Raw genomic sequence first — 563,745 nt, forward strand, 5'->3', positions numbered from 1 at the left:
CAAGCAGCTTTCTGGCAGGGAGAGGGGAGAGTGCAGAGCAAGCCCCGCAGAGCTGGGCAGGGTTGGCTCAGAAGCACAAACTGGGCCCTCAGTCCACTGTCTCCAGGGGACAAACGGTGGGAAATACCCCCAGGGCTGGGGTATGTTCTTGGCTTGCGTTCCAACACCGCCCTGCCCCCATGACAGGCCATGTCTGCACGGTCATGCTGGATGAGCTTGCTCGGTTTAGTACGACACTGCGTAAAACCAGTGCCCTGTGGGGGCGTAGATGGGCTCTTTGCTGGGAACAGCAGGTGCTTTTCCACCCAGGACACCTTCCGCCAGAACTCCTGGTTTGCCCTCTGCTTTCCAGAGGCGGAGGAGAAAGACTAGCAGATGGATCAAGGGATTCCCTGTTCCCTGGTGGCTGCCCTGGTCCCCAAGATGAGCGATTTGCTTAGGAGCAGGTTTCATTCACTTCCCTTCTCAGTCTAGTCTTTCCAAAGCACACAGTGTCCGCGTACATCCCAGAGCCAAGCACAGGCCAGTCACGTTCCAAGTCAGAAAATCCTGATTGCTTTTGGCAATACCAGACTGAAGCATGGCCCTCAGCAGGCACGCCAGCTCTGCCCTTTCCACACCCCCCTTCAGCCTCCAGCCTGCTGCCTTCATCCTCAGCACAATACGAGCCAGTCGGATTCGCCGAGGGAGCCAGTCAACACCATACACGCCGCTCACCTGCGGCTGCCGGGCTGCAAACCCTAAAGAAAGCCCCTCCCAGCACTCCTGTAAGGGCAGAAAGAGGCACAGACAGGCAGGCTTCCAATTGTTTCCCTACAGCCCTCAGGAGAGCTCACCGCCTGGAGCTTTCCACAGCGGCTGCAAATGAGCGTTCTAGTGAGAGTCCTTCCAACACACGGGGGAGGAAACCGAGATTCCAACCCCAACGGCCGGGTGAAGCAGCCTGATTCCAAACACCTGCTGCTGCACAGCACCAGCCGACGGGCAGCAGAGCCCTGGGCCCCAGCAAGTCAGGAATGGCAGATTGTGCCCCATCGTTTCCAAATGCACCTCAGTGCCCTGTGGCTGACTGCATTCAAACCCCAATGCGAGACACAGGAACAGGCTGGCAGCCACCAGAGAACGGTGCTGTCCTTCCAAGCCCCGGCCCTCTGATTTCGTTGTCTGCTTGCTCCTTGCTGTGCATGAAGAGGCGATGGCCCTGGCTTTCCTCCCTCGAGCTGGAATGTCTCATGAAGGGTCACAAGGGATTCCCTGTTCCCTGGTGGCTACCAGCCCACTCATGGGGTCAGTGTGCAGGCGGCAGCAAAGCCCTTTTGCCAGGGGACAGCCACAACCCTTCTGGGCTAGGAGTAACTCACTAAGGCTACACCCCTGTCAGCAGAGGGATGTAAATTAGATGTATCGAAAGTGCGAATGAAGCCAGGATTTAAACATCCCGCACTTGATTTGCATAATGGCAGCCGTCACTTTTTTCCTAAACAGGCCCTTTCAAAAAAAACCCAGCAGTTTAGACGGGGCGTTTTCGACAGAAATGCCCCGTTTTGAAAGATCCTGTACTCCTCATTTTGGAGTATAGTTTAGACATAGCCTAAGAACCTGAATCAGGGGTGGAAAATAATTTTTAAAAGAGGGCCACCCTGGAAGGGACAGGGCCTCAGGCTCAAGGGGCGGGGCCAGACATTTTTTTGTGCCCCCCCCCCCCCCCCCGCATTGGTCTGGGATGAGAGAGAGTGAGAAGTCTTCTTCCTCCTCCCCCCCCACAGCTGGTGGGTCCCTCCAGGCACCTAGTGGGAGGAGACCTCATGCACTCGCCTGGTCCCCAGGCCAATCAGAGCCTGGTGGTGGGGAGCGCGTGAAGTCTTCTCGCCCCTGCAAGAGCGTGCAGCAGCTAGACACAGGCCAGCTGTTTTGTCTCTCTAGCCCAGGGGTGGGCAAAGGGCCCTCTGTGGGCTGGATTTGGCCTGTCAAGCAGGTGGATCCAGCCCGCGGCTGCCCTGCCACTCCCCTGCTTCTAGGCCAATCTGGGCCTAGAGGCAGCGGAGCGCGCGGTGGCTAGAGAGACGCGGCTGTTTTAAAACAGCTGGCGTGTCTCTCTAGCTGCTGCGCGCCCCTGGCAGGGCGGGGACAGGATGCGAGAGACTTTGCACACTCTCTGCCCCCAGGCCCTGAGTGGTGTGCGCAAAGCTCCCCCCCCCCCCCCAAAGCATGCAGCAGCTAGAGATAAAAGTGGCTGTTTTGAAACAGCTGGCGTGTCTCTCTAGCTGCACTGTGCTTTTGCAGGGCCGAGGAGACTTCATGAGCTCCCCGCGCCTGATTGGCCTGGGGGTAGGGGAGCGGCAGGCCAGATCCACAGCTTTGGCAGGCCAGATCTGGCTCGTGGAGGGCCCTTTGCCCACCCCTGACCTGAAGGCTGCCATGCCCCTTGCACCTCACCCACTGCCAACACGGGGGCAAAGCAGCAGACCAAACACTCATCTGGGAAAGCCACAAAGGAGCTACCTGCCCAGGCAGGCACAAGTAAAGTGAATATTCCAGGAGTCACCTCGAGGTCAGCTGAGCCAAGCAGTCCCTAACTCCCATGCCAAAGAGAGCGAGGCTCATTCTGTCCAGCTCATCAGAACTGAAAGGCAAATCACTTCCTTCAGAATCTCTGGCACGTTCTTACCCGCGGCTTGGCAGAGGCCAGTGCCTCGCCTGGCAACCCCCAGAAGAGCCCCATACGGGGTGACACAACACAGCAAAGGCACCTGGAGTTTGCACACTGCCGTGGACCGGCACAGACTCAGTGATACGGGGCACAAGGGTCAAGAACAGGTGGTTTTTTTTCAGTTGGATGGAGAAGAAACAACAGTTCACAACTGAACATGCAGACTTCAAACAATAGAGCAAAATGCCCCAGGGCCCCAAGTCCCGGGAATTCACAGAATTCCTCCTGCCCCAGTGTGACATGAGAGAGCATTTACAGCGACCACCAAAAGCTGGCCCAATCAGTGTGGGACAGTAGCTGCCTCCCTCATGCCGGTGAGGCCAGTGTTGTTAAATGCAGCCCAACAGCGATTCATGGAGAGGCCCAACAGCACTTCACTTGTCTCTTTTCAAGTCCCACAGATAGCCAGCACACGCACCAGATCCCTACCAGTCAGGGTCAGCAGCTAGGAATGCAAACAGCAGGGGGAGAGGGTGCGGCTCTCAAACTTCCCTCTTGTTTTACTGTCAATCAGGAGACGGTTCCCTCATCTCTGAGGACCACCAATGTGCAGTCAGGCCTGGCAGCTCATGCTACCTGCTGCTCACCTCCCAGGAGCCAGGATCTGTTCCAACACCCGCGGCTGGAAGGCGCAGCAAACACAATGCTCTCCTAGGGTCTGCATTTGCGCCCCAGGGGGCAGGCAGGGCACAGAGAGTCCTTGGGGGTCATCCGCCAGCACTGGCCAGGAATTACACAACAAACTAGCAATTTTAGAATGGCCCACAAACAAATAAAAGGAGACTCTAGGAGCTGCTGCGAACTCTGCCCTCTCCTCTCAGGCAATGGAAGGGAAGCCTCTCGCTGGGCCATCTCCTGTCGGCTGGCTCAGGGCAGGCCTGGCAGATGGCACACACCGACACAACACTGGGGAGAGCATTGCTGCTAGCACTGCCGGCTGTTAGGGCCCCTGCCCTCGCCTGAAATAGTTCTCAATCTGCTGGTCAAAGCTCTCTGCAGAGCACTGCTTTAGGGTGTTTAATGGAGCAAGCAAATACTCTTCCGCAAGCCCACGGGCAACAGGACTGCTGGCATCAGGGGGCCAGCTGGTCAGGCTGCCACAATCACCAGCTGCTCCTGGGGGAAGAAATTCCTCAGGCTGCAGGAAGGTTAAACTCTGTCTGTGCGAGGGGAGAGCTGCCTTCCTCTGTGCGGAGGCCAGCAGTAAGGGTGTCCAGTCCCCCGGGGGAGGCTGGCATGGGGTGGGGTGGGCCGCTTGTTTCTTCCTTGCATGCCAAGATAAAGGATTTGTGTGGGGCCATGCTCGGCCCTCTGCGCTGCTTTGGGACCTGCAGGCATCAGTGTCCTTTGGTGGCGGCAGCTGCGTTCTGGCAGGTGTCCGTGTATTGGGCTGTACTGACAACAGCTGCCTATGGGAATCATGCACCTGGCATAACTCCACTTTCGTTCCCGTCCTCTCCCCTCGGCAACATCCAGGGCTGCCTTCTGAATGGGTGGCAGGCAGTCTAGGCTGCTCCGAGGAGCAATGCTGGCTGGTCTTCACCCCCCCGAAACACTCCAGCCATTCAGTCCAGTTCTCTGGGTGCGCAAAGGAGTTCTTAGGCACAGGCTGCAGGGTAGCTGTTCCCAGAGGCTCTGCAGCTCCTTGCTGCTCCCTGCTCTCTCTGAGCTGTGTGAACTTTTGCCCAGACTCTGGAATCTGGGGCTCAGGAGACGGCTTGTGGTTGGAGCTCAGGTATTTCTCAAGGTACGGGAGGCACACGTTTCTCTTGACAATTGGGACTATGGAGCAGGGATTCAGCCACTCTACAAACTCCAGGAGCTCCAGGAAGGAGGAGTGGTCTGAGTAGCGCACGAGGTGAACCCTGGGGTGGGCGATCTTCACTGGGCGGCTGGTGGGGAGAATGGCAATGGTGGGGCATTGCTGGTTCCATTTGACCATGGATTTCCAGGAGATTTCCGAGAGGTCCACGCCGTGGATCCAGCCAGCCCCTTCCTCGGTGGTGAACACGTCCACCAGGCCCAGCACTTTCATCTCCTCCAGCCTCTTGGGACTCACCACAATCCAGGTGTGAAATTCTAAGGCCAAGTCCACCAAGAGCGACTCTTTGCCCAGGCTGTAGGTCCCTGGGAAAGAGCAAACAAGGGGCTCAGGAATTCAGACCTAAACAGCATTTTGCAAAGGCAGCAAGAAGAGTGCCTGGGGCCGTTACCAAACTAGGGATGAGGGGCATGGGGACTACAGGAGGGCCGTGCCCTGACAATCCCCGCTGGAGGGGAAGGACAACCACCGCCTGCCTGCATAGCACACCTCAAAGTCATGAAAATGTTCCTGCATAGTCACCAAGTGGGACGTAAGTTTATTCAGAGGAGTATAAAGCTGCCGTCTGATTGGCAAACATGCTCATTATATCTCCTCTATGCCAGTCAGCCCAGGCTCAGCGAGCTGCCTCTCCCACCTCGTGTCCCCTCCGGCGTGATTCCCTCCCATCAGGCACGGAGTGCCCCAGAAGTGCAGTCAGTTACCGGGCTCTGGGAACCAGCCCCGCGCAAGCACCTACTCACCAATCTTGACCTGGTGCTTTGGGTGGGCCCTGATCAGCTCTTTGATCTGTTCAGTGGCCTGCCGTCGAGAAGGCAGTTTGACCAGAGGGTCGCAGTTTGTGTTGTCCAAGTAGAGAACGTCAATTTGTTTCTGGTTCCTTAAGGCTGGTTCCTGCCGCATGGTGGGAGTGTAACGAAAATCACCTGCACGAGACAAAATCCAGACTACACAGAAATGTGGGGAGCCCAGCCTGGTGGTTCACTTGCTATATGGCCATGGCAGAGACCTGGCTTAGATCCTCTGCCTGCCAGACTGGGAACAGAGCAGGGCCCCACTGCCTGCTGGGTTTAGCCCAGGGGCCATCTGAATGATGCAGATTTGATCCCTGGTCTATTTCTCCCAAGGGGTGGTGCTTGCAGGACTTCCCTTCCGAGCCAATAAATCCCAGCACAAGACAGGGCCTGGGGTGTGCAGGAATGGGCAGAGGGCGACCTGCAGTGGAAGCGCAGGGCTCTAGTAGGAACCAAGAACAAAGCATGCTCAGAGCAAGGCTGGAAGGCAAAGGAGGGGAGGGGGAGTCTCTGAGTCCTGGGCTGGGGGCTCGTACCTGTGTGGAGGATGACACCAAAGGGGCCCTCAAAGAGGAACATGACTGAGCCTGGGCAATGGTTGGCATCTATCAGGGTCACCGTCATGGTCTTTTTACCAACCTCGTCAAGGGCCACCATGTGGCTCTGCCCCACTTCCATGGGCCGGATCCAGCACTCCGCTACCTGGAAGGAAGCATAGGGCTGGTCAGGTGGAGACAGCCTCAGACCCGCTCCCTCCCAACATGGAGATGAAGCTTCCCTTCTCATTCATTTAGCAGATCTGCTGCCCTGAGGTCTAGAACCTTAGCCATTCCCTGTACTTCGTGCTTCACCCACACTTTCCTGCCCTGCCCTATCTTCCTCCAGGAAGGAGGCCCCTGTGGCTGGTCCCATGGGAGAAAATGTCCTCCTCCAGGAGTCAGGTACAGCAATCTGAATAGAGTGTCTCCCCAGGGACAGGCTCCACTCTCATCTCCTCAGCAAGCCTTACAACGGACTTCTTAGGCTGGAGAAGCAAGTCCAATGTCCCCTCTTAATCTGACTCACTCTTCATTCGTTGTGAAAAATAGTAATTCCTAACCCCCTTCAATACCTTGGTCTCCAGAGGTCCCTTCCTCATGCTAGACTTCTGAGCAGTGACTACAGGAACTATGTTCGTGCCCTTCCAACGCTCAGCTTTATTCAGCCAGGACCCTGTGTTTGGCCCCTCTGAATTTCTGTCTGACCCTGTGGGCTGGCCCCTACCTTGAGCCTGTGGTGCAGGATGCGACCCGTCACGGGGGAGCAGTAGATGGGCCGGTTCCAGGTGCTGGATAACCCCACTGTGTGGTCAGAGTGCATGTGAGAGAGAAAGAACAAGCGAGCATGGCTGGCTTTCCTGATGCTCCAAAAATCCACCGCGATGGGCGTGCCTGGGATGAGTGTGCCATTCATGGCCTGGGCGCCCGGTTGGCAGAGAGCACTGCACTGCAAAACAGAGTCACATTCCCACCATGAAAGCCCCTCAGGCTGGCGTTCTAATTCTGCTGATGTCTATCAGGGGGTGGGGAAGGAGCAAAGGGCTGAAACAGGAAGAGCTGCAGGTCAAGCATTACAGTGCCTCAGCCCACCTATCCATGGGGATTGAACGAGAGCAGTGGGGCCGTGACTCAGGACTAGGGCAGAGCTGTGCACCACGGGCGTGTTAGGATTAATCCACTTCCTTGGCCTGTGACAGAGAACGGAACGAACCAGTCAGCTCACAAGATGCTGCAAGGTTGGGACAGCAACAGGATTGCTGGGATCAGCCTCACACACCAGTGCCAGGAACGTAGGCGAACAGCAGTGCATAGAGTGAGCTAGCCACGGCTGTTCCTGCTGTGGCCAATGACAACACTCAGCTCCATGGCGTCAGCAGCTCTGGGTCTGCTCACATGAGGACATTTTAGTGTTTCACTTCCTTCTGGTTCAGTTCAAGCCCCTGGGGTTTCATAGGCAGGTAAGACTGTCAGTTGCTGGGGAAAGCCCCCCACCAGCACAGCCACAGGGCTCCAACGGCACGAACATGCCCAGGGACCGGCAGGGGCTTGTGGTGTCAGCTCCTTGGCTGCCCCAATTGTGAATGATTTCTTCAAACGTGCACAAAGTCAGCGCACGGTGTCCTTTGGGCAAGTGGCCCCCAGACACCCCCACCCCTGCACACATCACCCCTACACACATCACCCCCACCCCATCACACCCCTGCACACATCACCCCTACACACATCACCCCCACCCCATCACACCCCTGCACACATCACCCCACCCCATCACACCCCTGCACACATCACCCCCACCCCATCACACCCCTGCACACATCACCCCACCCCATCACACCCCTGCACACATCACCCCCACCCCATCACACATCACCCCACCCCATCACACCCCTACACACATCACCCCACCCCATCACACCCCTACACACATCACCCCACCCCATCACACCCCTGCACACATCACCCCCACCCCATCACACCCCTGCACACATCACCCCATCACACCCCTGCACACATCACCCCACCCCATCACACCCCTGCACACATCACCCCATCACACCCCTGCACACATCACCCCACCCCATCACACCCCTGCACACATCACCCCATCACACCCCTGCACACATCACCCCCACCCCATCACACCCCTGCACACATCACCCCATCACACCCCTGCACACATCACCCCACCCCATCACACCCCTGCACACATCACCCCACCCCATCACACCCCTGCACACACTTGCAGCGCCTCCCCCGTGGCCCGGCGGCGCCTCCAGGCCGCGGGCGGGAAGGAGCCGGGGGGGGGGGGCCTCACCGATCAACCGGCTTCTGCTCGAGCCTCCGCTTCCCGCCAGTGACTTGAGTGGCAGCGCCAGTGCCCGCGCGCCGCAGTGCGCAGGCGCGCAGGGGGCCTCCCGGCAGCAAGGCCGATGAGGCGCATGCGTCCTGTCGCTCCGGTGGGCGGGGCCGCACGCATGCGTGGCGCCAGGGCTGGGGCGGGACTTCCGGCGGGGGTCCGCGCCGGGGCCGGTCTGTCAGCGGCGGGGCGATGCCGTACTGGGGCGCGGACGAGGCGGTGGCGGAGCTGCGCCGGGCCCTCGCCAACCGCCACGCGCAGGCCGACCGGCTGCGCTATCGCGGCGTCTTGCTGCGCGTCATCCGGTAGGGCCCGGGCCGCCCGCGGGGGGGGGGCAGCGCGGCCGGGCCCCTGGAGCTCACGCGCCGCGCTCTGCCCGCAGGTGCATGGCGCGCGGCGTGGACGTGTCGGGGCTGCTGCCCGAGATGGCGAAGGCCAGCGCCACGGCGGACCCGGTGCAGAAGAAGCTGGTGAGCCTGTACATGTGCAGCTACGCGCCGCGCCAGCCCGGCCTCGCGCTGCTGGCCATCAACACCCTGCGCAAGGACTGCTCCGACCCCAGCCCCGTGCTGCGGGGCCTCGCCCTGCGCAGCCTCTGCAACCTCAGGTAGGGCCGGGCCGGGCGCGCCGCGCCGCTCCGCCTGCTGCCGGAAGGCTGTGCCGCCCTTGGCATTGGTCATTCCGGAGGGGTGCTGATTCATGGACAAGTCCCAAAAGGGACTAAAGGTTTGGAAAACCTGTCTGAGAGCAGCAGTTCTCAAGCGTGCAGCCCTGGGCCTGCTTCTGGCTCAGTCAGCACAAGGGTGTGACCCATGGGATAGGCTGACAGCAATGGTAAATAGGTTGGAAATCACTCTCCTCTTACACTGAGCGCCTTGAATTAATTTAAAGAAATGGGGTGACTTGATCACAAACTTTAAATGTCTACCCTGGAAACCAAGATTTGGTGATAGGATCTTCAGTTTAGTGCCCAGAGATATCAGAAGCTAAAGAAAGCTTGACCAGTTCAGACTAGAAAGAAGGGGCACGTTCCTAACATTGAGGGCAATTCACAATTGAGACAGTTTGCCATAGGTTGTGATGGATTCTGCACTAGCAAATTTTAAATCAAAAGTGCATGTGTTCCTAGATATTCTGTGGACCACATAGAAATTAAGATAGGGTCCTTCTATGACGGGTGGGGAACCTTAGGCCCTGGGGTTGGATGTTGCCCTCAGTTTGCCTGGATCTGGCCCCTGAGGCTCAGGGCCCTCCTCCCCCAGCATTTGGAAGCCCATGCTGGTGCTCTAGCCCTGCTTCTGCTCCCCTGGGGGCTGGAACACACAAAATCTACTAGGCTGGGCCCTCCTAGGCTCTGGTATGCAAGGGGAATGTGGAGAATGTCTTTCTCCTTCTCAGTCAGGGGCCAAAGTGAGGTTTTTTTTTCTGCTTTTCATTTGAGTGTGACCCCACCCCAGGTCTATGGCCTGTGGTATGCGGTGTCAGACCAGACGATCACAGTGATGATCCCAAGAGCCCTGCAGATCCATGGATATCAGCTTTATAGGTGCTTGTATCCACATCTATGGATATGGATACAGATACTCATTACTCATTTTTGCACCTGCAGATGATGATTTTGTGTCTAGAACCATGCAAATTTGGGGTTATCCACTTTTTATCTGTGGGTATCCACATCTGTGGATATGGATATTTGTAGCTCATTTTTGCAGATATAGATGAGGCTGTGGATACAAAATTTTGTGTCCATGCAGGGCTCTAATGATCCCTTCTGGCTTTATAATGCATTTATCTGAATAACCAGGGCTCAACAAACCGCGGCAAAATCCACTCGCCAGCCCCGCACCGTGCATGCGTGCACTGCTGGTGAACGGGGTGACCGGCTGAAATCTACTTGCCGCAGGCGAGTAGATAAACGGATTTGTCGAGCCCTGTGAATAACAATGCCTGGTATTTCTAAATAGAGAGAGGATAGGGGACTCAGGACTTCAAAAATGATAGAAATGTCTTAGGATCATAGAGTACTAGAACTGGAAGGGACCTCAAGAGATCAGCAAGTCCAGTCCCTTGCCCTCGTGGCAAGACCAAACACAGTCTATATCATCCCTGACAGGTGTCTGTCTCACCTGCTTTTAAATATCTCCAGAGATGGAGATTCCACAACCTCCCTAGGCAACTTATTCCAGTGTTTGACTACCCTGACGGTTAGAAAGTTTTTCCTAATGTCCAACCTAAACCTCCCTTGCTGCAGTTTAAGTCTATTGCTTCTTGTTCTCTCCTCAGAGGCCAAGGAGAACAATTCTCACCGCCCCCCCATCCTCCCTGTGACACGCTTTTAGATACCTGAAGTCTTAAATGTTTTCTTTATGCACATGATACGATGTGCACAGAATGGGTAATGGCTACCTTTTGTAGGGAAATTCTCAAAAGAGAATAGTAAGGAAAGCCTTTGGTTTGTAGTAGTGGCTGCTCTAGATGGGGGAAGCTCCTACTGTATCTTGATGGATTTTGGATGAATCCTTATTCATAGGATGCCTGGCATACAAGAGTACATCCAGCAGCCTATTCTCAATGGCCTGCGAGACAAAGCCTCCTATGTGAGGAGAGTAGCTGTGCTTGGCGCTGCGAAGATGCAGAAACTCCAAGGTGACGCTGAAGTGGGTAAGTACTTCATGGTCACCCTTTATTCTACCGCTTGCGCTGGGGGAGAGGAGGGTTATGCTTCTGAACTAGATGAGGTACATACAGCTCACTTAGATCTAGCTAGTGATAGAAATGTAGCCATGTTAGTCTGGTATAGCTGAAACAAAATACAGGATTTGATCTGAGGAAGTGGGTCTGGCCCACGAAAGCTCATCATCTAATAAACCATCTTGTTAGTCTTTAAAGTGCTACACAGTCCTGTATTTTGTTTTAGATATAGCTAGTTAGAGACAAGGCACCTGTCTGGCCTGGATTCATTGAGCTGCGTGTTGGCTTTTGGCTCTCCCGGGGTGGGAGGCAGCCAGCTTGTGAACATGAGGCAGAATCCCAATGGGGTCTGCTTTAGGCCTTTGAGTTGTAGCAGGGTGAGATTTATTCCTTTCATATCTGCTTCCCTGCTGGGTTGGAGCTTCCTTTCCTGCTTCTTTTTTCTGTGCCATTTGGGAGCCTTTTCCTCCAGCACCTGACTGCAAGACCTGTCTAGACTATGTCACACTCTCTTACTGGAAAGTTGAGGATGTTTGTCGTTTGCTTGTAACAATTCTTCCCTCCCGTGCCATGTGTCAAGGTTCCCATATGTCTGAGGCAGTTCAAGGACAGTGGCTATCTTGCCTGAATGGATGCAGTGCCTTTGCGGTTTCTAATGATCTAAGTGCCTTTGTGTTTCTGCAGATGGCGTGCTGGTGAACGAGCTATACAGTTTGCTTCGGGACCAGGATCCCATTGTAGTGGTAAATTGTCTGAGGGCTCTAGAAGAGATTCTGAGGCGAGAAGGAGGAGTTGTCATCAACAAGCCCATCGCCCACCACCTTCTCAAAAGGTCTGTTCTGTGTGTGTGGAGCTGAAAGCTTCATTCTAGTGAGCTCCCCATGTATTCTGTGTGTCAGCAGAGCAGATGTCTCAGCTACTGGCAGAGCTGAGAGGAGGCTTTGGAAACAAACTCCAGTAGTGTAAGGTGTGTCCCCCAGCCCAATTACAGGAGAGTGCCAGATAAATCTCGCTGTTGCATGTGAAATCTGAGGCCTTCCCAGTGACACACTGAACCAGTCAGAGTTTCCAAGAGTCCTGGAGAAGTATGGAACCACCTGTTGGTTCATTTAGAATTACAAGTTGTATCATAGCTTATGTAAGGCTTCTTTCTTCTCTGACAAAGCTTGGGCACATCAGTGTAGGACCAGCTGTTCTAGCCTGTCTGTCCCACTACATCCCAATATATGTAATGTGGCAGGGATGGTGTCTGAAGGAATCAGCTTCTCTTCAGACAGATATGGGTTGGTTTGCTCAAGGGAGTGGTAGGGATGTAAGAGACTAGTCGACTATCTGATAAGCAAGTGCACTTGCTTATCGGACAGTTGACTAGTGACTTGACTATTTGCTTCCCCCACCTCCCACTACCTCTATCAGAGAGAGGCAGCAAGGAGGGGCAAGAACTGGTGCTGGAGGAAGTTAGCTTAAAAGCTAGTTCCCCCAGCACAGTCTCTGTGGGGAGAAGGGACAGGAGCGCAGCAGGGAACTGGCAGCGGGAAACCTGGGGTGAGCTGTGGACTCAAGCAGTCTCCTGCTAACCCCTGCACTCCCAGCTTTTGAAATTTACGAGAGCTGGTGGGGGCTTTTGTACATTTCAAAAGCAAAGCATGGCGCCAGCAAGGAGTCTCCTGTTGCCCCTGCAAGCCCAGTGCTTTACTTTTGAAATGTACAAGAGCCTTCTTGGCTCTTGTACATTTCAAAAGCAGGGAGCCCTGGGCTAGCGGCGGACTGCTTGAATCCCTTGCTGGTTGTGCTCCTCCCAGCACTTTGTAATGTAGCAAGAGCTGGCATCGATTAGTTGATTAAACTAACTTTAACATCCTTAGGGAGTGGCACCTTTTTCCTTTTGCTTCTAGCCATCCACCACCTTAGTGTTTCTCTGCTTTAGAGCTTGAGGGTAGGTCTGAGTGCCCGAGAAGAGTTCAGTATCAGTGTGCATGTGAACTGATTGGTTCCCTCGAGAGACACTGTTGAGTGGGTGTACTGGAACCATACAACCTGCAACAGCTGCAGGCTCTGTCCTGAAGTGATCCCTGTGTAATTCTACATCTCTTGTAAACTGCTGACTGTAGATGCTACTTTTTTGGCAGAATGTCTGACTTAGACCAGTGGGGACAGAGTGAGGTGCTGGCCTTCCTGCTGCGCTACAAACCCCGCAGTGAGGAAGAACTTTTTGACATCCTCAGCTTACTAGATGAATACCTCAAGAGCAGCAGTCCCAGTGTTGTGATGGCAGCTACCAAACTCTTCCTGGTGCTGGCCAAGGACTTCCCACAGGTACAGATAGATGTGCTGATTAGAGTGAAGGGGCCGCTGCTGGCTGCCTGCACCTCTGAGAGCCGGGAGCTCTGCTTCACTGCCCTGTGTCATGTGCGCCAGATCCTGGGCAGCCTGCCTGGCCACTTCAGCAGCCATTACAAGAAGTTTTTCTGTTCCTACTCTGAGCCCCACTACATCAAATGCCAGAAGATGCAAGTGCTTTGTGAGCTGGTGAACGATGAGAATGTGCAGCAGGTGCTGGAGGAGCTGAAGAGTTACTGCACTGACGTGTCGGCTGAGCTTGCCCAGGCAGCCATCTTCTCCATAGGTAAAAGCTCTGCTTTTGCTTCAGAAACAGCCAGGGCAGGGGCACAACTTGGAAATCTCTCCAACAGGCTTTTTCCACTGAAACAAGCCCTGGCCAGTGATGAGAGCCGTGCTGGTGTGCCACCCCCCCCCGCTGCGCCAGATCCCCAGAGAGATCTACATGAGCATTTCAGAATTGCTCTGCCGGGGCTGGTGCCTCAGGCGCGCTAAGTTGCTTGCAAGCCGTAGGCTTCCAGCAGGCTTGGCTGGGCTCGCAATAAAAGCTGATATGCACAAGAGGTGCTTTTAGCCGCCCACCCAATAGGCTCATCTTGTGAGCATGAGAACATGGGATCATAATGAACCTGTGGAATGGGTGGGTGGGCTCTACATTTCTCAGTAGTGCTATGGGGGCAGTTAAGATGCTTAAGGGTCCCTAAAATTGTATTGAAAATCTGTTTTTATTTGTAAAGTGGATTGTTCCCTTGGGTGTACAAGTCTTCCTCACGTTTGTGTTTGTGCTGAGGGAACTAGAGGATTCTCTTGAGGATTTTGGTGGCTGTAGTGAGTGGTAGATTGTTCTTCTGCCATACTAGCAGGCTAACAAGTGTTTCCAGACAAGTGAGAATATTACTAATGAGACTTTGTGGTAGATCGTGTAGGTGCACTGTCTGTGTCTAACGAGAGCTTAACTTGTGTCCCTTGGTGCCTCCTCAGGCAGCATTGCCAGGACGTACACAGAGCAGTGTGTGAGGATTCTAACAGAGCTCCTAGGGCTTAAGCAAGAACATATCATTTCAGGTAAGGATTTGTTGCTGGCTGGGTTTGCTTGCTTCACACTTTGAGGAACTAGCCAGAACGTCCAGCTCTGGAACAGGCAGGTGGCTGTGGGTTGGGATTTGGGAAAGCCCTGTCCAGGTGACTACAAGATGATCATTCAGTGTGGCTAGTAACCTGGTTAGTATCTTCAGCTAAAGGCTTCCTTCTATGGACTTTGTAACTTCTCCCATCCTTGTGCTTAAGTGGGGACTGGCCATGGCTCCTTCCACAGTGAAATACGGATTGATTGCGCTAGCTCAGGGCAGGGCAGGGCTGGCCTTACCATGAGGTGCACTGAGGCGACTGCCTCAGGTGCCAGACTGGGGTGGGGGAGATGCCACTAGTTCACGCTTTTTGAACAAGGCATTTTAACTTGTTAGTTCTCCTTTATTGGGGTGGGTAGCGGAGCAGTCCCATGAGAGGAGTAGAACAGGAAGAAAGCAAAATTGAGACCTTTCAAAGTTTTGGACCAAGCAAGGGGGTGTCATTTCAGCTCCCTGCCTCAGGTACCAAAATGTTGTGGGCCAGCCCTGGCTCAGGGAGTGAGTGTACCAATACCTTCTCAGTGGCTCTTTTATGAAAGTCAAGTTGATTGAAAGCTCTGACCTGGTAATTGTTCTCCACTGGCCACTTGGGTCTCTGCCCCTTTATAATCTCAGCCATTGATGTAACTGACTCAGCTTCCAGTAGACTCTGCTCTCTGGTTTTCCTCTCAGAACTAACAGCATTCACTGTTTCTCTCTTTTTTCCTTTGAATAATTTTGCTCCACTTTCTATGGGCTTTCAAAATCTTAGTTTTTCCCCATCACAAAATGAATTAACTTTCAGACAATATTTGCATGTTTAGTTGGCAGCAGTTGTTGTAGGGTGCTGGTGAGTAGGGAGGTGAAAGATTTAATCAGCTAACCAGTAAGCGTCACTCTGAACGGGTAATGCTTATCAGTTCCAGTTACTATAGAGGCCAAAGCAGCTCCCTGCCTGCCCTGGGCAGGGGGCTGCTCCAGTCCCAAGGGGCCCACCGCAGGCCAGGGCTGCTCAGGCTGGCCAGAGTAACCCCTATCCTCCCCCTACCCTGGGAGCAGGGCTGGTAGTGAAACCTCCTCCACAGGAGTGGGGCCGGCAGCTCTTGCTGGCTCTGTTCCTGGGGTAGGGACTTGGCTGTGGCGGGAGCACAGAGGGCAGCCCAAGGAGGCTTCGCTGTGGGCTCTGCAGTATAAAGCTGAATGAAGCTGTGGCAGAGCCTGCAGAGTGTGTAACTGTGAAACCACTCGATTGGTCGGTGGTCACATGGTTACCTTTTTAACAGACTTTTTACATCCCTAGAGATGGGACCTGCCGTGACTTGCTGCGAGACACGCTGTGCCATCTCAAGAACAGGGAACCACTGGGGGAGATGGCTTCGCTGCAGCCAAAGATGCAATTTTGGCCTTTAAATCCTTTGGGATGGGGGGGTTCACTTTTACTCTGACAAGGCCCCCCCCCCCCCCCCCCGGGCCAGGAGGCATTGAAGAAAAGTGCTCCAGGTAGCATGAATAAGGGCTGCACTGACTGGCTCACTCTGAACTGGTCAAACCTGTGAGGTGGCAAATTATTCTCTTGGGGTGGTGATTTTAGAAGCTGTTGAGATGCTGAAAACACTGTTCCACTGCAGCTGTGGTGCAGGCTTTCCGAGACCTGGTGTGGCTGTGTCCTCAGTGCACTGAAGCTGTGTGCCAGGCTCTGCCCGGCTGTGAGGAGACCATGCAGGACAGTGAGGTAGGGAGGCTGCATGCAGTTCACTGACTGGCATGGGATAGGGGTGGGATACGCTAGCTGGGCCGAGCTCTCATTACACTCCTGGCTCTATTGTTGAATGGGAGGAAGTTCACAAGAACTCTGATATTGGAGCACCAAGGAGGGGAGAGGAATCATTTGGGGTGGGATGAGGGAGTATGCCTTTGTTCGGTTAAGTCCCATCCCTCGCAGTCAAATTCAGCTGAATGTCAAGAGCATCTGCACGGTGAGAGCTCCTAGGCTGTAAAAGAGCCTCTCCATGGGGGTGCTGGGAAATTCTGGCCTTAGAATCTGTGAGCACATGCTGCTTGGCGGTTTAGAGCAGCGCTGCATAGCTGCTTTGTTAGTGTCTGCTGCACCAGCCTCCCGCAGTAGTGTCTGCCATCCAGATGTCCACGGGCATTGAACTCTGTGTATAGGTTAGCAAAAGGCATGTACCAACTGCCAAGTCCTCCAAGTATCCTTCTGGACTGCCCAGCTCTTGTTCCACTGAGCGGTCACAGAACTCAGCTTCGCTACTCCCACAGGAACAGTACACATCAGCGTCAAAGATTCAACCCAGATATTCCAGACAAGACCTTTGATTTTAACCTGAAAACAGGTTTCTCTCCTTCCTTCAGCTGTTAATTTCCTTTTGAAGTCTCCAAATCCTCCTCTTTAGCATTTGATTCAATACCTTAAATTTCTGTTGTAAGGCCCACAGTACACAATGGTCTGCCAGGAAAATAAATGTCTCCTGTCTGGAGAAGTTTGGCTCAAGACATAGTACCTTTGATTGACCTGCCAAGGGTTCCCTGTACTCCTAGGTACCTCTGTAATCTCTGTTGGCATCGAGAGGTCTTTGGGTCACAGAGAAGCGTAGCATGGAGTGGTTTGACTCTGAGCATACAGTAATGGTGTTTGTCTTCCCAGGGCAAGCAAGCGCTGATCTGGCTCCTGGGAGTGCATGGGGAGAGAGTTGCCAATGCACCCTATGTTTTGGAGGACTTTGTCGAGAATGTGAAATCAGAGATGTTCCCAGCGGTAAAGATGGAGTTGCTGACAGCTCTGGTCCGACTCTTCCTGTTTCGTCCTGCAGAATGTCAGGACATTCTTGGGCGACTGCTCTACTACTGCATAGGTGGGTACCTCTTGCTGAGACTCAAACCTCAGCCCTGAGTTGAATTTGTCTGGGCACCTGCTTAGGGATGTTACATTGCGTTTAATCAACTAGTTGATGGAATTTCCATTGACTAGTCAATAAGCAGGGGAAACTTGCTCCTATTTATTGTGGTCAGAAGTCACTGGGTGTAGTGTCCTGACAATAGGCATCTTGCTCTGTCTAAAGATAACCGTTCAGCTGCACGCTTGTGCTCCCCCGTATGTCGCACTGGATCTGCAGGGAGCCAGCACAGCACCCAAGACCACAAAATCAGCTAATGGCCGAAAGCATCAGGGCCATGTTCATTGTCAAGGAAGCATGATCCTAGAATCGAGCAGACTCTACCAGACCACTAACGCATGTATGCTTGTTACAGTGGATCAGCTCAGTCAGACAAGGACAACTTCCCTAGGATGCATTTTCATACACAGATAGAAACAAGTTGTTACACACCATTCCTGACGTATCAGGGTGCCACCCTCTTACCTGCCTAGGTATACCCACTGCCTTGTACGTGGCGATTCATTCAAAACATTGTTATCCATCAGATTGTCATTTTAGACCCTGTCCTGAAAGTCCCATTATTTGTGTATTGGTACCAAGATGTTTCCTAATGCGGGGTTCTGTTGCCATCCCTATGGAGGGGTTTATGGCATGTGCCTGGTACCTCTTAGGTTTGAGTGTTTCTTAAATATCAGCCCTGGTCTTGCTAAGTTCTGAGAGCAGGGCCTGCCTCTTGCTTACTGCTTAACTTCACTTTATATTAGCAAAGCCTCGACCATTGTTGTCTAGGCCTCAGGCCTCACACCAGGTCTGTGATAGGCGGACCCTCATCTTACTACATTTACCACCTTGCTGCTGCTGCTGTTTGGCCCCAGCTCGGCTAAGTGGTAGAGGAAATGGACAACTCCCAGAATACAGGTGTGATGGCACGTCGGGGAGCCCCCGACCCTGCATCCCCCGTCCGCAGCCAGATGTGACTATCAGGCCGTAGAATAGAAGGTTTATTGCTTCTCAGAGCAACAGCGCAGCACAGCTCAAAGTTGGCGTAGGAGTCAGGGCAAACAGCCTAGTCCTCTTGGGGGGGGGGAAAGGGGTTCACAGGCCCCTGAACCCCCCTGTCCTCGACTTAGTCTGCTTCCCTCCGCCAAGACTGCCCCAACCCCCAGCAACTGGTCCCTCAGCCCCCAGGCAGCCCCGCCCCTGGCTTTGTTTCAGGTTCCACCCCCAGCCCAGGTATCAGGTGGCTGGCCCATGTCTATGTGCCTTTCCTGAGCGACTATCCCCCGCTGGGTCCCTCACTCTCCACACAGACACGGTCTCTGTAGACCAGCACAGGTCAGTGGAGGTCTCACCCAGCACAACACAGCAGCTAGTGTATGCCCAACCAGATTGGATCCAGGGCCACAATAGTGTCCAGCCCCCCACCACGTCACAGCAGGCATGAGCCTGTTCGTATGCACTGCGTAAAGGTTACCCATTGAGGTCCCATCTGAGTGCCAGCATGCTCCGAGTGAATGTGTGTGTTTGTATTTCCAGAGGAAGAGACTGAAATGGTGGTACGAGATCGGGGGCTATTCTACTATCGTCTCTTACAAGCTGGTGTAGAAGAAGCAAAGCGGGTTCTGTGCAGCCCCAAGTCTGAGCCCTCCCTGGGGCTCCTGGCAGATCAGACTGAGCAACCTGTGAACAACTGGGCTTCTGAGTTTAACACATTGGTGCCTGTATATGGGAAAGCATGTTGGACTGTTGTCACTGCTAACTGGGCAACAGAACCTCACTTCAGAGGCTTTCCCTGTGCTCCTCCCGTGACTGCAGGAACAGGTAGTAACATACTTAACTAGAAAACTACTTTCCCCATTGATAAATCTTCCTTGGTTTGACTCTCTGGGAGGATCCCAGGTTTCTGCACTGAAGTCTTGCATACAAAAGGCTGTTGCTGGGTCTGAGCCTTTCACTTAACCGTGGCTGTCCACAGTCTGCTCCCCTGGTGGAATATTGGAGGCATTGCACTTCCCCAGTTTGTGTTGCTGAGAGGGCCCTCAGACCCTCTTGGGGCTCCTATGGGCAGCATTGCCCAGTGCCGTTTCTCACGCTGTTCCCATATTTGATTTCAGAGTCACTGATTTTGGCCGGGAATAAGGAAGTTCTTCAGGTTCATTCGGACGTGGGTGGCTTGACTTTAATCCCCAGGGCGAACTTGACAGCAGAGGAATTTGAGAAGACCTGGCTGAGTCTAGATGTGAGCTGCCAGCAGGTTCTGCCCTGGCATGGAGCTGCTCAGCCAGATACCATACAGGCTGCACTTCAGGTCGTCCACATTCAGACTATTGCTCTGAGCAAAGCTGGTGCCCAGCCATGGAAAGCCTATCTCAGTGCCCAGGACGAGTCTGGCTGTCTCTTCCTCGCAGAACTGCTGCTCGAGGCCGAGAGCTCAGAGATGCAGGTTTCAGTGAAGCAGAGTGAGGAGAGGACTGAAGCACTGCAACTCTTTATCTCAGTGTTAAGAACTGTAATGGGGACCATCCTAGGGCTGAAATCCTGATTACTCTAAGGCCTTGTTTCTTAAACTGTGTTGCGTGGAGAACTCAGGTGTGCCGCGACCGTCTGAGGAAAAATAACGGCCGCTAGACCCTCTGAGACGCGGCGAGTGGAGTGCAGGGTGGAAGAGGTGAGCGAGCGGTGACGCGGCTGGAAATGAGGCGGGGCTACCTGCGCTCCTCCTCACGTACTTCTGCACCTGGCTTGCAATTGCCTGGGAAAGCTCCGCACCTCGGTTGCTTGCGCCCCTTGCCAGAGAGGAGTAGCATTGCAGGGCCAGCTGTGATTGGCTGTCTCCGCTGCTGGTCTGGGAATCCTGCCTGCCAGCTGAGAGATCTGCCCTACAGCCGCCACCCCAACCGGGTCTTTGAACCACTGCCTTTAGCCCTCACTTGTTACCCAGGACAGCTGAGGGGGGGCCAGATACAATGTTCCTTCTTTGTTGGACTTTTTCTTTATTTAATGGATAGCGATTGACAGGTTACGTTTGGGATACTTAGATTAAAAAAGATGTTCCACGTTTCAAAAAATGCTTAAATTATCATTGGGCAGTTAGCGAATATTGTCATCAATAAAAGTGTCGTCTGGTGTTCAAGGGGCAAGGTGGTATGGGTTATTTATTTATTTATTTTCCTCTCCTCGACCAAAAACTTTTGGTGTTCTTCATTTAAAAAAAAAATGGTTTGGTGTTCCTCGGTCTTAAAACGTTTTAAGAAACACTGTTGTAAGCCCTATTCAGAACAGGCTCACTTGGATGCAGGGACGATCTTGTCGAAGACTCATAGTGGTGGTGCTGCAGTTAAATTGCCCCTCCACATTGTTTGTAAGAGCCTTGAACAGTGTCTCATCTGCCTTCAAGCTGCTATTAGTTCCAGTGGGAAAAGTGTGGTCCAAGGGCAGCGTATAGTGGGAATGTAACTGTTATACAGGCATGGGAAGGACGAAAAATCCATCAAGGACTTGCAACCACAGAGGTTGGGGAGTGGATCATCCGTCTGGTGCTTCTGATGTGGTTACTGAAACAGGAGCAACTGCAGTCCTTAGCTACCCAAGAATGACAGAGCTTAAATATTGGAGTCAGATCTCTCTAGAGAGGAGTAGGAAGGGAATGAGTGGTTAGGTTCACAATTCCTATTTGGCTGAGCAATATTTCCTTGGGACCAGAAACAAACAAGCTAGTTGAGGAGAGCACAGCCCAGGCTCAGCTAGAACCAGTTAAAAGCATGACTGACAAGTGGCTCCTCTTGTGGTAAGAGATGCGGAGGGCAGAATAACTCCTCAGTCTATTTCTGAGAGAATCTGCAAGTGCTTGCTTTAGTTCCCTTCTCACGGGATGTAATCGTTCCATCAGTGGACATGGCTAACATACCTTTTACAAGAGGAAGATTTGCTTTGTTTTAACCAACTTTACCCAAACGTGTTGCTTTTTAAGTAGGTCGGTTATGTAAAGCTTCCTATGCTGAGCAACACTCAGCCCCTTGCTCATAAAATTCTGCCAGTGCTCTGTCCAATGGTGTGATGTACCATGCTCCTGGTATTATTGCTGATGCTTTCAGTCACATTATTCTTTACACCCACCCTGCTTTTGCTGTTGTTAATTTCCTCACTAGATCCATGTGGGGGAAGCTCGCCACTTCTGGATATTTCTGTCCTACATAGCTTTGTGTTTTCCCCTTTGTCTGGCTTCCCCTTTTCACTCTTAATTTTTCTACCCAGGGTGGGCATGTTTGACACACAATATTTTAGATATTTATCTGGGTGCATTTGTTATAATGGTCCTTGGCTACCTAATAGTCAGGCTTTGTTTCACTTCATCCTTCACTTGTTTTTGTGTGTTGGTTTTTTTTTTTTTTTTTTGTCTGATGTATTTGAGTAAAGCACAGAGTTTCAATCATGCCTTCCTTGTCCAGTGACTGTTGTTGCTCACTTGTTCAGTTTATTTAGAACATGCATGTTTTAAGTGTAAAAGTAACGACTCCTTGTTAGGCAGTTTGTGCTGGTGTCCGAAAGACTCTCAAAACAGTTTCCAGAGACTCTGCATGACGTAAGGAGTCTTGGCTCCATGGCTCCTTAAAGTCATTTGTCTCCCAAGCAACCCTTGTGGCCTTCAGTGGCTCTGCAGTTCCTCACCTTAGACCTAGTTTACACTACCCTGAGCCATCAATCTAAGGTCGCAACTTCAGCCATGTGAATAACGTAGGTGAAGTCGACATACTTAGATCTATTTACTGTGGTATCTTCACTGTGGTAGGTCAACAGCTGACACCGTCCCCTCGACTCCATCTGGTGGAATAATGGAATTGATGGGAGACTCAGCAGTTGATTTATTGCATCTCTACTAGATGTGATAAATTGATTTTTCCCCCCTCTCTGCTGGATCAGTCGCTGCCTGTTGATCCGTCAGGTAGGAAAGACACGCCTTTAGGCGGTCTACACTGCATACTGCTGTGGCACAAGTAGTGTACATGTAGCTATGTGCCAGAGTGAAAAACAGGCTATCTGTGCTGTGGTGCTCAGCTATCGATTCAATGAAAAGCTCTGGCAGCTAGCCTTTCCCCACTTCCAGAGCCTGTCAGTGGGGTGTGGAAAGGCTTTGGCAACAGGACACTATATTGGTAAAAACGGGAGTATAGTAGGGAGAGGTCCCAAAATATAGTCTACAAGTTGAAATCAACTGGCTGCTTTTAACAGACCACTCCTAACCCTTCCTCTTTCTGTGTTTTCTTTTCCCCTTTATTTTATTTGCACCAAGAGACTATTAAAGGCATGTCAGCGTAGCAAGGCTAAAGCCGAAATTAGCTATGCAACTTGAACTACATCCGTTGCGTGGCTTAAGCTGAAATAGCTTTCTTTGGCTTTTGGCGCTGCCTGCCCCACAGGAAGTTCGAGAAACAGCACTCTTCCTCCAACTTCCCTTTACTCCTTGTAAAATGAGGGTTACAGGAGTCAGAGTAAGACGACATTATTTTGACATTGTATCAAAATAATGGCTGCTTGTGTAGACGTGGACCATGTTATTTTGGAATAATGTTAGTTATTCAGAAATAACACTGCTGTGCAGACTTACCCTTATTTACTGCTGCACTTACGCTGTTTGCCAGTTTCCTCTTTCTTATGCTACAGGGCTAGAGTAGTGGGCCTGCAGGCTAGAGTCCTCCCTTTGGATTTCAGAGCTCAGGCGTTGGGCAGAACTGGGAATGTTTACACAGCTATTTTTTAGCTCTGAGTCTGTCAGCTGGCCTGGGCTCAGACTCACTGCCATGGCCTTTTGTTTTTGTGTGCAGTGTAAATGTACCCTCAGTGTCCATCCAATAGCTCTCGTACTTAGGGAATAGCTTCTTCCCCCATAGTCGTAAGCCCTGTCTTGTGCTGGTGAGTGGCTGCTCTTGCTACACTAGGACCTTGGAAGAAGCAGCGCACAATTTGCTATGGAACACCACTGACAATCGGATCTGTTCTCTGTAGTAAGCAAGCAGCCAGCAGGGAGTCACTAGTAAAACCTCAGGTAAAGCTGCCTGCTTTACAGTTGGGATTAAGCATAGACTGATAAGAGCATGTCTCTTATTACCAACTTTGTGGGGCATTTTATGTGTGCTTCGAGCTCACTTAGCCACAACTGGGCTGTTCTGGGTGATAGGAGTGTATTTGCATTATGTAGCAAAAACACCTTTGTACCCTGTCATTAACCCCTCATGTGTACACAGTTGTCAGTAACCCAATCCCTGTGTTGATATGATCTTGGAGAGACTCTTAGGCAGGGTTTCCTTTGGTGAATAATGGACTTTGGAGATAATTCATGTTAGAAAACTGTTTTACAGTAACTGGAAAAACTTAAAACCCAACAAATGGTGTAGCACCTTACAGACTAACGCCCCACGCAGCTCATGATCCTGTCTATATGTTTTGTTAGTCTTTAAAGTGCTACCAGACCATTCTTTAAGTTTTTCCAGTTTCGATTAACTTGGCTCTGAAGTTACAGTAAATGGTTATTGTAGAACTTTGCCACACCCATGTGCAGAGGAGCAAGACTGAGGGATGAAATATCCTGTCAGCACTTTACCCTGCCCTAGGGAGGAGGAGTCTGTAAGGAACTTGCCCTGGGGAGGGAATGACTCATACTGAGCTGACCAGGAAGGAGGAAAACTTCTAGATACAAACCTTACCCGGAAGAATAGCTGCAGGAGACAGCTTGGCTTCTGTCTGAACTTCAGACAATTCAAGGAAGAGACATATTAAAATGAAGAGCCCTAGGACTTTTGAGGAGCAAACTGAGTACATTGTGGAGGCACTGCTCTCTGGTCTCTTAGGGGAAGATGAAAAGGTTGCTTTCCGCTGTCTGGAGACCGACTCTGTTACTGAGTCAAGTACAGGTAAGGTTGCCTGGGACCAAATCTCTGGAGGGAGGCAGGAGGCTTTCTTGGCTGAAAATTCTAGGCAAATGTCCTGTCACGATATTCTGGAATGGATAGAGATGAGGGCTACAATATGGGTTGACATGGGGTCAGTATTTCCTTGAGTCTCCAGGGAAATGCAAGGAGCACTGTTGCCTTTCCCCCTGTCCTTGATGAACCATTTCCCCGATGTGGGGTATGGAGAATTAGGCTACTGGAAAGGACTGTCTTTTTAGTGAAATGCAAAATGGGGATCATGAGAGCTTGTCATTGAAAACCCCAGGCTATATCACAAGTGTGTGGATTAAATATATAACAGTGTGTACAGCACTTGGGATTTTTGGATTAAAGTTTCCAAATCTCCATAACATGTCAGGTATCTGTGAGTATGAAAAGTAACTTGTCTTAACAGTGATGGGGAAAGTTTAACTTGTCCTGATTTAATTATCATTCATTTACCAAATGCCAACACTGTCCTTGGTGCTTAACAAATGAGAGAATGGGCTCTGTCTTGGGGTGAGTACAGTCTAGTTCAGACGAGCCAAAAGACAGATCCTACCTAGTTCTGGGGAGTGGGTGAAAGTGGGAGGAGGTGTAAGCCCAGGCTCGGAGGAGGGAACTGAAGGAGGAAAGTTTGGCCTGGAGTGTCCCCCATCTGCCTGTTCCCTGTGCTGTGTTCCCATTGGGCTAATGGGTCACGTGCAAATCTCTCTTCACTGACTAGTATTGTGAAAACAGCCAGGTGAATGGCTGTAACTCGGATGAAGTTTTCCTGAACCCATGGAATCTAGTGTGTATATGTTTGGTGTGTGTGTGCGGGGGGGGGAATCAGAATTCCACAGGGAGTAAGGGCTGCTAAGCACTGAAATACCCATATATTTGCACCAATAAGAGAGCAGTTTAGCAAAGTAATAAGAAAGGGCAACTAGGACTTACCCAGAAATGGGTGGAGCAACTAACAACTGGGAGATAGGTGTCCCAATGCTTCTTGTCTTCCATGGCTTACAGTTGGGGCAAACTAACAATTTGGATTGAAATTTTCAGTGCTGGGTATTTGCCTCAAGGTGAACTCTGTTTTGGAAAATTTCAAGGAGCAATAGTTGTTGTTTCTTAGAACGTGTTTAAGAAAACGTGTGTGTTGCCCAGCTTAAATTTTAAAACCGGTTCTGCTGAGAAGCTTTAGCACTTCCCCACAATGGAGCGGGAACTTGAAACTTGGGCAGAGTGATATTTGTGTCAGGATTATACAATCTCTGGAGAGAGCTCAAACTGGCCAAATCACTACATCTTTCAAACATTCTCATTTGCACACATTAGAAACTCAGTAGTTTGACAGGTGAATTGGCTGAAGATTTTGCCCATCCTGAGCATATTCTAACCTGGAAATGCAGGGGATGAGCAGTACCATCTTGGCAAATCCTTCTCCCACCTGACAGAGTCATCTGGGGTACTGGGCACTAAAACAGAGAATCTCTCCTTTATCCTCCTTGCTCCCCCAGCTGGCTGCCAGACAGCACGAAGGAGGAAGAAGTAACGAGCTGGGCATTGGGGAAGTTGGCAGAAGGGTCTGCAAAAGGTAGTGAACTGGAACATGAAGCTAACATGGGCCATGTCAGATGGAAGGAAGGAGACTGGAGGCAACAGAAAATGTCAGGCATGTGGGAGGTTGGGGGCAAGGACAAACAGGGTCTCCCTATTAGACTCACTTCCCTCTAAATGAATCCAGTTGTCTATGTTGCTCTATCAGCAAATGCGTAACTTCCTTGGCTAACTCTGTGTCTCATCTATTGTCTGATCTTCATACTCAGCCCAGTTCTGTTACTAGTTACTCTGTTAATTCAAGTAGTGCAGGTCTGTGCTGTGGATCTGAATTCTAAGTCCAGTGTCAGTATGGTTCCACACGATAGAAGTTGTTTTTCAGTCTTTTGGGGTTTTTTAATTAGGAACTCTTAGGAAATATTATCTTTCCATTATCACATAATGCATACGCACAAGGGTTCCAAATTAAGGTTGCATGGGGAATCTTAACTCTGGCATTACCTAACTTCTGAGTGCGTGACTTCACATTCTTTTAACACAATTTGTTATGTAGTATTTTCTTTATAAAGAAGCAGTTTAGACATGAACCAGGCATTCTCCTCAGCCCCTTGCCCTGTAGCCTGTACCCTTTTCCCTGCCCTCTGTCATCTTAGAATATCAACTCTGTGCAGAATCAGAAGCTTCAAGTGCCTTTGATCCGACTATTATTGCCAGTCGTCTGCGGAATCTGGGAGACCAATATAACGAGGACCTGGAGCAGCCTGCCCAGCGTGTCATTGCTGGGGTGACTAAGGGAAAGGTAATGCACAAGCGCTCTTTGTTTAGGCCAGCGTTTATCTCTCTCCTGCAATATACTGTAGAGCTCCAGCACCACTTTGCTTAACTGAGGTGCTATTATGTGAGGATCCTTCCTCTTGATGGAGAAGGGCTGCTCTTGAATGTCAGGGGAGAGGGACTAAGGAAGGGGAGCTGTCTGAACAGCCCCAGCCTGTTAGCTGACCCAACATGAGCCTGGTCTGAAGTTGGAACTCATCCCAGCCCAGTTGCAGTATGAATACCTCTACGCATCTCTAGTTCTAAGCTCTTTGCAGCTCTAGTTAAATTGGAAACTGTGCCGCCTCCTCCCCCAGCACTGTTGTGCGAACTATAGTAGCACTGAACAAATTCAGCCTGTAAGGTCTTCAGGCAGGGACTGTATGTACTGCGCAGTACATACCTGCCCGAAGACCTTACAGTCTGACTTGAGCAGTATGTTGCTTGGTATCTTAGGGGTCACTGTCCTTAATCAATCATAGGCAGAGCAAGCAAGGCCTGGTAATCCTGTGGGAGTTTGAATCATGACTTACTTTAATGGTGGCATTTTATAAAGTCTCTTCTTGGTGTTTCCAGGTGGAGGAATTTGGAGCCATGGTGGATTCTCTCAGCAAGGCCTGGAGCAGCCAGAATCCGGAGCTGAGCTATGAGAGAGCATTTCTGGCAGTATCTGTGAAATTGTTAGCATACCTTGTCCGGAAAGTTCCAACTGTGGCCACTCAACTCCATCTTGAGGAGTTGATTAATGGGAACCGTGAAGTGAGAGGATACATCCAAGCTCATGGGGGCTGGGTGAGTGCTCATGGGTCACTGACGTTCCCTGTTGGCACATGTGGCTCTGTCCCTTTGCTAGTCTGTAGACTGATCCAGTGTTCTAGGGGCACCATTCAGAGGCACTCCCAAAGAGGCATCCTAACTGCCTAGCTGTGCAACGTGCCATTCAGCAGCATGCCCTGGCATTGTTGGCCACTGACCCTAAATATGCCAGCTTGCTCCCTCTTGTAGTCCTATGTTTCAGGTGTTCTCTGTATGTGAAGCACTGCTTTGTTAAATGTCTTGGTGAAATCCTGGCATCAACAGTATGCTTCCCATTGATTCCAATGGGATTTCACCCCGCAGTCTAACATTTCTGTCCTAAGTATAGTTCCTAAGGAATAAAAGTGAATCATATTTAGCACTTTCTGGCTCCTTTGGGCTTTACAGACACTTTCATTCCCCTTGTGGGATGGGGCTCCCCATGTTACAGATGGAGAAACTGATGCACGGAAAGATAAAGCAACTTGGCCTGGGCCAGAGGGAAATTTGGCACACAAGCAGGAAGAACTGGTTCCCCATCCTGCACTTGGGCCACTTGTCTTACTGCCATTTCCTTTAACTGTAGTTTTTAATTTTCTTTTACATTTTTAGGAGAACTTTGAAAATTGATGCAAAAGGCTCCCCTACCTTCCTGGGAGTGAAATGGCAGCTTTCAGCGACTTCATTTAAACAAGACTGTTTTCTGAACATTGTTTTCCCAGATTTTTTTTGTTCGTCTCCCTTCCTTGAAGATTGATCAAGTCAGTAATGGGACATCTCAACATGTAGCTATTTCCCCTCACCAGATGCAGCTCTCTTGTTCCTGAACTTATTAGCTTATTTACAAATCATTTGTGGGAGTGACTTTTTTTTGTTTTCCAGTATAGGCTGTAAATGCAACTTCTAAGTGTGAGAACTGATAGCAACACTTGTTCCACCAAGTGACACAGCACGAGGAAAGGGATGCAGATCCATAGAGTTTGTAAAGATACAGATCCATGTGCTTATTTTTATTAAAAGTAGATTAAGTTGGACCATAAACTCTTCAGGTCATTGACCACTTTTTCTGTTTGTTGTGTTTGTACAGTGTCCAATACAAGGAGGTTCCAATCCTCTTGTGTAGTCTCTGGGCAATAGAGTAATTGTTAAATACTCAATTTCAAATTGGATCTGCGTCTTGTAGGCACCTCTGTGGAAATCCAGCCAGATGGATGGGCAGGGTGCAAGGTGGCTTAAGGGACAGTAGCTGTACTGCTAGTTGATTTAATTAGGGCAGTTGCCCTTATAGCCTCCCAAAGGGAAGACGTCAATTTAAAAATCATCTGGTAAACAAGCTTCTCCCTCTGTCACTGACACATCCTAAATCACTGGAAAGAATATAAAAATCCACAGTGTCACTCTTATACACTTCATTAGTTACCTGTATTTCTCTCAACTTGAACAATGGTGTCGATGTCACTGGTGTACAGTTAGTTTCCACGTCAGGGGTATGTGGCCATATTTAAGTTTTAAAATGGCTGTTTTCCTTACGATTTTACACGTTTTTGTTGCTTTACCATGCAGAATTTCATTTACAAAATTTAAATTTGACAGCAATGCCTCTTTTAAGGTGTAGAAAGGTCTGTTGCCACTCAGAAAACCAGGCAAGAGTTCTACAGAGGTACACTGAACTGGATTTTCACAAAAATCCAATAATTCTGCTTTATTTTCTTTGCTAATCTGTATTTAACCCTGACATCCTTATAAGGCTCGTCTGGCTGTTTGTCCAGGGACACTCAATCTGGGATTTTCACTGTTGGTGCAGAATCTTTTTTTAGTTTCTAGAAAGTTGACGTTTTGCTCCTCTCATATCTGATTCTGTTTGAAAATCTTCTCTTTTCTGCCGCTGCAGAGTCACTGTGGGTGTTTGGCTCTTGTCAGCTAGAGAAGTTTCACTAGGAAGTTAATAGAATGGGGAGTAGTCTGGCATAGCAGATTTTTTTTAAAGGCTAATGGACCTGGAGCTTTTTCCCCGTCTCCTGGCAGTGATGTCTGGTGGAGCAGGTCTAGGTACTCTGACCTGGGGAAGAGTGGCTGGGAAGGGTTTACCCAATATACACACAGGCATTATCTCTGTGTCTAAGAACTTTAGGTATGTTTCAGATTAATGTGATGAATGCATAAGCTAACTGCACCTGTTTTGGGTGCACAGCATCTGTCGAAAGCACTTTCAGAACATAGAGTGCAGTTCACACACACAAGACACAGTTATAAATGTGACTGTAAATTGTGAATTTTGCATATTGTCTTAGACTGTTCCAGCAACAGTATATTCAGGGTTCATAAAACATTGCTTCCTGTATGCTGAATGGTATACCGAGAAGTGTTGTCTTTTGGGTGACCAGTGTGTGGGAGTTTGTCCAGATGCTTTCGTGATAACAGCTTCAGCTGAATGCATCATTCTATGCTAAGAGGTAGGCAATATCACACTGTTGGTGATGGCCAGGAAATTGTACTTAACCAAACAGCACACAAGACTCTGACTGTGTCTTCATGTGATGGGGGCACTCTGAGGATTCTGAAAATGAAACCTTAAAAACATAGTTTTTCAGTTTATTCTCTAAAACCAAAGAATATTTGTATTGCAAAGTGCTTTCTGGCCATGTGTGGACCCTGCACTCACAACCACTCAGAGCAGCCCTATATGGAATCCAGCAGGTGGTCATGTAGTTGAGATGTTACATGGCCACCTGCCCTTAACTATAGAACATCAGCAGGGTAATTATAGAGACGTCAACCTGGCACATTAGGAGTTGAATCTTGTATTATGGAATAATTTTTTAGATTCCCATGTAGGCTCCAGATTTGATTTATGCTCATCATCCATGGATAATTTGGGCCTCTTAAAATTCCTTTATTGGTGAATAAGAGCGTGAGTCAAGCTACGTGCAGGCAGGTCCCACTTGAAGCATGACATTCTCATTTATCACGGATTTGGGTCACCTCTATAATCCTGGGGTACCTTCAATTTTGTTAATACAGTTTTACTAGTAGCTTTTTTATAATTCAAAGTATCCATATTTAATAAAATATCTCTAGGCTTATGGTCTATAAAGAAAGAAAATAATTGCTAAGGTGTTGTGACCACAATGTATCACAAGAGCATGCATATTATGTTTTTACTTGGTAAGAGCTGCACCTCACTATAGTAACCTTAGGACTCAACTTCTGTTGGTAAATGTTGGTATTTGGGTTTTTTAAACCTCACACCAAAACCACATGAGAATACATTTCCATTGATATGAACAGAAATGTAAAGCAATTAAAATCTTAGACTTAAAAAATCTTCACTGAATAAGTATACTATATGTTAAGACCCGGTGGGTCAAAGATTTACAGCCTGGGAGGAAGTATATCAGAGTGCACACTACTGGCTATATATAGAAGCAGTGCTCTATTGAGAGCTGTGATCTTCCAGGAGGGCAGAAGCAGCAAACTGCTTTTGGTTGTAAATAAACTTTTGTCCTTGATTACAGGTTTAAAAATCTTCAGTCAGAATGGAAATTCTCTTTATAAATATTGATATTTACAGCAAATAAAATAAAAAACTGCCCAGTTTCTCAAATCGCATTTGAGCATATATTAGTAAAATGTACATTAAGAATACTTTAATAGCTAGCTAGCTTCAATATAGACCTATACACAGAAGCCTCCTTTTCTTGTCAGTTTTGTAGAGAATCGTTTAGCTCCATAATACAGATAAGAGTATTATGAAAATTGTCTTTACAGTTAAAAGAAACTCACCACTTTTCTATGGCCTGTTGCTCTGAATGATGAGTAAAGCTGTCACTAGAATAATCAGGAATAGCCAGCGCAGAATAGCCCATGGAACTGGGATCCAACTTCTAAAAGCAAAAAGGAAATTAGATTTGACTGGCCACTGTGGAAATACTGGATCAGCAGTTAAAAGATGTGCTTGTTTTAAATGTTTCTTAAAAGCATGAAACAAAAAACAGGACTATGTAGCACTTTAAAGACTAACAAGATGGTTTATTAGGTGATGAGCTTTCCTCAGATCAAATAGTGGAACAAAATTGGCACGACCATATATACCAAAGGATACAATCAAAAAAATGCACACACATGAAAAGCACAAATCAAATTTCAGAACAGAAGGGGGCTGAGGTAAATATCTGTGAGCTAATGATATTAGAGGTGATAACTGGGGAAGCTATCTTTGTAATGGATAAGATCATTAGCATCCTTGTTAAGACCTAGGTGTAAAGTGTCAAATTTAAGCATGAATGACAGTTCAGAGGATTCTCTTTCATCAAGTCTAGTGTTAAAATGTCTTTGAAGCAGGATGCAGATAGTTAAGTCCTGGACACAATGCCCTTTCTGGCTGAAATGGCAAGAAACTGTTCTGAAATTTGATTTGTCCTTTTCATATGTGTTCATTTTTTTGATTGTATCCTTTGGTCATGCCAATTTTCTTCCACTATTTGATCTGAGGAAGTGGGTCTGGCCCACGAAAGCTCATCACCTAATAAACCATCTTGTTAGTCTTTAAAGTGCTACATAGTCCTGTTTTTTGTTTCAGCTACACCAGACTAACAAGGCTACATTTCTATTACTATTCTTAAAAGCATGTTCCACAGAGGGAGATTTTTTTCAAAAGTGCCCACAGGATCTAGGAGCACAAGTCCTATTGTTATTATTTGTTTTTCAAACAGCGGTGCTGGATTCTGTTGTCCTATTAGTTGCCCTTATTTTTAAATAGAAACATTGGAATTTCTATGATGGATCAGAACAATGGTCCATCTAATTCAGTATCCTGACCTAATACCTTAAAGGAAAATTCAGGAAATGAAATGAGACAATTATGGAACACCATCCCCACCCGGAGGCCTTTCCTTAACCCTGAGTAGTTTAGTAATCAGCCTATGCCCTGAAGCATGATTCTCTTTATAATTTATTACAGTCCTTCCTTCCATAACTGAAAGTTCTCAATGTCCATATAAGCACTGGATCCTCTTTAAAGTCTTCCAAACTCTTGTCCTCTGTGACACTTTGGTGCAGTGCTCTGTCATTTGGATAGAGTTGGCAATTTCATTCCCCATAAAATCTCTTCTATACTGATTTTTCTCTTTAGCATGTCTCTTTCCAATATTCCCGGTATGCCAATTGCCATGGTACCTAGGCACAACTATTTCCACTGTTAGTTTCACCTGATTTTTTTTTCTACTAATGTGAAGAGTATCAGGACATTTTATAGGCTGTCCCTGAATCTGATCTCCTAGCACCTAGCCTTAAAAGTCTTTAGACAGAATTTCTACTAGCACATAGCTGTGACGGCTGGTACCTACTCTTCTGTGCCAGGATGGCTAGATGAGTTGGAGCAAGGTGCTGAAGAGCCTGAGAAGGGTGTTGTAGCCATCTCAACTGTGAACTCTGGGGTAGTTTTTATACAGTTGTATGATTTCCCATCTGTAATAAAAATATACAATCCCTTTTACAGAAACCAATGTATATCTCCTTGGCATTAGGCATTTTGTACTCCCCTTAAACAACAAGAGGAGTAAAGAAAATGCTGTATTTACATTAAACAGTTCTCTATTTACACAGGACAATTAAATCTTCCTAACCCTTTTAGCTAAGGAGCGTTCTCCTTTAACTCAAGGGATAAAGATGTGGTATTTTTGGTAACAACATGTCTGCCATTTTGTTCCCCATGCTGCAGGTGTGCTGGTATTTGCACATATACTAGGCATCTAAGGACAAATTCAACAGGCAATACAAGATACTGCTGTATTTGTAGCTGGATTCCTTTCTGCGTTAGGAGGTCCATATTGGGCTAGCATAACATAGTGTGAAAGGAGTTAACTTGTGCATTAGAATATTTTTCCAGTGAATTATTAATCAGTCCGTCAAGCAAACAGTGAATTGAAAACATTACCTGCTAATTGTAAGCGGTATGTGCAGTTCTCCTTGGCTGGGTTCAGCACCTCTGCTCTCACCGGGTGGGTGGATTTGTTTGTTTTGCGAGTCATAGCTTGGCAGTAATAGCTCTGACTCTCCAGGAGGTCTCCACAGCGAAGCACCAGATCACTGCTGTGCACAATGGCAGTGGTGGTTGAAAAGCTCTTTCTGTACCATGTGTAGTGAACATTAGAGCCTGTGGCTGAGTGACATCTGACAGTCACTGATCTCCCTAGGCAGGAGTCACTGGGATGGTTGGTGAAAGTAATAAGTGGTATGGAGAGAGGTTCTGAAATGGAACCAAATAGTTCTGGTGAGATGCAGCACACAAAAGGGTCAGAAGCATTGTTTGGATTAGCCAATCAGAGTTGGCTGTAGATAATCCATATCAAGTTCTATACGCTTTCAAAGGATTAGACTCAAGAAACTGCCTGGCTTTGCTGCTGAGTTTAGAAAGAGTGGGGAAGACAGAGGCATTTACATACCATTGATCCTTGATCAGTGAGTTCACACAGTACATAAGCTGATGCCTTATCTATAGGCTTAAGAGTGCCTTCCTCACCACACCAAAGGCTGAGCTGAATCTCTCTGGGCAAGTGTGTGCCAGCTTTGACATGTGTATTTATCTAAAACTGAATACAATGAGGATTAGTGAGGCAAGGTGGCTGAGATCATATCTCTTATTGAACCAACTTCTGTTTGAGAGAGAAACAAACTTTTGAATCCCGTGGAGCTCCTCTTTAGGTGGCTGTGCTTTGAAAGCTTGTGTCTCGTCAGCAGAAGTTGGTCCAGTAAAAGATACTACTTCACCCACCTTGCCTAACTATTATCCTGGGACCAACATGGCTACAACAACACTGCATAAAATGAGGATTGTGACATGGGTAATGTTGAAATTATCAATATGGCAAGGAATTTATTCTCAAGAATGAGAATATTGCATGATATCTTTCTGAATCAGGAAGCACCTGTTAGGATAAGGTGAGGCTGCTACTACATCATGAATTCTGTGGTTGACAGGGATATCATGTATTCTTAAATCTCAGCTTTTTCTCTCATCACTTAAGAGGATGGTTAGCTTAGTGGGTAAGGCCTGGACATGGACTCAGGAGGACATCTGGTAGTTCTTGGCTTCATCCTAGACTCCATGGGACCTGGAGCAAGTCATATAGGTCTTGTCTATACAGTGTGGCAAAACATACTACAGAGGTTTGAATTCTAAAGGGCACTAACGGGCCTGAGTAAATTTCCCTAGTGCATGTTCATGTAGTACCAGTACGAACTACATGAATGCACATTAAGGAGCATTATAATTCACACCTCTCTAGTGCATATAGCTGTACAAGCTGCTACTCTGTGTTTGGGTTCTCAAGCTGTACAGCAGTGGGGAGGAATAACAGGATCCCCTTTTGCTCTGTGTTGTCTATTTAGATTGTAAGCTCTTTGGGGCAGGGATTGTCTCATCCTGTGTTTTTTAGAATGCCTACCACAACGGTGCGCTGATCTCAGTTGGATACCCTAGATACAACTGAAATGCAAACCATCTATATATATACTTTAGAAATGAAATGTCTCTCTGTGCTAGAACTCCTCTGAACCAGTAACAGCAAGGGCCACCAAATTTGGTAGGCGGCCTCCCCTTACCCTAACTTAAAGCAAGGTCAGGGTTTGGTTGTGCCAAAAACACAGGAAGTGGCAGGAATGGGGCTGTTTCTCACAACATGGAAAGGGAGGGGGCAAAGAAAGGAGGAACATGGTGCTTCTCCCACTCATCATTAGGGGCAGCGAGCAGGGACATGATACTGCAGAGTGAGCTTTGGGGACAGCCACAGCATGAGACTGACCGGCGGGAAGAGGCTCTACATGTTGCCAGCCAGGCCACCTTCCAAAGGTAAGGTTTCCCTTCTCCTCCCCACCTGCAGCTACAGGACCTGGTGATTTCCCACCTCCTGACAGTGGCCCGCACACTCTTCCTTTCCTGCCACTCCTCATGGGCATGTGGAGATTTCCCACCTCCCACAGTGAGGCTTCTACAGGGCACAGTGATTTCCCCCTCCCCTCCTTCACCCAGAGCCTGGGGATTCGCTTCACCCCTCCTCATGGGGTCTGAGGACTCTTCCCTCTCTCTTCCCAAGCAATGCCATGTACATCTGCTAGTGCAGTGGTCTTCAACCTTTTTATGCCCAAGATCACTTTTTAAATGTCAGAACAAGCCAAGATCTACCCCATCCTTTCCCCAAGACCACACCCCTTCCTTGAAGCCCCGCCCTCTCTATTCTCCTCCTCTCCATCATTGGCTATCCCCAGCCCTTATACACTCTCAGGGTATGGCTACACTGCCGCTTTTTTTTATTATTATTCTTCTGTAGGAAGAGGTTTTTCCAACATTTGGCCCATCTAGACTGGGTCAAATGTCAGAAAAACCCCTTCTTTCGGAAGCCCCCTTTTTCCTCGTGGAACAGGGAATACAGGGGGTTGCCAAAAAAAGTGGAAGAACAAATGTGTCTCTGGAGGTGGAAGATACCTCTGGTATCATGGAAAAACTCTTGTAGTCTAGTGGTACCCTCACTGGGTTGAGATGGGAGGTGCAGGCTCTGGGGTGGAAATGAGGGATTTGGGGGTGGGAAGGGGTGAGAGGTGCAAGCTCTGGGAGGGAATTTGGATGAAGGAGGATGTGGAGAAGGGGACACTGGCTCGGGGAGGGGGCTCCAAGCTGGGAAGTGTTGGGGTCAGGTGGAGAGTTGGAGTGCTGAACAAACCACAGGCTTGTGGATATGAGGGTGCAGGAGTTTGTGCTGGGTGTGTGAGGGGCTCAGGGCAGGGAGGCTGGGAGTATGATGGGCTCAGGATACAGATTTGCGGTGTGTGGATGGTGCAGGAGTGTTCTGGTAGAAGACTGAGGATGTGGGGATGCAGGAGCTTGGGGATGTGAGGCTCAGGTCAGAGGGCTCCAGTGTATGAGAGGCTCAGATTTGGGGTCGGGGGGCAGTACAGGAGTGTTATGATGCTGCAGCCAGATGGTGGCTTGGCCTCAATTGGGGGCTTGCTGGCCAGGCTTCATTTTTAAATAAAATATTATGTCAAACACAAAAAGTTTCTGCATTGTCTTTATTTATGAGAGGGCAGGGAACCTGTTTTGAGTCAGGAGTCACTGACCCGCAGAAAAGTCAGTTGGGGCCACACAAGTGAGATGCAAAAAAAAAAACTCCTCCAAAAACCCCCAAACCTCATTAATGTGACCCCAACTGTGCTGGTGGGAGCAGGGGACATGCTACTGGGGAAAGGTGCTGGTGAGGACAGGGTGTTTGTGGGGGCAGGGTGCCAGGTGCTGGTGGGCACAGGGTGCCAGTGGGTGCTGAGGCAGGGGACAGGGTGATGGGGCAGATGGCAGGCTGATAGGGCAGGTAGTAGGCTGCCAGTGGGTGCTGGGGCAGGGAACAAAGTCCCTGGCACGTGCCTTCTCCCAGGACGCCTACCTCCTCTTCCCCCCTCCCCACCACAGGGGAAGGACATCCCAGTGCACACCTCCTCTGGGGACTCCAACCCCCGCCCCTTCCTGCAGAGGGAAGTCTGCGTGTGCCTCCTCCAGGGACTCCTACCCCCCTCTCCTCCATCCCCGCAGGAAGTCCCCAGCACGCCACATACCTGGCCTTTCAGGTACTGTGCCAGCTGTTTGGGGGAGGGGGAGTAGCCAGTGTATTTCCTGAAACACTGGAAGTGGCGCGCAGCTGTGGGACTTCCATGCACCCCGCGGGAAGCTGGCGCTACCTCCATTGTCACTGAAGGTAGGTAGTGGGGCTTCTTGGGAGTGGGGGCAAATGGAGTGGGCCCCGAAGGCCTCACGATCGAGTGGTCAGGCCCTCCCAATCGACCGTGATCAATGGGTTGGTCGATTGGGTGCTAGTGTTTCTATATAACTGCAGGGCACCTCTTGCTATTGAGGTGTTCAGCCACATAGAGCAGCTCTGTTCTTGGTTCAGTGACATTCTGGCTCTAGTTTTCACTTTTCTGGTTTTGCAATTGCAGTATTGTTCATTCCCATTTTACATCAAATAAGAGTAACTAAATCACTGCAGACAACATACTTTCTTCACTCTAGTGATGAAACTAATGAACATCTCAGAGACATTACAATGTTTAAAGCATCTTTACCTTCAGTCACAGTGAGTTTCACAGCAGTCATTATATCTGCATACGGTCTTTGTATTCCACACCAATACATTCCTGAATCTTCTTCCACGAGTTGGTTCATTGTGACAAAAAAGTCTCCTCTTTTGTTATCCAAGAGTAATAATCTTCCTTTATATCCACTCTTAACAAAATTCTCTGTGTCTCCTAAAATATCACAAGATGATCTGGATGCTCCATGGCACCAGTATTTTTTGTAATACACATACCTCCCTCTGTCATAGGAGCAGGTTACTGTAGTGCTGGTTCCCTCCATAGCGGTCTTGTCCCCATCTGACCAGAGGGATAGTACACACCAATCTGTAAGAGAAGCTGTTTGTTTTCCTCACAATGTTTCCACAGTTTCAGAAAGTGAGCTCATTCCATTTCAAGCAGACATGTGCTCCCTCTCTCTCTCATTCAATCTTGCTTCCGGTTGTGTTTTACAAAACTTTGGGTCAGACATGGCCCTCATTCATACTTGTGCCCCTCATTTTGATATCATTGAGTCTAAATTCTACCATCAGCTGCAGTGGCCCATTACAGAAAAGACCAAAGGCATGAGATCAATTTTCACAGCTTTATATAGCAGGGATACAATTTTGTTGATCCTATAGGATTTAACAGGATTAAATCTGTGTATTGCTATACAAATCTATAAAGTGTTTTTGCTTAAAACAAGAACATAGCAAAAGGATCTCATTCTGTAGGGATCTTCTATAAAAGCTATGTGTGGGTGGCAGTGAAGGTAGGGCTGGACGAGCCCCACCCCTTCTGCTGGGGCCCTGCCCCTACAAGGTGCCATGCTGCGCATGTGCCCCCTCCCTACCAGGAGCGGCGGGGAGGAGAGGGCGGGAAGAAGTGGGCACACGGTCCCAGCTTCCCCAGCCCTGGAGCACGGGGCGGGAGAAGGGCACATGGCTCCAGCCTCCCTCGGCAGTACAGCCCCAGCTTCCCCAACTGCAGTTGTTTTAGGAAGCCTAATCCGAACTAGCTACTCCATGCTGCGTGTAGCCGCGCGGCACGGAGTCCGAACTAGCCGGCATTTAAAAATGGCGCCGGCTTCATTTGCAACTGCGGATGACTACATTATCCCCGCTAGTTCGAACTAGCGGGGTAGTGTAGACATACCCTAAAATAATAAAAATAGCCATAATGGGGCAGACCAAAGGTGCATCTAGCCGGGTATCCTGTGTTCCAACAGTGGCCAATGCCAGGTTCTTCAGAGGGAATGAACAGAACAGGGAACCAACAATTGCTCCATTCCCTGCAGTCCATTCCCAGCTTCTGGCAAACAAAGGCTAGAGACACCATTCCTGCCATCCTGCCTAATAGCCATTGATGGGCCTATCCTCCATGACGTGTAGACACGGACTAAATTATTTAGAAATAACGCTAGTGAAATAATGTTGCTGTGTAGATGTATCCCAGAGTGCTACTGGATTATTAGGGTTTTTTTAAATTACAGACTAACACTCCTACCCCTCTGAGACTTACATTAGGTATTAGTTAAGGTAGCCACACATATAACATCCCTAACTCATGCAGCTCAAAAACAAAAATTAAAACCTGTCACGTAACATCATATACTCTCTGCTTGTCTAGCCAGAGATCTGTACATCACCTCTAACACAACCAGCATGCACTACAACACCTGGAATCTTAGCTCTGCCAACTGTGCTGGAATCCTATGCAACAATTTCTCATCACTGCAAACAGAAATTGTGTGTCAGCTCTCCCCTGCTTTATGAAAACTGGCTTATGAATATGAACATGCATAACTGAAGATGCTTTATGCAAAATGCATAATGTAACATATCAATTTTATAGGTACAATCTGCTGAATCTGTAAATCCTATTTTTGTGCATGTATCATTTTTGTATATGAAGTGTGGATCTGTTTATAATTCTAATGAGGGCCACTCAGGTATTTAATGACTCAGTACAAGAGTATTCATGAAAGTATTCAGACAGCGTCAACTTTGAATTTCTTTTAATTGCTGATCTTTGGTAAACACTGCCCAAGAAGCTTTGTTTCTCACCAAATTTCTTCATCGGATGTTTTGGGGGGCCAGTGACTGGGAGAAGGGCAAAGAGTGTCACTAGAGAGCTATGTCTGCACACTCTGAGTTAACATTTATTGCACATTTTAGCTACGGAAGCACATTCATGAAGATTCTGTTCTTCAAGCAGCAGTTGCTTTGTTGAGAATCCTCGACAAAATGCAACATGTTATCTATCAGCTGCTACATAAAATTTGAAGTTCCTCTTTCAAATTCATCTCATCGATTAATAGCTCCCATAACCTCCACACGCGACCCTCCGCCCATCTCAAGAATAAATCCATGGTTCCACCCGCATGGCTCTACAAGTACCTCAGTGTTTCCTCACAGAGCTTTTGCATGTCAGTTTGCATACATTTTAAGCTGATGAATAAAGGAAAATAATTACTCCTAATCCTAACATTTCTTTGAATAAAACTACCCCATGTACTCCAAGATTCACTTTTTTGCAAAGTTTCTGGTAATTGTCATAGACAAATTTCAGGAACGCGCTATTAAAAATATATGAAAAACAAAACAAAAATGAACTATCTAGAAAATTCAAAGGACCTAAAACATAACCTATGTGAAATTTCAAATTATATGGCAAACATGAGCAAAACATGAATTGGGCCCCATTTCAAGCTCATTTACCTGGACTTGTGTAAAAAGTGACTGGCACCAGGGAGATTTACCCCAGTTTGAAAGTCTTTTTGCTATGAAGCTACTTCAGTGAAAACACACACACAAAAAACAGAGAAGAAAATTTTTGTCTGACCAACACACACCTGTGACTCAAAACATTTTAGATAACAACCGTGCTGTAATATTTGTATTACCTGTACATAAAGAAATCCAAAGTACAAAGCAGGTTCTCATCTTGAGTTGAGGCCAGTTTCAAAGTATTCTGTGCAGGAAACGCCAAGCTCCTGTTCTTGTTACCGCCCATCTACAAGAGGCCACTGCATTATTAGATCATGTTTGTAATGTGGCTTTAAGAAATACTACCAGTTGAAAACTGTATGACTCCTTCAGGAACAATGCCACCATAAATTAGACCAGTGGTTCCCAATCTTTTTTATACCATGGACCAGCAAACTCATTCAAAAACTTTTGGCGGGCTGGTACCGAAATACTTGCATATTCATTATGCTAATTAATTTTAAGTGGTCACGTTATTTTACACTGCATCTGTACACACACAACAAGGGAACTGGAAGAAGATGGAGAAGGGAAGGGAAAGGGAAGAGGGAGGTGAGGGGCGCAAGTGAAAGAGAGGGTACAACCAAGCCGGGGAGAGGCTGGGATGAAAGCGGCAGGGCACTGACTCCAACTTGGAGGGCTTCTCACACCTTGTCCCCTCACTCTACCCCAGCCGCTTGGGTAGTGGCAGCCCCTGCTCAGCCCAGCAGCCCCTCGAGGGGATCCACAAGCAGAGCTCCGCGTGGCCAGGCAGCAGCAGGTCTCTGTGTATGTGCACTGGCTGGGCTGAGAGCAGCTGGAGGCCAAGGGAGGCTCCCGCTGAGAGGGGAGGGAGGGAGAAAGGAGCTGCCCAGCAGCACTAGCGTGAGTGTGAGGAGAGCAGGCCTGTGGGCACCTGGTTCCTTGGTCTCACCACCTGCATGAGAAGTGGGGCAAGAGACTGGTGTGGGGGCACCCAGGAGCTTCTTCTCTAGCTGCAGCTGCCCTCCATGTGGCACCAGCCCTGGCCACTGGAACAGCCACCCTCCACGTGGCCCTGGTTACCAGAGCAGCAGCCCTCCAGTGGCTCCGAGGCCCCAGTAGGGACAGTGTCCTCTACTCCAGCCACAGCACATCAGCTCAGTTAGCAGCTGTGTGGCCATGCTGCCATGCAGCTTACAGGGAATCCCGCCGAGCCAACAATCAAGCCATGGGGGTGTGGCGTGGCCCAGCAGCCAGTTGTTCACATCCAGCAGTGGTCTGCAGACCAGTGGTTGGGAACTACTGAGTTAAACCTCTGTTTGCCTTGCTAAATCAGATCCAATCCATCCTCAAAGGCCAATGCAGGGTTGTTCCTACAGTATCTTCCCTTGGGGGAATCCTCCACAGTCTGATAGACCTCGTTGTTAGGAAGCTTTTTTCTGGTCTGCTTAGTATGTTTTCTGTTACAGGATAACATCAAATGTCTTTCAAAGATACCGCTTCTCAAACTGGTATCACAATGTATTGAAATAGCCGAAACAGGGTGCAGAATCCCGCACCGTCTCTTGTTCTCTAGACCACTCGTTTGTTAAAAGGCCACCTTGCTGCTATTACAGTGATTATTTTTGCTGTGTCTTTGTTTCCATTGGAGTATCTAATCTGATTCTTGTCAGTGTGGCCTTTCATTGGAGACAGCAGAATCGAAGGGCTGATTTTGGCAGGTATTTTTTCATCCAAAAGGCTGGATTCTCGGATTGGTAAAATATCCTGGGTCTGAAGTAATGTTTTTGATATTTTTAATCCAACTCTGGGTTGACCTCTGCTCTTCACTCCATGTGACCCCTCTGCCAATTGAGCGTATCTGCAGAGTCTCAATCCAGGCTTACAGAAGGGATATCTTCATGGGCCAATAAAACAGACTTCCTTCTTTTGATTGTTTTAAAAAAACGAAGTTATGGACAAAAAGTGTAGCCAAGATATGCCAATGACCAATCACTACTAGATTTTGCTCATGTATCTGGGGCGTCATTCACTTGACCTACAGACTTCTTTCATCTTGTTTAGACATTTTTTCAAAGGGTTGGAGATTTGCTCATTCTACTTTATCTGAGGTAATATTAAAACACATTTTAAAGATATAAACTATGTGTCAAAAATTGAATCCAATGACTTAACAGTGGTTTCATCCACAAAAACCTCACTAAACCAACTTCTGTAAAGCTCTTCAGTTGCCAACAGAATTAGGCAAAGATAACACATACCAAATCATTTCTGTGAGCCCCTCAGAAATTCAGGATCCTTCACAGTAAATCTACAGTGGGGAAGAGTTGAGAGGTGATAGTCATATTTGTAAAGTGCTTTGAGTTCCTCAGCTGAAAACTGCTGGGCTATGGCTACACTGTGAGTTTTCTCAGCAAAAAATATGCTGATGAGGGACTCATTTGCATGAGTCACAATCTCATTTGCATATTTTCTGCCTATCTGTTTTTACACAAAAACAAGCAATGTAGACATTTTATTTTTGCGCAAACACCCCTTTTCCCGCAAGATCCTTATGCCCCCAAAAGAAGGTATACCGCTCATGTGGGAAAAGGGGTTTTTGTGCAAAAATAAAACGTCCACATTGCTTGTTTTTGCGCAAAAACCCCAGGGCAAAAATGGATTGGCAGAAAATATGCAAATGAGATTGTGACTCATGCAAAGAGTCCCTCATTAGCATATTTTTGCTGAGAAAACTTGTAGTGTAGACGTACCCCTAGCAAAGAGTAAAACTTTACCTTATTAAACAGCTTCAGATTTGCTCTTTGAGAACATGAGTAACTCTGTAAAGGGCAGCAAAGTTCTGATACTACAGTGATGAGAGCCTCATAAATACTTAGATGGGTGGTTTGTTTGTGTGGGCGTTTGAACTGCTGGGGCCTGAGAAGCCCTTGAACACTGCTGAATAATGGATGTTGGATATCCAGATTGTGTGTGGTTTGGGCATCTCTCTAATCAAAGGTGTCATGCTGCCAAATGTTTTCTTGTGCCAAGGAGCCCCAATCAGCCCAAGAAGCCAGCTTTGAAGAAACTGGCTTTGCTTGTCCATGGTCTAATCAGAACAGTTGCACAATGTGCGTGATACAGCATTTATTGGGCCTGACATTTACATGTCCCAGCCAAGAAACAGCTGGGGGCAGCATTCTCCTACTGCAAAGAAGAACGGAAGTACTAACTTTCCAACCCTGTTAATAAGTAGTTTGCTCCAAATACAGGAAATACTTTACACTTCTGTTTTCAGCCAAACTGTCCGTATTGAAATGGTGGATTAAACATCCATTTTCTGGGATGGAAGCTCTGAGAACTGTCACATAAATAACCTGTATTCCAGGACCTGCACAATCTCATAGTGAGTGGCCTCCGTGGACAGTTACTTTCCAAAGTTCATTCCAGGCCATATGAAAACTCAGGGACTTCTGAGGATTTCAGGGTTTCCTGGAGGACTCTGGGCCTGAGGCACGACTAATGTCTTTCAGAAGCTATCTTCCTGGAAAGAGGCTTGTCAAAGTCTTCCACTCAGATGGCTGTCTGTCAGCATAGGAACATTTCTGGTGAGACTCAGAACTATATATAATGCTGGTGAATGTGGCCAGTCTTGCCCTGGTTTGTACTGCTGATGGAATGCCTTTTTTCCCTATCTGTGGGGATATGGTGAAGTGTGATTGCATAGATAAGCTTAGTGAGACCACCCAGCCTCCCTTATCTATAAAGAAATGAGCAGTTGTTCACACTCTAAAAAGGAGGCACTAGGGCCCTGAGTCTCTCTCCCTCTTTCTCTATTTTTTTTTGTTTTGTTTTTGGCCACACGGGTTGTTACGCACTAATTTCCTTTAAGACCTGCAATGAAGTCAGTAAACCACAGCCTTCGGCAGGCGCTCTCCATGCTGGTGCTTTCCGCTATGACATGCACTTGACATGTCCATCCTCCGCTTGGCCGTACCAGTTTTTCCCTATCTCACAACATGGACCAAAAAGAGATTCTGCTGCAGAACCTGCACAGGGCCCAAAGCAGGAAACTTAACAGAGAGGAGTTTGCAAATGAGTTTTTGGTAAGTCACCTACCAGTACATTTCTGAGTCTGATTTTATGGGAAGACAGAATTGCTGAAGATAATTCTGAACTGGAATGTAATTATTATTTGTAATGCTTTGTTTTTTTTACTAATTCTAGAATAAAAATTAATTTAAGAACAGCGTTAAAGAGAAAAAAACAGTTTAATAGTTTCCTTCCTAAATGAGGCTGTGTTTAACAATTACCCAGTTGATGCTTCCTGTTTCCTAATTTGCAAATGTATTTGTAGGAATATAGTTTACTTTTTGTGCAAGGCAAAGGGATTATCTGCTTCAATGCTACCACTGTCATGTCTCTAAATTTTGTAAGCCTTTTCCCCTCAACCATCTATCTCAGAGGAAAGTATGAACTGAAGTGGGTCAACACTAAATTACCCACCCAATTGGGTATGTCAGGTGATCACTTGGCTATGTTTCAAACCAGTAGCCCACTTGCCACAAAGAAAATCCAACCTAGGGAGCTGATTGCAGAGAAAATCCCTGATAAATTCCTGCAGTCAATATTTCAAATTGACATTTGGCACCATGATTAGAGCAGGAAAGAGGAAAAAATCAGAAACTAGGTGTTAAAGAATGCTATCCCCTGTCTGCATCACTAAAGTCCATATTGAAAACTTCTAAGGTGTGATGGGCTGCACCAGTTTGCACGGAAATGTGCATTTTATCTAACATGAATGCATAGGCTGTAATGTTTGTTAATCTTTTAATGGACCAACTTCCGTTGGTGACCAAAACAAGCTTTGAGCTTCACAGAATTCTCCAGTTTCATAGGGCACAAAAGTTTGTTTCATTCACCAACAGAAGTTAGTTCAATAAAGGTATTACCTCTCTCACTTTATCTCTCGTGTCCCGGAACCAATAGCTAGAATAACACTGCAAGCAATATTGTTGGCATTTTGCTCTCCCCACCTTGAACAAAAGTTTTCTGTTGCTTCAGGTCACCAGGAGCAAAAGCTGCAACAGACCATCTTTGTCCTAATCTACATTTCAGGACCCCATTTTAAGATACATTTGGCCAGCGGGCTGAGCTGTATGCTTCCCTGCAGTTACATAAGAACAGCCCTATTGGGTCAGGTCAGTGACCCCTCTAGCCCAGTATCCTGTCTTCTGACAGTGACCGATGACAGGTTCTTCAGATGGAATAAACAGAACATGCCATCATAAAGTGATCCATTCCCTATTGTCCACTCCCAGCTTCTGGCAAACAGGCTAGGGACACTTCAGAGCATAGTTTTGCATCCATGCCCATTCTGGCTTATAGCAATAGTTGGACCTATCCTTATTTAGTTCTTTTTGGAATCTTATTATAGTCTTGAGCTTCACAACATCCTCTGGCAAAGAGTTCCATCGGTTGATTGTGCATTGTATGAAGAAATACTTCTTTTGTTTTAAACAGGCTGACTATTTAGTTTCGTTTAGTTACACCTTGTTTTTGTGTTTATCAGAAAAAACAAATAACACTTCCTTATTTACTTTCTCAACACCAGTCATAATTTCATAGTTCTGTTTAATGTTTTCAAGGCCCCAATCTTTACCAGTTGGGCATGGGCTCTTCAGTGTGATCTTAGGAGTGAGGAGGGATTGTCATGTAAATCCAGAATCACTTGTTTAATGCTGACACAATCCTGGGAATTTTGCTGGAATTGTATTTGAGGATTTACCAAGTTAATTGGTTTTGGATTGCTGGAGATTTGCCTTCATAGTAGGCTCTACACTAGCCCCATAATTTGGGTTAGTCCCTGATGCTCTAGGATAAACAGTACCCATTCTTATTGCTCAGCAAGACTTAGAAACTTCAGAAGGGTGGTAAAGCCATTGCTACCACCAGCTTTCAGTACCCCTGAGGCATTTGTAGAACTAGTAATCTGATTCCCCTTCCTAGGAGGAGAGAAGGGGATTGTGAATGGCCAAAGCCGCTGGAAAGAATCTGGAGTCTGCTCAGATGGCTCCCATGTGAGCCGGCCTCCACTATGTCCTGTTGGAGCTGAGTCACTTTAAAAACTTAGGGTTCACCTAGACAGCAGGGCTAAAGTTGAATTAAACTATGCAATTTCAGCCACGTCAATTGCGTAGCTTAAGTCAAAATAACTTATTTCGGCATTTTGCGCTGTCTGCACAGCGGGAAGTCGAAGGAAGAGTACTCTTCCTTCGACTTCCCTTACTCCTCATGAAATGAGGGTTACCATAAGTTGGAATAAGAAGTCCTCCAGCACAACATTATTTTGAAATAAAGGCTTGTAGTGTAGATGTGCACTATGTTATTTTGGAACGTCAGTTATTCCAAAATAACGCTGCTGTGTAGGTGTACCCTTAGAGAGCAGATGACACTTTCCTATCACCAGCTCTCAGGTGCCTCTGTTGGAGAGCAGTGATTAATCTGAGTGCTGTGTACCTTGTAGTAACAGTCCAATTGTTCCATGGAAAAAAGCAATGTCACCGGTGGATGATTTTCTCCACACAGTCTCTAAAGCACATGCAGTATTGTGTGAGGGAGGCTGAGGTAGCGGGGGTGTCAGACCAGGATGAATGTGCTGGTCTCTGGGGAAAGTGAGTGTGTAGCTTGTGCACTGCCTGCAATCTGCCAAAAATAGTAGGTAGAAAGTGTTTTCATTGGTGCTGGGAGAGGACGTTCCAAAGCCAAATATGGTCCAGACATCTTTTCTCTGTATTAAAAAGCTGCTTGTCATGAATAAGCCACAAAAATAAGCTTGTATCCTTTATCCCTATAAACACCCACTGTGTATAAACACATGTTTGTGCATTCACATTGTGTAATTGCTGATGCCAATGGCAGAACTTGATTGTATCCAGATTTTCCATTTGGGTAGACTCACGTTGCTATTTGCAATGTCACGGGTATCAGACTGCCAAATTGCTTCATGTCAAAATCCGTGGTGACAGAAGATGAAGACTAGAAAATAACCTTTGCTTGTAGTCATGCTTAAAAGTGTTGGCCCCTGAATGCCAAGTGGTTCCTGGTCCCCTTCATTAAAATATTACTTGGAAGGGGGGCCAGCACTAACGGGGGTAACTCAGAAGATTCTACCTTTGGTGCAATCTACCACACATCTTGACATTACAGATCTGAAATCCAGAGAGGCTATCCTGCTGTTCCACTACCTTAGGGCTATCCCCTATGTTCTTGTTAATGTGGGACCGAGGCTAGGTCTAGACTACAAGGTTTTGTTGGAAAAAGCAACGCAAAATGCACTCCACATTTTGTGTCGCTTTTCCCGATTCTTTTGTCGGAAGAGGCTTTTCCAACATTTGGCCCATCTAGACTGGGCTAAATGCCAGAAAAAAGCCCTCTTTCGGAAGCCCCCTTCCTTTCTTCCCTGGACACGATGGGTTTTTTTCAGGATACCTCTGGTATCCCGAAAAATTCCCATAGTCTAGACGTAGCCTGATGCACATTCTCCTGTGACTTCTGCAGCCCTGTTACTGACTCATTCTACCCAAATACGACACTGCTCCTGTCTCCCTCTGACTGTAGAACAAACATGACAAGTGACAGCTATTTCCTTAACTCAAAAGATGTTTTAAAATTAATGTTGATTCTAAAGTTAATGGAAAAACATAAAAACCAACAAATAGTCTAGAAGTACCTTAAAGACTAACAAAACATATAGATGGTATCAACCCACTTTGTACCCACAAAAGCTCATGATACCATCTATATGTTTTGTTAGTCTTTAAGGTGCTGCTAAGACTGTTCATTGTTTTTTCAGTTTTTCCAGTTACACGCTAACTTGGCTACCCCTCTGAAGCTTCTAAAGTTAATGCAGGGCTTACAGAAGAGCTGTCCTACTGGCTTAGACCATGTTATATTTTCCCAGTGTCCTATCTCCAGCTGTTGCCCTTATTAGAGTTGTAGGGAGAGTGTACAGAATAGGGCTAGTACAGAGTGCTCCTCCCATCTTCCTTTCCCTTCTTCTGGCAGTCAGAGGTGCAGGGCCTTCGCAAGCATTGGGTTGTGTCCACCCATCTTGGCCAATACCCACTGATAGCTCTAGCTCCATGAATGTATCTAGTTCTTTTTAAAATCCAGTTCTGGTCACCACAACTTCCCATGGCAGTGAGTTTCACACAGTAGTTGTGCATTGTGTGAAAAAGTACTTCCTGTTTGTATTAGTTTCATTGTATGATCCCTGGCCTTGTGTTTACATGCAGGATGGATAAAAATTAATGATTTAAAAAAAATTGATTTTTTTATTTTAAAAAACCATCAATAAAATACATTTCTCATTAAAAATAACAGTTACAATTAAATCTCATCACAAACATGATACTCCTACACACTCAGAAACATGATTAATGGCCCTAGACTGTCCAGCCTAACTACCAGCTCTTGCTTCTTGAAAGCTCTGGGCTTCCAATTTGTGTTTCTCAGCAGATGAAAAAAGTAACGTGCAAAGAAAAACACAGGCTGGAGAGGACTCTTTTTGTTCATGCTTATATGGTGGTGGACCTTGGCCAAGCACAGCAGAGAAGTTAAGACACGGTCTAAACACAGAGACAATATGTAGGAAAGGACAGACGCACACAGCTTCCTATCTTCCCCCACATTTTTGCCACAGAAACACTATCCTGGCTTCAGGGCATGAGAGGCCCTATCTGGGAATAATTTGAAGGATTTCGTTCTTTGAGTAAAAAAGCAAAACTTGTTAAGTATAAGTAGGGCAAAAAGAAAATGCAGGGCCTAGATGCAAGAATGAAACCTCACAAGGAAAATTGCTTATTGGGAGAAAATTATGTAGATGAAGATGTGGATATGGCTGAGTGGATCAACTGGCTAGTAGCTTAAGTAATTCACTTTGCACTGCATCATTCTTCAAAACTCCTGCTATGCCTTTTAGTATAAATGTGATTTGACAAGAAAATCTGCAAGCTGTTTGCTGTGTTGGATGTTGCTAGAAAAAAAGTTTAGCTTAGCTAATTTCTGTGGCTTCTTTAATTAGTTAATTAGGTTTAGAATCTTTCACCCAAGTATACAATACAGAAAACTGCAGTAAGAGAAATCTAGAGTTGCCAATTGCCACTGTCATTTTCTTATTTCAGCATAACTCAGCTTTTCCAAGGGAACCCCATTGTATGCTTGTTTTCTCAAAAAAACCACACAAAAAAACAGAAGTGCTAGTGAGTTCAATGGGGCTGACTGCAAAATTAAGTGCACTATAAGCATAGTCAGTCTCAGCTTTTTTTGGTAACTTGATTTAAACCAATGATTTTTGTGGTGATTTTAAATAAATAATTTAAATCAACGATTTAAATCAATCCACTCTGATTATATGAAAGGGTAGATAACACTTTATCTAGTCTCTTTTTTGGCAGATTTCCCAGTGTTTCAAACTTAGTTTCATTTTATTAATGCATTCCCTAAACATGTGCTAAATTGGGGGAGGGGGACTAACTTCCTCCAAGTTCACAGTGGCCTATGTGCAATGATGATGGAAATTCAGTGTAAATGTAAACAGAATTGTGAGCTGACACTGGTTCTGACCTTGACTATCTCCCTTGCACAACACACGGGAGAGAAAGAGGGATCGTGGAAGCACTGCTTTCTGGGACTGTAGCCCTCATAGGCTGCACCTCCTTTGTTAAACAGGAAGTGTGCTGCTATCCATTTGTTTGATGCAAACTGGTTGCCTCTTCTGAGTTTCTGGAAAACTGCTGAGTGATCCCTCAACTGGAGGGAAAATGTGGAGTTCCGTTCCTATAAACTGATGAATCAAATATATTAGTTTTTATGGAGAAAACTACCTTCCAAGTGTATCTTTCCCCTGGGGATGCCAGTTTTTCAATGCTCACCCATCAGACCACAGATCTATTTTTGTCCAAGTGTCATGAGACCAATGTGTTTTGTTTTTCCTCTAATGCCTGATTGGTTTAGCCACCCTTTCCACATCCTGTTGGAGAGCAGCCTCAGCTGGTAAGTCAATGCATATTAGATTAAAAGAACAGCAGCCTTCCCTCCCCCAGCCTGTGTACCCCACTAAGTGGAGCAGGACTTTTCTGAAACCTTCCTTCTAATGGGGAACATTTGCCCAAGTGATCTCATACTTTTGGCCCAAAACTTCTTGTTTTCTGCATCTCCAAATTCAGAGATAAACACAGAGCTGTCATGAAATGGGGCTATAAGGGCATGAGAAAGCATCAGCTCTGTCAGAATGAATGGAGGCTCCTCAATCAAATCCTCTAGCAGACTCCCATGCACTAGGCTTCCCAGAGATACACCCTAGGGTCTGCCAGAGGCAGGAATGCCAGAGCTAAGGTCATCAGGGAACCAACCTTCATTTCCTAGAATCATTCCACAGCAACAGAGAAGCAATAGACAAATAAGTACTAGACTTCAGGATTACAAAGCAAAAATGTGTTGGGACCATCCCCAATTATTAGGTTTGAGATTCAGCAGCATTAATTCCTTGCTTGTCATCCCACCATGCACAGTGGCCCAGACTTATAACTAAGCAATGTGGGCAGAAATAATAAAATGTTCAGTACTCAAAGGTCAGTGTGTAGTGAAGCAAAGAATATGTTTCTAATGGCTCAGTGGAATCACAAATCATTTTAGTCTGCAGCAGTGTTCCACAGAACCTCTCTGGCAGCAGGGAAACCAATCCACAACCGATGCAGCAGCCTTATCCTATTGGAGAGAACTGATTAGAAGTCTCTTGGAACCATGTGTTGACTTTCTGGAATCCCATTCAGCAGTACATGCAATTGGCTTTTCTTCAGTTCCTCTTGTTGCACAGCATACTCTAATATCGGCGGTACCGCAAAGCAGAGAGTATTTGACAAAGATGCTGCAGTGTAGAGAAAAGTAAATTGCTTGTCATCTATTGGAGATCACTTAATGTCACTATTGCCTGTTGTCTATTTGGCATCTATGCTGAAAATGGTTTGTGTGTTTTACACCTGTTTAAAGGGCAGACAAGTTGTGTTTCATATAAATGTATAATTTTATAGTGAGACACTTCAAAAGCCTGTGTCAGAGCCTCTAACATCCTTAGCTCAGCACTCAGATTTTCTGGTCTTCTGAAGTCCTGGCTGCAAAATGGTTCTTGGGTGGCTACTGTTGCTTTGCTTGTGCTGAATGCCTCAAGAGAGAGGCTAATGAGGAAAGAAAGAACGATAGACACCTTGGTTTGTGGTGGTGAGCCTGGGCCCCTAGGGACCATCAGACATGCTCTCTAGCACTGAGCTGTCTAAAACACATTCACTTTAATTTGTTCCATTGTTTTACCACAGAAGCTGAAAATGCAGTCGACAAAATACAGATCAGACAGAATATACCCAACTGCAGAGTCTGAGCGTCCAGAAAACATCAAGAAAAATCGCTACAAGGACATTTTACCATGTAAGTGGAAACAGCAAATTTGTCATTTAGCCTTTCTTACTGGTTACTGTCATACTAGCTTCTCCCTTCTCCCCTACCCAGTACATGCATATATACAGACATCAGTATGGAAGCCTAGCAGAAATGGGCTTGCATACACCAATGTAAATTATGCAGCACGCATCAAGATATGCATACGTAGAGGCATATGCTCTTCTATGCTTGTCAGATAGACATACCTGTGCATATATTCATGTGACCCTTCACAGACTAATTCCTAATATGCTTTGAATGCCATGACTAATATTTCAGATGTCACTTTTTAATATTTTAATGTATACACAGTTGTGGGAATGTATAGGCTATTCAGTGGGGGGAAATATTTTTTTCTTATTTATTAGTTAATTGTTACACAGCAGACTTTCATGTAAGGTGAATGCTGCCCAACTTCAGAGAAACTATATAAAGCAAGGCTTGGACAAAGATCTCTTTGGGGCATGTAAATTCCATGCAAGTTCTTCGGGGCAGAGACTGTCATACTGTGTACTTGACAGCCCTGAGGACTCGATGAAGGAATCACAATAAGAAATTATATTATCTAAACTGGGCAGAAGGTCAGATTAGATGATCATAATGGTCCCTTCTGGCCTTAAATCTACAAATTGTGAAGCCTCTAAGCACTAACAAGATACAATAATAATAATAATAATTAATAATAATAATAATAATTACTCCTTTCTCTCTCCCTCACAGTTGATCACAGCAGAGTGGAGCTCTCTCTCATCACATCAGATAAAGATTCTCATTACATAAATGCCAACTTCATCAAGGTATTGCCTGGTTTGTGGAACATATTTTCAAGTGCATCACATTGGGCTGTGAAAAGGCAGCTCACATGGCAGTGCTGCATGGAATGAGCGGAGAGTGACAGGCTGATAAAAAATAAGTACCAGTCCGGGGAGAGCTCTGTCCCCTCTACATTGGCTACGGAGTGGCTTACAATGGTGGAGGTGATAATAAAATTGGGGAAAATTAAGAAGGCTTTTGAGAATGCTCCACAGCAATAGCCCCTAAAATGGTCAGAAAGACAGGCTTTGGTATATGAGAAGTGCATGATCTCGGGGAAGGGAGCAATTTCAGATTACAGCACCAAGCTCAGAGCCCTGTGTCCCCATTACATTTATATGTATATATTCAATGGAAAGAGACTCTACACTGCCTGCTACGAGCTAACACCACTGTTCAGGCAGGAAGCTCTGCAACCACATCAGTGCTGAGACCCAGTTACATCAGTAGAACTCAAGGTATCTGTGGCCAGCAAGAGATGGGGGCAAGTCAGTACCTCATTCCTCCATCCCTACAGCTTTGTTCAATTTGTAAACTCCTTTCCCCTTGCTGTGGTTGAAACAAAGATGTTTCTTTCCATCTGTGCCAAGCAATGTTGCCTAACTGTTCTGTACAGAGCACAGACCATGTCAAATGATGCCTGGTCAGGATATTAACAAGTAGAGATATGCTCAACTGTAAAACATGGACCCAGATTAGTATTTTGAACATTTATCACCAAGTTCCTCCCTAAAATAGATGCTCTTTGGAAGTGAGGAGGGGTGTTTGTTCCAAACCCATCTCTCAATATCAGAGGAGAACAGTAGATTCTACTTGTTAGCTATTGACTGGACTATAGTCAGTCCAACTGGTGGTACCATAGGGGCTAAAATACATAGCTTTTCAGAGAACCAGACAAAAAGCTGAAGGAACTACACTTGTCCTCGTCATTAAAGTACAATAGTACTTCCATATAAATGCAGTACAGCTGTACATTGATTCTTTTTCTGCTTAGTGCCCATACAATTGACATATTCATATGCAATTTGAATTTCATTTTAGGGGGTATATGGGCCAAGGGCTTATATAGCAACCCAGGGTCCTCTCTCCACCACTGTTCTTGACTTCTGGAGGATGATTTGGGAATATGAAGTCCTGGTAAGGTGCAGATCCGTGCTTTCTGTTATATATTTTTTTACAGCTTTGCAATACACTCCATATGTGTTTGTGTTACTGGCTGGACAATGGGCATGTGTTCTTGTTGTTCCAGGCTCATGACTTGTGCTCTGTGGTCACTGTATCTTTCATGAGGGTCTTTATCCTAAACAGTATGATGGACAAGTATTGTCTCATGACAGTCTTTCATGGGAGAGCTTTGGAACTGAAAGGTCTCTGGCACCCATGCTGTAAACACTGTCCAAATTTTGGCTAGTCAAGAAACATGAGAGAGAAAAGGCCTTATGTGGCCCAATTTTTTTTCTCACAACTGATAAATGTCCCCAAATGCTACTTAACTATCACATCTAAAATCTTGATAGAAATGTAGCCGTGTTAGTCTGGGGTAGTTGAAGCAAAATGCAGGACAATGTAGCACTTTAAAGACTAACAAGATGGTTTATTAGATGATGAGCTTTCGTGGGCCAGACCCACTTCCTCAGATCAAATAGTGGAAGAAAGTAGTCACAACCATATATACCAAAGGATACAATTAAAAAAAAAATGAACAAATATGAAAAGGACAAATCACATTGCAGAACAGAAGGGGGATGCGGGGGGGTGGGAAGGGGGAGGAAGGAAGGTAAGTGTCTGTGAATTGCTGATATTAAAGGTAGGGAGAGTGGGATGTTTGTGAGTTAATGGTATTACAGGTGATAATTGGGGAAACTGTCTTGATAATGGTAATTGAACTTTCTCACCCATTACCAAGACAGTTTCCCCAATTATCACCTGTAATACCATTAGCTCACAAACATCCCACTCTCCCTACCTTTAATATCAGCAATTCACAGACACTTACCTTCCTTTCTCCCCCTTCCCCCCCCCCCCCCGCATCCCCCTTCTGTTCTGCAATGTGATTTGTCCTTTTCATATTTGTTCATTTTTTTTTAATTGTATCCTTTGGTATATATGGTTGTGACTACTTTCTTCCACTATTTGATCTGAGGAAGTGGGTCTGGCCCATGAAAGCTCATCATCTAATAAACCATCTTGTTAGTCTTTAAAGTGCTACATTGTCCTGCATTTTGCTACATCTAAAATCTGACTCTCTCCCCTGGTTAAGAGACATTAAGGCTTTTCTATACTTTATTTTTACAGATTGTGGTTATGGCCTGTATGGAGTTTGAAATGGGGAAGGTGAGTAATGTGTCAGAGCCTGTGACTTGGTATCACCAGTGGGAGGAAGAATGTGCGTTTCCACTGGATTTCACTAAGAATTTGTGCGGATTTAGAAATCAGTGAATAGTTAGTATCTGGAGACTGCACATGGTTTTGTTCAATCATCTCCAAACTGGTGAGATTGGAGTGAAATTAGTCTCTGCAACAGAGAGGTCTCTGTAGTCCATACACTGATGATCTTGGCTCACTCCAGCAGCCAAGCAGGTGCTTGGATTTCAGAAAATGGTGCAGTCTCTCTGGAGAAATTATGTATTGGGAGTAAGGAAGACGGAGACCAGAGTCAGCTCAGCAGCAAAAACCATGATTTTGGAAACAAATAACTGTCCATTGGGGAAGACAAGGCAGGCGGCATGGTTCGCAGGTGTACAGACAAATAACCATTGACTCTTCCTGCTTTTTACAATAGAAAAAGTGTGAGCGGTACTGGGTTGAGGTGGGTGACTCCCCACTACAATGCGGTCCTTTCACCATCGCTTGTGTAAGTACATCAGCCTTTTCCATCTTGCTTAAAAATATTCCACAATCTCTCATACTCTTTATGGAAACCACCGTCATATATCTGCAGAAAGTGACTAATGTATTGCTTCTGCAGGAATTGGAGGAAAAGAAAAATGAGTATGTGATTCGGACTCTAAAGGTGACACTGAACAACGTAAGTAGGGAAATGGCCTTGCAGAAAGAGCTTTATTCTAATCAAATGGTATCACTGTTGATTGCAGGAGATACGGGGTTTCTATGGTAAGCTTTGAAAGAGCTGCCAATATTCCACAGGTGTTATTTTTTTATTCCATAGTGATTACAAGACAGTAAAAATAGCCAAGTGAGCAAATACTAATTTCTTCAGCTGTTTTAGCTGAGAGACAAGTGGATTATTCTCTGGATAAAGAAAAAACATAGGACTTGCCTATACTTTAAAAAGCTGCACAGAGCAGCTATGCTACTTCAGTGATGACACTACAGTAGAAGCTCAGAGTTAGGGATACCAGAGTTACAAAATGACCAGTCAACCTCATGTCTCATTTGGAACCAGAAGTATGCAGTCAGGCAGCAGTCAAAACAAAGAAAAAATAGCAAATACAGTACAATAGTGTGTTTTTTTGAAAGGAAAGCAGCCCTTTTCTTCTGCTCAGTAAAGTTTCAAAGCTACATTAGATTATTGTTCACTTGTAAATTTTTTAAAGAATAATGTTTTGATCAGAGTTGCAAACATCCTCCATTCCCAATGTGTTTGTAGCTTTGAGGTTCTACTGTACTTACACAGAGGGGCTCTCCCATCAGCGTAGGAAGTCCCCTGAGAACCAGCAGTGGAATCAAAGAGAGAATTCTACTATTAACCTAATGCGATCTATGCTAGATCACAAAGGGGTGTGGGCTTTTCATACCAGTTGCTATACCAGTCTCATTTCCTAACACAGACCAGGGCTTTGCCTCATTGTTCACTCTGTAGCAGGCAATATAGAGTGCCATATAAAATGGAAGGCCTAAGAGAATAGTTAGAGTGACACACAGGCTTATGTGCCAGAACTATAGTGTAAATTGGTACTTGTGAGGGTGTAGAACATATTGACTTTCATGCCTTTTTGATCTTGGAATGGTCACCAATTTGTAGACTCTGTTCCCACATGCAATCTGAGATAAGGGGCTTTCTCCTCATGTAAAACAAAACGGCTTGCCTTAGCTCCTCCTCTTTCTTGTCCTTTACAGATAATTCGCACTATTTATCATTTCCATTATAAAAACTGGCCAGATCATGATGTACCTTCCTCCATCAGTCCTATCCTTGAGCTTATCTGGGATATGCGCTGCTATCAGGCAGATGACGACATCCCCATATGTATTCACTGCAGGTAAGTGGGTTTTACTAGCAAGGTAAATGCTGTTATTTGGCCCCAAGTGAATGGAACAGCTTCTTTCTCGCTGCTTTTTGAGATTCTGTTTAGGCAGGTATTAAAGGGCCTCTGGCACTTTTTAAAGTCTCTGGTCAAATCCCCTCTCTGAGGAGAGCAAATTCTAAAACCAGAGGCTGTATCTGAGCAGACTGGATGTCTAGATGTAGAAAACACCTGGCTAATTTGCCTGTACTTTTGAATATATATTTGCATTTACAACCCAAGAAAAATATTATCAGTCCCCGTGCATCAGCTGATCACACAGGGGTTATGGAAGGAATTTGTTCAAGTGCAATATGGGATTTTTCACCCTTCTGCAGCTAATCACTCAACATTGTGTGGTGGACTCAGGGAGGGTACTGGTTTTAATGTACAAATGGTCTCCCATGATCTGGCAAATCTACATGCCTATTGCCAAGGGCAGATGAGCTACCACGTTTGTTTGCAGAGAAGCAATCCTGTGTGGAAGTGATGCTCTGCATAGTGCTCTGAGAGTGAGTAAGGTGATAGAGTTCTGCATTTAGTACATGGCTGAAATGAACAAGGCCGTGTACTGGTGTCAGCATCTAGCATTATTAAGGTATCATTTCAGGGTGGCTCAAGGATAGGAACTGTTATGATATGACATGATTATGGTTGGAAAATACAAGTGCTAGGCTTAGGTAATGTGGTCTTGCATCAGATGCAGAACAATAATATTGATCTATGAATAAAACCACAGAAGTGGGAGCAGAATGTCCGAGAATAAGTGAAAGCAACGCCCCTCCTCAAATCTCAGTAATCCCTCAGGGCTCTAGTTTTCATTTCAGTGCTGGCTGTGGGAGAACAGGCGTTATTTGTGCCATTGACTATACCTGGAAGCTACTGAAGGATGGGGTAAGTGTCTCAGAAGTGCCTGGGATCTGTCTTCTTCTGCATGCCCTCTAGTGCTTGCTTTTTACCCTAGGCTCTTTTACTCCTCAAAGTGCCTGTGTCTGGGTCATGCTCAGTCTTTTTTGAACCATATTCCCAATGACAGCAGATTCTCTTGCTGCCTTTGGGTGTATTTCACATGCTGATTCTCTCATAAACTCCCTCTGTTTCACAGTGGTGCTGGAGCAATTTTTCCAGTGGAGGGTACTAAAGGCAGAAAGCATGTCTTTGGGTTGTTCTTACTATTTCAAGCCAGGGCATGCAGCAGCACCCCGAGTTCCAGCCTATGCTGGTCCAACTCTTCAAGGCAGTTTATTAAACTCCATGCCCGGTTATATGTTGTCCTAATTTCACTTTGCTTCTTCCTCCTCCATGCTGTTGACTGTTCCTCCCAGACTTGTGTTCTTGTCACATGCTGATATGAACAGCTCCTGAGGCCTTAGAGCAGGGGTCTCAAACTCCGTTTACCTTAGGGCCAGTGCCAGTTCTCAATTCCTACTAGTAGGCACCCATCTCTAGCAGGGCTCAGAAAGAGGTGGGGGTCTCTCCGAGCCCTGCCTGCTGGCCTGCATGCTCCCCCACCCCACATGCTCTCCAGGTAGTCTGAAATCCCCCTGGCACCATGGAGCATAGCAGGGCTAGAGTAGCTTCTGGCTGCCCCTGTGGCCCAGTGGAGTTGTGTACAGAATCGTGAAGCAAAGCCACCAGGCTGGCCCGAGAGACGGCAGCAGAGCAGAGCAGAGGCATTGTTCTGCTTCCCTGTGGCTCCTCCCACCACCACCATGAGTGCAGGGACGCTGATCCCTGCTGCCTTGTGCAAGACCTCCCAATAACTGCTGAGGTCACGTCTCTCGGGGAAGGAGGCTTGAGAAAAGTGATGCCATGGGGGTGAGAGGGCAAAGCAGGGGCCGAAAGAAGCAGGATGGGGGCAGAGGAGGGGCTTGGCTTGGGGAAAGGGTATAGACACTCCTGGGGGCCACAGGGACTCTCATGCCAGCAGTAGCAGGCGGGCTGGATTGTGGAACTGCTCAGGACCAATGGCCTATGAGCCATGAGTTTGAGACTCCTGCTTTAAAACAACCTAAGACACAGAGCCAATGAAGGGCCTTTTCCCTTTCCTGCCCTTTTACCTGGACTGCAGGACACAGAGTTTTGCCACTGCTCTGACTTCAGTTGTTAAACTGGCTTTTTGCCTACAATACTGTGCCTGGCTGCAATCCTGATCCTTTGTCCTTTTAGTATAAGAAATTTAGGCTTCTAAAATGTCATTGCTTTCAAAGTGAAGTAATTTCTGGATGATTATCTCGATGCAGAATCCTCAATGTGACTATTTTCTTCATCACTGTTACACTAAATCAATCCATGTAGATCACAATTCAAAGCAGATTGCCACAAATGCAGCTTCTCTTTGCACCCATGGAACTTGCATTTGTGTCTCATGCTGTTGTCAGAGAAGGGAATGCCTCCTAATGAGTGGAAGCTGGGAGGGAATATGTGAGAAGGGAAATGATTTTTCACAAGGAAATAATCACAAGCTGTAAAGGTTCCTTGTAGTGATGGGCCTGAAGTTTGTATCCAGGTCTGAACTGCACCACCATTTGGGGGTAGTTTAAGTTCAGATCCATCTCTAATTCTCATGATCTCTCTTTCATAAGATTGTTCCAGAGAACTTCAGTATTTTTAGTCTGATCCAGGAAATGCGCACACAAAGGCCATCAACAGTGCAAACCAAGGTATGTTCAGAAAGCTACAAGATACTTCCAGTCCACTGCTACTAAATGCTTGCTATAAAACCAGACCCATAACCTCTCTTTGGGGTTTGCAAGAATTAAACTTGTATTATTACCCTGTGGGGTAAGTCCCTCTATGGAGAAGGCATGTGGCTTAGTATTTTAAAAGACCCCTTTCTCAAGGGAAGCTTATTAGGAAAAATCAAATGAGTACATGATGATGTAGCTTAGTACTTGTGGCTGAAACAAGTTACTGTCCAGAAAGTGAAACAGATTTCAACTGGGATATACTGAAGAGGATGCTCAGCACACAACACAGTCATACTTGTTCAGTTGATATTAACACACACTCATACTTTGACCATTTGAAAACAGCAGCTACAACCCCTTCTGAGAATTCACCTAACATAAAGACTGGAATTTCCAGCAGTGTAAGAGCTAATATGTTGAGTGGTTCAGATGAACTGAATGCGTTCTGAAGTGGAGAAGTGGATGCGTGTAACGGGGGATGCTGTAACTGGGGATGAAACAAAAAACAGGACTATGTAGCACTTTAAAGACTAACAAGATAGTTTATTAGGTGATGAGCTTTCGTGGGCCAGACCCACTTCCTTTGTTCTGTTTCCTATTAGGAACAGTACGAGTTGGTCTATGATGCTGTGATTGAACTCTTTAAAAGACAGATTGAAGTGCTCACTGACCAGGTAGACTCTACTACCACAGAGGTAAGATTGGCCATCAATACATACTTCCTTTAGCTGTCCTTTTATGTCTGAGATACATTAGCTCAGATTCAAACTCCTCCAAGCCCTGCTGAACTGGAAAATGATTTTCAATAAAGGAACACTGTTGCTGCTCTTGTATATTTAATTGTTATATTATGGTTGCATGAACAGGCTCCAGTCTGTGTAGTTGCTTGCATGGCCCCCAGAACTGTAGTATGAGAACATCACACACACATTATTGTATTCATACTCATTAACCATCTACAGATTACAGATTACAGCCAAACAGGAGTCTATGGCAAAGACTGAATCCAAATCTCTAGAATTCCAATGAAGTGCTTTGAGCACAAGCTCGCCTTTCCTTTGATTATGAAATTCCTATTACTATAGCAATATGCAGAGGAGGGCTCTATTTGCTTTTTGTGTAATTGTTTGTTATAATGAATGAATAAAGAATTAGCTTCCCCAAACAGTCAATCTCGATGGGTTGATTTCTTGTAGGCATTCCAGTAGTATTGGGTCTTGAGGAGGGATCAGATAGAGCAGAGTGTAGTTTCCTTATGAATTAGTTCAGGAAGGCTGTCCATGTGCACTGAGCATCATGGATGAAAGTTTCAGAATATTAACTGGAGAGATTGGCAGTCAAGTTGGCATCATTGGCCAAATGTGATAGAGGCAAAAGCTAGTATTAACATTCTCTTGAGAGATTCCATACAGGCAGAAGCAGCTGTCAGACCAGGATTGGCCTTGTGTCTCTCCTCTCCATTAGCTTTGATTAGAATCCAATTATATAAAAGAAGCCCCAAATTTCCCTGAGAAGAATCTACTGTAAGAGAACAAAACACAAGGTTCTGCTTCCAACAAAGTAGAGAGTAGTTGCACTAGGTAATGCCCGTTAAAACTAACTTCTGGAAGAAGAGAGGCTAAAATGTCCAGTGAAAATGTTCATGTAAATTCCTCATCCAAATCTTTTCAAGCCCTACGCACTAGTTATAGAGGATGAAGAGCCTGAGTCTGAATTTGTGTGGTCACATCTCATTTGAGTTAAACACTTTTTAATTTTGATCTTTCTTTTGTTATAACTCAAATATGGCATATTTGGCTGTCTGTAAACATCCTGAAATAAATTCATTTCTAAATACAGACTGAGAAACTTCAGCAACAAGAGGGTGGCAATAGGGTTTACAAAGGAAAACATCTGGCAGATTCAGCAAAGGACCTAAAACTGTCTCCACAATAAAGCCCAACTTCCAAATTGAGCCCTTTAAAATATGTACGAGTTTGCTGTAATAAGTTGGTATTTGCAGAGGCTTCTCAGCCAGGCTTCTTTGAACAAATTGTGAGAGTCAGTTTCCTTTACTTGAGCTGTGGACAGTCACATGGTTAGGTGCAGATATGAGGCCAGGTTGAGATAGAAAGCAGAGAAACCCTTAAGTCCGGATGTGGTTTTTATAGCTCTTGGCCAAACCTCCTAGGCTGCAAAGACCTTGCTGCCCTTTGAAAATAATTAACTAAAAAAGAAGGGTATGGGCGCACAACAGTGTCAAAAGCAAAACCAACTTCCACTAATCAGATAGCATGTGGATCCTAGAAGCAAAGCCAGCTGCACAGACTCTGCAAACTTTCTGGGGAAAAGTTTGATTCTTTCAAAAACATATAACGCATCTTCAAATAAAACAGTGTCTGTCTCTGCTGATCCTGAATTTTCATTTCCAAACAATCAGTGGTAGCTAGAGGTTGACAGAGCCAATCTCCAGGAATAACAAAGTGAAATGAAACCTCATGTATAGTTTGCATGCTTCCCCAACAGTCTTGTTGCAATATGAGTGCTAATCTTCTCTTTCAACAGATTCGAACAAACCATCCAAAGCTCCAGCCACTTCTGACCTCACTAGAAGAAACTTACTCTTTGAGTCTACCAAGCTGGTAAGAGGAGGTCTAATCTAGACACAGATAATGCAAGTGCTATGAAATAACATTATGTAATCAGCGAGAGATGTGGTTGTTCTAGCACTTGGATTCTGTGTCTGTAATGAGTGCATACAAAACACTGAAACAAAAACAGACCGTTTTTTAGGGAGAAACAGATATGCTAATTGCCTACAAAGATTCAGGTACAAATGACCATTTCCTATGGGTCTCTTTTTTGATATTTTTAGAAGGAAGACTGATTTTGATTTGTGTCTTCTGTATTGATTAGGAAAACATTTATTTTTCTATCTGGTAAAATTCACCCATGCAGATGAGTCAGCATAGGCTTATTCATCGTTTAAGCTCTCAAAGTAGGCTGCAATCAAGACTTCACTGGTTGATATGTAGACTGTAGGCTCACTGCACAGGGTCATCTTCCCTCTAAATACATGGCAGGAACTTTTGGACACTTGCTCTTGTATGCACTTGGAGACTGGAATGCTGTGGGGCTCTGTTTATATAGTGATTTCTGAGCAGTACATCGTTCTACTCTCATATAATTGTACTTTATTGCAGCTCAGCACAAGAGGAACAGGAACTTCACCCACATTCTGATTGCACGGTACAAGGGGAAATGTCACCACTGGCTGATGCATCAGACTATAGGACCTCAACAATGCATGGCAACTATTGGCACAGTGTTCCTCATGTTAGACAAGCCCTGTCTTCTGGGGCCCTGAACTTCAGTAGCAGCAAAAATGTAGCTGCTGCTGTGAAATGGGACACACTGCTGGCAGGGGAACCGCTCCAAAAACATCACAGCTTAGACTTGAACAGAATTTTTTCCGACGAGTTTCCTGTGAGCTTGAAATCTACAGCTGCATCTAGTGTCAAGGCCCCATTAATACAAACCAAATCAAGTCCCTTGGAGTTAATGCAGCAGAGAGATGCCCCGGAACTGGATGGAGAGGATGCAGTAACCTCTTTGGGACCCCAACTACCAAGCTCCTGCTATTCTGTGGGCTCTGAGGTTAAGAAACAGACAGGCTTTTCTTCTGTTGAACTGAACCATTCAAGCAGACTAATAGATGTTCCCCTGCGGCACCTGAGCAGTAGCCCACATCCTTCCTCATATTGTTTCTCGGCAGAAGACCCTTACTTTTCTTCACTCTCTTCAGATGATCCAGGGTCCCCGATGTTTACTGACTGCTTTTCGCAATTGCATGAAACAGTTTCCCCTCCAGTGTCAACTCCTCTGTCCCAGCATATTCACTCACAGGACGGCAAGCAGACATCCCCACAGAGTAAGCTGTGTGGCAAGTGTTGCCAGCTGAGTTCACTTATTCTGAGGTTTTACCATTTGGTGTGTGATGCCTTTTTGAAATTCACACAGATTTCCAATAGCCTGTTCTGTTTTAGAATCCAGCTTTCCCACTCACCTATATAAGGGATTCAGATGTTCCTTCTAACATTTGTGGAGAGTAGAACTTGGCATCAAACTATTCATTATGCCTCAGTTTTCTATAGAAATTACCATCATTCTCTGAGGTCGCATGACCATCAAAATCCGTCTAGTATTCTGCACTATGCGGACAAATTAGAGAAGGTCTTCAGAAGAGCAACCAAAAGGATTAAAGATCTAGAAAACACGACCTATGAGGGAAGACTGAAAGAACTGGGTATATTTAGTCTAGAAAAGAAAAGACTAAGAGGGAGTATAACAGCTTTCAATACCTGAAAGGATATTACAAGGAGAAGGGAGAAAAATTATTCTCCTTAACCTCTGATGATAAGACAAGAAACAACGGGCTAAATTGCAGCATGGGAGGTTTAGGTTGGACATCAGGAAAAACTTGCTGTTAGGGTGATCAAACACTGGAATAAATTGCCTCGGGGGGTTGTGGAATCTCCATCGCTGGAGATATTGAAGAGCAAGTTAGAGAAACATCTGTCAGGAATGATCTAGATGATGCTTAGTCCTGCCATAAGGGCAGAGGATTGGACTTGATGACTTCTCAAGGTTCTTTCCAATTCTATGATTCTATAATACCATGTCACCTCAGGTTGCTGTGACCTTGGTAGATGTAATACGATAACTAAGGCTGGGTTTGGTTAGTACTTGGATCGGCTCTGCTTACTTCATGGAAAACTTCAAGGGAGCTGTAGGAAGTGGTTTTAGTGACTCTACTAAAGATCCCTGTCCTCAGTCATTTAATGATTCAGTAATTCTTTCTGAAAAAGTCCTAAATGGAAACCTTGGGGGAAATACTGTCTTTATTGTAGTTAGTGACAAAATTCCCACTGAGGTCAAGTTTATATTGGTGGAGAAAATTAATGGAAGATATGTGACTCCAGCTATGTGAATTGTGTAGCTGGAGACGATGTACTTTGTATTGATTTTCTGGAACTGCAAGGAATTCCAAAGTCAACAGGGGCACTCTCAGTGTTCTAGTTAGTGGGTTATTGCCAGACCTGTTAAATTGAATGCCGGAAGATCAACCTCCAGAGTTTCGATCCTCTGTTTAGTACAGACATGGTCTGAGCTAAATAAGACCAGGATTTCACCTTTGGTGTCCTGGCTGCTGAACTTAAGTGTGAAAAGTTACATTCTATCCACATAAAATGTACTCCATAATTTTCATTGTGTACAAGATTGTTCTCTTCATGTCCAGTGCAATATTTATCAGTTACTTTGGATTTGCTAGAGAGAGAGCAAAAAATAAATAAAACTAAAACCATCTTTGCCCTGTTCATACTCTTTATGACCCAGATGTCAAAAGTGCTCTGAAATCCCTCCATTACTAGAAATTCTCCAGCTTTCTGTGGCATTTTAGATCCTTAATGCCTGATGAGAGGTGTTACACTAGAGTTGCAGAAGCTACTCACACAACTTCCAACTAATAGTAACAATGTTACTTTTAAGTTTATGCATGTTAAATATGCATATGAACTGATCCTGCAACATAATGGGAGTTCTGCTGCTCACACTGGTCGCAGCAGGCACACAATTTTATATTTACCTAGAGCAAGTGACAAACTTATTAGAATATACTCAGATTTTTTAAATCAGAGTTTTAGAAGATTTTGACCACAATCTGTGGTGCCTTGTTGGATATCAGAAGTCAGGGCTCAACGTGGATTGGTTTTCAAACTCTGTGGATTGTTATAGGGGTATCCCTTACAGCCTGGGGAAAAGGAGATGATTTTTCCTTGGCAGTAGATGGACTGTCAACAATAAGTGTATGGCTGTGTCTAGACTGCATCCCTTTTCCGTAAAAGGGATGCAAATTAGACATATCACAATTGCAAATGAAGCGGGGATTTAAATCCCCCCCGCTTCATTAGCATAAAAATGGCTGCCGCTTTTTTCTGGTTCAGAGCTTTGCCGGAAAAAAGCACCAGTCTAGATGCGGATCTTTCGGAAAAGGCTTTATTTTCCGAAAGATCTGCGTCTAGACTGGCGCTTTTTTCCGGCAAAGCTCCGAGCTGAAAAAAGGAGCAGCCATTTTTATGTTAATGAAGCGGGGGGGGGGATTTAAATCCCCGCTTCATTTGCAAATTGCGATATGTCTAATTTGCATCCCTTTTACGGAAAAGGGATGCAGTCTAGACACAGCCTATATGTACTGTTAAGTGTGGACAAAATGATGTGTTTGAGTCATTTCTCAAGGCAGCAAGGTTCTGTAGGTACTCTTTTTAGCTGTGTATTGTTGTAAGGCTAGGGCTGCCCAGAGAAATCCAAATAACTGTCCATGTCTTTGATTCGCAGTTTCTCCAGGCCCAGATGATGATGTTCCTCCTCCTCTGCCTGAGCGAACCCCAGAATCCTTTATTGTGGCCAATGAAACTGGTAAGTGCAAATATTCCGGTGCTAATTTAGGAAGTGGTGAGGTGACAGTTGTGATGACTTGATCAATATGTGAGTCACAGCATTCAATAATGAATTACTTTGGCTATGCAGGACGTGGAAAAAAATCCTCTTGTGTTCAATCTTTCCAGGTCGATGTTCACTGGCAACTTTAAACCACCAACCTGAACCAAGAAATGTAAACATTGGAACCTCTTTAGAATGGAGTGGGGTGTCTCAGCCAAAGATATTCGATGACTCAGTTAGACTGAGGACAAGTAAGGTAATTAAAGTGATGTTTTTAACTCTTCTCCAGCAATACTGCTATACAGACCCCCATGTAATGCTCCCTGCTTCTTCAACACACCAGTCTGGATGGCATGCACTTTTCCTAAACTACTGAAGATATCAGATTTGGAATTCAGTCTTCAGTAGTGGTCTAAATTGAGGCTGTCATACTAGACTGTTAGGGTACAAGTGCCAAAGCAGTTTAAGAGAAAGCAGAAGTGCCACCAACCTCCACACTAATGTCTGCAATTGTAAGCGACAAATTACATTCCAGAGTTTCACTGGGGACGGAAGAGAAGAAAGTCCAAAGGGAAATATGCTCAGTTCCATGAGCTTGCATGCTGACGGGATGAAAACAATGAACAGGGATCCTATAGTAATGTAGCAAAGATAAATAGATTTTTTTAAAAATATCCAGCAATCTGTAATGCAGCAGATGTAAAGTGGCAAATAAGGGAATATCTGGAAATGAGGAAACTTAATTATGAACAAATATTTGGAGATTGCCCTTTTGCATTACAAGCATAAATAATGATGAACTTACCCACGCTATTAATAAAAACAATGTCCATTTATACTGCAACATTCTTTCCAAAGTTCACTGCAAGAGTGCATCTTCACTAGGAAAAAAGCTGTATGCATAACTTGAGATAGATAACACAAGCTATCATTGTTTTCACAAGTTCACAAGTCAAGGTAAAGACAACCAGGGAGCCTATGATTTACTTTCACCTGTTAACTGTGTAAAAACAACCAATTTTCATAATCTTCACTAAGACTTAATCTTCAGTTAGGTAACTTGAGTTAACACATATCTTTGAAGTGCCTACATGGGTGTCGCTAACTCATTGCTGAAATGCCAAGTCAAGAATAACATCTCTGAAGCTGCAGGGGGAATTAGGAATGTGGAATGTGATGAAATTTGACTAGTGCTCTACTAATTAACCCTCTTATACAAAGTGCTTTAGGCTATTTAATGACCACATTTAACCCAAGCTTCAAGTTTTACACTTGTCTTTGTATTTATGGGGTCCCCTTCCAGTAGCATCTGAGGCATGGTTGCTACTGTGGTAAAAGACGTTTTTCCATCACTTTAAGAATTCCAGCTCTCCATGCAATGGAAGCTACATCAATGGAAGCATTCTTCCATCAACCTAGTTGAAGCTACATCAGGGGTTAGGTCTGCACAGCTATGACGCTTGGGCATGTGGATTTTTTACACCCAAGTGTCAACCTAAGTTTGAAGTGTAGACCACGCTTGAGTGTCTCCTGAACATGAATGAATTTACCCTCAGCTCTTTTACAATATGGGAAAATACTGCTGTCCCCATTTTAGAGATGAGTAACAGAGAGCTACAGAGTTAGTAACTTGCCTAAGGTCAAATGGAGACTGCAAAAGAAACATGAACTGAACTCCTTAATCACAAGACCATCCTTCCTTTGAAACACAGATTCAATTTAGGGATGTGAAGGACGAGTCGACTATCCTATAAGCAAATACTTATAGGATAGTCGACAGGATAGTCGACTAGTCACTTCCACCCCCTCGGTCTCCCACCCGCTGCCTCTATCAGATAGAGGCAGCAAGGGTGGGGGGAGAAGAGGGGAATACTTCAAGGTCAGCAGCTCTGTGCAGTGTTGCTGCTTTGAATGCCATGGGGAGCCCGGCATTAGGCTATCCACAGCATTTCAAAGTGGCAGTGCTGCTTGGAGCCCAGGATCAGCTGAGGAGTCCCCAGGGCACCATGCCGCGCTGCCGCTTTGAAATGCTGTGGGGAGCGAACATTTCAAAGTGGCAGTGCTGCACAGAGCCTGGGGTCAGTGGGGGAGTCCCCAGCTGACCCCGAGCTTCAGTGCTTTTGCCTGTGAGATGCCCTATTGACTAACTGAATAATCAATGCAAAAATGCATTGACTATTCGATTAGTCAATTACCCGCTGCTTACCATCCTTAAGTCAATTAATAATAAGAATGTAATAAATATAGTACTCATCTTCTATCACATGAGAGGTGTGTGTATGTGTGTGTTTGACTGCTTGCAACATAATTTCCTGTTCAAAATACAAAGATTCTTAGTTGGGTTTTGGAATTTCAAGTGTTTTCCCTTTGTTTCCAGAGTGTGAAGGTCCGGAGCACCAAATCAGGTAAAATTTATCTTATCTTACTGTCACCGAGTCCACTGAAATACTTACTGTCTGTTTGATACTCAACTCAGTAGTGTACTGTAATTGTACCAAATTGCACTTTGTAAAAGCCACTAGGCTCCAGGCCCAGAGGAACAGCTTTGTGGTACATATAACTGGGTAGTGGCTCAACCAAGCCAGTGGCAGTTTTTCAGTCTCCTAATCAATGCCTTTAATGCTGCTGTTACTTTCAGTCTCATCATGCAAATGAGTTATTTTCTTCTCAGTCTTTTTTTGCCTTGGGAACATTCTCTGCCATTCTTTTCTGAACGGGCATTTGTAGCACCTTAGGGATGTGAAGCATCACCCTTAAAGCCCTGCAGAGCCTATTGCAGGCAGGGGGCTACTTGGGCTGTCTGGAGCAGCCCTTGTCCGTGGCAGGAGGGCCGCTGCAGCCCAACCAACTTAGAATGGCTCCCCAATCAGCTCCCCCTTTAATTAGCTAACCAGTTAAACATTACATTTAACCAGTTAACCAATTAAATGGGATTTTACATCCCTAACAACTCTTGCATGTTCTCTTGAGAAGGATTGTAGATTTATAATGATTGCATTAGTGATGTCACCGTAGGGGATGTCAGCCCAATACAATATAAGCTGATATGAGAAATGGATTAGATGGGCCACATTGAGAATGATACCCTCAAGACAGACTGCAAGTAATAGGGCACACAATCACCAAAACAGGTGGCTTATTCTATAATTAGATTAACCAAGCCAGTAACAGTTTCTATAAGACCATACTGGTCACCAAGAAGCCAAATACAGAACCTTTAAGCATTCTGACCCTTGACTTCCAGCCAGCCAGATAAGTCTAATACAGTGAGTGGTTACTGAAAACCTGTTTCACCATGTGAGGTTTGTGAGTTCCAAAGAACCAGCCATTCATTCTCTTTTGTAAATAAAAGTGAAGGTTTTATAATAAAAAGAGATGAAAAAGATTTAAAGATCAGTATACATACCAATATGTACAAAGTTCTCAGTTAGAGTATGTCTAAACTGCAACACTATTTTGAAATAACTAGCACTATAATGAAATTACTTAGTCCGCATCTACACAGCAGGCAGTTATCTCGAAATAGTGTCAAAATACTGTCAAGCTGGAGGACTTCTTACTCCGACTCCTGTAACCCTCATTGTATGACGAATAAGTGAAGTCGGAGGAAGAGTGCTCTGTTTCAAAGTAAGTGCTGTGTAGACATTCCCTATTTCATAGAATCATAGAATACTAGGTCTGGAAGGGACCTCGAGAGGTCATCGAGTCCAGTCCCCTGCCCTCATGGCAGGACCAACTACTGACTAAACCATCCCATAGACATTTATCTAACCTACTCTTAAATATCTCCAAAGATGGGGATTCCACAACCTCCCTGGGCAATTTATTCCAATGTTTAACCACTCTGACAGTTAGGAACTTTTTCCTAATGTCCAACCTAAACCTCTCTTGCTGCAATTTAAGCCCTTTCCTTCTTGTTCTATCCTCAGAGGCTAGGAAGAACAAGTTTTCTCCCTCCTCCTCATGACATCCTTTTAGATACCTGAAAACTGCTATCATGTCCCCCCTCAGTCTTCTCTTTTCTAAACTAAACAAACCCAGTTCTTTCAGTCTTCCTTCATAAGCCATATTTTCTAGACCTTTAATCATTCTTGTTGCTCTTCTCTGGACCCTCTCCAGTTTCTCCAGATCTTTCCTGAAATGCAGTGCCCAGAACTGGACACAATACTCCAACTGAGGCCTACCCAGCACAGAGTAGAGCGGAAGAATGACTTCTCGTGTCTTTCTCACAACACACCTGTTAATGCATCCCAGTATCATGTTTGCTTTTTTTGCAACAGCATCACACTGTTGACTCATATTTAGCTTGTGGTCCACTATAACCCCTAGATCCCTTTCTGCAGTACTCCTTCCTAGACAGTCACTTCCCATTCTGTATGTGTGAAACTGATTGCTCCTTCCTAAGTAGAGCACTTTGCATTTGTCTTTATTAAACTTCATCCTGTTTATCTTAGACCATTTCTCCAATTTTGAATTATGACCCTATCCTCCAAAGCAGTCGCAACCCCTCCCAGCTTGGTATCATCTGCAAACTTAATAAGCGTACTCTCTATGCCAATATCTAAATTGTTAATGAAGATATTGAAGAGAGCCAGTCCCAAAACAGACCCCTGCAGAACCCCACTTGTTATATCTTTCCAGCAGGATTGAGAACCATTAATAACTACTCTCTGAGTACAGTTATCCAGCCAGTTATACACCCACCTTATAGTAGCCCTATCTAAGTTGTATTTGCCTAGTTTATTGATAAGAATATCATGCAAGACCGTATCAAATGCCTTACTAAAGTCTAGGTATACAGCCTCTCTCTGATTTACGAACCAGTTACGGACTGAGCAGTTGGTCATAACTCGGTTCATTCGTAAGTTGGACCCCATTGAGTTACATGTGACCGTGCTGTTTGTAAGCACAGATGGCGTTTGTAACTCGGGGTCCGCCATTTACGACAGCTTTGGTCGTAACTGCGAATGGTTGTAAGTCAACCATTTGCAACTCGGGGACCAGCTATACCACATCCACCGCTTCTCCTTTATCCACAAGACTCGTTATCAAAGAAAGCTATCAGATTGGTTTGACATGATTTGTTCTTTACAATCCATGATGGCATTTACAACCCTACACTGGTAAATGGCAGTAGCCTGCTGCCTGACCAGTGTGCTAAGGCAGACCTCTTGCCATCAGACCAGATCCTACAAGATCTGCTATTCGCTCTCCAGTGCTCTGTCACTAATAGCAGTTATTGTGCTGCGTACCATGCCCCAAAGGAGAGACACACAGGAAAGGGATGGTACAAGGGGCCATATTCCCCTATCCTTAACAAAGAGCCTGGACTATTTTTCATTTGTGGGACTAAGGCCTACAAATACCTGCCAGTAGGCTGGATAGGACGGTGCTCTCTGGGACATGCTGTGCCTGGAGGATTAACGGTACACCCACACATTACAGCTCCAGGTATCACAAACCTTGGAAGCTTCTTACACCGATACAAGAGGAAATTTACTATTAACCCTCTTGTGAGACGTCCCACAGGTTTCCATCAATTTACCCATGCATTCTTGCCCTGGCTTGGAGTAGCTGAACTTGAACAAGCCATAGTAAATGTGTCAGGGCAACTAGAAATAGCTTTCAACCACACTGCAGATGCTCTGGGCCTACTCAATGAGCAGATCCAATCAGTGGCCCGCTTTGCCCTACAAAATAGAATAGCTTTAGATGCAATTTTAGCCCAACAAGGAGGAGTATGTGCTGTGATTAATCAATCTTGTTGTTTCTATGTGACCCACTCAGGGCAGATTGAACAAGATGTATCTGCTATAAAAGATACAGTTAAAATACTACATGCTGTAACTAAAGATGGGGAAATCTCATGGCTAAATTGGTTAGCCCAACATTTAGGACTTTCCCTAACTCCTTTCCTGCATTCCATTATAATCACTGTTTTAATTATTGTAATTGTTGTAATCATTTTCTGCATAACCTTGTGTATTGTGAAACGCCTAGTTAATGTAGCTATCACTTCTGTGCACATTCGATATGCAGCACTAGAAAAAGATCCCAGCCAAGTCCTCGATTCTGAACCCCTTAATCAGACCATCGGGCATTTTTAGATTCCCCCAAGGTGGGCAAAAGGTGCTGGTATCACCGCCACCTTGTATCCTGGGACGTGGTGTGTCGTATCAGGGGGTGGAATGTAGCCAGACGTGAACCCCCATTTTAACATCCATCTTTGTCTGCTTGAAACCATGCAGGGCACATCAGAGCAGGAAAACAGCATATTCTTTGAAAACCTTGGAGCAGGAGGTTTAGATATGCTGGCTCAGTGACCGTGACCAAATGTAAGAAGAGATAGGAGGGTGGTCAAACTAATTGTTGACCAAGAGGCTGTACAGCGTGCCCTTGACTTAACCCATATTGATACGAACACACAACCATCTGCGGGGGGAGGAATCTCCCGCCCAACAAGAACATCTGGCAGTCCTAATTTAGCTATCTTCCTCTCTTACAAGTGTAAATTAACTTGAAACTTGCTTGTAAGAACTGGCGCCACAAAACGGACCAGTAAAATTTGGCCTCTTAAGATAAGAAAGAGAATACGGGCCCCCAGGGGTATAAAGATGAGTCCAGCAGCACACTGACTTTGTGTGTCAATCTACCACCTATCTGCTGGTCGGGTTTGGTGTTTGACCTCCCGAGGTTCCAGAGGGGACGCCCACCTCGTATTCGTCTTTCCAAGGAATTGAGAGACCGGCCCTAGCCTGACACGCTGGAGTCGAGAGGCACAGAAGGGGTAAAAATTGTACCTGGATGTGGTCCTTTGTTTAAGTATATATACATAGTGTTAGAGCTCTTTTAAAGATTAAGCTGTCATTTGGTACCATTATTTCTATTTTCTATCTTTACCTTTTTCCTGTAACCACTTTTTAAGATCTATATATATATTTGCTAGCATTAAGAAATAGAGCAATAGCCATTGTAACCATATGATTTATAAGTTCCTTTAATAAACCTGTAACTGTTTAAGTTTTAACCTGACTCCTTCAGTTGCTGTAATAGAACCAAGCACAATTTAAAAGAACTTCAGCCGGTCATAAAGGGACAGACATAGGGAGAGCTTGGGCGTTTGGATCTGTGTCACTCCCAGGTGACAAGATCCGTTGGGGCACCTTTCCAGCCTTTCCCAGGCTGCCCGCTGCTGTTCTAGCAGCTAAAATCTAAGGTGTAATAAGCTCTTCCTACACACTGGGGCGTCTGTTAGCCTGTTTGGCTACCCTCTGCGACGGGACCTCGGTCCTAGCAGTAAAGTCACAGACGTTAAACTCTCGGGGCTCCTTTCAGCCTTCTGGGCTGCCTGCTGCGACGAGACTTCGTGTCTTAGCAGTCAAAGACTTAGGAGACACACACACATACACTGCCCTGACCGTTGGCTGACAGTTCCCTATCACCTTACTACCTTCCAAGTGTTTGCAGATGATTTCCTTAATTACTTGCTCCATTATCTTCCCTGGCACAGAAGTTAAACTGACTGGTCTGTAGTTTCCTGGGTTGTTCTTGTTTCCCTTTTTATAGATGGGCACTAGATTTGCCCTTTCCCAGTCTTCTGGAATCTCTCCTGTCTCCCATGATTTTCCAAAGATGATAACTAGAGGCTCAGATACCTCCTCTATCAGCTCCTTGAGTATTCTAGGATGCATTTCATCAGGCCCTGGTGACTTGCAGGCATATAACTTTTCTAGGTGATTTTTAACTTGTTCTTTTTTTATTTTATCTTCTAAACCTACTCCTTTCCCACTAGCATTCACTATGTAAGGCATTCCTTCAAACTTCTCGGTGAAGATCGAAACAAAGAAGTCATTAAGCATCTCTGCCATTTCCAAGTTTCCTGTTTCTCCCTCCTCACTAAGCAGTGGGCTTACCCTGTCCTCTTGCTTCTAATGTATTTATGAAAAGTCTTCTTGTTTCCCTTTATTCCTGTAGCTAGTTTGAGCTCATTTTGTGCCATTTCCTTTCTAATCTTGCCCCTGCCTTCCTGTGTTGTTTGCCTGTATTCATCCTTTGTAATTTGTCCTACTTTCCATTTTTTATAGGACTCCTTTTTATTTTTAGATCATGCAAGATCTTGTGGTTAAGCCAAGGTGGTCTTTTGCCATATTTTCTATCTTTCCTATGCAATGGAATATCTTGCTTTTGGGCCCTTAATAATGTCCCTTTGAAAAACTGCCAACTCTCCTCACTTGTTTTTCCCCTCAGTCTCGATTCCCATGGGACCTTACCTACCAGCTCTCTGAGCTTACCAAAATCCGCCTTCCTGAAATCCATTATTTCTATTTTGTTGTTCTCCCTTCTACCCTTCCTTAGAATTGTGAACTCTATGATTTCATGATCACTTTCACCCATGCTGCCTTCCACTTTCAAATTCTCAACCAGTTCCTCCCTATTTGTTAAAATCAAATCTAGAACAGCTTCCCCCCGGTAGCTTTTTCAACCTTCTGAAATAAAAAGTTGTCTCCAATGCAGTCCAAGAACTTATTGGATAGTCTGTGCCCCACTGTGTTATTTTCCCAGCATATATCTGGATAGTTGAAGTCCCCCATCACCACCAAATCTTGGGCTTTGGATGATTTTGTTAGTTGTTTAAAAAAAGCCTCATCTACCTCTTCCACCTGGGTAGGTGGCCTGTACTAGACTCCTAGCATGACATCACCCTAGGTTAGCCAATCTGTGGCCAAATAGGATCTTCCCCCTGCTTCAAAGGTGAACACCATCTCTGCCTAGCAGTCGTTCCTGGAATAGCATCCCATGGTTGAGGAAGCTTATTTCAAAATAAGCTATTTAGAAATAAGATACGCAATTGACGTAGCTCAATTTGCGTAGCTTATTTAGAGTTAAGCCTGGCAGTGTAGATACTCTCTTAGTTACATATAAACAGCCTCACCTTTTCTGCTATGATAATCTTTCTGGAATCACTTAAAAGGTTATATAATCAAAAAGGCAGGCAGTCAAGAATTCTAAGGTAAACCTGGAAATCAACCCCTTTCTGCTCCAGGTCCCACCTCCCCTGGCCCTTGCTCTGTCTCCGCTCCACCCTACCCTTACTCCATCCCTTTGCACTGCATCCCCCCGCACATATTGGTGGCAGCAGGGAAAGTGTAGGCTGGGTGGCTCCAGCTCGCATGGCACGGCTCCCCAGCCATGCCATTCCGGGGAAGGGAAGGACTACCCTGGCATTCTCCAGAACAGGCTCCACTTCCACTTCCAGGGAGTGCTGGGGCTGTTCCACCCCACCCCTGAAGCGATGTGCCCAGGGAGTGGCACTGCATGGGCTGGAGCTGCCTGGTTTGCACTTTCCCCACTGATGCTGCTGGTGAGTGTGGGAGGAGTAGGCACAGCCTACCTCAGGCCTTGGGGTGTGTGTTAAGGATTTTAAATAACGATTCACTTACTAATCAAGCAGTCGGTGGAATTTCCATTGACTACTCGACTAGTCAATAGGCACATCTGCATTTCTCCTTTAAAATGTGGAAGAGCCCCCACTGGGGCTTGTGTGCATTTCAAAATTGGAATTCCGCATGCAGCCCAGGGCCAGCGGGAAGTCCCGCTGACTCTGAGCTACACGAGGGCACTTCCACTTTGAAATGCACAAATGCCTGGGGACTCTTGTGCATTTCAAAGTGGAAGCACCTACGTGGAGCCCGGAGTCAGCAGGACTTCCCGTTGGCCCTGGGCTGCACGGGCGTGCCAGCTTTGAAATGTACAAGAGTCCCGAGAGGGGGCTCTTGTGCATGTCAAAGCAGAAGCGCCCACATGTCAACTAGTCATTAACATCCTCAGTGTGTGTACACCTTGGGGGGGTGCATGTGGCCCCTCGTGCAACCTCACCCAACACCTATGCTGGAATCCTCAGTTTTATGGCTTAAACTAGTCCCCACCGGTTAACCAGAACCAGTAAGCCTCACCCATTAAGGGTGATAAATACTGGTTAACATTTCACATCCCTAGTTTCCTGTATTATCTTACATCTTTGCTATTAAGATTAACCGAACCATCTGCATGCAGAATATAATGCAATTAAGACATGAAAGGGGATTAGCATATACAAACTAATTTGGAGATACACTGTTAAACTTCTAATCAGATACAGATAAGCTCAGCCAAATACACTTAGCATCTACTCTTGATTTCCATTACTACAAATAAATGGGTTTATGACTGATGGTATAGTTATAGTATATCTCTTTGAAATTCATATACGAGTTGATTGTCTTGATTACATTTCAATCCCTCTTATGTTGCTATAGGTCATAGGGATGTGAACAAGTAGTCAACTAGTCGATTAATAAAACTAGGCTTATTCACATTCCTTCCCCCCCCCCCGCTATCTCTGTATCAGAAACAGGAAGGGGAGAGGGGAAGCAGGAGCCGGTGCTGGGGGGAGCCAGCTGAAAAGTTAGCGGTGTGGGGGACAGAGGAAGGTACTTCACAGCAGAGGCTGCTCCTCTGGCTGTGGACAGAAGCTGCTTCAGCAGTAGCCACTGTCCATGGAGGGATCCGAGCTCCCTGAAGACAGGGGCTGCTGCTGGAGCAGCCTCTATTCACAAAGAGCCAGGGCCCACTGTAGCCAGAGGCTGGTTCTCAGGAACAGCCCCTGTCTGTGGTTGTCCAACCTATCCACAGACAGAAGCTGGAGCAGTCTCAGACCCCTCTTACCCACTTGCGGACAGGAGCTGCTGCCAGAGCAGCCTCTGTCTGCGGTGAGCCTGGGCCCGCTGCAGACAGAGGCTACTTCTTGGCAGCCTCCATCACTCCCTGCCTCCACAGCAGCTTCTGTCCATGGGGAGCTCGGACCCTCCTGTGGACAGGGGCTGCTGCCACCCAGCACTTCTGCTTCTGTATCGGCAGGCAGGAAGGCAGTCTGTAAGGAGAGCTGGCTTCTGCCTGGCACCCTGCGTGGGATCACCAGGAGTGGGGTTGGATTGCACTGGCTGCTGGCCCTACCCTGGGGACTATAGAATAGTCGACTAACCACTAAGAAATCATGCAGTTACTTTACTATTCTATTACCCGACAGCTAACATCCCTAATGGGTCACACCCAAGTTGATGTAACTGTCAGTATCACAAAGGACTTTAAAAAGCTAATTAAAAATATTGTTTTGTTTTCCTTACTTGTGTCACTCTTGCTATCTTAGAGAAACACCGGGATCGCTCTTCAACCCCTCCTCCACTTCCTGAAAGAACCCCTGAGTCATTCTTTCTTGCTGATGAGGAAAGTAAGTGGTAAATGTTTTCTTCACCTGTAATAGAGATTTAGCACAATAAAAATTTAGCACAATTAAAAGGAAACAAGATCAGGTATCCAAACAAATGAAATATCCTATCTGAAAAACCTGTAGCTCACTGAATAAAGCAAATTCCAGAAAGCAGAGATGGTAGAGACGTTGAGTTCCTCTCTAATCATACTCTGTCCCCTGCTCCTTGCTAATTGTACTTCACAGTGTATTCTTATAGAATCACAGAAATGGAAAGAACCATGAGAGGTCATCAAATCCAGTCCCCTGCATCCACGGCAGGACCAAGCACCCCCAGAACCATTCCTGACAGGTGTCTGTCTAATCTGCTCTTAAAAATCTCCAACAACCAATATTCCAACAACCAATATTCCTTAGGCAATTTATACCAGTTCTCAAATACCCTGACAATCTTTCCTAATGTTCAACCTAAACCTCCCTTGCTGAAGTCTGAGCCCAGTGCTTCTTGTTCTATCATTAGAAGTTAAGGAGAATAATTTTTCTCCCTCCTCCTTGTAACAACCCTGTAGGTACTTGAAAGCTGTTATCATGTTCCCTCAGTCTTCTTTTTTACAGACTAAACAAACCCAATTCTTTCAATCTTCCCTCATAGGTCATATTTTCTAGACTTTTAATCATTCTTGTTGCTCTTCTCTGGACCTTCTCCAATTTGTCCACATCTTCCCTGAAATGTGGTGCCCAGAATTGGACACAGTACTCCAGCTGAGGCCTAATCAGGGCAGAGTAGTACCTTTAAATGTCCCAAGTGATGGTTCTTTCACTATTTCCCTTAGGATAATATGTATGTAAAAAACCAAAATTGCAACTGGGAAATTTGCTGGGCAGATTAGCAACAAAACGGCAAATATAAATACCTACACCAATTTCAAAAATTACTTTATAAAGAAAGTACAAAGACAACACACACAATGTTTAGAAATGAAGCATGAGGATGTGCATGTAATCCTCTGGAAATATTTTGCTGTATGTTGTTTTCCTAGGTCTGCAGCTTATTGAGAGGAATTCCCCTAGGAACTCTGGGAACTCAGGAAATAAAGCTTCTGAAGAGTCATCAAAAGAGCCTGTGAAATGCTTCAGGAGGAGTAAAGTAAAATATCAGAGGGAAAAGGGAGGAAAGAGAGCTCCAGCTTTTCTAACTGCAGCAGCTTTTATTTTCTTATTACTTACCTCATATAGATGCTAAGAGAACAAAGGCATGCGTTTAGGACTTCTCGTATTGATGGCAAGAGTACACATTTAGGCAGCGTGATTTGTGGTGACACTGCAAACGGAGCTGCAGGAAAGAAGAAAAGATTCACAGTTGCACAACAGGGACAAAAGTAATCTCTGTCAAATTATGTGACTGGCTGCCTAACTATCATCAGTTTTCCATGAATTGTGCCAACTCTTCTCAGAAAAGCTGGTCATATATAGGGGCCTCAAATTCCAACTGAGGGGCAGACTTCACTATTCCACAATCCTGAGCTCAGGTGCTAGTCTAGGGAATGTCCTCATTTAGTTTGTGAATGTGTCTGCTAAAGGAAAGAGTTATTGAGAAAAAAATAATTTGAACAATATAAGGGGACTTCTACACAGCACCCTACATTCGAAATAAGATACGCAATTTGTGCTACACAAATTGCATATCTTATTTCAATTGTATTTCAAAATAGCTTATTTTGAAATTTGGCAAGTCTACACAGTGCCAAATTTCAAACTAACATGCTATTTTGAGACATCTATGAACCGTCATGGAATGAGGGTTACAGGGATTCCAGAATAGCGTGCCTGCTATTTTGGAAAATATTTTGAAATGAAGGGTGCTTTTAAAAGACACGGGGTAACTATTTCAGGATACCTGTGGTACCCTGCTGTGTACACTCTGGGAAGTTTTCATTTTGGCTGAAAAAAGCCAGTGACCAAGGAAACTATAGGACTCTGCACATGTGACGTGATAAATGCATGCTGTTTTGCATGGTTGTGCAGCAGTGAATTTTTTTTTTTTTTGCCTGTAGGCACTGATCTCCAGCTTGATGCAAATAGTTGCCTCAACAGCAAAATCTTTAATTTAAAAACTTTTTTTTACAGAGCTTGAAAATTTTACGAAACGTGAAAAAAAGTAAGTCTTTTGATCATTAACAAGTCTCTCTCTGTCTGGTGGGATATATGTATGTAGCATCTGTTTTTCTTTTAGGATCTGAACCAGCAAGATGCTAAGAGTCCTTCATTTCTACCACTCCTGTTTGGAGCCCAGGGTACTCACCACCTGATTGGATGAATAATCTGTTGCTCTTCTCTAATATCTTTCTTTTAGACATCTCAAAGCACTTAGCATTGCAGACAGAATTCATTAAAGACCTATATGTCTCAGTGTCGCTATTATTGCTAATGGGTTCACTCAAGGTTGCTAGTGTATATGGAATCCGCCTTGGCCTTTCATCCCAGTTCTAATCAAACTAATCAATCTTTCAGCTTGTTTTGCCCAGCCTTTCCCATACATTCTGAGGTGCTGTAATATAAAAAGTGTTACCTAAAACTGCAGGTATCCTAACATCTGATCTATTTTTAAATTAGTCACAGTCAAAAACACTGTGAAACATATATGTTGATTTGGTGCATTAGCAAAACATTTATTTGTAGCAGAATTAAGAGTATTATTAATATTTATATTGTCACCAGCTTTATTTATTAAAAGCTTGGGGTCTGATCCTACACTAGAACTCAAAAAGTAATCCTATCAAAACTGGTATGGTAAGGGTCTGTGAGATCAGGTTCCATATCCACAAGGACATTATCTTATTTGGCACCGGTTATGATGGACAGCTCTGAAACAGCAGCTGCCAAGACTGTCTGTCATTCACAATCTGTGATGGACACTCCTAGGCCAGATCCTGGTCCATGTTCCATTTGTTTTCTACCGCTCTCGTAGCTCAAAGGAGGTGGAAAACTGCCTTTACAAACTGGTTGTGCATTTCCCCAGCACAGGGATATTCCCAAGTGGCATACAACCAGACTATCCAGGGTTATATGCCATCCCCCCTTTCTAGCTCCAGACTAAGAACATAACATAAGAACATAAGAACGGCCGTACTGGGTCAGACCAAAGGTCCATCTAGCCCAGTATCCTGTCTGCCGACAGTGGCCAGCACCAGGTGCCCCAGAGATGGTGGACCGAAGACAATGATCTAGCGATTTGTCTCCTTCCATCCCTCTCCAGCCTCTGACAAACAGAGGCCAACACCATTTTATCCCCTGGCTAATAGCCTTTTATGGACCTAACCTCCATGCAGGAGGTATATTGGGGTGGTGGTCTGAATGCTGAGGTAATCTGGCAATTATGAGATGGCATACCAGCCTGGAAGGCTATTCCAGTGGATGCAAGTTAGTGCAAACTCAAGTCTGTTGTAGCTTGTATCACAAGCTAATCTGGCCCCATGATTGGGTGGCAATAAGGAAAAGCAAAAATGGCATACAGTTCCATTTGCCTTGCCTCTGTCTTGGATCTTGCATGGAATGCAACTTCCTCCTGTGTTTCTTGCATTAATAATAAATTTTTCACTAAGACTGTATGGTCACTTTAACTTCGTGGTGAGTGTCTGAAACTAAAATGACTTGTTTTAAAACTTGGATTGCTGAGAATTCCAAACTCTGAGCACACAAGATGCCCAGTGCATTTTATGATGACATCTTCATTATGAATGCATATAGAACATTATTAATGTCTATAGAGCTTGTATGTTAAGAGAGATTACCTCTCATATTGAAGTAAAAATTTGCTCATAGCCTCTCCTCCCAGGACATGAGGAGGTGTTTATTTGTCACTAAAGCTTTCTTGTGTTTTTCTAGGTATCTGTAGCCCATCTTCACTGGCAAAACCACCAGAATCTGTCCAGTCAAACTCCTCCAACTCTTTCCTGAGCTTCGGTAAGTTCTTCACATCTTTCCTTTCTATTTGGACTTTTTGATAACTATAAAGACTTTAAAAAACCTAAATAAATATATGGAGCCCAACTACTAGCTAGGGCAAGAAAAGTGACATAAATCACCAAATGGGTGTGTTAAGTAAATGATGCCAAAGTAATCTTAATATGTGCCTTAATTATAACTGCAAACACTTTTTGTCAGGTGCTACAGCAATTGCCTGGTGGTCTGTGTAATTTTATGGCACATACATAAAAATGAAGACCATTGATTTGTTTAAAGCTGAGTGACCTTATAACTTAATAATTTTAAAAGTTTATGTATAATTTTACACATGAACTACATATGCCTTATATCAGGGGGTTCCCAAACTTTTTGACATGGAGAACAGTAAATCCATTCACGAGATTTTTGGAGGACTGGTAATAGTCATCTGCATATTTGCATATTCATTAAACAAATGATGAATATTCAAATAAGTTGTTTCTGGTCCTCCCAAAGCCCCCAGTGCCAGCTTTAGCAAAGCTTTTGATACGGTCACCCACAATATTCTTGCCAGCAAGTTAAGGGAGTATGGTTTGGATAAATGGACTGTAAGACGGACAGAAAACTGGCTAGACCAGGGTTTCCCAAACTTTTTACTTTAGTTGGAACCCATTTTTTTTCCAGTACTGTTTTTTGCAGCCCAAAAATATAAACGCATATAAAAAAAAAAGAATGAAAAATGAATTAAATTTTCACTGTTTCACCCGGCTGCATCCTCCACCCAGCCTGGGCCAGGGCTTGGGGGACCTGGCGCCGCACAGGCACTCGGGGAGGCAGGAGCAGGAGCAGACAGGGGTTAGGGTATCTGGCTAGGAGGGACGGTGCATGGAGGGGTAGGATTGCCAGGTGTCCGGTTTTGTACTGGACAGTCTGGTATTTGAGGTTTCTGTCCGGGAAACAAATTGAGAAAATACTGGACATATAAAATGTCTGGTATTTTCTCATTAGGTAAGTTTTATTATTATTAGATGTATCAGTTTGTAGTTGCGAACTGCCTGGCTGGCAGATGTGCTCAGGCTGGTGAGTGTGTCTACCAGCCAGACAGTTCGCAACTACTCGAGGAAGTGTGTGTGTGTGTGTGTGTGGGGGGGGGGGGGGGGGGGGGGGGGGGGGGGGGGGGGGGGGGGAGCAGCAAAATGGAATCCCTGGAGCTGGACTCATTTGTGCTTCGCTCCCCTTCAGCCAGCCCCATTTCTCCCAACCCCCTCCTGGCTGGCCATTTTCCCCCACTTCTCCTCCCGATCTCATCTGGCCAGCCCCACTGCCCCTGTCCAGCCCTGCTTCTGGTGGCCAGTTCTCCCCATCCAGCCCTGCTTCCTAGTCCAGCCCTGCTACCCCCGACCTCGCACCCCCCGATCTTCCCCGGCCAGTCCCGCTGCCCCAGTCCAGCCCTGCTTCCAGCACCCAGTTCTCCCCTCCTCCTCTTGATCTCCCCCAGCCAGGCTCCTACCCCAACCCTGGCCCCCCCCGGCCAGCCCTGCTTCCACCAGCCGGTTCCCCCCCATTTCCCCAGTCAGCCCCGCTGTCCCCGTCCAGCTGATCCTGGGCTTCTAGCGGCATGCAGTGTAGAATGGAGCCCAGGGTCAGCGGGGGACTGTGACTCCCCCGCTGACCCCAGGCTGCATGGCTTTGAAATGCACAAGAGCCCCCATTGGGGACTCTTGTGCATTTCAAAGTAGGCACCAGCATGCAGCCCGGAGTCAGCAGGACTTCCTGCTGGCCCTGGGCTATACACCGAGTTCTGCATTCCTCCTTTGAAATGTACAAGAGCCCAGCAGGAGCTCTTGTACATTTCAAAGGAGGAATGAGGAAGTGTCTATCAATTAGTCAATGGAAATTCCGTTGACTAGTCAATTAACCGCATTTTAACAACCTTAATTAAACTTCATCCTATTTACCTCAGACTATTTTTCTAGTTTGTGCATATCATTTTGAACTTTGACCTTATCCTCCAAAGCACTTGCAACTCCTTCCAGCTTGGTATCATCTGCAAACTTAATAATCATACTCTTTATGCCATCATCTAAATTGTTGATAAAAATATTGAACAGAACCGGTCCCAAAATAGACCCCTGCAGAACCCTACTTGTTATGCCCTTCCAGCAGGAAGTCAAAGCACGACCTAATTTATTGCTTTTGAGGTACCTTAATATAACAGCATGTGAACAGATGGAGTCTTCTTACATAATCACTTTAATTTTGTTTGATACCATTACATTCACTTAACATGACTAGAGCAATGTACCACATATTGGATGTGTCTAGACTACATGGCTCCGTCAACGGAGCCATGTAGATGAGGCAGGACGACAAAGAGAAATGAAGTGGCAATTTAAATAATCCCCACTTCATTTAAATCAGCGCGCTATGGCGATCAGCTGTTTGTTAGCACAGTGCGGCGGCCGTTTTGATTTAAATGAAGCGGTGATTATTTAAATTGCCGCTTCATTTCCCTTTTTCGAGTAAACTAATCTACATAGCTCCGTCGACAGAGCCATGTAGTTTAGACGTACCCATTGTGTATAGAGCTCCAATCTCTTCAGAAACAAATCTCATGGAATTGTATGAGCAACGTATAAAATATATAGTGTATTTACTGTATTCTTGTAATATTTTGCTTTTGCTCCCAGGCTTTACGAATCGATTTTTGAAGCCTAAAGGACCAAGAAATCCTCCACCAACTTGGAATATTTAATTCAGTTTCACAGATGCATATGGTTCCAAATACTGCAGATTTGCCATATCCCTCTGACATGCCGCACATGTTCTTCACAACATAATTACTGTCAGAACATTAGCAATAAAATTTTATCTTTGTTATATAAAGTCATAGAGCATAGCATACAAACTCCTCCATGTGGTTTTAGTATAACAAGGGGTGTACAACTGCACATCAGCTGCTTGACCCTTCCAGTTAATGTAACTAAAAACATATTGGGGCAATTTTGTTTACTGTTTCTGAAAATAGAATAATTTTTTGGAGAATTACAATTTACTATATGACAACAGACCTGATTCTCCTATTATGGTAGTAAGTCCCAATTAAGTTAATCAAGTGGCACCACTACAAAATGATGGTCTGGATTCTCCCATCACTTAAGCACATGCATAACTTTACTCATAGTCTTATACAGCTAGTCATAATTAAAATAGTTATCTCCAAAGTGTGAATGCCTCAGAAGCAAATTGTATCCCTTTGTTCTGTACCTTTGCATTTGTCATAGGGTTGAGCTTGCCTTTTATCAGCTCAAAAGGTATGCTACATCCATAGGCAGTTTAGATGTAAATGGTTTCATACAAGGGAACTCCCAAGTACTGTGAATTGATTGCCATTTAAGATTATCTTATGTTTTGGGCAAACATGGAGGAGAGGGGAGCAAAAAAGACTGCAAGATCTTTTCGTGCTCTTCTTCTTTTGGGACAGCTGGGGCCTGCTCAACTCCCATGTAAAGTAGAGCAGCCTTGTAAGACAAAATTAAAAAGTATCTGGTATCAAATCAGGCAAATTACATTGAAAGCTAGCCTTTTAATTTTTAAAATATTGACAAGGTAATAACTAGAAGTCAGACATGAAATCTCAGTGAATGGAATAATGAATGTGAAATATTTTATGTGTATGAAAGATGCTATACAAAATAAAGTTTATTTATCTAGCATGCCAGTTTTTCTAGACTTTTTTATAAGTTCAAAGAGCACTTGAATATAATATATGCTTATCTTTAGAGTATCTTGACCCATTTTTCACAAATATCAAGTAAAAATAAAGTATAATTTCATGTTCACTGAAGTGTCAATAGCTAGATTCCCATTACTAGTAGTAAAGTCAAACAGATAGGGAGTACCATCCACATAAAAGCAAAAATGTGAGTAACCAAATACATTAAGGGCTTATGGGAAAAGCGACGAGGAGTCCTGTGGCACCTTACAGACTAACAGATTTATTGGAGCATAAGCTTTCGTGGGCAAAGACCCACTTCGTCAGATGCATGTGGTGGAAATTCCAGGGTGCATGGATGCATGTGGTGGAAATTACCAAATAAGAATAAGAGTTCCTCAGGAAAAGGGCTTTTTTCCGGAGGATCGGGGCCAGTGTAGACGCTCTTTTCCGGCTTTTCTAAAAGCTGGAAAAAAGCGGCGGACATTTTTATTTAAATGCCGCGGGGGATATTTAAATCCCCCGCGGATTTCCCTATTACAACCTGTGAAATTAGCATGCCCCTTTCGGAAAAGGGGCCAGTGTAGACGTAGCCCATGAGCCTGACGCCTGTGGCATTTCAAAGCGGCAGTGCCGCATGGAGCCCCCAGCTGACCCTGGACTCCATGTGGCCCTGCCACTTTGAAACACAAGGAGGAGCCTGACACCAGGCTCTCCGCGACGTTTTGAAGCGGTCACTGCCGTATGCAGCCCGGGGTCAGCTGGGGAGTCCTCAGCTGATCCCGGGTTCCACACAATGCTGCCGCTTTGAAATGCTGCGTGCAGCCTGGGGACACCTCAGCTGGCTCTGGGCTGCATGCAGTGTTTCAAAGTGGTAGTGCCGCGTGGAGCCTGGGGTCTAGCCTCAGGCTTCAAGCCACACTGCCACTTTGACCGACCTCCTTCTCTCCCCCCTCCTTTGCTGGCTCTTTCTGATAGAGACAGCAAGGATGGGGGATGTAAGGATGGACATGGTAGTCGACTAGTCACTTAGGGTATGTCTACACTACCACCCTAGTTCGAACTAGGGCGGTAATGTAGGCAACCGGAGTTGCAAATGAAGCCCGGGATTTGAATTTCCTGGGCTTCATTTGCATAAAGCCGGGTGCCGCCATTTTTAAATGTCCGCTAGTGCGGACTCCGTGCCGCGCGGCTACACGTGGCACAGACTAGGTAGTTCGGACTAGGCTTCCTAGTCCAAACTACCGTTACTCCTCGTGAAACAATGGCGTCGTGAAAAATGACGGCGCCCGGCTTTATGCAAATGAAGCCCAGGAAATTCAAATCCCGGGCTTCATTTGCAACTCCAGTTGCCTACATTACCACCCTAGTTCGAACTAGGGTGGTAGTGTAGACATACCCTAAGTGACTAGTCAACTACCATGTCAAGTAGTCCTTCACATCCCTAGTGGGTGGGGATAGACTATGAAGCATCTTGAAAGTGCATATAAGTAGCTTTTCTGTGATAAGGGTGGGAACTAGTGGAGGGCTGTAGAGTAGGGTGATGTGGCCAAAACATTTATTTTTCTCGTTTCAACTTGACTGACAGGGCAGGAGACAGACAGGGCAGGAGACTGATGTCTGTTCTCTTCTGACTTTGTTCTCAATCTCCATGCTCTTCATGGCTCTGCTCCAGGAAAGTTTGGTGCTGGGTCTCTCCCTTGGTCATACCTGCTGTTGCCATGTGCTCCCCCGAGCATGCTCCCCGGAAATTTAAAAGGGTGTGCAGGCCCCCCGCTGCTACCACTGGAAGCACAGTAGGGCTGCAGCAGCCTCCTGCCCACTTGCTCTGCGTGGCTGTTGGCATGTCCCTACAGCCTTGGGCAGGGGTGGTATCTCTGTGAGCTGCCCTTACCCCAAGTACCCTGCGGTCAATGGCAGCTATGGCATGGTGGCTACAGGCAGCAGCCCGTTGAGACCCCCTTGTCCCCACCACACCCCCTGCTTAATAGCTGCTGCCACAGGGGAGTGCCCCAGGTAAGTGCTGCACCCTCCACCCCTCCCAAACTCCCTTCTAGAGCCTGCATCCCTGTACCCCTTCCCACACCCAATCTCTCTCCCAGACTCTGCACCCCAATTCCCCGCCTCAGCGCAGAGCCTGTGCACAGCACCCAAACTTTGTCCCACAGCCCACACCCCAGATCCTCTCAGTCACGTGGGGGAAGTGTGGGGGCTCTGGGCACCACCAAACTTTCTCCAACCTACTGTCTCTGCGCAGCATGCAGAGCCCCTAGCCCGCCACCCGTGTGACACAGCAGGGAAGCCACATTAGACCCGCCAAACCCAGCCGGCTCGGGCCAGACACCGTTCAGCACGCGCGGGCTAGTCTGCATCGCGCTGCGCGGCGGGCCGCCCCTGGCCTGGGCGCAAGGACAATGCTGGTTCAGGGTAGCAGGGGAAAGGGCCCGCTGTCGCTGAGGCGGCGGGCTGCTCGCAGAACCGCCAGGGGCTTCCACCGTCCGCACTTCCAGCCTGTCCCCGAGCGAGGAGACTCTCGAGCCCCCTCTGGCGAGCACCTGACGGCGGCCGAGTCTGTCAGCCGAAAACGAAAGCGCTGCCGCGGCCTTTACAGCGGGGAGGGGCATGCCCGGGGAAGGAAGCGCTCCGTGAGGCGAGCGGTAGAGCCGCCCCGGGACAGCCAGGCTGGCTGTGATGCGGGGGGGCGGGCAGGCTCGGCCTGAGGAGGAGGTGGCCTAGGCCAGGCGGGGAGGGACTATGCGAGGAGGCCGCTGCTGACGGGGAGCGAATCCCATGGGGCCCGGACTGCGCCACAGCCGTGTGGGCGGGATACGCGCCTCACCTCTGTCTGGTGTGTGGGCCGTTATGACCGTTGGGGACCACGTGACTGTGCCGGCCTGCGTGATTCCCGGCACGCTTTTCTCCCCAGGACCTAGCGGGTAACCCTCACTAGAAACTCTTTTTCCCAGCAGGCTGTGCGCTGACGCATGCGCTTGGAGATTAGGGCGAGGGGCCCCGCTGTACCAGATGGAACTACATTTCCCATGAGGCTTCCCGCGGCGCCTGCGTGTTAGTGCCTGGCGCTCGGGCCATTTAAATGTGTGTGAGGGAGACTGTGAAATGGCTGCGCAGGTCGCTGCGGTTCGCGCCGTATCCCGGGGCCCAGAGGAGTCGCCCCCGCTGTCCTCGGGGGAGCGGCCTGGCCGGCCCCGGGGGAGCGGCAGGAGGCGGCGGGCACCCGCTGGAGAGCCTGTCGGCGGCAAGCGGGTCAAGCTGAGCCAGCCCCTCCTGGTGGGGCCCAGCCCGGCGGAGCCAATGCCTCCGGCCGCCCTGCCCGGCCTGCCCCCGGCCGCAGCCGCGGGGCTCTTCACCTTCTCGCCCCTCAGCCTGCCGCAGGGGCCTCCGCACCAGGAGCGGCACCATCACCACCGCCACCGCCCGGCTGCGGACTCGGAGCCCGGCCACCCCGCCGGCGCCAAGCCGCACAAGGGGAAGCGGGGGAGTCCCGGGGACGGGGCAGCGGGGCGGCCCAGCAAGCGAGGTGAGGTGGCGGGCGAGGGCCCGGCGGGGGGGGGGGGGAGGCTTGAGGCGCCCCTGGGGCTGTCACCCCGAGCAACGCCTTCGCGTGGCTGCGTGCGCGTGCGGGACACGCCGCTTCCTGCCCCAGGCAGGGCTCTGCGGGCCGCAGGCTCAGCCGCTCCTGGGGGTGGGAGCAGCGTTTGGCCCTTGCCTCGCCCCCAGTCCTTCACAGACCGGAGGTGCCGGGTCTGAAGCCTCTCTCCGCCGGCAGCTCTGCAAGCCCCGTCCTCGGGGACGGACAGGCGGCTGTGGAGCAAGCCCATGTTGTACCCCGGCTGCGTAGTGCCTAGCTAGCCTATTGCCTGGCGTGGGGGAAGTGGACTAGACGAGCGTGTACGCCTAAAGGGGCTGGTCTCTCCCAATATTGCAGTCCCTCTAACTGGTGTATAAGCGAGGGAAAAGTCATAGTTTCAAACAAGAAGCGGGATCTTATTTAAAGAAACTTAAAAGATTGTACTGGCATAATTACTAGTCGCAGCCTCACGTCAACGTTGTGAAACTGAAACCCCAGTTAACACAGCAAGAGTGGATTTTTCTGCTATCCATCTGTAAAGTTTTAGTACTGGCATGTTTGGGAACCCGGGGGCATGGTGGTGTTATGCCTCTTCTAGAGTTAGGCTCTATTGCTTCTGGCTTCCTTTAAAAAAAAAAATCACAATATTTAGGCAGTAGGGAAGGCTTAACAGTTGAGAGAAAATGGGGCTCTAATTACAACTTTACCACTCCATGTCTTATTTTCATACTACTTGATATAAAAACTAAAGCCAGACTTGACTAAAATAATGGTATATTTATTCAGTTATGAAAGAGAGATGTTCTTGATGAGAAGAAAATCATCACTCCAGTTAAATGTCTAAATGTTTAACCAGCTCTTAAATATCTCCAGAGAGGAAGATTCCACAACCTCCCCAGACAACTTATTCTAGTCTCTAACCACCCTGACAGGAACTTTTCCTAATGTCCAACCTAAACCTCCCTTGCTGCAGTTGAAGACCATTGCTTCTTCTCTTTGACCTTTGAGGATAGGACAACCACTTTTCTCCTTCCCCTTTTTAGATACCCGAAAACCGATATCATGTCCCCCTGTCTTCTCCTTTCCAAACTAAACAAGCCCAATTCTTTCAGTCTTCCTTCATCAGTCATGTTCTCTACCCCTTTAATCATTCTTTTTGCTCTTCTCTGGGTCTCTTCCACATCTTCCTTGAAATGTGATGCTCAGAACTGGGCACAATACTCTGAGACCTAATCAGCGTAGAGTGGAAGAATGACTTTTCATGTCTTGCTCACAACACTCCTGTTAATGCAGGTTGAGCTAATATGCTAAAAAGAGTGGATGTTGGGTGGCCAGTGACTGGTAAGCGTGGATTTTGGAGGTTAATCCAATGTGTCACCAGTACTGCAACGTCAACATCGACACGCTGCTTTTTTTTCTTCATGGCTGTGAAACTGGTAGGGCCCTAATCATAAACCTGATGTGTTTAGTTCAACATAGGTTTCCTCCTTTCAGCTGTTCTGAAAATTCCCTTTACTTTAGGCTGAGCTGATGACTGACTATGGCTATCAGTAACACATCTCCTTGAAGACACTTACCTTGAACTGATGTTAGGCTACATTAGTGTACCAAACTTCAAGTTGCCACATTAACAAGTTCAAAATAATGCAATATTTCTAATCACCTAGTGGTGCTATATTTCCTCTTGACATTAGGAGCATAGCACCAAAACCATAATCTAATTTTTAAATGCTCCTAAATTCACTGAGGTGTGTGGAGAATTTTTTGCGCTATATGTAAATGGGCAGTCTTCACTAAACTCCCCACTTCAGACTAAACGTTCTACATGACTCGATTAAGTATCACCACAAAGCCGCAAGGCTGTTTTTGTCTACTACCAAATGCACTGTTAACTAGGGATTTAAAAGGCTAACTGGTAACGTTAGGCCTACCTAGTAACTGGTTTAACTGGCCCGGGGTAGTCCAGGCCACCATAGCTGGGCTGGTAGTACAATGGGTCTGAGGCTCTGACATTGAGGGACAGGGGACATGATGGCTGGGGTATAATGATAAATGGTATAATTTTAATTAACCAGTTAACTCTTCCAACAGATATATCTCTACTTCCACTATAATAGTGAGATTCTATACCATACTGAGCAAAGGTAAAGTGCAGCAGTTAATAAGATTAACTTGATGTGTCTGCTGTTGATAAAGACTGAAAATTAGTTGATGTGGTAGTCAATGGAAATTTTTAAATGTAAAATACAGCCCTTTGCTTAGGTATTCTTAGGAGAGCATCCTAATGCTATAATAAAACACCTACATATTCAATAAAGTGTGTGTTAAAGTTTAACAATTAAAATGCAACTTCAGGAGTATTTCAGTGTTTACTTTTAAGTGACTAATAAGTAGACTTTATTTTCCTCATTCCTCAGTTTTTGTTGGCTTAATCTCTTACAACCTTCAGTTGGCTCACCTTAAACTGGCAAGTATCTGAACCTTTTTAGGGGAAAGATTCTTACTTTTTGGTCTTGAAAGACAAGAGAGGCCTGGGAAAGCTCCCCTGCTGGATTTATTCCAGACTTTGCATATGACATGATGGATCCATTTGCTTTTAAGCTTTCCTTTAACTGGGTAAGCTTCAGGACCCACTCTCTACCTCTTCATAGAAGCAGAGCCTTGTGGTCAGTTGCCCTGGGCACCCAGGGCCAGTGCTGACTCCCAAGGAGTCCCAGTTTCAATGAGCTCCTGTCTTGTGAACACTCCGGTTTACTGTTTCTCTCCAAGGATGTGTGTGTTGAAGCACATAACACACAGGCTTTGTAAAAGTACTCTGAATTGTGGAGCATTCTTTGAGCTTATGTCTGTCTTTTTAAAGGAGTCCAAGGTCTTTCACTATTGCCAGCTTTCTGCTTCTGCTTTCTTCTCCCTGTTTCTAAAATGGCCAGGCAGAGACCAATTTTTTTGTAGTCTCCTGTCACTGTTTTCAGGTGGCATTGTAACAAAGCAACAGATCACCTGGGCAGACTGATCCTTAAGAAAGGTAGCCAGCTTTTTGTACAAGGGATTTAATGATACTCCATTGTCAGTCCTGTGCCCCTACCCCTTGGAATCTCAATCCAACATGGATCAAAAAAATACATGAGTCTTGTCTGCCTTCTCTGAATTTGAAATTATGAACTCCATGTTTATAGTCTAACCAATCTACAAACTGGAATTCATACATTGTACATAAATGAGTTCCCCATTTCATCACAAAGGGGTTTTATTTCTCTGAAATTAGAGAAATGCAAATTATATTACTCAACACCTTCTATCCAGATCTAATCTTCATGACTTTTCACAGGTAGCATTGCCAGTTCATTAATGGACACACACAGAACATTCACAAAAGTATGTGTAGTAGATACAGAAAGAGAACTCTATCTTCTGACTGAGGTCCTGTGCTTTGGATACGAGAGATGCTCTAAATCCTGAATAGTGAATTGCATTATATGACTTATATCATAGCTCAGTAAGGCTGTGTCTACACAGCAGCGTTATTTCAGAATAATTGATGGCATTCTGAAATAACATAGTCTGCATCTAAACCCAAGCAGTTATTTTCACATAATGTCAAAAGAATGTTGAGCTGGAGGACTGCTTACTCGACTCCTGTAACACTCGTATGAGGAGTAAGGGAAGTCAGAAGAAGAGTGCTCTCTCTTGAAATAACTTGTGTTGATAGCCTATTTCAACTTTTGGTGCTGTTTTGACTTAAGCTACGCAATTAGTGTAGCTTGAGTTTAGTCCTGCTGTGTAGTTGTGCCCTAATTGAGTAAACACATTCATTGTAAAACACACATTTACAAAGACCTCACTGTCCGTGGTAGCTGTTACTACAATAAAGCTGAATGATCAGAACAAATCTTTATTGAATTATATTCTGGAAGGCCTATAGAATGGATGACCACTTGTCTGGTGGCTGTATTATGGCTCCTTGTTTGTTACGGAAGTCATGGATTCTTTAACTTTGCGTGATTTCTGTGGCTGGCCCCAGGGCTGCTCAAGCAGCTGGTTCTGGGGACAGCCTGACTGGCTTGTGCTAAGGATGTAAAAAGAGTAGTCACCTCAGGCAGCAAGGGGGGGATAGGGAGCAGGAGCTGGCTTAAAAGCCAGTTGTCTCCTCTTCTCTCTTCCCCCCCCCCCCCCCCCCCACACCATCCCTGCAGTGAGGGGCACCAGGAGAGGCAGAGGCGCAGCGGGGAACCTGGCACAAGCGGGGACTGCTGCTGCACCTTTGCCTCTTAAATGTAGCTCGACTTCAATAGTCGATATGCCCCCTAACCCTCCCTCCCCCATTGACTAATCGGTTAGTCAGTAGAAATGATGTCACTACTGGATTAGCTGATTAATTGAAATGTAATATCCCTAGTTCATGCTTGAGTGATTGCACAGCCAGCTTGATTAGGCCCTGGGGGAAGCCATATTAGATTGCCCTGCACCCCCCCTCCCCCCACAGCAGCATACCCTCTGGGGTGCTTCTCCCCACAGATTTGCTCAAGGGTATTTATCATATAAGTCATGGAGAGATCATGGGCCATAAATTTGCATTTACTGTCCATGGCCTTTCCGTGACTTTTACTAAAATACCTGTGACTAAATCATAGCTTTATTTATAGTAGTGGCTTGAGAGGTTAAAAAAACCAACAACTTGGTTCTGACAGGTTTGACTGATGTAAGGAACACTGCAAATGACAATCTGTTCTCCATCTATAATGTTGGAACAACTTCACTTGTTAGTAAGGAACTATGTTAAAGTTAAGCATAACTAGCAATGTCACAAGATTGATATTTCAGGGATTCAAAGATAGTTATATAAACTTAATATTAAACCTAGATTATTTTTTTGCTTTTACTGGTTTTACTCATTTAAACCAAGGGAATTCAGTACTAGTTTAAGGACTGTAATGCAAATTTCAAACATCAGTTTTAGTCTACCTAAGAATAGCACTAAAATGCTAGAGTGTAGGCTTCAGAAGGTTCTACAGAAACTTAACTATTTTGTGTTAAGAACTTGTTTTCTAAACTTGCCAAGGCAGGACTGCTTTAAAAGTAGTGTGTGTGAATTTATAACTGTTTTTCCTGCTTGCCAATCATATTTATAGAAGTTTTCTTTTTATTTGGGGCACTAATTGTATTTAACTTTCAGTACTGCAAGCAAATCGACTGGGAATACAAATGAGTTTGTGAAGTCAATGAAAGTCTTGCTGTGAAAGCCCTGTGCTGTTACCATAGCTAACATATTTTCCATGTTATCTTCCTGTCAGAACACTTTCAGCAGCAGACTGAGCTTACCATACCACTTAAGCAGGACATTTGCTTAAGTATAATTGCTGTGTTATTTGCATTGTTGATGTAGAATGACAAGTCACTCTGACTTCAGGCAGTATAAAATATGATCTGTTTTGGGGAATTCCTTGACTCTCTTTTTTTTTTTTTTATAAGTCAGATAACTACGTGTTCTGATCATTCCCCTCCATTACACAAATTATATACACATCACCATTGCTATTTACTCCATCTTGATGTTTGAGCTACTTTGGTACAATAATAAAGGACTTGGCTGATTTGCTTGCTAACTTGTGCACCCTGCCTCCCCACCTCTTCTCCCCCCCCCCCATGCAGATAATAAAGTGGGCAGGCAAAAGCAGCTCTTTACAAGCAGTCCCATTAATAGATCATAAGTTAGGCTAATATTTTTTAGTCACAGATAAAGATGTTCAGAGGCCAGTGACTTGTCCCTGACTTTTAGTAAATAGCTATACTAAAATGGGAAAGAGATGGAGTGACTGGGAGCACTGGGTGTCCTAACACCCGAGGGAGCTTAGAACTGCCAGGGTCTTCCTGTCCCTTCCTTGGTGGGCTACTTTCCACTATCCATGGTGGCTGGGAGCTTTGGGGGCTTGCTGCCTCAGGTGGTGGGGTACCTTTAACTCACTGCTCCTTCAGGAAGCTGTGGGACCCTGTGTCTTCCAGCTGCTGTGGCAGAAGTGGTGAGCAGTCAAATTCCACTGATAAAATGGTAGCCTTATTCATAAGTGTCCCCTGTAAGCTGTGTGGTTGGGCAGCCGCTCAGGAGAGATTCAGTGATGCACAGCTTATTAGCAGAGCATCACAGCTAGATTTTTCTACTATTAATGCACATTCTCTCACCCTGGTGCACGTAAAAATTAATCCTGCACATGGAAAAAATCTGCACGTGGATGGAAAGATTAGCCCTGAACTAGCTGTATTAACTGTAATCAATGGAAAAATTTACCTGGGAACTTCTGATTCAACCCTCAGAATTGAATCTGGCAAACATAAGAATTCAAAAATCTTGCCAAATATCATGCTCCTTGTGACACCCATGCATTTTCACAGTCTTATCACACAACTGTAGCTCTGCAGGATTCTCAGGCATCCAGTGTAACTGGACAACAGCTACAGTTCCTCTTGCTAGTCACAAGAGGCAGCTATGCCACATCTGGAGGAGAAAATGGTGGTAAGTGGGTGGGGCCAGGGATGGGATTGAGACTAAATAGAGAAAGTGATAGGTTCTGAAGAGGGATAAGTAGTATAGGACTGAGAAGGGATGGGGGCAGGGAGAGGGTGGCTGCTTCTGCACTTTCCCACATTCTGAGTTCCACGTTACTATGGTCTACCTATCATAGCAGCCTTGGGTGGTACCAGGCATGCATGCTCCACTACAAGTTGCTTTTAGCTCAAGTGTGGGGCATATGTGAAGATCATATGGTGTTAGATACTAATAGCCCATGTGGGAAACAATATGTGGTCATGTAACAAGACTATATTATATATGCACAATTGAGGGGTGAATTGAAGCTGTACAAAAATAGCACTAATTCTTGCATTCCCTACTTAGTTGGTGTTAACATCACAACCAACATCTTAATGTACGGCAGGGAGCTGGCAGTACTCACATTATCTGAGACAGAATCTTGGGGGACCCACTATCTTAATATTGGTTGTGATAAAATAAATGTAGGCCTCTATAGGAACCATTTCCAGGTTAGCACTTAATTTCAATAGGCTCTGGCTCATAATGGATCAGATATTTACGGGTATCTTGGATGCCAGGCCATTGCTGGTGAGCGGCATAGCTTTCCACCAGTTGGAGTCCAGCAAGCTTAGTAAGAATTAAAAAATATTCCTATCTAATGGGCTTTGACATCTGTATGAAATGAGTTTGGATCTGAATTTCAGGCCTACATCCCTTACCACACAGCTTTGAAGTAACTGGCATTCAGCAGTGAGATCAAGACCTGAAGTGACTGCAATAAGTCATTCAGTTCCCCTCTAGCCCCTACATACAATGTGGAATTTTTGTACAATGGGAATATTAACATCAGAACATAGTAACTTGCTGGCAAAATATTACATTTAGAGAATGGTCTGTATTTTGGACTCCAGCTATTGCATTTCAGATGAGCATTTTCTTATATTGAAAGTAGATTACTGAAGTGTGTGAAGCTTCTTTAAAAAGAAAAGATTTTCCTTGTGTAATTTGGGCTCATTTGCAGTTTCTCCACATTGCTGCCAGGTGTTCCCACAAGCTTTTTTGGCTTTGAAGACTTTGATTTAAAAGAGAAAATTATGGAACTGACTAGACTTGGTCAGAACTTTCTTGCTTTAAGCGTTTGTGTTTCTAAATACTATTGTGAACTACTATATTTATTTTTAACCATGTTAGAGTGGTAATAGGCATTTTCTTCACCCTTCTGTCCTGCCCCCAAAGTGGCAAGGTGCACAAGCAGGCCTACTATGCAAAACAAAACTTACAAGATTAGGATCTAAAGGTTTAACTCCTACCCAACAGTTGCTGCTTCCATTTTGTGTGTGTGTGTGTGTGTGTGTACGTACACATGTTGTGGAGCCACTAGTCTTTGAGGTTTATTTGTTGTGTTAAGCACTTAAGATGGCTCCTATTCTTAAATGCACTTAAAATGTAAAGTATTTAAATTAAAGATGAATTACAGGTATCTTTTATAACAAGTGTTCCAGTTTCTGATTCTGCCAAAATTCCTTAATGCAAAATTATTTTGTTTAGAAACTCAATGTTACTACTTAGTGTTTGTTAGATACATGCCAATCCAAAAGCAGACCTGCTAATTTAACCCAACCAATGTGAAACCTGCTAATTATCAGAAAAAGGTGGCTTTAGGAAATGTGGCGTTTTTCTTAATTGTCTTTTGGATAAATCTGCTCTAACTTTAAATTCTAATCTTTTTGTTACCAGAAACTCCAGATGAAAATGGCAAAACCCAGCGAATTGACAGTCTTATTATGAAGAAGATAAAGAAAAAAAAGAAAAAGAAACACCGGGAAGATATGAGGGGGAAACGCCTTAAAATGTACAACAAAGAAGTACAAACAGTTTGTGCTGGACTTACTCGTATCAACAAAGAGTTTCTGACTCAAGGACAGAGTGATAACACACAAGTGAACAAGGAATCCTTTAGGTATCTGAAGGATGAGCAGCTGTGCCGATTAAATTTGGGAATGCAGGAATATCGGGTGCCCCAGGGAGTACAGACACCATTTATGACTCACCAAGAGCACTCTGTTCGTAGCAGCTTCTTGAAAACTGGCACTAAATTTAGTAACTTTATTCATGAAGAACATCAGTCTAATGGTGGTGCTTTGGTCCTTCATGCTTACATGGATGAACTCTCATTTTTGACTCCAGTGGAGATGGAGAGATTTGCAGAAGAATTTCTTGCACTCTCATTTAGTGAAAATGAGAAAAATGCAGCCTACTATGCTTTAGCCATAGTACATGGGGCAGCTGCATATTTGCCAGACTTCCTGGATTATTTTGCTTTTAATTTCCCAAACACTCCAGTGAAAATGGAAATTCTGGGAAAAAAGGACATAGAAACAACAACTATTTCAAATTTTCACACTCAGGTAATGTAGACATTCTTAAATGTATGAAGATTCTAAGATTTAGTTTCTGGATTGACACTGATGGGCAAGAGATGAGGAATGATAAAATTCATGACCTTTGTGTCTTGAAGCCTCTTCTCCCCACCTACTGAGACAGATTATAGTATTTGTCCAGTATTTGTACCAGATTATCATCCCTATCCCATATTTGGGAGAGCTCCATCTTTTGAATTCGTGACAGGAAGTTTTAAAATTTGAATCCCCATTCTAGAGCCAACTCACTAAAACAGAGACCTCTGTACTAAGCTATTCTGTCCCTAGCTGGCTGGTTGCTAGATCTCTCTCCTTTTGAATAGATCCAGTGCCTGCCTCCTCTATTGCTCCTAGTTTCCACAAGCAACAACAACAAAAAATTAGACTTCAGAAGATCTTCTGCCAAACATAGTAGCAGTAAAATCAGCTAGTCTTGTCAGCTTTGAGCTGCTGCTTGTGATGCAGAGTTTCTCTAGAAATATTCTGCTGGCAAGAAAAAGCCTTCAACTCTCTAATCACCTGTATGTGTAAACACTCAAGCTAAGATAAATATACTATGTTTTAGTTTGTCCGTTCAATAATTCAAATGGTAAGAGTGAGGACCACCATATTTCGGTATACAGCTTCCTCTTAGCATAACTTAAAAGCAACATAAGGGTTCATTTGTGCCAGCAAACCAGGCTGTGCCTGGAATGGGACTGCTTCTCATAAAACCAAACAGACAATCACCAAATCAAGTACTGTCCTCAAAATTGACATGACTGAGCAAATGTTGAAGGACCAAGCCAAAAAAACCTGGAATGGGATTGCTTGTCAAGTCTTACGTAAGAGGCAAAACAGAGCCCTACTCTACATTTCTCTGTTTTGGCACAACTAAATCAATGCTTCAGGTTCTAGAAGAAAAGCTTAATGCAAACTATATTGACATTAGCTTTTTTTGTTAAAACATAGCAAATAAGAGTTGATAGGGATGAAGAAAGACACTTGATGGAATTAGTGCATTTTTTTTAACAGGAAAACAACTAAATGGAGACATTAACAGTTTATTTAAGAACTCTAAAAACACTTTATAAACACTTTCTGAAAAATAGTCCTTTAAATAAAGCACATGCCCTTATTTTATAAAATAAAAAGGGCACTTAATTACGTGAATAATTCTGGGTAAATCTGCTAGTTTATATATAATGTAGTGATTGTTTATACAGTGACTTTTAACTTGGGTTGTCCCAAGAGAATCTGCTTCAGTCCTGAAGTCAGATATTGGATTGCGATAGTGTCATGGGAGTTTGCTATTGCAAGCACTTATTTACTGATAGACTAACATCAATATTCTACTTGTGATACTTACTTCTACAAATTTTACTTTCCAGTAATAGATGCCTGCAAACAACTGTTAGTTGTAGGATAAAGTTGACACTTAAAACCAACTGGAAACCACTTAAAATATACATTTTAAAGGAAGTATAGGGAAGCTTTTTTGGGTCAAGGCCACTGGCCCACAGAAAAATCAGTTGGGGGGGGGGGGGGGGCGGCGCTGCACACATGAGAAACAAAAACAAACACCACCCTTCACCAGTTTGGGCTCCCCAATGCTGGGGGAGCCCTGAGCCTCCAGCTTGATCCAGGCAAGATTGGGGCTGCATCTGTTCCCTGTGTCTTGAGGTCCTCACCACTGTTGTAGAACCAACAGCTGCTTTACTAGAGGATGCTGCTCATATGAGTGTCTTTTTTTTTTTTTTTTTTTTTTTTTTTTAAAACAGGCTGGCCAGTAGCCTAGTTAAGTCCCAGCTTGTGCCAGGTCCTGGAACTATCTGGGCTGCAGGGCTGCATTTAAAGTGTATTAGGAGCCAGGTGGTCAGGCAGCCTGGCTCAGTTCCAGCTCATGCTGGGTCTGGGAGCTCAAATGCCCGTGCTGGACTAACTCCCTCTGCTGCCACCCTGTGCTGGTGCCTCTGTATTGGAGGCAGCAGCATGGGGTGGCAGACTGCCAGTCTGAGCAGGGAACTGCCTCTCTTGTGGCCTGGCTCCCACTTGACATGCCATACTGCTGCCTCTGATACAGAGGCAGTGGTGCAGAGTAGCAGGGAGCTCCTCTGGTGGGGCCAGAGTGCACTGGCTGCTAGCCCCACCCCCAGGGACTCTAGAATAATTGAATAACCAATAAGAATTCACCAAGTTAATCAGCTATTCTATTAACAATATATCTCTATTCCCAAATAGGGATGTAGGAGTGTAGTTGATTAACCAATAAGTAAAAGCTTATAGGTTAATGCTATAGACCGCATGCATTTCCTCCCCCTTGCCAGTAAACTTTTTTAGCAGCCTTGCTCGTGCTGGGTCTGGGACCTACTCGTGCTGCAGCTCTGCATTTAAAGTGTATTAGAAGCAAGCCAGGCAGGCAGCCTGGCTCAGTTCCAGCTTGTGACAGGTCCCATAAGGGGAGCTGGCTTTTAAACTGGCTCCCTTTGCGGACCAGCTCCCGCCTGGCACCCCACGCTGCTGCTTCTGATACTAAGGCAGTAGTGCAGAGTGGCAGGGGATGCTGGCTGATGGCCCTGCCCCAGGGGACTATAGAATAGTTGAGGTTACTCAACTAATCAATTAACTGATATGTAACATCCCTATTTCCAGATAAAGTTTCTTTCCTTGTTCTGTGGTGGTACTATGCTGTCTGTAGAGGCTGGCTTCTCTCACATTTATGGTGGTATTATAATGCAACTAATCACGCCTGGCTTAGGATATTGGCCTCTTCCTTTGTCTGGAAACTACTTATTGACTATTACATGCTTGGTTTAAAACACTTTATTTACACATTTCCAGCATATATAAAAATATAATCTTCATAGATTAACAGTACATATCATGCAGACTATTAAAGATTAGTAAGTTATTGTTCCAATTATAATTACATGATACTCTCAAAATGTGTGTGAAGTGTTTAAGTTGGTCATGCCATCTGAGTCTTTTCTTTTACATACCAAGGAGCCCTTTGCAAATTACTCCTAGAGTTTCTAGAGTCATGAGAACTGTTGGGCTGACTCAAAACAATTTGGCATTATGGCAATCATGAAAGTATGCTAGCAAACCTGTATACATGGAGAATAGTAATAGAGATGCAGCCGTGTTAGTCTGGTGTAGCTGAAACAAAAGACAGAACTATATAGCCCTTTAAAGACTAACACGATGACTTATTGGGTGACGAGCTTTCATAGGCCAGACCCACTTCAGCTCATCACCTAATAAAATATCTTGTTAGTCTTTAAAGTGCTACATTGTTCTGTTTTTTGTTTCATGTATACATGGAGGTTGTTGCAATGAGTAAACATATGAATACTTCACTGGGCTAGATGCTATTTTTTCCTGGGATTTTAACATCACTGTTTGGATAGCACTTTACTTGTTTTGTAGCTGACTCTTGTTCTACTGTACTTGTCTACTCTACAGGTCTGTATCAGTAAAACGATAACCTCCCCATGTAGATGGTTCTGTTTCAGTAGGAAAACTTCTCCCATTGACATTGTTACTGCTTCTTGGGGAAAGGGGATTGACTATGCCCCAAGAGTGTTCTCCTGTTAGCATAGGGGTATCCTCATTTAAGCACTACAGTGGCATAGCTGCACTGATGTAATGTTTAACATGTAGATCTGCCCTACGTCTCTTGATTGGGCCAGAACTCCTTGCCAAAGTAGGGTCTAATGCTGTGTGGTGTCCAACCAGTTGTGAAGTGGTAGCTACTGTAGTTGCTATTGTTGTAGCAATCTAGCTACACTCAACTGGCCAAATAACTACATGTGGCTAGTGTGTTGGACATCACAGCTCTAATGTGATGTGGGGCTGCCATCTCTGACAAAAGAACATTAATCTAATTCAGTTCAACTTACTGAAAGCCATGGATAAATACAGATTCAGTTCTGAACATCTAGTACTCATTGCCTGAAGCATAATGTACAGTCTGTAAATTCCTAAAATATGCACTTGCCTTTGTCACAGATCAAGCTGTCATGAGAATTTAGAGATGCACACGTTTGACTAAAAGGCTGTGTTGGCATAGCCCAGTGGTTAGAGCTACAGGGTAGTAAGTTGAAGTATACACTAGTGTGCTACACTGTAACTTCCCTGTGTTGATGCTGCTGGTGTGAACTAAAAGTCCTCTTTAAACAGGGATCCATGTGGGAAGACTAGGAGCCCCTTTTAGTTTGTGTCTTTTGGGCAGGTCCACAAGGATGAATTACAGCACAGTATGCTAATACTGCAGTTTACACTAGCTTGTGTGCTGTGGCCACTGTTCTAGTAGGATGAGGTGCTGGACAGAATTTACTTGCTTTACAGGATCTTTGTAAAATCCATGTCTCTGCGGAACTTAAGCTTATGATAATATGGTTCTATGAAACCAGCTTAGTTGAATATCTTGGCAGTGCAGTTTTTGGAGTTTCAACTGCAAAAATCCACTTTATCTAAACTAGGGATGTTAATATTGGTTAATTGAATAGATGATGAACCTCATAAATTCTTATCTTACTCGACTATTCTATAGTCCCGAGGGGTGGTGCTGGCAGCCAGTACGCTCAGGCCCCACTCCTGGGGAATCCCCTGCCATCCTACATTGCTTCATCTCTCTGAGGCACTAGTACAGGGCGCCAGGCAGGAGTTGGCTCACGAGGCAAGTCTGTTTAAAAACCAGCTCCCCCTGCGGTCAGGCTGTCTGCAACCCCATGCTGCAGCCTACAGAGGCAGCAGCACAGGGTGGTAGCAGCCTATCCAGGGGTGGGAGGTCTGAGCTCCTGGACCGGCTGCTGCCTCTGTAGGCTGCAGCATGGGGTGGCAGACAGACTGGCTGCAGGACTGAGCTGGGCTGCTGGCCAACCTGTTAAAAAAACTCCCTGGCAAGAGGGGTGAGGATCAGAGGCATGTAGTCTATAGCATTAACCTATAAGCTTTTGTTTATAGGCTAACTTATTAATCAACTATACTATTACATCCAGTTCTGGGCATCACATTTCAAGAAAGATGTGGAGAAATTGGAGAGGGTCCAGAGAAGAGCAACAAGAATGATTAAAGAACTAGCAAACATGACCTATGAAAGAAGACTGAAAGAATTGGGTTTGTTTAGTTTGGAAAAGAGAAGATTGAGAGGGGATATGATAGTGGTTTTCAGGTATCTAAAAGGATGTCACAAGGAGAAGGGAGCAAAAATGTTCTTGGCCTCTGAGGATAGAACAAGAAGCAATGGGCTTAAACTGCAGCAAGGGAGGTTGAGGTTGGACATTAGGAAAAAGTTCCTAACTGTCAGGGTGGTTAAACACGGGAATAAATTGCCTGGGGAGGTTGTGGTATCTCCATCTCTGGAGATATTTAAGAGACATTGATCTAAGCTACTATCAGGGATGGTCTAGACAGTCCTGGGTCCTGCCATGAGGGCAGGGGACTGGACTTGATGACCTTTCGAGGTCCCTTTCAGTCCTAGTATTCTATGATTCTGTCCCTAACCTAAACTCCATATAGTGGGCCTTTATAAAGAGGCATGTACTCCTCTAAAAAAGGTCAGCCTGAATCAGGTCTTCATGCAAGCATCATTTTGTGGAGTAGAGGAAATGAAAGGAATTGGAATTAACACACTTTTAGTACTGAAGTTTTGACCTTGAATTTGAGGATCTTACTGTTACTTCTGGCATGCTGATCAACTGAGGTTTTGTAACCTGAATTTAGTAAGCAATTCTGTTTGTTCTGGCTCTCCCATCAACTGTAGCGTGTTCTTCCAGAGTTGTATTTGATTCTGGCTGAGATTAAAAGAAAGTTCTTCACACAGTGTGTAGTCAACCTGTGGAACTCCTTGCCAGTGGAGGCTGTGAAAGCTAGGACTATAACAGAATTTAAAGAGAAGCTAGATAATTTCATGGTGGTTAGGTCCCTAAAAGGCTATTAGCCAGAGGATTGAAATGGTGTCCCTGGCCTCTGTTTGTCAGAGGCTGGAGAAGTATGGCAGGAGACAAATCGCTTGATCATTGTCTTCTGTCCACCCTCTCTGGAGCACTTGGTGCTGGCCACTTATCGGCAGACAGGCTACTGGGCTAGATGGACCTTTGGTCTGACCCAGTACGGCCATTCTTATGTTGTTAACATTAGTAAGTGAGCATCAGTCTCTCAAAGCCAGCTTGACCTATGGAATGGGAACTAGGCTTAAATTGGGGACTGAAAACAAGCAGCGCCCACACAGCAAATGCTTCTTGCCTGCCTCACTTCAAGGAAATGGAACAAGGTATCTTAACTGGGGTTAAATCACATTGGTTTTTAACTTGTCTGTCTCTAATGTCTATTTTACCAAATGTTCTCCAATCCAAATTTGAAACCAGATTTATTTTGACTTGAGAGAACTTGTGCTAGCAATAGTTAAATGTGCCTGCTTTGGAAGCTTATATCTCTTCCTCTCTGAAAGGATAGGGAGGTAAGTTGTTTAGCTTCTCCTTTTGGTAAAGGTGTTGGTTATTTTGCTTGTGGTATAAGACACATATCTAAAAACAAAATAGTTTTTGTTTGTGTGAAAATATGAATGTTCCTCTTTTTACTTCCTTTCACCACTTTCTCTTGTCAGTGGATACGGATTAGATATAATACCATGAATTCCTGAAGCTGCTGGGTATCCTCACCTCTGCGTGAAGTGTTAATAGCTTTCAGTGGGGTTGGTTTGGTGTTTTTGGTCCTAAGTTCAATCAGTTACCGCTATGGAGTATAGAGGAATAAGACAGTCCTACCCATTCTTGCAACACAAACCATATAGGGAGACTGCAATTTTAATCTTACCTGCCTCTTCTCTTTAAACCTCTGATGTGCTCATATTTTTACAAGTGGTGTAAAAGAATTTTTATACCAGATTTAACTGCCTCCTGAAATGTTCAAGGCTATCTGTGCTCTTACTTTCCTGGACAAAGGCTTATTCTGTATTCGTGATGTACTGATTATGTCTACTGAGCAATTGAAACCTCTTACCGAAAATATATGGTGTTAAGCCTACTTAAGTTTCATACAGAAGCTTATCACTTTTAAAAGCTAGCAATACTTGAGTGAAACAAAACATCTCCTGGAGTCTCTTAACCATCTTTCTTTTTGTACTAGTTTTCAGCTTTGCTTTTGAGTAGTAAGCTTGCTTGTGTTCTTGCTTCCAGATTTCTGCCCAAGTATTTGAATGGCTGGCTTACAAAATGTCAGATCTGCTGAATTGTGTATCCTAACTGAGTATGTTTAAGTACTTTGATCAGTGAACTGTTAAATTCAAGATGTGTAATTTCTGGCTCTAGATGTTAGTGTATACACAATTCCTTAATATTGCTGATCAGATCTCTCTACCACATTGGCGGGGGAGAAACTTTTACCCCACTAAAATGATTATTCCTAAAACATGCATATTTTGGCACTTCTATTGTGGCTTCCTTTCAAATGGTTTAAGGTTTTACAAACCCTAATACCTTGAGCGTCCCCTATTTTACAGGTTGGCTTACTTGCCAGTTTTCCAGCTAATGGAAACTTAGATGTATCATTCCTGAGTAACTCTGAAATGTATTACAGAAACAAGTGAAGACCTAATTTCTATTAACCAGAGAATACCTAAATGTATTTAGCATGGGAAAAGCATGAGTTATAGGAGTGAGTAAGCATAAGTAAGATACTCTTTTTATCTCTTTAAGACAAATATGCAGAACTATCAGTGTTTAACAAGTTCTGTGTGGTATGAACGTCATCGTCATACTGTCACTCTCCCTTCAAAGTTGGTAAAGAATAAACCAAATTAGTCGATTGGAGGTAAAAACTGTTTACTCAACATGTTACTGTTATGGCGTGAATAAATTTGTGTTTAAACATTTGTTACTTTTAAGTGCAGCAGTAAGTGTGAGATTATTGGTACCTTCTATCCTATTTAAAAAGATGCCTAAAACTCTAGCCCAAGCACTTGGTGGAATGAAGAAACTGCCATCTTGGTGACTTAACCCACAACAGTGAGATCTAGTTGTCGAGTGAGGTGGCCACAAATATTTGTTGAGAAGCAATTGCTTAAGTTTAAATGAGAAGCTCCTTCTGGACAGGATGCTCTCATGGTTGAGCTTCTCCTTGTTAGTATGCACAGGCAAATGACCATGCCACAACCTTGCCCTCTGCCAGGCAGATGCCCTATTCCCGAGGCCACTCAAGAATCCAGTGCACTTCCCTACCTTGAGAGGATTATTTATCCTGCTTTCCTAATGCAGGAGATATGTGCATCTCTGAGGCAAGTAGTGTTTGCTGCCCAGCTGCTTCCTGGGTGGGTAGAGGATAGTCTCACCTACTTGCCTCTGAAAGACATGGGGTGAGACTGTGTAAAGTGAAAGTGACTTTTTTGGGGGGGTGGGAAGAAAAAGCACATAGCTAAGGATTCATAAGAAGGCGCATGCAAAGTAACCAACAAACAAAGACTCTCTGAGAAACTAGTGGTCAAAAGCCAAGATGGATATTATTGCTGGAGTTTGGCCAAGTGCCCATGTAAACTAACAACATTTCCTTGAACAGATGCTGTCAGCATCACTAAACATAAACAGGAGGTCTGGGTGGCCAACACTGTTAAGTGCATAAATAAAACTTCCCACAATTAAGTGACATGCCACTTTCCTGGAGGATATTAGCCAGATTCTGCTACTTTGTGGCACATGTGCCACAAAAGGATCAGAGAATGTAAGTTTACCTGCTTAGGGATTCTTTCATTGTGAGAAGATTCTTCTTTTGACATGTACATTTTGACAGGTTTGAAATTTAATAGAGACAAGTAATGGACTGTTCCACCACCTGCCCTGTAGTACTGGTTGTTGGTTCAGAGCCCTGATATCAGCAATGTGCTCACAGCACAATAGCCTCACCCTTGGTTCCACCAGCCTTGGTTAGGCTTTGCTTGGTGATCCCAACAGCCTCCCAGTCACGAATTCCTCTTCTCTTCCCCCCACCCTCCTTCTTCCCAACAATGTACCCTGTATTCTTCAGCTCGCTTGCTGAACACTTAGACAGATCCCTGCAAATCCATGGATATCCACTTTTCTTCTGAGGGTATCCACATTTGCAGATGTCCATACAGATACCTGTGGCTCACTTTTTGCAGATATAAAATTTGTATCCTCTGCAGTGTTCCCTTTGAGCGGCTGCACAAGTGTACAGCTTATGAGAAATTCCTATGCTGCCCAACTGATCAGTAGAGCACCCATAGCTATATTTTGTTTCTACTGGTCATGCATGCCTTGATACATAGAAAAAAATTTATTCTGCACATGGATGGAAAAAAATCCACACATGGATCGAAAAGATTAGCGGGAACGAAGACTGGTCTCTGCAGGGCTTTACTCTAGCAGCCTTTACTCGAGCAGCCTTAATGGTTAACTGGTAAGCCTCACTCATTAAGGATGAGGCTTATTAGTGAGTTAACTGGTGAGGACTACTCCAGCATTGTGGGGTTGCTGCAAGCAGGGGCTCTCCTCCTGGTTAACTAATTAAATGGAAGTTTACATCTCTACTCAAATTATAAAAGTTAAATGTGCTGGTCTTGTAAAGAGACAACATCTAGCAGTTTTCTTTAACCCAAATTAACAGTGTATTTTCTTAATCAAAACACTGAATTGGGTTATAGTAAAACAAGTTTATTGAGAGTAAAAGATGCAGGACACACTTGATCTCAGATTGCGGGGGAGGGAAGAGGGTAGGTTGGGGGGCAGCTAGGAAGGTTGGGAGGAGGAGGGAGGGAAACGGGCCAATGGAAGCAGGGCTGGATGGGAGAGATTGGGAGGGGGAGACCCAACGGCGGAAAGCAGGGCTGGACTGGGGCAGTGGTGCTGGCCGGGGGAAATCGGGGGACCTGCGGAAGCAGAGCTGCCGGCGGGCAGGAGATTGGGGGTAGTGGGGCTGGCCGGGGAAGATTGGGGGTGGGGGGGGGGGGAAGAACCGGCCGTGGGGAGGGGTGTGGGGGAAGTGGGGCTGGCCAGAGGGGCAGCGGGGCAGAGTGGGACTGACCCGGGTGCATGCAGATCTCGGGGTGCTGCCTGTTCTACGCATGGTCCTGGCAAAGCACGAGTGAATCCAGCCCTGGGGACTCCATATTGTGTGTGCCCCCTGCACCCCCACTCGAGTGGTTGCGAACTGTCTGGCTGGCAGACACACTCATGTAGCCTGAGCACATCTGCCAGCCAGGCAGTTTGCAACTACAAACTGATACACCTAATAATAAAACTTACCTACTGAGAAAATACCAGACATTTTATATGTCCGGTATTTTCTCAATTTGTTTCCCAGACAGAAGCCTCAAATACCAGACTGTCTAGTACAAAACCGGACATCTAGCAACCCTACTCCTCCTTGCACCCTACCTCCTAGCCAGATACCCTAACCCCCGTCTGCTCCTGCCTCCCCGAGTGCTTATGTGGCACTGGGTCCCCCAAGACCTGGCCCAGGCTGGATGGAGGATGCAGCTGAGTGGAAAAAGTGAAATTTATTCATTTTTCATTCTTTTTTTTTTGTGTTTATATTTTTGGGCTGTAAAAACAGTACTGGGGAAAAAAAGGGTTCTAACCAAAGTAAAAAGTTTGGGAAACCCTGGTCTAGTCGGTTTTCTGTCTCTTACAGTCCATTTATCCAATCTATACTCCCTTAACCTGCTGGCAAGAATATTGACTGTATCAAAAGCTTTGCTAAAGCTGGCACTGGGGGGCTTTGGGAGGACTAGAAACAACTTATTTGAATAATCATTTGCTTAATGAATATGCAAATGATGTTGCCAGTCCTCCAAAAGCTCGTGAATGGATTTACTGGTTCCCGTATCAAAGTTTGGGAACCCCTGCTGTGGAGGTTCAATTTAACACTAGTAGAACTATGTTATCTTATATGTGTAGCCTGGCCTATTGACCAAAAAAAAAGGAATTACTATTTCTTCTCTAGGAAAAAAGTAAACACTAATATCGACTCTCTTGGAATAAACATGGGTAACAATGTAATTGTTGCATTATGAGGAAGATGGTCACCCAAGCACTAACCTGGACCAACACCCCCACCTTTCTGTGCTGCTGGGAACTTCCCTGGCTTTGTTTCCTCTAGCTAAGGGTTGCGTGGGCTGTGCTGCAGACACATGTAATAGGATCTGTATTCTGTGGGGCTGCATGGCTTTATTTCCCCCCCTGCAATTGCTCATTGTACAAGACTTGAGGGTTGTGAACACTCAGGGATAATGCCTGCTGCTGGAACTGGTTTCACATCTGTGAAGGGAGGTAGGCTAGGGCAGTGGTTTCCAACCTTTTAAAGCAGGGGTGTCCAAACTTTTTTCAAAGAGGGCCAGATTTGAAGAAGTGAACATGCGTGAGGGCCGACCATTTTGCCTGACATTCTTTGAACCATTAAAATTAAATGCAAATTAACTATTTTATGCAAAGTTTATTGCAAACGGCATACTTTTCATTTCGTCACATGGATGACAGATCTAAACAGGTGTTAAATCACTCTGCCTTTCATATCTGAAGGCCAGATGAAAAAAAAATCCAGGAAGCTGAAATATATGTCAGGAACATTGTAAAGTACATTACATATTATCAACTCTTAAGTTCAAAAAATATGAACAGGAACGTAACACCACCTATACATGTTGTGTCCAAATATATTTATAACTGATTTAGACCAACTGACATTAACTGAGATTTTACAATGTATTCATCTCAATTGGAAAAAAAAACTTGCCTACACTAATGTGAAGGGTGAAACTGAGATCTGGACTGCAGCACAGGAGAGCGCAGGGCACGCTGGCCTCACGGCGGCACGGGGGCAGGGCGAACCCGCAGCCAAGCGGGGGAGCGGGGCTGCAGATGTGCCCTACATGGCAGGCTTTAGGACCACAGCGGCCGCCATGGACGGCGGCAGCGTGGCCCGAAGTGGCGCGCTGCGCTGCGCGCACCAGTTAAAAGGAGCACCGGGGAGCCGGGAGAAGCGGGGGCCGTATTAAATCCGACCGCGGGCCGGACTTTGGACATGCCTGTTTTAAAGCATAAGATCACTTCTTCAATTTAAGTGCAATCCAGGGTCTAGCTCAAACCCAAACACCCTTGTCCTGCTTCCTTCCTGCTCCTTCTCTGAGGCCTAGCTCTGCCCTGCGTACTCTATCCTCCCTCGCTGTCCTCACTTTTCTCAGATTTGGGGCAGAGGGTTGTGGTGTGGGAGAGGGGGATTCAGACACTGATCTTGGCCTAAAGGATTTGGAGTGTAGCTGGGGTTCTGAGCTGAGCCTGAGGCAGGGATCTGGGGTGTGTGTGCAGGGGGACTCAGGGCTAGGGCAGGGGTTTGGGATGTAAGAGGGGTTCAGGACAGGGGTTGGGGTTTAGAATGTGGGCTCCAGCTGGGGACTGCCTACCACAGGTGGCTTTGGGTGGTGCTGCAGAGGGCTAAGGCAGGCTCGTCCCGTCCCGGCCCCCTATCACTCCCAAAAGCAGATACCAAACTCTTTCAATCTCTGCTTCCCCCCTCCTGATCTGTGGAGATGGGGTACAGAGTGGGGGGGCACTCTGGCATCAGCACCCCCCTTCTTACTGTGCCTTGCACAGCAACAGTCCTAAGGCTGGGGGGCACCTCAAAGGCAGAGGACAGGAGCAGCACTGGCAGTGCTGAAAGAGGCAGATTAAGTGCCAGCACTTGATAGCCTCCTGGCCAAACCTGCCAGGATCACCTGTCAAAGGTTACAAGATCTACTGGTTGGTGACCCCTGGGCTAGGGTAAATGGAGTGGCTGTTAATGAGGGATAGGGGTGGGTGATGGTAAGCAACCTCTTGCTCTGGAGGAGAATTCCCCTCCTGCTTTCCTCTAGTAGCATTGCTAGCAGTACTATAAACATCTGAAATGTTCCAACTAAGGCAAACTTTATCCAGCACCTAATCTGTCATTGAGGGGCCTTGAGGTTTGCCCTAATTACAATCTATTGGGGGCCAGTAACTACTGCAGCTGCTCAAGAGCAATCCCCTACAGCCAAAGCCACTCTAAGCCTTGATTTGCTCAGACTAGAGTAAGGTAACAGTGGAGGGGAAATACTGATGTATGTCTATATTCCAGCTCCCACCATTGTGTCCTTCTGTGGATAATTAAGGTTGTAATTTTTAGTGCAAACTGGACTTGAAATATGGGATAATTGACCGACTGAATTGTCACACCCTCCCCCAGCCTCCCCCATTTCAGCATAGGAAATACAGCATGGAACTTCAGTTTTCCCATCTGTATATAGGCCATCATAGTGACTTTACAACTATTACATAAGAATGGCCATACTAGGTCAGACAAAAAGTCCCATCTTGCCCAGTAGGCTGCTGGTGGCCAATGCAAGGTGCCCCAGAGGCAATCAACAGGTAATCGAGTGTCCCACTTGTCACACATTCCCAGTCTACTACCTAAACATTCTAAGCCCCTGTGTGAACCTTTTAGGATCTGCTGACAAAGGCAGCTATCAAAGGGCAAAGGGTTACTTTTATCACACAGGTACTGATGCTAAACTAACTAATACAAGTAACTTCAGGTTAGATGTGACTCTATGAAATCTGATTTTACTAAACAAAACCAGTGGCTGTTTTTAAACATCCAATCACCTCATGTCAGATATGCATTCACAGAAGTAAATATGATTTTGCATCAATATTTTCCTTTTCAATTGCTTTTATATTACAGGATGATTAAATATATATTTTTTTTGTCAGAGGCTTGCCAGATGGCTTAGTGCTTAGTCTATGAAATGCAGTAATGAAACAAACACATTTGCAATTGTGGTGGATATAGAGGCAAGACTAATATTTTGCTTTCAGAGGGATATTAAAATTAGAAAAGAAAATGTGAACTGAAAATTCTTAACTCAAAGTGACACTTTTTACACGTGCCCATCTGTACTTGGATTGTCAATTGGGAGGGTGGACAGTAAGAGGGGGACCATGGCAGGAAAGGGGAAATATAGATGAAGTTCTGCCTTAAAGTAATCATGTATCTTGAGAAACCATATTTGGAAACCCAACCTTCTAACTCTGGCATATGGATTGGGCTCAACAGGAGAAAATGCCTGAAATCAAAAGGCATGGAGACTGAGTTGGGTGCGGGATCTCTACATGAGCATGGGCTGTCAGGGCATGCTTAATAACATTAGCTCCTTGAGACTGGCAGGGCTGGATCCTGCTGACCTTCCCCAATTCAGGAAGTGCTTAAACATTTGTAGGGAACAAGTGCTTAAACAAGTGCTTTTCAGAAGTGGAGTATCTCTGCTGATTGGCTGCCCTGGGATCAGGCACCATGGCAGAAAACCCCAACTAAGACAAAGAGATAATAATGGCAGGAGAATGATAGAGCTACAGCATATTTCCAACCGTGGGCAAGGGGCACTTCTACACCGTTTCAGGTGCTGGCTGAAGGAGGCGCATGTTGGTGTAAATAGTGGCAGGTGGGGCTATTATAATTGTCAAGCAGCCCCTGTTCTACTCAGTCACAGAAAGGTCCAACTCACAGAAATGTGGTTTACTTGGGACCAAAATTGGTAGAGGGCTTCTACATACAAATGATAATGCAACTGTTTACTCAAAATAGTACTGCTTTGGCAGCTTGGGGAAGATTTAGCCCCAAGTCATCTATTTTTAAGGATGTAAAAAAGCGGGTAACTAATTGAGTAGTTAATACAATTTGTATGGACTACACAATTAGTCGATAAGGGGCTCCTCTGTAACTCCACATTTTAAATGTAGTAGGAGCTGAGTGTGTAGGCAGCCCGACTCCTACTACATCTAAACTGCAGGGCACCAGCGGAGATAGATTTTGGACTGGCATGAGCCAGGACAGAGCAGTCCCAACTCCTGCCCAGTTCCAGAGTGGTGTGCCTCTGCCCTCTCTTCCCCCTCTCCTCTGTACCACAGTGCTGCGGGGGAGGGGCTTTTAAACTGGCAGACCCCCCAGTACTGGCTCCTGCTCCCCCCTCCCTTGCTGCCTCTATCAGAGGCAGCAAGGAAAGGGGGAAGCAAGTACAGGCAGTCCCCAGGTTACGTACAAGATAGGGACTGTAGGTTTGTTCTTAAGTTGAATCTGTATGTAAGTCGGAACTGGCGTCCAGATTCAGCCGCTGCTGAAACTGATCAGTTTCAACAGCGGCTGAATCTGGACGCCAGTTCCGACTTACATACAGATTCAACTTAAGAACCCCAGGCATCCCCAAGTCAGCTGCTGCTGAAACTGATCAGCGGCTGATTCCAGGAAGCCCGGGGCAGGGGCTTCCTGTAGTCAGCCACTGGTCAGTTTCAGCAGCGGCTGACTTGGGGACGCCTGGGGCAGAGCAGCTGGGGTGCTGCTGAGTTGGTCCAGTAGCGCCGCCGCTCCTCGGCGCTACTGGACCAACCGAGCAGCACCCAAGCTGCTCTGCCCCAGGCGTCCTGATTCAGCCGCTGCTGAATCTGACCAGCAGTGGCTGAATCAGGAAGCCTGGGGCAGAACAGCTGGGGTGCTGCCCGGTTGGTCCAGTAGCGCCCAGAGCGGCGCTACGGGACCAACTGGCAGCGCCCCAGCTGCTGTACCACAGGTGTCTGGAGCAAAGCCACGGAGCACGGGAGCAGCGGGACAGCCCAGACGCGCCGTGGCTGTCCGCTGCCCACGTGCTCCGCGGCTTTGCTCTGCTTTGCCCCCCCCCCCAGACCAGGAGGATGGGGGGGGGGGAGCAAAGCAGAACCAAGCCGCGGAGCACGTGGGCAGCGGACAGCCACGGCGAGTCTGGGCTGTCAGCTGATCGCGCGCTACGCGGCTTGGCTCTGCTTTGCCCCCCCCCCCCCCCCGGGCTGCAGACCAGGGGGACGGGGGGGGGGGCAAAGCAGAGCCAAGTCCCGGAGCGCCCGGCCAGCTGACAGCCCAGACGCGTCTGGGCTGTCAGCTGATCGCGCGCTCCGCGGCTTGGCTCTGCTTGGCTCTGCTTTGCCCCGTCCCCCGTCCCCCTGGTCTGCAGACCAGGGGGACGGTGGGGGGGGCAAAGCAGAGCCAAGCAGAGCCAAGCCGCGGAGCGCGCGATCAGCTGACAGGCCAGACGCTCTGGGCTGTCAGCTGGCCAGGCGCTCCGGGGCTTGGCTCTGCTTTGCCCCCCCCCTCCACCTGGTCTGCAGACCGGGGGGGGCAAAGCAGAGCCAAGCCTCAGAGCGCGTGGGCAGCGGACAACCCTGTCCGCTGCCCACATGTTCCGCCGCTTTGCTTCCTCTCCCTGGTCTGCTGGAGACCAGGGAGAGGAACCCCATTCGTAACTGTGGATCCGACATAAGTCGGATCCGCGTAACTCGGGGACTGCCTGTAGTTGAGAAATGACTCGACTAGTCACTTACATCCCTATTTATTTTATGCATGTTTTTTCTGTGTTTTATTTGGCTTTGGTTAAACTTAAAGCAAGTCCATACTCACATGAGGTATGAGCTTGTTTGCACCGTATAATACAGGCCTGGGCAAAATATGGGCCAGGGGCCAGATCTGGCCCACCAAGCTATTGGATCCAGTCTGCTGATGCAGCGGAAAGCCTGAGGCATACTACTTGTTTGCCCTGTGCCCTCCCCCTCTACCACTCCGAAAAGGCTGCTGCAGCCATTTTTCTTTCTCAGCTGTGAGCTTGGGGTGGAGAGACTTCAAGTGCTGCTCTGCCCCCAGCACAATCCCATGGTGATCTCTGGCAAATGGGAACTGCTTGTTTGAAAAACAGTCAGTGCATGAAGCACCATTGCTCCCTCCCCTCAGGATCTTATTCACTAATGCACATGGCCCCTGCAGCCTATGTGGGGACTGGGTGGGCTGGCTGGCTGGCTGGCTAGCTTCCTGCCTGCCTGAGAAACCTGCTGGGCTGCTGGCTCTGAGTCACTCAGAGAAGTCTCCTGGCCAGAGTCTGCCTCTGGCAACCCCAGCCCCTCCCTACCATCACACATAAGAGAAACCTTCTGTCCCCTCATGAACCCAAACCCCCTTCCAGACCCTGCATTCCCTAGGTCCCAACCCAAACCCCTGCACCCTGATCCCCTGCCCTAGGTCACAATTACCTCCTTCACTTAAACTCTCTTCCAGACCCTATATCCCTTCCTGCACCCCAGCCCCTTACCCCAAGCACCCTTCTGTGCCCAACCTTCATCCCAGACTTGGCACCTCCTCCATTAATACCATAGAAGCATGTGCCCTTCACCACTTTCCAAAAACTTGGAGTGCCCCCCTGTCAAAAATTATTGCCCACCCTGATACAATACAACAAAATAATAATTATTAGAAAGGGTGGAGTTAAGTTTCTCTCTGTGTTTTTGAAGTTATGCAGATAAAGCCTCTAGCCCTGAATAATAAATATATATTTGATGTTCTCTGCTCAGCCAAAGACATAAATCTAAACCACACATGACTCAACTGTAATTATCATCTTACTATAGCTGAGTATAAGGGCGACACGTAAACTACACATGTAACAGTAGTAATAAGGCTGTGTCGGCTATGAATAGATCATATGAATAAATAATTATAAGCAAGGACTCTTCTGGGTTCCCTTGCCCATAACTATGAGCTACTGAAGATCTTAGGCAACTCCTCTGAGATTTGTTCACTCAAAAAAATAGTCACTGTAATTTGCAGATAGTTGAGACATTTCTGCTCCCCCTCACAGTCTATCTGATCTGTTCACTACTCTTACTATGCTCTTCATCACCACAGCTGCGTGCCCTGGAGCACCCAAAGTCTTCCCTGCAGTATTTGCCTCTTTGTGTTGCACACACACCCTGGCTGTGTCTAGACTGGCCAGTTTTTCTGGAAAATCAGCCGCTTTTCCGGAAAAACATGCCAGCTGTCTACACTGGCCGCTTGAATTTCCGCAAAAGCACTGACTTCCTACTGTAAGAAATCAGTGCTTCTTGTGGAAATACTATTCTGCTCCCATTCAGGCAACAGTCCCTTTTGCGCAAAGCTTTTGCACAAAAGGGCCAGTGTAGACAGCTCAGATTTGTTTTGCGCAAAAAAGCCCCGATTGCGAAAATGGCGATTGGGGCTTTTTTGTGCAAAAGCGCGTTTAGATTGGCACGGACGATTTTCCGCAAAAAGTGCTTTTGCCGAAAAGCGTCCGTGCCAATCTAGACGCTCTTTTACGCAAATGCTTTTAACGGAAAACTCGCTTGTTTAGTGGACCATAGTAAAAACTCTCAGTGCACATTAGCCAGAGCTGCTTGCTTCTTATCACAGTACAGTAAAGATACCACTGAGCCCCAGGCTGCTGACTCTGAAAAAGCTGCAGTTCAAATGTTGCTAGCCTTAGAGAGTAAGGACTACTCAATTTAGCCACGGCCTATGAATTCAAAGTACTGGTACTAATTTATAAAGCTGTTGACTACAGATGTAAAATCCTGTTTAAACAGTTAGCTAGTTAAATGTCAGAATAGCATCTGAGGTATAATTTTGGGACTATGTAGTGAATCAAGTCTTCCTTTTGTTCATCTCCTATTAAAGCTCTTTGACTTAAAATAAACAATTATGATTTGGGCTTCCCAGTCCATCGCTCTCCAGTGCAGTGGTCAGGGTACTCAGGTAGTTGTGGGCCAGGCTGGTTCAATCCCCCTTTCTGTTTGATGAGAAAGGATATCCACTTGAGAGGTAGGCAGTCACTGCTCAAATCCTAACTACTGGGCTATGCGCTAGTTTGGGCAGCTGCCTTGGTTTTGCCTCTTGAAGCTGTTGTACTTTAACTATTCGCACCCAAAGCAGAAGTCAGGCAGAAGACTTCAAGGATATTTACATGGGATTTTGGAAGCTGCGGTTCAATTTCTCCTGCACTAGGATGAGAATTAATAGATTTTTCTCTTGAAACTGTTAACTATCAACTGTGACAAGGGCCTCCTGCAAAAGGGACCTAAACAGGAGCCTCCTACTTTCCCTTGGGGGAGTAGAACAGCTCTCTCCAAATCCTTTTTCAAACAGCTAGAGGAGGATTTGAACCCAAATCAGCCACACTAAGGCAAGCAGCCTAACCACTGGACTACAGAGTGAACCTAGACCCAGTAGTGGTGTGGCTTGTAGTTAATTTAAGTGGAAGAGCTTCAAGAGGCAAGCACTGAAGTTCCTTCTGTTCAGGGGACAGGACTGTGACTTGAACCAAGTTCTCCAACACCTCAGCTATGGGCCAGTCCACCAGGCTATTCAGCACTTTCTATCAGTGAGCTTTAATTTGACCATTTAATAATTAATGTAAGTGAACAAACTTCAAGAGTTGAGGCGCTTGTTGCCCATCTCAAGCCCAGGGGAGCATTGAACCCTAGTCACCAGGCTGTGCAGGCAGAGCTGTGAACAAGAGTTGTTTTGGTCCAAATAATAGTTAAAGTGGACCCATTTCAAGAGAAAAGCCAGCTGCTGCTCTAATTCTTGCTTCTCATCAAACACAGAGCAGGAATTGAACTATCACAATCAGTGACTGGGGGTCAATAGCCTGACCAACAGGTTACCCAAGGCTTCTTACAGATCACTTTTGACATGGCCCTTTTAATGGTTCATCAAAAAGCTTCAAGAGGAAAGGCAAAGCAACAACTGCACCACTTCCTTTTCAAGCTGAAGCAGGAGTTGAACTGACTTTGCAGGCACCCAGATGAAGGCTCTGTCCACAAGTCTAGGCAGGGAACCCTGTGAAACAGGCTTGTTTTGTCTCAGTTACCAGTCATTTAAAATGGAACAGCTTGACAAAGAAAGGGGCTCAGATCTCCGATCCTTCCCAACAAGCAAGAGGGGAAGTAAACCAGCATCTGCAGCACCCCATGTCAATGCACTAATCTGGGGGCTCTCAGGGTGTGTCTAGACTACTGAGTTTTGTCGACAAAAGTGGACTTTTGTCGACAAAACTATACCTGCGTCTACACTACCGCTGAGTTCTGTCGACATAACGTCGACAGAACTCAGCAGTTTTGTCGACGCTGGTAAACCTCATTTTACGAGGCATAACACCTTCTGTCGACAGAGTTCTGTCGACAGGTGTTATTGCCTGTAGGGTTGCGTCTAGACTACAGGGTTTTGTCGACAAAGCAGCTTGCTTTGTCCACAGAACTGAATGTGTCTAGACGCTCTATGTCGACAAAACTTCCATCGACAAAACCCTGTAGTCTAGACGTACCCTCAGAGTTCTTACAGAGCAACACTGCTTTGGCCTAAATAAAGTGGAGCCTCTTCAAGAGGAAAGAGGCACCTTCTTCAAACCTCTTCTTAACAGGCTAAGGGACAACTTGAAGCAGGCTCTTGCACTTTTGAGGTCAGCAGCCTATAGAGCAATTCTGAGCTTTTTAGTGGGCTGGTGCTCCCTGTCTAAAGCCCATCTCTTCAGTAGGCAGGCGGGCAATTAAACCAGTGTAGTCAACTCCACCCTCAGCAGCATCTGACCCACCGTACTACAGAGAGTTTCTTGTATTTTTCTCTTGTTTTACACAATTCATATAGTTAAAATAGAACAGCTTCAATAAGAGCAGCCCACATCTGACTATTCTTTAGCTCTGCAATTAAGGCACTCTCTTGAGAGAGAGCAGACTCCTTTACAAATGCTTTCAGCTCATTAAGCAGAAGTGCAACATGAAACAGGGTCTCCCAGATTCTTCACTCTCTCCTCTCTGGTGTTGGGCAGGAACTTTATGATCTCATAAGACAGGTGTTAAGCACCAGACTCCAAGAAACTGGTGCTAGTTCTTGGTTGTGCATCTCAAGCAGAGAGAGGGACCAAACTCTGTGAAAGGCTGAGTATAACATCCCTCTTTACCTTTCGGCAGCAGCTCCCAGTGGCTGTCTTAGGGCACATCTACACAGCAGGGCAAAACTCGAATTAACCTACGCAGGGTCATCTACATCAAATGCGTAGCTGAAGTTGAAATAGCTTAACTCGGCTTTTGGCACTGTCTACACAGCAGGAAATTGAAAGAACACTCTTCCTTCGACTTCCCTTACTCTTCATGAAATGAGGACTACAAGAGTCGGAGTAAGAAGTCCTCCATCTTGACATTATTTTGAAATAATGACTTGCTGTGTAGATGCACTTTTTGTTATTTTGAAAAAACGTAAGTTATTCTGAAATAATGCTGCTGTGTAGATGTATCTTTAGGGAGCTCATGCCTAGCATGCTGGCTTTTGTGGATTCCATTCTTAAGTGCCTGTCTCTCCCCAGTGGTGCATGTGTGTGAAAAGAAAAGCTCTAAATAGCTTCTCTACCCACTTCTCTGGGTTCTCAGCTGCTGTGTTCAGGCAGTTTTTTCCCATGCCACTGGAAGCTGGAATGACAGCTATGGACAGCATGAATGTCTGGCAGCGTAAAACACGTGTCCATTCCCAGCTCTATAGCCACTCTATGACTGGGTACACATCTCTTCTTTTGGCCCACACGGTTTGATTTTTAATTCATCTATCTCAAGAACAGAGCAATATATTGGGCACATCAGTGCAACCTCTCAGTACATGCTCCCCTTTAGTCAGTCTCCTGTTTACTGTTTGTTTTTCATGAGCAACATGCAAACATAAGTGAATCTACTTTCTCGTTATCTGCTTTGAATTCTGGTACTGCAGAATGGGGCTTTTTAATGACATAGTCATGGAGAAAGAAACCAAATTGTTACTAGCAGTGTCCACTATACGGCTCTTAAACCCTCTAAACTTTATTTAAAAACTTCAAAGATGTATTCTGGTGTACGCACACACAGTTTGAAGGCTGTAAATAACCTAGTCTCAAAGCAATTATTTATGTCTGTTATTAACTTTCACTGATAGAAAAGATAAGAAGGCATTTTTATACACTGTAGCCAGCACAGCATTATTGTGCTGGCTACAGTGACTTTTTGAATCTGTCTTAAATTAGTCAAAAGCTTCAGGGGGTAGCCGAGTTAGTCTGTAGCAAGAAAAACTAAAAAACAATGAATAATCTGGTAGCACTTTAAACACTAACAAAACATGTAGATGGGTATCATGAGCTTTTGTGGGCACAACCCACTTCTTCAGATGACGGGACTCAATAACTTGCTGCTGATTTGCTAAGAAAACAACATACTGTTTATTAGTATGCTACATAACACTCTTCCTTTTGGAGTCACATTCTTTTTTCCCCTGACCTCTTGTGGTGCCCATGCCGGGTGTGTGTTGGTATTGAACAGCTTCTTTATATATTCTAAATATACTGGCTGTTCTCCAGCACATAGAAGAGACCTGGATTTGAATGTAAACTACATTGCAGTCTGAAATACTGATTTAATAAACTTTAATTTCCTGGCATTCAACAAATGTATCTCATTTTGTCTTCTATTTCTAACCATTTTCAGGTCAATAGAACATACTGTTGCGGAACCTACAGAGCAGGTCCGATGCGGCAGATAAGTCTTGTTGGAGCAGTAGATGAAGAAGTTGGTGACTACTTCCCAGAATTTCTTGATATGTTGGAGGAATCCCCATTTCTGAGAGTGAGCATTGTACCATTGCAGTAATTTTGTTTAAATTGTTTATTATCAAGCATGACTATCTTAACATGTCTTAATTAACAACTTCATGTGCCTAAATTCTCTAATTATTTAGCAACAGCTTCTCCATTCAGGTGAACTTTCAAACTTCCTTACTGAGGATGGTGATAAAAATGTATCCTCTATTCAAAGAACTAGATACTGAAAGGGGAAGAATTTAAAAGTCACAGCAATCAGTTATTTAACTGGAGAAATTATTGGGCATGTCAGTTTTACAATTGCATGTCAGTTTTACAATGACATGCTTTTTAAAAGCTGAGTAAGTTAACTATATTACTGCCGGAATATGTTTCATCTCTAAGAATAATATTTAGTTTCTGTATAGTTCCTTTAGTAATAAACTTGAGCCAGTGCTTATCAAATTTTTACATAAGAACGGCCATACTGAGTCAGACCAGAGGTTAGTATAGCACAGTATCCCATCTTCCGACAGTGGCCAATGCTAGGTAGCCCCAGAGGGAATGAACAGAACAAGTGATCAAGTAATGCCACCCCTGTTGCCCATTCCTAGCTTCTGACAAACAGAGGCTAGGGTTACCATTCCCGCCCATCCTGGCTAATAGTCATTAATGGACCTATCTTTCATGAATTTATCTAGCTTTTTATTGAACCTTGTTAAAGTCCTAGCCTTCACAACATCCTCTAGCAAGGAGTTCCATAGGTTGACTCTGTGTTGTGTGAAGTAGTACTTCCTTTTGTTTGTTTTAAACTTTCTATTAAACAGTTTTAACTGTTGTTCATTTGACATAGCATTTTGTATTCCCAAATTTAGATGACTTTGCCCTGGGGCACGCTTTCTAGCCTCCAGCTTCAGTGCAGGTCACAGAGTGATGATGGCCCCATAATGTGGGTGAGACCAGGAGAACAGATGATCCCGACAGCAGATATGCCAAAATCACCATTCAAACGACGCCGGTAACATTATTTTCCTTAATAGAAAATAAAATCACAGTTAGACAGAGCATTATCCTCAGGTTTTAATGTTGGTCATTACTGTGTATGAAATTAATCTCTCAAAGGTAAACCAGGGCTTTCTTAAATTTCCCATATGTTTTCCGTTCCTTTTGCTTTAAAACCAAGCAGTCTAGTTATTTAAGACAAACTAACAGGTCTTCAAGTGCTGTCCCTATGGGTGCTCCACTGTAGATGTCAGCGCGTTCTCACGCCAGCGATCGAGATTTTTCTTAGCGGTGTCTGGTCATGCCGTGCCTGCACGGTAGCTGCCTCGTGGTGCCCTTTGTTGTCTATTGACTGCGCGTGCAGCACTGCCCCCCTCAGTTCCTTCTCTACCGTTCTCAGCAGCAAATGGAGCTCTTAGCAGTCTCCACTCTTTTTCCTTTGTTCCTTTCCCAGTTCTTCTTTTTCCTTTTTTTTTCTTCAAAACAAACACAATCTTTTTTCTTTTGGAGAGAAGAGGCATTAAGCTTTTTGTCCCCTTCCCCATCCTCCATTCAGCTCCTTCCTTCAACCTCTTTTTTGTTCTATGGAGTCAACCCAAACTCCTCAAACAAAAAAAACAACCCCAACTCCTTTGTGTCCACAAGAAACAAGATGATGAAAACCCCAACTGTTGACATGCCCACTTCCTCCGGCTTCAAGAAATGCAACACCCGCAGAGATGCCATGCAGGCTCTGATGGGCACTCTTCCTGTGTTCACTGTCTCAGAGAGAGCCACATGATCACGCCCCTATTGGCACTATAGACCAGCCATCTCTTTCTCCTACCGCCTCCATACCATATAATGAAGGCGACGCAGATGGTCAGTATAATTGCTTCTCATCTCAACACTTCTCACCCACCCAGAGAAGGCCTCTTTGGGAACATAGATCATCCAAACCCTAATATGAACCACCACCTCCTCATTGGTACAGACTGCTATGGCCATATCTACCACCTTCATACCCCATGCATTGGTCACTCTGGGATGCCTGGTCCCCATACAGACATCACCATACAATGCCATCTATTCCTGCCAGGACAGCAATCAGCTCTCTTCCACCTCACACCCATAATACTATCTCCAAAGTGCCAGATGAGATACCTTCTGAGGAAGAGGATGTAGCCCTTTGGCTTCTACAAAGTTAGCTCTCGCAGTGGCTCAGGCCATCTGGAAACCCTGGATACGATATGGCAAACACCGTCATGAGCTCCTCCCACTAATATATGAGTCAATAGAAAATATTTTGTTCCTGCCAAAGACGTAGACTTTCTATTTTCTCACCCTCTTCTGATTTTTTTGGTAGTGGATGCTGTACATCACAGGGCAGTTACCCCTAGTTCATTCCACCCCTCTGCTTTGGAGTCTGTACCCTTAATTCCATGGTAGAGAAAGAATGGAGGAAGGGCTGCGCCACACGTGCAGTCAGTGAACGCAGACCACAGTATGAAGTGGCTTCTGCGCAGGTGCAGCGTGACCAGGCACTGCTAAAAAAAATCTCCAATTGGCGGCACAAGGCCACACTGACACCTAGACTATGTCTACATGGCGAGTTTTTGAGGCAGAAAATATGCTGATGAGGGACTCATTAGTATAAGTCGTGATCTCATTAGCATATTTTCTGCTGTTTCTTTTTGCGCAAGAGGTTTTTGCACAAAAAGAAGCAGTGTGGACTCTTTTTTTGTGTGCAAAAACTTCATTTTGCGCAACCCACCCCCCCATCCACACTGCTTCTTTTTGTACAAAAACCCTTTGTGCAAAAAGAAACAGCAGAAAATATGCTAATGAGATTGCAACTTATACTAATGAGCCCCTCATTAACATATTTTCTGCCGGAAGTACTCACAGTGAAGATGATGCTATAGTGGAGCACCTGCAGGGATACATGTCACATATGTCAAAGAACCACTGTTACTTCACAAGGTGAATCGCTTTTTCTTGCCCGTGTTCCAGATAAATGCATTTGAGTTCAAAGTTTTCTCAAAATAGACAGCTCTTTGTAGTGCCTCTTAGATACATCTCTTGCGTTACTCCACATAAGAATGGCCATATTGGGTCAGACCAATGGTCCATGTAGCCCAGTATTCTGTCTGATCCACTTCCTACTTCAGTCTGTGAAAAAGCTAATATTTTGCGCAATTCTCCATCACAGTGCAGAGGTCTCTAGATTATATTAAAAGCTAATATATTAGCTAATGCTAATTATTTAAGCAGTCTTGGTACTGGTTGTCTTTTCAAGAAATACTGTGTTTCAGAGGAATGTTCTCTTAACTACTTAAGTCTCCTCAGCTGCCTTTTCATTGAAATGTTGCATTGGTAAGGTCTGTCTTCTGGATTTGTATTCCACTATATCGAAAACACAACACTTAAATCCATTATTCCAAATTTTTAAAAGAGTTACTATTTCACGGTACCTTATCAGGATAAATCATGACTTCGGCCAGTAAGCACAAAATTATGCCATTATTTTATAACTGGGTGGGAAAACAAAAAGGTATAATTTTCTATCAAAGAAGCTTTGTTAGAGAAAAGTTCTTGTCCTCTGAAAAATATAAAAGTAAAAAAACTTTGATTGTGAATTTTTAAAAGTGCTCTTGCCTATAATCACAGAATACTAGGACTGGAAGGGACCTCAAGCGGTCATCGAGTCCAGTCTCCTGCCCTCCTGGCAGGACCAAATACTGTCTAGACCATCCCTGCTAGACATTTATCTAACCTACTCTTAAATATCTCCAGAAATGGAGATTCTACAACCTCCCTGGGCAATTTATTCCAGTGTTTGAGTACCTTGACAGGAACTTTTTCCTAATGTCCAACCTAAACCTCCCTTGCTGCAGTTTAAGCCCATTGCTTCTTGTTCTGTCCTCTGAGGCCAAGATGAACAAGTTTTCTCCCTCCTCCTTATGACACCCTTTTAGATACCTGAAAACAGCTATCATGTCCCACCTCAATCTTCTCTTTTCCAAACTAAACAAACCCAATTATTTCAGCCTTCCTTCATCTAAGGTCATGTTCTCTAGACCTTTAATCATTCTTGTTGCTCTTTTCTGGACCTTTTCCAATTTCTCCACATCTTTCTTGAAATGCGGTGCCCAGAACTGGACACAATACTCCAATTGAGGCCTAACCAGCACAGAGTAGAGCAGAAGAATGACTTCTCGTATCTTGCTCACAACATACCTGTTAATGCATCCCAGAATCATGTTTGCTTTTTTTGCAACAGCATCACACTGCTGACTCATATTCAGCTTGTGGTCCACTATAACCCCTAGGTCCCTTTCTGCAGTTCTCCTTCCTAGACAGTTGCTTCCCATTCTGTATGGGTATGTCTAGACTACATGGCTCTGTTTCCAGAGCCATGTAGATTAGTTTACTAGACATACCCAAATGAAGTGGCGATTTAAATAATCTCCACTTCATTTAAATTAAAATGGCTGCCGTCCTGTGCCAATCAGCTGTTTGCTGGCACAGCACGGTAGTCTGGATGCTCCACGGTCGACATCAAAGGCATTTGTCGACCTTCCCAGTATGCCTCGTGGGATGAGGTTTACCGGGGAGGTCGACAAATGCCTGTGATGTCCACCGCGGAGCATCCAGACTACAGCACTCTGCCGCCAAACAGCTGCTTCATTTGGGTGTGTCTAGTAAACTAATCTACATGGCTCTGGCGACAGAGCCATGTAGTCTAGACATACCCTTTGTGTGAAACTGATTGTTCCTTCTTAAGTGGAGCACTTTGCATTTATCCTTAGTAAACTTCATCCTTTTTACCTCAGACCATTTCTCCAATTTGTCCAGACCATTTTGAATTATGACCCTATCCTCCAGAGCAGTCGCAACCCCTCCCAGCTTGGTTTCATCTGCAAACTTAATAAGCGTACTTTCTGTGCCAATATCTAAATCTTGATGAAGGTATTAATCAGAGCCAGTCCCAAAACAGACCCCTGCGGAATCCCACTTGTTATATCTTTCCAGCAGGATTGTGAACCATTAATAACTACTCTCTGAGTATGGTTATCCAGCCAGTTATGCACCCACCTTATAGTAGCCCCAAAATAATAATAATAGTTATTTTGTTTAACACTGTGGTAAAATGCACAGCTGTATATAAATTGTTCTGACACAGCCTTCCATCAACTAGTGGCCAAGAAACTCCAAATGGAGAATCTAACTCTGTGGTTATAAAGCAATTGTTAGTAGTGGTAATTTTGTTTAAAATGCTTTTTATTTCATTCTCCAAATTTATAATCTTTGAAGTTTTGAGTGAAATAATTAAAATCTACTCCCCACCATCTGCTTGAAATCCAAGAGGCAAATTTCTCTTCGATTTTCCTGGAGAGTATATCATTCACTGGTCTTGGAGAGAGAAATAATTGAATTAATGTTTTCATTATAGCTTTAGGCAGAAAATCAAATATGTTCTCTCTACACAACAACGCAATTTTTAATAGTCTGTATTTTAAATTGAATATTTAAGAATGATGCAACTTGCGTAGTTCAAAGGATAATAACACATCCCATTAATGTATATCCTTTTTCTTCCTCTCTTCACCTCATTTCATAGATCAATGAACGAAATAAAAAATCTTCAGTACCTACCTCGAACCAGTGAGCCCCGTGAAGTTCTCTTTGAAGACCGAACAAGAGCCCATGCTGATCATGTAGGTCAGGGGTTTGACTGGCAGAGTACAGCCGCTGTAGGAGTGCTGAAAGCTGTACAGTTTGGTGAATGGTGAGTGTGACTGAATTTTGTAACTACTTCATTTGGATTTGAGACTGACTTCCCTTTATAAAAAGGAGAAAATGCAAAGTGTCTGTTGAATAGCAGCCTAGTTATATAAATTAAGACCAAATTATTTGTGCCTATTCAAATGCTATGCAGAGTTTGTAAAACATAATCTAGTAAATACATATCTCTGGGAACTTTTACCCTGACTTTCTTCTCTCTTCTGAGGCCCACGCAAAAACTGTATTACCATGAACTAGTTTGCAGAGAGCATGAACTAATTTGCTGAGAGATTGTGTGATATATTGTAAATCGTTGTATCTGGAGCATACTGCATGTGTTTTCCATAGTCTCATAAATGATTATAAATTCAGTTCCATAAACAGAATATTATCAGATTAATTGTTCATTTGTGATGGTGCCTACAATATTTTTCCACCTCTCAGATCCAGGGCCTTGCTGGTAACTAAGTCCTGGGAAAAAATCATAACTTTTGAATTGACAGTGTTGTCTATAGCAATTACAGTAGAAATTGGACAGCAGGAACAGTGTCATCAAGCTCAAGAAACTGTCATCAACAGATTATTCAAGAGTAAGATAAATGAGCAGTGCCAGTACTTTCCTTGCCCTATGTTTCAGATCCATTGACCAAGCAGTATCTACTTATATTGTCCCCATCACCATAGTACCTGAGGGTACGTCTACATAGCAACGTTATTTTGGAATAACATCAGTGCGCATCTACACTACGAACCTATATTTTGAAATAATGTGGAGCTGGAGGACTTCTTACTCTGACTCATGGCAACCCGCATTTCACAATGGGTAAGGGAAGTCAAAAGAAGAGTGTTTTTCCTTTGACTTCCTGCTGTGTAGACAGCGCCAAAAGCCAAATTAAGCTATTTCAACTTCAGCTACGCAGTTGATGTAGCTCAAGTTGCATAGCTTAATTCGACTTTAGCCCTGCTGTGTAGACATACCCTAAGTGACCTACACATTTTTCTTTCCAATATTCCTTTAAAAATATAAATATTAGCCCAGTTATAAAATAGGAGAATTGTACTAGTTGTGATGCTGAGATCCCTATTATGGAATAGATATTTTCTTTACAGTAACTTGCTTTCCAGAGCTGTACACAAATTCTTTAAAACTCAGTCTTGACAATCTTCATCTCTAGGAGTGTCCAACCTCGAATAACCAAAGATGTGATTTGTTTCCATGCTGAAGACTTCACTGATGTGGTACAAAGACTTCAGTTAGACTTGCATGAACCTCCAGTGTCACAGGTACTGAGTATTCCCTAGTTACAAATTATTTCCAGTATTTTGGAAATAGCTTTAAAAGCAGCGTATTTATTTTTAAAAAACTAGTGTTAGTCAAATGTTTAAAATAAAAGTAGAAACAGTGGGTGTCTCATATGTGGTTCTAGGCTTGCTGCTAGAGCTGTTTATCTGTATCTCTTGTTGTAGTGGTGGTAGACTGACATCATGAAGATCATGTATTTTGATATTAGCATGACCAAGCATCACAAAGCTCCTTTTTTCATAAGATAAGGAACTAGAAGTCTTGAGTACGGGATTATTGGAATTTCACATAATTTGGGTTTCCATTTCCCCTACTTGCTTCACGCGCCTTCTGGCATCAGTCATGTCCATCTGGCACCCCAAAACATTGGAGCCTCTTGAGTATCTGGTCTCCTGCAAGACAATAATACTGTGAAACATTTAGGATATGCTGTGCGCTACAGAAGTCATTCTAAACTGGGTAGGGATTTACTGTGCAAACACGCCTCTACTTTTTCCCCTCTCCCAATATGATGCTAGTGAGTTGGAGTTTTAGTCTCATAGGATGCATCTACACTGCAGGGCTTAACTCGTAATAAGCTGTGCAAATTGCGTCTCTTATATCGAAATAGCTTATTTCGAAATAGGGAGCATCTACACAGCACTTATTTCGAAATAGAGCACTCTTCCTCTGATTTCCCTTATTCCTTGTACAATGAGGGTTACAGGAGTTGGAGTTAGAAGTCCTCCAGTTTGACAGTATTTTGACACTATTTCAAAATAACTTCCTGCTGTGTAGATGCAGACTAAGTTATTTCAAAAGAGCCATAGTTATTTCGAAACAGTGTTGCAGTATAGACGTACCCGTAGTGTCAGACCAACCACACCCAGCTTTGTCTGGTAATGCCAGGTCAAAAGCTTCTTTCTGAAGCTCTAGTTCTTATTTTCAAATCTGCCTGTGATCCCATAATGCTGTAGCAACGGGGTCATTATTTGTCACTACAGCACTTCATAATGAGACATTAAAGATTTGTTCTTGCCCTAGATAACTTCATAGCTAAAGTTATAGTCTATAAAGTGTAATTGCAATTAAATGGGTTGCTGGACTGAAAGTGTACTCTTCAATCTAACTGGATACCCAGTTTTGGACCCTGCATACAGATTAGCAGTAACTTTCCCCTTTCTTCCTCTCAGTGTGTTCAATGGGTGGATGAAGCCAAGCTAAACCAAATGAGACGGGAAGGCATTCGCTATGCTAGAATCCAGCTGTGTGACAATGACATCTACTTCATCCCTAGAAATGTCATTCATCAGTTCAAAACAGTGTCAGCGGTCTGCAGCTTAGCCTGGCATATAAGGCTCAAACAGTACCATCCTGTGGGGGAGTCTTCTCAAAATTCAGAAAGCAATTCAAACATGAACAGTAGTATTCCTGAAAAGACAGAGTCAGAAGGTGAACCCCAATGTGTGAGTGTTAAAACAGAGTCTGAGGATGTAGAAATGCAGCATAAAACAGGGGCACCATCCTCCTCATCCTCCTTAATTTCATCAATATCGGGACTTGTTCTGAAATCAGATCAGGTGGCCCAGCCTCTTCCAGTTTTTAAACTAGAATCCGCTCAGCAACATAACCCGCAGGATCACACAGACTCTGCTGTGTGATATGTACATAGTCAAACACATTTTTTAAACAACTTTTTAAAATTTTGATGTGAAGTTATAGTTTTATAACTTGCTTATGTTTTATTGGAGAAATCTTGCCTATAATTCTATAAAGAAAGGTGACATTCCAAAATGTCAAGCATATCTTTTTTACACAGATTATGCAAAGTTCAAGTTGTAATTTACTCCCATAGTACAGCATGTAATAGTGGTCTACCACTTCTTTCTGTTTAGTGAGGTAATAATTCAGTATCTCCTCATCAAAATCAGAACAGAATTCCTCTACAAGCTCAAAATCATTGAACTATCTAATCCCCTTACTTAATTTTCTTCTTTAACCTTCACCTTGAAAGGATGGCTTCTGTATAAGACTCTCCCATCTGATTTTAACTGCTAAAATCAAAGAGAAAGCACAGCACTTTTGATGACCAGTGATGTTATGGTCTGTCTGTTCTTAAATTCCTGGTGGATACTCAAATTACTAGATGTATAGATTTTTAAAATGTTAAACAGTTCATAAAAAGGTGAAGTATAACATCTTATCCTGTTGAAATGTAATCACTTACAACACTTTCCACAGTACTGCTTATAATGTTTGGTGTGAGGATTTTACTTCCTAAATACATCTTTCCCGAATATATGACGAATGCTAGAGTTAATTTTAAAAAAACAAACAAACGCAGTCTCATGGAGGTAACTGCATTCTTGTCAGCACTTTAAAGCATTAAATTACTAACAATCTTGGCAGCTTGTTTTGAAAAATTCACAATAAGCATCTGATGGAAAATATCATCTCCTTGGTACTGATGCACTTAATCTAATAGAGTTGGGTTGGTGATAACCCAATTCTATTGGTTGTCCTTATTCTCTGAAGTTCTGTATTACTATTTCAGAATAAAATATTATGGCATTGGTTGGCTGTTTCCACTTGTAGCTCTTGGGTGCCCTGGTGCTGTGTTTGAAAAATCAGTGACACAAGCTAATATGTTAAGTGTCATCTACCGACATAGTTATTTTTATAGTCTTATGATATTTCTGAATGTTTGTGTGATCTGTATTTGACTTTCACTCACCAATTATATAACAACTGTCTTTTCTAGTCATCAGAAAGAAGAGTCCCCCACACACACCCAGGATACAAACTTGATTTTGGTGCCACTGAAGTTGTCCCAGGACAACTTCATTGTTCTAATCCTCACTGGGGTAGGAAAGAGATTTCTAACACTATATTAGGATAAGGAAAAGAAAAGATGCTGTGGTATTAGTTCTGGGTGCATCTTTTAAATATCAATTATAAATCTTCTCTTTAAAAGGTTCTGAAATATGTTAATCTGTTATTATAAATATTACTTTGTGCAATATTGTTTTGTGTAGACTTATATGCATCTTAGCACCTCAGTATAGAGGTCACAATTGATAGCAAAATAATCATCAGAAAATACTGCAATGATTAGTTAGAATTTGTATTACTCCTTATATATGTATATGTACGTATTGTCTTCAGTACAAAAATGAAGGCACGTTAGAAAATATTTCAGACTAATTTACAGATTGAAGTGGTGGTGACTTGTTTAGTAATCTGTGTAAATAAGGTGTTAGAATGGAAAGCTTTTATGAAAAGTAATATGATTCATGCAGGGGTATAATTTAATTTTAGCAAAAATTATAGATTATCAAAAGTGGTTCAGAAACAGGCTCTCTGTTCTCTGGCATTTTTCCCACTTTTTTGTTGAGAAGAATTTTATAGAGCTTTAATGGGGTTGTGCAAAGTAAAATTCTTCACAGGCGATATTGATTTCAGTGCCTCTTTAATTTTAACATTGAATAATATTATATTAGTGTTGTTTTCCCTTTCTTTTTTAACTCGCTCTGCTTGTCTTCCAAGTGCTTGTTTCTCTTCTCTCATGTGCTATTCATTGGCCATGTCAAAGATGGTATCACGATCTCTTAATCATTGCTAACTAATAAGGTGATTGTCCTTGGATGGTCAGCACTGTGTATAAATCACTCAGGAACTGATATATCTTCAAAGAACTTACATTTGAAGGAAAAGCTATTCATTTATTTATAAAACCAGTTCTCCCCTTATATCTTAAAAAGCAAAAATTAAACATACTTAGGCTAAAAAGGGTCACAATTTAAGATGAAACCATGTACCATTAATTTTTATTTGTATTCCTCTAGAGCTTGAAATAGAATGAAGAGACATGTAATTTTTTAAATGCGCATTGGAAGTGTCTGTAAACTATATTAAATAGCATGCTTTTAAACTAACATGAACAGTAGACCAGCTGAATGTTTCACACTGCTCTCAAAAGCATTTCCTGCTTGTGTGAAATAATCTATTCTTTCTAAAATATCAAGAAATTGTTTCTCTTTTACTTCTGTGGATTGAATGACTTTATCCATTGTACCATACTTTTCTTTTACTCACTAGTTCAAAACCTAAAGTAATGCCCCCCCTCTTCATTACAAATTAGTCATAGAATGATTTAGATAAAGTTGTTGTTGTTGTTATTTGTAGGACTGAGATAAAGATGAGCAGATTTTTGTTTCGGGTAAAATGTTATGAAGCTTTCAATTTTATTATGGATTTTGTCTTAATTTTGCTTATACGAAATTTATTGTTTAATGAAATACTAATGCAACTTTTGAGACATTTGTAAAATCCAAAATTACCACTCTTCTTCCAAACCCAGATAATCTCTAAATATAGGGTATAGAAAGTATTGCTCCTGAAATCGATAACTAAATCTGTTGCCCAGTAGACTGAAATCAATGTATTACAGTTGGAATACCTTCAGATACACAGTACTCTAAAATGGTTGGCAATGAAAAGTGGCTTACTTAATAATGAATATGAAGAATACAAATGCCGTACAGTGTAGGAATGTTAGAGTGTACCTGACTAACCATTTAGCTGATAAGCTGATACTTATTGGCTAGTGGTGTCTGTTCCATTCAGCTGGCTCCCAGGAACATGGCTTCGCTGTGGCAAAGCAGGAAAGCCTCCTCCCGAGAGTCAGGTGGGCAAGGGCTGCTCACTTCACTCAGAGAGGAGGCTTCACTGCACAGCCTCCTCCCTGGGAGCTGGGCAGGGAAAGGAATCCGCCTCCTTGGGAGCAGAACTGGCAGGGGCTTGGTGGCCCCTGTCCCAGGGAGACTTTGCTGCGGGCTCCGCAGTTATAAAGCTTAAACAAGTTTTTATACACAAGCTTTATCCTGCAGAGCCTGCAACGTGTAACTGGGTAACCGCTGAGAGCTTCATTGGTTACATGGTTACTGATGTAACTGACTTTTAACATCCCTAATACATTGTGCTTTGTGAGAAACTGAGTGACAGATGGTGAAGTTAATCCTTCCAGTATAGTATTGGCCACCTCAAATCTTTGTCTAGTCTTAAGAGTAAAATATTTGCAAATAATTGGTGGAGAAAGGCAACTTCTGATTGACTGTTATCACTCAAAGATTTCAGAAGCTAGCTCATTAAATTCAGTGATAATGTCTATGCCAGGGGTGGGGAACCTAAGGCTTGGGGGACCCTAGCTTTCCTGGATCTGGCCCCTGATGCTTGGGTCTCCCCTCCCAGCCCACTCCTGCGCGCTTCCTTTCACCCAGACCCCACACCCCAAACTTGCTTCCCAGCAACCCCCTCCCACACACTGAGCCCCTCATTTTGGCCTCACCCCAGAGCTTAGGAGAGTCCACAGATTCTACTAGCCTGGGTCCCCTAGACTCTGGTGTGTGATGGGAATATGAGGAGTGTCTTTCTCCTCAGTTGGGGGGGTGTGTGTGAGTGACATCAGTGAGGTTGTGGGGTTTTTCTTGTTTGTTGTTTTTTTGCTTTTCGCTTTTTTGAGGCTCCTGATTTTTCTGTGGATCAGTGGCCCCTGACCCAAAAAAGTTTCCCCACCTTTGGCCTATGCACTTTATGCAAGCATATCTCAAATTCAATTGGCAAGATTATCTCGTTGTATCAACAGCTGTTAGTAGACTGAGTACTTACGGATATGATGAAATAAAGCTATACATAAAGATGGAATACTGAGTACTTACGGATATGATGAAATAAAGCTATACATAAAGATGGAATACATCTCAGAATAGTCCTTGTCACATTTTGATCATACTCCTTTAGAATTCATTGTTACATCATGTCAGCTAGTGTAATTTACAGTAATTCCATTGAGTTCCCTGGAGGTAAATCATTATAGCGCCATTGAAGGTTTGTCCTGTTGTTTAGAAACTTATGGGCTTGGTTGAAGTCTGGAACTGAGATATGGAATACTCTCTTGCCTTGAAACCAACTTAGATTTTTAACAGCAGTAGTCCAGGGACATGGTACTAAAGGGTATAACTAGTTGTAAGATGGAATACTGGGCATGGCTTCTCATTTAAACACAGTTTACAATTCTTTTTTTAGGTTCCAAGGAAAATGGTAAACTGGGATAAAGGTGAAAGGCCACATTGTGTCAGAGTAAAGGGGCCCCTGGCCAAAGAAAGACTCTAAATATGAAACTTGTCAGAAATAATAGTATCATTTTCCTCTCCCTTGAATGTCCTCATACTGTCTGTGCAGAAACTTAACTTGTTTTAAAAGTACCTTGTGAAGCCAATGGCTCACTTCTCTGTTAACATGTTTTGTTAACAGAGAAGATGGAATACACACTGAATTGTTCTCCAGGGATATGTAATAGTTATTCATGTGTACCTTTTTAATATAGAGAAACTGTTAATCTGTCAACTGTTTTCCTACATGAGTACTTAGTTCCAGTCTCTTGACATAATTTTATTTTATCACAGCTACAGGAGGGATGTGAGTTCAAGTCCTTCATTTTGCTTATTCTGCCATTCACATGCTTGAATTTTAATGGGTGATAAGCACTTTACATATATTGTTTAAAATGCTAAGTGTGTGTGTAGCCATATTGGTTGTTTTATAGGACATAATAAGTGGGGGAGGGACATAATCTTCAACCCCTGAAAAGGAACCTTTTTCACCCGATGGCTGGTTCTGTAAATTAACTTATGTTGATCTAAAAGAACATTTCTGAACTTTATGGCCTTCCATTAATTTACATAATTGTTATGATCAAATAGCACATGTAGCTGAAGGGCTAATATTGTTATAGCACTCATCAACTGTTTAAAGAAATACTTATACTTCTAATTCCTTTGTACAACATGTAAAGAGATTTCTTATTTGATTTTGTGATTTTAATTTAATTGGCAGCTAATATATTTTCAGTAGGTTTTTAATTTATCTAAGTTCTTTTTATATAGGGGACACGATCAATTGCCTGGAAGATTGTTTGCTTTGTGCGACCCTACTATATTTATTGACATTTAACAGAAAAGTTTTAAAGAGGTTTTTATAAAGCATAGTGTAAACAGAACCTCTATGTGAATAATCCTCTAACCAGTGTATTTCTTTCAGTAGCTGATTGTACAAGCGTGTCAAATTGTTAAGCTATTTCTTTGTAAAATAGTACAATGGAATGCATAGATTTTTCCTGTAAAGTATTTTTTTAATAAACCTGATTTTGTCCTTTACTTCAGTTGCTCTCATTACTTAAACTTATTTAAATTTAATAGCAGTAACTCATGTCTGCTGAGCAATTGCAAATGTTTAGAATATAAACTTCTCCTCTCTTCTCAATGTTCTCCTGAAAGATCAGTAAGACAGGCAGTATCAGCATGCCTCTTCTCACCTTTTTTCATTTCGGGAACAGCAACATTATTTCGAAATGACTTGGTCCTCGTCTACACAGCAGGCAGTTATTCAAAATAATGTCAAAATACTGTCAAGCTGGAGGACTTTTTACTGACTTCTGTAACCCTCATCGTACGAGGAGAAAGGGAAGTTGGAGGAAGAGTGCTCTATTTTGAAGTAAGTGCTGTGTAGACGCTCCCAATTTCAAAATAAGCTATTTCAAAATAAGCTACACAATTAACATGGTTCAATTTGCATAGCTTATTTCGAGTTAAGCCCTGCTGTGTAGACGCACCCTTCCTGAGCTTAAGTAATGTTGCACTAGGATCACATTGGTTACTGCATAACTGGCTGGATAACCATTCCCAGAGAGTAGTTATTAACGGCTCACAATCCTCCCAGAAAGGTATCACAACTGGGGTTCTGCAGGAGTGTGTTTTGGGACTGGTTCTGTTTAATATCTTCACCAACGATTTAGGTACTGGCATAGAGAGTACGCATATTAAGTCTGCAGATGATACCAAGCTAGGTAGGGTTGCAACTGCTCTGGAGGATAGGGTCATAATTCAAAATGATCTGGACAAATTGGAGAAATGGTCTGAGGTAAACAGGATGAAGTTTACTAAGGACAAATGCAAAGTGCTCCACTTAGGAACAATCAGTTTCACACATACAGAATGGGAAGTGACTGTCTGGTAAGGAGTACGGCAGAAAGGGATCTAGGGGTTATAGTGGACCACAAGCTAAATATGAGTCAGCAGTGTGATGCTGTTGCAAAAAAAGCAAACATGATTCTAGGTTGTATCAACAGGTGTGTTGTGAGCAAGACACAAGAAGTCATTCTTCCACTCTACTCAGCGCTGATTAGGCATCAATTGGAGTATTGTATCCAGTTCTGGGCACCGCATTTCAAGAAAGATGTGGAGAAATTGGAAAGGGTCCAGAAAAGAGCAACAAGAATGATTAAAGGTCTAGAGAACATGACCTATAAAGGAAGACTGAAAGAACTGGGCTTGTTTAGTTTGGAAAAGAAAAGATTGAGAGGGGACATGATAGTGGTTTTCAGGTAACTAAAAGGGTGTCACAAGGAGGAGGGAGAAAACTTGTTCTTTCTGGCCTCAGAGGATAGAACAAGAAGCAATGGGCTTAAACTGCAGCAAGGGAGGTTTAGGTTGGACATTAGGAAAAAGTTCCTACCTGTCAGGATGGTTAAACACTGGAATAAATTGCCCAGGGAGGTTGTGGAATCCCCATCTCTGGAGATATTTAAGAGTAGGTTAGATAAATGTCTATCAGGGATGGTCTTAGACAGTCCTGGGTCCTGCCATGGGGGCAGGGGACTGGAACTGATGACCTCCCGAGGTCCCTTCCAGTCCTAGTATTCTATGGTTCTATAAGTAAAGGAAGAACACTGAGAATTGATCGAGAATGTGGTAGAGAAATGGCCTCATCAGTAGTCCAGAAAAACAAAATCTAAGCCAATTCAAAGCTTACAAAATTAGTGACTATTATAAAATGCTTAATTCCATATCCGAATGAAAAGATTAGAAAACTAAAGCCTGCAGTCATTGGATGTTTTAGCTAGGGGAGGAGAAAGAGAAACTACTGTTGCTGTGTGTTGCATATAATGACAATGTGGGAAAGGTGGCCAACAACTCTAATGGAACTAAAACCTCTGCCAGGTTTGATTTTTAAGTTACAGGGCTTCTGCTACAATTCCCTTTTCTCTACCCAATACTGCAGACCATCCCTGCGAGGCATGAAGACGGTGTTGATGATTTCCTGCTTTTTCAAAGTATTTTGGAGACAAGGTCTAGATTTAGAATGCACCAAACTGCACGAAATAGCATTTTAAAAAATTTATTAAACCTTAAGGGCACGTCTGCTCTACAAGATAAGGTCCAATCTAATACGGTTGATTTCCTACCACCTGATTTTGCAAAGTCAAAGGTCCATGTCCTCACTGCAGGAAAGAATCGAATGTACCCCAAAGTAGCATGACCCCAGTAGGAAACCTACTGTTGATTCAGACGGTGAGGCTCCTGCAACATGACCAGCTCTTGGATCTTGAGGACCTCTTTGCCACCACCGTATCCTCCAGGCTGACACTAGGCATGTTTTGGACGGACTTGACAACCACACAGGGGATGCTGGCTAGGCCATCCCCCAAAATGGTATCCAGATGGTCATAGAAGTGGCACGTGTGAGGTGCCATAAGGAAAAGTTATTTACTTATTCCCACAATATAAAAACTAGGGGTCACCAAATGTAATTAATAGGCAGCAGGTTTAAAACAAACAAAAGGAAGTTTTTCTTCACTCAGCGCACAGTCAACCTGTGGAACTCCTTGCCAGAGGATGTGGTGAAGGCTAGAACTTTAACAGGGTTAAAAAAGAGCTAGATAGATTCATGGAGGTTAGGTCCATCAATGGCTATTAGCCAGGATGGATAGGAATGGTATCCCTAGCCTCTGTTTCTCTGGAGGTGGATGACGGGAGGGATCACATAAGGATTACCTGTTGTGTTCCCTCCCTGTGAGGCACTTGGAATTGGCCACTGTCAGCAGATAGGATACTGGGCTAGATGGACCTTTGGTCTGACGCAGTATGGTCATTCTTACGAACATAGTTCTTATATTGTAGGAATAAGTAAATAACTTTTCCTTATTCACTTTTCCATACCAGTCATGATTTTATAAACCTCTATCATATCCCTCCTTAGTCTCCTCTTTTCTAAACTGAAAAGTCCAAGTCTTTTTAATCTCTCTTCATATGGGACCCGTTCCAAACCCTTCATAATTTTTGCTGCCCTTTTTTGAACCTTTTCCAATGCCAATGTCTCTTTTTTGAGATGAGGCGACCACATCTGTATGCAGTATTCAAGATGTGGGCATACCGTGGTTTTATATAGAGGCAATAAAATATTTTCTGTCTTATTCGCTATCCATTTTTAAATGACTCCTAAAATTCTATTTGCTTTTTTGACTGCTGCTGCACACTGAGTGGATGTTTTCAGATAAGTATCCACAATGACGCCAAGATCTCTCTCTTGAGTAGTTGTGGCCAAAGTAGTTCCCATCATATTGTATGTCTAGTTGGGATTATTTTTTCCAATGTGCATTACTTTGCTCTTATCAACATTAAATTTCATTTGCCATTTTGTTGCCCAATCACTTAGTTTGGTGAGATCTTTTTGAAGCGCTTCACAGTCTGCTTGGTCTTAACTATCTTGAGCAGTTTAGTATCATCTGCACATTTTGCCACCTCACTTTTTACCCCTTTCTCTAGATCATTTATAAATAATTTGAATAGGATAGGTCTCAGGGCAGACCCTTGGGGGACCCCACTAGTATCCTCTCTCCACTCAGAAAACTAACCATTTATATCTGCCCTTTGTTTCCTGTCTTTTAACCAGTTATCAATCGATGAGAGGACCTTCCCTCTTATCCCATGACCACTTATTTTATTTAAGAGCTTTTGGTGAGGGACCTTGTCAAAGGCTTTCTGGAGATCTAAGTATACTACATCCAGTATTGTCCACTTGTCCACATATTTGTTGACCCCCTCAAAGAACTGTAGCAGATTAGTAAGGCAGGATTTCCCTTTACAGAAACCATGTTGACTTCCCCCCAACAAATTATTTTCATCCTTGTCTGACAATTTTATTCTTTACTATAGTTACAACTAATTTGCCCAGTACTGATGTTAGATTTACTGCTCTGTAATTGCCAGGATCACCTCTAGAGCCCTTTTTAAATATTGGGGTCACGTTAGCTACCTTCCAATCATTAGGTACGGAAGCTGATTTAAAGGATAGGTTACAAACCACAGTTAATAGTTCCGCAATTTCCCATTTGAGTTCTTTCAGAAGTCTTGGGTGAATGCCATCTGGTCCCAGTGACCTGTTACTGTTAAGTTTATCAATTTGTTCCAAAACCTCTTCTAATAACACCTCACTCTAAGACAATTCCTCAGATTTGTCACCTAAAAAGAAGGGCTCAGGTTTGGGAATCTCCCTAATATCCTTGTGAAAAGCAGTACAGAAACAGACTTCCATGGCCCTTGAGGTTGATGCGACAGGGTTGGTAGTGCGGACACATCACTTAGAAAAATTGACTGTACGCAGCTAAAGTCAATCTAAACTCCTAAGCTACATCTACTCTGCCGGTTATACTGGCAGCGAGTATGCAAATGAGATGCAGATTAGCATATCACTGCACCCCATTTGCATAATTTATGAACACCATTTTTGTGGAAAAAGTAGTGTGGATAGGGTTTTTTTGCAAAACCCCCTGTCTACACTACTTTTTTTCTGCAAAAACAGTGTGAATAAATTATGCAAATGAGGCAAGGCAATATACTAACCTGGGCCTCATTTGCATAATTGCTGCGGGCAAAACTGGCAGTGTAGACAAAGCCTAGTGTAGACCAGGCGTAAGAGCCCTACTATGGATTTAATTCAATTCCTCTGCAGTCTACTACAGTTTGAACACTGTATGACAATACTTTTCTCACCAGAGGAGGGCCTGTTCATCTTTGGTCATGTTACTTAAAGTTAGTAAAACTGTACTGCAAAAATGTGAAGTGATGGTGCGTTACTATTGGGTGTCTCAATTGGGGGGCACATCAGTGAAGGTTGGGGGTTTTTGGAGGATTTTTTTTTTTTGCTTCTCACTTACATGGTCCCCAACTGATTGTTCTGTGGGTCACTGCCCCCCCCTCGCCCCAAGAAAGATTCCCTGCCCCTGCCATAAATGAAGACAACATTGAAACCTTTTGTGTTGGACATAAATTAATATTTTACCTTATTTAAAATGAAGTTTGATAAACTAACATGAGAGTGTTAAAGCACTTAATCTGTTTACTAATTTCATTTACTAGCTTATCAATGACAGCATAGAGTGGGGTGCCCCGAGTCTTTCCCCTTGAAGCTGTTCTACTGTCATTGGACAACATGCTGCCTGTTGAGTGCTGCATTGTGCAGTGGTTTAGAAAGTCTCCTGGGCTGTTGCAGACTTAGGTTCACTTGCTCCCTTTGTGGGCTGAGGGGCCAGGAGTGGAGCAGGGAGCAACCTCAGCCTTCCTTATGCCACTGTCCCACGTTCATTAGCTATTAATGGCCAAAACAAAGCAGCCCTCTGCAAGCCTGTGATTAGGGCCCCCACTTGGAACTGTGGAGGTCATGGGACAATCAGGGCTTTGACCAGTCCTGCTGTCTAGGTGAAGTGATTTTGCTTTGGTTTACTATTAATGGGCTCAAAGACAAGCCCAGCAATAGAAAGGCTTCTGTGGGGTAGTGGTTAATGTAGTAACTGGTATTTCCTGCTGTAGTGGTTCAGTTCCCCTGTCTGCCAGGTGCTGCAAATGGATTTGAAAGTTGAAATGGCCTGGCTTTTCTCTTGAAGTTCCTTCCACTTTGATTAACTATTAATTGGGTCAGAGCAAACATCTACGGTTGTATTCTGAGGTGTGAGGGTACACATATACCATGTGTGATCCTGCTTTGAATCTCCTGTTTAAAAACGAACTTTTCTTGAAGTTCCTTCCACTTTGATTAACTATTAATTGGGTCAAAGCAAAAGCTGATCATAATAAGTCTTCTGTAGAGTAGTGGTTAATGTGTTGACTAGTATGGTAGCTGCTACTGGATCAATTCCCCTCCTAGGCAAATGGTTTTGAGCACTGAAATGTCCTGGCTTTTCTGTTGATACTTGTTCCACTTCAATAAACTATTAAGTTAGCCAAAAAGAAGCTCTGTATAGGGTAAGGGTTAGTGTGTTGGTTTGTGGTATGAGCACTCCTGGTTCAATTCCCTGTGAATTGGAGGGGAGTGCTAAAATGCTTGACTCCTCTCTTGACACTTGTTCCACTTTACTAAACTATTAATTGGGCCAAAGAGAAGCAGGTTGGTATGAAAGCTCACCATAGGGCAGTGGTTAGTGTGTTGACTTGTGGTGTGAGTGCCCCTGGTTCAAGTCCCTGGTGGTGTGAATGAAACATTGAAATACTCTGGTTTTTCTGTTGACACTTGTTCCACTTTAATAAACTATTAACTGGGCCAAAGAGAGAGCTAACTCTGTAAAGCTCACCATAGGGCAGTGGTTAGTGTGTTGACTTGTGGTGTGAGTGTCCCTAGTTCAAGTCCCTGGTGGTGTGAATGAAACATTGAAATACTCTGGTTTTTCTGTTGACACTTGTTCCACTTTAATAAACTATTAACTGGGCCAAAGAGAGAGCTAACTCTGTAAAACTCACCATAGGGCAGTGGTCACAGCACTTGCCTAGGCTGCTCACAGAAGGGGTTCAAGTCCCTGCTGGGGGTGAAAGTGTTTCATTTGAAGAGCAAGTGCCATTACTCTTACCTGTTGGCGCTGTTCCCCTTTACTTAAGTGTGGCCTGGGGCAGCTCTAGCGTTTGGATCACTCTGTAGCCCGGTGGTTGCGTGCTTGCCTAGAAGGTGGGAGATCCTTGGATTTCCTAGTTCGAATCCTACCTCTGCCCCTTTAGAAGGGGTTTGACTGGGGAAATCCTCTCTCCCAGGTGACCGGGGAGGTGGCAGATTCCTATTTAGGTCCCTGCTCCGGGTGGAGCCATTGTCTTAAGAATAAAAGACGGGACTTAGACTGAAAGCTCTCACCTCTCTGGGGGGTGGGGTTAGGTGGGGGTGGGGGGTGGGGTGGGTGGGCTAGGGAGGGGGGTGGGTGGGTGGGGTTAGGGGGCGGGTGGTGGGGGGGCGGTCCCTGGGAGGCAGGAGATACCCGCTCCAGTCCCTTCGCAGAGGCGGGACTGGAACTGGGATCTCCCACCTCCTGGGCAGGCCAGGACCACAGGGGGCAAAAGAGAGATCCGAGTTTTATTAAAAAGCCGAAGAGGCAGCAAATAATTTTTCAAAACCCTTTGTCTTACCAGGCACAGGGGGAATAGAACTCACAGACTCAACCTTCCAAGCCAGCACCTACACCCCTGTGCTATGGAGGGCTTCACACAGTGAGTGTTTGCTTGGGCCCTATCAGTAGTTAACGAAAGGGGCCCTACTTCAACAGGAAAGCCCAACGGCCTCTGCTGACCCAGCAAAGCCTCCACCCCAGCGCTCCAGGGAGTGACTTGAGCGCTAGGCCGCACAGGGTGGCTCTCGCGTGGCCAGAGCTAGGGCACCCACTTGAGACACAGGAAATCGCAGAAGGGGGCTTGGCCCAGCCTGGCCCACACCCTACCTGAATAGCCCGTCCACTGTCAGCTCTCACCATCTCGCAGGGCTGACCGGGGGTCTCTGCTTCAGCGTCACAGAGCTCGGCAGAGGCCGCACAGCAGGCAAGATGACAGGTTTGCTCCTCGGCGCCTTTGCTCCCAGGGTCCGAGCTGCTGGAGGAGCCCTTGTGCGCGGTGTCTCTGCATCGTCCTGCACGGCCGGGCAGTGTCGACGAGCAGGTGGTGGTCGGGTCTGGCAGGGTCCCTGTGTCAAAGAGCAGACCCACTGGATGGTTACATGGCAGAACTGACGTAGCCCTCTGCAGCAGGCGGCATCGGAGCCAGCTCCCCGCGGGGCACCGCTGACAGGCAGCGCACAGCCCCCAGCAGCCCTTCCTCCCGTGAGCTTTCCTTTGGCCCAGTGCCCAGCGAATGGCAGCGGAGCCGCGTGCACCAGCGAGCAGGGAGCCCCCCAGCCCCGCCGGGAAATGCGGCTGCTGAGCCCGCAGAAGGGGGCCGAGCCCCACCCGCCCCCCGGGCCCACGCAGAGCCGCGCCCGCCCGGCGCCCTGCAAACCTCTGCTCCTGCGGCCCGCGAGCCGGCTCGTGCGCACGCGACACTCAGCGCGACGGGCGCACCCGGCACGTGGCCTGGGAGCAGGCGCGCAGGCGCGGCGCAGGGTGCGGCATAACCAGCGCTGCTGCGGGGCAATCGAGTCCCGCCCCCAGCCGAGGAGCGCGCGCAGCCCCGCGCTCTGCGGGCCCCGAGACCCCGTCATGGGGGCGTGGCCCGCGCCCGGGGCGGGGCCGAGCCACTGCGGCGCCGCGGCCCGGGGCGATGGTGCTGGGCGCTGTGGCCGCCCCGCCCGGGGCTCCCGCCCGCCCCTCAGGTGAGTGGGGCAGGCGCCTCGGCCCGCCGGGAGGGGGGCAACGTTCTAGGGAGGCGAGCTGCGCGCGGCGGTCGGCTGCTGGGCTCTGCGCGCGCCCCCTTCGGCGCGGGGACTGAGCGCGCCCTCAGCGGAGGGGACCGAGCGGAGCGAGGCAGAGGCAGTCGAGCGCCATTTCCGCGATTCGGCTCGTGCGCGCCTGGCTCCGCCGGCTGCTGTTGCCATGGTAACAGTAGGGCCGGCGGGGACAGCGGGAGCGCGGCCGGCAGCGCGTGGGGGGGAGGCCGGAGCGGCCCGCGGGGTAAGGCCGGGCCGAGTTGGGCCTGGCGGGGGCGGTTACTGGGGGACGCGGCTGTGGGGGCTGTTTGGAGGATGCGGGGGTGGGCGGCGCTGGTTGGGATTAGGAGTTTGGGGGCTGGGCTCGGGGGAAGGGGGCGGGGTTAGTTGGGGAGGGGCGGGGCAGGTAATGGGGGGCTGGTTGGAGGAATTCGTTGGGATTGGGGCATGGCATAGGTGGGTTAGGAGTGGGGCTGGGCTGGAAGGAGGGGTTGGGGGGGGCTCGCTGGGTTTCTTGGGGGTGGGCGAGGCTGTTGGCCCCAGTGGACCCAGCTCTTGGCCGTGGGAGGCCCCTTTGGGAGCTAGCGGTGGTCTGAGCCTCATTCCCTTCCTTGTAGGTCGCTGGCCGGGTGGGGGCTGAGGAGCCCAATGGCTGTGCGGGGCAGGGATGCCATCGCCTGGTACCAGAAGAAGGTCAGTGCCGGGGCCACCCTGCAGCTTGCAAACCACTGCTTCGCCCTGTACTACCTGAGGCTGGCCCCAGTCACTGACACCCACTCCCCTACGCCAGGCTTCACTGGGGCACGGTACCTGGCCCCTGTGGCCGCTGAGACCATGCTCTGTGCTTAACACAGAGCGTTGCTGTCAAGCTATTTTTGTTTATATTTTAAATATTTCAGCTCCCCTCCCCTGCTCTTAAAAGGTTCAGTCCACGGATTTTAAAAATATTTATTTTGTTGCTTTCTGGGAATAGTTGTCTACGGTCTTGGTTTATTTTGGCCTGCGTTATTGATATTGCTTTAATGTAAGCCAGCAAATTAGTTTAATCACCATTTCCTTCAAGCAGGAAACCCTGATTTGGGCAACAATTGAAAAACAATTAATTTTAGTTAATTTAGAATTGACCTTTCTTTACTAAATTTTAAATAATATATACTATATTTGGTGCTTCTCTCTGCAAACCAGGAGGATTGGCTACATTTATACATGTTTATTTAGGCTCTTATAAACATAGGTAAATGTAAGCTATATCAGATTTGTTTTAATGGTGTTTACTGTCAAGCTCTGTTTGAGCAGAGATTAATTCATTTAAAATATACAAACATTTAAATTGTTTAACTAAAACTACCTTAAACTTGCTGTAGGTATCTGATATATTTTTTAAAAAGTTAAAACATTTTGAATTTGTAACTTGAGTTAGTGTTTGTTTCTAGTCACCCTGTAGTTCAGGATTTCATAACTGGTATATCATCTTCCCATACCAGCATTCATTAATAGATTGGAAGAGGAATATAAGCCTTACTGGTTTTCAACTCCCAGGTGTTTTTTGTTTTGTTTTGTTTTTTACTTTGAATGAATTAATCAAGTCATTAAACTGAAATAAAGAAATAATTTCCTTGATTTCTGGCTGCAGAAGAGTCTTCTGCTGTCAAAAGCTGGTTTAGCACTTTCACTAGTTAGCCAGTGACTTTCAGCAGTTCAGTGTTTTGACTTTTAAATAAAATGGTAGGAAATATGCACTGAGTAACATTTTTAAAATTCAGTTGATTTTAGTAATAGTATGGTAACTTTAGGTCTTAACATGGGCTGTCCTAAATAAATCACTTTTGTTGAATCATATTTTATCCACCCTGTTTTGATTTGTAGTAAATTAAAGAATTTTGTCACAAAGAAAATTTGTTTTCTCAGATTGGAGCCTATGACCAACAGATATGGGAAAAGTCTATAGAACAGACTGAGATGAAGGTAATATTTTTATTTATATTTTCTTTTAATTTGCTGTTTGTCCCATGCCATTTATTGATTCCCTGTGATGTGGTACACCAATTCTGCTTAATGCAGAACCTGGGAGCCTACACAGTGAAAAGCATTACATACCATAGATATTCACTGGACAGTACAATTTGTCTGATTTTTTTCTCTCAATCTGAACTTTTACTATTTGGTAGATATTGTACAGATCAAGTGCAAAGAGTTAGTCCGTGCCCTGGAGAACTGGTCATTTATTTTCAGATATTCCTAAACAACTAGTGGTGACTGGTGGTGGTGTTTACACGTGGTACTACAATTTGAATTTAACCATAAGTTTAAGTCCAAAAGCTAACTAGTATTTATTCTTGCATCGTGACTAATATCTTTGCCCACGAAAGCTTATGCTCCAATAAATCTGTTAGTCTATAAGGTGCCACAGGACTTCTTTGTTTATCTAGTATTTATCCTGTCTCAGAAGGGTAGCTGTGTTAGTCTGTAACTTTAAAAAAAAAATAGTCCTGTAGTACCTTAGGGTATGTTTACACTACAGCGCTAATTCGAACTAACTTAGTTCGAATTAGTCAATTCGAACTAAGCTAATTCGAACTAACGCATCCAGACTAAAAAACTAGTTCAAATTAGCGTTTTGCTAATTCGAACTAGCATGTCCACACAGAGTGGACCCTGAACCGGGGTTAAGGATGGCCGGAAGCAGTGCCGGCAGGGCATCAGATGAGGACTTAGAGCGTGGAGCTGCTGTCTCAGGCTAGCTGAGGGCTGTGCTTAAAGGGACCCGACCCCCCATCCCGGACAGACAGTTCTCAGGGGTGCCCCGCTTGCAAAGCAGTCCTGGCTTGGATTGCCCAGAGTACCCACACTGGGCACATCACAGCACTCGGCCATCATAGAATCATAGGACTAGAAGGGACCTCGAGAGGTCATCGAGTCCAGCCCCCCGCCCTCAAGGCAGGACCAAGCTCTGTCTATACCATCCCTGACAGATGTCTATCTAACCTGTTCTTAACTATCTCCAGAGAGGGAGATTCCACAACCTCCCTTGGCAATTTATTCCAATATTCGACCACCCTGACAGTTAGGAATTTTTTCCTCATGTCCAATCTAAACCTCCCTTGCTGCACTTTAAGCCCCATTACTCCTTATCCTGTCCTCAGAAACCAAGAGGAACACATTTTCTCCTTCCTCCTTGTGACACCCTTTTAGATATTTGAAAACCGCTATCATGTCCCCCCTTACTCTTCTTTTTTCCAAACTAAACAAGCCCAGTTCATGAAGCCTGGCTTCATAGGTCATGTTCTCTAGACCGTTAATCATTCTTGTCGCTCTTCTCTGTACCCTTTCCAATATTTCCACATCTTTTTTGAAATGTGGCGCCCAGAACTGGACACAGTACTCCAGCTGAGGCCTAACTAGTGCAGAGTAGAGCGGCAGAATGACTTCACGAGTTTTGCTTACAACACACCTGTTGATACAACCTAGAATCATATTTGCTTTTTTTGCAGCAGCATCACACTGTTGACTCATATTCAACTTGTGGTCCACTATGACCCTTAGATCCCTTTCCGCCATGCTCCTTCCTAGACAGTCGCTTTCCATCTTGTCTGTATGGAACTGATTGTTCATTCCTAAGTGGACCGGCTGCACTTGCCGCAGGCTGCCATCTGGGGAGAGGGAGCAATTAGGGGGGGCTGCAGGAGAGGTTCCACCCCCAGAAGCCTGCAGAGCCAGCCCAGGACTCCCCATCGGGGGCTCGTACCCCATTCCTCCCTCACCTCCTTCCACTTACCCCTCCCTAGCCCCGCTTCCTGATGTACAAAATAAAGGACAATGGTGTTCAAAAATAGAATCTGTCTTTATTGAACAAAACTGGGGGAGACTGGGAAAAGGAGGCAGGAGAGGGGAAGAGAGAGGGCGGGAGAAGGGAGGGCAACTACAATGATGGGTTTGGAACAGGTCCCATATGAAGAGAGGCTAAAGAGACTGGGACTTTTCAGCTTAGAAAAGAGGAGATGGAGGGGGGATATGATAGATGTCTATAAAAGCACGAGTGGGGTGGAGAGGGTGCATACAGAAAAGTTCTCCATTAGTTCCCCTAATAGAAGGACTAGAGGACACCAAAGGAAAGGAATGGGTAGCAGGCTTCAAACTAGTAACAGAAAGTTCTTCTTCACAAAGCAAATAGTCAACCTGTGGAACTCCTTGCTGCAGGAGGCTGTGAAGGCTAGAACTAGAACAGAGTTTAAAGAGAAGTTAGATCAATTCATGGAGGTTGGTTCCATGGAGTGGTATTAGCCAGGGGGTAGCAGTGGTGTCCCTGCCCGAAGTTTGTGGAAGGCTGGAGAGGGATGGCACAAGACAAATGGCTTGGTCACTGTCTTCGGTCCATCCCCTCCAGGGTCCCTAGGGTTGGCTGCTGTCGGCAGACAGGCTACTGGGCTAGATGGACCTTTGGTCTGACCCAGTACAGCCATTCTAAGCTCAGGGTCGGTGGTCTCAGTGGACCACCTTGATTTTTATGCAAACCTGCTCCTGGGTGGCCAGCTTGGCAGCTCTCCTGCCCTAGACGACCGCTTTCCTGTGCCTAGTGCGGAGGTCGTGGACGCGGTCCACGATGTCCTCACTGGACCAGGTGGGTGCCCGCCTCTTGTGGTCCTGGGTAAGCTCCCGGGAGCTGCCAGCCTGATCCTGGGAAGAGGGGGAGGGCTGGGGGGCATCGGGTGCCTGGCTTGAGCTGTGCAAGGTACAGGGTCTGCTGGCTGGGTGCTGGCAGGCTTGCACCTGGCACAGGCACCGTAGCCAGCCCGTGCCCCTTTAAGGGGTCTGGGGCCGGGAGGGGGGCAATAGAGTTTCCCTGGTGTTGGCCAGAGTGGCCACCAGGGAAAGCTGGGGAGGGCTAGACTCCCACTAGTTCGAATTAAGGGGCTACATAGCCCTTAATTCGAACTAGTAAGTTCGAACTAGGCTTAGTCCTCATACAATGAGGTTTACCTAGTTCAATCTAAGCGCTCAGCTAGTTCCAATTAAGTTCGAACTAGCGGAGCGCTAGTGTAGCGCCTATCATACCCTCAGAGACTAACAAATATATAGATAGTATCATGAACTTTTGTAGGCAAAACCCACTTCCACAGATGAGACATTTTGTTACTTTTAATGCTGTTTCTCTAAATATGCCTTAAATAAGCAATGTACTACTTATGAACAGTAATAAAACTTTTATAGGTATTTGATCAAGATACAACTGGCTAAACCCAGGGCTGTTTAGATCCATATTGGTCAACTCCAACTTGGTCAGATAGGTATTAGCAGTAGTTTAGAGTTTATTTTTATACCCTTTAACAAAAAATGAGGTCACTGTAAATTACTACCAATTGATCCTTCTACTACAACCCTGAGTTTGTATCTTCCCCTTTGCCCAAGACTTCCACTTGTTAGGGGTTCCCCACTTTGGTTATTCCTTACCAGTAGTCCTGTTGCAGATACCATCTGAGCTCAAGTCTTTCCACTTGGTCTCATGAAGCTCCCTGAGTCTCAGGCAGCTCTTAGCCTTGCTTCCTGTACTGATTTGTCATCTCTCCCCTTTCTAGGGCCCAGGTGTCCTCTTTTAAGATGAGCTGGGAGTCATCTCACCAATCAGGAACACTGGTCTCTTTCCTCATTATCCACAGGAAATTGAAGTAGTGGCTCTAACTGTGGTTCCTACAGGGTGCAGTTCTTGTTTTAAAAATAAATATTAAGTAAAAGCTCAATTAAATAAATAGGCTCTGACTAATAAATTTATCTCCAGAAGAGTATTAGCAATACTGAATGATGTTCCTGATCTTAGAGCTAGAGAGTATCATGGTTTTTGGAGAAAACAGAAAAAAGGAAATGCAGGCAGTCTTTTCTGTTCACAACAAAAACTAATAATCTTTTGTTTTTCAAAATGTGCAGGGCTTCAAAAACAAACCCAAAAAAAAGGGCCACATACAGCCTGACCTGATAGATGTTGACTTAATCAGAGGTGGGTATCCTTTGAATAATAGAAGTTCTATCAAATGCCCCAAGGTTAAATGTGACATCCCAGTACTGCATAAGAGAGAAAGTGTATGAGGAATATTTTACCTTTTTCCTTTGTCTGACATAATTTAATACCACTGTCTGGTTTCTGAAAGGATTGTTTAGATTACAGGTCAGCAGTGCTACAATTTAGATTGGAGGAGACACAGCCCAGAGTGTTATCTGGCGGAGGGACTGCAGGCTTGCTGGCACCACTGCATGGTCAGCTAAGGGCTGAAGTTGTAGAGAATGCCTTTGAAGGGAGGAGTAAAGGGTGATTGCAGGCTTGTAGTTTGGGTTGATATTCCACTTAAGATAGAGGTATTTGAAAATGACTAAGAGGAGGGGAAAGGGTTCCTTTGACCCAAACTCATGAACTTGACATTTCTGGTGAGTGACTGAAATGTGGATGTTTTCCAATTTCAAATTATACTGCATTTTAGAGGAATTTTGCATTAGCTAAGGAAGAAATTGCAAGTAAGATGAGTTCTATTTAGTGTCTATTTAAAGTCACAGGCAATAACCACAAATTCATGGAACCTGTCCCTAATTTATATTAAAAATGTATATAATGGAGAGGGAGGAGTGTAGTTGTCAGAAGTCACTGACCTGTCTCTTGCTCTGTACAAGGATAACTGTTCAGTTACTTGCTCTGTACAATGATAACATATGTGTGCTCCTCCTGGGTGTTGTGTTGACTTACTGTGATTCACTGTGTCGAACCACTATGCATATGCATCTCCTGACAATGGACTAGCTCAGTAAGTGGGAGGGTCCCACTGCCCCCCAGGTTAGACAGAGAGAGCCCCCTCCAAGACAAAGCTTTATACACAGATACAGACAAATTATACACAATTTCTGATACATCAGGTTGCCACCCTCCAACGTGACCTACATATCACCCATTGCCTTGCTCCTGATGGTTCAATCAAAACATCTCTGTCCATCATGCTGTCCTACTGGCCATGGTGCCCACTGGGCTATTTATGTGCGCCCGCGGAGCATTCTGGGCTGACCCCGCCCCCAGGCGTGCAGCAGGTGCCAGGCCCGGGCGCCTGGGCGGCCCCTGCCCAGGGTCGCGGCACATGTTGGTGCCGGCCTCAGGCGTGCAGTGCATGCTTGGCCCCGCCCCCAGGCATGTGGCATGTGAGCGGCCCCGCCCCCAGCAACCCCAAAATGTTGGGGACCACTGTATTAGACCCTGCCCTGAAGCTGTGTTGGTATGGTCCTGTCTTTTGTGAGGAATGTGCGGGTACCAAGGTGCTTAACCAGCTGTTACCATCCTTTTGGAATGTGATTTCAACCTGTGCCTACACCCAATTAGTGTTTTACATGATCCACCCTTTTCATGCCAAGTACTGGGAGCAGAGGCCTGTCTCTTGCTCAAAGCTCAGTTTTGCTTTATATTAGCAAAGTCTTGGCCATTGTGCCTAGGATTCAGTCCTCACACCAGGCTTGCAAGGGCGTATGTTTCAGGCCCTCATCTTACTACAAGGCGGATTCAGCACCAGCTGCTGCTGGAGCCCCAGAGTTTCCCCTGTGGATGATGGTTGGGAGTGCAGGGTCCCCCTATTGCTGGCAGTAACTTCGGATGGTGTGGGGACCCCACAACTTACAGTTGCAACTAAATCTTCTGCAGTAGTACAGGGGAGCCCACTGCTTCAGATCTGAAATAAAAATATCATTAAGGTCTCTGGAGGTCATGGATTCTGAGACACAATTTTAGCCTTGGTTACAAGTAAAGCATTAAGTAAAACTTGCATTTAACTGCCTATATATTTTTGTGCATTTTCAAGGCTCCACGTTTGCCAAAGCCAAACCTGAAATCCCATGGACATCACTCACGAGGAAGGGAATTGTGCGGGTCGTGTTTTTTCCATTATTCAGCCATTGGTGGATACAGGTGACATCCCAGCGTATTTTTATGTGGCTTCTGGTGCTTTACTTCATGCAAGGTAAGCATTAGAGTGTGTTGTTCTAAAATTGTTTGACGTTATGAGAAAGTGTACTTGTTCTGTGATAGCATCCTTACCATTGCAAGTGGCAACTCCTGAAGTATTTGTTTGAGCATTATCTGCAGATACTGGATAGCTTTTTATGCTCTTGGGGTGCCACCTTCTTATCTACCATAAGCAGGGCTTGACAAACGGCAGCGAAAACCACTCGCCAGCCCTGTACTACGCATGTGCAAGAGCCGCATTGTGCATGCATGTGCCGCAAATGAACGGGGTGCACATGGGCGAGTAGATTGTATAGTTGTTTGAGCCCTGTCCATAAGGATATTTAAATGATTTCCTGTACTACATTTGATTCAGCAAAAGGGAGGAAGGATGGTCTTGTGGTTGAAGCAGTGGATTAGGATTTATATAATTGACAGATATCTGGGTTAAATTCTTATCTAGTGCTTCTTGAGTAACTGGCCAAGTCATTTAATCCAGTGACTCTCAACTTTTCCATTACCATTGTGCCCCTTTCAGGAGGTTGGTTTGTCTTTTGTATCCTATATTTCTCCTCAAACAATCAGCTTAAAGTTAAACCAATACATACGTTACTTACTTTTTCACTTTTACCATACAATTATAAAATAAATCAATTGGCGTATAAATATTGTACTTACATTTCCATATAAGACTCTAGGTGAGAGAGGATGAACATGTAATTCTGTTGAAGCTGCTGTTGGCACTATAGTTCAGGCAAGATATGGTCTAGCTCAACAGAAGGTGTATGTCTGATGCAGGAATCACTGCATGAAATTCTCTGGCCTGTGTTAACCAGGTCAGAATAGATCAGTTGTTTTCGAATTTTTTTTTTGTGACCCAGTTGAAGAAAATTGATACCTGTGACCGATCATAATTATATCTTCTGACTAGGGTTGGGGGTGCGGGGCAGAGGGGTTCAGTATGTAGTGGGGACTCTGGGCTAGGGCCTGGGGTGGGGTACAGGGGCTGCAGAGTATAGGATAGGGTCAGGGATGAGGTGTGGAGAGTGCAGAAGGGGTTTCTAGGCTGGAGGGACCCTCAGAGCTGGGATAGGGGATTGTTGGGGCACAGACTTACCTCCGGCAGCTCCTGGCTGTGGGATAAGGCTGGCTTTCTGCCTGTCCTGGCTCAGTGGATCTCACTGCACCCTGGAAGTGGCCAGGAGCAAGTCCAATTCCACAGGCTGCCCCCATGCCAAGCTCTGACTCCACACTCCCTTTTGCTGGTTCCTGGTTTGTCGCTAAGCGTTGTCGAGCAAATATGGATGGAGCTTGTTTTAAAATGAGATTGGCTTCATTTTTTGATGTGTTTTGCTTTCTCTCATGAGTTGGGTACTTGCTTCCACCTAGGAGCTGGACCTGCTGCTGACTACTTCTAGAGCACAGCATAGTCTGCAGTACCAGGAGAGGCAGGAAGCTGGCCTTAGTATCCCCGCTGGTGTTTCCCAATTGGTGCTCCGGGGAACCCTGGGGTTCCGCGGAGCAAAACTAGGGGTTCCATGAGGAGCCGGCACTCCCCCGCCCCCTCCGAAAAAAGAGAGAGAGAGAGCCGGCTAGCCAGCAGAGGCATGGGCGGCGAGTTGTGTGGGCTCGTGGTGCTCATGCTCCAGCAATATTTGGAGCTGGAGCAGGTCCCGACTCCCCCCATGCGTCCTCCCACCCCGCCCCCAGAGTGTCTCTTCCCTGCCCCGGTCCTGTCCCTGCCATGCGCAGCCTTCACTGAGCTCCCCCTTGCTGGCTGTTGCTGCCCTGCGCAGCATGCTCAAACCAGTGAGTGGGGAGACACCCGGAAGTGACATAACATCACGGCCCAGGATTTTAAACCTGCTGGGCGCTGTGTTGCGCCGCATGGCTGAGTTGCGGGTTCAGAGTCCGGGGACAGAGCACAGACTCCGGCCCCGCAAAGTGGAAGGCAGAAGGTACGGGAGAGGGAGGGAAGGGGGGCTTGTGCAGAAGGAAAGGGGAAGGGCTGGGAGAGGAAGGTGCTTGTGCGGAGGCAGAGAGGAAGGGGAAGGCACCAAAAGGGACAGGGGTGGAGGAGAGACAAATGCCAGGGAGCCAAGTGCAGACAATGAGGAAAAAGGCAGGAGGGGAGGTGTCAGTGGGAGGGGGACAGGGTGATGCTGGGAGGGGATAGGGTAAGGGCATTGGGGCCTAGAGGGATGAGGGGAGGTGCTGGGAGAAGGATTGAAGGAAGGGGTGGGAATGAGGAAGGCCGGGATGGAGCAAATCATGTGTGAGGGCACAGGGGCATGAAGAGAATGGGGGCAGAGGGTGGTGAGGGGTGGGCATCAGGGAAAAAGGGGGCAAGGGAACTGAGGAAAGGGGGAGGCACCAGGAGGGTGCAGGGGTAAGGGAAGGTGCAGGTGCCAAGGGATTCTGGGGTGAAGCAGAAGGGCAGACACCTGCAGGGGAGGGACCAGCACCAGAGGAGAGAGGCAGGGCAGGTGTATAGAGGGAGGTGTTAGAAGAGGGGATGAAGAGGGGTAGCTCACATGATCAGAGTGGGGCTACTGGATGAGTGGGCACAGGGATGAGAGAAGGGCTGGTGGAGGGGGGCAGGTTGCAGGAGTCAGGACAGCAGAGGAGGGTGAGGAGTGGGGGGGCAGCAGGCACCAGGGGAGCTGTTGGAGCAAGGGGAGGAGACATGGCAACAGAGGGAAAAGGTAGAGGTTTAAAAATATTTATTAATAACTTGGGTGGCACATCCACACAAGCCACATGAACTCAGTACTGGTGCACAACACAAAATTCATTTTGCTCATGTGAGGAAACTCTTAGGCTATGTCTACACTGGTTGTTTCTTGTGCAAGAACATTTTGTGTAAGAGTTCTTGTGCAAGAACACATCCACACTGCAATGTGCGAGCTGTGCTTTTGCACAAAAGCATCTATGGCAGTGTGAACGCTCTCTTGCCCAAGAAAGTGCCGATGGCCATTTTAGCCATAGGGCTTTCTTGTGCACGAAATTCATGTTGCCTGTCTACACTGGCCTCTTCCGCAAGAATAGTTGCGCAAAAGGGCTTATTCCTGAGCAGGAGCATCGTAGTTCTTGCGCAAGAAGCCCTGATTTCATACATGAGATTGACAGTGTACTTGCGCAAGAACACATGGCCAGTGTAGACAGGCAGCAAATTTTTGCGCAAGAGCGGCTGCTTTGGCGCAAGATCATGCCAGTGTAGACACAGCCAAAGGGAGGGAGGAAGGCAGAGGCAGGGAATCAGCACTGGCTCAGCATGTCTGTATGGTTTGGGGGAAGGTACAGGGAAATTGGGCTGGGCTGGGCTGGGCTGGGGGTGTGGGTGGGTGGGTGGGTGGCTCAGAGCTCAGTTTGGCTGCAGGAGGAGGGAGATGCCGGAAACCGGGGGCTAGACTCAAGGGGAGGGAGGGGCAGGGAATGGGCTCTTGGCTCAGCAGTTTTGTGGGGGCTTGGAGGAGGTGCAGGTAAATGGGGCTCAGCTGAGTTGTGGGGGAGGCATGCAGGGGACCAGTGCAGGGCTCAGCTGGGCTGAGGTGGATGTAGGAGGGCATACAGAACAGACGGGCAGCTCAGCTGAGCTGTGAGGGGCTGCAGGGAACTGGTGCTGCACTCCCTTGGATTGTGGGGGATGGTTTTGGGGGAGGTGCAGGGAACCAGCAGGGGTGGGCAGCTCAGTTGGGTTGCAGGAGATAGAGGTGCAAAGAAGCCTAGTGGGGATGGGGGGGGGAGAACCAGGAGCCCTGAAATGACCTCCCCTGGACCAAAAATTCCTCATCTGGGACCAGTCAGGTCCAGAGGGTGCCAGACCAGGGAGGTCCAACTCCTACCCAAGTCCCCTCCTTGCACCCTTCCTCGTAGCCAGACACCCTATCTCTAATCTGCTCCTGCTCCCTCCCCCTGGCCTGACACCCTATATCCAGCCTGCTTCTACACCCTACCTACCACCCAGACCGTGACCCCTTCTGCCCCCCACCTCCTTCCCAGATCCTGCACCCCATCCCTATCCTGCTCCTTGGCAGCCCTGCCATCCACCCTAGCACCCAACACCACCCTGGCCCCATCACCTTGCCTCACACCCCGAGACTCAGCACCGCCCTGGCCCCAGCAGCACCCTGTTCCTTGTCCCAGCACCCTGCCAGTCACCCTAGTGCCCAGCAGGACTATGTCCCTGACCCCAGCACCCTGCCACCTGCCTGCCCCAGCACCTTGCCCCCGCACCCTGCCACCTGAGCCAGCATCCTTCCACCCAGCAGCACCCTCTCCCCAGCCCTAGCACCCACTAGCACTCTGTCCCCTACCCCCACATTAGTGAGGCTTGGGGGTTTTTGGAGGGTTTTTGTTTTGTTTTTTGCATCTCACTTGTGTGGCCCCAACTGACTTTTCTATGGGTCAGTGACCTTTGACTCAAAACAGGTTCCTCACCCCTCTCATATATAAAGACAATGCTAAAACCTTTTGTTTGACATATTTATTTAAAAATGAAGCCTGGCCAACAAGACCCCCATTGGGACCAAACCCCCATTTCACTGCAGCATCATAACACTCCTGCACCACCTGACCCCAAATCTGAGCCTATCATACACTGGAACCCCCTGTCCTGAGCCTCTTACATCCCCAAACTTCTGCATCCCCACATCCTCAGTCTTCTGCCACAACATTCCTCCACCATCCACACATCACAAATCTGTGTCCCGAGCCTGTCATACTCACAACCTTCTTGCCCTGAGTCTCTCACATATCCCGCCCAAACTCCTGCACCCTCACATCCACAAGCCTATGGCTTGCTCAGCACCCCAACCTTCCACCTGAGCCCAACACACCCCAGCCTAGAGCCCCCTTCTTAAGCCAACAGCCCCTTCTCCTGCATCCAAATTCCCTCCCAGAGCTTGTACTTCTCACCCCTTCCCACATCCAAATCCCTCATTCCCACCCCACACCTCACTCTCACTAGGTTGAGACAGGTATAAGGGCTGGGGATAGCAAGTGATGGAGAGCAGGGGAACAGAGCAGATGAGGCCTCACGGAAGGGAGGTTGGGGGGCAGGGAAGGAATGTGATTTTCATGAATTGGTGGGTCCCTCTCTCCTCCGGCCCCCCCCTCTTTTTTTTTTTCCTTGACAAACCTAGGGGTTCCTTGAAATTCTGAAAAGGGTTCCTTGGCCAAATAAAATTGGGAAACACTGCTCTACAGCCATGGTCACCAACCCATCAATCGTGATCAACTGGTTGATTGGGAGCGGTCAACAAGTTGATCGTGAGGCATTAGGGGCCCCCCCATTCCTCCCCACCCCCAAGCAGCATGGGAGGAGGCACGTGCTGCCTTTCTGCATGCGAGAGGGAGTAGGAGTCCTGGAAGTAGGCGTGCACCAGGGACTTCCTTCTCCTGCTGCCTTCCTATGTGGTAGAGTGGGGGGAGGGGAGATGTAGGAGTCCCGGGCGCCAGGGGACTCCTGGTACCCTACCCCAACACCCACTGGCACCTTGCCCAGCACCCTATTTTCTGCCCCAGCACCCACCATTACCCTGCCTTCACCAGCACAGTTGGGCCCACATTAATGAGGCTTGTGGGATTTTGGATGGGTTGTTTTTTTGCATCTCACTTGTGTGGCCCCAACTGACTATTCTGTGGGTCAGTGACCCCTGACTCAAACAGGTTCCCCACCCTCTCATAAATAAAGACAATGCTGAAATTTTGCATGTTTGACATATTTAAAAATGAAGCCTGGCCGTCAAGCCCACATCTGGTCGCAGCATCATAACACTCCTGTACATCCTTCCCCCCTCCCCCCACCCAAATCTGAGCCCATCATACACTGGAACCCCCTGTCCTGAGCCCCACATCCTCAGTCTTCTGCCACAACACTCCTGTACCATCCACACACCGCAAATCTGTATCCTGAGCCCATCATACTCCCAACCTCCCTGTTCTGAGTCCCTCACACACCCAGCACAAACTCCTGTATCTTCACATCCACACGCCTGTGGCTTGCTCAGCACCCCATCTCTCCACGAGCCAGGATCCCCTTCTCCACATCCTCCTTCATCCAAATTCCCTCCCAGAGTTTGCAGCTCTCACCTGTTCCCACATCCAAATCCCTCGTTCCCACCCCAGAGCCTGCACCTCCTGTCTCAACCCAGTGAGGGTACCAGAGGTATCCCGGAAAAACTCTTCCGTGTCCAAGCACTTGTTTGTTCTTATGCTTTTTTTTTTTTAGTGGAAGAGCAAACATGCTCTTTCGGCAACCCCTGTATTCCTTGTTCCAGTAGGAATAAGGGGGCTTCTGAAAGAAGGGGGTTTTCCAACATTTGGCCCAGTCTAGATGGGCCAAATGTTGGAAAAACCTCTTCTTACAGAAAGATTTTTAAAAAAGCGGCAGTGTAGCCATACCCCGAGAGTGTATAAGGGCTGCAGATTGCAAGTGATGGTGAGGAGGAGAACAGAGAAGGCGGGGCTTCAAGGAAGGGGTGGGATTTGGGGAAAGGATGGGGTAGATCGTGACTCTTTCTGACATTTAAAAAGTGATCTTAGGCATAAAAAGGTTGGAGACCACTGATTTACAGCAAGGTGACTGTGTTGCAATCCGTACTTTGAAAATCACTAGATTAGATGGTCATAATGGTCCCTTTTGGCCTTGAAGTCTAAAAACTTAATTAGTTTCTCTCTACTGGTGTCTGGGTTCCCATGGATTTTTCCATGAAGTTCCAAGAATATTTGATTATCTGGTTCTTCATGCTGGGGTTGGATTCCCCTCACCTTCTTTTGAGATGATTTTCTAGGCTAGAAAGGAGGGCACAAGGTGAAAGAAATTTACTTTACCACATCTCATGCTGGATCTGTTCTGTGGATGAGTTGCTTATCTGACTCTGCTTTGGCAGAAATGGTTAGTGAAGGTGATGTCTATCCTCCCTCCGCTTTGTGTTGGTCCACCTTCTGTAATGGTCATTTCTTGAAGTGGTCTGAAATTGTATCCTCTGAAGATTGTGAATGGTTCTCAGAGAACATTCTGGCAGAGCAAAATAATTTTTGCACACTTTTTTTTCTCTCTTTCATGGTCCTGTTCTTTGTTTTAATGTACTTACAAATCCCATTGTGAAGCAAGAAGGAATTTCAGAGAAGCAGTACCAGGACCACATAAGATGAGGGCGGAAATAGTATCTGCAAAATAATTTAAAGTGAACAAAATGAATCATTGTGACAAATAAAAACTGACATATGCCTCTTTCTGCCCTTACATAGGGGTTTCCCAGTGTAACCTTTGCATTTGATACTATTTTTCCTTTTCAGTTACAGCACTTGTGTTGTATTTCATGATACCTGTTGTGAGTGCAAGTGAAATCATTGGACCAATGTGCCTTATGCTACTGATGGGAACTGTTCACTGTCAGATCGTGTCCACTCAGATCAACAAACCCCAAGGAGCCAATGGAAGCAGCAGGAAAAGGAGGTGAGATGTAAGAGTGGAGTGGTAGCTGTGTACATTTGTAGGAATTGGAGTAATATGATACTGTATTATGTCACCTGATAAAGGTCCTGTTTGCTGCTGTTTAAAGTAAATATATTGTGTGACTGTAAAATGCAGGGATATGACGTATACCATATGGTTGGTAGTGAATAACACACCTTCTTTCACAGTTTTCTCGAGCTGTTGACACTCAAGAAGTCTGGCCATGATTCATTCTCTCCATTAGACTGTTCTTCTAATGGAACCTCGATAGTCCCATTTCTTTTTTTGTGGCCATTGGTGTGCGCTCCTCAAAGATGACCACATTTATGGCCTTGGGAGTTTGATTTTTGTCTTAAGTTGACATTAACTGAGAAGTTTCTTCAGAGGGGGCAAAGGGTGACATGATTCTGAGAAATTAGATTCTTTTTTGTTTTTTTGCTGCATAGGAGACATTGCAGCTTTTTTTTTTTTTTAATTTAAAACTGCCCAATGTCTCTCTCAATGCATCTTTAATGCAGAGAGGTGGTAACTACTACCTATAGTATATTTCCACATAAAAGACTGTTTCCCCCACATGGTGGTTCCAGTGTGTATTCTTCCCTGAGGACACATACATGATTCCTGCTGATACTAGTAAAAGTTACCTGTGCATGTTGAGTGAGATTGATCCCAGTATCTGAGTAATGTTTGGATTTGTTTTTAGGGTGTTAAAAGATGCTTTGTTGCAACTTAATTCTCTCCCCACACAATTTTTAAATAGAAAGTTACGCAAACCTGTGGGTAGTGATGGGAGCAGAGATGGTGGCAGCTGGTCTTCCTCTGACAAAGCCAATAAAGGAGACAAGAGTTTGGAACCTACATCCTTTATCAACAATTTCTTTGGCATGTTCTTCCGCAGGAGGTGTGTATGCTGCACCTGGAGGGTGTGAGTGTTTGTTTGTAATGGTAGTGTATGAGCAGCTGAGCATTCTGAAAATTAAACAGAATATTTAAGTACCAGTCACACATCCCCAAACTGCATAAGTTACCGCTGTTCTCTAGCAAAATCCAAGTAGTGCTGTTGGAGGAAGTCTTTTTTTATCAGGAGTCCATATGCTTGGTACCTTATTTTAGGCACACAATTGCAGACAGTGCTAGGGATTCTCTAGTCTGAGTGATCCTCCTAAGCATATGTACCCAACTCCCCTATAGGTCCCATGTTTAGTTACGTTGCTTTGGTCAGTTCAGAGTTCATTTACCCTTTTTGTTAAATTCTTTTAAGTGTTGATGAGGTTAAGACATAATAAAAAACAGGGAAAAGGAGGATGCACTATTTAGGTTAGTACCTTCTATCTCCTCTTCCCACTGAATGGCTCATTTAGCCATACACTTAAACTTGGCTGATTGTTGACCTCATCATCTAGGGTAGGAGGAAATTCAATAGAAACAAATGCAAAAAAATCCACTTAGTAAGGAACAATTAGTTGCACAAATATAAAATGAGAAATGATTACTTAGGAAGGAATACAGTGGAAAGGCATCTGGGGGTCATAATGGACTTCAAGCAAAATATAAGTCAGCAGTGTAACAATCTCATTTTGGGACATATTGCAAGAGGATTGTAAGTGAGAAGTAATTCTAGTTTACTCCATGCTATTTAATTAGGCCAAACTTGGAGTATTGTGGCCTGTTCTGGGTGCCTCATTTCAGGAAAGATGTGGACTAACTGGAAAAAGTTTAGAGAAGAGCAATGAAAATTATTAAAGGTATAGAAAACATGACCTATGAGGGAAAATTGAAAGAATAGGGATACTTTTGTCTGGAAAAGAAGACTGAGGGGGGACATAAGTTTAAGTACCTGAACAGTTGTTACAAGGAGGAGGAGGGAGACAAACTATTCTCCTTCACATCTGATGATAGGAAAAGAAGCAGTGGACTTAAATTGTAGTAACAGAGGCTTAGTTTGTACATTAGGAAAAACTTGCTAAATATCCGAGTAGTTAAGTACTGGAATAAATTATCTAGGGAGGTTGTGGAATCTCCAGCAGGGAGAGCTGTCAGGGATGATCGAGATGGGTGCTTGGCCCTCCCATGAGTGCAGGGGGCTGGCCTTGGTTACCTCTCGAGTTCCCTTCCTGTTCTCAATCTATGATTTTTGTCACTATTTGAAATGTATCTAAAACTTTCTCCTTTAATTACATTTTAAATGAATTACTCCTGAATCCTGCCTTTCCCCTAGGTTTAGAATCTTTAGGACACTGGGCTGGATAACAAAAGAGCTGGCATTTGAAAATGGGAGAGCTTTATGTTTCCTATAAAGCAGGGTCGTGAAGTGCCTGAAATAGAAAGAATTCTGTAGCTTTTCAGCTATCATTTAATGCTGCGCCAGGCAGGCAAGTGAAAGTAAGTTGACATTTTCCTGTCAAGAGCTTTGCTCTGAAGTCAGAACTATTCTGTTGCATTTTGATTCCCTAGGTTAAGGAGGGTGAAATTGGTAGCAGATAAAGGGACTGAAACTGAAGGTGGTGTGAGCTCTGTCTATAGTGACACCAAGCATGGACTGCCCAGATCTGAATATAGGCTGTTGCATTTCAAAGAGAAAGAGACACTTTCAGATGGGCCAAAAAGTCATCAGGTAAGATTTTGAGTGCTTATTACAAAATACCTCTCTGCATTTATTCTTCAGTCATATGACTGGCTAGGCGCTAGCACCTTAATGTCAGATGTAAATATAAACTCAATAGAGTTTACAATAGAACACAAACGCGATTAACACAGAAACCCATGGGAAGAGTAAAGCAGGCCTCTGTACTGAAATGCATATTTATTTGGCTGATCTTCAATTCAAAGGTTGGTTGATTATCGACATTCAAAATTCTCCCATGTAAAAATCTACCTTGCAAACAATTCAGTTCATTTTTATTCTGTTGGAAGATAATTCAGATTCACCTGATGGAATTTTTGGACGTAAACTTAAAAAAAATCAGTCTTTCATTTGTGCAAGCATTAAAATTAAGGCTTTGGGACTGGTGTGAGTCACTTAGACAAGAACATGTGATGCAGACAGCATTGTTCCCAAAGTGTCTAATTCCTGAAGGAGGTATTCAGGAGGGCTAATGGGTGCACAGCTTTCATAACAAACTAGTCATGTCTTGTGTGCCCAGGTTACACAAAGACGTGTGGATGTTGCTGGCCTTTAAGGCACCAAGCTTTGGGGAGAATCAGGAATTATCTCCTTTAGCTGCTGGAGAGATTGGATGGTTTCTCCACTGCTTTCCACAGCTGGCCCATAAGTTGCAGAACTTGTGATTCTTTGACTCCTTGTTATACTTGTGCATGTAGTTGTATTGCAATTAGTATCTAGGATACACACTGTTGCTAACCACAGTACTCCTGCTTGATACAGATCTGCTTAGTTTTATTAGCCCCACTTTCTAGTTTATTTAATTGGCTGCTTTTCTTTCAGGATGGTTGCACACAGATTGGCACCATTTCTGATGAGCTGTCAAGTGAGGAGGACACGGAAGCCATGGCACAGAGGATTTTGTTACGCAGAAGTGTAGAAGGGGCATCCAGCGACAATAGCTATGAAGGCAAGAATAGGAGACCTCTTATTTCTTCAGACCAGTCAGTTTTGCAGGTAGTCCTGTTGGGTCTTTGTAAAATTCCATAAAACTTACTGTTACTGGCATTCAATTTACTTTTTCTTTTTTATTTATGGAAGGTCAATCAAGCCATTAAAGGTACCAGAGAGTCTGATAGTGTGGCAGAATCTGAACTAGACTCAACAGCCTTTAGTCAGGTAAGTGTTCTAAAACACCAGAGACCTTTGCATCATCATTTAAGGGGACAGAGTGGTACATCTATTCTTTTCGGGTTTTTATATGGTGCTCATCACCATAGTACTCCGTGCCTTCCAGGAGTGTATTGAGCATGGAACTACAGGCTTGACCTTCCTGGTCCAGCACTCTCGGGACGTGAGTGGTCCCGAACCAGGGAATTTGCCAGACAAGGAGAGGTCAAGACTCTCCTCACGGCTGTCAGTCCCTCTGATGTGCCAGTCCCAGCCTCTGGGCTCTGCTCCCAGCCCTGGCCATGTGGATGTACTCCCAGCCCTGGCCTGGGCTATGCTCTCTGCTCTGCTGGCTTAGGCTGCCACTGGCCCAGCAGGGGCTCCGGGTCATAGGACCTGTTGCTGCCGGCCAGGGCTTTGCTGCTGGCTTTGGGTGCCCCTGCTCCCAGCCAGGTTCTCTGGTCCAGCAATATCTGTGGTCCTATCAGACCAGACTGCTGGATTTCAGAGGTTCAATCTGTATCTATAGTTCACTAGATCTTTTATCCTTTCCTCATGGGGATAAATATGTGCAGTGACTTGTTTTGGTACTTTTTTGTTAAATATACCCACTGTTGTGTGTTGGAGCAGAAAGTGATGAATTTTTTGATGGTCCTTAGCTCCAAGGAGCTAGTTTCATAGTCTCAGACCAGTTTGAGTAGGTTCTGTGTTCCACAAATGCATCTCACAGTTCCAGAGGAGCAAATGTGTTGATCAGTCTTCATTCTAGAGCTTTAAGCAGCCTACTAGGAATCCTGGACTGTTAGTCAATGCTTCCTTGGTTTTCTACTGATCCATTTCCCTGTTAATACTCTTATACAGTCCTGTGTTATGGTCAGATACAAAAAAATCTCAATTCTAAGAGCTTCTCCATGCTTGTGGATCATAATAGATGTGTATGAGATTTGTTCCCAATGCCAAGCACTTGTATTTGATGCCATTGTCTATTGCTTGCGAAGTCTGGAAGGCATAGTGGTTGCTGCAAGACAGGAAGGCTACAGGTGTCTCAGACAACTGGCTAATAATAATTCAGCATTACCAGCAGGCAGGAGAGGCCACGACTGCCGACTATGTAGTCTTTCCAGGTTGGAAAAACTTAGATGAAAATTGTGTCCTCCAGCTAATAGCTGAGTTTTTAGAGCATTGTACCTGACACACCATTAACAAAAACTCTTAACTTCTTTTCAGTGCTCTGAATTTTGAACTTTTATTCAATTTATGAAATTCTACTGGCATCAGCATATGAGCATATGCTCAGAGGCCTCTGATCACTGTTCATTAGAGACTTGGCTGTTGGCAGGATAAGATTGCACTGGACTAAACATCAGGCACTCTAAAAATTAATTCTGTTTTTCAAAGAAATCAGGAAAAATCTCGACTCTAGCTATATAAATGCTCACTAAACTCTGTCCCACAATGAAGGCAAAACTACTAATGTATTATAAATTCTGGTTCCATTTTCTTGGTCTTCAGAGTTTTCATGAAATTGAAGGTGAGAACATTAATAGCTTGTTGATGTTTTTGCAACAAACTCACAGCGCTTTGTAGAAATGGTCCTTTCTGTTCTGAGGTTGGCTTGGCTTGACCGTGTGGTTGTGATCTGAACTTGAAGACTGAAAGCTGATTTTTGGTGACTGAAGGCTCAGTATTCTATAGATATTCTATTATATATCAGTATGGAGAAGTTACTTGTGTAAAACTTCCTTTTTCTTTAAAGGAATCAAGGTCTTGTTTTAGCAGTGGGTCCCGGAGCTGCAGCGTATCTCGGAGAGACTCTGAAAGCACCCGCCATGACTCCGAGACAGAGGATATGCTCTGGGATGACCTTCTGCATGGGCCAGAGTGCCGTTCTTCCTACACCAGTGACAGCGAGGAAGGGAATGTAAAAGGAAGTAAACGGGACTTGAAAGAGGATGTTTTCCAACAGGTCTGTTCAACTACTTGTAATAAATGAGACACCCGTGAAATATTTTTCTTTCGATATAACTTGTACCCGTCTAAGAATGTAAAAACAAACGAGGGAAGTGTTGGATAGGATGCAGGAATGATCTGGTGCATAGACTTGACCTTTGGGATTCTAGTTAGCAAAAGTACCCTGAGGGAAATAGCGTGGAAGTTCAGGACCCCAGCTACAGCAATTCTTGCTGTGAAAGCATCAATGTAGCCTGTAAAACTTAGATGGGAAGATACTTTGTTGTTTTGTTATTTATATCCTCCTAGTTCAAGAGAATGTATATGAATCATAACTTCTCACTTGTTGAATCTAATTTTTCCGTCTTCAGTATTCCTGTACTATCGCTTTGGGTGCTATTACTACACCTAATAGAGTGATTGTGAAATGTGCAAGTAGATAGAAGCCATAAAAAACCCTCAGTAATAATAATATTGACTGGGTATGTTACCTCAGGGTGGGATGCAGAGAAAGCTTCTTGTCACCTTATATGACTGCTTCTTGGAGCAGCTGATCTTGGAATCCACAAGATCAGAGGCAATTATTGACTCAGTCATAAGTGAAACACAGGATCTGGTCCAAGATGAGACTATACCTGGGATGCTTGGTAATAGTGACAACAACATAAACTTAACATCCAGCAGGGAACACCACAGTAGTATTTAATTTAAGAAAGGGGAACAACACAAATTAGGAAGTTAAATTAAAAGATAGTGTCCAAAGTGAAATCCTTGCAAACTTCATGGAGGGGGTCGGGATATGGGAGGGTGTTTGGGAGGAAGAGGGGGTTGTGATGTGGGTCAGAAGACTGGGGTGCAGGGTCCAGGAAAAGATAATGGGTGCAGAAGGGCATTCTGACCTGGGGAACAGGTGTGGGAGGGGTGCAGGGTCTGTGAGGGGGTTGTGACACAGGGCAGGAGGCATTGACAACTGGGAATAGGGGATGGGGTGCAAGACCTGGGCAGAGGTTGTGACCTCAAGGAGGGGGTGCAGGGTCTGGGAGGACGAATGGGTGAAAGAACAAGGGAGCAGAGTTTGGGTTGTGGGGGGACAGAAGGTTGGGTAGGAAGTTAGGGTGCCAGAGGCAGCCTCTGGCCAAGAGGCACTTACCTGGGCTGTTCCCAGCCAGCAGCCCTGCCCAGCGGGTTCCTCAGGCAGGTGGGGGCTCTCTGTGCCTTTCTAAATGCTGTGAGCACTTCATGTGCTGCCTGTCCTGCAAATAGACAGCTCCCATTGGCTGGAAACCGGCCAGTGGGCACTGCAAGATTATGCTGGGGGTGGGGGCAGCATACAAAACCTCTCCTTCCCTCTCAGCTCCTGCCCAGCTCACAGGGTTCAGAGAACTGTTCTGAGCATCATGTGGGGGCAGGGCAGGCAGGAAGCTCCCACTGCACCCAAGGGCTGGATGCACCTCTTGGCAAGCTCTGTCTAGCTCCCAGGCCATATTTTGTCCACTCTTGTAATAGAAGCTCAATTTAAATGTATACCCCAAATTAAAAAAAGACCAAAAAGGGTACCCTGGGTAAACTACGAGAAGCAATGAGAGGTAAAAAGGCATTCTTTAAAAAGTGGAAGTGATATCCTACTGTGGAAAATAGGCAGGAAGCCTGCTAAACACCCAGTGGGGCAACTGGCTGCTTGAGCTGATAAAGGAGCACTTGAGGACTAAATGACTTTTTTGCATTGGTCTTAATGGCAGAGGAGGAGAAGAAAATTCCTAAATATGAGCCATTCTTGTTAGGTTATAAATCTGGGGAACTCTCTCAGATTGAGGTTCTGTTAGGGGAGGTTTTAGAACGATAAACAAAACAAAGTTACCCGAACCAGAGGATATGAACACCCATGTGAAACTGCACAGCTAACAACTGCAGTTTGTAACTTACCATTTAAATCCCCTTCTGTACCAGATATCTGGAGAATAGCTAATGGGATGGCAATTTTTTGAAAGGCTCCAGTTACAGGCCAGTAAGCCTAACTTCCATACCAGGCAACTTGGTTGAAACTATCAGATTTATCAGACATAGATGGACATAATTTGTTGGGAAAAAGTAAATGTTTTTGTAAGGGAAAAATCGATGCATTACCAGCCTAGAGGAATTCTTTGAGGGGTCAACAAGCAGATAGGTGGATAGTGTTCTTGGGACTCTCAGAAACCTTTTGACAAGGCCCCTTACCAAGGGCTCTTAAGCAAAGTAAGCTGCCATGGCATAAGAGGGAATGTTCACTCATGGATCACTATCTGGTTAAAAGGAAATAAAAAGTAAAAATAAATTGTCAATTTTCAGAATAGAGAGAGAAATAGTTCCCCCAGGAATCTGTTCTGAGTCCAGCGCTTTGCAACGTATTCCTGAATGATCTGGAAAAAGGGGTAAACCGTGAGGTGGCAAACAGGCTGATACAAACCTATAAATAATGGACAAATTTCCACCACTCTATACCGGAAACCCTCTGACAGCTACACTTACCTTCATGCCTCCAGCTTCCATCCCAGACACGTTTCTCAATCTGTTGGTTACAGCCAAGCCCTAAGATACAACTGGATTTGCTCCGATCCCACAGAAGAGACAAACACCTACAGGATCTTTATAGAGCATTCCTAAAACAATATCCACCGGGAGAACTGAAAAAACAGGTTGACAGAGCCAAAAAAGTACCCAGACACGAACTACTTCAAGACAGACCCAAAAGAGAAAACAGAATTCCACTTGTCATTACTTACAGTCCACAACTCAAACCCCTCCAATGCATTATACACAATCTGCAACACATCTGAGGCCTTGGGGCAGGGGGAAGCCTATTCTTGCTTACAGACACCCCCCCCAACCTGAAATGAATTCTTTCCTGTCACCATGCTACACAACCATATCATAAGCATCCAGGAACCCAACCCTGCAATCAGCCGTGGTGTCAACTCTGCCCATGTATATATACATGCAAACTCATCATTGGAACCAACAACATAAGCTACCAAATCAAAGGCTCATTTAACTGTTCATCCAGTAATTTGATCTATGTCATCAAATGCCAGCAATGCCCCACTGATTGATTGATTGATAGATAGGAGAAATGAGACAGTCCCTATGGGAAAGAATCAATGGACACAAATCAGATATACGTAAAGGGAACATACAGAAATCTGTTGGTCAACACTTCCATCTACCTAATCAGTCTTTAAAAGATCTACAGGTGGCTGTCTTGTCACAAACTAATTCTACAAGCCAAATACACAGAGAGGTGTTGGAATCACAATTCATCCGCAAATTCAATTCTCACACTGATTACCTCCTCAATCGAGATAACAGATGGCTGGAACATTATCAACCTAACATTTAATGAAGATGCCAACAGCTCTTTGTGTGTGTAGAAAGGGTTCTAACACAATCTATCTAATTACTATCCTGTGATCCTTATCTGCTTCTTTTAACTATCCAATCTTTAGGTGCTTATAGGTTACCAGTTCTGCCTACATGATTTTCCCTTTGATATTTTCATACCCTCTGCTTCTTGTTTCCTTCCCCCCTCTTCTTTCTTCCCTATTTATTTTGGGTCTGCAGATCCTAAACTCATAAGTCTAGTCATCTGAAGAAGTGGGCTGTGTCCATGAAAGCTACATGGACACACAATCCCATCTACATGTTTTGTTAGTCTATAAAGTGTTACCAGACGATTTGTTGGTTTTTAAGTTTATCCTGTACAGATTAACTCAGCTCCCCCCAAAGCTTACAAAGTTAAGCCCAAAGCAGATTGAGAGTTAATGGGATCTCATAAAACTGTGAGACTGGGTAACAAAATGGCAGATGAAATGCAATGTTGATAAATGCAAAGTGAAGCACATGGGAAGACAATCCCAACTATAAATATACAGTCAGAGGCTACGTCTAGACTGGCCCCTAATTCCGGAAAAGTCATGCAAAGCAGGTAAGTCAGAAAAGGGAAATCTGCAGGGGATTTAAATATCCCCCGCGGGATTTAAATAAACATGTCCGCCGCTTTTTTCCCAGGCTCGGGGAAAAGCCGGAAAAAAGCATCTAGAATGGCGCGATCCTCCGGAATAAAGCCCTTTTCCAGAGGATCTCTTATTCCTACTTGAAAGTAGGAATAAGAGATCCTCTGGAAAAGGGCTTTATTCCGGAGGATCGCGCCATTCTAGACGCTTTTTTCCGGCTTTTCCCCGAGCCGGGAAAAAAGCGGCAGACATGTTTCTTTAAATCCCCCGCGGATTTCCCTATTCTGACTTACCTGCTTTGCATGACTTTTCCGGAATTAGGGGCCAGTCTAGACGTAGCCCTAGGGTAGAAATTCACTCAAGAAAGATCTTAGTCATTATGGAGATCTCTGAAAACATCCATTCCATTGTGTCCTGTTCTGGGCACCTCATTTCAAAAAAGATGAGGAGAAATTGGAGGAGGTCCAGAGAAGAGCAACAAGAATGATTAAAGGTTGAAGAGAACATGACCTATGAAGGAAGACTGAAAGAATTGGGCTTGTTTGGTGTGGAAAGGAGAAGACTGAGAGGGGCGTGATAGTGTTTTTCAGATATCTAAAAGGGTGCACAAGGAGGAGGCAGAAAAATTATTCTCCTTGGCCTCTGAGGATAGGACAAGAAGCAATGGGCTTAAACTGCAGCAAGGGAGATTTAGGTTGGACATTAGGAAAAACTTCCTACCTGCCAGGGTGGTTAAACACTGGAATAAGTTTCCTAGCGAGGCTGTGGAATCTCCATCTCTGGAGATATTTCAAAGCAGGTTGGATAGACATTATCAGGGTTGGTCTAGACAGTACTAGATAGATGGTCTCTTCCAGTTCTAGTGTTCTATGATTCTATATGCAGCAGCATTGAAAAAAGCTAGCAGTGATGGGAATCATTCAGAAAGGGTTATGAATAAGATAGAAAATACCATATTGCCCCTATATCAGTGCATGTTACTCCCAGACCTGGAATACTGCATGCGAAACTTGTCACCCCATCTCAAAGATATATTGGGATTGGAAAAGTGTTCAGAAAAGGGCGAAAAATGGCAAGGGAGTGTAGAACAGCTTCCATATGAGGAGAGATTAGTAAGACTCGGACTTTTCAGTTTGGAAAAGATGACCAGGGCAGGGGGATATGAGAGCATTAATAAAAACCATGACTGGTGTGGAGAAAGTAGATAAGTGCTATTTATTCCTTCTCATAAAAGAAAAAAGTCTCCAAATGAAATTAATAGGCAGCAGGTTTAAAAAAGCAAGAATTTGTTCACACCATGCACAGTCCTGTGGAACTCTGCGCCAGAGGATGTTGTGAAGGTTAAGATAACAACAGGGTTGAAAAAGAACTAGATAAAATCATGGAGGATAGGTCCATCAATGGCTTTTGGGCAGGATTGGAGTCTCTAATTTGTTTGCTAGAAACTGGGAATGGGCAAAGTGTTTGTGTGTGTGGATCACTTGATTACTTGTGCTGTTCATTCTCTCAGAAGCATCTGGGACTGACCTCTATCAGAAAACAGGACACTGGGCTAGATGGACCTTTGGTCTGACCCAGCCTGGTCATTCTTATTTTCAGGGCCTTGTGAGAAATCAGCTATAAATAAAAGCAGATTGTCTGCTTTGATAAGTGTAGTTTCAATGTTGAAATAATTTTAAACTATATTCAGACATTTTCAGTAAAAATGCTGCCTATTTTGAAACCATTTCCTGTATCTAGTTGAGCGATGTTTTTAGTATGTTGTAGTACTCTTGCATTTTCTTCTCCAGAACCATTTGTTCTGGCTTCAGAATACAAGCCCTGCATCTGCAAAAGTAAGTGCCCTGATCTGGGAAGGAAATGAGTGCAAGAAGGTGGACATGTCTGTGCTGGAGATCAGCGGGATCATCATGAGCAGAGTAAGGACTGATTCCCCTCTCCTGCTTTCTAAGGTTATAACCATGAACTACACAGTTAATTGGCATAAGTTAGATTGACTTCGAGCCCCGCCCTTCCCCAGCTTTTGATGGGTTGACCTGGCACCCTTGGGACATAGGAAGGATAAGGGGGGCCCTGAAGTAATTACTGCAGTTGTTCATGTCCACTCTACCTCATGTCAGTGGCATGTGTCCTCACCAGAAACACTTATCTAAGGAGGAGAGGGGGCACTAATAGCCCAGGTTCTCAGCTCTGAACTCCCCATGAAGCAAGCTCCCTGCAGAGTGGGGCGGGGGTGGGGGAGCAAGCTGGGTTGCATCTGATTTCACTGTGAACTCCCTGCAGAACAATTAATGGTAATTTCATGGCTCCAGCTGCCAGGAGCCCAACAGGTGATGCAAGTAACCTAAGCCTTGCACATGTCAATGAGGTGAACTTACTAGGATGGTGTAGTGGGCAAGTTACTATGGAAGGAAAAACACAGTAGTGCATATACTTACATAATTTAGTTGTCAAGCTGCTTTTTTGGCAACAACTACATAGTATAGCTATGCTCTAAATTGTGATGCACCTGCAAACTTGACAGGTCCAAGCACCTTTTATTAAAGATGGCCCTAAATACTCTTAACTAGTCATTCTAGAGAGCATAAAGTACATTAATTTGAAGTGGAGGATATGATTTCTGATCTGAGAAACAAAATATCTAGCTCTTACATAGCACCTTTCATCAGTAGATGTCTGCATGAAGCAAGCAGCACTCCCTGTCCTGAGTGACCGGGAGTTAGAAGGTTTGGTGTAATTAAAATTTGTGACTCATGGTTGCTGCTCTGTTTTGCTCAGCCTTGTACCTTTCTCAGAAGTGAGATTTTTTTTTTTACTCAAGGTAGGTGAGAGAGGGCCCTGGAGAGGAGGGAGATGGACAGATCATTACAAGGGGGAAGAAGTGGTCATTATATGGAATCATTTTATGCCACACTTTCACTTTTTGTTTTTTCTTGATTTTTCTGGTTCAGCCTTGCTCGTTTGCTGTGTGCTGTTACACTCCATGGAAGAATCCTTCCAGTGGTGAGTGACTGGAGAGATGACGTGTGCAATGGCTGAACATAACCGTTATCTTACAGCCACTCCAAAACACGGTTTCTTTTTAAATGTCTGTCGAAGCGGGAGGATACGTATATACTTACACATAGGATTGCTAGTGGAGGTTTTCACCATTGGTTTTTAACCTCTTACTGTCATTTTAAACAATAGTTTTAGCCTGCATACTGCTAATGACCTTTCCCTATTCTCCAGGTAAATGCCTATCAGCAGGGAGTAGGCTATCAGATGCTGGGTAACCTTGTCACCGTTGGGTTAGCGTTTCTTCCTTTCCTCTACCGGCTCTTCCATACAAAGAATCTTGAACAGCTGCGATCCATTTCAGTGTTGGAGCTTTTGAATATTTTTTGTGGCGCTCCTATCATCACCCCTGTCATCATCTTGGCTGTGATTAACTTCTTTGAGCGTCTCTGCCTGACTTGGATGTTTTTCTTTATGATGTGTGTTGCTGAGAGAACATACAAACAGGTTTGTCTAAATGTTCAGTTATCTTTCATGAACATACACATCTCTGTTGCAAGGTTCAAGCTGCTGTCATTGATTCCCATCTTAAAGTGACTGCTGAGACTTGTGTTTGGGAGCAGCAAGATGCTGTGCAGGTTTAGGGAATGCTGGGATATTTTGGTGCGCTGTGGCTTCTACTAAGAAAGCTGAAATGACATTACCTTCCACCAGGAATTAGTCTTGGAACTTGTTTTTTTTCTTTGTATTGCTGAAAGGAAATTAACCTTTAAGTACTTGCTATGTTACAAGTAAGGCAAATTGGAGCAATCTGGAAAAGTTACTAGCGCTATATGTACTGTGAAGCCGATAGTTAGGAGACTTGTCTTAGAATGAAAAATGTGCCCCCCAGGAAATAATATGATCCCGGTGGAAGACTATTGCTTGGCTGGACTTGATTGACCAAGAGATGCATGGTCTGATGGGCCCATATCACATGGATGTGTGTTTGTATCGGTCATATTCATCCACAAGGGAAGGGGGCCAGCAGTTTTGAGAGTTTGCTACTGTTGATACAGATGTGGCATAGGCATGATTGGTATCCTGTAATTGAGATCAATACTAAAGCTCTCATGGCTTCCTCTTGTACAGAAATGTATTTGCTACCAGTGGTAACCACAGAAGTTGTTGAGCGTATTTTTTTTATATATAGATATAGATATTACTATATATTATATATATAGTATTATATATTATGTGAGGTACATAATAAGTCAAGTACCATATGGATGCTAACATTTAGAAGAGACCATTATGTGGATTTTCATTAGTAACACATTTTTCTTTTGCAGAGGTTCTTGTTTGCCAAGCTTTTTAGTCACATAACATCTGCTCGGAAAGCCAGGAAGTATGAAATCCCCCACTTCAGACTCAAGAAAGTGGAGAATATTAAGATTTGGTTATCGCTGCGTTCTTATCTAAAGGTACGTTCTGATCCAAAGAGTGAAAGTGAGTTTAAAATGTTAACAGACTAAAGCAAACGGTGTAAACAAAGTTAGTTGAAGGTGGCTGCGTAGCTAAATACTATTGGTGTGTTTTCTGCTGTCTTTTACTGAAGTTCAAAAGGCTTCACAAATTTTACTAAATGTTTGTTTCCACAGAGGAGAGGCCCCCAACGATCTGTGGATGTAGTTGTATCTTCAGTCTTTTTATTGGCTCTATCAATTGCTTTCATATGCTGTGCACAGGTGAGATTTCCACATTTATGTTCGAGAGCAATAAAAAGCCAGTGAAAGAATTCTTCCATTGAATATAATTGGCAACAGGTTTCTAGGTGGATTTTAGTCCTTAAGCAGAGGAAAGGCTCCCTTGCTTTTTTCAGTAGTATAGTTGTTAGCAACAGTTGGCAGAATGGTTTCATTGTGCTGCAGATGAAGGCTCATGCTTGCTAAGTAGCTGCACATCACAACTTTGGCTTTGCAGTGCTGGGATTGAGTTTTATGTGTGCTGAGGGAAAGACTCATCAAACTAGTTCCTCTAACAATCAAAATATATTTACATTGGGCAGCACTCCTGTGTATCTAGGTAGCAGGTGGTAGGGGATAAAGGGCACCAACACTTTCTGCTTTCCTTTACACTATTTTGCAGTGGTGGTGCCTAGATAAGCCAGCTGCTGTTGTGTAACTTCATGATTACGGATATAGCACAATTTGGCAGTTACATCTGACTGTGCACAGTAATTGTGGAACAGAGCTGCCATGGTCATAATAGAGGATGACATGTATTAATCAGGCTGATAGTTGGTATAGACTATCCTACTTTTATTCATGTACTAGAAGATTTACCTGATGCTGCTCAGGCCCTTCAGAGCAAGGGGTTCAGGATCCAGGGGGCTCAGCATGAGGTTGCAGGGGGTGGCAATAGCCTGTGGCTGCTCCCTGATCCAGCAGGAGCCCCCAGGCTGGTCCAGGACAGCCTGAAGTTATGATAAGAGGAAGCTGCATTCCCAATTTGATAGTTCTAGCTTTTATGGTTTAGGAAGAGGGAGTTCTCAAACAGACTCACTCAGAGTGATAGACTCACTCTCATATATATAAGTTTATGGTAGGTGAATAGGAATATTTTCAGTTCCTGCCAATTTTTTTTTTTTGTTTAAAACAGGTTTTAAAAGGCCACAAAACATTCCTGAGTGCAGCTTACAACTGGGAATTCCTGATCTGGGAAACAGCTCTGCTGCTTTTTCTGCTGCGCCTGGCATCACTGGGCTCGGAAACCAACAAAAAATACAGTAATATTTCAGTCCTGCTCACTGAACAGGTATGTCAGCTGCAGTTCACCTACCCTTAGGCTTACTGTTGTCTAATATAAAAATGGTCTGCAGTTCAAATGAACTCTCCATGTCAACTTAGGGCCGCCTTAGTCATCTGTTAATTGTATTTGTGCATAATGGAGTACAATTACAGCAGGCTTTAAAGGAAGAAAGCCTGTTAGCCAGGCCCAAATTCTGAGTGTTTCCATTTTTGATTGACTGTTAGGGATGAGAAAAACCATGGCACTCTGGGGAAAAATTGGATGATTCTGTTAATGTATTAATCCTGCATGTGAAGACAAAATTAACAGCATTTAATGGACAGGGTGGTATTGGTACTTTTGCATAGACCTGTACAACTGACTCTGGTCCCTATGCTGTAACAGCAGTATCTTGGGTGAAGTGCTTGGATGTAACATGTGCTCCAAAATACCTGTTTGTCACAGATCAACTTATACCTAAAAATGGAAAAGAAGCCAAACAAGAAGGAACAGCTTTCTCTCGTGAACAATGTTTTAAAACTGTCCACAAAGCTACTAAAGGTGAGTTCCTGTCCTTAAGTCTTATGATTCCCCAAAAAGATAAGTTTAGTTCACTCATGTGCCTATCATGCTGACCAATATCATCTCATTGCTTCCATGTCTGCCTCTGTGTCGTAGCCTGTAAGTTTTCTGGGGTGCTTTCTTTGCACAGTGCATAGTACAATTGTTGCCCTAGAGAAGATTCTCCATATTTATGATGGGGTCAGTAAAGGACACCTCAGGGCTGAAGCCTGAGATGCCTCATGTATCCAGTCTAGGGTATAGCAGGCTATTAGAGTAGTTGAAAATATTGGTGATAACTGGATCTAGGTTTAATTTACATGTTTTCATTACAGGAGTTAGATACACCATTTAGACTCTACGGCCTGACTATGAACCCTTTAATCTACAACATCACACGAGTTGTGATCTTGTCTGCCATCTCAGGTGTTATAAGTGATCTTCTTGGCTTCAATATCAGAGTAAGTGCAACTGCCACTTGTGATGGCAAGGAGCATGTTCTAGTAAGACAGGATACCTAATTAACTTATGGGTTTAATTCTGGTTTTGCCATTGTGGTTGTCTCTTCACTTGTTTCCCCCTCTTCTCTGTTTTGGGCAAACCCACTCAATGTTAGGACAGCAGGAATAGTGAGTGAATAAATTCAGATGAGCACACAAACAGGTTTTTGTGCTGTAGTAGACAGTCTTATTATAAGCTTTTGGCTGCCTCAGAAGCAGAGCTTCAAAGACGGTTCCTTTATTGGGTATCTAACCCATTATTTATGTACTAGTATGCGTTCTTGCTGTCTAGACAAGCAGCTGCTCCTTTTTTACAATGGCATTAATTCATTCAAAAGATTTCTTGATTTGTTTATTTAAACTCTCAGCTCAGTACTAATTCCTAATGTGTATTTTCAGTTATGGAAAATCAAATCCTGAACTGGCCAGCTATCAAGGCTCAGCCTTCTCAATGGTGGATGGATTATCAGAAGGGCACACTGGATAGAGCAAGACATTGGCTTGAGGCAGAGGTGGTCCTAAATTTGGGCACATTTCTTACACATGTGTGTCTTAAAGAGGTTCTCTCACATTGTTGAGTTTCAGAGCCTATAGAATAAACTAGTTTAATTTGTATGGGTGGCCCAGGACTTGTAAACTAAGTAAACAAAACTTGATTGCTCTGTCAGCAGAGCCACACTCTTGTAAGGCCATATCCCTATTAAGTAAGGGCATCAAAACAGTAGGAAAATAGTGTGGGAATCTGCATAAAACAGCTTGCATGTCCCTGGCCTTGTTAAAGCCCATTTGTATATGGATTGACCAGTTAGTGCAGCAGACTGGCTTTGTTACACAGTGAAGGTGCGGAGGCAGATCTCCATTTGCTCTGCTAACATGAGACCTTAATTTCACTGCAGTGAGTCAGTAATGTAACGCCCAATTACTGCTTTGTTGTAAGCAAGCTCTTCATTTGTTAAAATATGGTTTTAAGGCCTGGACATGAGAACTAGCTTTGCTAATAACTATGCAGGCTAAATGCATTACAGCTGAGCAGAACATTACAAGTACTTAGGGGTAGATTTCAAAATTCTTCTCAATTGATGCCTTTTTAGTTTACATATTAGAGCTCATCCCTGTTGCTCTTTCTTTCAGCTACAGCTTCCTCCAGGGCCCTATTTGATAGACAGGTGCATGTATGTAGTATTTACTTTAAGTCACATGTTCATTAAATGCCTCCAGGCTGCAGAGGCAAAGTCCGCTTTGGACTTTGCCCCTTTTTCCTGAGTTACTGCAACCTTTTATGAAAGTAAGTCCACCCAAGATAACTATTACCTCCTATGGCACTTAGCAGTTAAGGCTTTCAGTTTCACAACATTAAAGCCACTCAGGTGCACATGCTGGAAGAGATGATAGTTTTCATATAATTGTTCTTCAAAACTCATTACTCTTGAATGATAAGACCTAATAGAACAAGCAAAGCATGCTCCAGGAGGGAATATGATAACACTTGTTTGCTAGGACTGGTCAATCTATAAAGTATTAACATATAAAACACCTTTTTACCAGGCTGCTGGCAGCTAGAAAACAATAAGTAACAGCTACATGTAACACTTAAATCTTTGGTAATGACTTGATTATAGAGCTTTGAGGTGGATTAATACAGTAGTGAAAGCATTCTGGAAAATATTAATGCTTTCTACTTCTATAGTGCCTTACCTTTCTAATACAGGTAAGTATTCAGAGATGTGGAAGAACAGAAGAATCCGCTGTTCTAACGCACAGCCTCCTGAAAGTATAGCTGCTTTTTATGCAACACTACTGATACCGCGCCTTGGACAAAGGAGTAAATGGGGCTCTATGGTAAGGACTGACTGAAAATGAGAGAGAAGGAGGAATGTGATAACCTCCCTTTCAGTATGAGAGCTGTAACAATCTTCACAAATGGCACAAGGAAAGAAGTCTCCTGAGGAGAAATTGTGCTGTAAGTGCAGCTTGTGTTTTCCTCACACTGGTTTCTAATAAATTAGGAAATAGTAAGTAACTCATTAGATTAATATTGCCAAAGAAAAGGATACCTTAAACTCCACTGTTCCATCTCACACCATAAAGGGACAATGACATAGGTCACTTTTTGTAGTAAATTGTTTATGCAAAGCTATTTTCTGTACAATGAAAAGAAGTAAAAATGTAAAAAGTGACATTTTAAAATACAAATAAACCCATGGCAGCAAACTACATCAAACAGTTGTTACTGTGTTTTGCAGAACTGTGGTTGAGCATGCTTTACTCAAAGGAGGCAAGGTAATTTGCAGACGACAAATGAAATTTCAGTGGAAAATATGGATGTTTATAGGTAAACTGGGCTGTTTAGCTAAGGCAGTCTGGTGTCATTGTAAAATGATAGACCACTAACATTTTACAGTACAAGAATGAGCAGGCTCTGAATGGGAGTTTCTTTTTAATATATCTATATAAAAAATAATGAGCAATTTACAGGTCTCTAGTCAGAATCTCAGAAGTATATATAAAGGTGCTGTACAATATATAAACATTTACATCCAGTACATCCATCTGTTGCCTAGCATTCCAAGGCCACATTGCTAAGTCATCTTATACAGTAAGTACAGATACAAGTTTTTTGGAAAAGAGACTCACAAACAGAGGACACCAAATCTGGTCACAATGTTAACAATTAGAAAACAGCATTTGGATGGATGGGTACTTAACCATTTCAATGGTGCTAATTCATCATAGTATTACTTTCTCTGAATTTGGTACTATACTCAATGGTTAGAACAGGTGCATACAACTCTTACTGAAGAGAGGATCCCACAGGTTTCAGTCAAGAATACAGGATTAATATCTACATAGGCTAACTCAAGTATATCACAATCATACTTTACAATATTGAGGATTTTGTACATTTTATGCTACAGCAAACTGATGGATTCATAATGTGAAGCAGCAAAGGACAGAGGTGCTTGAGAATCTATTTTAGAACTGTTCATTTAGGCCTGCTGCTGAGTAGTTGTCTATTTCTAAAGTCTTTAACTTAAATTTAAATTGATTTTTTCAAATTGAGTGAGGCTAATTGAGACTTAACCATTAAAAATAGAAAAAGAAATGTTATAAGTTGTCAATCTAACATGAGGGTCCAGGCAACTGATCTGGACTTGCCTTACCTTTTTTTGGCTCTGCTTTTGTGAACCTGTCTGGCTCCTTTAACTGCCTGATTTGCAGTCATTGAGAACCTAGCACATATCAGGAAATCAAATCCATTAAGAATGCTACTGAGTAAGTTATTTCCTGAAACTTCTGCTGACTGCTATTCCTATAGGTAATTACATGACTGATATACAAATATCTTGTTTAACATTCCTCAATTTTACTTAAATACATATTTTAAAGCCCAAACCATAGATATTAAATCTCATGTACCCTGTATGTCATCTATTTCTCACTCAAAAAAAAAAAAAAAAAAAAAAGACCCAAATAACAGAGGAGACTTCTAATAGTAGGCACAGGTAAGAAGGACTTTCTAGAGAAGCTGTTTGTTCTTAGTTTGCAACAACAGGAGTTGTTGTTTCAAATACTGGTTTTACGTATCCGTTTAGTTTTACAGGTGAGGACAGGACATTTCCAAGGGTTATTAAAACAAATTCTATGTGGCATTCTGACAAAGTACCAGACAGAGGTGGAAAGCCATCACAATGAATCCAATCATATCCATAGAACAGACAAGGTGAAATCCTGGCCCCACTGAAGCTAATGCATGTTTTGACACCAACTTAACAGGCAGAATTTCATCAAAGTGATGTTGTGGTGTTCTGTAGATAATTACAATAAGTCCCTCATATGATTTAAAATTTTTTTTGCTAATAGGAAGCATAACTGCAATACCTCATTCATCACACCAAAATGCAATTCTCTTTTAAAATTTCTCATTAGGTATTAGAAACTTTAAGAAAAGAATCCTGTGGGGTAGCATCAGTGGCTCATTTGCTGCCCTGAAGTTGACAGAACCAGTACACAACTTCTTACTGAAGTCATGAAAACTTGAAGTATTTCTCTATACAAACATGCAGCATGCCTTTGAGAAAATAGCTATTTTCAAACAGTCTGGGCTGTGTCTGGGGAAACATGAGACGGATTAAATTGGCTACAGTAGATAACTTGGCACAAGAAGTGAGTCATGATCACATTGGCAATACAGGCATTAAGAAATTTTGTTCAGACACTCACAATACTATCTGAGAAAGCCTTAGCAGTGCAATGTTGAGAGCAGCAGGACACTGCCTTCAAAAGGATGAAGGGACAGCAGCTTATAGAAGAGACTTGCTTGTAAGCAATCCAAAAGGTCCTTCATGCAGCTTATTTAATTTGTACTTAAATGTATTTTCCATCCTTGATAGGTGTAGTTTCTGAAAAATGACAAACTTTGTGGAAAAGATACTTTTGACTAGATTAGAAACCTGATTAAAATGTGTTCTAAAAAAGTTTGTCAGTTAAACCCGTTTTTCAGTGACACCTGTTGCTTGTGTGACTTTACGTGCACTTGGTACCTTCCAAGGTCCAGGAGTTATTGGTGTTTTCTTGATTGGAGAGCTGCTTTCAGGTTTTGAAATTCCACCATCTTTGGTTTCATCAATTGGCTCCAAGTCTTTTTCCGTACGGTCTTTAATCAGAGTAACTGGATCTTGTGTTTCAAGCCTATTTTGTTTCTCTTGAGAAAGCTGTGAACTACCAGAAAGACTGGTAGTTTTGAAGTTTCTACAACTTGGCTCTCCAGTACTGACTTGCATTACTGTTTCATCTTCATTTACTGTTTTCCTAGGCTCATTAGTCTTATTTAATGGAAGAATCTTTTCATCTGTTCTTAGGTTTTTTCTCTCTTGAGAGAACGTGTCATTTCTTGCAGAAATGTTCTGGTTTGTGTCTTGTTTGACTGATTTTTCATTTCCATCTTCGAACTGCTCAGTAGTCACAGTATCAGCAGCTATTTTATCTCGATAATCTGGTAACTCTTCTAATTTGTCCCTGCTTTCTCCTTTTTTGGGATGCTTGTGGGGACTGACAGATTTGTCTTGGCTTCCCCTGGAAGTTTCTTTCACATTGATTTCTGAGTGTATATTCTCATGTCTCCTGGGGCTCTCAGAGTGGTTCATGAGATTGCTAGATGTTTTGTTTCTCTCATCTTTTTTTGGAACATGGAGCCCTGCCTGCTGAGATTCTCCAGGTATGCCCAGTTTTTTTGGACTCTCAGATCTGCCTCTCTTAATGTCATCAGTTATTAATTCCAAATGATTTGTTGTCGGCTTATTCCCTGAACTGATCGGCAGATCCCATCTCTTCATGTCCTTCAGCTCAGAGTGGTTTCCCATTAAAGTGCTTTTCTTTTCAGGCACAGTGTTTTTCACGTCTTCCAGTTTCTCAGATACATGAACATTCATTAAAATATCTTCCAATACTGGTAAATCACATGCTTCAGAGGTGGGTAATGGTGACTGTTCATCATATATTATATTTGCAGATGATAGATTAAAACTCTCTCCATCACCTGGAAATGGAGCAGAGTAATTTGTCACAAATATTTAACCAATATTCACACTTATCTAAATTGTTTAATAGTAATGAACATCCAAAATGATCTAAACACTCTAGCTTTTTACATGTCAGGTTTTTTTTTTTTAAACAACAAAATACAACACACACAATACACTAAACAAAACAATTTTGAGGAGCTGAAAATTTAAGTTATGGCTAATGGAACATCATTTTTGGAAAAATACAAGGTTGGAATGTTCGTAAGATCTTTGAGGCTGGTAAGGGCTTGTTAGATTTGCGTTAACTGAACATGGAGGTTCATCATAGCTTTAGGCCTCACGCAGCAGAATCACAAATTAAAAATACCTAACCTACAGTATTGCAATGAATGCCAAAAGAAAAAAATTAAAATAGGGAGAAGGTGAGGTTTATAGCATTGTTCTTAAAAAGAAAAAAATGAATCACAAGACATGCAGATTTACCAAGTCTTTAAGGAAAGACCAAGAAAAGCACTGAAAGTCTTAATGTTGCTCAGGTTTCATGTAGGAGCACAAACTGGAAGGAGCCAGACCTGAATAAGGAAGAGAAAAAGCCCAGGACTATATACCAAAATCATTGAAAGGAAAAGATCTCACGGAAAGCATATAATCCAAATGCAGAACACAGTAGCCAATATAGTGATAGTATAAAAATGCCACTCTCCCCCCTTTCATGGCTGCACTTAGGCCAGGCAGTGGGTAAGGAAGATATGGAATATTACTGATGGCTGCTACTACATTTATAACTTCATGAAAAAGCAAAACAGCTCTAAGGTTTCTTGTGGAAAGCTTAACTACCTACACATGGTTTAAATATGTTTCTGGTGAAAGCCTGATTGCAGCTGCACCGGGCTAAAAAGATAGAATTGGAATTGGGAGGAATACATTCTTTTGTTCTCAAAGTGCCCTGCTTTGAAAGACTGCAATGGCCACAAATAGTTTTGATTTGTGATTTTGGAGCACGCCCTAAAGTCACTCCCATATTAGCAGTTCTGTTTACACTGCCTTGCATGCATTTCTGTCCAAGCAATTTGCTTATAGATTTGGGCTTGATTTTTGCATGTCAGACAGCAGTCACAATTAGGAGCTTTCTGTTTCAAGAGCAAGCCCTTCACTCTTTCAGAAGCTGTTTTTGAAAAAAAATTAACATTTTATAGTTTAGAAAGTTCATAATCACAGAAATCTTTGCTGTGAATTTGACAACAGCCCTATACCACGTGAAATTTTCAGTCAAATGTCAAAGCCAACTGTGTTTTTAATTATCACACCTGTAGAGAACAGTACTCTAAAACTGTTGATGGTAGGCCTCATCAGAAGAAAATCATGGCCTAAAGAATACTTGCAATAACATTACATTTTGTGTTTGTCTTTCCAGGTGTTACTACATAATAGTTATTTCACTGAAACCATTTGGATTTTTTGGGGGCACAGTATTTGTGCTTGTATGGAAACAGGTAGCCTGAAAGTCAGCAGAAATGGAAGGATAGTGCTAAATGGTTTTAGTGCACCAGCACTATAGCATCCAACCTCTTTAGACATTAGTTCACATTTCTTTTAATCACCTTTCTCCATCCCCTCAAACAAACTGGCATAACTTGTAACTTACTGTGGTCTGGTATCAAGCCAGTCCCTGGTCTTAGAAGAAGAAGAACTTTATTTCCACCTGCTTGAATCAGCTCAATAGCTCGTGTGTGAGTGATACCTTGCGTGGGTTCACCATTGATTTCAACAATCTGGTCACCAACCTGCAGAGACAATACCAACCACGTTAAACTTCATGAAACACTGCTGCTGTTAGTGGATTTTCAGTATAGGAGAAGCCAGAATCAAACTTTTCTTTTGCCTAGTCCTTTATGCTCTGTCCTATAGCCATTAACATATTAATGTAATTTAACTACCTAGATGTTCAGTGAGTTCTTTGTGTAGATATTCTGCTGCGTGGGCTTCATGGAAAGATCTCAGGTCCTTGAAGTTAATTTTCCATTGGATAAATGTTTAATAGATAAATCTCTGGTCTTGAATAAATCTTTATCTATAAAAGTAATTTGTTGATGCTCTGATGTCAAGACTTGCAAATGAAGCTACTTAAAATCATGTTGGGGAGGTACTTAAATAAATTGTTGTAAGGGATATAATTATTCTAAAGTAAACAGCCAAACATCCGTTTATTAATATAGTTGATTGGGTTGCCCCTAGGTTTCCCATAAAAGAATGGATTTATTATTCTGAGTGAGAAAGCACTGCATGACAATACTAGCTCATTCCTGAGTAGTGAGATATCATCTTTAAGGACTAAAATGCAAATTAACAAACATATCTGATAATGGATGTCAGACTATCAAAGCATTGGGTTCATGAGGTCCATCTTGCAATTCAATTGATTTGCCACTAGATGTCACTACTGCACAAAACTTGTGGTTTAAAACTCATGCATCTGAGGTGAGTTGTTAAACTGAGGCAGTTTTACAAACTGCTACAACAGAAGGAACCCTGCTAAACCCAATAACCATGAATAAAATAAAAATGTTCTTGAAGGTGGTTAGTTACTATTGCAGGAATTAAAGTTTTACACAATCCCACAGAGAACCCTGAGATCAGGGTGAGCTAATACAATAATAAGCGAATTAGAAGAATAAAAAACATTTGGGACAAAGGTGCTGTTTTACCATCTAATGTTCAGACCAGCTTACAAACTTTGTGTCTGTCTCTGGAAAGCTCCTCTGAAAGTATGAAATTGAGGCTGGGGACAGCCAAGGGCCATTTCAGGGGCTGAACTGGTAAAAAACAGGAAAGCACAGAATAGGGAACAAGCTATCTAGGCACGCAGCCATTCTGCCCTGGCCAGGAGAATATGGTACCTCCTGCCTCTCATGTAACATCACTCCTTATGTTTGCCACAGCATTAATTCCGGTCATCCCTCTGAACTCTGCAACAGAAGCTATGAAAAGTGGCCCTTGCAATAGAGTCAGGTACCACAAGGAGGATGGTTGCAAATATTTTCCAGCAGATGGAGTATACCACCACTACCACCACCACCACCAAGGCCTTACTGGTCCTCAGGTTAACGATTCCCAGTGGGATTTGGCTCCAGTGGAAACACTGGTACAGATTTGGGTGTTTATGCTACATTAGTGCTGCCATTGCGGCTACCACTGCTGAAGCTGCACAGTGATGATAAATAGATCCCAATTTTATCCATCTATATGCATGGCCAGAGCCCAGTAGACATGGAAAGCAAATTTACCAACTTTTTCACTTCAGAGTCTAGTGGGCGCACATACCTGCTGCCTGGCCACAGGGATGAGGCTGTCCCATTATGAACTCATGTTTCAGGATGCTGTAGTTCAGGTGCGACACTGACTAAGCAGCTAAATATGCCTCTCTCACACAGGGTAGGTACCCAGCTAATCCACTGGTGCCCCCTGGGAAACAGTCTAGCTAATTGCACCCTGTTAGTGAGCGAGCATGGAGGTCTGACATGGAACAATATCTGCCTCTAGGATTGGGCTGTTCCATACACACTGCTACAACAGAAGGAACCCTGCTAAACCCAATAACCATGAATAAAATGCATCCCCTAAGTTTAGCTGACCAGCAAAAAGCTGGGTGCAAGCAGCCAATTAAAATGTCTTGAGAGGAAGAACAGGGAGGACACCAGAGTTTTTTTTTCCTCTCTGTAGAGAAAGAAAAGATCTTATTACACAATATCTGGCCCCCTGGCTCCACTGACAAATAAGAATATCACTTAAGTATAACCAAAGAAAGATGAGTTTCAGTGTCAGGATGAATATTTGACATTTGTTTCACTATGAATAATTCTGTCAAGTTTACCCCACTGCCCAACCATTCTCTGGCACAAAGGATTGATGGGACAAAGCAGGGAAGCATGCCGAGGTCATTTTTGAGGACAGAACTCAAACAGCATCCTCAATAGACAGAGAGTTTATAAAGCTGACGCGAGAGTTCAGAGAACTGTAAAACTAGTTAACTGCTGTGAATAGTCATTGGCCCATTGCCACCTTCATTTTGCAGGCTACAAAATTGACACAGAACAAGATGAAGGGACTTGTGTAAAGAAAGGATCCTAGCACAAGTTCCTAGTAGGAAGGGAATCAGAACTCAGAGGGCCTGATTCTCAGTTCTGTGCTCCAGTCGGTAAAAAGTCATGTTATGGACATAATTGCCATGCTGCTGCCATTGCCCTTTGCATGTATTTGGTTTGTTTAGGGACAATATTTAAACCCACCGATCCTTAGAAGCAACACAAAAGAATTAACAGTAGGGAACACCTTGGTAGGGCAGGGGCTTGGCTTGGAAATGTTACAATTCTAAGCTGAGCATAGACACAGAAGGGTTAGAGCTCTCACAAACCAACATTGACCTGCACTCTGGGAACTTTCCTACAGACTTGCATCTCCTTGTGCTACTTCTAGTCAGCCTCCAACTAAGTCACTCATTCTGGTAAACTACTGTCTATCGAGAAGAATTCATTGTTGGAAACAACAATTCCATGTGTGCAAAGAGACACTTGCAAGAAAACAAATTATTTGACCATCTAACCTCTTTGAATTCATCAGTGAACACTCACATGAATTCTTCCATCCTTAATGGCAGGCCCATCCTCAGCTAGTCGAAGGATGAATAAACCCATGTTGTACTCCTTTCCGCCGCGAAGACTGAATCCAAAACCTCGAGGGCCTCTTTCCAGTTCCACTGGATAACAGCCAAGACTCTGCATAAGAAAGAGATAAGCAAGGCAAAGAATTGTGAACTGAGGAATTTTAACTTGTTATTTCCTGCATTTTCAGAAAAGGAAATTTAATAAAACCAGAGAAATCACTTCAGTTTCGTATGCAGGCCAGGTATTAATACAGAGCTAGAAAGGGATATGGTTTTAATTAATTGTAACATGCAGTTTAATCTGACTCATCACAAACACCCATGATTCGGTAGGAGGCAAAATCATACCCAGCCAAAATCTGCAGAGCAGTTTCATTCTAAGAGTCTTAAATATGTATGAACTGTTTTTTTCCCCCATACAGAATGTTCCTAAGACTTTACAGTAGTTCAATTTCACAGGTGATTTGTTTGTTTCAGAACTATAATGATCAGCAATATTTAGCTAGACTAAAGTTTATAACTTAAGCCTATCCTATTAGCATACAAATGTAAGTGGCAGTTGAATTTTAGGACTTCAGTACCACCAGCATCTTGCAGACTCTTGGCTGCTCGGGATAAGTGTCTACCTGAGAATGACGGCTGCCTACAACTGAGAGAACACTGCCATCGGGCTGGGACAAGTACTTATGCTCAGGCCAGGGAAGCCTATAACTGTTGGAAAGTTCTCTTCCAGCTTCATCTTCTATAACTCCCCTGCAATTGATGGAAGAAAAAAGGTTACGTTACTGTGGTCACGTTTATATGGAAACTGAGTCAATCTGCAGCAATGACTTGCTATCAGTAACTACTGGATGGACCAGCAAGAAACATCAGTTGTATAACAATTTGATTTTCTTATGCAAAGTTGATATATTTCAAACCGTATTTAACAGTAGTTTGTTTCTTCATCAGCTGTAATTTATAGCCTTATCCCACTGCAGCACCTCAACAGCTGATCGTCAGTTATATCTGACTGTTGGTGGGCACAAGGAGTTGCATCAGCTATTTCATTCCCAAGTTAGGAACATCTGATGCTAGAGGTCTTCTGTAAACCAAAAGGCTATAACAAGTACAAAAAGTAGGAATTTAGTCTCACTCTCTGTATTCCATACTCTGTCCTTGTTGGAATCCATCTCTGTCATCTGAGAGGGAGGTGTGGGAAGTCTCAATAGTCTATTATGTCTAGTTCAAGTGTCCCCAGGTCACACACAGATGGAACATGACTGGGTACTTCTGAGTAACGTAACAAATATGCAAAATGCAGGAAACAAATCACTTATGAGGATTTAGTCCCAGACCTCCTCCCACCATCACAATGATTAGAAAAAAAGCAGTGAGCACCCTCCAGAAAAAGACTCCTCACTGCAAAGAATGGTACAATGACCCCATCAAGACTTTATAACTGCATAGGTTCATTTTGACTGACGCCGGTAAGCAGAGTAGTAGTAGTGCCCAGGGTAAGGCTAAGAAACAAACAGGATACTACAGATACGGGAAACATCAGTGGAACCAGCATGTACGTCTATTCGTTGTCCTCCATAACTGCTTCCCATGTTTCACAGCCAGTGCATCCTAGTGCTCCCCAGGGCCCCATGAACCATTGATTCGGTGGGAGTTTTTTGGGTCATTTCCACTCAGTGCTGAAGGGATGGAGGCTCCTCTCTGATCACAGCTGGTCTTAGAGCTCTGCCTCCTGCCTAGCCATACAGGAATGACATTTCCAATTCCTCCCCAACCCTCTTCTGTAACAGAACAAGGAGTCTTTACTAGGAGTGAGCATTGGCTGTGCATCTGTTACTGGTCACCACCACATGTGCCGAAGACGGTGCATACGTGAACTCTAATGGTTACACAAGACAAGAAAGGCCAGGCTGATAACGGTGTTCTTGAGGTCACACAATGTAACACGCTTGTTAAATGCCCAGAATGATGGTGCATTTGTGCCTTTCTTTGATGCAGGCAAAGGCGGTGCCCTGGATGGTACTCCCATGCACGGAGCTGAGTGCTTGCTGCACGACATGAGGAATGTGACACAGTTGTTTCCTCCCTCCCCTTCACCTCTGTACATGGATTGGCCCAAGGATGACTTAGGCTGGGGCTGTCACGCCAGCCAGGTGCACTCTTTGTTCAGCTCTGGTTCCCATCTGTCTGAAAACAAAGGCCTCCTACCTGTCTGCTGCTGCTGTTCCTATGGGTCTGTGCTGTGGGGCCGGACTTTGTCTGGCAGAGTTTGTTCCTGAAGGGGGGCCGCGGTGCTCTAATAAAGTCAAACAAAGCAGAATTACAGACAGACCTCTACAAAACCCACAGTGGGGTGTCACAGGAGTAAGCAGCACAAAAGAATGAACTGCTGTTCTGAGCATTTCTGACTTCTCTCAGTAAACAGCAGCTCTTGCTGCCAGCTCTGAGTGAGAACCCAGGGTTCTTAATTTAAAATTTCAGTAGAAACAGAATTTCTGTTTTCCTTAGGATAAGCTACTGGGCATGTTTGTGCCGTGCTGGCTGACAGCAATGTGCAAGGTGGATGCTGTGATGAAGGGGTTCAAAGAGGAGTGGAGATTTCTAGCAACATTTCCATAAATGAAGGTATTTAGTGGAGTTCATCCTCCTTCCATGGAGGAACTTCCTGCTAAGCTAACTATTCTAGGAATGCCAGCACAGACTAGGTTGGTGAATCAAACACAGATGGTTAGACTGTCACCTGGTAAAGGCAGGAGCAATGCCAGGTAGGCAGAACCACAGGGCAGATTGTTACATGACCATTAAATGCTTTGGAGGGACAATCAGAAAGATCAGCATGATGCCTGCCCCGCATCTCCAGCTCCACTGTGAACAGCATTTGAGCCCAACCCAGCAGGGACCATGCAGGTGCTACGGCCAGGAGAGGGTTAATTCATAGTGGAGCAGATAAAATCTCAGGGAAAGGTTACAAATGGTTCCTGAAACTGTATTAAAAGGACTCATCTATTCAATATTTTATCAGAGCTGGAATATCAGAAACCGATAATTAACATATAATGACATTTGAATAAAACCTTTCTTAGTAGCCTTTACCAAAGCAAACCTGTCTTCTACACAGAAAACACGTTTACTGCATGTCTGATCAAATTACTTATGAAAACTCTGACCATGTTTTGAAATACAAGGCGACTGCCACTCAAAGAGCAGAGTAAACCATATTCCAACAAAAAGCTCTCAGAAATCCTAAAAGGCTTGTTAGCTTGGAAGAAACGTTTACAGTTCAGTTGCAAATTCTGAAAATTAGGGGCTTATAGTGGAAAATGTCTCAGATATTCCAGCCCAATGTTGCTAGGAATGTGTTAGGTAAATGCATTTCTGGGTAATAATTCAAAACACCACAAGTAATTATGCACTGTAAGGTACAGGAAAGCATATTACTGCTTCTAGTATGGAATATTATATTACATTCCTTTTCTCAGCTATGCCAGAGTTCATCACAGGGCTGTCTGGCCTTATTGCAAGGACATGCCTTGGAGGCATTCCACCCTCACCCCCCTCGACCCCTGACAAAGATCAACATTTACTCCTGGCTTACACTCCCAAGTTTTCATTAATAAGTAGAGGTAAGAAAAGGGCTATCTGCCTGCATGAATTCCAGGCTCCTCCACTCGCCCACAGTTTTGGTTGGTACACAACTGAGTCCATTCTAGAAGGGCTACTGGAGAATGGAGTAGAATTCACATACTCTAGAATGCAAAAGGCTACTGGGACAAATGACGAAAAGTGAAGAACCTCTATGAAAGCCGGAGAGGAGTGCTGGAGGGAAGAGTTACATCCGTGGTCACCAACCCGTCGATCACAATCGACCAGTTGATCGCGAGATGTTCTCCCCTTCCCCCGATTTCCCCCCACCACCAAGAAGCCCCACTACCTACCTCCAGCAACAATGGAGGTAGCAGCAGCTTCCCGCGGGGTGGATGGAAGTCCAGCAGCTGCATGCCACTTCTGGGGGTTCTGAAAGTGCGCTGGCTGCTCCCCTCCCCAGGTCTGTGGTGTGCTGGGAACTTGTGGGACAGGGCAGGTTGAGGAGTCCCCAGAGGAGGTGAGTGTCAGGGCTTTTCCTCCTCTGCGGGGGGAAGGCGGGAGTCGTCCCTAGAGGAGGCATGCACCAGGGCTTCCCTTCTTGGCAGGAAGGAGGGGGAGTTGTCCCCGGAGGAGTCCCTGTCCCCTGATGCAGAACCCTGTCCCCTACCTCCACGGCACCCTGTCTCCTCTACCCTGTCCCCCACTGGCACCTTTTCCCAATACCATGTCCCCTGCTCCCACCAGCATAGTTGAGGCCACATTAGTGAGGCTTGGGGTTTTTTTTTTTTTTGAGTTGTTGCATCTCACTTGTGTGTCCCTAACTGACTTTTCTGGGGGTCAGTGACCCTAATTCAAAACAGGTTCTCTGCCCTTCTCAGAAATAAAGACACTGCAGAAACGTTGTGTGTTTGACATAGTATTTTATTAAAAATGAAGCCTGGCCGCCAAGCCCCCATCTGGCTGCAGCATCATAACACTCCTGTACACACACCACCCCCCAGACCCTACATCTGAGCCTATCATACACTGGAATCCCATGCCCTGAGCCCCTGACATACTCCAACCCAAATTCCTGCACCCTCACATCCACAAGCCTGTGACTTACTTAGCACTCCAACCCTCCATCTGACCCCAGCACTCCCCAGCCTGGAGCCCCCTCCCCGAGCCAGTGTCCCCTTCTCCTCCACCTCCTGCATTCAGATGTCCTCCCAGAGCTTACACCCCTTATCCCTTCCCACACCCAAATCCCTCATTCCCACCCCAGAGCTCACATATCCTGTCTCAACTCAGCAAGGGTCTGGCTACACTGCAGGAGTTTTTCCAGGATTCCAGAGATATCCCAGAAAAACTCTTCTGCGTCCAGGGACGCGTTTGTAATATTTTTTTAAGTGGAAGAGCAAACATGCTCTTTTGGCAAGCCCTATATTCCCTGTTCCACGAGGAATAAGGGAGCTTCCGAAAGAAGGGGTTTTTCTGACATTTGGTCCAGTCTAGACAGGCCAAATGTTGGAAAAACCTCTTCCTACAGAAGAATAAAAAAAAAAGCAGCAGTGTAGAGTATATAAGGACTGGGGATAGCTAGTGATGGAGAGGAGAAGAATAGAGAGGGCGGAGCTTCAAGGACTCAGTGGGGTCTTGGGGGGAGCATGGGGCGGTAGATCTTGGCTTGTTCTGACATTTAAAAAGTGATCTTGGGTGTAAAAAGGTTGGAGACCACTGAGTTTCATGGTAGCATCTTCACTGCCAGTCTAAGGCCAACAAGTAATGGGGAACAGCAAAGTCGGTCAGTGTTTGAACATTATGGTGCTCGATAGCTTCTGGCTAAATGAGTACAGGAGGCCCCCGACTTGCAACGCGATTGGTTCCGGGGGAAGCGTCACAAGTCGGGGGCATCGTAACTCAAGCCCTCATTTGTAAGTGCGAGGGGTCGGAACTCGGGCAGTTGCAAGTTGGGGGCCTCCTGTATGTCTCTGGGATTAGAGTCTACTCTTTCTCCTCAGTACTACCCACAAAGCAGTTAAGTAGCTGCAGCAGCAGCAGAGGATCTACTCCTATAAGGCCCAACTTGCTTCCCACAGTATGTAACGGAGAGGTCTCCATGATCTAATGTCAAGACCCAGACTTCAGAGAGAAACTCAAAAGCATCTGTTGGTCCAGAGCTGGCCACGGTCCACCTATTGTAACGCCTGCACTGGCGTTCCCCAGCATGACTCTTTTAGGCGGGATAGTGCCTGCCGAGAATGTTGTGATCTGGGACTTGGTGCTCATTGCTGCTGTGCTACAGTCTGAGCTACGTTCCCAGCCTTCAACCAGTGATTATTTTAGAAACAGTAATTTACTCATTTCTGAGTAACATGGATTTCTGCATTTCCTCCAACTGCCACACAAATCCCAAAGCCTATTGGTCACTTTGGGCTGGCTTTATAATTTGCTACTGACATGTTTTTCCAACACTGATTTTCACTCAGCCCCATGTTTTATCTCTGAAGTTTATCTGCAAATCTCAAGATGATGGAGGAACGGAGAAAAGCGAACGGATTAGTGTTTCTCCAGGGAGCGTGATAAGGGGCGTTACTTTCACATAGTAATGGCAGAGGCAATTTATCCCAGAGACAAGGTTGATTAAAACCAGATAGAAATGGACTTTAGCGCAACCTCAACTTAAACTTCAACTGCATGAAGAGCAGCGTGATTGCTCTGAGCTGCCTCCCTGTGGTCTGAAATGAATTAGGGTTGATAAAAATGAAAGTGTCACTGAAACAATGGATTTTATAAATCAAAGGAACCTGTTTCAAACATTAATTAGCAGATAAATTAACTCTTGGATATTCTATGTGGAAAGCTAAGACACCATGTTAAATATCTGCAATAAATGTGAAAGAAGAGGGAATATTGGCTTTGTCCTTGTGCTGGCTTTAGATATTTATTGAGAGCGGAGAAAGCCATCCTACCGGCAAAATAACGATAGCAACTTTAATTAAACCTACAAGTAGCAATCCAGAAAAATGCAATGGTAAGCAGGGCCAGAAAAAAGCTCTCTTCAAACGACTGGCTTTTACATATTTATAGTGAACTATTTGTGTAGGGAACAATATAGAATGGAGGGCAGTGTTGCATGGGAGCTTTCATTAAAGAATGCCGTCTCCGAAGGTGGGACTTGGGCACTGCAAATGTTCATTTTGCTGCTCAGAGGATTGGTGTGCTGAAATTGCTAGTAACCTGAGCAGCTTTGCAGAACAGCCAGCAGGAATTTCATGGTGGGATGACAGTTTTCTCCTAATGTATCTTGAGAAGAGCTAAGAACCACCAAATGTTTCCATTGTGTCCCGGAAATGCAGCATCAGGCCAATCTGTGCCTGTTCAGGAGCTAAAGGAAAACACTGACACTGCCCAGCAGGGGAGGCTAGGCCTTAAGAGTGCTTGGCTTCTGCTCATCAACAGGGCCCATGAGGCACAGCTGCCCTGTGCTACTGCCCATGCCTCCTTATGCTTGCTGACACAGGCAATATCACAGTAGGGGCTTACCTTTTAATTCTGGGACAGGGACTCTCCTAATGTGAATTCTTCCAGCAGCAGAACTTTAGGATGCCAGGTAAGGTCAGAAAACTCAACCCAACTTTTCACTGGCATCCCAGAATTCTGAAATTTCTCTCTCTTTCACACAGGTAAGTGCTAGAGCTGGTGGGGGAATATTCCTGTCACAAGCAGTCTCTTTGAGCTATATGGCCAGGCCTTCGTACCACAGCTCTGATGCTCAGAATGCCTGAATCTTGTTTTTTCAATAAACCCATCTCTGAGTTGGTCTCATTCCCTCACCCACTCCACAGCCTGTGCGCCCAACTTCCATCAAGCAAATGAAATGAGTTTCATATTCTGCCACGCGGTGGATTATATTCCTAAAGCCTCTGACGCCTTTACACCACTTCCTTTTCAGTTTGCTCACTTAAGATGGTATGAAACCAGACTCTGGGCGTGACAGCTATTTTATTACAGAAGTACTTGGTGATCATTTGGCAGGGTGCCCTTCCCTGCAGGCGGTGCCACCATTAGCATATGCACTGGGGAGAAACAGGCAGGCATTTTCCTTACCTTCCTCAGCAACGACAGTCAGGGTGACCGCGTGGCCTGCATCTTTAATCAGCTGCACTATGCTGTCATGGGAGAGCTCTATGATTGACTGTCCGTTCACAGCTGAGATACGATCTCCCACTTTCAGCTTCCCACACTGATCAGCTGGGCTTCCTTCAATCACACGCCCAATCTTGTGAGGAATCACTGGGGAGCCAGGAAGAGACATGTCAGCTTTTTCAGCGTGCGTTTTACTTTTAACAGGCAGCCATGGTTACTGTTCATTTATATGAAGTCCTACACATGTAAACAATTGCTGTTAACTGCCTCAAATAAATCTGAGTGGCTCTACCAGAGAGTGCTTATAATCAGAGCGGGACTAGCTGTTTAGTGTCACTTCAACTTGCATGTTTGAAACTGGTGGGGAGGCAAAGATGGGGCAGTTATAGAGAATTCCACATTCTGGGCAATACCGGCTGGCAGCCATGCACATGGAGTGCTAAGAAGAGGTGGGTTTTGTGATAGGGTTTCACTTTGTTGGCAGCCAAGGCTCATTACCCTTAAACCAGCAAGTTAAAGATCGAGAGATTAGCGAAAAATGGTCTCATACAATCCCCCAAAGAATTCTCTCCATCCTGGAGGCACTATCAGAGCAAAGGAAAATAAATCAACCTATTACGTTGGTTTGCAAAACAAACAGGAATGCATGTAAGCAGGGAACATTCAGAGAAATGGGGGGGAGGACCCTGATTTTCTCCGTGTGGCTATCCCTGTAACTAGATGAAAGGCAGAAAGAGGTAAACCATTGTTGGTTCCACTTCTGAAGTGGTTACTTTGGTGAATCAGTCAGGAAGATCACACACACAGCACATACAGTGTGACCCATAACGCCTTTTTGTAGGAGATCTGAATGCGCCTTACACAGGAGCTAGGCATCAAGAAGCCTTAGATAAATAGGTTGCTTAAGAAGAAGGTCAACATGAAAACAAGAAAGAGCAGATGCGTATGAAGGGGCGGGACTTTACAGGATCCCAAGGGTGACCATGGGAGCCCTGCAGCCCTGGCCTGACTCATTCTCCTGGCCATGGTCACTCCTGAGAGTGCTGACCCCAATGTGCCTCTTTCGGGAATGCTACGTGGTCCCAGGCGGTACCACGGTACAGAGTGCCAGTCTGGGATAGAGGCGTTCAACTTCCAACTCCCAGGTGTGTCTCTGCTATTGTTTGCGGTGTGAGGAACCAAGGGTTTACGAACAGGCTTATGCTGCACACTTTCCTAAGAAACTTCCATTTACACGGGCATTTTCCCTTCGCTACAGCTTTACACATAAACAAGCCAACTATGACAGATCCGCTGGAACAACAAAAACCCACACGGCAGGAAAAGGCAGCAGAGTGAAGGAAAAATATTAACCAGGCAAAGCCACTAAGAGCCTTACCCCTGGCACATGAGAGTTATTATTATGCTTAAACGAAAACCTTGAAAGGAAGCAGATCACAGCTGCATGAACGAATACAATCTTCTGCAGCAGGAGGCAATTTGTTCTGCCATATGCAAGTCGCTGGCTTGCTTGCTTAGAAGTAATGACACATCCTTGGGCGGGGGGGTGGGGGGGTCAGAGAGAGCCTGCTTGTTGCAGCAATAGCAAATCTAGGCACACACATTGCTTTTTACCCTGGGACACAGCCAGGACAAATACTTTGCAATACTCAAGTATACTGGGGGAAAAACATCAAACCCTCAGGCTGCATATTCACTTGAGAATGTGGCTCAGGACCATGGTGCTGGGCGTAATCAAAATGCAAAGGTGAGCCAGAGAAGTCAATGTTCTGGACAAAGATTTTTTTTTCTCCTTCTGCGTTTCTAGGCTTTAACATGGATCTGCTCCAGCTCAGCTTGTCTGGGCTGCTCTCCTTCTAATGCTCTGGCTTTTTTCATAGTATAATAAACTCCAGAGCTAAAGGTCCGAGATCTTCCCGTTAATGAGGGAATTTTAGATGCCTCCCTCAAACAGCTTGTCTCCTACTGCTACTTACAAATTACCTTCCTATTTTCACACAAGCCAAATCCACAAGTCAGAACCCTAAGAAGTGCTACATTACTTAGGGCAAAACTTCTGGTTTGTAACACACCACCTGGCTGACACAGAATGTTCTCCAGTCAGTGGTTCCATCATTGCCTTCAGAGGTACCGGGATGTGAGAGAGTCAGGGACCTGGACAAAAAGCCACACCCCCTGACTGGCTGTCACAGGGCTACGTTTGGAACTCTACTTCCATCAGAAAGAGATTTATATAGCACAGTGGTCACCAACCAGTATCTCAGGATCTACTGGCAGATCTTGCAGCCTCTGACAGGGGATCCTGACTGGTTTGGCCAAGAGGTGATCAAGGGCTGGCACTTCAGCTGCTCCTCCTCCCACTGCTGCGCATCTCCTGCCCTTTGCCTTGGTGTCCCCTCAGGAGCCTCTTGCTTGCTGTGCAGGGCAGATGTGGGGTGGGAGAGGAGGGTGCTGATGTCAAGGTGCCCCCTCTCCTATTTTGTATCCCATCTCCGCAGAGCAGAGGGGGCACAACAGGACTTGGGATGGAGTTTGCTGGCTGCTTTGGGAGTGGTGCAGGGCTAGGGCAGGGGTGAGCCTGCCTTAGCCCCACTGCACCACCACCCAGGAACCACTAGCAGTACCCAGCTGGAGCCCACATCCCAAACTCCTACCCCAGTCATGAACCCCCTCCTGCACCCCAAGCCCCAGCCCGAGTACCCCTGCATCCAAACGCCCCCTCAGCACCCCAACTGCCTGGCCCAAATTCAGTTCAGAGCCCTTCTCATTCCAAATCCCTTAACCCAAGACCAGAGCCTGCACCCCAACCCTCTGCCCCAGCCTGGCAAGTGATGGAGGATGGGGGAGGGAGGACAGAGTGAGCAGGGGGGGGCCTCGGAGAAGGGGCACAAAGGAGCCAAGGCAAGGATGTTTGGGTTTGAGGTAGAGTTTGGAGTGCACTTAAATTCAAAATGTGACCTCATGCTTAAAAAGGTTGGAGACCCCTGCTCTAGGACTAACTACAAAGTAACTCTTTTCTATCAGGCCCTCTTCACAGAATGTGCTAAGTGTGTGCATATCTGTTCCCTGCACCCAGTAGGGTGGTGATAAAGAAGTGGGTAAACTCAATTCCTTATTCTCCATGATTAGTGAATAAACTTTGCTTACCTGCATTTACTCTGGACTGCACTCGTCAGATAGCTAAAATGCAGCCCAATGCAATGCAGTGTACCCTGCCAGCTGCCCTGGGAGACTAGCAGAAAGGAATGGCCTACAGTGAACCCTCGCTACTTCGCGGTTCGACTATCGCGGATTCACGACTTCGCGGACTTTTTTCATTACATTATGAATCCGCGATGGTCGAACCGCGAAGTAGCGGTTACCAAAACTTTAAAAAGCCTCGGGGGAAGCCGGCGGGGGGGCATCCCAGGCGCGCCTGGGCTGCTCCCCCGCCGGAGCCCCTCCGCGGCTTTCAAAGCCTCGGGGGAAGCCGGCGGGGGGGCATCCCAGGCGCGCCTGGGCTGCTCCCCCGCCGGAGCCCCTCCGCGGCTTTCAAAGCCTCGGGGGAAGCCGGCGGGGGGGCATCCCAGGCGCGCCTGGGCTGCTCCCCCGCCGGAGCCCCTCCGCGGCTTTCAAAGCCTCCGGGGAAGCCGGCGGGGGGGCATCCCAGGCGCGCCTGGGCTGCTCCCCCGCCGGAGCCCCTCCGCGGCTTTCAAAGCCTCGGGGGAAGCCGGCGGGGGGGCATCCCAGGCGCGCCTGGGCTGCTCCCCCGCCGGAGCCCCTCCGCGGCTTTCAAAGCCTCCGGGGAAGCCGGCGGGGGGGCATCCCAGGCGCGCCTGGGCTGCTCCCCCGCCGGAGCCCCTCCGCGGCTTTCAAAGCCTCCGGGGAAGCCGGCGGGGGGGCATCCCAGGCGCGCCTGGGCTGCTCCCCCGCCGGAGCCCCTCCGCGGCTTTCAAAGCCTCGGGGGAAGCCGGCGGGGGGGCATCCCAGGCGCGCCTGGGCTGCTCCCCCGCCGGAGCCCCTCCGCGGCTTTCAAAGCCTCCGGGGAAGCCGGCGGGGGGGCATCCCAGGCGCGCCTGGGCTGCTCCCCCGCCGGAGCCCCTCCGCGGCTTTCAAAGCCTCGGGGGAAGCCGGCGGGGGGGCATCCCAGGCGCGCCTGGGCTGCTCCCCCGCCGGAGCCCCTCCGCGGCTTTCAAAGCCTCCGGGGAAGCCGGCGGGGGGGCATCCCAGGCGCTTTGAAAGCCGCGGAGGGGCTCCGGCGGGGGAGCAGCCCAGGCGCGCCTGGGATGCCCCCCCCGCCGGCTTCCCCCGAGGCTTTGAAAGCCGCGGAGGGGCTCCGGCGGGGGAGCAGCCCAGGCGCGCCTGGGATGCCCCCCCCGCCGGCTTCCCCCGAGGCTTTGAAAGCCGCGGAGGGGCTCCGGCGGGGGAGCAGCCCAGGCGCGCCTGGGATGCCCCCCCCGCCGGCTTCCCCCGAGGCTTTGAAAGCCGCGGAGGGGCTCCGGCGGGGGAGCAGCCCAGGCGCGCCTGGGATGCCCCCCCCGCCGGCTTCCCCCGAGGCTTTGAAAGCCGCGGAGGGGCTCCGGCGGGGGAGCAGCCCAGGCGCGCCTGGGATGCCCCCCCCCCCCCTCCCGCCGGCTTCCCCCGAGGCTTTGAGGATCCTACTTCTACTTCGCGGATTTTCATCTATCGCGGTAGGGTTTGGAACCTATCTACCGCGATAAACGAGGGTTCACTGTACTGCTGTTGGCACAGAAAGCCTGTTTCTGTCTGTCGCTGATGTCCAGGCAGGAACAGATGAGAAGTGACTCACTATGGTCACACTTTCACCCTTAGGGCTACCCTCTAAGAGTGTAAGAATGTCTTTTGTCCTGTGGAAGAGTTTATAACAGTAGCTATTTTAACCTTACAATACTTTGCGCTACATTTGTTTTTGTTTGTAATCCTTGCTTATGAGAAGCAATTATGCAATTCTTGTTTGTGTGCGTGAAGAACATGAGTGTTTGAAAACGGTTAGTCTGAAGGCCAGCACAGTATCCAGATGGTATGGGGAGAGGCTGGAGACTCTGGAACACAGAGAAACTACCAAATATACCCACTGTAGCTGATGACTGATGGGAGGCAAACTGACAACCCTGCAGTAAAAAGCAAGCACTCCCAGCACATAAGTCCCAGTTTAAAATCAGGGTGGGACAACACCCAGAGAAGATGTCAGCAAACCGATGTCAAGTAACAATGAACCAATGTTGCAAAGGAACAGATTCCCAACTGATGCAACAAAACTCATAGACTTGCATGAGAAGGAGTTCCTCTGACGGGTGGGGTGGCTTGGCAGGGTGGAACCCAAAGCTTCAGGACAAGATCTGGAACATCAGGGAGCCCGGTTGCTACCTCGCTTCAGCCTAACTAGCCACTTGGCTGATGGGAGTAACCGGCTGGTAACGCTTACGGCACGGGCAGGACTGCTGGGCTGCGCGCATGCTTTTCACTTTGCCACCTCACATAACGCGGTGTGTTGCCATTTCCCCCAAAAGATCCCGGGTGCTTCTTAGAAGCCCCACCGCCGCGGCATGAACACATTACATGTTGTGCAAGTGACGGAACCACAAGGGTACATCTCCCTGTCTCTGCTCTAGCACTGCTAACGAGTGTCTTCCCGCCCCCTCACACATGCAAAACTAAGTGCCTGCAGCTTTGGCAGGAGAAACGGAGCTAAACCCCCAGGCTGGCGCCAGTGGAGCAGGGACACCAATACTTACCACCCGGAGGAGGTTTGTTTTTTGAGGTGAGGATGACAAAGCCAAATCCTTCATTCTCTTTCCGCTGCAGCAGGACATCATAGGCCTCTGGGGACGGTCTGATTGAGACCTCTCCCCGGTTCAGCCGGGGAGATCCATTTTGAGAGGAAATGGGCAGATGCGACTCCTCCTCTGCCGGCTGCTTCTCCACTACAAAACATGAAGTACCAGGTTGCCTCAGTCAGAGTGCTACTGGGCTGGGCATCTCCCAGGATAAACGCCATCAGGTCACTAGCAGAGCAGAGCACAGCAGCTCTTCCCCTCTGCCAAGAGGCTTATCAGCAAGGCAGCTGAAGCACGGGGCAGAGCCCTTTGCACTGTGGGCAGAGGTTACTGCACAGGTTTGAGAATGCGTAATAAGAGTTTAACGTCTGCCAACACCACCCTGCAATACACACGTTTACAACCAGCGGTGAAGAAAAACTTAATTTCTTCCCAGTACAGGGGGCACAATAGCTAAGGGGGAACCATGTGACCCTCCATGGCACTCTGCCTGGCCCCCAGACTGGGGGGGCCCCAATGCTTTTCCCCTTCTCTCTCCATCCCAGTTACCAAGGGGTGGGGAAGGGGAACACCTAGCCCTGCCCCCAAGCCTCCATCGAGCTGCATCGTGCGTCTGCTCTGACTCCCTGCAGCAGCAGCCCTGCTTTTCCCCTCTGGGTGGAGCAGCAACATGCAGGGAAAGGGGCAGAATGCGGCAGCTCCTCCAGCTGCTGACCTGCTCTCAGCTCTCTGCCCCCCAGCCTTGTTCTCCTGAGAGGCAGCTGGTGGAGTGGCTGGGGGCAGCACGGTGTTCTCCGGTACGTATTCCAGCTACCTAGAGCCTGCTGGAACGGCGTGCTGTATCAACTTACTTCCACAGGCCCATACCTGCTTTGTCACCACTGCTTGTAACTCAGAAGGGAACCCCCTCTCAGAGGTAGCAGATACTCAGCTGCTGCTGAACTTACTACTAACCTCACTGTGCCTCTCTCTTCACTCTCGTTTTGGCAGCACTGGTTTTTTGTGTACGGCATAAACACAAGATCTATAGCAGAAATTCATCTTAGAACTGGGACTATCGCAATTTTTATTGCAGAGAATCAACTGTTCATGTCTGAAGGTGTTTCAGTACTTTAAATGGTCATTCAAATGTTGAAGCGCAATCCCAGCCTGGGAGCTGTCTGGGAGGACATGCCTCTCTAGGCAGTTCACAGTAAAATAAAGCCATGTAAGGAAGGGGCTTTTTTTCCCTCTCTTTTCAAATTAAGTCCAGGAGAAGTAAACAGCAACCAGAAGTAGAGTTGGCCTGATACCGACGAAGCCAGGTAAGCTTTTCAAGATCTTTGATTCAGAGCCTCTCTTTCTGGCACATGTCACGCTGTCAAAATTAACCAGGGAGGCAATGCAACTGGAGATGCAAAGACAGAAAATTGCTTTTCTTGTGACTGAATTAATCACTGAGCCTTTAGGTGGCCTCTGTGTGCTTGGCTCAGTCTGCTCTCCTGGCAGTGTGCTATGACGGGCTGGCAGCAGCCAGGGATACAGCACCAAGAGAATACATCTGGAATTCCTAGGTAGGTAATACCTACTTTAATACTTCACATATTTTCACTTGAAACAAAAAATGAGAGAGAGGCGCTCCCGAAGCGACTGCAATCTGCTTAACACTACACAGATATAAAACGTCATTATGACTGGAGACCCAGCTCCTCCTTGTTTGCCTGGTTTCCATGTGGCACCTGGCAGAAACACCACTGACAGTGTTAACTCACTAATACCCCTAGGTAGATATCACTCCCATTTTACTGAGAGTAACTTACTTCTGTGTCATCTGTCATCAGCCACAGGCCTGGAATGAGAATTTAAGACTGTCTAAGCTCATATACTCAGCCCACTAGGTCATGCTGCCTTCCACATGCATGACTGTGAAAGGGGAGAGGCTATGAAAGTGACACACTTTGTATTTTTTCTCTGTTTATAAAGGTACCATTCCAGCGATCCTGACTGAAAGATCTGAGAGAGGTCGTGGTGTTTACTAATGTGAACAGGGTATTGCAAGCCAGGATTCCTGGGTTCTGTTTTCAGTTCTGTCACTGTCCCTTGACAGCTCAACTGCATGACAAGCCTTCTCTACCTCAGTTTCCATATCGGAGCTGCTTCCAGAATGCCGTTCTATTAGCTTAATTTCTGCATTTAGTACAACAATGCACTTAACCCTGCTGAGCCAATTCTAACAAGCCTCAGAGTGCAGAGTACTGCAACGCAGAAAGGCAGGCAGGCGGGCGTTTTACCCCACTCATCTGGGAGTGGAGGTGAGCTTAGGAAGTTGCTCATTCCTGATGTGTTAATAGTTACTGTCCAGCTTTATATCATTATCTGATTATGCCCATGGAAACGTTCCTCCACACCAAGTCCAAGAACAAGGCTCCCCTGGCCACGCTACCCAACTCCAGCAAACCTAGCAGGACTGGGTTTAGTCTGGATACCTGGCACTTACCGCTAAAGATGATCTTTCTCCGGACAGTGAGTAGCACCTGGCCATTCCGTGCAGCACTGGTCATTAAGTCCAGCACTTGTTTGTGTGATTTCCCTTTGACCGGGATTCCATCAATGCACACCAGCTCATCAGCAGCTCGGAGTCGGCCGTCTTTCTCTGCAGCCCCCAGTGGGATGATGGCCCCAATGTATATCTGTCACAGAGAGCAATCATTGGGCACGGGATCTCGAACACACAGAACATGTAATGTCTAATCCCTAAAGAAAGAGGGTCTAAAAAGGGTCTTTTTGTAGGGTGTCCTTAAAAAGTCCTCATTATTTCCCCTTCTAAATCCAGCAAAATGCATGCTACAGAAGCCACATTAGACCAACCTCATCAGCAAGTGTAGAAATGAGACCGTCCCAGCTTCCTGACGTTCAAACTTAATGCTCATCTTCTTGTAAAGTTTGTTTTTATTCATTAATTCCTATCAGCTGAAGGGTTACCACCTCATGAGCAGGACACGCTCTGTATTCGTACCCTTGTCTGTCTGGCTGTTTTACTGTATTCATGTGTTATTTATGATATTTGCTCTGCGCATCAAAAATTACTCAAAATGACTGACAAGAAATGCTTGTGTCATCACACAGCTATGGTACACTGTCATTACTGAGACCTGCTAGGTAACCCCAGTGTGGAAATTCAAGTTCAAAGAGCCTAAGAAAAAAACTGCACACCCAAAATCTGCCATGTGCACATACTGGTGATCAGAACATGCATTTGAACAGTGGCAGCACTCACACCCGTTTGGCATGCACCTTTCCACCCAAACACACACCAGCTACACGCCAAAGACAGGAGCAGCGTACACACTGCAGTTATATAAACTAGAAAAAAAATCCACTGAAGCGAAGTCTCAAACCAGTGATGCCCAGCAGCTTTCCAAGGTTAAGCAGAGCGCATATTTCTTCCCCAACCACCCCGCCACTTGCACTCAGGGCATTGCTAGGACTATTACCAACACAGCTACAGTTGCTATAGCAACAAAGCAGAAGAATACAATAAAACCCCTAAAATTGTTTGTGATTTCCTCTAGAAGCAGCACTCGGGTCACCCTTTCCTTTAAATGCAAGTCACAAAACCAGCTGGCATTGGATCTCAGATGTAAATGCAGAATGCATTTCAATTGCATATGAAAGGGCATGCTCGCTATCAGTGTCTCTATCCCCAGGTTGGCAGAAGAGGGAGCAGTCACTGCCAGCAGGGGGCAACAGCCGCCGCCGGTCCCGGGACTAGGTGTCTGTGTGTGGGGGGACTGGGCTTAGCACCCCAGAAGGGTGGGGCAGAGGGTAATCATCCCTTAGCACCACGCAGACCAGCCTTCAGAGTTGTGAGGAGCAGCTTTCTGGCAGCATTTCAAAGGGACTTGGCACTTTGGCTGCTGCAACACCTGGCAATTCTGAGCCTCTCTGAATCTCCCGGGGGGCAACTGCTCCTGCTGCCCCCCCCCCCTCCACCTCCCCGGTGGTGCGGCTGGTCACCGCCATACAGTCAGGGACAGAGTTCTACTTGCGTGGGGAAACTGGGCTTTGGTGAGTGAGAAACAGGGCAGAATTCCCTAGAACTAGCCACAGCATGAATAGGGACTCTGGGAATTTCCATTCATGTCTTCGCCAAGCTGACGCCATCCTCACCCCTCTCTTGCATTCCTTCCCACCAAGGCCTCTCTCAAGCAGAACCTGTCACCCGAGTCACACTGTGGCACAGCTCTGGAGAGTGAAGCCAACACACCTATCTGATGGCTTACAAATCATTTCTGAACTGCAATTTCCAGAAGTGAAAGGCTTACAAAAACCATTCACAAAAAGATGCATTACAATTTTCTCCTGGCCTCCTTCCCTTCTGCAGCAGAATAATGTTAACAAGGCGGTAACAAAGGAAGTGGGAAGTGACTTTTCTGGAACAGCCAGAAAGGCCTCTCATATTTTCTAGTTCAACTGACATGGCTGTTGTCCTGAGCATTACCAGCGTGCACTGGAGCCAACCCCATTAATGCGATTAGATGCTGTAATGTGCAACGGTTTGGTGCCAACCCCGTCTTTTGAGAGCACTCTCAGGACAGAATCATTATAGCATAGAGGCTCGATGGAGAACTGCTGCTGCCAAGCAAGATTCTAGGCAAACGGAAAGTGACAGAGCCTGGGGGGACTGAAATCAACCATGAAGAGGAAAGGGAAGAAAGGTAACAAACCATTTTATCGCCTTCCGTTGGCTCTTAATGGGACTGGAGTTAAATGTCTGTGTTCAGACAGAACTGCGTCTTGTTTTAAAAAAATCTGGTCTCATGCAACACACCAAAAAGCTCCACACCCAACTCGTTTCATTAACTACTGCTGCTGTCAGTCCTCACTCATTAGCAACTCTACTGAGAACTAGGCCACATTCAGCTCTCTGGGCAGACAGAGCAGGTTTGCTCTACCACCGTGGTCACCAACCAGTAGATCGTGAGCTACCGGTAGATCTCAGGGGCTCTAAGAGTAGCTCTTGAGCCCTCTCTGAACTGCGCAGTACATTTACATTAGATTTCCTCATGTAATGTAGGCGGGGCTTCAAGGAAGGGGCGGGGCAGTAGATCTTCGCCTGTTTTGAGACTTAAAAAGTGATCTTGGGTGTAAAAAGGTTGGAGACCGCTGCTTCCACCATATCCGTAAGAATATGGAGAAGTTAACTGCAAAACATGCAGATAAGGGTTTTCCCCCCTCAGATATAATCTAAAACACAACTTTTAATGTGCCTGTCACTGAGGCCCTTTTCTCTCCATCAAGACACCAATGTTGATATGGAGGAGTATAGCAGTGATGCTTGCAGAAATCCAACAACTGCTGACTTTGACAAGGAATCTGCTGATCACGGAATAAATATAAAATACAGCTAATCATGCCTGGTTGCTTTGTTTACCTCTTTTTACCCTGCTGAAGCTTTAGCTCAACATCTCATTGCTCAAGTATTTGTTCCAGTTGTTTTACTGATAAGAACACCGTCTCACCTTCCCCTATAGGACTTTGGGGTACTGTATTTCTCTCCTTCAAGGAGAGAGACAAACTTGAGTTCCCACCTCAATTTGTGAAAGGCCGCTCGCTCCCAAGCTGATGGGCTCCTCACTGACCCAAAATCTGGGAAATTTGGTCCCGTTGTATTTGAATATTAAGTGACAATAGTGACTTCACAGCTTTCACAGTGAATGAGCATCAGATTTTGCCCCAAGTTTCTCCTGCCAACTAAACATCATGGCTGCGTCTATATTGGCATGATTTTCCGGAAATGCTTTTAACGGAAAAGTTTTCTGTTAAAAGCGTTTTTGGAACAGAGCATCTAGATTGGCACGGACGCTTTTCCGCAAAAGCACTTTTTGCGGAAAAGCGTCCGTGCCAATCTAGACGCGCTTTTCGGCAAAAAAGCCCCGATCGCCATTTTCGCGATCGGGGCTTTTTTGTGCAAAACAAATCTGAGCTGTCTACACTGGCCCTTTTGCACAAAAGGGACTTTTGCCTGAATGGGGAGCAGAATAGTATTTCCGCAAGAAGCACTAATTTCTTACAGCGGAAATTCAAGCGGCCAGTGTAGACAGCTGGCAAGTTTTTCCGGAAAAGCAGCTGATTTTCTGAAAAAACTGGCCAGTCTAGACACAGCCCATGAGGGCTCAACTGAATAAGTTGTGTTTGTAGATACTAGCATAACACCAAGCCCCATTGTCTCAGTTTGTCCATCGTATGACACTGCACTTTGGACATCACTTCTCTAAAGCTTAAAGGCAGAGCCCCCCACATGTCTTTGCTTTTCATTCTCAATTATCTCCTGCTTGTTTGCAACCAAATTTGTAGCAATTTAGCTCTGAAAGCATTCTGAGAAAGATAACCAGAACTACCCACAAAGCAGTGTAAAAACATACTGCTCTGTTTAAGGTGAATATGGTATCAACATACAATATAGCTGTTTAAGGTGAAGAAATAAAACTTATCCACTTAACTCAAGATGGAAAAAAAAAATTACAGTGATGCTGTGACGGAGATATTACATGAACTACAGCACAAGCTCTGGAAGTCCAGGAAATAGATAAATTAATTCACTTACTGACTGGTCTGGTCCATCCCCTCCGAGTACACGGAAGCCAAACCCAGACTCCTGTTTTCGCAAGAAAACATCCAAGTCCTTTGTGTTTGGAGCTAGTACAGACAAAGGAATATGAAGAGTACATAGTAAGTTACATTTGACCATTGGAAAGATTATTACAGTGTTTATATCTTTGTTTAGTCAGCGCAGTTGTGCAACCAATTCTAAGCTTGTAGATCTCCGTTGACAAGAACAAGAACGAAGTGGTCAGATTGTTCCAGTAAGAAATGTCACAAAGTCCTCAGTGAAATTATCTTCTTAGCATGTGGAGTGAAGAGTGTGTCCAAAACCAGCTGCAGATGTCTGTCAGTAACACCATTTCACAGAGACTAAAACACCTTCTACCATTGTGTTTGTATGAGTTGGGATTAAGGTGCAATATATAATTGCTACAAATAGGGCCACTTTCACAATGCTGAAAACAAATTACCAATCAAATCAGCAGGGAGGAAGAATTTAATCAGAAAAGTGTGATTGGCAATTGGGAATCATTTAAGAACACCTTACTAGAGACCCAAAGAACCACAATGCTACAACTGGGGAGGAAGACTGTGCTGGGTAAAAAGCTCACTTTGCTTAGAGGAGAAATAAAGGCAACTATAAAAATTAAATACATAAAAATTGGAAGAAAGGGGAAGTTGATAGTGAATATAAATTAGAAGTTAGACACTGTAGAAAAATGACAAGTGAAGCGAATGGGGGAGGCAACCTAGTGACAGATGATGTAGAAAAAGATAAGTACTCAATGCTTTTTTTGCCTCAGTCTTCAGAGATCAGGTCAGTTCCCAGTCTGCTGCACTGGGCAGCACAATACAGGGAGGAGGTGAGCAGCTCCTAGTGGTAAAAGAACAAGTTAAGAACTAATTAGGCACATTTACTGGGGGACTTTTACTGGGGAAGCAGCGACTCAAAAATATTTGGGGGTTATGGCAGAGCTGAACTTAAGTTCCTAGTGTGATGCTGTAGTCAAAAGGGCTAATGCAATTCTCTGAGGAGAATCTTAAGTAGGAGCAGAGAGGTTATTCTGCCTCTGTAACTGGCATTCATGCAGCCACTGCTGGTACACTTATTCTGGTGCCCACATTTCAAGAAGGAGGTTGATGAATTGGAGAGGTTTCAGAGGAGCCATGAGAAGGGCTGAAGGATTAGAAAACCAGCCTTATAGACTCAAAGAGCTCAATATTTTAGTTTGCCAAAGAGAAGGTTAAGGAGTGACTTGAATACAGTTGATAAGTTTAATAATGAGCTCTTCAATCTCGTAGAGAAAGGTATGATATGATCCAATGGCTGGAAGTGGACATGAGACAAATTTAGACTAAACATAAGGCATACACTTTTAATGATGAGAGTAATTAACGATTGGAACAATTTACCAGGGGTCATGGTAAATTCTTCTAACTGAAAATTGTTAAATCAAGACGGAATATTTTTCTAATAGATCTCTGTTCTAGGAATTACTTTGTAGGGATATTACATTTTGACTAATTGAATAGTTGATGCAATTTGCATCAACTATTCAATAGGGCACCTCAGCCCAGGGCTGCTACTACACGTCAAAGGCGAGAGCGCTGCGGGGAGCACAGGGCGTTTCAAAAGTGGCAGTTGCCACGTGGAGCCTGGGGTCAGCTGGGCCCCCCCCTTCCCTCACCTCCCCCGCAGATCCCGGGCTCTATGAGGCACTGATGCTTTGAAATACTGCGGGGAGCCCAGTGTCAGGCTCCATGAGGCGTTTCAAAGGGCAGTGTTGTGTGGAGCCCAGGGTCTGGTCCCAGGATCCTAAGCATCAAGGTCGTGTGAAGTACCCCTACCTCCCGCCCCCAACCTTGCTGCCTCTTTCTGATAGAGGTAGCAAGCGGGAGGGGGGGAGCGACTAGTCATTCACATCCCTATTACTTGTGTTATACAGAGGGTCAGAGTAGGGTCACAATAGTCTCTTCTGGCCTTGGACTCTATCAATCTACAGTTCATCTCAGACAGGACTATACCTGACAGACAGTTCAACTATCTAGTTTACTTCAGCTGCTTTGAATTAGAACATCTTAGCATTTGGCAAGAACTCTTTGAATTACAAAATATTGTGCAGCAAAAACTGTGCAATTTCCACCACTCATTTCAAATACAATAAAATATGAGTTCATATATGACTTGTACTTTCCTGTTGTACTTTCCAATTAAGTCTTGCTAACTAACCCACCATATGTTAAATTATGCATTTGCCTCCATTTTAATTTTGTTTGTACTCTGCTCTATGGTTTGCAATCTATGGTTCAATTATTAAATAACAGGACACTTTTTTGAAATTAGAAATTGTAGCTTCATTATGTAATAATTGCATATAAGCCTGTGTGTGTCCAAAATAAATCCAAAGTTCAATTAAGCATTTCTTCAGAATGTCTTACAGAATACCTTTGCAGGGCTGGTACTATCCAATTATCAAAGCTCATATTTGCAAAATTATGGAGTGCTGATGGGGTGAATGGAAATACAAAAGGAATAAAACCTTGAAGACAGTTATGTAATATTAATGAGGTCACTGTTGGAGAGCCTGATTGCTGATTTCCAATTGCATGTATGAAACTGATTACTGGGTAATAAGTGTTACGGAGGGAAAAGGTTAAGGTTAATTTTCTCTCAAGTCAGATGTACTGAAATGAAGAAAAAGGAAGCAGCATTTGACTGGGATACCAGGTTAAGATAAAGTACAGATGTGCCATACTCCACACCACCTGCTTAGGAAAAAGAACCCATGCTTGCTTTTCCTGTGCCTGCAAATTTACTGCTTTATCCAGAAATAATCTTTTAGACAAACAGCACAAAGCCAACTAAGATCATATTTACAGAACTTCTGTTGAATGCCATATAATTAAATTTAATGGCTGAAACACTGCACTGGGAGATTGCAGCACCGGAAGAAGTTCAGAAAAGTGCAACAAAAATTATTAGGGGTTTGGAACGGCTGCCACAGGAGGAGAGATAAATAAGACTCTGACTTTTCAGCTTGGAAAAGAGATGACTAAGGGGTGATATGACAGAAATATATAGAAGTCATGACAGGTATGGAAAAAGTGAATAAAGTTGAGTTATAACTTACCATAATACAAAAACTAGGGGTCACCAAATAAAAGGTATCTGGTTTTAAACAAACAAAAAGAAGTATTTCTTCACATAATTCACAGTCCACCTGTGGAACTCCTTGCCAGAGACTATTGTGTAAAGGCCAAGACTATAACAGGGTTCAAAAAAGAGCTGGGTAAATTCACAGAAGGTAAGTCCATTAATGGCTATTAGCCAGGATGGGCAGGGATGGTGTCCCTAGCGTCCGTCAGAAGCTGGGAATGGGAGATGGGATGGATCACTTGTTGATTCCCTGTTCTGATCATTACCTCTGGGGCACCTGGCGTTCTTAAGTTCATGTTTGTTTACAGTGGTAAATCCACAGGCAACAAGCCCTTTGTGTTCTTGGTGATATTGCTAGGCATCCCTTGCAGTTATGCAACTTTATTTTCATGTTGCAGCCCATTTGCTGAGACTTTAATCCGCACCCGCTCTTTCAGGAGGTGTTTATTTTATATGGCACGTCTGGCATATCAAATGGCTTTGGTTTATCCAGTGTAGACTATTACATTTAAACTCATAGTTAGGCAGCCATCCTGGATGTGCATCTGTTTTCAAACACCATTTGTAAATCTTTGCTAGCAAACAGACTAGGATAGACATAGTAATACAAATGTAGCCGTGTTAGTCTGGTGTAGCTGAAGCAAAATACAGCTGGAGTTTGTTTAATATAGGAAAAAAAGTTAGAATTGATTCAGGTCTGCCCTTTTGAGAGCAGAAAATGCCCCAGAGGGTTCAATAGTTTTAGCCAGACCCACTTCTCCTCAGATCAAATAGTGGAAGAAAATAGTCACAACCATATATACCAAAGGATACAATGTGTCCAGATCATAAAGATGTCATCGATGTAGCGTAAGTAGAGAAGGGGCAAAAGGGGACGGGAGTTGAGGAAACGTTGTTCTAGGTCAGCCATGCCCCACAGTATGCTAACATCTTTATGGCTGACCTAGAACAATGTTTCCTCAACTCCCATCCCCTTTTAGCCCTTCTCTACTTACGCTACATCGATGACATCTTTACGATCTGGATGCATGGCCAAGAAACACTGGAGACATTCCACAGAGATTTCAACAACCTACACCCCACCATCAACCTCAGCCTGGACCATTCTACATGAGAAGTCCATTTCCTGGACACCACAGTACAAATCAACAATGGAAAATTAGACACCACTCTCTACAGAAAACCCACCGACTCATACAGTTACCTACATGCTTCCAGCTCCCATCCAGAACACACCATACGATTCATCATCTATAGCCAAGCCCTTCGATACAACCGCATCTGCTCTAATCCCACTGACAGAGACCAGAAGCTTCAGGATCTCTACCAAGCATTTATAAACCTCAACTACCCACTGGGAGAAATAAAAAAGCAAATTGCAAGAGCCAGACGAATACCTAGAAACCATCTACTTCAAGACAGACCCAAGAAAACCAACAATAGAACACCACTCGTCATCACCTACAACCCCCAACTTAAACCTGTCCAACACATTATCAATAAACTACAGCCTATACTGGAACAGGATACCAAACTCCAAGAGGCTCTGGGAGACAGACCCATAGTCTCCTTTAGACAACCACCTAATCTCAAGATGATTCTTACCAACAACCACAGGACATACCACACTAATACCAACCCTGGTACCTTCCCTTGAAACAAACCCCGTTACCAGCTTTGTCCACATATTCACTCTGCTGATACCATTATTGGACCTAACCAAGTGAGTTATAAGATCAAGAACACATATTCCTGCGCATCCAGAAATATAATCTATGCTATCATGTGCCGAAAGTGTCCGTCTGCTATGTACATTGGACAAACGTCTCAGACACTTCGCCAAAGGATCAATGCCCACAAAACAGACATTAGACAGGATCACAAAGAAAAAACAGTTGCTTGTTATTTCAACCAGAAAGGACACTGTCTCAACGACTTAACTACCTGCATCCTGCTACAAAGACCTTTTAAATCTGCACTTGAAAGGGAATCCTCTGAACTGTCATTCATGCTAAAATTTGACACTCTACATCTGAGTCTAAACAAAGGATCTAGTTATCTTACCCATTACAAAGATAGCTTCCCCAATTATCACCTCTAATATCATTAGCCCACAGACATTCACCTTCCCCCCCCATCGCCCTTCTGTTCTGAAATTTGATTTGTCCTTTTCATGTGTGTTCATTTTTTTAATTGTGTATCATTTGGTATATATGGTTGTGACTATTTTCTTCCACTATTTGATCTGAGGAAGTGGGTCTGGCCCACGAAAGCTCATCATCTAATAAACCATCTTGTTAGTCTTTAAAGTGCTACATAGTCCTATATTTTGCTTTAGGATAGACATGTAAAACAGACAGACTGCTGAGCTGTGGTTTCCAATAGAATCATTAGCTAGGAGATAAGCACAGAAGACTGTGGTCATTTTACCTCTTTACATTCTTTCTAAATACGCTCTGAGAAGAGCCAAGTCTTAAGACTTGTTTAGGAGTGGACATACATGAAGGAAACACGGAACACATCCTGCTGTGCTACCCCAGCATAAGAGGTTCATGTACTTACGCTTGTCTTCAAATATTGTCTTAGACTTTAGATAGACTTCTGAAGGGTCTAGTTTTGGAGAGCCTGACCTCACAGCAGCAGGTGGGAATGGCATAGGCTGCGGAATGGAATCACTGATAGCCTCTATGCTTCCTGAATTTTCCTGCTTATCTGTTTTCTGAAACAAAAAAAAAAAAAACAAAAAAAAATAATGCAGTCTAAGGAAAGTAAGCTGAATTCAATAAACTGGCTTTAAAAAAAAGTAAAACAGCAAACTTGTAACGCATGGCATGCAACAGCAGAATTTATGCAAGCGTTAATTGGCACACAACTGAATCCAATAAAAACGACTCAACATATGCAGAGTATAAGGTTTTTAATCTTCTCTGTTAAGTTGGTGATAAGATTGTGGCGCACTCAGAATCTTTTAGGCTGGCATTTTCCAAACACTGCTGTACATGGGCTGCAGAGAGCTGGCTGGTCCCCTGGTGCTGGTTCCCTAATACCAAACTGCCTAATTGCATCAGAAAGCTAAAAATGAAGTTCTTCTCCAATGTCAGTTTTCCATTTATGCACTTGCTGCATTTATCATCAGAATATTATGCAAACATGAATTGTAGAAGAGGGAACTATGCAATTGTGAATGGGAAAGGTAGTGACCAGAAGATGCTATTAAAATGTGTTCCATGCTATGAAAAAGTTTAAGTCCATAGCTTACACTGCCTCAGACAATCAGTATATATTACTCTGACTATAAACTTTTTAATGTAGTCCTTGAACATAACTGTTGGTTGATAGCTTTTAAAATGAAATGCAGGGAGATGTGACTATAAAAAGGCAATCTTCTTCTGAAAAGTCTTCGAGAAAGTCACTGAACTATGTTAATTTCATTTGTTCCATCTGAAGGTGGAACTCATCTTCAAGTATTCCGTACTAGGTTTATTTGGCAATTACATATGAAAAGAAGTTGACTAGGGCTATGTCTAGTCAACACCTTTTTTTTTTTTTTTTGAAAAAAGGTATGAAAAATGCACTCTGCAATTTGTGTACCTTTTTCCACTTTTTTTTTCGGAAGAGGCTTTTCCAAAATTTGGCCCATCTACACTAGGCCAAATTTCAGAAAAACCCCTCTTTCGGAAGATCCCTTCTTCCTTGTGTAACAAGGAACACAGGGCTTCCAAAAGAGTGCGTCTGCTCTTCTGCTTTTTTTTGAGGAACAGCAAACGTGTTCGCTGGATGTGGCGGAGTTTTTTCGGGATACCTCTGGTATCCTGAAAAAATCCCACAGTCTATACGTACTTTATGTATCCTGAAATCTTGCACCCTGTTAAGCAGGTGCTACTTTTCCACCAGCACAGGGGTAAGAAGTTCTGCAGCTATTTCTGACTTACCTTCTAGAAGATAATGGCAATTGAGCACTTTTTACACTAACTTAATCACACCAGAAAGCGAGGGATCAGTGAACACAAGAAAAACATTTTGTTTGTTGAAGTCAGGTTTCCTAGAGAAGTGGCTGTTCAGCATTTTTAACTTTGTAATGAACTGGAATTGACCAAACTGCTGTAGTCAAATAAAGATAAATAAAGACACACAGTAGTAGATTGAGGCCCTTCTTCTGAAACATCCGAGCTATGAAGTTTCAGTGGAGGAAACAACTATCTACCCATGTTTTAGAATCTGAATCTAAAAGAGCCCTGAGATACAGCAGGAAACCAAGGGATAAGTTTAATGTTGCCATGTTGATTTTCTGATGTCTGATTTCTTGCTAATGGTCTCTGCTAAATTAGTGCTCACAATGTCATTCACTTGCAGCACACTGGAAGTTCTTAAATCTAGAACTCTACTGTAGTTTCTGTGCAGAAACTCAGTACTGGTTATTGCAGAACTACGGTTTTGCTCTTGAGTGCAAGCCAGGTTCTGCTAGTTTGTCCCTCTAATGAGTCCTGTAAACAAACCCCTCATCCTCAGAAGGAAATCTCCCTGAGTAAGAGGGAAATTATTCAGGAAGAATGAAAGAAAGTTAAAAAAATTTTAAAAAATGAAAAGTCTAGTAGCACCTTAAAGGCTAACAAAACATGTAGATGGTACAGTAAAACTCTGATGGTCCAGCATCTGATGGTCCGGCACTCCTGATGGTCCGGCACCATCAGGAACCCGGAAGTGCTCCGGGCAGCCGGACCATTGGAGCTGCTCTGCCCCTAGCTTCCCCTATTCAGCCGCTGCTAAAACTGACCAGCGGCTGAATCGGGGACGCCTAGGGCAGAGCAGCTGGAGTGCCGCCGGGTAGGTCCCGTAGCGCTGCCCCTCGGGGCTGCGGAACCAACCCGGCAGCACCCCAGGTGTCCCCGATTCAGCCGCTGCTGAAACTGACCAGCGGCTGACTCCAGGAAGCCCGAGGCAGAACTGCTCTGCCCCGGCTTCCTGGAATTAGCCCCTGATCAGTTTCAGCAGCAGCTGACTTGGGTACACCTGGGACAGAGCAGCTGGGGTGCTGCCGGCTTAGTCCAGTAGCGCCGAGGTGCAGAGCTGCGGGGACCAACCCGGCAGCGCCCCAGCTGCTCTGCCCCAGGCATCCTGATTCAGTTGCTGCTGAAACTGACCAGCGGCTGATTCCAGGATGCCGGGGCAGAGCAGCTCTGCCTCCGGCTTCCTGGAGTCAGCCGCTGATCAGTATCAGCAGCGGCTGACTTGGGGACACCTGGGGCAGAGAAGCTGGGGTGCTGCCGGGTTGGTCCAGTAGCGCCGAGGAATGGCGCTGCCGGACCAACCCGGCAGCACTCCAGCTGCTCTGCTGCAGGCGTCCCCGATTCAGCCACTGCTGAAACTGACCAGCAGTGGCTGAATCAGGGATGCCTGGGGCAGAACCAGACATCGGAAGGGGGGGCTATGAGGAGTCTGGGGTGGCATCCTCCCCACCCCACCCCAGACCCCTCATAGCCCCCCCTTCCGATAGTCCGCAATATCTGATAATCCGGCACCCCATGGTGCCGGATTATTGGAAGTTTACTGTATCATGAGTTTTCATGGGCAGAACACTGAAGAAGTGGGTTTTGCCCACGAACGCGCACGATACCATCTACAAGTTTTGTTAGACCGTAACAGGAAAAACTCAAACAATGAAAAGTCTAGTAGCACCTAAAAAAGTAACAAAACATGTAGATGGCATCATGAGCATTGGTGAGCAAAACCCACTTCTTCAGTCATCTGCTCACGAAAACTCATGATACCATCTACATGTTTTGTTAGTCTTTAAGGTGCTACTAGACTTTTCGTTGTTTAAGCTTTTCCTGTTACAAACTAACTCGGCTACCCCTCTGAAGCTTTCAAAAATAACATTTCAACTCTTAAAATTCCTCTCAGATATTATAGCAGTAAGGTCTCATTATAACACTACAGATAGAAGTGATGTTATAGGCATCTCTGTTGTTTCAAATCTTCATTTCAAAAGGTTGATATAACAAGATGGCTTTAAAAGTTTGCTCTGGGTAGAAACTCAACCTAAAAAGGCCCATTGTGGCAGGGCACGAGTTTGTTTAATATAGAAAAAAAATTAGAATTGATTCAGGTCTGCCCTTTTGAGAGCAGAAAATGCCCCAGAGGGTTCAATAGTCTGAGACTTTTTAACATGTCTATAACATAAGATCTTGGCCTTTTTTAACTTAACTAACTCACAATGAGAATTAATGCCATCAAGGCATCAGGTTTCGTTCAGGAAAACTGCTACTGCACGTGCACTGTCATGTTATTTCTTAAATATATTTTAGCAGGTGCTCATATAGTGCACTGACACTGATTAGTAGGTGTTTTTATGCTGCAAAGTTTTAAATTGGGGAATGTCTTTAACAGCTTATATTTCAGCTTCGGAATTAAATTAGCAATGTTTTCAAGTATATGCTCGGTTTTAAATGTTCAGAGCTAACAATCATGTTCTCTCTACTGTTATCTGTCTGTAACAGTCTTAGCTTCAGGTTAAAAATGAATTTATGTATTTGCACGGTTGAGAAAGAATTTACTTCTATACCTTGGGAATGGGTTTTGTTAAAATGCAGCGAACTGTGAGGCACAAGAAATGACTCAATTCCTGAAGGCTTTTTCCACCTCCATTAGAAGGGCATAGGCTTTAATGAACCCCATGCTGAAAAGCAGACTCTTCCACAACATAAAAACATAGATCCCGATTAACAACCTTTGTTCTTGACCTCCAGTGTATTTCATTAAGACTGCGGAATTTTCTTTCCACAAAATCCAATTTAAATCAAAGACATTCCTAGTTGACCAATCTTTTCCAACAACAATGGATATCAGAAATCAAGACACCTTGACGATTCTGGGAAAATATAGTGTGCCCATTCAAAGGTAACAGGAAGTGGTGATAAACAAGGCACTTAAGGGGGGAACACTAAAGTTCATTTTTGGAAGTTTCTCATAAAAACAAAACAAAAATTCTCCCAAGAAAGTAGAATGCAAACTTGTAAAGGTGCATGCAATTAGCTAGAGAAAAAGAAAACATCCTTTTTCCTTTCAACTGCTATTCTGAAAGGCTTTACATAGGACAATTATTTTGTATCAGGCAACAAAGCTTTGATAAAGGATAATCGTTGCAGATTCCTACAAGGAGATCAGGATGAAGGTGACAGTGGGGTGTGAAAATGGGATAAAGGAAGTATATGGGAAGATAAAATAAAAAAAGAACAAGTTAAAAATCACTTAGAAAAGTTAGATGTCTGCAAGTCACCAGGTCCTGATGAAATGAATCCTAGAATACTCAAGGAGCTGATAGAGCAGGTATCTGAGCCTTTAGCTATCACCTTTGAAAAGTTATGGAAGACAGGAGAGATTCCAGAAGACTGGGAAAGGGCAAATATAGTGCCCATCTATAAAAAGGGAAATAAAAACAACCCAGGAAACTACAGACCAGTTAGTTTAACTTCAGTGCCAGGAAAGATAATGGAGCAAGTAATTAAGGAAATCATCTGCAAACACTTGGAAGATAATGAGCTGTTAGGTAACAGCCAGCATGGATTTGTAAAGAACAAATCATGTCAAACCAATCTGATAGCTTTCTTTGATAGGATAACAAGTCTTGTGGATAAGGGAGAAGTGGTGGACGTGGTATACCTAGACTTTAGTAAGGCATTTGATACAGTCTTGCATGATATTCTTATCAATAAACTAGTCAAATACAACTTAGATGGGGCTACTATAAGGTGGGTGGATAACTGGCTGGATAACCATACTCAGAGAGTAGTTACTAATGGTTCACAATCCGCTGAAAAGGTATAACAAGTGGGGTTCTGCAGGGGTCTGTTTTGGGACCAGTTCCGTTCAATATCTTTATCAACTATTTAAATATCGGCACAGAGAGTACACTTAAGTTTGCAGATGATACCAAGCTGGGAGGGGTTGCGACTGCTTTGGAGGATAGGGTCATAATTCAAAATGATCTGGACAAATTGGAGAAATGGTCTGAGGTAAACAGGATGAAGTTTAATAAGGACAAATGCAAAGCAGTCCACTTAGGAAGGAACAATCAGTTTGGTACGTACAGAATGGGAAGTGACTGTCTAGGAAGGAGTACGGCAGAAAGGGATCTAGGGGTTATAGTGAACTACAAGCTAAATATGAGTCCTCAGCGTGACGCTGTTGAAAAAAAAAAGCAAACATGATTCTAGGATGCATTAACAGGTGTGTTGCGAGCACACCTTCCGCTCTTCTCTGTGCTGGTTAGGCCTCAGTTGGAATATTGTGTCCAGTTCTGGGCACCACATTTCAAGAAATATGTGGAGAAATTGGAGAGGGTCCAGAGAAGAGCAACAAGAATGATTAAAGGTCTAGAGAACATGACCTATGAAGGAAGACTGAAAGAATTGGGCTTGTTTAGTTTGGAAAAGAGAAGATTGAGAGGGTACATGATAGCTGTTTTCAGATAGTTAAAAGAGCGTCACAAGGAGAAGGGAGAAAAATGGTTATTTCTGGCCTCCGAGGATAGAACAAGAAGCAATGGACTTAAACTGCAGCAAGGGAGGTTTAGGTTGGACATTAGGAAAAACTTCCTAACTGTCAAGGTGGTTAAACACTGGAATAAATTGCCCAGGGAGGTTGTGGAATCCCCATCTTTGGAGATATTTAAGAGTAGGTTAGATAAATGTCTAGACAGTCCTGGGTCCTGCCTTTAGGGCAGTGGACTGGACTTGATGACCTCTCGACATCCCTTCTAGTCCTAGTATTTACTTATTTAAAAAATAAAAACTGTGAAACTATGAGTTTACTTATTTAAAAATATATATTTTTTCAGGTGTGGTGCCAGGGCCTGGGGACATGAAGACACTGGCGTTACAATGAGCTGTTTACCTACAAACCATGGAAGCTACCTGCAGCCTCACCATCAACCTCTGCACTTTTCTTGTTCTTCCCTGCAACACTAACCCTGGAAATGATTCCTACTGTGACAGTGAATGACGACGGCTCCAGCTTCTCCTTTAAGTGATATGGGTTCTTTAGAGGAAGCTGACAGTTGTGTTCAAGGATGCTATGTATCTTACATTGTTTATCAAGAAGGCAGAACCTGCAATAATCAAGTTATCTGAGTTCTTAGACAGGACACTTCTCTCTCCACTAACAATCACTGTCAACATAGTGAGGAGCTATTCCATGTCTCTGATGTGATGTGATTAATGAAGTATGATCCTTAAGAACTGATCCCACTTACTCCCATGAAGCAGAGATCTCCAATTTATACAGAGAATTTCACCAGATAAACTGGAGATCTGTATTTGGGGGGGGGGGGGGGGGGGGGGGGGGGGGGGGGGGGGGAGGAATCCTTACAGAGATCACAAGGAAAACTTCCATTGAAAGAAGTAGAAATATCAACAGCAGTCTTTAACTGGATGACTAAAAATCAGACAGCCTGGAATAGCCTATAGATGTTCTCTGCATCTTGTAAAAACGGTCCAGAGAACAGATGTGTTTATCGTAGCGCATTCCATGCCTGCTTGCCAGTCAGAGGACACCTGTGCCTGAATACATAAAAGAACTCAGGGATCGGTAAATTAGTAAACAGCCTCTATGGAGACCCATGAATCTTTTGTTTTGTGACTGAAAATCAAATCCGGCCATCAGCACTGACCACAGTAAACAGACTATGAATGACATGAATACTTACCACTTTGGAAGTTTTAGCAGGTGAGGAGGAACCTAAAGAAAACAGAAAAATGTCTAAATATAAGAAGCAACTTTAATTATTTTAACACCCACTGTTTTACACTGAACAGAGCCAACATGCTCATCTCTTATTCTTGGCTTGAAACCGATCACTTTTCATTCACTTCCCATGTGAAAGCATAAGGTTTGCTGTATGTTCTAAGATTCTTTCAAAATTCTAAGTGAATATTTACTTGGCCAACAATATTGACTGGCAGAGGTCCCTTCAACTGAAAAAGCATGAAAATGAAACAACATACATTTCTCCCACTGCCAAGGCCTGTGGTTTGATGGCACTTACTCTGATTAATGTGCTGAGGCAAGTTACTGAGTTTGGCAGGTAGAACATTATTTACTACCAAGGAAATCTGATTTATTCCTGCATTGCTATTGCAACTGGAAATGGTAAATAGTGAAGACTTTGGTGTCTTTGCAAATGCTAGGCATGTGTTGTGAGGTACTTCTCCTGAGGCTGGAAGGAGAGCCTGAGGGTCAGATCTCACCTTGCAAACAAGTTCCTATAATACATGTCATCACTGACAAGGCTTTGTTGTGCATCCCACAGGGCCAACAATATGGAGTCCCTGGTAGGTTCCTAGATGGATATCTATAACAAATAGAAGATGTCATTGTGACAGTTGGCTTGTTCTTACAGGCTCTGACCCAAAAACTCAAGTCAATGATAATCCATTTATTTATTTATGGCGCTTTGGAGCAGACCCTTGCCTATTCTTTCCCAGTCACATTAATATGAATTAGGTAAATGTGTTCTTATTTGTGTTTACATTTTTAGTGTTATGTTTGAGCAACTGGTTATAGTCAATAGTACTCACTGTCTATGTAGGGTGCTGAAGGGGGCTTTCAGGGTTCATGACCAGCATAGCCCCACCCACTCTGTATGGTGTCCTTCTTGCCATTTATAAATGTTCCTCAAGCACTAGTCAACCTGGAAGAAACTTTGCACCGTTGCCCTAACTTTCCCAGAGGAGCCAGAATGGACAATGCATTCAGCACAGACTACACTCAGATATGCAGTAAAACACAGAACAATATGCTCCACAACAATATGTTTACACCTATAGCAGGGTAGAGAATGGAAATGATAGTTAAAACTTTGTAGAATGCGCCACTTTCTGAACACCTTCATATTTGACAGGATAAATGATAATAAAGTCTCATTCCTACCTACCTCCCCTTACGATAAGCAATGGGACCTCTGCTCCCACTGGAAACTGCTTCAGCACCTCCACCACCTGCAGATGCGTCAAGTTCTGTACATTCTGATGATAAATCTCTTGGATTACATCCCCCTTCTGAAGGCCGTGGCACCACTGGCTGTCTAAAATCATCTTCACCTTCTGCCCTGTAGGGCTGTCTGCGATTGCAAACCCAAACCCTTTAGGGCCCTTGACCAGAGGAATAGTGATGAGTTCTGGCTGGGAGCCTACTGGAGAAGACACTGAGATCCTCTGTTCAGTTGGGTCCATGGAAGGACTGTTCAAGCGACCATTGACCAGAATGTGACCAGGTTTCCCATTCTGGTCTAAAATGACTGTTCCAGGTATTAAATCTTGGCTGGTTACACAGACATCTCCCTTGGACACTTGCTGGCCATTGATGATGGGTGCAGCTGTAAGGATGTCTACCACGGGGTCTTCGTTGTCGTCAGGAAGGGGGTAACCACGACACAACGTCATATTCACATATTGGTTGACAGGAACTAGCTGAAACATCTGAACAACATCTGCATGGGTCTGGCCCAGGACACAGCTGCCATTTATGTCTACAATGACGTCACCTGTTATCAAAAAGGAGTTCATCATCATCAAAGTCAGAAACTAAACCATATCCATTTTTCACACATTTTAATCTAAGGTATAGAATGAAACACTGACTATCCCCTTAGTAATTACAAAGCAAGATTATAGGCAATTATTTAAGATATTAATAAAAGGGAAGGAGTGAGGCTGTGTCATCCCCCTTAACCATATGCCACCAGAAGGATTTTCCTCTTAGCTAAAATATAGACTATATTAAGTTTAAAAGACACGGTTCTAAAAATACAAAATTTAATCTGTTGCAGATTTAGAGAATGACTCTATATGGGCTGCAGAAAAGGGAAGTGCACACATTAATGCAAGCAGCTGTCTTACTCTTTAATTCATGTTATACAACAGTCTAAACTCAATCCATAATACATCAGATTTTTTTTCCCCTGGTTTCTGTTGGAATGGCCGAAATTAAACTGAGATTCTAAACAAGCAGTTTCCTGAACACCTCTTTATTTTGCTTCAATGGAAAATGCATTCTCATCTGTGCATATTTAAATAGCAGCAAGTATTAACAACTTGGAAGTCTGCTTCACCATGTATATGTATGAGTGTATATTTTCGAGCATGGAAATATTTCCAATGAGCAAACTGGCTAACCACTTAGGCTTCTTTGTCTCCAAAATATTAACCCTCATATAAGAATAATTATAATATGTAGGGACATGCCTTTTTTGGGATATGAAGGCCTACAAACACCATACAATAATGGTTAAGTACAACCTTCATTTTTACATGTGAGGAAAACGAAAGAGAAGAGAAGAAGCTTGTCAAAGTCAAAGCACAGGCCAGCAGCAGAGTCAGGAATTAGTTGCAAAGTTTTTGTTATTAAGTAATAAAGTTGTTAACAGTAATAAATTATTCTCTTTCCAGAACAGTAGGAGTAGCTATCCAATACACAGGGATATGGGAATGCATCTCTGCAAACCCAATATCTTCTAGATACCAGGAACAACGTAGCCACAACATACTTCATTCCTCACATAGTGCAGAGTTCTCTCACCTCTCTCGCCTCCTACATTGCCCTTTCTGTGTTGCTTTATTCACTCCCACTGCTGTTCCATTATCTGTTTTAACATTTGGCATTTTACTTTTGGCAGCGACCACTTGCAATCTAAATAGGAATCCAAATTTGCTCCCAGGCAGAGAAAAAGCGCTATTTTTGCTTTACATGTGTACAGGGAGTGGAAACAATTCAATAAATGAGGCTGAACAAGCCCTAAACCTTATGAAGCTTTTTAGGTCAGATGTTTATACCAAAGAGTATACTCTGATGTTTAGTTTAAAAAGAAGAAGCAGAGCTCAAATAAATGCTTACTTTCCAGGAAGGCGGCCACATATTCACGGGTTAATGGAATAATACCACCTCTCTGTTACATAGTACTTTTCATTAACAGATCTAAAAATTGCTTTACAAACGAAAACAGTATCATTAGCTTCATTTTATCGATGGGGATTACAGGGCAGAGAGCAAATGGGATTTCCCCAAGGTCACCAGCAGGCCAGTGGCAGAACCAGGAATAAAATTCAGGTCTCCCAAGCCCCAGGCCAGTACTCCAACTACTAGACCACACGTAAGCCATAGGAAGTGTTTCATTCAAACAATGTGATGTTGAATGAAAATGCCACTGATACGCTGGCAAGTTGTTTTATACTTTAATTTAAATTAAATGAGAGTGAGATCTTGAGATAAATGGAGGAACAAGCAACACAGAAAAGGAAGATTTAAGTCAAAGGTTTCCACAGGCCTCATGTAAAGCAATTTAAATATACATGAATAATATGCTATGCTGCACAAGCCTACTGTTACATCATGCATGGTTAAGATAAACCAAAATCTAAAATTAGAAAATCCTGCAAGAATGAGGAACAGCTGCGATTCATCCCAGCTCAAAACTGGGAAAAGAGGGGAGCGGACTCAAGAATTGAAACAGCAAATGTTACTAGTCTTGAAGTCTCCCTGCAATGCTTTAATCTGGTGATTAGTGCAGGTGCCTTTCAAGGGGAAAGGCTATTCCTGAATAATTTGTTTCTTATAAAAGTCATTCAGGGAATTATTTTTTTCCGTATTATTCAGTGTTATTAATTAACCAGGGCTTACAGAAGCTGAAAATCAAACCCCACTGTTATGCAGTGATTTTCCTTCACTGGGAGACTTTGTGGCCAAGAGCTATGCTACATTTTGTATGCATACACAAACTGGATATTTCAGGGTCATTTGAGAATGTGAGGTTTTGCTGGTGAATGACAAGCTTTGGACCTACACAGAGCTCTTCTTCAGATCTGGGAAAAGTGCTCAGTGTCATAACTAAACACAAGGTGGAAAAGATTGTTTTGTATAAGTAGTTAACTCAGTGATTCCCAACCTTTTTCCCATGGAGGAACTCCTAAAATAATTTTTCACATCCCGAGGAACCCCCTACCTATAAAAACATTTTCTTGGCCAGAAAAAGTTGACAGCGGGGAGCACAGATGTTGTCATTATGAAGATTCTCTGAAGCGGAGAAGTAGAGGAATTCTTTTGATGACTCCATATTAGTATGGTATCAGGTTCTGTGATGAAGCAGAAATTCAATGCCTTGGGAAGTAATTCAGCTCTGGTTGGCACAGTCTTGATAAACTGATGCTATGGGGATTTTGTGTAGTGTCAGTGGGGTGGGTCCTGATGCCACAGTATTGCTGGGTGTTTGTGTTCTGTGGGTTGTGGAGTCGTTTGTAGCTGGTTTCACTCTGGTTTTGGATTGGATAGCTGCCATCAGGTTTGAGGTGTGTTTTTTTTTTAAAACAGTTATGAGTTTCTTCCATGACCTCTGGATAGGTTTCCTGATTTTTTATTTCTAGTGTGTGGGAGTATGTAAAGATTTCTCCTTTAAGATGGTCTCTTCAGTAGTATGAGAGGTGCTAGAGATGGTTCCTCAATTTTTCTGCAGTCCTCCTGCAGAGCTGTTCAGTATATTTGAAGTTGTATGTAGTGGCCAAAAAGTGACATAGATAATGAGCCCACTGGAGAGGTTGTTTTGTTTCTTGCATTTGCTCAGGATGTAGATGTCAAGGCTAAGTTTTGCTTCCTTTTTTCTTCCCACTGTGGAGCTTTTATGTCATGGCAATCAACTGAGAATTTCATGATGGCATCAGTATTGCATCATCGGAGGGGGAAATATTCCTAAACAGGAAGAGTTAGCAATGCAAATCCTTTTCCTTTATTACACTGGAGAGACAGTGGCATAATCTAAAGCCGGAAGTTCGTAAGAATACATAGCACAGAGATGCGTGCATTAAAGACATGTTGGCACAGACATTCCTTACAAATCCCTATAGCTGCTGAGAACAGGTGCTCTCCACAAATGCAGGAAATCCTTGCTAAGCCACTTGAAATACAGCCGAGCAGAGTGTGCGCTTTGCTAGAACTGCCATCCTTTATCTTTACTGCATATACTCTGCAAGAACCACTTTCATTGTAAGTGTTGCCTATTTGTGTTGCCTACTGAGTGCTTTCTCTACTGGATTCCTTGCCTTACCAGCGCTTGTTAGGATCATCTGACAGGTAACATACTGCAGGTGGATTAGCAGCAATGCATGGAACCACTGGAATTGTAAAAGCCACTAAAATGAGATGGATTTTGAAGAATCTTAGTTAAAGCATATGCATCCCTTCTAAATACCAGTAAAACCCTTTTCTTCTTATTTATAGCCTTTGAGCTGAAACATGTCACTCAGTGACTGAGTTTAACAATGGATGCAATGCAATGCTGCACTAAATCTTACTATCCAGAGAGCAGCAACAGCGTACAGAAAATACAACTGTTTTGTTATTGTTTAGGAAAGATCCGTATGGAATCAAAGAGGTATGCATGATACATGGACTAAAAATTCCTACTCATTACACAGAAGGACTAGCTAATAGCATCCAGTCCCTGCTGCCCTTGCTGCTTCTGCATTTTCTGCAAGCAAAGCTCTGAACAAAGGACTGAATGACCAGCCAAGCTGTGGATATGTTCCAGCTGGACTTTCAAAGCCAGCAAACTTACCAATACTGCTAAGGACTACACTGAATCTTTGTATGTGGCAGCTTTACTATTTAACATTTCTCTTATTCTATTTTCTTAACAAATCTTACGTTTTAGATTCTAATGGATTGGCTGACAGCATGGCATTTTGATCCAAACCTATCTTGACCTGATAACATAGATGGTTTTTGGAGTCAGAAAAATATTTTGTACATGTGCGTAGAGTTTTAAAATAAACTTTTCACTGTAGTGTTTGTAAGTGCTGATTTGGGGCCAGAGAACGAATATGCTATAAAGGAGGCTGTGCGACTTCTCTTTTGCTTCTTGATAATCAATGTGGGGGATTAGAAGATTGTTTGGGGAGTTTTACTTCAGTGGAACCCATCATACCAAGATTATCTGCACTCACTTTTGCATGCTGTCCTAACCTGGCATTTCCAGTGAGGGCTGCCCTAGGCACACCAGGTCACAGACTGATGATTACAGAAGACTGGCCAACAGACTGTAGAGACAATGATTCAAGAAAGAATGGTGAAGTGGTTTGGGCTTATGCAGAGGACAAAGACTGAATTCCGAGACAAGCCCTTGCCACGTAACAGAAGACAGAAAAGAGAAGGACAATAAATAACCCATAAGAAAAGCGTTGAAAAGTTGTCTCTGTCGTGGAAGTGGACCACAATGGCACAAGACACATGGCACAAGACAGAAGAGGAAACACTGGGTTGCCTCATGTTCAAGGCACAGGAGCAACTCAACTAATCTAAATAATCCAAAGCTCCAGTGGAAGACCAGTTACTCAGTGCCTGGAATGCCTCAAGGCACTCCCAGCAAGCAAATCTGAGGCTAAATTAAGAAATCTAATCCAGATTAGAAAACAAAATTACATACTGACAACAACTGAATATTTCACACAAATTATTCCCCTTGTAGCAATAATCATTTGGTAAAAAGATCAGAAAACTCAAGAAAAATATCAGTATTACTAAATGTGTTTAAAATGGGAAAAATTATACACCACACAAAATGCATACATTTTATCATGTGGAAGCTAGACTTTCTAAAAACCCTTAATGAAGACTGCATAAAAATCAATATGCATAACCTAACCCATACGTGGCCTTCATTAACAGGGATCTAGAGCAGTGATACCCCGACCTCTGGTTCAGTAGCCACATTAGCCATAAGCGTTACCCCAGAAGAACCCCAGTAGCATGAATTCTTTGTTTTATTTGCTATAGTTTCTTATTAGTATGATAGGGGAATACTTTTATTTATTCTTTCAGCAAAATGGCTGACCAAGCATTTTATCAACTACATAGTTGATAACATAGAAAAAAACATCCTGACTGGTTAATAATTTAATCAGAGTTTTAGCATTATGTGCTGCAAAGAGATGCAGGAGACACATTAATGAACTACTTTTGGCTGGTGAGCATCGTTATCGCTGTACTAGAGGCAAAATCACAACTATCTAGCTGCGACTAGGCAACATGCATACTAGACTGAGCACTGCACAAACCGGGCCAAATCAGCATACAAAGCCAATCCAATATCATGTTAAAACTATAGGAGAAAAGCACTTCAAATAAACTAAATACTGAATATAGACAAGTAACAAAAATTAGCACAAGTTTGTGTTGGCAATATTGTTACATTGCACTCAGCCTTGGCATCAAAAACTTGGACGCTAATAAGTCCTAAAAGAAGCATTATACAAAAGTATAATTTCAACCATTTAAATTCTAAGCCTACCAGCTCCAATTTTCTTAGTAACAATTAACCATGATTGGCAGAGGAAACTAACCTCAAAAAACAAACCCCGTAAAAAACCCCTCACATTGCAGTTTATATCATGACAATAACCCACATAAGCAGCAGGGTTTAACATTCATACTACCATCACCTTGAGATAGTTCAATAAGTACTACAGTGTAATAAATATTTATTACCCAATTATCCCTTCTCTGCTCAGTTTGTTATGCTCATTTGTAGAGTTCTAGTCTTAAATTAGACCATAAGCTTTTGCAGGACTGGACTGCTACTTAAGGCATGTTTATGACTGCCCAGTACAGTGAAGCTCCAGGCTGGAAGTACTGCCACAAACAATAAAATGAACACTTGGTAGTTCAAGGGACCCTTCAAGCGGCCCATCAGCTGAGCTTGACAATCTTTAGTAACATACAGCAAAGCATTTGCAATAGACAGAACCCCTAAACTTTCACAAAAATCCCAAAATGTAGATTTGTATTAAAATATTTGCATCTTTTCAAATTGGGGGGGGGGCACGGTTTGGACATTACATAGTATTTTCCCCACTCTGACAAACAGCTTCAGGTAAGGGACTGTTTCAGAAAGAATGTCTGCAGGTAGAGTCATCTAATTCCCCAATGCCCATCAGCTGCTTTCCTCTCCTTTGGCCATGCAGCATCACTTGAAACAGAGAAATGCTACTTCACCTGGTGCAATTTTCCCATCCTGCGCAGCAGGTCCATCTTTCAGCACATTCTTCACCTGGAGGAACTCATCAGGTCTGTCTCCACCAATGATTGTGAAGCCAAATCCCATAGTGCTTTTCTTCAGCGATGTCCGTAGGAGGGCTCCTGAGAGTTGGGCTGGATCTCTGGTGAAGAATGACTTCTCTGGTTCTGCATGTAAAGAGAAGTCAATGTGTTTCATCATCAGTGCTGCTAACAAATGACCCACTGATACAAGCAAATAGCTTAGCCAGGTAAGAAAAAAACAAATTAACCTGACTGCAAATGTATATAAGGTTGCAACAGAGGATGAGAGGAGACTTTGAACAAATAATCAAAACCCCATGCAACTTCTGAGTTAGGATCTCCAGTTCCAGTTCTCTTGATTCTGTGCTCTAATCTTTTTTACAAGGACCAATTAAAAAATGGTAACAGCCAGAAACCTAAGAGTTCAGTGCTGCTGCTTCTCATCCATTCTGGCAGGTTCTCTTAACTCCCTTGCTATCTAACCAAACTGTGGTTTATGGAGTGTTCAAGCTACTTATGACTACCGGTTGAACCTCTCTAGACTGGCACCCTCAGGACCCAACTGGTGCTGAGCCAGAGAATTTGCCAAATCACAAGAGGTCACTACAGTCTAGCAGCTTTACCAACACTTCCACCGCTTACTGGGCTCTTACAAGATGTTTAAGCAAAATAAAGCTGAACAACAGAACAGAACACTGAGAGCTGGGAATGGGATCTCAGGAAACTTGGCCACCCCCATAATAAGCAGACATCCAGACCATGGATGTTACCGTACCAGAGAGGTTCAACCTGTACCAGCTTTAGAATGGCTGATCAGTTTCAAGTGCAAAAAGCTTTCCAAAACCTCCACAATGTTGGAGAAACTACAAACAGGGACAGGAAACACTAATATTGCCTTAAGGAATTCATAACACATACATATGCAGATAGGAAGATCCATATTCAATTTGCAATAGTCATACATTAGTGGAGCTAGCCTGTTAAAACTATATGTGCATAGTTTCCTAATTATGTTGACAGACACAAACTAACCTATGAGATTGCTATAGCTCCAGTAACTTCTCCTGAAAAAGCTAGAAAATTCAATAAAACATACTACATTTATGCAAAATTAAAATTTCATAAATAAGCATGCAAAATGTTAAGAAATGAGAAAATGCTAATTAAAACAGTTTTTTTTCAACAAACTTTTGGACTCCCTATATTTCATACAACAAAACATGTTAATTTAGTGCAAGTTTTCATCTCGATATAAGTCAGGAAAAAAACTTTTTGAAGATCACACTGAACATTTAAACTAGTGGCAAAAACACAAAATGAAAATCTACTTGAAGTAATAAACCCAGAAAACTTAATTTTTATGACTGCTCTTCATTCATAACAACACTGCAGTTAATAGTGAAAAATAGCCATTTAAAGTACCTGCTTTTGAAGGGCCAACATCAGTCTGTCCTAGCTGTTTTTTTCTCTTGGCTTCCAATACTGGATTTTCAAACTGGGTTTTCTGGTTAATATGACTGCAAAACAGACAAACATGTTAGAATTTCAGGGGGGAAAAGTTTAATTCCAATTCCATGGGGAACAGAACCACAGGTGGTATTAGCACAAATATTATTTTGCTTTATCTTAGATAAATACCAAGGAGTGACGAACACTGAGATAATATTACAACCACTGGGGGTAACCGTTACATTTTTTTATTCAAACACTTTGATTTACTTTTCAAAGCCACTGATGCTGTTAGTGCTTGTAAGATGCTTGTAGAAGCAAAGTGAATCATGTTCTGGCACATCGGGAGCCTTCATAATAATGTATTTCAGCCAAGAGGCACCCTGTTCACTAAATTCCATTCTCTTTTACAAATTTTGTGAGTTGGCTCCTTTTTAAAATGAGGTGCAATGTTATTAGTGAAGAGCTCCAATAATCAAATCAAAGAAAATGGCAAAGCCAGCACTCAAGGCTTCTTGAATGTACAGGATTTGTCTATCTTTAGATAGGTTGGACCTATATTCAAATCTGCTCATAAAGACCCAAGAAAGATTCATTTTGTTCTCCATTGACTATGTGAACATTAGGATCTCCACATAACTAAAAAGAAGAACTGTCCATGTAGTCTCAGAACTGCATACTTATCTTCCCTGTGTTTCAGTTGTGGGTTGCAATTCTTGGAAAGGTGAAACAATACACTTCAGAACTCAGACTGGGAAGAGTCTGGTTATGCGGTATGTAATTTTATTTCCAGGGCTTCATTAATATATTTTCAGCAGTTTTGGTAAGGGGGAAACAGAGAATGAGGTTGCAACACTGCATCCCATATTCAAGATGGGTCATGTGAGGAATGTCCGGAGAAGTTATGATTTGCTGAACGTGACTACCCTACTTGTATGCATGTATCATTTTTGTATCTGAAGTAATGAATACTGAAGATGTATCACTCCCCATTCAAGCGAACACCTGAGAAACAAAAACTGAACTGGGTGAAGTGCTGATTTTGAGACTGTGTATAGAAACTTGGTGAATTGCTTGTATCGTCAGTGTGGTTGATAAATTGCTAATTCAAAATCTGACTAGTATATTATGCTCAGTTTGCATTTTTTATATGGTAGGAAACCTGCTTTGATCTGTTTGCTATCACTTATAATCACTTAAAACCTCTCTCTCTGTATTTAACACACTTGTTTTATCTAAACCAGTGTGTAAGTGAAAAGTCTGGGAAAATCTCAGCTTGGTAAACACAGGCTTTTTGTACACATCTTTCCCTCATCAAGGATAAAGCAAACCATATTAATGAGTTTGCACTGTACAACATATCCTTGTGCAGTGCAAGAGGGTACAATACCAGCTTATACTCCAGAAAAGGGTGCAAGTCTAGAGAGCAAGGAAATTGTCTGTCTGTCTGAGAGACTTGGATAATGTACTTGGGTAGCTCAGGTAGGTTGACTAGGTGGTGATAACAGGGCATTAGGAGGCTGGATGAATCATCAACAGAGCAAGTAAGAGAGGGATCAGCCCACTTGAATAGTTAGGTTTTTATGAGCAGAACATATGTTTTACCTTAATACAAGTAATAACAACCTAATGAAAATGACCTACACTCATCATATATATCTAATTGCAAAAAAACTAGAAAAAGGTGATAGAATCTTTGTAAAAGGTATAGCATAAAAATAAGACATACAGTAATAGAGTAAAAGAAGCCAAAGATTTTATCCCCACTCGTCCTGACACACAGTATTATTATGCAATTTTTAAAATGGTTAGTTGCATGAGGACAACTGCATCTATATTCCCTCTCTATAGGGAACTTATTCTTGGGGTTCTGGCTCCCCATCTGTTGCCTATCTTGAGCAGATGTTGGGATTGAAAGTTTTATTCTTTTTATATTTGTATTTTAGGATTAATAATGTAGCAATGTAAAACAACACATTATCACATTTAATATTTTATTAAACTAAGCACTTTAGTAAGATATATATATTCCTCTGTTTTAAAGCTTAGTGAGTTTAGTAAGTAAAGTGACAGAGTTTTGGTACTATGTCTATGTTAATAAGATTGGAGGAGTGATCGGACTGGCAGATTGACAGCCCTAAAGTGGAGCTGGCACCCCAAAGGACGATTGAGTACAGGATGAGCCTTTTGAGATGTTTTGGGAATGATTGACATCAACAAGATAACACACCGGTCACAGACAGACAGTGAAATCCATAGACTTCAACAGAGAAAAGGATTATAAAAGCAGGGTGCTTTGCTATGGAACTTTGGGTTCATCTTGCCACCAACTCCAAGAGAGCATCAGATCGCGACTGACAAAAGGCCCTGCTCTCTCTCTCTGATCCATCTGGCTGGCCACTAGATTGATACAGACTCTGGACTGGTAACTATAACATTGTCTGGCAGGACTATGTGTATGGTATTTGTGTGAGAGAGTGATTGAAAAGCATAAGCTACTGTTGTATTCTCAATAAATGCAGCGTACTACCCTTTTCCCCTATAAAAGATCTCGTGTGCTTCGTTTAAGCCTCACACAGAGACATATCTCGCTGTCTCTCCTGCACAGGGTTCTTCCAGGCTGCATAGCTCCATGGCTGCTGTGCAAATTCCCAGCAAAATCATACTGATTATGCTGACCTGATTTAACCTATCTTCTTAATTACAGTGAACAGCTAACTGCCACACAGCTCCTTCTAAATTCATCTAAGTCACTACAAAGCTCTAAGAAAGTACTTTTATTCTTAAGGTAAAAGCATTAGAGAGAGAGCCATTAACAACTAGGCTGGGACTTTAACAGGGTGGGGAAAAAAAGCTAGATAGATTCAAGGAGGGTAGGTCCATCAATGGCTATTAGTCAGGATGGGTAGGAATGGTGTCCCTAGCCTCTGTTTCTCCGGAGGTGAGTGACAGGGGAGGGATCACGTGAGGATTACATGTTGTGTCCCTTCCCTCTGGGGCATTTGATATTGGCCACTGTCGGCAGACAGGATACTGGGCTGGGTGGACCATTGGTCAGGCCCAGTATGGCTTTTCTTATGTTCTTAACAATAAAAGAAGCCATAAGCATGCAACCTCAACTCCAACAAGGGCTCTGGACAATGAACTTCTTTTGCTCAAACCAAGAACACCCATGAACCTGCAAGTAATCCTTTATGCCACTGGGGCCTTTTGATCCTAGAAAGAGGTCATCTGTAGACAAAGATCACTTCAAAGACAAAGAAGCTTCAAAAGATCAGGGAGTGGAAGTGGGTGTTTACATTCCCAACTTACCTAGGAAACCTACTCAATCAATAATTCATTCTTATTTAAAAGAATCCTTCGAAGCTCATAACACTTGCATAGTCTACATGACTCATGTTTCCTAGACAATTTACATACAATTCCTCAACACCACAAACATTTGAATTTTTAATACAATGAGCTTTTAAGATGCTTAAGGTGAATTAAATGATACTGCAAAAAATTGCCATAACCCTCAGTTACAATCTGTAAGAAGTTATCTGGCTATACAGACACAAAGAGATTATGTGACTTGATTGAGGTCATACAATTACGCAATGGCAACGTTGGAGCAGAACCCAGGAATATTTAGTCAGTCCCACTGCAGTCTATTTCCAATGCTAAATACAGTACAATATGTATCCAGCCTTAGACAATGTGTATGCATTTTCCAAACAGGGCTTGAAAGATGAAATCGCTGACTTTCTGCTACGTTCTTTTTCTAATCAAGCAAAGAAGAAGGAAATTCTCTCTTTTGGTCCAACCTTACACTGGTTCCTGAAGATTTTCTCCTTTGGAAGGTCCCCGCTCTGTTCTCCCATGCGTAAAAAGGAGAACAAACATATTCTGCTATTTCAACATTTAAAAGGATCGAAAGCCCTTCCGGTCCCAGCTCATGAAAAGGAATGTGGATTACCTCTGAGCTAAGTGGAGTAATCCAAGCATTTCTCGCTAATGATTTAAATAAGATGGAGTTCTTCCAGCATTAAACCACCGGGAGCTCAAACATGCAGTTGGGCTCAGCTTTAGGTTTAAAGGCAAATCAAAAGACAGGCCAATTCCCTATTTCCATTCTAAACACAAAAGAGGCTCTGCTTGGAAACTAAGTACATGGTTGAGTGAGTTCTACTAAGATGAAAAAAATGGATTTTAGAGCAGTATAGACATCACAGGTAACTTTACTTAGGAGGACTTCATTTTGATGGTGTATTGCAGCAATAGCTTTTTTCCAAATTATGTGATAAGATTTTAGAGAACCCCTTTAAAATACATGTTTCTTAAGCCAGATTCTTGCACAGTTATTAAAGGCTAATTCATTTATAGAAGCTAGTGCAATGAAGAGGCGTTACTTTGGCTACTTGTTCTGTGTGTTATTCAGAATGCAGATATGTTTATTTTCCATCTACATGGAACTACTCATAGGAAATTTAAGGAAATCAGAATTTTGAAATGAGATCACTTTGAACAGCTAAGATACAGGTGCAGCCATTTCAAAGCAACATCTAAAAAAGTGTATTGGCATTACAACATTATCCATTTCTGATTTCATAATTGAGGGATTACTCTGAAAAATAATCATGCAATGCTTAAAATGAGAAAGTTTTGGCACTTTCTAACTGTGGTACAAACTCAGATGCTCCATAGTCATCATCAAAAATTCAATATAGCATCTTTTTTTTGGCGGGGGAGGGGGGAGCTTTTATTCCCTTGCCACAATAAAACCCTTTGAAAAAGCTTTAAAAAACTCCACAATTTTAGAGAAAGATCAGGTTTACGGATTAACTTTTCAGAACAGAAATGTGACACATTTTTGTCTCTGGGTATAACTGAATGAGACACAGCAGAGAAAAAAACCTGAATTTTAGATTTTTCTCAATTGTCATTTTTGACTGAATCCTTATAAATACCAATTTTTGCTCAGCTTTTTTCCCCCAGAGCAGGTTGAACATTTCTGAGTATCAAGTATGAACTGTGAAGGAAACTATGTTGTTTCACCTTGGGTGGTTTCTCGCAGTGAGGTTCTCAGGTGTCAAGAAGTCCCTCCTTTAGTCTCTTGTTTAATAGGCAGTCACCCAGATTTTACTTATTTACCTGGAGGCTCCCTATCATGCCAGAAGAAGCAAGGACCAGTTATGTCAAATGTGCATAGCAGAAGTGATTTATTATCCAAGCAAAGCAATCTAACCCTTCAGCTTCCTCCAACAATCAAAGCCTTAAATTATTCATTCACATGATAAAGTATGTTGCAAACAGCACCGTCTCCATAAATTAGGATCAAACACACAATACAATATGTAATAGGTATGAGTATCTCTTGAATAAGGAATCTTTCTAACAATAAAGTAGTATCGGTTCTACAGCATCTCTGCATGGATGCTCCACTCTGATTAAACCTCTGTTAGATTTTCATCCAAGAACATATGAACATGCAAAATATTTCTTTGAACTCACTTCAGAAAACTATTATTGATCCATATAGAATTACTGAAGCAAATGCTTCCTCCTAGGCATTTGGAATATTATGGCTCACGAACATGTTTTATGAACCTACAAAACTCTGAAGTAGGAAGGTTGTGAGCCAAGGATCAGAAATCTGTACCATGTTTTTCTCCGAATTTTCTATCAAAAATTATTTATCCTGAATATTAGTTTTAAGCAAAAATGCAATATTTACCTTCGCTCAATTGATAGATTATTACACTGCAGTTACCATGAATACAATAAAAAGGAGGCTGCTTGAATATATCCATGATGGTATCTGTTGCATTCATTGCTAAGGACTGAAGTATGAAAGCAAAGCTGAAGTATCAGTATATTTATTAGCCTGGACAATACTAAAACAAGTGTTGGCTCTGCAAATCTCACTAACATTTTCCCACCAAATGCTAATATTTTCAATCCTCTGCTAATTTTTCTCTTGATTAAAGATGGTTTTCGTCCAGAGTACGTTGAAAAAATGAGTAATCCAGTCACATTGGGTTAGTGGTTTTCTGCTACAGTGCTTTGGTGCCTGGCGATGAGGGGAAAGCAATTTCCTGCTGGTTTGTGAATAGCAAGTGCTACTGTTTTAACAGAGGCTCCACTGTAAAGGTATCTCAGAAAAGAGACTTATACTCTGATCTCTTTAAAACCAGGGTAGAGAACCTGCAGCCCCCAACTCTCATGTTTCTGGATCCTGCAGCTCAGGGCCCCCCCCACGAAGCACTCGGGAGCCTGCATTGGCTCTGCAGCCCCCTGCCACTATCCCACCGTGGAGCTGGAGCAGACAAAATCTACTTGCTTGGGGGTCAGCAGTCCTTGACCCCAAAAAGGGTTCCCCACCCCTGCGTTAAAACATACAACATTCAGTATCTTCAGTTATTACAGCCAGGATGTTAAGAAAAATTCAACTTTTGGGCAGGTCAGTAATGCCAGATAAAGTTATATTTCTATATATAGTTATAGAAGAAAAGTCACGTGGACAACTGTGAGGCAGAGAAACAAAGTGAATCCTACTGCTTACTTCCCAGCCCAGGGCAGTGGTTAATTGCTTCCTCCCCCCCTTCCCCTCCCGCAGAAGAGAGAGCCATATCTCACTGAACGTGAAGGAGAGCTAAGTGCATTAGCATCCTAGATATTAACTTGTAGGAATAGCCACCAGGACTGGCTCTTAATTTGCACTGGATACACAACAATTAAAAGAGCTGCATTACAATTTGCATTTATTACATAACAATTGTTTATTGTTCTTTACCATATCTGATATCTACATGAAGCGAGTAATTGATGTAAATACTTACTCAACGTAGTATGTTCCATACTGAGGGTCCTCTATTTTCTCCCAGCCATAAGGAAGTTCTGTAATTAGAAGAGAAGGATTAACAAAAGTCTGCACTATGCCAGAAAAGTATTTGAAAATGTCAAAATTCATATGAAAAAATGAATGGTGAGATTATGGATTGTGTTGGAAATATGAAAACAATTTAAATATTCTCATGAATTACATGGTTGTATTTCCTATAGGGAAACGTTCCCACTCCCTGTACTCACTAGTCCATTGGAGGGGGAGATTTTCACTTTACATAAAAACTTTAACAAACTTCAAAGCAAATCTCAAAATTATCTTAAAAGGAGGAAGAGAAACAAAGCTGTTGTGTTATTAGACTAAGTCAATTATAAATAGGGTCCATATTAATCGTGGAAATCGCTCATTCTGTGACTTCCTGTGACTTCTGCAGTGGCCAGTGTGGCTGACCCTGGAGCCAACTGCTTAGACAACCTGACGCAGCTGTACAGCCAGCTTGAAGGGCCCTGCCATCAGCTGGCCTGGGGGACTGCCCAAGCAGAGGTCAAGGGGGCGGTGGGAGCAGCCATTGGCCGTGGCCTGAGCCCTCACAGCAATTGGCCCCTTCCTGCCCCAGCAGTGGTGGGATTCTTCCTCCCCTCTTTCCCGGCACTGTGGGCACCCTGGGGGGGTTTCCTCACACCCCACTCCTGGGGCCAAAGATTAAAACGGATATTTATGGCATGTGTCATGGACATGTCACAGACTGTGATTTTTTTTTGTTTGTTTCTTGCCCCAGTCCATGACTTATGTAAAATACCCACAATTAAATTGTAGCCTTAATCATAAATAACTAATTTTATTTGTGCAATTTTGTTTTTAACTCCCCATTCTGCAATTATAGGATAGCATGTCTGTGGCTGACCCAGCATGTGGAAAGGAGCATTTCCAGAAGCAGAACTTTCCATACATCTCAGCCAGAAACCATGCTGTGCTCCAGAAACCCCTATGAGGCGGGGGGGCTATAATCTGACCAGCAGCCTCTTCTTATTCAAACTTTGCACATACATCTCCCCACGACCCACATGGTTCCCAAGCCAGACCTGCAACATTCCAGTCAGGCTTTCCCAATGCATGGCAGCCCTCACTTACAGCACCTTGCTGCTGTACCACTAGGATCCTGAATGCAAGAGGCAGCACAGTGGTGAGAAGGGCAAATGAAGACTAACACTGTATCATCCCCAAACTCATTTCCATGTGTGATGGTTAGGATTTGAATCTAATCTCCACAGTAACTCCCTACTGAGTACACCCACGAGGTAATCTCTCTCTCTTACAAACCTAGAAGGAAACTAATGCTCCCATATTCTGAAAGTTGTGTGCCAAATTAAATCTTTACAAAACAGACATTCATATTGAAACAGACTAAAAATCAGAAAGTTCCCTCAAGTCACACTCCTGCAGGATGGCTCTAGAACCAGTGCATTCTTGGTTGAATGCAAGAAGCTGTCACCACAGGGGCCTGATTGTTACAAGTTTTGCTACTCTAATCTGGCCATAGAAATGTAAATACGAAAACGCTGTTTGAAAGACTTGTTGTGAAAGATCAGACAAAATGGAAATATTCCTTGTGGGACACAAATTGCCTTTTATTTTTATTTCAGATGTCTGCAATATTCTGAAGGCTAAGATTCCTGTGTAATTATTTTGTTTGTTGTTTGTGGTTCCCCCAGGCTTGCAGGTAACAGAAATTTCCCTAGTGCGTAGCAGCATGTTACCAATTATGACTATCAGTACAGCTCCACAGAACTTGACAAATACCCCAGTGGGACTATTTGGGTAAGCATTGTTCGTTAGGATGTCCTGCATCTTTCTCTTTAAAATGCCTTTTTTTGTCCCATCCTCTCCCAGTGGTGGGCTTCACATGTGTTGAATAAAGCAGCAGTAAGAGGCAGCGGCTCAAGCTGGCTTCATTAAGAGGAGATTTAGGAGAATTGAGAGACTGCAGCCTCCCCTGAGTGCCTATCAGCTCTTGTAATACAGTAGAGGTCTGCTGCAGAGACTGTCTCTCTGCACATTTTCATTCCACTGGCTGGCTGCACTGCTCTGCTACCTGTGCAAGTGTTGGCAGGATTCACCTGTAGGCTGATTACCATCGCCATTCTCACAGGTCAGATTCACAATGTGAAATCCCCATGCAAGAGGTGAACAAACAAATAAGTAAATTCCTCTTCTCTCCTCCAAACTATCACAAATTATGCAAAAGCTTCAGGGGGTAGCCGAGTTAGTCTGTAAGAGGAAAAACTTAAAAAACAACAACAAATAGTCTAGCAACACCTTAGAGACCAACAAAACATGCTGATGGCTCTGTGACTTTTTCCTCACCCACAACTATTTCCAATTCAGAGACAACCTGCATCTTCAAGTCAGCAGCACACAGGAGCGGCCCAAGGCCGGCTGCAGCAGCTGGAGCCCTAGGCGGGGTGGTGCAATCAGCATCCCTGCCTGCATGGCCGTCAATGGTCATGATGTCATCATGGGGCGCCCGGGCCAGCAACACCCTAGGCACCTGCCTAGCTTGCCTAGGCTCACGGGCTGCCCCTGGCGGCACAGCAATGGGCACTGGCATGGCACCAGCATGGCACCACAATATGCCAACGTCTTTATGGTTGACCTTGAACAATGTTTGCTCAGCTCTCGTCCCATGAGATCCTTACTCTACGTATGCTACACTGATGACAACTATTTCCAAATTGGGGACAATTTATGCCTTCAAGTCAGTGGCACTGCTATGGGCACCTGCATTGCCCCACAACATGCCAACATTTTTATGGCTGACCTAGAACAGTGTTTCCTCAGCTCCTGTCCCCTAGCATCCCTCCTCTACTTACACTACAATGAAGACGTCTTTATCATCTGAACGGGAAAGAAACCCTTGAAGAATTTCACAGGGATTTCAACGACTTCCACCCCACCACCAACCTCAGCCTGGATCAGTCCACACGAGAAATCCGCTTCTTTGACACTACAGTACTATTAAATGATGGACAAATTTCCACAACCCTATACCAGAAATTTAACAATCACTACTCTTACCCTTCATGCCTCTAGCTTCCATCCCAGACACATTTTCCCATCTATTGTATACAGCCAAGTCCTAAGATACAACCATATTTGCTCCAATCCCATAGACAAGGACAAATATCTACAGGATCTAGAGCAGTGCTTCTTAAACTTAAGACCAAGGAACACCAAACAATTTTTTTTTAATGGGGAATACCAAGGATTTTTTGTTGAGCAAAAAAAAGATGGGGGGGGAGGCCCAGAGAGTGTCGGGGGAAGTTATTGAACTAAAAAAGATCACCTGCCCCTTTCAAAGTGGCCATTTTGAATTCTGTTTTCCATGGCACACCTCTGACTGCCTCATGGCACACTGGGTGTGCCGCAGAACACAGTTTAAGAAACACGGATCTAGAGCATTCTTAAAACTGAAATACCTACCCAGAGAAGTGAAACCATCTACATAGATTATGCAGAAGGCCACCCTCAGTGACCTTCTACCATCCAACCCTGCATTATCCAAGATGGGAGAAGACTGTGCATAGGCATTATTTTTTAACAAGTCAGTTGGGGTGCTAAAGAACTGACAAGTAAGACTAGAAGCCTCCTGAATTTAGTATGGAAAATATTGTACTGGAGGAGTTGGGTGTCCCATGTTAAAACGGAAACAATGGTAAATCCCTGCTGTAGCATTCTCTGCAGGAAATGGGAATCTGGATGGAAGGCAGTTAATTCGAGATACTGCTCATGATAACCATAGTCTGAATGTGGATACAGTTTTGGTACTAGTCTCTTTTTAAAATCCCGAATGGGCTAGACTGGGGTGGGAAAAAGGGCCTCTGGGGGCTGGATGTGGCCCGCCAAGCATGTTGATCCAACCCACAGAGGCCCTATCACTCCCCCTCACCCCAACTAACCTGGGGGCAGCAAGAGGGAGCATGTGAAGTCTCCTCCCACTGCCAGGGGCACGAGTGCCTAAAGGGAACTGCCAGCTATTGAGTACAGCTGGCAGTTCTCTCATGAGGAGAGGAAGGCAAAAACTTTGTGTGCTTCCCCACCCCCATACTAATCAGGATCTGTGGATGGGGATGCATGGAAGTGTCCTCACCCCACCCCTTCCACCTGAGGCCCAACCCCTTCCAGGGTAGCCCGCGACCACTTCAAAAATTTCTGACGTTGTCACTAGTCAAAAATGATTGCCCATCAAAGACCAAACAAAGGTATGAATAGAGACATTGGCTAGAAGTGGGTGGTGCCTATGAAAGCTCATGATACATCTACATGTTTTGTTAGTCTTTAAGGTGCTGCTAGATTATTTGTTGTTTAAGTTTTTCCAGTTACAGACTAACTCGGCTACCCCTCTGAATTATTTCAGAGAGTGGCAGATTCATTCCCTCCAACTCACCTTGGCAGCTGAGCTCAACGGGAATGCTACAGGCAATGATATACTTACAGTTTAGGATTAGAGCGTTCTTGTTTGACAATTACTAGCTGTGGAAATTCTGTATCACCAGGGAACAGGCGAAGTCCAAGCTTTGCCACACGCAGGACAAAAATCTGACTCTTCCTTCCCCTAACAGTGACTGCAGAACAACAAGGTATCCTTCCATGCAACTGAGGGACCAGTTGCTAGCTGCATTCTTTCAACACCACAGTCTAAGAGCACCGAGTCATTACTCAGCTGGTCAAAATGTTCAGTTTTTCCTAACAAAATTAGATAGCTAGTTTGGTACTGCAGCTTGGCATTTACCTCTTTTCTATTTAACTGATAGGATTTTGTTTGGAAAAAAAAAGCATGACGAATAAGAACATTAACCATGGAACCCTGCTTAGATTATGATTCTCAAACTTCTCTGTCACTCTGTGGAGCAGTAAAATACTGTCAGTGTTTGTCCAATTTAAGCTTTATTTAGTGAAAGTTCTCTGCCATCACAGGGAGACATGATACAGCTTAGGCAGAATAAATTCTCCTGGGCACTTGCCCGTATCAGGGACTCAGACTTCAGTTAAAAAATTACTCATATGAAACCAGACAATCAAGGAAATGTTTAAATCAAATTAATTTAGGCAGAGTTGAGATGCCAGAGGGATATGAGAGGAGAGTGAGGATTTCTTTAAAAATCTTATGTTTCCTAGTGTCTAAAGAGAGGCTAATTATTTTCAAACTTGCTAACATAAATGCCTATCTTAATTATAAATGATTTATATTGTACTTAAGGTTCTAACCTAGATGGAAATGAGACACTGGTGCATAAAACTTACAACTGCTTCAGACATTTTAAAATACTCCTACAACAAAGCCACCTGTTATTGGACAGTCTTGCCCCCAAGGTTTCTAGCTTGGTTTATGCCTAATGCACCTGTCCCAATTAAGGGGGAATTCATATGAAGACCAAAGGCTCTGCTCCCCTTCACTCTGGGACTAGCATTTATCTTAGTAGCTCTCCTAGTCCAGTATCCTCTATTTCAAAACACAACCAATATCAGAAGCTTCAGAGCATGGCACAGAATTCTCATACAAGACAATGAAGTTTCTTCCTCAAGTTAATGTCTCAAAGAATGAGTCTTCAGAACCCGTCTTTAAAATAAATTCTAATTCAGAGTAATGTCCAATCATTTAAAAACAATTTTTTGGCCCCAAAATCTATAGCACAATGGGTTTTTCACTGGTTAGTTATGCATTGTATTTTTAATTTCCCTTCATCAGTTTTAAACTTGCCACCTTCGATTTATCTCAAATGCCCTTGTTCTTGTATTGCAGCAATGGGTAAAAAAGAACACCTGATTTATCTTCTGTTTATTATTTGTTATTTTGTACACTTATTGTAGCACTAATTTTTTCAGATTATCCTCAAAAGCTTTTCCATTATTCTAATGTTGTTTCACTTCTTTCTCCCAACCAAAAACCAGAGTATTTCACGCTAGAGCCTCTCACTGATACCAAGTGGCAAAGCAGCACTTATCTTATATTCTCGTATGGTATAACCCATCATCTATGCATTCTAGTATTTGGGGACTTTTCCCTTGCACATTTGAAGAATGGCTTTCATTGAGCCTCCTCAGTGGTTACAGTGAATTTAGAACCAAGTAATGTGTTGTTCTGCTCTCCAGAAATCATGTGCACTCACAATTCACCTAAACTCCATTGTTCCAGAGAAAATCTACTGGAGCTACTCTCCAGCCCACTTATCCTACCACTACTGCCAAGCCAGAATCAGCAAACACCAGACCCTAATGATTTCAGAATAATGTAGAAGGAATACAAATTATAAACTTCAAGAAGATACTTCTGCCTTGGCAGTGATAGATCTTATAAAACTGTGAAGAATCCTGGAGGAGAAGCCATAAGGGACATCTGTCAAACAGTATTATCTGAAGACCCCTGTATGGCTTAATTCTTCCATTAGCATAGAAGACATTCCTGCTATTTTATATATATGCATAAGGAACAACTCTCCAAAAGTGCTTAAGGATTCATTACTGGCTAACCCCACAAAAAGTCCCGTCATGAACCGAGACAAAGTGACTAGATAACCGGTTCTATTCTGCAGCACTTGTTTTGATTAGTAAACAAGCAAACATAACTAATTTCTTAGGAATTCTATTTGATTTCAGATGAACTTGACCTTGAAACAAGGGCATAAGTAAATTCCTATTCCAGGTGGCATTTGGAGGTACAAGTGATCTTTCTGGTTAGTACCAAATGGCAAAGAAGAAATGAAGTCTTTGAAACAAAACTAACCAAGTCCCAGAGACATGCATTGTGCCTTCAGAAGCTCTGCTGACAGCAGCATGCTGATTGAACTCAGTTTCGTTTTCATGTAGGAAATACAACAAACATGCAGAATGTATGGACGACCAACAGAATTCTGAACATCTCACCTCCATCCTCACAGTCTTCAGGAGCTTTGGCTTTCTTACAGAGCCGAGGATCAAGCCAAGTGGTTGTCTTTGTGTTGTGACTGCAGAATATAGGACAACCCAATCAGTAGCAGAAAAACAGCAGAGATAAAGGGAGAGAGACAAAGAGATTCCCAAGGAAGGGATTTCACCTGTTACATTTAGCACTTCTTTTCGTAAGTCTCCTACCACATGCACATCTTTGCCTCTAGGTCAGTGTACCTGCTATTCTCACCTGTCACATCAAAAATGCCACCAAAGAAATGCACCACTTAAAAATAGGAACTACAAACATACTTGAGGCTCTTCTGTAGCACTGTGATATAGGAGGTTACAGAGGTGCCAACATTACTTAGCAGTCGAAAATATTTCCAAGGCACACATTCACAGCTGCAGCCCAAGCAATTTCATTCTAAAAGTAGCAGGTTTCTTTGGAGTGAAGTACGCCTAGGTTACATCTGTCAAAAATACTGGATCACTCAGTAGTCAATGCAACTTGTGCATGGAGCTGAATTCAGTAGCTCTGTAGAACCATGTAGATGTATAAGTAAGTTATTACAGCAGAGAACAAACTAGGTATGTAAGCAACTAGTTGACTACCCGAGAAGAGCATATGCTTATCAGGTAGTCCAGTAGTGACTCAACTAGTTACTCCCCCCAACTCCCTTGCTACTTCAATCAGAGAGAGGCAGCAAGGGGAGGGAGGGAACAGGTGCGGGTGCTGGGGGGAGCCGGCTTAAAAGCTGGTTCCCCCCTGTACTCTCGGGAGGCAAGAGGGTGGCAAAAGAGGCAAAGGCATAGTGGGGGACCTGGCTCACGACCGTCCCCCAGCTATGCCTCTGCCTTTCAATGTATTAAGAGCCTGGCGACTTTTAATTCATGTAAAAGGCAGAGCCACAGGGAATTAGCTCCTGGGCTGGGAGCTAACCCTGCTGCGGCTCTGCAGTTTCCCCCTTATTGACTAATCAAGTAGTTGATGGAAATTCCATCAACTACTAGATTAGCTGATTACCTGCAATTTGACATCCCTAGAACTAACAGAACCAATGAAATAAGAAGACACTGAATACACCTGTCTCATCATCTGACCCAAAACAAATGTTTCTCTTACCTGGTTTTAAAAATTTTATTATGGGGACTAGATAGAAGAGATTTTGTGCACCATTCAAATGGCTGATCAGAAAAAAACGGCTTGGGAAAAGTAATGGAGAAAAACTGATAAAACCTAAAGTAACATCTTATAGCCGTTAAGAGTACAACTTAAGTATTCCAGAAAACAAGTATTTTAAAAAGTCACAATATGAATGTAGATGTAAGGGGAGCTACCCTGAACCAAAGCACAGAAGAAATTACCAGTGAGTTTGGAAGATTAGTGATTTTGTTCTTCCATGACAAGTAGTACTTATCGCACTGCAGGAACATATGGTACACGTTTACTCTGAGATAACACAGAAACATAAGTTAGCAGAGTTTGCCAGAAACTGTGCTTTACCTCAGGTCTACTGACACTCTGATTATAAACCCATTTGCTCAAGGATTTCCAGCTCTGCCCTATAAATCTGCATTAGGCAGCTCCATCTCAGCACAACGTTCTTCTCCATCCAATATATTTTCTATATACAAAGTATGACAAAGCCTTTCAGACATTTACCTTTGAAACTATGGCAAAAAACAATTTTGAGGATAACAGGTATTTTTCACCTTTGGGGAAAAAACCCCTAACTTCTGCCTCTGCTTAGCCTTCAGTGTAGTCTGACGCTTTACAATTCATGAAACAATTACACTATCTAGTAACTCCTTTTCATGTTCCATTTCATACCAGACATCACAGGCAGAGCAGATTACAATGAAATTGTGCATAACAAAAATACACATAAAATTAGATCCTTATCCAGCTAGCAACACAACCTCAGTTTTGCATTCTGTGTAATGCAGACTGCACGTAAGTTAGTTAATTGATTTTGTAGAGGGAACCATTGTGCTTTCTCATCCAATTTATTCAGACACACAAAGCACTGTCATAATAATAGCATTTACATGAATTCTCTCTCTCATCTGCATTATGTAGCTTATGAAAAGAAACTGAAGTCCCCATGTATGGAAACTTAAGATACCTATGGAAGTATCCATCTATAAAGGAAAAAATACTTGGATGAAAATGCTAGTAACACCACAAGAAGGGATATTGTGATATAAATTATTCCTGCAACTTATTCCTCAAATTAAGATCACTGTCTCTCCCAGTAACATAGTTACGATCTTCACAGGAAAAACTATTCCAAACACACAAAACTGGTGATGTTGGGTGAGTAGCACAGAGTGGGAACAGACCGAGACTTCAAAGCCTGGTGATATTTTCATACAAAGGCATCAGCAATAGGAAGTGGGTAGGAAAGAAGACAAACAAAAATCAGCAGAAATCTCTCTAGAGACTGACTAGGGACTCAGAGCTTGTTCATCTCAGGAAGGTAACTTAGATGTATAATGATACAAAACTTCTACTCACTCTATGAAGTACACCATGCCTGTGTCTGTGTAGGCCATCTCCCAGTTCTTGGGTAGAGGCTCTAGGCTCTCATCCCTTGACAAGTAATTTCTGAAATCCATGGAGCTGCTTGTCTGGTTGTAACTAGGAACAGGCTTCATCCAGTCGGAAGAATCTGAATGTCTCTCTTTGTTTTCTGAAGTTGTTTAAAGCAAAGTGTTACGGTTAAAATATTCATGCTGCTTTGCTCACAAAGAACCACCCCTTTTGCTCTCACTATGAGACAATGCCCAACATCACTGTATTTTATCTGTATTTTCTACTTTTTTTTTTTTTTTTTTTTTTGCTGTGAACTTTAAAAATCTGAAATGAACACATCTGTTCTCCCCTTGCCAAATAGTGTTAACCTCATACTTGTCTTAGCCTAGGCAAAAAAAACAACACTGGAACAGAGCCAAGTAAACTACTTATTGCATTTCCTCTAAGCAGACACCATTTGTACTGCCCACTGGAGAATCTACACCATAATTTCTCTCAGCTTATCAAGACCCAACTGTGGTACAAGGAAAACAACAGCGCAGGAGGTTTTAAATAGTGTAAATTTAAGCATTTCAGTTAGACACCATTGCCAATAACCTGTGTTTCATGAGTCTGTATTTGTGACAAATTCACGTGGACTGCAGCCAGATCAACTGCAAAGTGATACTTTCATCTCTGAAGGTAACCAAGATTGCGCCAGATCCATACTTGAATGGGTGGCTTCTAAAAAATGACTAGATGCGGAGTCATTTGCAAACGTAATGTGCTGGTTATCCCTCGTTTGAGATAAAGATGTGAGAAAATGGGTCCTCAGACTAATAGTTGCAGCATCCCACTGGACACCTTTGTCCAATCTCAAGTCATTGTTCTTCATTATCACTTGATGTACACATTCCTTCACCTAGTTTTCGGATCATGTAAAAATGCTCTTTCCCAAGTTAATCTGGAAGCTTTAGAGTAACCATTTGTTAAAATCTTGACTGCAGTCAGGAATTTCTGCCCTTGTTACTGACCTGGACCTCCACTGCCATTAACTGTTTCCTTCTCTTCCTCATCTTCCTCCTCTGGGAGAGAGCTATCCATTCTTTGCATCTTGCTGACTGATGTGGTTCTTTTCCTCTGGGACTCTGCATCAAAGTCATTGTCAAAAAGAACTTGATCCACTGGGTCTGGCTGAAAGGGACTGGGTTCTGCTGGAGGCTTTGGGGTACCATAGAAATTACCTGGCATTCAGAAGTAGATAGTAATATTTAGAAGCAGTAATATCTGGTGAAGACCTCTACAATCTCAGGAATGGCTCACGTCACAGTACATATTCGACTGCCACAGTTTCATAGCTACCTGAAATACCTGAACGCAAATATAATTTACTACACTACTTAAGACATTAGCATTCTCAGTAACTGACAATTGCTCAGAAACTAATTTAAAGCTACGTCCTATTTCTGCTCATGGTGTCATTCTGCATTTGGGTAGGATGCATTTAACTCTAAAATTCACTGCTCTACACAAAATGCAGGACAATGTAGCACTTTAAAGACTAACAAGATGGTTTATTAGATGATGAGCTTTCGTGGGCCAGACCCACTTCCTCAGATCAAATAGTGGAAGAAAGTAGTCACAACCATATATACCAAAGGATACAACTAAAAGAATGAACAAATATGAAAAGGACAAATCACATTGCAGAACAGGAGGGGGATGCAGGGGGTGGGGGGGAAGGAAGGAAGGTAAGTGTCTGTGAATTGATGATATTAGAGGTAGGGAGAGTGGGATGTTTGTGAGTTAATGGTATTAGAGGTGATAATTGGGGAAACTATCTTGGTAATGGGTGAGATAGTTCAAGTGTTTGTTGAGTCCTTTTTGGAAAGTGTCGAATTTTAACATGAATGACAGTTCAGAGGATTCCCTTTCAAGTGCAGATGTAAAAGGTCTTTGAAGCAGAATGCAGGTGGTTAAGTCATTGAGAGAGTGTCCTTTCTGGTTAAAATGGCAAGAAACTGTTTTTTCTTTGTGATCTTGTCTGATATCTGTTTTGTGGGCATTAATCCTTTGGCGAAGTGTCTGAGATGTTTGTCCAATGTACATAGCTCTACACAGATTTCTCAATTAAGAGATTGATGTTATTTTACCCTGCATTCACTAATACTCCAGAATGAGATTTATAGCAGATCTTGGTAGGAGTAAAATGGAGGATTACTAAGAAAATCAAAATTTTTGTTTTAATATACAGCAGATAGCAATTAACTGATCAGGAATAATCTGCAGCTTGTAGCCAGGTTAAAGTTAAGAGACACATTTATTTTCTGCTGAAATATGAAATATTTATTTAAAAAATAAAATTAAACAACTGATTTCTTAGAGCTGTAAATCCTATGATTTCAGCCGATAATTTGCTAATCTTGTATAGCTTTTAATAAATCAATTTAGTATTGAATTATACCCGAGAAAACCAAAAGCACTGATTCTACTATGTTTTTTAACTTTTTCCCACTAAAATAAATGCTCAAACAGAATTTAAACAACTGGCTTTCTCCTCTTAATTAATAGCATGATTTTAATTAGAGAGTTGAGCACAGAGTTTAGCAGGACTCCTGCTGGGCTAACATTTGGTAGATAATAATTTGTGCAGTCAAAACAAAATCTAACTCCTAGATTCAAATACCATTAAAGATCAGGCTGAAAGCTTGGGGTTTAGCCTCGCTTGTGAAGGTCTTGCTGCTGAGGGGCTCCTGGATCCTGGGCAACTATGTATACATATGCTGCAAAACTGTGGCAGAATCAAAAGCACTTGGCTTAGAGACCCTCTCAAAGAATTTCCTTTTTTGGTCTTTTTAAAGAGTAATAGACATTTTCATGTATATTATTTTTCATATTAGTTCAGAATAAAATCCCATGAAACTGTCTAAAAAATCATAATAGGTCTTTAGAAGTGTCATCATCTTTTACAGAGGTTTCCTACAGTTTCTAGACTGCAGTTATTCTTGAAGCTTTATTCACTGAAGTCACTTGAAATTTACATCCATATTAGAAAATTTTCTATTAATAAAAGCAGCCTTTTTACTTTACTAGTTTTCATATAATTTTATATACATACACACACACACCAGATTTTTCTTGAAAGAAAAATAATCATTTATTTGAGCTAAGGGTACCTAAACTAGGATGTTTTCAATATACTGCAGAACAATTAAAAATATAATATTATATATATATATTTAAAAAGTAAGCGACTCCAAATTAGAAACCTTCAACAACAGGTTTCAATCCAGAAGAAAACTTAAGCCAGGTTATGATGTACTATATAAAAGATTTTACATTTGAGATACTGATTAAAGCTACTGTAACCATTATCTTCAAGAGCAGAGTCCACATCCAGCTTCCAGAACATTATTTTCATCATAGAATCATAGAACACTAGAACTGGAAGGGACCTTGAGAGGTCATTGAGTCCAGTCCCCTGCCCTCACGGCAGGACCCAGTACCGTCTAGACATCTATCGGGATGATCTATCTAACCTGCTCTTAAATATCTCCAAAGATGGGGATTCCACAACCTCCCTAGGCAATTTATTCCAGTATTTAGCCATCTTGACAGTTAGGAAGTTTTTCCTAATGTCTAACCTAAAACTCCCTTGCTGCACTTTAAGCCCAGTGCTTCTTGTCCTATCCTCACAGGCCAAGGAGAAGTTTTTCCGGCCTCCTCCTTGTGACACCCTTTTAGATACCTGAAAACCGCTATCATGTCCCGTCTTGGTCTTCTCCTTTCCAAATGAAACACAAGCCCAATTCTTTCAGTCTTCCCTCATAGTTCATGTTCTCTAGACCTTTAATCATTCTTGTGGCTCTTCTCTGGACCTTCTCCAATGTCTCCACATCTTTCTTGAAATGTGGTGTCCAGAACTGGACACAATACTCCAATTGAGGCCTAACCAGTGCAGAGTACAGCAGAAGAGTGACTCCTGTCACAATACTCCCATTAATACATGCCAGAATCATGTTTGCTTTTTTTACAACAGTGTCACATTGTTGACTCATATTTAGCTTGTGGTCCACTATGACCCCTAGATCCCTTTCTGCTGTACTCCTTCCTAGACAATTGAAAGTGATTGTTCCTTTTAAACGGAGTACTTTACATTTGTCCTTATTAAACTTCATCCTATTTACCTCAGATCACTTCTCCAATTTGTCCAGATCATTTTGAATTATAACCCTATCCTCCAAAGCACTTGCAACCCCTCCCAGCTTGGTATCATCTGCAAACTTAATAAGTGTACTCTCTATGCCAATATCTAAATCATTGATGAAGATATTGAACAGAACCAGTCCCAAAACTCCAATTGAGCCCCAGGGGTATATTATGCCCTTCTAGCAGGATTGTGAACCTTTAATAACTACTCCCTGAGAACAGTTATCCAGCCAGTTATGCGCGCACTTTAAAATAGCCCCATCTAAGTTGTATTTCCCTAGGTTTTTTTAATAAGATCATCATGCGAGACTGTAGCACATGCCTTACTAAAGTCTAGGGATACCACGTCCACCGCTTCTCTCTTATCCACAAGACTCGTTATCCGATCAAAGAAAGCTATCAGATTGGTTTGACATGATTTGTTCTTTACAAATCCATACTGGCTATTACCTATCATCCTATTATCTTCCAAGTGTTTGCAGATGAATTCCTTAATTACTTGCTCCATTATCTTTCAAGAAGGTTAATGGTGACTGGACACCTAACATAGTGAATGACAGTGAAAATGGTATAGGGAAAGAACAAGTTAAAAATTATGTAGACAAGTCAGAGGTCTTCAAGTCATCAGGGCCTGATTAAATGCATTCTAGAACAGTGTTTCTCAACTTTTTTTTGTTTTATAAAGTGCCCCCTTTTTTTAAAAAAAATTGTAAGTACCCCCTTTTTCAAAAAAATAAATAAGTACCCTCAGTACCTACATTTTTCAGACAATTTTTTTCTACCATTGCAATACATTTGTTTAAACCACATAATTGTAGCTGGGCAGGCGATGAAATTGTTGGGTGTAAAAAGTACAAAAAAAATGAAGCGCTGTAAAACTTAAAATAAAAATTCAGTTTTCTCCAAATTTCAGTTGTGTTGACATACCCCCCCAGACTTCTCTCAAGTACCCCTAAGGGTACTCATATCACTGGTTGAGAAACACTGTCCTAGAATACCCAAAGAGCTGACTGAGGAGATATCTGAGCCATTAGTTATTGTCTTTGAAAAGTCATGGAAGATGGGAGAGATTCCAGAATAGGGATGTAATTGACTAATCGACTAGTCAGCTATCTGACAAGCAAAAGCTTATCAGATAGTCAACACACTAGTCGAGTAGTTGCTCCCCCACCCCCCCACCACACACACACTTGCTGGCTCTATCAGAAAGAGGCAGTGGGGGGGGGGGGGGGAAGAGAAAGAAGAGAGAAGAGTACATGGTGCTTGGGAGAGCCAGCTTAAAAGCTGGTTTCCCCAGCTCCGTAAGAGGAGGCAGGGATGCAGCAGCAGCGTTCCATCTTTGAAGTGTACTGAAGTCCCCACTGGGGCACTTGTGCATTTCAAAGACTAAAACACCGTGTGGAGCCTGGGGAGTCTCCTGCTGACCCTGGGCTTCATACAGCACTTCCGCTTTGAAAAGTACAAGAGCCCACTAGGGGCTCTTGTAACACCGTGTGGCTCTTCTGCCTTTGAAATGTAGCAAGAGCCGCTTGCCTGTTGCTACATTTCAAAGCAGAAACACCCTTATCGAGTAATCGAATAGTCGATTCATCTAATTTTAACATCCCTATTCCAGAAGGCTGGAAAAGGGGTAAATATAGGGCCCATATTTTAAAAAGGGAATAAGGACCACTCAGGAATTCATGGCCAGTTAGCTTAACTTCAGTGCCAGTAAAGAAAAGGGAGCAAATAATTAAGGAATCCATTTGAAACATTATAAAATGACACGGTGACAGCTAATAGCCAGCAAATCACGTCAAACCAACCTGATAGCTTTCACTGACAGGTTAACAACCCTTGTGCATAAGGAGGAAACAGCAGGTGTGAAGGAAACAGCAGGTGTGGTATATCTAGACATTAGTAAGGAATTTGATACAGTCTTGCATGATCTTCTCATGAACAGACTCGGAGAATGCAATCCAGTTGGTACTATTATAAGGCTGGTGCATAACAGGTTGAATAACTGTTCCTAGAGTCATCACCTGTGGTTCAGTCATGCTGGAAGGGCATAATAAGCAGGGTTCCACAGGCATCAGTTCTGGGCCCAGCTTTGTTCAATATCTGTATCAATGCCAAAGCATGCACTTACAGAGTTTCCGGATGATACCATGTTGGGAGGGGTTGCAAGTTGGAGGATAGGGTTACATTTCAAAATCATCTGGACAAACTGGAGAAATGGTCTGAAGTAAACAGGATGAAATTCAAAAGGGAAGAACAATGGGAAATGACTGTCTGGAAGGAGTACTGCCTTAAGGGATCCAGCGGTCATAGGGGACTGACAAGCTAAATTTGAGTCAATAGTGTTACACTGTTGCAAAAGCAGAAAAAGATAGTTTTGGGATGTATTCGTAGTACAGTGATAATCAAGAAATAAGAGGTCATTCTTCTGCTCTACTCTGCACTGATTAGGCCTCAACTGGAGTACTGTATCCAGTTCTGGGTGCCACATTTCAGTAAGGATGTGAACAAACTGGAGAAGGTCCAGAGAAAAGCACTGCAAATGATTAAAGTTCTAGAAAACATGACTTACGAGGGAAGATTGAAAGAACTGGATTTGTTTAGTCTGGAAAAGAGCAAACAGGGAACATGCTTTCAAGTCCCTCAACTGTTGTTACAAAAAGGAGGGAGATGTATTATTTTGTTACAGGGAGACAGGAGACTTCACAACACTAGTAAAGACATGAAGGCATGGGCTTCAGAACTTCACAAGCCCTCTGGGGAGCCGCGAGGAATTCTCAGGCTGCTGGCCTAGGCTGGAATCCATGCTGCCATATTTTCACTGTTATTTTTACCACACTAGTTAGACAAGAACGAGTATGTGTACGTCTACTCACACTACAATTACTTCTTCCTTCCTACTCAGATTCCCAGCCAGGCTGAATATTCCTTGTTCCATAGTATGGACAGATGTAGAATAGTGAGAGAAGACCCTAACAGCAACCATGACAGCAGACTAAGTCTTATGGCTTAAAGTATAAAAGCAAAAAAATCAAAATCCAGGACAGGGTAGCAGGCAGGGAAGAGGCCTCTGGAGCAAGAGGGAGAGCACAGACAAAGATCCACGGCAGTACAATGTATGTGAACAGGAGAAGAGAAGGAAGCCAGGTAGTTGCTTGAAATATCAATGGAATGCAGACCTCTTAGGCTTTTCTTTGTGAAATATCAATTACAGTTAAAAGGGAAAGTGAAAACAACTAAGACTGCAGATTTCATACAATAAAATTAAAGAGACGATATATGCAAATGGAGAAGAGTTTACAAGTACAAAGGGTATGATGGCAATTAAAGGACTTACACATGCTTGAACAAATTCCTAATTCAGGCTTTGATTCTGTGAATGGATTTCTGTAGTTGGAGGGCACTGCTGATAGAGATCTGTGCTGATACAATATGTGTATCCCCATCCAATCTGCAAACATAGTCCATGGATATCCACAGATATGCAGGGCTCTAGATATAAAATTTGGATCCACATCTACATGCAGATATAAAGCAGGTACCTGCAGATTTGCAGGTTGTACTCTTGAATTCAGTTAGGCTCCAGGACATATGGGACTATGTAACTCAGACTGCCTTTGAATCCTACTTAAGATGTAGGGAGAACATTGGTACAGTGTGCAGAAAGCTTGGAAAAGTTACTCTGCCCAGAAGGATGTCAGCTGTGGAGAGCGCAGGTCATGGTGCAGAAGTGTTAAACAAGAGCAAACAGAGATGACATTCATGTTAGCTATGACAACTAATTAATCAAGATAAGGGTGGATTGCATGGGAAGGCTGTGGTTTGTTCTTTCCTACCAGAAGCAGCAGTATTGTGTATGCATGTTTACACATGTTTAGGATGCATTCAGATCCAGGTTGTTGACATTCAAATAATGCTTCCAAGTCATAATCATGATGAGCAAGATCTGGCGCTGGGACATGGATTCTCTGGCTGCAGCCCTCACTGTAAGAAGTGCAGCAATATGAAGGGGGGCTGTCTACAGCCTGCATGCCAAGGCTTTCCACTGAGGCCAGCATGCGTATGAGGCTGCACTGTGCCTCTTGCTGGCTGACTGGGAGGCTAATGCTCTGCATTTCCCTGTGCTTCCTTCCCTGCCTGCAGTCTCCTGGCAGGGAGTGGCACTGTACCGTTCCAACCTCTCTGTTAATGGCCTGCCCACAGTTTCCCCTCCCAGACTGCAGATCCCTATGTTCTGTGTGATCCCTGTCAGCAGGCGGTCTTGATGGGCTGCAGCCCCCAAAGGAAGCACCTGAATGGATGGATGGGCTAAATACTGACTGCAGGCAGGTTTGCAGGGCTGCAGCTAAAACAGGCAGGCTCCGCAATTCCTTCCCTGGATGCAGTCACATAAACCAACCTGCAGGTGGGGTCCTTCTTAAAAAAAAAGAAGCTACTAAGCAGGGTACTGTTGCAAATATTCAAATACAACTAACACTGATGCTCGGAGGAGGGAACTGGTTCAGAGCAATATATTGCCATTAACGGGAAGCTGACAGTATCAGGGGCTTGCTATTATCCAGAAATCGTCATATTTACCTTCTAGAGAAGTGTACTTATCTGAGATTCTTTACTTAAAAATTAACACCCAAGACAACCAGAACAATACTAAAAATAAAGTTAGCAACTAATTAGGATAGCTTCTAGCAAACATTATTGTTATTCTAAAATACTAAGAGCAGAAAGATGACAAAAGTGGACTATTAAGTAGAAACCTTAGGAATAATTTATATTTCATAAATCTTAAGCAAGATATTAAAGTTACAGAAAACTAACCCACAAAACCCAAAGTTATCACCACCACACATACACTGAAAGCAAAAGCCAACCAAGTGTTCATACACATTTTTAGAATGACTCAGAAAAGGCAACAGGTGTTCAACAGAATACAGGTCAGGTCACATGGTTCTAACATGGAGATAATACAACTTCTCTACTCTTGCACAAGGCACTATCTGCTTCTCATGAGCATGGAAGTCCTAATTTAGGACTTGCCTTCACTAAAAAATACTGCAGCAGCAAAGTACACCACTGTAGCACTCCAGTGAAGATGCCTATGCCAGTGCAAGGAGGGGGGGAATTTCTCCCATGGGTATACACGCACCGCCCCCCTAAAAAGTGGTAGTACGCCTGTAGGAGAAGCCCATCCATCAACACAGAGCTGTCTACATCTGGAGTTAGGTTGGTGTAACTAAGTCACTCAGGGCTGTAGATTTTCCACATCTTGGAGTGATATAGTTATACTGACAAACTGCTAGTTTAGACCAAGTCTTTGACAAAATGACTAGGCACTAATACCATCAAATTCCACCAAGTCTTTCTTTTTATTCTTTTAAAAGTTGGTAGGATTGTGTGTTCAAATGTTGTAACATACCATCATAGGTTCCACTTTCTAGCAAGGCTCCACTTTCTTCCAATGCTTTAAACTGTTCAACAGGAATGAAATTGTAGTCCACCCCTGGGACCTCCCCATCCCTGGGAGCCCGTGTAGTGCCTGAAAAACAGAGAATAAACTGTTGTATGGTTGTCTGGTGCTGTTGATTTACAAAATACTCTCTTGCAGGATTTCGACATAAAAAGAAAGAGGTTTTACACAGTTACAGAGCTACTCTGGCAAAATCAGAACAGTCTCATGAAAGCAAACATTGCAATATGTGAAACTAGGTCAATAAATTATGTAGGAATAAGAAAGGATATTTTAACAAGAAATAGAAGACCTCATAAATTTATTAAATCTACTGTTGTGAAGGGCATACAAAAAGGAATTAGATAACAGAGTTTAAACTTCCTAAGAACATTCAAATCCCAAAACAGCAGGACCTTGATTTTATGAATGCCAATCTTACGATTAACCAGTTAAAGGAATCTTTTTCTCAACTGTGGGAGAAAAAGCAACAATCACATATCTCAAGTGATGTTCATGACAAACATCCTTTCACATTTTGATGCCTTCTAAGCATTGGGAATCGTTTTGCAGTGATTTGACGGACAAGAAAGTGATGCAGTGCACGATTCCTCAACTTACTTCCAGTTATTCTGCGATGCTCAATCTTAACAGCTTTTCAGTGTTAGAAATTCCTCATTCCCTAACTCGTTAATAGGGCAACCACTCTGAACACTTCCTATATTATTGTTTGCACAGAACAAAAACTCATCTATCTACCATTTCAATAAATTCACTTATTAGTCAAAATTCAAGGTGAACAAAACAAAGAAGTTTACAATTCCAATGCTTCTATTATTCAACTTACAACCGCAACTTGTGACGGGGCGGCGTGCAAGCCCCGCACTCAAACTGGGCCCTTCCCCAGTGGGCAAGCCCATCCGTGGCTGGACACTGCTGACCCACCACTGGGGGGAAGCCCGGACGTCTCCTGGCGGGCAGCGGGAGGGGGGCGGAGCCAAGATGGAGAGCGTGGCGTAGGGCCGACACTGGCATTGGCAGGTCCTTTATAAAGCGACCCAGACCCAAAAGCGAGGGGGCAGGAAGGCAGAAGGACTCCAGAGGCGCGGGGAGAGGTGGAGAAGCAGTGGACCTGGCTGACAGGAGTAGCACCCACAGGAGGGTGGACATGGCCCCCTCCAAGGCAGGGAGAGAAGGGGCCCAGAACCAGCCAACGACCCCTACAGGGCATAGAAGCAGGGGACCGGGAGCCAAGAGTAGGAAGCAGCCCAGGGCAGGCCATAAAGGGACTCGCCCACGGGCTAGCGTGTTTTGGGCATCATGCCCCTACACGGAAGGACCCTCGGCTGGGACCCGGTGGAGAGGGCAGGCCCGGGTCTCCCTACCCACATCCCCTTTTTGTACGGTAGAAGATCTAAAGAGATGCTGGAGCAGAAAGGGATCCCATGGGAGGCTCACGTGGTCTTGGGACCTATAAACTCTGTGGAAGATGGAGCAGGGACTCGGCTAATACCTGCTCAGCATATGCATAAGCACTGTTTGGGGGAGTGAAAGCACTAAAGAGGGATGTGGTACCTCCGGGGGACCTTTGCACAGAGCATACCCTGTTATACACCTGCAACATAAGCCCTCATCTTATTTCATTATTAAATGTGTACAATTACTCATTGCTCTTGGTTATTTTAGGGATTTAGTTATATGATTTTTTTGTGTGTGCGCGCACACGCACACACGCACACACCACCCCTCCCTATATTTTTATGATCATGGCAATTTTTCTGGACAAGTCATAGAAAACCACAAAGGAAATACCCCACACACACATTCTGATGCTTTTTGCTTCATATACAACTCAAACAGCATGGAACAGTTTGGGGTATTTTTTTATAATCATGTCAAATTATGCAAACAGGGCAAATTTCATCTTACTGAGATGGTCCTTTCAAGGGTATGTAGTATTTAATGGGGCTGTGCAGCAGACGTAACAAGCCAAGAGACCACAGGGAAGAACCTCTACATTATAGGAAGGGATAGCTACACTAGGGATGTGAACATGGGCACACCCTCACAGTTATACGCAGCCTTCCCCAGTGCTTCTGCCTCTTTCCCCTGCAGGAGGGGAAGGGGAGACTGTTTACATGAGGAGTTAGCTCATGGGGAGCTGCCTCTTCCCCCTGCACTGCTGCTTCTACAGGCAGGAGCCATCTGCCCCCCCACACTACTATCTCTGATACAGAGGCAGCAGAGGGCAGGGGAAGGTGGGCAGGAATAGGTGGGAGCCAGAGCTCATGGGGTTGCTGAAGTGGGAACTTCCCAGTGAGCAGCAGTTGGAACATCAGATCACTTATCTGGCCTCTAAGTACTGAGATAGACCCTCAGTTTAGGACCTGATTTTTGAAAAGCTTGGGATTCTGGTCTTGGAGATATCAGAGTGATGAGCCTGGAGTTCAGTTACGCTGATTGTGGAACTGCAAGAGCATAGCCATAGAATCACAAACCACACCCTCTGAGCCTGCAGAAAAGGAGGACCTGTTGACCTCATCGTTATGTTTCCTTATTTCATAGGGGAAGGAGAGATGTATTTTATTCATACTATTCACAGCTCAATGACTTTTCTATCCTTTTTTAATGAGTTTTCTAATCAATATTTTTTTTCTTTCTTCCAACAAATTATTCACTTGTTAGATCAGTGATTCCAATTATGCAGCGTTAGTATTCATACATGTGTGTGCTCCTAATTTCATAATGTGTAGCATTAATTGAAAGCAAAGTTATGGCTGGCAGGAGTCACCTAATGAGAAAACCGTTAAAGATAAAACCATTATTATAATGAAAACGACTTGTATGTAACTTTTTGTCAAGCTGTATTATTTAAAGAATGGGTAGTGTTCTAGAGGGCAGATCTACATCTGCAGAGGCACACACTGTTGAAAAGATGTGAAAATTGGAAGTAATGAGGAAGAATCAATCATCTTGCTAAGATATTAGGAGGAAGAGAGCTTTAGAAATTAGAAATTATGGTAAGAGGGAAAGACAATAAAAGCAGGAGGATGAGGTGATCTGAGAAAGAAAAATGTTCACATATGCTGAGAGTCTGACTAATTTACTATACAGAAATCAAAGTCCTGGACCAAACAATATTAATAGAGGTTTTCTGGGGGGCTCTGGCATAACTGTATGTAGTCTGCCACCATTATGATGATGTACCATTTTCTTAATGTCCCTTGAATGCTTTTGGGAATTCAGTAAGGTCACCAACAAAGCAAAATTAATTTCTGACCACCTATGACATAATTGGGTTCGATCAACTTTATTTCAGTCATTACAGTCATTTGTATGTCTGTATTCCATATTCAATCAATTCATTTCTGCTTTCATGTGTGACCCACATGTGTACATTATCACAAAGCCTGGAATGTGATGTTACCACTGCATGAGTCTTCCTCTGAATAAACAATGATGGATAGCAAAACAATGTGAACTTTCAAAGCAAAGTGGTCATGCCAGCTCAAAAAAGGACACTTACGTTTTGTAACTGTTACTCTTCAAGATGTGTTGCTCGTGTCCATTCCAATAGGTGTGCATGCCACGTGCATGATTGTTGGAAGATTTTTCCCCTAACGGTACCTGTACGGCAGGCTGTGGAGCCCCTTAGAGTGACACCTGCAAGGCATGGTGTATAAGGCTCAGCCAACCTTCCACTCCTTCAATTCCTTCTTGCTGGCTCTCTGACAGTGAAGGTGGGTGGGATTTGGAATGGACCTGAGCAACACATCATGAAGAACAGTCACAAAAAGTAAGTAACCTTTCCCCCCTCCTCCCCCCTTTCCAGCGACTGCTCATGTGCATTCCAATAAGTGACATGCAAGCAGTTTACCTGGAAGATGGGTCAAAGATCATTGAGCAAGCATCTGGAGGACTACCCAGCATAGTGCACCGTGGATGTGTGGATGGAGGACCACGTCGCCACCCTGCAGATGTCCTGAATATGGACCTAGGCGAGGAATGCCACGGAGGAAACCTGAGCCCTCATGGAATGAGCTGTCAGGACTCGAGCTGGAACGTTAGCCAGATCATAGCATGTCCTGATGCAGCATGTGATCCAGGAAGAAAGATCCCTTCTGCAATTGCAATAAAGAATTGTGTGATTTACTCAGCCACTTGGTGCATCCAGTGTAGGAATCTCCTGATGGCTAATGAGTATAAAGCATGTTCCCTAGAAGTGGCCTGTGGTTTAGGGAAGAACACAGGCTGAAACATTTCCTGGACCACTTTAGGCAGGAAGGATGGGTGGGGAAAGAGCTGCAACTTGTCCTTGTTAAAAAAGGGGGGGGGAAGCGCGGGAGGAATTAGAGGTTAAGGCTTGGAGCTCTGAAATCCTCCTGGTCGAAGTTATGGCCGCTAGGAAGGTGATCTTCCAAGAGAGATGGACAGGGAATAGGGAGTCAAAGGGAGGCCCCCAGAGCCAGGAGAGGACTAGATTGAGGTCCCACTGAGGTAAAGGATTTTTAACCAGAGGGCACAACCTTTCTATGACCTTGAGAAAGTGCTCCACAGTGGGGTTAGCAAAAAGGGACCTATGCCTAAGCCTGGGTGGAAGGCTGAAATGGCAGCCACATGAACTTTGAGGAATGACAGGACCAGATCTTGGTGAGTCAGGTATAAAAAGTAATCAAGGACCAAGGGCACAGTGGCCTCCTGAGGCCAAGCACTCTTCTGGAGAGACCAGAGTGAGAAGCACTTCCACTTTGCTACATATGTGGCCCTAGTGGACAGGAAGCCTTCCCTGAGTCCAAGCACTGAAGCTCCCAAGGATTTATCCCAGAAGTCTCCACGCCATGAGGTGGAGAGACTGAAGGTTAAGGTGCTGTTGCCCACAGTGGTTCTGGGTGAGAAGGTTGGGGTAGAATGGCAGAGCTATGGGTGTATCCACTGAGAGGCGAAGCAGCATCATGAACCAATGTTGCCAGAGCCATGCCAGAACCGTGAGAATCACATCTGCTCTGTGCTGCCGAATACTGAGAATAACTTTGGGCACTGATGGGAAGGGAGGGAATGTGTCCAGCAGGAGGTCCTACCACGGAAACGTGAAATGCATCCGCACTGGAATCGTGGTTATGGTTCTGAAAGGAGGAGAACCTGTGGCACTTCCTGTTGGTCCTTGTGGCAAACAGGCCCATGCAGGGTTTACCCGCCCTCTGGAGAAGGCTGACATCCATCCTGAGGGACCACTTGTAGGTCTTGAAAGAGCAGCTGAGGTGGTTGGCAAGGTGTTCTGAGCCCCTGGGGGGTGGGAGGCTTGCAGGTGGATATGCTGCTTGCTGTATAAGTCCCACCAATCAAGGGCTTTGCAGCAGAGGGGAGAAGAGTGAGCATCACCCCGTTAGTTTACAGATTACATTGCAGCCATGTTGTCCATCAGCATGGCGACACAGCGGCCCTGTAAGATGGTGCTAGAAGGCATGGCAGGTGAGGTGAATTCATACGGAGTTCCCTGACGCTGATGTGCATGGAGAGTTCTGCTTGAGACCACAGCCTCTGAGTACTGAGTTCGCCTAGGTACGCTTCCCACCCTGCTTCCGATGCATCCCTGACCAGAAACAGGAGAGAGAAAGTTGGGGACTTGAGTGCACACTTCTTTGGGCTGCAGCCAGCAATTCAGAGAACAGAGAACTGAGTCACAGGCAGGGTGACCAGACTGCCTATAAACAAGAAAGGTGTAAGAAACACAGCTAGAGCAAGAGAAAAGAAGCTGCAACAACCGTCACTGGCAGTAAAAAGGAACTGAGGGGGAGGAGGGCTGGCTGAGCCCTACACACTGTGCCATGTAGGTACCACTCTAGGGGGCTCCTCAGTCAGCCTGATGGGTACTTCTGGGGAAAAACTTTCCCATGATCATGCAGATGGTTTGCACAGGCTTGCTGGAATGCCCAAGAGCCATCACTTGAAGAAGAATGTTCAAAATGTAAAAAAGTCTAGCAAACAAGGAAGCTCTAGTTAACATAAGAAAGATTAACGCTCTCCTGAAGCACAGATTAGTGATTCATTATTGCATCTTGTTAAACCTCAATCTTTTCCAAACTTGTCTATTTTATCACAATGAACAGCACTGTCAACCTCATTTCCATTACACTGATTATTTTTTCCAACTCCTCATTCTCTTATTCATAAGATTAAGTGGATAGTTCACTTTGCCTGGTGTAATCCTGGACATGCTGAAAGTTACACAACCCATTAAACTGGTCACAAAATGGATAAATAGAAATGTGTTAAAAACAACATGCAAAGCTACAAATGACAAAAAAAAATACTTTAACATGCAATGAATAGATTCTAAGGCAAGAAAGGGCCACTAGTCTGGTCTCCTCTAGAATATAGGTCATAGAACTACCAAAATATTTCCTAGAAAAACATCCGTTTAGAAAAGCATCTGATCTCGATTTAAAAATGGTCAGTGATGGAGAATAAATTATTCACCTTACAGTAATGAGGGTTCTTCAAGATGTGTTAGCCTCAATTTCCTGGTATCAAATCAGCTTATACCCTTTTCTCAGACAAAGAACCTATTACATTTTTTTCTCTCTCCTTGTAGATACTGACAAACGGTAATCAAGGTAATCACCCCTTAACCTTTGTTTTGGTCAGAATTAAGATTCTCAGAGCTCTATCCCTGTGAGGCATACATTCTAATACTTGAACCACTCTCATGGCTCTTCTCTGAACCCTTATTCAATTTACCAAATCTTTCTTGAATTATGGGCACCAGAACTGGTCGCAGTATTCCAGCAGCCATCACACCAGTGCCAAATATGGTGGTAAGCCAACTTCTCTTTTCCCCTGTTCGTGCATCCCAGGATCCCATCTTTTCATTCAGGCTGCAGGAACAGCAACTTTTTAATGATACCTGGCTGTAAGCATGCTAACAGGTGGGGTGTATGGATGGGAAAATGCTAGGAGATGCCAGCCATTCCAGCCTGCAGTGGATTAAGACGTGAGGCTCATCCTCTGGTGCCTTCTCATTAATGTGGTGCCACTCTACTTTACTTAATTCTATGTTAGGAAGGCTGCACCTCCTTTTCCCAACCATGTACCATGCTACAATTCTCTCCTCCAGCCCACTAATTTCAGGCTCAGACTGTGACAAGTGCACCAACAACATCCCCTGTGCACTCCACCTAGTTATTTTCCAGCAGGGTCTCCTTCCTCACAAGCAGCTCTTCTACTGTTATACCCTCTACCCTCCTTCCTGTTTTCTCTAACACCCAGCCTAACTACAGGTGGATTCCTGAGGTCATCATTTCCCCTTGGAGCAAAGCTACAGAGCTGCCTAGGCAGGTGTGCATGCACATGTGTGAGACATTAGCATAAAATCTGTGGTGAGAGTTATATTATGCTAGTTAAAATGATGGCTCACTCCCCCCCACTTGCTTATTCTTATACTGACATTACATTTTTCCCCGTTGCACTCTGTAATGGTTTTCAGAGGCAGTACCAATGAGTCTAAAATAACGTAGATACTCTTGAAGTCCTCTGAACTTGGACTTTGATGTCTGTGGCTGATTTCAGGCCCACTGCGGCAGCATGGCAGAGCAGTAAAGGGGACAACTGCCTCAGGGCCCAGTGATTTAAAAAGGCCCAGGACTCCTGGATGCACAGTCCAGGTGGTGCTGAAGGGCTGGCAGGGGGAGACTAGCTGCAGCCTCACCCCTTCTGCCCAGGGCCCCACCTGCTCCAGGAGCATGGAACCTGCTCACCCCACCGTGCCCAGCAGCTGGTTTGTCAATTCCTGAATATACTGATAACCATCTTTATATAAACTAATTTTCCATTGAATCCCAAGTTAACTCGCAACATTTCTTAATGTGGATTCTAACCAAGCACCTACATAAAAATAGCCTCATGCAAAAGAATTCTCACAGAAAGGGTGGAAGTGTGAACACACACAGGATAAAAGGAAAAAAGCTTACAAATTCTTAAGTGACATGCGTTTAACTGAAACAGATTAATTTATGCTAGCACTCTACATACTTACATGGGATGGTTCTCAGGTAAAGATTGTCTCTGATCACTTGTTGGAGTTTATGGTCTATTGAGCCTTTCTGGAACTGCAGACTCAGGTAGTGACGTAAGTCTTTGTTTATCACTTTTCCTTTAAAATAAGAAAAATATAATGAAAAACCTACCAGAAATACTTAAGATGCTCATTCCAATTAAACTGCATTTCACTGCAGTAAGCATCTCTACAAAATCCAAAAGAGAAACTACCAATTGGTTCATTTAGTAACACTGGAGTAGATCGAAACGCTGCATGCGCCCATGGTCAGATCCTCAGAAGTGTAAATTAGTTCATCTCCATGGAGATAAACTAAACTCAAGTCAGTAGAGCTACACTGATAATCTGGTTCTTGGATTTCTACCTGCCCTGTTGACACTGAACACACGTACCTATGACAAGACTCGTCCCTTTTATGCAGGACAGATGGAGTGTAAAGACTCATAAGTTCACTAAAAGTTCAGAGCAGAATACATTTAGCCAAACCATATTGATGGGTCAAGAACATACAAGCCCAGGAAGAAACATACATGCAACATCAATTTCAGTGTTGTTTGCTGCTGGTGGTAAGAAAAATATAGGTGAAGTACTAAGGAGTAGCAGCCACAACTGATGTGGTGCTGGCTGAAGACCACTGTATTTCCAAACTCATTTAATGGAAATGGATAGAAGAGGACAGAATGAGAAGAAATGCTGAGTAACTGAATAATGGCATACAGACTGTAGTTTAATGAGAGACTACTGCAGCAAAAAGTACTGCTAAACTAGGCTTGAAAACCCCCAAAGACATATCTTAGGGTGTGTCTAGACTACAGGGTTTTGTCAACAAAAGTGGACTTTTGTCGACAAAACTATACATGCATCTACACTACCGCCGAGTTCTGTTGACCTAATGTTGACAGAACTTGGCAGTTCTGTTGACAGCGGTAAACCTCATTCTACGAGGAATAACACCTTTTGTTGACAGAGTTCTGTTGACAGAAGGTGTTATTGCATCTACACTGTCCTCTGTGTCTACATTCTCATGTCGACAAAGCGGCATTCTGTATTGACAGAACTGGATGTAGTCTAGACGCTCTTTGTTGACAGAAACTTTGTCGACAGTATTTGTCGACAAAGCCTCTGTTGACAAAAGCCTGTAGTCTAGACGTACCCTTACAGTACTTGCAACTGCTTAACATACAAGTAGTGAAAAGAAATTATACAACCCAGGTACACAATCACAACACAGCTGGAGATTAAATATTGCCTGGGTCACCAATATGTTCATCACCAATCAAAAAATCGTATCATATTGTTGTTTTGATTTGCAAGCTTTTATCTTGCACCCTTAGATTATTTTCTTGGTTTCTAAAATATTTGATTTATCGATTTACAAACCCTGATGAAAGTTTACAAATCCCCCTTTGGATCTGTAATTCCCATTACAGACTGGCAAATTAAAAGTAAAGAAATCCAAAATATAAATTTTTGATTTCTAAATTCTCACTGGATTCTAATGACCGTACTGTAAAGCCTGATTTATCAGGTTTAAAAAAACCCTAACATTTGAACCAAGTCCCTACCATCAAAAATTGCGTATGTGCTCCAATAGTAGTTTCGTATTTTGTACTGGGATGTGCCATGCGCATCCAGTGACTCTTGAAGCCTACCCATTATTACAATACAGAGGCCAGCTCAAACTGCTAAAAACAGAACAGCTCCACCAAAGTTGGAAGCACAACAAGAATGTGTCGAATATCAGAGAGGTAGCCGTGTTAGTCTGAATCTGCAAAAGCGGCGACGAGTCCTGTGGCACCTTACAGATTAACTAAAGTGTTGGTCTGTTCACAAGAATGTGAACTGTCACCATAGAGATCCCATTTCAAAATACCTTGAAGAACATTTGCGCCCCAATCATGACAAAAGGACGTGTGAAAAAAACTGAATACAGAGTCAGCGATCACCTGAAGTTTAATATCAAATCATACGAAATGAGAGACTGAGCTATGTGCTTTGCATAGCTGTTTTCTGTAACTAATGGGATAACTAGCGCATTTTTGGCCTTTATGCTTCTGGAAGATTACAACAAATGGCACACATTAAAAAAAACACCACTGTGGTACAATAAAACCCATTTCCTCCCCTATTTAAAAGATCATTAGTTTTCTACTGTGCAAATGATTTTTCTGGAGCACCTTTTACTGATTTATCCATGTTTACAGACTTCTGTAACAAAAATGGTTAGGATAATAAAACGGTGTTTAGAAATCATTTAATTAATTAACACCCATTCTACAAAGCTCTCTTCATATAGTACTCCTGCAGTATTTGGCTGCAGCAATCAAAAATATCAGATTTTAATAACCAGAGTAGTCAAATATTAGGGATGTTAGGTATAGTTTAATTTAATAATTGTGTAATGGCACCAAATCCTAGTGGTTACACAATTATTCAATAGTCCATGGGGGCAGCAACCAGTATTCTCCTGGCCCCACTCCCGGGGAGCGAGCCTCTTGTCACCCCACAGAGGCAGCAGCATTGGGTGGCAAACGGGAGCCAGTCTGTGAGGGAAGCTGGTTTAAAAAGTGGCTCCCTACGCAGACCAGCTCCCATCCACTGCCCCTCACTGCTGCCTATGATACAGAGGCAGCAGCGCAAGGTGGCAGCAGCCTCTGTCCATGGGGGGGGAGGGGCTCAAGCTCCACAGAGCAGCCTCGGTCTGCAGCAAGTCAGGCCCACCACGGACAGAGGCTGCTCCGCCATCCTATCTGTCCCCCCATGCTGCTGCCTCTCTGTTAGATGGGGCAATGGAGGTGGCTCCTTAGAAGCCAATATAGGATGGCTCCTTAGAAGCCAATATGTGCAGGGAGCTGGCTTGAAAGCCAGCTTCCTGTGTGTACCAGCTCCCGCCTCCCCCTGCAGTGCTGCTGTCTATCAGACCGAGAAGGTGGCTTTGTGGGATCCAGCGCTCATGGGGGAGCCATCTTAAAAGCCGGCTCCCCACAGGCACCAGCTCCTGCTCCCTCCCTCCCTCCCCCTGCTGCCTCTGATACAGATCCAATTCCCATCCCTAATTCTGACAATCACTTATTACATCAGTGATTCTCAAACATGTAGAGACCTATGGGGTTTGCAGAAGTCTTCTGAAAGGTACACATCAACTCATCTAGGTATGTGCCTAGTTTTACAACGAGCTAATGAAGTCAGTACAAACTATAGTTTCATACAATGATTAGTTTATATCGCTCTATATATTACACTGAAATGTAAATACAGTATTTATATTCCAACTGATTTTATAATTATATGGTAAAAGTGAGAAAGTACGCAATATTACAATTGTAGTATGCTGTGACATTTTTGTATTTTTATGGCTATTTGTGTAAGCAAGTAGTTTTTAAATGAGGGGTAACTCAGGGATATGCAAGACAAATCAGACTCCTGTAGGGACTATAGTAGTCTGGAAAGGCTGAGAGCCACTGAAGTCACCTTAAGCCACAACCACTATGCCTGTGTTACATCACTGATAAAAAGGAAATAATATCCCTGAAAAGTGCTTTGAAATCTGTAGACAGGATAAGAAAGTGTGAAGTATCACATTACAATAAAATCAGTATCTGTTGACATAATGCCCCAAACCCCAGTAAATCAGGCAATGACAACGCTTCCTACTGGAAGCAAGTAAATAGGTTATGCATCTCATCTACTCTAGTTGTCAGCTGGGATTCTGCATTCGTGCTGTTTCAAGAAAAGATTTTTTTTTGAAGTATTGTGTTACAGGAAGGCTCTTTACAATTATTCCTTTGTGACACTCCTGTCAGGTACCATTAGCAAACCTGTCATATTGCCAGATAACCACTGCCCCTCCAGCACACAAATAACTGAGCCCTTGTTTTACTGCTTTATCCATCTGACAGAAGGGCACAGAGCAATCTATTGTATGCTGTCATCTTGATGGAAAGCACACTTGCTTGGGATCAGTGAGCTTTGCAAATTAAAGTTGTGTACTTCATCAGAAAGTCCAAATCTTAAAGTGCAAGAATTTTAATGATCATTTGTTTTCAAAGACTATAACAAGGATAGTTGGTAAGATGTGGAGGGAGGTATGTGTTAGGAATCACAACAGTAAAGGTACTGAAATTTATACTCATTGCTTTCTTTGCTATTTACACTACAGAATATGTACCCCATGGCTTAGTAATGTCACCAGCAATTTTCACAAAGCAAACAATACATTAGATGATAGATTAAAAATAGCTTTAGATTATAAACTCTTAAGGGAATCAATGTCTTGAGTGTTGTGCAGTGGGGAATCTGATCCTGATATGGGGACATACAGCTCCGCTGGAATACAAATGGGCAATAATCACCACACTACTACTTTTATAACATGTAGCATGGAGAATTATCAAAAACTAATACTTTTGAATCTTTATTTATCTAAAGCTAATAATTAATAGGGTCAACATTTTTAAATACTTTGAAGTGACTGTACAATAAGAAAGCTGTGATAAGTATTCTAACATGTCTGTAAAGGCTACTGTGAGCTAACTGGTTAAGATTCCAGTGAATAGTTGTCCCAGTTTAGACTCAGCTGCAAAGTCATTTGCATTTCATAGATGAAACCTTGCAATTTTATGAAGTTACAATTATTAAAAAATTGTACCTTTACTGACCAGTGCTGGCACCATGTGTCAACAGTGTATTTCAAAGACAGGCCTGGCTATTACAGAGGCAAGAGGACTTTCTACTTGTGGTGAATTAACACTTTGGTAACTCAGGGGTAATAAATGGGTGGGCCCACTCTGCAGATGCATGGATGTCCAAATAAAGCTTAGTTGATAAAGTGGCACAGGATTCCTTGTTGTTCTTACTAAAGTCCAGGGCACACCTAACACATCTATGAAACACATTTTACTTGGCTGTATGAAATTAAGGGCTCATCTGTACTTACCCACTAAACTGAATGCTGAGGGTGCCCAGTCAACCACAGGACTCCTTGCTATTGCAAGGAGTAAGGGAAGTTAATGGGAAAGTTTCTTCCTTCGACCTGCTGTGAGGGTGTCCCCAGAAAATTGACATTCTGGGCTGCTTTAACAGGTGTGTTGTGAGCAAGACACGAGAAGTCATTCTTCCACTCTACTCTGCACTGATCAGGCCTCAATTGGAGTGTTGTGTCCAGTTCTGGGCACCACATTTCAAGAAATATGTGAAGAAATTGGAGAAGGCCCAGAAAGAGCAACAAGAATGATTAAAGGTCTAGAGCATATGAGCTATGAAGGAAGACTGAAAGAATTGGGCTTGTTTAGTTTAGAAAGACGACTGGGGGGGGACACGACACTATAGCGGTTTTCAGATATCTAAAAGGGTGTCACAAAGAGGAGGGAGAAAAATTGTTCTCCTTGGCCTTTGAGGATAGGACAAGAAGCAATGGGCTTAAACTGCAGCAAGGGAGGTGTAGGTTGGACATTAGGAAAAACTTCCTCACTGTCAGGGTGGTTAAACACTGGAATAAGTTGCCTATGGAGGTTGTGGAATCTCCATCTCTGGAGATATTTAACAGCGGGTTAGACAGACAGCTATCAGGGATGATCTAGATGGTCCTGATCCTGACATGAGGACTCAATGACCTCTCAAGGTCCCTTCCAGTTCTAGTGTTCTATGATAGGTAACGCTGACCAGAGCTATGCAACTGTCATAGCTAGAATTGCACATCTTATATTGATTTTCTCTGCCAGGGTAGACCTGGCCTAAGAAACAAGAAATGCAAAAGAATGAAGTGGAGAGAAAAATCAGGTTAATGTAATAGTGAGTCTATTTTTAAATCATAGCAGTCAGGTCAATTAAGAGTGATTTCTAAGTGAGCAGGAGGAAAAAAGAATAGCTCTGCAAATTTCCTTTTCTCAATTCAACATTAATCAAGAATTTATATGAGAAGATTCAAATGTCATATACAATTCTCAAGATGCAGACAAAAAATATATGCAGGCCGAGTATAAAGAATGGTAATTTTTTTCTTTGTTAAGCATTCAGTCCACTCTGCATAATCAGCAGCAGTGTTCTCAACAGTCCATCATTGAAAACAGATTAATTTTTCTCAGCATCTTTTATTTTAGATGAGAATGAACAAAGAATATCCTATCATTATGCAAAACTGCACTAATGCAAAAAGTGCTCTCTATTTTTAAGGCTAGATTTTGCTCTGGTCTCAAAATGACCACATTTCACCCATTCTTTACCTTATATTTAGAAAAACAGAATATACTAAATTATTCCCTGTCTACTTAGAGTTTATCAACTGGAGACATGGATGGTTCCTGAAAAGCTAAGGAATACAAACACTACATTTATTTTGTTTTAATATACTAACAAAATTGTGTCCCCTGATCACTACACTCGCCAAGCCCCCCCTCTCAGGGAATAGACAACCTCAGCTCTCCCTCCCTGGCCAGTAGGGAGAGCTAAGCCATGGCCACACCAGCCCCAGCTCTCTTCCCCACTCCTTCCTCCAACCAAGGCTTAAACCCCCACTGCCCAGCCACCTGAGGTGCACCAGGTCCGGCTCTGCCCTCGGCAGCAGAGGAGGGCTGAGGCCACGGGTGCCTGCCCCGGCTCTGTCCCCGGGAAGACACGGTGTGTGCCTGCCCTGGCTCTGACCCTGGGGCCTGATCCAGGGAATGGGCCTTGAGCGGAAGGGGCAGAGGCTGGGCTTTATCCACCCATGCCTACCCCCAAGCCTATGGATGCTATGACATGATGATGTCACTGTCATCCTGCAGGGAATTTTTTTTACATAGAGAGAGAGAGATTAGTGCTAGTTATTTGATCATTTTCCTACTTGGGGGGCCATGTGAAATTCAGCGCACTTGGGAATTAGCTGGCCATAAATGTTCCCCAGCGTGCATCAGTCCTATTATTGAAGGCACAAGATGCCTCTCCAATCCAAGAGGTTTGTGATCAGAAAACAACTGTCTGAATATCTCTCTTGTTAACCTGCAAAAGCGACAGCATTGTTTCGTGTATGCAGTGTTGCTGTAGCTGTGTTAGTTCTAGGATAGTAGAGACTAGAATATTAGAGACTAGGGATGTAAGGAACTATTCGACTACCCAAATGACATATGTTTATCATGTAGTGACTAGACCGGTTGCTTCCCTCCACTTCTATCAGAGAGAGGCAGAAAGGTGGGAGGGAACAGGAGCCAGTGCTAGAAGGAGTGACCCTAAAAACCAGTTCCCCCTGTACCATCTCCATGGGGGGAGAGGGGAAACGGGAGGCAGAGGCTAGAAAGGGACCGAGAGAGAACCAAGAATCAGACGATTCCTTGGGCCCCCAGCTATGCCTCTGCCTTTTACATGTATTAAGAGCCTAGTGGCTCCTAAAATATTTAAAAGGCAGAGCCCCAGTGGGTTAGCTCCCCGGGGCCAGGAGCCTACCCTACTGTGGCTCTGCAGTTTCCCCCCTTATCAACTAATCAAGTAGTCAATGGAAATTCCACTGACTACTCGATTAGCTGATTAAATGCAATTTAACATTCCTATTAGAGAGACAAAGGCGTATCTTCTATTGGTCCACCTGCTGTTGGTCAGAGAAACTTTCAAGCATAAACAGAGATCTTCACGTAAAGGAAACTTACTCACAATCTTGCCTGAAAAGCTTGCCTCACCAAAAGAAGTCAGTACAATGAGAGAGATTACCTCACCTACCTTGTCTTCCAGCACCAATCAGTCAATCTCTAAAGGAGGGAGAAACCATTCTTGCAGTATTGAGTGCAACTAGGACAGGCACAAACTGAAAAGGATAAATTACTTGCATATCTTTCACATTCAAGAGAAAGCCAACTAAACAAAGGAAGAGGAACCACGGAGTTTAAATGCGGAAAGTTTGGTGGGAAAAAATCATACCCTAATTCAATTATTCCTCTCAAAAATAAAGTGAAGAGAAGATCCTGTAGGCACGGAAATCTGATTTCACAGGTTAAGTACAGCATTAGACTAGAAAAGAAAGGGCAGAAAGCACATTTTCAAACTTTACAAGGTCATCCTATCCTATTTTGGTGTTTTATTACAATTTAATGAGTTGTGGGACCTTTAAGAGAGATCAATGAGGAAGACAGTCATTGTTAATATTACTGCTTCTTAAATACAGCATGGAAGTCCAAATGCTATTTATTACACACTATATGGTGATGCCTCCCTATGCCTTATGAACATGCATAACTCAAAGATGCTTTTTGCAGAACAGGTTGTGTAACATCTATTCATTTTGGAAGAGACACAACAGGGATATGACAGGTCTATAACATCATGAACTGTATGGAGACAGCGATGAGGGTACTGTTCTTTACCCCTTCACATAACAGAATAACCAGTGGTCACCCAATGAAATTAGGAAGCAGCAGGTTAAAACAAACAAAGCCATATTTCTCACGCAATACAGGCAGTCCCCGGGTTACGTACAAGATAGGGACTATAGGTTTGTTCTTAAGTTGAATTTGTATGTAAGTCGGAACTGGCTCCAGATTCAGCTGCTGCCACTGAAACTGACCAGGGGCTGACTACAGGAAACCGGAGGCAGAGTTGCTCTGCCCCCAGCTTCCTGGAATCAGCCTGATCAGTTTCAACAGCTGCTGAATCTGGAGCCTGGGACAGAACAGCTGGGGCACTGCCGGTAGGTTCCCACAGGACCAACCCGGCAGCATCCCAGCTGCTCTACCCAAGGCGTCCTGCAACAAAAGCCTGGTCTGCTGGGGGGGGGGGTGCACTAGCTCCTGTCCCCCTGGTCTGCTGGGGGGGTCCAGCAAAGCTGCTGGACCCCCCCCCCAGCAGACCAGGGACACCCGAGGAAAGCCGCCGCCTGGGCAGCTTTGCTCGGGTGTCCCTGGTCTGCTGGGGGGGTCCAGCGGCTTTGCTGGACCCCCCAGCAGACCAGGGGGACAGGAGCAAAGCCGCCCAAGCGGCGGGGGTCCCGCTGCCTGGGCGGCTTTGCTCCTGGGCAAACGAGCAAAGCCACCCAGGCGGCGGCTTTGCTCGGGTGTCCCTGGTCTGCTGGGGGGGCCCAGTGGCTTTGCTGGACCCCCCCAGCAGACCAGGGAGACCGGGATAAACTTTTCTCGCCCCAGAGGACACGGGTGGTGACCTGCCGCCCGTGAGCTCCGGGGAGAGAGAAGCCCTGTGCGTAAGTGCGGATCCGACATAAGTCGGATCCGCGTAAGTTGGGGACTACCTGTATGCAGTCAACCTGTGAAACTCATTGCCAGGGGATGTTACAGATGCCAGAATTATCACTGGATTAAAAAGGGATTGGACAAACTCATGGATGATAGACCTATTGATGACTATTGGCCAATATGACCAGGGATGCAACCCCATGATCTGGATCTCCCATGGCTTCTGACTACTGGCTGCTGGGACTAGGTGGCAGGTGATGGATCACTCGATGATTGCCCTGTTCTGTTCATTGGCTTTGAAGCATCTGACGTTGGTCGCTGTCAGAAGACAAAGGTATTGGACCAATGGTCCGACCCAGCATGGCAATTTTATGTTCTTGCTTATGGGACGTATTTTCCAGACTAAGTGAAGGTTAAGAAATTATTGCATTTTATATCAGCTAGATGCATAGGTGCCTATTTCCCCTCTAGCCAGGGAGTGCTGAACCCCCTCAACCGCCAATCCATCCTGCCTCTGCTCTGCCCCACCCCATTCCACCCCTTCTCATCTCCTCCCCTTCACTCCACCCTTTTCCCCAAGTTCCTGCCTCGCCTCCTCCCCCACCCCACCTCTTCACCTGAGGAGTGCCCCTTCTCCACTTCTCCTTTGCCCTTCCGGAGCTTCCTGAACATTGCTCGCGATGATCTGAAAGCGATGGGAGAGCAGGGAAGAGTTGGCCAGTGGGGGCTACTGGTGGGCAAGAGGCACTGGGGGCAGGGGAGGCAGAGAGGGAACTTAGCTTAGCTGTTGGTGGATGCTCAGCACCCACAAATTTTTACCTTTGGGTACATCAGCCCCAGAGCACCCCTGGAGTCAGCACATGGCTAGATGAGATATTATTTTGTCTTTGAGCCATAGTTTTTTAGTTGCAAACTTGATCACTAACGCTAACCCACTGTCTAGACAGGGAAATTCTGAAGCTTAGTATTTACTATGCTTTTCATTCAAGTTCACCCCAATATAATTACTCCAAATATGGGAAGTGGCTCTCAAGTACAGTCACATGGTGCAATTCAGAATTGGCAAAGCCAGATGAATATATCCTGGGATTAATGCTTCTGGAAACCTGTTGTTCTTATAAATGCCTTGCTTGAAATGCAGAGAACTAATTTTTAATTGCAGAACCCCTCTGGCGAGCCACAATTCTCAGCACTTTCCATCTCTAATTTAAATGTTGATTAGCTTTATAAATGTAGGTGTTAGGAAAGCTCATAAGCAAATAGGAACAAAATTCTGATTGTGTCAATATTTGGAAGGCAGTGCCTTGTAAAACCATTGGGAGAAGAGAGTCTGTAGTACTCCATTGGAAACTACTTTTGACAGGTTGAGGGTAAAAATCCACTTTGAGCCAGTGTCACACATGCAGAGCTCTAAGCTGACAATAATACAAGTCTGAGATTATGTACTTTGTGTGTAACACCAGGTTTCAGTTAATTTCTTTCCAGTTATGATCAGAAGGAGTGCTGACTAGCACCTGGTGACTAAGGGGTTAACTCAGGTACCTAGCAAAGTGTTGGCAGGAGGGCTCAGGCAATCAACCAATAACAACACAGGTAGGAATTCTAAACTGGAAAAGAGGGGTTTTTCCTCTCTCTCCTCTTTGTATGAGATCAGAGCAGTTTCTCCGAGGTAATGAGAGATATGGGAGATGCTTTCTTTCGCCAAGAATGGACTTCTTGAAATGTGTAAGTAGGGAAAAGTTTAGATAGTCCATCAGGGTTTATTGTTTTCCTTGTTTGGGGGTTTGGAAATCAAGACTGACCTGGCTAATTGTTTTTCTCTTTTGTAACTAAGGATTACAGTCCAGGGACTTTCCCTCAGTATATACATCAAATTGTGGCTCTTTCCACCTAGTCCATTTACTACGCTTGCAACTGTAGTTTTGTTTTGATAATAAAAGATCGGGGTTTTGTTTTTTTTAATTCTAAATAACTGGTACTGGTTGATTGTTGTGTCCTTAGGACTGAGTACCTAGTTACAAGGGCAGAGTCCATTGTTGTCTGTGGATTCCCTCTGTTTTTTCCCAACTCCAAGCAAAATGGAGGTTGGGGCAAGAGGGAGCTTTACCTTAGGGAGGGGAGTCAAAGTGATCTCTTCCCTGATTTTCTTGGAACCAGTTGCTCCACACACTACTCACAGTGGTGGGCTGCAGGGGGCCACGTGCTTTCTGCGAGCCCTGGGAGGGGTGCTCAGGGAGCCCAAAGGTCCAGTTGAGCTGCTGGATGGGAGCTCCTAGGCAAGCATCTCCAGGCCAGCACCTGCACATGACACCCCTTCCTCTCCCAACCCTCTACTTCACTTCCCGCACCTCTACCCCGGATCACAACCCAACTCTCTGCACCCCTGCTCATGCAACTATATCCCCTTCCTAGACCCTGCACACCAATTCCTAGCCCCAAGTCACAACCTCTCCCTGTCCTAGGTCACAACTCAAGCCCCTGCACCCCTCCTATATCCCTGCCCCAGGTCATAACTCCTTCCCAGACCCTGTGCCCCCTCCTACATCCCTCCTCCAACTCAGAATCCTCTATAACCCTTCCCCCCTGCCTCAGACCCTACACTCCAATTTCCTAGCCAGAGCTCCCTTCTGTACCCAATCTCCATCCCATACACTGTAACTCCTCTATATTTACTGAGGAGTGCAGCCCTTAACCACTTACCAAATACCTTGAGCATCTCCTCATCAAAAGTTATTGCCCATCCAGATGTACTAGTCATATGCAGTACTTAATAGTAGCAATAAGCCACCTAGTAATTTGTTTCTCAGCTTCATTTAATAATATCTGCTATTTAAACAAATTATTTAAAAGCATAATAGTAGTAAGATGATGCCACAGTACAATCCTCTCAGTTTTTTAGCAAGTGACCAACAGTTTACAAAGTATTTATCGCAAAGATGGTGAATATTTTACAAGAACAGTGGCACATTTTCCAACCTGAAATGCAAACAGACCATCACTCTCCCTGGTTAAGCATTCTGTGTTACGGCAGTGTGAATGTTATGAAACTCAGGCCTTGAACTGAATTCCTTCTTTCGCTGTCATGAACTGTTCTGCACAAAGCTTTGGATTTGCTTCCTACAGCATAATGAGCAAGACATGTCATGGAAAATGAAAATAAATAGTGTAATCCCCAGGAAAAAAAGTATTTTCCATTTGTTAGAACGCACTGGTTTATCGCCTGTAGACAAGATGATTTTTCAATATTAAAAAAATCTTTCATTCTTCACATGTTCCATCTCGTTTTGTTATATTTCACTCTAACAATACTAGCATATTTCAGTTCAATAAACTAGATTCATCTGGTTGATAACTGATTCAAACTGCTGCATGTTCTTAGAAACTATACAAGAGGTAAAAAAACAAAGACCATCCCCCTCTAGCAAATGTGATGTTACTCACTGAACATTGCTCAATAAAGTATCAACATGAATGGTACAAAGTACAAATAATGCTACTAAAGATAGGCTGACATGAGTTAGCTTGAAATAAAAAAATCTGTAAATGCAAGGATTCGGCTGCATTCTCAAAATAATTCAGGACTAAATTACTATACAGAGCCTGAAATGATTCCCCCAGGGAGGACAGAAGAAAAGCAGAAAAAATATTGTAAGAAACAAAATGCCAGAAACCCAACTAGAGAATGGCAACACAAATTAGAAAGCACAAAATAAAGTCGAAGCAAAAAAGCTTTAGGCAAGCTCTGAAGCCTATTTTTATGTAAGAATAGTTACTACCACTCCCAGGGAGCCCATGATTCCTCTTAAAAACATCCTATCACCCCTGTGACAGCACTTTAGACACTGAGGATTTCTATTCATGGTGCTGTAAAATTACCTCACAGGAACTAATATAGGAGCCCTCCTCCCCCCTAAAAAAGTACTTTAAACACATCTCCAGAACTCCAGACTCTGTGTGCAAAGCTTCTTCTGTTCTCACTCCACTTAAAGGGGAAGTATGTAAAATAAATTAAGTCACCCTATCTGAAAGGCTTGATTTTCATCCTTGAGAGAGAACTATCATCTGAGAAGTATACTACAGGCTGAACATCTCTAGTCCAGCACCCTTGGGACCTGACTGGTGCCAAACCACAGAAGATCAATATTGTCTACCAGCACTTCCAGCACTTCCACTGCTTACTGGGCTCTTAGAAAACATTTAGGGATAAAGTAGAGCTAAACAACACCACAGAACACTGGGAGCCAGGACTGTGACTGTAAACAAACTTTATGGAACTGCGGGAAACTTGGCCACATCTCTGATAAGTGGACATCCAGCTAACTAAAAACACGCTGGACCACAAATGTTGCCAGACCAGAGTGTGCCAAACTAGGGAGGTTCAACCTGTAATCTATGTTAAATTTGAGTTATTTAGCATTCTCCTACAAAGGAATTTCACCATCCAATTACGGAGAGAGTGGAGAACTGCAATGCATCTACAAGTTTAACACTATTACCCTGGGCTTGAATAAAGACATTAACTGGTTGCATCACAAAGCCGATTTCCCGTTCCTTTGACATCTACATTTTTACATCAAAAGCTATGATTGGGACATATCCCACCCACTTAATTAGCCTCATTAACACTGGTCCTACAATTGACAGGTACCTCGGCTGTTATATGTACCTTGGATACTGTTATTTCCACTCCAACTCATCTAATCAAGTGGGTCTTACCCATGAAAGCTCATAATATTTGTTAGTCTCTAAGGTGCCACTGGGCTACTTGTTACAGACTGGCACAGCTATTCCCTGAGACTTTTTAACAAATTAACAGTAACTGTAATCCCACAGTTTAGAGATGTGAAGAATAAGCCAACAGAAACTAAAGGAGGAATATAAGACAAGCAACACACAATTTCTCAATCTAGAATTTAAGTAAAACACTGAGATTAAACCAAACTACTCTCGAGAAAAGCACTGAAATACTTTCATCTGAAAAACAGCAACTTTAAAAGAATAGTTTTACCTAACGCCATACACAGATGCTTGTAACTCCTGCCTATTGGATTATCAACACTACTTAAAAATAGAGACAAGTTTTCTTTAAGCTCTCCCAATGAAAGGCAAGCCTTATCTCGAATATCAGAAAATTATAACCCAACGTGACATGGCTGCATGCCATTACAACCTCTTAATGTATTTAAACATAAATTAGTTTTATAAACCAGCTTTAAAGTTGTAACTACAATCTTGCCAACGACTCTACATTAATAGAGTAATATACTAGATGCATATAATCATATTTCACTGAGCCAGGTGTTCATTAGAAACACAAAACAAACACAGTGGTTCACCAATTTCTTGATATTTTGGGTCAAATGATGTTATAATAAAATTCAAGTGTTATTCTCTAATGATTTATAAAGTGGCCATTTGATGTGTGTTCTCATATATATCACATACAAACACAATATGTCTGTTTCCTAATGTCTAGAACACATACTTCATGACAGACCTGGAGAAGCAGAGGCTTATTCTTCCAGCGTCAATACTATCAGGTTCAATCCCTGTGTAAGAGATGCTGTATTACACACATGCAGCTGCACTAAGTTCCCACATCTCTTGGTCAAGGCATTCTAAAGGACTCTACTCACTGTAACTGGTCAGTGGCTAGGATTCACAGTTGTCTCCCCACCCTGACCTACACTCTTGATTTGTCACTGTACCTCACTGATACTCATTAGCCAGCTGCAGTGAATTCAGAAATAGCTCTTTAGTTCCCCTGTAAGTTCAATGATCAAGCACAGCGATTACACTCTGAGCTGTTCACCACCACGTATGGGCAAATGCACCATGTTTTGCATTGAGCAGTCCCATATTCTCCTTTGAGCAACTGCAGAACAGAGCCTCACTCTTGGCGAACTGCATCTGTAGGCTGCCCAGGAGCCTCTGAAAAGGTGCATCATGAAGGGTGTCTGGGGCATATAGCACACCATTAAACATTTTGGCTGAGATTATTTTGCAGAATCTTACTTTCTTCCAGCAATGAAACTGGAAGTCCCCTGATAATTCATATAAAGTGGATACCATTTTTAAAAAAATTTCACGTTGACTTAGTAGATTATTTGGTCGCTCCAAATGTGGTGTCATGGAAAGGCCTGTGAATTAGAAGGTCTGCATTGTTTCTAGATTCTTTGCTGAATTTATTTATCGTCATGAATCTTTTTTTTTTTTATTCAATTTCCACAGATGCATTGAAAATAACTGCCCCTTATTCCCCTTTTCTGGGTGGGGTATGTGTGTTAAAAGCAATCAATAATGGCAATAAAAGAGTACCATCTTCTGGGTCAGCCATCTGTACCCTGAATATCAGTCAACTGGCAGATCTGGGGCAGAGGGTACAAAGAATGAAAGAATAAAAACAACATTCACAGCACACAGGCCAATGGACCTATTCAATTATGTATTATGACAGTACATGAAGGTTTTGTGATGACAAGCTAGATGTGAGGAGAAGAAGTCATAGTGAAAAGAGTGTGTGAAGCTGAGTATTAGTTACAAATTCTGACATTTGGTAGGAGCATGCAAGGGACCCCCGAGTTAAAGGTCTCTGATCATAATAAATTATGAACAGCTTATTGATGTTAGTTTCACTTATTGTAAGAACAATTGCAAAGGATTGCAAACAATTGCAAAGTCATCAAGAAATAAAAAACCTGAAAAGAAAAGTGCTAGATTCCCTCAGCTTCTTGTTACTCTGAAAACTGAATGGACACTCTCTTGTGTGACTAAAAAGAGAGAATCCAAAGAGAGGAAACAGATTATTTTCGTTTTAAGTATTTTTTTCATGGCTTGTCGTCTTGCTTGAGTTTTCATTCTAGTTTCTACACTGGGCCACAGTAGTAGCATCATTACCTGTCATTCTTACTCAAAGCTGATGTATCTATTTGCCATTCAAACATGAAGACAGGCCAGGAAGCTGCATTCAGAGCGCAACTCACTCTATCAGAGCCACAGGGTAACTGTACTGAATTTAGTTACAACGTCACAAAAGCCAAAATTGCAAATGTCAGGGTTAGGCTGGCATTTTCACTGCTGACAACAAAATCAGTAATGCCAGTTTAATCATGTGTGGAAAAACAACAACTGCCCAAAACAAACATGTTGTTCTCTTCTGTATTTCTCTAACAACCAGGGGGCCCAATTATGATCAAAGCTCCACTGGACAAGGCACTGAACACACATATAGCAAACATGAACTGTGCCCTGAAAAACTTACAATCGAAGCAGATACACAGAGAAATAATAATATTCAGACAAGATACACGATTTAGCAAAAAACAGTTTTCCTCCAAACTGTCCCACTCCTCCTTTTCCCATTGAGTGAGCTAGTCTGCACCACCACTGTCCAACCAGCGTTCCTCACCCCCGCCTTCGTTAGATTCAGGTTCATGGAGAACGGGAATATTCACTAAAAACTGGCTAGTTCAAGGTGATAGCATGACCTCTAGCCCCTCTGTAGTCATTGGGAGCAGCTCCAAGTGCTCTTCCCACCCACAACATGGCAGATGCTGTTTTATGTTTCTTCCCCTCAAAGTAAACTGTGGTATAAACTTCACTCCATTCCTGTCTATTGAGAGCTCATTCCCTTTCCTCGCCTGTCAGCAGCAATGACGACATCAGAACACTTCATAAAAATGCATATCATTTGCTAGAAAGATTTATATCCTGCAAATCTTTCTAATGGAGAATTAGGCCTCTACGTGCCTCCTGCAACCAAATCACAGTGGCTAGTTAGATCTTTAGGTGTAGGTCTGAAATGTATAAGTAAATATAAAGGAAATGTTAATTTCAGCAGGTCAAAAATTAATATGAAGATGATGCCATTCAGGTGACTTAGATATTCACAGCTAATATTTTCCTGAAGGTATCATCCATCAGTCCCATGAATACTTTAAGGAGCAATTTTTATTTTTCCATTGGTTAATTTTGTTGCATAAAAATTGAACTCAATTTTTTCTAGTCAATGAAATTTTAAATTCTTCTCCTCTCCCTTTGTTCCCCCCTCCCACCAGACAATCCTTCATAAATATTCTTCTCGCACATATATACACCGTTCATAATCCCACATATTGGTTGCTCAAAATGCATCATTCCTTTATTTGCTGAGAGAAGGGCAACTAACTCAGTTAAAGAGAAGATCAGTACCTCCTGCATGAACCTACTATCACAAGTCTACCGTCTGTGTACTGCAACAGCGACTCTGCAAGCTATGCTTACAAAGTAGCACTCTGTTCAGCTCTAGGGATAGGATCACACAGGCATGTCTACACCATAGCTGGGAACAAGCCTCTCAGCCCAGGTACAAACCCATTTTAACAGGGATGGAACCAGTGCACTGAATAGCAGTGTGGAAACTGCAGAATGGGTTCTCAAGCTCACCAGACTGGTGAGTAACTGGTGTAAGCCCAAGTTACAATGGCTATTTTTATCGTGCTACCTCAAACTCCAGGACCTGTCTACATAATGGGAGACTCACTTCCAGATGCAGTGCAGACATTCCCAAGGAGGTTAATTTCATAGAGCAACTCTCAGAGATACAGACAAATATCATCTTCCTTTACGTGTGCCAACAGATTAATATTGTATCCAATGGACCGAAAGTGTAATGGATTTTTCAGTCAGCATACTAGGGATGTTAAATTTTGATTAATCATCGAATTGAATAGTTAATGGAATTTCCATCCACTACTTGATTAGTGGTGAAGGGGGGATGGGGCACTCACTATCCTGGCTGTGCCTCTGCCTTTTAATGTAGTAACAGCTGCCTGCGGCTCTTACAACATTTAAAAGGCAGAAGAGCAGCAGGGAACACTGGGCAAGCAGGAACTGAAGCTTCAGTTGCTGCTCACCCTGCGTTCCCCTGCTGCGCTTCTGCCTTTGAAATGCAGCAAGTTTCCCCACTGTGCCTCTGACTCTCCTGCTTTTAAGCTGGCTCCCCCCAGCACTGGCTCCTGTTCCCCCACTTTGTTGCCTCTATCAGGCTGACATTGTAAACAACAAACAAGTGACATATAACCTCAACCATGCAGAATGCAATGCTATTCACAGCCTCAAAAACAACTCTGACATTATCATCAAAGAGGCTGACAAAGGGGGAGCTGTAGTCATCTTGGACAGGTTAGATTACGAATCAGGAGGCTGCCAGACAACGCACCAACAGCACAGTCTACAGGCCTCTTTCCTCTGATCCCACTGAAATGACACCACCTGCTCAAGAAACTCAGTGCTACAACTCAGACCCAAATCTACACACATGCACCCCTAGATCCCCATCTGCTACGCAAACTCCATAAAGCTGGAAATCCTGGATGTCCCATCATCTCAGGCATTGGCACCCTTACGGTTGGATTGTCCAGCTATGCTGATTCTCTCCTCAGACCCTATGCTACCAATACTCCTAGCTATCTTTGAGACACCACTGACTTCCTGAGGAAACTACAGAGCATCAGTAATCTTCCTGAAAACACCACCCTGGCCACCATGAATGTAGAAGCTCTTTACACAAACTCAAGGACGGACTACAAGCGGTCAGGAACACTATCCCTCATGAAACACAGCGCACCTGGTGGCTGAGCTATGTGACTTTATCCTCACCCACAACTATTTCCAAATTGGGGACAATTTATACCTTCAAGTCAGTGGCACTACTCATTTCCAAAGTGGTTTATGAGTCTGCTGTTGGCTTTGAGCCAACAGGCAGTAGAAGTAGAACAAAGCTTCCCAGGTTCATTCTCTACTAGAGATGACTTCCTGAGAGTATCACATTGCATTTCCGAACAACCTGCTAATGTAAAACACTTTGCAACTACACTACAGTGTGCTGCCATCTCCAGGGGGAGATGTGGGATTCTTCACCCTCCCTATGCTCTGTCTTGAGCTTTGGACTTTATTTTGACTGATTTCAATGGCTGAGAAGAAAGTCCTTGAATTTATTTATATGACATAAAAGCACCTTCTTCCTCTGACTTGCTGTCTCATGCAGTTAAGCTCTTCAACAAGAGAGATTTAAAAACATTAATCTCAAGACTATTTCCAGATCTCAAATACCTTCTCATTTTATTCAAAATAGCTAATCATATTAAAGCATTTATTGTACAACACTGTCCAAATTAATGAAAAAAAAATCTCAGAATTTTCACTAATCCCTAAAGCTTTACAAATAATCAAGATGCAATGTAATAAGGAGGGTTTATCGATCCATATTAAAGTTCATCAGAACTATAACTTTAACCTTGATGTGCTAATGCAGTATAATACTCATGAATCCTACACCTTAAAGTCAGCAGAGCTTACTTCTCCCAAAGTTTATGTAGGTTTGGCTATTTTTATGCAGTCAGTGTATCTTGAAAACTATAATAATTAAACTATAATTAGCTTTTGGAAATAGAAAAAAACACACATGCCATTTCAGGAAACAATCTTGGAAACTAATCGATCACTTAGATACAGAAATTATAGATAAACTACATATATCTGCATAATAATTATTGAAAATCAGTCACGCTAATTTGCAACTGCTATCATATATATTACCCACTACTACGCAGGAAAAGTGTGTGATACTGATCACTAGTGGAAGTGTCAGTCACATTGTTTCTTAGAGCTAACATAAGAAAGATAGCTTTAAGGTGTAGCCAAGTTAGTCCGTACAGGATAAATTAAAAAAAACAACAACAAATGGTCTGGTAGCACTTTATAGACTAACAAAACATGTAGATGGTATCATGAGCTTCCATGGGCACATATCCCTTCTTTAGAAGACTGTAGTTTTGAAAGATATTTGGTTGCAAGGAAAAAAAGACTCAATCAGAAATACATCTTATTTCTTATATTTAGCACCATGGAAACAAAACTGATATACAAAACTGAGGTTACAAAAACAAAAACAAAAACAAAAACAAAAACTAGAATTCAATACAACTAGTAGGCCATTTTTTCAATAACGCTATATACGTGTGTTATCAGCAATACATACAAAAAAACAAAAAAATAACTGGAATGTGAAATTTCCATACAAAGACTAGGGTTAATATAATAGCCATATGGTTTATTTTCAGAGCAGCTAATCTGTTCAGGTAGAAAGCTGACCAAGTGGAAAACCTTTACAGTTTTAATTAAAATCTGGAAGCTAGCATCACCTTCCACCCAGCAAAACAGAAAACAAGATGAAAAGATAACGTATGATTATTTGATTCTAAGCATGTACCATTTAGCACAAATTCAATTATACAAGCCAGATAGATATTAGGAAATCCATGTTTAATTAGTGTATAAGAATCATCAACAGTGACTTAAATCAGAATGCTTTTACACCAGTCAGATTGCCACAGCACATAAGCTTTCCTAGGATAAGCAAGAGAATAGTAGTATTAATGCCTTGAAACAAAGGGTAAAGAAAAAAAATAAAGGGGCAGATTAGTTTTCTCTTTTACTTGGAAAACAAAGAAAATCAGATGACTTATTACGCAGTGCACACTTAAAACGCTAAACCTTTTAATCTTACTTTTAAAAATAAAATCTCACATTTTGCAAACCATCTGAAATATTAGTTTATCCACAGCATTATTCATATGGAAGAGTAATAGTGGCTTTTTCTGAGTACATAATATCCAGGTAAATGTAAATTAGATGAAAGCATTTTGAAAATGGAATTATGGGGACCATGTTTAACATAACTTTACATTTTTGAAAATCAAATTATTCTCTTTATTTACTGCATCTCAGTTTGGGCAATGGGAACATTCTATTACTACTGGGGACTGCACCCACTGCCCACTATGCTCACCAATCCAGACCCTAAGGATATCATTCTGTCATGCAGCAGGAAAAACTTTTTTATTCAGTGAGTGTGAAAGAGAGAGAGAGAGAGATTTGCTGTCCCCATATCATATATTTACTTTCTTGCAATGAATGGTAGGGATACTACCCTTTTCTTGACATCCCAGCCATTCAGTTAACTAAACTGCCTGTAAGGTTTTAACCCACAAACAATGGTTTCTAGACTGTCTCCAGGAAGTGTTGGCAAGGAACCAGGAGAACCAATGAAAAGAGTGTGAGTTTTTTTAATTGAAAAGCAGGACCTTCCTGCTGCAGTATTGGTGTGACTGGAGCTGAGCTGGAGATATGAGTTAAGCCAGGAGCCAGGCATAGAATTTTCAGTGATATCCATGTCTAGGGTAGGATGAATGTATGTGTATAGGACTTGTGTCCTATAAATGTGTGTGTAGAACAGAAAAAGTTTAGACTGACACAATCAGGTTATTGTCTTTATTTTTGGGGTTTGCTGAACTCCTCTGTGCTAAGCCCATGTACTTACAGTGTATGGGGAAGGGGTGTAACTTGTTAACTTTCTAACTGAATCCCAGGGAAGCAATTCTCTGTCTTTAAACTTGCCTTTTTCAGTACCTCTGTAAAACCTAGAAACCAAGTAATGCTTTACCAAGTATACAGTCTTTGTTTTGTTGATAAATATCAACTTTTTAAGACTATGATCTGATTCCTGTGTCCTAGAAGGCAGGAGACTCTGTGTGCACATACCTAAAACTATGACATCAGCTATTAGGAATTAAAGTTTGTTTTCAAACTCTCTCCAGAGGTAGGTTAAAGAGTTTGAGGGTACCACCCCACATGAAGAAATTCCCAAGTGTAATTTTCTAGGCTCTCAAAGGGGTTTTTGCATTTGGGTGGTGGCAGCGTACCACCCGAAGTCAGGGAATCTGCGCCCTTGGGGAGTTTAAGCAGAAGCCTTTAGTAGCAGGGTATTTTAAAGTTTCTTGTGCCCCCCTTCCCTGCATTGTGCCAGAGTGGGTAACAGCCTTAACATTCCTATTACTGCAATTCAGGGCTCTTGGTCCAATAAGTTACATAAATATTGGCTACATCCTAGACATTTAGAAAGCCCAAGTATTCTTCTTAAGGATAAGGGGTTATCTTGGCCAAAATTTCATTGGGTGACTATCACAGTTGGTGCTGTGTTTTGGGGAATTTTGACTGATGAAGACATCGTATGTAAATATATAACACTAGAAGTTTAAAAAAAAAAACTTGTTCCTGCTCTACTCCTGCCTCCCCCTTCACTGCCCCATTTGCTTCTGTTCTCACCTTGCTCCAGTTCCATGCCTCATCCTTGCCTCACATTCAGTCCTGCCCTTACTCCTTGCCTCCAGTCAGTCACTACTTGCCCTGGTTCTCACCCTGGCTTGACCCTGACATTTTGTATCCGACCACTGGTTAATTTCCTGGACTTGGCTTGCCTCCTGGCTCTGGCAATCGACTCTAATCTTGGCCTTTGGCTCTGCTCCCTAATCTGGATGCCTGCTCCACCCCCTAGAGTCCTGTTCTGACTAGGCCAGACCACAACACTCCTGTATCTGACATCACACTTTCTGAACTTTATTGGTGCTATGCTAATTTATGCAACTATCCTTGCCGAAGGGATATAGAAACTTAGTTATTATGTGGTCACAATTATGTAGTGCCTCAACATTAGCTACTTGTACTGGAAAATTGCTGGACTGATCAGAACTAACTACAAAAAGCAATCAGCAACATAATTTTAATCCCAGTTTCTGTTTCTATTCATATTGTGTTTGCAAATTCACTTGGAAGCTGTAGCGAGGCAATGTTTAAGCACTCTTATCACCGAAACCGTGCACATTGTTTAATCAGCCATGTGCTTTGATTTTACTTTTCCAGTTTTGAAACTCTAATCTAAAACATGTGTTTATTATTTGTACTGCATCAGGAATGTGACAGACTAAATATTGGAATTAAAGCATATTAGGAATTGTATTAAAATTCTGAACCTTGTTCATTCAAAACTCAGTGCTAATAATGTAAAAGGAGGCAGAATTCATTGTTACATTCCTGACTCTGCTACAGATTGTGACATTAGGTGAGAAACCACCCTTTTTGTGGGGGCTGGAGGCTGGGATAGGCTATACATTTACTGACACCATAACTCCACTGGAAGACTCAAGGCAAAATTGTCTCTCAGAGAGAACCCTCTCCTACTGTTTCCTCAAAGACTACACAGCCTTGCCTACACAGTTTGAAAAGTCTTCATTTTAAAAACAGGTTTTAAAGCTCTTTCTTTTATTCATCAGAGGGGTAGCCATGTTAGTCTGGATCTGCAAAAGTGACAAGGAGTCCTGTGGCACCTTATAGACTAACAGATGTATTGGAGCATAAGCTTTCATGGGCAAAGACCCTCTTTGTCAGATGCACATGACATGCATCTGACGAAGAGGGTCTTTGCCCACGAAAGCTTATGCTCCAATACATCTGTTAGTCTATAAGGTGCCACAGGACTCTTTGTTGCTTTATTTTATTCAGTTAAATCAGAGAGACAGCAGATCATTCTCACTACTAGATCTTAAATTTTATCTGAGAGTCAAGCTTCCTAGTCAATTTTTCTTTTTCCCCCAGTAAAGAGCTGCAGTGTCATTGCAATCGCCACAATATATTAGATTTTCTGGGCAACGTCTTTCAGCACTTTTGCTGAGATTAATCTTACTGATTAGAGGAAATGAAATGCAGAATTTGTACCATCTTAGAATTTGGATTTTCTAAAAAGAGATTGACAGTATCTGAAGTCAGAAAAGGCCCTCAAAATTTCAGGTGCAGGAAGGACAGGTCAGATAAGAGATATTTGGCACTAGCTACATATTAATACAGCTGGCTCTTAGTAGTCTTTAAAATGGAACACTAATTCTTTTATATGGGAGATTCTAGGTTAAGCTTTCATTGCCACTGTATTAGGGGAGTGCAAACTATGGCCCATGGGTTGCACCTGGCCCAACGGACCTTTTCTTCCAGCTCTTGAGTGCATGCTGGGAAGTGCAGCCAGGGTTTTGCTCCCCAGCTGGAACACTGGGCGGAGGAGGTTAGAGCTGCTGATGGCAAGGGAGTGCTCATTTTTCCAGGGCTCCAAATGATTTGAGCCCCGTGGCATGCCCCTTTGGCTCCGTGGCTAATCTGCAACTGGCAGGAAGCAGGCCAACAAGCATTTATGGCCCACCATACAATTTGCCTACTCAGATTTCACCACCATGGCCTAGTAGCTATCATTTAAACAGTAGTATTATTAAGCAATGTTGTCTAGAAGAAGACACTCAAATGGATTTATTTTTTTGCTGCCTCTTTCCAAGCAGGACTTCTGGTTCAAACAGGGAAAAAAGATTGCAATGTCACGGTCTTTCCCTAGGCAAATATTATTTTCTTTTTATTTCTATTTCAATTCCTTCAATACAAGTAACTGAATTGTAAATGCATATTCATAATACAATAATAGCCCTCTAATGACGGACAGGTTCTGTTAATTACTCTGCTGTATAATAAAGGCTGTTACTTGGCTAAATGTTACTTGTGTCAATCTCCTTTTATGAAAAACTAATTAACGATCTTTTATGTAGTTGAACTATAGCCTTGTCATTAAAGATATTTTGCCAATTCAGGAAAAGCAAAGCATCAGTATGTCATAATGGTCTAATTACATCCACATGATAGATGCAGAACAATTGCCAGCAGAAGTTACACAGTCTTTTGTTGAGAAAGCTCTTAATGCACTTTATAACCTTAATATCCCATTGAACAGAGTCACACACGAACTGAAAGTTTAAAAATATTAGAAAGCTTTACTTTAAAAGTGCTTGTTTAAATTTTAGTTCATTATATGCTGTACAATAAAACCTTGATAATGTATTCAAGTTTAAAATAAGCACACACTAATACCAGACTTAATGCATCAAAATTCAGGAATAGATAAAAGAGGGCTTATAGCATCATTAGACCTTTTACTTAGAAATGAGGAAAAATTGAAATCTTCTTAAATGATGTATAGTGTTTATAAAATAAAGGAAAGTATGTTTTAAAGAAGATTTAAGAAACAAAACCTCCAAGTACCATACTCAAAATAGGATATTTCATTCTACCCTAGAGCTCCTCTGATTCTCTGTCTGCAGCCTAATGCTGCCATGAAACTAGTCAATTACCCCTTTCACCGACCCCTGAAAAGTCATTCAATTTGGCTAAAGACCCAAAGTAAATGTTTACTGAGAACTCAAATGAAGCCCAAACTTTCTTTATTAAGAATCATTTTGGATAATTTTCCTTCCTTATTTTTCACCTAGGCTGTGTCCAGACTCAGGGGTTTTTTCGAAAAAAGTAGCCTTTTTTCGAAAAAACTTCACCCGCGTCCAGACTCAAGCCGCGTTCTTTCGAAATTAAATCGAAAGAACCCGGCTTTTCTTTTGATGGTAGTACACCTAATTCTACGAGGAAGAACGCCTTTTTTGACGGAGATCTGTCGAAAGTAAGTGAGTGTGGACGGGGGGAGGCCTTTTTTTCCGAAAATATTGGCCTCCAGGAAGAAGCCCTGGTGGACAATCTGGGGCATGGGTTGCATGTCTGTGGTTCCTGTCTGCAGCCATTCCTTAAAGGGACAGGCACCCTCACAGCCACTTGTTGCAGAGAAGGAGCCAGAGCACACGGCTACTTTGCTGCAGCACGTCCCAGCCCCAAGACCGTCCTGGCCCTTCCACAGAGCCTTCTGGGGACCCAGCCAAGGGCTCCAAACGCCGGGCACCATCCTGGTCTGGCCCAGAGCTCAAGAGCCTTCTGGAGCTCTGGGGAGAGGAGGAGGCCTTACAGGCCCTCAAAAGCCGGTGGCGAAATGCCGACATTTATGGCCGCATGGCAGAAGCCCTGGCCCAGAAGGGCCACTACCCCCGCACCCAGGACCAGGTGCACTCCAAAGTCAAAGAGCTGCGCCAGGGCTACGTCAAGGCCAGGGAGGAGAGCTCCCGTTCTGGGGCAGCCCCCTACTACTGCCCTTACTACACCGAGCTGGACCAGATCCTGGGTGGCAGTGGTGAAGCACGCACACCACGGCGGTTCGTCCAGTCAGGATTGGCAGACCCCGTGGTGGACGCTCCCGAGCAGGACCCAGAGCAGTCTGGAGACGGGGACATGGTGCCAGAGGAGGAGGACAGTGAGGAGACGGCGACCCTCACCCTGGAGCCAGTCACCCAGACCCCAGAGGCCTCCCAGGCGTCATCTGGCGCAGGAGAGGAAGCAGCAGGTGAGTGCAGTGAGGTTGTGTAACACCCGGGGGGGGTGGGGGGGGAGGTAGGTGGGTGCACTGTGGGTGATGCACAAGGGAAACCTGTCATGCTCAGGTTGATGCCCAGGTCACACACAGTGTTACCTTCAGAATGTCTGATTCCCCTGTCTCAAGGAGAGGGCATGCCCTTTTGGACAGCTGTTGCACACATGACTGATTGTGATAGAAATTTAGCCGTGTTACTCTGATCTGAGGAAGTGGGTCTGGCCCACAAAAGCTCATCCCCTAATAAACCATCCTGTTAGTATTTTAAGTGCTACAGAGTCCAGTTTTTTAGGACTGATTGTGTCTTCTTTTCCTCCACAGCCGGACCAGCCGTGCAAGAGGGCCGCAGCACCCCAGCCCCACCTCCATCTCCATCTCGGGGACATGGGAGCCGCAGACACAGGCGTGTCTATGCGGACATCCTCAGGCAGCACGTGGAGGCCGTGCAGGACCTCAACTCCATCCTCAGAGAGAGGGCGGAGGCAGAGGATCGCAGGCGTGACCGGCTGCTGGAGGAGCTGGTCCTGCAGCGCACGTCCCTGACTGCCACTCTCAGGGAGGTCTGCAGCTTGCCTGCTCCTGTGCCTGGTCCTGCTCCTCCAGCACCCCATGACCCCACCCCACCAAACCCCCCTTCCACAACAGCATCCCTTTCCCCCCTTGGACCTCCCTCTCCCCCAGCCCCCACAGTTCCCCAACCCCTCTCTCCCCCTGGCCCTACTCTCCCCCAGGCCTCCACGTCCCAAGAGCACCCCAGCCAGCCAACCGACAGGTGCACCACCCGATCCCGTGGCCATGGAGCACCCCGAACACGAGGCCCAGGCAGGAGAGGGAAATCAGGCAAGCACCGTGCAACCTGATCCCCTTCCCCCCTCCAGGTTTCAAGTCCCCTTCCCCCCTCCAGGTTTCAAGTCCCCTTCCCACCTCCAGGTTTCAAGCACCCCCATCACTCCAGTTAAAGCACAAAGAAAAGGTTCAACAGTATGTTTGTTTATTGTAAATAGTTTTGTCAACATCAAAAATGAAAAAAAGTTCTTTTATGTTTGCTACACGTATACTATTTTTTGAGAGATATGTAAAAAAATTAAACAGAACATATTATTTTGCAACAAACCCTGGTGTTAATGATTTGTCCAAACAGGGTCAGGAGATGGGTTGTGGAGGGAAGCTTCTATTGGGCCAGGGCCCAGTCCCCAGGCAGAAGCCCCTCAGTACAGTCAGTGGCCTCCACTTGAGAATTGCTCCCGGAGGGCCTCCCGTATGCCAACAGCAGACCGGTGAGCCTGGCGGATGGCAGCTGTCCGGGGCTGGGCAAAGTGCCTCTCCTGGCCATCAGCACCTCTACCCCACCCTGGTAGGAAGGCCTCCCCTTTCCTCTCCACCAGGTTATGGAGAACGCAACACGCGGCCACCACCTCAGGGATGTTGCTCTCCCCCATGTCTAGGCGTGTGAGCAAGCACCGGAATCTGCCTTTTAAACGTCCGAATGCACATTCCACCTGGTTGCGAGCCCGGTTACGGTGAGCATTAAACCGCTCCTTGCTCGCATCCAGGTGGCCGGTGTAGGGCTTCATCAGCCACGGCATCAGGGGGTAGGCGGCATCAGCCACTATGCACACCGGCATGTGCACATCCCCAACCGCAAACTCGTGATGCGGGAAAAATGTTCCTGCCTGAAGCCTCCGGTAGAGGTACGAGTTCCTGAAGATCCGGGCATCATGTGCCCGCCCTGACCACCCAACACAAATGTCCGAAAACTGGCCACGATGGTCGACCAGGGCCTGGAGGACCATAGAAAAGTAGCCCTTTCTGTTGATGAATTGGGCTACTCGATGGGGCGGTGCACGGATTGGAATGTGTATCCCATCGAGCGCTCCTCCACAATTCGGGAAGCCAAGGGCAGCAAAGCCGGCCATGACGCTGTCCAGATCTTGTAGACAGATGAGCCTGTTGAGCAGCTCCGAATTGATGGCCCTCACCACCTGCAGAACGAGACAGACAACAAAATGTTAGAAGGGGTGCCTTATCTCTTAGGAGGAGAACCCACCGCCCATCTTCCCTCTCAAACACCCCGGGAATCCCCTCCTCAGAACCCCCCCCCCAACAATTCAGGGTGAGTGGAGGAGCTCCCTCCCACTCCCACTCCACTTGGCCCTTCCTGACAGTCTCCCTTCCCCCCACCCCAAACTGTGACTGTCCCCAGACAATGACTTACCTCCATCAGGATGGATCCAACGGTAGACCTGCCCACTCCAAATTGGTGTCCCACGGAGTGGTAGCTGTCGGGGGTTGCCAGCTTCCAGAGGGCAATGGCAACCCTCTTTTCCAGGGGGATAGCGGGCCGCAGGTGGGTGTCTTGCCGTTGCAGAGCAGGGGCGAGCCAGGTACACAGCTCCTGGAAAGTGGTCTTTCGCATCCTGAAGTTGCGTAGCCACTCTTGGTCATCCCAGATCTCCATCACGAGCCGGTCCCACCAGTCAGAGCAGGTGTCAAACCTCCAAACACGCCTGTCCACAAAGAAGTTTGGAGGCAAGGGCAGTGCGGCTGCTTGACAGAGGAGCCCTTCGTACCTCTGGTCTGGGTCCAGCTGGGGAAGTAGCCTCATGACTGTGTCATGCAGATGCAGCAACAGTTGCAGTATGATGGTGTGGGGCCATCGCCTGCCCAGGGGCAGCTCTGGCTCCATGCCACAAAAATGGGTCTCAAACAGAAAAACCTCCAGAGAAAAAAGCTGCTGGGGTGTCCCAGGAAGCTGAGCACTCCAAACCAGCACTGCAATGCCTTGCTTACCTCCTCGAGGGACAGCAAAGGCAGCTGCAGGAGCAGAGCAACGGGTGTTCAGGAGTGTCCCTTTCACCACGCGTCTCTGCAAAGGGCAGGCAGGCAGCACCCGGAAGGAAATGCTGCCCCCATGCCCTGGCAGAAGCGGTTCCGGGTGGCTTTGAATTTCGAAAGAGCGTCCAGCAGTCAGGACGCTCTTTTTCGAAAAAGCGGATCGATTTTCCGATCCGTGTATTGTAGTCTAGACGCTCTCTTTCGAAAGAGGCTTGCAGTCTAGACATAGCCCTAGACACTTCTTGGTTACAATCAGTCAATCTAGTGTCACTGTCATCACGAGAAAAGCTACAGCTACACCAGAAACAGTAAGTACCCACAATTTTAGGACTTCTTAAAATTCTGCAGATTTGGGAGATGAAGATGATAAAATTTTGGACACTTATCTAGACAAACCTTTTGAGAATCATGTCTCATAAAAGTAAACAATCCTAGCTGAAGACTACATATTCATTTAAACTGGAACAAAAAGGTCACTAGCACCAAACCAGTTCTGCCTGGGCATATTCAACTGCTAGTAAAAACCTGTTAAGGAAATTAAACTGATGTGACTGATTAAAGTTGGTAATAAAAAGAAATACAAGTTATTAAGAAAAATGCCTCTTAGATTTTGCCTCCCACAACCCTCACATTAGTCACCTATACGTAGACAACAGGTCTTTTGACAACTAACTGTAAAGAACAATGAGTGGCAAAATAAAGTATTTACTATCAAAGAAATTATGGTGCTGAGCTGAAACTTAATCAAAATACAGAAAGAGCTTATTATTCAGCCCTTTAGCAAACTGATAGCCAGAGCAATACAGAAACAGCAGAGTCAGCTGTAAAAGACACCTAGACTTCCAAGGCTCAACAGCTGAGTTCCCCATTTCCCATAAAAGTGCTTGCTTCCTGCTGGAATAAGAGGGAGAACCAGAAAAATACAGGCAAAGTGTAGACAGCATTACATGGATTCATTCCTGGCATGCCATTTGGCTGGTGTATGAAAACAGCACTTGTTACCCATCTAACTCACCAGCTGCCTCAGTCTTCAAACCAGTCATGTATAATAAAACTGTGCAGCGCTTGGAAATAAACACCATTGGGTCTGGCTTTTCTGAACTGAAAAGGTTTTAAATGTTGTTGGAAATATCCCCTCATTCTCTCCTTTCTTTACTCTGAAACCCTTTGCAATATCAACATTTTCTGGCCAATGAGTTCTATTTGCATAAAAACACAAATTAAAAAGGGTTGAAGCAACTGTAATAGACGAAAAATCCACCTCTTCTTACAAACCAGTGACTACTCTGCATGAAACTGGTAAGTATGCATACATTCTGTATGAAGACACAGAGCACAGATGCAACCAACAGAGGGTTCTACATAGCTCTGGTTTTGTGAGAGAGATTTTTGGAAACTAAGCAAACTCCTCTACCATTCTTGGAATTGTGTGCTTAATTTTCTGATGCCATGCATCATATATATCACAGATAGCCATAGGAATAACCTATTTTTAGGTATACATAATATATCCAAAACAGTGAAACTGAATTCTATTACAAAATTCAAAGTTACCAGGGAATTATGCAAATAAGTGTCTAAAAAAGGTAAAACCTCTGCAGTTAGGTGTCAGAAGCACATTTTCATAGGATTGAGACCTAAACTCGCTATACGTGATTATTTTGGAGTTTAATAACACCAAAATATATTACCTGTTTAGATTATGAGAATTACTTGCAAAGAACTTCACAAAACATTTTTAAATATTTTCTTCGCTCCAATTTACAGCACATCAATTAAGAAGTACTCTTCCCATGCAGTGGGAACCATAAACATATTTTTAGAATTCCACCCTACACAGATACCATGGACTGCAGTAAATGTTGTCTCTCATAACCATGACAGAAAAAGAATGAAGTTGCATCAAACCTTCCCACTCTAAACTTTAATCTGTCCCAAATTACCAGCTAAATTTGATCTAAAGTGGACCAAGGAAGAAGCAATTTAGGTTGCACACGAGGAAAAACTTCCTACCTGTCAGGGTGGTTAAACACTGGAATAAGTTGCCTTGGGATGTTGTGGAATCTCCATCCCTGGAGATATTTAAGAGCAGATTAGACAGAAACCTGTCAGGGATGATCTAAACCAACCATGGCCAACCCAAGGCTCACGAGCCGCATGCTACTCTCGTTCCTTGCCCCCCCCCCCCCCATGGCTCAAAAGCCACCCCAAAAAAACTCACCTCCAAAAACCGCCCTCTTGAGCCACTGACCTGGGCAGGGGAGCCGTCCAGCGCAGCTATGAAAGCTACAGAAATAAAGATGGCGGCTGGAGCCTGCTATGGCCAAAAAGCCTCAAAACATGTTTAAATGTCTTTTCTTAAAGGTGCAGAGCCTTTTTTTTTTTTTAGTTCGACAACGCGATCAGGGGCTCTTTTTAAAGGGGCAGAAGAGGCAGGTTTTTTTTGCTCGACAACTTTGCCCTGGCTCTTCGCGCTGGATCCCCTGCTATCTTGGCTCTTTGCCCAGAATGGGCTGGCCACCCCTGATCTAGATGATGTTTGGTCCTGCCGTGAGGGCAGGGGACTGGACTCAATGACCTCTCAAGGTCCCTTCCAGCTCTAATGTTCTAGGATTCTATGACTTTCAGCGAGTTGGAGCACCGTGGTGAAAGCTCTGCCGCTCAGTAGGCATCTCTGCAGACCTTACCTTCCACCAACATGGCACAAAAAGAGAAAGAAAGCTGGCCTATTCTAACCCTCTTCTGAACCATTTTAGCCATTGTAAATTAAAACCAACACCAAGAACTCCACCTTGAAACCCACAGGCGTGAACCATGGTATCAAGTGCATCTGACGAAGTGGGTCTTCGTCCACGAAAGCTTATGCTCCAAAAAATCTGTTAGTCTATAAGGTGCCACAGGACTTCTTGCTGTTTATGGTATCAAGTGAGTGCCATGATTCAGAGAATTAATTAAGCAACTGCAGGTACAGATATACTGCACAACACTGGCTCTGGCACAGGGAGTATGTGTAGCCCCACAAATCAGTGAAAAGCAAGGTGTGCCCTTGCACAGGTCAGTGCAACTGAACCTGTCAGTGAAAGGCTGTGGTAGGGGAGGCAATGGAGGAAGGCGCGGAAGAAGGGGAGAGAAGACCAAAACCAGAGCAGCACTGTGATCCGGTGCAGTGGGGTCAGGTTGTAATGTCTGGAGTGAGTGACAGAGCAGAGCCAGTGTAACTTTCCCTTCCACTCCCCAGGTATCCTCCCCCTTTCAGAGCAGCCATCCATATACTCCCCCTGCCACGCCCCCCCCAGCCTAAACGGGGCACACCATGAGAAAGTTTGGAGACTACTGTACTAGACTTGAAAAAAAGATTATTTTCTGACATAATGCAACACATCCAGGACTGTTAAAATAGTTTAAGCCACGTTTATGAAGAGGGTACATTTGGCTGTTTCTGCAAGCAGTAAGGCTAATATGTATTGTTAACACCCAGTCACTTTTTGCATCTGTTCCTCATTATGCAGCAGCTGACTATACTGCACGTGCTTATAAATACTGGAGGGGCAGTGCAAGACACTGAATTACATTCCTCCATTTTGCAAGGACTGAACAGATACAACAGCGGGTTAACAAAAGCTGAGAATCCCAAGATTTTGACTACGTTGAAAAAAGTAAAATTCTGTACAGCTTTCCTGAGTTGGGCGCAATCTGTTAAGCTTTGATAATATTGTTTTTCCTAGTAATAGAATATTCAGAGAAGCCAGAATTAGATTATCTGAAATTATGTGAAGGAAAAAAAAAGGGGGGGGGGGGAGAGCATACTGGCTGAGCATCTCAGCATGATCTGGCCTAGTTAAAAGCTCATCAATCAAGGATGTGTCCAGCTTGTTAATATTCTTGCATATTTGGGGCCACTCTCTGTATGCCATAGTACTGCAGTTAACACCAATAAAAATGCTTGAGCTCAAGCCATGTTGGTGTAAATGAGAAGAGGTGCTGCCTGGACATTTTCTCCAAGGGCTTCATTGCTTTTCAACTCGTATTTTCAGCTGATTACCATCAAGACATGCTACAAAATGCACATTTTCCTTAGGATTCTGCAAACAGAGGAGAATTGTGAATAGAGTGAGTTACTGAAGAAGGAGGCTGGTTTTAACTTTTCATTTGCCTGGTTTACTAGTTATGGGTCATATTAGATGAGACTGTTGCATTTTAGGTGGTAGTAATTTAATATCCATATTCAGGGCTTGACAAACGGCAGCGAAATCTGCTCGCCAGCCCCGCACTGTGCCTGCACAAGACCCGCAATGCGCATGCATGCTCCGCCGGTGAACAGGGCAACTGGCTGAAATCACTGATTTGATTCACTGATTTGTTGAGCCCTGTCCATATTAGTATTACATTATGTCAAGGACCCCCACTACAGAGATAAAACCTTTTTATTGGAAAGAACTCACAAAGAAATCGAAGTGTTGGACATTAATACTTAGAGAGCTAGGGCTCGTCTAGACTACGCTGAAGTTCCGAAAGAGGATATGCAAATTCCACGGGAATTTGCATATCTTCTTCCGATATTGCTTGCGAAAGTGAAAATAGTCGGGACGCTTTTTTTTTTTTTTTGGCAACCCTCCCTTTTTCAAAAAGCCGTGTAAACCTAATTTTTCTCCACTTTCGAAAGTGAGATCTCTTGGAATTTCGGCATAGTCTAGACATAGGCTTAGTGAAAAGATATGAAATCAACACTATAAAATTAAAATCATCCTTCTCAAAATAATAATAAAGAAAAAATGACAATTACATGTAGTAAAAAGTGAAAAAAATGAGAATGCCTAAAGACTCTCAGACTGAGTGTCTCAGAAATTATTTCTAAATATATTTTATATGCTGCCTTTGGAGGAAGATGAAAAAAGATGCAGTAGGCTATCCATGCCATCTCCAACCTCAAGGATTCTTCAAATGAAGAATGAAACCGAATGAGGCTCTGGATGCCCATTTCTCAAACATACTGGTCAAATATGACTAATTATATATTGTGCGCACACAAACATCCCTGAACATGGAGATGCAGTTACCAGAATTACCAGCGAGTAGGATTTTGTCTAACACCAAGCATTCTAGCCTAGTTATTATGAAATTGTAAAAAGGCAAGGCAGAAAGGCAACTGTACAGCTGTTTCTGATATATAAAAAAATCAGACAAAGGGGCAGATATGAAAAGAACTCAATCATTAAAATAATGAACAAGTTTCAAGTAAAATGCAAACATAACTGTCTTTCATCTTACTACTGAGAAGGAAAAATGCAACAGTTTTTCACAAGAGAATCGCTTGACCTTCTGTACTATACTAGGAGATATTTCCTTTCATCTTTTTGGCTTGATATTTTCTCTAACAGAGAGCACTGCACAGAACAAACTGCTGTCAACTCAAGTGCATGTTTCTCACTGCTCCTTCAGTAACTTAATGCTAGATTTTATGCTCTGAGGACGCCTGAAAAATGACAAGCAAAACATCAAGCCACTCAGACTCCTAGAAGATTATGGGTGAGCTGCACAGGCAGCATGCTTAACCTACCTGACTTCTCACTGCAGCAGGGTGTCCAAGTATAGGAAACCCTCGCCATTCGTGGTGGATGTATTTTTGGCACCAACGTGAATGGTGAAAATTGTGAATGCTGGGAGCCACGGCTTCCCCCAGGCTGACACACCTCCATGAACATGGAGAACCACAAATAGTGATTCTGCAAAAAGTGGAGGTCAGAAGAACATACATAAGAACGGCCATACTGACTCAGACCAGAGGTCCACCTAGCCCAGAATTCAGTCTTCCAACACCAGCCAATGCCAGGTGCCCAGGGAGAATGAACAGAACAGGGAATCACCAAGTGATCCATACTCAGTTGCCCAGTCCCAGCTTCTGACAGAGGCTAGGGACACCATTCCTATCCCGCCTGGCTAATAGCTATTCATGGATCTAACCTCCATGTGTTTATCTTTTTGATTGGACCCTGTTGAAGTCCTGGTCTTCACAATGTACTCTGGCAAGGAATTCTACAGGTTGACTGTGCACTGTATTCTTTACTACAGTTTTAATCAATTTACCTGGTATTGAAGTTAGATTTAACCAGTCTACAATTGCCAGGATCACCTCTAGAACGCTTTTTAAAGAATAGCATCACATTAGCCATCTTCTAGTCATTTGGTACATAAGATGGTATAAAGGCTAGGTTACAATAGGGATGGAAGGTAGTAGTCAACTGCTCGCTTTCTCTCCCTTGCTACCTCTGTATCAGAGGCAGCAGAGAGGAAGGGGGGAAGCAGGAGCAGTCTCCACAATGCAGGGTGGCGGGGGGAAGGCAGAGCTGCAGCATCCTGGAGCTGGATTAGCCCCCAGAAGCTAATCCTACTGCGATTCTGCATTTTAAATGTAGTAGCCTGCCTCCTACTACATTTAAACTGCAGTACCACAGCAAGAGTAGCAAGCGCCTCCCTCATCGACTAGTCAAGTAGTTGATGGAAATTCCATTGACTAGTTGATTAGCTGATTAACTGCAATTTAACACGCCCAGCTTACAAACCACAGTGAGTAGCTCTGCAATTTCACATCTGAGTTTCTTCAGAATTCTAGGATGAAGGCTATCTGGTCCCTGTGACCTCAGCTCTGCTGTCCTGGGTAGAAGGCCAAAGCCCAAGCCCTTGCCACTGTGGCCAAGGCAGAGGACCAGAGCCCAAAGACTTCAACCCCAGGCAGGTGGCCTATCACCTCACTAACCAGGACTGAATTTCTTGGGCTTCAACTTGGGCCCCAGCAACTAGACTTGGGCTTCAGTCCCAGGTTCTAGCAAGTCAAACACCAGGCCTAGCAACCCCATTAAAATGGGGTCACACTATCCTCTATGAACATACCAACATTCTTCCATCTATTCAAAAGCACTCCTTTCTTTAAAAGTTTTTCACTAATTTTTCCTCTGCAGCAGCACTTCCATTCCTTGTTCTACCTGATATTTACTGATTATGTTTTATCTATTTAAATTAGATTGCAAGTTCCTCTAGCCAGGGACCTTTCATACATCCATGAAACACAGAGTACATAAATAAAAGAAAATAGCACTACTATGAGAGCAGTACGAAGCCTGTCTTCCAACAAACAATCACCATACAAAACTAAATGTATCTTTCTGTCTTTAAAGGTATAGACTAAGGATGTTAAAATGTGGTTAATTTACTATTCGAGTAATCAATAGAATTGCCATCGACTACTCAATAAGCACTTTCACATTCCTCCTTTGAAATGTACAGGAGCCCCCGTTGGGGCTCCTGTACATTTCAAAGAAGAAATGCAGAACACTGCATGCAACCCCGGGGCCAGCGAGAAGTCCTGCTGACTCTCGGCTGCTCGTGGTGTGCCAGCTTCTAAATGTACAAGAGTCCCCAGTGGGGGCTCTTGTGCATTTCAAAGCGGAAGCGCACTCATGGAGCCCAGAGTCAGTGATCCTGGGTTCCGCGGAAATACCACACAGAGCCTGGGATCAGCTGGGGAGTCCCCAGCTAATCCTAGGCAACAGGCGGCGCTGCCGCTTTGAAATGCCAAGGCAGCGTTCAAAGGGGCGACGCCACACAGCTGAACCAGGATCAGCTATGCAGCGCTGCCCTTTGAAGTACCTCCTCTTTGCTGCCTCTGACAGCGGCAGCGGGAGGAGGGAGGGGAGAGATCATTGACTAATCGACTGACTATCCAATAAGCAAATGCTTACCAGACAGTCGACTAGTCTAACATTCTTAGCATAGACACCTACTTAATTCCTCTATCAATGTTAAGTAGACTTCTATGCCTTTAAAAACAGAATGATGTTTAAGAGAAATAAGCTTTTATTTCCTCCCTCAATCGACTCGTGAAGCAAAAAGACCTGGAGGGGAGCACTAGCTTTTGCAACATCACCTGACTAAGTTATTCTCATACAAATTACTCAAATACTTTCATTGTTTAATGACCAGTTTAATGGCTCAAGTTGCAATATATTTCATAAAATCAGATGTAGCTATAACAATGCAAGATGCCCCTTCTGCTACTTCCTTCCAACTTTATCACACAAGGTAGATGCACCAGAAAGAGTCTGCAGAAAGATCTGTTTCCTTCAATTTTTTTATTTTAGATTAAAAGTAACATTTTACACACACAGTTGTAAATATGCATCCCGCCACCACTTATAAAACATTTCCACTTTATATTCAGACCATGCCTAAATCTATAAATTTGTCACACACACACAGCAGAGCCTTCAAAATACAAGAGGTTAAAGGTCTTAATTTCTGAGATAGTCATAGAACAAAGCTGGGGAACCCATAGCCCATGTGTCAAATCTGGCCTCAGCTTGCTAGATCCAGCCTGCAAGGCTTGCCTCTTCCCCTTGCCTGGCGGAACAGCAACACAGGGAGGTGCTTGCCTGCAGGTTTTTCTCCTGCTGCACCCACAGATTGCTCCCTAGCAAGCTTCCTCCTGGACACTGAACCCCTCATTTCTGAACCTACCCTAGAGCCTTGAGGGGCCCACAAAATCTACTGACCCTGGGTCCCAGGAGAGGTAATCCAGCCCTGGGGGAAAACCCTGAGTCTCACCCCTCCACACACCCTTCCAGGCTGGAGTGCAAGGGAAACTCCGGTGCCCAAGTTGCACGAGTGACGTGAGGGGATTGTGTCTCTTTTCCCACTTCTCAGTTGGGGGCCATATCACCTGTATGTGGCCCCTGACTGATTTTTCTGTGGGTCAGTAGCCCCCAACCCAAAAAAAAACCCCACCCTTGTCCTAGAAGGTCAAATAAACCAATCTACTCTCCAGGTAATTTCATTCTACTTCCTGTCACCTGCATTAAGGGACACAAGTTGGAGGCAGTGAGAAAAGGATTAGCAGCCTTTTTAGAATGGAACCTGTCAAGGATGAGAGGTTTCTGTAGTTGTTGTAATAACTTAATGGTGTTGGCTCATTAAAAATCCTTCCCACTTGGGTGCTTCAACTCCAAAGGTTCTACACACATAGTATAATGCAGAAAAATAGTAGTTCAATTTCATTTCTAGTTTCAATCCACACTCCACCTACTTAAAGGAGTCAAAACATGAGTATTTAGAGTAAAGGGTCACTCCCATGAAACATGCCCTCTTTTCTCTTCCCTCTATCACATTCACCTAGTAAAGTAGTCTCATTATGAAATACAGGTTAATTTGCTCTAAGAAAAAGGGTAAAATAGATTCCAATCCAGTATTTCATCTTACGTGGCTAGCTAATATCAAACAAGAGGCGACCATCTTGAATATTATAATTAAGCTAGTTTCAAATAATGAGTCAGTTAATAGAACATTGCTACTCAAAATAATATAAAGAAAGAAATATTAGCATATTGCCACCTTACTAGCTAAATATTAGATCAAGGAAACTAACTACAATGAAAGCAATTAAGACCCCTTTAAATACTTTCCCAGCAAGCCTCCAGACTTTGCAGTAGCAGAGTGGAATCTTAAATTACAGTAGCTGTAATATATGTTGTTCTAATGGCTACTCTCATTTTCATGACTTCCATCTTCCTTATTTCTTTTTCCCATCTGTTCCTATAAACTCTCTCCGTCTTCTTCCATAAATACTTTATTATGACCAAATTATATGCGGAGATCTTTTCCTATCTTTGAATAAGGCATTAACATCCACAGAATAATCTTAATGAAATCAGTTTTTCCCAAGCTATTTATATTTCAGTATGGTAGAAATTCAAATGTCTCATTTAAATGGAACAATAATTAAGATACAAGAGCCTCTTTTTTCATATTCTAATGCATTACAATTATTTCCTTACGGTACACCCACTAGCTAGCATTTTGTGTATGTCTTTGCTTGGAGATGTGGCTAATTCTAGACGCACTCAGTATTCTCCAAGTGACACTACAGATCCATGCAATCCTGCCTCATTCAGAAGAGTCTTCTTGGGGGGCAGGGGCGTGGAAGAGATTTTGATCACACTACACCCCAGTACTCTTCCACAAATCACAACCTTCTCCTTCACTGAAACCCCCTCCTATATTCCACACCATCTCCTGCACCCCAGTCACTCAACCCAAGCTCTTTTCTGCACCCAACCTCCAGTTCTTAATGCACCAGGGGCCTACTTCAGAGGAGTGTCTACTTCCCTGTAGAATTTCAATGGACAGGCCTGTAGCCAGACATGAACTCCATCTTGGTTTCTGCCGCCCCCCCCCCACCCCCCGAGAGCAAGAGAAAGGCAGTCAGCCTTTGATGCCCTGGGAACGCAGGTGTGCTGCCTGTCCCTGACTCTACCATAAACAGAAACCAGACAGTAAATGGGCTAGCTGACAACCCGGGGCCTCCCGTCGCCCTGATGGCTTGTACCAGTAATTGACATGCCTGCACTGTCCCAGGAGAGGAATCTTCGCCCATTACATACCAGAGGTGCCCATTGTCTGCAATTTCCCAGGTGTGAATTATGCTTTGCACCCTGCGTGGGAAACTTGGCATTCAAAGCCATTTTTCCTAATTGGCCACTTGAGACCAGGAAGAAGCCTACATGACCCAAGGGGTATAAAGAGGGGTTCAGTAGCCCACCCCATTTGAGCTCCAATCATCTACACCTGCTGGCAGGTATTGATTGTCTCCCGAGGTCTGTGGGACGCCCAACCTCGTCCTACGTCTTCCCAAGGGATTGAGAGAAAGACGCTGGCCATGCCAAGTCTGGAACGCAGGGGTGAGAATATATACCTGCTAGGTGTCTATTTTGCATGCATTTAATAACAGCTCAGAGAGCCAAAAGAGTTTCATGGTACCTGTAAGTGACTTATTAGTGTAATTTCTGTCCTGTCCTTTGTAGTGGCTGTGTTATCTGTAACACAGCAACAGCATTTAACAGCTAAGTTTACCCTGTAACAATAAAATAGTAACTGTTTAAGCTTTAACCTGACTCCTTCAGTTGCTGTAACAGAACCAGGCACAATTTAAAAGAACTTCAGCCGGTCATAAGGGACAGATATAGGGAGAGCTTGAGCGCTGGATCGCGTCGCTTCCAGGGAACAGATCCATTGGGGCATCTCTCAGCCTCCCCAGGCTCCCGCTGCGAAGGGATCGTGTATCCTAGCAGTAAAAATCTGAGGTGTAATAAGCTCTCCCTGTAAACTTGTTGGGGCGCCCGTCAACCTCCTCCAGGTTGCCCACTGCAAGGGACCCCGGTCTCAGCAGCTGAAGTCTCGGGTGTCTGTCTGTCTCACTCTCACTCCACTCACTGCCCTGATGGTCAGCTGACAAGGCCAGAGTTAAATAAAACATTTAATTTGTTTAAGTTTTTCCCCATACAATTATTTCATTAAATAGAAAGGAAATTACTTGCTAATAATTACAGTTAAGTTTCACTGTAAAGTCACTTTTATCCATTACTCTTCTGTTGGGCTACAGTTAGTAACTTAAGGATTTATCTTCCCTTGGATACTCGCTTGTAACTCCCACTCGTATCATTTAGAGCTATGCATGTTTAATCAGACCACATATATACATAAAACTGGTATATATGGGAAGACTGACGAATTTGTTCCTTGTATAATGTGTGAACTAACTTTACAGGGTCTAGTGAAAGGAGCTCAGAATTATCAGTTTTTTCCTTTAGCCTCTAGATTTTTAGTTATGAGCACATTCCTGTAAGCAGTGCTACACTATACCGTTTTTTAATAAAGAATAGTTTCAGTTTTGCAGCTTCTTAAACCATCAACTGGCCTGTATTTTCAATAAATAAGCTACTTTACCTTGTTACTGGTCTTTACGTGGCTGATTTTCAGATAAATTAAAATCGCTAATAAAAATGTTTTGGTGCCAATTCAGAAGAATTTTTAATTGAATCAAACTGCAAATAGAGGTACAAAAGCTGGTGTGCAGAAGGTGGTGTGGGACCTCATGTTCAGGAGGAGGTTGTGACTTGGAGCAGAGGACTGGGGTGTAGGACAGGGTGCAGGGTCTAGAAAGGGGTATGGGTGCAGGAGAGGACTCTGACCTAGAGGAGAGGTGCAGGAGGGAATGGTCTGGGAGGGAGTTGTGACTTAGGGCAGGAGTATTTGGGGCAGGTATTTGGACTGTGACCAGGCATAGAATATTGGGGTGTCAGATCAGGAGGGGGTAATGGGTGCAGGAGTAGGGGTGCTGATAGTTTGTAGGAGGGAGGGGCAGGAGTGCCGGGGCAGGCTGTGGCTGAGACACACTTAACCGGGTGGCTCTCGGCCATCAGCTCAACAGATCCCTGAGGCCCAGTCTACACTAGGGCCAAGAGGAAGGGGGAGGGTTGGATGGAAGGGTACTTCATGTGCTGTCTGCCCTGCAAATAAGCAGCTACCATTGGCCAGAAACCAGCCAACAGGGGCTACAAGATTGTGCAGAGGGTTGGGATAGCATGTGAAGCCTCTCCTTTCCTCAATCTCACAGTGCTCAGAGAAGCACATGACCCCCTGCAGCTGGCTGCTCTGTGCTGTGTACACGGGTGGGGAGGAAGGGATTGCGCCACAGGCTGGATCTGGCATTCGGCTCATGGGCCATATTTTGCAAGTCCCTGGTCAACTACATTGAAGAGGTTTCTATTATCAAATTTCTGTAACCTGTATATGTACTTAGATAACTTGATCAATCTATTAGACATTATCTTGGATAAGTGAAACAGATCAAGGTCCTTGAGTCTATTACTGCAACATATGTTTTCCATTCCTTTATGCATTCATGTGGCTCTTTTTTTCAGTTTATAAACATCCTACTTGAATTGTTACACCGTAAATGGACACAGCATTCCAGTGATGGACATAGCAGTGCCGAATATGGAGACAGTAAATCGCCAATTCCCTCTCAAGATTCTTCTGTTTATACATCCATTAGCCCTTTTGGCCACAACACTGATTGTTACCTTGTGTTCGCCTGATGATTCATTATGATTCCCAAATCTTTTTCAAAGTCTATACTTCAAAGAATAAAATCCAACATCCTATAAATATGGAGATGAAAAATTCATGTCCAACTGGCTGCTGACACATTTTTCATAGATTATACTATAATGACTGGCCTTTTATTAAGCATACAGAACAAAGCAGTTGCTAGCAAAATTGCCAAGGAAAATGTGCTTACTAGCTTTGTAAGGCTTGGCACTAAAATAGAAGAGGGACCCAAATACAGCTCAGGTAGCATTAGGAAATACTGATTTCCCCAAAATTCTGGAAGAAAAAGGGAGTTGAAGGAATTTTTCAATTAGGTTAAGGAAACAAATATATATTATACAAATAATTCATTTCTTCACAAATAAGCATTACATGAATTTATTGGGCACCCATCCCAACACTAACGTCCACATGGCTCTCAAAAACATTCCATTTCCCATCTAAAATGTGCCAAGAAAATACTCTCTTACAAAGTCATTGATGATAGCTCTACAGTGAAAATATACTTCAGAGTCAGACAATTTATCAGCTGTGACAGCCTTATTCTCTGCTAAGCGACATCCCCAGTGGAACCAATTTGACACAACTCAATTTCAGGCTGAAGCCTTCATTTCAAATCCTATCTTCATGCAAATACTGATCGTTTGTTTGCTTGACTGCTAGCCTGATTAAAATAGTTCAAGTGACCATGCAGGAAGGATAATTCTCACCTTGGAGAGTGTTAATGCATCAATCTTCCTTTCTGGAAAAATTTACTTTTTGTGCTCTATGAGTCAGAGTAGACCATCTTGTCTTAATTTGAAGAATTTGTTTCAACAAGTTTCCATTTCTAACTTCTTATCAAATAACTGCAAATTGAGTGAATACAGTGCTAACTTCCATCACCCTTTCTACCTTCCCCTATCTTAAGGTACCCAGTAGACAAAGTAGCTCTAATCTAATGTTCCCTCTAATCTTTTCCATCCATGTAAAGATTTATTTTCCATTCATATGCAGAATAACTGTATGTGCAGCATCACCAGCAAAAATAAAACCTAGCTGTGGGTGCTCTGCTAATTAGCTGGAAGGCATCTGAATCTGTCCTGAGCAGCCGCACAAGCATACAGCTTACAGGAAACACTGGTGTAAGATAGTAGCTTGTGCATTTGTAGATTTGTATGCCATTCCTAAGGCATCTATTTAGTGTTCAATTACATTTAATAACCCTACACATTTAACCATCACTTGCTTGAAAAAGTAGATATACATACAGACTATTCATTTCAAAAATGCAAGAACATTTCATAAACTAAACATAAATCCAGGGGAACCATGCAGCTATTCCTGGTATAAAATATGAGAGCAATTATCTAGTATATTGTGCTACATAAAGAAGGGACAGCATTCGGTGAAAACGGCAAAAACAACCATTGCTCTTATAAGTACCATGAGTTCCAATGTTCACTGGGAACAGCAATTACCTCAACTCATCTATCTCATCTGATGTTTAAAAGCAATTAAGCCACTCCTATTTGCTAAATGTTTGCCATAAGTAAAAAATGGATCAAATGCAATACCACATACTAGAAATGCTGAGTAAGTTCAATAAATATTAGGGAACTTTCCTCTGTAGGCTAATATTTAAATACCCGAGGTCCATTATACATAATCAGCCTGCAGGCGAGTGATCATTTAAGGCATAATGGTGGATTAGTCTTTGCTTTTAACATGACAGATTTGTAGTCAATTGTAGGTCTAATCTCGGAAGTAGGGTTCAAAAATAATCCAAGTGCTTGGATTCATACCACCGTGAAGAAAATTCATGCCCTTGGCAATATAAATATATTTGAACTGTGAATAAACTAATGTGGATTAATAATCTTACATTGGTATTCATAAAATATTTCAAATCTGGACATGTGCAACTCAAGTTACCTATCAAAACCGTTTGGTAGGAATACAATGTCATCATATAATGTGCTCACACATGAAAACTACATTACACTTCTAATTGGTTGGCATTTCTTAAAGAAACACATTGTTTAAATAAAATTATTCAAAATAAGAAAAATTCATAATACAAAATTCTGATAAACCAATAAGTGATAACTTTCTATTTAAGTAAAACATTTTCTACTATTCTGAATTCCTATTGATCTTTGTAGAAACAAAGACATGCTCTACAGATGCATTGTTGTTGAGCTTGAACAACACTACACTGGTTTCACTCAGTCATATTTGGAAGATTCTTCACAGACATATGATCTGGATTTTTTTTAAATGAATGCTCCCAAGAGATAACAAACAGTCATTATTTTTTAAAAGACAAATGTTACGGATTCTATGATGAACCATGATAATGTGATTAATAACCAGCATTAGTTATGAATGAAAACATATTAACTTAATTAATTCAATACAGTTAAATTTATTTTCTATGGACCAAGTTAATGAGGTTCTGCAAATACTGCCCTAGATTTGTAGAAGATTGTTAATTACACGATAATAGTGGAAGGTATCTATCATTGGCCCATTGAAGTGCTAAGTTGTTCTTAATAAACACTAACACTGCCTCAATATTCCTTCACTAGGAATGTTAAGTGTGTAATTCGTTAGTTGTGTAGTCGACAAATTTTGTCAACTATACAATGAAATGATAAGCATTAGCACTGCAAGCACTCAGTCCTGGCTCGCGCTGGGTCCCAGGAGCTATCTCCCACTGCAGCTACACATTAAAACTATTTTAAGAGTTGGACAGACAGGCAGCCCAGTTCAGTCCCAGCTTGAGCCAGGTCCACGAGCTACCCCCACTCCTAAAATACTTTGAATGCAGAGTTGTAGAGGGAATAGCTCCTGGACCCGGTGCGAGCTGGGACGGAGTCGGGCTGCCTGCTCGCCTCCTAAAATAGTTTTAATGCAGAGCCACAGTGTGGGGTAGCTCCTGGGACTCAGCCCCAGCCAGTACTGAACTAGGCTGCTGGCCAGCCCTCAAAAAAATTTATTGCAGGAGGGGGAGAGAGGGAGGGAGCACACTGCATGTAGTCGATAGCATTAACTGATAAGTTTTTGCTTAGCAATTAATCATTTTACTCGAATACACTCTTACATTCCTATCCTACACATCTATGGGTTGTATAAAGAAACAAATTAACATACAGAGCCTGAGTTTGAATTTAATCAGTGGGCATTCTGGTAGATACTTTTATCCCAGTATGTATAATTTAGCTTAGAGTCTGTAACAATATTCAGTAAATATTTTTGTTTTTCACTTTATAGTAAGGATGCATAGTCAGTGAATATAGCTCTGAAGAGAAAGCATGGAAGTTTTCACAATTTCAATATTTGTCTATTTAAGGGATACAAAATGATACATGCTTAAATACCTGAAGTGTTATCATTTTCATGAGAGTCCACACTTCTAAATTATACATCTAAGGTCAAAACTATTTCTGGGCTTAGAATCTATTTTTTCATAACCTTTATGCTTACAGAAATGTCAGTTTCTTCAATCAGCAAAAGGCACTTAAATTATCCTTGAACTGTAAAACATTTGTGACAGCTGACATGTTGACAAACAGAGCTTAGTAAATCAAAGTCCATGTGCACTGCAGCCTACAAAGACAACTACATATTTAAGAAGCTGAGTATGTCTTATAAAGAGCTTCATAAACAGCATAAGGAACCAGCTATCTCAACAAACCTACTACAGGCTGTTTTTGATCTGAGGAAGTGGGTCTGGCCCATGAAAGCTCATCATCTAATAAACGATCTTGTTAGTCTTTAAAGTGCTACATAGTCCTGTATTTTGTTTCTACTATAGAAAGGAAAGCTATATTTTAACATAGGCAGTAAATTCAGATGTGCAGGACCACAATGAATCTTCAGTATCCTAGAGCAAGTACAAATTTTACAGGGAAAAGCAGTGTACTTTTTAATCAAGGTAACAAAAATAGACAGGTAGAGAAGCAAAACATCAGCAAGTCCCCTATGAATCAGGACTCGAATTTGCTCCACTTCTGCAATAGAGACTAAGCTGTTGCACAGTGTTTTCTGCTTGGGTAGCTGGGAGAGCAAAGCAAACAGAGATCCCTGGACTTCATGATCTATCCAAGATTTGAGACAGCAAAGTCAAATTCAAATACAGGTTGAACCTCTCTAGTCCAGCACCCTCAGTACCTAACCTGTGCCAAATCAGAGAACTTGCCAAACCACAGTAAGTTAATATTGTCTAGCAGCATTACCAACACTTTCACTGTGTGCTGGGCTCTTAGACATTTAGGGGCAACTTAGAGATAAATAATGCACAGAACGCAGAGCCTGGTGGCTGTAAATCAGGGGCAGAGAACCTTTTTTGGGTTGGGGGCCTCTGACCCAAAGAAAACAAGTCACAAAAAAGAGACAAACCCTTACTGATGCAGCCCCTAATTGAGAAGAAGAAACACTCCCCACGTTCCCCTAGCATACCAGTACCTAGTGGGGTCCAGGCTAGTAGATTTTGTACATGTCAGTCATGCAATAGGGCTGGGCTCCCCAATGCTGGGCAGGATCTAAGCCTCAGCGACTGGATCTAGGCAAGCCAAGGGCTGGGCCTGAAGTTCCCCACCCCTGCTGTAAACAAACTGTATGGATCCGTGGGAAACCTGGCCACACCCATGATACATGGACATCTGGGTAACTGAAATTATGCTGGACCGCGGACGTTGACGCATCAGAGAGGCCCAACCTATACTGAATCTGATTTTACAGATGCATGCTAAATGTTACATTCACTACCTAATGTTAAAGCAAGGCACAGAATAAACATCTGATGAAGCAGATGGTGACAGAACTGGGGCAGGCAAAAATACAGCCCACAGGTCAGATCCAGCCCACTAAACTGTCTGATTTCACCTGCAGCCCAGCAGGAATGCCCAGCAAGCACCCACCCTGCTTGCCCTGTGCCACTCAGAGTAGCTGGCTTCAGGGGCCAGGTGTGCTTCTCTGAATGTTTCAAGACTAAGGAGAGAGGCTTTGGGCACTGCTCCTGCCCCCAGGACAATACTACAGCTAGCTGTTTGCAGGGCAGGCAATGCACAAATATCCCCCTCTCCCAGCTCCCAGCATTTAGAGCAGCACATGGCCCCTGCACCTGACTGCTCTGAGCAGCCTATGGAGGCATGGAAGGCAGGGAGTTTGGCTGATGAACCAGCTGGACTGGTGGCCAGTAGATGCCCAAAGTTAAGTGCCCCCCAGCCAGAACCTGCCTCTGGCCCCCCACCCCATTCCTCCTTCCTAGCCCTTCCACTCCAATCCCTTGCACCCCCTTCCTGCACTCCAGCCCCACGATACAGCCCCCTCCCAGACTCTGCATTCTCCTTCTACACTCTTCCTCCAGGTCAAAACCCTCTCCCCCACACATGCCCCTTCCAGAACCCTGAACCCTCTTCTGCACCCGTCTCCTGCCCCAAGTCACAACCCCCTCCTTCACTCAAACTCACTCCTAGATATCATACCCCTTCCTGCATCCCAAACACTTAGCCCAAGCTCTCTTCTGCACCCAACCTCCATCCCAGACCCCACACCTCCTCCATTAATATCATGATATCCTGAAGGAGTGTGGCCCTTGACTACTTACCAAATTCTTGGAGTGTCCACTACCCCCATCAAAAATTATTGCCCACCCCTGTAATAGAATGTAAGGATGTTAAATTGTGGTTAATTTACTAGTTGAGTGGGGGCTTTTGTATATTTCAAAGGAGGAATGCAGAACACCGCATGCAGTCTGGTGCCAGCTTTGAAATGTACTAGAGTCCCCGCGGGGCTCTTGCACATTTCAAATCAGCAGTGCACTCATGGAGCTCGGGGTCAGCACAGGACTCAGTCTCCCGCTGACCCTGGGCTCCATGAGTGCGCTGCCCATTTGAAATGCCACGCGGAGCCCAACATCTGATAGAGGCAGCAAGAGGGTGGAGGGGGAATCAGATAGTTGACTGAGTATTCGATAAGCATGTGCTTATCAGATAGTCCTTAACATCCTTAGTAGAATGAAAAAATCTGTAGTCTGAACAGGTAGCTAGGCTGCAGCACTAGACTATATATATATATATATATATATATATATGGAGATATACATATCATAGGACTGGAAGGGACCTTGAGAGGTAGTTGAGTCTAGTCCCCTGCCCTCAGGGCAGGACCAAGTACCATCCCTGACAGATTTGCCCCAGAACCCTAAATGGCCCTCTCAAGGATTGAACTCATAACCCTGGGTTTAGCAGACCAATGCTCAAACCACTGAGCTATCCCTTCCCCCATCACTTTAGACTTGACCTAATGACAAGTGGGTTTAAAAGGACTTGTATCAGAACTGAAATGAATTTCTGCACAACTAAGCATAACTGGCACCCTCACCCTACAAATCACAGCCAGGCAATATAGTGAAGGCCAGAAGTACAAATGAATTCAAAAGAGATCAGTTCATGGAAGACAGCGCCTTTAGGGGTTAAGACGGTCAGAGACACAACCCCATGTTCCGGCTGTCCCTAAGCTTAACTACTAGAAGCTGGGACTGGAAGACAGAGGGTGGATCACTCTATACTCACCCTGTTCTGTACATTCCCTCACAAGTATCTGGCATTGGCCACTGTCAGAAGACAGGATATAGAGCTAGATGGTCTGACCCAGCACAGCCACTCATTCTCTGGTCTGAAGAAGCAGAGAATTAAAATACCAGGTTAGGAGGGCCATCCAGAAAAGTATTATATGGGGAAGTTTAAATAGAGCTCTTATAGTTTATATAGAGCCCCTTGATAATGTAGGGATGGGCAGGTATGTTAAATTTTGATTAATCTGCTAATTGAGTAGTCAATGGAATTTCCACTGACTATTTGATTAGTTGATAAGGAGAGGCATTTGCTATCCCACTGCACCTCTGCCTTTGAAATGTACAGGAGCTGCCAGCAGTTCCTGTACATTTCAAAGGAAGGGGCACAGCAGTCTGGACTCTGTGCGAGTGGGAACTGCTTTGGTCCCCACTCGTGCCATTTCCCTGCTGTGCCTCTGTGTCCCCTGCTCCCCACCCTTTTAAGCCGGCTCCCCCCAGCACCAGCTCCTGCTCCCCCTCCCCTGTTGCCTCAGAGGCAGCAAGGGGTGTAGGGAAGCGACTAGTAAAGTGACTACTCAACTACCCAATACGCCTAGGCTTATCGGGTAGTCAACTAGTTGCTTACATCCCTATAATGGGGTAAGCTCTAGAAGATTTCGGCAACAGTTATAAAATGCAACAGTTATAAAATGCTTTTACAACAACAATACCTATCTGATATGCAGGAAAAACCATTACAAATCTACTGTTAGTAAATATTACTGGGATAATTGCCACAGTATTATTTTGAACGCTAATCTAAAAATGGAGATTAATGTACAAGGGATAATGAACTCTTCAATATGCAAGTTTGCTGAAACTTTCATCAACAAGGGAGTGGGCAAGCCTATTTCACATCTTACCTGCATACACAAACTTCTATACCATTTCACTTAACTGTGTTGAGAGGTACAGAGCACCCATGTGAAAACTCAGAAGGACAGACTTGCCATCTGTCACTGACTCCACTAGGGATGTTAACAACTATTTGGCTAACCAGGTTAACTGCAACAACTCCCCCGCCCCCACCGGTGCTCTGCATTTAAAACTTGGACCAGCAAACTAGCTCAATCCCAGCCCACCAGTCTGAGTTTTCAATGAGGAGCATGCCAGGGAGCTGTCTGATTCAGAGACACTGGTGCAGGGTGGCAGGAGTTCCCTAGGTGTGGAGCAAGGGCACTGAGACTGCCGGCCCTCCCCCTGAGAGGTACTAAGTAACTGTGTAAGTGCTAAGAAATGTAGTGGTTACACAACTCAATTACATCATTATCAAGGTGAGACATCGGCAATCATACACTACCACCTCAGAATCAACAGTGTGAATAAAAACAGACCACAGTTCAGGCTCACATGCTATGATGGAGAAGGTGACTAGCATAGGCACCATCCTAGATAAAGAGATGTCCTTGGGTGATTTACTGGACTGAGTTCAACTTTCCATCACTGAGTGTGTATTTTATCTATTGCACTTGTATGACCTGAAGTGCGTCACCATTTTTAGTATTCACGGCTTTTACGGTTTACAGAAGACCTTGGTAAGCATGTGGCAATAGTTTGAGCTATCCTGTGTTAGAACATGTTTCAAATGGAGATTCGGTGAGAAGCTTGCTGTCAAAGTAAGGCTCACATCAATTGAACCACTATGGCAGTTTTTTTTTAAAAAAAACTTGATTTACATAAAAATATATTGCTAAGATGCAAAGTGTTGAACTAGCAAGGTCTACTACACTAGTGGGGGAGGGAGGGACGTGAATCTCTGGTGTATTTTTTTTTACCCTGATTACTAGCAATCACTTTCAAAATAAACATTTTTTAAAACCTCAAAAGTATGCAACATCCTCAGTGCACGATGTGCTTGTCTAGGGGCCAATCTCCAAGCCAAATACATAGGGAAGGACTGGAATCTCATTTCATCTGCAAATTCAATTCACATGCTAATGGACTCAATCGAAACATGGGCTGGCTAGGACACTACCTACTTCATAACCACTGAAGCTCTGTGAGTGGTATCCTTCCTGTCTTAGCATCTATCTATTTACTTGCTTAGGTTTAAGTACCCATTCTCCAGATACTTAATGATGCCCTGTCTCATACCCCCCCTTCCTTTTTCTCCCCCTTCTCCTATTTATTTCGAGTTTTCATATCCCCTACTCATAACTCCAGTCATCTGAAGAAGTGGGCTGTGCCCACAAAAGCTCATGATACCATCTACATGTTTTTTTAGTCTATAAAGTGTTACCATTGGTTGTTTTTTTCTGTAACAGACTAACTTAACTCGGCTACCCCCTGAAGTTCCTAATACCTGAGTGTGTACGTTAGTCAAAGTAGTAGAGACGAGGTTTCTGATTCATGATCTGAGGTGAGACTGATGAGCAAAGGTGTCTTGTTTCTTTGGGAACAGCGGGTCTGTAAATAATGGGAGGGTCCAGTGGAACAAAGGCTCAGGAGCGGTTATTGGCCATACCTGTAGGTAAATAAAGCATTAGTGGCCCGCCAGGTGGAATTACTGCTGTGGTGCCCTCACAGGTCTCTGGCTCCATCGATAACCAGAATGCTGATTGCATGTGTGCTCAATGATGTGAGCCCAATGACCATAGCAGATCCCTGAGGGCCACCAAAGACCACAAACCAGATAAGGATCGAAGGTGCCAGGCCAAGTTTATTGTTAAGCGAAGTACAGTAACAGTTGTCAATAGACTCTACTGAACCACTACGCACACGAACTTGCTACTGTGGAATGTCTCAATCAGTGGGAAATTTCCACTGCCCTCTAGGTCATACAAAGACTGTCCCTCCCCTCAAGACACCACTTTATATACAGGTACAAACAAGTCACACCTCATGGCTGATGTATCAGGTTGCCACCCTCTGAACTTGTCAGGTTACCACCCTCTGACGCTACTTAGGGTACGTCTAGACTACATGCCTCTGTCGGCAGATTAGGCTACCAGGCAGATTAGGCTACCAGGCATAGGAAAATGAAGCGGCGATTTAAATAATCGCCGCTTCATTTAAATTTACATGGCTGCCGCGCTGAGCTGACAAACAGCTGATCAGCTGTTTGTCGGCTCAACGCGGTAGTCTGGACGCGCGGGTGTCGACATCAAAGGCATTTGTTGACCACCCAGGTATACCTCATCCTCACAGCTTAGCTTCATGTTAGCCATGTTTTGTCCATTGTTAGCTAGACCTCAGACTTCAAACCAGGCCTGTGCTATATTGGCTTATGTTTTAGGCCTTCATCTTACTACACATGTCCAGCATGTGGGCCGCTTATTGCCTATTCCTGAACTAGTCTGCTTGCTGTCCAGTCGTAATGCCATTTACCTGCACTCTTTGCTACTTCTCTATCTCCTGCCCCCTTGCATTTACTTCTCCAAACAGATTCCTCTGCTGAGGAATGACTGCAGTGTATTTCCCCTGCAACTTCCTTCTCTGTTCTCCTGCTGGCATTGTACAAAGTCAGTCTGCCTCTGCCCTGCTGGCTTTCTATATCCATTAGCCTTTCAGTTCATGGCTCTCCCTCAAGGTGCAGCTTGTCAGATTACTTGTCTGAACTGATCTTCCTTATGTATGATGGACACCCACCACAGGTAAGTGACAGCATGGTGCCTCACAACCCTGAACATTACTGAAGACTTCTCAATAGCATTAAAATGATCATCAATACTTCAGCTCATGCAGCTCCATTAGAGAATAAATGATGGAAAGCTTAACCTGGTGAAAGTTCAGCTGCTATTTCTTTACCTCTAAATCAGCCAAAGAGTGCTTTTTATTTAGATCCCTTTGTCAGCAACTTCTATCACCTCAGTATATGAGCCCAAACCTGTCATGATGGTGACTGTTGTATCTAACAACAATTTCTGTTTTCAAAACAGCTGATCTATTCCACATATTTTGGCATCCTACTATATATTTTTATACAGAGTTCTGACCACAATAATACAAAGCATGTTTTCAAGTACCACCGCCTGCTGAACAAAGCTCAGCAAGTCAAAACGCTCTTTAAGCCAATTTTCTTTTCATTAAATTTTCCATAGAAGTCCCCCCAACCTGGACAAAGAAAAACGATTATCGTGCAGTTCAGATTTGCAAGCTACAATTAGATTGAGCGTAAAATGATAGCCCTCTCTACCACGCAGAGCAACCTTAAATACATACTTCCCAGGCTTTCAGACGTCTCTTCTCATTATTTTCATTAGTTGCTTCTCATCATTACTAACCACAGTGGAGCAGATTCAACTATAGGACTCCATGATGAATGCCACTGATTAAAGCAAGTCTGCATTGCCTTACCACCACCAGACTCATTTTCCTCCATCTATTTCAAAGTCCCCTCCCCTTTTTTATAGTCCAAAGTCTTTCCATCCAAAATTATATCATTTGACACCAATTGTGCCATTGTGATTCTTGAACCCTCAAGTGCAGAGCTATGCACAGATTAATTTTATTGCTGTAGTCCCTATAGGCACCAATCAGGACTGGGGATTCCACAGTTACAAATATTGTACAAAGGCAGAACCCTTGCTCTAAAGAATCTGATCATTACTTCTCTTTACTGAAGCAAATTTAAAAAAAAAAATCTCTCACCTTGTTTATCTGGGGAATTCAGAAAATTTCAACTTTTCAAAGTTGTGGCATTCATTTGGACACAGACTAATGATGAATTCAAGTTTCAAGAAATACATGTATGCATCACCTTACTTCCACAGAAGTTAATGATGAATTTGCAAAAAAAAAAAAAAAAAAAAAAAACACCCCACAGATAAAATTGCAAGTCCGCACTTCCCATGGATCAAAATAACTCTCATTATGTATAAATAAGAATTAGTCACAGCTGCATTGATTAATTAAAGGCCTGTCTAAGGATTTAATTCCAAAGAAAATCACATACTCCCTGTGCAATATTTAAGTCTGCAAAAGCCTTTTTACCGCCTGATGTGCAGTAGCCACAACTAATACAAATGTATGACTCATACAGTTAAACATGCCATTTTTTCATTAGGGAAAGTTATATTCAGTTTTTTAACAACAGATTACTGTGATGGGTACTAGGGATGTGAAAGGTTAACTGGTCAACTGGCAAACTATGCATGGATTAATTTTGGATTAATCACCTTTACAGGTTATGCTTACTAGTTACGGTTAACCAGTTAACTGATTAAGAGGGATTTTCTCTCTCTACTGGAAATGCCTGTGAAAGCAAACATGCCTGCATCTCCTAGAGACATTAACTGGAAAACCACTTTTTCCACCCATCGTAAAGCACATCATACAGCTAGCCATGGAGTCCACTTGACAACGTGTCTCACAAAATTAGACTTCAAAATTAACGTAATCCTATGAAACACTCCAGAATACAATGCCAATTTTGCACCTGTCCCTTTAACATTTTTGCTCCTTAACATATACTTACAAAAAAGGCAATTTATTTATTATTTAACAATTACACAGAGTGCCCTGACTGGCTATAAATACAGTAAAACACTTTCGGACAGTGAGGAAAGCTAACACTTAAGAATTTTTTCATTTAATCTGTTTTGCAATAGAAGATTTCACTTGAACTCTATAAATCTTCCATGCCAGTTTTCTTGCATTACCCACAGCAAATGGAAGAGAAGCCTGTCTCCATGTTAGATTTACTGCTGTGTCAATGCATCTTTTACTGACGGAAGGACCAGGTATTTTACTTCCATAGGGGCCTCAGACTGAGAGCCAGTAAAACCAAATTATATTCCCAAATCTGCTTCTACTGTCACTTCATAATGTCTCAGTTCCTCAGTTTGCCCACATATAAGATGGGGATATTGACACCAACCTTTGTAAAACACTTTAAGAACTCCAGTTGCAAAGCCCTAAGTGCTCAATGTGATGACCATTCAACGGGCCCACATCAAATAATGCAGCATATGGAAGACACATAAACTCAGTGGAAAAAAATATTAAATTCTGAACTTTTCTACTACCAAGTAGTATAATTATCAATAGGAACAATGGTGGGCAAAATATTGCTGATATGCTTATTTGCTACAACTTGTTCCTATAGCTAATAACAACCGCAAAAGTGTCCTCATCAATCCCTGGGTTATCAAAACTAAAATCAGTGTCTAATGTTACCATTTGCTCACACAAAAAAAAAAAAAAAAAAAAAAAAAAAAAAACACCAGACCAGCTGGGTTAAAATTTACTCATCACAATCAAATTACATAATTTTAGTTCTTCTAAACTCATTCTTGTATAGGGAGCAAAACAAAACTCAGCATATAGCAATCAGAGTGCCCTGATAAGCTGAGCACCTACAGCCACCCACAGCTGGCAGCATGTGTTTCTACTAGTGGTGTACATCCACACACATTTTACTACACACAAAAAATTTATTCTGCCCATAGATGGAAAAAAGTAGAGGTAACACTGATCGCAGTGATTTCAGGACTATGAAACTGACAGAAAGATCTAATGTGAGTTGTAGGATTCGACCTCTAGCTGGCACAAATTTCTTACAAACATTCAACAGATCTATAGAAGTTCCTGTCCTAAGAAAACAAGATATATCCACCATTTTGGTCACTACAATATTAATAAAAACGAAAGTTCTAAGCTAGCTTACTACTCAAAGTTCAACATATGTGCCTGAGGGCATAAATGGTGCTCCTTTCTACAAATCTGTCAAAACTGTCTCTAGAGAAAGAATCCAGACTTTGCCATAACAAGAGGTACACAACTTTTCCACGTGGCACTTTCTTTTTTTTAAATCAACATAGGGCATATTCCTCTGTGTGTTACGTGCAAATTCTTGAAAGCCAGCTTAATGAAGATACACTGCACTAACTATAAACTGATGAGAAGCTAGACAACGGAATCAGGTAATGTTTTCTTTTTAAATGCTCTTATTGTACCCTGAAAAATAAGGAAGAATTTCAGTGTTAAGAACAGAATTATGAACTGAATGGTCAACCATATCCCTCATCTGAAACTGCAAGTATGTAGTCAAGGAGCAGTAGAAACTCCCCCCCCCCCCCCAACACTCCAAAAACACAAATATAGTACAGTACCATGTTAAATGTAAACTACAAAAAAGGGGGAATTCTTAAAAAAATGATTAGACAAGGTAAGGAAACTGTTTGAGCTTATTTCATTTAAATTAAGATGCTTAAAAGAATGTTTTTCTCCTGCATCCTAAAATTTCAAAGTTGTATTAAGTCAATGATCACTAGTATACTTTTAAAAGAACTACCATAAAGTTTTGTTCAGAATTACAAACTATCTCCATTCCATAGGTGTTCACAACAGAGGTTCTATTGTAGAATATCGCTGATATGAATATTTGCTACAAGTTGTTCCTATAGATAATGATACCACTTAGTTTTTACTGGAAGAAACTAATGGGTTACACTGAAGATGTCTTCACTGATGTGTTTCAAAATTCTTAGCTGAGGCAGCAAGAGCATTTGTGTCTATGCACCAGATGATGTTTACAAGTGAAGATATGAAAAGCAAATATCTGCCAAAATTAAAAAAAATAAAAAAGGACAAAAACCTTGAAACTGCCCAAGAACAGGATGTCTCTTTCTTATAAATTAAAAATGTCCATCTCTCACTATATTTACACAACAAACCTGGTGCAGGGAAGCAAGTGTTAACTTTAAAATTTGTCCGCAATTTTTTAATCCTTTATATATAATATTTTCTGTAACAATAGTATTTAAGTGTTGAAGCACTGGCATTTTTAAAATATGGGTTTTAAAAACAGCACTGACATTTTTAAAATTTCAGTTACATCATTTTTTACAAAAGGAAAAGAAAATACCATTAAAGTAAAAAGACAGACTTTCCAAAGCACTGGCTAGGATAGCAGCACTAAATACAGCATGCAGTAAGAATTCTAAAACTTAAACAACTTCACATGAATTAAATTCTCTTTGAATGCCTCTTGAGAACGTATTTAACACCCACTATACTGAATTTTGATTACTCTGAGTATCTGAGTCACATCCAAATGTTAGTATATGGTGAGCTACCCTTTATAACAAGGAATTCAAGGCCTACTGACAGTTCTCAAAGCTTTTAAAATCTTCCCATGTAGAAAACATTTTTAATTTCTGTATTGCTCTTCACTTATTGTTTATGACTAAGGGTGACTTTCATGAAGGCAACACTTGGTTAAGAGCCTTACTTGCTCCTAACTTTCATTCTCTGCCTTAAGTCAGGCATGCATGCTGTATAGCACTGGCATTACAATGGAAGTTTGGAAAGCACTCTGTAAGGCCCATATATTGCTAAAAGTTATTTCCACAACTGTATTATGATACACAAAAGGCATCATGTATATAGCAGCCCAGTGTCTGAAAGTATGTAATGCCGAAATGCTGGCTGTTCCCTCTGGGCGGCCCATGCTGCACGGGGAGTGCGGGGCCCAAACGGCCGCTTGAGCCTCTTGCTCCCCCGTGGCGGCCCGGCTTAGCAGTGCAGAAGTCAGCCGAGCGCCATGGCGGGAGGGGAGAGAGGTGGGACAGTGGCGGGGCCTGGCCGTGTACGTCACCACCCTGCCCCCCCTTCGCCTCCCACCATGGCGCTCAGCCGACTTCTGTGCCGCTCAGCCGGGCCACCGTCGGGGAGCCCAAACGGATGCTTGCTCCCCCGCGGTGGCCCAGCTGAGCGGCGCAGAAGTCAGCCGAGTGCCATGGCAGGAGGCAAAGGGGGGCAGGGTGGTGACATGCAGCATGACAGTGGCTCCAGACCCCGCCCCCGGCCGTGGATGTTACTGGCCCACCCCCCTTCGCCTCCCACCGTGGCGCTCGGCTGACTTCTGCGCTGCTCAGTCAGGTTGCCGCATGAGAGCAAGTGGCGCAAGAGACTGTTTGGGCTCTACGCCCCCCATGCAGCATGGGGAGCATGGAGCCCAAAAGGCCATTTGGACTCTGTGGTCCCCCGAGTGAGAGGCAAGAGGGGGAGGAGACCTGAGGGGGGGGGAGGCAGGAGGAGGAGAGAGAGAGACGGAGCGAGAGACCGGAGGCTCAGGAGAGAAGACAGACATGAAGGAGAGACCTGAAAATCCCGTCTTATGATAGGCTAATTGGCTAGTTTCATAGAATACTAGTACTGGAAGGGACCTTGAGATCCAATCCAGTCCCCTGCACTCATGGCAAGACAAGCACGGTCTAGATCATCATTTAAGCCCATTGCTTCTTGTCCCATCCTCAGAGACAAAGGAGAACATTTTTTCATCCCTCCTCTTTTAGATACTTGAAAGCTGCTATATGTTCCCTCTCAGTTTTCTCTATTCTAAACAAGTCCAATTCCTTCAGCCTTGCCTAATAGCTCATGTTTTCTGAGCTTTAATTGTTGTTGTTGCTCTTCTCTGGACATTCTTCAATTTCTCCACATCTTTCTTGAAATGTGGTGCCCCAGAACTGGACACAATACTCCAACTGACGCCTAATCAGCACAAAGTAGAGCAGAAGAATGACTTTTCCTATCTTGCTCACAATACTCCTGTTAATGCATCCCAGAATCATGTTTGTCTTTTTTGTAACCATGTCTCACTGCTGACTCACATTTAGCTCATGGTCCACTACGACCCCTAGATCCCTTTCTGCAGTGCTCCTTCATAGACAGACACTTTCCATTCTGCATGTATGAAACAGATTCCTTCCTTCCTATGTGGAATACTTTGCATTTGACTTTATTAAACTTCATCCTATTTATCTCAGATCATTCTCTAGTGAATTATGACCCAGCCTCCAAAGCACTTGATGAAGTGCATCAACTAAGTCGTTGATGAAGATATTCAACAGAACTGGTCCCAAAACAGACCCCTGCAGAGCCCCACTTGTTATACCCTTCCAGCATGATAAGTAGGGTTTCTTTTGGGACCAGCTGTTTTAACTTCACATAGCAAATGAAGTACAGGTGAGACTCTTAAATGTGGTTTTTATGCATATATCCTCATTAATTAAAAGGAAAGCATGCACAATATATGCATACACAATTATTTTTTAACCAAATATTTGTTTCTCCTGAGATATTAGTAGGCTTTTAAGAATAAAACTAGGTAGTGTGCTTCACCTACAGCATTACTACCGTATTTAATCCCTGTACTACAAAAGCACAGAGAACTCATTAACAAAGTTAAATACAAGCAAAGGATAACAAAGTTTGTCTGTTGTCAGTAACAATCTCTTGTAAAGCTCAAATAACCTGGGAACGTAGTGACCATTACATTCAAATATTCCACAAAGCCCAGAAATCAAAACTAAAGGTTTAGGTTTCAGTGTCATATAAGAAAAGGAATGCAATGGAACATGTAGTATAGAAATTGATTGTCTACACTAACATGGGATGTTTGGGTTAAAAGTCATGATATATATTAGCCAAAAAAAAATTAAAGCAATCTCTGCATTATAGCAGATGGTAGGGGCTTATTACAAGGTCACATGCTTCACCACTGATTTAGGCCAATTTGTACAACCACAAGTACACTGCACAGTAAGCTGCTGCCTGTGATACATAGGCAGCGGCAGGGAGGGGGCCAGAGAGATTCTACTGTAGCACCAAACAGTACCAGATTTTTTTCTCATACCAGTAGAAATGAAGCTTTTTTGTGTCCCTCCTCTCGCTTCCCATGTTCACCAAAATCAATATGGCTTTGCAGTTTCCATTGTGACAAATCAGCTGTCTCTAAGGAGCTGACCATAATTTAGAAGCTACAACTAGTTTTCTACACTGCACCCATGTTTTTTCATGATTCTGCTTTTGAACCATTAGGAACTGCCAAACACTTCAGTACGGTGAAAGATTTTGGAGCAAATTAAGCCTTCAATTTACAAACACCTAGAAGATGAGATAAAATGAAACCATCATCAAACCAACCTAATAATTACATAACCGTTACACTTTACTTTCAGCAGGAGACAAGGAGTCACCCCCCACAGTGGAGGAGACCAGGCCTTGCACCACCAAGGTTGAGCAGTCTCCTGCCACCACTGCGAGGAGGAAACGTAGGGTAGTGGTGGTTGGAGACTCTTCTGAGGGGAACGCAGGCACCCATCTGTCGCCCTGACAGCTCATCTCGAGAGGTATGCTGTCTGCCAGGGGCCCGTATCCGAGATATTACGGAGGCATTGTCGAGGATTATCCGGCCCTCTGACTACTACCCCATGCTATTCATCCACGTGGGCACAAATGATACTGCCAGGTGTGACACTGAGCGGATCAAGTGTGACTACAGGGCTTTGGGAGTACGGGTGAAGGAGTTTGGAGCGCAGGTGGTATTTTCTTCTATCCTTCCTGTCAAAGGTAGGGGCCCGGGCAGAGAGAGGTGCATCCTGGAGGTGAATGCTTGGCTGCGACGATGGTGTCGCCAGGAGGGATTCGGCTTCCTTGATCACGGGGTGCTCTTCCAGGAGGGACTGCTTGGCGGAGATGGAGTTCACCTTTCCAGGAGCGGGAAGGCCTTGTTTGGACACAGACTGGCTAACCTTGTGAGGAGGGCTTTAAACTAGGTTTGTCGGGGGCAGGTGAGCAAAGCCCACAGGTAAGTGCTGAATGTGCGGGACTGGGAGATGGGTTGGAAATGGGGGGGACTACGGCCTATAATGGCAAGGAGAAAGGAGGGTCAGGGCACAACAGGGAGGCAAGATCAAATCAGTATCTTAGATGCCTATATACAAATGCGAGAAGTATGGGTAATAAGCAGGAAGAACTGGAATTACTAACCAATAAATACAACTATGATATCATTGGTATTACAGAAACCTGGTGGGATGGGACGCATGATTGGAATATTGGTATGGAAGGGTACGGCTTGCTCAGGAAGGACAGACAGGGAAAAAAGGGAGGAGGGGTTGCCTTGTATATTAAAAATGTACACACTTGGACTGAAGTGGAGATGAACGTAGGAGATAGCTGTGTAGAGAGTCTCTGGGTTAAGCTAAAAGGGGTAAAAAACGAGGGTGATATCATGCTAGGAGTCTACTACAGGCCACCTAGCCAGGTGGAAGAGGTGGATGAGGCCTTTTTTAAACAATTAACAAAACTATCCAAAGCCCAAGATTTGGTGGTGATGGGGGACTTCAACTATCCAGACATATGTTGGGAAACTAACACAGCGAGGCACAGGCTATCCAATAAGTTTCTGGACTGCATTGGAGACAACTTTCTGTTTCAGAAGGTTGAAAAAGCTACCAGAGGAGAAGCTGTTCTGGATTTGGTTTTAACAAATAGGGAGGAACTAGTTGAGAACTTGAAAGTGGAAGACAGTATAGGGGACAGTGATCACGAAATAATAGAGTTCATGATCTTAAGGAAAGGTAGAAGGGAGACCAGCACAATTGAGGTTATGGATTTCAGGAAGGCAGATTTTGATAAGCTCAGAGAACTTGTAGGTAAGGTCCCATGGGAAGCAAGACTGAAGGGAAAAACAACTGAGGAGAGTTGGAAGTATTTCAAAGGGACGTTGTTAAGGGCCCAAAAGCAAACAATTCCGCTGTGTAGGAAAGATAGAAAATATGGCAAAAGACCAGCTTGGCTTAACAAGGAGATCTTGCATGATCTCAAAATAAAAAAGGAGTCATATAAAAAATGGAAACTAGGACAACTAACAAAGGATGAATATAGGCAAGCAACACGGGAATGCAGGGGCAAGATTAGAAAGGCAAAGGCACAAAATGAGATCAAACTAGCTACAGGCATAAAGGGAAACAAGAAGACCTTTTATAAATACATTAAAAGCAAGAGGAAGACCAAGGACAGGGTAGGCCCACTGCTTAGTGAGGAGGGAGAAGCAGTAACAGGAAACTTGGAAATGGCAGAGATGCTCAATGACTTCTTTGTTTCGGTCTTCACCGAGAAGTCTGGAGGTGTGCCTAACGTAGTGAATACAAGCAGAGAGAGGGTAAGTTTAGAAGATAGGATACACAAAGAACAAGTTAAAAATCACTTAGGAAAGTTAGATGTCAGCAAGTCACCAGGTCCTGATGAAATGCATCCCAGGATACTCAAGGAGCTGATAGAGGAGGTATCTGAGCCTTTAGCTATGATCTTTGAAAAATCATGGCAGACAGGGGAGATTCCAGAAGACTGGAAAAGGGCAAATATTGTGCCCATCTATAAAAAGGGGAATAAGAACAACCCAGGAAACTACAGACCGGTCAGTTTAACATCTGTCCCAGGGAAGATAATGGAGCAGGTAATTAAGGAAATCATATGCAAACACTTGGAAGGTAATAAAGTGATAGGGAATAGCCAGCATGGGTTTATGAAGAACAAGTCATGCCAAACTAATCTGATAGCTTTCTTTGATAGGATAACGAGCCTTGTGGATAAGGGAGAAGCGGTGGATGTCATATACCTAGACTTTAGTAAGGCATTTGATACGGTCTCGCATGATATTCTTATTGATAAACTAGGCAAATATAACTTAGATAGGGCCACGATAAGGTGGGTGCATAATTGGCTGGATAACCGTAGTCAGAGAGTTGTTGTTAATGGTTCTAAATCCTGCTGGAAAGGGATAACAAGTGGAGTTCCTCAAGGGTCTGTTTTGGGACCCGTACTGTTCAATATCTTCATCAATGATGTAGATATTGGGATAGAGAGTACGCTTATTAAGTTTGCAGATGATACCAAACTGGGTGGGGTTGCAACTTCTTTGGAGGATAGGGACATAATTCAAAATGACCTTAGCAAGTTAGAGAAATGGTCAGAGGTAAACAGGATGAGGTTTAATAAAGAGAAATGCAAAGTGCTCCACTTAGGAAGGAACAATCAGTTCCATACATACAAGATGGGAAGCGACTGTCTAGGAAGGAGCATGGCGGAAAGGGATCTAGGGGTCATAGTGGACCACAAGTTGAATATGAGCCAACAGTGTGATGCTGTTGCAAAAAAAGCAAATATGATTCTAGGTTGTATCAACAGGTGTGTTGTAAGCAAAACTCGTGAAGTCATTCTGCCGCTCTACTCTGCACTAGTTAGACCTCAGCTGGAGTACTGTGTCCAGTTCTGGGCACCACATTTCAAGAAAGATGTGGAGAAATTGGAAAGGGTACAGAGAAGAGCGACAAGAATGATTAAAGGTTTAGAGAACATGACCTATGAAGCCAGGCTTCATGAACTGGGCTTGTTTAGTTTGGAAAAAAGAAGATTAAGGGGGGACATGATAGCGGTTTTCAAATATCTAAAAGGGTTTCACAAGGAGGAAGGCGAAAAGTTGTTCCTCTTGGTTTCTGAGGACAGGACAAGGAGTAATGGGCTTAAAGTGCAGCAGGGGAGGTTTAGATTGGACATTAGGAAAAAATTCCTAACTGTCAGAGTGGTCAAATATTGGAATAAATTGCCAAGGGAGGTGGTGGAATCTCCCTCTCTGGAAATATTTAAGAACAGGTTAGATAGACATCTGTCAGGGATGGTGTAGACGGAGCTTGATCCTGCCTTGAGGGCGGGGGGCTGGACTCGATGACCTCTCGAGGTCCCTTCCAGTCCTATTATTCTATGATTCTATGATTTTGACAGAGTAACAAGCCCTGTGAATGCAGAAAGAAGTGGAAGGTGTAGTATTGTGTTGACGTTAGTAAGGCTTTTGGTACTATCTCCCATGTCCTTCTCAAACAAACTAGAGAAATATAACATAGATGGTGCTACTATAAGGCGAATACATAACTTACTGGAAAATCATTCCCAATGGTTCAGGCAAGGAGGAGGGACACATTGAGTGAGGTCCTGCAGAGATCAGTTCTTTTCAACATCTTCAATTGTTTTAGATAATGGCATAGAGAATATACCTGTAAAATCTGTAGAGGACACCATGCAGGGAGGGCTTGTAAATGCAGGCCAGCAGGACCCCACTCCCCCAGCCGTGTTGGAGCAGCCAAGGCAGGACAGGCAGTTAACTGACTAAACGCTAAAACTGTAGACATTTAATCAGTTAATTCTTTAAACTCTTTTTAATATCCCTACTGCTTAGGAAGGAATTCTACAGACAGGGGTGTAGAGGCAATAGTGGACCACAAGCTAAATATGAGTCAACAGAGTAACACTGTTGGAAAAGAAACAAATGTCATTCTGGGCAGTATTAACAAGAGTGTTATAAGCAAGACATGAGAAGTAATTTTTCACCCAATTTTGTACTCATTAGTCCTTAATTGAAGTATAGTGTCCAGTACTAGTGCCACATTTCAGGAAAGATGTGGACAAATTGGAGTCCAAAGAGCAGCAACAAAAATGACTCAAGGCCTAGAGAACATGACCTATGAAGGAAAATTAAACAAATCCATTTTTTCCAGTCTGGAGAAGAGAGAACTGACAGGGGATATAACTGTTTTCAAGTACATACATTTTATAAAACATTGTAACAGGGAAGAGGAAGGTAAATTTTTCTCCTTTACCTCTCAGACAAAACAATCAGCAATGGGCTTAAATTGCAGCGTGGGCAGTTTAGTTTGGACACTAGAAAAACTTCCTGTCAGGACATTTAAATATAGGAATAAATTCCCTAGGGAGATTGTGAAATCTCCATGATTGGGGATTTTAAGAGCAAGTGAGATAATACCCTTATGAAGGATGGTCTAGTAATACTTAATCCTGTCATGAACTAGATGACCTCTCAAGATCCCTTCCAATCCTGCAATTCTATGATTTTTAGGCATCTCATTTTACTGATTTCAATTTATTAATCTCTTGATCACAAATATATTTGATCCACAGAACAGCTGTCTCCTTCTCCCTCTTCACAAAAGGCATACTTCTATTACCTAAAAACTGCTAGTTTGTTTTTTCAAGCTGTAGCAGAACTATGTACCAGACACCTGTTAGCTGAATGGCAAAACCTGCTAGCCAAAGCAGCATACTGGAGCTAAGTAGGGGCAGAGGGAAGGAAAGCTCCACCAGCAATACCCTGCGGAGAATTTGAGTCCCCATGTGATCCGCAGCTGCTCAGAAGTGGAGCGGGTGCTGACATTTCCACATGGATGTCATTCCTGGACTTTATTTGAAAGTTCCATCTTTGGAAGTCTCTGGACAGACTAGAATCGTCACAGGCCGTTCAGCTGCTGAAAGCAAGAAAAGGAAGGACAGTGTTGTGGCATGTATTCAGAAGATCTGGGTTTACGATTCCTAGCTCTGCCACAGACTCCTCTTGTGAAATTAGGCAAGTCGCGTGGTTAGTCTGTGGCTGTGCTTGCAGAGCCTCTTCTCCTTACAGAACAGGCTGAGGAGATCCAATACTTCTTGCTTACTCATAGCAGATACACATCTAGCAGCTCTCTGCGCCCATGTAGTCAGCACAGTTGACTGAATAGCTGGATGCAGACAAACATGATGCTAGGCGCACTGTAAGAAAAAGGCATTTCAAAAACAGAAGTTTTAAAGGGGGGAAGGGAGCACTCCAGTCTCTTGTGACCCAGCAGCAGTGGACTTTAAAACTGTAATTGGAGACACTGTGGTTGCAGAGACAAGCACTGTGGAATCCTCTTTTCCAGGACACTTACGTGTATGACTCTTTAATCAAAGAAAATCAACGCAGCATATATGGAAGTACGTGGAGGAATATTAAAATTAAGGCATTTATCTTTTTGATTGAATGGTATGCCCTGCTGCTTCACCACTGTTCATTAAGGAAGATTTATTTTGAGTTATGGCACCCAGGATTTTCAATTAAATGTGAAATATCACATTCCACATGAAGCATGGAGAACAAGACTGAGCAAAAGGAAAATGATAGCTCAGCTTTCTGCCAAACAGTTAATAGTTAAATACCAATTACTATTAGACAAAGTTCTGACTGTAAATGTATGGTCCCCTTTGAAACTGAAGGGAGTCAGGAGACAGATTGTTTTATTTTTCTTTCCCAGTGAGAGTTGGAAGAAAACAAATACATTGAGCAATTACATTGCGATATTTATTTTGAAAGGTATAGAATAGGGATGTGATAGTGTAGTCAAATTAACCAATAAGCAAAAGTTTATCAGTTAATGCTATAGACTACACACACATCCCCTTCCCCTGCCACTAAATTTTTTGACCTTCCCCGCTGTGGCTCTGCATTTAAAGTGTAGTAGGAGCCTGGTGGACAGGCAGCCTGGCTCAGTTCCAGCTTGCACTAGGTCTAGGAGCTCAGTCTCCCCATGGACAGGGGCTGCTGCCACCCTGCACAGCTGCCTCTGTATCATTATTGGGAAAGCTCTTGATTTCAAGCTCTGATTTCATGGAACCTGATCACTACCTAAAATTAAATACCTGGCATATGGTTCCATTTTCTTTAGAAAGCCCAGCTGTTCATTACAGTGGCAAAGAGGAAAGAATCAAATAAGACAAAAAGAAAAGAAAAATAAGCAAAGATTCCAATTCTGAAGGAAATGCTAAACACAGAAATGCTGGGTTTGGCAAAAACAGTTATCCAGCAGTTTGTGTATTATCAGGCAGCAACTATATGTGAAGGCAGATTAAAGACTTCATGGTGCTGAACATGGAAGTATTAAAAATTTAATAAGAACACAGAAGTGCCATACTGGGTCCACCTGGCCCAGGATCCAGTCTAGTGACAGTCGCCAATAACATGGGCTTCTGAGATAATGAATACAATAGGCCATTAATAATCCATCCTGGCTGTTCACTCCCAGCTTTTGGGATACAAAGGTTGTCTCTCTAACTATCCTGGGTAATAGCCATTGATCCATCTATCCTCCATGAACTTCTCTAGTTCTTTTTTGAGCCCTGTTAGTTTTGGTCTTCACAACATTCCCGAGCAACCATTTCCACAGACTGACTCTGCATTGGGTGCTTCCTTTTCTTTTAAATCTGCTGCCCGCCCATTAATTTCATTTTATGTTTACATTTAAACTGCAAACATCTTAAAATACAAAAACCCCTCTTCATTGACACAATGAAAAAGAAAAAAAGATATAGTTGCATGTCCTGTATGTGCAAAAGTTTTAAAGTTTTCAGTCTTATCAGCACTGATTATTCCTGGACTAAAAATCTACTCAGTCTAAAAAAACTGAAACTAAAAAAAAATAAAATAAATAAAGGCTGTTTGTAGAATCAGTGGAATCTACGTAACAGAAAATGAAAAAACAGACCAGCCTAATTTCATCACTTTAAAAACTTTATCGTCAGTTCTCTACAGGAAAAATAAATACCTTTCAGTAACCAAGTGTGTGTGTACGTCAAGAGACTTAAGAATTAAAAGCTACTAATCATGGTCAAAATCCTACCAAATTGAGCTTGAAATGGCATCTTTCTGCTCAAAGCATCCCTACTTCTATAATCTGAGGAAGTATTAATCCCAAGAAAACAGTTTTGCACGAAAGACAATATTTGAAAATGTGTCACTAGAGAATCTCACCCCTTGGAACCATACAGCTTTTGAATCATACAAACTAGAATAATTGCCCAGACTGCAAATGAAGCAATAATGTGCTCTGAAAAGGGCTTTGTACATTAGCAATGGCCTAATCTGAAGTCTCCAGGAATGATGCTGGCCATTACAGGCCAGTAAACCTAACTTTAGTACCAAGCAAATTGACAAACCATAAAATCACTCGGACACAGGGATGTGGGTATGTTGGGAAGAGTCAACACAGCTTTTGTAAATCGAAAGCATGCCTTACCAGTATTCTCAGAGAGGATCAACAAGGACGTGAACAAGAGCAAGTCAGTGGAGATAATGTACTTATATTTTCAGAAAGCCTTTACTGAAGTCCCTCACCAAAGGCTTTTATGCAAAGTAAGCAGTAAGAGCGAAAGTCCTCTCATGGATCAGTAACTGGTTAAAAGATAGGAAACCAACGGTAGGAATATATGGACAGTTTTTACAATAGAAAGTATTAAATAGGAAGGTCCCCCAAAATTCTATGCTGGGACCCATACTGTGCAATGCATTCATAAATGATCTGGGAAAAGGGGCAAACAATGAGGCGGCAAAGTTTGCAGATGACAAAATTACTTAAGCTAGTTATGAGAGTTTAGACAAGTCACTCAGCCTCTTCCTCTTCACTGTATAAGGGGATAATAGCTTTTCCCTTCTTCAGAAGGGGATTATAAGGATAAATACTTGGAAGACTGTGCAGTACTCAGACACTACAGGAATGGAGGCAAACACATAAAATCGATAGATGTAAAAGTATAATGGATTTAAAAAAAATTTAGAAGAACTCACCTAAATTTTAGCCTTCTTGCATAGGCAAAGAAAGATTACATAAATTCTTAATTTAAAACTCTCAGAGCTACATGCAAGGGCCTGTTCAGTGTTTGCCACCAGCATAATCATTAACTCATAATGGTAAACTGCTCAGTACAAGAATGGAAAAGAATGTGGGAAAACGTCGGAACATTTAAATGAGGAAATCAACTACAAAGCAGAGTAATACATACATTAAATATGGAAAGAAATCAAGAGCAGCAGCTTACCAGCATCACAGAGCCTCAAACGGGTCTCGGTCTAACCTGTATGTAACACTGAGTTTGAAAGTCGCCAACTCACTAGCTAATTAGTGCTTTTACTTAACAGAACGTTTCTCACATTGTTATACCTAGCTAAAAGTACAACACAGACCATTGACAATCTTCTAGAAACACTGCACACACGTAGCATATTATAAGACATTAAAACAGCTACTGTATATTTTTAAACTGCTATACCTTGCTAAGATTAATTTCTCATTTTTATTTAATCACTGAACTCCTACTATACACTAAAACATGCATTTAAGGATTAAGATTGAATACATTACAGATATTCCTATATTATCCTTAAGTCAATAGTCTTCAACAGTCACAGCAAGATACAATATAGCAGGGCATCATGGAGGTCAGACCTCATTACGCATCTGTCACACTAGCTGCAAACACCACCCACTTATTTGATAAAGTAGCAAAATGTAATACCACTGAGAAATGGCATTCAAAGTTTTATTATTTCAACTGATGTAATAATTTGTGACACAGGATGTGTCTTGGCTGTAAGGCACCTGACATATATGGACATAAACCTAACAAGCTTAAGAATATAGCAGAAAGAACAATTAAAGGAATGGGGCACATATGTCTAAATTACTGGAATTCAACCATGTCTTCCTCTTGCAGATTTTTAATGTTCACAAAAACAACTTGTCTCGATTGTTTCTTTAAAACAGGTTTGTGCATCAAAAATGCTAACTGAAGGCAGATTGGATTTAACAAGTCATATAGATAAAAGCACAAATTATCAACCCAACAAACTGAAATGCATGTTGACATTTCCCATTCACAGCAAAGATTCGGCCAGTCTTTCATTTTCACAGGCAAATTTGCTCTGAAATGCAAAATTCATTGGACTTCAACTGATTACATTTTCTGTTTTAGGGAACCATTCCTCACAATTTGTTATAGCCATTCAAACAGAGATCATCTCCAAATAAAAGCAGAAACTACTGAAGTCGCCTCACAACATTGGAATAGGTTAGTGTTACTAAGAAGACATGCTGTATTGCAGAAAGCCTCAATTTGCTGCAAGGAAACTGGCCAATTTTCAACATTTTGACTGTGAAATTTTCCATAAACATATACCAAGATCATCTTTGGAAGGAGAGTCTGAAGATGAAATTGTATTTAGGAATGTTAAAATACAATTTCATTTACAGTACGTAAACATGTACCTGCTTCAATTTTCAGCAGATACAGTACGTTTACACAAGAGCCAGTGTTCACAGGGAGCCTGCTTAAAAGCCAGCTCCTCAAGCATACTGGCTCCTACCTGCAACCCCTTCCCACCCTGCTGCCTCTGATATAGAGGCAACAGCACAGGGCTGCATGTAACAATGACAATTAACTGATAAGCTAAGGTTCATTAACCGTTTACACTATCACATCGCTAAGGCTCATTAACCGTTTACACTATCACATCTCTAATTGTATTATACTTAATATTTTTACAATTAAAGAATTTTTAAAAGGTATAATGTATATGAGGAATATTTGACTAAACAAGAATTGCAAAGACTAAACAAGAATTGCAAAGACACGATAAAAATGTCTATTTTTAAAAGGTTCTCGTTTAATTTTCAAGTTAGTTTTGTTCCCATAATCTAATCTGATGCCTATTTTCTTTTTAGGGTGACATTGAAAGCAGCAAAAAATACCTAAGTTGCATGCATTTGTAGATAAATCTATGTATTATATATATTACTTCATATGACTTGACATTGTGCCTCTCCATATAACCTTGTAACTTTGTATTAGAACTTGTAGAAAACTGAGTATATAGTTAAAGTGGTAAAAATGTCTTTTGCTAGGAGTAGAATAAGATCTTCCCCCTACTCTCTTCCCCCCCCCCCCCCCCTGTAATCAATTGCCCTGTTGAATGAATGAGGTGTGAATGAGTAAGACTTGGGAGCCAAGCACCTCCAGACAGCCTCAACAGTTGAAGAGGGGGTGGAAGCCAGACCCAAGGTGTCGAGTGGGCTCAAGATAGAAGAGCAGACATATTGACGGCCTTGGAGATTAGAAGCAGGCACCTTCTTTGGAAAACACCCTCTCTGCAGCACAAAGGGATCAACAGACACAGACACAGATTTTGAATCTGGGATATATTTGCATATGAGAGGGCTGCTATAAAAGTGAGGTATCTTGCAGAGGACCACGGGTTTCGTCTTGTCACCATCGGAGCATCGATCCGGATCGGCAGAAGCCCGGCTCCACCCCTCCCCCATCTAACTCACCTGGCCAGTGAAGTTAAGGGGAGCAACTCGTTGGTAACAACAGCAAGACGGAGTGTGCTTGTGTGTGTGTATGTGTGAGTGCATGAGTGACATACATATATATATATATATATATATATATATATATATATATATATATATATCATATGCATATGATAAGTGCTGATTATTCTATGTGTGATCAATAAATGTGGCATGTTGCCTTATTCCCCCTGAAAAAGATCCCGAGTACTTCTTTTAAGTACAACACATTCATATATCATATATTCCATTTCAGTACTCTGAATGTGTTGTCCATAAAGCCATTCTTTATGGCTGAGTGAAGAATAATTTAAAACAAAAAATGAAGGTATCTATATAGATGACTTAAGGATGGACCATAATTGTCCTACAATAAAACAAAACATGTGATGTGCATTTTATATGGAAAACAATACATTTGATCTAAGAGTACCCCATCAGGCAATTACAATGATAAAATAACATTTCCCTTACTGATAGAAGCACAGATACAGACAGACATCATCTTTCTATCCAAGTGCAAGAAAATGGACATCGTACCCAAAGGACTGAAAGTGAACAATCCATTAAGTTTTTTCATATTTGTTCATTTTCTTTAATTGTATCCTTTGGTATATATGGTTGTGACTACTTTCTTCCACTATCTGATCTGAGGAAGTGGGTCTGGCCCACGAAAGCTCATCACCTAATAACCATCTTGTTAGTCTTTAAAGTGCTACATTGTCCTGCATTTTGCTTCAATTTCCCTTACTGTGTGTGAAGGGGGCCACACAAACCAGAGAGCCATGTGTCTCAATTTCCTTTGCTATTAAAGGCTTTGAGAGTGACCCAGGTCCTAGGGGAGTCGGAGGCATTACATTTTTGTTAAACACTCAGAGGACCTTGTGATGAACATGGGGCTGCTGTGTAACCATTTGTGAATGCTGTACCCAGAAAAAGTTATCTACTTCAGGACAGACCCAACAAAGAAAGCAAAAGAAAGCTACTGGATATTACCTACAGCTAAAATCTCTCCAATATATCAAAGGATCTACAATGTATCCTAGATGACGATCCCTTGCTCTCACAGATTTGGAAAGCAGGCCAGTTCAACAGCTCCCCAACCTGAAATACAGGATAAATTAAACCATCTGTACATGAAGCTATCCACTGTATTTCATAATTCTTGTTATATCTTTCAATGATACAGTTATATCTTTCAATGATACAGGTTATCCTGTCAAATAACCTAACTCTTGTAAAACCAGAAATATAATTAATTGGGATACAGAGAAAGTGAAAGGGTGTGTGGGAGAGAAGATAATATTAATTTTTTAGGCTGCACAATTCAAGGAAGATGATGTTATGAGAGGTTGCTTACACAAAAAATTATAACTCAAGAAACTTCCAAAGAGTAAGATGTTTTAAATTCCAAACATACTGTAAACAATAGCTTACACAATACACTAAGAGTTGGAGGAAGACTGCATATAACTGCCATTTTGTTATATTCTCAATTTTTCTAAATTCCTGAATGAGGCTGTATAGTATTTTAGTATAATGCACTGACAGTTTGAGCACAAAGCTGCATTGTCAACATTTGGATAAATTGAACTTCGGGATTTCCTCTACAGGCAGTCCCCGGGTTACGTACAAGATAGGGACTGTAGGTTTGTTCTTAAGTTGAATCTGCATGTAAGTCGGAACTGGCGTCCAGATTCAGCCACTGCTGAAACTGATCAGTTTCAACAGCGGCTGAATCTGGATGCCAGTTCTGACTTACATACAGATTCAACTTAAGAACCCCAGGCGTCCCCAAGTCAGCTGCTGCTGAAACTGATCAGTGGCTGATTCCAGGAAGCCGGGGGCAGAGCAACTCTGCCTCGGGCTTACTGTAGTGAGCCGCTGGTCAGTTTCAGCAGCGGCTGACTTGGGGACGCCTGGGGCAGAGCAGCTGGGTTGCTCCAGTAGCGCCGCTCCTCAGCGCTACTGGAGCAACCCAGCAGCACCTATGCTGCTCTGCCCCAGGCGTCCCGATTCAGCCGCTGCTGAAACTGACGCCGGGGGCAGAGCAACTGGGGTGCTGCCGGGTTGGTCCAGTAGCGCCGAGGAGCGGCGCTGTGGGACCAATCCAGCAGCGCCCCAGCTGCTCTACCCCAGGCGTCGTGGGCAGAAAAGCCTGGTCTGCTGGGGGGGAGGGGGCACTAACTGTGCCCCCCCTCCCCAGCAGACCAGGCAGACGGGGAGCAAAGCCGCGGAGGACGCCCGCAGCGGGACAGCCGCGGCACGCCTGGGCTGTCCCGCTGCGGGCGTCCTCCGCGGCTTTGCTCCGCGTCTCCCTGGTCTGACCAGCAGACCAAGGAGATGGGGAGCAGCTTTTCTCGCCCCGGAGAACACAGGCGGCGGGACCGCGGCTCATTTGGGCATCCCGCCGCTCCCGTCCTCCGGGGCGAGAAAAGCCCCGTTCGTAACTGCGGATCCGACATAAGTCGGATCCGCATAACTCGGGGACTGCCTGTACTTTAAAATTTATCGTATAGCCTTATCTCAAGCACGAAGAACACTGATTGCCAAGTCAAGCACTCATAAGCAATGTTCCCACCAATGTGGGAAAATTTTATGTGCACTGAGGCATGTGTTCACGTACATCCTCAGCAGAAACACACTCTGCTGGTCAGCTGGGGCGCATCTGAACCTCTCCTGGCGGCCACCGAAGCACTCAGCTTGAAAGGAACATGGATCATAAATTAGGAAATGCCAGAGTGAAAGGCTACTGGTGCAACTTTTTTGCCACCTTTCAAACATGCATCATAACAGTCTTTAAGTAAATAGTCACATACTATTTATTTCTCAGGGTACATGCCTCATTCAGTACAAAGAAAAGACAATGCTCAGTTAATGAGCAAGTATTTAATATTTTCTTTTCTTCTTGTTGTTCAGTGTGGCCCCATGCCTTATTTACTGCACCTTATTTAAATCTTGCTCTGATAACAGCATTACTAATTGCCTATGCTCTTCTGTAGTGCTCATCACAATAAGTATGAGTGATTCACAAACATTAATGCATTTCACTTCCTAACAGCCCTGTGAGGTTAGTGGGTATTATCCAAGAAAGATGGGAGAGAGAACAAGTATTGGGGCAAAGTGGAATCTATAAAATAATGGGAAGCTATCTGTCCCTTTGTCTTTGATTGGCATGACACACCCAAGAGAACAGCTAGGGACCCCAGAGAGAGAAAAAGATATTTTCTGGCTTGAAGGTTTAGCAGGAATGAGAAAAGTTTCAGGGTAGGTTTGCAATAAGCATTAGTATGTTCAAACTAGATATTCATTTTATTTTATTTTAAACTTGTACTTTACATTGCTCTGTCCATTTTCACTTACAACCACTTTTACTATCAAGCCCAGTGTACTTGGGTAGGCAGTGTGCACATGTCCCTTTCATTGTTGGAGGGGGCTTAACTGAAAGTGCTCCCAACATGTGAAAACTCACACAGTAAAAGTCATTTATTTGGGTTCTGGTCCCATTCTGTGGCTGGTTTCCTGAATGCTCTGTATCTGCATTCTTCTACAGTTGAAGGGATTCAGTATCTGCACTGCTCTTCGGGAGTGGGGGTGGGGGGGGGGGGGGTAGTGAACTCAGCTCTGTGGCTTGGCTGAGAGATCTTGCCCAGCAGGACAGGGTGATGAGAAGACCCAGTGAGCAACGCGGTGAGTGTCCGTGGCTTTATCAGCACACTGGCGTCCTCCAGATTCCCCATCCCAGTCATGCACCAATATTCCTGAGCTGCTGTACCAGGAAGAACTTTAATTGCAATTTCAATAAAACTTATTCAATGGAACATAGGGTCTGGGCAACTGATGATAATGGGAACAAGTCTCTCTCGACAGTACCATTGAGGGTATTTCTGTGCAACACAGGAGGACTGTCATAAAGCAGAATTAATATCTGGAGTTCTTGTAATTGGTTCTGGCTTTGATAAACCCAACTACAGCCCAAAGTACTAAAAATGTTCAAAACAACACCAGACACTAAAAGAGTTCTCCACATTTGCCCTCAAAATATTTTGCCATATTAGATAATTAGCATCTGTGACAATGAGTAATTTATTTGATTACCAGAAACAGACAATTATATTATTTCTGTAAGAAAGTGCCAACAAACAAAAAAAAAACCAAACACATACACAGGCTAGCAAGCTGCTCATTTTTTTTCTAATGGGTTGTTTAACATGCTTAACAGAAAAATGAGGGCCGTGGGGAAGAACACTGTTCTGCTAAGTATATTCACATCCTAGTCAACTTTACAGTTGGAAGGTCATAAATGATCTTAACCTCCACACTCACACACTAAGCCAACTGTGTTAAACCACATTCCTAGAATCGTTATATTAAACATGAAACGTCTGCCTGCCTTTTCAGTTTTCCACAGTCCTGTTACAGCCTTGTTCGAAGATGTCCATCTTATGGCAGTTAAATACAAGCAAAGTAGGGATGCTGCATTTTCCTTCATTCACAGTTTGTATTCAGATATCTATTTTATTCATTTACTCATTAAAATAATCATATATAAAAAGAGCAACTGCAAGTTAAGGGACTAGGAACATTATAGTTTGCTAACAAAAGGTTAAAGATTTCTAAATGAGTTCAAATGACCTTGATACAACTTATTGAAAAGTTGATTGTATTATGGGTAACACAGATGGTTGACTTGATGCTGCCAATGTTTTAAGCTCAGAAAATGCTGTTTACAAAAAATATTTCCCCACATTGTGTTTACTGTTTTACATATGCCTATGACTGCCAAGGAACTGTTAAGTAATCGGCATGAGATTCATTTTGTTAGTACACAGCTGGATACTTTAGTCATACATCTGCTTTTCAACATTACTTCTTCCTTGTCTTTATCAGTAGTTTGTAAGAAAGAGGTCTCAAGCAGAACATGATAATGCAATACTTACAAGCAGAAACTGATAAATTAGTTTGCTAACAGACGTACCCAGCATTGCTCAGCTCCCAGCAGTAATTCCCTAAGGCTGGCCTGAGTGGGTGCCGTGCTTCCCATGTGGCAGCTTCTCAGGACTGGCTGCAGCAGAGGCCACCTCTGCCCTCTAATGCCCCCTTGCTGCCGCCCTGTGGTCATTATACAGTATAAATGTCCCTGCTAGCAGCCCTGTCCTTTTCCATGTTATGAAAAACATTCACATTCCATGCACATCCCATTGTCTTGGCCCAACCAAACCCTGGCCTTGCTTTAAGTTATGATAAGAGGAAGCTGAATAGCAAATTTGCTGGTCCTAGCTCTTATAGTTTAGGAGGAGTTCTTGAACAAACGGACAGAGACCCACTTGCTAGCTCACAGACAAACTCTCAAATATATAGTAGAAGTAGATGACCTGGTAACGCTTAAGTAGCAGCCTTCATTTAACCCTATGAATCAAGAGGCACATCACTCAAGTATTCAAATAGTGTGATAAAATTTGCATAAAACTTTTATTATACTTTCTCCAAATGGTTAATTCTTAATACGTTGTTTTCCTTTTTTAAACAGGTAGGCCAATGCAATTAGCATGAACTAAATAAATAAGCAGCAAGCCAAACTAGGTCAAAATTTGAACCAAGGAGTACTTGGTTAGGATAGTGACAGTATCAACACTCTTCTCAAGTCCCATCAGATTAACTGTTCTGTGTTCTCAGTTGGCATCTACTCTACCAGACACACACATGAAAAGCAAAGTTCAATGCCTTCAGATCTTCATTATGATTAGAAAACACTGACAGTTATGCCTTTTTAGAGAACAGATCTTTAAGGATTTCAGCAAACCTGTGCAATAAACAGCCTCTTAAATCAAACCATTTAATTAAACTATGAGGTTCCTTGGAAACACAATGCAAAATATTTCATTTCATAGTAGCGAATTCTTAAACTAATGAATACGATTCTTCCAGAATCTTACTTTCAGAACTTTATTGCAGAGTCTAAAAAACAAAGGTGGAAAAAGCTCATATCTATCTGCAACGTAAAATACTCCTAAGTTAATATTTCACTGATGTAATCAATACCGAATGAAAAACACACATCAGTGCTAGAAACAGGTTTAGAGATTTTCAAGTAAGAGTGAAAAGTTTGGAAGACCAGAACTTTTTATAACTGCACAAATTTTAACAACCACGTTGCCCCTCCCCCACATGTTAAAGATCTCAATTTTTCAAACAATGTTTTTAAGTGTTTCTCTTTAAATAGTCTAAAGAGACACAATAATTGCTAAGATTAATGAAATTATCTGATCAGGATTCTAGCCACATTTTTTACATGTATGTGCCCACCTCTAAAATATTATAAGTGATTTACGTATAACCCAAAAAGGTAAAAAAACCTGAGCACTTCTGAATACTGAAGGGCAAGTCTACTTGTGAGCTCAAGCTCCATGTTTAAGTTTTGTTTTGCTTGATAGGATTTTGGTGACAAAGTCAGAAGCATACGTAAGTTTTAAATATCTGACATTGCTGACCCTGAGAAAATTAATCTGTGCTTGAATATTTCCTTCAACCAATTTTTCATTTATTGTCTTTAAATTTCATTGTTATCTTTGTTGTTGTATTATCATAGTGTAAATAGGAATCCAATTTACCTTCTTTAAAATATTCATTGTTTTGTATACATTGGTTATGTCCCCTTCTGTGAAAAGATCTAATCTTTTTAATTTCTCCTTACACTAGGAATGATTAGCAAGTTTCTAAACACACTTATTGCCTCTGGACCCGTTTCTGAGGTTCTTTCCTCAAGGTATAGTTGATAGGAAATGAACCCAATTTTCCAGTGCTAGCCAAAGATACTAAACTAGTTTATGTACTGAGTTTGCGCCTGTTCTAAATGAAGTTTACAGAATTAAGTGGCAGTAGATTTGGGCCAATTATTAATATTACAGTGAGCAAAATGGTTGCATTTCAGGAAAGTGCTCAAGCACATAAGCAAAATATGGTTGAGTACTTTGCTGTAATAAGGGTCTATATTCTTATTATTCAACTGGACTTTCTGTAAGAATACTATACGCTTCACACATATTGCCTAGCATTTGAATAGTATGTGTTGGATATTAAGAGTTTTTACAGATATTATTTATAACTAATTTTGGATAATGGATTCACTGTAGTTATGAACAGTGGGGTTTTTTAAAAATAAAATCTCAGCCTAATTTATATTATGTGTCAGTTTTGTCCTAGGTTTTCTTAATGCCATAGTCCAGCGTTTCCCAAACTATGGGCTGAGGCCCTGTATTGGGCAGCAGAAAAAAAATACCAGTACTCAGCGTGGCAGCTGGGAGGGGAGCAGATTGGGACAGGCTGGGAGGAGGTATGGGGGGTGAGGAGGGGAGAGAGAGAACCGGCCGCTGGGAAGCAGGGTTGGGGGCTGCGGGGCTCGCGGCCAGCGGAAGCAGGGTTGGAGGTAGGAGAGCTGTCCCGCAGAGATCTGAGTGGGCAGCTGGCGGAAGCAGGGTTGGGGGCAGCGGGGCTGTACCGCAGAGATGGTGGGGACGGGGGGGCGGCAGCAGGGTTGAAGCAGCAGGGTTGTCCCACGGAGATCCGGGCGGGCGGCGGAAGCAGGGTCGGGTGCAGCAGGGCTGTACCGCAGAGATGGGGAGGAGGGGCAGGCAGCGGAAGCAGGGCTGGGGGCAGCGGGGCTGTCTGGTGGAGATCAAGGAGGGGCAGGAGGCGGAACCAGGGCTGGCCGGGAGGCAGGGAGACTGGCCCAGGGAGATCAGGAGGAGGAGGATGGGAGAACCAGCTGCCGGAAGCAGGGCTGGACAGCGGGGGGCAGCAGGGCTGGTTGGGGGGGGGTCGTTGGGGGAGCGGGGCTGACCAGGGGAGATTGGTGGGGAGTGGGGGGAACCGGCCACCAGAAACAGGACTGGATGGGGGCAGCAGGGCTGGACTGGGGAGATCGGGAGGAGAAGCGGGGGGAGCGGGACTGACCCAGACACATGGAGACCCTGCAAACGAGTGAGTCTGGCCGGGGATTCCATTTTGCCCCCCCTACCACCACATTCCCTCCCTGGAGTAGTTGCGAACTGCCTGGCAGGTAGACACACTCAGGTAGCGTGAGCACATCTACCAGTCATACAGTTCACAGCTCAGGACAGATACACCTAACTATAAAAAAAAAAACTTACCAATTAGAAAATACCAGCCATTTTATGTGTCTAGTAATTTCTCTAATTTTTTTCCCCAGACAAAACCCTGAAATACCAAACTGTCGGGTACAAAACCGGACACCTGGCAACCCTAGCCTTCCTTGCACCCTCCCTCCTAGCCAGATACTCTACCCCCAATCTGCTCCTGCTCCGCCTCCTGGAGTGCCCATGCAGCACCGGGTCCCCCAAGCCCTGGCCCAGGCTGGGCGGAGGATGCAGCCGGGTGAAACACTAAACATTTATTCATTTTTCATTCTTTTTTTAATATGCGTTTACATTTTTGGGCTGCAAAAAACAGTACTGAAAAAAACAGGTTCCAACTGAAGTAAAAAGTTTGGGAAACCCTGATCTAACCAACTTTCTATCCATATTCCTTGCTGGCAAGATTATTGTGGGTGACTGTATCAAAAGCTTTGCTAACGCTGGCACTGGGGGCTTTGGGAGGACCAGAAACAACTTATTTGAATATTCATCATTTGCTTAATGAATATTGAAATGAATGTTGCCAGTCCTCCAAAAGCTGGTGAAAGGATTTACTGGGTCCCGTGTCAAAAAGTTTGAGAACCCCTGCCATAGTCAATCCCATCACTGGAAAAAATGAGAAGTGTATTTCTTCACTTGCTGCTGACAAAGTATTTTTATCTGAAGGTGTAGTAAGTTGAGGTCAGTAACATGGAGTCAGCAGGCCTAAATAGAAGCCTGTAACATGAAAACAGCAACAGACCTGCAATCTAGTGAGCAAGACTTTGGTTCAGTAACAGGAGCCAAGAAAGAGGCCCTATTGATAAATTGTGTGATTGTGTAAGTTAGGTCGAGCATGGAAGGACACAGGGAGGTACTGGGTACAGACTGTGAGCCAAAGGGGAGTATTGGAACATCTTAATAAGAAATGTCTTGGTACAAAAACTCCCTAAAAACTAATGCACACATCGACCTAGGTTCGGGACCAGGTCGAGATTAACAGCATGAAGGATAAGTAAGCAAGCTCCCCTTCCGTAAGGTGAGGGGTGGTAACGAGGCAACAGAGGATGGTAACCTGGTACGTAAAGAAATGATGTAAGTTGTTTGTACCTGTCTATAAAAGGACACCGCAGAGGGTGCTCTCCGGCCGACCTTGGGGGGGGGCGCACTAGGCGCCTGAACGGCAGGTGTCATTGCCTAAACTTACAGAGTGCACAGTAGCTTAACTTTGACTGACTGCTGTTAATATCTGTTATATGGCAATAGGCCTGCCCGGTGTTGGTACCTTGTCAATGCGGGCCATAGTGCCCAGAGGTGTAACATTGTACTGATCTCTGTTACCAACTGGTAGAGCTTCGCATTTGACAATAAACCTGCTCGATTGATTTCAAACCTTGCCTGCATCTGTCCTTTCCGGGGCCTCTCAGAGATCTCGTGTTGACCCAAGTGCACGGGGTCTAACACTCTAGATAAAGGGAGTACCGATTGTTATGCACGCAGCCGAAAGTTTAACGGAGTAGAGGTCCTGTCAGGAGCGCGCCAGGACAACCTTGACCAGACGACGCTGACACTGACAGTCCAGACCACCGAAGGTACCGAGGTATGAAAACACCGAGGTACGACAGAAGGGACAAGTTGAAAAATGCCAGTATTCAAAACAGCATAAATCATAATAACTTGAGCGGAGTACATAATACGGTCACATAAAAGAGAAGTAATATTTAGATTAAACCCTAGAAATATCTTATGAAAAAAAATCTAAAAGGCAGCAGCACTAGATAGTTATTCAGAATAGTCTCTCAAGCAAGCAAGCAAGCATGAGTGACATTGTCCACTGTGAAGTCCTTCTGCAATGAAATAGCTGATAGGGACCTATGACCAGCAAAGCTCATTTGTCCTCTTAGAGTGCTAGCACGCACAGAACTTCACTTTTCTTATCAGCTGCCACAATTGATACCAATCTTTATTTTCCTTTGGTTTAAAACTTCACTTAAAATTTTGCACTTTTAAAAAAGCTTTTCATCTCATTTCACGCTATATTACTTGGTTTTAAGTGGTTTAAGTTTACTTCTCCGTAAATAAGTTAGTTTCCCACATAACTCATTACAATTTTTGTGCTACAACTTGGAAATGGCTCATTAAGAGCAAGAATAGAGAAAGTACTAATGATTCAACCCATGACATACATAAGACTCTAGTAATTATACAAACTAATACTTGGTACACCACCATTGTATGTTGGTAAAAATACAGAGTTGGCTTTTGCTATGACAACTGTTATACACAAATAGCACTAGTTTCATAAACAGACTAACATCTGTAATTCATAAATCCATATAATATAGCTAAATGTCAGTAATACTGGTATGGTAAAACCAACTTTAGTCCACTATTCTGGGTGGAGTCTTCAAACTGGTTAGAAAAATAAACAGAGGTGCAACATGAAGTCGTCAAAATTCTAAGCATTCATGTTTTACAGCCACCATTGATAAATGGCATTAGACAATTAGACATCATTGACTTTTGGAATTTCAAGTGCTGATTTCCAAACTCACCAAAACAAGAATCTGGATATTAAAAATGGACAATAAAATTAAGAAAGATGTGTTCTCTTGGACGCACTTTTTAAAATCATACTTTACTAACATACTCTTTAAAGCTCCACAGGGATAGCCGAGTTAGTCTAACTAGAAAAACTTAAAAAACAATATTCTTTCAGCACCTTAAAGACTAACTAATGGTAAAAGACTAACCACCTACATGTTTTGTTAGTCTTTAAGGTGCTGCAAGGCTATTTGCTGTTTTTTATACTCTTTAAAGTGTTTGATTATGATCTATCTTCAATTGCTTTATTTTGCATTGAGTCTGTAAAGAAATCAGATGCAGAATTCCCTAAGGACTTGGATTTTCTCTCCACTGAAATTATCTAACTCTCACAGATTTCATCTCTCTCAGAAGATCAGTCTGAGAGACTGAACGCTGTAGCAACAAGTATTCACTCTTCAACAGATATAGGTTCCATGTTTTTCAAGTCACTTGAAAGAAACTGGAACATTAGTTTTAAAAGGTCAGACAGAGCCTTATTCCTAGTGAAAATCAAAAAAGTGTTTTTAAATGAAAGCTAAACAATCTTCAAGAAATTAAAACAGACAAGATCCATATCAACAGATAACAAAGACACATTCCTACACAAAAATTAATTCAAATTCCAATTTGCCACCAACTACTTCATTTTTGAGGCCATAATCATCAGGCAAGGCTCAAACATTCACTGTTTCCAGGAGTAAAATACCCCGCAGACAGGACTTTTCGGGGCATCCCGCAGGCAGGGGCTGTTTCTACCTAGTCCCCAAAAAGGAGACTGACCAGCTTACAGAAACCCACCCTCAGTCATGACCTATTGCCTCCCCTCTGTCCTTTGCCTCCTTCCCAGGCAAATTAGGCTGTGTTCTCCAATTCTTCAGCTGGCTTCTCTGAGGATGTATTAGTTGCCAGAATACAAAGTATCTAGCCATTGTCTGAGCCCAGGTAGCCAGAGCAATCATATCTGCCCTCTAGGATCCGCTGCACATTACAGACTCTTGCCCCACCACTTAGATACTTGAACTGAGGCACATGCACAATACTCATGCAAAACAGTACAAAAATTCCCACTGTGGTTCATTTGTTTAGCTGGAACACTGTGCATGAGTTTTGACAGGAATACAATAATTTCCGTTCTTCTTAAAACATTTTAAGACAACAGTAAAACATGTTATACACTAGCACCCATTCAACTGGCCAGAGAAATACAGTCATTTCATTCAAAGGCAACTGTGTTTGTGCACAAACCAAAGTAAAATGGCCAAAAATTTTACAACCTACACACTTTTTTCACTTCATGACACCATAGCGACAAAGCACAAAAGCATGGGCTCTCTCCTTGGGGAAGATTACTGAATTTGGGTGTGAAATTTAGGGAGCTAAAACCATACTTAGATAACCGGCTTGGTTTATGAAAGGTGCTGAGCACCCACAATCCCAACAGACAAAAAGAAGCTGCGCAAAGCAGCACGCCTAAAAAAGTAGGTTGCTTATTTAGGATGTAAGTATAAACATCACATATGCAAGTTAGATTTTTTTTTAAAGCCAAAGTGTTTTTTCACTTCAAAGGTCTCTCCTTTCATGAAAGTTCAGTGACCAGAGGACCAAACAACAAACAAACCAACAATGACCCACATTAAAAGTACAGAAAAATAACTGCCTTCTATGACAGAGACCATCACAGAGCTGGTCAGACCCTTTCCTGGACCTAACAAACATACATCCGGGGTGCATCTAGACTACATTCCTCTTTCGAAAGAGGAATGTAAATGAAGGAAATTGAAAATGCAAATGAAGAGCAAATTTACAAATCTTGTGCTTCATTTGCATAATTGCATCCGATCACTTTTTCAGAAGGTTATTTTGAAAAAAAAGCAGTCTAGACACAGGGGAGGACAACATCCTGACTTCAGCACTCCCCTCTCCTCTGCACAGCTAGCACAAGAATCCTGGGAGTCACTTGCAAGTAGGAATAAGAGATCCTCCGGAAAAGGGCTTTATTCCGGAGGATCGCGCCAGTCTAGACGCTCTTTTCCGGCTTTGCCCCAAGCCGGAAAAAAAGCGGCGGCCATGTTTATTTAAATCCCGCGGGGGATATTTAAATCCCCCGCGGATTTCCCTATTCTGACTTGCCTGCTTTGCATGCCTCTTCCGGAGAAGGGGCCAGTCTAGACGTAGCCCGAAGGAATTAAGACTCTGTCTTAAAGAGACAGACAATCTGTAGGAAAGGACAGAGACAATGTAGAAAGGACGTGTACTGGAAAGGCATGTACTGAAAAGAAAAAGGGACAATATTCAGCACATGCACAACTTCCTAAATTCCCCCCACACTTGTGTCACTGAAAAATTATCATGGCAAAAGAGACCCCCTAACTGGGAATATTTTGAAGAAATTCGTTCCCTGGATAAAAAAGGAAAATGTGTTAAGTATAAGCAGGGCAAGATGATGATGCAGAGAGAAAATTATGCAAGAATGAAAGATCCTAAGGAAAACTGCTGATTGGGAGAAAATTAGGTAGAGGATGATGTAGCTATGGCTGAGTAGATCACCTGGTTAGTATCTTAAATAATTCACTTTGCAATGCATCATTCTTCAAGACACGCTCTATGCCTTTTAGTGTAAGTGTGATTTGACAAGTGCATTCCTAATTTGCGTGCTATGTTGGATGTTGCTAGAAATAAAGTTAAATTTAGCAAATCTTTGTGGCTTCTTTAACTAGTTAACTAGGTTTAGAATCGGTCACCCAAGTTTGCAATACAGAAAGCTGCGGTAAGAGAAATCTAGACTTGCCAGTTGCCACTGAGTGTCATTTTCTTATTTTATATCGCACAATACACGCCCCTTCATTTTCAAACATCAAGGCCACAAGTCTATTCCCTATATTTACTAGTGTTGACCTTTAGGGAACAAGTTTTTCAGGCTGAATGAACAAGGTAAACATCATAATACATACCTGCTCAAGCAAAAATCTGTCAGAAAAAAATCTCAATTGTTTAACTCTTTATCTGTGAGAGATCTTCAGTATAGCCCAAGATTAGGGGAGTACTCAACTACAACCGCTACACTAATTTCGCTTGTAGCTCATCAGATTGTAGTTTCAATAAGGTATCTACAGGTAATCCACAAATTAAGGGCCTGACCCTAATAGGCAAATAGTACTCAAAAGCCTAAACTCCAGCATTCATAGATTCTAAGACCGAAAGGAACCATTGTGATCCAGAGCCACTTACTCCACTTACACAGCTGGAGCACCCCTGGAAAAAAGAATAGTTCATGCTCAGCACCCCCCGGTGGGCCATGCCAATCAGATCCTGCTGCCTGTTATGGTATGAATGACATCAGCACATGAAGTGGCTGTTCAGCACTTCTTTGCAGTGGACCCTAAGGTAGATTTAAATTGTGTGTGAAGCTCTACATCTACAAACTGCATATACAAAATGGTTTCATAATGTATTTACCATGCAGAAATCCATAGCCAGGAACCTGGCTTTTGAAAAACAAGCAGGTTTATCCATGGTCTTAAACCCATTACTGACAAACTTATTCTGCAACATATACAGCAATTCCATGTTTTCAAACTGCAGAGTGCATGTAGGTTTTGTATATGATGAACCTAGGAGTACATAATCATAATTAGGAAATATCTGATCATGTATACCAGGGCTACTCAACATGCGGCCCATGGCCCGCATACAGCTCATGGCCCATTTGTTTGCAGCCCATGGGTGGGAGCCAAAACAAAAAAGTAGTCAATATAATGGTCTTCTGTTGATGTGTGTTTAAGTAGTTAAATTTCCTGGACTGTCATTGTCCATTAAAAGTGCTGCCAAATGGGTGGAAATTGGGTAAATATTGCATTGTATTAATATCAGCAGAACTGACTTAAATAGGGCCTGTGTGTTGTTGTGCAGTCTTGCCTTAATCTTTATATTCATGCCCATCAGTGTGAAAGAAGCTAGTCGCATATATATTTGCATGTATATGCAACCACACGAGTTGTGGCCCTCAGCATATGCTGTGAGCATCATTGTGGCCTCTAGGGCTTCCAAAGTTGAGTAGCCCTGATGTATACTGTATATTTATTGTATTGGGGGCACATTAAACAGACCTAATACCTCACTCCACTGTAGGATCTCATTTTCCCTTTTTATATTTAATCATAGAATCCTAGAATACAGGCAGTCCCCGGGTTACGTACAAGATAGGGACTGTAGGTTTGTTCTTAAGTTGAATTTGTATGTAAGTCGGAACTGGTACATATTGTAGGGGAAACTCTAGCCAAACATTTTTTTTAGTTTTGGATAGCATAGGGAAAGGTTAACTCCCCTCTAATGTTTGTTTTGCTGTCTGTTCCCCTGTTCAGAAGATTTCACATCTATTTCTGTCCCTGTGACAAACTCAGGACTAAAGGAGTAACTCATCAAATACCAAACAGCTCTGCACCATGCTTTGAGCTAATAGCTTTATTTCCACACACCACCCAGGGTTCTAGGAGGAGGGTCCTTTTTTTGCTAACACAATGAGGCCAGCACTTTGTTTGTTTTGGTGGAGTCTTTGTTTGCCCAGGGAGCCCAGCATGTATAGGGGGAGGAGGGGCGGAGAGGCTGCTTTTGTCTGATGTTCGGCAGCCTGTTGCTCAGGGGAGGGGGCAGCCTGTTGCTGGCAGGGGGGGAGGGGGAGGCGTGCAGGATGCGAGGCCGCGGGGAGGGGGGGGGGCAGCGGGCATGGGGAGGCACTTTTCCTCTGCCCGGCAGCTCTGCGGGATCCCTGTCCCTGTGGCCAGCAGCTGCAGGCAGAGGCCAGTTGGAGCCGGCCGAAGAGGAGGAGAAGGTGGATTCTAGGACCCAGGTGAGCGAGCCCCGGGGACGCTGCTGCACTCCGGGAGCCCGGCATGTATAGAGGGGAGGAGGGGCAGAGAGGCTGCTTTTGTCTGTTCGGCAGCCTGTTGCTCAGGGGAGGGGGCAGCCTGTTGCTGGCAGAGGGGTGGGGGGGGGGCAGCGGGCGTGGGGAGGCACTTTTCCTCTGCCCGGCAGCTCTGCGGGACCCCAGTCGGAGCCGGCCCGAGGAGGAGGAGGATCCTAGGACCCAGGTGAGCGAGCCCCGGGAATGCTGCTGCGCATGTGCGGGAGTTGCCTCACCCCGTTCGTATCTAGGGATCCGACGTAAGTCGGATCCACGTAAGTCGGGGACTGCCTGTACTAGAACTGAAAGGGACCTCAAGAGGGCATCAAGTCCAGACCCTGCCCTCACGACAGGACCAAGCACCGTCTAGATCATCCCTGATATATGTGTATCCAACCTGCTCTTAAATATCTCCAGGGATGGAAATTCCACAACCTCCCTAGGCAATTTAGTCCAGTGTTTAACCACCCTGACAGGAAGTTTTTCCTCATGTCCTAACTAAACCTCCCTTGCTGCAATTTAAACCCATTGCTTCTTGTCCTATCACCAGAGGCCAAGGAGAACAATTTTTCTCTCTCCTCCTTGTGACACCCTTATAGATACTTGAAAACTGCTATCATGTCCCCTCTCAGTCTTCTCTTTTCCAAACTAAACAAGCCCAATTCTTTCGGTCTTCCCTCCTAACTCATGTTTTCTAGACCTATCATTTTTTGTTGCTCTTCTCTGGAATTTCTCTAATTTTTCCACATCTTTCTTGAAATGTGGTGCCCAGAAGCAAACACACTACTCCTATTGAGGCCTAATCAGCGAAGAGTAGAGCAGATGGAATAACTTCTCGTGTCTTCCTCCTAACACTCCTGTTAATTCATCCCAGAATCAAGTCTTCCTTTTTTGCAACAGTGTCACACTGTTGACTCATATTTAGCTTATGGTCTACTAGATCTCTTTCTGTAGTACTCCTTCCTAGACAGTGCTTCCCATTCTGTGTGTGTGAAACAGATTGTTCCTTCCTAAGTGGAGCACTTTGCATTTGTCCTTATTAAACTTCATCCTATTTATCTCAGACCATTTCTCCGGTTTGTCCAGAACATTTTGAATGATGACCTTATCCTCCAAAGCACTTACAACCCCTCCTAGCTTGGTATCATCTGCAAACTTAATAAGCGTATTCTCTATGCCAATATCTAAATCATTGATGAAGATATTAAACAGAACCAGTCCCTAAACAGACCCCTTTTCGGATATAAACACTTCATTTATATATAAACACTGCATGTGTTTTTTATTTAGGATAGACACATACACGTTCTAATGGATAGAACCACCTGCTAGAGGCAAAATGTACTGTGTTTTCAACACTGCCTCAGAAATAATATACACAGCAAAGACACTATCTACAGCAATAAAACTTTGTGCAACTGCTTTTCTTCCATTTCCTATCCACAACATAAAAAAAGTATGAAAACTAGTGCTGCCAATTACATATCTGTATTTAGCATTACCTACTTTTAAAATCGTTTATACTACATAGAAAACATGTTTCATTTCCAAGCTATTGAGTTATTCTGAAGCTGAATCCATGTATTCCCCAGCTTTGCTCATTTGAATCCCATTTTCCCCACTCATTACTGTAAAGACCGGATCATCTAGAAAATATTTTTTAAATATGGAAACAAAGAATAGGAGAAAAATATAAGTTCTATAAAGCGGGAGCCAAACAAGTTTTTTAAAATGTAATTATCTGTAGACAAAAGAAAATATATGTAATGAAATACCTTCTTAAAAATCACACATCTTTTAACAAACAGGCATAGCCTTTTCTTTAACATGGTCACTAAAATCCACATTGAGTCTTGGAAATCCTACAGATCAAGAAAGATAATGAATCTTTAAATGAGCTTACTGAGCCTCTTTTTAAAAAAGGTCCCTGAAATGTAGTTTTTCCAAGATAGAGCAAATTCATAGCATTTCAGGAGTGACCTGGTTAGAGTTTTGGCTATGGATCAAAAACTGTGCGCCCCAGGTGATTCAACAAAGCAGAAATTGATTGATAGCCTGTTTGTTGTGCTGCATTCCCTTCCATATAAGGGGAGGTGAGGGGAGAGAAATGGCCAACAGAATGAACTCTTTCAAGTAGAAACTGATGTACTATTCCTGCAATATGCCACTTGGCATTACATATCAGAGCTGCATGACTGAAAGGCCATTCCATTTTTAGTTGTCTTTTAAATTGAAGACCATAAAGAATAGTAGGCAATTTCTGAATACTTTAAAATTTTCCTGCAGGTACACTACATGCATAAGTATAGATAGATAACGAGATTAATGAAAATCCACTGACCTTGTATCCCATGGCCTGTACCTTTCTTCCGCAGGGACTTTTTTCATGATCAGTGACAAGAGGCCTTCCACATGTGCCTAGGACTTTTATTTCCCACTTGCTTGGCATTGATCTAACAACTGCAACATTCAGGACTTCCTTTCATATTTCTTACTCTACACCCCCCCAAAAAACGCAGCACCCCATCTTCCCACTATGATTTGATTGACAGCGCCTGAGAAAGTTCTTCATGATCAAGTGTCCCATTCTCTTCTCTTGATGAGTGTGCTGTTTAGAAATATCATGATGCTGATCTGGTTCTTTAAAAAAGATGTTTGGTAAACAGTTCCTGCAAGTTTTTATTTGTATTCCTGAGTCTATACCCTCTGTCCTTAACCCCATGACACTACAGATGATAAGACGACTCAGATTTTAACTACAGGTTGAACGTCTCTTATCCGACATCCGAAGGACCGGCGTCCAACGAGAGAATTTGCCGAACCACGGGAGGTCAATATTATCTAGCAGCATTACCAACATTTCCACTGCTTGCTGGGCTCTTAGAAGACATTTAGGGGTAAATTAGAGGTAAATAACAGCACAGAAAAAACACTAAAAACCAGGGCTGATGGCTGTAAAACTTTATGGGACCACAGGAAACTTGGCCACACCCATAATAAGTGGACATCCAGCTATTTAAAATCATAACAGATCATGGATGTTTACTGGACCAGACAGTGTCAAACTAGAGAGGTTCAACCTGTAATGTTTGTGATCATATTCTATTTTGAATAGTAGACAATGCCATTAGCAATTCTGTGTTCTCATACTCTTTTTTTGAGCTTGATAATACAGGTTAGACCTCGCTGGCCTGGCACCCTTGGGACCTGATTGGTCCCGAACAAGGGGATGTGCCGGAACAGGGAAGGTGCCTCCCCTAATGGCCATGCTACCACCAAACTAGGGCTCCAGCCTGCCCCCACTGCTGCCTCCACCATACAGGGCTCTCCCCATCCCTGCTGCTGCCAGTGCTGGAGCCCCACAACCAGAGCTGTGTAGTTAGGGCAGGACCGGCTCTGTGGCCAGGGTGGAACTCCACGGTCCGAGCCAGAGCTCCCTGGCTGTTACTGGGGGTCAAAGCTTTCTGGCCAGGGTTGGAGCAACATGGTCCATGGGCAGGCTAGAGCTCCCCGCCATGCTATCTGTTCACCCCACACACACTCACTCTCTCAGCTCCCAACTGAGTCACCAGTGTCCCTTAAGGCACTCCTACCCCACCGCCAGACCTCCCTCTTCCTGGGTTCTGTGGTCCAGGAACATCCATGGTCCAAGCCAGATGTCAAATGTTACTGAACCATTGAGTCCCGGTTAAGGGAGGTACAACCTGTACTAGACAGCCTTCCCAAAACTGATGAAATTAACACTTTCTAGCTGTTCTCATAACAGAACTACACCTTAGCAGCCACACACTTATCGTGATGAAGCTAAAAGCATCATGCTCCGAATTGTACTTTAAATTTAAAGCAGGAACTTTCTCTCAGGAAAACTCCAAATCTCCAAGTTTGGAGTTACTGAACCATTTGAATGCTACAAACATTTACTGCTGCTCTTCATAAAATCGAGTCAACTCTGATGTCATTCCATTATGCACTGGAACACAGCCTTTCCCAAATCACAAGTGATTTTTTCCAGATTCTGTGATAACACAGCATTTGCTATTTTTATTATACGCCCTCATGTCTTCCTCATTCCGCTTTTTTTGCCTTCTAGTTTCCAATGATTGACAGAGCTCTCTAAAAGGTTCTTCATTAATCATTAGAAACTGGAACCTCCTTAAGGCTCTGTTTCTCACATTAACATTCTTCAATTTACATTATACCAAAGTGCTTTTTAATGCAGTGGTTCCTCAATATCCTCCTACTACTGCATTATCAGACACATGCCTACTGTCGTGTGAATGCTGCTTAATGTTTGGGAACTTGCTCTCTCCAACATAACAGTATCGGGGAAACATCAAAACTTATACATACCAGTTTTTAAAAAGCAAAGCATTAGTGAGCATTAGTATGCGCCATGGAGCAGTGCCCTCCCCCCAAAAAAACAACAACGAAGGGTGAACGTGAAGTTGCACTCGTTAATTAAAGATGATCTAGGATATGGAATGGCTTCCATATGAGGTGAGACTAAAAAGACTAGAGCTGTTCAGGTCAGAAAAGAGGAGACTAATAGATCTACATCTATAGTAAGAGCCTATTCATGAATGGTGGGGAAAGTAAATAGAGAAGCGTTATTCACTCTTCTCAGTGTAAAACCATTGAACATCCAATAAAATTAATAGGCTGCAGGTTCAATACAATCAAGGAAATACTTTTTCCACATAATGCATAAACTGCCTGTAGAACCCACTGCAAGGGAATGCTGTAATGGCCAAAAGTATGATTAACTTTTTAAAAAGAGCCAGATAATTTCATGGAGGAATAGCGTAAAAGAGCTCTGAATAAGCTCAAAAGCTGGTCTCTCACCAGCAGAATTTGGTCCAATAAAATAAACCAACTTAGCTTGTCTTTATCTGGAACCAACACAGCTTTAACAATACATCACTATTAGACAAGATGGTCAGGAACACAATAGGATGTAACAGTGTAGTTGATTAACCAGTTAGCCGATAAGCAAAAGATCTTAGCTTAAGGCTATATACATCCATTTCCTCCTCTCACTTGCCCGGAAATTTTTAGCAGGCTGGCCTGCAGCCTGGATCAGTCCCAGCTTGCGCCGGGTTCAGGACCTACTCCCCACTGTGGCTCTGCATTTAAAGCATATTAGGAGCCAGGCGGGCAAGGCTTCCCAGTTTGCGCCAGGTTCAGGTGCTCTGACCCCACCCCCTAGAAAGAGGCTGCTGCCACCCCACACTTCTGCCTCTGTATCAGAGGCAGCAGTGCAGGTTGGCAGGCAGCCAATCCACAAGGAGAGCTGTTTTTTTAACTGGCTCCCCTCACCGACAAACTCCCTCCTGGCACTCCGCAATGCTGCTTCTGACAGACACGCAGCAGCATGGCGTGGCAAGGGACTCCCCAGGAGTGGGGTGAAGTGCATTGGCAGCCGATAAGAATTCATGAGGTTAATCAACTATTGAATTAACCAATATTTAACATCCCTAAGACATCCCCATATTCAAGGCAACCCTGCACCTCTGATGGCCAGAAGCTAGGAAGGGAATATACAGGTGGATGACTTGAACTGTCTTATTCTGTACACTCCCCCTGGAGCTCTGGTGTATGCCATTGTTGGAGAGAGGATATTGGGCTAGATATACTATTGGTCCGAACCAGTAGCGCAGTTCTTAATTTCTTATGCCATGCACATGCAGGCCAAAGGACTCAACAATGCAAGAATCTAATACAAAACTGTAGGTGACAATACAACAAGAACCTTTACATTTCCAGAGCTAAAATATCAAACAATTAAAGAGTGATCAGCAAGGCCATCAGATTTAATTAAGATTTTTAAGTTTATATAATCACTGTGTACCTATTTAATTTTTCTTGCTTACATCTAATATAATACACCTTTGACCATTTAGTTACCACGTGCTTCATTCCAACACTGAGTCCATGAATAGGTGATGCTGATTGCCAATATGCATATGCTCACATGCATACAGTACATTTGCCCTCTAAGTCCCAAATAAGCTGGTTAAGCTTATCACATTAATATCAACTTTCTGGGATAATTACTTTCTAATACAGAGAGCTTAATGTCCAGTTGTGGATTGAGACTTAAGGATATCAGTTCCCAGAGTTCAGTTAGTTGGAAGCACAGGACCCCAAAAAAGGGCAAAAATTTCTATATCATGAAATGCACCAATAGCACTTTAATGATTCAAGGCTCTGGTGGCAAGAGGTTTATAATTAGAGATGTAAAGGAGGAACCAAGTAACTGGTGCCTGGCCCACTTGGCGCATCCTCTGCCCGTGGTGCAGGCTGAGCGCTGTTTCAGACTACCCTCATGCTATGCCACAGGCAGAAGGGCTGCTCCAGCACCTCTGCCCCTGTGCCCGCAGCACAATGTGGTGGGCCAGTTAACAGGTTAAACATATAGTTTACCCAGTTAACACTGTAAATAGGGATGTAAAGTCCCATTTAAAAATCTAAGTCCACAACCTATTATTTAAATCTGAATCCTTTACATATAAATTTGCTGAATACAACTGAGAAATTTAAAACTTCTGCAGATATAAGCACAAAACAGTGCAGAACCACAGGCTATAATGTGCAGTATAGCAAAATCATCACATACTACATAGAAATCAATTACAATCACAGCTATTTTGATGAACATTAAATGAATTCATTATAACTGGGCACTTAAAATTAAGTATTAGCAACATTTCCTAATGGGCACTTAATTAAACTCTCCCCCTTTTTTTCCATCTTCACTGGAGAAAAGTAATTACTCATCACTGTCCTACAGTGAGGCAAATGAAATCCATGGGATTAGATATTCTTATATTAAGTAGGGCACATACAGAAACCTCTAATTCACAATGATCAGTTACTACAGTTTTTATTTTCACTACGCACCAGCAATACTTTTGTGTTGCAAGCAGTTGGAAAAAAGAACAACATTTTTTAGGCTGTCCTCAAATACTTTACAAATAAATATTATTAATTGTTCAAAGCTCTGAGAGCCTATTAATTCAGGACCTAATATGAAAATACTCTTTGTATAAGCCACCTCACTTATTCCATGTATTTTAGACACCAATTATTTATACCTACAATTTCATGCTTTACACCCTTCAATGAGCTACAGCAAAAATACACAAGAATGGAAAGCAGTAAAATATATTTTGAAACTGAAGTGTTATTTCTAGCTGATGTACATATGACAGATTTTTAAAATCATCATGTACACACGTGGGAAATCTAAAGGCATCACAGGTTTAATGAACAAAAATCATTGCTATTTGCCAAAGATCAGAGCTGGCTTGGCCAGTCACAAGTGAAATAGGATTTGTGATCTCAATATAGTCACAAATGCATAACTGACAGTTTTGTACACAAGAGGGTCTTCAATTTGGGGAGTGTTACAAGTCAGAAATGAGGCAAAGCATGACCTCAAAGTGCCCCAGAAAGCAGCTTGTCTTAAAAATCAACAGTAACCATACATTTTAAAGACAAACTGAAGAATACCGGAAACAGCTCTTTAACACTCAAATTAGTTGTTAGTGCTACCAAAATGGGTACACTCAATTGCATATTATTAATTACAATGCTCTATTTTCTGTGCAGTTGCCCTGGGAAGCTGTGTGTTACAAGTGTTTAAAAGTCACAAGAAGTTTTCCCAATAATTATGTAAAGACAGCACTGCTATTAAAGCAGTTTTATTCAAACCTTTCTTCATAACTAAATGATGGCAATTCTAAGTACTCAGTTTAATACAGTCAATGAACGGCAAATTCTTCTATCTTATTCAAAATGTTTGTTTTGCAAAGAAATGGTGTGGAAAAATTGAAGCCATGCCCAACAACCACAAATATTCCAAAATACTACTAAAAAATGGAATACCACAATACAAGAGAGTTTTGCTGTCTGTTTTATTATCTGTACCCCCATCCTTTGCTGAACACTATTCATAGACACACACAGAAGAAGGTAACTTCCTGCATCACACTGTTAAACTAGTTTCATTGGGAATTAGTAAAATTGAATGATAGCTGTTTCAGAAACAAGAGATTTAAAAAAAAAATTCTAATACTTCTGGTTCCTGAAGAATTATTTAGACCAATAAGAGACTAAACAAGCCATTAAGCACCATTCCACTGGATTAAAATGGGACTCTGCTTCTCTTGTATGTAAGAGGATTTTGAAATTCCTCTGAAGTACATGCATTAGGAGGAAATCACTTTCGCAAACCTAAAATTTAAGGGTTAGTTATTTCCTGACAGTTCAATGGGCTTAGAGGAAATAAACTGAATGCTAATCCTCTAGGATTTAAAAAGTTGTACCAGCAAACTGTTTAGTTTATTTATGATTTCTCAATTTATAGAGAGGTCACATTAGGCCTCTACGTAGTTATTTATATTTGAACAGGTACCTCAAAAGAGGGGAAAATTTAAACACATGGGAACGAGCCACAATATATCATCTGATTAAATCCATATCAGTTACATGCTTAAGAAATCAAAAGGTCACCTACAATTTTGAATACCAAAGTTTGAATCCTCTTGACATTGTTTTAATACATTTGTACTTTCACACTGGATATCCATAAATCTAAAAGTGTTTTACAAGACCAAGTGAGCATTTAACACGAGCTAAAAATGAGACAGTGAAGTTAAAATGACTTGCCAAAGGTTTTGCAGAAAAGTTAGTGAAACAGGGATGATAATTTCTAAGTCTCCTGACTCAACTCCCTGCCCAAACTATTAGCCCACAGCTGTGCAAACACAGAAAAGCTGCCAAATAAGATGAAATGGCAAGGTAATTCTACCTCAGTCATATACTTCAAACAATCCTGGTCCAGAAAGGCACTTAGTTCTGTCAGTTTTTAAAGGCCAAATGAGTGATTTTGCTGAGTCAGGCCCATAAAAATAGGGTTTTTTGGCACAGTTTAGCTGCTATGTATCTGGACAATAAAAGTTGTAATTTTTGCATTTTATTACAACTGGACTCCAAAAAATCAATGTGAAAGACACCACACAAATACTCCTCACACTTGGACCAGGACTCCTTGTAGAATGAGTATAGCTAGTGCTATATGTTACCGGATAATTAGTTTCTGTCAGGAACATGGCCTGCAACAGAGCTGGCCCCTAGGTTGCCTCATCATTATAGCTGACCTGCAGCAGGGAGCAGAGGCTAGTAGTTCCTGCATTACCTTCCTGTTGCTATTGCCTTATATGCAGAAATGCTTCTGTCCTGATCCTGCCTTGGGCCCCCTAACTCTAGTTTCTGACCTCCAGTTTCACATTTGGCTCTGGCTCCTGACTGCAGAATTCAGCTTGACCGTTGGGTCCCAGTCTGGTTTTAACCTTGGCTTTGGATGTTTGGCTCTAACTCTGACCATCTCAGACACATTTCTCGATCTATTGTATACAGCCAAGCCCTAAGATAAAACCGGATTTGCTCTGATCCCAAAGAAGAGACAAACACTTACAGGATCTTTATAGAGCATTCCTAAAACTGAAATACCCACCCGGAGAAGTGAAAAAACAGACTGAGACACCAAAAAAAAGTACCCAGACATGAACTACTTCAAGACCGACCCAAAAGGGAGAATAATAGAATTCCACTTATTACCTATAGTCCACAACTCAAACCTCTCCAACGCATTATACACGATCTGCAACCCATTTTGGAAAGTGATCCCTCACTCTCAGAGGCCTTTGGGGAAAAGCCTAGTCTCACTTACAGACAACCTCCCAACCTGAAACAAATTCTTTCTGGTAACCATGCTACACAACCACATCATAAGCATCCAGGAACCCAGCCCTGCAATCAGCCACAGTGCCAACTCTGCCCACATATCTATACAAGTGTATTCATCACTGGAGCCAACAACATAAGCTACCAAATCAGAGGTTCATTCAACTGCACATCCAGTAATTTGATCTATGCCATCAAATGCCAGCAATGCCCCACTGTCATATATATTGTACAAACTGGACAGTCTTCATGAGAAAAAAATCAATGGACACAAATCAGATAGATGTAAAGGGAACATACAGAAACCTGTTAGACAGCACTTCATCTACCTAATCACTCTTTAAAGATCTCTGGGTGGCTGTCTTGTCACAAACAAATTCTACAAGTCAAATACACAGAGAGGTGTTGGAATTACAATTCCCTGCAAGTTCAATTCTCATGCTAATGGCTTCAATCGAGATGAGGGATGGCTGGGACATTATCAACCTAACATTCAATGAAGGTGCAAACAGCTGTGTGTAGTTTCTTGTGCTAGCACCCTTCCTATCGATTGCCTTTGATCCTTATCTGCTTTGTTTTAAATATCCAGTCTTCAGGTGCTTAATGATTGCCAGTTCTGCATTCCTGTTTTTCCCTTTGATATTTTCATACCCTCTGCTCCTTGTTTCCCCATCTTCTCCCTTTTTTCCCCTCCCCCCCTTTCTCCCCTATTTATTTTGGGTCTGCACATCCTAAACTCAAAACTCTGGTCATCTGAAGAAGTGGACTGTGCACACGAAAGTTCATGATACCATCTACATGTTTTGTTAGTCTATAAAGTGCTACCAGACCATTTGTTATTTTTTAAATTTATCCTGTACATACAGACTAACTCATCTACCCCCTGAAGCTTCTGAGCACTAGATGTGCTGCCTGCTCTGATCCCAGGTTACACTACCTTCACCCTGGTTAGCTGACAGTCACACCTTTTGCTTAGAAAGGCAATACTGAATCAGAGCTCAGAAATGTAGGACTGGATGGGCCTTTGACAGGTTCCATTGGTCCATCCAGTCTGGTAAATGTCTCTAATTTTGATCAACATCTCCAGTTTTAGAGGAAATCTAACTTATGCACAGTGTACACACACAGCCAATTTTGAAAGACCATAATAGGAGCAGGTTTTTTCTGACTTGGGGCAATCATTTGTGCTCTGGAGTACATCCATTTCCTTTGGCTCTAATTGTTTTAGTTCACAGTTTCAAACATTTATGCTCATAAGTTACTTCAGTAGTTCTGAAGTCTGTATCAACAGAATGTATGAAAAAACAGATTCAAACTAGATTTGATTGTCTTCATTACTTGACTCTTTCTATGATGTTAAAAATGCTAAACTCAGCTACCATCAAAAGTACGCTCTCAACACACAATCTGTACTGTTATATATGTACACCAGTTTATTACTAAGTCAAGTCACATCATTTAATTTTGCAAACTATGAAAAATAAATTGCTCATGCTTTTTGGTCTCATCTGCCAGCATCCATCTATAATGTTACAATGTGATATAAAATCAAAGTGCCCTGATATAATCGAATGTACGCTAATGAATCACCATAACAATCTTCCTTATAAGAACTTAGTATTATATTCAAAATGAAATTTCATACAATGCTAAATCCCATTTTAAAACCACTTAGTCAAACTATAGGAATTAATTAAAACAACTCACCTTTTTAAAAAAAGAGATGACAGCTACAGACCTTAAGACATACAGAGTTTATTTTAATGGTAGCTCACCTTCTCTATTATAATCTTCTTTTGTGCAAGCATGCAACTATGTTCCTATCACTTGATAGTATCATGAATGTAATGGGTTGGACCCTCTTCAGTGTTGTCATCTGACTCATTAGGAATTAAAACCCCCTATGAACAAGTGAAATGTAATGTCCGACAATCTCCACATTGAATCAGGGGACACATGCTTATTCCCAGCAATATTAAGCCTAGCAAGTGGAGGAAGTACAGTTCTTAGCTAGATGCCCATAGAGGGCAATGGGCTAAGATATTTAGCCTGTGAATGAGGCTTGACTGGAACTTAGTGGTCATTCATTTGTTTGTGAAAGTTAGACTTCAGAGAGGATGTGTTAGGACCCTACAAATGGCACAAGTACTGTGCCTCAGAACTGATGGGAATGTCATCTTGGAACCAGGTGGTTGAGGTTTCTTACACCTTCCTCTGAATCATCTGGTGCTGACCATTAAACAGACCTCTAATCTGATCCAGTATAGCAGTCCTGTGTTCTGATGATACAAAGGTTTAAAAACTGCATTAAGTTTAATTCATTAAATCAAAAAATGTGTCCATACAATTAGGCATAAGAAAAAAAATATATAACTCTCCCTGAACTAAACCACTATGACACACGAACTCGGACACCATAGAAAAAATTAGGACTCAATTACATCTTTACATGTGTGATATGCAATGCTAAAAATCTAAGAGTCAACTCCAGTCCAAGGTTCGCTTCTGAAATATGTTGCATATAATGCAGGACTAAAATGTAGAATACTGAAAAAAATTAATTCTACTGTACTATCACACACGCAAAACTTAGTTGAGTAACAGACTGTTTAGCTTATTCTCACAGTAGGAACACATGCATTACAGCTAAATAAGTTTCTTTTAATACCAAAAAAAACCCAAAGGTATGCCTTCTTACTGAAAGATTAGCTAATATTGTTAAACACTGGCAAATAGAGAAAAAAAGATGTACCTTCTAGAATTATTGATTTGTTTCTTCTGTCTGTGATCCTCCACAAAGAAATTATAACAACCATATTTCTCCTGTGTGTGACACTGAAATCTATAATAAATCTTTAAGCAAAGCATTGGCTAACTTTTTTTTTTCATTCCAGGCCTACTGCTTTCCTTTATGTACACTTCTATCCCTCTAAAAGAAAAAGGTCATTTGGTGTGTCATTGGCCTGCATACAATCTCTTTCTGTTTAGAAGGAAAGGGAACAGCCAGTTGCAATCCACACAGGTCATTCATGCAGAACCACCCATACCTTTCAACCTGGGAAGTGCCACTCAAAGAACAAGTTATGTAATTGGTAAACCCAAAAAGGACTTTCATTGACTGGTATCATTGGTATCATTGATAATTTTGTCTCAACCTTATTTATGCTAAGAGGTATTTGTTCAATCTAGAAACATTACGAATGGCAGACACTATCCTCAGGCAGTGAAAACATTTAGAACAGCTTTGTCATTTATCAGTAGGACAGAGTCTGCTGTCTGGGAACCCTATTTTAAGACTGCACTAATTGTAAATGCACCTTTCTTTAAAACTCTCAGCAACAATTCTGCAAAAATACATTTAATCTAGATTTTTCAAGTAGCAATAAAGCCAAGTAACTATGAAAGACTACAAGACTCCCAACCCTTCTTCTCTCTATGCATTTCAGACTACAATCTCAGCACTTTAGCTCTGCATTTTGAAGTAGCAGAGATATTTAACCAACCACCTATAATGTAACAAATGTTCACCAACTTTCAGCTACAGCAACATCAGACACCAACATTTAATCACTATGCTATGCCAAAATGTTACTTTTCATGTTTTGTCAGTTTACTGAGAAGTAAAGGATGACAGTCATATTGAAGGGCATATTGCCCAACACTTCGCTAGCACATTTATTACTGGACAAATGAGGGCAACTTTTTTTCTTAATAGAACATTCACTCACTGCTCCTCAAACATTTTTGATAGCAGGCAATGGATTAAAGCAAAATGTTAACTTTCGTATAATGATTCAAGCTGTATGATGGGAATTTTAAAAAGGCTAGGTTTCTTAGTCAAAATAGTTAGGTATAATAGCTTACCAAATGGCACAACACTCGACTTTTCTACCTTCCCCTTCTTCATACATTCACTCTAAATTAACAATTTGAGAATAATACTGTAAATTGTACCAGACACCTTCAAACCAGAACACTCCACTCTAGACAAAAAACAAGGCTATGGGTATGTATGGAATGCATATTTTCTCATGGCCCAGTTGTTGATGTAAAATGAACAGGTAGATTAATGTATTAATGGGTGGTAAAATATGGTATGGTATGGTATGAAATTTACAAAAAGAGATTTAAAAATGTAATTTTCTAATGTATGACTATCAGTCAATATCTACTCCAATTCTCACTGCAGGCACTGTTCTTAATGAATAGATCCATCTTTACAAGGGGGAAGAGACTAATACTATATAACTGGGGAAAAAACAGCAGTAGAATTTTCCTCAATATACAAGTGGCCTACACCCTGCCTCCTGAGAATTTATAATATTAAAAGTAATAAAGTTCTTCTTTTAAAAAGAAAAAGGCAAGATTTTGCAGTGTAGTATACACAGAAGAAGAATAAAATAGGTGCACTTAATATGTCCCTTAAGATTAATCAGGTCATGTCTTGGGGCACAGAAGTCTTCAAAATAAACAATCACAGAAACACCTGTTACGGTTTGTTTCCATTTTGATGTGTGCTTTGACATAGTTAAGTAAACAACTGAAATGTTAGTGGCCCTTAACTTGTTTTGTTGAGACATGAAAACATGTCCTTATTTAACCTCAAGAAACCCAGAAGGACAAAAAGTCCCCTTACAATTCAGTAGGGGGAGGGGGGAGGGTTCTTAAAACCAGGTCAGCTTAGTACAGCATGAACAAAAGTAATATCTGCTCCTAGAAGTCCTAGGAAAAGAGATTCTGCAAGCGACAGGTAGGAAAAAATATATAAATTAATAAAAGGTAATTAACATTCCATATAATCTTTGAATAGATTATATGTATCAAAAGTATAGATGAAAGCCAGATTACTGAACCTCTTAAAAAAAAACCAACAACTTGCTTCCAAGACCCATTTTGCCTTTTTGCTTTTTACCTCAACGTATCTCCCTCAGCCTGATGCATGTTTTATTTTATGCCTCTAAACTTTTACTCACGTCTACTGAACTATTTTGTTATAGACCTAGCCATTCCTCTTCTAAAGTAAATAGATGAAAAACATCTGCTATAGTGAATTAGAAGTCTGTAGAAATGCCTTCCCCAAAACTGACACATCATATTTCACCCAGTCATATTGACACTAGCCCATCATGCTGCTAAATGCAAATTGTCCCAGTGACTAGACCACCTCATTACTTAGTTATTTCATGTACAGACAAGTATTGCTGCTAATGTATGTTATTTTCTATATATACCATGAGGTGAAGGTGTATATAGCCTACTTCTGCCTTCTGCTCCTTCTTCCCCTTTTCCTCACAAAAACATATATAATTTTGCAAACACAACCTTTTATAATATTACACAACAGCATGTGTCAGTGGTCAGCATGACAGAATGATTTCTCCCCTGGATACAGCTCATTGGCCAATTAGCTTGAGTATCCCCAAACATGCTGGGAGAAAGGACAAGACTCTTACTCTAGCAGTTCAGAGATTCAAGAACATGACAGGAAGGGTGATGGGAGTACAAACCAACCACAAAGTTGCCACTGTGCAGACAGACACAGAGGTTCCTAGGTCATCTCAGGATGGGGATGGATAGAGCACAATTAACATGGAATCTCTCCAACACACTCCAAACATCTTACAGAGGATAGAGGGGCTATACATTGAGACTTACTTGTCACTTTGATACAAGCCATGCCCTTACATTTTTCTTGGATTTTCTGCATCTATATTGATGATTTTCTTCTCCAAATTGGAATCCACAGTATCTCCTTTAATGCTCAGGATAAGTAAATAGCCTATCAGATTCTCTCTAGGCAAAGAATAAATTATCTAAAACCTAACTGGTTTGGGAAACCATACCAACAGATGTGAATCGCTTGGGGTATCATCTGGGAGCATTTCCCAGTGTGAGGCACTGAAAGCCCGAAAAGATTAATTCAGTACATGTTCAAATAGCAATTAACAGTTCAGAAGATGAACTACTTTGGTTGAGGTTTCAGCAACTGGCAGAGCAGATCAACAATTCTCTGTGCCACCTTTTCCCCTCACTTTGTGCTCAGTAAGATTACTCAAATGCAGATTCAGAAAAAACCACTCATGTTTTCTGAATCAAAATCTACTACTCTTAAAAATAATGCTGATTTAAAACAACCTTCTCACCCTGCGAACAAATTATGCAGTCTCTTAAAAAAAGTCAACAGATGTGAAAGGATGTTTCTTAAAAACCACACAAAAAAAACAAAAATCCAGAACAATGACTATACAGTATCTCGTCACACCCAGAAGAACTATCTACCAGCAAAACTATTAAAACCAATAGGAGTAGTTCAGTCAATTGGACCAGACATCAAGGATTTGCACTTACTAGTTGGCACATCACATCTTAATTTTAACCAGGAAATCTATGTGAGATGAGAGTTTTGCTTTTTAGAGCCATACAGTTTAGAGGTGTTGTATTTACTTATTCCTTAATTAGTCCAAATAATGTATGTAAACATAAATAACTGAATTAATTTTAGCCAGCCTGCTATGAGCGCTTAAATATCTCTTTTTTCTAGGGAATGCCAGATAATTTCTGCAAAAGGAAACTTAAGAATTTTAATTTTTTGTAAACTATAAGAAAAGGAAAGCAGGGGTTTCCTCAACAAATGCTTTTTATTTTATAAAAGCAAACTATTCAAAAGTAACACTTCAACTGAAATTATAAAGAATTTGAATGAAATCCCTATGTCTAATCAGGACTCTTAGTTTCTATGAAAATAAAATATTTTTCTTCATATTTGAAGAGGACTTGTTTGTCAAACATTTTTACAAAGCTATTTAAAAATTTACTTTTTAACAATATTTACTTTTACTTTTAACAAAAATATTTACTTTTACTTTTAACAAAATTTACTTTTTAACAATATTTCCAGTTGGAAATAGGTCAATGGAGGGATGATAGGAGTTGCTATAGGGAACTTTCTGGGTGTCTGGCTGGTGAGTCTTGCCCACATGCTCAGGGTTTAGCTGATCGCCATATTTGGGGTCAGGAAGGAATTTTCCTCCAGGGTAGATTGGCAGAGGCCCTGGAGGTTTTTCGCCTTCCTCTGTAGCATTGGGCACAGATCACAGCTGAAGGACTCTCTGCATGTTGGGGCCTTCAAAGTATTGGAAGGCTTCAATATCTGAGACATAGGTGAGAGGATTATTCTAAGAGGGGTGGGCGAGATTCTGTGGCCTGCACGGTGCAGGGGGTCAGACTAGATGATCATAATGGTCCCTTCTGACCTTAAAGTCTATGAGTATGAGTCTATGAGAATATCTGACAAACTACTAATCCCCTGCTGCGGTGCATATAAAAACACCGTCAAAGCTTTCACAAAACAAAAAAACCCTTAGTTTTTGAAGGTCATAAAATGTGTTTATTAATACAGTACTTCACAAAGAGGCACTTTCCCTCATATTCTGTCCTATTAAAAGTTTTGGTAAGCATCAATTTAAATTAACACATTTGCTATCAGAAATCACAGTAGCACTTTCAGTTATAATCCAATGTCCTCTGGATTGTTCACTTCTAGAGAGAAGATAATTGCTGAGTTGTTGCTTCTGTTTGTTTTTTCCATGCCTTAGAAAGGATGCGTCATGGAAGACAGATAGAGCAGTGAACATATAGAAATATGTTCTGAAACTCTGTTTATACTGCTCAATCTGATTTAGGTTTAGAGATACATTGCTTCTTAGTAGGGCTGTCAAATGAATAATTGGGTTTCATTTTTTAAACTGAGCTGTTAAACAATAAAATACCATTTATTGTAAATATGTTAGATATTTTCTGTATTTTCAAATGCATTTATTTCACTTACACAGAATACCAAGTGTACAATGCACATTATTTTTTGTAAATATTTGCACAGTAAACCATGAACAAAAGATAGTATTTTTCAGTTCACCTCATACAAGTGCAATAGTGCAATTTCTTTATCATGAAAGTTGAACTTACAAATGTAGATGTACAAAAAACTGCATTAAAAAGAATACAATGTAGAACTTTTAAGAGTTTACAAATCCACTCAGCTCTACTACTATTCTGCCATACAACTTCGATAACATTGGCAGGAGATACTGCTGTCTGCTTATTTACAATGTCACCAGAAAGTGAGAATAGGAATTCGCTTGGCACTTGTGTAGCTAGCGTTGCAAAATATTTACATCCCAGATGTGCTAAAGATTCATACGTCCCTTCATGCTTCAACCTCCATTCCAGAGGACATGCTTCCAGGCTGATAATGGGCTTTTCTAGATAACAATCTGAAGTAGCATAGACTGACATACATGTTCATTTTCATCATTTGAACCAGATGCCATTAGCAGAAGGTTGATTTTCTTGTTTGGTGGTTCAGGTTCCACAGTTTCTAAAACAGCATGTTGCTCTTTTAAGACTTCTGAAAGCATGCGCCACACTTCAGTCCCTCAAGATTTTGGACAACTCTTCATATTATTAAACACTGGCTTGCAAGCTATAGCCATTTTCAGAAATCTCATATTACTACCTTCTTTGCATTTTGTCAAATCTGCTGTGAAAGCATTCTTAAAACAACCATGTGCTGGGCCATCATCCGAGATCACGATAACATGAAATATATGGCAGAAAGTGGGTAAAACAGAGCAGGAGATATGTCATCTTCCCCCCAAGGACTTTAGTCACAAATGTAATTAACTCATTTTTTTTAAATGAGCATCATCAGCATGGATGCACATCCTCAGGAATTTAGGCCAAAGCATAAAGGGGCATGTGAATGTATCTGACAGTAAATAGCTTGCAATGCCAGCCAAAAAATGCCATGTGAACGTCTGTTCTCACATCCTGGTGACATTGTAAATAAGAAGCAGGTAAAGGTATCTTCCATCAATGTCAACAACTTGCTTGCCCCAGCAACTGATAGAACAAGTAGTATTTGAGTGGACTTGAAGACATTGTTTCAGCTTTGAGTGCAGTTACATTACCAAAAAACTCTACATTTCTAAGCTGCTCTTTCACAATAAAGGGATTACACTATAGCACTTGCATGAGGAAAACTGAAAAATACTATTTCTTTTATCATTTTTGCAGTGCATGTATTTGTAACCAAAAATAGAAAGTGAGCAATGTACATTTTTTATTTGGTCCTATAACTGAAATCATTATTGAAAATGTAGGAAAACATCCAATGATATTTAATTTCAGTTGGTATTCTCATTGTGTAACAGTGTGATTAATCACTACTAATCTGAGTTAATTGCATGAGTTAACTGATTATTTAAGAGCCCTATTTCTTATCCTTTATACATTCCACTAGGCCTTTCCCAACCAACATCAGTACATTTGTCACTGAACCCTACAGTAAAGAGACTGAATCTCAGTTCCTGAGCAAAAAAGCACAAGTTAAAAACATGGTGTTAAGTAGCCCACTAGCAGACACCATAAGCCCCACATTAACATTTTGAAACTCACTGTAGTTAGGAACGATTGGAACTACAGAGCACTGGTGGTGAAATCATTTGCACAACATTCAGCGCAGTACAATATAAACAAAGATGAATGGAAACACATTCCATGCAAAGAACATGCTTTTTTTTTATAAAGACGAATATGGCAATCAAGATGACAAACCAAGAGAAGAAATCTATATTGACACTACCACCGCATCATCCTGAAAGCCAGAGTTAGAGTCCCCTCCCAGTTTCCACCCATTTGAAATACGAATGTTTTGCCCTCATGTAGGCATCAGTTCCTAGCAGTGACGTCTAAGTCCTTCTTCATCACAGGCTCTTTTTAAAGATTTGTATTTCATACTTATTGACACCTAGAATAAAGTACTGGTGTACAGTCTGGGAGGACCTACAAATTTTGCAATGGATAACAGGGATGTGGAACTGTTAATCAAGCCAAGTTACCGGTATAAATGCCGCATAAACAGAAAGTAAAGAGCAAAAGGAAATTCTTTCCAGTTTTATTTTTCCCATTCAAGTTCAAGAAAATTCCCATCAAGTTAATATCTAGAAACTCACCACTTAATGCAAGGAACAAAATATTGACTTCAGGATGTTAGATAGTCTAATAGACTGTTTCTGAGTAAGCTAACAAATTCATCTGCTGAACCAATACACTGGCTCTCTGCCAGTTTTCAGAGAAATACAGTATCAGGATAATGACTTTCTTCAGAGAGGTAACAAAATCCCAGTGCATACATGTTCTTAGCTGAGTTTCATAAAGGCGTGTTAATTATTTTGCTCATTGCGTGAACAGCCTCTGAACACATTACCCCTTTACCTTTTAACTGCCACCCTGCCACACACAGAATGCAAGAGAAAATTTAAACTGAGGTCTTATGTATTTGGTTAAGTATTACATTCTCCAGTGCACAGTCTTCCTTTTTTGGTCAATGTTTCTGTCACCTGTGTTACCATCTACCCATTCTTTTTCAGGGGACAGGGCTGAGTCATATACCACAGTTTATATTTCTGAAGGGATTAAAAATTATTCTTAACTTTAAAAAAATTAGCAAGATCTAGTAGCATGCAAACTGTTGCTTAGTATTTATCTACTTACTTCCTTGTAGCTTCAAATATAGTTGTATTACCCTTATTTTCAAGATGGTAGGAAGACATTAAGTGACTTACCTCAAAGTCCACAAATCAGTGGCAGGACTGACTATAGAACTCAAATTCCTGATTCCCAGATCGCATTCTCTATAGCAATGAGACATCAAGCTGCTGTAAACTGAATGCACTTAAAACAATTCCAAGTGGCAAAGGCTGCACGCCATATCCTTTAGAACCAATAAAAGTGGGCTAGCTGATATTATAAACAACCAGAGACACTACAGATAAGAGACTGGATTTCTTTTTCTCCTTACTATGTCATCCCTCTCCCAACACACACACTTTCCACTCTTCCACTTGGCCAATTAAAATGGACAGGTCATTTTCACATTTTTGTCAGTTTCTAAAGTTTTTACATGTTATTTCTTTTATTTTAGTTACAAAAAAAACACCAAGTTATAAGAACGTCCTGCTTTCAAGAAAGCAGATCAGTGCCCCCAAGGTTTAACTGTCCTACTTTTACACAAACAAAACTTTGGAGGTAACAAGCACAAAATAAAGACAAATTGGGATCTCAATCTGTGAGCAAAGAGTAGGTGTGGCCCTGAAAGCTCTGCAATTAAAAGCAATGAAGCAGTTTCCTTCCATATAAAAGTGCTGTGTACTGTTAGGACTTGAATCTGCTATATACCTTTAATATAATCCCCACTAAAGGCAGGCCTTTAACTCAGCTCTCGTGTTCTTTTCCAGAGGAATGCATTTCATTTTGGGATATTACGCTTTTAAAAGAATATTGCAGTATTTCAGGGTGAAGAACATAATGAACAATTAGTGAAGAGACAAGCATGTCATATACATAACTCTCCCCTTTTATGATTATTTCTGTGTCAAGAGAAGGAAACCAACCTTTGGGTTGGTAAAAACAACTGTCATTCTGTGCTCCTGCCTCTGTATCAGGTGCCAGACAAGAGCTGATCAGTCAGGGGGACTAAGAGGGGCTGAGCTCTCAGACCCAGTGCAAGCTGGACCTGAACTGGGCTTCTTGCCCACCTGGCCCCTCTGACAGCAAGTTGAGGTTCCCCCTAGTCCTGCAGCCCCTTAGCAGCAAGAACAGACTCTGCCAGCCAGTAGAATAAAGAGGGTTTATTGCTTCTCCAGGATACAGCATAGCACAGACGTGATGCGCTTACAGGAGTCTTGGCCAGGATGCCTCAGACCCCTTGGGATAGGGGTCCATTGCCTCCCCTAGATCCTCAGTCCTCAGCTTAGGCTGTTTCCTTCATGTTTCCCAGCCAGCAACTGCCTCGCTCCCATACCCTACCCCAAAACAGGAGTTCGTCTCCACTTCCCTTCCTTTGTCTCTCCCCTGTAGAAAGAGCCTTGTTATGTGGTCAGGCTGGTCCTAGGTGTCTGGGCTAATACACATGTGGGTGAGTCAGTGAGAATCACACATCATAGCGCAGGGGGACACCAGGTTACAGAGCAGACAGCACCCCCACTACGTCACAACCCCTAATACTCTTTAAATGCAGACCCACAGTGGGGGTAAGTCCCAGACTCAGTGCAAGCCAGAACTGAGCAGGATTGCTTGCTGGACTGCTAAAAAGTTTACTGGAAAGTGGAGGAAGGGGAAGAGGTTGCATGAGTCTATAGCATTAACCTTTAAGCTTTTGCTTATCAGTTAATAGGTCAATTGACTACACTATTACATCCCCACTTGTATCTATACTAAATAGCAGGATGTGCTTTTTACAATTTCTCACTAGCAGTGAACTTGAACAAGATTAAAATTGTTAAAAAAGGTTGTCCATTCTTTGACTTGTGGTCTCCAAAACTTGTTAAAAACTCAAGTCCCAGTCCTGCATGTATTGCGTAGATACAAAGTTAAGCATGTTTGCAGGACTGGGACCTAACCCATGCCAGGAATGAGAAAAATGGGTAACTATCGGACCAAAGTCCAAGTCCAGACACAGATCACCTAAAGCCAAAGAAGTGAATCAGTCTTACTCTCATATATGTATCATATTTTGTTATGATTTGAAGTATGGTCATTAGACTGAAGGAAGATTTCCACAAGTGTTGTGCTTCGTCTGCTTATCAGGTGATCAATACAATGACAAATTTGAGTTTTAGATATAACAGCAATTTTTTTTGCAAAAGTTTGCACACCATCTCACCCATCCTTCTTCTATTTCTGTAACCCAAAATACAGAACTAAGACAATTAAGATAGGCATTACAGGTAGTCCCCGGGGTTACGTACAAGATAGGGACTGTAGGTTTGTTCTTAAGTTGAATTTGTATGTAAGTCGGAACTGGTACATATTGTAGGGGAAACTCTAGCCAAACATTTCTCCAGAGCTCAGTTTTATTCTCCCACACCTCACTTCCCTCAGTCCTTTATTCTCAAGCTGAGGTGTCTGCTGAGAAAAGCCGCTCCGCGTCTCCCTGGTCTGCTGGGGGGGGGCACTAGCTTCACGTCTCCCTGGTCTGCTGGGGGGAAGCAGCTAGTGCGGGGTTGCCTCACCCCGTTTGTAAGTAGGGATCCGATGTAAGTCGGATCGTTGTAACCCGGGGACTGCCTGTACTTCCACTTGCACAGGTGCAAAGCATTTTAACAGCCTACTAATAGCTATTATTTAAAAATGTTTAAGGAGAAGAGCATGTCATGTTTATGCCATATCATATTAAAAAATCTGATGAAATTGGATGACAATTGACTTGTGTCCTCAGAATTATTTGAAACAAAAGATAGGACTGTGAATCGCTTTAAAGACTAACAAGATGGTTTATTAGGTGATGAGCTCTAATAAACCATCTTGTTAGTCTTTAAAGTGCTGCATAGTCCTGTCTTTTATTTCAGCCAGACCAGACTAACACGGCTACATCTCTATTACTATTCTAAAGAATTATTTGTCTCTACTAGACCTACTAAACTGAACATCAGAAGACCAACCGTCACAGCAGTGAAGATAGGCTTCTCTGAGCCACTGTTGTTCCCATTTTACCAAAGTCAGATGATGTACAGTTAAGCAGGTTCTAAACTTAAAGTCATAGCAAATAAAATAAAACCAGACATGTTTATTCTAGTAACTAAAAGAGGGCAGTAGCAAGCGGAACACACAAATTTCTCCATCAATGAAAAAGTCCCTGTATTGTAGTACATAGTTAACTTTTAGAACAATTAACATGCCTATCTTCATTACAGTTAAACTAGGTTCTGAAATTTTAATTTTAGATTTGTTACTGAGCATGCTAGAACCATCCAATGCAGATTACTGCTGTCAAAAGCTGTGTATCACCACCACAATCAGGCATCCACAAATTCCTACACAAATAAATTGAATTTGCAGTGTTCTGAAGGTCAGCAAACTTGGACTATTTTGGACCATAGAGAGTGGGAAGGAAGCAAATTTCATCATAGGAAACTGTAGCTGAAATGTTTTCACAGATTGCAACTGTGCCAATATTACACATGGTAAGAAGGATGTTTCAAAATGTTGTTTAAACGATTTATTAACTTAATAAATACTGGTGTTGCTAGAAAAGAATTTGTCTCCAATTCTCTACTTAGCTTAACTTGCAATTTGACTTAGCATGAGGGGGAAAAACCCTAAAAGCTAAATTCTTAGTTCAATGTGCTCCAAAAATGAATTCTGAGATAATGTATTATTTGAACACCTAGTTCTCTATTCACTGCTCTAGCACTTTGTCCTGTAGTGGTTACCTTTCCTTGCTGAAAGGGTTTGCCACTGTCAAGCCACAGTACTAATACATTAAAGCACAGTATATATAATTTTATGGGGTATATTGCTCTTCAGCTAGGACGCTTCATGCCAGTGATAAGAGAGAAACCACCAAATTGAAAAAATAATGGCATTAAATAAGACTCATTTAGAAAGATCATTGTTTTGGCCCCACGGGTTTAGCTGATTTCAAGATAAAAGCTATTCAATTTCACTGTAAACAAGTGACCAAATAATAATAAAAAACATGCAATGGCCCAATTCTGCTCCCAAATTTACTCAGGAAAATTCAAGTAAGTGGAAGTTGTGATGGAATGCCTGGGAGCAGAACTGGACCCTGAGTGCTGAGATTCTCATGCTATCCTCTGTGATATGAGGATAGAAGGAGAAACTGAAATGATAAAAATATGCTTAGCTCAGGGTTTAAAACTAATAAAAGAAAGTTCTTCTTCACACAGCATGTAGTCAACCTGTGGAACTCCTTGCCAGAGGAGGCTGTGAAGGCTAGGACTAGAACAGAGTTTAAAGAGAAGCTAGATAATTTCATGGAGGTTAGGTCCATAAAAGGCTATTAGCCAGGGGATAAAATGGTGTTCCCTGGCCTCTGTTTGTCAGAGGCTGGAGCAGGATGGCAGGAGACAAATAGCTTGATCACTGTCTTCGGTCCGCTCTCTCTGGGGCACCTGGTGCTGGCCACTGTCGGCAGACAGCCTACTGGACTAGATGGACCTTTGGTCTGACCCAGTACAGCCGTTCTTATGGTCTAACTTTTACACCAGGTGACTGGGTAATAGACAAAGAAATAAAGGTGGGTCCTAAATGTAATTAAGACAGATGAGATCTGTGTATGTAATCAACAAAATAAGTTATAAGAAAACATACATAATTAAAATCTGCTTACACTTGTACAGTTCATGCCTGTATTGTGAAGAATTTGTGAAGTTGTAACCAGCTTCAGATTTAAAGATGTAAATAATCAATTTGTGATTGAAGGCAATACTATTTAGTGTTCACTTGACATTTGAAAGCATATTGGTAAAGGTGATTTTATTGCAAATATCAGATAATTATAATATATTCAAACTAATGACATTCTGTGATCAGAAGCTGAGTTTTATTTAGAAAGTGAAACAGCAATGGGACATTCCAAGAACGTTCTCAGGATAAACGATGTCATTTGCACTGGTTCTGACTGTAGACAGTATCATTCAAAAATTAAGATTTAACCTTTTTTTAAAAAGGCAATACACATTACTGAGGAGATAACTTACAAACATTCAATTTCCTGGCTTTGTGACATTAGGATTTATCAAACAGAATACCAGTAACACACACTAGTCATAGTTCCCAGCTACCTTCACATGCCATACAATATCCAAAATAGAAAGCTTTCATAGGGTAAGAAACTTTAAAAGGTGATCAGAAAACAATCCAATCAATTACAGGCAGTCCCCGGGTTACGTACAAGATAGGGACTGTAGGTTTGTTCTTAAGTTGAATCTGTATGTAAGTCGGAACTGGCATCAGCCGCTGCTGAAACTGATCAGTTTCAACAGCCGCTGAATCTGGACACCAGTTCCACTTACATACAGATTCAAGGTAAGAACACCAGGCGTCCCCAAGTCAGCTGCTGCTGAAACTGATCAGCAGCTGATTCCAGGAAGCCCAGGGCAGAGCAACTCTGCCTAGGGCTTCCTGTAGCCAGCCGCTGGTCAGTTTCAGCAGCGGCTGACTTTGGGACGCCTGGGGCAGAGCAGCTGAGGTGCTGCCGGGTTGGTCCAGTAGCGCCAAGGAGCGGTGCTGCGGGACCAACCGGCAGTGCCCCACCTGCTCTACCACAGGCCCCCAGCTTTGCTCCACGTCTCCCTGGTCTGCTGGGGGGGCACTAGCTGCGTCCCCCCCCAGCAGACCAGGGAGATGTGGAGCAAAGCTGCGGAGGACCCGGGCCGAACCGTGGCGCTTCCAGATCAGCACCACGGTCCGGCCCGGGTCCTCCGCGGCTTTGCTCAGCGTCTCCCTGGTCTGCAGACCAGGGAGACGCTGAGCAAAGCCACGGAGGACCCGGGCGGACCCGCGGCTTCCAGATCAGCTGAAAGCGCTGCGGGTCCGGCCCGGGTCCTCCGCCGCTCTGCTCAGCGTCTCCCTGGTCTGCAGACCAGGGAGACGCTGAATAAAGCGGCGGAGCACCCGGGGCCGGACCCGCGGCCGCTTCCAGATCAGCTGGAAGTGGCGCGGGTCCGGCCGGGTGCTCCGCCGTTTTGTTCAGCGTCTCCCTGGTCTGCAGACTAGGGAGACGCTGAACAGAGCGGCGGAGCACCCGGCAGGACCCACACCGCTTCCAGCTGATCTGGAAGCGGCTGCGGGTCCGGCCCCCGGTGCTCCACCGCTTTGCTCCCGCCTCCCTGGTCTGCTGGCTCCGCCAGCAGACCAGGGAGACGGGGAGCAGCTTTTCTCGCCCCGGAGAAGGCGGGTGGCGGGACCAGGCGTCCCGCTGCTCTAGTTCTCCGGGGCGAGAAATCCCCGTTCGTAACTGCGGATCCGACATAAGTCGGATCCGCGTAACTCGGGGACTGCCTGTATATTCAAGAGTCCCTTTAAATTCTGCTTCACTCCCAGTGATTCTGTGTCAGTTTCATGCAATTTGGTCCAGACATACATTATATACCTATATTCTCATAGGTAATTATAGCCATGAGAATAATCACTACCTTAAAATCATCTTACCTCAAGGTTAAGCTCTGCTACTATAATTTGCAGTATAGTGCTTTAGAGCTGCTGTTCAGTACAGACAAAAGGCAGACTGCTTAGAACACCTGCCTATAGTTTAATAAAAACTGCCCCCCCAAAGAAAAGCATTTCCCATGTAAATCTCAGATAAAAGGAAAAGTGGCACATCCCTTCTTAAATTCTATATTCACGTTTGTTGAAGAGATTCAAAATTAATCACAACAATACCGCTTCTCCTTCTTTTCCCCAAGGATATTTACTACTTTATTTCCATCTAGTTTCAGTGTTTTACAACCATTCAATGAATATTTTTAATTCAAAATTTTTTAGATTCTTCATTTTGCTGTTCAAAGAGAGGGAGAGATTAAATTTTTTATTTCATTAAGATTATAGAAATGTGACCAGGGACAAACACAGAACATTGCTTTACTTGAAAATACCCACTCGCTTATTTGGAAAGGAAGGGCATTCCATTTACATGCCACTCATAATTGAGAAGTAACATTATACATAATGCACAAACTTTCCACATTTTGGAGTGAAAAAGTATTATGTCATACAAGCATTCAAATGGACTACAATACTAAATCTGGCTTCACTCAAAACACACTGAATGATCCATGGACAGGCAGAACTGGAAATGACTTACCCTGAACAAGAATGAAATTACAATGTTGAAACTATAAAAGATCCCGGTTGGAAGACCACTCTTTACCACAAGGCTAAAGTCTTGCATGAAGACCGGGCTTCTTTGCTAGGTGAGCACAGGGCTGTTTTTTAAGCAGATATGCATCACAAAATAACAGTCATGGCAAGAGTCTCACTTTATTTGTAGATGAGGAGAAGACTAAGATAAATGCTGGAATTCCCTGTGTAACTATCCTGTTCATCCTTTCTTCCTCAATTACAATGGATTTTTCCTTTTTACAACAAAACATCTCTAACCCTATTCTACCTCTACTATTATACACCCACCTGATTGATTCTTGCCACATAAAAATGGAGATTCTCTATAAAGGCCTACCAAACCAACATAGTTTATAATAAACCTACTATTGGCCTGAGTGATAGCCTTTTCTGACAGCATCTCCCCTATCTTTCTTCTAAGAGTACCATTAGCTCTCAAAAACACAAGCTTCCAACAAACTCCATTCTCAGAACATAAAGTTGGTTCACAAAGCATGCTTTGGAGTGGGAGCACTGTACCATGTATAAAACAGGAAAGCTGGAACAGAAGTTCAAATACAAGTTAGTTATTCCAGTCTTACACAATAATTAGCTCTGTAGAACTAAATTAAAAAGAAAGGTAGATGCTTAGTTTAATATGAATCTGTTCCACTATTCTCCTAAGAGGGCTGCAGGGCTCACACTATGGATAAACAGACTTCGCAAGAATATGTTTGCTCAACCGCAAACTTCAGTTACAACAAAAGTGATTTATCCCAGGGAGTTCTCCCAAGATAGAAACAGCCAGATGCAAGAACTCCTCTCCGTCCCAAGCTTCAGAACGGAAAATGGAAACCCTCCAGGCAGTGTTCATGGAATTTTTGAGAGAAATGCTTTAAAAGTCCAAAAAACAACATAACATACATCAGATTAGGAAGGACATAAAGATAACTGATCTTCCAGGAGATGCAATAACCTCAGTAAACCTGCACAAAATGATCCCAAACTACTAGTATCAAAATAAAAGGTGAAGATGAAGCCAGTCAATATTTTCAACTACAAAATTGCTAACGGTTATAATGAATACAAAGGGCAGCTGTAGACATACAAAAAAGGCCTAGAATAAAACAGGCAAAGAGTATAATACCGAAAAGGATGTTTATGCCAAAAACTTATTCCAGAACAGGTTGGCTCTTAGAAAAGAATCCCACCACCCCATGAAGAGGAGGGTATTTTTCCAGCCAGAGAGTGGACACGGATTAAAGCAGTTTACAGAAGAGCGGGCACTTGCCAGCCCCTGGTGTGGGTGCAGGATGCACTGGCCGGAGGGTGACATACCCACAGCCATTACAGGGCCAGTCCACGCCCTCAGGTGCAAGGAACACGGGACCGACTCACGGCCCGCCCCAAAAGCGGCTCAGCAGGAAACGCCTCAGCACAGCAGGGGAGGGGCAGAGCCAGGCACCTGGCGGGGGGGCGGGCAGAGCAGGTAGGTCCCAGGGGAAGGGCCAAGCCCGCCCGGCCCCCCATGAAAATGGGGCGGGGCAGGTCCTGGCCCGGTGGGGGGAGGGGGGCACCCCAAGGGGCCGGGACATGGCGGGGGAGGGGCAATAGCAGCCGGGCCCAAGGGGGGAGGCGGGACAGCAGGGCCCAGCCGGGGGTGCGGGGGGCCCCAGGGAGGAGGACCGGCCCGGGGGTTGCAGGGCGGGGGGGGGGGGGCAGTGTGAGGGGCGGGGCCCGGACTCACCGGGGCGCACGGTCTTGAGGCGCACGGGCTCCCTGAAGTGGCGGATGACGGCCAGCGTGTCGCGGTGGGTGAGGCCGCTCACGGGGGTGCCGTTCACCTCGAGCAGCACGTCCCCGGGGCCGGGCGGCTTGCCGGAGAGCAGCGCGGGGCCGGGCCCCCCCGGCGGCAGGCGGCCCCCCAGGTAGGGGAACTCGCCGTGCTCGGCGCCGCCCCGCAGCAGCTCGGGCGCGGGCTCGGGCGGGCCCCAGGACACGGCGCACTCCTGCACCTTGCTCAGCCAGTGCCGCCGCCTGCGCAGCGTCTTCGACATGCCGCACCATGGGGGGGGCGCCCGCCCGCTCGCCTCACAGGCCGCTCGCGCCCAGCCCGCGCGCTGCGAACGCGGCCGCCGCTGCCTGCCGACTGGCGCCCGCCCCTCCCGCCGGGCCCCGCCCCCCGGCTCCGCCGCCACGTCACAGGGGGCGGCGCCTCACCCACGGTCTGGTCCCCCACCCACAGTGCACGTGGCTGGCCCTGGGCTGTCGCTGTGCCTGCCCGGCCCCACAGGGGGCAGCACTCCCCCCAGGGCAAGCCGCGGGATCCCACCCCTCCCCGGCCCGCTGAGCAGCAATGGATGAGCTGCGCGTTGGGCATCCCACACCCCTGGTCCCCCATGTGCTAATGACACCAGGCCCTGGGGGAAAAGCTTCACTGGACTCGGACAGATCAGTTACTAGTTTGCCCTTATCCTCTAGGCCAGCCCCCTTCTCAGAAAGGGAAGTGAGGCTAGCAGAGAATGATGAATTCTTAAAGTGATGTTCGCTGTTACCTGTATAATCCCAGGGGCTAGTAGGCACTTACCACATAATTGTTTAATAAATTTGTTCCAGCTATACAAGTTGGGCTGGCCACTCTAAAATTCTCCATGTCCTCCTCTGTCTCTCTTTGTTAAAGATAGGTACTATATTTGTTCTTCTCCAATCCCATAGGACCTTATCCATTCTTCATAACTTCTCAAAGATAATCACAAACAATTCCAAGATTGCTTCTGCTAGTTTCCTACTTGAATGTTCTCCGGCCAAATTGAAAACATCGTGCTGTTCTTGCATCTTTGCCCAATAGCAGAATTTCTTTAGTACCTAGCCCTTTAGCAGCTCAACCCCCTTCTTTAGATGCATTTACAAATATATAAATGACATGTAACAAAAGTAATTCTCTTTTAAAGTCTGTAATATTTATCTTCTTTGTAGCATTCCAGCCTCAATTGTATGGACACTTATGCTAACTTCATTGTGACTAGTCAAATGCCTAAAATTAAACACACACAAACATTTGCATGCCAAGGACCTTAAGACTACAACTTATTAGAATCCAAGTCTGGGTGCATTAGAGCAATTGTTTAATAATGACACTAGTAACAACTACTGGTTGCAAGGCTAATTCACAATGCATTTTCTCTTCCATGGATCTGAAAGTCTGCTGAGTCACAGTTTCAAATTGGTGTCACCTACCACTCTTAATTTTTTTCCTCTTCACTAGAAACTGTATTTTCTCTGCAAATCTCTCTCACTGAGTCATTTTAAGATAAATTGTTTCCTTTTTTGAAAGTAATAGTTTCGCATAAGCTGACTACATGAAAGTCCCACTTCAACTCAGAGATACAGCAATCTACGTATCTTTAAAACGATTGTTTAAACTTATACACTAATTCAACTTACAGTACCATGAGGGTGTAGTAATACCATGTTTGCAAACATAAAGGGGTGTGACCTTCCATTCCTCAAACACTTACATTCCTTTGTATACAAGGAAACAGGAAAAACAGGTAGCTATAGATTCCAAAGGGTCCATGCACTACAGTATAAAACAATGGGCTTTGTTTCACTAACCTACTCATAAACTATATGTCCTGATATTCACATCAATTTGCACAATAATTGAGGCTATTAGCAATAACGGCTTTGAAATGTGAACTCTTTTTACAGGGCTCATATTGGTGTAGATTGAGAAAATGACATCTTTCAGAAATTGCTATGAAATGCACTCAAAACAAACACACTATATCTTTATGTTAGTTTCCAGAGGCTTACAAACCTCTATACATCTACAGGCCCCTCCATCCAGTTTTTATGGTAACTATTACCTAAAACAGGGAATCTACAACTAAAAAAATTAGTTGCACTTAGAAAAGCTGCTCCCAGAGGGGAAACAATGGAGTCTAAAAGTTGCATGAGCAACTTCGGAGACATTAATTGATTACTGGCTGATCACATTAGTTCATATTCATTTGTAATTCTTCCAAGGTTAATGGAGTTAGACCAAGGACTGATTTAGCTCACTGTATTCAGTGTCATTTAAAATGTATTTGCTCGCGTGTATGAGTTGTCCACAGTGGTACCTAAATCTTTTTCTTCTAAATTTAAATTACTGTTAAATTGTTCGTTCTGGTGTGCATTATCTTGCAGCAGTGAGAATTCCACACTGCTTGTTAGCTACACTGTAGCATTTTTTCCTGAGGTCCCTGCTTTCCTTTACAGGTATGCAAGTCATCTGTGATTGCAGAACTGCCAAACCCTAATGGTTTTGAAAATATATACACACAAGTCAGGCTTCACCACCCCCAAAACAAAAAACAAACAAACAAAAGTTAGTAGATATAAAAATACATCTGGAGGTTTTTATTTGCCTTCTGGATTTCAACCCTTTTCAAGCTGATCCACACAATCATGATGAAGCTTGGAAACTTACTAATAAAAACCCCCAAAACTAACAAACAAACAATCACAAACAACTAATGCTAAGATTCTGATGAATTCACGTGACTCCAGGGCTTTGAACAAACAAATGTACATACATACATACATACATCTAGGAGTTGGCTCATGGGATAAAGTAACTCCCATACCAGGGGATTTCAATCAAGCTGTAAGAAAGCAGAGAAAATAAACCTAAGTATTAGTAAAGACTTTAATCCATGCAGATTTAAATTCTCACTTTTGACATTATTTTTGTGTTGCTCTCTCATTTTTTATTATAAAGATTAAGTAAAAATGAGTGGTCTAATTCCCTTGTACCAGTTGAAAGAGGAAAAACAATATATAAACAGATCAATGCTTTAAAAATGAGGCATGATTTTGAGTGGACAAATTCTGGACATACTAATTTAATCTGTTAATTTCTGTAATCTGTGAATAGATTTGCCATATCAGACATTTGATGAATAAATCCCTAAGAGAACGAAAGAATAATTAGAAAAAAGTCAGTGATTTCATATTGTTGAATTAACAATACAGGTACCCATAAGGACATGTCAACATTTCAGCACCAACTGCCTTTATTAAGACCAATGCTCTCTCAACAAACCTGTCTCTTTAGTTCCCCGGTATCTCATACTTCAGGCATACTATAGACTTAAAACCAAAGAAGCTATAGTTCTGTAATGAAAACTTTGTCTACTCAGAGAACTGGCTGACAACCTTAATTCACATTTATGCAATGCTGACAGCGATTACGTTCACTTTTCATTCCTCCTCCTCTTCTGATGTACGTCTTTCAGCTTGCAAACATGTAAAGTATTTCAGCTCTCCTACAGATAAGCAGAAGGAACATGTTCTTTATAACCATCCAACCTAATGTACTGGGGTGTGAAGCATTATGTATTTACTGAGTGCTAATGTTTGAATCTCACCAAGAGCTAACGCTCCATCAAAGCTGAGAAATGTATCTAGTTCAATGTGCTTTACCCACTGGCTGCTGAAATCTTTCTTGAGCTATCAGCATTCAGCACCGATACAAATCACAAAAATAAGACCTCAGGCCTATAATGGTATCGTAACTAAAGGAAGAAACAGTTTCAAGTCAATGAACTCTTTGGTAGTTGGGGAAATAAAATGTGCTTATTGCACAACTGAGGTTCAAAGGCAATCCAAATATTAATAGTGCATCATAAGAACCAATGTTGAATCATAATTAAAGACCAGCCATTTCAGAGAGAAGGAAGAGGGAATTGGGGTGTTACATTAGGACAAGTGCAAAGTGTTTTCCTGATGTAGAACACTTTGTAGAGATGCCCTGGTCGATTTCTGTGAAAAATGAAGGTGGCATGGCATACCAGCACAGGGCAGTAAGAGCACAGAGACTGTCTTTATCCTGCTCCCAAAGTCAATCACAAAGCTCCCCGCAGCTTCAGCTGGCACAGTAAAGCATGGGTCCACGCAGATTACTTAGCCTCAAAATTCCCCTTCAAGGGCCCAATCCTGCCAGCTGCTGGCATTCTCAACTCTCCACCGACTTCTGAGGCATGGGTGCCCAGCACCTGGCAGGATCAGGCTCAAATTACATGTCTTTCCAAAAGGATTTAAAGGAATAGGTTAGTCCGTTACGCCTCCCGCCCCACCGTGCCTTGACTAGGGGGTGGGGAGAGAGTGGCAGACATAGGTAAGTCCCTAGCCATGTGACTGTTCCAGAGGTCATAAGACAAAGAACATTACTTAGGCAAGGGGCCCTAACATCAACAATCCCTGACTCCGGTGACGACTTCTTGCCATTTGTCCCCCTTCCTATCAACTGGATCCATAGGGATTCACGGTGGGCTTAGAGAGTAAATCCCCAAGGCTGCTTCTACTGGGGGCAAGGAAAGGTCACATCTCCCTCTTTGATGGAGGAAATTCTAAGGAAACTGCAACACTAAAGTGTCAAGCTAGTTTTCTGTGGAAGCATGGTAGTGAGATCTGAACCAACATGAAAACAGAATGAAACATCTTTCTTCACGGAAACCTCATAACTCTGAGCTGGGAGTTCAGTGGGAATACAACACCCCTACCAACTCGCATCCTGCCAGCCGCCACTGACAATCATGCTAAAGCAACATGCGTGCAGTGCTGTGCCTGGTGGAAACCTGGGCCGCTGTAGCAAGTAGGGAAAAAAATGTAGCTTGAAATTCAAAGACAGGCAAGACTAATGTTTCCAGTTTAGGTAAGAAGGAAGACTGGACAGCTAGAAAAGAAAACATCTGAGAAACCTTAAAGTTGCATGTTTCAGTGGATTGTGTGAAGAATGGGTGTTAATTCTGGATACTCCTGAGGAACGGAATCCAATGAGACCACCACCACCAAAGACCACTCTTCACAAAGTGAAAAGCGATTACATCCTTGTAGGGCTATGCATGCCGACTGATGCCATGTTCCCTGCAGGGGACAATGGGCCACCCACAGTCTTGTGAAAGCATTGGAAGAACGGGTGTTGAGGATAAAAACTATGGGCAGGTCAACACTTCACAAGGGGGCAATAACAGAGCATCGCTGGTGCAGCTGTAGCACTTCCTGGAAGATGCTACCACACCAACAGGAGATGCTGTCCGAATGTCACTTTTAAGCCACCTCCACAAGAGGCAACCGTGATGCAGACAGGAGAAGCCCTGGCTTTGACACCATGCTCTCTACACAGTGTAACGGACTTTTCACACCCCTGGATGAAACAATTATACCAATGTAAGTTTATAGTGCAGACCTGGCCTGCAGTGCTAACTCATGACAGCAACAGAGACAGCAGGACACTGGAGCCAGGGAAACAGGAGAAGCCACACAGCTCAATTTTGCATGTTCCAAGGCATCATGTCTCAAACGTAGGTAACAAATTATTCAGTAAGTGGAGAGCCTCTATGGAATCCTAAACAAATTGCTGGGGGTAGGGGGTGGTTCAAAGATAGACATTTCCTATTCTACAGCCATAATTTTCTGGGATGGTCTGTTTGAATATTGTGTGACCCCAGGATAGAATTATGTGAAGGCAAAGTTCTAAGTACAACATAAATTAGCTGCCTTTGTAAGATGTGCTGCCACACAAGAAGCTCTTACCAGGGGATTTTAATCAAGCTGTAAGAAAGTTGAAAAAATAAACCTATGTATTAATAAAGATCTGCATCAACTTGGGCTGACTAAGCTGCGGTGTTCAGAATCGTCACATGGGAACGAAAAACGTATCAAACCCAGCAGGCTGCATATTAGCATCAACCCATATCTCGCAGTCAGAAAAGCTGCTGAGGAAATCTGTGTGTTTTTATTACATACATCACCACAGCATGCAGACACCTAAAATAAGCAAGGATAGCATAAATTCTGCCTTCCAGGACCATGTTCTTCTCCCTCCTACATTTCAAAACAAAGTAGATGTGTGTGTAGCACACATTCGGACACTATGTAAATAACAATTGTTCAGACGTATGTCTAGGATATAGGTTGTAAGTATTCAAAGCCTTTGCAGAACAAGTTTGCTTTCCAGTAGAAATAGTGCAGGACTGAGAATCAGCATGCCTTGGTTCTATGCCAGTTTTGTCACTGACTTGCTATGAGTCCTGCAACATACGCAGGGAATTGTCTGTGCACCTATGTGTTCACCAATGACTAAGAAGCTAAGGGGCTTGATGATAAACATATTGCTCAGGAACCGTCCAATGTAAGGCGCCCCCGTGCCCAACTTACTGTAGGGTAATTGAGGAGCTATAAGGGTCTGATTCTTGCCATTGTCTTGAACCTTGAGCTTTGTCATTAGAGGCATCTTGACCTTGGAATTCATTGGGTGACTGGACCTTTAGCCTTGCTTGCTTGGTATTTAGTAGCTTCCAAACATTTCTGATCATCTCATCACATTACAGAGTTTTAATGAGCGCCCCAGAATGAATGTCTGAGAGGTATTTGCTTGGGTTTCTCTGTTCATTTTGACAAGTAATCTTAGTTCATTTTTTCAACTGTGGAGGAGTGAGAACTACAGTCATCAATAACTGCCTCTCTCACAGGCATATGCAACCAATTGCAATTACATTTTTTTTCTGGGTCTCTCTAAACCTCTGACTGCAAGAAGCTAAGACTTGACAACAGGAAATAGATCACTTGTTAAATCTTCCTGTTCTGCTCATTCCCTCAGAAGCATCTAGGCACTGGCCACGATTGGAAGAAAGGATATCAGTTAGATTGGTCTGACCCAGTAAGGCTATTCTTACAGGTGTTTACTTTGCTTAACCCTCAGGGCTGGTCCTAACCAATTGGCGGCCCTGGGCGACCACCCAGGCTCACCCATAGGGTTGCCAGATGGTTTAAAAAAAAAAAAAAATTACCGGACAAAAATTTGTAGAGCAAAAAGAAAAAAGGCGGCCCCTAAGACCAGCTCTGGTATCCATAGGCTTTCATTGTGCCACCTCTTTTCCTGTCAATACACATGCAGTTCCCCCGTTCTATCCACAAACATCAAACCCTTCTGAGAATGGCTTTCTTGTATCATATCAGATCCATCAGCTGGAAACAGGCTGCATCCACAATAGCAAGTAGGCCAAGGACAGCTCTACTGTTTCAGACTTGCAGGGCTCAGTACTCTACAGCAGCAATGGGCCGACGCGGCCAATTTTGCATGCGGAACCAGCTGTTCTTGTAGTTTGAGGGTTTACCCTTAAACAGCTGTTGCCTGAACCTCTTTGTTGTTCAGACAACTGCATGCTCTAAAAGCGCCATCGGCGAGCCATGCCAAGAACCAGTGGTTTTGCATTTTCTGCTATTTGGCAGACTGTGAGCAGACACATAATAAGGATTTTAAATTTTATCAGGTTATAATTCAACACGATGGTTTCCAGAGTAAGAGTTGATGCAGGAGTGGAAGATGAACATTCCTCAGTTCTGAACTTTTCTTATATTAGCAGAACAGATGCTGAAGAACGGTAACTGTTTTGCACTAAAACAAACCATCTATATTTCTCAGGTTTTGGAGTTCATCCTCTGTAAAAAGAGAGCTCTCATTGCAGAGGTTTAGTCTTTCCTGACACAGGAAATGCAATGGATGCTACAGTACTGGGACTTTCCCCTCACTACTTTACACCTTTATGCAAAGCTTTTTATAAATTCTGTATTTGACATTGTCCATATTTCTTGACATTCTGTTGCATTTTTTGTCTTAATTTGGAAACACTTAGGGACCAAGAGGAAAATCCAGCCCTACAATAAAAGCAGGTAAATTTCCATTAAGTAAGTGGACTTACACCTACATACACTAGCAAGGAATTTTGCCCTCGCTCTTTATGGATTTTATAACCCATTAAATTATTAATATGTAGACAGAAAGTACTTACCTTCTCATGGAACAAAAAATAAGAGCATAAACTGCACTTTAGCTGGGATTTGACCTTTATTGTACTGTCCTCTATCATGTGGGTGATTGCTAGTTGAGAAATTGTGAGTAAAAGCTATGAATAGAGTTTACAAGGCTGTGGAAAGAGCCTATTATTGTTTTCATGGTACAGTTTGGTTAGGGTTGGACTCAACACTTTTAGAGGCCCTTATTTTATCTAGCAAGCAAATAAAAATAGTGCTGATGTTCCTATAACAAATACTTCTCTAAAAACAGACTTGTAACCACTGAAATTACTCAGAACGAGAAGATTGAGGCCAGTCTCAACTCTTGGCCTGGATGTAGAATGGCTTTGTTAGTACAATGTTAATTTCAGTGGTCTCAGAGTTTTATCATATTTTTGTCTGTTTGTTAAATAGTTCCCTTCTGGTTTTGTTTTAAGTTTAGTTTCTGATTATCATTTACTGAAATCCCCTACTTCAACCTTTCTCTAGAATCAGACTATTTCTCTACAGCTTGCTCCAGGAGCAGGGTTTGCATTTTTAAAGCACTTGAACGGTAAGTGGTTTTCCATCATTAATGGGACCTGAGCGATCTTTGTGAAACCTGACATATCGGCTAGTTTTATGCCCAGGAATGGGGGTGGATCAAATAGCCCCATGGTTTCCTCCTGATGACCGTAATCCAAAATTCTATTCTCCTCAGACTCTGCGTGTCCCAGTCCCACCATGCTGTGTTTCCCTAATCATTACACCATGCCTAACCTGATATCAGAGTAGTGAAGCGTCTGGAGAAACACAGGAAATGAGCACAGAGCAGAGCTACAAAACATACATTTATGTATAGAATCAAACTTCCTTACAGAGTATCAAAGAAAAAAGTCTGTTCTCCAAGGCCAGATGTCCACTCTGCTAATCACTGCAGTGCTTACCCCTCTTGCAGGACATTCACAGTCACGTCAGAAAGAAAAACTTTTCCTTTACTACTGACCAGAGATTAATTTTAACCTGTTGCATAGAACTGAGCAGTTTAGCATCCAATTACAAATAGGAACTGGAAAAGGAGAACGATAATGGAGGGAAAGATCTGAGCTATAATTATAATTTGCCAATTAATTGTCTTTATTTTTAGAGATCAGCTTCTTGTCCTAGGTGGAAGAATAAACCAAAACCAGTCCAATAAACTAAGTGAAATTAACAAGGGGTGGTGGTGAATTATTGCCTTTTATTATGCAATGGAATTTGTTTGACAACCATACATGCTTTTTAACTTACCTCATTTTGTGATACTAGACAAGTGTTAAGTTGTCCCCCTGCAGTGATTTACAACACAGCATGGTCTTTTTATTCTATTTAGACCTGTCTAGCACTAGTCAGTAATAGCAGACTTCGTATTTTTTTAAGTTTTCTTATTTAAATAGTTGTATTTATACAGTTTCAAAACAAAACAACAAATGTACAAGAAATTATCTTTACCAGTTAAAAACATTTTGAAGGAAAAGGATTTGCTAATTACCTTTAAGTAATTCAGTAGCAATAAGTGTGCAGTTAAAACACGGGAGCACAATCAAGCAACTCCTAATACGTTTTCTAGAAAAGAGAGAAACTCTGTTTTGGAACAATATCAGTGGTGAAGGTTGTTGCAATAGTTTTTACATCAGAACCCATGGTACTGTAGGCCTAAAATGAGGAGCTTTTTGAATCTGGGGGAAAATGACAAACTAGAGAAACATGAATTTGAAAGATATGAAGAATTATAAGTTAGACTATACAGGCTTATGGCAAGGACTTCCATGTCTGTACAGTACATAGTACAGCCAGAATCTGAGCTCAATTGCAGTCTCTGGGTGCTACCGTAATATAAATAATAAATAGTAGTTTGAGTAGGTGCCTTTCCTAACCTGATTTAAAACACGGTCCAAAGAATAGGTAGAGTCCAAACTCATCCCCTTTCAAAGAACTGGCTTTACTAATAAAGAAATTAACAAAATTCAGCATCCTCTCTCTTCCAGGCTTGGTCCCTCCTTCCTTCTGGCTCAGCCAGCACTCTAGATCCTCTCTCTCGTTATCTTGCTAGTCTCTCCTCCTTTATATCTGAAAAAAATTACAACGAGTCTTAGTGAGTCAGCAGGATGCACTTACTCCTTTTCCAACAGAGTCAGCCCCTGCTAATCAGGCTGACGTTGATAGTAAAAATCTAGATACCCACATCACAGCAAGTAATATGAACATAAAATAAGTGAGTGATAAAACTTTTAAAGGGACGCTTTCCCCAGCAGTAATTACAGCTCATATTGAAATAAGCTGCTTACATGGTCAGCTTAAATTAATCTTCATTTTAGTACAAGAAATTTAACAATGAACACAGATGGAATTGACTTCACCTTAAGGCAGTAACATCTAGATAATGTTATCATAGCTTAAGACTTGTTGAAAAATTTGCTTAAGAGAAAAAAGACCTTTGTAGGAAGATTTAGTTAGTTCTGTCTTGGTTCTCAGCAGCTCCTCAAAAAGGAAAAGCAGCACAAGGATTAGGGCATCTATTCAATTTCAGAGAGGTAATTCTTGTAAGTACAGGCTCTTACCTATTAATGATGCTGCTCTAAATTAACCCCAGGAGCTGGTGATTGTTCCATTCAAAAAGATTAGCTAAACTGTCTCTCAACAAGCTAATCACATGTTGTTCCATCACCTAACCCAGGTGATGGGGAACCTGAGGCCCGGGGACTGGATGCAGCCCCCGAGGCTAATGGTCCCCCCTCCAGCATTAGGGAGTCTGCACTGGTGATTCAGCCCCACTGCTGCCTATCCGTGGGGCTGGAGCACACAATCTGCTAGCCTGCCCCCCACCACACTCTGGTGCGTGAGGAGAAAGTGCAGAGGGTCTTTCTCCTGCTCAGTCGGGGGCCATGTCAGTGAGCCGTTGTTCTTATCTTTTTGCTTCTCATTTGTGTCCCCAGACTGATTTTTCTGTGGGCCAGTGGCTCCTCACCCAACCAGTTCTCCCCGTCCCTGACTTAACCTTCGCCACAGTGGAGAGACACTGATGGGCAGTGACTAAATGAGTCATTTTCTCATCTCTTGCTCCACTTTACAAGGGAACTGCACCCAATGAACCTTTTTAAAAGGGACCAATTCATGCCACGAGTTAACAGTAAAAGAACAGTAGAAACACACACAGTAGCTCCAGCACTGCTAAGTCAAAGTTGCCCCTTTCAAAGCAATCCTAAAGAGTGGTGTAATGGACTACGCTGGACTTCGCTGTGAGCTTTAGAAAAGTGCGTTTTCTATCATGGCAACCTTTGAATGAAGTAGTACGCAGCTTAGCCACATTATAAACATATAGGAACCATATTTTTAGCCTAGATCTCTGCGAGAGCTTTAACACCATTTTCTCACACATTTATGCTGTGTTCTTCTGTCCATACAGGTCAAATGCTGCAGAAGCCACACCACTTAAAATAGGGTCAAAAAGTGCTGAAGTAATTCATATTTATGATGTAGGTGAGGCACCTTTCTCCAGGGAGGCAAGTGAGTCTAGCAGGCCGAACACTGGACTTGGACTCAAGAAGGTTGGGTTGAAGTCCTTGCTTAGTGGCATCCTTCTATGTGACCATTAGCAAATCAGAGTTTAGCCCCTCAATATCAGTTTTTCCATCTACAGAATGGGGATAATATTTCCCTCCTTGAGAGGGCGCCATGCTGGCATACAGATCCACAGGAATGTTCCATGCCCATGGGCAGGGGGTAGGTGCCAATGCCACGCTCTGTTAGGACGTGGTTCACACCAGGTGCAAGTTTCAGAACCCCAGTTAAACCTATTTTTGAATACAGAGCTTCCAGCACTACCTGCAGTAGACCTCCACATATTCTAGCTGTCTTCACACCGTTTAGAAAAGCCAGGCTTCAGTTAAGAACAGAGGCAAGTGTGCTTAAATTATTAATGGTTACTTGCTGCAGTCAGACCACTGAATAATTAGGAAGTGAAAGCTTTGCATAATTTTCAAGGATCTCACTATGCAGCCCTAATAGTGGAGAGTGCATTTGCACCGAACAAAAATCCAAATCTTTCCATTGCACCTCACTCGCTTTTCTGTAACGTGCATCCAGCTACAGGGACAAGGACTCAAGATCTGGATTGCCTTTATGGTTCTGCCACAAACAGCCTTCAGTCTGTGAAGTACAACAATACCCACTGCCATCAGACAGCTGATAAATACCAAAGTCACATTGTTCAGTGGGCTTCAGAGAGGTTCTCTCAGATTCAGGGACTATTTGTAAATGTCAGCTGTAGCATCAAAGAACATAGTCAAAGCATCCTTTCCTCATTTTTTTTTAAAAATAGAAGTATTTACAATAACTTTCTATAAAATGTGATCATTCTTTTTCTCTACACCGCTTGCAGGGCAAAAATGCAGCTGAAACCTCTGGCAGCTATGCAACTGAGGGTAGTTTCCATTAAAAGCTGCAAAGGTAAATGAATGGAGGAGGGGAAATTTGAAATTAAGATGTACAAATTCTGTGTAGGTTCCACCACAATGTTTGACTGAGCAATGCATCTTCTTTAGACATGGAACTTACCCTCGTAATTAGGACTTGTTCAACCCACAATCCAGAAGTTGCTCTGCATTTTATCAAGTGGGATTTTCCAGACTTAAACTTGCATACTTTCTTCGGATAAATTGCCCCATGCGCTTTTTAGTTTAAAAATAATGATGCATGTGGACAGACAGACAACAGATTTTTCTGGGCTCCTAGAAATAAAAGATGTTAATGTTTGTAAAGTAACACATCACTATACATCAAAGCTGTGTTACTACTTCTGTTTACAAATGGGACATAATATGTAGTTCCATAGGTTTTCTATTGTGAAAACCATTACCATTTAGCACTGGTTCCTTTTGCAGTCACTAATGAGAAATGACAATATAATAATAATCTTCAAAGCTCTCAATTCTGGCACCAACCTTTCCTCTGAGCTTATAATTAAGATGTCAGAACTAATTGCCGTCTCAGAAACATGAGATTTTTCTTTGATTCTAAACTCTATTTTATAGATATCAATCCTCAGCCCCTCTACATTAGCTGTACAGCTAATCCTCACCATAAAGAACAAAGCACTGGACTGGAAACAAGGATCTGCTTATTCTTTTTATTTATGTACATGTCAATCTGAGAATGTCACACCCTCACAAAATTCATTCTTGTTAAAAGAAAAAAAAAATCTGCAATCATCATCTAGGATACCAAGACTTCCTTAGAAACATTAAATGGTTTTGTTGCAGACTAAAACAATACTGTCTGAGTTTAATTTTATAGTCATTTCCGCGTTCTATATTCAGAGTCTCTTTCTCTTTGAAATTGACAAATCGGTATTCAGCAGAGTATATAGGTTCTGAAAAACACACACCCACCCACCCACCTGGCAAAAATGGGTTCTGCCCCCATCCTGCTGGGGTTCAGCTGCTTGATCTTGGATCTTGATGATTCCTGCACAGCTATGTTTATGTTCATAATATACCATCCTACAGAAATATTATTGGTCCGATCCATAGCTGGTGTAAGTTTCTCCGCTGTATTTAACTGTTTGTTAACTACATACACCCTGTTGCCATGAGAGATTTTAGGAAGTGGTGGAATTGCATGCTTTGAGCTGGGAGTACTCCTGTTTCCTGTGTGCTAGGTCAGTTGTTCACAATATAGCTGAGGGCACATGGGGGTGGCAAATTGAAACAGGAGAGGCAGCTGAGTACAGCAGATATGGCTCCTTAGCCTAGTCCAGTGCCCTGTGTTTATTTCTCGCTCTGCCAGTGACTTGCAGTGATGCCTTGGGCAAGTCATTTCTCCTCTGTTGCCTGTTTCCCTCACTCTCTCCCCTGGGGCACAAAGATACTGCCTTCCGTTGCAGAGCGGGTCTGCGGATGAAAAGATCTAATCAAGAGCTGAGTACTGTCATTATCCCATGTTTTATGTTCAGTGATATTCCTTGGACCATTATGAAATTGCACACTTTTTACTCTCCTTTTATGGGCACTTGCATCCTACTTAAAACCACTCATGTAATGGCATTAACTTAACTGCAGCCACAAAACCTTTTCATTGTAAATACTGTGCAACCACACTGACACTTATGCTAATCTCAGTCATTTGGTTTCCCTGGATGATCCTGAAAGGACACTCGCTCTCTCTTACATATTTATTAGGTAAAGGATTTTTGCTGCATGATGCTGGAACAAAGCAATACTACACATTAAAATCCTGACTCAATCATACTTGTTTACAGAAAAACTCCATCTGTTCCATTCACCAGTCTGGGGCAATTGTTCATCAGTGAATTTTTCTCCAGAATTTCAAGTTCGTCTCAACATTCACTCCTTCCAAGAGCGCAGCATTCTGCACCAGGCTCTATCCAGTTCAGAGAGTGGCAAGCTTCCATCCAGTCTCTTCATTCTGGCAAACATGAGATTTCACATGACGTATTGTATCATCCCATTGTATTAGGTGCTTAACATCAGAGCTGAAGAAAATTCCCCAGGAGCAGCGGTTACTGAACAGCCAATTACTGTCATTTTCCTTTGTCCAAATACGTTTCGAACTAGACCTGAAAAGGCTCCATGTCCAGGACAAGTGTTACTAAAGCCGTTGCCCGCCAACAGGGGGGAGGGGAGCAGTGGCCCCGGGGCCTGGCGCTCCCAGCTGTCACTGCTACTGCAGAAGTGGCGAATGCCAGAGCCCTGGGCCCTTTAACATGCTGCTGGAGTGCCATGCGGCTCTAAGTGCTTAGGGGGCCCAGTGCTGCAGTCCAGGGAGGGCTGAGGGCTGGCAGCCTCAACCCCACTCCTTCCTTCCGAGGCCCTGCCCCTTTCAGCCCCCCCTTGCCCAGGGGCCCATGGACACTGTGGGCTCCCCTGGCCATACAAGTAAAGGAAACCACAATGGGCCATGGCTCAGCCGCTGGGCAGTCGCAGGGAGTCCAGGCACACACTGTAGTCCACGGCAGAAGTCTGAGTTCCTGGAAAAATCAGAGACGCAGATGCAGAAGGAGACAGACCTAACTGATCTGATCTCCTGTGGAGTCCACGCCCACGGGGGAGGAAACGGAACAGCTGACGCACAAAAATCCACTTGCCAATCTCAACCTCCTAGCCAAGAGTATTTCTGCAGAGTTGCTGTATCTGCGTCAGTCACAAGGCAGGTGAGCGTGAAACCTTGTCCCCTCCACCAGCAGAACTTGAGCCTCACTCTCCTCCCCTCTGCAAGGGTATTTCTAGCATTTGGGTCTGGAGATGTGCAGTGCTCAAGTGCCTTTCAGAGCCCCAGCGATTGCGCACATCCCGGCCCCTTCTCCCTGCTGCATGCAATGCTTGTTTTCAGAGGAACACAGAGACTCAAAATGTGAGCCCGTCTTTTTGCTAAGGTCAGCCGGGCTGAGCCGGGGTGTAAAAAAAGCAAATGTCAGACACTGAACTGATGCTCTGCAAGCATGGGCTTGCTTTGAGGATCTAATGCAGTGCACCGGGGGAAGCAGGGACTCAGAGAGAGGAACATGGAGGCAGGCCACTGTAACAGAGAACACATCTCAACAGCATGGCCAGGCTGACACAGAAGGGACCTGATATGTATAGACAGATGCCCTCGTCTGGCATGGGGAACACATGAGAAGTGCTCCAAGACAACATTTTAACATATACTCCTTCATATACCTCAGTCATGCTGTCAGTCTTGCTGGGGAGGAAAAGCAACAAGAGGCTATGTAAATCCAAAGCGTAGCCCAGTCCTGGTTCAACAACACTCTCTGGATAGGAAACACTTTGTGTTGTAATGTTTTTCCTTAGTTGGGATCTAGCATGTGCTTTCCCAGTAGGTCCCTTTGTCTAATCGAGACAGGTTTCCAGTGACAGCTGCCATCCGGCTGTCCAGCCTCTCCTCACTAAAACTCCCTGCTGCATCCTTTCCAGTCTCTCGCCTCAGATCTCTTGCTTCCTATTTGCCCTAATTACTCTTGGCCCCAGTTAGACATTGACAAAGCAGCACCGTTTTCATGACATTTAGCAATGTCTCCGCAAACTTTAGGAATCTGGGCTAAGCTCAGGCCACTAGGATTACAAATTTGTAATGAGGCCAGGTGATTTTTAAACTGAATCCCCAGAGGGGGCAGGATACAACCTTCTGTATGGGCTTTAATTTTAGCTTATGGCAAGATCTCGATGGAATTTATTATATGGATGTCAAAATGCCAAAGTAACCTCATTCCTTCAATCCACTTTCTGCTGTCTCATCACATCCCTTGTGGGAATGTGGCAAGGCATTACCTGTCTCGACAAGTCTTCTTGTACCTAGGCTCAAGCAGACCCGATGTGAGCTGACAGAGCGCTTAAAGGAACAATTCCCATCAACCAGAAGTGCTTTTGAAATCAGCTCCCCATGCTTACCCCTCTCATGCGACACCAATAAGCGTTACGCTGATTGGACGCAGTCTGCATTCTAAGACATTTGGAGGAGCTGTCAGTGTTTCACTGGATGGCCAAGATGCTGTAATGCTTTTGTGGAGATTAGTGGCTTATTGGAAATGCTGGAGAGAAAGTACTATATGAGGTGCAGACAGACAGAGACACAGACGTGTAGGGTATAAATAAGCCGCCACCTCAGCAAAGGCGGAGAACAAACCAGCACTGCGAAGGGAACAGCTGTACCTAGATATGAGCGAATGACTTTATTTACAGAAAGGGGAGAAGGACATTTCAGTTGGCATGAGGCAGCCCTATAGTTTGTTATTTATTTACTCAAAACACATTTGATGGACAGGTATTGGCAATGATTACCGCAAGGGGCAGGGAAGCAACCTGACAGCCTCGCCGGGATGTGAAGCAAAGAGCAGAGTTATTGAGCAATGCTGATAGGCTTGAGTTGGAAACAAAAAATTAGCCCCTCCTCAGCGGCTGGCAGGCGGTATGCACTACAGACCAGTTTTAATTCCCAACACTGAGCACAAGCGACTGGCCTGGGTTATGAAAATCTCTTCTTCCAGCTGTGGTGTAGCAAGAGAGCTACAGTACCAGAGAAGAACACAAACTCCTAACCTCCCACTCAGAGGTGGTGGTCCTGTGTACACAGCTGAGGCACTCGCCAACTCTCTAGGGAACAGAGCCACTGGCTAGCTCCTCAAATCCCCTCCGCCCCAGGTTGGTAGTGGGGAGGAGAGGATGAGATTTGGCTCAACCTTCTGCCTGTAAATGTGACAAGTTCCTACACTAAAGTTTATATTCAGGGAGAATAAAAGTTCCCCAGGGAAAGTCCTCCTTGTGCAAGAAATGGAAGCCCCCTAAAATCAGAGCTGTGACATTCAGGTTTGGGAAAAAAATTGAAAGCAACTTCAAGCCAAACTTTGGGATTCTTCGAGCTGCATGGGGGTCATCTCTCCTACATACGTTAAATTCCCAGACATTTCAAACTCACCATGAAAACAATGCAGCTATTTATGACAGAGTGACCACTGGAAGATCCCTGCTAGAAAAAGCTGGATCCAAACACAATTTCTTTTGGCATCATTTTCGGTGATGACTAAAATTCTCAGCTGTTTAGAGGGCCAGCACAGGGCTGTGCACTGCTTACATCCTCAGAACAAAGCTGGAATGGGGCCAGGCCTCAAGCCAGACCTCAGCACAGGGGAGCACTTCACCCTTAAATGCATTAAAACGCCCCAGCAAGAGGGAAATAAGGACATTCACTAACTGCGTGAAGATGATCAAAAAATTCCTAGGGCAACATGCGCATGTCAGGGAGTCTTTGGAAGTTGTTTCCCGGGTTTCTAAGAAAAGAGAGTTTATTTTCTTCATTTTTTCTTAAATTCCCCAAATGAGGAAAAGTCTCCACATATGCCACCTCCTCCTGACACTACTGCTGCTTTGTGCTTCTGGCAAACAGTGGGGTGGCAGTAGATCTTAAAGGATGTTCTTAGCAAATCAAATAGTCATGCGAGCTTGCTTCTCCATGTGTGTTTGTATTACTAACAGATTTTCAGCAGATCACATACCACGTAACAAATTATTTAACCTACCTTACTAACTTCTACTGCTTAAGTTTTCCATTACACTAGCGTACTTCTGATGTTTACAGACAGAGTAGTGTAGCCTTCCTCTGGATTTAGGTTGCTCCTGCAAAAAGGCAACTCTTTATTGCCTCTAGAATGCAGGGGTGGAACTAATCCAGTTTAGAGAGTGGAGCAGATAAGCTGCCCTTTCAGATCTTAGCCCCCAGTACAAATGGAAGTTAAACCACGACGAGACGTACACACCAGTGATTAGAGTCAGGACGCCCAGATCTGCCACTAAGTTTATGAGTTTGCACAAATTATTTCACCCATCCTTTATGTAGATTTAGTCTGTTTTCTCTGCGAACCACTGGGGCAGGGACCTCTTAGGGGTTTAATTACCAAGCATGTTTCTGGCACTGTAATAATAGTACTACCACAATAATAAATCCCTCTTTCTCTCTCCCAAAATGTACCATGAGAATGGCAATTATGTTTGTACCTCACAGGGGGGTTGTGACACTTAATTAACTCATGTTTTTAAATGCTTTGTGCTCTTGGAAGTGCACTGTATTTAAGTCAGATGTTAGTGCATTGTTACTGTACAAACAACAAAGGATCTTGTGGCACATTAGAGACTAACAGATTTATTTGGGCATGAGCTTTCATGGGCAATCTGACGCAGTGGGTCTTTGCCCACAGAAGCTTATGCCCAAATAAATCTGTTCGTCTCTAACGTGCCACAGGATTGCTAGTTGTTTTAGCGGACACAGACTAACAGCTCCCCCTCTGAGACTTGTCACTACATCGCCATTAGGGGCGTTATTTATTTGTACTGCAGCAGTGCCCAGAGGAGATCAGGTGCTACATAGCCAGAACAGGAGAGACGTGCTCCTCCCTGCTCCCCAAGAACTTTTAGTTTCAACAAACAAAAAAGAGAGAGAGAGATCGCTGGTGGAGCTGGGAACAGAATCCAGGTCTCACGAGCCCTAGGCCAATGCCCTGTTCATGAGACCAATTGCCTCCCTGCGTATAGAATCACGTTCCACCCCTCACACCAAGACAACACAAGCAGCAGTGCTGCAATGCCGAGGGAGGAACAAATGCCCTCCAGCACACTACCAAGGGATACTACTGCAGCAGTTCTTGCTCCACCCCAGGGACCTGCTCTGCAGGACACAAACCCCAGTGAGTCCATGTGGCAATTGCTGCCCCCAACCTCGATTCCCCTGAGGCCGAGAATATACAGAGTCTCTTGGGAGACTACATCTAGACCCCCGCTCCCGCTAGGGTTTCTGGTAATCAAGCTCTTTACCACCCCCTGGTGCGCGGCGAATACTCACCCACCTTCTGCGACGTGAAGCTAGCAGGTTGTCCCATCGGTAGACTGGGGATGGGAAACCTGAAGGGCAGAGAGATGCAGCTACAGCGTCCGGTGAATCAGGGAGCGCTCCAGGGTGGCAAGCACCAGTCCTGCCCTGAGCCCATCAGCTCCTGTCATGCACCATTGGCCAGCAGCAATGACCCATCGGTGCATGTGGCCATGGCGAAGGCCCTGCCAGCCACAGGGGACAGCCTGACCATTAACTGAACCCCTGGGGCCATGGAACGAGCCAGCTGCCCCTAGCAGCCCAGGCACACCCTGCGTTATTCCAAGGGCCTGAGAGGCGAGCTGGTTTCCGAGCAGTCACCTCAAGCTGTACAGCGCGTCCCTGAGGCACCCCCGCCCACCAGCCTGCCGGGATTTAAATTCAGCAGTCATTCTGCAGCGGAATCGAAGCTGCAACAAACAAACATGGGCATTGCACCAGCCATCTCCACCTCCTCACCGCTCAGCGCCAAAGACACCAGCCTTCCGCGGGGAATCCAACTTAGTCACAAGCAGCCGGGCCCTGACTGGGTCTGAATCCCTGCAGCATTTCACACTGCAGCACAGGTGCTGCTGGTCAGACGTGTCCCCGCCTGGTCACCCTTTCCAGCACCCTGTTCTCCCAGGCCTTTGCTTTACAGAGGCACTTGCAACATTTCCGCCTCTCAGGAAGCCTGCTGCGAAGAGCATAGCCACACCATTCTAGTGATGTCTAATGGGGATGGGGCACAAGCAACATGCGAGGACAACCTGGTTTTCCGCTCAGAGTAGAGCAACCCTGGTGCTGAGGCCTGCCTCTAGCTGGCTTTTCTGTTGCAGCTGCCAACGGTCCAGAAAACGTGTCTACCAGATTTAAATGACAGTCTCCTCTGACCAGTGTGAGGCCCACTGCACCAACAGTTCAGCAGCAAGTAATTATGCCAATTGCAGACTGTCACACAGGAGGTTTTCCCTCCATTCCAGGTACCACTGGCAATAGCAGCGATCCTTTGCCAAAACTATTGCTTACACCAGAGCTGAGTGGTCTGAGAACCCTTCCTTACTGACTGCGGCGCAGGGACACGCTCCGTAACTGGGCTGAACAACTGCTCGTGCTCTGGCCCTTCAAACTCAGAGCATCACTGAAGCTTTCAACCCGATTCAACCCTGGGTCATTTTCAAAGCTTTGAAATGAAAAGCAAACGGTGACTTACCTTCCTGCCCTGCTTCTTGTTCCCAAGGACCCCAGAGCCGTCACACAGCCACCGCTGCACAGAGCTTCCTTCAGACCGGGGCATTCTGGAGCGTGACTGCCCGCAATGTGCACTGGGGCATCCATTCTGCAATATCAGAGCCAAGAGTCACAGCGTGGCAACAACGTTCACTGGCTAGACAGGGCTACAGGCTGGACCTCTAAAAACCAGGACTTCCTTGTCTGGGAAACATCCGTGGTCCGGCAGGGTGTTCCTAGACCAGGGAGTCCTGGCTGGGAGCCTCGGTGGTAAGAGGACTGACTGCTCAGAGCCCGGCGGTGCTGGGGCTGGGACCGGCAGCATAGCCGGGGCTGTGGTCACCCCAGTAGGGGGCTGGGGCCATGGTACAGGTAGCCCCAGTAGCTGGGCCGGGGATGCAGCAGCCCGGTAGCAGGGCTGGGGATATGGCAGTCCAGGCTGTTAGGTGTGCAGCAGCATAGCTGCGGGGAAGGGAAGCAGCTGGGGCGCCGGTAGCAGGGGACCTCCCCTGATCCGGCAAATTCCCTCTTTCGGGACCAGTCAGATGTCGAGGGTGAGGACCAGAGAGGTCCAACCTGTGTATCTGCTATTCTCTGACAGTAAAGATTCCAATCTTCATTCGCTCCCTGCACAGCTCATGCAGGTGAATGACACTTCTTAGAACCATAGAACCATAGAGCTGGAAGAGACCTCAGGTGTCATCAAGTCCAGCCCCCTGCTCTAGGCAGGACCAATCCAACTAAACCATCCCAGCCAGGGCTTTGTCAAGCTGAGACTTAAACACCTCTAGGGATGGAGATTCCAACCCCTCCCTAGGGAACCCAGCCCAGTGCTTCACCACCCTCCTAGGGAAATAGATTTTCCTAATTTCCAACCTGGACCTCCCCCACTGTAACTTGAGCCTATTTCTCCTTCTTCGAAGAAGAAACCAATGCCCTCTCTGCGATACCACCTGTGCAATCCCGCATTGACTTCCTCAATTCAACGATCCCTACTCGGACCTTTTCCTTCAACTGGAAGGATGGACGAGAACACCACTTGCGCTTCAAATTCCTTGATCCTTCTTCCCAGCACTACGTAATCTGCTGTGACCCACTCAAGGTCATTCTTGGCCGTATCGTTAGTTCCTATATGGAGAAGCAGGAAAGGGCAGCAATCCAAAGGTTTAATCACCTTCGGAAGACTCTCGGTCACATCATGAATGCGAGCTCCCAGTAAGCAGCACTCTTCTCGAGACTGCAGGTCTGGACGGCAGATGGACAACTCAGTTCCTCTTAGGAGTCCCCCCCCGACCACCACCATCTGTCGTCTTCTTTGGGGGTGGTGGTCATAGAACCCCATCCCTAGGACTACACATCCCATGTCTTCTGGTAGATGATGTTCCCTTCTGATTTCTTCCCTGAGAGGTCCCTGCCAAAGCATTCAGCACTGCAATGCCTGTGGAGAGAGCCTGGTAGTGGTTACTTACCTCTACAGGAATGGGGGATACTTGAGTTGGCAGGATTAAATGCTGCCTTCTATCAAGGAAGTGTTCATCCTCTCTGATAGAACGTAGGGTCGATACTTGGACCTTAAGTCCTCTGTGTTTTTCTTCCAAAACGGTGACCAGCTTGCACTTAGTGCAGATGAAATCCCTTCTTTCTTCTGGGTGGAAGACAAACATGGCACATGCTGTGAGGTGGTAACAGCAGAGCTATCACCATCCATACCTGCCTTCCTTCGGAGAGATTCCTCAGGTATTAAAAGCCTCCTTGAAAGGCAGAAGTGTAGAGCAAAGATTTTAAAGGATGGTGAGTGTCTCTCACCCCCTTCCCAACTCCCTCTCCAAACTCCCTGTTAACAGCCCGTTCGCTTATGCTTTCCCAAAATCCAAATGGAAGTTCTAGTACTTTGGTAACTCTCTTCCAGGCTCAGCAGGCAAAGGGAGGATCTAATCTCACTGACATCCAGGGCCTTTTTTAACCTCTAGAGAATGCAAATGGGCTGCAGGAACTGGGGGGTGGCTACCCACAGTGCATTGCTGTTAAAGTCAAAGGTACCCACCCCACTGTTGGCCTCATGGGCACAGTGGGGACATGCATCTCTGACTTTGTAAATTCGGGTGCTAAAAAGTTGATCTTCCTACATTCAATTCATATTCATAGTGTAGACGTACATACCTTTGGAGTGTCTCATCCAGCACCAAGCTCAGGACCTTCCTGACAGGTACGAAGCATTTACCCCTCCCTGGAGGTTTTAGCACCTTGCAGGGTCAAGCAATGTAGCTGCCCCTTTAAAAGATGGCACCCATATGTGAGGGAGATCAGCTGAATGGAGTACAGAGGATGGGTGCTTGGAGGAGATTCCAAACCAGACAGCTTTCAGCTCAACTGCCTATTAAAGACCTATCAAACCAAAAGTTAAATAGGCCATTAAGCAGCACTCCAGTGGATTAATGTCAGTCTGTCTCGCTTACCTTGTAGGATTCCAAAATTCCTTTGAAGTTTGCGAATTAGAAAATCACTTTCCAAGCCACGGAACTTTGAGCCTTAGATGTTTCCTAGCAGCTCTGTAGTTGAGGAACAGCTGACTAATCCGTTACGATTTAATGGGGTTAACTATCATGCACAGTTTTGTATGGGTGCTGGATGGTATTTTGGTGACTCACATGAAAAAACAACAACAAACAGGACACTCCAGAGATCAGACAGGGGAGGAACCAACTGTAGTTTCTGCAGAAGATGCTCTTTTCCCCCTCAGGTCACTTACAGGATTCAGGTTTTCCCCATTAGATATTAATAGTATTTGCATGCAACTCCTCCTCAAGTCAATAGGAGTCTGCATTTCATTTCAAGGAGTTCATTTTTATCATCTAAAAACACCTATATGTAGTTTGTATCCTGACCGATCAGGATACCACCTCTCTCCTGCCATGTACCAGCGTGACAGCTGGAGCGTTTTCACAGACAGCCTGTAGCTTTAGCATATGGGACCAGGTGGTACAGCATAGGGCCCTTGACTCCAGAACCTGTTTCCTGCTGTTAGTCCATCAGCGTTCAAATCTGCTGGCTTTCGAAGGACGGAGCAAGACTCAGCTATTTGTTCAGACATTCCCACGGGGAGCATAACAAGCATCCTGCTAATATTGAGCTATTGCAATTCTGGAGACCATTTAAGGTGGCACTGGTAATGAGCTATTTGTTATGGATTTAAATTTCTGCAGATGCACATAAGATAAAGGCTTTAGAAGTAAATGAATAACTGATTGGCCTTAGAAAACAATCAGTACTACTTGGTGGGGATATAGGCACTTAAACTGGAGAGAAGTCTTAGTGTATTTCCCAGTTGGATTTTGGAGTGTTTCTTTAACCTTCCCACTGCTGGCAGTACTTTCCCTCCCCTGGACAGTTGCACCCCAAGCGGCAGGGGGAGGTGAAAGAGAATGGACAGCCAGCGATTTATCTGCATTCCTTATCTGTTCACAAAGCAGCTTTGCAAAGCAGGCAAAGTAGTAACGGCTTCATGTGCTGGACCTGTACGATGAACTTAATTTGATATTTACAGTAGAAGCTGAAGTTGCACATACATTCAAAAAGTTGACACATACATTCATTAGGCTGGAACTACAGTGATCAAAATGTAGGCTGCCTAATTATTTTTTTGCAAGTAAACGTAATTAATGGCAGGTTCACGGCAAATGCTGCCTGGTGCCAAATATCAGGCTAGAGGGTCAGCGAACAAGTGTGCTCTCTTATGAAAGCACTAACTCTTGGGTAAGAGAAGAAATGCAGGGCTGAAAATTAATAGCTGACCAGGGAGTGGAGCTTCTGTTTTAGGTAGGGTTGCCAGATGGTTTCAACAAAAATACCGGACACACTTGACATTCCATCACAATTTACATTACATCTGATTTAGAAAATACCGGACATTTCTATTTTCTCATTTCTATTTTCTCAATTGGTTTCCCAAACAGAAAGCTCCAATACTGGACTGTCCGGTTCAAAACCGGACACGTGGCTACTCTAGTTCTAGGAGAAGGTGCTGCTCTGGCCTAGAAGCAGCAAACCAGCAGTACCTGCATCTTGAGGCCTGTAGAACAGAACATCTGCCTTGCCCACCACCTCCCTTATGAGAATGTTAGGAGGACACCCACCATTAGACTGGCTCCATGTGCCAAAGTGTAACCATTATACTGCAAAAGCTTCAGAGGGATAGCCGAGGTATCCTCAACTCCTGCGGGTCCACAAGGCTACCTGCCTGCGTCTGGGTCCTCCGAGCCAAGCCCTTCGGCCAAGACACAGGAACGGCCATATCGGGTCAGACCAAAGGTCCCTCTAGGAAAGGAAGACTTAGAGGAAACAGCCTGTCAGACCTAGCCCACAAGGGCTGCTAGAGCCCTGAGGGCAGGGGGGCAGAGTACATAGCAGTCTGGGGGGAGGGAAGAGCAACAGGGGTCAGTCACTGTCACTGGTGTTTAAAGCAAAAAGAGAACAGCTCTGAATTAGGCCTAAAATGAGAAGGAAAACGAAAGGGATGAGCAGAGACTCTGGTGCATGCAAGGCTCTCAGCTGTGCCAGTCTCCGACACCATCAGCTCAGTTGCTAATTCAAGAGCTTTCAGCCCCACCTCCCAGTGTGGATTCAGGGCCAGTATTCGGCAGGTAAGGAAACGCTGTGCAGCTGGGACAGTCTAGTCAATATTCAGCTGTGTCACCAGAGCAGGAGGGGCCATGGAAGCTGTAGCTGTGGACATGTGACATGGTGCCGAGGCCCCCACACTCCATGCAGCATCTAGAACAGATAGGATGGTGGTTCCAAAGCCACTGGGGGAAGGGTCAACTTACCGGGGGCAGGGCTATATTGCAACTTGGAAAGACCTTCTGTAGGTTTACTGCAAGCCTTTACACCCTGCCTCCTAAACTCCCAAAAGCTCCCAAGAGTCCCATTGAGGCTGCTGCCCTCAACTTCCCATGGGCACTGGGAGGTGGTCCGGGTTAATCAAAATCGTTTAATTAAAACCACTAGATAGGAAGAGGTGGGTGGGTGGAGATTAAGACCCAGCGGTGCCCCAAATTTTTGGGTGCCCTATGCAGCTGCATATTCTGCACACACGTACGGAAGGCCCTTCAGGGTGCTCACATCTTTGAAAGATAGGCCATGTATTTATGTATGGATTAGGAGACTAGTTCTGGGCACTCAAAAGATATTTTGGCCAGGTTTTTCATGATTCTCAGTACTTATCTGGTGCTGCATCAAGATCTCTCATCTTTTTCAGGCAATTTGGAAACGATCAAAAGAGGGGAAGAAGAGGAAAAAAAATCTTGTCTCCCTCAAGTGTGGGAAAAAAAGTCAAATCTCACCAGAATATTTACCCACATGTATTGTATTTTCCTTCCTATTCCTAAAAAGGAGCTCTAAGGAACATTTTTCACTCTCCCTTATTTGATATCATCAAATGACATGACACATTTTAAAGCAAAATTTCCCATGGCACGGCCAACTACCCTGCATTGGCAGCAGTTGCAGGCTGTTGAGAACCTGGCTTTGGGCTGCATCGTCCCCAGGAACAGCTCGGTTCTTGAGTCTCTCTTCCCACTTTGTTCTCCGTGGTGTCCTGTTTAATTTGAATAACCTTCACTGGAGTTACTACGAGGAAGGTTGAGGTGGAGAAGGAGGGTGAAGTGGAAGTGCCGGCAGAATGGGGCAACACGGGCAGCACTAAATACCTCTGTAACTTAGCCTAGAGAGGATATCCAAGAACTCCTTCACGCCAGCAAGACTGCGTGTTCAGACTCTATTGCACGTCTCTTGCATCTCGGGAATGGATTCAGAGCTGCAGGGCATGCTGCAAGAAAAGCCATTAACAGGTGTCACTTGAGGCTCCTAGTGCAAGAACTTCTATTCTTAACTCCGCCATGTCACCTACATTCCTGTGCTCCTGACTGTAACTTAAAACCAGGAACAACAAAACCATAGCAGGCATTTCAGCTGTGGCTGGTAGGCTACCTTCCACTTGAGCCTACACAGCACGGGCCACACAGCATCCTCATGAAGATACAGCCAGCCAGCCAGCGAGTCCTCTGAGTTCGCAGCACTCTCTGTTGGAAGCCTAAAATCCTTTCCCCCACCACACACGTGCACGCACACAGAAGAAACCCCGCCTGGCTACTATTGAAAAGGTACAACCTGCTACAGAAACTCCCCCCAAGAAATACACCACACCGCAAAGGCCAGACCCCCCCGGCAGCTTCCCATTTCTGGGCTGGCAGCCCAGGAGCCTGCATTAGAGATTAATGAATTTTCTAAACGTCAGTGTCAACCTGTGATGCGCCGGGGGTTAGTTCTTCAGTGCCAGCTGAATGCAACACTCCGCTGAAATGCGACTCCCCCGCTCCCTCCCGCTGCGGTGCAGCACTGTGCTCCTCCCCCACCTCGCACTCCGGGGCCGCTGGCTGGGCTCACAAACCAAGACTATCGACTTGCTTACTAGCTCGGGGGGCCACAATAATGGGTTCCTACCCAGAAGCCCCTTCCTTACCGAGGCATCAGACACTCCCAACCCTGGCCACTCACCTGGTTCACACCCCACAACCCAGGGATACCCCAGCCTGAAAATGCACCAACACCAAGCCATACTGGAAGTTGGCTGCGGCATCATGATCATTGTCCCAGCTGGGCCTGGCTGCCTGGAGTTCTTGTGGCCTAAGAGGCATCCAGACCAAACCAACATCCACCACCTCTTTTTAGTGCTTTGGCTCTTAATATGGGCAGTGGAATATCCAGCTGCTGCTGCTCTGACTTCTGGGAGCCGGTGGCATAGGTTTCTATTGGGGGTGCACACCTGCACATGCCTCCATGCACATAAAATATATTCCACACATGGAAAAAATGAGAGGGAACCTTGCCTGGTTCGCAGCAGAGGATGTGCCTTGGCGGTCAGTGACTGACTGCCCCCGCCCCCCCTTGTCCAGGGCTGTGATGTCCCTGCTGGTGACTGCAGTGCCAGACCCCTCTCCTCGCCCAGCTTGCTATCCGGCAGCTCACTCCCGTCTTCCCCCTGCTCGCATTCCCTAGGCAACCTCGGAGGGACCTGGTGCAGTGGATGCTGGGTTAGGCAGCATGAGGGGCCTGTTCTGGCTACTCCGGGGAAACGTGCTAAGTGCATCCCAACTGGGTTGGCTATCATTCCTTCTGCTCTGTTGCCGCTTCATGATTAAACGCCATAAATATTTATGATTTATGACAGCGGCTTGGAAGAGATCTGCTTGTGACGGCTCATAGATCACAGTGCACTAAAGGAAAATAAAACCATGTAAAATTGCTTCCCTGTTGCTTATTTATAACTCTCCCCTCCAGCTCGGGTGCAGAAGAGACAGCGGGGATGGCTGCAAAGAGGAAGTGGGGCAGCAATGGGGATATTCCCATCACCTCCTGGTAACTTTTCTTCCTCTTGGAAAAATTCTTTGGGAAGCAGTTTCAACCCCCTGGGCCTCAGTTCCCCACCAAGGCAATGGGGACCCCCGTCGTTCCTTTCTCTGGCCTCCCCTTTGTGCCAGGTTTGCTGCAGGCAGGGGGAGTTTCAAAATAAGATTTAAAATTCCGCACTGGTGGCAGCTCCCCCATCCAGACCAGCGAGCATGCACCGCCAGGAGAAAAGCGTGTTGGGAAAGAACGATTTCAGGTCAAAGCCGGCCCCTGGGAGCTCGTGCAGCCGTGATGCACTGAAAATATTTAAAAGACATGGGGGGAAAAACACATTGACCAGCCAGCTGTGCCTGGCGAGCTGGAAACAGGAGGAAGGCACCCAGAAACAAAACTTTGCGTGCCAGCTGCCACCAGCCTGATTCAGATCCACAAAGGCAGATGCATTCAAAGCTAAGTCACCACTTTATGCAACACAGCTTTGGGCTGTGGTGGTTCTGGAAGAACTTAAACACCCCTAGCCAATGTATTTCACTGCTGCATAATTCACGCCTTTCTAGCAGAGGATAAAAACCTCTATTGCTAAGGTGCGGGAGTTTATTAATGTGGAGACTGTCAGAAAGTCCTTGGATTTGGAGAGGGCTTTTGAGGAAGCACCAAAGTACTTCCTCCGTAAGGCGCTTAGGGAGTCTCTTTCACTCCTCTTTGAGTGGGTGCTATTTCCTTAGGTAACAAGCTCCAAGTTGCTCTCCAGAATCAGCAGAGCTGCCTGTGCATCTTGGGGCTGCTTGAAGAATTTGAAGCACTGTAGAAATAAGGGGTGAGGACAATGTTCCCTCTAATCTTTGCCATTCGTGCGTGGGTTTTTGCCATCCATGTGCGGAATAATTTTCTGAGCCATGTGCCACTGTTCACCAGTAGAAAAAGAAATCTAGCTGTGGGCACTCTCCTTTAGGTGGGCAGGAATGGGGGCTACTGCATTTTTTTCAGTGAAATGAGGCATCTGCATAGCCATCTTATTCATATTTTTCCGAGATGGAGAAACACACTGAATAGAGTTGGGCGAGATAAGAGGATTCGCTCCTATGTTCCTGGATGGGAGGAGAAGCAGGTTTGTCATGCCCTCTGGATGGCTATTTATAATGCCTGTGACTATTTGTGAATCTGGTAGTGGGCAGTTAATTTCCAGGAGGCCTTGGGGTGCATGCATTCACAGATGGGCAAACAAAAATGGACACACGGCCTCCAACAGATGGCTACAGCAGCCATCTCTCACCGTGCCTTGAACATTTCCAGGGGCTGAGCCAGAACTCCCCTGCCAAGCAAATAAATGGCACTCAAAGATCATCCGTTCTGATGAGAAAGTTCTTCTGAGTCTGATTTACCGAGATGGAAAACTCATGCTGCAGCGAAACGGCTTTCCCAGCGGCGCTGGCCAGGACAGACAGAAGCTTTAGGAGACGTTTGGGGGAGTCTTGAAAGGCCAAGGCCAGAAAACTGCTCTACTAACGTCGCTCAGGCCCAGTAGTTCCTGGATGCGGTAACACCAGCCCAATGCTCCTCGGAGGAGGCAGTGAAGATAATGCAGCTCTGCAGGAACTAGCTTCTGGGAGCCATGGCCAGCCCATCCGGATGCTGGGGCTACAGGGACAGGGACAGGCCACACTTGACCCATGGGCCACCCCTGATGATGGCCTGTAAAACCCCCAGATTGGTGCAAGAAGGAACAGGGGCCGCTGGAAAAGAGAGCTATGAGCCACAGGGCTGCGAGGGACCCATGTCACGTCCCACTCAGGGACATGGAGGCAGGGATGGGATTGCTGCTGGCCCAGCTCTTCCCATCTGCTCCCTTTTTCCTGACCGGAACCAGTTCATGCAGGGGGCAGAAGCCAGTCTGGGATGGTCAGCAGGTAGGACCTGGCCCCTTTTAAAACATACGTTGTCACTGGAGGTTTGAGCATGATCTCCAAAGTGAAGGGATGAAAAATACTCTTATAAATCCTTTAAAATAATTGGATTCATAAATAACTTGGCTGTCTGGGGTGTCAATATATATATTTAACATTATTGATTAAATAACAAGTTACCTTTTATCTGTAAATTAAAAATGCTTAACTGAAATGCAGGCTGATTAGAAGGCAAATTTCTTTGCTCTAATTATCTTAATTACAGGCTTCTAATGGCAAGTAGCTGTAGAAATAAAAACATGTAAATGGCAGCTTATAATGATGGCTGCACCTGGTACCACTTCTGCACAGTTGATAAGGGCAATGACTGTTCTGATTTCTGTTGAAGAGGTGGGGTAATGCATACGAACGGAGGAGGCTCAGTACAAGTATGTGAACACATGCCTCTGATGTCAAGTCTGTGATAGGGCCACAGCAAGATTCCACTTTGCTACGTCACCCAGCTAGAAGGTGCTAAGCCAGGAGCGTCCAAAAAGCCAGCGTGGACGTGGGCCCCATACAGGAAGAACGGCCAAAGGCAGAGTAACTGGTAGATGTGTCTGCAGAGAACATTTTCTCTGTGGGTATGTTCCCTTGGTATGTCCCCGAGGCAGGAGCCTCCTTTTTGTTTGGGTGTCTGTGCTGCACCTAGTCTCTGGGTCCACTACTGATCTCAGAGGGTTGGTTCATTTTCTGCCCTGCACGCTCTGTTCTTCCCTAGGCCTCGGTCGGGTTCCTCGTCTCTCCCACCACCAGGTTGATTTTGCAGAGCATTTAGTGTCTGGGAAAGGTGTTTATTTCTGAATGCCCATTTTGCATACAGAGATCCAAATCTGGGGACTCCACCCCCAGGACACCGTAGCAGCCACCTTGGAGTGAACTGAGAAGCATTTAACAGGCTGTTCTATCAGTTTCTTCCGTAATGCTTTCCACTGAGCATCCGGGTGAGGTTTTAACTTCTTTATCCAATCTCAGGTTGTCTTTTGTATTGTGGTGACTCCAGCAGCAAGGGGCACAAAACAGCACATGCCCCTCCCACTTGCAGGGTTCTGCAAAAGCTGGGCAGTGCCGACGAGGGAAGAGGCTGAAAGGGGATATGCTCTCGTCTTCCTTCCACTGGTTAAACTCACACAGCTTCTCCACGTTAGTCACCACTCAAGCGGGTCTGAAAATGGATTTTCCAGCCTGTGAAAAATATGTTGAAGTTTAAAAAAAAAAAACCTAAATTGGGACAAATTTCCCAAATCTTGAAAATTTTCAAAAAACGAAGTTCCAGAAAATGTCTTGTTCTGGGTCAATCGGTTTTGATAAGTTAGGAACACTTTGTTCCTATTTTTTTAAATTCAAAACAATTGTTCCAAATTAAAAACCAAAATGGTTAGTTGGGAAAATGCTGAAACGAGACCCCGACGTTCCTTCCACTTCTTCTCCGGAACAGCATTTTGTCAACACTGACACCGAGTTGCAAAAATATTCTCATTTTGTTTGGTTTTAATTTTTCCAGGAGAAAACCGTCTTGATGGATCAACTCCATGCCCTGTTGGATGCACAAGCAGCCTGTGGCCAAGGTCTACCTACATCTGCTTGTGCGTCCACGTACTCGTGAATCCTTCACTGCTACAGTAGCGGAGCGTGGATGCTTGTGGGGCTAAGCTGTTCAGTTTGAACCTGGATTGGAACGTGGCCTCAAGTGAATGAGATCAGGGATTTTGGGTTAGGCCCATTTAGCAAAGCGTGGGCTGAGCTCTGTCTCTGCAGGTGGTGTTGAAACCCCTCACTGAGGTCTTACGGTGCTTAGCGCCTCGCAGGATTGAGCCCTACATCACCTCCCAGCCCAGGGACTGATCTACAGGGACACCAACAGGCACATGGGCAGGTGAGCTGTGGAAGACACGCTGTGGGTTACAGTCCGTGCCAGGTGCTGCTAGGAGTAGCAGTGTCTCCTTACCAGCATTTCTGTCAGGATCCCTCCAGAGAGGGCATCGCCGGGCCCTTGAAACTCAGACTCAGGCGAGAAAGGCTCATTCAAGCCGTAAGTGTGGTTTGATTTCTAGATTTGGGAGGGCAGCTCCAGTCAGGCTCACAGGGCCGTGCATGGGGGTGGGGGCGCAACTTCTGTGCCTGCCCAAGGCTCGCCTCCCTAAACTATGCTCATGATTCAGCACCGGCACAGAAAATTCCTGCCACAGCTAAGGGTGAGAGAATGGGACTGAGCCCTTTGCTGCCACCCCCAGTGCAGATTCCCCTTCACCCCAGCGCTGCTGCCTGAAAAGTTACATCCCCTCACCCCCGAGCCTGCATCCAAGGAACCGCGCCAGAGAGCGGCAAACCTCCCGCCTCGCTGCCTAAGAGGGATGAGCTTTCACTTGCCCTGTGACAGGATCAGCTGGGCTCAACATTTGACCATAATTAGCTAATTAAATCATCCCCGCCTGACTCGCAGGTGCCCTGGTGCGGCCGCCGCCACCTGGCTGGTGGAAGCGAGGCCCTGTGCCCGTCTGGCACCTGAGAGGAGAACTGTCGTTTTGCCTGAGAATGAAGCACAGTTGGAATGACTTCCCTGCCCTACTGCTGCACGGCTCCGTCTGGCCCTGCCAGCCTTGTGCCCGAGCACGTCACCGGCCCTGCCCTGACTGCTGGGAGTTACCGCAAGCTGGCTCTTCCGATGCCCCTCAGCCATCCAAGTCTCTCACGGAGCTCCCCTCACGTCCCCCCGCCGGGGGCTGCGTCTGGGCTGTGACAGGAACGAGGAGGCAAAGGTGCAGTGAGGCAGCAGATCAGTTTGGATCATGAAGAAGCTTGAATTTAACTCTGGATGGATTCCCGGAAATAAATGAAGCCCCTTGTGAGGCAACCCCAAGGCAGGGAGGCGAGGGAGGGATTCTCTTCCAGAAAAGTGTCTCCATTGGGATGTTCCATTCAGCACCACAAACAGGTGCTTCCAGCCCAGAGCAATACCCCAGGAAAGAACCATCGCTCGGGCTGGACTCCATGTCAGATGTGGGCTGCCCATACGGTGCCAATGATATTTCAGCGATGGAGCCTAGCAGAGTCCATAGCAGTTTCTCAAAGAGGAATGAACGGATCAGGAGAGCTCCGTTTAACCCTTCCCTTCCTGTCCGGAGTGCTGTAGTCATAGATTTCCTGGACCCTGCTTGTAGTAGTCTGCAACTGGCATCGTCACTGTCTGCCTGGGGGCCCAGGCAGATGGTTCTTATAAATAAACGCACTGTTGATGCGGCACTGATCTCTCCTCCTGGTGTATTTACTATCAGTCCGAAGTAGCCTAGCAAGGCCAAACCAATTCTTCAACATGCACTGATGCATTCAACACCTTGCTAGGGCTTCCAGATCCCAGGGCAAACAAGCAGGCCTGGGAAAAACAGTTGTCACTAGCTGTTCTTCTGGCTTATTTGCCTCCTAAGACTGTCAGGTCTTCCCTACAACACCACAAGCTGTTAAGCAAGTGCTGATCGTGCCTAGAGAGGTGCGTTTCGCTGACTTGCCAAGTTATATGACAGACACAGGAGGTGGAAGTACCTGGAGGAGAGAGAAGATGCTGGGTGTGGGCTGAGCAGTCTTGAGAGGAACTTTAGGAGCAGGCAAACTAGGGAGAAGGTTTAACAAAATGCCATGTTGTTACCTGTGAAACAATCTTTCTTGTACCATCAGACATTGCTTAGGGCACATGACTCCACCATCCCAGTCTAGTGCTGCTCCTTGCTGTTAAGTCCTGTAAGTTTCCCTCTCGGAGTACGGTCTGATAGAGGAATTCTTTTGGTTGCCTGACTTGTTTTCCTCCTGCTGCCCCCAGCAAACCCGCCATGGCAGATGCACCATCTTCATCTCAACATCCTCCATATCATTGCATCCTGAGTTAAAAGCTCAAACAGGGCCCAGGAAAGGGCAGAGTTTGGACGCTGTGCAATGGAGGGAGCGGAGTGGATGTAAGAACAGGTTGGGAGTGAGTCTTACTCATGCTCTTTGCTGGAAAGGAGCCGGTCAGGCCCTGGCACCTTACAGCTGCTCAGGGTCTTGTTCACCACCCCAGTGCAACAGAGCGCAAGCTCCTGGAACATTCATGCTTTTCCTTTGGAAGAAGTAAGGATTTCTGCCCACGCCTCTGGCCAACGGGTGGGTTCCGTTTAGGACGCAGCAGCTGGGCACCCGCACACTTCCATTTGACGAGGCAGGTCTTTGTTCTGTAGCTAAATGATCCCCTACACTCTCTTGGCTTCAGTCCGCAAATGGCTTCATCCTTCGAGAGCCAAGGTTCTGCGCCTCTCGCAGGCTTTGGAAGAGCAAGTGCAGAGAGTAACCGCTCGTCTTAGCCTACTGCTGCACCCTTGGCGAGGTGGCACTGGCCTCGCTTTGGCATCAGACCAGCTGATGAGCAGCTCTTGATTTTTTTTGATGGCCAATGACAGTGTAAGGCTGAGGATGTAGCCACCAGACGTAACGCCTACAGGCTCTGCCAGTGCACCACAGCCCCCACTTAAGTTCCCTCTGAGCCGAACGGCAGAGCAGCCATGCAGCTGCTTAAGGAGCCCTGCCCAGAGCGTTTCCTGACTGGGGAGGGGGCACTCCCTCGGTGGCAGAGTAAGAACTAGGAATAGTCACACCCTTTGTATTTCTAACTTTCCACACAAGAATGAGACATGCACCAGGGCAGGATAGGCAGAGCCAGCCAACTGTTGCATCAAGATGGATACGTTACATGAGGTATCGGTTTAAAGCATCTTCAAGCATTGCATATTGATATTCATGAGCCAAACGTCACACAGCATGGGGGGGACTGTCACCAGGGCCTGTCTCAGTGCCCCCTTCAAAGCCTCGCGGTTGTTCTCTCTGGGATAGAGAGGTGACCCCAGGGCTCCCTTTCTGGAGGCAAACTCTTTGTCCTCTCAGGGCCCTTCTGGTTCCAGCCCTCTGGCGGGGTCACTATAGTCCAATCCCCACCTTTAGCTAGTGGCTAAAGAGGGGTTGGGGGTACTCAGTTGCCCTACCACAGGCCCCATGGTAGGGACCCTGTAGATAGCAGCTGTCTGCCGGCTGTTCCACTGCTACTCTAATTCCCTGGGCCACTTCCCTGCACTCCTCAGGGCTCCGCCTTGTTTGCCACGTGGAGCTGTCCGCAGCTCTGCTACTCTTCTGCCAGCCGGTCACGCAGCCTGGCTCTGAGAGCCGCACACGGCAACTAAGGGCCTAGCCCACCCCATCACAACAAGGCACAGGACTGGCACAACCCATTTCCCTATGGGGCACCTGGAGGTCGGATTTGTTTCTGGTTAGGTGATCAATAGCAGCTCTAATGAGAAGCTGTTTGGCCCAAACTTTATGGATCAAAGCCAGAGGTAAGAGCTAAGATAAAGCAGCAGAGAAACGGGAGAGCTGCTGAACACACTGAGTGGGTACAGGGATGGATCCTGTAGAAAACGCGCATGTGAGCGTGTAAGAAATATCAGAAGGAAAAAGGTGCGTCCGGCTTGTGTGCAGAGACTGATGTTGGCGGAGAAGAAACATCCCCCCAAATCATGGGATAATCACCACGCCAGAAGGCGAGAGCAGCGCCATGGCAAGGGGGCTGCTGCTGAACAAACAGCTCTGCCTGCTGAAGGTGCTGGCGTGTGACAGCCATAGACTACCGGGGCCTGGCGGTCCTGTCTGCAGAGGAGCTGACTGAGAAAGCAGAGACATGCCAGGCTCAGCAGCTGTCGGATCCAGGTGGGATCTGCTGTGGGCTGGCAGGGCGCGTGGAGAGGAGCCAGCCAGTTTGGCGTCCTTGCCAGCTCTGCGGGAGTGGATCCAAAGCGCTCTTGGCGGGCACCGCGTTGCTGCGTTTCACTGAGAATGTGCCCAGGGCTGAGCCTGGAGCCAGCTCTGCTAGCACTGAACAAACAGAGCAACCACCAACAGCCAAATGGCCGTTGCTGCACATGGGCCTCCCAGTTCCAGCTGGAAGCTCAGGCTTTGCTTGTGTGCCTGGCCGAGAGTAGCAGCAACCACCTACAGCCAGAAAAAGGCAGCTTCCGATCCAAGAGCCCTTCAGCCTCCAGGCCGTGTGTCGCTCCCATCTGTGCCCACCACTCCATGGTGCACACAAGACACTAGTCACCGCACGCAGTACAAGCTGGGCAAGCTGCACCATGAAGTCTCTCCTACCACCCTGGCAAACAGCTCCATTCACTGTCAGACTCCTCCCTTCCCGTGTCCAGCCCCCGACTGAACCTGCAAACAAACCAGTAAAATGCAGGAGAGCGTGAAGCTGATCGAGAAGATGATTTGTGCCGAGGAATTAGCCGTACGGCACTCACAGCATCCCCGGGTCCCGTCAGTGGAGGGGGGCGTCCCACACTGGGTCACGAGCAAGGTGAGAGTCTTGGGCAGGAAACGAAGACTCCCCAGGACACAGAATACTGGTTGGCAATATTACTTGAGCACCTCATTCCCCTGGCAAGCGCTGCTGCCTTGTAGCGTGCCCCTGGGCGCAGGGTGCAGACAGCAGAGGCCAAATGGTGCTCTGTCCAGTTCAAGTTGCCTGCTACAGTCAATGGCTTAAGGTTATTGTACTCTGAGGGAAAACACCCCCGTCCACACACCCCGCTCCGAAGAGGCATCATCAATAGCAGCAAAGCATGGCTTTCCACTGCCACTTCCCCGATACGGGCGCCACGCAGGCACCGAGCAGAACACACTCTGCTGTGCACTGTGCTCCGGGTAACAAAGCAGCGCGCAGGCTTTCACGGCTACAGCTGGCCTATAAAAGGTTTATGGCCCTGCTCTAGACTCATCAATCTTTGACAGATTTTCTAGCTGGTAACAGGATTGCCCTGAACCCTTTTTGGGAATCTCATTTTTCACTTATAATAATGATGTAGATATTTGACTTCAGTTACATTCTACAGACATCAAGACAGGTATTCTGGGGCCGTTCCCGGTTAGACTGCATTTAGCAAGACTAGAATAATGTATTTTTAGGCTCAGAAAAGTAGTAAGATTCATTTGCAGTGTGCCCAATAAAGCTATTAATATTTCAGAGGCCTTTGAAACGAGAGTACAGATCAGTGGTGGCCTGGCAGCTGGGCCTTCCTGCTTAATGAAAGTTAGAATTTCTCAGCAGCACAAGAAATATTAACTGGAGTCAACACCCTACCTGTTCACAGCTGAGCCTCTCCAGACAGTGGGCGAGCTGTGCCAAGGCTACTTCCCACCCTGGCACTTCAAGTGCCCATGAGAGACTTTATAATACCCAGCTGCTAAAAGCTTCTGATTAAAAAACCCACCCCAAGGGCACAGATTCTGACATAGGGCGGTATGCTGCCACCACCCAAATGCAAAACCCCTTTGAGAGCCCAGGAAGTTGCACCTGGGAATTTCTTCCTGTGGGTGGTATCCTCAAGCTCTTTAACCTACCTCTGGAGAGTGCTTGAAAGCAAACTAATTTTCCTAATAGCTGATCTGGAAGTTTTAGGCACATGCAGACAGAGCCTCCTGCCTTCTAGTATAGGGATGTAAGAGACTAGTCAACTATCCAATAAGCAGAAGCTTATCAGATAGTTAACTAGTGATGCAACTAGTCTAGTCGCTTCTCCCTTCACCCCTGCTGCCTCCATCAGAGGGAGGCAGCAGAGGTGGGAGCAGGAGCCGGTGCTGGGGGGCGTTGCTGGAGCTCTTGTACATTTCAAAGGCTGAAGTGATGCAGGGAGTATGGGACCAGAGGGACCCCCCCCCCCCCACTGGTCCCACACTCCCTGCAGGACTTCCTTTTGAAATGTACAAGATCCCCACTGGGGCTCTTGTACATTTCAAAAGGAAGCCCCATGCTCCCTGCGGGGCTTCTGCTTTTCAACTGTAGCAAGAGCCCGGCAGGGCTTTTCCTATAGGTCAAAGGCAGAGGTGCCCTTATAGACTAATCAAGTAGTCGATGGAAATCCCATCGACTATTTGATTAGTTAATTAATCTAAATGTAACATCCCTACTCTAGGACACAGGAATCAGATCATACTTTTAAAAAAGTGATTAACAAAACAAGCACGACGTACTCGGTAAAGCGTTACTTGGTTGCTAGGTATTACAGAGCAACTGAAAAAGGCGAGATTAAAGACACAGGGAATTGCTTCCCTGGGATTCAGTTAAAAAATTAAAGTACATGGGCTTAGCACACACAAGTCCAACAAACCCCAAAATAAAAGAAAAAACCTAATCACATCTAACTAAATATTCCCTGTTTTATCTGTTGTTCCAAGGTTTAGTCCAACCCTAAGCATGGATATTGTTGGAAGTTCCATGCCTTGATCCTGACTCAGTCCATATCTCCCAGCTCTCATTTACTCGCACAAATACTGCAGCAGGAAGATTCTGCTTTTCAATTAAAAAACTCACACTTGGTTTTCATGGGCTCTCCTGGCTCCCTATCAACACTTCCTGAAGACTCTCTAGAATCCACTGTCTGTGGTTTTAATCCTTACAGGCAATTTAGTTAACTGAATGGCTGGGATGCCCAGAAAAGGGAAGTATCCCTCCCATTCATCACAAGCTACAAAAAGAACTCCATTTCATGCTAACACAAGCGCTTTCAGCAATTTCTCCACAAGACCAGATTTCATTTCTGCAAACAGATGCAGCCAAGGAAGATGGACATACACAAACATTGGATAAGCATGAGCCAGATGGGAGCTGCATGCAGTTTGCAGAAGAGGTAAGTGTGGTAACGAGACCTTCCTATGTCCCAAAGTTCCAGCTCCGAGTGAGCCAAGAGCAAGTGAGCTGTTGCAATTACTCTTAGGCATTTGCGCTGCTGTATAACTGGTTACCATATTCACTACTGCTGCTTTCTTCCATGGAAAGTCAGCTCAGCACCTCTTAAGGTCTGTCTGCACTTGGAATTGGACATGTGATTTGCAGTGCCAGGAGAGGTCCCTGCACTCTGGCTGAGCTAGCCTGCTAGAAAGCAGTGTTGCCATGGCAGGGCAAGAAGGTAACCACCCTGAGTATGCACATAGGCTAACCCGAGAACGTGTCTAGTGTCGGGGTGGCTCACCCTGCTTCTGGCCGTGCCCTCTAGCAGAGTGATCACAGGCATGTCTTCTCAACACACCCCACTTGAGTGTAGACACATCTGAAGGAGCTCAGATTACACGCCCGACATGGGAGTGGCAGCAAGCGTGCTAGGAAGGGGACTTACCACTGCCCACAAAACCAAGAAGCATGCACATGAGGCCCTGTTTCCGCTATGGCCGAAATGGTACTCTACAGAACTCCGCCTCTACCCCCAGGCAGGACCCTGCCCCACAGAGGCACCAGGACCACAGCTGTGGCTGCTCTGCACCAGCCAAAGGGTCCCTACAGTACCCTCTCGGGTTAGAAATGCCTACAAGAAGACGGAATGCCAATCCTGGTCTTGCTGCTTACATAATATGTCCAACCAAAATCAACGGGGCTCTGTTACATTAATACAGAGACTCGGCTTGAGTCCCATTGTTGCAACAAATGTTCCAGCTGGTGCCTCTCTTTGCTTAGCCTTGATTTATTAGAAACTAAACTTGTTAAGGAATCCAAGTAGTTCCTTCATGAACTGGGAAAAGCATTCTCTCTATTAGCAGCACAGACGTAGTGTCTGCGGTATAGAAAGCCTAGACTGGGACTGTGGTTTATTTATTTCTAGAGTTAGGCAGGCATGAAAAGTCTTGCTCCCCATCTACCTATTAACCTGGATGCACTGGGAACATGCAGCTGCAGTCAAGCATTGAAAGGCTAAAAGAATTAATGGCAAAGTGCTTGAAGATACAGTAGCTGTTTCATAGAAGTCACATACATTCCCTACTACAAGAGTATATCTAAGGTCTCAGCCTGGTCTGATGGCCAGAGGTCATCCGGCCCAACTCACTTGGCCTCCACTAGGCCAGGTAACAACCCACCTCGGCCCAGCTTCAGTGTATTTTAATGATACACATGTATTTATCGCGGATTCAGAAAGCTGCGCTGTCTATTGCATTTCTCAGCTCAATGCTGGTGTTTGTTTGGGCACAAAACAATGCACAATTTCTTACATTAAAGATGAAAAAGCCTCAGTCCAAGATTTTAAAAAAAAAGTCTGTGTTGAAATTCTTGCAAGATCAGCTTTCATAAGGTCTGGGAGCCACGATTTTCAGCTTGAGGACTATTACACCCTTGTGAGACGTTCCTGCCGGTCATTAATCAAAGCCATGCTGGAGAAGGAAGCTTCCTAGGCTGTTTGATAGATGAGGTGTGCAGCACAACCCTGAGCATATACCACTGACACCTCAACACAGAGCTGCCCAGAGACATGTAACACCCTATTTGCATTGTTCACTGGCTGTACACAGGACAGCAAGAGAGTCCAGCAGGGAAGTAGATCACACTTGATTTTACTGACACACTAAGAAAAACTGAGGAAAACCAGAAAGAGCTATTGAGCAGCGGCTTCTTGGACAAAAGAAAAACTGTAAATCTTCCCCCCAAAGCTACGTTTTATGACCAAGATCTTCACAAGTGACTAATGATTTTGGGTATCTAAGAGGAGACACTTTAAAGGGACCCAACTTTGACAGGGAAAGTGCTCGGTGCTATGAACAAATCAGGGTGCAAAAGGGAGTCAAGAAGCCTTCCCCACAAATGGTGGTGCCTTTATTCATGTTTAAAAGTCTTGTCTCATGTGCCTCTCTATCTGTGGGTGCAGGGGGTGGTTAACTAAATATTTGGGAAGCTACACAGGAAAGCACATCCTACATTCATTTCATCAGAAATAACTTAGCTGGCAGGACAGTGTGTTTATAGCCACCAAACCCCAGCCCCAAATCCTACCACCTTTTTGACAGTCATATGGTAATTCATTTGACATTATGGTAAGTTTTAAACATTCCTTTAAAATAACGAATAACGTCAGTCTCTCATTAGCACAACAACGCCCCATTCTGGAAACATACGAGTGACTGGCTCTGGCACGTCTGCTCATTTGGATGGCAAACGATCCCTTGTTCCCCACGTCCATAATGACAATGAGCAAGAGTCTTCAGACACACAGAGCCTACCTGTGTCGGATGGAGTCCCTAAGACACTGCTGTCTGTTGTGCACCACTCTGGAACACGTTGCAGATCATTAGTCTATGGCGAGAGCAGGAGGGCAGACATGGCGCTAAACTCAACTCAGATTTATTTTCTCTCTCAACATATGGATCCGGGAAATCTTTGGAGACTCTGCAAGAGAAAGCTGGCTCACTTTGAATTCCTGAACTGACGGGGCTTCTAAGAAGAGACTCCAAAGGGAAATTCAAGACAAGCAACATAAAATACAGTGCAGCACTTTCACATGCTGTGCAGTACTCTTGCACTTTCAGAAATAAAATATGATCAAGAGCAAACAATGAAAAAGCACGTGGACTTTTGGAGGAGTGTGCCTTCATGTAAAGACTCTCAGGGATAAGGTTAGTAAATACCATTCCTTCCCCTAAGAGTTTTCCTTTTGGAGGAGTGACAGAGTCATTAGTATACCAGAAGGATAACAGAGCCCATACTTTAATACTCTAGGTCATAAGCAAATTAAGACAGGAAAGCTGATTCACCATTAATCTGCATTAGGCATGGCTGACCAGTTCACCCATTTGATATTCACTCCGGATATGCACAAATGGAAGGTTTTAGGAGGTTAGGGCTTGGAATGTAAAACCCTTGTCATCTTTACCCAGAAAAATAATCTCTTTTCATCTGGCTGGTGAAAAAGGGAAGGAGGGAAGTTTCTCAGGGCTTCTCTGCACAGGGATATTTGCTGGTATAAAAATACTCTCTGTGGGCACTCTTACTCCAGAAGAAAACAGTGTCTTGCTTCAGTGTAAGCGAGTCCACTTGGGGAACAACACTGGTACAGTTTGAGTGCTGTCATTACACCAGTATAGTTATGCTAGTAAATGTTCCCGTATAGACAAGCAAGAGGCGTGTTCGAGATCACCCAGAGGAAAGGGAGACTGACTTGTTAATAGAGAAACAGCACGACCATCTGAATTGCAGATGGCACCAGCTGGTCTAAGCTTAGCATCTTCCAGTTACCTGGGAGGCCCTCACTCCGGAAGGCATTTAAGCCTGTGCTGAACTTTAAGCACATGGGCAGACTCAATGACTTCACTGGGGCTACTTCACGAGCTTAAGCACCCTCCTAAATATGGGCCATAATGAGTCCAACTCCCAACACAGCCAGACGCCAAACCCCAGCACACATTCTCCCTCCAACAGGAAGAGGGAGGCTGCTTTGTTGCCGTCAGCCGATGGGAACAGGCAACGAGGCTGCACCCCGGCCTACCTTGGGGCCTCAGAGACCAACCGCTGGAGGGATATTTGGGTCAACAGGAGATACTCCACCATGACGAGTGCAAGGCAGAGACAGTTAACAGAGGGAAATGGGAGCCGTGATACTGGCCCGCAGGATGTTACTACTGAAGGAAAGAAAACAAGGCCCCTGAATGTTTTGTGATGGGTGTAATTAGAGGCCTAGGAGGTTTAGAGAAGATCAGCAGTGGGCTCGGAGAATCCCAAATCAGGGGCACCAGCGAGGCACATGCCAAGAGAGGCTGCTGAATGTGAGTCTTTCAGAGATGGCATGGGACAGGCAGGTGTTGCAAGATGTGTGTGCAAACATTTAGAATTATTTTCTTAAGTGCAGTTTACACCGGCAGTCCCCTACTCACATGCACCCAGCCCAGCTGCCTTTCCAGCTGAGCAAGGTTCTCACCACGGACAGCTCTCCAACTGGTGCTTTCCCAGACCAGATGCACAAAGTGTTCACACGCTCACCCACCTCTCTACTCCTGTCCCTGCAATCCCTGTCATGCACAGATGACAGTGCAGGACTGGGGCCTCTCAATCAGACACACACACATGCCTACTCACAGCTGAACGTGGCACCATTTTCAGCCACAGACGGGCTCTGCACACAACACTGGCTGGCCTTTTGGCTGTCTACTCCTGCTTACTCTGCCGTTTTGGTGCCAGGATCACACTGAGCAGGAATGACGCCCCTCAAGGAACTCTGCTTATAAAGGCGGCAAAGGAGCCATTCACACAGGCTAACAGGGAGTCACAGCCTGGTGGGCGATCAGGATTTCAGCCTGTTTTGCCTCTGCTGGAAACAGCCCGTCCTTCCCAAGAGCCCACCAGTCTCAAAAGGACAGGGCTTTGAAACTAGCCAACCACCACCAGGATTTGGAGGAAACTCGGAGCCTGGGCAGGAACGAAAGAGGCTTTCTTCAAAGCAGGCCAGCTCCCTCCCTGCGTGGGTGCTGAGCACATGTAATAACCAACAATGTAAACTGCTCAGTGGGATTAAGACAACCCACTCACTGGCCGGGATTAAGAACAGGCGGGGAAGTGGTGCTGCTGCCTGAGAGATTCAGGACATGGGAGAGCTAGCGAAGAGAGATTTCTGGCAGGATTAAAAGCCCAAGTGCCTGTGTGTGCTGGGAGCAGAGAAGCAGGGGTGCTACAGGAGTGTGCCTTCCGAGTGCAGGCTGCCTAGACGGACGCAACAGGCAGCACCCAGAAATATGTAGCACGGTTCCTGGGGTTTGTAGGACCAACACCACTTGCTGCATGGGGCCCTGCGAATGGCTTCTTCTGAGCAGTGGTGAGCAAAGCACCTTGCTGCGCTGCTCTTCCTGCAGGAGCTGGGGTGCCCCGGGACTAGGCACAAGCATCGCGGAGCCAAGGACCACGTCACATCGATCTGACATCAGACGGAGCCGCCCTCTCTGGCCATGGAGGTGGACAATCCCTGGGCGCCATGCTGTATGGGCCACAGCTTCGTGCGGGAGAGGAGGATGTGCTTGGGGCCTGCCCGGAGCTGTTCGGGCCACGCCCTGCAGGCGGCCAAGCAGCCCAGCAGAGCGGCTGTTCAGAGGAAGGGTGGGCTTTGGGAAACCGAGTCTGAAAGTGCCAGCCTAGCTCAAAACAGCAGGGAACAGAAAAACCAGCAGAATCCGTCTGGCAGCACAAGAGCCTCAGTCTCATGGCCAGCATCTGCATGATCCACGTGGGGTCTCTAGTCTCTTCTCATAAGGGGCCCACAAAAGACCATCAGAGTCTCCCTCTGCTGCCAGCAAAGGTGCTAAGGCTTTAGCTCAAGCTGCAGAGTCTCAAAGCCCATCAAACAGTCTCCAATTCAAATTACAGGGAGCAGCATGCCTTGGTAAGAGTCTCAGCCCACGACTTGCACGCTGAAGGAACTGGGCTGAAAACCTGCGCTGGTCCCACCAATGTCATTACACACGCAGCGGAGGTAAAGCCCCCATAGCATCACCATGCTGTGGTGCCAGCCCCTGGTGGTTGGGGGTTAACAAACCCAACCCTCCAGAATCACTGTAGGGAGCAGCACCCGATAAACCCATGGGTGAAAAAATATCCTGCTTGTCCTTAGGGGCTGGCCCATCGCCACCCGGCATTTCCTTCCTCCACGGCAGCCCAGCCTGGTTTTCCCTCCTTTCCCCCCCCCACAGTCAGTCATTTCCTGGAGCTGCCAAGCCAGTGGGAGCAGGGACTTCTGGAGGTTCAGACCCAACCCAGCCACCACACCACTCACTGTACTGTTTTCACTTGGGAAAAGGGACTTTTCCTCTTTTGCCCCAGGTTCTGCCAGTTATCTCTGCCTGCACTTCGCGTAGAATCCCCAAACCCTTGACAAGTCTGCTAAGAATCGCAGAGCCAGCTTCAAACAGTCGCTGTCCAGGAAGCCTCCCGAGTCACATTCAAAATAAATGGGGGGGGGGGGGGGGGAAGAGAGAATCTAAAAAGTCCAACCAAACCAAAAATGCAAGCCCCACCAGTTCAAATTCTTCTTTTAACTTCAGTGCAATACCGCCACCTCCCCAACCCAACTACTTGTCTTGCCATTGACATCACAATACTCAACTCCTAACTAAATTGCTTTGAAAGCGTAAGTTACCTTAAAGGAGAGGAGATTTAGACTAGAAGTATTTACTCACTAACTCCTGGCACTGTTAAAGCCGTCAACGTGCAATCCATAGCTCTTTAAATGAAGGGTCCCAAATATTCATTCTATGCCACTCTTGTAAGGCACCTGTGTAAGCTGTGAGGTTTTTAACATGTGAATTGATTGGTAAATACACGTCTTGCCACTGGAGAGCTGCAGCATCTAACAAAGTCAGGCACCGATCTGTGAAAGAGGCGTTCACCTGCCAGAGGTTTCATTTCAGTTGAACAGCAAATTTAGTGCTGGCGAAAAGAGCCTGAGAAACCCAGCCTCCCGCTCTCCCCCCATGCTCCTATTCCAAACCCAGGAGTAGTGCAGGAAGCAGCCGGGCAAGTTCCCTCACCCACCACCCCTCATCTGTAACTCTGCTCCCAGCTGAGCCCTTGGCTTCCCTGCTGCGGCGGCAGACACGGGACCCCATGGCAACCTTCTCTAGAAGCCAGACCGAGCAAAACAGCTGACAGCCGGGAACTCAGAAAGCGTCTCAAGGCAGGGACCAATCGGCCTTGTTTGCAAGGCACTACCCCCACACCTCCACCAGCAGACACTAGTGCAGCAGCCTGTGGCCTCTCCCACCTTCCCCAGCGATGGAGAGCTGCCACATTGCTCCCGGCACCCTTCCGCCTCGAGGACTCGCACACGCAGGGCAGTTCACCTAGGATACGGTTTGCAAGGCACAGCCAAGGACTAGCCACAAACAAGAGGCGCTATATTTGGAAACACTGACTGGCCTCCAACAGCAGGCTCAGCATTCGCAGTGTCTGAGAAAAAAGGAAAATGCACTATTGCTGCTCTGCAGGCGACACTGCAGAAAGGGCCCTTCCCTAGTGCTGTGAAGCCGGAGGCTCGGTTGCTTCGTGGGTTTTGGCATTGCAGCTGCTGGCTACTAACCCGACAAATGCCTTGCCCTGTCGCTCCCATGGAATCAGAAGCCACTCCTCACTGTTGCTGTTCGTGCGGCTGCTTTAGAAGGTCACCTGTACACAAGGGGATACCAGCTGCTTTTAGACTTTTTTCAACAGGCCATTCAAGCTTGTCACGTGATTAGTTCAAGTGATTCAAAGGGCCTGACTATTCCCGCTCAGGGTCACTAGAGAAAAGCATCACTTCATTAGGGCCTGTTTGCGACGGTAAGCTGTATTTCCTAGCAGAGAAGTGTTTTCCTCCAAACCTGCCATTTTCATTCCCACGAACGACTCAAACCACACACAACTAGTGATCTTTTTGCTCACTCTGCAATTAAGGTGCCTTTCTTTGTGACCTAAACGTTTTTTGAATACTCCAGTCGGTAACATTAAAAAAAAAAACACACCTTGATTTAAAAACCACCCAAGCCCCAAAATATCAATAAACCCACTTACTGAACACAGTGCTTGGAATACTTACTTCCCCAGTGCCTAAAAGCAAATGCATTCTGGAGCATTTACCATGGGATGCAGACAAAAGCATGCAGCAGCTGAAACCAGAGAGCTTCCATATTTTCTGAAAGTACATAAGACAGGAGAGATCCCACAAAAATGAGGAAGGGCAAACGTAGTGTCCATCTTTAAAAAAGGGGGGAAAGGAGGAGCCAGGGGACTCTAGACCAGTTGCCTGAATTCAATACCTGGGGAGCTACTACAGCAATGAATAAAACATTCCAGTTGCAAATGCCTGGAGGATGAAGGGGGCTGATCACTAGCCGCCAGCCTGGATTTACTAAGAACCAATCATACCAACCCTGCTTGATTTCTCTCTTGGACAGGGTAACAACCAGCTTGGTGGTTGGGGGAATGCAGTGGACACAAGGTGTAGGGATAACATATTAATGTATTGAAAATGATTCCTCCAAATGGAAGTGACTCCCCATAATTTGTTCCTCACAACTTAGTGTTTAGATTTATTATTAATTCTTCTTCTTCTTATTATTATTATTTGTTAAGATTGTTAAATGTTTAGATTTATTATTATTATTGTCCCTTTAGAATATAATATATTAGGTCATGTAACTTAGAACTGTTAAAAATATAATCCTAACTGTTAAGAATATAATCCTATGTAGCCAGAAACAACCCCCCCCCCCCCCCCCCTCTGCGCTCCAGGGCATACTCAAGCTTGTGCAAGGGGCTGCTTGAAATTGACATTGCAGAGATACATTGTAACAATGCATTGTCAAGCCACTAACTCTGCTATGGGAGCCAAGCCCTGTAATTGACTAAGGCCATTGTTACTTAATTGAGGCCTGTTCTCTTTAAAACATTGTAACTTTATTCAGCACTCAGAGAATGTTTTAAGCAATACCACCCAGAAACTTTCTGTAACTACAACTCTGATATATGTAAAGTTATTATTACCAGAAACTTTTTGTAACTACAACTCTGATATATGTAAAGTTATTATTATACAAAAACATTGTATGGGAAACATTAAGGAATGTATGTAAGAGAGAGAGAGTGCTTGGATGATGAGTGAATGGTTCTGAGAGGTGCCAGCCTGAGAATACAGCAACAAAGGGCTGAAGAAGGCGTCAGGTGCCAGTGCAACCAAAAGGTGTCAAGTGGAGAAACTGGAGGTCCACCCGATGAGATCACTGATGAGCACCTGGCAGCCACCCTGGAGACATCAGCATGATACAGCAATTTCCATAGACTGGCATAGGAAGAAATTCCTATAAGAACTGGACTAAAAAACTATGGAATCAGAGTCCAAGGTTCTGCTGCCAGCCTACCAGGAGCTTCAGATGTGCACCTGATCAGGACTTCGCTCCCCACTACCATCACTTGTGTACAGAATACCTGGCCAGTATTCTGTCACAAGCAACTTCCAGGCTGGTAACTATACACAGAACTTGAATGAATGGATGTATGAATGAATGGTTATATATATATATATATATACACACAAGTGTATAAGGGTTAAGTAGTGATAGGAATAAGTAGTTAAACAACGTTGTTTGCTTCTATCTTTTCTTTATTTTTTATTATCTTTACAATAAATGTGGCTTTTTGCCTTATCCCCCTCATAAGATCCTGCTTGCTTTTATTTGGTACAACATTTTGGTGGAGAATGCGAAAGGGGGAATATTGGTAAGGAGCCCCAGGTATTGTGAACATTAGTGTGCACACAGCTGACTCTACAAAGAGCAGTTCTATTTTTTTTTCTTTTTCTTTCTTTTTATTTTGGTTAACCAAAGCCTGCTGACCTCCAGAGGGTAGAGGCTTCACAAAAGAGCTCATAGTAAAAAGAAGCTACAATTATTGAAATAATTTAGGCTGTAAATAGAAGCTATGGTTATTCATTGAAATAATCTAGGCTGTGTAAGAAGCTACGATTATTCATTGGAATAATCTAGGCTGTGTAACTAGAAGCTACAATTATTGAAATAATTTAGGCTGTAAATAGAAGCTACGACTATTGAAATAATCTAGGCTGTGTAAGAAGCTACGATTATTCATTGGAATAATCTAGGCTGTGTAACTAGAAGCTACAATTATTAAAATAATTTAGGCTGTAAAAAGAAGCTACGATTATTAATTGATAGTCTAGGCTGTGTCACTCGCTGCAAGGGTTCAGGGGTGATAAAGGAAACTACACAAGTATTAAAGATGTTTAAGAAAAGTCCAGGGAAAGCAGTCTCAGAGGGAGGAATAGAGTTTGAAGGAGCTCTAACCTCACATTTCATAAAAAAATAACACCCTTTAAACAAATCCTTCAGAGATATGGGTACAAGTCCTTGGACAAGCCCTTGAAGATGTTTGTAATATTTTGGACCTAGAGGATAGATTGGCACAGTATATCCTCATGTACAGACCTTCTAATGCTGCCAAAGGATATGCAGCAGCAATTTAACTATTATGGGAGGCATGTAATAACAGTTACCTCCACTTAGCTACCTGCAAAGAAAAAAAAAATCTCTCTCTGCAGAAAAAGCTAAACCCAAAAGAAAAAGAAAAAGAAAAAACCACAGATTCAGTTTGGCTCCTATGAAACCTGTAATGAGGTGTTCCTCAAATTAACTAATTATAAAAATTCAAATAGGAAACTGCAAAATGTAAAAGCCTCTGCTGCAAAAGCAAAAAGGTGGAAATGTCTGTCCCTCAGTACCCAGACACAGCTAGATTCCCTTAAGGATGGGTACTGAGAGTTAAAGTAGCACTCTCAAAGTTTTCAGGAATATGCTTTTAAAAAAAAAGAACCAGGAGGTGTGGGGTTTAGTGAACAAGGCCACCCTCCTTGCTAACCTGGTAATGGGACAAAGCCTGTGTCCATGGAAAAGGGCCATTCAGCAAGAAAAACAGGATCAGGCCCAAACAAGCAGGCAGGCAGGCAAAAGATAAATTAAAGGCCTCGTGGTTAAACTGGGAAAAAGCAGTAAGTACAGGCACTGAAAATCTAAATTCTTAAAATAATACTTACAAGAAGTAATATCTGAAGCAAGGCCAGTTTTCATTTTAAGAAATAAGAAAGTGTTTTAAGAAAGAAAAAAAAAACACAAAAAAAAGTTAACTCTACAGAGTATGGAAGGAATTGAGCAGTTGTGAAAATGCTAAAATGTTATAGGAAAAGAATTCTTGGTTTCTTTGCAGCCATTCTGAAGGAAAAAGGGGCCCCTTTCCAAAAGAGTGTCTGTAAATAATCCAGGCAAATTTAACTAAAAAACTTCAAGAGGGTACTATTGGAAACTTAACTACCCCCAAATGAATAAAAGTGAATGTAATCTTTGTACAGGTATGTAAAAATAGTGTTAGAAATATTCAGAGAATGTATCTGTGTGTAAATATAGTGTAAATAGTAGGTAAGGTTTTTAAGATCCAGAACTCCTGTTTTGTAGGTTAGTAAACTGTTTTGTATGCTTAAAACAAATTGGTTTGTTTTGTTTTCAGTAAAGCCATTTCATACCAAGTTGTTTAATAAAAGTATAGGAAAACTCAGTGAGCATAAAAGAAATAGTTATACCCGATGCAAAAATTAATATGGCTAAATAACATTATAAACAAAGAATGCACATTTTCCTGTGACATGCAATGTATATTGTAGAAGGAGGTAAAAACTGGAAACAAATCAAAATCCTGTGAAGGCTCCAGGAGCCACAACAGGTTGTAATTTCCTTTTCAGGTTGCTGTAAGAGAGAGCAGGACTTAAAGTAAAAACTCAAAACTGTAAATCTCTGGCAAAAGTTATTGTGTCCCTTTTTAAAACAAAGCTACAAACAGCTTTTAATCTAAAAGCAAGCCAGAAAGTGTCTGTGGTGCAAATGCCCTAGCTGGCAGCACACACACACACACACACACACAAAAGGTTTGCAGGTAAATAAATAGTTTGATTAGCAAACTACCTGAGACCAGAACAAAAAGGGGTCTGCATATGAAAAAATTTCAAGATGGTTTTAAACACACTGGTCTCAAAGCTAAGTTGTCTAAATAAAAGGCATGCTATCACAGGATACTTAAACACCTATTGGTAAGATCCACAGGGCTACTTGTTATTTGATGCTACTGTTCATAAGTAACCCTGTAATATGTACATGATTTTCTTTTTTAAAAAAAAGAAAAACCTTTAAAATGTTAAAATAATCATTGGAAACACATCTCACACTTAAAACCCTCCCAGCATTATAGTAATAATGCTTCCTGGCTACTCTCTATTCATAAACCTAACACAGCAGAAACTTACTAACATAGTCTGCTGTATAAAAGAAAAACTAAAGAACACCTCCTAAATTTAATAATTACACAGTGGGGTAATTTACCCACAAGAAGGGGGACAAACCATTAAAACCTGTTTTGCCTACAAAACAAAAATATTTACCTATAGGAGTAATTGTAAGCAACGAAACATGAAAGCATATTTGTAAAATAAAAAGAGAAAGTATGTAAATAATAATGCCACCCTCAAAGGGGTAGAAGCATGTTCTTGTTTTGTCTTTCAGAAAATCAAGACAAGATGGTACCAGCTAAATACCCTACAACACCATGGATGTATTGTTGCAACAAAGATTGTTTTATGTTTTGTGTTTGTCTCATGTCTGTCTGTCTGACTAGCTAGTATACTGTGTTAAAGATAATCTGCACTAGGCAGGAAAGGTTCAATAAGCATTAAACATGTTAACTGCATTTAGAGAAACCCAGTGTAGATGGCCGTGGAGAGATCTCAGAGGGACTGAGGGTTGTTTCAGAAGAGGCAGAATCAGCCAGGGAATTGGAGCAGTCTGGCAACCAAGTAACTGAGTATGACCAGCTTGCTGGGAAGTCAGTGTATTTGGGACAGGAGTGTTCCCAGGGGAGGCACCCCCAGCCAGGCCTTTTGTCTTTGAAAGAGGGAGCTTTGCATTTAAAACAACAGGGCAATGAGGCAAGACCTATGTGGCCAAGGAAGGCTGCAGATTTTTCAACCTAAAAACCCAAAATTGTCAGCGTACACTTGGGATGGATTTGTTCCTGCTACTTATGCTAACTTTCATAACCACTGTACTGCAGTTACTAAAAATGTAACAATGTTCAATTTGCAGGATTTTGTACCAAAACCCTGGAAATGGTTAAAAAAAAATGTACCCAAGAGCACATTGTATGTTCAAAAGCCTTGTAACACTGGTATTTTACTGTTAGTACTTGTAATTAGTGTTGAAGCTTCTCACCTGAGAAAGGGGAATTCCAAAATTGGTGTGTGATGTGAAAAGGGAAACTGAGGCACACCACCAATTTTGTTTTCAGGGCTAAATGCAAGGATGCCTACACTATATGGGATGAGAGCACATAAATTCATGCACTGTTAATTGGGTTTCAAACTGTTGCCCAAGCTGCCCTGGATAAAATCACTATTTTTTCTCTCGCTCTGGGCAAAGTCACCTAACCTGGATAAAGAGAATATTTGTTACATTACAATCACAAACACATGTTGCCTCACATTACCTTCTCTTAAACAGATTAAATACAAAGTGACACTACGAGTATACCAGATATCGTAGTGTCAAAAGGGGGAGTATGTAGGGATAACATATTAATGTATTGAAAATGATTCCTCCAAATGGAAGTGACTCCCCATAATTTGTTCCTCACAACTTAGTGTTTAGATTTATTATTAATTCTTCTTCTTCTTATTATTATTATTTGTTAAGATTGTTAAATGTTTAGATTTATTATTATTATTGTCCCTTTAGAATATAATATATTAGGTCATGTAACTTAGAACTGTTAAAAATATAATCCTAACTGTTAAGAATATAATCCTATGTAGCCAGAAACAACCCCCCCCCCCCCCCCCCTCTGCGCTCCAGGGCATACTCAAGCTTGTGCAAGGGGCTGCTTGAAATTGACATTGCAGAGATACATTGTAACAATGCATTGTCAAGCCACTAACTCTGCTATGGGAGCCAAGCCCTGTAATTGACTAAGGCCATTGTTACTTAATTGAGGCCTGTTCTCTTTAAAACATTGTAACTTTATTCAGCACTCAGAGAATGTTTTAAGCAATACCACCCAGAAACTTTCTGTAACTACAACTCTGATATATGTAAAGTTATTATTACCAGAAACTTTTTGTAACTACAACTCTGATATATGTAAAGTTATTATTATACAAAAACATTGTATGGGAAACATTAAGGAATGTATGTAAGAGAGAGAGAGTGCTTGGATGATGAGTGAATGGTTCTGAGAGGTGCCAGCCTGAGAATACAGCAACAAAGGGCTGAAGAAGGCGTCAGGTGCCAGTGCAACCAAAAGGTGTCAAGTGGAGAAACTGGAGGTCCACCCGATGAGATCACTGATGAGCACCTGGCAGCCACCCTGGAGACATCAGCATGATACAGCAATTTCCATAGACTGGCATAGGAAGAAATTCCTATAAGAACTGGACTAAAAAACTATGGAATCAGAGTCCAAGGTTCTGCTGCCAGCCTACCAGGAGCTTCAGATGTGCACCTGATCAGGACTTCGCTCCCCACTACCATCACTTGTGTACAGAATACCTGGCCAGTATTCTGTCACAAGCAACTTCCAGGCTGGTAACTATACACAGAACTTGAATGAATGGATGTATGAATGAATGGTTATATATATATATATATATACACACAAGTGTATAAGGGTTAAGTAGTGATAGGAATAAGTAGTTAAACAACGTTGTTTGCTTCTATCTTTTCTTTATTTTTTATTATCTTTACAATAAATGTGGCTTTTTGCCTTATCCCCCTCATAAGATCCTGCTTGCTTTTATTTGGTACAACAAAGGTACCTGGACTTCAGCAAGGCTTCTGACACGGTTCTTTCATGACATTCTGATCAGAAGCTGGAGAATTGCAGGCTCAGCAGAACGACGATTCGGGAGTTCATAATTGGTAAAATCCTTGAAACGAGGAGCAGCTCTGAAGTGTTAGATTGGAAGGGGGTCTCGAGTGGGTTCCACCAGGATCTGTTCTGGGCCTAGTGTTATTTAACATTTTTATGAATGGCTTAGATATCTGACTAGAGAGCTTAGTGACCAAATCTGTAGATGATACTAAGCTAGGAGGAGGGTTGCAAACACATTGGAGGACAGAGCTAAAATTAATAATGATCTTGAAAAAATGGAAAGCTGGGCTACAGATAACAAAATGAAATTCATCCAAACCAAATATAAGCTGCTGAACCGAGGGAAGAAAAACCCAACGCACAGATGCAGACTGGGGGAGAACTGGCTTGGCAGCGGCACTGCTGAGAAGGAGCTGAAATTTGTGGTGGGTCATAACATGTATGAGTCAATAAAGCAATGCTGTTGCAAAATAAGCCAATGCAGTTTCAGGCTGCATTAACCTGGTTAGGCCTCAGCTGGAGTACTGTGTCCAGTATTGGTCAAAACGTATAGAAAGAGTGGAGAGAAACTGGAAAGGGTCCCAAGGCAGGTGACAATGACAATCCAAGGGCTGAAATGCAGCCAGACAAGCAAAGGCTGAAGGAACTGAGTATGTGTCATTTGGAAAAGGGGAGATGAAGGGTGAATAAAATAGTGGGCTTCAAATACTTGAAAGGCTGCCATAAAAATAAGGAGAAAAATTGTTCGCTCATGTCACAGAGGGTAGGACGAGAGGCAGAAGATTTAGATGAAACCTCAGAAAAAAACTAAGCACAGCAGGACAATGGAATACTTGCTTCTGAGGTTAGGGAAGCTCCTTCACTGGAGATTTTCAAAAGGAGACTGGAACCGTCGGTCCTGGATGGTTTAGACACAACAAATCCTGCATGTGGACAAGGGATTAGACTGGATTTCCTGTGTGGCCCCTTCCAACTCTTCTATGATTTTATACCACAAACACAGAAGTTTTCCAGGAGGTACTGTGGGTTCCAGAAGTACTCACATTCCCAATGGCATCCAGTTCTTTTGCTCAACATAACCACAGTCACCTTTAGTCAGCCAAGAGGAACCTGTCGCACACAGGGGGGACCTGTCAGGAGAAGAGTAGAGCAGAGCAAGTAATCTGTAACTTAGATTAATTTCAATGCCTTTCATTCATAGATCATCTGCTGACAGGCTGCACTTCTCATGTTTATTCATTATTCATATAATTTCTGCTAATTATCTGTCTACATGCAGCTTGTTGTAAATATTTAATGCTCAGAACTTGAACTTTTTCATTGGACACAGATGACGATGGGTTTCCGTTATCTGATTTGATGAACATAGATCTTAAGACTAGGGTTCCGTGGCAGAGCTGCTTTGTAACAGCCACTTAAAATGTATCTTGGTCCTGTGAGCAGACTCGTACGTTACACAGCCCGTGGAAAAATTCACAGCAGAGGAGCAGGAACGCCGTCAGAGCTCATTAACAATCTCAATGAATATTCACAATTTTCTGTTCTGAGCATCAGTCTCCTGAGTTTCAGTTCTGGTTCAGCTCATAACCAGCACTGCAATCCCCCTCCCTCCCCCACCACAAACAGTCCACTCAGCCACCAGCTCTCCAACACGGGGGTTTGCTTTGCAAGTGCCAGACACCAGAGCTATTGTCTAGCCTTGCAGTCCTTCCCCATAGGGAGGTTCCAGGGCCTCTCCAAGAGAAAGATGGCCAGAGACAGCAATACTGCTCAGAAGCAACAGAGGACTCCCACAATTAGTTGTGCCCTCTGCTGCGCGAAACGATTTGTTTCTGACTTACCAGAATGAGAAGTCAAGTGCTGGTCAGCCAGGCTTTTATTTATGCAGGAGTCTAATCCGGTTACATGAGAGTGCCTGCCTGCGCACTTGCAAAGCCCAGGGAATGTGTGGAGACAAAACTGTACAGCCCACTCCATTACACTGGATCATGTGTCCAGGCAAAGGCCCAGTGGGCACAGCTGGCAGTGGTGGTGCGCCTGGGGCGAACGCGCAAGGGAGGGCAGGGAAGGAGAGAAAGACAAGACAAGTAAGTAAGTGTTAGGCGTTGTGATCTGGAGCTGCACGGAGCGCTCCCCACCATCCTGTGCTCATTCTCGTACCTGGGGAGGGATCCGTTTGAATCCCAGCACAGCATTGGGTGCCACCTCTTCCCCGGGCACTTACGCTGGACAGCAGCAGGAAGCGGGGCTCAGTTGGGCAGGTGAAGGAGTTAACAGAAGGGATGTAAATCTTCCTTTTCAAGTATTAGCTAGATGGGCAGCTGGTGCCGTAACTTGTACCGTTCTCTGAAACATCTGGTGCTGGCAATTCACAGAGGCAGGGGACTGGACTAGCTAGATCACTAGTCTGATCTGCTATGGCAAATCGTCCCAGTGACTTCACCGGAGTCCCAAAGACCCAGCCACCAGGACGACTTGTGTTGAACTGGACCCAGGCTACTAGCAATAAGCATTGTCTGTAGAGGCTGCTGTCCCGTCTCGTGGGACTATAATATCACCAAATAAGATGATCAATGAAAATCTCTTAAGGCCAGCAAAGGAGCAGAACACTCAGGAAAGGGAGCTGCTGCCGGTTTAGACGCAGGCGAGTAAAGCAGCCACTAGAGACAAGAATAATTTTGACTAGCCAGCCATCTGTCAGTATTGATTCCGCCCAGAAGGGAAGAGCGTCTCTGCCTAGACTTGGGATGATTTACACTCCCATCCCTTGGCTGAACAGGTTTGGGTGGCTGGCAGGCCGGTTGCTCATTGCAGGAGAAATCCATGATGCAGACCAGATGGTTTCCTAGTACGATTACTTTAGTCTCAAAACGTACATGTCTCCTGCTTCCTGAAATGGGGGAGGCAACAAACAGTGCAAAGGCAGAAACCTCTTGCAACACACCTCTGCTCAGGAACAGCTGCCCTGCCTGTCTCTCACACTTGGTCTTTCCTTCCTGCCCCAGCCCCGAGCCAGTCACCAAAACACATTCCCTAGCCCACAGTGCTTTAACTGGTGCCACTTGGCTCTCAGAGGTAAATCTGGGCATCAAACCCCTACCTCCCTTTAGCACAAGTACTATGCTTTTGAAAGGAATCTCAGAGCTTTACCTGCCAGAATACTTTAGCTCACATAACCTCCTTAACAAGGGTGTGTGCACTCCGAGATCAACAGCCCCCACTGGGCAAGCCAAGCCATTAGCACCTTTCACGGTCACAATGGGAGCTTTTCCATCTACATTAGCGGGTTACATTATTTGATGGTTCCTTTGACACTAAGCCCTCATATTTTTATAGAAATGTGTTTTTAATAGGAATTTGCATAACTAATACACTTTATGCAAAACAGGACAAGTAATCTATCATTGTAATCCCCTGAATGTGTATCCTCTATTCTGTGCATGTATAATTCCAGTGTGTGAAGTTAGAAATATGAAGTATAAACCTGTTTATTAATCTAGGTCTTCTCACGAAAGCCATTAGTGGTACTTAAGGAACTTATTGGCCCAATGCTCAAGGAAATGATCTGTGAATAGTCTGGTTTTTCTGGTAAGCCTGGATTGTGGCTGGTCCTACAAAAACAAGTTACTATAATCACGTGGTGCTGGAATCCATCTTGAATTCAGTATTTTTTCCACTGGGGGCAAGGAGAAGGGAACAAAGAGCTCCCATCTGGAGGAAATTATTTTTAAGGAATGGGAAGCAAACTATTGTTTTCAGCTGGCTTCACAGACTTCGCTCCGCCTCAAGAGGACACACGAAAGGACCTGGAAAAAAAAAAAGAACTCTAACAAGGGGAGAAGCTGTTAGATCCAGGTCAGAGAATAGATCAGCTTTGGCTTGAAGAATTTTACTTGAAATAAGAACTAGGATGAGAAATTTATGATTTTGACTATTTCTCTTAGTGTACTAGGCTTAGCGGGGAGTTTAGTAAGTAAGTGATTTTCATCTCTCTGCCATCACTTGCAACCACTTAAATCCTACTTTTTATACTTAATAAAAATCACTTTTGCTATTAGCAAACCCAGTGCAAATACTTATTTTCCAGAGGGGCGGGGGGAGAGAGCACAATAGCTGTGCACTCTCTTTCAGAAAGCAAGAGAGCTCTCTCTGTGTAAAACTTGTATACAGAGTAAGATGGATTTATTTGGGCTCCTGGGTGCTGTCAAGTCCCTATAGCTGAGCTGAGCATCTGTGTTACTCTGCAAGGGGGCTGTTGCCCTAACTCTTTGCCTTGGCTGAGGGAGACCAGAGTTTCTGGCCCAGCATGTCAGGGTGCTGGGGCGCCCTAAAGGGCAGGCAGGGGGGCTCAGTGGCATGATCAGCACAATCTCAAAGGGATCTCTGTGATCCAGCCTGCCACAGTAACGTCCTCTCTCTTTCTCACTGCAACCACAGAATGAAGGAAGAGCCATTCTTTCCCTCTCCTTGCTTTCAAATAGCTCCTGAAGTCAAGGCTCAGCAATTTCCAACCGCTCGTCTCTTAAGTGAGCTCGAGGTGAGGTGTGCTGAGATTACAGAGAAGTGAGAGCCATTATGGTTCCACACACAGCAGGGATTCCTTGCAAAAAGGAACCACATCTTAGCGCAACTGCAAACTGTGCACTTTCGCAAGCCTTCTTTTAATGTCACAGCCGCCCCCGGATCCATGGCAGCCTGCTGCTCCCTTTGCCAATAATCAATAAATAATGCTGCCATCGAATTCTTAGGTGGCGCTTTTCCATCTGCCCCTCCCGAAGCGCTGCACAAAGGAGCCCTGGGATCATGACCCCATTTTACAGAGGGGAGACTGTCTCCAGAGGCGCCCGCCCCCAGAAGCAGGGCTGTCAGGCTGCAGCATTCATTCCCCCACAGCAGACGGGAGGTTGGGTAAATGCTAAGTTACTGACCTTGGCATGAGTGAGCCTCTGAGGAACTGCACCACTGCAGGCAGCTCTGAACCAGTCAAACGCCTGCCGGGGGGGAGAGCTGGGATGGAGAGCGGAGCAAGAGGAGCACTGAAGGAGCTTTCCCACAACCCCCAAAGCCATAGGAGCTGTGGAGAGAGAACAGACCTGACACTCTTAGGCACCAACTCTTGCAGAGGCTCAACGCATTAAGCACAAACAAGTCCCCATGTCCTGAGAGGTGTGATATCATGGAAAAATCCCAAGTTCTGCTACAGGCTATGGACTGACTGGCTAAGTAGCAGTTCTGCAGAAAAGGCCCTGGGGGTTACAGTGGATGAGAAGTTGGATATGAGTCAACAGTGTGTCCTAGTAGCCAAGAGGGCTAATGGCATAGTGAGGTGCATTAGGAGGAGCATTGCCAGCAGATCTAGGAAAGTGATTATTCCCCTTTATTCAGCTCTGGCGAGGCCACATCTGGAGTACTGCAGCTAGTTCTGGGCCCCCCACTACAGAAAGGATGCGGATACATTGGGGAGGGTCCAGTGGAGGGCGACCAGAATGATTTGGTGGCTGAAGCACATGACTTACAAGGAGAGGCGGAGGGTTTTGGGATTGTTTAGTCTACAGAAGAGTGAGGGGGGAGTTGATAGCAGCCTTCAACTTCCTGAAGGGGGTTCCAAAGAGGCTGGCAAGAGGCTGTTCTCAGAGGTGGCAGAACAAGGAGCAATGGTCTCAAGTTGTGGTGGGGGAGGTCCAGGTTGGATATTAGGAAAAACTATTTCCCTAGGAGGGTGGGGAAGCACTGGAATGGGTTCCCTAGGGAAGGGGTGGACTCTCCATCTCCAGCCCTATGATTCTAGGATTCCCTTATTGTACACAGGACTTAGGACAGGAAGATTAAAAGTATCATTTGGGCCCACAAGTCAGTAACAGCTGGGAATCCAGGAGTCCTCGTTTCCCAGTCACCTGCTTTAACCCATAGAGCATGCTCCCTCCCGGGGCAGGGATAGAGTCCCAGAGTCCTTGGTCCCGGTCACTTCTTCCAACTACTATGTGCCGCTCTCTCCTCAAAGGGAGCCCGGCAGATCTAAGAGCACAGATCACAATGCCCCTTGGAGAATTCTAAAAGCTGCTGCTTTGGTTTCTTTTCACAGGGACACAGCTGGAACTTACGAAAGCTTCGTTCGCTAGTTTTTGTCATCACTGGTGAAGCAGCTGCTCTCAGTAACGAGATTTCAAAGATTTCTCAGGAGAAGTATGTTCCTGTGAGGCAGTCCCGAGGGCTCGTGCAAAAGTGGATCGGTTTAGGTAAATGAGGAGCGAGAACTCTCCCACATTACCTGGGCACCTGAGTCTAATGGGCTGCAGCTGCAGACTTCACCGGTTTGGGTTTTTTTAAACACCCTGTCTTTCCTGGCAAAGAGCAGGGACTCAACAACTAATTAGGCATTTCCTCCACTGAGTTCCCGACCTGCCCCTCTTCCCCCGCTCAGATTTGTAAGGCGCTCCAGGGATTCTTTGCTTTTCAATGATTCTGGAGACAAAGTCACTTTGATTCAAGTCCTGGGTTTTTTCAAGGAAGCGAATCCACACGAGTAAAGCAGGTTTGTGTGCGCGCATGCGCACACACCAGACCAAGGGGAATTTGGTGCCAAAAAATTAAAAATGCTGTGCATGGTATTTTAAAATTCTGCATATTTCATTTGTCTAAGGAAAACAATACACTCATGCCAGCTTCAATTGTTTGGGTAATTGATTTCAAAACACCCTTCAGTCAGCACATCTGACAATAGAGACAAAGAATTCAGGACATGTTCTGACAAAGATTCCTCACAAGGAACAGGAATGCAGAACTCGACATGAGGATTCATTTAAGCCACGATACCGAACGGTATCTCCCGGACCCCTCAGAAGCAGGGCAAAGGGTTGGGGCAGCCGGGGGTAATGGAGGGATGGAAGGAGAGGAAATGAATTGCTGGAAAGGCCTTGGAGTGAACCTGGAGAATGGTAGAAGGATGGAATAGCTCTTTGGGAGGAGTGGGGATTGTTAGGGATTTGGGGAGCCTCCCCCATGCAGATCCTGACTGACCCCTAGTGTCTCCCATTCAGGCAACCACATCTGCTCCGTCCCTACATATCCATCTCCATTCTGGTATTCCCTGTGAAATGGGCACTTGGGCAGCCCCCCAGGAGAGATTCAAATGCCACCCAGCTGATTAGCAGAACGCCCACGGACAGCACTGTGTTTCTCTATCCATGGTGCACATCCACACATACCTGGGTGCACACAACATTTATTCCACACCCAGATGGAAAAAAATTAGAAGGAATATTGGTCCCTGCACAGCTTCTCACATTTAGCCTTTGCCTCAGTGCTGTCACACCACTAGTCCCTGTGCCACATCCTATGCCCCTCACTGGCCCTTTCTGACCCCTAATCTATGTGGGCCCCCAGCAGCCCAGCTGTCTGTCCCCCTCATATCCTAGGCCTCCTCCCTGGGCCCTGTGCACGGGTGCTGTTTGGCAGCTGCCCTGGTGAAAGGGGTAGCTGCAGTGCCTCCCTGGCAGAATCTATTACTCCGCAGAGAAAACCCGTCTGTGGGGCCCATGGATTCTGCGCTTGTGCAGTGGCGCAGAACTCCCGCCCGAGTAAGGTGGACGCTCCTGTTAGCAACGGCATTCCCGGCCTACGGCAGGCCCTGTGCATTCTGCACTATGGAAGGTCGTAAGCAGCAAGCTCAGAGTCTCAGAAGGCCAGGCGAGCCCGGCTTCACCCAGCACTGGCAGCAGGCCGTGCCCAGTTTCCAGAGAAGCCCTAGCGGGTGTGGGGAGCTGGGGTTTTGCAACACTCAGATGGCAGCAGCGCTGACTCAGCATGCCCGGTTCCCTGCCCCAATGCACCTCACAGCTAACCAGTGATCAGCAGGGCAGCGCCAAGAGGAAGAGGGGTCTCTGGGGATGGTCCTTTAGTTCTTATGCACATGACTTGGTACATTTCCACCCCCCCCAGTCTCCTCCCAGAGCTACACATCCCCCCCCTGCGCATCCCACCCTCTCCACCAACCAGCCAGGCTCTGTCCTTATCCACAGGGTCGCTCCAAGGCAGTCATCCTCAGCCTCCCACAGCCAGCCCCTTTCCTCAGCTCAGCTCCCCTGCCCCTCACGTGGCTCCGGCAACTCCCCAGGCTGGTCCCAGCTTTCCCCAGTGCCCAGCCAGCGGCCTGCACAACAGACTCGCTGGCTGTGCCTCGTGGGTGCTGGGACAGTGACCCCTCGGCCCATGAAGAGGCTTTGCCATGGTCTCCATGCAGACTGGACAAGACCTGGCCTGAGCTCATCTTCCCTTCGCCCCCGTCTCCCTGGGCAGTGAACCTTGGCTGGGATGAGCTGAGTGCTGGCAAAGGCACCAGCACCATTGGGGAAGGAGCCTCCTCGGCACTGCTGGCACTTGGAGAGGGAAGGGAAGGCAATGCCTTCCCAAACTGCCCCACCTACGCTCCACCCCCAACGCCCGCATGCAGCGAGGCCCCCCCGTCTCCTGCGGCTGCCCTCCCGGTGTCAGGGAAGCGGAGGCTGCGTGCCACCCAGGACTGGGGGCACCCACTACCCACGCTCCAGGGCTAGGGGACCACCTGCCCTTCCTGTGCTCCTGGGGCTGGGAAAACTGGGACCATGTGCCTCCTGCTGGGGTGCCCTGCCCTACAGGGGCCTGCACAGCAGGGATGGGGCCTCAGGCAGAAGGATCAGGGCAGGGGGCTTCCCTCCCCAGCCCTAGGTTCACCGAAACCCACAGTGACAATACCAGGATCTCCTGTCCAATCTGCTGTGTTGCTGCCCCGCAAGGCAAGGCAGCTGGGCAGAACCCGGATATTTCATCCTGCAATCTCCATCCGCCCCCTCTTCCCCCGCCCCAACAGCAAAAACAAAAGGAATGGACATTTGCTGCACAACACAACTGAGAGACCATTCTGGCTCAAGTTACTGGAAACGCTTCACTGGGCAAGCCCCAACGTTCAGTTCCAGGTTCACTCTCACACTTGGTGCGTATGGATTTCCGAACAGCAGCTCTGAAATTAGAAAATGGAAACACTCCATCCCCAGAGCCCTGGAAGAGGAGCCTTCAACAGGAGTGAAGCATTTTCATTTTTTCTCCAGCAAGATCAGACTGACGGCCCATCATCCGCCCTCCTGACAGTGGCCTACGCCAGGTGCCCCAGAGGGAATGAACAGAGCAGGGAACTGGCTCCTCTCACCCATTCCCAGCTTCTGGCAAACTCAGACTCTCAAAAATGTCATTTCTCTCAGCAGTGCCTATTCAGATGCATGACTTCTACCCAGCTGGGCAGCAATAAGCCCGCTGCAGAAGTGAACACCTGCCTATGGCCCTGGCCAGCCACCCTTGTCTGGTCATTAGCTGGGACCCACCTGAACTGGCCACCTAAGAAAAGCAGGGGCTCAGAGTGACGGCCATTTAGCCTGCTGTAGATCCCCATCCCTATGGTTCAGGACTCGGGGTGGGGATGGGGGGTTGTTTCAATTTATGAACTGTGCCCAATTACAGCGCACCCTGAAGTGCAATGGCATGTGGATTTCCAGAGGAACCCAACAATCCTACTATTTGAGCACAAGCAGAACCAGCTGACACCCCGTCTTGCAAATACACTTTAACCTACATGGAAGCTGGAGCATAATCCTCTCTGCTTTTAGCCCGCCTCGGAGATGCGGCTAATGCTGCATGTGGCAGCCTGCAATAAGCTTTAGCATTGCCAACAGCCTCATTCTGACGCAGACGGAAAGCTCAGGAAGAGCTTACACACGAAATGAGAAATGGTTTCCTTGGTGCAGCCAGGAAAGCAGACAGCAGTAACCCCCGTACACACTGTTGTCTGGTCTGCTCCCTCATTAGATTTTACTGGCCTCGCCTAAATGGATAGGCATTAACTAACTCCTGAACCAAGGTGCAATTAGATGGGCATAAAGAAACACTGAAGGGACACTAATTACATTCGAAGAGCTGAACAGAATTGAGTCAGAGAAGCAGAAAATTACCTTTGTGGGAAATGAGCTTAATAGTTTAAACTGAAGGAGCAGCAGCTGTACAGTCACCACAGATCCAGCGCTCTCCCCCCTCACGTTTATGGATACAAAAGCCGCAGGCAGGCACCAGGCACAGCTGGGGCAACAGCCAGGCCTGCACCTTGCCTGTGTGTCACCCTGCCCAGCACCTCTCACCGGCACCGCTAACTGCAAATCCAGTTCTAGCCACGCTGCAGAGGGGAGTTCCCAGCCATGCGTAGGGAACCCCATGTGGCTGTCTTTCCTCAGATGCCCAGGGGACACGGAGGGAGGCAACACATTCTTCAGCCTCGTGAGAAGAGTCCGACCAACCCGGATCTGCATGAGTGGGAGCCGAGTAGTCCAGCAGCCTCTTGGAGACTAACACAGATATCTCTGTAGTATCATGGGCACGGCCCACTTCCTCAGATGAGCAGAGTGGAGAGAAAAGGGGACCCTCACAGTTTATAACAGAAGGCGGCAGGGGGAATACCTGAGGGGACAGGCAGTGTTCCATGCTTGGCTTTTGATGCCAGCTGGGTGTGGAATGTGAAAGGAAAGCAGGTTTTAGAATGGGCCAGCCAGGTGAGGTCTTTACTCAAGCCACGAGAGACAGTATCAAGGGTGCATAGGATTACTCCTCAGACTTTTGTACACACTGGGGGCGGGGGGGTGGCTCTGTCCTGCAGGCTGAGCCCACTGTCAGTGTTTTAACAGAACGCATACAGTGTAGGCTGCCCTCATTGCAGTTATTTACAGAAGCCCTTTTAATTAGCTGGGCACTAATGAGCATGTGCTTGTAATGCAGTGCCCGAGGCATTTGTCACGCAACTGCTGTTCACGCCATGGGAATTACTTGGCTAAAGCCTGATCAAATTGACATCCTACCCTTATTGGCATTATGTTTGCAAATCCACGGAAGGCTCGTTTTTCCACGTTTAAGTCACTGCTGGCTAAAAGCAGTGCGGGGCCTGGGGATGAAGACAGGAATATGAGATTTTATCTTTAGGTCGCTCGTTTTAATTTGATCTAGGGTGACCTCGGCAAGCCATGCCCATCACAGCAGGATCTGCATGCTCACCACTGTCACGCCTTCTTGGGGGCCCTCCGTCCAGACCAACAGACACACTCCACGGAGGTCACCCCCCGGCAGTGCCAGCATGGGAGTTCTAGGGATACAGAGAGGGCTTCGTGCTCCAGGGAGGGAAGTCTGACACCAGGTGTGATTTACGGACACACACGAAGGTGGAAGTCTGCTGGAATGATGCTCAGCTGAGTGCACTGAAATGTATCCCTGTCCCTCCCCAAGCAACCCTTCAGCAGGGGAGATGACAGGAGCCCTGCACCATGCTCTGAAAGCCCCACACATGCACGCTCGGCCAGACCCATGGAGAGGACCTAGACCAGCCCGTGCCCGGGGGGTGTGTGTGTGTCACTCCTCCCCCCGAGCACACAGAGCTAGATGTGCGTCCAGCCAGCCACGACTGAAGGCCTGGAAGGAGTCACTGATCAGCCTCCAGGGTACACGCGTCACCTGCTCCCTGTTTGCGCCGTGTAACAACATCCCTGGCTGGGATGCTGCAGGAAGCAGGAACTTCTGCTGCTTGAGCTAAAGGAGGTAGCAATAGACTCATAAACCTCTGTATGTGGCCCAGCCAACCAAGGCAGACAGCGACACGCCACTTGGAACTGCTGCAGGAGAGGCAGCTTGAGGGATCCCTCCCGTGGCAGCCCTCCGGGGAGGGCACTGCGGTGACCCCATCTGCAGGTGACATGGGCAAAGAGCTCCCAGAGCTACGAGGGAATCCCGAGACGCGCCAGGAACAGCTCTGCCTTCCTGCTACACTGCGCAGTGGGATTCTTACCCACACTGCTTTGCTCTATTTGTCGACAGGGGAGCTAGCCACGTGAGCAGGAAATGACAGCGGGAGGCAGAAAAACAGGTTTGACTGGTTTTCACTTTTGCCGACTTTTACATGTTCACAGCACTTCCATCACCAAGCCTTTCCAAATCAGAGAGAGCCTAAGCATCGGTCAAACAAACTTGTACATAGGCACAGGGAGTGTGGCAGGGACCCCATTATGGAAGACTTGGGCAAGGAACAGAGAGAGGGCTATCAGAGAGGGGGAAATTCTGCCAGCGACCGCGGAGGTAGGAGGAGAGAGGCTGTTTTAAGAGTTATTGAGACGAAGGTCTCTATGAGCAATAGGGATGTTAAAATGCATTTATTTTTGTAACCGCCGATCGGTTAGCTGTACACAGTAACATCCCTAATGAGCACCAGCCCGGCATGCAGCCATCTCCTCTGACACAGGGACACACACAGGGCTCTAGGACATTTGTGGAATTAAATATAAAAATAGAAACTAAGGCACACCTCTCTGGAAAGGCTGATCCCAATCCCCTGCAATTGAATTCTGGGAAGTAGCCTGGGTCACAGGTGGCACCAGGAACATCTCTTAGCCCGGCAGGAAAACAAACAGGTGTCACAGAAATTCCATCCTGCATAAAATCCATGAACCACATTGGAGGGACAAGGACTGGAATTTCAAAGATGATTTAAGAAGGAAATCCTACATGCAACCTTGAGGCAGCTATGTCAGAGTGTGTTTCCTAGAACTTTTCATTTCAATCCCAAAAGCTAAAACCTTAAGACTTCCTTTTAACAACATTTCACACACACCTTGACTATCCCCTTTTGACTATATTTGGAACCCTTCCACACGTCTAATTCGCCCTCAAGTAGTCTCTAATCCGTTAGCAATATTGAAAAAGACGTGCCTTTCCCAGCAAACTTCCTGATATTAGCCCATGGCACCTTCCTGGCTGATAATTGCTTGCAGTAATGGCAGCTCATCCGGCACAAATGAAAAGTCCCTGATGAAGAGCCATTCTGAGAGCACAGACAAGAAGTGAGCCAGTGTCAAAGGGAGCTTTCTGCCAACTCCTCAAAGGTCTGCCGCTGCCCCTTCGGAGCCACTCTGCCAGCTGGCCCCACCTAACCTCCCCCCCCCAGCACTGCCCATGTTCTGTGGCTCACCCACGAACCGCCTGGTGAGCAGACCAATCCCCCGAACTCCAGCACGAGGGGTCTGTGGGGGACAGGGACTCCAAAGCAAACAGCAGCATCTCTTGGGAGTGGCTTGACCGCGGATCTTTTCTGTGTGGTTTGTTACAGGAGTGCACCGCATCTGTAAGTGGCTCAGGCGCCCCTGCCTGGCTCCGCAGAAGGCAGAGCACAGCTGCTGGGCTTGGCAGGAGCAGGGAAACGCATGGTGGATGCGCACTGCGAATAGTGCCGGTGATTGACAGCAGCTCTTACTGCAGCTCTCAGGGCAGGGGGAGGCTCCACACCACTCCTGGCACTTCCCTTTTCATCGCCCCCTGGGCCCGGTGCCCTCAGGGCCATGCTCATGTCTCAGTGCAGAGGAGTTATTACTGCCTGCCCCACCAGGCACTGCAGGTACAAACCCGGCCCTACCGACTCAAGGGGAGTTTTACCACGGATGGCAGCGGAGCCAGGATTTCGCCCTGTACCCTCCCCACCTTTTCCGATCCCTCTATCTCCAGCACCCCCAGGCACAGCAGCCTGCGCCCCCACGCCATGCCAACCCACACCTGGACCACCAGTAGCAGCGAGGAGGTCAGCACTCATGCCACTTCTGCAGCAGGAAGGCAGCAGGAAGGCTTCGACGGGTGATGTTTAGGACTTGGTTCACGTGTAGGGGAATCCCTTCCAAGTCCACCTTAACACACAGCATAACCCTCGAGTACCCAGGACCAGCCTGCAGCAAAAGCCTCCCCAGAGGTCCAAGTGTGCAGAGATCGCAACACAGTTACTGAGGCCTCCTGTCCTGGGCAGGCCTGCAAGCCCCAGGAGACAGGCGCTGTGCACACATGGACTATGAGACAGGCCCCGCCCCACGGAGCTTACAGCTTGAGCAGGCAAACCAGACAAAGGGAGAAGAAGAGACAAGCAGAAAGAGGGAACCAGACTCACTCAAGGCCACTGGTGAAACCGAATCCGGGCTTGTGCGTCTTGCTCCCACTCAGACATGCTCCTGTGTGCCCCAAAGGAAGCCGAAGGACCTGTCTGTCCAACAGGGAACCACTGCATGGCTGAAGTCGCTTACCAGGAGAGAACTGCAGGATGCTAACGTGCTGGACAGATTCCCCCCTCCTCCCCATTACAAGGCGAGACTGTCACCAGGCTCCAGAGCTCCTTGCCCCCGGGCCCAGAGCATAACCAGTCTCCCCACTCTGTACTTGTGCACGCGTGTGAAGGGGGGGCAGCAGCTAACGTTTTCCCCTGGGACTCTACCTGTCCCCAGTGGCTGTGAAAAGAGGAGCTCTATGCCCAGCTACCCTCGGCTCGGCAGGAAGAGGGGACAGTGGGAAGGGGAGCTGCCTGCTAATCACAGCAATTGTCTATCGGGAGAGGGAAGTCTGACACTAATGATGCATTTGGATGGTGTCAGTCAGCTGAGGCAGGTAGGGGCTGCAGGTTTTCAGAAGTGTTGGTGGCACCCAGCCCCGGGACCAGCCCGGCTAGGACCCTGGACCGCCTTGGCTGAGGGAAGAGGTGGGGTGGGGCAAGGAAGGGGAGAGGGCAGAGCATGGTTGTCCCAGCCCTTTCCTGCGCTGGGGAGGGTGTCACGTTACCCGTGGCTCCCCCGGTGCCTTCCAGCCACTCACCTCTGCCTGTCGCCCTTACTTCTGAGCTGCTGCTTTCAGAGCTGGGTGGCTGGAGAGTGGCAGCTGCTGACAGAGCCCAGCTCTGCAGGCAGTAGCACAGAAACGAGGGTGGCAATACCATACCAGGCCAGCCGTACTTGCGCTCTGCTGCTGCTGGCCACGACTCTGCCTTCAGAGCTGGGCTCCAGCCAGCAGTCGCTGCTTTCCAGCAGCAGTGCAGAAGGGTGGCAGTTTCCACAACCAACCTCTAAACTTGCGACCTCCCATTTTAGGCCAGGACCCTACAAGTACAACACGGCAACATTTCAGCGTTAACTAGCTGAAATCATGAAATGGGTGATTTTTAAACCTCGCCGCCTGTGAACGGACTAAAATGGAGCGTGAATTTGGTAAGGCCCTACACATAGGCTTCCCCCATCACCAAGATCAGCTGCATTGGTTCTGATCATCCTGATCTCTCCCCCTAACACAGGAGCAACCCAGCGCCCGATGATTCCTATTTAACTGTAAGTGGCTCCCCTTCCCTCCTCCCGCCATGACAGCCTGCCAGCAAACACTTCAGAAACTGCTAATCTGTTTCCTGTACTTAATACATTATTAGCCGATACTGCCTCCTTCAACCGAATGGCTCTGGAGGTACTGTACTCGTGCCAGGAGGTTTTTAGTATGCAGCAAGGATCGTCAGCCATTCGACAAAAGGGGCCACTCTGCATAAAGAGCTGCATGCAATCAGAGCTCATCATGAGACAGCCCAGTGTATCTGCTGCCTCTCCCCTAGCTCCACTGCTTTTCTCACTTGCACACGGACCCTCTGCACCATTCATCTTCCGGTCTTACACACAGAAGCAGCGTTATCGGCTCAGAGCAGGAGGCATCCTTGCTGTGGTCCCTTCTCTTCCCCCAAGATGTGCCCATTCCCTTCTTTCATGCTGCCATCTGCTGTGTGCCTGGCAGACTCCTTCCAACGCCCATAAAAGGCGAAGGAGATAAAGACACAAACAGCTGCTGACAAACGTGCAGCCTCCACTGAAGCCAAACGCTGGGGATGGGTGTCAGCTGGAAAACTGGAGAGGGAAGTCGGGCGGCGTGGGTGACACACTCCTGCCCAGCTGCTCGGAGAGCCAAAGGAGCAGCCGCCACTGGCAGCAGGAGAGGTGTGGAACTCAAGGCAGATCCTACGCGCACAGGGGCACGTTTTTCGCAACCCCGCGCTGCTGCAGAGCGGCGCCCAGCCTGGAGTAACTGGGTGCACGTTCCTCTGCTCTCCCAGCCTGGGATGGTGCTAGGCCGACTGCAAAACCCAGAGCGGTACAAGCGCCTCCAGCTGAGCAGGTGGGGACTCTAGTCACCACTAGGAAGGGACTCGGAGTGAACTCAGCTGTGAAAAATGAGTGAACCGCTGTGAAGTGTCACAACCAGCTGTAACAGCACATGGTGACAGGAAAAGGTGCAAAAGGAAGAGATTAAATTAGTCCAAACACAAAAATCTGCTGCTACTATGGAAGGGTGGTGTTAAATCCCTGCCTGGCAAGCCACACATCTCTGGGACCGGAAATCAATGAGCCAAAATGGGTGTGTCAGAAATTAGGCCCAATTGGTGGAAACCCAGGTCACAGAGCCGTGGCTGCGCCAAAGTGTGTCTGCCAGGAGGGAGGAGGTGGCAAGACGGACGCTGCCTTGCTCCTCGGCCAGCGTTCCGTGTCGAGGGCTCACCCTCGGGGAGCCTGCACATGCGACTGTGGGGCCCATTGTGTTTTACATTTCAAGAGAAGCACCCACTGGGGAGCCCGTGGTGTGTTGACGAGGCTCTGAAGGCCCTGGGGAACGAGGAGAGACGCGCCGGGCAGACAACCGGCACTGCTGGCACAGAGCCCATTCCCCCTCTCATTCCCTGCACTAGCCCTCAGGCAGAGGAGACTGGCCAGTGGGATGCTCAAGGTGCTCCACACGCAAGGGCCGGGCTGGGCCAGGACTTCAAACCGCCCCACAGCCTCGGGGTGCAATGCAAGGCTGGCTGCAGGGTCTCCAGTAAGGCTCAGGCCAGAGCTCTGACATGTAGGGGGGCAGGGACCTAACATAGGCCTCTCAGAGAGAAGGCAGCCTGGGCTAGCCCCACAGGCCGGCCTGCTGGGGACACAGCTCTGTCGTCCAGCCTGGGCTGTTTAAAGACATTTGGGCCCCGATTTCCAGATGGAGCACACGAGGCTCCTGCGTTCCAGGTGGGCAGGCCCGGCAGGGCACAGACTGCTGATACTGCATTGGGGCTGCAGCACTCCTGGTGCCCAGGGCTGGGCCCCAGACATTACTTTGCCTGGGATCCCACGAGCCATGCACAAAAGGAAACCTGGGGAGCTGCCAATGTCCTATGGAAGGGTGGGCGTGGAGCCCGCCCCATACCAACCAAACGCCCAACAGCCACATGTGCCTGGCTCTTCCTCAGCCAAGGGAGCAGCAGCAGCCAACCTGCACTCACCGAGTCAGGCCGCTGGCAGCCTCCAGGGGCCTCTGGGCAAGGGGTGGGGGCTGGTTCCCACTCCTGGAAGGTGTGGGGCCTCGGCAGATGGGGCCAAGGCTAGGACAGCCACTCAGAGCACAGCGCCCCCTTCCCCAGCCCCCAGAGCTGCCTGGAGCACACTGAAGAGTGTCCATGCATCTTATCAGTGCAGTTGCTCCCTTCTGCTCCCCATGTCACCTCACCTGCCTTCCGGGGGCCTGGACTCAGGCTGGGGGGGTGGAACTCAGGCTGATTTGCCCCAGTCGACTTTTCCATATGCAAGGTCACGCCAACGCATCTGATTGCACAGAACCAAACCGAAGCGCCAAGTGCAATTTAAACTATTAGTGCCCGTTCCTCTTGGCTACATCAGCACAGATGGAGATCAATAAAGCAGCAGCATCGCTCCAGCCCCACAGAGACTGGTGCCTTGTGCACAGACAGGCACGGCAGCAGGGGGCCGCGTGGACACCCATCCTTCTGAGAAGGTGAGGGCGCTAGCCAGGCCCGTGGGCTCACCGCAATGGGAGCAGCAGCCCCCAGCTCCCTCCTAGGAAGCTGCTTTGTGTAAAAGGCCACACCAAGAAAGCACCAGGAACACTGGGGGCTGATGGTTTAAAATAACCACGATCAGGAACAGAGGAGACAGATGGAAAGGGAGTTTTGACCATTCCTTCCTCCCTGCACGTCCCAGGGTTAGTACTTGTCAAGGGTGCATTCCTACCCATATTGGCTAATAGCCATTGATGGACCTACCCTCCATGAATCTAGCTAGCTCTTTTTTGAACCCCATTAAAGTCCTCGCCTTCACCACATCCTCTGGCAAGGAGTTCCACAGGTTGACTATGCGCTGAGTGAAGAAAAACTTCCTTTTGTTTGTTTTAAACCTGATGACTACTAATTTCATTTGGTGACCCCTAGTTCTTATATTGTGGGAATAAGTAAATAACTTTTCCTTAGTCACTTTCTCCACACTGCTCATGATTTTATAGACCTCTAACCTGTCTCCCCTTAATCTCCTGTTTTCTAAACTGAAAAGTCCAAATCTTTTTAATCTCTCTGCATAGATGTCAACACCCGTCTGAAATGTAGTCTATAAAATGCAGCAAAGAGTGAAACGGCTCACATGTCTGGCAAGACAAACAAACGGGGCTTAATGAAACCTTTATTTATAAAATAAATATTGTATTTACATTTCAAAATACAAATCACATTTCAGGACAGAAGAGGGATGCGGGGGGGGGGGGAGGAAGGTAAGTGTCTGTGAGTTAATGATATTAGAGGTGGGGAAGGGTAGATGTCTGAGTTAATGGTGTTAGAGGTGATAATTGGGGAAGCTAACACCATTAACTCACAGACATCTACCCTTCCCCACCTCTAAAATTATTAACTCACAGGCATTTACCTTCCTTTCTCCCCCCCCCCCCCCCCCCCGCCTTGCATCCCCCTTCTCTTCTGAAATGTGATTTGTCCTTTTCATAGGTGTTCATTTTTTTAATTGTATCCTTTGGTATATATGGCTGTGACTATTTTCTTCCACTATTTGATCTGAGGAAGTGGGTCTGGCCCACAAAAGCTCATCATCTAATAAACCATCTTGTTAGTCTTTAAAGTGCTATATTGTCCTGCATTTTGTTTCAGCTACCCCAGACTAACACGGCTACATTTCTATCACTCTTCTTTATTTATAAAATGTATTTGTAATTTAAATGCAAATGGGGTGCTGCAGTGTGTGCAGGTCACTCACGCCGACACGCTGCACAATTAGCAAGAATGCATCTCAGGAAGCCAAGAATGCTAATGGGACAGCACTTCCTTGTTTCAAGTTAATTAATTTTTTCCCAAAAAGGGATGAGTCTCGCTTTGTGAAAAGCACCCCACTCCATTCAGCGAAGCCTCCCCCCAGCCAACGGTTTGGCTTAAGAACACACTCACGGCAGCCCATTAGATATTAATCGAACGGGACAACACAATTTCTGCATCCTGGAAAGCTCTTTGGCATCGCACAAATCACAGCCGAGCGATCGATACAGGCTCCGCTCTGGGTCCTGTGATAGTCAGCACCAGATGAAATGCTAGGGACAGTAAATCTGAGCAAGGCTCTGGGAGACATTTTTAAATACTAGGATGAATTACATGCGAGTCTTCTAAAGAGACATGAAACAGAATGTGAAACCGCACCTTAAAAGTGATGAACAGGCCAGTTAGCAGAGCACTTACTCCTGGTGCTGCGCAGAAGTTATAGGCAAGTTCATAAAAACCCTTCTACCGGGGATCTCGTCTGGAGAAAAATCTCCCTGTCCCAAGGAAGAGGAGCAGGAATTGGGTCCTTATGATCCAGGCCCTTCAGGGACATGCTAGGACTTACCTAGCTGCCGCCTCCAGGACGGTCCTGTAGCATGGCAAGCAGTAACCAAGCAGCTGCGTGGGGCTCTGCTCCAGCCTGTTGAGCGGGTGCCAGCCAGTGGCTGCTGACATGCGAGCAAAGCAACGGTGCAAATGTCCGTTCAGGAAGAGCCCGAGTCACTGGCCAAGAACGGCAAGGGGCTGACTCTGAAGGGGAAAGAATTGTGTTGGAAATCACACCACAGCCCACGTTAGTGCGATCAGGAGGGCCTCAAGGCACAGGGAAGCAACAAGGGTCGTACATCACTGCACTAGCAACACACATCGCCCTCCCTGCCCCCGGCCCGTGTGCGTGGGGAAGGCACCGGGCCCGGCCGAGGAGGGACGCTCTGCTGGGAGTCCAGCTGTGGCCGTGACTTGTGAGCCCGAGCGAAGGATGTGGGGGTCTTGCTACCCACCAGGCAGTGGTACTGGATGGGCGATGGAGGCGGCCCTGAAATGGTCTGGAGAGTCTCAGATACAGACACACTCATCCACATGCACCAGCAGCCCGCCCCTCCCACCCCAGCCACATGCACCACCAGGGTCTTCAGCCCCCACTGCGCACCCTTTCACTCAGGCCTCCTAAGCAGCTTGTCCCCCCTTCTCTCAGGCTGGGGCACCCCTGGACTCCCCCACTGCTCTGGGCTCCAGCCCCAGGACCCTATAAAACAGCAGCCCTGTCCTCTTCCCATGTGGCCCGCCAGCTTCCTGCTTCAACACGTAGGCCAGCAAATCTGCCAGGCACTGACTTTGCCGCCACCAGGCGCAGGCTCACAGCTGGGAGCTTTGCCCGCCCCCTATCCCGACGAGGCGCCCTAACTGTTCTGCGCAGCACTCCCGCTTCGACAACAGCTCAGCCGCGAGCTTCCCCAGAGAGGGCCGAGCGCATCTGCAGGCTGCTCACACCGAACTAGTCTCTTCATTTACAAGAGCACTAACCCTGGCTCCATTTACACTCGGGCTTGCTGTTTAAGGAGCTGCTTCCACTGCAATGACACAGCGGCGGCTGCTTTTCCACAGGCGCTTGCTGAACGGTAGCAGCATTGTTCTGGGAGGCAACTGGACTGAGCTGTCAGCTGGAGAAGAATGCAGGCAGCACAGCGCCACAAAGGGCAAGAATTCCTGTGGGGTAAGGATTTAACTCTCTGGTCGGCTCTGCATCCCACTCCAGCAGTAGCTGAAATGGTCACTCCAATTGTGAAGGCAACAGACCCGGGGATTCGCAGTAGCACTGGAGGAGCGAGCAGGCGGAAGCAGCCAGCATAGATCAGCCTGCTGGTTCTTTGCATGGAGTCGATACTTGTGCTTCCTTGCCCTCAGTTTAAATGGAGCCAACAAGAGGAGACCTGCTCACATGTACCATGTGGTGAGGAAGAGCTGGAGTAACCGGCACCGTATCTGACAAGGGACAGCAAGGGCTCTGGCCTAACAGACTGCCAGGCAGGTGGAGAAACCACGTCAACGTGAGGCAGGGGCCACGTGAAGCCCAGCCAGTGGAGCTTTCCAAACCACCAGACACTGCAGTTTGTCATTTCAGTGTTTTCCACATCAAACACATCTTACAAGAGAGAGGGGCCAGTGCAAACGGGACACTGGGGCTCCCTCACCAGCCTTCTGCTCTGCTGGTTCCTTCCCCAGCCCTGCTAAGCAGGCAGCATTCAGGCTCACATGGAGATCCCGGGCGGGCAGGGCTCAGGCTGGGTCTGACACGTGCTATGGACGTGAGAAACAAAGGCACATCACCACCCTCCCTAATGCAAACTCAGGGAGCACTGCAACACCAGAGCCAGCTCAGCTCTGCCAGGCGCTGCCATCCTGCACAGGGATGCGGCACAGGAACCTGCTGGCTAACACACACTTCACGGGCTCAGAACTAGGCATGTTAACTAGCAGTTTTACTAGTCGAGTAGTCAATGGAACTTCCATCGTCTACTCGACAGGCACTTCTGCGTTCCTCCTCTGAAAGGTACAGGAGCCCCCGTGGAATGCGGAACTCCGCGTGCAGCCCGGGGCCGGGAGAAGTCCCGCTGACTCGGGGCTGCACTTGGGTGCCAGTTTTGAAGTGTACAAGAGTCCCCAGCGGAGCCCGGGTTTCACGGAAAGGAGAATCACCTCGTCCTTCACATCCTTACTCAGAACAGGCTTTCCCGCCGCGTCATTGCTCCCCTGCACAGCCCCAGGCAATCTGCCTGTGCCCAGCATAGGGGCCGCATCCTGCCTGTGCCAACGCCCGCTGGCATCAAGGGAAAACAAAGCCCTCCCCACTACCAGCACGGGGTCGCTGTCTGGGTACCGGCCACGGCGCGTCCATGCTCACAGGCTTCTCCTTGGCCAGAGCCTGGGACGTTTCTCTGCAGCCAGTGTCATGGACACTCCATGCTCTGGGCCTCCCCACTGCAGCACTAGGCTCCCGAAGGCTCCACAGATGCCACCTGGCACCCCCGCCCAGTGGAACGCGTCTCAGGCCTGCAGCTGTTATCAGCCCTCTGACTGCTTGCAGCCTGCTCCTTGTTCTCCAAAGAGAATAATGCCCCAACAGGGCTGGTACCCCGCACCCTCAGTGACCCTTGGACTGCGTGAGCACTTCATCTCCTTGCCAGCAGTAACAGCGTGTGCATCTGGACTGCCTCTTGTCTTGGGGGCCCTGGTGCAGCACTGCGACCACTGCCCTGCCACTGGGCTGGAGCAGGGCAGCCAGAAGGACAGCAAATACTACCCCTGGCTCCAGAGCTGACCCCACCCTGGCAAGCACTGCCAGGGACTCAGAGCACACTGCAGAGCTCCCGTTCTCAGCCCCAATGGCTCTGCTGAGAGCCTGGCCTGCACATAGCTAGGCAGACGCTGCCCATCTCTCCCGGCTCGGCATTCTGGACTCTTGGCTCACTAAAGAACCACTCGCCTGCCCAGCACCAGCCGGTGCTCTGCAGATGTGCGTGGGTGGCAGGGAAAGGCTGCCAAGGCTGGGCCAGCCCAATGGCAGCGGAGCTGCTCCGGGGTGGAGGATGGGAAGATGCACATGGGAAAGAGCTCAGCAGGGAAGAGCAGGCAGGCCCCTGCAGCCTCCTGCTGCCTGTGCAAAACAATGCTCCAGTGGCAGGCAAACGGGCAATCCACCCCTATTGGCTTGGCCAGGCCTATCCAAACCTGCTAGGCCAGCTGCTGGGAGCACAGCCCTGTGGGCTGCACAGCTGGGCACCAGGAAGCTGCAGCCCCTCCATGTTCGGGATGCATTCTGCAGTGTGTGTCACTGGAAGGACTGCTCGCTCTCTCTGCAGGACAACGCACCACGAGCCTGCGAGACAAGCCCTGCTCTGACACGTTATTGGCTAGAAGGGGAAGCAGGCGGAGCAGGAGCCTCAGACTCCCCGCAGCAGCCACAGCTCTGAGCAGAATGGAAACGAGGCTGAGACGAGCATACCCAGATCCACCGTGCTGTCCTTTTAGCGCTCATCAATACACATTTACCAGGTCATCAGCATGCAGCCCTTTCTGGAGCAAATCAATCGCTGCTCGTTGGCACCACAATGGGATAAACACTAGCCCCGAGAGCACTGCTGTTCCCTGGTCTGGGGCCAGCCCTGTGCTGCTGGATGAAATGAGTCGTAAAAATGACACGCTGACGCGGAGCAGTTCTCGGTATCACTGGTTTATGTTCTCCCATTTCTGGGCTGGTTCCCATTCTGCTCGGATGCTAAAAACCAGCTGGAAGCAGCATTCCAGCTCCGAGGAAGAGCAGAGTAAAAGGAGCAGTTGCGGTCTATGGACTGACTATGTTGGCAGGGCTCAGGACGCCTGGTTCTAACCCCAGCTTTGCCAGGCCCTGGTTGTGATCTTGGCCAGATGCCTCAGCCTCTGTTTTCTCAACTGTAAAATGGACCCATGAGGCTCATCCACCAGCATGGGAGTTACAGGGGAGAAGCGTAAAGCTGTCTGCTGGTTCTGGCACCAGGGCATGGCTGTGCCCTGTCAGCTACCCACAGCCCCTGGCTGTCTCCTCGCGAGATGCGGTGCTGCCCAGTCACACTAAGGAATCCTGGGCATGACCACCAGCTTCCAGCGCTTGTAGCAATGCTCCCTGCCATTGAACAGCCACCCAAACACAGACAGAGGCACATGATGGACAGTGTCCCATTCAGGGAGCTTGACTCTAGAGGTCAGCATCATGCAGGCTGCATGTTTCTGGAGAGAGGGTTTCACTTCAGGGTAGATGCCAGAAAAGCTAGGCCCCGGGCGCTATTTGTTCCATGCACTTGTTTCAGAACCGTAGTTTCACTCTGCAAAAGGATCACGTCTCCCTCCGAGCTTCCCCTCTGCACGGAGCGAACACTCCGGCTCACGGGCGGTCAGTGCAGGGGCTGCGGAATCTCGGAGACGCAAGAATCAACTCCCTCCCCAGGTGGCCGGGCTGGATTCGGTCCCCCACCCAGCGCCTCTGCTCCCATTACACCCACCTGCCCCTTGTCTCTGGAGGAGGTGGCCCGACGGACGTGGGAACCTAGACTGGTTGGGCACAAAGGCAGAGCTGTCAGCAGAGAGCAGACACTTCTCCTGTCTTTTAGTAAGGCTGACCCCTGGCCACAAGGCTTCCACAGGTCGCAGCAGCAGCTCCCTCCCACCCGTCAGCTACTGCTCAGAAGGGGCCGCATGCTGGCACAGAGGGGGCACCCGCCTGTTTGTGCCACGGCAGGTTCAGGCGCAGAAGGGTCAGTGTGTGGAGAGACCTACAAGAACTTGTTCCCCTTCCTCTGCATTACTGCAGCTCCTCTAGCCTACGGCCCTTTCGTCCCTTCCAGCTGCTGCCTCCTTTGGAAATGCCTGCCTAGTGCTACCCTGTTTCCCCTGCACTGTTCTACTGTGCCCGGCTTGGCAAGGACGGAGCCCGGGTAATGTTACATAAACTGCCCAGCTACATCGGTTCAGTCACTTACTGCATCCACAAGGCTAGTGTGCCATCTAGGGGTCATCGGGCATAGAACCACGCTCCTTACCCACCGAGGTGAGCCAGCCTTTGACAATGAATCTCCTAAAAGTAAAGGCACGTGGGGATTGGGAAGGATGGACAGATAGAGGATTAAGGAGCACTGGCGCATCTACATTTCGAGAGGCTTCTGAAAGGAGCCATCAAGTGTTACAGGGACAAAGCTGCAAGCAGCCAGGGAGAAGAGAAGGTGCGCTAACAAAACAGCCAATCATTTTCAGGCACTGAAACATGGAGGAGATCGCAGCTGCCGCAAAAACCCGAATAAATGAAAGATACTCCTGACCAGAACCCAAGGCAGTTGCAATGGCTGCTGGTTTTCCCCTCTTTGATGGACCAGCTTTTTCATCTCCCCCACACCAGGCTGCCATTATGTTCAAGTATGCTTGGCTACCGAGACTGTTAATGAGCCATGATCTTCTCTGCAGTAACTTTGGGCTGCACAGCAGGAACAAGCAAGCACCGAACTTGTCAGAGAAGGCAATGCCAGAACACATGCTTTGCAGGCTTCCCCTCCTGGCACGCTCAGGTGGGGCTCAACCCAACCGCACCCAGTTTATGAAGTGAGGCGTTTGGCAGCGCAACTCTCAGGACAGGGGAGTCCTTGTAACAGCAGGGCCATCCTGCTGCAAGCGGGGCAGTGCCAAGTCAGCCGCAGGGAGTTAGAATGCCAGCTGTAGGGAACACTCCCTCAGCAGACTGATGAGGATCTGAAAGCACCATCGTCTAGCAAGTCTACCAACAGCCAGAGCACGTGAGGGACTGGCAGTCAGTCCCACAATAAGCAATCTACACCCAGGCCTTGCTCTGACATCTAACAGTCTGTAGCACAGGCTGGGCCCTCAGCTGCAGCTAGAACCAGGAAGGCAAAGGCAGGCAGGCCCCAGAGCTAACAGCATTGATTTGCTCTGGGTTTGGGCCCTGTTCTGTCCTCTATCCCTGCTGTTTAGCTCCCTTCCCAAGAGAAAGCTGTGCCGTAGTCCTATTGGCACACAGGGAGCAGAGCTCAGCCGAGCAAACACAGCCTACTAGGAACATGACAGGCCTGCACAAAGCCACAAGGCAAGGGCAGCAGCTAGCTGATCCCTTCTGCAGCTGCAAGGCCCTTTCAACAGCTGGCAGCAAGGCCAGACCTACACATGAAGCAGCTAGCCCTCCTGGAAAAGCACAGCAGGCGGCACGGCATCTGGATTTTATTCCTGCCAAGTTAGTCCCCTGGGTGACCCTGCCGCTTGGCTCTGCTGCAGCAGCAGCTGGGGGGAGAAAAACCAGGCCCAAGGTTCCCATATGGCACACACTCGCTGCCAGTGACACGCCAGGGACTGAGACAACCATGCACACTGACCACTGCTCCTTGTGAGGGCTTTACTTCTGCAAACATCCCTTGTAGGTCAGAGCAGACCCGCAGTGCCTGGCAAGCTAAACATCCTGTTTGGAGCAGGGGCTCGATTAGGGGAGGAATTTTAGCACAAAGATTAGCGCAGATGAAGCTAGTGTGTCAAAGCAAGCAAGCACAGAAAACAGCAAGGTACAGAATGGCGCATGGCGAAGGGGTGAGGGAAGACAGACTGGTTCAACATTCCTTATCAGATCAAGAGAGAGTCCAAGAAGGAATACACTGAAGGACAAAGTGTAAGCTAAGCAAAAGAAAAACAAAAACCTACCGTGGTTCTCAGAGAAGAGCAGGCACAGCTCTGGGAGATGTCCAGTCTCCCCCTCCTGCAGTGAGTATCTGGGGGCTTGCTCACATCAGCCGTCACAGGAACATCAGGCTACTAGAACCTGGAATGAGAACACTGGCTCATATCAAATCACCAGAAAGGAAGCCCCATGTGCTCACTAGCAGCCTATGCATGTCTGAGGGGAGAGCGGCAGCAGACTGGGGTACCTGGCCAGCGCAAGCCAGCCATAGAGGTACTCTGAGCCCTACAGAAGTGCACCCACAACTCTGCCCCTGGGAAAGGGTGGGGGGAGGCTCCCACTAGGAAAGTCACACAATGAAGAGGACAAACAGAATGATTTCTTCCTCCACTGAGAGCAATTTTTTAAAAACAGACGGAGAAGATTAATGGTCTGAAATTGAAAGTAATTCACTTTTCCAGATGGAAGGCAGGAGACAGGAACAAAGCTGGTAATTAAGAATCATCTGCTCTGAATACCAAATGCCTGCCACAGCACGAACAGTAAGAGCACACAAGCCACAAGGCTGCAAAGCTTCCGAAACCAGATCATTCTAGTCACATCAGATCAGGCACCATGTTACATCTTAATCTTGCTCCTGGCACCTTGCTGCAGAATCTCTCTTGGAACCTAGTCCAAATGGGCCATCGCTAGCCAGCTTCAGCTAGATCATCCCAACTATCTTTTCCTGCAGGAAGTCTCTCTACAGGACTGATACCAGCAACACGAAGAAGAGTAAAAACTCCCATGGCGTCAAGGGTTCGCATGTTCTCTTGGAAGAGACGTCGAGTTTAACCAATGACACCAGGTGACAAGTGTCTGCTGGGGCACTTAGCTCCAAGCTGAGCTCAGCGATGGAGCCATATGGATTTGCTTTGCTACCACCACATCAAAGATTGTACAGTCACGTCAGCGCTTGTGCACACATGAAATATTTCTTGACTTATTCCAAGGACAACCACTCTGTGGGCAAACACTAGCCGTGCTTACTGACTACTGGGGACTGAGCAAGGCAAAGAGCTTCTTGAAAGGGCCTGCATCACTGCGAACCAAAGGCGTCGTCCTGTACTCCTGTTGGGGACAAACACAGCCCTGGTTTGCAGTGCCTCAGGTGAGACCAGAAGACTGAAGTATCACAAGAGATTATATGGAAGTGGTATGTGTAGGAGCCACCCTCCTAGCAGGGCTTGCAACATGCCTCACCTCTCCAGAGCAGGAGAGGGGGCTGCAACAGGATATTTGCTTGAGTCAGGATCCTTTTTCAGCCCACTACACTAAATACCCCGTGTTAGGAATAAGTGACACCTTGCTCATTGATGCTGTCAGATGGGCTGGTAGCAAAGTGCTGTAGGGACACCCTGTGTTGCAGTTTTAATCTGTTTACATGGAGACTCCCACTTGCTGCCAGTTCTTCCCAGACAGTCAGAGATGGAGGTGGATTAAACCACTCAGCTCCCTCTCAGGCTGCAGAATGAGTCAGCAACTGACAGGATCAGCACTTGGGAGCTCAGACCTCCCCTCTGGAGGAGATGGCTCACTCCCAACAGAACAGCCAGGCGCCACTCTGCTAACACAGGCGGTCTCTTACCTCTTACGCAGGGACAGAAGGGATGAGGACTGCTCAGGGTGCAATCCCTCTCCAGTTGTTCTAATAAGGCGTATGTTCACAATGGGCACTTCTACACGAAGAACATCCACCTTTCCTATTAAGAATCAGTCCCGCTTGACCCTTGAGTGTCACACTGATGTGAAAGGACCTCGTTATGCTGGACAATGTGAAATTAGTTTCTGTACGTGTGGTATACCGATTGCCATGAAAGCCGTACCAGAGACTCGCAGTGTACATAGTGTTTTATTGAATAAGGGTATATTACAATACACGAGCATATGTTACACATGCTATACAAAATATACATTCTTATATGTGAGAAAAATAGAGATGCTAGGAAAGAGCAACAGTAAATGAGGGCAGATCCATGGACAGTGCCTTAGACACACCCATTATTACAGCTGCTTTACTTTGGCATTGACTGACAGAGGGATGTTTCTGGGAAACAGAGTAACTGCTGCTATTCTCTGCAACTTAGACAGATTTGGTGGACACAGAAGGGTGACTATCTTAGCAAAACATAGAAATAGGATGCTGCTGCTACCTAATTGTGTAATTTAGGAACTGCCTCTCTTAAAACTGTAGTTGGAAACTTAGCCTGTTTTTCAGAATGCAAATGAATTACACTAAGTAGCTTGCCCAATTAGACTGCGTACAACCAGCTCACACCACTTTAAAGAGGCCACAGTTTGTGCAAGGACAGTTGGTAAGCCTGCTCTGTGGCAGGTAGCATAACTTACCAGCCTTGGCCTGGTTCTGAACACTTGCCCAGACAACACTGCCTGTGATTTGTCTGGGAGCTCGGCCTGAGTGCAAGGGCAGATGAAGTGCCTGATTCCATCACACACACACACACACACACACACACACAAGTTAGCATCGATGGAAGCTGCACAAGCAGATGAGCTAACGCCATGTTGATGTGTGCGCCATACAAGGGCAGAAGAGGGAATTAGTGACTGTCCAATGGAGAGGAAAAAGCATAACAGAAATTAAATGTTCCTTTGCTGCTGCCGCCAAGAGAAAGAACATGGCTCACAAAATGCTGGGCGCCGACTATGCCATGCTGACCTTTATCATGGACCACCAAATCAGGCCAGAAGCCTGGAATGATGCAAGCTTCCCATGGCAGCAATTCCATGATTGGCACTTCTGATGCGGATTTAGGCCACTGGAGTATGTCTGCAAACATTTGGAGCCTCCCATACCAAATAGCACAACAAACTTGGGTTAGGGAGTTCACGCGAGTGCTCAGACAGCAGCTGTGCAGACAGCACATCTTGAGCTCTGAAGTCTCCCTCTTTAGGCTTTAGAGCGTGAGCTGCGACTTCAGAGTGCTGTCTACACAACTACAATGAATAATACGCCTTCCCACACGGAGTTTAGAAAGAAAGCTTAGAGGGAAAAGCCCCCTAACAGTTACTTAACAATTTCCCTTTGCGCTGCAGGTAGTGTTACATTTAATAGCCCCGAAATAGAAAAGCTTCAAAGCACCAGGGGACTAAAATACCAGCATTGAGTTCTACTTTAGCTGAAGATACAAAACAACCAACTCCCCTTCACAGTACAGCTGCTGGTTTACCTGTTTGCTTTAAGAACTCTGGGATAAGTGCCACAGCTGAATCTTTGGCCCTCCTGTGCCTGGATTTGACCGCCAGCCATGCCTGTGGAGCACAGTAATGAATAGCTTCACATTCGTTTGAGGAGCCCCATTTGTTCTTGAGGTGAACAGCAGTTTGGCTCAAGTAAGATCTAGCTGCGGTCTCAGATCAGGAGTCACCTGAGATGCCCAAACTCACACACTCCCATCTAAGAACTGAGCAACAGGAGAAGTCACTTGGTTCTTGCGTGGTTCTACCTTTGGGGTTGGTGGACTGCATCTTTCCCCCTAAAACTGGAAGTCAAGGTGCTGATTCCCACTATTCATGAATGGATCTTCCACACACTGAACAAAAGTGCTCAGTAGGAAAGCCCTGGGGATCTTATTGGAGACTGCATAGGCTAGGAAGGATAGCTCCCCTCCATGCTTCAGCTATAAGCTCACTGTCTGGAAAGATGCAAAATAGGTGAAAATGATGACATAGCAATGTAAAATGAGCATCTGTGCTGAGATCATTTTACCAGCAAGGGACAGCCTTTCAGGCAGGGTAGAATGAGATTATTCCTTTGAAGCATAGGATATAACCTAATCTTATTGGTAGCATCTCTCAGCCTCCGCTGCTGGAGAGAAGACAACATTCATCAAGTGGTCATGTTGCTACATGTCACACAGGGAGCCTGCATTCAAAATCTAGGGAACAGTAGCTTGTAGTGGGTTTAAGCTTCCTGATTTTTCATAGGCGAATCTCTTACTCTTTCAACACTTATGATAAAATCTTGGCTTCATTAAAGTCAGTGCAAGTTCTGCAACTGATTTCAAGGCTGATTTTGACAGCAAGGGCTCAGTTAGCTTTTACAAGTCCATATTCACCACTGCTGAGGAATTCTTTGCAAGAAAACCCAACAATACGACAGACCTTATACTTGACCATGGACATCCACTACACAGCTTGCCCCCACTAATTTGTCTAAACTGAGACGTATTTGACTGCTGCATATTTAGTACTCATCTTTTTGCAACAGATCAGATATGTTTAGTGTAATTATGAAGAGGATGGCGATCAATCGTTTTCCATGTCCAGTCATGGTAGGACAAACAGTAACAGGTTTCATCTGTCATAAGGGAGATTTAGGTTAATTATCAGGAGAAACTTTAGCCAGAAGGGACATTACGCTCTAGAACAGGCTTCTGAGGGAGGCTGTGGAATCCCCATCATTGGGGGTATATAAGAACAGGTTGGACAAACACCCATCAGGGATGGTCTATGTTTACGTGGTCCAGGCTCAGTGTAGAGAGCTGGACTTGACCTCATGAGGTCCCTTCCAGCCTTATACTTGATACGATTTTATGTCCAGCCCCTGCACATATGGTGAGTAGCTGGACTTTCTGTCCAGCCACCAACAATGGTACGGCTGCATTTGTGATCAGAATTAGGCTTCAAACTTAACGTCTCACTGAGAGGAGGAGAAACTGACCCTTGATTTTTTGTTGCAGACTAAAGCCTTGTCTGCACTGGATTCATGAACCATCTGTGACCAGACACTGTTGCATACACCTGCTCAAGACAGGAAAAGAAATGCTTTCATTCATGATTTGTACACCTACTTGAAAGTGGGAGAAAGCTGCACTGGCATAAATAGCCGAGTTATCTGACTACACTAAAACTGCACCAGTGCAGATACCAGCTAACAGTACTTGGAACTGAGACGTCAAGGTTCCTATGAAAATTTCTTCTGCATATTCAGGACACTGACAAGGTATGCCACCATTTTAGTCATTTTGCTGACTGTTTACAAGAACTCCTGCGAAAGTCTAGACTAGGCTCTGGTTTGTTACTTCAGGATTTCTGAGAGGCTTCACAATCCACTGGAAAAGAGAGATAGTGTTTCCCACAAAGAATTACAGAACTTTGCAAATAGAGGTAAGTGGGCAAAACTTGGGGCCCAAGAACTCCAACCATGTAACAGAGGGAGCAGTTTACATGTGTACTATCAAACCGGAAGCATACACAAAGCTGTATGTAAAATCAGTGCAATCCATCAGGGTCACAATTTCACTGACGTGCCAAAGCACACACTTCTTCCCAACATGAATGATAGCTCTATCTCTGAAGAAACAGGCTTTCAGATCCACAAAACCAAATTAGAACCAAACTTTATGGCTTGGTAGCCAGCTGTCAAGATTGCAAGTGTATGTTATGGGATTTTTGGCATAATAAAAAATATGTACATTACAGCCAACATATTTATATGTTTAGTGTATACAAAATATTTATAAATGTAAATTTATTTACAACTAGAGCTCTACTTTACACACAGAAGAAATAGCTCTGAGAAGTTACCAGTCCAACACCACAATGCAACTCCAGCTAGCAGACTCAAGGAACAAAGCGGCCAAGAGCTGTACGCTTGCAATCGCTGGAGAATTCTACAAGGAGCATGAAAAGGAACATGGACTAGCTAAGCCTTCTTGACACAGTTTTCAAAAGAGAGACAGCCTTTGTTGAGGTGGCATCAGAATGCTCGTGCCTTCCAACACTCTTGTAACGGAGTTCACTTCATTCACCAAAATTGTCCAGCCGCAATACAAAGCTGGGGATCACTAACTTTCCATCACAAGTAAATCCAAGAGACAAGAGCTTGTGCCATCATCCCGCTCCAAGCAGAGAGAGTCTGCCGATGTGTGTGACAGTATCTTTGGGCAAGGGGTTAATCCTGAGGTAGAACATACAAAGTCAGTTGAGCTGAATTTGCTTCCAAGGCTTCACTTCACTGTTTTTATGTGGTTTCACTATATTCCTGAATGTTCCGAGTCCTGTTAAAATCAAAGTGATGTTCACGTGACCTGTAGCAAGGTCTGGGTGAAGCAGCCTGTTCTCTCTCCCCATCGATGACTCCCTCACTTGGGAGCGCTTGAGGGGCTTCCTCATGCACTGGCTGCTGCTGTGGGAAGCGCGAAGGTGACAAGCCAAGGTCTTTGTTCAGACCCCATAAGGGTGGCTGAAAAGGCTCTGAGAAAACAAATGGATAGGCGTTTTGAGTTTATGAGAAATGCACCCAAATTCTAAACAAGGATTCTTTAGTCTCCATGTGATTTGGCAATAGGACATTCTTAACAAGATTTTCTATTTGCTTTGAGGGCACATTTTACTGGAAGCATTCCCACTGTAGCAATCTGTTACTATAACCCGCTACAACATGTCTGCAAATTTCTCCAAAGGTTCACTGGAAGAGTCACAAACCCCTTTGATTCTATTCAATCTACAACATATTTTTTCCTCAAGTGCTTTGAAACATGAGGCGTTCTATTCAGTACACACACAAAAGTGCCATTTGGATTTCCTGTAGGGTATCTGCGTGACTCTAGAGCATGGCGGATGTTGGCAGAAGTACACCCTTGATTTTATATGCAAGACGTTAAGTCTCAAATTTTCAAGACAAATTAAGGTTTGAGAGGGGACATGATAGCAGTTTTCAAATATCTAAAAGGGTGTCATAAGGAGGAGGGAGAAAACTTGTTCATCTTGGCCTCTGGGGATAGAACAAGAAGCAATGGGCTTAAACTGCAGCAAGGGAGGTTTAGGCTGGACATTAGGAAAAAGTTCGTAACTGTCAGGGTAGTCAAACACTGGAATAAATTGCCCAGGGAGGTTGTGGAATCTCCATCTGTGGAGATATTTAAGAGTAGGTTAGATAAATGTCTAGCAGGGATGGTATAGACAGTATTTAGTCCTGCCATGAGGGCAGGGGACTGGACTCAACCTCGCGAGGTCCCTTCCAGTCCTACTATTCTATGATTCTATAAGGTCCAAAGATGCTGCTTTTATAACAGTAACAAGCACTTCTCAACTGCAGGAACATCTGGTGCAAAGCTTCACATTTCTCTTTATTCAAAGTGCAGTTTGGAAGCGTTCAGTGATTCGATTTCCTACCCCGCACAACAGCAACTTGACCCGCTAGAATTGGGTTAAATGAGTACCTGTATATACGATAACAGACAGGCCAGTCTCTGGTTTGTGCCATCAGACTAGAAAAGGAGGCGTCTCAAACTTACCATGATGAGTCTGATAGGATGCAAGTTTCTTCTCGTTTACTCTGTCATGATTGGTAAGAAAGGCAGACATTTCTCGGTCTGCTATCAGACTATCCAGGGTGCTGGCTTCATGTTGGGTGTGTGTTGAATAGGTTTCCTTGGGCACTTGTACCATGAGACTGGACAACGTGTGATCCAGTATGTCATCTTCTGTGATGTATGCGTAAGGACAGTACTCACGGGTCCTGGAGTAGATGTTAGCATTGTCATAACAATCTGAGCAGATCACCAATGGGCCTGTGCCACCTGGCAATAGGGGAACAAAACGTTCTTGTTTAGAAGAGTAGGGATCCTTGACCTCTACACTCACTATTACAGACAGAAAGGATCATGCAATATCACCAGAAGAACACTGACAGAGGCAATGAACCCCACAAAGCATGCTGCTGCTTCTGGAAAACGAGTTGCAGAAGAAATATGTTCACATGCACAGCCACCCTAACTCGAGTCTTCCTGTGAGGAAGAGAAGCTTGATCTGGTGTAACGCAACCTCAGATCGCATTGTAAGTTGTGAAAGCAAAGACATTCCAGTATCTCACTAGCATGCATATCTTCCTATTCACATTTATATTATCCTTATCCTACAAGAACGGATTCCTCAAGTGCTTGGCTCGATTTTCCACTCTTGGTGCGCATCGCATGCATCTGATGTTCTCCAGATCAGAGGCTGTTAGCCAGTGTCCACTCTGATCACATCTGCATCTTGTGTACCCTTCCTAACCCCCATCTGAGAGCACAACAGTTGGAGTGGGGCCAAACATCTCTCAGTTCCTCCACCAAAACACAACCCAGGTCCTGTAATAACAGAGCTGGGTGACAGGTCATGGAAGAGATGTACAGGGACATCATCTTGAAAAACCACAGTTACTGTAAAGCGAGTAACTGCTTTCTCTTCGAGTGCTAGTCCATACGTATGCTATCATTGGTGTCTTAATTCCTATCGAGCCTCTTGACACGTCATGCCATTTTAAGTAATCATCCTTGGCAAGGAGCACCTGGTAATTGGCAATACTCAAGTGGAGGCTGACAGAGGGAGTAGCAGCCTTGGTTCAGAGGAGACCCAGGCATTTAAGCTCCTTTTCTTTACATATTGCCTTGCAGCTTTTCTGTTCTGTCCTCTCCTGAACAGCACTGAAAACAAGCCAGCCAAGTGTAGGGGAGTAACAATACCAACATGCCAAAGATGGTGCCTGGTACCTTCTGTCTGCCTTTTTGGATGCTGTGGGGAAGTGATGCACACCTCTGCCTTGGGAACTGTGCAGCTGCTAACTGTCCCTGGCGCATGGCATAGACAGTTAGGCACTGAGGCGTGCGAGGTATTTAGCCATTTGTGAGATCTCCCCTACTCTGGGACAGCTGGAATCTCTAATGAAGATCTAACCTTCCTCTGATAAAGACTTTTTTATATTAAGAATAGCATTTGCTCTGACAGATCTGCTCTAGGAATTGTTTCAGGGAAGTTCAATGAACTGTGATGTATAGGAGGCCAGACCAGACAACCACAATGGAATCTCATAAAAGACTTATAGTCATGAGGGTGTGATTGAGCAGCAGCATCAGGTGAGGAGGAGATGGCAGCAAGGGCAAACTCAGCTGACTGATGGACTTCAGAGGATCACTAATTGACACCTGGAGGCTAATACTGTTGGACCTTCCTGGACTCTACCAGGAAGGGAGACCTAGGCTTAGAGGGGGCCTAAGAGTGAAATCCCTCAGTGTCCAGTATAGCCATCAATGAGGGCTGTAAGCAAAATGAACTGGGAGGCACAGCAGAGTGTACCAGGAGGCAAGTCTCTGTAGATACCTTGCATTTACCATGGTACCCTCAAGTCCTGGGTTCTCTGTAGAGGGGACATAGGAAAGAAGCTTTGGAGTACATAGCTGAACCTCCCCCACTATGAAGATGAGAGGAATAATCTTCTTCTATTAGGTAGAGCTGATTTGGTAGGGATCACAGAATCATAGGAAGAAAAAAAGGGACCTCCAGAAATCAAGTCCCAGTCCCTTGTGCTAGGGTAGGGCCAAGTAAACCTAGTCCTGACAGGTGTTTGCAAAACCTGTTCTTAAAACACTTCCAGCAGTGGGGAATCCACAGGCTCCCTTGGATGCCTGTTCCAGATTGTAATTACTCTACAGCTAAAACATTTCTCCTAATATCCAAGCTAAAATTCCTATGCTACAGACTAATCCCATTAACTTCTTGTCTGATCAGTCAATTGATAGAAAGAGTAATTGACGATCCTCCTCTTTGTAACAGCCCTTAATGTATCTGAAAACTAGCACTGCGTTCCCTTCACTCTTTTCAGGATTAAACATTCCCAGGGTTTTTTTGGTTGTTTGTTGAACCCTTTCCTCATAGATCAGGTTTTCTAACCCTTCTGTTGCTGTCCTTTGAACTCTCTCCAATTTGCCCACATCTTTCCTCAAGCAGAGAACCAGGCTTGGGCCCTACCACTCCTGAGTAGAGAGGGACAGTTACCTCCCATGTCTTACATGCAACATCCTGGCAATACACCTCAAGATTAATATTAGCCTTTCACAACTATATCCCATTGCTGACTGATTCTGTTTGTGATCCATTGTAATCCCCAGAGCCTTTTTAGCAAGACTGCCACCTGGCTAGTTAGTCCCATTTTGTAATTATACTTTTGAGTTTTCCTTCTTAAATGTAGTACTTTCCATTTGTCTTTACTGAATTTCATCTTGTTGAATTCAGAGCAATTCTCCTATTTGTCAAGGTTATTTTTAATTCTAACCCCGTCCTCTAATCTGCTTGCAACCTCAGCCAGCTTGGTGTCATTTGCCCATTTTATAAGTACACTCTCCATTTCATTAGCCACGTCATTAGTGAGGCTATTGACCAGGACTGGACCCAGGACCACCCTGTGCTGACTGACCCCTGCAGGACTACCCTAGATAGGACCTGCCAATTTGACAGTGAGCCACTGACAACTCCTCTGAATACAGAGCTGCACCCAGTTGCACACTCACTTTTTTATTAATTTCATTTAGACCTTATTTCCCCAATTTGTTTTTATGGTAATGTCTTATGGGACTGTGTCTCAGGTCTTGGAAAATCTTCTCAGTACCTACACACATCTGGTGCTGAAGAAATACCAGGACTGGTATTGCTCGGGGAATGCTGACTGTTGAATTATGGGGACTCAGAAGAGAGATGCTACTCGATCTCCTGGGGCTGTGTATCTCAGCGCTGAGACAATCAGGACCACAAGCAGCAATCGGGAGGGGGAAGGACAGAACTTGTGTGCTAACGGAATCTGTGCCAAAGCAGAAAGCATTGGTGTCAGTATGGAGTGCCCAACAGGTAGCGTCGCAGAGGCAGACGGAAACAGCTGAAGGGCGCTCTTTGGCCAGTACTCATCTATGGGCTGCAGTGTTTTGGGTGCAGAGGAAACCACCTAGGGCCCTGTGCTAGCTTGGTGGGAGGAAAGCTGAAGTGATCCATGTCTGTGAGGTTCTCAGACAGAAGCCCTGTTGCTCTCAACAAATGGAGCATTTACCAACAGTAAGCCTCCCACGGGATGCAGCACACTTGCACGAAGGACAATACTTGAACACCAGAGATTTTTGCTCAGCCATAAGAACTGAGGCCCAGTGTCCAGCAAAGCTGGACTACTCTGCAAATCAACCACTGGTCTGCACTGAAGAGGTAACCAGGCACTACAGTATATGGGTCGTATGACTACAAGGGGCAGGAACACTGCACTCAGCCCTGCCTCGCAGCAATGGGCTGCTCCGCCCTGTGCTCTGCAGAGGGCTGGGAGGGCAGTTGAGCACAGAGTCCCAATTGACACCGCTGGCCCAGGATTCTGATACCGAGCATGTGAGGAGCATGCTCTCCAGAATGGAATCGCTGTATGGAGCAGCACTCCGAGAGAGGCAGAGGTGTTCAACGTAGGGTAAAGCAAATGCTACAGTTTCTAGAGTCTCCTAAAGCATTTAGCTTTCAATGCTCAGGCCATTCCCTACTCCCCTGCTTTGTGCAATGCAGGGACGCAAAGGGCCATGCTTACCATCTGCTCCCTTGTGCACATAGCCATTGGCAGGAGGCATGAGCTGTTGATGGCTCCCTGCCTCCGAGTTGCTGTAGCCTTCTTGAGGTTCAGAAAGAGTTCCTTGGGAGGATAAATAACTGGGAATATCTGCAGGTAAATTCATCTCCTCTGAAAGAGACACACCAAGATTATCACTAACTAGCTGACCAGTAAGTGATAGGATTTCAAAGTGCTGCTGATGCTATTCAGCAGACTAATGCAAACATACAGAGGACTTCATTCATGTACCCTCCTCTCTATGCCTTCAAGATACTAAAAAACCACATGCCTGGTTAAGAGAGATTAACCACAAAGCTAGCAGAACCAACCAACATCCCACTCAAGTCTTGAGCATGTTCTCACCCAGGCATGTTTCAAATTCTTATTTACTCCCAACTTTGCGAACTTCATTTATTTCCCTTATTTTAGCAGTGCACCATAATTGACACGGTGTAAGAACTAATCAAACTATGTGTTTTATGGTAACAAATGCACATTTGACTTCTTCCTCTCACCACAAAGAGCAAAAATTCCAGGGAACCCCTGAATACACCCAGTTTGGCTGCGCGCATAAAGCAAGAGGAATTTAGCTATGACAGACAAAGCCCTCCTCCCCAGTTAGGTCTCTTCCAGCTCCCTGAAGTCAGAATCTTCGTTCCTTTACATTCTTTATGGAATTATTTCAGTTCATCATAGGCAGAAAACAGAAAAGTTAGCTGGCCTTGTATTTTACATACCTGTGTTAGTGATGCTGTAGTCTTCACTTTTCCTTCTCATGTGATATATAACTATAACCCACACCAGAGAGGTGCCCACAACACAACATACTACAACAATAATCACAATGCCAACTGTTGTCCAGCCATCTTCCTCATGTATAATACCACTTTGAGAGGAATCACAATTTGGGGAAGATAACACATTTAGGTAAATATGGCCACGCTCTGTGCCAAGTGTGTTGGACATAATGCATGTGTATTTCCCGGCATCCTCTAAGCCAGCATCCACAATGATAAGGAGTTGATTGGCAGCAGCAAAGAAGTGCCGTTCTGTTACTGTCAGAGGCCCATCATCTTTAGTCCAGTTCAGACGAGGGGCTGGACTGCCACCAGCTATGCACTGCAGCACGGCAGTTTCACCTCGGGTTACTGTCCTGTCTTCCAGGGGCCTAACAAACGAAGGAGTTTCTGGATTTGGAAGAGAGGAAGAAAGTGATTTTGGTTCTGTCAAGTTAAACAGAATTAAAAAGATAATTGCACAGAAGCTCAATGGCTGCCTTCCCACACGTAGCAAATGATATTTAGGATCCAATTCCACAGTTTGAAACCAGAGATGGGCAAAGGAGAGGTCAGGAAATACAACAACAGATCTGATGTGATGAAAGACTTCCATGGATGGTGGAACTGTTCCTGAACCGACTGGACATATTCTTGTTGACTATACTAAAGGGAACAGGGGCTGATTCTATAGTTCGTATATGACCTTAATGTAAACAGGTAGAGGATCTTAAAATAAAATAAAAAAAAAAATCAACCACCAAGAACATTCATCTGATGGTATTTCCTTTGCATACCAGATCACCTGCGATTAAGATCTGCTCCTGGACTTAATGCTGGAAATATCAAATCAGGCTAATCAAGAAGTGTCCCTGTAATTCTGACTTTTCTGATGAAAAACAAAAATAATTATTTAAACCTTTCACCCAGCATATTCCAGTGTAAAAAGTAGTGCATTCAGCTAATTTAAGTAGCAGACTTGTTTATGCAAAACTTGGTATCTGTAGCTAATCAGGAACTATGACTATTTTGCACAAACAAATTAACAACCAAACTTTATGAAAAATAGAACAGATGAAGCTGTACACTAGCTGCAGAATAAGTAATTTATCGGAGGCTAGTTCATTACAGTGACTGAGATAGACAACAGAAGGAGAGCTGCACTAGAAACCGTTTCAATTTCCCCAAGATAATGCAGATCAACAATAGGCAGCTCTGCTGCAGACACACTTCTTAAAATTTCCCAAATGTGTGAAAAATTCAAAATACATTTATTCCTTTGTTCTTTACTACAAAATGCCATCTGCAACCAGGTCAGAAGAACACTGGACCTTTCATAGCTTAGTCATAGTAGTTTAAGCCATCCTAAAAAATACCTTAAGATCAGAGAAACGCGTCACTCTGGTGGGATATTAACTCCTATCCAATTTATTTAGATGCCCTCTCAAGTCAGCTACCACCATTACAAAAGAAGTTAGGTGAAAGGATCTATACAGTCCCAGAATTGTGCTTTGCTTACCTAACACAGTCAGTGTGGCATTTGCAGATAGACCTCCTGCGATGTTTTGTGCCATACAGCTGTAGATTCCCATATCTTCTATTTTTACATTTGCAATGAAGAAGACATCGTCTTCAGGCATAACATGCATTCGCCTCTCTCGTGCTGCAGGGAAGTCTGTGCCACCATCTTTCTGCCATGAGATCTGGGGAGGAGGGTGGCCCTCTGCGGCACACTCCAGTCGGGCCATGGCCCCAGTACGAATAGTTAGATCCATGGGGGTTTTCAGAAAGGAAGGCAGCTCTGCAGTGGAAGGAACATTGCAAACTGAATGTGGACAATTCAGTTCAGGGAATACAATAGCAAAATTCTTCTCTATGCTTGAGGGGACTGAGCTGTAGCAGATATTACAGACTTCTGCACTTCTATTCCATATAGGCAGGTTCTTTTAAAGGATTGAAGGAATTATAAAAATGAAGTATAGACTTATTTAAAAGAGCATGATGGAACACTAAATCAGCAATGCCCATTAAGATCATCCTAGTGGGGGACAAATCTCTCAAACACTACCTCCCAGTCAAAGGTAAAAACCATACGGCTCAGCTTAGGTCACAAGTCTATATTTGCTTGTAGCTTTTCTGCCCTGTAACAGAAAAGGCGAATTCTACTTTCTACAACAGCAGCACGATACATAGCACTGCTAAGCGCTCACAAGCTCTCCACCCACTTGGAGGGGCAATGCTTAATGCTTTTGGAGCAAGCCAAGCAGAACCTGGGTCTCCTAGAATGGATTTCTGCTCTGGATGGATTCATTGATGCCCCCTCCCCCTCGGTCCACTTACCTAAGTCTACACTTAGTTTAACATGGGTTAAACTCTGCCATATTCTTTCAGGTCAGGACAACAGAGAAGCCTTAAATGAGGCTAGAACATCGGATGTTCCTTCAGTTTATCTGGCTGATGCACCTGTGTCTATCTCCCTCAGCTTTACGATGTTTGTAGGGCAAGGCTGGCTGGCTCAACCAACAGGGGGAGCTTTCTGTTTACAGACAGTAATATCCTATCCATTTTGCTGGACTGGTCTGACCAGAGCTTGGTGAAACAATTTAAGTCTTCAACATTTGATATTTTTAATCAAAAAGTGTTGTCATTTGTTATCACTTATAGAAATGAGAGGTTTGACAAATTGATGATAATGCTGAAAACCTCTTGCAAATTTTTCAGCCAGCTCTGGACAGGACTCCTCTCCATAGACTCATTACAGAAGGAGCCATTTTTGTTCCTGATTTTGAGAGCCTTGTTCTGGAGCCTGAACAAAACACTAGAACAATTGCAATGATGGGGAAGTCATAAGCTTGGGGAAATCACAACTAGCTTCAAAAGGATTTTTCTAGTTAAAAATTAAATTTAACCTCACATGAAAAAAAATATTTTCTCAATTATTAGTATAGCTGCTTACCATTGACAGTCAGTTTGGCTTTGTTAGAATAATTGGAACCAAAGTGATTGGTGACAATACACTGGTATTTCCCTTCATCGGTGAAATTCACATTAAAAAGATGCAGGACTGTGGTGTACTCAAGCACCTCTCCATCTTGCTGTCGATATCTTGCAAAGTTCTCAACTTCTGCATCATACAATACTTCACTGTCTTTACGCCACGCAGTGGACATTGGTGAATCACTGCTGCTGACTGCAGTGCAAGTCAAAGTCACATTCATACCTCTTAGAGCAATTGTGCTTTCAGGATGTATTCTTATCTGTGGTTTAGGAAAGTCCTCTGTGAAAGAGAGCAAGATTAATCACGTTTTCCCTTCAGCAGGCAGCTGGTCTTGCAAGAAAAATACTAAAAGGTATTTTATGGGGAAACAATGCTGTTTGTATTATAGGTAACAGCTGCTTCCATTGCTTATTCCCCACATTAAATTATCTTCAGTTTGACATCAGTCAGCTGCCAGGGAAATGAAGCTGTGGAAGAGGATTATGACAACAGCTGGGGGCCCAAGAATAAGCAACAGGAACAGATGAGGTGAAAGACGCCTCAAGGTCTTCACCAGGACCCTCCACTTGCCCCAGTTACCTGGATTTGCTGCAGATTCTGCACACAGATGCACAGTTTATTTTTATTTTATAAGGGATAGAAACTCTTATGGCAGCAGACACACTTTCTTTTACAGGCATCATGTGGTGCAAACTGATGGCTTGATGCAATGTGTCAGCAGGCACAAAACCTACAGAAATCTCTGACACACATGAACAAACCCATTTCTCCTTAAAGAGCGCTAGGCTGACATCTGATGACAATTTACAGATCAACATACCTATTTCAAGACTTATTGTTTGGGCAAAAAGCTTCAGTTGTGCTAATCCACTGGTAGCTGTTAGGCTGGCAGCACTAGGGTAGGAATTCAGAGCCACTGAAGAGGGCGCTCTCCATGATGGCAAAAGGAGGCAGGGTGTTGGGGAAACATATGTGGATGGATAAGGATTGCCAGGTGGGGAAGGTGCTTGACTGGAACTCAGGACACAGGGATTACATTCTCAGATCTTTGACTGGGTCCTGAGACTAGTCAGTCTCCACTGCAGTTTCCCTTGTTATAAAATGCAAATAGCAGCCCCTTCCTACCTCACATTCCTACTGCAAGGATTCAAGTCTGAGAGGCACTTGGATATTTTGATAATGGAAGCTAAGAAAGTGTTATTGCAGGATGCCCAGAATGTCCTGTGTTAACAAAAACGGTGGGTGCCCATGCCCGTGCCCTCCTGCGTACCAAGGGAACCAATATTAGAGTTTCCAACATCTTCTACAAAGCAGACAACCAAGAACCTGAGCCACATCAATTTTCATAGTCAATACAAGGATCCTGCCATAGGACTTCCCCTCTTGCAGTAGGCTGTCTGCTACCTCCATGCAACAGAAACCAGGGAGCTTGGGAAAAAGATATAACCATGGAAAGAGTCAAACCAAAAAGCAACAGTAGGCCAAACAATGCATGGACACAAATTAATCCTTTGTCTGCCTTACTTTTAATCTCCCTTAATTCAATATCTAATGTTTGCTTTCCAAGAAGGGCTTAGGTCTGCTTAGTAGAAATGTTAAAAAGTGGTTAATTAGGTAACTGTGTAACCGTTAAAAATCTTAGCAGTTACATGCAGCAGGCTCGGCAGTATAAGCTTTATACTGCCAAGCTCACAGCATGGGGTGGCAGCCGGCTCCCCAGGAGCTGGTGTGTAACTGTTACAGTAACCAATACGCTTGCTTATCGGTTAACCATTTCAGCGGCTACACTGTTGCCAGAGGGGAAGGCAGGAGTACAAGAGCTGGCTGAGCTGAGGCAAAACAAAGCAGGGAGCTGATTAAGGAGCTGGCAGGGATCCGGGCTGTGGTAGGACAGTCCCTGTAAGAAATTTAAGTTCCATTCACCCCTGACTACTGCATCCCTACTGTGTAGGCACTGCCACACCCGTAAAGTGAAAGTCATTAAGCATACACACCACAAACAAAGTCCTCAGGGTCCACATTGAGAATGCTTTGTCCTGCTAGCCACTCAGGGTGAGCACAACTAACGTTTACAGCCTGCTGTAAAGGACTGTCAACAAGCCACTGAAGCAGCCACTTCAGCTGGCAGTCACAGAGTAGTCTGCTGGTGTTCAACATCCTGCAGAAACAAAAAGGAAGAGTCTTTCATTTTACTTGCTAACTCCACATCTCTAGTACTGGTCCAAGAGCTGCCCCACCCTCCCTTTGGCACACATACGAAGAGGCCATCACCATAGTATCTGGACCTTAGGATACCAACCTGCTGCTGTCAGGAGATGCCAGATTAAGATGTCATTACTGGACTGAAAAGATTATTCACTCCCTCCGGAGAGTGAACCTGGAGATTATTTAGGTAGAACCAGGAAGGCCATGTACCAAAGAATAAGGAATTACTTTCAGCAATATCCACCCTTGTCCATGACTGATGCCCCCCACCCTCCCCCCGCATTTTAAAAACCACACACGACAGTGAAGAAAGTCTCACATGAATGCCTAATTCAGAAAGCATGTCTCACTACCTTCTCAGTGAGGCTTGTGTGTAACTGAGCAGTGGCCCATCTGGCCAGGGTTAACTAAACAGACATTTTAAGACAGATTACATGTTATCCTGACCTCATATTCTACAGAACTATGAATTATATCCCATGGAATATCACTAGGTGTATGGGGCTCTCAACAGTATATAATGTTTGAAGATCATACTTGGTTTTGACAAGTATCTGTCAAGCTAGTAAAATTCCCATATTACTGAAGTTCATACAAAGCCTTTCCCCCTGAAGGGGAGTCAAAATATGAGGCTAGTCAAGACCCGCCTCCCACCAAAAGTTTCTGTTTGACCATTTTTCCTCATCACTGGCCACGTTTGAAGCTACTTTGAATTTTTTATACAGGTATGATCATCTCAGACTTGACTGAAAACTAAGCTAGATTTTTGAGCAGACAAGTCAACATCTTAAACTTACTCTCAGAGAAGTCACACGAAGCATTTAATTTCATGATAAGGTGTGGGGTATTGCGAGGAGCCACATTAAATGACCATAACAGCATTCATTTGCCTTTTGGGCCACTGAGGAACTTAAAGACTTCCTATGAGCTCTATTTCAAAACAGACGTGCACAACAAATGTAACTGGTCTCCATTCTAAAATAGTTTCAGATATCAGAACATTCCTCACGGTACATTTCTAGTGTACATTTTACAACAGAGAAATCTGACTCCACCAGAGCCTGGTGGAGCAGAGTCCTGATTTGCAACCTGGTTCCATACCATCACAAGGGATTGCCAAACAGAAAACTGTTGATAAGAATTTCCCAACACCCAGTGACAAAGCCAATTATAGACACCCAAGAAATCTTGGCTCCTGACACTGGGGATAACAAAAGCTAACCCCACCTTTTTATTAAGATCATTACTTTAAAACACCTTTACACTGAAGAAAGAGTGTTCATAAGCTGTTCCCAGGATGAAAGAACAAAGAGGTTGGAAAAACCATGGTATCAACACTGCAAAGAAAGAAAGTAGTTTACAGCAATTATGTTCAGAAAGAGAGGATAAAATTTAGCAGGCATTAGATAAACCTTATAGCCATTGTTAGGAATTAAATTTATATAGAAAAATTACCACCACTGAAACCTACTTTAATTTACCGACATTTTGTAACAGAAAGGGAACATATTTAATTAAAACTATAGGAAAGTCTGTAATGGTCACTATATGGTCTAACTTGTAATAAAGAAATATACTTACAGCTCACTAAGGCGAGTCTGAGCAAAAGCATTTTCTTGGATAGACATTATTTCATTGTTGTTCAAATCTCTGTAAATTAAGCAAGAAGAGTCACACTGGGAAAGTTCATTTCACATTCTAACTCTGAAGAGTTGCAACATTAGCATGTTTCAAGAAGAGATGTGTCTGAGACTGATAAACAGAAAAGGCTAGAAGAACTACAATACAAAATACTTACAGATGTTCAAGTGCTTCAAGACCAAAGAATGCTTTCTTTGTAATTGACTTGATCTGGTTTCCTTGCAAGATTCTGAAAGACAACAAAGAAAAGCCTGAAAGTCAAAACACATTCAAGAACATGACCCAGTAAAAATTCCCCGTAATGAAGGTTTGATGGCACAACAGAATTAGGAAGCCATAATAGTTACAAACACCTTATTAATTTTTAAGTTTTAAGGTTCAAGTGTTTATATGAAGAGTAACGAATAAAATAGTTCACTACAATGCGGTGTAGTGTTGGTCAAATGTGCACAAGAGCTGCTAGTAGGGATGTAAAATCCCATTTAAGTGGTTAACTAGTTGAACAGTTAAGGCCGGGTGGGCGAAGGGCTGCTCCAATTTATGTGGCTGGAGCAGCCCCTGCCTGTGGCAAGTTGCTCTAGCCCCTACCAGTTAACTGGAACAGATAAGCCTCACTCATTAACTATTTGCATCCCTAGCTGCTAAGTGTCTCCTTACCTGGATACAAGTTTCCCATTCATATGAAGTACTGCATACATACTGCATTCATATGAAGTACCCCCACCCTCCCAAGAACAATGTAACTGATTTCCAAGAAGGATTTTAGAGTAGAGTCAAATATTCTGACAACCTGCAGAAGTGAACCAAAAGGCACTAACTAATAGCCCTTTCAAAGGATTAAAGTAAACTTCATTAGCTCTATATTAGGAAGCGCTATATATCCAGTCACCAACAAAGATTTGAAAACTTCCCTCAGTGTAACCCAGACAGTCATTTAAGAAAGCATAATAGACTACAGGTCTCAAATTATGCTTTCTGAAATGACACTGGAAATGAATTTATCTGACAAGTACTTTCATCATTTTCAATACTACATTAGAGTCTCCCACGCTTGAACACTATTGTCACACAACAGTTCAATTTCCTAGCCTTAGCCCAAGCTACTTGGTTCAGGTACTATGCCACCGTGCTGTGCCTAGCACATAGCAGGCGCTAGTGCACACAAATGCTCTTAACAGCAAAGGTTTTTCCTCAGACTTCATCATATATGTGTTCAAACTATGCACTATTACAAATATTTCTGGCTTTCTTTCTATTCCAATGCTTTGGAAAGAGGTCATTCCCAGGACATGTAATACATACAATTTGTTGAGTCTGCTGAGGCCTGCAAAGACTTCATTCGAATCTTCTATGGCCCAAGAGATCTCGTTGTTCCGCAAATCTCTAAAAAGAAATGAAATGCCTCATTTACATATCTGGAAAAAATTATATTTGCCATTGCCAGTTACTAATGGCTGGGGTTACAGAATTTGTGTGTGAAAGTAGTACTGTGCTACTGCATAGTACCTTCCAAAAGATACTTAGGCCTTGTCTATGCTCATTAAGAGACCAGCGCCAGTAGAGACCTACTAAAATAGACTGCTGATTACACTCTCGCCAATATTGGTACTCCACTGGATGGAGTTGCGCAAGGTCTGCAGTGAGGACTGATGGGACACGGTCACAGAAGATCTCCATTATACTGCCAGGAAAACTCAAAGGTGCAAGATGGATAAGCAAATTGCTTCAATTCAGGGCCTCACTGGCTAAATCACAAAGAGAATCAAGAGGCTCGGAGGCGCTGTCTCTTGACTGGCTATTTGGTAAAGACCAGTAGTCTGGCTAGTGATCACCATGCGACATGGACTATTTACCAGAAACTGGGATGGGCTCCTGAAGTGAGTTGGTTTGTATAAGGGAATTAGGCAACAGGTTCATGGTGTTAATCTTCCAAGTGACAGGGCTGCAATAACTTTAGTGTATTAAAAGCTTACAACAGGTTGTAGTGTAGGGCTGCCAAGCAAGAAGTAATAGATTTGCAGTAGAGCATGCACGTTCTGTTCACAAATCTTGTTACCACCTAATGGGATTTCTGCATGACCTCCGCACAGCACTTCCACCCTTACACAGGGCCTGCTGTCCTATACTAACACCAATAAAGCACTCTCTGGTTTGGGAGGGATTATTAAATGATTCACGAGGGAGCAGGGAACAACAAATTCAGTAAAGCTCCTTTTTAAAAAGTCAGTTTTACTTAGGATTTTTCCTTTAGACAGACACACTTCTTATCTGCCTTCTAATACCATAGCATATAGAGGCACTTGAAGATATACCAGAGAAATATTAATGCAAAACTGTAAATGTTGCACTAAAACATAGACTTATCAATCCACAGAGCTTATCTGCAACAAATCAACTACCATAAGAGAGCTAAATAAAATTAAGGCCAATAATAGTAAAAATCCTCATTTAATATAAAACCATTATTTTCTTTGCTGCCTTTATGGTGAAAGGGAAGCATTGTTAACATTGCTTAAAACTGAAGTTTTATTACAGATATTAACAGACTGCAACAGAGCAAAAGTCTATGTAGTTCAATATTTTGCCAATGACACGTCATTCACACTCATTTTGTATTACTCGAGTCATTAGCTCTGACCTGCAGGAACAGATTCCACAAATAGGAGCCATGTATTAACATTTTAATCCACTTTAAACTTAACTGTAAATCAGAATGCCCAGAATTCTACCGTTACTAACCAAGAGCTAGACTGTGCAACTTTCTTCGCATTGACGCACACAAACCACCCACCGACTGCAATGGGTGGCAGTGCTCACCACTGGAGCAAAGGCTATATCATTTAGGCTCAAAATAATTTTGATGCCAAATTAGAAAGTTTCTCTCTGAAAACATGGTTGGGTGACAAGCCACATACCCATCCCAAAGGTGATGTTCTAATCAGAAAGGTGTTCTAGGTAAGGGACGTTGTGTTGTGCTGCATTTATTCCCACGTAACCAGTCATATGACTGGAAAACCTATTTCTGGACTATTCTCTAAGTCAGCTGACTTTACAGCTTTGGATGGTTAATTCTAGTGTTAATGCCAAGTCAGAAACTATTATAATGTGAACCAGGTGATAAGACTTAAGACTTTGGAACTTCTGTTCTGTTTTCAGATATAATCAGTTTTCTATTTCGCACGTATTCTTAATGCACTGAAAATAGTACCCATATATGACCTGCAGTTCCTGAGTGGTTACCCTACAAGTTTTCTTCTTGTAAGACAGTACTGTTTAAGAGCATAGGGCACAATGAATAATACTCAAGTCAATCTTCACACACATGCAGGGCAGATGGAGGACTAGCAAAGGAAATGCATTTAAGCCATTAAATTGAGTGTGTTGGTAAGCACACACCTATGCTATTTGGACCAATTTGGTGTTTTGTTTTGGTAAAACACGAAGACGGAAGGGAAAGGAGGAAACAGAACTTCATTGTGTAAGCTGATAGAATTTGCTCCTCATGCTTGGTGAGGCATGAATGCTCAGAACCTTGTTAATCACCATTGCTCCCTTGTCTGCAAACATTCGGCGACCCTGAACCAAACCGCCTGCCTGTCAGCTGTTTGACGCCCCTTAAGAGCCAAACAAAACCTACTAATTAATCTGCTCTTGTTCTTTTTCATGCTACTCCAAATCTAAGAGATGAGTTTTAATTATTTCATTAAAAGGTTGCATTAAGGTTAACAGAATATGATTGCTTACATAAGTTTCCAGTGATTTTCTCTCAACAGGCACTTTCTTAATCCATGGACTGAAAAGTTACAAACTTCCACTCTTTCAGCTAGTTTTGTGTAGAACCCTTAGGAGTATTCAGCTCTGAAGGTCCTTTTTAGCAAGAACCAGGATTGTATAGATCTTGCAAAAAGGATTCAGAGTTAGAGTTACATGAATTAACAAATCTATAAAAATATGTGCAGTTAGGTGTAAGAATAGAGGTGACAAACCTCTCTACACCTTTATGTATGCATTGCGAAATGAGCATGTGTGAGGCACAGAAGAAGAGAGGGCTTAAACAGTGATTTTTATGCTGTTCATGGATTATTCCTTTGGTACCCAGTCACTGTAAATGGAGTGATCTAAAAGTAACATCTGGGCCCAAGTTGACAATGCATCCTCAACAACTGATATTGGTGCTGGCTTACTGAATGAAAAGGATGATTAGACTGCCTCCAACAGCCCTTGCCAACACACAGCTCCTCCAGAACAGGTTTTCAAGAAACCTGGCATGATGGCATACCCCAACTCTTCCTCTTGGGTAACAGGATGTTCTCCAGGACTGTCAAGTGCCTCCCACACTGAAGTCAGTGGTTTTTTTTTGAGGGGTTTGTTTGTTTGTTTTTAAGCACTTAAGACTCTGGACAGTGATTACTGCTATAAGACAAACAGCCCCCTGAATCCAACTGATCCCTTCAGGGGCAAAATGGAAGCACAGCGAGAGACTAAGGCTCCCACTGAAGGCTTAACAGGCTCATAGAGTCAAATTACAGCCTTTGCTTTACAACTGAAGAAGCTAGCAAAAGAAAACAGGAGTTTTAAAACCTGCTTGCACTTACAGAGTATGAAGATTTGACAGCCCTTTAAAGACACCATCAGCAATGTGAATGATTCTGTTGTCACCCAGATTTAATTTCTCCAGTAAGCCAAGTCCCACGAAGGCAGATTCGTCCAGGCGGGTCAGCTGGTTGTACGACAAGTCTCTAGAAACATTAAGTGTACTAAGTAAGGGAAAAGACAAGAGACTAACTGAAAGCAACAATATCCAAGTAGGAGGTCACCAGAAATCAAGATTCCCTGTCAAGATTTATTTTCACTTCAACATTCAATTAGAATGTTTTGACAAAGACCTAGCAAGGACATACAGCATTTTCTATGTATGTTCTAGCCAATCTGTGCTTGGTAACATCATGACGTCCCCACTGAAATGTAGCCCAGCACTTACAGTTCAGAAAGTCTTTGGCAGAATTCCCATGCATCTGGACTGATCCTGTTAATAGCATTCTGGCTAACGTAGAGTTGTTGCAATGTTCGTAAGCCATACAACCAGCCCTTGTTTATTTCTGTCAGGTTATTATGTTCCAGTTCTCTAAAGGATTAGAGAAGAAAATATTTTCCAAGTAGTTTTCAATGAGTAACACATTTTTACAGCACTTCTCATCAGTTGATCTTAGCGATCTGCTAACAGAAAACCTTGTAGCATTCCTATGGAATAGACCAGATTATGCCTTTGTTACACAGGCTGAATCTCTCTAGTCCAGCATGATTTCAGTTAGCTGGATGGCCACTTACTATGGGCGTGGCCAACTTTCCCACAGTCCATAAAGTCTGTTTACCTCCACCACTCCAGGCTCCTAGTGTTCTGTGCTGTAATTTAGCACTAATGTACCCTTCATCATATTCTAAGAGCTCAGTAAGCAGTGGCAGTGTTGGTAATGCTACTAAACAATATTGACCTCCCGTCGTTTGGAAAATTCTCTGGTTCAGCACCAGTCAGGTCCCAAGGATGCTCGACTAGAGAGGGTCAATCTGTAGAGGCCAGATGAACAAATGGATGCCTGCAACATGGGTCAGTGACTGTCCAAGAACAAGTGGCAGAGTCAGAACTCTGGACTCTGTTCCCAACTCTAAATTCCCTGTTCTAGCTACTAGAAAATATGGCCTCTTGTTTTAAATCAACTCTATTAAAATCTCTTGGTAGCACTGCGTTGGTGATGCATATGAGATCCCTCTGTTTCATTGAGTTAGACCACCAACATAAAGCAAGTCCTGGATTATGAGCATTCTTATAATTCCTACAGATAAGTGAGTTCACGTCCCACCCTCCCCGCAACATACCTATGGTAATGATATTTCTAATGAAGCCATTTGCACAATTTCATTTTAGTTATTCACACAATGGCAAGTCTAGTAAACCCTTGCCAAGTTTTTGGGAGACTTCCCAATGGACACTGATCTTACAGGGACACCAAGCTTTAATAGCAGCCATAGCATAATAGGAAGGTTGTCCTATTTGTAATGCCATCAGATAATCAGAAACACTTGTTCATTTTTATATTTTTGGAAGACTAGGTTGGGAAGGCAAAGTGCATATTTAATCATAGCTTTGGGGCAGCACCAATAGCTGCAGCACAGTAATAAGGCTGAAGCTGTAGGGATTGCTATGTAATCATCATATCAAGCATCCTAAAGCGTACTCAATAGCTGTACATTACATGGAGAAGACTGGAGAAATCTTAGGCATACTGGAAACAGACTCCATCACTAGAGTAGTGAGAAGGTAACACTTTCTGACTCACCTGGCCGAATAGAGCTAAGATGGCAGAAGGGAGAGAGACAGTAATACCATCACATCTTTCTGAATTACAATGCAAGATGTTGAAGCCATAAGCTTCTACAAGGAAGAGGGAAGATGTGAACACATTTTCTGTACTACTCATCAACCATTCTAGTGAAGCATGGCATGAGAGGCACAGTAAGGACCACTTTCCCCATCAATGCCTGAAAAGGATACCTAACAAAATGCCATAAGCAGCCATACTTACAGTTCTTCCATATTATCCAATCCAAAGAAAGCGCCATCCATTAGTTTGCTAATCCCATTGCGCTGCATTTTTAATGACTTTAAGGATTCCAGACCCTGGAACGTAAGACTTTCCACTATTTTAATCCGGTTCCGTTTAAGTTCCCTTAAATAAAATAAGTGAGCCTTAAGCGTTTAGACATCTTTCGCTAAGAAACACTTGCAACCGCCAAAAAACACATTCTCAAGCAAATGATACAGTTTTAGGCATGGCTCTTTAAGCTTAAGGGATGTCACTTACAGGAATTGCACATGAGGCAATTTGAAGATCTTTGGTGGAATCATACTAATTCTATTTCTGTTTAGTTTCACCACCACTAGAGAACTGGATAAGTTATCCAGGCAGCCTGCTTCTAGAGTAGTTATTCTGTTGTTACTCAAATTCCTAAGAAAGGAGAAAAAAAGATTTTACTCAACATGGAAAATTCTACTTTAAAATTACATACGAATATCAAACTAATATTTGCATTCCAACTAAATTTTTGGAAAATTATTTAGTTCTCATCCAGTCTCCAGTTTCAGAAAGTCTATTTATGGTATTACGGGTTAATGTATTCAATCCCAAGGGGACAACATGCAAGAGCTACTTTTATGTGCTCTTTGAACAGGCATGACTAAGACAATGGCAGTCAAGTGAGCAGGCCAAGATCGGCAAAAACCAGGGCATGCTGGGAAGTTACCCAATGCTGTCAGAGGCATGTTACTGTAGTGCTAGTGTAGATGGGACAAAACCTTTTCAACAACCTGAGAAAGCATGACGACGACCTGGTATCATGGTGTTTTCAGTCATTTTATCCCATCTATACTAGCAATTGTTCTATTCAGAGGGACACGTTGCTGTACACAATAGGTCAGTACCCTGCTACAGAGGGGACCACTGACTGTATGACTCTTGACCAAGTAAAAACAGGTTTATAACTTTGCATAAATAAAAATCACATGCCTGGTCAACAAGTCAGCATGTGTGGGGGAAAGATCCCAATCTCAATTCCTATGTTTTACCTTGGGAAAAAGGTGATGTTAGGTTGTAATTACAATGTAACTATGCACTTTCAGCATTCTACAAATCAGTTAACTCCTTATACTTACAAGTACTTCAACTGCATTCGTGGGAACGAAGAAGTTTTAATTTCTGATATGAGGTTAGAGCTAAGGTCTAGGTTCTCTAATGAAAGATAAAGTTGCAGCTGCTCAGCATTTATCTCTGGAATCATATTGTGTACTCTACAAACAAAAACAAACAAACCAGTCACATGAGGACTATCACCAGACCACTAGTAGGGATGAGTACCAGACCTAGCTATAATTAGTGATCCAAGGATTAGGATTAGTAACTTGTGCCTAACCAAAAAAAATCTGATGTACAGTTCAGGCTGTTGATGAAGATACATAAAACCTTGTTTCAGGTCCTGGCAATGTTGGAAGTCCCCTCCCCACAAGCATCCTGACAGTAAAGGTGCTTTTTCTAGGAGTAATATTTTAGAACAGACTCCCCTCCTCTCCCCAAGCTCCCCCCTCCCCACAATGCTTCAAAGCACCGAAAATTTGTTTATTGAAGTGTATGATAGAAATTTCCCACTCTTGCTTCCTCCCTGACCCCCAGTAGTTTGCATTTGCCGGTGATTTAGCGTTAACTTTTGGTCAATTGTGTTACTAAAATGTTTTTATGGGTGTGTTTTTTAAGACAGCTACACATCTGCCTTGTAGCATTTCAAACAAAAATATATCAACATGTTTAGCTTTAAAAAATTAACTGCTTTCAGTAGCTTTGAGAGAAACTTTTTCCACTTATTTACAAAAGAAAGCAATTTTTTCAAATCTTTAAATATTTACTTACAATGACAGAATAGTAATATTAGAAGTTGATTCTCCAAAGTAGGGAATTTCACTGAGCTCGTTGTAATTCATCTTCCTGAAAAAGAGATTTCTTTACTGGCACTTGAAAAAAGGGGAAAAAAAGCTATTCTAGACAGCAAAACAACTGAAACACTTTTCTTAATACTGTTACCTTGTGAACACTAAATGACATTTTACAGTAGACAGTGCTGGCTGACTCCCTACGACCTAATTTAGTAAGGAAAGTTTGGAAGATTCAGCAAGCCAAAAAAAAGACTAAAGCATTTTGGGGGTTAACAGATAGTTTAGCTAATTTTTAGATGCTACTAAATTAATTTTATTCAATAACAGTGATGCCCTGTTTCTATTTTAGTACTCATTCCATTATTTTAGATTTCTCTGCTTCCTCTCCAATGTGGTTCTGATGGTTAGCTGTATCTCTGCCTTACATATACTGTGCCACTAAAACGGGGCTGTCAATTTCTGCTACCTTGCATTAGGGATTTTAAACAATGCATTTTTGTGTAAACGTGTAACCACTCGAATTTTTAAAGGTAACATGTTTACACACAGGGGATGGCGGACAGGTGGCTCAGTGGGATCTGGTGCTCATGGGGAGCCAGCTTTTAAGCCAGCTCCCCTCTTCCTCCTCCCACCCCCGGCAAGCACTGGCTCTCCTCAGCCCCCCCATCCTGCTGCCTCTGTGGGAGGCGGCGGCAGGGAAAAACTGGTCCACCTCCCCCCCTTGCTGCCCCTAATACAGAGGTAGCAAGGATGTGCGCGCATGTATTCATGAGGATTAACCAATGAGCCCAGACTTATCGGTTAATCATTTAGCAAGTACACACTAACATCGCTACCTTGCATCAGATATTTTTAAGTAATTCAGACCATCTGGATGTAAGTCAATGCTTAGAAACTGACAAGTTAAAAAGCTAATCATAAAAAGTGCAAGAATTCTGCAACAACATGTTTAAAAGAAACAATGGCAACTTACACTTCTTGTAGTGTGTGAGTAGACAAATCAATGCTCCAGTTAGAGGACAGTAAGTGATTATGACTTAAATCCCTGGAGAATAAAAACAAACAAGAGTTTATTTTACTTTCTGGGTCCAAGTAGTTATGAGTTGTACATTAGAGATGTAAAATCCTGTTAAACTGGTTAACCCATTAAACTTGGAAGATTAATGAGTTAGCCAAATTAAGGGGAGACCTTCCTGCGATGCACCCAAGCCTACTACAAACAGGAGCAGCTATGGATGCCCAGAGCAGCCCCTGCCCACAGTGGGCCCCACAGGACTGGAACAGCTGCCTGCCCATGGCAGGCGGGGAGCTGCTCCACCCCCACTGGGTAACTGGTGCAGGTAAGCATCACCCTTAACAGGTAATGCTTACCAATTAACCTTTCACATCCCTATTGTACATTACAAGTTGTTTCACAAAATTCACAAGCAGTTCAAATTCATTTTCATATTTGTTGGAACATATTATTCATATTACACTAAGCAATCAGAAAGGCTTCCTATAACTTGCTATATTAATCACTTGGGAAATATCTAGCTCTCTATGACACCAATGGACTCATTCTTTGTTTAAAAACAAAAACAAAAAAACATACAGGTTGGCAGTTCAAGAGATCATATGAAATATTTGCTGAGAGCACCTATTAGCAGAATTTTCCAAAGCTCACTAGAAAAGATGTGCTGAGAACACCCTTTTCAGATTCCACAAATGCCTCTGGAAAGGGTTTTGCAGCAGTACTCTTGTTTTTAACACCCTTTTCAAGGGTAAACCTTGACAGATACATACATTTGAGCAATTAAGGAGAGTTATTTTAAAGAAGCAACCCTGCACAAAGAGCACATAAGCAAGAGTCAAACAAGAGGCCAGGGAAAAGGAACTTCCTGTCCAGGGCATTCATAGAAGTACTGTTTCAGCTCCAGTTTGTTTTTGTTTATGAAGGGCTCTAATGAGGAAAAGAGGTCAAATGGGATAGTAAGAAGGGAATGGAAGAGCTTGGAAACATTAAGCCTCACATTTTGTAAAATGCTTTGCTTTTTGCCTCCAACTTAACATGCCAATTGTTATACAATGGGTCCTACAGACCCCAACTGACACTGTAGTCCCATCATAGAACACTAGAACTGGAAGGGACCTCAAGAGGTTATCGAGTCCAGTCCCCTGCCCTTGCAGCAGGACCAAGCACGGTCTAGACCATACTTGCCAGGTGTCTGTCCAACCTGCCATTAAATATCTCTAGGGATGGAGATTCCACAACCCCCCTAGGCAATTTATTCCGGTGTTTAACCACCCTGACAGGTAGGAAGTTTTTTCCTAATGTCCAGCCTAAACTTCTCTTGCGGCAATTTAAGCCCACTGTTTCTTATTCTATCATCAGAGGCCGAGGAGAACAATTCTTCTCCCTCCTCCTTAGATGCTTGAAAACCGATACGTCTCCTCTCAGTCTCTCTTCTAAACTAAACAAGCCCAATTCTTTCAGTCCTCCCTCACAGCTCACGTTTTATAGTCCTTTAATCATTTTTGTTACTCTTCTCTAGGCCTTCTCCAGTTTCTCCACATCTTTCTTGAAATGTGGTGCCCAGAACCAGACACAGTACTCCAATTGAGGCCTAATCAGCACAGAGGAGAGCGGAAGAACGACTTCTTGTGTCTTACTCCTAACACTTCTGTTCATGCATCCCAGAATCATGTTTGCTTTTTTTGCAACAGTGTCACACTGTTGACTCATTTATCTTGTGGTCCACTACGACCTCTAGATCCCTTTCAGCAGTACTCCTTCCTAGACAGTCGCTTTCCATTCTGTATGTGTGAAACCGATTGTTTCAAACTAAGTGGAGGACTTTGCATTTGTCCTTACTAAACTTCATCCTCAGATCATTTCTCTCATTTGTTCAGATCATTTTGACCCTATCCTCCAAAGCAGATGCAGCCCCTCGCAGCTTGGTATCATCTGCAAACTTAATCATACCGTCTATGCTGTCATCTAAATCGTTAAAGATATTGAACAGAACTGGTCCCAAAACAGACTCCCACTTGTTATGCCTTTCCAGCATAAGGAGAGAACAGTTACCCAGCCAGTTATGCACCCACCTTATAGTAGCATAGCTCATGCCATAAGCCCCCCCCCTTTATAGTTCCAGTTTTGACTGATTTACTGTATCATCAAAACGTTATTTACCCAAATGTAAAGGCTATTTAATGTTCTTTTTTCATGTAGTTTGTCTTGCCTTGGAGAATTTAAAGTTTGTGAATTGAGGAATATAGGTGGAGTATAGACAGCAGGCTTTAAACCTTCTTTACTATCATTCTTTTAGAGATTATTGCCTACCACACCTCTGAAGTTTATAAAAGATTTGAAATAACTTTTACTGATAGCTGTGTACAAGGACACTCTACAAATAGTAATATAGTCCCTGCTCCAAAGAGCTTACAATCTATTTCAAGGCTGATGTCACTTACAATGGTTACCAAACATCAGGCTGACAACAGAAATCTGGTTTTAGCCTTAACTATGGAGACATACAACTGTCACTCCATAACAAGGTTGTAGTACAAGATTTTAAACATAACAGCGGCCACACTGGGTCAGACTAAAGCTCCATCTAGCCCCATATCCTGTCTTTCAACAGTGGCCAATGCCAGATGCCCCAGAGGGAATGAACAGGTAATCATCAAGTGACTCATTCCGACCCCACTACAGGGAAGCCTCAAAATTAATCCAAGGCAGGCTCTGTTCATGTGGACATGCTACCTTGACTTAGAGCCCCAGGAACCACTGGGGAGTAATTAGTTGAATTACTCTGAGGAGTAGTTATTTTGAAATAGCGCCTCTGGGGCATCTACACTGACGGTATAGCGTTAATTCCTGAGAAAAGCAGGAGGACCGATATTAAAATAAGTGGACTCTTATTTTGAAATAATGGGCTTGGTAGTATGGATACTCCGCTTCTAAATTTGACCTAAGGGGGGTTATTTTGAAATAAAGCCCTAGGGTATACCAGGGCTTGGTGACCCTTAGTTCTTATGTTATTGAAGTAAGTAAATAGCACTTCCTTATCTACTTTCGCCAAGATCTCTCTCGAGTGGTAACAGATAATTTAGACCCCATCATTTTATATTTATAGTTTGTATTATACCTTCCAATGTGTATTGTTTGCATTTATGCACATTCAATTTCATCTGCTATCTTGCTGTCCAATCACCCACTTTGAGTAGTTTTGTATCATCTGCAAATGTTGCCATTTCAGTGGTTACCCCTTTTCCCAGATCATTTATGAACATGTTGAATAGGACTTGTCTCAGTACACACTCCTGCGGGACACCACTACTATACCTTTCTCCATTCTGAAAATGCAACATTTGTACCTACCCTTTGTTTCTTATCTTTTAATCAGTTATCAGTCCTTGAAAGGACCTTCCCCCTCTTATCCCATGACAGCTTAAGAGAATGCACCTTGTTAATGCATTTTGGCTTCTATCCAGGGCAGAGATAAAACCCAGGTGGCTTGTGCTGACAGTCCAAATGTGGTATATTAGAACAGGGCTGGCAACAACAGCAACTTTGCAAAACAGTAGAGATAACAGATATGGATAACTGTTTCTCTCACTCTAACAAGCACACCAGTAACAAATGCCTGAAGGTTTCAAACAAGACTATTAAAACTCAATGTTCTGTCTCATCTAGCTTGAGTCATGCCTGCCTATTAGATACTTTAACCCTGAACTTACATTACAGCTTTATCCATGATATTGTAATTAAATTAATAGCTGTTCTCCTTTTGTGGAGCTCCTCTCTGACGTAATAGTCACACTTCTTAAGGGGGGAATATGATAAAGGTCTATAAAATTATGACTGGTGTGGAAAAAGTAAATAAGGGGGTCACCAAATGAAATTAATAGGTAGCAGGGTTAAAACAAACAATAGGAAGGTTTTTCTTTATGCAGTGCAGTCAACCTGTGGAACCCCTTGCCAGGGGATGCTATGAAGACCAGGACTTCAACAGGGTTCAAAAAAAGAGCTAGATGAATTCATGGAGGATAGGTCCATCAATGGCTATTAGCCAGGATGGGTAGGAATGGTGTCCCTAGTCTCTCTGTGTCTGGAAACAGATGACAGGAGAGGGAAGACATGATGATTAACTGCTGTGTTTACTCCCTCTGGGGCACCTGGCATTGGCCACTGTCAGGAGACAGGATACTGGACTAGATGGACCTTTGGTCTGATCCAGTGTAGCCGTTCATGTTCTTATAAGTTGTTTATAAAAGGTTAAATCATTAACAGAGTTACAAATACATTAGAGATACAGGCTATAGGAGTTAGAGGTGATAAGCACATCAGCAGGAGGTGATGCATATTGTTGTAACTAATCTGACCCAGGTAACAAGCAACTGAGACTTAAGAACACCATGTATAACTATTTTTGAACAGAAACTTTAAGTGAAATCATATACTCCATGTGTAAATTAGGCTTGCACATTAGTGGCTAAGATGGGGCATTCAAAGGGGCAGCACTGTGGAAACCAGAGTTAGCTGGGGACTCCCCACCTGATCCAGGGCTCTGCAGCAGCACTTCCCCAGAACTCAGGGTCAGCTGGAGAGTCCCCAGCTGATCCCGGGTTCTGCTGAAATGCCGGGTGGAGCCTGGTATCAGTTGGGGAGTCCTCAGCTAACCCAGGGCTCCATGGCGCTTCAGCATTTTAAAGGGGAAGTGCCGCACAGCTGAGCTGCGGATCAGCTGTATGGCCCTGCCCCTTTGAAACACCGCTTTGGCGTTTCAAAGCAGTAGTGCCTCACAGCTGATCCCCCGGCCCAGATGATCCCCAGACCAGCTGTGTCATACTGCCACTTCGAAGTACCTCTTCTTCCCTACCTTTTGCTGTCTGTCTCTTAGAGGCAGCAGAGGGTGGGGGAGAAAATCGACTGATTAGTCAACTAGTCTTTAACATCCTTACTCAGAACTTCCTACACTCAAGTTACAAAAAGTGCAAATAAGTCACCAGTTGCCACATGTGGAAAATCTGATTATATTTTTGCAGATTGATCAATTACATGGTGATCTTCATTACATTTCACCAATTGTCTCAAACTGAGTGGAGACACCATCCCAAGAATCAGGAGGTGCCACAGCAGTAACAGAAGAATTTACTTCTAAAAGGATAGTCCCTCTCTCCAAACTGGTGTTTATGGGCTGTTTTGTGCTCTGACTGTACTGAAAGCAACTCTCTTTGGCACTAACAGGTAAAACCAAAACATAGTTCTAAAAACAAAATATCACAGCAGATGAATGAGGAACACTGGGTCACAGCTAGAGTAAGTCAATTACACATAATGAAAGAACAGCAGAAAGCACATAAATTAAGTCTTGTAGGTTTTTATCCACTAATTAATGTTGCAGTCACAGGGTGAAATCCTTCTTTTCAAAAAGTGTCAACAAGATAAAAATCTGGAGACTGGACTGTTTGAGCAACAGTGGATTAGAACCTGTTGCTCAATTCTAGCACTGGTCTGTAGTCACCCAGAGTTTTATGAAAGGTGTTTATTGATTGAAAGGTCTGATGGCTTTAATCTGCTTCCAGAAAAGATGAGTTCACACACAAAAGCCACCATTTGAGCTGGCCATCTAAGACAAGGAACCAGAAATTGACTAGGTCAGGAGAGACTGAACAAGCCTTTAATTTCAGGCATATTTTAGCAGTCATTGCCACTAGTTTCTGCAGTAAGATTACATTTAATGTCATTTGACACCTGTGTGTCTACAGTTCCAGAGGGGACATAGTGCTACAGACCTGTGCTGAAGTTAACAGCCTGAAACAGTAACTGCTGAAGTCACTTCAGAACTGAGGCTGGGGAAGAGCACAAATGAGAATCAGAATGATGTGTAAAAGATCCTACACCTTGGAAACAAATTATAAGCTGCAGCTTTCCATTATTCTACAGTAGAGTTTAAGATTTAGTGTGTGGGCCACTGGTTACTGCTGTATGGAGAGATGCCTGTTCACTTGGTGCTACCTCCTCATTTCTATAAAGTAACTAACATTAGCACAACATAATTTTCTAACATCATCTTTCCATATCAGCAATTGGTACAATCGCTCTAGAAAAGTTTTTCAGTTTTAAGTGGAATGGGAAGAGGGAGATCACCCCAAGATAACCATCTTTTTACAGTTTGAAAAATTTTACTTGTAATACAGCATACATGACTTATACTGATGGTTTACTTCAAGTCTTACTGGTTCCTCACACTTGCTGTCTTGGTACTGACAGAAAACTGAACATTGCAAACTCTGGACCTTTTTTGTTCCTTGCAGACTCATGTGCTACCATCAGGATGTAAGCTAATTTCAGTGAAAACAACTCTGAACCGGAGACTGGTAGATCATCACATGGTATATCCAATACTATGCTGCAGCTAATTAAGATGCCAAAAAAGACAAAATAAAACAAATAAAATAGCCACCCCAACAACCACCCCCCAAACTCCCACAATTTCGATTATCTCCATTACTCATCTTATACCTACTAATAGCATGAGAAATTCTAGGAAAGACGTGTAAAGAAAGTTAAATTCCTATGACTTTTAAAAAATGAAAAATTAGGATCCTGTTACGCAAAGAACACTGTATTTTTAGAATGCAGATCTTTATTCTGCACTTGTGGAAACCTGCGCTATAAGAAGCATAACCTATAGTTACCCAAAACAGATGAAAAAGAAAAGTACAAACCAAATTTCTGGTCTTGGCATTTCCATTAGGGTCCTGTCTACAGATTCACCACTAGCTCTTTCAACATAGGCTATTGCACTTATTTCTACCTTTGCCATTGGACACTTCCAGTCTTGAACAAATGTGTCAGTCTACAGCCAATCTTTTATCATCTTCCCCATCAGGAACAGTAGTCAAATCGCTTATTTTCAGACAATTTCAAAGGTGTACAAACTTCGAGGTGGAACAGAAAAAACCTAGCCAGGTATAATACAATACAGTAATGTTATGATCCAAGAGCCCAGGTCATTTCCTGGGCTTTCAATGCCCAGATGCACTAGGTCACACTCCCCCATACTTTATGAAAGTTGGTTTATGAATACGAATACATATAATACAAAGACACTATGGAAAATGCACCATGTAGCATGTCAATTTTAAAGTTACACAGAATCAGCAGATTGTATCTTATTGTTGTGCATGTATCATTCTTGTATGTGAAGTCAGAAATATGAAGTGTGAACTGGGTTTTAATTCTCAATGTGCGGGATGAGGGCCATTAAGGATACTTCAGGAACATAATGGCTCAGTACTCACACAAATCACCTGTCAGTAGTCTTGTTTGTCCTGTAAGCAAACTGGGGTTGATCCTAGAAAAGCATATGGCCAGACCACCTGATGCTGAAACCCATTTTAGATCTTATACTTTTCCACAAAGTGAGAAAAGTTTAACTGAGCACAAAGAATTCTCACATTAGGTAAAAGAGATATGGGGTGAGAGGGGGCAGGTGGGAAGAACTAAACAGGGGCAGCTGCTAGATGCCAAGAGACCACTCCTCTTACCACCTAAAATGACTGCTTCAAACATCTATGACTAAACAGGGGAAAAGAGCAGGCCGCTTAACCTGTAAAAGAGATGTTTAGAACAACTGTATGGGGGTAAGAATTTGCATGTAACAAGTTTTTAGTGGATTAGGACTAACTGGCATTTGTTTATTTTAATGTAGTAACTTACTTTGATCTGTCTGTTTTCACTTGCAATCACTTCAGTCTTACTGTTTATACTTAAAAACACTTTTATCATCAAGCCCAGTGTAAATAATTGTAACCTGTGGTGGGAGTAAGCATTGTGCAGATCTCTCATCAGTGAATGGGGGAGGGAGGAAAAACCTTATGAGCTCTGAGTAAAACTTTTACACAGGCTAAGACGGATTTGTTTGGGGGCTTGGGACCCTTTTGGGGGTTGGTTTCCTGGGTGTTGAGCCCTTATAGCTGAGCCCTCCTGGAGCTGAACTGGTTCAGTGTGTGTTGCTGCAAGGAGGCATTCCCCAACTCTGTATCTTGGCTGGGGGAGATCAGAGGATCTGGCCCAGCAAGACAGGAAGATGGATGTCAGTGTCATGATCAGCACGTTGGGAGTCAACCCCAAAGAGACTTCTGTGATCTAACCTGTTACGTGCTAGATTAAACATTTATAGCATATCAGTTCAAAATAACATGGACACTGCAAAATGGCCTGGTTAATTAAGAGCCACAATTTGCAAGCCGGCTAGAACAGTTCATGAAATAATCAGACATTGAAAAAAGGCGTCTAGGAAAATACCAATATAGAATTACCCTGCGTGGCTAGGCAGAACAGCTCTAGCCTTTCTATAGATTTGTGTAGTTTCTCTGATTAAATCTGGGAACAGAGACAGCTCTCCTGCTTTAGGCTATTGGTGATACCGGCTTGAACTATTTTTCATTTCATTATACTCCTTAATTTTACATATCACGAAACTAATTAAATGAACCCTGGAGTACCACAGCAGGAGTTATGCTCATGAAGTTATAAAAAAATGTAAAGAAATGATATATTCAAATGTTTAGACTAATCAATCATTTTCCAGAAAATAATTCAGAAAAGATTTACTGCAAAAATATGCTGGGATTTGCAGTGGAACAATGAGTTTGCTTTATGATGGGCAGAGATTAATCACAGCATAACAACATCTTGATTTTTAATATAATCAGATCAGTGCATCTTGATTTTGAATATAATCAGATCCTCAAAGGTCACCGTTTTACCAAACTAATTTCTCATTGTCTACCAAATGATATTATACTGAAGGATATGACTCGTTTCATTGAGACGATTACAAAGTTCTAAAACAAGGTGTTTTATTAAGAACTAAATCCAAATTGCAAAATAGTTTTTCACTTAGATACTGACGTACGATTACTTGCTTTTTCAAGAATTTTTGCATTTGGTGCCTCTGAGCATAATTTTGAGACTCTGTTTATAACTAGCCACTATTATTGCTTATGCCATTTATTTCCAAATAGATTATTTGGCTTTTCTACCATTCTACATTTAGTGATCAAACAAGTTTGACTTTCCAAACAAATGAACAAATTATTCAGTCATACAGGTAAGACTTTCTGCTGCTTTCATCCTAAACTAAGTAGAATATGCATTTCCCTGTCCTGAAAAATCTGCTGTCTTAAATATGCTTTGATTTGCACTGTGAAGTTCATGTTTTGCATTATGCACATTGTTCTGTGTAATCACTATTTTAAAGGTTCATCTTGTGTGGTATATAAAGTCATCTAAACATTCATTATGAGCTAAACTGTTTGTTCATCTATTAAGTAAATAAGAGGAAATACACATATCAAAGGGTCTTTATAAATCCCAGAGAACTATCCAAATCCAACTGAATTGAATAAGTAGATGTTGGAATCTGATGTGACCACAGTATTCCCATTGCTTACGCATATAATATTTAACATCTGATATAGTTTAATGATATATATGCAGTCCGAAGTTCACACCGTGTGGAAAATATATTGTAAACTACAGCTGATCACAACCATATGAACAGGCTGAACTGAAGTCTCCAAATCTTCTCTCGAACAATAAAATGGATACATGTCAGTTCACTGGTTTGATGTCAAATCAGATGTCACTATCTGCCAATGCATTCCAATAGATGGCAGCTGTATGGATGCTTCGCCCAGCATAAATTGGAAGGACAAGAAGTAATCATCACTAGGGATCACCTAGTCTGACTGCCAGCATATTTATTGCTTCAAGTCCAGTAGCTGTGGTTAACTACAGAACTTCTATCTGAAAACTGATAATGCTCTTAAAAAAAAAAAAATCAGGTTTTAAATTATGGAGAAACTGCCATGGCCTCTGCTAACGTACCCTAACTTACAAATGTGTACCTTATTTCTGAATATTGTTTGTCTAGCTTCAATTTCCAACCATTGGATTTTGTTATACCTTTGTATGTTGGATTGAAGAGATCTCTATTATTAAATTTCTATTTCCCATTCAAGTACTTACAGACGAATCAAGTCATTCCTTAACATTCTCTTTGATATGGAGTGAGATCAAGTCTTTTACTGTAAGGCTTGTCCTCTAATCTTCATCACCCTGTAGCTTCTCTGAGCTCTTCATTTTTTCAACTTCCTTTCTGAGTTGTGAAGATCCGAATTGGACCTAATATTCTATAGTGTTTCACCAATGCCACTCAGAGGTAACAAGATCGTCTGCTTCTATTTGATAGTCTCTATTCATACATTCAAGAACCATATTAGTCCCTTTAGTGAGAGTCACAGTAGAAGTTCATCTTCAGCTACTTATGCATCATGATCCCCCTTCCATCTTTTTCCAGACTCTATACCAGGATGAGTCTCCCTCACCCCATACATATGGCTTACATTCTCTTTTTCTATATATCACCTTGACCTTGCATTTGGCCATACTGTGAGAACTAGAACTGTGAGAATAAATGTTTCAGTTAGCTGGAAATTCTGAGAAGTCAACAAAAAGTCATTTCAAGCTGAACTTTAAAAAGAAGTCAGTTGATTAAAGAGTCAAAAGCATGCTTACAGTCCCGCCAAGTGTTTTGTTTTAAACTCCTAAATGTTTTGACTATTTTTATATCTTGATTTTTAATATTGTATAAATAAAAATTTTGAAGTAAAGTGCTATTTCAAGCCAATCCCTCCCCCAAAAATATTGTTTTGAAAACAGTGTCCAACTAAATATTCAAAATATTTTTCCCTTTGACAAACAAGTCATTGCAACAGATAAGTTTATATAACTTATAAACTTTTGGGGTCGCCAAACTTTTCTCCCAAAACATTTTGGCTGAAAAATGTTACCCAATTACCACTGAAAATACAGGTTAAACCTCGCTAGTCCAGCACTCTGGGGACTTAACCAGTGCTGAACCAGAGAATTTGCCAAACCACAGGAGGTCAATATTGTTTAGTAGCATTACCAACAGTTTCACTGCTTACTAGATTCTTAGAAGACATTGAGGGGTAAATTAGAACAAAATAACAGCAAATAACCCTGAGAGCCAGGACTGGAGGCTGTAAACAAACTTTATGGAACTGCAGGACACTTGGCCACATCAATGATAAGTGGACATTGATCTAACTAAAATCATGACAGGCCACAGACCTTGCAGGACTAGATAATGTCGAACTAGAGAGGTTCAATCTGTGCCTTCTATTTTTTTTTTTTTTTTTAAAGTGTGCCCAGACTACTGAGCAATTCATATTGATCTGAAAGAGACTTCTGTGTTATATATCATTCCCCCAATCTTTGAGTCATTTGCAAACTTTCATCAATGATTGTTTTCTTCCGACACACTGATTAAACAGAATAGGGCCCCACTAGAGGCATAGAATACTGATGATTCCTCGTTTACAGTTACATTTATGAAATCCATGTATTATCCAGTTTAATTCATTTAATGTGTGTTGATTTTGTCTCATTTTAGTTTGAATCAAATTGCTGTACAGTACCAAATTAAATGCCTTACAGAAATGTAAGTATATGAAATCAATACTATTCTATTGATCAAACCTGCAATCTCAAAATGTAAGTTTGACCAGATCTATTTCCCATAAATCCACAATCACATTATATTAATCTTAATAATTGCTTGATGGAGTTCTGAATCAGCTGTTTCATTATTCCCTTCGCCCCCATGTCCCAAGATTCAAGTCAGGCTCTCAGGCTTACCCTGTTCAGCCTTTTCCAGTACCTGCACAGCTTTAGCTTTCTTCCAGTCCTTTTGCACTTCCCCAGTGTTCTGAGAGTTATAAAAACATTTGACCCCCCCCTCCCACCACACACACCTACCTGCCCAACTACCTTTTAAAACCCTTTGAAAAGAGTTATCTTTAGCTTTTTGGAGTCTGTCTTCACACAAACTATGGAATCTAATCAGTACTAGACATATTTCATCACAGGTTCTCCCTCCATTATGAGACAAAAGAAGCATATGGAATTATGTCTTTCTGAACACTTCACCACAAACCCACGTTTTTAGGACTCACTCACTTGTCTAATAAAAAACAGACTGCTTGAAGCTTTATCTGCCAATTGGTCGGGAAATTTTTATGCAAAGAGTAAGATGATAATTTATGGGCCTTAAAGTAATTCACATTTACAAGAAGAGGCAGACCCCATGTTTGGATCCTGAATATTTAGAGTAGTTAGTAAAAGAATAAAAAGACTTTCCTTGCCCTACATGCTTTTTGTGCCAAACTCCTGAAAGCCATAACAGACAAAACACACTTAATTATTGTTTACAGCAGTTGTCAGATTGCACAATCTTGCAAAGGAGCCAACAACACTTCTTCGCATTGCATTCTGCATGAAGGTTTTAAAACACACCCCTTTATCTGCTTGGAGAACCACATACGTACTTTTGTAAACTAGAAAACCTGCCCTCATTTAATAAAACAGAAGGCTTTTGTTCAGTTTTGGGGATTAGCTACCTGATGAATTATAGTTATTCTTCAGGAACAGAATACTTTCCTTGGAAAAAGTTTGAGGCATTCCCAAAAAACCCCACTGGCAGTGGTTTTCAAGGTTTATTAACTCTTACAATAGCATGGTTAGCAAGCTGTAGCTGGTACTGAACTCAACTTTGTAGTTTTTCTTTAACAATTCCTATTTGTTTACAAAAGAAAACATACCGTTTGTATTGCATTACTTACCTACAGGGGAGTGAACAGAAGACAGAGCATGTTAACTGAGACATGCCCTACTTTTTTTCCACAGTTCAGATCCTTGATTCCTGCCAGAGCTACAACATTTCATAGGCAAGTCTTGTTTATGATTATGGACATAAGTTATGAAATTTCAGAACTTGTTACAGATATTTGAATATGGGTTTCATAGTCATCTTCCAAACGGATGTTATTAAATAGATCTCAGTCGTGCAGAACGCAATGCCATCCACAGCCTCCGGAACAACTCTGACATTATAATCAAAGAGGCTGACAAAGGAGGTGCTGTTGTCATCATGAACAGGCCTGTCTACCTAAAGGAGGCTGCCAGACAACTCTCTAATACCAAATTCTACAGGCCTCTTTCCTCAGATCTCACTAAGGAATACACTAAGAAACTGCACCATCTGCTCAAGACACTCCTTACACAAGCACAGGAACAAATAGACACACCCTTAGAGCCCCGACCAGGATTGTTCTATTACCCAAGATCCACAAACCTGGAAATCCCAGATGCCCCATCATCTCGGGCATTGGCACTCTCATTGAAGGACTGGCTGGCTATGTAGACTCTCTACTCAAACCCTATGCCACCAGCACTCCCAGTTACCTCTGTGATAGTATGGATTTCCTGAGAAAACTACAATGCATTGGTGATCTTCCAGAAAACACCATCCTAGCCACCATGGATGTAGAGGTTCTCTACACAAACATCCCACATGCAGATGGAGTACAAGCTGTCAGGAACAGTATCCCTGATGATGCCACAGCACAACTGGTGGCTGAACTCTGTGAATTTATCCTCACACATAACTATTTCAGATTTGGTGACAATATATACCTCCAGACCAGTGGCACTGCTATGGGCACCCGCATGGCCCCACAATACGCCAACAATGTTATAGCTGACCTGGAACAACGCTTCCTCAGCTCTCATCCACTTACACCCCTTCTCTACCTACGCTACATCGATGACATCTTCATCATCTGGACCCATTGGAAGGAGTCTCTGGAAGAATTTCACCACGATTTCAACAGCTTCCACCCCACCATCAACCTCAGCATGGACCAGTCTACACGAGAGGTTCATTTCCTGGACACCACGGTGCAAATAAATGACGGTCACATCAATACCACCCTATACCGAAAACCTACCAACTGCTATGCTTACCTGCATGCCTCCAGCTTCCATCCTGGACACACCACACGATCCATTGTTTACAGCCAAGCACTGAGGTACAACCGCATATGCTCCAACCCCTCAGAGGCCTACACCTACAAGATCTTCAACAAGCATTCTGTAAACTACGATACCCACACGAGGAAGTGAGGAGACAGATTGACAGAGCCAGACGTGTACCCAGAAGTCTCCTGCTATGGGACAAGCCCAAGAAAGAAACCAACAGAACACCACTGGCCATCACCTACAGTCCTGTCAGCCTACGGTCAGGGCAGTGAGTCCCTTATGACCGGCTGAAGTTCTTTTAAATTGTGCTCGGTTCTGTTACAGCAACTGAAGGAGTCAGGTTAAAGCTTAAACAGTTACTATTTTATTGTTACAGGGTAAACTTAGTAGTTAAATGCTGTTGCTGTGTTACAGATAACACAGCCACTACAAAGGACAGGACAGAAATTACACTAATAAGTCACTAATAGGTACCATGAAACCCCTTTGGTTCTCTGAGCTCTTATTAAACGCATGCAAAATAGACACATAACAGGTATAATTCTCACCCCTGCGTTCCAGACTTGGCGTGGCCAGCATCTTTCTCTCAATCTCTTGGGAAGAAGTAGGGCGAGGTTGGGCATCCCACAGACCTCGGGAGACAATCAATACCTGCAAGCAGGTATAGATGATTGGAGCTCAAATGGGGTGGGCTACTATACCCCTCGGGTCATGTAGGCTTCTTCCTGGTCTCAAGTGGCCAATTAGAAAAAATGGCTTTGAATGCCAAGTTTCCCATGAAGGGTGCAAAGCATAATTCACACCTGGGAAAATGCAGACAATGGGCACCTCTGGTATGTGATGGGCGAAGATTCCTCTCCTGGGACAGTGCAGGCATGTCAATTACTGGTACTAGCCATCAGGGCGACGGGAGGCCCCGGGTCGTCAGCTAGCCCATTTACTGTCTGGTTTCTGTTTATGGTAGAGTCAGGGACAGGCAGCACACCTGTGTTCCCAGGGCATCAATGGCTGACTGCCTCTCTCTCTCTCTCTTGCTCTCTGGGGGGGGGGGGGGGGGGGGGGGGGGGGGAGGGCGGAAACCAAGACGGGGTTCGTGTCTGGCTACAAGTCCTCAGCTAAAACTTCTCCAACGCATCATTAGTGATCTACCAACCATCCTGGACAATGATCCCTCACTTTCACAGGCCTTGGGAGGCAGGTCAGTCCTTGCCCACAGACAACCCACCAACATGAAGCATATTCTCACCAGCAACTACACACCGCACCATAATAACTAACTCAGGAACCAATCCATGCAACAAACCTCGGTGCCAACTCTGCCCACATATATACACCAGCAACACCATCACAGGACCTAACCAGATCAGCCATACTGTTATTGGTTCATTCTCCTGCTCATCTACTAACATAATATATACCATCATGTGCCAACAATGCCCCACTGCTATATACATCGGCCAAACTGGACAGTCCCTACGTAAAAGAATCAATGGACACAAATCAGATATTAGGAATGGCAACATACAAAAACCTGTAGGGGAACACTTCAATCTCCCTGGACACACAATTGCAGATCTAAAGGTAGCCATCCTGCAGCAAAAAAACTTCAGGACCAGACTTCAAAGAGAAACTGCTGAGCTACAGTTCATCTTCAAGTTTGACACAATCAACTCTGAATTAAACAAAGACTGTGAATGGTTTGCTAACTACAAAAGCAGCTTCTCCTCTCTTGGAATTCACACCTCCAGATTAGCTACTAGAAGTGGGCCTCATCCTCCCTGATTGGATCCACCTTGTCATCTCCAACCTGATTCTGGCCTGCATATTTATACCTGCCTCTGGAAATTTCCACTACATGCATCTGACGAAGTGGGTCTTTGCCCACAAAAGCTTATGCTCCAACACTTCAGTTAGTCTATAAGGTGCCACAGGACTCCTCGCTGCTTTTATTAAATAGTTTGGAGCACTTAAATTCTCCATTCACCAATCCAATGTAAGACAACTGGGCCTAAACTACATGGAGAAATAGAGAGAATATTTTGGTCCCTAAGGCCTACACATTCTTTTACACACAAGGGCATTTGATTTCCCTCAAATTCTGGCCCAAATCCACAAATGAGATTCTGAATGTCCATGGTTTGCAAACGAAGTTAGGTGCCTAAATACCATTGTGGTATTACCCCTCCTCCATATGACAGGAAGAATTATGCAAAGATTATTAGTATTTAATAAATGGTGTCTAACAATTAGACTTTCAAGCACACCACAGAGCAATTCCACCTCAGTCTGACAGCCTCTGTGTTGCTCATTTCATTATTAGAAGTATAAATAGTTGGTTTATGATGATCAGGAGAACTGCATGGTAAGGTGCCTGCCAGGTGCAAAAGTTGTGGATCTCACAAGTGAGAGGGAGAGAGATGTGCGTTCAGTGCTGGAGAGGAGACAGTAGTAATGTTATGTGTGGGTACCAATGACATGGGGTGAGGTTGGAGGGAAGACTTGGAGACCATCTTTAATCTGCTAGATTACAGATTGCAATCCAAGACCTCCATGGTAACATTCTTTGAAATGCCTACAGCTCCACACAGGGCCAAAACAACAGGCAGAATTAAAAGGTCTAAATGCCTGGGTAAGATGATGATGTGGGAAGGAGAGTTTTAGATTAAGTGAGGGACTGGGAACTTTTGGAAAAGGAGGTGCCTGCACAGAAAAGATGGGTTCCACCTAAAAAACCAAAATGCCAAAAACCAGATCCAGACTGCTGGCACAGAAAATTAAAAAGTCTATAGTATGGAGCCAGGAGCACACTGGCTGCTGGTCCTGCCCCCAGGGACTATCAAAAAGACGTGTAACCCTTAAGATTTCATTTGGTTACACAGCTCTTAAATTACATGATATCTAACATCCCTAGTCTACGGAATATTTTCCAGGGAAAAGCTGACAGTGTGAAGGAGAATAAGGCTCAGGCCTTTGGGAAGAATGTATTAAAGGGGAATATCTGGTCAACCAACTTAGCGGGATCCAGGCTGGGGTCTGCACTAGCCCAGCAAGAGCAGCCCCCAGCTAGCAGGGCTCCTGCTCCCAGCGCTCCACTAGGGCTGGCTGTCAGTTTCCAGCCCCCACCAGAGCAGCACCTGCCTGCAGGGCACCTGGGCTTCCCACAGACAGATAAGAGGCAGCTCTGGTTGAGAGCAGGGTTCTCTGTGAGGCTGGAGCAGCCCCCAACAGGTGGGAAGCTGCTCCAGCCCTCATAGGATTCCTGTAAATCTGAACTGGTAAGCATTACCCATTTCACATCACCACCTTGTACCACGGGCTGTGAAAGAAAGAGGTTATTAAACAGTTTGGAGCGTTTAAATTTGCCTTTCATTAACCCAATATAAGACAACTGGACCTAAACTACATAGGGGAAAAGGAGCAATTTTTTGGTTCATGACCGGGTCTTGCCCATTCTTTTACTCTGGCCCATACGTACAAAAGTAGTTAAGGTACCTAACATCCATTTACACTCTTCTCCATCAGAAGAACACCAGCAACTCCACACAATACACCTACCTCTCTTGGCAGTTGAGCAAAGCAAATTTGCACTTTATAGTAATACAATACTAATGATTAGCATCAGTTTCTCAGCCACAACAGTACAATCTCTCTCCTTTCCCCCAGATATAAGATTATATACATTACGATGCAGCATTATTTCAAAACACCTTTCTATTGCTAAGCAATACTTTCTGTAATCTATTAATAACGTAGGTTCCCTATATATTTTGGAAGATGAGCTATCATTAAGAGTTAATTCCCTGGATAAACAAAGTTTGAGAAGCAGGACACATTTGACAATGAAACCATATAGAACCACAATGCTTTTCCAAAACTCTGCTAAGCAGAATTTGTTTATTTCATTTGAGAGGAAAGAAACTGCTAGCTGCTTTGACAGCTATGCAACTGTTTTATTCAGCTTAACGGGGAGCAAGGGAGAATTTAGCAGGCCCTGATCCCTCCATCAGGGAATGTAGTTCAAAGAGCTAGACAGAGTCATGAAAGTTAGGTCCATCAAAAGCTATGAGCCAGGATGGGTAGGAATAGTATCCCTAGCCTCTGTTTGCCTGGAGGTGGGTAACAGGAGAGGGATCCCGTGAGGATTACCTGTTGTGTTCCCTCCCTCTGAATCATAGAACTGGAAGAGACCTCAAGAGGTCATCAAGTCCAGGCCCCTGCCCAAGGCAAGACCAATCCCAACTAAATCAACCCAGTCAGGGCTTTGTCAAGCCAAGACTTCAAAACCTCTAGGGATGGAGATTCTACCAGCTCCCTAGGTAACCCATTGCAATGCTTCACTACCCTCCTAGCGAAATAGCTTTTCCTTAATATCCAATCTAGACCTCTCCCACTGTAACTTGAGACCACTGCTCCTTGTTCTGCCATTCATCATTACTGTGAAAAGCCTTTCTCCATCCTCTTTGGAATTCCACCCCCCCAGATAGTTGGAGGCTGCTCTCAAATCGCCCCTCACTTGTCTCTTCTACAGACTAAACAAACCCAAATCCCTCAGTCTCTCCTCATAGGTCATGCGCACCAGCCCCCTCATCATTTTGGTCGCCCTCCACAGGACCCCCTCCACATCCTTTCTGTAATGGGGGGCTCAGAACTGAACACAATACTCCAGATGTGGTCTCACCAGAGCCGAATAAAGGAGAATAATCACTTCTCTGGATCTGCTGGCAATGCTCCTCCTAATGAAACGTAATATGCCATTAGCCCTTTTGGCTACAAGGGCGCCCTGTTGACTCATATCCAGCTTCTCATCCACTGTAATCCCCAGGTCCTTTTCTGCAGAACTACTACTTAGCCATTTGATCCCCAGCCTGTAACAATGCTTGGGATTCTTCCGTCCCAAGGGCAGGACTCTGCACTTGTCTTTGTTGAACCTCATCAGATTTCTTTTGGCCCAATTCTCTAATCTGTGCAGGTCACTCTGGACCCCCTCCCTGCCCTCCAGCATCTCTCAGAATCCTAGAGCAGGCAGGGACCTCAGGAGGCCATCAAGACCAGCCCCCACTCATTGTCATCTGCTAACTTGCTGAGGGTGCGATCCACCCCCTGGGCAGACAGGACACTGGGCCGGGCGGGCCTTGGCCTGGCCGCTCGGATGTGTCCCGACTACAGCAGGGAGAGCGCCCCGCGCAGACACAAAGTCCATCTCTGCCGCGGCCACGCAGACCCGAGCTGCCGAGGCGGGGCCCGCGGATGTCGAGGGGGCAGCCCGCCCAAGCCAGCGAGACGCCCCCCGGCCATAGCTGCGCGGGGGGGGGGGGGGGTTACACGTCCGCGGGCCGGCGGGAGGGGCACGGGGTGCCCATCTGCACCCCCTCCCGCTGCGGACACCGCCACTGCCCTGGGCTCTCCGGCGAGCTCCGCACGCAGCAGCCGAGCCCTCCCCGCGGGCGGCTTCCCAGGGGCGTGTGCGGGGCCGCCGCGCGGGCCGGCAGAACTAACGGCCGGGGGAGCGTCCGCGCGCCGGGCGCCATAGCAACAGCCCCCCAGCAACAGCCCCCCCAACGGACCCCTAGCAACGCCCCCTAGCAACGCCCCCCCCAGCAACGGACCTCTAGCAACGCCCCCCCACCAACGGCCCCCCCAACGGACCCCTAGCAACGCCCCCCCTAGCAACGGCCCCCCCAACGGACCGCCTAGCAACGCCCCCTAGCAACGACCCCCCCAGCAACGGCCCCCCAGCAACGCCCCCCCTACCAACGGCCCCCCCAACGGACCCCTAGCAACGCCCCCACTCACAGGCCCGTGGTGCCGGCGGGCAGCGGCGGCGGGCCCGGCAGGCGCTGGCGGCTGCAGTCCAGCAGGCCGCGGCGGCAGGAGCAGGGCGCGGCGCAGGCCGGGGCGGGCGGGGCGCGGGCCGCGCAGACCGCCAGCAGCAGCGGCAGCAGCAGGGGCAGCGCCCCGCGCGGGGACCCCGCCGCGCGCATCCTCCGGCCGCGGCCTGCCCCAGGCGGCTCGGGGCGCACGCAGGCCGGGTCGCCGCGCTGACCTCAGCGCGCACGGGGGGCGGGGCGGCGAGGCCAGCCAGGTGGGGAGGCGGCGAGAGGCAGCAGGGGGCGGGGCTTCCGCCAGGCACCTGAAGCGGGAGGAGCCAAGAGCGGAGGGAGGGGGAGGAGACGAGTTGAGCGCTCGCGGAGGGGGGGAGGAGGCTGGAGAGTGACAGCTCAAGTGGGAGGAGCCAGCCTGGGGAGGGGGTGGAGCTTCAAGCCGTGGGCAGGGCCTTGGCTCCAAGGTGGGAGAACGGGCGCAACCCCTTTGCTGTAGGGGAGCCTGAAAACCCGCCCACTGCTAAGAGCCCCTCCCCCCGCTTGCAGGAGGGACGACTGATCCCGAGGGACACATAATGACAAACAGGGTGGGGGTGCGGTTAAACGAGGGAGCCGGGCGGGGACACCGAGCAGAGAACCCCGGACAGCGCCCGCGGCTCCTCAAAGCTGCCCATGGAGCCCTGGACGCTGCCAGGGGAGCTCTGCACGGGCACGTGACACCAGGGAGGAACAGTCACAGAGCAACCTTTCATCCGGTATTCTCCTCCCAGCTTTTGCCGGGCCAGGAGGAGATTGACGAGGAGGTCTCGCGACTTTGTGGGGCCTCGGATGGGGTGTTGTTACCCACTCCCCGGAGGCCACCCCGAGTTCGGGTGCGCCAGCGTCCTAAACAGAGGACGTGTCTCCTGACTGACCGCCTAGCCGCGGTCTATGGCCTGTAGCTTGGTGTGCTTCGGGCCTACTTGGACCCGAGGGGCCGGGAAGGGGGCTCGGGCCCTCCCACTCTCCAAGCCCCAACCCAGGGCCCTAAGACGGGGATGCCTATCCCTTCTCAGTGGAGGGGGTCGAGTTCCCCAAACCCTCCACTCGCGGGGTTCGCGGTCCCGCCCTGGGTCCCTTCTTCCCGGCTTAGCCTCAGTCGGTTCCCCAGCGAGGGGATAGACTCACCTGGAGCCCCTTCCTTTGGCAAGGGTCCGGCCGCGAGGGTTCCCTCACCCCCGGCTCCTCTGGCGGGGGGGTGGACTTCTCCCACACCCAGGAGCTTCCCCCCCTTTGGCTGTGGCCGCCGCCCTTTTGAATCCCCCGCCCTTTCGTCTCCTGGGCCGGCGTTGTCCCGGGGTTTAGGGCCCCACCCTTCCTGGCGTCCCGCCCGTCGCCTCCACTGACGTCATCCGCAGGCGTCGGGCTGACCTGCAGATTGCCGGCCGCGTCGGCCCTTGGTGTGGCTCCCAGACTCCCCGCGGTCCGCCCCCCTTCGTCCGCCCCCCCTCTTGGGCGCTTGTTCCCTGCCCTGGCGTCCGGTTCAGGGCGGGGTGGCGTGGACGAGCCGCCTACCCCGTCACAGGTGTGCATAAATAAAAAGGTGTGGGGAGACGTGCGGCCAGAGGAGGATCCAGGATAAGGACTGCAACCTGGCACATTCCAGATATGCATGTGCCAGGTTTTCCCTCATGCCACAAAAGGGGCAGGGGCAGGGGTGAACTGCGCCAGGTACACGCCCGTGCTCATGGCTCCGGGAAGGAGCCGCCACTGAAGTCCCAGATGGGCCGTGGCATTAAGGTGGAATACACGCTGGCCCTTCAGGGTTCCCCACCCTCAACTGGTCTTAGATAGTCCCACCACTTGGTGTCAGGGTGGGACACGAGGGTGAGGAAATGTAATGTGTGGAGCACAGTGGCCAGGTGGAGGTCCGGTGGAAGCCGGCAGGGAGGGGCCGTGGAACAGGATCCTAAGAAGAAGGGCCGGAGTGCTTGCAGTGAGGCGGGGCGGGGCATCCCCTCTTGCAGGGCTCGCTGCAGGTAATCAAGGGCGGGATGCGACAAAGCTGCCTTCACCTCCTGGAGTAGGCACAGGGAGTTTGGGGGGGTGGAGAGTCCCATGCACTGAGCAAGCGCTTGGGGCTCCATCTAGTCCCCCTATTGTAGTCCAGGAGGTCTCCGACCTTGGTGGTTTCTGCCAGGATCAGCCTCTGGCAAACTGAGGGAGACTCCGCCACCTGCACGCACAAGGCTGGACTGTGGAGCAGGGGCTCCGCGAGGAGGTCTGCTCCCTCGGTGGCCACAACGGATCTGGTCACTGAGAACAGCTTCCAGGTCTGGAGGAGCTCCTGGTAGAATTCTGGCAGCGCTGAGAGGTCTCGTGGAAGACCCCTCGGGTAGAGAAAAAAGAGCTGCCGGTCGTATCGGAGCCCTTGGAGGCAGCAGAGGAAGGTGTGCACCAAAAGGCTTCACGCCGGACTACCTGCACTATAGAGGAGTCTCTGCAGGTCCTGGAGGCAGAAGGCCCAGACCTGGCCGCGCATGCAGACCAGGCCCTGTTCCCGCCCCCCCCCCCCCCCTCCGCTCCAAGGGAAGACACGAGACTCCTGCAGAGACCCAGTGCAGTCCTGGCCAGAAGAACTCCAGGGCTATTCTCTGGAGTCTGGCCAGGACCTCTGGGGCCAGGCTCAGGGTGTTGAGCCGGTGCCAGAGAATGGACAGGACCAGCTGATTCAGTACCAGTGCCCTCCCCCAAAAGGAGAGACACTGGAGCAGTCCCGTCTGTCTCCGCAGCTGCTCACCCACCCTGGCCTCCAAACCCTGCCAGTTCTGCGGTGGAGAGGGATATGTGGTGGATAGAAAGACACCCAGATAGAGCAGCGACCCGCACTCCACCTGATGGCCTGACACGTGGGTGGGAGGGAGCCTCCCTGACCACCAGGCCAGAGCCCTTGACCCATTGACCCAGGCGGAGCAGGTCGCCGAGTAGACAACTTGGCAAGCCTGCACCCGCACCAGGTCACCCTGTCCTGGACCACGAGGACCATGTCATCGGCGTACGCCAACAGGACCAGCTGTAGCCCTGGCTCTCAGAGCACCAACGCCATCAACCTCCAGTGGAGGAGAGAGAGGAAGGGCTCGATCGCCAGGGCGTACAGCTGGCCTGACACCGACACCCCTGACATACCCCCCGCCCAAAGCTGACTGGCTTGATCAAGGTCCAGTTGAGCCTGACCAAACATTCCGCGGAGGCGTACAGCACCTGGAGAAAACCCACAAAACGGGGCCCGAAGTCAAAGGCCTGCAGAGTGCCTAGGAGATACCTGTGGCAGCCTGACCCTGCCTGTGCCCCCTGCTCTGGGGTCTTGCTCCTGCCCTGCTGCCTCCTGGGCTTCTGATCCAGCTCTTCGCACCCGCCCCATGCTCTGCCAAACTGCTTCATTAACAGGCCATTGCTACCCAGCAGCGAACATCCAGTGCAGCTTCTAAAGCAGGGCAGGCGAATGGAAACACAAGCCTCAGCCATTGAACAAAGTTCTTCTTAAGCCCCTCCGGGCATCCAGAGTAGGGGGGAACAGCATCTGGAGTGCAAGACGTTGTGATTTATTAGGCCCAAGTCACTAAACTCCATTTCTACAGCAGTAATCTGCCCTGCAGACATGCTGAGCAGCGCATACAATTGAAATGTAATTCGGTCGATGGGCTATCATCAGCTTTCTTTGACAGGGTAACAAGCCCTGTGATGTGGGGAGAAGCGGTAGATGTGGTACCATATATCTTGACTGTAATAAGGTTTAGATAGATACTGTCTCACATGCCCTTCTCATAAACAAACTAGGCAAATACAACCTATATGGAGCAACTATAAGGCAGGTGCATAACTGGTTGGAAAACCATTCACACAAAGTAGTTACCAAAGATTCACCGTCAAGCTGGAAGGGCACATCAAGTGGGTTCCCGAAGGGATCACTTCTGGGTCTGTTTTCAATATCTTCCTCAATGATTTAGAAAATGGCAGAGAGATAATACTTATAGTTTGCAGTGATACCAAGCTGGGAAAGGTTGCAAGTACTTTGGAGGACAGGATTAAACTTCAAAATGATCTGGACAAAATGGAGAAATGATCTGAAGTAAGTAGGATGAAATTCAATAAGGACAAGTGCAAAGTGCTGCACATAGGAAGGAATAGTAAGTTGCGCACATACAAAATAGGAAATGACTCTCTCAGAAGGAGTACCCTGGAAAAGGGATTAGGGCTGACACTGTTGCAAAAAAAAGCACACATGATTCTGGGCCGTATGAGCAGGAGTGTTGTGAGTAATTCTTCTGCTCTACTCTGCACTGATTAGACCTCAGCTGGAGTATTGTGTCCCATTCTGGGCACCACATTTCAGGAAAGCAGTAGACAAATTGGAGAAAATCCAGAGAAGAGCAACAAATGTGATTAAAGGTCTGGAAAACACGGCTATGATTTCAAGAAAGATGTGAAGAAATTGGAGAAGGTCCAGAGAAGAGCAACAAAAATGATTAAAGGTCTAGAAATCATGACCTAGGAGGGAAAGCTGAAAGAATTGGGTTTGTTTAGTTTAGAAAAGAGAAGACTGAGAGGGGACAGGATAGCAGTTTTCAGGTATCTAAAAGGATGTTATAAGGAGGAGGCAGAACAAATGTTCTCCTTGGCCTTTGGAGTCATTGTGGATGGTTCTCTGAAAACATTCACTCTGTGCAGTGGCAGTGAAAAAGGCAAATAGACTATAAGGAATCATTAAAAAAGGGATAGCAAATAAGATATCTACATAAAACCATGGTACGCCCACATCTTGAATATTGCATACAGATGTGATCGCCTTATCTCAAAAAAGATATATATTGGCATTGGAAAAGGTTCAGAAAAGAGCAACAAAATGATTAGGGGTTTGGAATGGATCCCATATGAAGAGTGAATAAAAAAGACTTGGACTTTTCAGTTTAGAAAAGAGGAGACTAAGGGGGGATATGATAGAGGTCTATAAAATTATGACTGATGTGGAAAAAGATAATAAGGAAAAGTTATTTACTTATTCCCACAAGAACTAGGGGTCACCAAATGAAATTAAGAGGCAGCAGGTTTAAAACAAACAAAAGGAAGTTTTTCTTCACTCTGGGTATGTCTAGACTACATGGCTCCGTTGACAGAGCCATGTAGATGAGTTTACTAGACATAGGAAAATAATTTAAATAATCGCCACTTCATTTACATCAAAATGGCTGCCATGCTGTGCCGATCAGCTGTTTGGCAGCACAGTGCAGTAGTCTGGACGCACCGCGGTCGACAAGGGAAGCCTTTGTCGACCACCCCGGTACGCCTCGTGAAATGATTTAAATAATCGCCGCTTCATTTCCCTATGCCTAGTAAACTCATCTACATGGCTCTGTTGATGGAGCCATGTAGTCTAGACATACCCTCTGCGTATAGTCAATCTGTGGAACTCCTTGCCAGAGGATGTGGTGAAGGCAAGAACTTGAACAGAGTTCAAAAAAAGAGCTAGATAGATTCATGGAGGGTAGGTCCATCAATGGCTATTAGCCAGGATGGGTAGGAATGGTGTCCCTAGCCTCTGTTTGTCTGGAAATGGATGACAGGAGAGGGAAGACATGATGATTAACTGCTGTGTTTACTCCCTCTGGGGCATCTGGCATTGGCCACTGTCAGGTGACAGGATACGGGGCTAGATGGACCTTTGGTCTGACCCAGTGTGGCCGTTCTCATGTTCTTATAAGTTGTTTCTAAAAGGTGTTGCTATCCTCTGTTTCTCTGGAGGTGGGTGACAGAGGAGGGATCACATGAGGATTACCTGCTGTGTTCCCTCCCTCTGGGGCATCTGGTATTGGCTGCTGTTGGCAGACAGGTACTGGGATGGAGGGACTGTTGGTCTGACTTAGTATGGCCGTTCTTATGTTCTCTGGTGATAGGACAAGAAGCAATGGGCTTAAATTGCAGCAAGGGAGGTGTAGGTTGGACATTAGGAAAAACTTCCTGTCAGTGTGGTTAAACACTGGAATAAATTGCCCAGGGAGGTTGTGGAAACTCCATCACTGGAGATATTTAAGAGCAGGTTGGATTGACATCTGTCAGGGATGATCTAGACGGTGCTTGGTCCTGCCATGAGGGCAGGGGACTGGACTTAATGATCTCTTGAGAGCCCTTCCAGTTCTAGTCTTCTGTGATTCTAAGACTGAAAAAAAAGTATGTATTTAGTCGGTAGAAGAGAAAACTGAGCAGGGACATAAAGCAATGGGCTTAAACTGCAGCAAGGGAGGTTTAGGTTGGACATTAGGAAAAAGTCCCTACCTGTCAGAGTGGTTAAACACTGGAATAAATTGCCCAGGGAGGCTGTGGAATCTCTATCAGTGGATATTTTTAAAAGCAGATTAGACAGACACCTGTCAGGGATGGTCTAGATCAGTGGTGGGCAAATACCAGCCCTACACTGCCCTATTTTCCTGTGCCTCTACAGGTATGAGGGAATCACAGCACCTGTTGACTGCGGATCGCTGTTCCCGGCCAATGGGAGCTGCGATCACCCGTACCTGCGGAGGTGCAGGCAAAAATAATGGTAGCAGCCCACGAGGGGCCAACCCTGGTAACCCTGGTAGCAGCCCGCCAGGTGAACCGCCACCATTTTATTGCCCACCCCGGTCGAGATAATACTCAGCTAATAATGGATAATGCTGCTATGAGTGCAAAGCCCCTCCCAGTGCTAGGGTTCTATGGTTCTAGGCCAGCTGAAACTGGTGCGACAGCGGAGAGGTATGTGCTCAGAGAGTGGGGATGGGTCACCACAACCGTGCTGGTTTGCCTCTCAGGTGGGCCTGTCACTCTCCCCTTCAATCCACCCTTTTCTGCATCAGCTGAGAGGCAGAAACCCATTGTGCAGGTAACCCCCTTTTTTTATTTCATGGGGGCTGGTCCATCCTCTCCTTGCTGTAATCCCAGCTGCTGGTTCTACATGCTGGGAGTTGATATGGAAATGTTCTCAGACAAGGTGGCAGCCTCCCGCCTGGAGTGGCTGTCAAAGAAGCAGTTGCTATTTCCGCACACCAGAGGAGGGCGGCGGGAAGGTGTTTAACACACTCTGTGGCTCTTTTGAATCTGTTTTGGAAAGTTTCACTAAAGGCGGGCCGATACCCCTGCGTGTGCACACACCCCCCCAATTAAAAGCTGAGTGTTTCCGCCCAATCAGCAGTGAGCATTGCCCAGGGAACAAAACTGGCAGTTTTTAGGAGCACCAGTGGGCTGCTGCCCAGCCTGCAGGAGGAAGCTAGAGCTGCTGCAGGTAACGAATCCGGGGGCTGGATCCCAATCCAGTTTGCTGTAGTTTTACAGGTTCTAGGCCTGCAGCAGTTACATGTGGAGGTGCCTGACCAATCCTTAGTCCCAAGAAGGAGAATAGGCCTTGGTTCATGTAGCGCTGGGTTCTAGTTAAAAGAATAGGGAAGTTTGCTGCTTGCCTACAGGGCTGGTGCCTTCCTCTTGCTGCTCTCAGAAGCCAGTTTAGAATGAGGTAAATAGGGCAGTTGTGTATCTATGTGGAATAATTGAGGCACAATGAGAACAACTCATCTGAGAGCAACAAAGGGGCAGCTAATCCCTCAGGGGAGTATGTCAGGGTATGTCTACACTACAGCACTAATTCGAACTAACTAATAGGAATTAGTGCATCTAGACTTAAAAACTAGTTTGAATTAGCGTTTTGCTAATTCGAACTAACATGTCCACACTGAGTGGACCCTTAACCGAGGCTAAGGCTGGCTGGAAGCAGTGCCGGCAGGGCATCAGATTAGGACTTAGAGCGTGGAGCTGCTGTCTCAGGCTAGCCGAGGGCTGTGCTTAAAGGGTCCCGACCCTCACCCCGGACAGACAGTTCTCAGCGGTGCCCCGCTTGCAAAGCAGTCCTGGCTTGGAGTGCCCTGAGTGCCCACACTCGGCACATCAGAGCACTCGGCCATCAGCCCGGCTGCACTTGCCGCAGGCTGCCATCCGGAGGGGGAGGGTCAATCATGGGGCTTCAGGAGAGCTTCCACCTCGAGGAGCCCACAGAGCCAGCCCAGTCCTCCCCATCAGGGGCTCATACCCCATTCCTCCCTCACCTTCTTCCACTTACTCCTCCCTAGCCCCCTCCCTGATGTACAAAATAAAGGACACGTGTGTTCAAAGATAGAAACTCTCTTTATTGAACAAAACTGGGGGAGACTGGGAAAAGGAGGTGGGAGAGGGGAAGAGAGAGGGTGGGAGAGGGGAGGGCAACTAAAATGATCAGGGGTTTGGAACAGGTCCCATATGAAGAGAGGCTAAGGAGACTGGGACTTTTCAGCTTAGAAAAGAGGAGACGGAGGGGGGATAGGATAGAGGTCTATAAAAACATGAGTGGTGTGGAGAGGGTGCATAAAGAAAAGTTCTTCATTAGTTCCCATAATAGAAGGACTAGAGGACACCAAATGAAATGAATGGATAGCAGGCTTCAAACTAACAACAGAAAGTTCTTCTTCACAAAGCAAATAGTCAACCTGTGGAACTCCTTGCTGCAGGAGGCTGTGAAGGCTAGAACTATAACAGAGTTTAAAGAGAAGTGAGATCGAGTCATGGAGGTTGGGTCCATGGAGTGCTATTAGCCAGGGAGTAGAAATGGTGTCCCTGGCCTCTGTTTGTGGCAGGCTGGAGATGGATGGCACGAGACAAATGCCTTGGTCATTGTCTTCGGTCCATCCCCTCCAGGGTCCCTAGTGTTGGCCGCTGTCGGCAGACAGGCTACTGGGCTCGATGGACCTTTGGTCTGACCCAGTACGGCCATTCTAAGCTCAGGGCTCAGGGTTGGGGGTCTCAGTGGACCACCCTGATTTTCATGCAAACCTGCTCCTGGGTGGCCAGGCTGGCAGCTATCCTGCCCTAGACAGCCACTTTCCTGTGCCTAGTGCAGAGGTCGTGAATGAGGTCCACGATGTCCGCACTAGACCAGGCGGGCGCCCGCCTCTTGCGGACCCGGGCAGGCTCCCGGGAGCCGCCAGCCTGGTCCCGGGAAGAGGGGGAGGGCTGGGTGGCAGTGGGTGGCTGGCTCGAGCCGTGCCAGGTGCAGGGTCTGCTGGCTGGGTGCTGGTAGGCTTGCACCTGGCACGGGCACCGTAGCCAGCCCGTCCCCCTTTAAGGGCTCCGGGGACGGGAGGGGGGCAGACGAGTTTCCCTGGTGGTGCCCAGAGTGGCCACCAGGGAAAGCTGGGGAGGGCTAGCCTCCCACTAGTTCGAATTAAGTGGCTACACAGCCCTTAATTCGAACTGCTTAATTCAAACTAGGCGTTAGTCCTCGTGGAATGAGGTTTACCTAGTTTGAATTAAGTTCCAACTAGCGGTTTGCCTGTGTAGCGCCTAGCAAAGTTAATTCGAACTAATGTCTGTTAGTTCGAATTAACTTTGTAGTGTAGACATACCCTCAGGTACTTGGAGATCAACACCATCCTCCTGAAGCAGAGGGCAAGGGCACTCCTGGAGCGAGGGCACTTTCTCATCTCTCTAGGTTGAGGGCATATCCTGAGGTCAAATCCATCTGCGTCCTGAGCTGACTCCCAGGAATGGCATGAATTATATTATCACCCCTCCAGGGATAGGGCTACCTTCCTGCCACAAAATTATCTGTATCACGCTGGTTATAAAGGCAGGAGTACCACCTAGTGGCACAACCGGAAAACTACACCTTGTCCTTAGCGGTGCAATTACAGGTTGAACCTTTCTAGTCCAGCACCCTCCGGACCTGACTGGTGCTGAAGCAGATAATTTGCTGAACCCTGGGAGGTCAGTATTGTCTAGCAGCATTACCAACACTTCCACTGTGCACTGGGCTCTTAGAGGACATGTAGGGGTAAATTAGAGCTAAATCACAGCACAGAACACTGAGAGCCAGGGCTGGTGGCCGCAAACAAACTTTATGGGACTGCAAGAAACTAAGTGGACATCTGGCTAACTCAAATCATGCCAGACCACAGAGGTTGCCAGACCAGAGAGTGCCGGACTACAGAGGTCCAACCCGTAGTACATTCTCGCATCTGACCTTGCTGCCCTTGGGTGCGTCTACACTCCAAATAAGCTATGCACATTGAGCTACATCAGTTATGCAGCTTATTTTGAAATAGGAAGTGTCTATATAGGGCTTATTTCAGAATAGAGTCCTCTTCTTCCGACTTCCCTTACTCCTCGTACAATGAGGGTTACAGGAGTCGGAGTAAGAAGTCCTCCAGCTTGACAGTATTTTGACATTATTTCAGAATAACCGCCTGCTGTGTAGACGCACCTAGGCTCTGGTGCGGCCCACGACTTATTTTTCTATGGATCAGCAGCCCCCAACCCAAAAAAGTTCCCCGCCCCTTCATTACGAGTTCAGCAAACTCTCCTGTCCCCTATAAAGGGTGCTCTTTCATCTAGCATCCTCAGTAACATGGGCTGAGATCTCCCTTGGCCCTCAGCGGGAGCTGCTGCCAGCTCCGTTTCCATGCGAAGTGGCAATCCAGTCTATTTTACTCCTTGCACGTACACAGAGGCGCTGTTGTTCGCAGTGACACGCTTTATCCAGCAGCCTGAGAAATAAGGGTTTGGGGCAGGTCCTGGTGCGAAGAGAAATCAGACTGAAATCTCTGTTCCATCACAATATTGCTCCCTAAACAGACTCACTCCTGCCCACGCCTGCCAGACGCATTTGTCGTGTTACTAGGTTTTTTGCTCTTCACATCTTAATTGGAGTGCAAGCAGACTACAGTTACATTGTTTATGTTAAAACAAGAACGGAACTGCTCGATAACAAACCCACACAAATGCACGTGATTCTTTTCCATATCAAATCTGTTTTCTCTCCCCCTAATCGGGAGGATTTTTAATCTAGCGATTTACAGTCCTGGAGCAGGTTTTCAATGGTGCTCAGGACATGGGCTCAGAGCACAACCAGCCCGAGCTATGGGCACGGAGCATTTGAAAAGCTAGCCCCGAAATCCTTTGCAGAATGGGGCTGCACTGACGGGATTTCACAACAACTGTGCGTAGGGTAAATGAGTCCCCGAGGGGCCAAGGCAAAGGAGAATAACGAGGCCATTGACTCAATGGAAGGAGAGGCAAGACCTCAGTTTGTAAAATCAGGAAGTGGCTGCAGTCTCCAACGAGCTAGTTAAGCAACTAGCAATAAGGCAGGGACTTTTTGGAAGAACTCTGTTTTTCTTAAGAAAAATGCTGTTCCTGGGAGACATATCCCAACCCAGAGAATGAATTCCAGCTCCTGGCCTCTTCTGGGAACAGAGCATGGAACTCGGTCCCCAGGGCCTGTAGCATTGTTGGTTTTTTCCACCATCCTGCCCTGGATTCTCGTCTCTAAGGCTAAGTCCACAACTGGCACTTTACAGCGCTCTAACTTTCTGGCGCAGGGGAGTAAAACGCCCCCGGAGCAGAGCAAGTGGCAGTGCTGGAGAGCTCCAGTGTGAAGCGTGGAAGTGGTTCTTATGGAGCGCTGGGAGAGCTCTCTCCCACCTCTGGGGCGGTGGCCACACTTTCATTGCAAAACTTTTAAGTGCAGACACTTGGATGCATGTCCACATCTGACACAGCGGTTAGCCTCCTCCCTGCTCCTGACAGGCAGTCCAGGCTAGGCCTACTTCCTGCCACCAGGCCGCTTTCGTCTGCATTCGTGTCGTTCATTCTCGGTGCTGCTCTTCACTCTCCTTTCCTTGCTTTCTGCCTCCGCGTCATATGGGGACGGTGATGAGAAAACCATCAGTAATGAGTAGCGCTAAGGGCAGCCTCCCCCCTGAGGAGCCGGGGGGCACGGAGACTGCCGGCTGCCATCAGTCTTCTAATTAGCATTGCACGCCGACCTGGAGGAGACGAATGGGAGCTGTCCCTGGAGTTGGTCCAGGAGGTGCTTCCCTGCGCTTGCTCCCCAAAGCCGCACACGCTGCTTGGAACAAAGAGGCTGCTGGACACGGCTTCCCACAGGCGCTCAGCGTCGGCCAAGAGCTCTCCGGAGAACCTGGCCCTCGTCGCGACAAAGCAGCAGCTGAATCCACACAATTAACGGGTTAAACGTTAGGTTAGCGTAACATTTAACTGGATAACCAGCTAAGCAGGATCCTAGCCCAGCCCCGGGACTGCCACCACCAGCAACAGGCCCTGAGGCTGGGGTTGCTGCTGCCAGCAGGCTCCCAGCTCCGGTGCTGGGGCTGCTGCCGGCTCCCAGTCACGCTGAGGCAGCCCTCCGCCTACGGAGGGGTGGTGGGGAGCTGCTCTCAGGCACTGGTGAGTGATGCTTACTGAGTAACCGGCTAACTGGTTATCCATTCACATCCGTAACCCACCCCTCCCAAGTCCTACTGCGGTGCCTTTCCCACCGGGGCATCCCCCCTTTCTAACCAATGGCCGTGGCTGTTGACCCCTCCTGCTTTGCCTGGTGCAGCTGCGGAGGCTTTAGAGGCAGCCCAGTGCATGAAGTGGCAGCGTGCTCTTGCTCAGGGATTACAGGCGGGGGGCCCCTCACATTGTCTGGGGAGCCCTTCATTGTCTGGCCGCGCTCGGGAGGAGCCCACCCCGGTGGGCAATACAAAGTGTCCTGGGCATGGGTAGAAGTAAGTGCACCCTCGTTCCCCCCAGGGCTGGGAGGTCCGTCTGCAGGGGACCGGCCTGGTTACTGCAGCCTCACAGCAGGCCAAGATGGAAAAGTACCAGTCACAACACGCCTCTGCCTGGAGCCCCCGGCGGGAGTATTCGTACCCTGCAACGCATGTGCCCAGGCTGTCCGGGCTGACAGCCAGAATCCTCCAAAGTGGCTTCTGCAGAGCACCCACAGCCCTCCAGGCTCTCCTAGCACCTCTGGAAATCAGCCCCCAAACTAGCCCCAAACTTGTGTCCCCTTCTGAAAGCGTGGCCCTGTGTCTAGTAATGGGGGGGGGGGGGGGGCATGCCTGTGCTGGTAGCTGTGCCTGCACCGCCACCTGGTGGCCATTTGGGAATTACCAGCCGGTGAGCCCAGCGGCGTGCTGCAGTCGGGGTCTGATTCTCAGGGCGCTGGGTCCCCGCGGCCCCAGTTGAAGTCAGTGCTCAGCGCCTCTGAAAACCAGGCCCGCAGTGGGTTGCTCTCACACCCTGGCACCTTCCCAGCCACCCATGAACACCAACAGGCCTGTAACTGACAGGCGGCTGGTTGTGCCAGGTCCCCTCTGGCGCGAGGGGCAGGTGACGGGTGCCAACACGCAGGCCCGTGCTCTCGGCGCCCCTGGCACTGCCTTTGCAGCGCCCCAGGCTCTGGCACAGAACTTTGGCCCGCAGCAGCCTTTGGCTCAGTGGCGGAAGGAATGCGTCGCCCAGACTGAGCATGGGATCCTGTGAGCCCCAGCCCACGTTCCGCGGAGGGGCGGCGAGGTGGTACTGGAGGGAGGCCATGCTGTGTCGAGGGCTGAGCCACACAAGAACCAGCCCTGTCCTAGTGCCGCTCTGGAATCTGCTGCTGACAGCACGTGAACCGTGGCCCTTTGCTCCAGCGGGTTGTGCCCTGATCTTGCAGCCCACAGGGTGCACCCCTTCTGGGAGCCCCCGGCAACGGGCAGTGCAACACCGAGATCCAGAGGATGCAGTTTCTGTTACTAGGGATGTTAAATATCAGTTAATTGAATAGTGAATAACCTCGTGAATTTTTATCAGTTACTTGACTGTTCTATAGTCCTGGAGGCGGGGCTGGTAGCCAATGTGCTCCGGCCCCACTCCTGAGGAGTCCCCTGCCACTCCGCGCAGGATGCCAGGTGGTCCATGAGGGGAGCCAGTTTAAAAAACAGCTCCCCTTGCGGACCGGCTGCCTGTCACCCTGTGCTGCTGCCTCTGATCCAGGGCCTCTCTGGGACACGTGCAGGGGAACGCTGCAGTGAGTGAGACCAGAAGGGGCCAGCTGTCTGCACGTCACTGCTGGGGAACATCACCCAAACTCACTCTTCCTTCTGTCCTGCTGCAGCCGGTACCTCCTCTGCGCCTTCCGTCCACCCGCGCTCCAGGGGTGGGCTGGCTGGCAGCCAGGAGGAGGTGGTCGGAAACACGGGCCGGGGCTATGGGAAGCCAGACCATGGGTCATCGGCAAGAACTCTGAATGGGACTTCCCCAAAGCCAGACAAGTGTGGGTCTGAGTTTCTGGAGCGAGAGTGATTTTACCCCTTAAGAGGGCCTGGTGCTCTTTGAATGCTGAATGCTCTCCCTGGAAACCAGGCCCCCCGGGGCTGGGAGGGTAAAATCCCCCATCCTGTTGAAAGAGATAGGCCGTGGCCAGCCACAGCGTGGCCCTCTCAGACCCGTCAGCGCCAACCTGGCCAGCCACGCCACGACACTGGCCATGGGCGGTTCCAGCTCACAGGGGCCAGGCAGTCACCTGGCTCTGCCCGAGGGGGCTAAGCAAGGCTCCTATAGGAAGTATGAAACAAAATACAGGACTGTGTAGCACTTTAAAGACTAACAAGATGGTTTAATAGGTGATGAGCTTTCGTGGGCCAGACCCACTTCCTCAGATCAAATAGTGGAAGAAAATAGTCACAACCATGTATACCAAAGGATACAATTTAAACAGGATACTAAACTCCAAGAGGCTCTGGGAGATAGACCCATAGTCTCCTAGGGTATGTCTACACTACAAAGTTAATTCAAACTAACAGCCGTTAGTTCGAATTAACTTTCATAGGCGCTACACAGGGAAACTGCTAGTTGGAACTTAATTCGAACTAGCGGAGCGCTTAATTCGAACTCGGTAAACCTCATTCCACGAGGACTAAGCCTAGTTCGAATTAAGTAGTTCGAATTAAGGGCTGTGTAGCCCCTTAATTCGAACTAGTGGGAGGCTAGCCCTCCCCAGCTTGCCCTGGTGGCCACTCTGTGCACCACCAGGGAAACTCGTCTGCCCCCCTCCCGGCCCTGGAGCTCTTATAGGGGCACGATCTGGCTACGGTGCTCGTGCCAGGTGCAAGCCTGCCAGCACCCAGCCAGCAGACCCTGCACCGGGCACGGCACGAGCCAGCCACCCGCTGCCACCCAGCCCTCCGCCTCTTCCCAGGACCAGGCTGATGGCTCCCAGGAGCCTGCCCGGGGCCGCAAGAGGCGGGCGCCCACCTGGTCTAGTGCGGACATCGTGGACCTCAGCCAGGTTTGGGGGGAGGCCTCCAACGTCCACGACCTCCACACTAGGCACAGGAAAGTGGCCGTCTAGGGCAGGATAGCTGCCAGCCTGGCCACCAAAGGCCACATGCGAACCCAAGAGCAGGTTTGCATGAAAATCAAGGTGGTCCAGTGAGACCCCCGACCCTGAGCCCTGAGCTTACAATGGCCGTACTGGGTCAGACCAAAGGTCCATCTAGCCCAGTAGCCTGTCTGCCGACAGTGGCCAACACCAGCTACCCTGGAGGGGATGGACCAAAGACAATGACCAAGCCATTTGTCTCGTGCCATCCATCTCCAGCTTTCCACAAACAGAGGCCAGGGACACCGTTCCTACCCCCTGGCTAATAGCACTCCATGGACCCAACCTCCATGAATTTATCTAACTTCTCTTTAAACTCTGCAAACGCGGCGAGGAGTCCTGTGGCACCTTATAGACTAACCGAAGTGTTGGAGCCTATTAGGTGCCACAGGACTCCTTGCCGCTTTTGCAGATTCAGACTAACACGGCTACCCCTCTGATTCTTTAAACTCTGTTACAGTTCTAGCCTTCACAGCCTCCTGTGGCAAGGAGTTCCACAGGTTGACTATTTGCTTTGTGAAGAGCTTTCTTTTATTAGTTTGATGCCTGCTACCCATTAATTTCATTTGATGTCCTCTAGTCCTTATATTATGGGAACTAATGAAGAACTTTTCTTTATGCGCCCTCTCCACACCACTCATGATTGTATAGACCTCTATCGTATCCCCCCTCAGTCTCCTCTTTTCTAAGCTGAAAAGTCGCAGTCTCTTTAGCCTCTCTTCATATGGGACCTGTTCCAAACCCCTGATCATTTTAGTTGCCCCTTTTGGAACTCTTTCCAAGGCCAAAATATCTTTTCTGGGGTAAGGAGACCACATCTGTACATAGTACTGAAGATATGGCATACCATAGTTTGATACTTCCCCTCCTCCTTCTTCCCTGGCTTCCCCCTTCCAGCTCCCTCCTCCCAGGTTTCCCCCTTCCCTCTTCCACCCTCTCTCTTCTCCTCTCCCACCTCCTTTTCCCAGTCTCCCCAGAGGTTAATCCTCCCTACCCCCAGTTTTGTTAAATAACGAGAGTTTCTATTTTTGAACACACGTGTCCTTTATTTTTTACATCAGGAAGGGGGGCTAGGGAGGGGTAAGTAGAAGGAGGTGAGGGAGGAATGGGTTACGAGCCCCCGATGGAGAGGACTGGGGTGGCTCTGCGGGCTCCTCGGGGTGGAAGCTCTCCTGCAGCCCCCCGATTGACCCCCTCCCGGATGGCAGCCTGCGGCAAGTGCAGCCGGGCTGATGGCCGAGTGCTGTGATGTGCTGAGTGTGGGCACTCAGGGCACTCCAAATCAGGACTGCTTTGCAAGCGGGGCACCCCTGAGAACTGTCTGTCCGGGGTGGGGGTTGGGTCCCTTTAAGCACAGCCCTCGGCTAGCCTGAGGCAGCAGCTCCATGCTCTAAGTCCTAACCTGATGCCCTGCCGGCACTGCTTCCGGCCATCCTTAACCCCGGTTCAGGGTCCACTCAATGTGGACATGCTAGTTCGAATTAGCAAAATTAGCGTTTTGCTAATTCGAAGTAGTTTTTAGGTCTAGATGCACTAATTCGAATTAGCTTAGTTCGAATTAACTAATTCTAATTAAGTTAGTTCGAATTAGTGCTGTAGTATAGACATATCCCTATAGACAACCACCTAAGCTCAAGATGATTCTTACCAACAAGCACAGGACATACCACACTAATACCAACCCTGGTACCTTCCCTTGCAACAAACCCCTTTGCCAGCTTTGTCCACATATTCACTCTGCTGATACCATTATTGGACCTAATCAAGGGTATGTCTACACTGCCTAGTTCGAACTAGGGTGGCTAATGCAGGCATTCGAAGTTGCAAATGAAGCCCGGGATTTAAATATCCCAGGCTTCATTTGCATCTTGCCGGGCGCCGCCATTTTTAAATCCCCCTTAGTGTGGACTCCGTGCCCGCGGCTACACGCGGCAAGGAGTAGGTAGTTTGAATTAGGCTTTCTAATTCGAACTACCGGTACACCTCATTACACGGCTCCATCCCTTCGAGCACCGCTAGGGGACAGCAGCACGCTAGAAATGGGTGGGATGAGAGACTCTGACTGGCTCCGTTTATTGCTATGCGCACTGTGATGGAAGTTGGGGGAAGCACTTCCTCTCGTCTACAGAGCCTGTCCTCCAAAGCAAGGGAGCCAAATTCAGGGAAAAGAACCTACACGTCTGGGAAATGGCAGCTGCCTGGCATGGGCCGCAGGTCACTGTTAATTAAAAACAGCGCCCAGGTACGACAGTTGTATCATCCCCGGGGCTGCTAACTATGGAAATAGGTCGGAAGGTGACAGAATTAAAGCATCACAGGGCCTGAAATGCCTGGACACAGTGACGCAGGCAGCAGTGGGGGATGGGTGTGTCTCTTTTTCTGTGGGTGGAGGTCTTTAGAGGCCAGATGCTTGTGACTAATTTGAAGCGCTCTTTTTTCAGCTGGATGGAAACTTGACGCCCTGACACTTGTGGGCATGAAAGTTCCCATCAATGTCGTGTTCCCACTACACTGCATGGGACGCTGGAAGTGTTCCCCAAGGAGTTCTGGAGTTGCCTTTCCTGCAACATGCAAGCCACGCCTCCCCGCCCCCTTCCTTCAATGCTTGGCCTTCGCGACCCCCACTCGCGCCTGTCAGCACAGGCCCAGAGAAGAGCCCGGCCCAGCACTTTTCCACACGGCACCAGTGAAGCAAGAGGCCTTGGAAAGCAGAGCTGCTCCCCTGGCATTGGTCCTGGAAGGGGGACAAAGCGCCCGTCATGGGGTGCTGCTGCCGCTCAGGGGTGACCAGCACTGCCTCGCCATGCACACGGTCCCCATCCCAAACCCCCACCGGGCTGCTCTGCACTCAGCTGTGTCACTGCAGTGGTGCGGCGGGAGTGCCTGCAGGCAGACGCCAGTGACGCTGACGGGGGGTTCTCCCATCGCGGGGGTAACCCGCCTCCCCACCCCACGGGGCACTCGCTGGGGCGACGGCAGAGCTTTCCTGGTGACCCTGCGCTGCCAGGGTGGGGACTTGGGTCGAGGGGTGTAATACCCCCCAGAATAGTTAACTGGTTAACCACCGGCTGCGGGCTGTCGGCCTGCTCCTTCCCTGTCGCTGCCACAGGTGACAGGGGGTGGATGCTCCAGTTAACCAGTTACCCAGTAAACATGCAGGTAAGGCCTATGCTTACTGGTTAACCTTTAACATCCCTACTTAGTCACTCAGGCGGGTGGCGGATCACTTTCCTGACCGATGTAGCTAAACCAATCTATTGTCTAGTGTACACCAAGCCACGGTGTACCGCGTGTACCATTAACCCTCTGTTTGCACACAGGGTGGGACTAGGCACGTGTACACAGTGGGAGGGACATGCACTGGTCCATTCCTCCATCACCTCGCCCTCTGAGCTTTCCCTTCCCCCCACTTCTAGATCTCCCCAGGTACTGAGCCAATGGTCCAGCAGCCCAGCAGTGTCAGAAATTCCCCTAGGAACAGGGTAAGCCTGCAGCCTTCTCTGTTTTGCAGCATCTTCGGTGTCCAGGGTGTCACCGCCAGTGCATACAATCCCCCATGCAAACCTCCAGGCTTTGGGCAGGGACTCGGCTGAGGTTACCAGAAGGTAGGTTCTCACTGCCCAGCAATACATCCCTCAGGCCAGCTCACAGAGGGTGTGGTGTCCTCCGCAGCAGGGTATTTTCTCCTCTTAAGCAAACAGGCGGCTCTGAGTTAATGGTCTAGTTACTCTCTAATGGCAGGGATGGCCCTCTTAGCGACTATGAAATCAAGCATTAGCGATCTGCCTAAATTAGATTTTATGAGCAATAAATTAGGCACAATTTAATATTTATCCCAGAGCTGAGGCCAATACAGTGGTACATTTAACAGTCACACATGACCATTATTTTGTAACCTTAAAGGGCTCTCTACATTCAGCGGCACTTCGGGAAGTTAGTGTTTAAAAACTAAAAAAATCCCTTTCATGAAAATGTGCGTTTTCAGCTCAGACCCAGAGCTAAGCACGTTTGTCTTCCGGTCCGCGTGAGGCTCCCATGCTCTGACCCTGGCGCTGTGTCCTAGAGAGGCCTTCACCCTGAAGCACATGGGCTTGTGCTTCTGACCCAGCATGTTCTTCCGCGTTCGCAAAGAGGATTTTCAACTTCAGACCTGGCCCTTCTCCGCCCCTTCCTCCCCAAACTTGCTTGTGTGATTGGCTCCTGCAGCGAAGTCAGAATGTTAGATTGGTGACATCACAGTTATTTCCATAGCAACAAACTGTGATGTCACCAGAGGATCCTTCCTTGCAGACTCTGGCCTGGGAAGGAGCCTAGTTCAAGGGAGGTGGGTTTGCTCTGTGGATACCTGTCTCTCTTTCCCTGTATGCCCCAGGCTGATGGGCTCAGTGCAGGGAAACCATGCTTGCAAGCCCTCCAGGTGTCTCGGCTGTGCTGAGTGGGCCCTGCACCTTAGGAGTTTCGGGGGATACTTCGAAATGTGTTCCGGACACCGAGTCCACTTCTGACATCTCGCCGGTTGTTTCAGGGAAAGGAGCATTGACCTTACCAGCAAACACGGGGTGTTTTCCTTTGTTTGTTTTGCGTGTTTCGTTTTATTTCTGCTGCAGGAGGCCTTACCTCTCCTGCCTCTGGCCCTGGCCCCGTGACGCCAAGGCGAGTTCTGCTGGCCGCCTCTGGGGCTCCAGGATGGGTGGTTTGAAGTGGCCTGAACTTGGAACCGGATCCAACGGCTGCCCCCTCCTCGCTGACGTAGAAGCTGGAGCAAAGTTGAGCCAAACAGAGCGAGGGGCTTGCAGGGGGACAGGCAGCAACATCATCTGCGTGTGTTATCTGGGACGGCCAGAGCCAGGGCAGCACACGCAGCACTGGCTTGATACCCTCTGCTCCCCATTCGGGGGCACTTGCTCCGCTCTGGGCCTCAGCCTCCACTCTGGGGGCGGCCCAGCCCCAAGGCCAGGGTGCAGCCGGGTTGTTCTCCGGGTTGTTCTCCGACCCTGCCTGGTGCTGCGCAGATCCAGACCAGCTTGTGGGGGTCTGCTTCGGGGCTGCCCCGGACACAGGGAAGTGCCTTGACCGGACCGAGCCATTCACAGGCTGCAGGGCAAGTGCCCAGCCCCCGCTTCATTGACATTTTCCTCCTTCTCAGCACTCAGACACTGGCAGCAGCTGGGCCTCCTCCCCGGGGGGAGGGGGGGGGGGGGGGGGGGGGGGGGGGGGAGGCAGGGCCTCTCCTCTCCTGCACGCTGCCTGGGAATTTACACCCACCGGCCAGGGCTGCAATTCACTGGCAGGGGCTGGCGGGAGGCTGGGCGCCCTTTTGGGCCTTTCTCTCCTCTCTCAGCCGAGGCTGGAGCTGAGACTGACGAGTGGGGTGGGACAGGGAGCCTCCCCTAAATGCTGGAGCTGATAGTGCTGGCAAGAGGGGGGTCTCTCCTTCATAGGGCCTTCTAGTGCTGCTGCCCGTCACCGTGGTATCTGGGCTTCTTCCAGACAACATCCACAGCAATGGCCAAGTCCCTAATGAACTTTATAGACCCTCCCTCTTCTCCCGTCTCTGGGTGAAATCTCTGCTGGGGGCAGGTGGGCGACAGAGGTGCCACGCATGTGGGTCTCCTGCCTTTCTGGCCTCAGGCTGCAGACAAAATGCAGCGCTCAGAAATAACAGCACGGCCGCCCCGGGCACCACAGCTGGCCCTGGGCCGTAACCTGGCCCATCCTTTGCCCTGTTGTGTGGTAGCCCCTGTGCTTTGGCACTGCTGGCACTGTTCTGCAGGCCCCCTGGGTTCATGCTAGGGACCCTCCCTGGTTCAGATAAAAGAGGAGCAACTCAGAGTGGCCATCTCCCCCTCGCTGTTTCCCGTTTCGGCACCGTCTCTGCTCTCCCTATTGGTGCAGGGAGCGGGGAGACCACAAACCCCAGTGTGGAGCCAGCCTGGCTTGGCAAAGAGCATTTCAAGGGGGCTCCTCCCACGCTCCCTGGACACAGAGAACATGGGCGGCTGCTCAGGAGAGGTTCCAAGGCCGCCCAGTGGATTGGCAGAGCGCCCCGGCTAGGTTTGTGTCTCTCCTGGTGGTGCACATTCCCACATTCCTCAGTGCACGTAGAAATGTTTCTGCACATGGATGGAACAAATTCGCACAGAGACGGAAGAGATTAGAGGAACATTATCCACCCAAGTCCTGGCATCCTGTAATTCATCCGTCAGGTGTGTGAACTAGACTGTGCTGCTGGATTCGGGTCTCTAGCAATCTCTCGATTCAGGACGGGGCTTCAGCATGTACTTACCTCAGTGGGACTTCCTGCTTAAGTGCTGCCCTAAATAGGGATTGACTAGCGTGTGTGCTTAAAAGCTGTCCAGAATCATGGCTTGGTGAGGACTCAGCTACCCAATTGCACCACCTTCGCTTAGGCAAAAGTCCCACAGAGGCACAGGTGAATTTTGCCGTTTGGGAGGAAGAGAGACAAGACCTGAGCAGAGTTGGGGGCAGGTGGCAACTCCAGCGCAGACAACAGAACAAGTGGATGAGCAAGGTCAAGAGCAATGAGGCACAGCCGGCCGGGCAGGGTGTAGGGGAGAGAGTCCTTCTGCGTTGTGTAGGAATCTCGGCAGTAACTACAGAGCAGTGGGAAGCAAAGCCCAGCAAAGGCAGACAACAGATGTCTGGCAGTAACAGGGAGAGGCATCTGTTAGTACTAACAGACGGCCCGGTGGAGAATGAGGCCATAATGAGCTAGGTGCTGTACACAGAGCGAGTAGGAGACAGCCCCTGCCCAGGGGCGCGCACGCTCTAAAGAGACGTGGCCAAGGGAAAGCGACTGGGGATGTTAACTATCGGTTAATTGAATAGTCGAGTAACCTCACAGATTCTTATCGGTTAGTGATTAGTCTATAGTTCCCGGGGGCGGGGCTGACAGCCAGTGCGCTCCGGCCGCACTCTGGAGAGCCCCCTACCACTGTGCTGCCGCCTCTGTACCAGAGGGTGCCAGGCGGGCGCTGATCTGCGAGGGCAGCCAGTTTAAAAACCAGCTCCCCTTCCAGAACCCTGCATGAGCTGCAACTGAGTGGGGCTGCCTGCCTGCCCAGCTCCTAATACACTTTAAGTGCAGAGCGGCAGCGGGGGCAGGTTCCAGACCCAGCATGAGCCAGGACTGAGCGTGGCTGCTGGCCGGCCCGTTAAATATTTACTCGCAAGGCCTTGGCCGGGGGAGGGAAATGCGCGCAATCTATAGCATTAACCTATCAGCTTTTGCTAACCGGTTAATCGGTTAATCGACTCCACTATTAAAAGTGACTTGCCCAAGGTCACCCAGCAGCTCAATGGCTGAGCCAAGAGCAGACAGCTGAGTCCTAGCCACTGAGTAGCTACGTCGAGCCACTTCTCTGCACCTGCACCCACTGGAGCCACCCCCAGGGGCACCGTGTAGGACGGGCAGAAGGAAGCGCTGCGGGCAGGACTTCCGGGGCAGAGAGGACAGTGCCCAGGCTGGTCCAGTGCGCTGGGGCTTTGGAGGAGCCGTGAGTCTGGGGCGGCTTTGCTGTTCGGAGCCATGGCTGCACCGCACCCCTTGCTCTGCTCAGGAAGCGCTTCCCTCCTTTCAGGGCCTGCCCTGCAATGAACCGGGCTGCCCCAAATGAGGCTGTCCCGCTGGTGCGGCGCACGGAGTGCAAGCGTGCGTGCGCATCAGTGTGTGCCAAGGCACCGTCTCTCGCAGGGCTTTGTCCACCGTGCACTAATCATATCAAGGTGTTCTGCCAAGTGCCTTCCAGTGAACCTGGGCCTTTATTCAGAGTTACAAGGGATCTGATTTATTTCACTAACGAGCCGGCCCTCAGTCAACGTGCCCTGAGAGAATCCCAGCCCCACCATTCCAGTCCTGGCCGGCTCTGTGAGGCAGATGAAAGGGCTCCTGCAACTTCCCAGCGCTGCCCAGAATCTGTCCCACTCGGTCTGCCAAAGCCTCTTGCTGCTCCCGAGCTGGGCGCTTGATTGAACTGACAGAAGCGGCTTATTAATTGTACTAATGAGGGGCTCAGAAGCCCAGAGCCATGGGCAGAGATGGAGAGCGTCCAGTGCAGCTAATACAACGTGCAAAGCCCAGCGGACCCCCGGGTCACCCTGTTGCTATGCTACTAGCTGAGATGCCTGTTGGACTAATATGCGAGCCAGTAGGTGACTCTGGGGAAAAAAGTGCCCTGTAGCTCACATGATTAAAGGAACAGCGAGGCTTTCTTTGCTCAGCATAAGATGGAGGAGGAAAGTTGTGACTGCACACGTACCACGGCCGCCGAGCTGCGGCCCCAGTGCACTAGAGGATGGGCACTAGCAGCACTGTGCATGCTGCTCCGCCGGGCCGGCTGGGCTGCATTCATCCCAGCACTGGGCCAGGACTCGCTGCTTCGCAGGTTTGGCTCGGAGAGTCCAGGGACACCTCTCAGCTTCTTTCAGTGCCAAGGGTCTTGTGACCACAGGCTCTTTGGTGCAATGTTCCCACTATTTTCTTCCCATCTGTGTGTGGAATAACTTTTGTTATGTGCACCCCCAACAGAAACACAGGCTTCTGGCGGTGGGCGCTCTGCTAACCAGCGGGGCGGCATTTGACTCTCTCCTGGACGGCCGCCTCAGCGCTCAGCTCACAGGGATACAGCTCTGGTGGCATTCTGGCACCAGGAAATGCAGGGGAGAGCATTCTTCCCAGGCGCCTAGGGCGGGCTGGCCTTTGCTGTGCAGCCCCTCCACTGCGGAGCTCAGCCAAACTGGGTTGCCCACTTCCAGCCCAAAGCTGCGGTGAACTGCCCCAGGTAGCTTCATTAACAACGGACCAGCTGCAGAGGCATGGCCTATAGATCTGTGCCAGCCCCCCCTTGTTAGTTTGCCTCCGGTGCGGCAGAACAGAGGACACAGATCATCGTGTCTCGGTGCCACTGCCAAGGGAAGGAGCGGCGACCGCAAGCACTGGGCGACTTGCAGAAGGGTCAGAGTTCTGGTTCACGTCGGATGAGCCTTCAGACCGGCTTCCGTATGCCGTTCCTGGCGCCTCTGGCACTGGCTGGAGATTCCAGGAGGGTGGCTCTCTTCGAGGCATTTCAGCAGCAGGGTCGGAACGTTTCTGGTCCTCAGGAGCACTGTTCCCTCTAATCTTTGCCATCTGTGTGCAGGATACATTTTGCAGCATGCACCAAGGTGCGTTTGAATGTGCACCACCAGCAGAAGCACAAACCCGGCTGTGGGCGCTCTGCTAATCAGCTGGGCAGCGTTCGAATCACTCCTGAGTAGCCGCACACACACCTGCTTCCAGGGAGCATGGCTGAGGAGGGACTTGGCGTCTTTTCTAAGGGCTCAGCCCTAGCTCCACCTGGGCTGGCCATGGCTGTGACTGGGGGCGGTTCCCTGGCCTGTGTTTTGAAGGGGGCTGGACTTGGTGTTGAGAACTGGCCCTCCTGCTGCAGGGTTTCACCTTCTCTGACTGAGGAAGGGAAGGGTGAGACCTCTCTGGAGAGCATCTGACCCAACATCTGCCTGCTGCAGGGGGCTTGGGCCTTTCTCTAAAGCATCTGGTGCTGCTCCTCTCACAGGCTTCAGGCTGGCCTGGATGGAACCAGGCTGAGCCCACCTGGCACTGTGCTTGGAGTGGGTTGGCTTTTGGCCTGGGCCTATGCTGGCACGCGGTGTGTGTGATGGCTCGTTGGGGTTTCCCCGTCTCCTGCACCCCTGTAGTGGCACGAACAGACTCCACCAGCCAGTAGAACAGAGGGAGTTTATTGCTTCTCCAGGATACAGCACAGCACAGATGGAATCTGGTTACAGGGCAGGCCTAGGATGCCTCAGCCCCCTTGAGATGGGAGAACCTGGGCCCCTAAATCCCAGCCCGTTGCCTAGGCTGCTTCCTCCATGATACCAGCCAGAAACCTAACCCCCTCACTTCCAGCCCTGCCCCCAGCCTGGGCTCCACTCCCCTTCTTCCCATTGTTCCGCTCCCTGGGAGATCACTGGTCAGACAGGTTCTTAGCCCCCTTGCATAATGACTCATCCCCTGCCTGCTGGGCCGTGCTGCAGCCAGCAGCCAGTGGAGGTCACCCACAGCCCACTGCAACCAGCAAGGTGCCCCCTCTACGTCACAGTGTGTGCTACCGCCGCTCAGCTACGGGGCTGCTGTGGTGCGGTGGAGGGTAGACCCACTCTGCAGTGACAGGGGCTTTTCCGTTGCTGTGGTAAATACCCCCTCGAGGGGGGTCACCCGACGACAGTTACTTCCATTGTCTATCAGGACTCAAGTCATCTGAACCATGTCTCTCGGGGTCCCCCATGCCTGGGCGATGTCACCTGGCTGATGTGTTAGACATGGAGCCGGCCTTAGGCCTGCAGAGAAACTTGAACTAGTTTAATTAAATCGGTGCAACATCCTGTGTGGACAGGCTTATTCTGCTAAAGGCTTAAACCTGATCCCAGGTCTTAAACTAACCTGGGAGAAGCCTGGTTTATTTAGGTGGTGCAGCTGCGCACAGACCGGCCCTGCATTTGCCAGAGGGCCCTAAGGGAATGTCTACACTGCAGAGTTTTTTCAGAAAAACAGCTGTTTTTCTGAAAAAACTTGAGTTACGTCCACACTGCAATTGCGTTCTTTCGAAAGAAAGTCGAAAGAGCAGAGGGGTTTGCCGGCGCTGGTAATCCTCGGTCTACGAGGAGAAGCCTTTTTGCGAAAGAGCTCTTTGGGGAAAGGCGTGTGTGGGCGGGGAAGAGGGAGTTCTTTGGGAAGAAGAGGGAAGCGGAAAAAGCACCGGTACCCTGGTGGCCACTCCGCCCACAGCAATCACAGCCGACATGCGAGAGCCTCCATTCAGTGTGGACGCTCTCTGTCCAAACAGCAGATGGCTGTTTCGATGCGCTTTGGCAGTGTGGATGCTCTCTGTTGGAAGAAGGTTTTTCAGAGGATCTCTTCCGGAAAAGCTTCTTCCGAAAGGAGCCTGCAGGCTAGACATAGCCTGAGTCTTCTCCTTGGCTTTGTTTTCCTTAGGCTAAAAGCTGTGCCCTTGGCCTGTAGGTAAAACCCTAGTGAGGACGCGGCAGTGAGCAGTTTTCCCATGATCAGGGTAGAACATAGGCCCCCGTTGCCTTTACCCGGACCCGTGAACTGGAGAGATGCACAGAGATGTGAACTCTGCATATTGCTGCCTTGTGGAGATCTGCTGGCAATGCTCCTCCTAATGCACCTTAATATGCCGTTAATTCCCAGGTCCTTTGCTGCAGAACTGCAACTTAGCCATTTGATCCCCAGCCTGTAACAATACTTGGGATTCTTCCGTCCCAAGGGCAGGACTCTGCACTTGTCCTTGTTGAACCTCATCAGATTTCTTTTGGCCCAATCCTCTAATCTGTGCAGGTCACTCTGGACCCTCTCCCTGCCCTCCAGCGTATCCACCTCTCCCCCCAGCTTAGTGTCATCTGCGAACTTGCTGAGGGTGCAATCCATCCCCTCACTCAGGTCATTAATAAAGGTGTTGAACAAAAGCCCCAGTACTGATCCTTGGGGCACTCTGCTTGATACTGACTGCCAGTCAGACATCGATCTGTTAGTCATTCCCCGTTGGGCCCACCAATCTAGCCAGCTTTGGCATGGAAGCACATGACATTGTCTCCTCTAAGGACAGTAAGTTCTGTGGGGATAGGAACATGGCAACATGCACCTGTGATGTTGTATCAATAAAACAGGAGCAATTCCTGGTTTAAAGCCAAGGCACAGAGTTGGGGTTACAGCCCACAGCAGAGCCACGCAGAGACTGAGACCGGCTCAGCTCTGGGAAGGCTTAATCACAGGGACATGACACAGTCCCCAGGTGCAGGGCCCCAGTGGGGTAGAATCCCAGAGAAATCTGCCTTAGTCTTCATAAGGTGTTCGCCTCCTTTATCAATGGAAGAGGGATATGCATAGCTGTTGCCCCTCCCAGGAACAATTATTTACACTGGGTTTAATGACACACAAGAGTTATTTTTTTAAGTATAAAAAGTAGGATTAAGTGGTTGCAAGTGAAAACAGACAGATCAAATAAGATACTAAGCTAAAATAAACAAAACAAGCAGCTAAGAAACCTTGTAACGTGCAATTCCTTACCCTAACAGAAATTTTAGTGATCTTTTCTCACAAGCTAGGCAGTCTCCTAATCCTTCTCCCTGTTCAGTCTCAGATGTTTTCAGCAGGCATTTTAGTGCTAAGCACGGGTTGGTGAGTCGGTGTGTATGTGTGTGTGTGTGTCTTGGTGTCTCCCAACAGCCCGCTGCCCCAGATTGTCGGGTTCCTTGCCTATAAACAGATTTTGCCCAAGGTGGGAATCCTTTGTGTTCGGCTTCAGCCAGCGCCGGAAAACGTCCATATCCAAAATGCAAAATAACCGAGTGTGGATGACACGTACCCACCTGGGCGGTTAGCAGCCTGGGTAATGTGCTTGATGTGCCCACCCAAAGAGCTCAACTTGGCCAATTCATTTAGATGTCACGGAGTGGTCAAGACCCCAGAGACCTGCCCTGGAACGCACTCCTGTATTTTGCCGCGGGGTGTGGTTTGGAGGGCTCTCACCTCCCTGTAGGGGAAGGACCTTTGCCGAGGATTTATCCCCAAAGCTCCGGCAAATGTACCTAAAAAACAGCCATGCTACAAAGGCTGCTCTGTGGTGTGTGATTCTATCTGCAGGAGCAGCGCTGTGTCTTCCACAAAGAGTTATTGTCATCACACTATTTTTTTCCCCCTCCTCAAGAGAGGCGGGCGGAGGCATTCCTGGGCCCGTGGGCAGACAGCAATCTATAAGCCACTGAGTGAGCTGCTGATTACCTAGGGGAAAGGACTCCTTTCAAAAGGCGTCTCATTAGTGTCAGAGGCACAACATGACGGGAAAGAGAAACAGGTTTGCCCTGCAATGGAATTGCTGAGGTTTTATCAGGACTCAGCAGCAAGCCCATGCCGAGCCAGCAATTTCAGAGGAGAGAGCGCCCCTGTCCCCATTTTTCAGTCAGTCCAATGATCGTATTTCAAATATCAGGCTCGATAGGAATCAGTAATGCAAGAAGAATGATAATTCCATGCCGCAGCATGACAGCTGCTGGCTCTCCCAGGGGCCTGGGCTGACTTGGAGAGGACACCCTGGCCAAACAGGGCAGAGCTGGCTTTGTGTCTGCCAGCCAGAAACCCACCTGCCTTCCTCAGCACGCCACTTTCAAAAATCTCTGGTTTTAGGACTACCCTGGTTTCTGATTAATCGTTTTTCTCCACCCCAACTTTCATCAGCAAATGAACCAGATAGTTAGTACCGTGGGAAGAGAAGATTGGCTTGACTCGGAGCATCCAGAACTGTAGCCACCCCTGAGCAAGTAGATCAGCTGTGCAAGATGCATCATAGTCAAAAAGAGACCTGTGGGCCTTCTACATTCGTCACAGAGGTGGGTTAGATTAACTATCCCCATTTTACAGATGGAGATGCAAAGTCACAGACCTGCCTAGTGTCACACTGTACACTTGTGTCAGAGCCAGGTCGCCTAACACCCAGTGCCCTGCTCTGATCATTGGATCATACTTCTCTTTACATATGTCGCGCCAAAAGTTACTAGTGCTGATACAATTACCCAGCCACTTCCTAATCCCTGTCCCATAGGCTGACAGCCCCTCTTTTGATGCAGCAGCCTTAGAACAACTGCCATGGGCTTCATGAAGCGCCTTAGGTTCCGTCTACACAGCACCATTATTTCAGACGTTTCTATTTCAGCCGACGTTTCTTGGAAATAACCAAGTACATGTTTACACAGCAAGCTGTTATTGTGAAATAATGTCGAGTGGGAGGACTTCTTACTCCCACTCCTGTAGCCCTCATTTCATGAGGAGTACGGGAAGTTGGGGGAAGAGTGCTCTTCTTTCAGCTTCCTGCTGTATAGACAGTGCCAATTGCTGAGTTAAGGTATTTCCACTTCAGCTACGCAACTGACTACCCTACATAGCTTATTTCGGCATTAGCCCCGCCGTGTAGACGTACCCTTAGTGAGCTGCATGCACGGTTCATTTGCAGCTTCCGAGCACAGTCCTAGGGTCTCAGACTACATCTAGATTGCTGCTTTTTATCGGAAAAAGGTACGTAAATTGCACCCCCCACAATTGGTGTACCTTTTTCCGATTGTTTTTTCGGAAGAGGCTTTTCTGAAATTTGGCCCGTCTACACTGGGCCAAATTTTGGAAAAAAACCCTCTTTTGGAAGAGCCCTCGTGGAAGGAGGAAGACAGGGCTTCCGAAAGAGCGCGTCTGCTCTTCTGCAAAAAGTGTCAGAAGAGCAGACGCGTTCCCTGGATGCGGCAGAGTTATCCCGGAAAAACTCTGTAGTCTAGACATAGCCTCAGTGACACACACCTCCCTGTGAATATTGAAATGATGGCCTTGGGCTTTGATACCAAAGGGGAAAAAGAACCCGAGCTCTCAGCTTTACGTTAGGGGAAGGAGAGTGACTGCGCTTTATGTGGTGGCCAGACGCCATGAGGGCACCAAGGGGTAGAAAATGTCAGTGCTACCTCATTAGGCAGCTATCTGATGGTCACTGTGACGCAGCAGACCAGGTGCCAGCTCATGCCATGGCATCTGGCTTCAGCTGAGACCTGACAAATTCATTGCCGGACACTGGTCCAGTTCACTAGTGCATTAGTATGGCCACGCTTGGACTTATAACAATGTGTTTATTGTTTAGACCTTTATGAAAGGCTTGTAAATTGCTACATGTATTAATCCCATTTACAACATGTCTATCCCACCCTGTAATGTAATATTATGGGTCTTGTGCTAGAGCTGTAAAATGTTTGTTCTGAACTATGCAGCTCACCAAACAGAGAACAAACTCTTTTGCTAGTGCAAAGGGTAACATCCCGGCATGTTACAGTGACGGCCTCTCTTAATGCCCCCACTCCTGGAACTAAGTGGATATGTGATGATTTCAGCCTTGATTCTTAAAGAAAAATAAATGTTTAGGAGAAAGCTTCAAAATGTGACCCCAGTGCACCCGAACGGCTCCAAAAGCAGCAGGCAAATACTAAGGGCACCAGATCTGTTTTTTTTACACTAGCCAATTAGCCTATCATAAGACGGGATTTTCAGGTCTCTCCTCCATGTCGGTCTTCTCTCCTGAGCCTCCGGTCTCTTGCTCTTGCTCCATCTCTCTCTCTCTCTCTCTCTCCTTCTCCTCCTACTGTCTCCCCCTCTTTCTCTCTCTCAGCTCTCCTCCCCCTCCTGCCTCTTACTCCGGGGACCGCGGAGCCCAAATGGCCGTTTGGGCTCCGCACTCCCCGTGCTGCATGGGGGGTGTGGAGCCCAAATGGTCGCTTGCACCACTTGCTCCCCCACGGCGGCCTGGAGCCGCTGTCACTGCCCCACCCCCCTTCCCCTCCCGCCGTGGCACTCGGCTGACTTCTGCGCCGCTCAGCCGGGCCGCCGCGGGGGAGCAAGCGGTGCAAGTGGCCGTTTGGGCCCCGCACTCCTCATGCAACACGGGCCCCCCAGAGGGAACAGCCGGCATTTCGGCATTACAGACTCTCAGACACTGGGCTACTAGATATATGATGCTCCCAGGATTTCAAAGCCAATCTCATGATTTCTGGTGAACCTGACTCATGATTTTTGACCATTTGGGGCTGGCACTCGGGCTATCAGAACAAAACCGGCCATTGTGGGGCAGCATGGCCAGACTTTACTAATCACCACTGCACACCCAGGAAGCAGCCCTGTGCAGAAGGCCTCATCCCATCAGCTTGAACCCTGGAAGTGGACAAGAAATATTTTCATCTCTGTGGCTGCTTGGGCCCTCCTCGGGCTAGAACTAGGAACCAGAAGCTGAGCTCCCCAGAGTCAGCCAGGGGTACCCCTAAAAGGCATTCAGAGCTGACAGGCTGCTACAACTCCGTCACCTTTTGGAGCCACAGCCTGCAACTCATTTCTGTACCTACGTTTGCCGGCTTTCACCTGGGAATAACCAGCTCATTTCTTTTTCCGACAAGTGTTTGGTGAGAGCTAACCTACAAATTGAGCTGGGGTAAGTGGCTGGTCTCTTGGGACTGGAAAGCAACCTCAATCTTCTGTGTTGTCTTTGGGGTAGGGCCAGCTAGAGCCAAGTCCAGCTTGCCCCGGGGACGAGACAGATTGGAGTGCCTGAAGAGACTGTCTGTGATTGTGACTGTACTTCAGGAAATCACACTTCTTCCTGGGCTGGTGACATCCAATTATAGAACATACAGGCAGTTTGGCAGCCTGCCCTGAGGTTGTTAACAACCCCCGACAGCGTGCCAGCCATCACCAGGGAGGATGGAGTTGCTGGATGTGGTGCAGCTTCTCTATATCACGCGATGCTGAAATGTTTTCAGGCATCCAGTCTGGGGGGAAAAAATCACAGAAAGGGCCCAGACTCATAGAAACATTGTTTAATTTTGACAAAAAAGCTCAGAAAACCTCTAAATACAATTGACAATGCAACTGTGGACTCCAAGTTAGTACTGCTTTGGAAAGCCTGGACATAGCCCCAGGTGATCGCTTTTATGCATTTAGCTGTACTTTTGCCCTTGGGTGAAGCCAATGTCTGTAGTCACCTGACAGCAGGAGTGTGTTTGTGCCATGAATTAAAACAGACTATTTGGCATTATTTGTACAATGGACTGATTTACTCCAAGCATCTGAAGAAGTGGGTGGTGCCCACGAAAGCTCACGGCACCAGCTGCATGCTGTTAGGCTCAACGATGCTGCAGGACCATTGGTTGTTTTTGAAACGATGGGAAGGAAGTTTTCTCTGCCTGCTGTTTTTAGGAAGTTATGCAGTATAGAATAGAATGATTGAATATACTTCGTTGACGTTAGCTGCTTCATCAGAGACTTAAGTCTAACGCACATACGGTAAATGCCTTCTTGTAATTATCTTCCTACGAGCACTGAATTAAATGGTAATCCATGTAAACTACTCAGACACCAGTAGCGGGTCAGGGCCGCAGAATGGCTGAATAAGCAGGTATACATGTGGTCTTCTGGGTTCCCCAGCCTCTGCCTACAAGCTATTCCCATGCGTGCACTGACAGCTGTGTGGCTGGAGCCGGACCAGATGTTGGGAACTAGATGACCTGTACTATCGCTGGCCCATCTGCTGTTGGCAGGGTCACATGATGATATTGAACTGTGTTAGGACCCCTCTGAGTGACACAATCTACATGTGTCAGGTGCTGGCTGAAGGAGGCCCTTGTTGGTGGCCGTTTCTCACCTGCTGGGTGGTTGGTAGCAAACAACTGGCAGAGATGTGGATACCACGTGCTGAGGGGGGGGGGGAACCTAGAAAGTCCTCCCCGCAAAACTGCCCCCTTTGCCGTCAGTCACCCTTCCCAAAAAGTAGTGCCCACCCCCCCAGCTCTCAGCTGCTGCAGTGGCCTCTCCTGTCCCTGTGATTGACAGGGGCCTCATATGCCCCCCGTCACCGCTGGCTGTGGCTGCAGAACAAGGATGCTGCTGCGTGTGCATTGCACCCTACTTTCAAACTGTGCTGAGCCAGGACGTCTTGGCTCAGCCACGGCCTGGATCTTGTTAACGCTCAGCTTAGGTCAGCCTTCCTTGTGGCACTGTCCCACGTTCATTAGCTATTTATGGCCAAAGCAACGCCCCAGAAGGAGCAGCCCTCTGCAGCCCTGCGATTAAGGCCCCCCCCCCTCCGTGCTGAGGAGGTTGTGGGGTAAACAGGGCTTTGAACAATCCTGCCTTCTAGGCTTTCTGGGTGTTCATGTAGTAAGTCTCCTGTGGCATAGTGGGGTGAGGCTATGTCTGCTGTGCATGGCCTTGGTTTGGTTTGGGGTGCCTGTTTACCAGCTGGGCCTTTTGTTGAAGTGCCTTGCACTTTAATTAACTGTTAATTGAGACACAGCAAAAGTCTATAGACTCATAGAACACTACAACTCAGAGGGACATCTAGACATCATCAAGTCCAGTCCCCTGCCCTCATGGCAGGACCAAGTACCATCTGACCATCCCTGACAGGTGTCTGTCCAACCTGCTCTTAAATATCTCCAGTGATGGAGATTCCACAACCCCGCAGGCAACTTATTCCAGTGATTAACCACCCTGACAGGCAGGAAGTTTTTCTTAATGGCCAACCTAAACCTTCCTTGCTGCAATGTGAGCCCTTTGCTTCTCACCCTACAGCTATAAGATTTCTCTGGTGTAGTGGTCAGTGTGTTGGCTTGTGATGTGACTTTTAATGGTTTAATTTCCCTGTGGGCCAAAGGGGTTGGAACAATGAAATGCCCTGGCTCTTCACGTGAATAAACTATTAATTTGGCCAAGGAGAGGCTTTCTCCAGTAAAGTTCTCTAGGGCAGTGGCTGGGGTGTGAACTCTATTGGTCAGGTCCTTGAGCCACCCCTTGGAAATATTAATTGGGCCAAAGAGAGGCTCTGTTCTGTAAAGCTCTAGATAGGGCAGTGGTTACTATATTGGCTTGTGGTATGAGTGCCCCTGGTTCAAGTCCCTGGTGGGGTGAGTGGATTTGAGCAATGAAGGGCTCTGCTTTTTCTGTTGACACTTGTACCACTTTAATAAACTATTAATTCGGCCAAAGAGAGCTGTAACTCCATAAAGTTCCTGGTAGGGTAGTGGTTAGTGTGTTGGGCTGTGGTTGGAGCCCTTGGTGGATTTGAAGAAGGAAATACTCTGGCTTTTTTCTTGACACTTGTTCCACTTGAATAAACTATTAACTTGGCCAAAGAGAGGGTTAACTCTGTAAAGCTCTCCATAGCACAGTGGTTAGTGTAGTGACTACTGGTGTGTACTCTAATGGTTCAAGTCCCTCCTGGGTTAAGGAGATGGCCTGGCTTTTCTATTGACACATGATCCTCTTGAATAAACTATTAACTTGGCCAAAGAGAGGGTCAACTTTATAACGCTCCCCATAGCACAGTGACTAGTGTGTTGACTCCAGGGGTATACTCTAACAGTTCAAGTCCCCCCAAGGGTAAGGTGATGCCCTGGCTTTTCTCTTGACAGGTGTTCCACTTCAATAAACTATTAACTTGGCCAAAGACAGGGTTAACTCTGTAAAGCTCTCCATAGCACAGTGGCTAGTGTATTGATGCCTTGTGTGTACTCTACTGGTTCAAGCCCCCACTGAGATAAGAAGATGGCCTGACTTTTCTATTGACACATGTTCCACTTTAATAAACTATTAACTGGGCCAGAAAGAGGGGCAACTCTGTAAAGCTCTCCATAGGGCAGTGGTTAGTGTGCTTGCTTGTAGTGTGAGTGCTACTGGTTCAAGTCCCCATTGGGGTAAGTAGATTTAAATAAGGAGCTGGTCTGGCTTTTCTGTTGACACTTGTTCCTAATAAACTATTAACTGGGCCAAAGAGAGAGCTAACTCTGTAAAACTCACCATAGGGCAGTGGTCACAGCACTTGCCTAGGCTGCTCACAGAAGGGGTTCGAGTCCCTGCAGGGGGTGAAAGTGTTTCATTTGAAGAGCAAGTGCCATTACTCTTACCTGTTGGCGCTGTTCCCCTTTACTTAAGTGTGGCCTGGGGCAGCTCTAGCGTTTGGATCACTCTGTAGCCCAGTGGTTGCGTGCTTGCCTAGAAGGTGGGAGATCCTTGGATTTCCTAGTTCGAATCCTACCTCTGCCCCTTTAGAAGGGGTTTGACTGGGGAAATCCTCTCTCCCAGGTGACCGGGGAGGTGGCAGATTCCTATTTAGGTCCCTGCTCCGGGTGGAGCCATTGTCTTAAGAATAAAAGACGGGACTTAGACTGAAAGCTCTCACCTCTCTGGGGGGTGGGGTTAGGTGGGGGTGGGGGGTGGGGTGGGTGGGCTAGGGAGGGGGGTGGGTGGGTGGGGTTAGGGGGCGGGTGGTGGGGGGGCGGTCCCTGGGAGGCAGGAGATACCCGCTCCAGTCCCTTCGCAGAGGCGGGACTGGAACTGGGATCTCCCACCTCCTGGGCAGGCCAGGACCACAGGGGGCAAAAGAGAGATCCGAGTTTTATTAAAAAGCCGAAGAGGCAGCAAATAATTTTTCAAAACCCTTTGTCTTACCAGGCACAGGGGGAATAGAACTCACAGACTCAACCTTCCAAGCCAGCACCTACACCCCTGTGCTATGGAGGGCTTCACACAGTGAGTGTTTGCTTGGGCCCTATCAGTAGTTAACAAAAGGGGCCCTACTGCAACAGGAAAGCCCAACGGCCTCTGCTGACCCAGCAAAGCCTCCACCCCAGCGCTCCAGGGAGTGACTTGAGCGCTAGGCCGCACAGGGTGGCTCTCGCGTGGCCAGAGCTAGGGCGCCCACTTGAGACACAGGAAATCGCAGAAGGGGGCTTGGCCCAGCCTGGCCCACACCCTACCTGAATAGCCCGTCCACTGTCAGCTCTGACCGTCTCGCAGGGCTGACCGGGGGTCTCTGCTTCAGCGTCACAGAGCTCGGCAGAGGCCGCACAGCAGGCAAGATGACAGGTTTGCTCCTCGGCGCCTTTGCTCCCAGGGTCCGAGCTGCTGGAGGAGCCCTTGTGCGCGGTGTCTCTGCATCGCCCTGCACGGCCGGGCAGTGTCGACGAGCAGGTGGTGGTCGGGTCTGGCAGGGTCCCTGTGTCAAAGAGCAGACCCGCTGGACGGTTACATGGCAGAACTGACGTAGCCCTCTGCAGCAGGTGGCATCGGAGCCAGCTCCCCGCGGGGCACCGCTGACAGGCAGCGCACAGCCCCCAGCAGCCCTTCCTCCCGTGAGCTTTCCTTTGGCCCAGTGCCCAGCGAATGGCAGCGGAGCCGCGTGCACCAGCGAGCAGGGAGCCCCGCTGCAGAGCCCCCCAGCCCCGCCGGGAAATGCGGCTGCTGAGCCTGCAGAAGGGGGCCGAGCCCCACCCGCCCCAGGCTCGGCGAGCTGGCACAGAGGGAGCCAGTGGCAGCCGCCCAGAGGAACTCTGCCCAGCTGCGTGCATGGGTAGAGGAATGAAAACAGGCCCCTCCTGCAGCCAACCTCCACTCTCTGGTGTCACGTAAAGGGGGGGCATCTCCTGTGGGGGGGGCACGTGGCTCCCAGCCCCGGCCTCTCTTTGGGGGAGCCTCCGCTGGGTGGGGGATGGGCTGTGCTGCCTGGCCCCTGGGTGGTCCCCTTGCCTGGCACTATTTGGAGGAGCGGGGACACTTACCCAATCCGGAGGCCAGCAAAGTGAAGCCCCATTCCTGGCCGCTCTCCTGCTGGTGCGGCTGCTCCCTGCGGTCACACTGGCCCTAGTGAGGACGTCCGGCGGTTTTGTGGGGCCATGGATGAAAGGCAGGGCCGCTGACTGGACCCCACGGATGCTGGCTTCTGCAAGGAGATCTTCAACGCTGCCCTGCTTGCCCAGGAGAGCTGCTGGCCCCTTCAGCTTGGTCTCTCCATTGGCTCAGCTCTGTTCGCCACCGATCGCTTCAGCCCGCAATGCACGGCCCACATCCCGGACACCCGTGGGCCCGGCTGCGCTGTGGGAACCACTCCGGCCAGACGCGGAGGAGGAAAGTCGCGTGTGTCCGTCGCGGAAGGAAGGCGCGTCCAGCACCAGACAGTGCTTGCTGGAAGACAGGACTTGCCGTTTTTCTTGTCCGTTGCCAGAATAGCAAGAGGGCGGGGGCTGCAGGAATCAGGGCAGCGGGCTGGGGGGCTGGAGTGAGGGCAGGGCAGGGGGCTGAGGGGGCAGGGGTTTGGGTGAGGGTGCCAGAGTGAGGGCAGGGCAGGGGGCTGAGGGGGCAGGGGTTTGGGTGAGGGTGCCGGAGTGAGAGCAGGGCAGGGGGCTGAGGGCTGAGGATTCGGTGCGTGGAAGGGTAGAGGGCAGGGGGTGGGGCGCAGGACTCAGGGCAGGGGGGAGCTTTCCGGGGCCGCCCCTTGAGGCGAGAGCGGTGCTGCTCCTCCTGAGGGGCTGGGGCCTCCAGCTTGTTAGTGGGCAGAGTTCTAGGGGCCAGCCCTGGCCTTCAGGTTGTCTAGCAGGGGTGGATCTCCAGGGGCTGGCATGTGGTCTCCAGCTGAATCCCTCCCACCCTTCTGATGCTGGAAGACGGGGCTGGGTAAGAGGTTTGGGGGGCTGGGCCCAGCCTGCAGTTACCCGCAGTGGGTCCAGGGCTGGGCCGTGCTTTCCAGCCCTAACATCTCCTGGGGGGGGGCTCTTCTTATGGGGGCTCAGACCCTGGATCCCGGCCTCTCCTCCAGGGAGGAGGGCATCTCCTCAGGGTGGGGGCTGTGGTTCCTGGCCCTGGCCACTCTTTGTGGGAGAGCTTCCCCTTGCTGGGTGGGTGGGGTGGGCTGCCTGGACCCTGGATGGTCCCCAGGGGCTGTGGTGGAGGGACTGGGGCATAGGGGGGCTCCCCATGGTCCTGCACTGTTTGGGGCCGGGGGGCCACTTACCCAATCCAGTGGCCAGCAAAGTGAAGCTCTGTCCCTTGTCCCTCTTCTGCTGGTGACCTGTGGTGACCTGTCCTCCGATCAGTCCCCTCCCTTTCCATGTTCTGGAAAACAATCCCATTCCAGGTGCATCCCGTTGTCCTGGCACAACCAAACCCTGACTTCACTCTCTGTTAGGAGAAGAGGAAGCTGCATAGCAAAGTTGGTGGCCCTAGCTCTGACTGTTTAGGAGGAGTTTTTGAACAAACGGACAGGCAGACTCAGACTCTCTCTCTCTTGGCAGCAGACAGAAACACTTTTCTCCCATCAGTCCATTCTTCAGTGCATGACCAATACCGTGATGCATTACACGGCACAAACAAACACCGACTGCCGTGTGACTGCAGGCTGCTGCCTTAGCCCCGGGCAGAAAAGTAGTGGAACATGCATAAAATACACCGCCTGAAGCTGAATCTGTCCCGCTTGCCCAAGGCTGTCCTAGCTCAATTCACAGCTGCATCAGCGAATGTGTTTAGACACTTTCTGCCAGTTCTGGTCAACTCGGTTTCTAGGAGTTCGGGCCCTTTCTTGGGATTGGCTCATGTCTCGGCCGGGCTGTCCAAGGGCGGTTCAACTGGACACGCTGCACAGCCCCTGCACCGCGTTCCGCTCGGTCCCCCTGGTGCTAGCCGGCGGCAACGCCATCTTCCTGGCTGGGCCTCCCGCCTCATTGAGAAAGCCGTTTCAAATCTGCTGGTGGCCATGCTGGGAGGGGCGGGGGGGGCAAAGAGCTGCAGCACGGAAAGCCCAGCCCTGGGGCGGGGGGCAGCATCACACCACTGTAGTGTGTCTCCTAGGGCTCCGGTAGTTCCTGGCAGCCTTGCAGGGCTGTCCCTGGCTTGCTCTGCCCATTCCCGCTGCCTCCTGCCACACCTCTCCCAGCTCAGGGTTCCCCAGGGAGCCACTGTGGTCCCCAGAGCTCTGCAAAGGGGGCACAGCAGGGGCTAAATCAAGCCTAGTACCTGACTCGGGGGGGGGGGGCACTGCACTGTCCTGCCACCATGGCCTGCCAGGCCATCTCTTGCTCTCTGCCTTGGAGCCCAAGGAAGGGGCTGCAGGACCCTTGGCTTTGGCTGCCAAGGGCTAACCTGGCCTCACCCTCTGTTGCTCCCAGGCGGCTGCCGAGAGCAGGGGGAAGCACCGGCACACACCCTCCCTCGCTGGCGGGGGGACAGGGCAGCGCAGGCACGGCCACTCTGCCAACATGACAGCTCCCTGGTGCAGGGACCCCTCCCCGGAAGGAGGCTGCTGGACGGCGGCTGTGCCTCCAAGGGGATGCCCAGGGAGAAGGGGGTGGCAGCCAGCGTCCAACGCACAGTGCTTAGGGCTCTCCCTGGCTGCAGAGGGTGCTGGGATGTGATCAGGGTGAGCTGGAGGGTGGCAGTTCTCCAGGTTCTCTCCCAGCTCCTGCCAGAAAACATCAGCCTCTCCTATCTGCCCCCACTGGCGTCTCTGCCAGCTCCCGCCCAGCCACTGTCCTCCCCCTGCTCTCCACATTCCCGTGCTGGCTGGCTGGGCTGCTGCTCTTGGTCGCTCTCTAGCCTCCTTCCCTTCCCTCGCCTAGGCAGGATCTGGGCCGCGGCGTCTCCAGCTGGAGACCCAAGATTGGTTCCCTCACTGTGGAAAAGTGATTTCTTGCCTGGGAACGGCGCCAGCTTTTTAACCCACTCAGCCGCGGGCACAACCCATTCCTTAGCCTACCAGCAGCTCACTAGCTCCCAAGGTATTGGGGCAACATCACGGACTATCTCACCTGCCCGCCAGTCCCCAGCCAGAAGCACCAGAGCCTGCAGGCGCTCTCCCAGATGGGGACGAGGCAGATGGGAGCGTCCTGCACAGATTCTTGGCTTTCCCAAAAGCAACAGCCTGGTGCCTCGGGTGCCTGCCGGGTGCTAGGCACAGAGCCAGCCCCTGAGAAGTGGCTCTACTTCTCACCGAGCGCCGTCAGCTGCTCTGGGCGGTGCTGGCCGGTCGCTGGCCTCTTGTAGGTGGAGCCCAGATTTTGGCCTGGCTCCCTGCGCTGGGGCAGAGGGGACTCCGCCCCCTTCTGTGAAATGGGGCTAGCGCGTCCAGACGGAACAGGGGGTGGGGATGATAAATCTGTGACCGGGTGAAATCACAGAAGTCCCCTTGGGTTGCCCCCCCCGCCCCTGTTGTGCTGATCAAGCCACTGACATCCGCCTTCCTGCCCTGTGGAGCTCCCACCCCACAGTCCTCCTGGGCCAGACGCTCTGATCTCCCCCCAGCCAAGATACAGAGTTCGGGGAACCACCCCTCTGAAGAGCACCACAGACACTGGGCCAGTTCAGCTCCAGGAGGGCTCAGCTATAAGGGCTCAACACCCAGGAAACCAACCCCCAACAGGGACCCAAGCCCCCAAACAAATCCGTCTTAGCCTGTGTAAAAGGTGTACTCAGAGCTCATAAGGTTCTTCCTCCCTCCCCCATTCACTGATGAGAGATCTGCACAATGCTTACTCCCACCACAGGTTACAATTATTTACACTGGGCTTGATAACAAACAAAAGTGTTGCTGTGAAGTATGGGACTGGAGTGAGCGTTTGCAAGTGAAAACAGACAGATCTAAGTGAGTTACTAAGCTAAAACGAATAAACCAGCTGTAGCTCCTTCGAATCCACTGAGAAACCTGTACATGCAAGTTCTTACCCTAAGCAGTAGTTCTAAGTGTCTCTTTCACAGGCTAAGCAGCCTCCTAGCGTGGGCCCGATCCTTCTTCCTGCTCAGTCTCAGATGTTTCCAGCTGGGTAAGGGGTAAGAGGGGCTCTCCTGGCATCTGGCATCTGCCCTGTTCTTTGTCTCCTTCCCCTGTCCCTTTTGCCCAAGGTGGGAATTCTTTGTGCTTTGCTCAAACTTTTCTCAAGCCCAAAACCAAAATGGGCTTCAGCAGCAGGTTTGTGGTCATATGACTTTCCAGGCCCAACCACAGTTTGGGTTTACAGGACTGGGCCCGGCACAGGCAGGGAGAGGACTAAATCAGGCTGGAGGGAGGCTGCACAGAGCCCTGGCCAATCAGGGAGTGTATTTTAAGAAGCCAACCAGAGGGTAGCTTGCTGAGGCAGCTGGATATATAAGGAGCTGCTCAGCAGCAGGCAAACAGTTAGGAGGGTGAGGTTTGGTCAGTGAGGGTCTAGGGCAGGGTTTGTGGGAAGACTGGCTAGAGGGAGGCTCCAGCCTGCAGGCCTTGCTGCAAGGACGTGGCCCAGGGAAACAACGGCAGGATGAGGAGGGCAAGGCTGCTGCCAGAGGGTTTCTGGATTGGGACCCAGGGTTGTGGGTGGGCTTGGGTCTTCTCTTCTTCTCCCCCCTGCCCCCAAGGTGTGGCCCATGCTGACTCTTTCTCGCACTCAGGGCTCAGCGCTGGGAGGAGATGTGTGAAGAGCTTGTGTGCTGGTGGAGAAAGGAACGTGCCAACCCTGCTGTGTGTCTCCTGCTAGTGCCCCAGAGGGACCAGACCGCATGCTTGGCAAGGTAAAGGTGGCTGGAGTGAGCTTTCCAGGCTGTGACCAAGTGGGGATTTTATTTGCCTTGTTTGGTTGTATGTGAGTTCTAGTGCCCTAGAGTAACCCCATGGGTGTGCCTCAGTTTCCTGGGGCACTGTAATACCTGGATGGTGAAAGCTTCCTGCCTGTACACAATGGCCAATGCCCCTTGTAACTGGAGCCTGGGGGAGGAGGGGGGCTTACTGGCCAAGTGATGCCTTTGTCCTGGAATGCAGCCAGGCTGGGGATGGGGCAGTCTCAGCTGGCTTGGGAAGCCAGGAGCCTGGCTCTGTGTCCCCCTCTCCAAGATGGAAGGTACTGGCTGTTCCTGTGCTGACAAGTCTGTTCTGTGTTCCTGTTCACTAATCATCCTCCTGTTCTTCATAAGAGCAGCCAGATGAGGCCAGACCAAAGGTCCATCCAGCCCAGTACCTGTCTGCCAACAGTGGCCAATGCCAGGTGCCCCGAGGGAGTGAACCGAACAGGTAATGATCAAGCGATCTCTCTCCTGCCATCCATCTCCACCCTCTGACAAACAGAGGCTGGGGACACCATTCCTTACCCATACTGGCTAATAGCCATTAATGGACTTAACCTCCATGAATTTACCGAGTTCTTTTTTTAAACCCTGTTCTAGTCCTCGCCTTCACAACCTCCTCAGGCAAGGAGTTCCACAGATTGACTATGCGCTGTGTGAAGATCTTCCTTTTTTGTTTTAAACCTGCTGCCCTTTAGTTTCATTGGGTGGCCCCTAGTTCTTATAAAGGGAACAAGTAAATAACTTTTCCTTCTTCACTTTCTCCACACCACTCGTGATTTTTATAGACCTCTCATCCCTTCCTGCTGGCTGCGCAGCCCGGGGGAGCGGGGAGGTGCAGGGACCAGATGCTCCCTCATCCTGAGAAACCCAGGTAAAGAATTTGCTGCATGCCTTGGGGCTATATAAATAGCATAGTAAATGTGCCAGCCACCCACCCCATGAGGTGTAAGGGTTGTTTAAGAGCTTGTCCTCACTATTACATTTTCTCAGTGACACTCATGTAGAGACATATGCACAAATAAAGATGCCAAATTGCCAGAGGGTGTTCACACTTGCTCCCTCTGACAGATCATGCCCACATTGGGGGGCACCGTGTGTGTGAGCAGTGCCTGTATCCCACAGTGCCTGGCGATGCAATCGGTAGGTGTTGTGTGGAAGGCAGCATGGAGCACCCTGGGACCATGCAAAATGTCCTGCCAGGTGTTGCTTTGTGTCCCAGCCCTCCAGTGGTTTCCATCTTCCTTTTGCACCATTTTCACAGGTGTGTGGATACCCAGGGATGTTTCACAGACAATGCAGGCTGGTCCAGAAAGGTGCATGATGTACACTTCCTCAAACACATGACTATGGGAGGATATGCAAATGCCCCTAAGTAATTTGGGGAGACCCAATTCATGTGTTAGGCAGCACTTGCTCAGCCTGTCAACAGCTGAATGGGCCTTTGGCTGATTAAAGGCACACTGGAGGTGCCTCTAGGGCAGGTTCTCCCTTGCTGAGGATACCATTTCCATGGTCATAGCTACATGCTACATCTTGCATAGTATCTGAATCCCAGGTCAAAATGTTTGCTCAGGGTGGAGCACTGAGCCAGAGCGCTTTGCTGCTGAATGTGAGCATGTAGTTACTGGGGCCTTCAGAGCAGCCTAGAGGGCTGTTAACATCAGGGTGGCTTTAAGGAATCCTAGAATCACAGTCCTTAGAACTGGAAGGGACCTTGAGAGGCCATTGAGTCAGTCCTCTGCCCTCATGGCAGGACCAAGCACTGACTAGCCCATCCCTGACAGGTCTGTCCAACCTGCTCTCAAATATCCCCAGAGATGGAGATTCCACAACCTCCCTGGGCAACTTATTCCAGTGTTTAACCACCCTGACAGGTGGGAAGTTTTTCCTAATGTCCAACCTAAACCTCCATTGCTGCAGTTTAAGCCCATTGCTGCTTGTCCTGTCAGAGGCCAAGGAGAACAATTTTCCCTGCTCTTCCCTGTGACACCTTTTTAGATACCTGAAAACCGCTATCATGCCCCCTCTTGTGTTCTCTTTTCCAAACTAAACAAGCTCAATTCTTTGTCTTCCTTCATAGCTCATGTTCTCTAGACCTTTAATCATTCTTGCTGCTTGTCTCTGGACCTTCTCCAATTTCTCCACCTTTCTTAAAATGTGGTGCCCAGAACTGGACACAAGACTCCAATTGAGGCCTAACCAGCGCAGAGCAGAGCGGAAGAACGACTCCTCATGTCTAGCTCACAGCACTCCTGCTAATGCAGCCCAGAACCAGGTTTGCTTTTTCCTCCTGACAGTGTCACTGATTCCTATTTAGCACTTGGGTAATGAGGGGTGTTAACATTGTATTTGTTTTTTAGAGGAGTTTCCTTGGTGCACCCCATGTAAAGTGTTGGGGCCACACATCCATGCAAGGAGCTGATTGCAAGGCCTGTACCTGGGATGGAAGTGTTCGCTGTATGTACCTGTGGAACACAAAATAAAAGTGTGTTCCTCTTAACATTTTGTCTTTATTAAGAGACCGTACAATGGTGCTCACCAAAACACACCTTTGCCGGTAAGGGAGGAGCTTGTACAGGGTAGAACCTTGCTGCTGCATGTTGGTCTGACAACCGTTGTCAGATGGGGAGGAGGTGGAGTGAGGGGATACTGAGGAGTCCTGAGGTGGAAAGGAAGGTGTGGGCCTAGAGGGCAGAGAATTGTGCACGTGCTACAGTGGAGCTGCTCACTCAGCCACAGCCCTAGCAGTCCCTCGATTCCCTCTTCTCTCCTGCCTTTCAGCTTCCTGGCTCTCCTTCTGTTCCCTCTCCTGTGCAGCACCTCCCTGAGCATGTGGTCTTTGCCCTGGTTTGTCTGCTGAGATGGGTGGCAGGGGCACGTCTGCTGAGGCACATGTGGGCGAGGCACAGAAGCAGGACAGTTACATTCCAGCACCTCTGGCCGGGGCCTAGTCCCCATCTCTGCAAGCCCCTGCAGCATGGTGAGGGGTACAGAAGGGCAGCTTTGCAGGGGGCTCATTCGGAAAGTACCCCCCACTTTCCACAGGCAGGGATCTCACTGCGCCAGGAAACAGGTACAACTACTGCCTACTTCTAAGCTTTGGTCCCTGTACAGATTATCCAAGAGGGCGGGACAGTGTTCTACAACAGGGGAGGGAACACAGCTCCTTGCCCTGGGACCTGTGGCAGAGGATTAGCAAGTACCTCCAGGAAACTTTCCAGGCCTCCTCTCAGGAGGATTCCCTGGAGAGCACGGTGTCTGTCCACCTGCTGGGTCATGCCGACTAGGTAGGCAGGGCAATGTCTAGGTCAGGGCACTATAGCCAGCCTCCCCTTTACTGCACCCTCCTACCCCCACACATGCCACAGCCACTTAGGGTATGTCTAGACTACAGCCTTTTGTGGACAGTATCTGTCAACAAAGAGCATCTAGACGACAGCCAGTTCTCTGGACAAAGCAAGCCACTTTGGCGACATGAGAGTGTAGACGCAAAGGACAGCGTAGATGCAAGAACGCTTTCTGTCCACAGAACTGACAAAAGGCGTTATTCCTCGTAGAATGAGGTTAACAGCAGTCGACAAAACTGCTGAGTTCTGTCAACGTTATTTCAACAGAACTCAGCGGCAGTGTAGACGCAGGTATAGTTTGGTGGACAAAACCCTGTAGTCTAGACACTCAATGTGCTCTTGTCATCTGCTTCCTGCCGAGCAGCTGCTGGGACTGGCTATTGCCCTGAGGCAGGGAGAACCGTTGCTGGCTGCCTGCCTCGTGGGTGACCCCTCTGGGAGCCCCCCATCCTTGTCTAGCTTCATCACTTCATCCGGGTTGGTCCTGTCTCTGCTGCCCTCTGAAGTACACAGGAGTCTCTTGGTGCAGAGGTGGGGTGACAGTTGCATCGCATCCCACTCTGTATGGAACCGGTGGGCCTTGGGTGTGGTGCTGGGGTACACTGTCAGGCCTGCTCACCTGGGAGGATGCCCAGAGCCCTCTCCGTGCTGAGCCAGCAGGCAGGAAATGGAATTTAGAGTGCCCAGGGTTGGCAAGGAAAGGGGGCGGATGGTTGGTTACTGGGCTGTAGGGCAGTGGTGTTCTAACAGTGACCAGAGCGGTCACCATGGGCCTTGTGGGACACTTCTGGAGGCCAATACAAGTGAACAAAAGCAAGTGGCAGGGTGGTCTACACTGGATGTTGTTGACAATGAAGGGAGGGGAAGAGAAAAGTCTGTCATGGGGTGGAAGATTTTTGTCCCCACAAGTAGGCATGTTTTGCAGCCGAAGTCACGTTGCAGTGTGTACACTCGCTGCTTGGCTGCCAAGACCCCTGTTCATGTAGACAGGGGCTAAGTCTGTGCTAGGTGGATGCCTCTAGGGGTTTGCACCTCCCAGTGCTGCAGGCTGTCTCAAGTCCCGGGGTCTCACACCAACGGCGGGAGCTCACGTGGCTGGTTCTTTCCCCTTTTGCTATGGCTTATTTGCCGCAGCGCAGTCGCCGCTGAGGGGATGGGCACGTGTAGCACAACCCGCCATGTTTGCACACCTCAGCGCTGGGGAGTCAGGCCCTCTTCTCCATCAGGCCGCAGGCTAGCAGGTCTGTGGGCCCCCTGCAGCAGGCCACAGGAACAGTCCTGACACCCTGGGCAGGATGCCGGGGTCACGGCCGCTCAACCTGCTCGTGCAGCTCAGCACTCCGCAGAGAGCAGGGCCACGGAAGGCGGATGCTGCAGTGAACCTGAGTAGGTGCTGACCCTGGCTTGTGGGCCGGCTGCTCCCTGGGCTGGATTTGGGTTGAGCTAAGCTGCCTAGTTACCATCAGAGTCCCTGGATGCCCGAGGGATAGTAACAAAAAATGACTGGTTGTTCCCCCTTGCCCTGCCACCTTCATTGCCTGAGTGTCCCTCTGGGGGGCCCTGGGTGTGGGGGGGGGGGGCCTGGCTCTGTGCGCCTGGAAGGGGTGGGGCTGAGGACAGCCAGCCCCTGGCACGCTCTCCAAGCCGCAAGGAGCGTGCAGCGCAGTGCTCTGGCAGCCCTTCAAAGAGGCCTGGGGTGCTCACTGCCACTACTGTGCCTGGCCCCTGTTGAATTGCCAGGGTCCAGCACAACTGCCCACCTTTGCAGGGCCTGATAGCGCTAGTTCTGTCTTCCTGCCCTGTTTATCGTTTGCTGTGGGGATTCCGAGTGTTCAGGGAAAGGGCTGGCCCGGTGGGGGGGTCCCCTCCACCTAACCTTGGCTGCCAGCAGAGAGCCATTTGCCAAAGGTCCTTTGGAAAGGAACTGGCCCAGGCGTGTGACCAAACTAGGTCCCTGCTCGCCCTGCAAAGCTGGCATAGCGTGACTACGCGAAGACCTTGGGCCTGGAAGTCCATATCGCACCGGGGGCCAGAGGCCTGCCGCTGCTAATGGTCTTTATGGCGTAGCCCTCGTGAACTTCCACCTACTCAGAGAATTATTTTCAACCCAGCAGCAAAACATTTAATCAAAACACGAGCTGCTATCTCAGTCATGGGCTAGGAGGCCACATGCCAGACAGCAGGTTTCAAGCGGGTTAACTTTGTACTGAGCAGATAACAAATTATCTTCCAAATACACATTTGATGTCTGCACTTTTGACTTTGCATTAGCTGCTCCTACCTTCCTCCCTAACATTTTGTACCACTGGGTACATTTCCTCCCCTTCACTGAGTAACCTTGGAGCCAGCTGCATTTAGGCAGTGGAAGGAGACTTTATCTTGACATGCGGCATGTCTTCCTCCTTGGTAGTTAGAGTGGAGTGTGTTTAGTGTGAAGTTAGTTTTGGGAATCAATAGGAAAGAGTATATTTCTTACAGCAGAAACAGACCATTTCTTTATTATTAGCACAGAGTGGATAATTCAGAGTAAATAATTGATCAAGCATATTTAACCTCTTTTTCTGCATGTGGAATATTTATGAGTTCTTCAAATTGCTAATGAATTTATTCAAGGGATTGTCTTCTGAATTTCTTTGCTGTCGGAATGGCTCACAAACAGAGCGAGCGCCACATTCATTAGGCATTCAAGTATTTGAAATTCCAGCAGTGTTGCTGAGTAGTGATGGGCTAGGTCGGTCAAACAACACGGTGTCCGTCACTTGACGGGCTGAATGCATTATGCTTTCCTGCATGAATTCATGAGCGTGAGATTTAGTAACTGCTTTCTGGGAATACTTATGCCTACAAGTCTTAGTGACACCAGGGTTTGTGTAAAGTGAACACAAAAGGGTGTGAAGGTGAGCTGACACATGCATTTAATGTCGAGTAAACAGGCCTACCAGCAGGGAGGGCAAAGGGGGCGGTTGCCCCAGGCCTGGCAATTCAAAGGGTTCAGGGCTCCTGATCATGAGCAGCGCTGTCACTCCCAAGGAGTCCACACCGGCACCGCACTTAGGCTGTATCTACACTGGCGGCTTCTTGCGCAAGAACAGTCGCTCTTGCGCAAAATCTTGCCGGCTGTCTACACTGCATGCGCAGTCTTGTGCAAGTAAATTTACAGTCTAGCGCGGTAAAACAGGGCTTCTTCAGGAAGAGTTACTCCTCTCCCCACGAGGAATAAGCCCTCTTGCACAAGAGCTCTTGCACAAGAGGTCAGTGTAGACAGGCAACATGAATTTCTGGCACAAGAACCCCCTATGGCTAAAATGGCCATCGGAGCTTTCTTGGGCAAGAGAGTGTTCACACTGCCATGGATGCTTTTGCGCGAGAAGAGGAAAAAGCACAGGTGCCCTAGTGGCCATTCTGTCCATGGCAATCACTGCTTACTTGCAAGAGAGCATCCAGGCAGTGTGGACACTCTCTTGTGCAAAAGCGCATTGCTTTTCCGATAGGCTCTTGCCGTGTGGACGCGCTCTTGCGCACGAGGTTTTTGCAGAAGATCTCCTCCGAAAACAGTTCTTGTGCAAGAAGCCTGCAGCGTAGACGTAGCTGTTCATGCCAGGAAATTGCAGGTCCCAGCCAAATGTCTTTGGCAGGCAGCAGGCTGAGAAATGCTGCAGAAACCAAACCTCCTGCATGGGCCAGGCCAACCGAACTGGACAAAGTGCAGAGCAAACACGGGTGGGGCTTTGTTTTTGGGACGTGCTCTGCAGGCCCCGGGTCTCACTGACGGAAGAATCCCAAGCATAGTTACAAGCTGGGGACCAACCAGTTAAGTGGTAGTTCTGCAGAAAAGGACCTGGGGGTTACAGTGGATGAAAAGCTGGATATGAGTCAACAGGGTGTCCTTGTAGCCAAGAAGGCTAATGACATATTATGTTGCATTAGGAGGAGCATTGCCAGCAGATCCAGAGATGTCATTATTCCCCTTTATTTGGCTCTGGTGAGGCCGCATCTGGAGTATTGTGTCCAGTTCTGGGCCCCCCACTACAAAAAGGATGTGGACGCATTGGAGAGGGTCCAGCGGAGGGCAACCAAAATGATTAGGGGGCTGGAGCATATGACCTATAAGGAGAGGCTGAGGGACTTGGGTCTGTTTAGTCTGCAGAAGCGAAGAGTGAGGCGGGATTTGAGAGCAGCCTTCAACTTCCTGAAGGGAGGTTCCAAAGAGGATGCAGAGAGGCTGTTCTCAGTGGTGACAGATGGCAGAACAAGGAGCAATGGTCTCAAGTTGCAGTGGGGGAGGTCTAAGTTGGATATTAGGAAAAACTATTTCCCTAGGAGGGTGGTGAAGCACTGGGCTGGGTTCCCTAGGGAGGGGGTGGAGTCTCCATCCCTAGAGGTGTTTAAGTCTTGGCTTGACAAAGCCCTGGCCGGGTTGATTTAGTTGGAATTGGTCCTGCCTAGAGCAGGGGGCTGGACTTGACCTTCTGAGGTCTCTTCCAGTTCTATGATTGCAAACTGCCCCCCTCTGCTTGTGGAGGGAGACGGGGAAATGGACGCCGCGAAGGGAGGGGATGACTCCTTGGCAGTGCAAGGGCTGGGCCCAGCTTGGGCTGGCTAGATCTTTGTTTGCGACATTTCCTGAGCTGCTGCTCCCACTCCCTGTGCTCGGCTGATAATGGGACGCAGCAGGGCGCTGGCCAGGCCACTAGACAGGCGGCTGGGGACTGATGCACCGTGTGACTCCCAGATCTTCTGCGATGTAAATATTCACCTGTGTTCCCATGAGGGGAGTTCCCCTCCGCCCAGTGCCTTTCTTCTGTGCGCTCACCGCCCAGGAGGCAAGAACGAGGGGGACGGGTTTTAACCAGGCTGCCACCTTATCAGTCAAAGTGCATCTCAGGCTCCTGTAGGGGGCAGTCGCTGGGCAGCGCCTTGCACCTCACTGAGCCCTTGCCACGTCTCTGGGGGTGCCCACCACACCCCCGCGGGGCACCTCGGCACCCCCCAGCAATCTTCCCTCTGGCGCAGCACGGCAGGGCCTCACCCCCTCCCAGCAGCACCGTAAAGCTGAGGGGGTCACAGGCCTCTGGGGTCCGACTTTCCCTGGGGAGGTTCAATGAGGGGGTGCCCGTGGGGAGCCCAGATGAGCAAGTTCCCGCTCTGCTCCCAGGGCACGTGCCCATCCCACCCCTGCCTGTGCTCAGCCCTGGGCACACTGGACGTGAGCGATGTGGAGGGAAGCAGGTGCGCTTAGGGCTCACTCCCTGCCGCCGGGGCCTCCCGCCAGCCAAGTCGGGCCTAGCTTGCCACTGTCCATGCAGCCCCTGGCGCCCCGCCGCTCCCTTGCTGGTGGGACCTCGGCAGCGCCCAGCCCCGGGATGCAGAGTGGGCGCCGTACCCCCAGTGGCACGCCCCAGACACTGGAATTGGTTGGGGTTCCCATGCAGGAGCTGGGAGGCCTTTTCCCACATATGCCCACCGTGCCCCTACAGGACACACATCCCCGGGCCTTGCACACCCCAAGCTGACCAGGCTTTGATATGGAGCGAGAGCCATCGTCCCACCCCAACACCTGCCCCGGGCTCATGGGCTCGCTGCCCTGGAAGGGCTGGGGAAAGCCAATGGAAAGGCTGCTGTGAGGAACTAACCCAACCCCCCCCCCCGGCTGCTCTGAGATCTGCACCCCCCAGTGCAGTGAGCGGAATCCCCCCGGAGCCCAAGGGCTGTCTGGCGGGCAGCAGCACCGCGAGACGGCTTGCTGGGGGGTCGCTCTCCTTGTGCTGCACTGGGAGGTGGCCTGGCCTGGGCTCGGGGCTCTGTGATCCGGGCAAGCAGAACGGCCCCGCTGCTTTCTCAGTGGACAAAGTGCTCCAGCCTCCAGATCAGTGCAGCCCTTTCCAGCCCACCCCAGCCCCAGCCCCCTGCTGCATCAGCCCAACGAGGGCGGCTGGAGGAGAGAGGGAGACAGCGACACTCCTGTGGGTCTGAGCTCAGGGGACCAGGCCCCGTCCGAGTGTGGAGGGGCTGCGGGAGGTGGGGCCGGAGCAGCCGAGGGCCGGGAATCCCTCCCTATTGTGCAAGGAAAGCCAGAGGAATGCGGTTCTCCTGGAGAGCCGCTGGGGCCAGCGATGTGCAGGGGGAGCAGCAGCGCTTATTGCTGAGCATGGAGTGTTCCCCAATGACAAACCCGCATCCTCTCTCCCAGCCGGCCAGCTCACTCCCTCTGTTCTTTCCAGCTCTCCCCACTTCTCCCCTTGCCTCTGCTCCCCCTGCGCCTGCGGGCTCCCGTCCCCCAGCCACGGCCCCAGCGATGGGGCTTTCAGCCTCTCCTCGGCCGCACGCCTGTTCTGGGAGAAAACGAAGGGACCCTCCCATGCCAGCATGTCACCATTCAATGCAACTTAATTGATCAGCTCGCGTGCACCTGGACGGCCGGCTGTCAGCACGGGACACAGTCGTGCGCAGCTGGGGTGCTGGTGAAAGGTCCAAGTGTGTGCGGTGACCCGAGGTGCTGCGGCAGGACGAGCGTCTCAGGCAAGCGCTGCCCTTGCGAGCATGCTCAGCCGATCCCTGTGCGGGCCAAGGCAGAGAGAACCCCGCGGTGAGCACGGCCCAGTTCTCAATCACGCACGTCTCTTGCAACAGCGCGCGCTGCCCCCGAGGCTGAACGTTCTCTGCTCACTCGGCCCAGTGGACTGTGAGGAAAGAAGTCTGTTCCTGCAGCTGGGCAGGGCTCTGCCATTGCTGGATGTGGGGGAAGCATGTTGGCTGCGTTCCCACCCTGCCGGGCGCCGGGCTTCCTTCACTCTGATCTGGTTTCGGTGCCCTGCTGTGACTCCTGTGGCGGCGGCTGAAGTCAGCAGGAACCGCGGGCGCTCACCCCCTGGAACGTAAAGTGCCGGTGTCTCAAGCTGTAGCCCATTGCCGGTGTCTAGGAAAGGGGTTACTGCTCTCTGCAAGGGGCTGTACTCCGGATGGTTGTCTGCCCGGCTGCACTGGCTTTTCCTGCAGCTGCCAGGCATGCCAGCCACTCCTCCGTGGCCGAAATCCTTGTCCTAGCCCAGGGACGCTGCCCTGCCCACCATGGCTGTGACACACAGGCCACGGACGCCGCATGCCCAGCCTGGCATGCCATGAGCTGTGAGCCCAACTTCTGCCCTGGGCCTGACCGCAGGTCCCATGTCACCTCCCTCGCACTGCAAACATCAGCGCCTCCCTCTTCCTGCACGAAGCTTTGGCAGCGCTTGTGCGGCCCGTTGAGCAAGGCCGCTGGCATGCGCTTGCCACGGCAGCGTCCTCGGCGGCGGGCAGGACTCGGAGCTACCACAGAGACGGGCCCGCGGGGGCGCCGGCAGGAAGGGCAGGCGGGCATCGTAGTGTCCCAGCTTTTGGCTGAGGGAGGGAGGACAGTCTTTGTGCTCCCTGCAGGGCATACGGGCCGGACGAGGCGCACAGCAAGAACCCACGGCTAGAAGAACCGGGGCGCCATCCATTTCCTGTGACTCCAAGCGGGGGGGAGCAGCCACTACCCTTTGTTTTCTTATTAGCTTCGGGACAAACGGGGACACCGGGCTCGCGGGAGGGCATCAGGTATTTTTGCCCCAGTGCCCCGGAGTGACCCTGAGTGGGGAGTGCAAAGCCCTCCCAAGCTGGGGTCAGACAAATACGAGAGTGCTCTATTTGTGACCAAGAATTCTAGCCAAGATCACCAAGCTGACGACCTTTCACCGAGCTAGTCAGCGACTGCCGTCGGACGTACGGGCTGAACCCTCCAGTCCGGCACCCTCCGGACCTGACCGGTGCCAAACCAGAGAATTTGCCGGACCACAGGAGGTTGCTATTGTCTAGTAGCTTCACCAACACTTGCCCTGCTTCCTGGGGTGCTAGGGGACAGTTACGGGTAACTTGGAGCTAAATCACAGCACAGAACACTGGGCGCCAGGACTGGCGGCTGTAAACAAACTTTATGGGACCGCAGGAAACTTGGCCACACCCACGATAAGAGGACACACGGCTAACTCAAATCACGCTGGACTGTGGATGTTGCTGGACCAAGAGTGCCAGACTACAGAGGTTCAACCTGTACCAGGTTTGTTATTCAGAGAGTTTGTTGCACCACTCTAGCCTTATACAGTATCACACCTTTCCAATCCGATGAGACAGACCCAGTGAGGTCTCGGTGTGTGATTTATTAATGAACATAACAAAAACCCATTGCTGACCAACTGGGCAGATTGCTACAAGAAAGGCTGTGCCTCCAAAGGTTTGGAGGCTCAGTTACACCAATACGGTTTTCTCTGAAGCAGCTTGTGAAATTGGGGTGGATCTTTCCCAAGAACAGATTTGCCCATGAGATTCCCAGTGATTCCTGGTTTGGGTGTCACAAGTCCCATCTCTTAGCAAGCAGGGTCCGGGAATTCAGGATAAATGTATGTCCTAGACTTCTTACACCTGCTGTAGAGGTTAACCATGGTGGAAATTAAAGTCGGTAATCATGGTTGAGTAGTAGACATCTTCTTAGGATTTACAATGGAGATACCAAAAACCTGGATTTGAACATGTCTGCAGTTACCTCACATTTATTTTGGGAGTAGAAGAGTTTGGCTGTAGCACTTTTGAACTTGATTAATGAGCAGCACAACCAGAAGGAAAATGTGGCTGCTTATGCAGTTACATTATGGCTATGTCTACACTGGCACCCTTTTCCGGAAATGCTTAAAACGGAACAGTTTTCCATTATAAGTATTTCCGGAAAAAGCGCGTCTACATTGGCAGGATGCTTTTCCGGAAAAGCACTTTTTCCGGAAAAGCATCCGTGGCCAATGTAGACGCGCTTTTCCGCAAAAAAGCCCCGATCGTCATTTTCGTGACCGGGGCTTTTTTGCAGAAAAGACTATGTGCTGTCTACACTGGCCCTTTTCCGGAATAGTTTTTCCGGAAAAGGACTTTCGCCCAAACGGGAGCAGCATAGTTTTTCCGGAAAAACACTGACAATTTTACAGTAGATCATCATTGCTTTTCCGGAAAAGCAAGCAGCCAGTGTAGACAGCTGGCAAGTTATTCCGGAAAAGCAGCCCAGTGTAGACACAGCCTACAAGTATAGCTTTGTTGCCCAATATTTTCATACAACATCCTCTTTCCTTTCCAAGCAAATTTTCCTTTGGGGATTACAATTAAATCTGTCCTCCCAGATGAGGTGTAAAACCAAAGCCTGGACCATTTGTGCCCATGGGAAATCCCAGACCCAGCTGTTAGCCCCTGAGTTCTGGTCAAATTTCAATTTGGGAAAAATATATTCTTCTTCATCTTTATCCCCCTTCAGCTTCATCTGTATATAAGAGCTGCCCTTGCTGTTGTAACCCACTGTGTAATATTCCTGCTGCTAAGTTCCACCTCAGAAATGGTCGCATTTCCGTGGAGGAGGACTGGGCTCCCGTTAGAACAATTACTAGCTTGCTGCTCTGTAGCGCTTTTTATCAGCTGGTCTCAAAGTGCTTCCAAAAGGAGGGCTGAATCCTCCTCTCACTTCTCTAGATGGTGACGCTGAGGCCTAGAACGATGAAGCAACTTTCCCTAGTTCAGCTGACAGGATCAGAGCTGAGAACAGAAGCCAGGTCTCCTAAGTCCAGCCAGTGGTCTCCCCATCATGCCACAGTATTATCTGACATCACAACATTATTTATTATTGGTGTGATGGCCCTAGAGTGAAACCTCATTGTACTAGTCCCTGTACGCACACACACAGAGGGAGAGACGGAGCCTCCCCCAAGCACCTTTCAATCTACACAGAAAAGACAGACAAAGGGTGGGAACAAAACCAAAGGTACAGAGTACCAGAGTGAGTTGCCCAAGGTTACCTGGAAGCTCAGTGCCAGAGCTGGGAACAGCACCCATAGGCCATGCACACATAACACCTCCAGCATCACCGTTTCAGGAAGAAACGTCCCCCAGACTAGCAATGTGAAGGGGTGCATTGGTAAGCTCAGAGCGTCTCCTTTTCTAGCCACCACATACCTTGCTGTCTGCAAAAAGCAGTGCCGAGGGCTAGCCCGAACACTATCCCTGCTTTTTAACCCACGGAGCGATTTGAAAAGCCTGTTCAGCTCACTAGCCCATCAGTGCATGCCGAGGGTCATCGTAGAAGGGGCTGAATGAAATTCTTAGAATCCCTGGTCCTGTGTTATTCCATGCATGTGGTCTTTTCTCTTAGGAGGCCCATGATGTGCCTTGATGTCTACAGAGCACCTTAAAGGAGCCTGCTGCTGTGTGTGGGGGAGGGGGGGGGGACAAGGCAGTGGTTTCCTTTGATGTGAAAGCAACTTGATCTCTTTTGGCAGCTGCTCCAGTTTTCCACTTGTGGACAGTCACTGGCTTACAGTAAATTGTATCCTTTGGTATATATGGTTGTGACTACTTTCTTCCACTATTTGATCTGAGGAAGTGGGTCTGGCCCACGAAAGCTCATCATCTAATAAACCATCTTGTTAGTCTTTAAAGTGCTACATTGTCCTGCATTTGGCTTACAGTATGGTTTTTTCCCCATGGTTCTGGGTCAAATGGAATCATATTTCTCACTCACCTAAAGCAAATGACCAGCCTTAACAGCCCAGGAAACAATTCACTTGGTTTATCTCCCGTGTTCCCTCTGAAGAGCACCAGATGGTTGGAAAGTAAGCAACAGGCGCGAGACAAAGTGTGGCTGAGAACGAGCTCTCAGTATTTGTGACAGGTCCCGGGAAGCACGCAGGGGATAAGGGCTGTTTTGTGCCTTGGGGCAACAGGCAGTTCCCCAAACGGGGTAAGCAAAGCCCACCTGATGAACACATCAGCTGCTGCATCTCATTCCTGCACGCTGGCCATCATCTTACTGATGACTTAGCAGCACTAGGAGATGCAAACTTTATTAGGCTAATCCCAACCGCCCAGCACACAGCCAGCTACAGGCTGCTGCCATTTCAGGGAACATTCTTGCCAGACAGAACAGCTTCCTACCTGCATGTGCGGAGATGGGACATAGCTTGGGTGCTACTCCAAGACAAGCTGTCATTGTGGAATAACCATTGATGTAGCAGGGAATCCCACCTACTGTATGGCAGGGTCAAGACAGTAAAATTACCCATTCAGGCTAGCAGCAATAAGCCGTTTTCCCATGAACATATGAGCGCATTGCATGGTGTCTACTATCTTTTCAGTGAAGATGTTTTGCTGCGTTCCCTAGTCAAATGGGGCTGCCAGAGACAGCGAGTTGCTACATGAGCGCAGAAATCCAAAAATGTACAGTGCAGCCCTGAAATGCGCTGAGCTCCCTTACCTGCCCACAGCTGACTAGTTACTCGCTCAGCGTGACCAGCCCTGGTCCTGGCAGGCCTGTAATCCCTTTGGAACAGGGATTCTAGGGTGAATTCTTTAAAGTGCAGTGTAAATGTACAGACATATATAACTGTTACATCATTAGAAATACTCATTATGAGTCTGAAAACACTATTATGGGCAATACGCAGATGACTACATGCCTGCAACTTGTTTCTGTAGAAGAACTTTTCACATTAGTAGCCACATCTCTCTCTAATTCATATTCTCAAATATGGTTTTCTTTAGCTCTATAGACTAATACAGAGCTAGCACACAAATATATTTCAATAATATAGCAATGTATGTAAATATATGTCAGTACACACTAAGCCCCATAACATGAAACCTATACCAGTGAAGTAGCCTACACAGGCTTATCCCATAATCCAGTTCACTTATTACAAGTATCCCATAACTCCTGGCATTTGCTGAAGTAAACATTTGGCATAAACGATAGGAAACTTGTCAAAATTAAGATAAATTCATCCTAGGGCTCAGCACAAGCTAGCACAGTACCTACACAGACCAATACCTGGAATGCTTGTTTCCAAAATAAACATAAGGAACAGAACAAGTTAGGAAACTGGGACAAATGGATGGGTTGAATTTTAGTAATGTGTAAACAGAGCAGTAACTTGTCAAATCATCACATAGATAAGAGCATCTGAAATATGTAATTTGGGGGGAGCAGAGCTTCCGTGTAAGGTAAATATAACATTGCTGGATGGGGTGGCTCCTCAGAGACTGGGATCATATTGAACCTTTTTCCAGTACCATATTAATAAACCTGACTAACATTGGTTATTTGCTTCAGGGGGTAGCCGAGTTAGTCTGTACAGAAAAAAACAACAAATGGTCTGGCAGCACTTTATAGACTAACAAAACATGTAGATGGGATCATGAGCTTTCGTGGGCACAACCCACTTCTTCAGATAACCGGAGTTATATGGTTTCTTGACTATATTTCATAACGACCCAAAGTGTGGTCAAAAGTTGACTCTGCAGTTTATCAACACCACCTTTTTCATCACAACTTCTATTTTTCTTTAACACGATCTATTTTTAAAAACAGTTTATCATCATTTTGAATTGAATGATGTTGGATAACTAATACATCTTTCCCCCAAACCATGTTTTTGGCTTTAAAACAACCCTAGTGTGCCTCACATTCTGAACTATGTATAATACTACCAGCTGTCACCCATCAGGGATGGGCCATGGGCTGTGACATGCAGTAATCATGAATGGATTTGAAATCATTAAAAGACATAATCAGGTTAAAATGATAATAAAAATTCTTACATCCATTATGAAAACCACCAAAATCATTGGAAATCTCATAGATCTTCTATTTTTGATCTATTTCCTGGATAGAAAGGTGAATAATTCCTTAAAGAGGCCATTAGATGGAAAAGTATTCCTAAAATGCAAAAGTACTATTTTTTTTCTATTTGTCCTAGAAAGAGAACCAAGACATTTGCACCATCCTGTGCAACTCCTCCTGGCTGGTACAGAGACTTGCTAATGGAATACAGGGATTTTTTGCCCTTACACTAGGTGAAAGCAGGAGCATTCTCCTGACTACTGGGTAAACTAGATGGGAAGAAACTACAAGTGGAGCAAAACAAGGGGTCAAAATCCAGGGCTGTGACACTGTGTGAGAGAGAAGAAAAAAGCTGAAAGTGCAATTCTGGAAAACACAACAGCCTTTCAGAGTGTCAAACATGTAACAAAAGCATTAGACTCCCAAGTGTCCGAGTACTGAGGTGATGTGTTTATCAGAAATACTATTAATTACATCAAATTGGGATCCTTAGTAGGGAGGAATGGATCAAAGTCACAGAATGTATCTGCAAGCTAACGGGCTCAGTTTTTCAAGGAAAAGTGGTGTGATGCTTCAGAATGTTATGCACTACCCCCCTCTTGCTGGGTGGGGACAGAACTTAGTGTTAACTGCAAAGGCACCCATTTTGAATGATCAAGAAAATGATCAGCCAGTAAGAGAAAAGAGTCTGAAATAGAAAAGTTTGAAAATTTTAGTTTTCCAGCATCTCAGAGAAAAGGCAGGCGCAGACATCACATCACTGAAACAATAAAATTGCTGGAAGGTAGAGCCCAACTAAGTCTCTGAAAAACTGATGCCCAGAAGCAAAACTTTCTTGCTTTTCAATGTACGTTGTGTTGTTCTTAGTTTCCTTGTGAATAACGACAAACCCCAGACAGCTATGACACCAGTTATGGGTCTGAGCTGCAGTTTGGAGCAAGAGGGGAAGACACGGGACAATCTAATTCTCCAACTAGAGACAAAATGGCAGGACACCGTGATGAGTGTCCCACTTGTTGCTCACTGATGACATTTTATTTTGTCTCTCTCCCATTGCCCTCTGTTTGTGTACTCTGACAGTGAGCAGAGACCTCGTCTTTCCCATCTCTGTAACGTGCCCAGCATGTTGCAGGTCATCTACAAATTAAAAAAAATATTTGTATGTTGCATGGAAACTTAATAGACATTTAAAGTGCCTCCCGGCCAGCTAAAATGTCATATACCATTAACACTGAGGATGTAATTAGATATCAATATAATAGGGAATTAGGTGTTCTGAGTCTGATGAGGTCATGGAAGCATTAATCTTCCTTCTTTCTAGGTGCACAAGCCCAATCTGGTCAATTTCTGTACAAAGTGCAAATCCAAAGGAATACATGAAGTACCTTATTTGCCAGCAGCTAATATTTATGTCTTCATAAAAGGCTGCTGTTAAACTATTAAAACCACAGAGTCCTTCAAGCCTTTTGTTTCAACAAGTCACTGGAACAGTTCCCCTGGCTTAGAGTCATCTCTTGAAAGGTGCCCAGCGGCAAATGATCATTGCCTTCCCCTGCAGGAGAAGGCCAAACCTGGAAGCCTCCCGATGAGCAACAGAGCCGGGGGAGGATTTTGAGGTCTATGCAGGACAGCTGAGATTTACTGTAACCTAAGATTCAATCACTAACAGGGATGGGTTGGTGCTCTATTTTTTATGCAGCTAAAATGATCACAGCTGGTCAAAAATATTTGACTAAAATATGTATTCAATGGCAAATGCTATTTTGTTGAAACTGAAACATTACATGGAGATATATCCACTCTGTCAAAATGCTGGCTGTGCAGTGTTTCTAAGGTCCATAATAGAATTCCTAGTCAGGTGAGAGAAGGGTGCAGTGGCCCTGAGACCTGACAGAATGGGGAGTTCAGCTAGGGTCACCCACAGACCCAGGGTGTCCATTAACCCAGTGGCTCTCCACCTTTCCAGACTGCTGTAGCCCTTTCAGGAGTCTGGTTTGTTTTGTGTACCCCCAAGTTACAGCTCACTTAAGAACTACTTGCTTTCAAAAATCAGACCAAGATACAAAAACATCCCAGCACATGAGTATAAACAAATTTCTGATTTTCACCATGCTCATATAAATATTGTACTAACCTTTAGTCATGATGTGACGTTTTAGTTTGTGCCGACTTTGCTGGTGCTTTTTATGTAGTTTGTTGTAAAAGGAGGCAACTATCTAGACAAGTGGATGTATGCCCTGGAAAACGGCTACATACAGCCCATGGGTACACAACCCCCCCCCCCCCCAGAGCTGCTACCTCAGCATAGCCCTGGGACTTGTGGGGCTCCTTCCTGTGCGGGCTGTTTAACAAAACACCCCAGAAACGTTCTGCTTTCCTTCCACAACAGAACAAACAACCAACTATGAAAAGCTGGAAACTTTGCACCAACTGCTGCTTTGGGGGCAGCCCCCAGACCTGCGCCCGCTCCCTGCCT

General features: G+C 45.4%; 9 protein-coding genes and 3 long non-coding RNA genes across 38 annotated transcripts; 6 read left to right on the top strand and 6 right to left on the bottom strand.

Moving 5' to 3' along the window:
- Positions 1-2,807: 2,807 nt before the first annotated feature.
- Positions 2,808-8,319, bottom strand: DCLRE1B (DNA cross-link repair 1B). Of its 5 annotated transcripts, none has more exons than XM_075910293.1 (5): positions 8,180-8,319; positions 6,590-6,811; positions 5,863-6,028; positions 5,276-5,458; positions 2,808-4,837 (listed from the first exon to the last, which is right to left on the bottom strand). In XM_075910293.1, exons 2-5 carry the CDS (start codon positions 6,776-6,778, stop codon positions 3,651-3,653), a joined length of 1,725 nt encoding a protein of 574 aa, XP_075766408.1. In that variant the 5' UTR covers positions 6,779-6,811; positions 8,180-8,319; the 3' UTR covers positions 2,808-3,650. The 5 variants fall into 5 exon arrangements, with proteins under 5 accessions (XP_075766408.1, XP_075766407.1, XP_075766411.1 ...); XM_075910292.1 differs by having other exon boundaries at positions 5,276-5,479; XM_075910296.1 differs by having other exon boundaries at positions 6,590-6,806; positions 8,180-8,305.
- Positions 8,320-8,338: 19 nt separating this feature from the next.
- AP4B1 (adaptor related protein complex 4 subunit beta 1) lies at positions 8,339-20,392 on the top strand. 2 transcript variants are annotated; one of them, XM_075910289.1, is made up of 10 exons: positions 8,339-8,526; positions 8,604-8,691; positions 10,752-10,882; positions 11,597-11,744; positions 13,042-13,538; positions 14,234-14,317; positions 15,987-16,090; positions 17,021-17,228; positions 18,789-19,073; positions 19,367-20,392. In XM_075910289.1, exons 1-10 carry the CDS (start codon positions 8,340-8,342, stop codon positions 19,792-19,794), a joined length of 2,160 nt encoding a protein of 719 aa, XP_075766404.1. In that variant the 5' UTR covers position 8,339; the 3' UTR covers positions 19,795-20,392. The 2 variants fall into 2 exon arrangements, with proteins under 2 accessions (XP_075766404.1, XP_075766403.1); XM_075910288.1 differs by having other exon boundaries at positions 8,340-8,526; positions 8,604-8,828.
- Positions 20,393-21,624: 1,232 nt separating this feature from the next.
- Positions 21,625-77,156, bottom strand: LOC102454290 (polymeric immunoglobulin receptor-like). Of its 5 annotated transcripts, none has more exons than XM_025182474.2 (7): positions 77,029-77,156; positions 40,335-40,444; positions 37,439-37,786; positions 33,264-33,575; positions 32,674-32,794; positions 31,112-31,212; positions 21,625-28,695 (listed from the first exon to the last, which is right to left on the bottom strand). In XM_025182474.2, exons 2-6 carry the CDS (start codon positions 40,372-40,374, stop codon positions 31,119-31,121), a joined length of 915 nt encoding a protein of 304 aa, XP_025038259.2. In that variant the 5' UTR covers positions 40,375-40,444; positions 77,029-77,156; the 3' UTR covers positions 21,625-28,695; positions 31,112-31,118. The 5 variants fall into 5 exon arrangements, with proteins under 5 accessions (XP_025038259.2, XP_025038262.2, XP_075766413.1 ...); XM_025182477.2 differs by having other exon boundaries at positions 21,625-30,329; XM_075910298.1 differs by having other exon boundaries at positions 21,625-31,212; positions 37,439-37,774.
- On the top strand, positions 24,028-28,369 carry BCL2L15 (BCL2 like 15). The gene is made up of 4 exons (XM_006118784.4): positions 24,028-24,160; positions 26,374-26,519; positions 27,110-27,325; positions 27,941-28,369. The coding sequence occupies exons 1-4, from the start codon at positions 24,028-24,030 to the stop codon at positions 27,956-27,958; spliced, it is 513 nt and encodes a 170-aa protein (XP_006118846.1). The 3' UTR covers positions 27,959-28,369.
- Positions 43,420-84,795, top strand: PTPN22 (protein tyrosine phosphatase non-receptor type 22). 2 transcript variants are annotated; one of them, XM_006118786.4, is made up of 21 exons: positions 43,420-44,246; positions 51,516-51,624; positions 52,357-52,433; positions 53,491-53,586; positions 54,745-54,783; positions 55,232-55,303; positions 55,418-55,477; positions 56,530-56,672; positions 57,524-57,590; positions 59,282-59,359; positions 59,989-60,081; positions 61,931-62,007; positions 62,569-63,296; positions 65,762-65,842; positions 65,992-66,122; positions 68,244-68,271; positions 77,052-77,132; positions 78,152-78,258; positions 79,239-79,269; positions 80,997-81,074; positions 83,747-84,795. In XM_006118786.4, exons 1-21 carry the CDS (start codon positions 44,160-44,162, stop codon positions 83,809-83,811), a joined length of 2,328 nt encoding a protein of 775 aa, XP_006118848.2. In that variant the 5' UTR covers positions 43,420-44,159; the 3' UTR covers positions 83,812-84,795. The 2 variants fall into 2 exon arrangements, with proteins under 2 accessions (XP_006118848.2, XP_075766402.1); XM_075910287.1 differs by lacking the exons at positions 77,052-77,132; positions 78,152-78,258; positions 79,239-79,269; positions 80,997-81,074; positions 83,747-84,795 and adding an exon at positions 72,115-75,380.
- A 2,960-nt stretch (positions 84,796-87,755) lies between these two features.
- Positions 87,756-140,748, top strand: RSBN1 (round spermatid basic protein 1). 2 transcript variants are annotated; one of them, XM_075910291.1, is made up of 7 exons: positions 87,756-88,309; positions 96,624-97,294; positions 119,623-119,760; positions 120,590-120,732; positions 125,320-125,487; positions 126,659-126,767; positions 129,527-140,748. In XM_075910291.1, the coding sequence occupies exons 1-7, from the start codon at positions 87,889-87,891 to the stop codon at positions 129,662-129,664; spliced, it is 1,788 nt and encodes a 595-aa protein (XP_075766406.1). In that variant the 5' UTR covers positions 87,756-87,888; the 3' UTR covers positions 129,665-140,748. The 2 variants fall into 2 exon arrangements, with proteins under 2 accessions (XP_075766406.1, XP_075766405.1); XM_075910290.1 differs by having other exon boundaries at positions 87,764-88,309; positions 127,959-129,670.
- On the bottom strand, positions 119,545-142,042 carry LOC142820894 (uncharacterized). The gene is made up of 4 exons (XR_012897868.1): positions 141,903-142,042; positions 141,353-141,591; positions 125,355-127,178; positions 119,545-120,746 (listed from the first exon to the last, which is right to left on the bottom strand). It is a non-coding gene; the product is annotated as an uncharacterized LOC142820894 (long non-coding RNA).
- A 44-nt stretch (positions 142,043-142,086) lies between these two features.
- Positions 142,087-186,625, top strand: PHTF1 (putative homeodomain transcription factor 1). 7 transcript variants are annotated; one of them, XM_075910282.1, is made up of 19 exons: positions 142,087-142,215; positions 142,887-142,962; positions 144,178-144,234; positions 148,189-148,258; positions 150,090-150,248; positions 157,535-157,694; positions 158,455-158,595; positions 160,149-160,308; positions 161,140-161,313; positions 161,398-161,475; positions 163,223-163,432; positions 169,193-169,321; positions 170,634-170,906; positions 171,731-171,862; positions 172,040-172,126; positions 173,040-173,195; positions 173,634-173,729; positions 174,065-174,190; positions 186,410-186,625. In XM_075910282.1, exons 1-19 carry the CDS (start codon positions 142,103-142,105, stop codon positions 186,470-186,472), a joined length of 2,460 nt encoding a protein of 819 aa, XP_075766397.1. In that variant the 5' UTR covers positions 142,087-142,102; the 3' UTR covers positions 186,473-186,625. The 7 variants fall into 7 exon arrangements, with proteins under 7 accessions (XP_075766397.1, XP_075766395.1, XP_075766398.1 ...); XM_075910280.1 differs by lacking the exon at positions 186,410-186,625 and adding an exon at positions 181,166-181,427; XM_075910283.1 differs by lacking the exon at positions 186,410-186,625 and adding an exon at positions 174,629-176,443.
- MAGI3 (membrane associated guanylate kinase, WW and PDZ domain containing 3) lies at positions 176,650-376,749 on the bottom strand. Of its 4 annotated transcripts, XM_075910274.1 has the most exons (22): positions 376,327-376,749; positions 261,120-261,236; positions 253,058-253,177; positions 244,473-244,682; positions 243,442-243,616; positions 240,918-240,997; positions 233,992-234,049; positions 227,144-227,238; positions 225,677-225,865; positions 218,574-219,182; positions 217,347-217,378; positions 210,206-210,362; positions 204,488-204,579; positions 200,378-200,570; positions 197,860-198,048; positions 192,086-192,271; positions 186,620-186,707; positions 185,038-185,164; positions 184,380-184,523; positions 181,397-181,535; positions 180,235-180,323; positions 179,627-179,765 (listed from the first exon to the last, which is right to left on the bottom strand). In XM_075910274.1, the coding sequence occupies exons 1-21, from the start codon at positions 376,634-376,636 to the stop codon at positions 180,274-180,276; spliced, it is 3,360 nt and encodes a 1,119-aa protein (XP_075766389.1). In that variant the 5' UTR covers positions 376,637-376,749; the 3' UTR covers positions 179,627-179,765; positions 180,235-180,273. The 4 variants fall into 4 exon arrangements, with proteins under 4 accessions (XP_075766386.1, XP_075766387.1, XP_075766388.1 ...); XM_075910271.1 differs by lacking the exon at positions 180,235-180,323 and having other exon boundaries at positions 176,650-179,765; XM_075910272.1 differs by lacking the exons at positions 180,235-180,323; positions 244,473-244,682 and having other exon boundaries at positions 176,650-179,765.
- A 1,732-nt stretch (positions 376,750-378,481) lies between these two features.
- Positions 378,482-423,152, bottom strand: LOC142820895 (uncharacterized). 7 transcript variants are annotated; one of them, XR_012897870.1, is made up of 7 exons: positions 417,425-423,152; positions 397,009-402,849; positions 395,790-395,848; positions 388,998-389,170; positions 386,318-386,510; positions 385,933-386,006; positions 378,482-379,228 (listed from the first exon to the last, which is right to left on the bottom strand). It is a non-coding gene; the product is annotated as an uncharacterized LOC142820895 (long non-coding RNA). The 7 variants fall into 7 exon arrangements; XR_012897873.1 differs by lacking the exon at positions 417,425-423,152 and having other exon boundaries at positions 397,009-399,410; positions 401,159-411,567; XR_012897875.1 differs by lacking the exon at positions 417,425-423,152 and having other exon boundaries at positions 397,009-398,670; positions 399,186-411,567.
- LOC142820896 (uncharacterized) lies at positions 383,927-389,601 on the top strand. Its single transcript, XR_012897876.1, has 4 exons — positions 383,927-384,299; positions 384,912-384,975; positions 388,822-388,889; positions 389,474-389,601. It is a non-coding gene; the product is annotated as an uncharacterized LOC142820896 (long non-coding RNA).
- Positions 423,153-457,687: 34,535 nt separating the features above from the next.
- Positions 457,688-504,242, bottom strand: LRIG2 (leucine rich repeats and immunoglobulin like domains 2). Its single transcript, XM_075910279.1, has 18 exons — positions 504,008-504,242; positions 484,283-484,354; positions 483,287-483,361; positions 482,539-482,673; positions 481,691-481,834; positions 481,412-481,555; positions 479,812-479,955; positions 479,426-479,569; positions 476,133-476,213; positions 474,988-475,059; positions 474,771-474,839; positions 472,979-473,142; positions 470,943-471,263; positions 469,506-469,787; positions 467,948-468,397; positions 467,190-467,339; positions 463,117-463,401; positions 457,688-462,073 (listed from the first exon to the last, which is right to left on the bottom strand). The coding sequence occupies exons 1-18, from the start codon at positions 504,193-504,195 to the stop codon at positions 461,841-461,843; spliced, it is 3,153 nt and encodes a 1,050-aa protein (XP_075766394.1). The 5' UTR covers positions 504,196-504,242; the 3' UTR covers positions 457,688-461,840.
- Positions 504,243-563,745: the final 59,503 nt, after the last annotated feature.

The sequence above is a fragment of the Pelodiscus sinensis genome, chromosome 27, assembly GCF_049634645.1.
Source record: "Pelodiscus sinensis isolate JC-2024 chromosome 27, ASM4963464v1, whole genome shotgun sequence".
NCBI classification, from domain to species: domain Eukaryota; kingdom Metazoa; phylum Chordata; order Testudines; family Trionychidae; genus Pelodiscus; species Pelodiscus sinensis.

Bases quoted from the DNA above. Each gene is read 5' to 3' on its own strand.
- PHTF1 (XM_075910280.1), top strand. From the start codon at position 142,103: ATGGGGGCGTGGCCCGCGCCCGGGGCGGGGCCGAGCCACTGCGGCGCC. The intron at 148,259-150,089 runs GTGGGTATCCTT...TGCATTTTCAAG, and splicing joins AGATGTTGACTTAATCAGAG to GCTCCACGTTTGCCAAAGCC. The intron at 174,191-181,165 runs GTAAGTGCAACT...TTGTCTTTCCAG, and splicing joins TTCTTGGCTTCAATATCAGA to GTGTTACTACATAATAGTTA.
- LOC102454290 (XM_025182474.2), bottom strand. From the start codon at position 40,374: ATGAGAACCTGCTTTGTACTTTGGATTTCTTTATGTACAG. The intron at 33,576-37,438 runs GTAAAGATGCTT...GTTCCATTTCAG, and splicing joins GAAACTCACTGTGACTGAAG to AACCTCTCTCCATACCACTT. The intron at 32,795-33,263 runs GTAATGTTTTCA...TTTTTATTACAG, and splicing joins ATACCGCTTACAATTAGCAG to ATGGGAAATCATACAACTGT.
- LRIG2 (XM_075910279.1), bottom strand. From the start codon at position 504,195: ATGCGCGCGGCGGGGTCCCCGCGCGGGGCGCTGCCCCTGCTGCTGCCG. The intron at 482,674-483,286 runs GTAAGTAAATAT...TTTTGTTTGTAG, and splicing joins AATATTACTATTCTGTCATT to AGTACACAATATGATTCCAG. The intron at 469,788-470,942 runs GTAAGCAGCTAT...CTTCCACTGCAG, and splicing joins AGCCAAACTGACTGTCAATG to AGCTGCCTTCCTTTCTGAAA.
- PTPN22 (XM_006118786.4), top strand. From the start codon at position 44,160: ATGGACCAAAAAGAGATTCTGCTGCAGAACCTGCACAGGGCCCAAAGC. The intron at 51,625-52,356 runs GTAAGTGGAAAC...TCTCCCTCACAG, and splicing joins CTACAAGGACATTTTACCAT to TTGATCACAGCAGAGTGGAG. The intron at 54,784-55,231 runs GTGAGTAATGTG...TTTTTACAATAG, and splicing joins TGGAGTTTGAAATGGGGAAG to AAAAAGTGTGAGCGGTACTG.
- MAGI3 (XM_075910271.1), bottom strand. From the start codon at position 376,636: ATGTCGAAGACGCTGCGCAGGCGGCGGCACTGGCTGAGCAAGGTGCAG. The intron at 200,571-204,487 runs GTAAGTGAATTA...TCTCTGTGACAG, and splicing joins GGGATGGACCAGACCAGTCA to ATATACATTGGGGCCATCAT. The intron at 185,165-186,619 runs GTAGGAGGCCTT...CATCAATTGCAG, and splicing joins GGAACAGCAGCAGCAGACAG to GGGAGTTATAGAAGATGAAG.
- AP4B1 (XM_075910288.1), top strand. From the start codon at position 8,414: ATGCCGTACTGGGGCGCGGACGAGGCGGTGGCGGAGCTGCGCCGGGCC. The intron at 8,829-10,751 runs GTAGGGCCGGGC...CCTTATTCATAG, and splicing joins CGCAGCCTCTGCAACCTCAG to GATGCCTGGCATACAAGAGT. The intron at 19,074-19,366 runs GTAGTAACATAC...ATTTGATTTCAG, and splicing joins TCCCGTGACTGCAGGAACAG to AGTCACTGATTTTGGCCGGG.
- BCL2L15 (XM_006118784.4), top strand. From the start codon at position 24,028: ATGAAGAGCCCTAGGACTTTTGAGGAGCAAACTGAGTACATTGTGGAG. The intron at 24,161-26,373 runs GTAAGGTTGCCT...CTGTCATCTTAG, and splicing joins TGTTACTGAGTCAAGTACAG to AATATCAACTCTGTGCAGAA. The intron at 26,520-27,109 runs GTAATGCACAAG...TGGTGTTTCCAG, and splicing joins CTGGGGTGACTAAGGGAAAG to GTGGAGGAATTTGGAGCCAT.
- DCLRE1B (XM_075910292.1), bottom strand. From the start codon at position 6,778: ATGAATGGCACACTCATCCCAGGCACGCCCATCGCGGTGGATTTTTGG. The intron at 6,029-6,589 runs GTAGGGGCCAGC...GCTTCCTTCCAG, and splicing joins TCCTGCACCACAGGCTCAAG to GTAGCGGAGTGCTGGATCCG. The intron at 5,480-5,862 runs GTACGAGCCCCC...ATTTCTGTGTAG, and splicing joins TGGTGTCATCCTCCACACAG to TCTGGATTTTGTCTCGTGCA.
- RSBN1 (XM_075910290.1), top strand. From the start codon at position 87,889: ATGGCTGCGCAGGTCGCTGCGGTTCGCGCCGTATCCCGGGGCCCAGAG. The intron at 97,295-119,622 runs GTAATGTAGACA...AACCATTTTCAG, and splicing joins TTTCAAATTTTCACACTCAG to GTCAATAGAACATACTGTTG. The intron at 125,488-126,658 runs GTGAGTGTGACT...CTTCATCTCTAG, and splicing joins GCTGTACAGTTTGGTGAATG to GAGTGTCCAACCTCGAATAA.